Source organism: Chiroxiphia lanceolata, chromosome 5, assembly GCF_009829145.1.
Source record: "Chiroxiphia lanceolata isolate bChiLan1 chromosome 5, bChiLan1.pri, whole genome shotgun sequence".
Taxonomy (NCBI): domain Eukaryota; kingdom Metazoa; phylum Chordata; class Aves; order Passeriformes; family Pipridae; genus Chiroxiphia; species Chiroxiphia lanceolata.
Genome location: NC_045641.1, coordinates 23,428,473 through 24,005,188, shown reverse-complemented (window position 1 = coordinate 24,005,188; position 576,716 = coordinate 23,428,473). Strand labels below are relative to the sequence as shown.

At 37.6% G+C, this 576,716-nt stretch overlaps 3 protein-coding genes and 2 long non-coding RNA genes across 18 annotated transcripts; 3 read left to right on the top strand and 2 right to left on the bottom strand.

Moving 5' to 3' along the window:
• Nucleotides 1-115,021: 115,021 nt before the first annotated feature.
• On the bottom strand, nucleotides 115,022-120,459 carry LOC116787636. The gene is made up of 4 exons (XR_004357353.1): nucleotides 119,853-120,459; nucleotides 118,327-118,448; nucleotides 116,399-116,466; nucleotides 115,022-115,307 (listed from the first exon to the last, which is right to left on the bottom strand). It is a non-coding gene; the product is annotated as an uncharacterized LOC116787636 (long non-coding RNA).
• Nucleotides 120,133-146,468, top strand: LOC116787637. Its single transcript, XR_004357354.1, has 3 exons — nucleotides 120,133-120,305; nucleotides 140,949-140,995; nucleotides 143,409-146,468. It is a non-coding gene; the product is annotated as an uncharacterized LOC116787637 (long non-coding RNA).
• A 61,141-nt stretch (nucleotides 146,469-207,609) lies between these two features.
• KCND2 (potassium voltage-gated channel subfamily D member 2) lies at nucleotides 207,610-478,780 on the top strand. Of its 2 annotated transcripts, none has more exons than XM_032689149.1 (7): nucleotides 207,610-207,712; nucleotides 209,863-211,036; nucleotides 457,025-457,187; nucleotides 467,853-467,951; nucleotides 469,483-469,578; nucleotides 473,562-473,809; nucleotides 475,585-478,780. In XM_032689149.1, the coding sequence occupies exons 2-7, from the start codon at nucleotides 209,922-209,924 to the stop codon at nucleotides 475,760-475,762; spliced, it is 1,899 nt and encodes a 632-aa protein (XP_032545040.1). In that variant the 5' UTR covers nucleotides 207,610-207,712; nucleotides 209,863-209,921; the 3' UTR covers nucleotides 475,763-478,780. The 2 variants fall into 2 exon arrangements, with proteins under 2 accessions (XP_032545040.1, XP_032545039.1); XM_032689148.1 differs by lacking the exon at nucleotides 207,610-207,712 and adding an exon at nucleotides 208,377-208,714.
• A 4,559-nt stretch (nucleotides 478,781-483,339) lies between these two features.
• TSPAN12 (tetraspanin 12) lies at nucleotides 483,340-528,269 on the bottom strand. 10 transcript variants are annotated; one of them, XM_032688301.1, is made up of 10 exons: nucleotides 528,151-528,258; nucleotides 527,649-527,785; nucleotides 527,239-527,347; nucleotides 525,205-525,247; nucleotides 514,620-514,702; nucleotides 513,862-513,997; nucleotides 499,426-499,500; nucleotides 494,630-494,737; nucleotides 490,912-491,055; nucleotides 483,340-484,877 (listed from the first exon to the last, which is right to left on the bottom strand). In XM_032688301.1, the coding sequence occupies exons 1-10, from the start codon at nucleotides 528,168-528,170 to the stop codon at nucleotides 484,581-484,583; spliced, it is 1,152 nt and encodes a 383-aa protein (XP_032544192.1). In that variant the 5' UTR covers nucleotides 528,171-528,258; the 3' UTR covers nucleotides 483,340-484,580. The 10 variants fall into 10 exon arrangements, with proteins under 10 accessions (XP_032544192.1, XP_032544193.1, XP_032544195.1 ...); XM_032688302.1 differs by having other exon boundaries at nucleotides 528,127-528,231; XM_032688304.1 differs by lacking the exon at nucleotides 527,239-527,347 and having other exon boundaries at nucleotides 525,205-525,255; nucleotides 528,127-528,228.
• Nucleotides 528,270-552,974: 24,705 nt separating this feature from the next.
• ING3 (inhibitor of growth family member 3) lies at nucleotides 552,975-571,208 on the top strand. Of its 4 annotated transcripts, none has more exons than XM_032687431.1 (12): nucleotides 552,975-553,114; nucleotides 553,274-553,345; nucleotides 557,553-557,653; nucleotides 559,029-559,094; nucleotides 561,638-561,734; nucleotides 563,849-563,920; nucleotides 564,188-564,307; nucleotides 566,566-566,624; nucleotides 566,952-567,142; nucleotides 568,295-568,487; nucleotides 569,551-569,589; nucleotides 570,253-571,208. In XM_032687431.1, the coding sequence occupies exons 1-12, from the start codon at nucleotides 553,087-553,089 to the stop codon at nucleotides 570,367-570,369; spliced, it is 1,155 nt and encodes a 384-aa protein (XP_032543322.1). In that variant the 5' UTR covers nucleotides 552,975-553,086; the 3' UTR covers nucleotides 570,370-571,208. The 4 variants fall into 4 exon arrangements, with proteins under 4 accessions (XP_032543322.1, XP_032543321.1, XP_032543323.1 ...); XM_032687430.1 differs by having other exon boundaries at nucleotides 552,998-553,114; nucleotides 566,467-566,624; XM_032687432.1 differs by lacking the exons at nucleotides 552,975-553,114; nucleotides 553,274-553,345 and adding an exon at nucleotides 554,164-557,370 and having other exon boundaries at nucleotides 566,467-566,624; nucleotides 570,253-570,369.
• Nucleotides 571,209-576,716: the final 5,508 nt, after the last annotated feature.

Here is a 576,716-nt window from a genome sequence, read left to right as displayed (position 1 = left end):
AAGAAACCCTGTTAGTCACTCTTGTGGGCAACAGTTTCATTTTGGTTTAAATTGCTTCATAACCTCTAATGTTACAATGTTGTACTCTAAATATCTGCTTAAGAATTTATATTTTCCAAATTTCTTACCTACCATGACTTTCAGAAATATTCAACAACTACTTTTGAGTTGTAGAAGAATAAGGAAGAATAAAGTGAAATAACATTTAAAAGAGAAAGGTAAATGTGCTGGATTTTTGTTTCGTTTTTCATGAGAGCTGAAAAACACATAAAATGGAGTTAGCATTCCATAAGAACCCATCTGGCTAAGAATACTTGCTCCCTTTCCCATCTGCATCACAAGCAGCCTGGAGAAAAAAATCAGGGATTTGGCCAAACAAATGCAAAAGAGTTTTGATATTGTGGTATTTTGCCTTCACTTAATCATTCAAAAGCTTTCCTCCAGATATTTAAGAGTTATTGATTGGATTCATGTGGGTACATTAAAAACAACAAAACTGAAGTTTTGGGCAAGACCGTGATATGAGATGCCCCTGATTTGATAAGTTTGTGCTATTAGTCAAAAGAAGAAAGGACCTGTATGCGCCTCTTCTCTATAATCGAAATAACAGAGCTTCTAGCAGCACATCTGGAACTGTGACTTAGAGGTGATGCCAGGCAGTAATATGAATGCACGAGTTCCTCTGCTGCTGCATCGTCAGAGGTACATCATAGTTTTATGCAACATGAAGAACCTCAAAATTGTGTAGCTGAATGGTGAGTACCATTCATGGAAGCCAAGAACAAAGATGGTGTAAACTGTAATGGAAGTCTGAATAACTTTATGCTATCCTCTGCATCACTGACCAAGATGTTCAGAGTTTGGGGGGGTGGAGTCAAGAGAGGGAACATAACTCAGATAAATCTTTTGATCAGCTACTGCAAATGACTTGAGAATTCTCTTCTGGGATTTAAATTCAGCCAAGTGAAAGCTCAGGGGTTTTGTGGTTTTATTAAGGAATCGGGAAAAATTACAAATTCTTTTTGCACAATCTATGTGAGGTTGCTGCTCATCTTGGCATATTGTTTAGACAATTTGCATCTGAATTTGCATTTGAAGCACACAGAAGAAAATCCTGCAGTAAGCCTGTTTAAATAAAAACTACAGGAGAGATATAATGTACTTGGAATAATTGAAGACCCCACATTGTCTTATTTTAACAAATCCTGAATCATCTAATATTTTTGCAAAACATTTGAAAGCATACACATATATATACTTATGTACATATACCAGCATAGATTATATATTATGTTTCATTAAATACTTTAGTAATTATATAAGTATATAAAATAGAGATAAACCATTATACATATTCTACTTGATTTTAACTACTTATAGTTTAATATTATTTCAACATTTTTTTGTTTCCATTTGCAAATTTTATCTCATGTAATGTCTCCTGTGGCACAGCCTACTCTGCAAATAAAGACATTACTTCCTACCTGACAGATGGAAGACTTTCATATTAACTTCAGTACCAACACTAAAACTTTCAGTGTTTCATGGGAAGGAACTGAATTTGTGATGAACTTTTAATGAGTAGCCCAGAAAATGACTTTATGTCCTAAATTCCATGAAAGTGCTTAATTTTATTTTATTTATCTATTTGTTAAATCACAACATAGAAGTGCACAGTAAATGAATTACTTTTATGAGAAGCTTATCTCTTGGATTCTTAACTTGTGTTTCTCTAAATGCATAATTAAACTATTATATTCATGCAGGATTTTTCATCTGCTTTATTTATAAGAAACATAGCTAAGCTATAAAATCTATGTGCTATATTAATAAACTGCCACATATTATAAGGGAAAGCTCCAAACAGAATCATCCAGAAGAATGAGAGGGTTTTTTTCCCTAGCTTTTTCTTGTAATTTGATTTTGAGTTAAAGTGATTTAGAAGCACTGTGGCAGGATATTACAGTTAAAAGGCTGTAGAAATAATGCAGGAGACAGAATATAGGCATAACACAGCATGATCACATTGCAACCAAGCCCAATTTATGATTTCATAAAGCTGAACATAATATGAAGAAAGAATACATAAAACACATTATACAGAATACTAATGTTAGAGATAATTACAGATGAGACTAAAATAAGATACATCTTCAAAAATTTTGGAAGGAAAAAATGCTGAACCCAAATGTCATAAAATGAATACAGAAATGAACAGCAGTCACACTGACCACAAGTAAATTAATCTTAATGTCTTTCTTCCTCTGCCAAAATACTAAGTGAATATGTCCTTAGTATTACCAGCTAAAGCCCTAAATTCTCATTCTGTGTGCCTGGAGAGCAGATATGATTGACTCTGTAACAACCAAAGAAAAATATCCTTATACAAAGAGTCAGACACGTTAGTGATTAGAAACAGGCAATGTGTGCATCCTTCCTGTCTCTGGTCAAGGACTCTGGCATCCTTATTTAAAATGCATTTGTCCTACATGATGCATTTTCTGCTCATGTATAATCCTCATCAAATTAGTTTATAGATTGACTTATTTATACAAGAAACCTGAGGTTTTGCCACACACTTATTTGCAAGCTGATCTACATTCTGACTATGCTAGATTCTGCTGAATAGATGGTCTCTACAGAGCAAGAAGGAAGCATTCATAGCTCTGGATATGGACTCTACTCCTATTTTTCTGTTCCTATTTGACCTGCTGCTTTGCAATCTAATTCTCAGAACTACTGTGTCTGGATAGTGGTGATTCCCAGAAACATATTTCAAGGCAAGGCAAATCAATGACTTGATGGCTGAAATCTAATTTCTAGTAGTTGAGTGTAGTATAGGACCAGAGCCATACAAGCAAGAATGATAATGCAATACAAAAAAAAATAAATGGGGGAAGAGAGGAGAGGGGAAGAATATGTCTCCAGCCAGTATGTGGTAGCATAAATAGAAAAATTAAATACAAATTCCACTTTCCAGATTTAAAAATTCCTTGTTCTAGAGTGTGTATTTTGGATACCTGAAAATCCATTTATCCTGATAAAAAATGTCTAAATTTTTTTTTCAGCTACTATGCTCAGGAGTGTCATAGACTGACATAATCTAACTGTATGAGAACATTATTTCTTTTCTGAAGTTACCATAAAAATTTATATTTTAAATCATTTTGTGCCATCATGTATTCTCAAAAAAACCATGGTTTATGTTAACAGTATAGTAGTCTTGCAAGACATTTTCTAATACTGTGGTAACTATGTACGTTTAATCAGAAAACTCACCTGTAACTAACATTTACAAATGCGTTTTTTTCCTACCCAAAGAAACCCACGAGCCTCTCTTTACCTACAATAATGATATTCTGGCATGAAAATGAATACTTCAACAATCCAATTTTTAATATTATAAAATTCAGTATCTCAAATCATTAAAACAAATGAATTGAATAAATGTCACATTTTCTTTTCAAATTAATCTGTGAAAAGACTTCCACAGTACTGATCTTACATAAAGGTGGTATGTATTGAAAAGCAATTGTAGTGATTCAGAACTTTTCTGGGATTAGTGCACATCTAAAAGAGATAACTAGAATCTTGAAAAGCATTCAATAACCTTGGCACATTTAACATCATTACAGTTACGTCTTTGTCAGGTTTATCACACTCTCCATTTCACAATAACTATTGATCCCTATTTAAGATCAGAATTTTAATTTTGGAAACATGCTCATCATCTTTATGACAGAAGGCATGATAATGGCATGACTAAAAGTTAGCATTTTGATTATATTAAACCAAACCTTCAGTTTTTGAAATATAATTCACTTCTATCATTGGGGAATCACTCCTAGAATCTGTGTTTGTAAGCAACTCTGAAAATTTCTTTTGCTATTTTTCTAGGGATATTTTTCAGTATTGTCTAGTTTATGACATTTCTAGAGATTGAATTTTCTGCATTTGTCTTTTTTTTTTTTCTCATGTTTATCTTCAAAATATGCTCTTTGCAGAGCCACTGCATAGTGATAGTCCATTGCATCTAGGAATCTCACCATTTCTGTTCAGTAAGGAGTAGTTTCAGAAGACACATACTTTAACACTATAGGGATACCTTGACATTGGCAGACAAATATTTGTGAAATGTTTGCATGGTATGTGTGTGTGAGGGGTGAAAAATTAGCTTTTACCTGGTTTTGTCACGGATGACATAAAGAATGTAGTATTGGAAAGTATTCCCCAAGTAAAAAGCAGAAACTGTTGATTTCAGGAGCTAAACAGTGTAGAAGGAATTATTATTATTTATTATTACAACAGAATATGCCAATAGTACCAAAAATTCTGGAATAGAGTGAGGAAAATTTGGGACTGACTCTCAAAAGGCAGGTAAAGTATTCAGGCGTTCTATAGGAAACATGCTGTTATTATTCTGAATGATTTGTAGGAAGAAATAATCCTTTTCATGAAACCTCTAGGCATAGTGGAAAATCAGAAGGCCAACAAAACAAATTCTTGAGCATTCAGGAAAGAAAATACTCTTCATGAAGTAGTACCAAGGAAATTGGTTTTTTCCAGAAGATTTATCTCTACGCCACCTTTACAAAGACCTGTATAGATGTCACAGAAAACATCCCTTAAAAAGTTGTTACATCGAATGGAGACTAGAAGAAAAAGGAATACCTCATACTTACAATTGCTACTACTACTCATAGTAGCTATGAAGAAATGGTACTCTTACACCTATCTGTAAAAGGATGGCACTCAGAGAACCAAGTATTAGGGCCAAATTGTTCTACCAAATGTCCAGAAGATATCTGCAAAGCACATTCCAGAGGAGTAAAAAGACAATCAAAGTGCAGAAGCAGCAAAGACATGAAATAAGTAATTTACTATATGACTTCAGACAAATAGGCTGTTCAGAGCTTGAAGATGGTCTTCATGAAGCTCTGCTTAGTCAGTTGTGCAGTGGACACTGTGCTACTCAGGTTTAGAGACACCATCAGAAATTCTCCATGGCTGAATTTTTCTTCAGTTTACTCTACTAAGAGAATTATTTGGAGTCTTTCTGAAGTTTTTTCATTATTATTATTTTACTGGTGAAAAGAGAGTTGGGAGAACAATGAGCAGTGGATGGTAAACTGAATAACTAAGATATTTGGGTGACAACTATGATATTTTATTGGTGAGACCCAAAACAGTTTTTTCACTATTTAAGAGCTGAGACAGTTTAAAAAAATGAGTAAGACTATGCTAAAATTATATTTCCTTTTAAGCTGGACAATTTAAATTTTTAATTTGTAAGGTATTTAAATGACAGGATTTTGCAGATAGCATTATTTTGCAGGAGTTTATGGAAAAAGGAATTTGATTAAATCAATGCATCAATTCATTTACTTATTCATTTACTTGTTTTCCCCAAAAGTTTTTTAATTAAACAAAGCATCATGGCCACAATGTCATCTTTCTTTTGGTACCTTTTTATTTATGTTGTATTTGTGTCAGAATACTGGAACATAATTTAATAGATAATACCATAAAATCTAGCAAACACTGCGGTCTAACACCTTATCAGTAAATGAGGTATTAATGCATCTTCTGAAAATTGCAAAGATGACTACATGAAGGATTGTTAAAATACTGCTATTTTCTTTAATGTAAAGGCAATCGAATCTCATTCAGAAATGTTCATATTACCAGTTTATAAGGGTCTCCTAATTCTTTTTTAATTTTGCAATATGGATTTTAAATGATAGTGTAAAAAAAAAAGAAAGAAAAAAAAATAATAAGGGGTCATATATTGACACTGTTGTAAGAACTTCTACGCCACCATTACAAAGATAGTTTTCTGGCACTGATTTTGTATACTAACTATGCTGCACTGGGTGATATACATGTTGGTAGAATTCCATTCATCCATTAACATGGTAATCTTTCTCTAAGATGCTATATAGCACGAACCTTATGTATTAATTCTGTATTTCTAACTTCCCAGTCAATGTATTAATAGCGAAACTCTTTTGATAAACATTGGGCTTTTGCTGTCCCATTGAAATATATTAAAACAATGTCCTTATTACTATATTGAACCATAAAGTTTTGGTAGTCATATGACATTATTTAATTTGATTTGCTATATTAAAGAGAAATATATATATTTACACACTGTTTTAGATATGTCAACATAATTAATTTATAGTATATTAAATTATATATTAAATATATAGTATATTAAATTTATAGTATATTAAATTAGAACATACAAAATAAAGATTTCATAGCCGAACTACAACATTTCCTAAACTCTTTTCCTGACTATTTATAGGAATGATAATATAAGCAAGAACTGACTCTTATACCTTAGAGATCTACAGAAGTATTTCAATCTATTTAAACTAAGTGTAGCAATATATCAGTTTAACAAGAACTATAAGAAGTGTAATATTACTAGAAATCTTTTTCTCGACTTTGATTCATATATAGCAGATCCTTTGTTTGCATAAATACAGACGTAGTTACTAATACACTTAGCTAAAGTAATTGCTCTTGAAATTGCTATTTCTGGTCCAGAATTTCATGAATAGTGAACCAAGTGCTCTTTAAAAAAAACCCATAAACCCAAGGAAAAACCAATATTTAATCACTCTGAACCTTACTTAGACTTTACATAGAAAGATATTTGTCTTTCTTTAAAATCCATAGTTTAAAAAAGACTGATTAATGATCACATAACTGCTATATACTATTGTCTTCCATTACATTCAGTGTTTTGAAGATATCACTGAATGGACTATATTATATCTGTAATTTGAGGTCTTCAAAAACCATGGGTAAAGTGAACATTTGTCAGTACTTAACCTGCTACCTGGATGACAGCATTTGCTATAAAGGAATTAGTCCTTCACAGTATGAATCTGTTAGAAAAGAGTCTTCAACCAGAATAATTATATAGTCAGAGCTCCCTCCTGGTATTTCTTGGATGAACTCTTTCTATCAGATAAATTGATGAGATGAAGACAAAGTAAAGTGATAATCAGTGACTTAGTACAGAAAAGTTAAAGAGATAATTTTCATAATGTCAGTGTGCCATCTTACCCTTCTTTGATCAAGTAAAGCTAACGTGCTAGATCTTGGTATTTAATTCAGTTGCCCTTTGTCCTGCCACAACCTATTACCAACACCATTTGTACTGCAACCGCATAGAAATGTATTTCGTTTCCCTTGAGTAGCCATTCACAACCTTTGATTTCACACTCTATCAGCTTTAGATCAGATATATTTCCCTGAGTATGGGACTGCCTTTCTGATAGATAACTCCTGCCTTGGAAAGTCTTCCTTCCTGAATCAAAGCCTGACAGCTGGGTTAGGGCCAGTTCTTTTTTTTTGCTGTATATGTTAGAGGAAGAAATTCAGAGTCACTTGTCAAACTACCATTTCTTTGGGTAAAAGAGTGCCTGACCACCAGCTCTCTGCTTTAAATGGATTGTTTACAGGCTTTTAATTGTGATGTTAGGGAGAATGCACGGAACAGATGAGCTGGATGTTTGTGCTAAAGAAAAACTTAAGATAAAAGACAAAATGCAACTATATATATGAACATATACATGAATGTCTGTCAAAGCACAAGTTCCCACGCTAGTGTTTTAAGTGTCAGATATTAAAAACCAATCTCTTCATGTGACCTAGTATTTGTTTACTTGGCCCACAGATAAACAAAAAAGATAAACAAAAGCAAAACCTAGCTGAAAGCCTGAATCTACTTTTGAGTCCCTGAATTCAAAAATACGTGGAGTCCTTGGAGAATGTCTGGTGGAGAGCAAAAGGTATGATCCATGATAACCGCAACTGAACTTTAGGGAAAGAATAAATGGACCGTAGTTGTTCAGAGAGAGGAACAAGAGGCAACATGATTACAGTCCTCAAACGCATGAAAGTCTTATGCAATGATGAAAGGAACTGTGAAGCTGAAGAACAGATTTCTTGGGAAGTCTCTTCTGATCTGCCGTGAAGGCGCCATGTTCTGGAAGGTAATAAGAGGTCATGTAGTAGGGAGAAGTGAAATAAATTGCAAAAGTACAGTGGGAGTCTGTACTCTAGTGTCCTGGGACTGCTTACTGCAGTTCCTAACAGGAAGAGAAGAGACAGAGACAAGTTGGTCCGATACACAGATGTGTCATAAAGCATCAACCTTCCATTTGATTCCTGTTGTCTTAGAAGAAAAAAACCCAACAATTTCTAACCCAACAATTTCTATCATAATGGAAAAGCACCCATGAAGCAAGTATAAGAAAAGACAAATAAAAGAAAAAGGTTTATAAATTTCATAAACTTTACCACTGGACCATTGCTAACAAAGAAGCAAATATTTTTCTGCAGCAACACTTCTGTAGCTGATCATGTCTTTGAACAAGGAATATTTATATATAAACAGTGGAAGACCTTTTCAAAATTGGGACATAGTTATCATCAGGGCTCACACAAAAGAGCAGGTTCATAAGCATGACTGATCTTTTTATATGATGCATTAGTCTGACAAAATGTGAATTGAGAGTATAAGAGCCGAAAGTGGAAAGTGTGCTGAAGGTTCTTATGTACAGTGCCTTAGACCCTCACAGATCCATCTTCCTTCTGGAACACAACTGTCTCTGTAAGAGTTTTATTATTGACACCTCAGTCAGCTTCTCTACATTTTGACCCTTACAAAAGGGATGAAAGTGTGACCCAGAGCTCGGAAGCTAATGCTCTTGGAAAGCTGGTTAATCCTTCATAGATAAGAGTTGCACCTGACCTCTAAGCTACATATGACCTCTAAAACATCCATGTGCTTGATTCCTGCACAAATTTAACAATTATCTAGCAAGGCAGAAAAGATTTTCATACAGCTACCTAATCTTATTGAGTTCATTTCATGACATATTTTTTATCTTGTATTAAAAATACAGATCATAGTCTCATACCAAGATGTGACTTCCTGATATTACTAATGGTAAGAACTTCAATGGTAGCCTGAACACGGTTTGTAGTAAAATAAGAATATGTGTATCTAAGAGGAGCATCATAGTCTAGTTGTTTTACATATGTTGTGTTCAGTGCCTGAGGATAACATATTCTCAACATTGTGCAGATTTGTCAAAATAAAAAAAAATTCTCACTGGTAGTGAGCAGCTCTGCCAACAACTTCATATGCAGGCTTTGGAATTGCTTCATTTCACACAAATTTTCCTTGTTTTATTGGATCTGGCTGGGAGACTTTCCCCACAGTAGATCTCATAGTGACATACTGTGTATCTGTAGATAGAACAGTGTTTATATGACCCCAGTGTTTCAGTTACCACTGAGCAGCGTTCCCAAGCATAGAAATGTCTCTCCAAATCACCTCCACACCCCTGTAAAAAAGAAGGCTGGGGGTGGACAAGACTTTGGGATGGGGCACAGCCAGGACAGATGACTGAAACTAGCCAAAAGGATATTCCATACCATATGACTTTGCTTAGTGATAAAAACTAGGAAAAAGAATAACAGAATCATAGAATATGCCAAGTTGGAAGGGACCCACAAGGATCACTGAGTCCAACTCCCAGCCCTGCACAGGACCATCCCCAACAGTCACACCATGTACCTGAGAGTATTGTCCAAAAGCTTCTTGAACTCTCTCAGGCTTAGTGCTGGGACCATTTCCTTGGGGAGTCTGTTCCGGTGCTCAACCACCCTCTGGGGAAAGAACCATTTCCTAATACCCAACCTAAACCTTCCCTGACACAACTTCATACCAGTCCCTCGGGTCCTGTCCCTGGTCACCACAGAGAAGAGATCAGTGCCTTCCCCTCCTCTTCCTCTTATGAGGAAATTGTAGACAGTAATTAGGTCTCCTCTCAGTCTTCTCTTCTCCAGGCTGAACAGACCAAGTGACCTCAGCCACTCCTCATACAGCTTCCCCTCAAGGCCCTTCACCACCTTCATTGCCTTCCTTTGAAACAATATTCAAGGTGAGGCCACACCAGTGCAGAGCAGAGCAAAAGAAAAGTAAAAAAAAAAGAATAAAAAAAGGAAGAAAGAAGAAAAAAGGAAAACAAAAGAATACAGGAAGAAGAAAGAGAGGGGTGTTACCGGGAGGTTGCTGAACTGAAACAATAACACCGTTCAAAGTTCAACAAAACAAAGTTTATTACAAAGAAGTAACAATTGAAACAAGAAAACCGAGAGACAGGACAAGAAAACAAAACCCAAGACAACCCCCACTCACCCATGCGCTATCCACAGCCGCTGTACATACCAAATCCCAGAATGCTTATAATTCCCAATAGCAGTAGCTTCATACTCAGAGCGTTGGCAGGCTAAAACACTCTGGCAGGCATCCCTGTGGGAAACACTGCCCTCAGAGGTGAAGCATGCTTTCTGCTCCAAGCAAGAGCTGTCTGCTTTTTCAAACAGTCAGTCCGTGACATCTGTCTGGGCGCATGTGGCCAGCACCACCCAGTTAGAGGTCTCCAGTCCCTCCCTTCATTATGTAAGTGGTTTCCCTCCCACAGATGCATGGGTACATTGGAAACGCCCCTGAGCCTGCATGCTGCACATCGGGGGTCTCTCCTAGTGAGTCTGGGGTCACTACTTCATCACCCTCCTCTTCTCTTTCTCCTTGAGTTGTCATTGAAGAGCTGTCAGCCAACAACCAGGCCTCAATTAATTTCAGCTTACACAAGATGTTTCCTGTCAAGGACAAAGTGTCCGTTCGTCAGTTCTTGTTTTCTCATAACTTGGCAGAAAAAGAACAGACTGTAGAGGGAATGCTGATATTTTTTGGTCTGTGTTTGGCCCCAACCACCTGTAGTAGTTTATATTCTCCCTGCCAAGTTCACTGATTAAATAGAGAATTTGTCCTTGGAGGGAGAACTTCTGTATAAACTATTTTAATTGGTATTCTACTATTGGTTCACTGTCTGCTAAGGGCATTTGAAGGAGAAATCAAAGAGGAGAGGAGGAAGGCTCGACCCCTGACTCAATTAGAAAAGACCCCCAAAAGCATACTGCACGTGCATTAGGGGATTCCCGAAGTTCTCACGCATGTGCTGAAGGGGTGAACTTACAAAACCAAGAGGGTGGGATTGAGAACCTCTGATAGGGTGGTACTGACCACACTTCCCTGGGCAGAGGTGCTCATTGACTGTATAAAAGCAGACAGGTTTTCCGTTTGAGGGGCTTGCTCTACATGAAGGATCAAGTTGCCTTTAGCGGGGACGCCTGCTATCATGAGAGCCTGCTAACCCTCCGGAAAATGCTGCTGCTGCAGAGGGTTTTATAGTTTCTGGAGTGGGTAAGATCATCTCATAAATGACACCTAAGTTAGTAGAGTGTCATATTTTCCTCTTTGGTTTTCTCCTTCTCCTGGGTGCCTGTTTATGTCAGCCACTTTTTGTAATAAATATCTGTTTTATTGAGCTCCAACGGTGTCTTGGTTTTCAAACTTCAGTATGTCTTGAACCCTCCCTAATACACAGACTCTTGCAGGTGACTGGGCCAAACACAGACCGAAAAGTAAGTGTCTAATTAAGCATGAACATAAGGGGGCATTTTTTACTAAGGCATTTATCTTCTGAAGCAATTGCTATGTGTACTGAGGCCCTACTTCCTAGGAAGTGGCTGGAGCTCACCAGCTTATAGGGTATAAATCTTTTTGTTTTCCTTTGCATCAATGTGTGGCCTTTGCTCTGATTAAACTGCCTTTATTTCAGCCTGAGTTCCTATTTTCTTCCCCTGTTCTGTTGAGGAAGAGTGAGAGAGTGGCTTGGTGAGCACCTGGCAGCCATCTAACATCAACACACTACAGTCTTTTTTGGCACCCAAAGTGGAGCTTTCAAGGAATTTGACATAAGGATAGAAACTGGGAGAAGCAATGGGTAAAACATGAACTCAACATTGTGGGGAATTTTTGTTGTTTTAATTTTGGATGAAGGGAAGAGGGATGAAGTGGGCATGAGTTGTCCACCTTTTTCAGTGTTGTGATGATGTTATTTTGGTTTTTGTTGAGAGAATTGTTTTGCTGATGTAAGTGAAGTTTGTGAAGATTTTAGATTGTGCTATGAATGTATATTTTAATGCTAATTCTTAAATATGTGATTCACAAAGGCAAGGAATGGAATGTATTTGGTTTATGTAGAAAGGTTTTGATAGTGGAAGGTGCTGCAGAAGCGGCTTCTGGGAGAAGATATCAGAAACTGCTCCCATGCTGGACAGAGCCAGTTCCAACCAGCTGAGATTTCTGTGTAGGTTACTGGAATCAACATTTGGAACACATGCTCTTTTGGATTGACTTTTCCATCCACTCAGGATACAGGAATTATATTGTTCTAAGCCAGTTAAGAGAGACCCATGAATAGGCTACTGAACTTTGAAGCGTCATTCCCAGAAGTGGCAACTCTGCTTAGAGTCTCCAAGACACCTACTGAAAATGTACTACTTGAGCAATTTACACTTTTTCTCAGAAATTTTTGACCCGAGGATTTCTGGAAGTAAGACAGCATGTACCTGAGTGCTTGAGTCTTTCTTTTTTTAATTTTTCTGTGCACACTTTATTGGCAACTATTGGATTCAGGATGCTGGTCAAGAATAGTCTTTGATTCAACCTCTAGAGCCATTCTTATTATGTCTACTGGTGCTGCAGAACAACCTCTTATGTCAGTCTTCATAGAGGAAAGTGTGAGCATCAGAACCAAACCACGTTGCAAGTGGAAGGGAGAAATACAAATGACAGCTCTCATGTTACTTGTTTGACCTTAGCCAGGACCCTTTTAGCTTACATATTTAGATTGCAATAATAAAGTGTCTTACAGTTCAGGCACATTTAGTGGCCATTCAGTCATCCAGGTGTCCAGGATGATAATATTTTATTGTACTTGTATTATCTTTTAATGAAAATTACATAACTGAAATATTACTGTGTCTGTCTATCCTCTTAGTTTCTCTCCCTGACTGAAAAATGTTGAAAGAGACACATGACACTAAAACATAATTTCCCTTGGGATAGAGTTCTAATTACTAGTTACTACAGTTTTGAAGAGTAAAAAATATGTTTAATTTCTGTAACTGAAACATTTAATACGGAGATTATCAGGTACCTTGATTTCATTTTCAATATCACTCTTCGAAATGAAACTTCATTTTAGTAGATGTAGTACTTTGCACAAGTTATATACGGCTATGAATGAACGAATGAATGAGTGAATGATTATGAATGAAATAACAGTGCCATTGGGGCTGCAATTTATTTGCATAATCTTTGGATCTAAACTCAAGTGTTTAGAGAGCAAAAGTGAGATTAGATGTTTTGGTACAATCAATATGCTTGCTAGGTGAAGAACCAAACTAGTGGAAAAAGTGCATTCCAGGTCAGATTTTAAAGCCTATCCAGGAAGGCTGAACATTTTACTTTCTAATCTCCTATTTGTTCATCCATTGAAAAGCTTTATGGAGGCTTTTTTGAGTTCACAAGATTTGCCTTTATTTGATATTTTTTCTTTACTGTTAATATTAGACCCTTATTTTTTTTCACAAAAGGTAATGAAATATTAGAGATTGTTGACAATGTTTTTGCAAATATATGTACTGAATCCTTCTGGATTTTATGTGAGGGATTTCTCTACACGTCTAAGAGTATGCAGATCTTCTGCTGCTAGGAAGGGTCCCCATTACCCTCCTCCCATTATTTTTCTAACCAAAAAATAATTCTAATTATGACAAGTTGTATCATGTTTTTTGGAAACAACTAAATTTTAAATTAAGTGTAATCTAGACTTTTTTTTTTCAAAGTCTTTTTAACAAATGATTTCAGTACAAAGGAAACGATTTTAATACAGCAATTAGCTGTCACCACTAATTTCATTCTGAAGAAGAGATGACAAACAAAATTACTTCCTTCATATTCACATTTTGTGGATATAACCAAGGTTAAACAAGCAGCATCTGAAATTAATCAAAATTTCTGATTAATTGAAGTTTAATTTCAGTTAACACATTCTAAAAGTTGGAATTTAATATAAAAAAGATTCATTTTCAGGGTACTTTGAATTAATAATTTTTATCTTCATAAAGTTGAACTATAAAAATAAAAAAGTTGTTCTTAAGGAAGAAAGAAGATAAAACCTTTTTCACTAGTTTATAAGAATAGCCGTTTCCCTTTCAATTAGCTCATTCTTGAACAGCAAGAAACAACACAGGACCAGCAGGTGGTTGGTTGGCACATGGGAGATTAAAGATGAGAAAAGATATTAGTTGTTTTAAAACACAGAAACATTGAAGGAACTCAAATGCTCAAACACAAAGAAGCTGGACAGTAACAAAGAAATTAAAAACATAGTAGGAAAACAAAACAAAACAAAACTTGTGGTCAAATTGAAGGTTAAATTGGCAGAATAAGCATCACAAGGTTGTGTCTGGAGTATAGTTCAGAAAGACATGTTAAGAGAAGAGCTATCTTTTGCTCATCAGTACAAATAAAAAGGTGACAGATGGTCTGCATTTAAGAGTGGTGTGCTTATGGTTTTAATTGCTGTTTGCATCTGAACTGGCTTTATTCTAGGTGTGCTCTCAGTGTAGATCTCTACAGTAAATCTACAACAATTTGCTGTAGGGTTGCTTTTATACATAATCTATTGAATATGAGATATTGGCTTATCTATTTCTGTTTCTTCCTGCCATTTTTTTCTGTATATCTTTCCTAGTTTTTAATGAAAAGTACTCCTCTTTTCAAATTATTAAATGTTTTCTATAAATTAATGTTGCTGTTCTGCAGTCTATTTCCTGTAGTGTACTTTTTTTCCCTTGCTGCTTAGAAACTCTTTTTAAAAGTTTTATTTTAAAATACAAAGTATATGCGATTACATAAGATATTAAAGTATTATGCATGCAGAAAATGAAAACTTCAATGATCAAGCACTGCCTTTCACATCCAAGAGTGGAACACTCCCCACAGTGCTTAATGTTTCACAGTAAATTCCAGATTAAGTACACAGTTTCTTTCTACTGTTTCTAAGAATACTAGACAATTTTTAAGTAAAAAAGCTCTTTTTGGTTTTGGTTTTGGTTTGTTTTTTTTTTTTTTCCTGATTTTGTACATGGGTTAAAATACAGGAAGAGATTGGAAAAGATCACTGATAATTGCTGCCATCAAGAGACAACCAACTTAGAAGTTTAACAAGAGCAACTGTGTACAAATTGGGGAACAAGAGGCTGGATAGGAGCCCCATGGAGAGACCTTGGGGCTCAGTTCGATAGCAACTTGAATATGAGTCAGCAGTGCGCCTTGGTAGCCAAAAAGTCCAACCCTGTCCTGAGGTGCATCAGGCACAGCATCACCTGCTGGTCAAGAAAAGGTGTCTGTCCTGTTCTACTGCACTAGTGTGATCCCACCTCAGTGTCCCCTGGTGCAGATTTGGGTATCTCAATATAGAAAGAATATCAAATTATTACAATGCCTGAAAGCTCTTGAGGACAAGACTTATGAGGAGTGGCTGAGGTTACTTAGTTGGTTCAGAATGGAGAAGAGAAGCCTAAGGGGTATCTCATCACAGTCTACAGCTTCCTCAAGGTGGACAGCATTAGAACACAAGTGAATGAAATGAATCTGCATGGGAGGAAATTTAGGCTGGACATTAGGAAAAGATTCTTCACTGGAGTGTAGTCGATCACTGGAAGAGGCTCCCCAGGGAAGATGTCACAGCCTCAAGCTTATTAGAGTTCAAGGAGCATCTGGATGATGTTCTTAGTCATATGGTTTAAATTTAGGCAGTCCTATAAGGAGCAGGGTGTTGGACTCAATGCTCCTTATGGATTCCTTTGGACTTGAGATATTCTCTGATTCTATGAACTGTTTATCTTGACTTGGGTTAACCAGCATGTAGTACTGGGCAGGCTGTCCGATATAGTAAATGAGGAAGCTTTTAAAACACTTACATTGCCTAATTAGTGCAGGAGGTTGTTTTTTCATCTAGGTGTTGTTGTTTGAGGTTTTTGGTGGCTGCTTCTCTCAGACACTGGAGTGTTGTAGAAAGAGATCCCTTTGTAAAATTGGTTTCAATATCCTGCATATCAACTTTTGATAAGTTCAGTTTTATGTTTCCATTGTGGCTTTCTTTTTAATTTCTTTGCTAGTTTAATTGTGGTATAGTTACGACAAGTGTTGTGAACTCTACAATTATTTTGTTAACAAAGTAAATTATGGTGTTTCTTTAATTTTTAATAGCAATTTTAGTAAATATTTTCTAATAGTTCTTCCAGTTTAGAATGTTGTATTCTTGTGAAGTTGATGAGTCTTCTTAAACATTTCAATCTCAATTTTATATCTTTATTAAAAAAAGAATATAAAAATTATTTGTTTTTCTACTAAGTAAAAAAGGTGGGTGGGATTAATACTAACTTCACCATATCCAGAAAAAGTATGAATAAATCATTTAAATATTCTATGTACATCATTTGTCATAATTGAAGGTTTTTATAATTCTTCAAGTCAACAGCTTTCAAAAACACCCAAATTACCCTTAATTACACTTATTTAAAAAAATGTTAATGCATTTACTACATAAGGTTTGTATTTATTCTTCTAGGATACTTATTTTTCCTAGCAAAATTTGAATTTCTTTGTAAGCTGCTTCCCACTTCAGTAGTGTGTGCTTCTTTATATAATACTTCTTCCCAGCTAAAAATTCATATTTTATTCTTTGATAATGCATGTGTCTCAGTTTGGCCTGGCTCTCCCGCCAAATCCAGGCTGTCTCCTCCCCCCTCCTGCTCTCCCTAAGTGAGGAAAAAAAACAAACCACAGGAAAAAAACTGAAAGAAGTTCAAATGAAATGGGATTATATCAAATATATATATATTAAATATATTTACAATTATATATACAATTTGAATATATTATACACAATAAGGAGCCCCCGAGAGGGAAAAAGGGAAAAGGGAGGGGGAAGCAGGGATAAAAGAACTAAAAACAAATATCTTCTAAATATACACCTTCAACAGAGAGCTAGAAAATAAATACAAAAAAACGAACTAAATACTTCCCTGAACGGGACAGTAGAACTAACTCCCCACGCCTCCCGAATGGAACGGAGATAACGGCAGGTCAGAGCAGGCAGGCTTTGGCCTATACAAGCAAAATCATCTGCAAGAGTGACCTGTCATCTTCAGCAACTGGAAGAGCAAAGAGAGCGAAGGCCTCTTATCTGTGCCTTTTATATGTTGTGTTACGGAAAGGGATGATATGGAATACTTGCTCAGATTTCTGACCTTGTTGCTAAGGAAGACCTAAAAAACCCAAAAATTCAACCCACTACAGTATGACAAGTTCACTAAATACTTACAGCTATTGAAATGGGTTTGCATGTTAACAAATAAGAAACTTTCAAACTTCTTCTGATAATTCTATCGAATTTGTATTTTCTGGACTTTGCTAACTCTTATTAAAGTAGTATTTTTTAAGCTAAGATGTAACTCTGAATTTATCAGAAGAAAGTCTTTGCAAAATATGTGCTTTGGATGGATGGGGAAACCAGTCTGAGGGCTATGGGCACGGACAGTTTGACTGAACGTACAGTCACTCTGATCACCTTGTATTACAGCAGAGACACATTATTTTATTGGTTTATGAAGGCCGTCACTGCTTTCTGAGACAACAGCAAGGAATAATTTACCTATTGATTCAGCAGTTTTAGGAGCACTTTTAAATGCTGTTTGGGTAGAGCAAGTGAGTGTTAAAGATGTCTTACAATTTCAATGGATCTCAGTAATACCATTTTTTTAATGGCTGTTGCTGACCATTTTATTTTCTAAAAGGAAAAGAAGTTAGGGAGAGGGTAGAGGTAATATGCAATCAAAAAGGAATGTGGCATTGCTCAAAGAAGCACATCTGGACAGTTTGCCATAATCACACAACGAATTGCTGTATGTCAGTCTGTGTTGTGTAATAAATGAAGTGGTGCAAAGTTTAAACAATGGTTCTTAAGGCTGACACTTGTTTGGAAGGTTACGTGTCTGCTTTGAAAAGCAAAGTAAAGAAATCATTATACTCACTAAATAAAAATTTATTCAGGAGTAATGAATGCAATTAAAAGAAAATGCAATGAAAAGAAAGCGCTCAAAGCAAGTTATTATCACGAAAAATAAACACTGAGTAATCCATACATTAATTTTTTTTCCACGAAAGTATGGAAACCCATAAATAGATATTTTGATATATTAATTAACTTTTGTTTTATAAGATTTGCAAAGAGAATCCATCATTTTTTCTATGTTATGAAAAGAAATTATTTTGTTAAAATTACAGAGAAGATAAAGCTTAATTCAGATGTTTCCTTTGATGAGATCTGATTCAGTTTTTGATTGTTCTTTATTATTTCAACTGCAGATCAAATAATAAGCACAGCCACCACTTTTCAGTGACTATAGATACAGATCAAATAATCCACCATCTGTAATTTTGTACAAAGTGTTATGAAGAATCTTACAGTGAAATTTTGTCCAAGATTATGTCAGGCAACAAATGGAAGTCCATACCAAGATCAGCCGCAAACCATATTATCACTTTTGTCCAATTTCAAATTAAAAAAAGCCCCAAACACAAAACATACTTAGCCAGTAACAGATCACCTTTTATACCTTCTACCATTGCATTTAAGTATAGAAATCTATCTATGAAAATAATTTTCTCTGCATCAGTATCTTGGACTGGAAAGTCAAAGTATATTACAGGTGATTACACTAGATGCAACTTTTTTTGTTCCTTAAAATTCATGTAGTTTGGATGATCATTCATTTCAAAGTTCTTATATATCTTCTTTAAAAGTTTTGGTATTAAGTACACTGTGCATAATTTGTGTTTGTAATGCACAGATTTATATTGTTATAAATTCTATATTTTTCTTTCTTATATTTCTTTCTTTCTCATATTTTTCTTCTTTTTGTGAATATGCCGTTAACAGATAGTACATATTTTTAAAATAAAATTCTACTTCAAATGAAAACTCCTTTTTCTCAGCCCAGGCATCAAAAAAATTTTAGAGGAGAAAGTATTACAAAAAATGGGTGCAAAGTGAAGTTGCATGACTTCTAAAGAAAGAAACAAGAGATAAAACATGCACTACCTTTTCCTTTGTAGAAGTTATTTGGATGACATTCATTTTGGGACACACCTGCAGAAGGCCTCCACTCTCACTCAGTAAGATTTCATTTAGTACTTATACCTTGCCTGTTTTTTCCTCATGTCTGGGATCACATACCTATTTTTACCTTTTGGGGTGCATCCCAGATAAAAGAGGTTTCTTATACCAATGGCTTCAGCCATTTTGTCTTCCTTCTCACTTTGGCAGAACAGTGCACACATTGCTGCAACTTATCGTGTGTTGTAGCCCAGCTTTCCAATAAACAAATGAAGTAGCAACTAAATTAGTAATCCTAAAGGTTTCTTGCAACAAGTAGTATCTTGCAATACTACATTCATGTGGGCTTTGTTCCATGGTTATCATAGTTTAATCCCACCTGGCAACTAAGCCCCACTCAGCCACTCACTTACTTCCCCTGTGTTGGGATGGGGAAGGGTAAATCAGAAGGGTAAAAGTGAGAAAACTCATGGTTGAGATAAAGACAGTTTAATAGGTAAAGCAAAAGCTCCGTGCACAAACAAAACAAGGAGTCCCTTCACCACTTCCCATAGCCAGGCAGGTGTTCAGCAATCCCCAAGAAAGCAGAAATCCATCATGCATAGCAGCAACTCGGGAAGACAAACACTGTAACTACAAACATCCCTCCCTCCTTCTTCTTTCCCCAGATTTATGTAGTGAACAAGATACCATATGATGTGGAATATCAATTTGGTCAGTTGGGGTCAGATGTGTCATCTGTATCCTCCCTCAGCCTCTTGTGCACCCCTGCCCTACTTGCTCGTGGGTGATTTGAAAAGCAGAAAAGTCCTTGATGCTGTGTAAACACTGTTCAGCAGTAACTAAAACATACCTGAATTATCAACACTGTTTCAGCACAGATCCAAATCACAGCCCCATACTCTGAAGAAAATTAAATCTATCCCAGACAAAACCATCATATTTGTCCAACATAAAAGAAACAATTTGAACAAGACTAGAAAATTTGGTATTTTCCAGGCCATGCTCTATGTTTCATTGCTATACACAGAAAATGGTGTTGTTTGATGAGTAATAGAGGTTTAATTTTTTCCCTTTTGCTTTGGGAAAAAATATCTCTCCATATGACCATTTCTTTCCATTGCTTCCTCTCCGCAGAGAAAAACCATAGGATAACCATGAGGTATGTATGGTCGTGAATGACTAGTCTACATGGGTACATTCATCTCTTTCCTTAATTCAACAATCATAGAATCATAGAATCATAGAATCAGCCACTTTGGAAAAGACCTCTGAGATCATCAAGTCCAACCCCTGATCTACTACCACTGTGGTTACTAGACCATGGCACTAAGTGCCACATCCAGTCTCATCTTAAAAATCTCCATGGACGGTGAATCCACCACTTCACTGGGCAGCCCATTCCAATGTCTGATTACCCTCTCTGTAATAATTCTTCCTAATATCTAACCTAAACCTCCTCTGGCACAGCTTAAGACCATGCCCTCTTGTCTTACTGATAGCTGCCTGGGAGAAGAGGCCAACTCCCACCTGGCTACAATCTCCTTTCAGGTCTCCCCTGAGCTTCCTCTTCTCCAGACTAAACAACCCCAGCTCCCTCAGCCTCTCCTCAAGTCCTTTCACCAGCCTCATTGCTCTTCTCTGGACCTGCTCCAGCACCTCAATATCCTTCCTGAACTGAGAGGCCCAGAACTGGACACAGTACTACAGGTGTGGCCTCACCAGCACTGAGTACAGGGGAAGAATCACTTCCCTGGTCCTGCTGGCCACACTGTTCCTGATACAGGTCAGGATGCCATTGGCCTTCTTGTCCACCTGGGCACACTGATAGCTCATGTTCAGCTTCCTGTCAATCCAAACTCCCAGGTCCCTTTCTGCCTGGCTGCTCTCCAGACACTCTGTGCCTAGCCCTGGCAATGATACCTTCAAGAGTAATGGGATTTCATTTAATTAAATATTAAATATACATATATACACAAATATATCTAGACATATATTTATATTCATTCGCATTAATATTTTTCTATATGTGAGAGTTGATTTGACACTAGTTAAGAAGTTCCTACATGCACAAACAATATAACTTGAGAATTTGAAAACGAGTTTTTTTGCATAGCATTCTTAGTCAAACTATGCAGTTAATCAAAATTTAAAGGGAGAAAAAGAAATAGAAACTCTGTATTAGTATTTTCATTTTCCTCTGTGTTATGGTTTAACTCCAGCCAGCGACCAAGCCCCGTGCAGCCGCTCACTCATTCCTCCACCAGTGGGATCAGGGAGAGAATCGGAAGGGTAACAGCCAAAAAAGTTGTGGGCTGAGATAAAGACAGTTTAATAGGGAAAGCAAAAGTCATGCACACAAGCAAAGCAAAAAAAGATTTAATTCACTGCTTCCATGAGCAGGCAAGTGTTCAACCATCTCCAAGAGAGCAGGGCCCCATCTCATGTAACAGTTACTTGGTAAGACAAACGCCATCACAAATGCCCCCCTTCCACTTCCTCCTTCTTCCCCCCACTTTCTATACTGAGCGTGATGTCATATGTTATGGAATATCCCTTTGGTCAGTTTGTGCCACCTGCCCTGACTGTGTCTCCTCCCAGCCTTCCACACACCCCCAACTTCCTTGCCAGTGTGGCAGTACAAAAAGCAGAAAAGGTATTGACTCTCTGTAAGCACTGCTGAATAATAAAATAAATAAAAAAATCTCTGTATTATCAGCCCCATGTTCAGCACAAAACCAAAACACAGTCTTATACGAGCCACTGTGAAGAAAGTTAACTCTACCCCAGACAAAACCAGCGCACTCTGGCTGTTTTTATTTCATTTGGCCAGATTACTTTAGGCACTTGTACTTATCTTGCGCCTCAGTATAATCCTTCAGTGGATTACTGTGCAATGCTAAGCACAGCTCCATATTCACAGTTTCATAAATACATTCAAATACCAAAAGTGCTTTTGAATTTCTTTGAAGTGTGATGTCTGCTTAGATCCCTGCCTACATAAGTTTTGGGAAGGTGTTCTCAAAATGCTCCATAGGTACCTGAGGATGCACCAATGACTTAGGACAATATTAGCAAACACACAAACACACATCAGAAACAAATACAGAACGTTTATTGCAAGAGCGAATACAACCTCACAAAAGAAATTCACCTTCTCCTATGCCTAGTCTGGCATAAGGTAAATAAGACTTCTGCCCCTGGAGCTGTATTTTGGAGTCTTTAACTTGAGTAATTATTGAAGTAAATGACCGTAATATAATATAGCAGATCAATGAATAAGTGTAATCAAAACCGGTTAACTTTCACTCATAAGTTATACCTATTTTGGAATAATAATTTTAAAAGATCCTCATTTTACTCTTGTCCAGATATGATTTCTATTACATCTTCTATAAAAGCAGGGATTAGTGGAAGAAAACATCATTAGTGGAACCAGCAGTTGTTTGCTTCTTGCACTTTTACGCTATATCAGTATTGTGAAGTAACTAATTTGAGTGAGAAATTGTGACATGAGAGAAATTATGGGTACATGAAAACTAGAATTTTCACTTTGTGGAAGTTCTTTTTCTATTTATAGATATAACTGTAGATATAACCGTATATTTATATATTTTATATTTTATGTTATTTATATATATGTATAGGTATAAACATCTTTAGATGCTAAAATTAATTTTTTTATTTTGAAATATCTTGAATATTAGGAGGCATTCAAAACTTTTATTGTGAAAAATTACACTAGAGTCCATTTAAATTTTTTAACTTAAATACATGATGAGTTCCTCTGACTCCCCAGGTCTCTGAGTGCCATTCTTAGTTTCAGGTTCAAGAAATTCACAATAAAAAATGCAAAGAGAGTATTCCAGTCACATGATAAATATGGAGTCACCTGATTTTCTGATACTCTTAAACTCTTCTCTTATGCAGTGAATAACATATTTAAATATTTTCCAATAGAGAACACTAGTTGCTGACACTACAGTGCACATATGATAACCTCGAATTATTACTGAATATGTGGTTGTCGTTTTGCTGTCTCTTTGTCTGTCTCATTCTAGTTTTGTATATCTCCATGTGCTCCTATCTTATTATACTTTCCTTTGCATGTGTATCTCTTCACTCTCCAAATAGTAATTTTTTTCTCTCTGATGCACTTTCTGCATTCTAAATGTCTGAGGCTGCAAGTAAAGAGATTTTGCTGGTTTAACATGGATTTTCTTTTTTTCTGAATTTGTATATCAATAAATAGAAAGTTTAAGCGAAAGATAATGTGAGGTCAAAGAAATTAAAACAATAATGAAATCAATAAAAGTATTGACAGATGATACTTTCCCCTAGAAATATAATAGTGAGCTTGCAAGCAGAGAAAGACCTAATTATAGTAGCAAAAATTCTGTATGAAGAGATAATGAAGTACAAAAAGATCTGGAAAACAAAAAGACAAGCAATTTATATTGTAAGGAATTGGAGCTAGAAAAGGCAAGGTAATGCTGATTGTATTCATCTGAATGCATGAAAGTATTTGCACTCAGCTAGATAGCAAGGAAAGAAGCGATATTGAGATCTTTGAGCTCTATTGCATCTTTCAGTTTGCAAGATTTTCCATAGTATATCAGATCCCTTATTTGTTTTCCTGAATATCTAGCCTAAGAGTTGTCCATATTGCCTCTTTTGAGAAAAGTATATGCACAGTATACACAGTAGACTACACTACCTCAGTTTTAGGTCTTTTCTCAATTATTAGAGTTCTGTGTAAGCCCTGAAGCACAGAAGTTAGTGTGCATTCTTAAGGTGTTGTTATGGCCACAGTAATGTTGTAGGAAAAATCTCACACTGTACAATTTATATATTGAGTTTGGAAAGTTCTTGACCTCAAGAACTGTGGCAATAAGTTTTGAAGCCAGACCACACAGTGTGTGTGAAAGAATTTTTTACATGTACAATTTTTGAAGTGTCTTTCAATGTTTACTTCAATTATGAAACAGGGGAAGAAGTAACTTCTGATAACTGGATACTTGTGATATTCATGTTCTTTTCCCTAGATAATGTTGACTTCCTATTTTCTGAACAAACTTTAGTAAATTTTGCTTCCTTGTAGAGCCTTTTTTTTGACCAAGTACATTTTTCTTTTTGCATTCTTTTTCATCAGTCAAATGAAGTCCATTTCCTTAGTGTTTTTAAAGTTGCTGCTGGTTTTTCAGGGTCTGGTGCTCTGATTAACTAAAACATTTTGCCACATAGTAGCCTCCTTCCACTTCCATGTCATCTATAAACACAATAAATAATCTGAAATCTTTTATGAAACTTAAGCTACCCATGGATTTTTATTTTGCCATGATAAAAAAATGAAACAAGATCTACAAATAAAGTTAAAATCTATTATAAGTCCAACAGGAAATACTTTGTGGCAGAGAAGCAAGATCAGAAAAAAGTTGCATGGAGCATACGCGCTTTTTTACTCTATTCTGCTGAAGTGGGAAACTGTCAACATGTTCTACATCTGATTTTTCCTCTCCTCAACTACATTGATTAGTATATTAAAATATATTTCTTTTTTCCTGAAAATCTTGTCTTGCTACTGCCCCACATCATAACATATACATACTTCTACCTTTTCCATTGGTTCTTCTAGGACTTATATTAATGCAAGTTATTTACTGATGATGGCTGCTTAACTTCTTTGTTACTTTTTGGACATTTTAAAAGAATCTTTTGGAAACATAAATATATCTCCATCTACCCCTGTTTTTCTTTACCTACCACTTTTCTGTTTATCCATAATAAAGGCCTACATGTTTTTGCTAGTCCTTGCCTATAAACACATATAAAACTACATTATTCTATTGAACATTAAGATCTATATCATTAATTGCTCTTCAGCTCAGATCTTCATCAAAAGCTTAAGGGAAAAAATAGATGAGTTTTGTCACAGGCCAAATATTTGCTAAAATTTAAATCTGAAACTTTGCTGTGTACTTTAAATTGCCACATCTAACTCCAATGTTAGGTTCAGAAACTTAAATAAACATATTTTTGAAAGATCTTGCAAGTTTTTTGAGAATTAAATTCATGGGTCATAAACTTTCTTTTCTAATTAATTTACTGTTTTCTGGCATCCTCCATGAAATCCAGGCTTGCTGTGTCTCAGATCAATATTTTCATACCATTTTTCTCCAGAGCCCTAGATATTGTGATGGCTTATCTGACATCAGTTCATTTCTTTTCCTTTAACCCTAAAACTATTTTCTGTAAATATTTCAGTAGCAATGCCTTAAAAGTAAGAAAGTAGGCAAAAAAAAGAAAACATTTATTTTCCATATTCAATATTCAGAGTCACTGTTTTCTTTGTGAGTTTTAAATGTCACTAGAAGTAACAAATTATAAGTACCTGAAAGACCCAATAGACCCAGGGAGCAATAAAAAAAAAATCAAAAAATAAATATTATAGCGCTTATCTAACTTTTCAGATAACTTCTCAGTCATTTTTAACTGGACTCAAGAAAACACATGGGATTCAGTACAACGAAACAAAAGTACTCGAGTGTGATAACATACACCTCTATCTCCAATATATGAATCCTGTAAGGAGCTTTAGTAATATTATTCTGTCATTAGAAAATTAAAAGATATATAGCACGGCAGACATCATAGCAGAGTTAATTCTGAGATTATAAGGAACTCTGTCCTGCTCAAGATATGTTGCACTAATTTTTGTGCAGCTTATAGTCTTCAAAATTAGATTGCTGATATTGTGCTCATTACCAATTATTTACACCAGATTGCTCTTATGTTGCTTCTAGGTCAGATGATGTTACAAGTAAATAACTCCCATGCAGCCATATGCCATACAGTGGCATTCAGATTCTAAATCAATCGGTTGTGAGAAAAGTTTTCTATAGTCTCTCTTTGTATAGTCCTACTAACCATGATTTTCTGGTTCTTTTGGAGCTGTCAACTCCATTGTTTTGAAATGCTAGATCTTATAAATTTTTCACAAAGTTATTGGCTGAATTCCATCCTATTCCTATGAGCAGATTAGATGTTCAGATCAGTTTTGAGGGATAATAATCGTTTTCTAAAGATACAGTGGTTCCAGCTGCTGAACTTGTAGAGTCTAAAATATGGTACAGGAGCAGGTGAAGCAGAATAAGCTTATAACCCAAAAAGCTGGAGCTGAATGAACTGTTCTTGTACACATGGAGAGGGAAAAGGAAAGGGCTGTCTGTCAGTCAGAATAATGCTAGTTAATGACGACTATATATCCTCTCAGGATATGCCTTTGTTATGCTATTACTGCAAGTTTTAGGCCAAATCTCCCTACTATTTATATGCAATGTTTTTATCCAGATTTTTATTTAGTTTAAACCTTTTGTTGAGTGTCCTTGGCAAAGTTTTGGTAATGAGAGTGCTTCAGGGGCGGCCTCTGAGAGGAGTGGATAGGGATGCCCCAGGTGGAACACAGCCAGTTCCAGACAGCTCCAACAAACCCACCACAGGGTTCAGCTGAAATCCTTGGCCAAGAAGGTGACACATATGTGAAAACATATTTTAGAAAGGGCAAAACTGCTGCACAGCTGTGAGACAGAGGAGTGATGAAAATGTGAGAGTAACAACCCTGCAGACACCCACGTAAGAGAAGAAGGAGGGGAAGGAGGTGTTCCAGTCACCAGAGCAGAGATTCCTCTTCAGACACTGGAGAAAACCATAGAGAAGCTGTTTGTCCCCCTGTAGCCCATGGATGACCATGATGGAGCAGACACATGCACTGCAGCCTTGGAGGACTCCACACTGGAGCACGTGGAGGTGCCCCGAATGTAGCTGCAGTCCATGGAAAGCCCTTGTTGGAGCAGGATCCTGGCAGGAGCTGTAGCTGTAACTCCAAGCAGGAGCAGGTTTTCTGGTAGTAGCTTCAGTCTGCTGGAGTAGTCTGTTCCTGAAAGACTATGCTCCATTGAAAGGCTCTATGCTGGGACAGTTTGTTGTAGAAGGTAGAAGTATTGGGAATGAAGAAGTGAAGTTGAGCCTTGGAAGAGGTGAAGAGAAAGGTGGTTTAATTTTTGTTCATTACTACTCCAATTTTTTTTTCTCTGAATAAATTAAATTCTTTTCCCCCAATTTATGTCTGGTGAGCTATCTCCCTGTCCTCATCTCTATCCACAAGCTTTTCTATCTTATTTTCTCACCTTTCTCTGTTGAAGAGGGACACTGGGAGGGCAGCAGGATAGGCATTGGCCAGCCAACCAAGCTCAGCCGATCATAAACCTGTAGTAGTATATCTGGTTGGAAATGTAGATTAGGGTTTAGGTTTGATTTTTATTCAAATATTACAGTAAGTATAGATATTAAAGCACTGGTGTGCTCACAGTTCTCCAGTGTCTTTTTATTGTTGACCAAAAGAAAATAGGGAACCATTTCATCTTACAAATGGTACAAAACAGTAAAAAAGCACTGTACATTTTCTTGAATCAAAATTCATAGTATGTGGCAGTAATCAAATAAAAGGGATGACAAAATCTGCAAGGACACATGATGCATTTTTCTGCCAAGCCCAGTGAAGTTTACCTGTCCCAGATTCATGCAGCTATTTACCTCCAGTTTTCAGATATCTGAGTAACCTTTTAGTGAGAAAATATTACTTTTTATATTTTTTTTTTTTGCTCAAATGCATATATTAAGAAAAGTAAGCATTGGAGCATTTTCCTTTTTTCCCGGAAGTATTTTAGATTAAGTTTCAAAAGGCAAAAGAACTATTTAAAATTATCTGCTTCATCAGAATATGACCTTCAGCAATAAGCTGTCAACAAGTTAGTGAGATAGTCAGAATTATTGACTGGACCCGAGAGAACTCAATTGTAAGCAGTTTTGTGAGGTTTGAAAGTTACAGTATACAAATCACAGTGAAACCTTTAACTTTGCTAATGATAACCATCACTCTAGACCTATAATCTTCTGGATAGTATTTCAGCTGATTCATCTTTGCTCTGTGACAAAGGCATAGATTCCAATGATTCATTACTGTTACATTCCCATTAGCAGATTATTCACTTACTCTAGGGGCTTGTGTAACAGAAATCCACCATGAGAAGAAAACACTTCAGGTTGTGCCAGAATTTTTTTGTAAAAAATTTAATTATCTTGACTTCAGACAAATACTAAAATTAAGGAACTCTTTCATGCCTGTTATTCTCAGCTAAGGCCTGAGACAATAGACAAAAACCATAACACAAAGTAGCCTGAGGAGACAAGCAGTAACGTAGGCAATACATGCTGTACATGGAGTTCTGAAGTCATGATTTAAAAAGCAGGCAATGATTTGTTTCACACGCACATAATAGTCATTATCCTCTTGTCAATAACTCTTTCTCAGCATTAGCCATTAATACACTTTCTCAGGAGACAGTGTTCCGGGCAGGGCAATGGACCTTGCAGTCACTTTTTTCATTTCCTTTTGTACCATGATAAATGGGAAGGATCTGGATTGACCAAGCTTACTACTTGCTAGTTCTGCAGTGCCTCTATTAGTCTGTTTGATAATAATGATGCACTTTTAGAGGGAGCGAAATTTCTGACTCAGTGAAATCATCCAACCATCTAGACTCTATATAGTCAATAAAGTAGACACTTTGTGACATGTTTGTCTTTCTGGATCAAATTATTTTTATTCTGAAACTCCTTCTTTTCTTATTGCCTATAAGAAAGATGAGGTTTGTTAGTTCTGGTTACTTGGATAATCCAGTTTAGTTCAAAGATGTAGTTTAGACCAGATGCAAACTTTTGCTCTTACTAACTTAGGAATCTTAATTACAGAGGTAAATTTAGATGAAACAAATCCACACCTTCAGGGTGCACACACTCACAGACATACATGGTTCTTTTACTATAAAGAGCTATATTAATTCCCCAAGAATAATAAATTTTTAATATTAGCATAGTTGCAAAGCATTCATCTTCTCCAGACTCCAGACATGTGACAGTAACAGAATCCCTCTTTCACCCAAACACTTTGACGGAAAGGGCTGATTTTTCAGTCTACACATGACTTCCATCAGGCAGCTACTCAAATTAAGATGAGATATGGGGACTTGAAATGACAGCAATCAATGGAAAATCTATCTCTGGGAATGACAGCAATAATAATTCAGAGAATATTGTTATTATCGAGCCTCACGTTACTGCTTTTTCTGCCAGCAGCTGAGTACCACTTGTTAAAGAGAAAGAGTTTATAGCTATTTGAATGCATACATATATTTCAAGAAGTCCTATTTCAGTTTGAGCTCCCTTGAATACACTATATGCTGCAATAACTTTGGGGTATTTCCCCCTCCCTATCAAATCTAATTTTAGTCAAATATACTTTTTTACTTTCAAAAGAGTTAAACTGTATTAGCAAAGTTGTTATTGTGCCTACCATTAATACTCCAAAACATTACATGTGGAAGAAAGTTCTTTCAGTAAAACTCAAAACACATCACAAACACATCACACCTTTGTGGATTTGTTGCATTTCAAGTTATAAGGAGCAGTAAATTCACCCTAAATTTAAAAAAAAAAAAAAAAAACAAAACAAAAAACAAAAAACAAACCACATATGTTTTTTTCACTTTATGACAGTATTTATTGACACCCTACTTTCTAATAGCAAGACTGTCAAAGTGGTTCTAAATAAAAAAAAAACACAGTCTGCTGTGACTCTGTTTTTTTACAAATTTTGAGGACAGATGATTTTGTTCTGGGTTTCAGATGCTCATTTTAACTGCCTAATAATGTATATAATTACTGTGGCATTCTTGGGGTCTCTTGTCTAATATCGTTCTGTTATTGTCTGCTTGACTTGTTTTCACCATAATCATTTATTATGATGTTGGGGAAGGTGGTAAATACGTATCATTTAATTGCATGTTCCATTACCTAAAAAACAATCCCAGAGTGTGATCTTGAGGTAGCATAAATAAATTTGACTCCATTATCTTTAATAAAGCTGTAAACTTCCAGTCTGCACCGTGAAGATGCTTACCTTTGACTTTCAACACCTATTGAATTTGGTAATATTTTACACAAAATTATAAGATTATAAACAGACTTGCAAAAGAGGACACACATTTCAGTAATTAAACAACTAAAATACTTAGATAATTGAATAATTATTTGATCCAATCCTGTTATAGCTAATGCAATCTCCTCTGCTGAAGCATTTCCCAGATTAGCAAATTTGCACCTGTTAATCTCTGAAGGGTGAAAATATTGTGCCAACATTCTTTTCCTCATAAATCATGAATATTTGATATGAAGAAACTCTCCTGAGCTTTTTAGCAACATTATGCTGCAAAATTCATAAAATTGCAGGAAAAATATTAGTTACTTACAATTAAAACATTGATAAGAACAATTATAAAAAGTTGGTAAATAGTTATATGATATTTATGCTTAGTGCTTTTAACTGTCTAGATAGATTTCCTGTATTTATCCATCTCAAATATTCTGAAGCTGACTCTTAAAAGTAAGCTATGGTAAGCTATTTAGTAAGCTAAATTTCCTATTTCTTTAATGGACAAGATTTAAATACAGAAAAATGGATATTATTGGACAGTTGGTTTTCTGAAAAGTATCTTAATTGTTTAGGTAATTTATTGTATGGAATCACACTAGAAAATTATAGAGGTTTTCAAATAAATGTAAAAGAAAAATGTTCATTTTCATCTGTCAGTTTTGAAGTCATATTTAGTAAGCTATATTTTATTAAGATATATTTTTGTGGACTGTACTGAGATTTGGATTCTTATACATATTTGTTTTAAAAAGACAAAAAGGTCTCTTGTGAATATTTGGGGACATGTATTCATGTCAGAATCTGTTAACACGGTAACCTAATCTTAGTTCCAGAAGTTTCTTAATAGGTAACTTAAAAGCTGAAAAAATTCTTTAACTCTGCAACATGAAAGTTCCTTATTAATTGCAGAATCTTTTAGGAATCTCACCATTCAGAATGTAGGCTATATGTGAGTAGGATAGAGCACATATTATTATTCTTAAGAACATTAACTTTCAGATACCAATGGATTTTTACCAAAATTTTTCACACCATATGTTACCTCAAAATTCAAAGCTGTTACTAGTTACTAGAAAAAAAAATCTCATATCTTTTAGTTACAATCACTTTTAGAAAACAAATTATCTATCCCAAGACAGTGTTTGATAAATCACATTAGCATGTAGAAATTAGGTGAAGGTAAACTCAATTTAATTTTGTGGTCCAAAATCCATGTTATGTACTAAATGTATAATAAAAGTGATGTCATGTATGGTTGATCTGGTTTTATCCAATCTTTTTTTTAACAAACTGAAGCACAGACTTTCTGACTTGACAACGACCTGCCAAAGAAGTAGAAGAAGAGAGGAAAAGAAAAAGATCCTGAAATTTCAGTAATGTTTTGCTTAGTTGTAACGTATCTGATCAGCATAGAAGGGTTTTCTATCCTTGGTTAGATTTTTGAAATTACTGGAATTTGATTAGGTTCACTTCACATAGTTCACTCTATCTTGCCTTGTATTATATAAAATATGGCCACATTTGTTAAAATTATAATTACTTGAGATTATAGTGTTTCTTCGTCTTCTGAACCTTGCCCTGAACAGTCAAGAGCCATGTTTCAGGTTTTACATAGCAGAAGAAAAAGGGCAAAAAAAAATTGCTTCTAATACATAACCTAATAATTTGCTGTGAAGGTCACACATTTGTAATTGCATCTGGTCAGTTTATCTAGTAGATTTAAAGTTTTCCTAGGTGAAATGTTCGTACAAATTCTCAGAATAAAATAATATATACTTAGTGGCTACTGGGTCTAATCCACACAGAAAGATATTTGGTCATTATATTTTTGTATGTATTGCAGATAATGTGTGACAAAGTGTCTTTTTTATTGTTTTTGCTCTATATCATCTTGAAAATGCATTAAAAATGTAAAAAAGTGTTCTTGGTTTACTTTTCCGTTGTTTCAGTCATCTTGATGGCTAGCAAAAAATACAATTTACTTTTGCAGCTGTGCTTCCAACTCTCCTTCTCACAAGTCACTTCAGTATATGATTTTTCTCTCATCTGGACCAGAGAAAGCAACCAGGGAAAGAAAGAGTGCTCCAGCAGTCCCCTCTTTATTTGTGTACTACTCGATTCTGCAAAACTCAATTAATCACTGGGTCTGTAGCTTTCAGATCTAGCTCTTGTAAAGTTTATCGATGACTCTGTAATTTTAGCTCTGCTATGAGGACCTTTGAGAAAGCAAAACATACCAGCATCCATTTGACTTCTTTACGAAAAGCACTACTGATGAAAAGGTCCCAAACACCGCAGTGTATTTGGGGTTTGGCCAGCTACACTCCTAGGCATGTTTATATGGCAAGTGAAAGGCTAAATATTATTGCACTGGTGCCAAAGCAGTTTCCTCTCCTTGGCGGCTGCTAACGAAAAGTCATCTTCCTGAGACTGGTAGGGTGGCTCTGTCCTGCTGTGCTATGACACTTCTGGGTACTGTCCTTTTGCAGCTAATATCATTAAGTATTTCCTCCATGATCTGGGCATGTTGATTAAATAAATCCAACTGAGAAGTAGCACCTGGTATTATAATTTCCTGTGCCTATACAGAAAATGTAAATCAAATTTAACCTCAGCAGTTTACTATTTCCCTTACCTAAAAATGCATGCAAGCCAATAAGAGAAACATCAAGTTAATGCATTTTAAAAATATGCTTTTTTTAATGTTGTGGTGTTGTGAGAGAGGGGAATTGTAAAATTGTAAAGATTCATGTGTGCCAACCTGAAATATTATTATTAAATTATATTCTGTGCATTTTCAGATATGTATGGAGTAGTACTTATTTGGTTACTTCTACAGAGCATCTAACTGCAAAAGTACATAAAGAGGGTTAAAAATTTAGAAGGGTGCCTAGCTTTACAGACTCTGCCAAATTTATGCTGCAGCATACTGTGCTGTTCACATAGGCTCTGTCTGCATTACTTAGAAATTTTCTATGTCATAGTCTTGACTGCAATTTCACACACCATGTTATAGTTATCTAAATTCTGACTTCAGGCGACAGGTATCAGAGCTCCATGTAACACTCACCAAGGAATCTGAAGCAAAGGAAGGTTATTGTTGTGCTGAGAAGTCAAGGACAGAGAAGTACTTTAGTATTCTGTCAGACCTCTGACAGAGTGGCTTGTCAGCTAAGCAGCAGTTTTCCTGACTTCCAACTGTTTTCATTTGTAAACAGAACAACAAAACAGTTGTAACGGAAAATAAGCACTCTCACATCAAAGTGGAGGTAACAGATCAAAATTAGCTGTAGCCTCCAACTTTAGCCAGTTAGAATTTCAGTGTAAACATGAGAGCCATACAAGTTCTATGTGTGACATAAAATCTTTCATTCTTTCTCTGTTATGACTTGCTGCATCATTTGTGCGGGACTGAGGGGGACCTAGGACACTTTCTTTATATCAAGAAGTTGAATACTTCAGGCATTTTAGATAGCAACTGAGACACCTCTGAAAGTAACCTTAACACCAAGTTTCATTCTGTAAATCTGAGATCCTAAAGGCCTTCTCTGGTTCCTAAAAAGTGGTGCTATACAAACCTTTTTATTGTCTTGGACTAAGAAGTCCTGCCTTTTTTCCTGTCAGAAATAGCAGAAATTTTGTAAGGATTGAGCAGCAGAGCACAGTGACTGAAGTTCATAAACTGACAGAAGTTCATAGTCTGTTTTAGTGAACTCTGAGCTGTGAATGGTTCTGCTGAGGAACACCACACAGCTTTCTGTTGCATCTTATTCAAAATTGATAATCTCCCACAGATAGCCTGCATGGGCAGCCATGGAAGTACCTTTCTAAGCAGCAGCACTCAGCTATCAGACCTTAATTGTGAGACCTATTAGACCCAGCTAATTTATGAAACCTTTAAATTTTCTGAGTAGGTTTGTATTTGTATTGTCAATAGATTTCACATTGCTCCTGCAAGATGTCTTACATCTGAAAAGGACAGAATAGAACCACTGAGGCTGAAAAAGACTGCTAAAATTGAGTCCAACCATTAACCTAATACTGTCAAGTCCACCACTAAATCATGTCCCTAAATGCCACACCTACATGTCTTTTAAGCACATCCAGGGATGAAAACTTAACCACTTTCCTGGGCAGCCTGTTCTGATGCTTGGCAACCCTTTTAGTGAAGAAATTTTTCCTCATATCCTATCTAAATATCCGCTGGAGCAACTTGATACCATTTCCTCTTATCCTATCGCTTGTTACTTGGGAGAAGACACTGATCACTTTGATATAAGCACTCAACCTCAGCAGCTGTCAGAGTTTACCAGGTCTGACTCTTCTTTGTCCTAAAAATTCATCTATACCTGGAGACTTGTAGTCTGAACCTCATTGTGCAGGAGACTAACATATTACAGACACCAGCCAGATATCCTCTCTATAGGCCTGACTGCAGGGATGACATATCCTATCTGGAAGTTAAAAAAGTCCTCTGGAAGATATAATCTGAATAATTTCTGGGTGGTTGACATTAATTACTTGCTTTTGGGAAGACTACTTTCATTCCAAAAGTGCTTTTTTTTTTTTTTTTTTTAAAAAAAAAAAAAAAGGGACCTGAGGCCATTTACCTGGTTTTAAAAGGAGTAAGCCTTGCTCGGTTAGGTGCCTACTCATTTTAGCTTTCAAATTATCTGAGAGCTTAAAGTTCAAGTCCTGAGTTAGTCTTCTCAGTCACCACTATACTTTATATCCACTCTGAGTGGCTTTCCATCATCACACACAGATTTTGTAGATTACCTTTCTAAGGAACTTAACTTCTCTATCAAATTGATAGGGAATGAGTGTGCCTATTTGTGGTGTTCTGAATTATCCTGCTGGGCTGTATGCAATTCTGGCACACTGTGAAATCACTTTACCTACATCAGTTCATGATGAACTAAAATGAAAGCAGAATGCACTGAGGTCAACAATGTTACACTGTTATATATCAGTGCCATATCAAAATTGAAATCTAAAATCTCAGTATTAGGTCTGCAGATGGAATCACAAACAAAATTCTGTAGGATAGTAAAGGATTTCCTCCCTCAAAATGCAACTCCAGTGGAAACTGTGACAAGGTCAAAGTTCTTGAAACTGTCATGTAGCATGTTGGGAAATAACACTGTAACAAGGAAACATTGCATTTCAGTAAACAAAAAAACATAAGTGGAAAGGTACAGAATTTCAAAACACTAAAAAAACAGTTGTTAGGTCAAAAGACTGATGTCATCTTGATATAACACAAACAAATCTTGAAATAAGGTAAAATGAGAATGTGGTAAAATGATTCATTCACCAGTTTGCATGATGGTGCTTTTATTCCCCAGGGGTCATTATGCTTTAATTCAAAGACCCGTTTTTTTCATACATTTTTTTGACAACAGAGGTTTTGACTGCAAACTTCTGGGTTAGCAATGACAGCTCTTAAGTTTGCGCACTGGTGGGCAGGTGCTGTTCTTGAGGTCATGATGAAGAGATCATGTATCAACATTTCAACCAACTCAGGAAGTGAAAACAAGTAAAACTTTTAAAGTTATCTCTATTCCATTTTTCCTTCTAACATGCCAGTTCTCCTGAGTGGTTTTCATTTGCTCCTTTTTCAGGTCATTTAGTTTCTTATTTTAGTCATTATTCATTAAATATTAAATTTAAAGCATTTGATCAGGGCACTCACAGCTGGCAATGAGTCAGATCTAAACATTATATCTTACTGATTTTCTCTGTCATTGTAATTCCTCTCTTACTGCTGCATGAATTATAGGAGACCAGTATAATGCAAAAACGACAGTCTCAAACATACCCATGGAAAAAGTTACATAAATCAGTCGGAAAGATATAGCAACAACAAGTTTTTTATCTCTGTTATAAATCAGCAGGATAAGAAGCATGTAAATTCAAGTAATGTACGCTGGAATAAGTTATTTTTGGCAGAGTTCAGAATCTCTAGAACACAACATGTATTCTAGATTGATTCTCTTTTCATATTTTTTCCACCATTTATAGAGACAAGACAAAGCTATGAAAATTTATATCAAATGTGAAGAGCATTTTGCGACCATCTCTTTAATATGGTGAACTTCCCATTTTAGGATCCAAGCTGCTGCTGGATATTACATTTGAGGAATTGTCATATATTTTTTTCTTTGCATCAGATTTCACTGTAGCTACTATTTGACTATAAATAAACATTTAATATCTTGTTTTCTGTCTTACCACTCTACTAGAATGGTAGAAGGTGACCTTTTCTTTAGCTCTCTGAATGCAAGGGAGGTAAATGACTTGCAATACACATTTTCTGTGCAACTTTAGGAAATAATAAGGGATGCCCCTGAAACAAGGATTTCTGGTAAACTGGACTGACTAAAGAAGCTGAACTAGGGCAACAGGTTTTTGCTCCCCCAACACACTGCAGAGAGCAAAGGTGGTTTGGAGCTGGGCTAGACAGTAATTTAGGAACATGGATGTCTATCAGGCAAACTAAACAGTAACAAAGAATCCCATCATGCTTCTCTTAACAGTCAATACCATAAACACTTGTTGACAAAATGTGCTGCAATGAATGACAGCTGTATGAGCTATAAACTTTTTTGCTACTTGTATCTATTTTCTAAACTATTCACATTTGCTTCTTCTTGTCTCCATACCCTTTCTCTGCATATATCAGCTTGAATTATTAAGAGTAAGTGTTTCTTGGATCATAGTTAAATTCACCACTGACATAATTCAAACCAATCTTACTGACCTTACCCAAGAGCTGATTAAGGACCAATGTCTGTATTTAAAGACATTAATGTATTTTAAAAATTCCATATATGCAAAGAAGTATGTTATATAAGATCTGCCTGTCTTTGCACAATGAAAAACATCCAACACCTTAGAATGTTTTCATCTCCAGGTTTTTGACAGGGATTAATATAACAAAACTTTTTCTCTCTTTGTTATCCAGCTAGGCTAAAATGGTCACAGATTTTCACATTAAAGTCACAGCTCAAAAAATCAGAGGCATATTGCAATGTTGCTTTCCAAAGCTAATTTACTTACTGTTTTTTCTTCGACTTTTTCATTGATTGATCGGACTTTTAAGGACAAAGTAGAGTTGTTTATTTTAAATAGGAATCATTTTAGTAGTGTTGATCTAATGTGGGCTATTGAGGCTATTTCTAGTGAAAATACAAAGCTAGTAAAACCATTAGACTCTATATTAGCTCAATGGGTTAGAGTGTGATGCTCATGGGTTCAATCTCAGTACAGGCCATTCATTTAAGAGTTGGAGTCTTTCATCCTTGTGGGTCCCTTCCAACTGTGCTGTACATATGCTGTGAATCTGATACATGCAGCCTAATTGCTGTTCAGGGAAATAACTCTGGTCCAGTCCTAGGGTATTTAATATCCTTACCTTTGGACTCATTCATGGTTCTGCAGAGCATTCAGAAACAGACTCTCCATCAATTAAATTTCCTGCAGCAGGCTGCAACAAATCAGTCTCTGCACTAACTAGATATTCCACCACAGTTTTAATGTATAATAAATGGTAAGACTGTTTTTTATTAATAAAACGAGAGATCTACCTCTGATAATAGGTCCCAATGTATAAGCATATGGCTTTATCAGAATGTACAGGAAATAACTTCAACTGCCTAATATTATTATAATTACTGTTATTCATCAGCTGTCAAATGAAAAATACTATCTGTGTTTTTATCTGCAAAAGTATCTGCTGCTGATAAACCTCTACTGTACTATTAAGCAAAAACTCAGAGGAAAGATCCTCAATGATAATGTGTGGAATGAAAGCAAAACCTTTTTAGGTATCCATCTATAGAAAAAAAACATGGAAGGCATTTAACAGCTTGAGATTGAGATCAATCAACAAATTGATCCTTATTGTGTTTCATTGTGCAAATTACTTCTAAGTCTTCTACGCCTCTGTGTTCATTGCAATCTACACCTTCCACGTGAGAGTAAGAGGAGGGGCAGACACTGATCTCTTCTCTGTGGTGACCAGTAACAGAACCAAAGTGAATGACCTGAAGTTGTTTCAGGGGAGGTTAAGATAGTAGAAAGAGGTTCTTCACCCAGAGGGTAGTTGGGCCCTGGATCACACTCCCCAGAGAAGTGGTCACTGCACTCAGTCTGCCAGAGTTCAAGAAGCGTTTGGATGATACTCTCAGGCATGTGATATGACTCTTGGGTGTCATCCTGTGCAGTCCAAGGAGTAGAACTTGATGATCCTTGTGGGTCCCTTACAGCTTGGCACATTCTGTGATTCTGTGAAATAACACCTCTTAAAGTCAGTAGGCTAATAAACACTGGGACTAACAGAGCTGGGTTTTTTCATTATGTGATTGACTTTTTAACTGATTTACACTAAAGCTTTTTTAATGTCTGCCATACACCTATTAGCTGCTCCAGCACAACAATTTGATGGTGCATTGTGAGCTGTAGAAATTAGAAGACTGGCATCAAAAGCTGTTTATTTTCTGTCCTGTTAAACTATGTTTATCTTAATTCACAAGTTTTACTGTCTTTTTCGATTGTCTTCCTCATCCCATGGGGTGCAATGAGTAAATGGCTTTGTGCCTGCCCAGTTAAACCACAACAGTTCTTCATCTTTTCTTGCAGTTGAGTTTACTGACATGATTATTTGTTGAAGGAGTGCATTTTAAGCTGATATTGCAGGATAGGAAAGGCAGAGAATTTCTCTGTCTCTAATCATTGCTATTATTACCAAAAATTCTTAGATACTATAGGAGCCAAAACCCAGCTACCAGCAGAAAGCAGGTTGGTGGGTCTGTGCAGTAAACCTTGGTCAACAGAGGCTGAGAGAAATCCCTTAATCTGAAGGACTGGACCTTCCTCACAAGACCTGTTGAGGTACAACCATGTGGATTAACCGGGCTCCTGCAGCAGGATAAGGAAGGACTTTGAGATGAAGTTATCAAACCATGTTGAAACCCCTTTGTTTTCTTCCCCCCATGTAATCCTGGTTAAGAGAAATATTAATCAATTGTGTAACTGTAGCAGAAACCTGTGTAATCCTCTAGTTAACGTAAAGCCATCCCCTAATTAACATAACTCGTCCTCCTCATTAACATGTCCAGCCCCCAAGACCCTTAAATTGCACTCGTGTGTTCAATAAAGTATTCCAGTTTTAGCCCATATATCTGGGGTCATCTTAGCATTTCTAGACCCTTATAGAGACAGCCATAGAACTAGAAGACAACCTTTTTCTGTCCATCCATTCAAAATTTTTGCATTTTAAAATAACATCTTAGAACAAACTGCTCAAAGAATAATTTCCACAAAAGATTCTAGGAAATGTTTTCAGTATAATAAGCATGTTTGCTGAAATAGTGATTGTGGATTCCTGTTATAGGTTAGAAATTCAGGAGAATTTTTCTTCCCCTGCTCCACTCCAAGAGAAAAAAAATGGAGTGAGTGGGGGGAAGGGAGCCAATTAGCTTTACAAAAGATCTAGCCGAATTCCTGGCTAATAGACCATCAGAGAGGCTGGGGGGAGTTGGCCACCCAGACTGAGAACAGAGCAGACTGTTGGCTCTCGGAAGGAGAAGGGGCAGGTATTTGGGGAGAGGGACTGGGGGATCTGGTTTTTGGCTTCTCATCCTGGTCAGCTTGGACTACTGGCTTCAACTTGCCTGGCTGTCCCGCTCCCCGGATCTGTTGTGTTTCATCGAAGAGTTGTGTGCCCGCGGGAGAGAAGGGGGGAGTTTTGAGACACCGTCACCTGGGACAGCGGTGAGTCCCGTGGGAGTGGACTGCTTCCCTTCCTTTTTGTCCTCCCACTGAGGGAAGGGTCCCCCATTTCCTTCCCTTCTTCTCCCGTGGTCCGGGACTGCCTCCCCTGGACCCCTCTCCCCACGTGGTGACTGCCAGAGCCCAACAGCGCCCTCTACAGGCCACGACAGAGAACTGCAGGCCCTGCACCTTCAGCCATCCAACAGCGCCCCCTGCAGGCCACGATTAGGACTGCGCTAAAGGACAGAGAAGTATTCAGTCAGACCTTTTAATTTTTTTTCTAGGACTACTGTCTAGGTTTTTTGTGTTCTGTTACTGTTTTTGCCAACATACATATATCTTTTAATAAAGGATTGGTATTTCTTCTGTTTTTTTCTACACTTTCTTGATTAAAGTCCCTTAATTTTGAATTTACAATTGCTGAGAGAGTTTGGTCTACCTTATAACTCATCCTCTTTAGCAAATATCCCAGTCTCCTCAGACTGAGACAGGAGGGAGATTTATTTTTACATAGAAATGCAAAAAAAAAATAATTATTAACTATGAAATATGATGATTTGATTATTGGTTTCCCATACTAACTTATGGTAATGTTCTGTCTCAAGTAAGCAGCAGTAAGCATTAACTCATGTCAGAAGACACATTGGCTGAATTACTGATTTAGAGAATTCAGAGTCTATATATACAATGGTAGCTTAAAGGTAAGAACCAAAGCTGCTATGTGCACCTTTGGCTGTGAAGAGGAAGTAAATACCTACTTGCATCATGTTTTAGGTTGTCTAACAATAAAGATTTTGTCTTCTCTCAGCCTGACTCATTGAAGGGGAAAAAAAAAAAGGAGAAATCAAGTGAAGTAGAGCCCTTTGCTACCTGTAAGCATTTGTTTTCTTAAAAGCAGTTTCTTGCTTTTACCTGATCAAAAACTGTGTGAGCTATAGTCAAAGAGATTCAATCATCCATCACCCCTTTAAAATGGTGGATTATCAAGCTTCAAAACAGAGCATAACAAAGCAATGTAAAACGGATTCAGGTAGCCAAGCTGGCATTATGAGGCACCAGCTCAACTCTATAGGATTTATTAGATGAGGCAGAATCCTCAAGCTAAGAATTCAAGCTAAAGCAAAATAGCTATATTTCCATGGCCTTGATCCTAAGCTAATAAACCCTGTCAAACTTGATTTGGCACCAGAGAAAACCAGCTCCGATATCTCGGCACAATCAGTTCTGGGAAGACTCATTTGTTCAGGCGGAGAATCACATGCTCATTGCAGTTTTCATCTATTCAGTTTTGCGGTACTCTGTCAAATCTCATAACTTCTTCAAGAGTCAGATGCAGTGGGAAGTGGATTGCAAAGCTTCTCAGCCTGGCTCCAGTGGCACCAGATCAGATCCACTCCGCTGAAATACATCAGGCCTATACAGTCTGGAATGATGGGAAACAAATGATACGTATACAAGCTTTAATTTTATAACAAGCAAAATCTTTACAAGTAAAGGCAAGACTCAAAGGCTTGAGAGTCATCAACTTTTCTTGCAAAAAAATACAGTATTGAATTACTGTGCTGTTATCTCTAATGGAGGATCTGGAAATACACATGGGTGTCAAAATATAAAAGCTGAAGGGAGCAAAACTTTTAATACATGATCCAAGAGTGGTAGGAGAGATGCCAGTCAGGTGGGCTGTATCCCCTGCCTTTATTTGGGATACAGAGACGCCTCCTTGCAGCAACCCTGTGCTTGAACTCCAACTGAATAACATACTGTTGAGGAATACATTCAGTGCAGGTAGCTCAGTGTGCAGCTGCAGTTCAGACTGCAGGTTGAGCTGGGGGTCGCAGGACCCCCAAGCAAGAGGCCATGAACTGCCATCCCTTTGCACAACAAAGGGCACAGGGACCTGTGGCACAGCCAGGTCACTGTACACTCAGACACAACAGGAACCCATGACCCCCAGACTTTCCTGCGCTTAGACTGTGAGAGCATAAATGACGAGGGACTCCTTTGTTTGAGGCCCCTCCTCAGAGGCACCCAGCTCGAGCTATTATTTTGTTATTTAGTTATTGCACTAAGATTAAACTATTTGAAGGATCTTGACATCTGAGACTCTGCTATTTGAAACCTTGGGCCGAGTCACTAAGGAAACCTGGTCTGACTGTGTGAGAGTGGGGTGTGTAGCTGTGAATGGGCCTTGGTCCTAGCTCAGGTAGTGCAAGTGTGACTGCCAGACTGGCTCCTGGATTGTCATGCAGGGAAGTTTCCTTAACAATACCTAAATCTGTCCATGTTCAGCAAAGGGCTAGAGTTCATGTTTAATTATAAGCACCTTCACCACTTACAGATGCAATCAGTGTGAGTTAAACATGTGCTTTATTGGTTTGCTGAACAAAACTAGACTGCTGCACTGGGTCTCGTGGAACCTGAGAGGAGAGAAATCAGTCCAAATAGAATTCTTTCCCCACTTAACAGATTTTCTCTAAAACATCAATATTGTTTACACTCAACATTAACTCTCTCCTGCAACCTTTACATTTCTCCAAGGCTAACATATGGTCCACAGACTCTACAAACTTAGGTTTCACCAGTAACGCTTTTAGGACTTTTCTCTCTTATTTGTGTGGTGATGGTTTTTGTTTTGTTTTGTCTGCTCTAATAGCCCAAGGAACACTTGGTTAATACTTTCATGGAAGTTCTCTTCTTTGTCTATATTTGTGCATATGCTACCAGTGCCAAATTTACCATTGCTAAAGGAAATTAAAGTTTTTCAGTGTAAGGATTGGGTCTGGTTTTTTTGTATTGCTTACAAATTTTTCAGATTCAAATTTGTGCATTGTATATTCAGGATTTTATCTGCAAATATGAAGCAGATCACTTAGGATCCATTTTTTTTCTAGACTAATATTCTCAGAAAACAGTATGATTTTGTCTTTCTGATTAACTGTTTGTACAGATTTTAAGTCTATGGTCATTATCATAATGTCAGCATACTCCCTTTAGATAAACTTTTCAAGGAATTAATCCTTTGTGACCATTGGCAAGGCCCCTCTGATTCAATGGGCAGTGTCCCCGTTTCAGCTGGGATAGAGTTAATTTTCTTCCTAGTAGCTGGTACAGTGCTGAGATTTAGATTTAGGATGAGAATAATATTGATAACACACTGATGATTAATTACTGATGAACTCTGTTTATACTTAGTCAAGGACTTTTCAGCTTCTCACCCCACCCCTACAGTGAGGAGGCTGGGGGTTCAGAAAAAACTGGGATGGGAAACAGCCAGGATAGCTGACCCCAGCCATCTCAAAGGGTATTCCATACCATATGGTGTCATCCTCAATATATAAAGTGGGGGAAAGAAGGAGAAAGAGAGGATATTTGGAGTGATGGTGTTTGTCTTCCCAAGTAACCAATAGGTGTGATGGGGCCCTGCTCTCCTGGCCATGGTTGAACACCCACCTGCCCATGAGAAGTGGGGAATGGATTCCTTGTTTTACTTTGTTTGTGCACAGAATTTTATGTGTTAAATTGTCCTTATCCTTTCTCACTTTTACCCTTCTGATTCTCTCCCCTATCGCACAGTGGGTGGGTGAGTGAACGAGCAGCTTGGTTGTGCTTGGTTACGCCTGTGACAGTAATTGGCAAATTATTTCCTTGCCTTTATCTCAGTCCATGAACTTTTTTGTCTTATTTTCTTCCCCTGTCCTGTTGAGGAGAGGGAGTGAAAGCAACTGGGTGACTGTTGGGCAGCTGGCAAAGGTCAACCCCACCTCAAACATATTCATTATTATTTTAGTAATCTCAAGAGAATAATTTAAATATGTTAATTGTGGGGTATGACACAAAGGACAGAAAGAAGTGCTTAAGCCACAGGGTACTATGGACATGAAAGAACATATCTTTACATTAGCCATTAACTAATTTTTGTAGTTTAAAAAATATATATCACTACCAGGAGAAAGGTGTTAGAATCTTTCCACGAGGAAGTACTCATGTAAAAGAAAAAAGTGGATTAAGTTAATGATGGATCTTGCTGTGATCAGTGAATTGCTAGTGACAATTCAGACAATTCTGTATTTCTTCTCCTCTTCATTGTTATCATACCACTACCTAAAAAGCCTTAGCAAATTTGCCTTTCTGAACATATGTTACTGCAACACCACCTTGATTTCTATGTATTTGGCTGATTATATGTTAAGGTAAAAGATTGTCAATTCTCAACTGAAACACTACTCACTGAAATTCTGAAATGTGTTAAATAATAATAAAAACAATGTGGGGAATGACACAGTCAAGTGCAGAGCCAACTTATCTCATGCAATTTAGACTTCCTTGGATGTAAATCATGGTTTCAGACAGTTAGACAATACCAGGGTGGGCCATATTTTCTGCTGGGATATTTTCTTAATTTCTTTATGGTATATTTCATAGATAACATATTAACGTGCATAAAGTTTACCTTCATAAAATAGTGTAATACTTTGCTTAGCAATTTAAACAACTTCTGTATATTCATTTTTCATTCTATCTTAAAATATCACTACTTTTTATCATTTTGTGCATGAGTTATAAAAAATAATTATTAGTTTTGGTTTTTACAACCCCAACTAGAGAAATTTCCAGTTTCTTACAATATTGTCCCTCTTTCCTAGTATAAAAAAATATTTATACTTTCCCAAATTCTGTTCTACTTCCTCTTGTGTAAGACTGAAATCCTTTTTCCTCTTCTGTCTTTCTCCTTTGCTGTTTGATGTGTTTTGTTATTTGGGGGGAAAAAAAAAAGCTACAGTTGTATTTTGGACTGTATCTTCATAATCCCATAATCCCCATTCCCTTTTAAATGTGTTCCCCTGAGATGTTGCTTACATGTTGCAGTTCCTTACAGTGTTTCAAAGACAGCTTTAGAATCAGAAGTTGCTTAGAGCTACAGGGTTTTGATTATATAAAGTTTAATTATGTCGCAGAAAATCATTAGTGAACTAATTCTTCTTCACATCCATTGGCAGAACTCTCAGTGTAGTCTATAGGAGTTTCTCCTGCATAAGAAGTGCATATTTGTTCTTCAGATACCATACAGAAACTCCATGAAATTGGTAGAGAAGTTCCTGTAAAATTTATGTGATATCATACAAACCTTAGATTTCTATAAGTTCCTAGGAAGATTTGTAAGAAAATGGTTTAAAGGAAATTGAACCTTTTTGACTTTACATTGCCTTAAATCTCATAATAATGTAGGACTGAAAGGGAATGCCTACAGTAGAAATCTAAACATGCCAGGAACACTCTCTGGCCCTTAAGGTCAGGTTAAATGACCTTAAAGCACTTTTTTCCCTCAAAAGACAATGGCCAGATCCAAACAGAGAATGATCCCTGACACATGCAATTACCTGGACAATGCAGTAATTGTCTGAGAGATTGGCACGTGCCAGGAACTGTGCTAAAATTTAAACCATGCGGACAATCACAGGCTCACATTCTGGAACAATTTTATTTACTTGTAGAGACATTACCAATGAAACAATGTAAGTCATCCAGTCCCATCTCTTGCAGTCACAGATAGCTTTGTCATTAATACTTGTCTAAGAAGGATCCACATATCTTCTGAAAAGGCTCCACTCTCCAAAATACTGTAAGACACAAAAACACTCCTCAGATACCTCACAAAACTTTTTTTTTAAGTTCTGAAGAGAACATGTCTGATTCATGTCACTAAAGGAATAATTTCAAAACATTATGTAACACTATAAAAGTATTGGTTCCTTTCCATTGGGCATGTGGAAGTAGATCATAACATGGTGACAGCAAGCACAGATGTCTCTCTGGCAGACCGCTAAAGCTTGGTTAGGTAAATGCCATATTGAATCTTTAACACCACGAACCTAACTTCTGTCTCTTTGTTAAAGGAGCTCCCCTCAAATACATTATATAGTCTCTGGTGTACAGTTTAAAAGCAACATCTTCAATTCAAATATAACATTTTGAAAACTAAAGTTCTGCAATAAAACATTTTACTATCAAAATTATAAATTTCTAGAATGTATCTAATATGATCCTTGTTACCATATCAACTCTCTGAAGACAAACAATGGGTAAACTATTTCCTTTATACATTAGACTCTAGTTAATAGAATCTTTGGGGAACTCAAGAACACTCCATAAAAGTAGAGATATTTCACTCAATAATATTCCACTCAAAATACACGTTCGAAAGCTCAGGTTGCCTTTCTGAAACCCAGGACATTTAAAAAAGAACAGAGAGAAGTTTAGTTGCAGGAAGAGAGGTTCCTCCTTTAACAGTTTAAACAGATATAATCAGTATCTGGTATACATTTTAATTCAAGTTGTATTTGATTTGCATGGCCAGGTTTAGGTAGCAGGAGGGCTAGAGGGGTGGTTTTTGTGAGAAGCTGCAAGAAGCTTCCCCCATGTCCAACAGAGCCAATACCAACCAGTTCCAAGATGGGCCTGCCCCTGGCCAAGGCCAAGCCTATCAGCAATATTGGTAGCGCCTCTGGTATAATATTTTTAAGACAAGGAAAAATAATCCATGCAACAGCAATTACAGCTGGGAAGGAAGAGTGAGAACATGTCAGAGGAACAACTCTTCACACACTGAGGTCAGTGAAGAAGTAGTGGGAGGAGGTGCTCTAGATACGTCCAAACGCTAATATGATGCCCAAAAATATTGTGGGCATTTTGTAACTTTCATCTTATTTTCTAGTATTTGATACTGTCCACTTAGGTAATCAGAAAGTAGAATACATGCAACCGTTCTGGTGGAAAAAAAAAAAAAAAAAAAAGAAAAAGGAAAAAAAGAAAAAAGAAAGAAAACAAAGATGATAGGGTAAAATTTATTGTGTTCGTAAGTCATCAACCTGTTTTAAGGAATTTTTCCATGAGGAGGCTTTATTGATAATATTGCATTGTCTAATACAGCCCCACTACCTTTCCTTTTCAGGAGTATCAGTCATTCTCAATTGTTTGTCTTCACAAGAAATGTTAGATTTCCAAACCAGAAGAAACTATACACAGTTCAATCTAAGTAATTTTTTTCCCTGACAAAATGAAGCACTAGCTTTTGTAGTTTTCCAGATCTCTGTCCAAAAGAAAACATTCTGGTTTTGTACTCTTTGCTAATATTATGATGTTATATATATATGTAAAATTGTCTCTATGGTTTTGTCATATAAAGCATTTATCAACTTCAGAATTTGAATCCCTATGTAGCATATTCTCCACAATTTTGTTGTCCTCTGATCCTCTTAGTAGTCTGTTGAAAGTTCTGTTTTCTTTTGAAGGAGAGCAGTCTACAGTGGATCTTAAAAAAAATTGTTACAGTAGAGTTCAAAAAAAGGTGAATTACAATACAGTCTTTAATAACTGCCTGACGATATCAAATTAATGGGAAAATTATGACTGCTTGGCATTTTTAGATATATTTATAAAATTGTGTCATGTAAACTTTTTATTTTCAACCATGACATTTTATTTCTGTCAGGTGGAGATTCTTTTAGTTTGGAGAACAAGTATGAAGCATAAAAAAACGTCTCTTATGCTTGATATTTTAACCCACTCAACTTTCAAAGTACCTTATATTTCTTCTGCTCCTATTTACTTTTCCAGTTTTAGTATGGCATCTTTTTGATCATCCCTCTGGGAAGAGGTATCTGAGTTTCATTTTATGCCCCATGACATCACTTAGCAGTCAGATGAACAAAATGTCCAGTTTCTCTTTCTTCATATTTCCTTTTCACTGGACTAATTGTCATAAATAATCCAAAGAATATGTTTATTTGTGGATACATACAAGGTGAAATAAGGAAAACTTGAACATGTCGGTATTAATTAAGAATCCCACGAAGAAAGTATTCTCCTCATGCTCCCTGTGTAGTCTCCTGGTAACTGAGGGTGCAGCAACCCAATATGAGAAGATACCTGTCTTTTCTTACTGAAAATGGAGGGAGTTTATGACAACTTCTCCCTGATCATGGGCACATTATGTCTAAATCTAGGTGGGCTAAGCTAGATCAGCATGCATGGGACATTCTCCTGTACCTGACCCTGTTCTTCCTTCACTGATGGTCATTTGCCTGAGGTAATAAGTCCTTTGTAGAGGTATGATACATTAAAGGACAGGACCTTGTAAGGCTTCTAGGAATTTTGGCATTGTAAAACATTACTCATAGAATTAGAAGATTTTGTGGGAGGAACCCTGACCAAAGAACCTAGGTGCAGAAAGTCAGTTGGGATAATGTTTAATCACTAGCAGCTTCTGTAAGGTCCATTCTAAAATAACCTAATGCTTTAATTTTCTCACTGAATCATCAGCACCAAGTTTGACAGAGTTCAAGAAGCATTTGGATGACACTCTCAGGCACATGGTGTGCCTGACTCTTGGGGATGGTCCAGTGCAGGGCTAAGAGTTAGATTCAACGATCCTTGTGGGTCCCTTCCAACTCAGCACATTCTGTGATTCTGTGATTATTTTATGGTGTCCCATAATAACAGCTACAGATAACAGTTACTATTGTTAATCATAATTTAAACCCTAAGACTTCAGGCAATTTATTCTGGGCCTATTTCTGATATCCTATCAATGGCAAATGAACATTCTTAAACCTTTACATTCCAATCACATGCTGTTCATATCAACTTAAATCTCATTTTGTAAAGTCTTTCAAGTTTCAGAAGCACCCCTCAGAAATGTGTTTAAATTCTCTCATTTACATTCAAATTATGCTTTGCTTTCATTTTTAAATTCTTCCCTTTCAGTTGTAAAGGTTTTATAACCCATGACTCTTGTCAAGAGAGAAAAAATAAGACTGATATGAATTAAGAGGAAATAGGTGTTGTTACTATGCATGTAATTTACATTAACAATTGAGATTTTCTGATTAGCTGGTTCTGTTAGGCTGTGGGTTTGGATTTTGACTTTTCATTTAGAAATATAATACATTTCTATTCATGTACAGATTTGTTTATTCTGTTAAAAAGAAGTAAATTAGTTCTCTCTGGATATGTTGCAGGTTTGCCTCTTATGTTATGGAGTTCCTTTTAAAGTTTGAATTAGCATTCTACCTAGACAAGTTCTGAAAATTATTTCAGCTTTGTTACATACACAAAAAGAAACAAAAAATTGAACATAATCACTCGAAACCTAGATGATATCTCAGTAGTACAAATATTACAGTATTGGCAAACAAAGGTTAAGAGAAGGTTTGTTGTAAAAATTATCTTTAGAATAAACTGATATTTTAACAGGATTTATGCCAATATTGTAAATGCTACTAGGAAAGGAAGGTAAAAGCTAAGTATTTATAAAATTATTAGAAAATGCTCTGGGAATATGAGCTGATTCTGATCTTTTGGGTCATTAATCTCATTATAATATGAAGAGTCCCACTATGGCAAAAGTAGAGGTAAGGACAGGACTGGAGATAATGTCTATTTCGAGGAATGAGGCTGACAGTTCATCTGGTTGCACACACAAAACAGCTATCGTGCTCCAAATCTGTGAAGCAGCAAATCCAGGGAATGAATCATTTCCTCTTTCTCCAAACTCAGCCACTGACCCCAACTAGTGCAAAATCCAAAAATGAGAGTCAAAAGGAGCTCCAACAGTTCCCCAGTCTTGCTGTTTGAGTGGCTAGAAGTGTGGAGGTCTCTATGACACATACTCAGCCATGCTATAAATCACACAGCTGAGACTACCTGGAGACTAAACCTTTATTCTGCCAGAATAAAAAGTATTAGAAGATGCCTCTAGTGGGACACTAGAAGTCCAACTGCTCCTTTAGAGCAGAATTGGCTTACATGTGAAATACAATATTCCTAATTTCTTAGGCAATACAGCCTGCAAGTGCAGCACAATAGATTCATAGCCTGAACTCAGAAATATCAGTAGCTTGGAGACTATTTGTACACACACGCACAAAATGCACTGATTTAGTTTCATGATACTTTCCCCAGAAGTGGACCCGTCTCTCATATTTCTTTCATCTGTATTTTTCTTTTGATTAGCTATTTGTAATTCTGTATTTCAAAGCTTCAATTTAAAGTTTTACTACGTCTCCATTATTAATTTAATACTGAGTTAATTATAAAGATAATGTAAAAAAGTTCTCTAATTTCCAAAGAGGATTTTCTACTTGTTAACTATATATGAAATGAGACTGATGAAATGTAGATCTTTTTTAAAATATACTGTGAGCTATGTGATTTAATGTGGAAATACAAGCTTAATTAAACTTGAAAAAAAACCCCTAAAATTAACTGGAATTAGTAATGAATCTTATTGTAATGGAACGGCTTGCCCATCACCTGAGTGAATGTACAGACTTTTTAAAAAGTAATTCCAGTGATGAAATTTTGAAGGACATCTGAGAAGCTGAGAGACATTTCTTGGAAACCAAGAGTTTCCTTCAACAGTATTCCTTATAAGTATGAACGGCAATTATCTGCCTCAGAATGCATTGCTCACCAAAGGATTTTCTACATGCAATTCAATGGGTTAATGTCTGTGTTTTACTAATATTATATGTGTTTTTAAGACTTCGATGATTAAATCCTAGAAGTTAAACTAAATAGAGTTCTAGAAAGTGTTAATTCATGGAAAATTGTTTTCAAAGAGTTTTAATACCTAAAGTGTATATTTGGAAACAATGGCTGCTAGCAATTGCACTCAATAATTCATAATTCAGTAATAAATCCACATGCACACACACAAAAACCTCTTCATAATGAGTCATTAGTGACAGAAGTATCATGTCTGCTGCCTATGTATAATTTGAGAGATTATGTGATGTTCCATTTTTGAAGAAGCATCTAATTTTGGTTTCAGATATTCTTCACTATGGCCCAGGATTTCAACTCATCATTAGTGCTGTGTTATTTAACTGTGCAATAGAACAGCAACATATTGGTTCAATTTTCAATTTATGCATATTTGAGATTAGCAGAGGACAAAAATTAATTCCATCATTGTCATAGAATCTCATTTCACTTTGGAAAGTTTACAAGCATGAGACTCTTAAAATATATTACCTTCATGATAAGAATAAAAAACTTCTTTCCTTTCTTCTCTTGCTCCTAATGTGACCAAATGCAGCTTTGAAAAGATGAAATTAGAAACATACATAGCAGTGAACCAGGCAGTCAGATCCTGAAAACAAAATTTGGATACTTAGTCTACTACAGAAAACATTATTTGTACAAGGAGCTCTATTGAGTTCAGAGGGATGACTTATGATATACAGACCTATTTATCACACTACATCATCTTAACTGTAAAATGGAATGAAGTTGTCTGTTTATCTGCTAATTATCACAGAAATGACATTTCATTATTTGCTATCAGAACAAGCTCAACAAAAACACTATGCATTTTACATGATTCAGAAATATACTTTTTTCTTTTCCCCCACTCCCACTCTTAATTCATAAGCATTGATAATTTTACTTCCTTTCAGAGTTCCTTTTTATTCAGTAACTTGAACAAAATCTTAAGAGCTGACAAGTAAGAACATTATTTTTAAAAATACTTTTTGTTATTATTCTGATGACAATTTACTTTGCTTCAATAAATTGCTAAGATTTCAAAAACTGCTGGAAGTTCTCATTTCTGGAATAAAGTTTCCAAAGAATTTCATGTTATTATTTTCTTGGTATTTTTTTCTTTTTAAATTGCATATCATATTGTGCATTTTTTTCAGAGGAAATCCAAGACTTAAATTTATTTAGAAATCACTCTTCTTTTCTAACAGAACCACACTTCAAAAGGCAAACAGTGACTTCTATACAGTGGTTATATTTTTTTATCCATATTTTGGTTTGAGAAAAACATAATGCAAATTTTTATTTGCTATAAGAAAAGGTTTTATCATTAGAAATTATCTAAGTAGTGTAGTACAAGTTATCACAACAGTTATTCTTATCTGTTGTAAGAAAGGAGTTTGATTATTAAGAATACTCTAAATCGTGGAGACCAAGTTAGTCATCATAGTTATAACTCCAATTAAATTTATGACAGAACTGAGTCAATTAAAAATCTGTTTTTAGTAACAGTCTTTCTTGATCATCTATTTTTATAGTACATTTGTACAGTTGAGATGCAGACTTTGGTAATGTTAACCATTGCCCTAGAGTAACTTGGGCAATTTACAAACTTCAGTATATTATAGCAGCTGCAGAAATGACTGTTGTACTTTTGTTCTTCCATAGATAACTTTCTCATGCTTGCATTTTCAAGGATGTTCTTCAGGTCTTAACTGTACTTATTTTTTTTTTTTTAATTCCAAAATATAGATTTCAGAGAAGATAAAAAAGCATAAGGAAAACAACACCAAACAACAAAACAATATAAACTGTCTAAAAAGTACAGTATTTGTGTTATTAAAAAAAAAGGAAACTTTAGAACATTTTTTTTCCTGTTTCATAGAGCTGTGAATAAATAATGAAATTATTCAGGGAAGTGATCCTCATGACAAAAGTATCCCAATTGTTCTTAGCAAAAACTAACTGTACAGTGGAGGTTCACACAGTAAAAATACAAGCAATTGGCAGTAAAATTTAGCTTAAAAGATAACGTTGACCTAAACTTCCATCATAACCCATAGAGATCATGTTAATACCACTAGTGAAGCCAAGAGGGTGATTTGAATGCAAAATACTTGTCTGTGGAATGATTCAATTTGTTGAGCATGTGTTTATTTCCATGTGAGATTCTTTGAAATATCTCCCCTGATCTCCACCTTCTCATGTGGGAAAGCATGATTCTTCGGCAGATAATGGGTCATATCTTCTAGTTGTATGGGGATGTCTCAGATATCCTAAGGCTTCTCCAGTGACACTAAATTCTTTTAGGTACCTGGATCCTTCCTCCATTGACATTAGTAGGAAAAATAGCTAGCTGACATACATGTACGCTAAAATTTAGGTTATTTAAACTCGATGATTTAAAGCCCAGTCTTTGTTTAATGACAATACATTTGGGAGGTGAGCCCTCTAATGAGGTGAATCCTCCCTTTTCTTTTATTTCCCTCCTCCAGTATAAACAAGGTAAAAATTACGAGGAGTCTGAATGAAGAAGGAAACCCAACAATTTTACTAAAAATGGAAAGAAACAAAAAACCCCAACAATAGTAGAAAATATTATCTAGATACCCTCCTCCCCCATGAGTTAAAAAAAACCTTGGAGGATATTTCATCTGAAGGAAGTGCCAAGGCAGTGGTGTGATTCCAACATAGCAAATCACGTGGAGTGCTGATGGCAGGGCCAGGGTCAGTGCTGAGGCCCGGCAGTCTTAGGCCATGCGGTGGCAGTGCTTTGTGCGGCTCCTGAGAGGGGAATCCCTGAGCTGTCAGCAGGGGCTGGTCATGCCAGAATGGCTCAGGTGGCGCCAGGGCGACCCTGGTCTGATGTGAAAAATGGCTGCAGCTGAAGTGGAGAACAGCTGCAGCTGAGTCAGGGTGATTGCTGAGAAGAGGCTCCAAGACTCCACAGTGCTCCAGCAAGCAAACAGCAGGCACCAAGAGAGATTTCAGGCACCTGCCTTTATCTCCTGTCTCCTGAGTTCCCAGGAGGCTTCATTTCAGGGACCCACCTTTCTGGTAGGTCCCAAGAGAGACTTCACTGATCCAGCTCAAACAGGGGGTAGTCCCTCGCACTCCAAATTACATGATGGTATGAAAAAATTCACTAAAAATCCTTGCCATTTAACTAAAACTACAACAAAATCTTCCTATCCTAGAGGCCCCAGAAAGTAAGCACATCCAAAATTTCTTTTGATTAGGCAGACAGAAGAGTCAACCACCCTACTTGGCAGAATTACAGAGCTAATACTCATGGAAGCTATTTCTAGGCCCATGAAGGAAAAAAACAAACAGTTTACTGGCTATGGTTAGCATCAATTTCTTGAGGGCAAACTGTGTTTTCCTTGTTCTGAGTGAATGACCAGTTCCATGGTTAAAGGGAATGCAGTGAACTGCATTTACCTTCATTATATCAAGGTTATATAATTATCTCTATTATATCAAAGTCTTCCACTGAGTCCTGGTAGCCAGACTGAAGAGATAAAGATTAGATGAGTGAACTATAATCTAGATGAAAACTTTGGAAAATCAGACCCAAAGGATAGCAATCAATGAATCAAAGTGTACCTAGTGATCAATCATAAGGCATGTTCCTCCAGAACTGATAAAAGGGATGATAATTTAGCAACTTTGATAGTGACCTCATGAGGATTCACCCCTATCATGTTGCATTACTTCAAATTGAGGATCATGGCTGATATGCTGGAGAACTGGGATGTTCTTGATGAGGAATCCCAACAAGCTGAAAAAATGGGTTAATAAGAACCTCATAATGATCCATAATCACAAAATCCTGTATTTGGCATGTAACAAGTCCATCATCAGTCCAGGCTGGGAACAGACTGCCTGGGTAGTATGTCTTTGGAAAATGACCTGGTATCAAGATATGTTTACAACAATGAAGACTAAGTGCCTACTGGGCTTTATCAACAAGGGTGTAGTTAGCAGATTGAGGCAAATGGTTATTCTTCTGCATTCAGTGATTGTAAATTCAGTGTGTGCATCTGAAGCACTGTGTGATCCAGTTTTGGATCCCTAGTAAAAGAGACATAAGAACAAACAGAACCTAGTGGAGAATCACCAAGATGGTTAGAAAGACTGAAGAACATGACATAATACGAAGGGCTATTGAAACATTGTTTGCTTAGAATGGAGAAAACAAGGATAAGAAGGAATCTAATTTCAGTCTTTCATTACTTAGAAAGGAGTTATAGTAAAGACAGAGCAAGATTTTTCTCTTGAATGTGTACAGCAGAAGATCAAGAGCTAGTAGCCACAATCATCAGGAAGAAAAATTCTCATTGGATATAATATTCACTGTGAGAGGGGTCAAGCATTGGAAATGACTACACGGAGAGACAGAGGAATCTTCTCCCTGGTGATTTCCAAATTTCACCTGGTCAAGACCCTGGACTGCCTGTTTTAAGCAGGAGGTTGAATAGACCTGGGTCATCTGCCCTCCTGCAGTATAAATGGAAATAATTGATAAACTTTTTCAGCAACTGCACAGTCTAAACATATTTTATACTGTTCTTCTCCCTACCAATTATGACATATTTTTACCTATTTCAAAGCTGAATCTCTTAACCTGATGTCCAATGATGAGGTAGCCTCATGCATTCACAAGTCTTGGTTAGTCAGCAAATGCCAGTTTCCAGTATGCCCTCCTCAAGTTCAAATACAGCCCCTGAGTTACAGAATTGCCACTGGTGAGCCAAGTGGAAATAGGAAGAGTATCTTTAATCAAAAATCTCACAAGCAAAATGTGCAAATTGATTTCTAAATCTCCTCAAAAAACTTTACTCTGGAAAAGAAAGAGAATGATTTTTTTTTTTCAAACTTCTAAAAAAATTATAGGACAATAGATTAATTTTCTTTTTTCTTCCTTTTTTTTTTTTTAAATTTCCTTATTTTTTTATTTCCTTCCTTTTTGGAGTGAAGAGATTCAATTGACAGAAAAGTACATGCAAATGAATAGTGAGACTTATGTGTAATACCACCAAGTTAACACTTCTGCTTCTGAAGGTTTTCAAGACAACTATTTTGCCTTGTTTGATTGTATTAGTATTCAACCCACACTAGAAGAAAGCATAAAGGGGCCTGTTACAATTTCCATTGTGCTTGTTTGTGAATTGAAGCATAAGCTGACATTCTGTAGTAGAATCAAAGAATGCAAGCAGCACAGTTCATAAACCTGCTTTCCTCAGGTTTCACCACTTTAGAATATAAATGCAATAGTGCATTCTACTCTAGTTTTGACTCCAAGAAGAAGACAAGTTACTAATTATATTTGGTATTTTAAATATTATATCAATATTAGTAATAGTAATGATTTTACAGACATAGCACTGTATGAAGAAAAGCATAAACAGATGCACACAATATGTTAGAAATAACATACAGTCATAGGAGAAATAAAAGAGAGTAAGCAAATCCAGCATGGCCAGTAAATATGGTTGCACTATTTACCTTGCATGTAAGAGGCAGAAGTACTGCTTCTTTCAGGTTTAGATCGGGAATGTGAACTGGAATGTTCCTGTCTAATTTTTCTAATCACCTTGCCACTTTTGAACACTTTCTTGCCATTTATATACTTGTAATATATAAAATAATTTTTGTATTTTATTGTAATAAAATATTCTCTGTGCTTGTGATTGTGCTGTTCTGTATATATCTTACAACCACAGTCCTGAAGACACCAAAGCATTTAGGTAACTCAGGTACTTTCAGATTTGCCCATTTGACAATCCCTTCACCTATTCTTCTTCCTAAGAATAGCTGTCATCCAAACCTCCTCTGGTTATTCAAGTAACCCACTAGTTACTGCATTCCTCTGAAGTTGTGAGACACTCGTCTTCATGTCCATTCTAGGCTCACTTTCATGTGTATCTGTCTTCTATCTAATTTAAAGTAGGACTTTGAAACACAGTCTTTTATAATAAGTGTGCCCTAACCACCACTTCATAGGAGTTTCAGGAACAACTGGTTCTAAATGTTTCCAGTTGACATTACTCTGCATTACATAACTTAAATATCCACCAGGGCAGGCAAATACTTCAATTCAATAGTGATTATGCAACCACGTGAAATTATCAAATAAAGTCCATACTCCAAATCAATATTTAAATTATTGTACATGATGGACCAGGTTCAGCACAAGAGAATGAGAAATGCTATAGTTTTGTAGGAGTCCGGAGGGCTACAGAGACCTAATTCCTGCTCGAATTCAGTAAAATAAGATTTGTGCAAGGGTTACCCATATTTCAGACACTCCCAGACCACTTTGGTATCAGGGAATTTGGGCTTTATAAAAGAGCTTTTTAATAGAGTTCACATCTATCAAACTTAAGCGGAGGCAAGCATGTCGCTCCAGCCTGATCGAGGTTGGATAGGCCCATTCTCCCCCGTTCTAGGAATTTCCTGCTAGTTGCACTAAATACCTCCATATATAAATGGAAGTACTTACTATTACAAAAAAACCCCACATTTTACAAAAAAAATTGTCAACAGGATGTCAATTGAAATACAAACCTTGAAGTAAACAACCACTTGAAATAATAGTAATAATCACCTTAATAATATATTAGTATTCAAATTACTCAGTTCTCAAGGAGTTTCTTGTAGGAGGCCACCTTTATGTTGTTGCTGAAGCAACTGACATTTAAGCCAGGTGTAAGAATATTCTTCTCTTTGGCAAATCAGTACAGTAGCAATATGAACCATGAAATTTTTAATCACCTGCATTACTGAAACAGAACCAGACACATCATAGGCCAGTTGGGCACCTGAGGAAAAGGGGCGATGACATTCAGATGTGTGATCTAGGATCATTGCAGTGGGTCACAGAATCAACCGGGTTGGAAAAGACTTCCAAGATCATCAAGTCCAACCCTTGATCCAACGCTGCCATGGTTACTAGACCATGGCACTAAGTGCCACATCCAGTCTCATCTTAAAAACCTCCGGGTATGGTGAATCTACCACCTCCCTTGGCAGCCCATTCCAATGTCTGATTACTCTCTCTGTCAAAAATTTCTTCCTAATATCCAAGCCCAGAGAGTGGTGGTCAATGGTGCTGCATCCAGTTGGCAGCCAGTCACCAATGGTGTCCCCCAGGGATCAGTTGGGCCCAGTCCTGTTTAATATCTTTATCAATGACTTAGATGAGGGGATTGAGTGTACCATTAGCAAATATGCAGATGACACCAAGTTGAGGGGGAGTGGTGATCAGCTGGAAGGCAGGAGGGCTCTGCAGAGGGACCTGGACAGGCTGGAGAGATGGTCTGATTCCAACGGGATGAGGTTCAACAAGGCCAAGTGCCGGGTCCTGCACTTTGGCCACAACAACCCCATGCAGCGCTACAGGCTGGGGACAGAGTGTCTGGAGAGCAGCCAGGCAGAAAGGGACCTGGGAGTTTGGATTGACAGGAAGCTGAACATGAGTCAGCAGTGTGCCCAGGTGGCCAAGAAGGCCAAGGGCATCTTGGCCTGTATCAGGAACAGTGTGGCCAGCAGGACCAGGGAAGTGATTCTTCCCCTGTACTCAGTGCTGCTGAGGCCACATCTGGAGTACTGTGTCCAGTTCTGGGCCCCTCAGTTCAGTTCCGGAAGGTGCTAGAGCAGGCCCAGAGAAGAGCAACGAGGCTGGTGAAGCACAAGTCCTATGAGAAGAGGCTGAGGGAGCTGGGGTTGTTTAGCTTGAAGAAGAGGAGGCTCAGGGGAGACCTCATTGCTTTCTACAACTCCCTGAAAGGAGGCTGTAGCCAGATGGGGGTTGGTCTCTTCTCCCAGGCAGCTATCAGTAAGACAAGAGGGCGTGGTCTTAAGCTGTGCCAGGGGAGGTTTAGGTTGGATATTAGGAAGAAATTCTTTACAGAAAGGGTAATCAGGCATTGGAATGGGTTACCCAGGGAGGTGGTGAATTCTCCGTCCCTGGAGGTTTTTAAGATGAGACTGGATGTGGCACTTGGTTCCGTGGTCTAGTAACCATGGCAGTGTTGGATCAAGGGCTGGACTTGATGATCTTGGAGGTCCCTTCCAACCCGGTTGATTCTACGATTCTATGATCCAGCCTAAACCTCCCCTGGCACAGCTTAACACCATGCCCTCTTGTCCTACTGCTTTCCTGCTGCACGATGGCTTCCAGTTCATCTTGTTTGTTACCCATGCTGTGTGCATTGGTGTACATGCACTTCAGCTGGGCTGCTGATTTCACTTCTAACTCAGGCTTTCTACCCTTAGGCTCATCTCTGGAGAGCCTGGTTTCAACCCCTTCCCCCTTCAAACCCAGTTTAAAGCCCTTTTGATCAGCCTCGACAACTTACGGGCTAGAGTCCTTCTACCCTTGCTAGAAAGATGAAGACCATCTGATTCTAGCAGGCTAGGTACCATAGAATTTGCCCCATGGTTCAATAAACCAAAGTTCTGCCGGTGGTACCAATCCTTTAGCCACCTATTGATGAGTTTTCCTACTCCTCATTCATCCCTGCTACACCACCTGTGCTCCTGTCCCATCAACTAATCAACCCAGTGCCTTGAAGTCCTTTTTAACTAGCCTGATTAATGTCATCACTGCCAGCCTAGACCACCAGCAGTGGATAATAATCAGAGGGTCACACTAGCTCAGGGAGTCTCCTACTAATATCCCTCACCCAGGCCCCAGGAAGGCAGCAGACGTCCCTGTGGGATGGGTCCGGTTGGCATATAGGGCCTTCAGTTCCCCTCAGAAGGGAGTCGCCTACTACAACTATCTTTCTTCTTTTTTTAAAGCTATGGTTGTAATCCATCTGGTAGACGGGGTGCAACCAGGAGACCCTCCAGACAGATCCTCTTCTCGACTGCCCTCTGCCTGACTCTCTGGGTCCAGGGCCTCATACCTATTCTTTAAGGGGACTGTGGGAGGTGATGGGGGTCAGGAGGGGAATCCTTTACATCTTCGATCAAGGACCTGTTTCCATTCCCCCCCCAACTACTTGGTTTGCTCCATCTGCCTGATGGGAGGAGAGACAGGGCTTCACCGTCTCCTGCTGGACTTCTTTTGGGTCAAAAGGGTATGACTCCACCAGTCTACTTCTCTTTCACTCTCCCTAATACTTCTTAGCCTCTCCACTTCTTCCTTGAGCTCTACCACTAAGCACAGCAAATCATTCACCTGCTCGCATTGTACGCAGGCGTCTCTTGCACTGTCCTCTGGTACCAACACCAGGCTCAGACACTCTGCACAGCCAGAGACCTGAACAGCTGCATCCTTCCTGGAGGGTTCTGTCTGGGTTAGCACACTCACCCTTATAGCAGCAGCAATGTCTTTCGCTTGTTTGGAAACCATTGCTGGGTCGAATTGAGTTGCAGGAAAAGAAAAACACCAAAAACCAGCAGCCACACACCTACCTCACAAGCCACCAGGGAGAGCTGGGAGGGTGGCTGTGCCCTTCCTGTTCACCCTGCCTGTGCAAACTGCCACGCAAACTGCTGTGCCACACTCTCACTGATGTGCCACGCCCCTGTTTGCCTGCTCATGTTCCCCATGCTCCAGGTCACCATGCTTCCTGCAGCAGTTTAAATCTCCCTAAAATGACCTCTGCTCCACCCCCTGGTCAGCTGATTAGGCCTATTTTATACATGTTGACAGGTAGTTTAGTGAGCGATATAGCAAAGCTAGAACCTGAGAAAGGAGAAGGATCTTGTTTCTGATAATAAAACCTTTCCAATCAGTCAAACATAGTATAGCTCATTTTCTGTGAAGATGTTGCCTATGAGATGCAACACAAAGAGCGACTTGCATGAAGTTTTTCCAGAGAGGAAAATATATATACTCTTCCCTTTTGTACTGTCTACAGATGCTTTGCTTTAAGAACTGGACCAGCTGCTGGCTTAAACTGTACTTATGCAACAAAAAGTGAGAATTACCACTATGAAGGATATATACACATAAAGAAAGAAAATTTAGGAAACTGTAATTGGTACTCTACCAGGTCTTAATGGTTTTTGTATCATAAGAGAACAAATGAATGTAAAGTCATTAATGCCTTCTGAAATGGTCAGACAGTCTGATATTTCCCATTGTCACGGTTTAATTGCAAGGAAATTTATTTTGGATTGTTCTGCTCTACATAGTATTTTGACATGACTAGCAATGACTAGCAATGACTAGGATCCCACTGGCTTGCAGAGATACATATGGAAATGTTATTGAACAAAAAAGTAGCTGCTCGCGTCATCTACACAGTCAGCACACACTCGAGCCCAGATCACCTTTGGATCACATTCTAGTTCTAAATCAGAATAAACTGAAGCTCTTTGTGAGGACAGTCAGACCTACTCAGATCCCAAAGAGGACTGGTTCCCACCCATGGCTCCATCCCTCCTGGAAGTACAAATGAAATCAGCTTGAGCCATGTGACTTTGGTAACCTCAGTATAGACGCTGGTAACATTACAGCTCTAGTCAGTAGAACAATTAAACCAAATTTACTCTTGAGACTGGTCTATGCAAAGATGAAGTAAGGTATTGTAACATGAAGAAAGGAAGGAAACAGTAAAACCTAGGTACTGTTTAAAGTTACCTGATAAATAAATTAAAATACTAATCTAAACTCTGTTGAACATTCTGTACAAAATAGTATTCGTTCTTATGGCAAGCAGTTTGGAAAACAAGTCATCACGCTGTCATCAGAGTTTTTCAGTTCCTTCTGAAAACATGTCACTTAACCTGATAAAACTTCATATTGCTATTTATACATTGCAATATTCATGACATTGCATGGTTAGGGTAAATTGCCAGTGGAAACATCAGCTCAGGATCAGGTACCACTAGCCTAGAAATCACAAGTGGCATAACCTGGCTGCATATAACTCACACAACCATGGATTTACCCTCAGTTTCATGTGGGTCTTACACATTAATATTATTTTGCTTATATTTTAAGTTTGAGTGTGGAAATAAATAATGTTGAAAGATTACATAGCAGTGAGAAAGAAACCACTATAGACTTATCCATGCTGTGTGAATGATAGCATGTGCTATTCCCAAACTCATGTTTGGGAATCTTCTTGGAAAGAGCCAGTAAATCCCACATAGTTAAAATTTAGGTAGTATGGATAACCAATGTTCCAAAGCTGAAGCATGTTCCTTTTTCTTTTTTAATTATATAGATTTGGTCATTGAAACCATGTCTTTAATACTTATCTGTCAATGAAATTAAGCATAATGAAATTGCCAGAAATCTAATTTCCATGACATCTACATTTTTAGAATGTAATCCATAATGTTGCCCTATATTTGCAGCCAAGTCCTTCAGTCTTTAAATTAAAAGGTAAGATCTAATAGCACGAGTAGTTGCTGAGCAAGAGTTCTGAGACTCATCCGTGGTTGTCTTACACTGACTTCCCTTTGATTTTAAAAGATAGAGGAGAAAAATTACATTGATTGTTGCCTATTCTTGTTTTGCAATTGCTCTTACTTTGGCCTTGTGGGTTAACCCCAGCTGACTGAGCTAAGTCCCCATCAAATCACTTGCTCACCACCAACCTCTGCTCCCCCTTGGAATGGGGGAGAGAATTAGGAGAGCAAAAAGTAAGAAAACTCATGGCTTAAGGTAAAGACAGTTTAGTAAGTGGAGGAGGGAGGGGAAGAACCCCACCCAAGGGGTGCAAAAGTATTCAATCACCACCATCAGACCAATGCCCATCCGGTTCCCAAGCAACACACACATTTTATTTCTCAACAGGATGGTACATGGCATGGAGTATCTCTGGTCATTTTTGGTCAGCTGTCCCAGATGTGTCCAACTTCCTGCCCACTCTCAGCCTTATTGCTGAGAGGTGGAGGGAGAAACAGAAAGCGTTGACACTGTGCAAGGATTGTTCAGTGATAGGTTAAACATTGGTGTGTTATCAGCTCTGTTTTGGTCACCAGTCTAAACAGCACCATATGGACTCATGTGAAGAAAATTAACTGCATCCCTGTCAAACCAAATCAAACCCAGTACATTTAGTATTCATATCCTTCAGTTTGCTCCCCCCCCCCTTCATTTGCTCTCATCTTGGTTATCGTGCTGGCACTGCAGCATTGTATAGCAATGACTAATTTAAAGCAGAACTTTTCATCTTTTCACATAATTTGTTCCTCACATCTCTGTATTCATTTTTCTACATTGATTTAATTTATGATAATTTTGAATGTAAAACTTGAGAAACCATCAAAATTTTGATAGACTGCTTACACTGATGTGGGTCAAACAAGTGAATAGTTAGATAAGACTGACTGAATACACATTCAAAAGGATCAATAAGCTTCCTCTGCCTAGAGAAATTACAGTCTTACCAAAAAGGAACTTATTGCTCAAAAATGTAATGTAATTATTTAGGCAACAAATTTCTTAGAACTCATATGCTTGATTCCTCTTGCCAGCTCTACTTACCTCTGGAAACAAAACCCCTTACAAACTCAGTTTTTAAAGGAAATTGCTTTTCTTCTTTGCCTTTTGTCTGACTAACTACTGAAACTGAAAGTGACATAACTGACATCATGTAGCAAACCATTTTCTGAGCAGGTGGCTTGGAAATTGTACTAACATTATTCTTATTAACACTGAATGTAACAGTACTGTTAATATTCGCACTGTAATTTGCAAAATATTCCCCCCAAGCTAACTCTTCAGCTTCAGGAACATCACATCTTTGTTAGAAAAATCGTACATAAAGGTATGCTACTGCCTTTTTTTTTTATAAACAAGGGCTAAAATAAAGCATAATTGTTTAAATGGTTCCTGGCAATCATATGTTTTGTGAGCAAGAATGAAAAGTAGATAATATTTTTAGACAATCTACAGTTCTGTAACTATTACTTTCTCTCAGTACAATGCGTTAGGCAATTAAAGTTCAATGTTTTGAAATTATACTATTACCTTAATATTAGAACTGAAATGTCTCAGTAAATACACTCTTTATTTTCTTGTATACTGCAGCTGTGAATTACTTTTCTTTTCCCTGCTGCAAGCTTCAGTTCCACGGCTTTGTGTATAAAAGAATCCACTCAATCTATGCATAATTTCATTTATATCTCAGAACTTAATAAGTATAGAGGATTTTTGTTCAAGAAAGGAAATTTCAAAATCAGAATGACAGTTCTTGCTTAGCCATGTTCCATTTAGGATCTTGTCCTAGATCACCATGATTAAATCAATATTTTGCATTTCAGGCTGAAGTAAAACTATAGATATCATTACAGAGAAAAGCAAAAGAATATCTAAACTTATTAATTTTCATATTGAAGATTTCCTCTCAGATAACAGGCTAGAGGTAATTATTTCTTTCATTCTGTAAGTTTTGGGGGGGTTGTTTTAAATTCTGATTGTGTCATGTAAATTTCCCTTTCCCTGAGAACAGCTGTCTATTGAATTCAGAACTTCAGCTATTGTTCTTCAGAAAAAAAGCTTTGTCATTCAGCAGTATTATCTAAACATAGGCTTATTACTCAATTTTCTCTGCTGTTAAATCAAGGAACAGAAGTTTTTTAATTACTTGCAAATGTCTTTTTTTTTTTTTTTTTCAGAAATGTTAGTGTAACTTTAGGGAAAAGTACAGGACAAATTTTACGTTCTTTATAATTCAGTAAAAATACCTTTTAACTTAATAAAATGGCCTTAAAGTTAATTGAGCCCTTTATTGGTACAAAGTGTTCTGTGTAGGTCATGGAAATTTTAGCACAGATGCAGTTGGTTGTTTGACATAAAATAATGGATTTTAGGTCCAAATCTCCCAGTTTTCTGTCAATACCTACGTCTCTGCAAATCCTTACAGCCTTCATCAATTGTTTATAATTTTTACTTCTATTAGAAATTAAGTAAGCTTTGTTTCTACTTTGAAAATTTCAAGGGTACATTTAATGTGTGTTCTCTGAGAAAAATGCCAGCAGTATCCAAGAACAGTTCCTCAGGGTGCTGAAGGCTTTAAAGGCTGATGGATTCACATCCAACTGCGGATAGCAAATGCGAGATCATGAGACCTTTATAAAACATGTATGGTTTTGATTAATAAAATAAATCAAATTAAGTGCTGTTTTATGACCTTTAACCACAATTCAGGGAAAGCTGATGCTGTTGGCTGACAACAAGCCAATTTTTCCTGTAATGGCAGCTATTAAATCCATGAGAAATCAAGTCATTATCCAATTCATACAAATTAATCAGATACCTTGGCTAAGGAGAACTAATATCCCACTTTGTTATTGGGACCCATAGTAAAATATAATAGCTGTTATAAGGTTCTGTCTAGTAGCAAACCCACGGTTTTATGCCCAGATTTCTTTGCTTTTTTTTATTGATGTTCCACCCTGCTTTTAGTTAAAAAGCAACTTTCCTGTTCTGGTTTTGTGGTATCCATGAGAGTTTGCAAGAAAAATGAAGCAAATATGTTGTGGTCTTTTATGGTATCTGACGCTACTGAAAGATAACATCATGAATGGAATATTATGCAACAAATACTCTGGAAAGAAAGCATCAGCTAAGAAGGAAATATCTAACAGAGAAATTGTTTCAGGATATATTTCTTTGTCACATTAAGGTAAATGTGTAGATTATAATGATGTGTTTATGAAGGAAGGAGTATTTCAGTGAAGAGAAAATGAAGATGAATCCAGCTAGCAAAGCAAAGTGTGACATCATATCTGAGGGCAATTAACTTGGTCCTGTCAAAGATAGTTTCTTTAAACTTGTTTGAACATCTTGTGACACTCATTATAAAGAATTTGCACAAAGAAGGTTAGTGAAAGTTATACTAGAGTTTAGTAGAATTTGCGCTGAACAATATTAAAATATTGAATATGTTTACGAGATTATATATCTACAATAATATCATGCCCATCAGCCTTTAGATATTCAAATATCCATTTAATTTCTCTCATCATCTGATGGGTCAGTGGCACTTGCTAGCTTCCACATGTAAGTTATAACATTTTGCCTATGAATAGACTATATATAATGATTTTACTTATTGCTGGCTTTGTCAATTTTCTATCCTTACTTAAGTTATGGAAGAAACAGCCTAACAGCTAAAGGCTATGGTGATAGTCCAAAGGGCTGCCATGGGTTCAGATTTTTGATTCTTATATTACTGTCCACATTTCTCAGACTGCAACCCTGATGAGTGTTAAGAAAGGGGCAGCAGATTTTAGTGATAGGAGACATAGGGCCCCTTGAGGAATACATAAAGATCTGAGAACTGAGCAACAACAGTGAAGGTAAAAAGCTTTACTGCGCAGATGGGCAGGAGTACAATAGTGGTGGTTTAAAAGAGATTATCTTCTTCATGTGGAAGCTAGGTAGAATTAATCCTGAGGGATCCAAAAGGATGGAGTACATGTGGTCCTGCTCTTATGATTGACCACTCAAGGGTCATCATTTGTAAGGGGCTCTCTTTCCTGCTTCTTTACCACAGCATGAACACTTCCCTCATAAACCCTGTAGATAATATCATAAATGATACAGCTCATGTCTCCCATCTAACTCATCTTAGAAGAACATTGTCACTGATGTAAACATCATTACAGAATAAAATGGTATATTCTTTGTATATCTGATGTATTTGAACAATTTCACAATGATAGAAGAAAGACAAAGCAAAAGTCTCATGAAGCAGCTGAAGACTAATAATCTAAATTAGTCAAAGATTATTACCTCTTACTCAAAGATTACATCTCAGGAGTTCTCTTAACATTTAAGACAAGCAAAATGGTATCCAGTGGTAACAGAATGTAGACTTCAGTATGAAGGGCACTGGTGGAAATCAGTGTCATGGAGAATGTGCTGTTCCAGATCCCTTTTTTTTTCTTAAATGGTGTGTGCAATTATACATGCAATTTTCTTCCCATAAGAGTCAACTGTTGAAGTCTGCTATTTCAATAGCGACAGTACCAACCTTAAAACACAATATGATTCAGCAAAAACTTGAAGTTCCTGCTTAAGTCCCAAGAAACTCTTGCTAATAATTCATAGAAGTGTGAGTGTATACAGATGTTTCCTAGCAATATTAGCTCTGAGATGTTTGTAAGCATAGAACCACAGAATCATAGAATCATAGAATGTGTTGGGTTGAAAGGGACCTTCAAAGATCACCTAGTTCTAAATCCTCTGCCCTGAGCAAGTGCATCTTGCCAGCCAATTTCCTATCCACTGAATAGTCTGTCCATAAAGCCCATATGTCTCCAATTTAGCAACAAAAATGTTGTGTGAGATCATGCAAAAAGCCTTACAGAAGTCAAGATGGATGACAACAACTGCTCTTCCCTTATTCCATTGTAAAAGTCCAGTAGATTAGTCAGGCACCATTTGTCTTTGATTAAACCATGATGGCTATCTCTAGTCCCCTCCCTGTCATTTATGTGCCTTGACATATCTTCCAGGAGGAACTGTTCCATGATCTTACTGGGCACAGAGGTGAGGCTAATTTGTCAGTAGTTCCTAAGGTCCTTCTTCTTATCCTTTTTAAACATCAGTGTGATATTTTCCTTCTTCCAGCCACAGGGGACTTCACCTGATCGTGATTACCTTTCAAGTATGGTGGAGAATGGCTTAGTGAATCCATTGGCCCAAGTTTCTCAGGACCCTGGAATGCACCTAATCGGGTCCCCTGAACTTGTGTGTTGTCAGGTTCCTCAGACGGGGTAAAACCTGATCTTCTTTTACAATCGGTGGGAATTAATTTCCTCAGTCCTTGCCTTGAGATTCAAGGACTCAAGAGATGTGGGAAGAAAAGTTGTTGGTTAAAACTCAGGTAAAAAATTCTTGAGTACCTCAGCCTTCTCCATGTCCATTTCCACCAGATCCTCTGCCTCATTTATTGAGGAGTGGAAAGGTGTATTATTTCTTTTATCTTTCTTTTCTGACTAACACACCTGTAGAACCCCTTTTTCTTCACATACCTTGACAAATTTAGATCCAGCTATGCCTTAGCTTTTCCCTATGTTCTTGAGCAGTATCCCTACACTATTCCCAGAATGTGTGCCCCTGCTGCGACTACCTATGCATTTCCCTCCTATGTTTCAGTTTCACTAGAAGGTCCTTACTCAGCTGTGCTCATCTCTTGCCATCCTTGCCTTACTTCTTGTACATAACAATAAATAATTCTTGTGTTCTAATAGAAGTATCTTTGTCCCTGAGGGCAGTTTCCCAGGGGTCCCATTCACCAGATCCTTTAAAAAACTGAAAGTTTACTTTCTCAAACTTTAGAGTCTTGACTATATTATTCACCCTTGAGATCACAAGTTCTGCCAGGGTATGACCACTGCAGCTCAGGATACCACCAATATTGACCTTTCCAATAAGCTCATCTGTGTTGGTGAGAAACAGATCAAGTAGTGCATCTCCTCTGGTTGACCTTTTGATCTCCTGGTTGTCCTCAAACCATTTCTACAGTCACCTAGTCTGCTTGCAGCTTGCTGTGCTGCTTTTTCAACAAATGTCAGAGTGGCTGAAATCCTCTATTAGGATCAGGGCCTGCAAGTGTGATGCTTCCTGTAGTTGAAGTGAGGACATTTAATCGACATCCTCCCCTTGATCAGGCAGCCTTTACTAAATACCAGCCACGAGGTTTTCTTTGTTGTCTTGGTCTCTAACTTTCGTTAATAAACTCCTGACCTGTGCATTACTGCTTCTCAAAGACAGATACCGTGCAATCAATACACCATTTTCGGTAAAGAGCTACACCCTCTACCTCTGTTCCTCATGAACAGTTTATAGCCATTGATTGTAGTGGTCCAATCATGTGATTCATCCAACCAAATTTCAGTGATAATGATCAGGTCATTGATTTCCATTCAGTGGCTTCTGGCTCCTCCTTTTTTGCTATGTGCATTGGTATAGAGATGCAGTTTGTTGGACTGTTGACTGTCTCACACTTTGGTGGAACCTTTTTGGAGGGTTTGGGGGTGTATGTCATTGCTGTGGTAGGTGTATTCATCCACTCTGTTGGTTATGAGTACACAAGGATTTTGACCCCATTCCCCAAGTTCACCAGTGTAAAATGCTATTCACTGTCAGCCAATCTTCCAGAACCTCCTCTTCCAGATGGGTGGATATCACCTCTCCTCAGTAGTTTTTATTCATCAAAGAAAGTCCCATGACCGTAGAAGTCAATGCCCTGGTGATGACACAGCCACAAAGCCAGATGTTGACCTGCATGGTGTGTCAACTTCTGCCTGTACCTCTATCTGGCAAGATAAAGGAGAAGACCATTTAGGTCCCTGTCCTTCTCACTTGTACCACCAGGGCTCTGAAGTCCTTATCGAACTTGCCCAGGTTATGTTTCACTGTGCCATTGGTGCCCACAGCAAAAAAAGTACAGGATAGTAGTCTATGCTTTTAACCAGTTGTGGCAGCCTCCTGTGACATTATAGATTTCAGCTTCCAACTAAGCACTAAACTTCTCTTGACTGTATATCAGCCCAGCAGATGGGTGCCTCAGCAGAGAGTCACCCACTACTAGTACTCTCCACCTCCTTTTATGTCTTTTAGTATGTGCAACTAGTATGGTCTCCTCCAGTCTCAGCCTGGGTGGCTCCACCAGAGCACACCTTGTGGAGGTCAAGCTGGCACTCTCCTCCACTCAGAACCACTGGCTAGTTTGCAGTGCTCCACAAGGGCAGCAGCTTCCCTGACAGGAAACTTTGTCTTGGTGGCCACCTCCAGTCCTCCCCAGCTAGTCTGGCTAGGCAGATGAATCCTGGCTGCTGCAGAGTGCAACCCTTGCCTTGTCTCTACTACCATGTTTCTGAAGATGTGAAAGTGCTGCCTAGTAAGCCCTTCTACTTCCCTGGGGTCTTCAAGCTGCTGGGTGGGCTTGCACAGGCAATACGTGGCTGGTATGACTGTCAGGGTTGCTGCCTATGCCTGTGGAGGAGCAGAGCAGATAGCAGCTTGGCAGCTGGCAGAGTGTGCCATCCTTGCACCAACTGCACTCCTCTCAGGCACCTCTCCCTGTTGGCATGACCTGGTCATGTCACTCCTGATCATCGGCACTCCCCAAGGGCCACTTTGATGGAACTTCTTGTGGTTTGGACTGGCCATGGGGACAACCTGCCTCCAGAGGCCTTGAAACCTCCTGCTGTTCAAAGCATGCCATAGTGGCTGCTGCCACTGCTACTGCTAGCATGAAACTAAATCATAAACCAAGTGATATTGTAGAGCTGGAAAATATTTGATTTAAACTATTTTTACAACAGCTACTTATAGGAAGCAACAGCAATAAAATTGAATTAAACTATACAGGTTATTTTTAGCAATGTCAAGGTACATCATAAATGTCTCAAAGTACAAAATTAATGTAATGTAAACATGTGATTAGGTTCTTTTTAAACTAAAATAAAAAGCCGCTAAAACAAATAGTATTAATACTTATAAACAACTCAGAGATCCCATAGAATAAAAGCAACTAGACAAATGTAAATCATTATACTTACTAACATAAATACTGAGGCATTTTTAATACAACTGAAATACCTTTAAAATATTTAAATTATTACATACATTTAGTCAATGTGGATTTTGAACAAAACAGCTATTAACTGTATCTTAAAGTATGTGTTTTAGAATAAATTATAGATTTTCCAATACATGATCCATTAGATGAGTTTTGCAGTTAATCGTAGGGTTCTCTACAGCCTCAACAGGAGAACAGTCCCACAGCTACTGCTCTGCTAAATAATGGAGAAGGCATATTCAGTGCCAGTCAGGGCTACTGAAGTGAGCGAGATAGGCATTTTAGTTTCCTTAACTGTCTGCTATCTCCCATCTGGAAAACCTATACCTCAATCAGTCATTAATTTTTATACATTCTTCCTCAAATAGCAACATTTTAAAAAGGTGCCCATAGTTCTGCTTTAGACATCTGTGCACCTGCATAAAAGCTTGGCTCAGCCCAACCTTTTCGTGTTACTTCAGTAGACCTTAAAATGCACTTAAATTGGAATCACACATGCCTTACTGACTTAAGTACAGATCCACTGACACGTGTGCAAAATTTCACTTGCTCTCAGTTAGTACTTTCTGAAACGGACATTTCACCTCTTACCATATGCGCTCAAAGCCCACTTTGACTAGCCAGACCACACTGAATGTATTATAATTTGTTTTGAAACCTCTGTATTTTATAAGGTTAAATATTTTGTTAGTGAAATTGCATAAGAAATCTAAGCTTCAGTGCAAAAAAAAACCCAGCAAAAACTCCCAGCATGTACAGCTAAGTTATAAGCACGTGGAAGTATGAGTTACAATAGAAATACTGACACAATGTGAACCATAGCTATTTGAACATGGAAAACTTGTTCCCATTATTAAAGACTGGAACTGGCTGTGTATTTCACGGAACTGATTCTGCAATCTGGTTGTAAATTGTTTCTTAACTACTGTTTCAGAATGTTTCTGATTACAGAAAAAGATTCTTCTTTTTTCCGTATCTGATACTCACGTATTTCCTTGAACAGTTTGTTCTGTTGCCAGTACTTGAAATTATTTCATTGTTAATATTACAGATTGCTACATCTTCCCTTTGAGGAAAAAAAAGTGTAATTGCAATAACAAATTTCTCTACTCCTATACCTGAGGTTCAGGTTCCTTGGTCACTTCTAACTCACACATATTTCATGTCCACTTTTTTCACCTCCTAAAGAATGCAAGAGATCGCATACACCTCCCTTCCTCTCCAACTCCTGCCTTTTATAATAGTAACAGCCAAGTGGAGGAAAAGTAGCCATTCTCAAACAACTTCTGATTATATGCAAATGGTTGGGCAGATGAGGAAAAGGGACAAAAATTGGTACAACTGCGAATGAAGACTAGCAAAAAATGTGATGCTCTTTTCAGCAATCTCCCTGAACCAAGTATAAGACAAGCACAGATTATTTATCCCTTCTTTTTGCAACAAAGAGGAAATAGGTTTTGTGTGCAAGAATTATAATCTGCTTTTTGCTTCCAGTTCAGGAAACACAGTTATATACAGAGTAGGTTTCTGGCAGAGTTAGAATTAGCTCCTTACTGTGTGGAAACACCAGTTTCTTTGATTTGTGAAATATCTTAGATGACACATTTAGGATGACCTTTTTCTCACATCAGTGAACACTGGAGCATCATACTAGGGCCCATAAAGATGATGCTAAGTTATCCATTTGTTGAAGCAGTAATTTCTGTACTTTGGTATGAAATAGAAATGATGTGTTCTTCTTCTAAAATATTGCTGTTAAATCATTCTTTGGAGTATGTTAGTTGTGAGATATTTGCAGCTCATTTTTTATTTTACAGTCATATTTTATCACTTGACATAACTCCCAACATGTTATTGAAGAGTATTTTCCTTTTCTGTTTGTGATAGGGTTGATCCAACTCCCATTATACTTAATCGGCATCTGTCAGATTTAATTTGATTCAGATTCCTGGTCACTGCTGTCCAGTGCTACACTGTATGCAAGTAAATAATTTTCATTCAGATAAGCAACTACAATGCAAAACCATTGCAAACCTTTATATGTAATATGAAAAAATAATGTAACTGGTTTTGAAATTAAGTAATATAATCTGTGAAGTAAACTGAGGAATGATAACTTACATTAGCTAAGAATTTGACCCAAATTGTTCTTCAGTAAGTCTATGAACTGAGGAATTATTCATACATTTATCACAAAATTCCAGAAATACTGTCTGACAGTTCAGGTCAGCTTCCCTAAACAACTTCACCAGCAGGCAATCTTGTGCATTTTTTGTGCTGTGAGAATGAAGTATGTACCTGCCTGGCCTTTTAATCGATGAGTAAACTCCATCCAAGATAAAAGTCTTGTGGATATGATGAAGTGATTCTCAGCTAAAGAATTTCTGGTAGTGGTGGTGTCTCCATTAGAAATACTGCATGTGTAAGTAGGGTTGTACCAACTGCTACTATAGTACAGAGTTTAGAGAATCATAGAACAAACTTAAGGCTGATTGTAAAACACCAAGGTGCCACATCTTGGAAATGAAACACAAGAACATGACATTGATTGAAAGATCTAGAAATCTTGGTAAAACACTTCATATGACATGATTAATATCATAGAAATTCTGGGGAACAATTTTTTTTCTTTGGAGAGTTGATATTCCAAGAAAGACAAGTAAGGAATGAAATACTATATATATACTCATCATCTTTATGTCTAGACTTTATTAAGAGTTGAGAGATCTTGCGATTACTTTCACCCCATACTACAATGAACCTTTGACATCTCAATCAATTCTCCCTTTTAGGCAGAACTAAATCTTAACTGGAAGAAACCATATTAATGCACAATATCAAACCAGCTAACGCAACAAGAAGATGGCAAGCCTGGTTAGAGAGAATTTTAACTATTCAGGGTGTCCTTAGTGACTTGAAAAGCAAAAAGAAATCATATAAAAGGGTCCTATGGTTGTGTGTCATATAATTATCATCATGGTTAGGCTTAGCGAATGAAGATTTGGGGAGGGCTCTACCCACGTTTGTTACAAGTGTGCTGGTGGTTAAAAAGACCAATATGAGATAGGCATGTCCGGTTGCAAAAGACACATCAGAAAGACTCCTTAGGTGGTATATTCTGCAAGACACAGTTCTTTCTGCGCTGTCTTTTCTCCTCAAGAGTGATCCTGCGTGCTTTCTCAAAAGAAGTAGCAGCAGTATAGATAGTGTGTTTCCAGACCTCCTGATGGGAGGCCAGAGCAGACCAGTTATGTTGATCAATATGACCAAGGCTGAGATGTTGTTTCAGGAAGTCCTTGTATCTTCTCTTCGGGGTTCCTCTCTTGTGGCAGCTGGCGGCAAGTTCACCATAAAGCAAGATCTTAGGGAGACGGTCGTCCTTCATCCTTGAGACGTGCCCTGCCCAACGCAGCTGTGTTCTCAGCAACATGGCCTCAATACTTGTGACTGCTGCTTGTTCTAGAACAGACGTATTAGTCACATAATCTGACCAGTGGATGTTTAGGATTGTACGGAGACAGCGTTGATGGAAGCATTCTAGGAGTCGCAGGTGGTGGTGGTAGATGACCCATGATTCAAATCCATATAAGAGAGTAGACAGCACAATGGCTTTGTAAACACTGATCTTGGTACTTTTCTTCAAGTGTTTATTTAACCAAACTCTTTTATGAAGCTTTCCGAAAGCACTATATGCCTTAGCTAACCTGTTGTCTATCTCTCCATCAATCTTACCATCCGAGGAGATGAGGCTACCTAGGTAATTAAACTGCTGGACTGATTTGAGCTCTGATTGGCCAATGGTGATATGGAGATGATGGAAGACTCCTTGAGGTGCCAGTTGATAGAGAACTTCTGTCTTCTTTAAGCTGACTTCCAGCCCAAAGAATTCAGCAGCATCTGCAAAGCAGGATGTTAAATGCTGCAGAGCTACTTCTGTGTGGGCGACAAGGGCGGTGTCATGAGCATAAAGCAGCTCCCGGACAAGGTGGTTTAAGGTCTTAGTGTGGACCTTCAGTCACCTTAGGTTGAAAAGGCTCCCATCAGTACGGTATCGAATGTAGATACCGTCCTGATCATCGAGGTCTGCCATGGCCCTTTGGAGCATCATGCTGAAAAAGACTGTGAATAGGGTTGGTGCAAGAACACAGCCGATTTTCACCTGCTATATGGCCTTGAGGATTTCTCCTGAAGTGGGGGCAGTATCCAATTCATACTTTACCAGTTGTTGTGTGATGGATTGAATAGCTGAGTCTTGGACTACACAGCTAGTACTGAAAAGAGTCTGAAAGTGTTCAGACTATCGATTCAGAATAGAGGTTTTGTCTGTCAGAAACATTTGACCATCAGCACTGAGTAGAGGACTTTGGGTTTGGTATAAAGGTCCATATGCTGTTTTCAGGGCTTCATAGAATCCTCTGTGATCACCCGTGTCTGAGCATAATTGTGTTTTTTCAGCTAGATCGATCCACCACTTGTTCTGGATGTCACAGAGTTTCTGTTGGAGCTTGCTGCATGCAAGACGAAAGGCTGCTTTTCTTAGGTGATAGGATGGCAGTGCAAGGTGTGCCTGGCGGGCAGTTCTCTTCTTCCTCAGCAATTCCTGGATCTCTTGACTGTTTTCATCAAACCAGTCCTTGTTTTTCTTGAGGGAGAACCCTAAGGTTTCTTCAGAGGATTGCAGGATGCTGTTTTTAATATGGTGCCAGAGTGTTTCAGGAGAGGTATCTGTAGAATCCATGGAATGATTTTCGAGCCTAGTTTGAAGATTTGCCTGGAATTTGTTTCTCACTGTGGCTGATTGGAGATTGTTAACTTGGAGTCTCCTCCTTGGGATACTGCCCCTTTTAGGTTTGAATTTAAGATTGAAGTTAAGTTTACAGCGCATAAGGCAATGGTCTGTTCGGCATTCTGCATTAGGCATCATGCGGGTATGGTGGACATCGCTGATATCTCTCCGTTGCACCAAGACATAGTCGATGAGGTGCCAATGCTTAGATCTGGGGTGCATCCAGGTTGTCTTCAGACTATTTTTCTGCTGAAAGATAGTGTTGGTGATGGTGAGCTGTTGCTCCACACAGAATTCTAGCAGAAGTCGACCAATTTTCATTGGAGCTTCCAACACTATGCTTACCTAATATTCCTTTCCAGGCTTCAAAATTCTTTCCTACTGTGGCGTTGAAATCACCAAGGATAATGATCTTATCATCTGCAGGAACCTTTTGGGTAAGGCAGCACAGGTTGGTGTAAAATTTATCTTTTTCAGCAGGGTCAGCTTGAAGAGTTGGGGCATATATACTAAAGAGGACAACATGTTGCTTGTTGTGTAGTGGAAGGCGTAGGGAGATAATGCGGTCAGAATGACCTGTCAGCAGATTTTCGAGTTTAGGAACAATAGAGTTTTTAATCATGAAGCCGACTCCTGAGAGATGCTTTTCGGTCCTGTGTTTACCTGACCAAAAGAGTGTGTAACTGGCACCATGTTCTTTAAGGTTGCCTTCCTCGTGAAGGCGAACTTCACTGAGAGCAGCTATGTCGATGTTGAGACGTGATAGTTCATGGGCAATTAAGGCAGAATGACACTCAGGACGTCCGCCATCCGCAGAATCGAGCATGGTTCTGATATTCCAGCATGCTAGAGTTAATTTGGGTACACCTTTGGAGGCAGGTGTATATGCCTTTGCCTTTTGATGTTTGTGTGACTGCATTTGTAGAAGATGTCGCTACAGGGCTTTGCAAATGTGGGTAAGACCTTCAAGCCTGCGCAGTGGATTTTTTAGGTGAGACACACTATGTGCGGAACTGAACCCACCCTTTAATCCTAAGGTTCATCTGCTGGGGCCGAGCGACCTTGGACGGTGGCAGCAAGGTCCTCAGGACATAGGTTTAATTAGAGTGACCTTCTCTTAGATGGATGGCCTTACAGGGCTAAGTGAGCTCCATCTGCCTGGGTTTAGAGCTGTCCTTCTCCTCTGTGTGCTCCGAGGTTCCCCCTCTCATCTCCCATGTGGGCACAGTCCGTGCCGGCGAAGCTCCCCCCTCTCTCTCTCCCTCCCTCCCTCTCTCTCTCCTTTCCCTGCTCGGGGCCAGGGTCGGGCACATGCACCCAGGGCCGGGTGGCACTGCGCACGTTTCCGGGGCGGGGCTGGGCGGCACCGGTATAATTAACTAAGATTAGAAAGAAAGAATCCATAGCTGTAAGGATAAATCCAGAAATACAACAGAGTATATGAGTATGAATTAATAAGAGAAATAAAAGAACAAAAAGGTCTGGTTCTAAAACTGCATAAGAGAAAAGCTAGAAGAAGTACTGGCGCAAGTCTAATCTGAAAAAACCCACACACATAACAACTGAAGTTTTCTGTTCTTTCTTTGTTGAAGTCTGAGTTGAAACTCGATTGCAAAAGCAATGTTTAAAAAGAAGATGGTGATACAGGTTTGATTCTGTAAAGAGAAAGTAATTGGTGATAGTTGTATTTAAGTCGTAAGTGTAAAATCACATTAAAATGTTTTGGCACTGTATAAAAAATTTGAAACATTAATAATACTTTTAGAAAAAACAGTAGGAAAAGACTTAGAGGACTGAAAATGGAGGGGAAAAAAAAGTCATAGACCTATCTTCAAAAGCGCAAAGAAAAGGAGGGACAAGAGAACTGAAAACTGGTCAACTTTGGTCCCAGAACAGTTCCAGAATATAGAGTGAACTAGTTGCTACATCTAGATTATTAAAAAGTAGTTAAGAAAAATTTTTAAATGCTAAATTCCTAGCTTAAATTTTCAATAAATGTACATTTAAACTAAACCAAGGAAGTCAGTATGTGTGAAAGGCTAAGATGTGGACACAATGTACCCTACCACTGACCATAACGGGGCAGTGGAGCGAAGCAGGCAACTGGATGCCAAGCACTGTTTGACAGAAATTTTCTCTCAACTCTCTGCAAAAGGGAATACAATTATTCAGCTCTACTTAGCATTAGTGTTCCTTAGTTACAATACCACAGTCAGTTTAAGGCACCACACTTTAAGAAAAAAAAAAAAGAGCCTCCAAAGAGGATGACATATATGACAAGCATGTTAGTACATGAAGTAAAAAATAACCAAATTGCCTTTGCTGGAGGCGGGAATTGGGAAAATATAGTCTTCTAATTGTAATAGTTGCTATGAAGAAGTAATGAAGACCATAGGAAAGAACAAGTATAATTCAGTTCCTTTTGTAACAAAAAATTATAGATAAGACATTAACTTTCTTTTTAATGTTATAAAGCAGTGGATCAGACTACTGCATGTTGTCATAAAACTGTTTCCACAGTGTTTTTCAAGAGCAGTTTAGTAAAATATATGTTCGGATGTCTTCACTGTATGACAATGACCAAAGTGATTTTTCAAGCTCCCTTCTAATCTTATAGTTGTACAACTTTACTTTACTTTCATTTTGTCTTAACATGAGTGGAGTACTTTTTTATCTAGAATACAATAGAGAGCATCAGATTTTTTTATGCAATATATTTCATGCTGCTGCTAACACTTCACTACTAATCGTATAATGCAGAGATAAAATATTTAAAAAACAGTCTTCAAAACCGGAAAATGGAGAGTCTCTTATTTAAATAATATTTACAAAATTATAATAAAATAATTGTATCCAGATTTTGAAAAAGCATTTCCCCTATCCCCTTCTAAACATCAGCATTTATTCCTACATTTACTGTTAAATTGTGGTGTAATCAGATTCAGAAATGTTCTACATGGTAATTGTCTCAGCCCGTTGATATTTTTGTACTATATATTAAATAGTACTTTCAAAAAGTTCTTTTGAGTTAACTATTTTAGGGGTTGCGTTGTCAGAAATTCGAACAGATTATACACAACAGACGAGTGACACTGGGACCTGAATGAAGACAGTGCAAAGATTTCTACAATTCTGAACTACTGCAATGCAGCCATGCGACATACATTTTCTTGTAGTTACAGAGCAAGATCTTCCTTGTCAAACATTAGAATCAAATTCCAATGTATTTCTGTCCTTAAACAAGTGGCTTTAAAGCCCATGTAAGGCTAGGTTCAAATACATGGCACAGACCAATTATATTTCTTATATCAGAGGATTATCTTCGAAATTAAAAGGAAGATAAAAAGGTCAAGGTATTTTTAGAAATCTGGTTAATTGATTAAACTGCTGACAGGCTGCTACTGTCTTACTGAGCTACCTCCAGTAAAACTATCAACCTTTAATCATAACTCATTTGCCTGAGGCGTTAATATTCAACTAGCTTTACAATGCTATTCTTTGTAACTGATTTCATGTGCTGACACTTGTTGGTGCAACTCCATTTTGAGATAACAGCAAATATGTTCTAAAATCAGCTGAACAACTGATTTTCGTGATATTAGTGGAAAAAAGTAGCATTACAGGTTAACATAATGAACTGTAAAAACTATAGCTCTTCATAAACGCAGCCTGAAAACAAATGATAGGATTCCTATTCAGAGAAAAAAAAGGGACTGCTTATCTAGGGATCTACACCTTTAGCAGGGGTTCAAGAGTGCATTATAGTAAATAGAAATTTGAGGGGAAGAGAGTGTTACAGGTTATAAATCTGAGAAATTTTTCTTTCCCTACTTCCCTGTAAGAGAAACAGAGTTCGAATAGGGAAGGGAGAAGGGAATCAATTAGCCTTACAAAAGAAATGACTGGCCAGGCTGCATTCCATGCTAATGGCCCACCGAATGCTGGAGTCTGGGGAGGGGCGGAGAGGGAAGGTTTTGGGATCTGGGGAGCTGGCTGCCCGGATGGAGGACAGGTCAGACCACGGAGTTCTCTCGCTGGGTTGGAGACAGGGACTGTGTCTGGGCATTTCTGGAGGAAAAGTCTGGGAGCCAGTCTTTCTGGTTCTTTCGTCCTGGTGAGGCCTGACCACCGGCCTCGCGCCGCCACTGCCTTGTGACTCCAGCTAGGACCTACTGTTGTTTTTTTTTTCATCAGAGATGTCTGTGCTTGCTGTGAGAGAAGGGGAGAGCCTTAGAACACGATCATCTGAGAACAGTGAGTCCCGTAGGGGTGAACTGCTTTTCCTTCTGCCTTTCTCCCATTGGGAGAAGGGTCTCCGTTTTCCTTTCGGCTTCTCCCGTGATCCGAGACCGCCCCCCCAGACCCCCTCCCCATGTGGTGATCGCCAGAGCCCAACAGCGCCCCCTGCTGGCCACGACAGAGAACTGCAGGCCCTGCACCTTCAACGATCCAACAGCGCCCCCTGCAGGCCATGATTAGGACTGCGCTAAAGGACAGAGAAGTATTCATTCAGACCTTTTTTTGGTTTTTTTTTTCTAGGATTACTGTCTAGTTTTTTTGTGTTCTGTTACTGTTTTTGCCAACATACATATATCTTTTAATAAAGGGTTGTTATTTCTTCTGGTTTTAACATACTTCCTCGATTAAAGCCCCTTAATTTTGAATTTACAATTGCTGAGAGAGAGAAGTTTGGTCTATCTCATAACTCATCCTCTTTAGTAAACATTCCAGTCTCATCAGACTGTGACAGAGAGTCATACCTGAACATAGATGTCAGTACTTTTTCATATGCTATAAAGTATGCTCCTGGTCTCCAGCTGCAGCCTCAATATGGGCTTGCCATAAGACCTGTGACACAGGTCCAGCTTTGTAGGTAACTCAGTTACGTGAGTATTTGAATAAAGTTTAATATTTCTACATCAACTCAGTGATACTATTTCTGAGGCCCTCCAGTATTTTAAAGGGACTTACAAAAAAGAGGGAGATCCATTTTTTACAAGGGCAGATAGTGATAAAACAAGCGGAAACAGTTTTAAAATAAAAGGATAGATTGAGATGTTAGGAAGAAATTCTTTACTGCAAGGGTGTTGAGGCACTGGAACATGTTTCCCAAAGAAGCTGTGGATGTCCCATCACTGGAAGTGTTCAAGGCCAGGTTGGATGGGTCTTTGAGCAACCTGGTGTAGTGGAAGTTGTCCCTGCCCATGGTAGAGGGGTTGGAACTAGATGATCTTTGAGGTGCCTTCCAAACTAAGCCTTTCTACAAGTTTATGATTCTATGACTTCTTAATACTACATGTGTATTAGATAAGTAAAATGTTTATCCAGACACAGACTTTTTTTTACTCTTTAATACTCTTTAATAAGATTTGATTTACCTACAAATTTCTTTTTCTAATCTTTCCAGCTGTTCAGACAACAAGTATTTTAAAAGGCATGTTCATGTTACGTATCTGTTCTGTGAAGTAAATTCATTGGCTTTGAATAGCAGAGGACTGAAGATGTGCTAGTTTTGACTTTACATACAAAAAAATTATTCAGAAACTTAACAAAAAGGTCTTTTCTGTTTTAAACATTTTAAAGAGTGCTCATATTTTGGCTATATTTTAAAATTGCATTTTAAATCTTTACCTAAAAAAATCTGTACCAGCAAAAGTTATCAAAAAGTCTATGTGATATTTGCAAAGCTCCCATAAAAACATCAAAGTAAATTGATCAGGTTTACTGAAAGTTCTGTAGCCCTTTTATTTACAAGTCCCGTAGCTCAGAAGGGGAGTATTGCTCGAGTATGTTTTATAGAACTCTTTACAGATCACTGAAATCTGACTGAGTTAAAACAAAAAGTAAAATACAACAGGTATGTTCAATAATTGAACTGGAAAAAGTGTGTGTGGACTTAGCAGGAAGGAGGAATTCGGTATTTTATGATTTCGAGTAAAAGTATAATTTTATTGAGACATCAACTATTTAAGTAACTTTCTGTTGTTAGTATACGAATTCAAGGTCCATTCATTAGATGTAAGATAGAAAGGAATAACAAATTTTCCCACTCCTACGAATATTTCCAACTTCGTTAACACTGTTAGAAAAACATTGCTTAAATCAATTCTGAGTAATACAGATGTGACCATCTCTTCCTTTCTGCATTTGAGTTTTACCTGAAAAAACCTCTGCTACTGGCTCATTTAGTGGTATGATCACAAACACAGACAAAGATAACGACTCATGACATAATGTGTTATTTGACAGGCACTAATGAAGAGACTAAGGTCTCAGTAAACACAAGTTTGAATATACTGTACCAACTAGGTAGGCATCAAACCAACTTCTCTATTTTTAGACCTCTTCCTTTACCCTAAGTTTATCTACTTTATGAATCATGCTGGACAATCTCCTTTTGTCCATGTGAAGAACAACCAGTATATGCAAGAGTAAATAAGTAATATATATAAAATTATAAGAAGCTGAGGGGTTTCAGATTATTTGGCATAGTATTGATTTCAAAGAGATGTCTGACATCATATTTGCCATTTGGATCAAAGCTGCTGGCAGCTCTTTCTTGCAGAGAGACCTGTGAAATATGGAGCGCTAAAGAAAGTGATTGGTGCTACTGTGCCTATATGCAAGATTTTCCACTTTCAACATGAGTGGATGAAAACCTTAATACCCCATCCTCAAGTTCCTCTTCAGTAATCACGTGCTGGAAATTAATTACTTACATATAGATGTTGGCTGATGGGGAATTTTCCACTGCTTCAACAAATATGAATAAGGATTATAATCAATAACAGCGCCTGATAATTTGTGGGAGAATTTTGTGGAATATTGTTATTAATTCAAACCTATACAGGATATTTACATTTCTGTGTCTCTGTATACATCAAGAGATGATGAATATGGACACGAAAAAAAGATTAGAAATAAAGTATTTTAAATTAGAAGTTAATATTTATTTAAAATGTCTTTTTTTCCTTCAAAATCTTCTTCTATCAGTTTTCTAATGTCAATTTCTATGCAATGTATTTTAAAATTCTAATTAAATTTTTAAATTTGATTTGTGAAATTGGTAAATTTGTGGATTTGTAAACTCTTGTTAATCAGTTTTAGTTAATTTTCTTTTGGAAGAAAATTAAAAGAAATGCCACTCTATTTTATTGCATAATGAAGTAATCATGACTGAAACTACCCAAAGCAGCCCCAAGGATGAAACAATTTCTCCCCCTTTAGGCACACAAGCAGAACTGAGACAGTCCTCACTCCCTCCTCCTTCCAACAACTTGCTTTCATTGAAAGCATACATAAAGAACTACAGATAGAGATTATTCTGAAACTTCCCAAATGTGGCTTTCTTTTAAATTAATGTAGTAATCTGGTTTTTGCCATTTGGCACTGAAGGGAAATGTCAATGTAAATCTGAGAAATACATTCATCCATCTAACTGCAAGGGCAGAAAACACAAGTCTGAAATGTAATTGTTCACATTGTGTAAGGTTCCTTAGAAGTAAGGAAAGGCAGATTTCATCTTTCACCAAGATTTCATCTTGACTTATGTCACATGAATAGAGTTTACAGATTTTCTGGAGTTCATAAACTTTCCAGCAAGTCAACACAAGCATTTACTTTCTTCATTTGAAATTGAAAAACTTAGTTCTGAAACATTAAGCTGTCACAATCAAGGCAAATTCAAATCACAGATCTTGATTACTGTACTTAATACTTCTTTTCATTTGCTTTAGTTTATCTTTCATGTCCAGTTTAATGTGGTTAAATACTCTTGATCACTTATGAGTTCACACTGAACTGTATCATTTCACACAAAGCATCACAAGGTAAATGTATTGAGGATCAACACTCACAAAGAAAGCACTTGCCCCAAATTCATCTTTTTCCTTTATATTTGGGCCTCTGGAGGCAATATATTTTCAAATCAAGACATAAAAATACTTTTTTTTTAACAAGCACTAGCAATTTGTAGAGACAAGCACTATGCCAATTCTGAAAATATTTCAGTGTGTTGACTTTGTCAGACGCCAGGAAGAGATGTTTAACATTCCTTTGTAGCTGACAGGTTACATTCTTATACTTCTTCGTTAATTATTTGTCTGTGAGAAAGTCAGCCAAGAAACAGTAAGTTCACAGGAAAAGCCAGAGGATATTGTGAAAAATATAATTTGAAGAGGGTTTTGGTTTATTACTGCAGTGAAAAACAAAACTCCTATTTTGGTTTTGTGTTTATTTTGGCTTTATTTATTTATTTATTTTAATAAGAGTACCTTTCTTTGACTGTCATGCAGGCATTAATGGAAGAATGAGATGAAGTAAGAATGAAACTAATGCAGACAAAGACCTGAAGTCTTTGTCTGCTGAGCCTAATCACTCCTGGTTGGCAATGTGCCTTTTTGCATTCCTGCCAGGCAGCAAGCAGGACAGCTTTCTCAGGAGGGGTGCAGAAAGTCAGCACTCCTTTTCTGGAAGAGGCTTCTCCATCACTGGAGACATCATCTCAGAGGTAACAACTTCAGCTTCACAGGGAGGTGAGGAAATCCTTAGCTCCTAGGGTGTCACCTGCCAGATTACTAGTTAGGCTATGACGAGCAGCTCGTATTCTCTCTTCTTCTGATCTTGAATGATTCTAGTTTTATCACTCTGCTTATGAGTGCCCTGACTGGGGTAAATTTGTGTAGAAAAATGACAGAATTCTAGATTACCAAACGGGATAAATGCATTCTAAGAGCCACTCTTTCCAGACCAGAATGTTTTTGTCATATGATCAATACTACACACTATTGGATTATGGATGTTGCTACTTTTTGGGGTTAGGCACAGCTGGAGAGTGATCTGCATAGGCATGGTTTCAGATATGTGTTTTGATACAGGTAAGGCTCAGGGTTTGGGTTGTCTGGATCATAATCTTTATAGTGCTGTGCCTCCAGTTCCTAACAGTAGAGGTAGATAGTTTGCTACCTTGTATATCTAAACGTTAAACTCCTTTGGAGAGGGAGTTTCTTATGCACCCAATTTGTACACTGATGTTGACATTCTAATGGTGAACAAGAAGGTCCAATAAATATTGTCTGGTTTTGGTGCCTTTTTTTTTTTTTTTTTTTTGCAGTTCCCATGCTACAATTGAATTTATGGTGGCTGTTGCTAAAATTTCTTTTTCCAGCAAACCAATTGTTGTTCAAATGTTTATGCCAGCTTGTACCATGTGATGCTCCCAGGAATCTGGACTGCATTCACAAATTTCTGGATAGAGAGAGTTTTGCTTAAATTAATACATCTCTTTGACTTCATTAAATGAAGAAGTTTCATCTGAATAACCACTTTTCTTCATACAGTGAAAGCAAAACTTAGATAAACTTAGTAAGAGTAGCATCAATTCATTTTACAGTTCCACAACTCTTTCCACTAGACCAGGGAAGAATACACTTACATATTTGTTTCCATTTTATGATATAAAGTGGCTAAGTATGATAGTATTTCCTCCATGAATCATCTTTACCATAGATCTTTTTATAGCATTCCTTAGACACCATTGTAACAGTAATTTTCAATAATTTCATTTTCTAACAATGCCTATCTGATATGAAACACCTGCTCTCTGTGTCCATTTTCATCCCTTTTCATTAGGCATTTTCCTGTGTGTATTTCCCATACTATTAAAAAACACCCTTTCTTTAACAAGGTATTTCAGATTTTTCAAATGACACTTGAATATGATTTTTTAGTAATCTTGGGAATCTGGAGACGTCCCCACTGAATAGAAACATTGTCTGATTTTCGAGAAGGGCAAGAAGGAGGACCCTAGAAACTACAGGCAAGTCAGTCTTACTTCTGTGCCTGGTTATGTTATGGAAAAGATTATTTTGGGAAGTATTGAAAAACACCTGAAAGACAATACAGTCATTGGTCACAGCCAGCATGGCTTCATGAGAGAGAAAGTCCTGAATATCAAACCTAATTTCCTTCTATGGCAACTTAACCTACCTATTTGATCAAGGGAAGCCAGTTGATGTAATCTTTTTAAATTTCAGTAAAGATTTCAGTACAGTCTCTCCCAGGACCCTTCTGGACAAACTGTCCAGCACACAGCTGGATAAACACATCATGTAGTGGGTGAGCAATTGGCTCACAGGTGGAGCACAGAGGGTTATAGTGAATGGGGTAACATCAGACTGGTGACCTGTCACTAGTGGGGTTCCACAGGGCTCCATCTTAGGCCCTGTGCCCTTCAACATCTTCATAAATGACTTGGACACAGGACTGGAAGGGATACTGAGCAAATTTGCAGGTGACCCAAAACTGGCAGGAGCTGTTGATTCCCTCAAAGGCAGGGAGGACCTGCAGAGAGACCTTGATAAATTAGAGGACTGGGCAATCACCCACCATATAAAGTTCAACAAGGGAAAGTGCTGGATTCTGCATCTGGGATGGGGCAACACTAGATGTAAACGGTGGCTGAAAGATGCATATTTACAGATAAGGGGACACTGCTAGAAGAAGAATGTTCTGTACATTGTAAACATATTAGAATCCAAGTGCAATAAAATACATTTACTTGAACATTAATGTATTTTTCTATGTAAGGTCAAAAATATAGACACTGATATAACTTTCCAAATATGAAAAACATATTTCTGCTAAAAAGATTACTTTAAACGGAAAGTTTTTGGCTAAAAAGAAACACCCTTTGTGTTATGAATCCATCACCAGAGCAAATGGTATAAAACCAGCATGGAGTAAATATTGACTTTTTCTTATCCAGTCGAAGTTTCCAAAGTGATGCAATTAAAATAAATAAGCAGAGAAAAAAATCCTATAAATTTATTGCAAATGTGAAAAGTAATACAAATTATAATTTTGTTGCAAAAACAAAGCTTTAAAAATGCCACCATGAAAGATGTTAGAAACATGGATAAAAATATTGCAGTTAGTAAGATTCTTCTTTCACTATCCCATGGCTTGCAACTCATCATTCAATCATTCTCACAGTATAATTTTTACACGCCAAACCCCAGCTCTGAGTGTCCTGAAATTTTTTCTTTCAGCCATTGTGAATTGTAATCACTGTGAATCCTCGACCTTTCTGCTGAAGTTACCAAAATATTTGAGTTCAAAATGCTGCACTGTATGTACATGCACTACACGTACAAACATATTGGATAAAATACTTCCTTTTGGGCCTTTCCCATTCTCTACATTTGCTCCATATCTTCAGGATTATGTTTCCATTTACACTTTTTAATCTCACCTTTTTCTGTAATGGTATGGTCTCTTCTTGATGTTGATTTAGGAGTCATTTAGTTTCCAGCTGAAGAATGGAAAAAATAGACACCAAATTCTTGCAAGTGCTGAGCTATTAATCTCAAATGATCTACCACAGGCTTTCTTCTTAACACATTCCCCTCAGCCTCTAGAACATAGCTAATACTCTTGCTTTATATTCCATATCTAACTGGTAAAATAAATGCTGCTGCAGACTGGAAGCAAAAATGCTCATCTTCTCTCTATACTCTTTATGTGCACATTTTTTGTGTTATTCTATATTTTAACCATATGCATCACAGAAGAATTGTGGACGTTGCACTGCCCTCATTCAACTAAACAATTACAGATGTCACATGTAGTCTATCACCTAATGTATACAATGTGGTTGTATACATTAGCTTCAACAATCAAAGGTGAGGTGATCCATGGCAAGGTCACATCCTCTGTGCTTTCTGGAAGTCCCACTGCTGCACAGCTCTGCCAAAGCCCACCAGTATGTGTTGTAGTATGTTCAAAATCAGTGTACTGGTTGAAGAGTGCACCGCCCTACCATTTCCTCTTTGTTGTATAATATGAACAGTGAAAAAAAGAATCGCACTGATTAATCCTTCCTCTAACACTTCAAGTGCTTCATGTAGTGGAATAAAACATTAGGGAGAGAAGGCAAAATAAAACAAAAAAAGGCCTTTAAAATTTAAATAAACTCCCCTCAATATTCATTGCAATTAAATTTACAAACCAAACTACTGACTACTGATGTACTGTTTCCTGTACTTTTATTTGTCTTGTTTGGTTTTTTTTTATTTATTTAAATTAAAAACTTACCTCATTTATGATGTTAGTAGAAATCTGAAAAAATGGCTGTTAGACTACCAATGTTTGTGAAAAATTTACCCACAAGAAAGAAAAATAACCCATGTATTCTACTGTTCTAATTCAGAGACTATATTTGTGATTAAAAAGAAGATGCACAGCCTTAGTAATAATTAATGAGGACAGCATTATAGTAATTCCAATGTATTACAGTTGCTTCTTTGTTCATTATATGATTGGTTTTAATATTAGGCAAGGATATTTTTCTTTTAAACAATACTTGGATATTATTAATATTCACTTTTGCTGTATTGGACTGTGTTTTTAAAAGACTGGGTTTACTAAGGATACATTTTTTACTCTTTTCAACACAGAAATCTGACAAGCTAACTCTTCTTAGTGGGAATGAATGTCAGTAACACTAATATGAGGATTTTTATTTATAGTATAAAACTTATAATTTGATCCTTACAGTGCCTGACACAGCCCTTACTCAGGCAAACTTTTTTTGATGTCAGAGCTCTTCCTGAGGATACCCGAATAAAAACTTACAAAGGAAGGGAACCATATGCAGTTATGATTTCTAAAAGTTTCAATGGGCTCTTGTAAATAAATAGAATTATTTTCATTACCTTCAACACAATTTTGGCAGACTCATATGTTTACATATTTGCATAATCTTGATATGACTTTTGATAATCTCATTGACATTTTCCCATCCTGCTGAGAAACATCACCTTTAACATCTGCAAAAATGGAAGAACATCTAGAAGTATTTGATGAACTTGGCCACCACATGACAATTTACCACACACGTTCTTCATTCATGGTGATAGGATGCATGAGTTTAAGTGAGTTATACTTTAGAGCCTTTTACTTCCTTGTGCTAATGCAGCTCATGAATAGTCCACAAGTAAAGCATGGCCTTAAGCTGCACCAGGGGAAGTTTAGGTTGGATATTAGGAAGAAATTTTTTACAGAGAGAGTAATCAGGCATTGGAATGGGCTGCCCAGGGAAGTGGTGGATTCACCATGCCTGGAGGTTTTTAAGGTGAGACTGGATGTGGCACTTAGTGCCATGGTCTAGTAACCACGGCAGCGTCGGATGAAGGGTTGGACTTGATGATCTCAGAGGTCTTTTCCAACCCGATTGATTCTATGATTCTATGATTCTAAGTCTCAGTTAAAATAAAGTGGAAAAAAAATTACGTAGCTCATCTCTGCTAATTTTGGATTCTTAAAGGATTACATCCAGGATTTCCAGTATACTTTCCAAAGTTCTAGCTGACAGTCTTCACTTTTTTTTGGAAACATGTTTTTGCTCTTCTGACTAAAAAGTGTACGTGTAGTATGATCTTTTATATAATTGGCAGTGAGTTAGCACTCATCCAATATTCTTTTTTGCACAGCTTTTCAAAAGTGGAACAATATCTCGTCTCAAACTCTGACAATTACTTTCCTACCTTTCAAGTATTTTTCCTCACCAGTTCTATAAAATTGTTATAACTAAAGAAATTATAAATGAAAAGGAAACCAATTCATATTAAAAGTAAGAAAGAAATTATAGAAATATTGAAGTGCAGATGGATGGGAAAATGACACTAATTTGGGCCATACTCAGATCACTCCTTGCTTATCTCCACAACTAAGCCTGTTAACTCATTTTGGACCCGAATATATTCTTTTCTCCAACTACACTGCCTAAGCAGTTGCTTTGTTGGTTTTTTTTTATTCCCTCAGAACATAGAGCAGAAGTCATCTTTTAACATCAAATGCATTCTTCCAGTGGGACCAATTTCTAGAAACTGAAAGATTTGGGTGCTGATGGAGTACTCTCGCTTTTTCTTTATTGCCGAGTAGCTAATAAAAATTTTCCTCTCTGACTCAGACAGTCAAACTTTTGCTGACTCTGCTGCTGATTCTACACTTCTGTGCTGTCAGAGAATAAAGGAGGGGAGAATAGATCCTATTTTCTTTATTATGATGATGATGATGATGATGAAGGTGTTTAGAAGCAGTAATAGCAGCTTGCCTTTGTTAAAAAATTATTCACAGCCAAGAGAAAAAAAATGATAGTGTTTATTGTAGAGGTACAACAAAGCAAAATTAAAGATTAAATACCTTGCCCAAGAGACAGGTGGGGTTTTTTTCCATAGTTAGAGAGGCTTTATATTTCTTAAATTTCCCATGTTAGTCACAAACACTTAAGCTGACACTTTGACCAAATTTATTCCTCTATATGTTACATGAAAAATATTAGTGCTTGAAGCAAAAACTTGGTTGCACTGGAGTTGCTTTATAGCACTTCAGTCACCACTAAAATTATGTGCACATTTAAAAGTATTACTTTAGAAAACCTTCCAAGCAGTTTTAAAGGCTTTCACAGAATCGTGAAATGGTTGAGGTTAGAAGGGACCTCTGGAGATCGTCTAGTCCAATCTAGTAGGTTCACCTGGAGCAAAGGATTATGTTGAGGTGGGTTTTGAATAACTCCTGAGAAGAAAACTCCACAACCACTCTTGGCTCCACTTTCAGTGCTCTGTTGCCCTGAAAACAAAGAATATTTTCCTCATGTTCAGATGGGACTGTGTTTCAGTTTGTGCCCATTGCTCCTTGTCCTGTCACTGAGCACCACTAAAAAGAGTCTGGCCCCATCCTCTTGACACTCACGCTGAAGATATTTGCATGCACTGATAAGATTCCCTCTCAGTCATATCTCTTCTCAGGGCTGAAAGGCTCCCTCAGCCTTTCCTCATAGGAGAGATGGTCCAGTCCCCTGATCATATCTATAATCTTTGCTGGACTGACTTCAGCAGCTCCTTGTCTTTCTTGAACTGGGGAGCTTCCTCCCACGTTTTTCTCAATGACTGCCTGGACTTGTAGTATGCTGGAACAGCTCAGTACAAAATTATATCTGGCATTTATCTATGTTTTAAATATTGAGGGCTTTCTCTTTCTGTGCTCTTAGATCATTCTCATTTTCATTCCTAGATTTCAGTAGCATATATGAATGAATTTACCATCGATTTTTTTTGAGAATATAGCAAAAGTGCAGCTAGAAAAATAATGTTGTTTGAAAAGAATACTAAAAAAGAAGTCCCAAGACAAACTATTATTGTAAGCAGTACATTCCGATTTCTTTTCCATCTTTCTACCCTTCCTAACATCAATTCTCTGGACTTTTATTTCTGCTGAAGGGTGTGACATATTACGAGAGTGCACAATTTCAGTGTTAAGAAAAACTCAAAAGCTATTTCTGCTCGAATGGCAGTGGAGGCTAGAAGCATCCTTTGCTGCATTGGGTGGAAGGAGGTGATCTTTCCCCTTTGCTCATCATGAATCCAAGGGCAGGGAGTCACAGCAGCCTCCCCTCTTCTGTGTTGTCAGATTCAGCCCAATTTCCCTGACATTTTTCAGATATTGTGTCTTGACCAATTTCTTGGTGTTTGGTGCATTAATTTTTATTTCGGTCACTACTTGGACCGTTAACTCAACCTGAGAGTGTTTAATGTTACTAGTGACAAAATGAACTCTGATGAAGAAATCATTTCTGGTAGGAATGCAAAGACATTTTGAAACAGGTGCTCCTGCCCTCGTAGTCCAGCGTTTCCTCTCAGTTTTACATCTTATTCACATACTTGCCAGAAGTGTGTACATAATAAAGTCTCAAAATGCTATGTTATAGTTCCTGTTGGAAATCAGGACCTCTCCAATATTTAATTATTCTGAACTGAAATTATGCAGGAGGTTTGTCCCTTTTTCAATAACTTTTTGGAATGCTTTACTCCATAAATAAAAATTCAATTTCCCCTTTCTTCTTACTCTCAGTAGGATGAAATAATGCTGTAAAAGATAAATCAAATTCCAAGTTCCTAAGCTTCTTTCTTTGCTTTAGATTTATTTGTAATTTCCAAAATACATCATATTTGAACTCAAGTTTCTCTGCCCCCTAGCCATGATCATTTTGTCCTTCAATATTACCTCCATCTAAGTAACAGTGGGAGAACAAAATATTTCATTTATAACTTTGTTACCACAACTTTTATCTAAGTTCTTCACAAGACCATGTATTTGCACCCTGACTAACCCAAAATCTTCTTATTAGGAAAACTCATACTTCTGTTTAATTAGATTTCTTTAATTTTAAATGTGGAGGGGTAAAGATCAAGTCAGTAGCAGTGGGGAGAAAAGTTATGAGAAGAAGCATTGAAAACCTGAGAAAGGAAAGGGGAAATTCTAAGGACAGTGAGGACAGTCAAAAGACTCCATGTCTTCAACAAAGGCAAATGTCACCCCAGCTTACTGTTCAGAAAATATCCAGATGGTTTCCTCTGCCTCTCTTCTCTATGACTTTCTATCAGGTCATCCTCAAATAGATTCACTCCTCTATTTTTAGTTCATTCATTATTCCTCTTCATCTCCCTCTGTGGTGAGGAAGGGACAGGTCTGGTGTCAGTGGAAGCAATTTGAAATGAATAGATGTGCTAACTGACCCCTTCACGGCCACATAACAAAAAAACATTCAGTGCTGCTATTTATGGTCTCCACAAAGGATTCAAGCTCTTAAATGACTTCAAAACAAACCTATCATTTGGAGGTTACTGCCACAGCTTGTCCTACACAGTTAGTCTCTAGGCTAGAAGGTTGTTTGCTAGTAACTGAAAAGTAGATTTTGGTTTTCAGTAACTGCCAATCATAAACAATAGTAAGATTTTCAGGTGTGATTAACAAGATCTAACTTTGAGTGTAAGATATTCTCTCAAAAATTACTTAAAAAACCAATCTAAATCAAATACATATCATCTGTACTTTAATAGACAGAATCTAGAAAGAATAGAATCTATGAAATGTAATATAATTTTATTTTTATGAGATATAATACAATAAACAATGTATTATATTAAATATTTAGAAAGACTAGGCTATTATTTCTGATAATTCTACCAGGTTCACCAATCATCTGGACTCATTGATGGATAGAACAAAAAGTTTGTAAAAGTTCTAGATGCAATGTAGATCTTTTCGTCCATTGTCCTCAGGGCACACATTCAGTGTACTCTTCCTGTAATGTATAGTTTAATACTTAGGTAAAGCTTAGTCTGTTTTTTCTGTATTTTTAAAATTGTTTTTCAGACTGCCTATTTTTGTACATTTTTCAACTGATTTAATTATTTCTTTTTATCTTCCCAGAATTCCACAAGGTTCTTTCTACTTGTCTATTTTCTATACTTTTCCTGTAGTGGATTTTAAAGTGTTTGTTAGCTCAGATACATAATCTTCATATTAAATAGGTCCTGTAAAAAGGGCTCAGATGCAAACTGAACCTTGCTCTACCTGATAAATGGGCAGAAAATTCTCTACTTTTTAACATGGGTTGCAAACAGATTGCATTGTTACTGAGGAATCACAAACAGGTAAGGAGGCAGACTTAGAGACACATATCCCAGTAAAAATCTTAGCATCTGACAGGAGACTCAAACATAATAGACATGTGGAACAAAAAATCAGTGAGACCTCAATTTATCTTTTAACAATTGAATGACAGCTTTCTAAACAATTGAAGGATGGTCAAAAATAAGCTGATAAGGAATGGACAGAAGAATTGTAATTTGACAAGGTGAATTTTACTGAGAGTTGTATTATACTAAAAAGCAAAGTAGAGAACCTGGAAGATGACACAAGGACAGTAAGATATAAAAGATACATAATACCTCTTACCAAAGTTATATCAGAACCAGAAAATTCTAACGGACTGAAAATTACACTACTTTCTCTTTAATTTCTCTTCAATGGAAAGACACACATCACCAGAAAGGCATTCTGACTATTCCATTTAGGCAATGATTATACATGGGCCAAGTCTCTCTCCAGGTTTGTTTACCTCTCTCATTTGACAGAGGAGCAACCCTTACTATTTCAGTTTAAAAACTCATGTGGCTACATTAAGATGAGAGGAATCCTACTCATTCTAACAAACAGCACAACCTAGGTAATGTGCAATGTACTGAGAGCTTGTAAGAAGTGTCATGGATATCTATTTCCTTAAGTTTTCTTGCTCCAGAACAGCTTTGTTCAGTGTTATCAAGAAGACCACAACAATATTACTTTACTGTTTTCTTCATGTGCCCTACCCACCCACAAAAAAAAATAGAATCGTAGATTCATAGAATTGTTAAGGTTGAAAAAGACCTCTAAGATTGTAGAGTTCCACCACAAACCTAACACTGCAAAGCTCACCACTAAACCATGTCCCTAAGTACCACATCTATGTTGGACCACAACACAAATAGGCAACTAAACAGAAAGCAGTGAGGCTTTTCAGATTTTAAATTGATCATTTGTAAACATATGATGTGAGCAGCCATAAAGGTGGCCTGATTTTCAGACTTGCCTCTTCTTAGCCTCTTCCCTTATCCAGTTTTCAGCAGGCAGGCATTTGCACCCAGGATAGCTGAACAATGGCATCCACTTATCTGATCTGAAGGTCCTTTGGCAGTATTTAAGGAGTGGGTGGGCTTTGCTGGGTGAGCAGCTGCTTTTCAGTTTGCAAAAGTCTTTTGGTGATCTTACAATGTGTAAGTCAGTAACTGTTTCAGTCTCTGACACCCACACAAATTCAAAGCAAATCCTGAATACCAAAGATTACACGACCTGTTTTCGTGCAAAGATTCAGACTTTTGTGCTGTCTAATTAAGTTAAAGTGGATTTTTTCAAATATTATTTCTGCACAAATGAGTTACAGTTTCTATAACTTTATGTTTCCAGAGGTCTCCTTCTATCCAGAGGCCTCCTTCTATATAGGAGGCAGCTCCTCTGCTGGGATACAACAGTGTGCAATCTAACTCCCTCATGAAAAATGTTATATGTAGTCACATTTATTAATCACAGTTCTCTTATTTAATTTTTTCAATAATGCTGTCCTGCAATGTATTTTCTTCCTCTTTTCTCCTAAGAAAACCACACAACAAAAAGAGGGAATTATTGTCCCGATCATGTAAAGTACAACTGTATCATGAAACAGTGAAGAGGGACCATGTCCAGCTGTGCTTTAAATGTTGCACAGATTCTGCATATGTATAATTTGGAGACCCACCTGCTGAGTTAATACAAACAAAAAGAATCATATAGTGCAGAACTCCTGAAGAGAAAACTATGACAATAGATTATAGAGCATAAAGCTAGAAAAGAACAACAGGATACAGAACTGGTTATTTGAAAAGCAGCCTTGAACAATGCTATAAAAATGTAATTAACTGAATACATTGATTTCATTAAGCCATATTAGGATCAGTCCAACTCCCTCTCCCTGATTTCTTAATAGAGTACAAATATGAAACTTATGAAAGATGTAAAGAAAGTTGTCATGTTGATTTTTTTAAATTTTTTTGTTCTGAAATCAGAATATTGCAAAGTAAAGAGTTGAAATTATGCAACTATTACACAAATAACATAGCACTGTTATGTTAACGCATATCAACAAGACTAGATGATCGAGCCTTGTTCAGTTTTATGGTTCAATTTTCAACTTGAATAAAGGTTGCCTGTTTTGCTCATTTATAGAATTGCTGACACTTATTCCTGTTTTCCCACCAACAAAGGAAGAGTCTCTGTAGCAGGTGAACTGTTTGCTAAATGGGGTAAAAACCACTTTGCCCTTTGAGTGACTATGAGCATTTGCAACGTATGTTGTGAGCAATATTTTATATGACTCTTTTTCTTCTATTGATCATTATTTTTCCTCTCTTTTGTAATTCTTTGTAGAAATTTGTAACATTGTTTTCTTGTGTTTCTTTCCCATAGCATTAAAAAATGCAAGCTCAGAGAATTATGTTAGCACACAGTGAGATAAACGCAATATCTTCTGATACTCATAAAATGTCCTAAGTATTCTCCAACTTACTTTATGGTGGAAAGTTCAAAGAAACAGAAAGGTCAGTGATGGAATGACGATTCCTAAAGAAAAGGGCTTGTAGGATACAACTGAAGGGACACTGCAAGATTCTGATACTTAGAACAATGGAGGAAGAGAGAGTGATGCTTCTTTTCTTTCCAGAGATAATTTTCCTATCATTTAATTTGAGCTATTCCTTTTCACTCCATAGTGTTACCAGTTTTCAAAATTAGCTTTCCTTGTACATGCAGGGCTGCCACTGATATACATAAGAAACAGAAAGCTGAATTCCTGGATTCTTCCATTTTAGCAAGACATTTAAGGTAGAATTTAAATTTAGGTATGAGCTATAATTTACAATTTGGGGCTCAATTCTGCAATGCTTATACATAGGAAAGAGCAACATCTGGAATCCAAACCTGTGAGAGGGATCTGTGGTAAGGATTCATGTCTCCTAATTTTAGCTTTCAAAAAAAAAAGGAGCATCTATTATAAGCTGGTCACCAAGGCTACCTTATGAAACCACTGGAAAAGGAGAGGATTTGTCAAAAGTTCATTTCTGGCTATTTAATGTCTCTGAAGCCAAGGGAAAGGCAGAGACTCCTCCATGGCTCATCTTGGATGCTCTGGATCATTTTCTAGAGGAGTCTCTAGTTCTTCATTCAGCATTGTGAGATCTGGTGGGTTAATAGTCTCATTACAGAATATCCCCTGGGGCACACCTCCACATCACACTGTCATTTCTCTTACGTTAGTGTTCTGTTTTAAGACAGAATTAATTATCTGCTGGGGTGCCTCTCTCTCTTTTCTGAGCGTAGGAAGATCTAAGTCCAGTTACCTTAGGCAAGACCCCTGCCTTTTAGGTGAACTAAACTTGGAAAGATCAGTACCACTCTATACATAAAATATAAATGTGCTAAAGAGGATATGAACTGGAACTTCATTAAAGTTGATAATCCAATTTCACCTGCGGATCTAATCATGATTTTAAATCAGAAGCCGTCTGTATTAACTGTTCAGTACATTGCAATATCCTTCATAATTCAGAAGAGCTTTTGCAACTATTATTTTAATAGTTATGTCAGCTTTCTCTCCAACAACTGTTAAACCATGAGGTAAAAGTCAACAATGAATTTTGCTTATTAAAACTCAACTCCTGAAGCTGTATTTAAGTAACGGTTTTTGAAAGACAGGAAAAAAGCACACAGCAGTAATACATACTCCTTCCACTATAGCAAGATTGGAGTAATTGAGTGTGTGAAAAACATACTTTTCCCTGCATTTTCTGTAGCTCCCTGGTATTTGCTCTCTCATAAGTGAAGCTCCAAACAAATTGAATTCAAAAGGCAACATCTTAGTCAGTTTTAATGCAGGTTATACTATATAAAAGAGTTGAAGTAGTAGAAATTGCAAAAAGCATGGCTTTCATGTACATTTAAAGATAATTTTCCTCTCAGTCATTTTCAAAGAGCAACAAACCCATTCGCAAGTCTCATTTAGAGCTTTTGGGTGTATAAAATTCCATAATTTGGCTTCTTTAATTGTAGAAAGCAAACTATTGAACAAATGGTGCAGGTGTTTACAACTGAGACTTCAATTTACTTTCTTTATATATTAATCCATACAATTAATTTCTTTCTTACTGAGCATCATCACGGGAAAACAGATTCAAAGTGAAGATATTAATTGAATTTATACTAACAGGATCAGAGCAAAAGAATGAGAAGTAAAACAACCTTAAAAACACTTTCCTCCACCCCTCCTTTCTTCCATGTTATCCCTCCTCCCCTCCAGCAGTGCAGGGGGACAGGGAATGGGTGTTATGGTCAGTTGTTGTTTCTGCTGCTGCTCAGGGAGAGGAGTCCTTCCTGTGCTGCTGTGGGGTCCCTCCCACAGGAGACAGTCCTTGATGGACCTCTCTGGCATGAGTCTATTGCACAGGCAACGATTCTTCAAAAACTGCTGTCCCGTGGGTCACTTCTCCATGGGGTGCAGTCCTTCACAAATGAGCTGTACCAGCATGGGTCCCCCGCAGGGGCCACAAGTCCTACCCAGGAAAAAACCTGCTCCAGTGTGGGCTTCCCTCTCCATGGGAAGAGACCTCTCCAGGTCTCTGGCGTTGCAGGTCTCTGGAAGGATTCTGCTCCATCTCGGGCCTCCCACGGGGTCACAGCCTCCTTCGTGCATCCACCTGTTCCAACATGGGCTCCCCCATGAGCTGCAGGTGGTCTCTGTGCCCCAATGGTCCTCCATGGGCTGCAGGGGCTGCTCTACCATGGGCTGCACCACAGGCTGCAGAGGCCTCAGCTCTGGCGCCTGGAGCATCTCCTCCCCCTCCTCCTGCACTGACCTTGGTGTCTACATTGTTATTCCCATGTTCTCACTCCGCTTTTCCCTGGCCAGAATTCTTCACTGTGCAACAATCTTGTGTTCTTAAATATGTTATCACAGAGGCGTTACTATCGCTCCTGATGGGCTCGGCCTTGGCCAGCAGCAGGAAGCCCATCCTGGAGCCAGCTGGCATTGGTTCCACCAGACAGGGGAACTTTCTAGCATCTTCCAACAAAAGCCATCCCTGTAGCCACCCTGCTACCAAAACCCAGCCACAAAAACACACTACAGAGAGGTACCTTCAAACTGATGTCAATGTGATGAATTTTACCTATAGTACCTCCCGGTTCATTAAACATCTCATTCATTAAGACTATAACATATTTTATGCCATTTTGACCATCTACCTTTCCCGATTCTTGTTAAGGTCATATACATGTGAGTTGCTATTCTTTTCTTTTAGACTCTGTGCAATGCTCAGTCTTAATATGGACTTGGAGAGGAAACTGCCACAGAAGTTTACTTCATGTGCCCCATGCTTTTTTTAATTTTTTAAATTTTAAATTTTAAATTTTTTAAATTTTAAAATCTTTAAACTGTGCAGGTATTTGTTCACTTTATTGGTACTAAAATGCAGAATTATGTCAGAATAAAAATGAGGAAGGCAATACACATTTAAATAGAAAAAAACAGAGAATGACAAATACAGCACTTGCATCTATCAAGAAGGAAAGCATTCTGCAATGAAGAAGCCTATCAAGTGGTACTCCTTTGTCAAAAGTTATTCAGGGCCTATAACTATGAATAGTTTAGACTAGGTTTCATTAGATTGTATTAGATGAATACATATGAAATAAATGCTACTTATTCAATTCTCAATTCTTTTATCAATGTCTACTGCTATAATGGGGCATAAGGCTATGTTATACCAAATGTAATAGGGTATTTTTATTTTATTTAGTTTACATACTAACTTACTTAAATCCTAAATTATTGCCATTATGGTGAGAAGAAGCAATGATTTGTTAATATACTGAAGACTTCTTAAAATGTGCCATTTATCCATTTTCCTTCACCAAAACCAAAAGTGCTTCACAATTCAGTGAAATTAAAAGTATCACAAAATAAAAATATATTTCTATTGCATATTGAAATTATGATATTTAGATTTTCCATAATTTCCCATCAAAAATTGTGTCAATTATCATGAACTGTAATAAATTGTCTTTTACATTTATGGTAAAACAATATAGTACCTACAGTTCATGGCAAAATTCATTACATATCAATGCAAAATTAATTAATATTTGACATTTGTTAGAGCTTCTCACAATGATTCAGTTCAAGTCTTCTATAAGGGTGAAGCTATGTGGCTGCAGTATTATGGGCAAAGATTAGTTAAGATATCATGTGTTAAATTTTACTGCTAAAATTTTTAACTACATAACTTCAACAGTAGGAAACATGAAAAAAAATGTTTTCCTTAAATCTGATAACTCATCCAGCATACAATATTTGTGATTATTTCAGAAGTAACAACCTTTTTGGTTTAATAGTACATTATTAAAGTGACTTTCCTGATTATATCCTCTTACCAAGCTTGGCTCATGGAGTCATCTCCAAGCACGTGAACTGAGATGAAGAGGTGTACCCCAGGAAAAAAAAATGCCATTTCAGATCAGCATGGAATGTGTTGTACATCATCAGGCCTTATACGTGGAAAATAGAATTTTTACTCCCTCCTAATTTGTAGCTATTGAAATATTTGACCAGGTATTATTTAATGTAGTGATACATGTTTGTACACTCAGATATCACAGGGACAAGAGAAAAAGCGTTTAGTGAGATAACAAAAATATGGGAACCATCCTTTTTTTTTTTTGTTTTATTCTCCTATTTGTACAAATCTCAATTCAAGGAAAATTCTCAATGCAAAATATATACAAAAAGTGTGGTGGGATAGATCAGGATTTTCTGTATCATCAGGAGATGATGGGAATGGAATAATATTCATGGGCAGTAAAGAAAGCCTGTTATGTCAGTCCCAGTCTAACTATTTTTACTCTAACAAGAGTAGAAACCAAACATATCATCTTTCCAAATTAAAAAAAAATAAATATTTTTTAACCTAGTCCTCATTTAAGAGTGTAGATTGCAAGAAAAGAATATTGTTGAGATTGTCTTTTATGGCTTCTTAAATATGAGAAAGTAGCTTTTGAATGGTAGGATTTTGTACTCAGTTTTTCTTCCTGAGATAAAAAAAGGAGAAAGAAGTAGCTAAGGATTTTTTAGTTTATAAGGAGAAGATTAAAGGACTACCCAGATAAAATCTTCACTCATTTTCTATCTTTACTTCTTTTTTGCCTGAAGGAAAAAATAAGATCGTTTTATCTAGACTTTAAATGGAGAACAATCCTTTAAATCTTCATTATTCTGAAGATTACAGAAATTACAAATCCATACAGTATTTGCTGCAAACAGGCACAGAGAAATGACAAGTAAGTATCTAAATGAGGGACTGAGAATTATTTCTTTCGAACACTGAAAGAAAAAAGGGAAAAGACACATAGCATTAGGTGTATTTCAAGCATTCTGTCCTCAAAGCAGTACAGTAAAGGTGAACATGAATTAAAAAGAATGGTCTAAAAGGACTGTAAGTAGGCTTCTTAATACAAAATATGCTAATCTGTAGAGCACAGATTCAGCTCAGCTGCACTTCCAAAGGTGCCTAGTATTGAAAAGTTACAAACCAAAAAGCATATGGAAGTTAAAATCCTGCTTAGAAAAATGGATGTTCAAGCTCTGAATTCCACACATTCACTTTAAAATTCTGGCTTTTCCAGTTTTCCTTATGCAATTTATGATTATTTGAGGTCAGCTTCTGCTTTTGTTTCATATAGAATTAGAAATTAGCAATTCACTTAACTGCAGATCAACATACCACTATTGCTGTAATGAATGTTTCTTTTTCACAGTTATTTCCAAATTTTGCTTTGAAAGCTAATTTGCCAATTCTAGAAAGTTTTTCATTTGTCCAATGTAATTCAATATTTACCAAAGTACTTTGCAGCAGTATTGCACAAAATAGAATGTACAGAACACGTGATAGCACTAAGCTGAGCTGAGTTCTTGTTCTCTTATGCTCAAACTACACTTTGAAGAAAATAAATTGAAAGCAGTGAAGAAATCATTGCATATTTCCAAATTAACACGTATACTTTCTAACACAGCCATCGAGAATACAAGGTCATCTTGCTAAAAATCAATAGTTTCTGAAGCATCTGGTAACTTTCCAAGTAAATTGACTGAAATGACACTAAAGTGCAGGGAATTGGTGGAGTTTAAAAAAAAATAAAATTCTCTGACTAAAAAAAAGTGCAAACAGCAGTACTATTTGCTACAGTTCTCAATCAGCAAGTTTAGTCTTCAGGTTTTTTTGATTCTTATTCTGGATCAAAGTTAGAGCCCTACAATGCAAGAGGATATGTTGAGGAAGAGCTAGTAGTGGAGTCTTGATCCCTGATTTATTAAGAGAATTAATTATATTGAGTACCTCTGACTATGTGCCTCTCTATATAATTTAAGTGGGCAATTTCTAAACAAATCAAGAAGTGGAATTCATAGAGACAAAAAATTTTGACACATTTTGTGGAAATTTTAAGCTAAGTAGAGGATGGAGACCAAAATAAGGAAAAGCAGGTGTGAATTTCAAGAATAATTCCAATAAGAAGATCAACACATATATACTTCTAAAGCACCAATAATACATCCTGACACAGGAACTCTAAAAAATAAAAGGTACAGCTAGCCCAGTATTGCAGCACAGGACTTATTAAGGAGATCTAAACACAGACTTTAGGAAACCAGCTGTCACTCATTCTGCAGCTCAGGGGACTATCTTAGCTTTAAATAATTTTTCTCCTTGAAATTATATAAAAAAGTAATGGTTCTACTAGCCTAACTAGTTCTTTTTCTGAAAAGACTTCTGGTGTTTATGATTTTGTGTCTGTTACAATTAATGGCTACTTTTTATGTCTACAAAATCACAGCACTACTTAAAATTAAAATGGTTTATTTAAAGTTTTAGAAATGCCACATATATGGCAGATGAAGTAGGAAGTCAGTTTGTATTACCCTCTCTTAAGCAATGTGATAGAGGCATCAGAAAGCTAAAACCTTTTTTCCTTCTGTGATTTATGTTAGTTTTCTTAGAACAAGTGTGATAGTTTGGTAACTGTATTTCCCTGATTTAGTACTGGAAATTTTTTATGCTAGAACTTTAAAATTATATTCTAACAAATTTTTATTAGGTTACACACAACTGGTTCTCATTTATGCATACTATAATTAATTTTGTTTCGTGGGTGCTTTTTGTGTATAAAATGTTTTTATTGGGATATAGAAGAATTTTGCTGATGTTTGTGTGTCTGCTGTTTTTCTCTGGGTTGGGAGAGATTATTAGTGGAGAGATTATTAACAGAGTGCTAATAACAAAATGTTGTTGTTACCTTTGAAATTGCAGCCCCTTATTTCAGTGACTAAACTGAAAGTAAAGAGAATGTTGTCTCAGGGAGGATTACAAGGAATCAACAGAACACCTGCTGAAGGACTTGAAGTCTTTCAAAATAATTATTTGACTGAGGAATCTAGAACTTTACAAAAGGAAAGCCTTCACAGTGATACTGACAAAAAGAAAAGGAAGCAGGAGGAAAGGCTCTGTATATACCCTAAGATCTTGAAAGGACTGAATGAAACTTTAAACAATATAAGTGTTTTGGGGTTGGGGTTTGAGTGGAAATTTTTGTTGCTTTTCCAAAAGTCTATGTACTTCCTGGGTTTCTCTGTGAATTGTCTATGGTTGTTTAGATATCTTTTAACTACTCTTTTCTTATTTTTCTTTTATTGTTGTCTTGTCCCTGAGAGTATATTTAAAAAATGATCTTCAAAATCACCATTTTGGTGGAGCTGGAACCAGAAAAGAACTACTTCTCACTTTCCAATAGAGCTGGCATAAGAAGAGACGAATTCAGGATGTAGACAGCTAACATACAGAGTTCCACTCTTTTTGGAATGGGTGCTTGATGGTGACTCTGCAGCCCAAGATGGTATCATGAGCCTATAGGTGCCTAGCCCTGGTAAATTTACACAGGACAACTTGAGGAGGTTTGTATTAAGAAAGCTTATTTAATATTATAATGTTAAGAATTTCATGATAAATATGTACCATGAATTTTCTCTATGGAGGTTTTAAAAAATTTTTACTTTACATTTTGAAGAAGTAATATTTTTTGAATAAAATATCTCTGTTTTTACTATCTGAATACATTGTAAATTTCAGGTTTCTTCCTACTCCTTCAAACATCTGACCTTAATTTATTGTTACAGCTTTATGCAGAAATTTATTCCAGCACGTGCTTTTTCTTGTATTGAGGGCCACTGTATGTGTGAATTCCTTAGCAATGATTATTTGTTTTTCAGATGCATAATAAATACAAGTTCTACTGGAAGGGGCTAAAGTGTTTTGTTGAGGTTTTTTTCCCCAACTTGTATTTAATTCTTTTTAATGGAAATTAAACCTTTATTTAGTTATAGGGGAATTTCCAGAGCACATTCCTCTTGGACACATGTCAAAAATACTTATAGAAGCAACATGCAGAAAGGTGAGTAACTGAACTTAAATGATGGTCATTACCAAAATAGTACACATCCCATGATCAGATTACTATCTCTAATTTAACACCATAGCAGACACTATTAAAAAATATTTTCTTCTTTTTCCTTTCCAGAAGTGAACAAAACACAGTGAACAAAACAAAGTGAACAAAGTGCCGAATTGATAGCAGTGGAATAAATCCCGTCTCCCCGGTAGACAAAGCATAACAACCAGGCAGGATTTCTTTAAATTTAATACCTTTGTCAGGCTTGCTTTTTTCCTCTGATCTTTGTCAGAGATACAAAAATTGGCTCTTTGTCCATTGAAATTAATTATGCCATTTCCATTTAGTCCAAAGACTTTTAGTTCAACTCTCAAACAGAGGAGCTAATGGCTCAGTAGCATGTATATATGCTGAAGTATATGTTTGTCAAAATAAAAATAAGTATGAGAATTAGAAATCTCACTGTTTGAGAATATTGGTTAAGGCAAGTCCTGTTCTTGAATCATCCCGTTACTGCTAGTAATCCTAAGTACTTCAAAGCACATAATTTTTCAATGGTGACTCTACTAAGAAGTAGAAAATATAATTAGTTTAAAATAATTTGATTCTTGCAATAGTGGGTGGAAGAATAACTAAGTACATGGACATCAGGAACAAAAAGTTTGTGTAAGAGCAGTTCTAGCGCATCTCTGAATAGCAAAAGTTTATAGGATGACAATTATACTATTCTTTCTATTTCTCAGGGAAGGTATTGGACTATTTTAGGTGTAGGAGTTATTCCCTGGAGAGCTATATACTAGCTAAGGGTAACTGGGAGAAAGGTAAGCAAGAAGTGTAAAGAGTTATTTTTTCCCAGTCTCTGAGGCAAAAAAAAAAGCACCCTTCAATAATTTTAGAAAGTAAATTACAAGAGTAAGAATTTTTGTCACTTAAATTGAATTAGAATTCAAATTTTAATGGAATAAAGATATTAATATCTAACAAGACTAACCAATTCCAGATAACTCAGACGTAAACACTGTGTCAACAATAGGCCTAAAAGACTCTAGCCCATAAGTTGTTGGGGCTGATCAAGAGGGTTTTAAACTAGCTTTGAAAGGGGAAGGGGTTGAAACCAGGCTCTCCAGAGATGAGCCTAAGGGTAGAAAGCCCGAGTTAGAAGTGAAATCAGCAGCCCAGCTGAAGTGCATGTACACCAATGCACACAGCATGGGTAACAAAGAGGAGCTGGAAGCCATCATGCAGCAGGAAAGCTATGAAGTAGTTGTCATCACAGAAACGTGGTGGGATGACTCGCATGACTGGAGTGCTGCCATGGGTGGCTACAAGCTCTTCAGAAGGGACAGGCAAGGAGAGGTGGAGGAGTGGCTCTATATGTTAGAGAGTCTCTTGACTCTGTAGAACTTGAAGTCAGTAACAGGATCAGAATCAGGGGGAAGGCCAACAAGGCTGACATCCTGGTGGGAGTCTGTTACAGACCACCCAATCAGGATGATGAGGGTGATGAATTATTCTACAAGTAGCTGGCAGATGTCTCAAAATCGCCAGCCCTTGTTCTTGTGGGCAACTTTAACCTGCCAGATGTCTCCTGGAAACTCAACACAGCAGAGAAAAGGCAGTCTAGGAGATTCCCAGTGTGTATGGAGGATAATTTCCTGCTTCAGCTGGAAAATGAGCCTACCAGGGCGAGGCCTGCTAGGCCTGCTGTTCACAAATAGAGAGGGGCTGGTGGGAGATGTGGTGGTCGGAGACCATCTAGGGCACAGTGATCATGAAATAATAGAGTTTTCAATACTCAGGGACGCAAAGAGGGCCATCAATAAAACTTCTACCCTGGACTTCCGCAGGACGGATGAAAAGTTCATATGAAAGTCCCATTCCAGCAGTGATTATCAATGAGAACAGCAGTTTCCACAACAATCTGCTCTACTTTTCAGTAACACCTTTCAATCAATTATGTTGTAAATTATGACAGTTCTAACTATCAGAGAAGTTATATTCAGGGGCGATGGCAGGGAGGGAATTCAAACCTTATAAGCTGATTAAGCTCTATTTTGAAGCTAGTTTAAAAGAATTGTGATGAAACAATTGCCTGCTATAGTAGCTGAGGCTGGTCTTCATGCTTCAGGAGAGCCCTTCCAGTTCCAAATTCTTCACCTTAAATCTAAATTTAAAGTAAGTATATACAGTAGCTGTTAAAACTTTTAGCAGTGTGTACCTATATGTCCTAAGTAATAAAAATCTATGTACTTTGCCACTCCCTAACACTTCCCCGGGGCAGAAGTTTCTAATCAGACCTCTGACATGCCACAGACTGCAGGGCATAGGATCCCTTGCACCTCACCATTATCCCTGTACTGAGTTCAATAACAGTTGCGTAGCAGCTCTGGGCCCCTGTGCGCCCCACCCCACACCAATCCCTGTATTAACTGCTGTCATGTGCAGTTCTGATGACAGCAGTCCTGATTACTCATTCTCCCTGGACATGAGTTTAATAAGAAGTCAGACATGAATCTACTAGGTCTACCTATGAGAGGCTTGTTCAGTACCGACTTGTTCAATAGACAACTTCTTGCATTATATTTTGGTTCCCATTTCCAACTAACTGGGTCAAGTCCTGCTCCTTCCTCCCATGCTAAGAGCCAAATGTCTCCTAGTGTGTCTTCCTAGGAAAAAATTACACACCATGGAGATCTGTGCTACTGCAGTTAGACTGCTTTTGATGAGCAAATTACATAGATTAAAAGTGAGGAAGCGAGAGGAGTCATATAGGAAGCTGCTTATTGATAATGTGATCTGATCTCAGCTAAAATCTCTCTGCTATGGAATTAGCTGAACATTTGAGAGGGTTGGAACAAGTGCTGCCACTGGAATTAAAAAAGAGCACCTTCAGCTGTCCCTTCGTTTTGGAAATTTACACTCAATTTTTTGTTTCTTTTTCTTCAGTTTTGAGGAGAGGGACTTGGGAGTATTTTTTATATTTTCATTCAAAAGGCATTTAAAGGGTCTGAGAGAGGTGACACTTTTCTTCTGATGATAGAGAAGATCTTTCTGAACATTAGATCTGTTGGTTAGAGCATGGTGCTAAAAATGCCAAGATCTTGGCCATTTATTTAAGAGTGGGAATTGAGGATCCCTTCCAACTCAGAATATTCTATGACTCTGTGATTAATAAATAATTAGTTTCTCAATTAATATATTTTTTAATAAGCATGGATTGTTGCTACAGCACTGAAAATATTAACTCTACTTGCTAAACCAAAATGCAGAAATTCTTACTAGATGCATAACTTTCAAATGCAGAACTCAAAAATATATTCTTAAGAATATAAGAAGCAAACAAAATGCAGGTGTGTTGGACATAACCAAAACATTTTCAATCTCCTCCTGCTTTCTTTAAAAACAAAGACATTGAAATAAGAAATCATTTTCAATAAAATATTCCTGAAATCTTTTGCAGGAATTTAAACTAATATAATTCAAAGTGGAAGACACTATTTGTTGCTTCTGAGACTACAGTTAGAAGCTATTCATTCTAACATGCTATACCTCAAGCACTTTAAAGCTTCAGTTGAAGATATATCACTATTTCATGCAAAGTTATTCCCAGTTATGAAAAAAAGATATACACACACAAACAAAAAGTAAATAAAAATATAGTTATATATATACATATATATATAATAGGTAGATAGATAGATAAATATAGATATATATGTACATTTTAAACTGCAGTATAAGTGGAAATGATAAAGACACTTTAAATAAAACAGTTGTCCTGGACCAATATTTCTGAGATTCTACAACTAGGAATTACTTTTTTTGACACTTTGAGACTGTCATATCGACAGAAAATGGAAGTTTCCAGGAATATCTGCAATTAGACTGACATTTTGTATAGTTAAATAAGGAATTAAAATAATCATTTGGAGTGCCATAATCCTCAAGGAGTATGCATGTATATGCACATGAAGGGTGAGAGAAAGAAGTCTCTCTCATAACTGTCACTAAAGACAAACTGAGTGTTGCAACACTGTAAAACATCAGATGAATAAATAATTTCATTTTCCATATTTAGATTTACCTTCTATGGACATATTAAACATCTGAGGATTGGTCAGTCACTGGACAGGCTCTCCAGGAAAGTGGTCATGACACTGAATCTGACAGAGTTCAAGAAGCATCTGGAAGATGCTCTTAGTTATATGGCTTAGTTTTAGGTGATCCTGCAAGAAGCAGGGAGCTTACACACGGACATACACACCTGAACACAATGAGTCCCTTCTGTGATCTCTCCAGTTACACCCACCAGAGACACATCTTCCCTCTAAGATCCCTTGTCCCACTCTTGCTGCACTCCAATCCCCAGACACACATGTGCACACAGGACAGAGATCCTGTGAAAATAGTTAGAAATGGAGTGTAACGAGAGGATAGGACAGACTCTTTGATGCTTTCCTTGCCTTTGATTTCAGAAGGCTCTTCCTGACATCCCATAATACTTCCCATATTCCCAAAGTCTCTTATCACCTGGAACTGGTTGACAAAATGATTAGGCTGGTGGCCACCCAGGGGACATGGGCTGAGGCTCCCCTGCAATATTCCTGGGGAGCAGCTGCCTCAGGGTCATCCTTTGGTCTCATGAGGTTTTTGGAGTTCCCCCATCTGTCATTATTCCTCTGGACTCCTTTGGGTTCATGAAAATGTGCCTTTAATCCCATAAACTAACCATGATGTGCCCACCTCTAACCTCTAATATATATCCTACAGTTTTCAGCACAAAGCATTTTATAGAGATTAACCTATGACAAACATTTCTCTATAGAAGATCAAATTTTGAAAGAAATTGAAAGTTAAGGACAATAGTACTATGAGGGACTATAATGTATTAGCAAGAGAAATTAAAAAATTGTATTTCCTCAGAAGCTACAAGCAAATTTCATGTCAATAACCGAAAAGAGGGACATAGAGTGTACTAAAATGTAGTATTTCTATGTAAGTGGTACAAAACATTTAAGGTAGTAAAAATGTGTGAATAATGCAAACATTATCTGGAGAAAACAAGGGACATTATAAAAACAAGCAAAGGAGATGTAGAAAAAAATTGTAAAAAGTAAGTGATGGAAAAGGACGAAAATCAGCACACTTGGGGTTATTTCAAACAAATCCATTAGAACAATGATTTAAAGTACACACAAGACAAGTTAAAATTATTACAGTGATTGATTCACACTATACTAGAATCTGATAAGGAAATAAAAAAGATCTTTGTTAGGGAAGGTACTAAGGTATATAGCCAAATATAAATACATCAAAGCTCACTGTTTGTTTAAGTTACAACAGGATAAAAAAAGTAAGGATAACACTGCAGAGAAGAAGGATTGTTAGCGCCAAACCAACAGTTATTGAGGAGTTACTGTAAGTGAGATTTCTTCCCAGGTAGGTACAGTAACATAGAAACAAATAATTGCAAGTAAAATCCTGTGGGGTAGATTCACTGATCTGGTGCCTGTAAGGAGTAAGTACATGATACTAAATCTGAGCAAACTTCATGTGATGACAATGGAAATTGTCAGTGGCTGTCATCAGACAATCCTCATGGGCCAATTGTGGGACTCTCTCAAGAAGAAGGGAGTTAAATCCCTTCTTCTTCAGTTTCTGTCCTGAAAGATCAGTGTCACTGAGCACAAGTGTGCCCCAAAGTAGTGTGGAGTGGTGTGAACCACTTGCTGTGCCGAGTCTGGGCTATAACAAGCCACCAGCAAAGACATCTTGGCCAAGAGACAGAGAGGCAGCAATGGGAAACTCAAGGCTGATGGCAACTTGTAGCAGGCAGTGGCATACCCAGCTGTGACCTGTTAGCTGAACCAAACCAAACCTCCTACAAATGCTGCTTAACTATGTGGGCTTCCTGGTGCTTGTCTTTGTCTCTTTCTTTGTACAGTCCACACATTTCTCTCCAGGTTTTGTGTATATGACTAAGTGCATTCATTAAGGGCCGAGATTAGTTTTTCTGCAGCTGACAATGAGGTGCTAGTATACTCAGTAACAGAGACACTTATTTTATCTAGTAAATTTGCAGGAAAGGGCATGACAAATGAGAAGCTTTAGAAATCTGCCCAGTATTGTTCCATTACCTTCACTGTGAAAGCAGTCTAGTAAAAAGCTACAAAACAAATTACCATAAAGAAAAATACTGCAGAAGATGGAGGGGAAAAGGGAAGACAACAAGCTTACAGGATAAAATTTATGCAGTTATTCCAGCACTTTAAAAATTATTTACACAGTGATGAATATGCTTTGAACTACATCAGATTTACTTGTAACTGTAATGGGGAGGAGTTATTTTGTAGGCTATAAAAAACCAGTATGCCTCCAACGATATTATTCCTATAGGACAGATAGGACCTGTCTGCTTAAACTTCAACTCATTGAAGGTCAACACAGGAAATAAATAATATGGAAGGAATTGAAGGGTTTTTTTCAGAAGACTGAATTGCTCCAGTCAGCTGTTCTATCACTACATAAATCCAGTATTTTCACAGAGTGGACACATCTTATGTATGGTAACACAAACATTTAGCCACTTTCTGGGGCAGCTTTAGAATTCCAACTTGCTTCCCTTCTCTGTCTCTGAAAGTTAAAACTGTTCACCAGTAATGGAGGAAAGAAAATTGACTTTTGATCAAAAGGAAAATTCAGTCAAAGGTGCAAAACTGCTTAAAATCAATAGAGCACTGCACATGGACATTTCACATGTGATAATGAAATAGAAGCAATGAATTTACCTGCACTTAATGCAGTACAGACTGTTGAAGAAAACTGACCTTGAAACATCTTTAAACAAAATATAGAGATTTAGGTATAGCTGTAAGGGTGTTTCAAGTGTTGAGTACACTCTAATAAATTTAAAAACAAAATTTGAAACTACATGAATTAAAATTACAGTAGTATTAATTCTGAAATGGCCACACTAGAAAAACTCTTAAACATTTCTGCCACTGGCACCAACACTGTAGTTCAAACTCCACTTCTTTTGGGTGATAATAATATTTCTGCAACTTCAGACTTCATGAGACTGAAATTTAGTCTATCAGTTGTGGAGATATAAATATCTCTACTTAGCTATTTGTCTTTTGATTTAGTAATTGGCAAAACATTACATTTTTGAGATTTCAAACACTTTTATGGCATCTTAATTTTGAGCAGTAAAATTTGGTAGACAGACTGTAAAGCTCCAGTTGCTGTTCTTAGTTGTATTACTTTTCTAAACTGTGCAGCTGGACAAGAGGCTTTCAAAAGAGCTCTTGAACAATGCAATTGAAGCTGCTTAGCATAGCATTTGTCCATTGTATCTTTGGAGCATCATTACTATGCTTAAATTCTAATAGACTGTTTAATAGGAGTTTCATAACTCCTGGGGTTTTTGGTTTTCCTGACAGTCTAAAATGGTTACGCAACACTAGAAAATTTTCATAGGTTCGTCTGAGGTAAATGTTGGAACTTTTGTTCCAGCTCTTCCCATAATAATTTGTTGCATGGCAGCAATGTTTTTGCAGTATTCTGTGCAGTGACCTGATTAGTCCAGCATAGACAGAAGATTGAGGGGAAATTGTAGTGGAAGGCAATAATTTCTATTAGTTTTTTAAGTGCACAAGAGACATTACTAGCTCTAGGTATGGTGAAAACAAAGAAAAGTACGTTTTGTCATCTTGTCAACTTGATTCAAGAGCAAACATAAAACAGTTCAAGTGTTTTCCATGATATATGAATTTTACACAACTCTATGCTAGGGTTACATTTGAGATGCTATTATGGACATCATGTAGAATTGGTAGCTTCTGATATGACACGGTCAATTTTTATTTAAGAGTTTACAACTGGTTTTATAGATTTCACCTACTAAGGAATGCAAACCTTTGTTAGATACTATGATTATAAGGCTGTCCTGAACAATGTCTAGCAATAAATTAAAATGAGAGGGAAATAAGGGAGAAGCTTAAGACCTCATCAGTCTTGAAACACCTTTTAAATAAAGATGGTATGTGAAGAAGTTTTAAACAGTTGATTTTTTTTTCTCTGCAATTGAAAGTTGCCAACACAAGGGTTAATAGTCAGGAGTTATCTTTGTGTCTGACAATAAGCAGTTCTTGATTGATTTAAAAGACATTTATTCACTGGAGGAGAACTCAGACACCTTCTTTAGTATCCTAGGCCCTATCTGGTCTTTGCAGCATATCCTTCTTGCTTGATGCCTCATTCTTTAACATGCCAGCAAGCTGCGATACCCCTCTAAGGCACCAGCTCTCCCTGTGCAGCATGTGTTCTTTGCTGCAGAATGACACAGACTAAGTGGGAGTGTTGAAAGAGCAGAAGTTTTGATAGAGAGTGCATTTTCTCAAAAAATGGGATATTGAATCTCAAAAAATTGAATACCTGCTTTTAAAGCAGATAATCTATGGAACTTGTTTTTCTAATAACGCAAAGGTGATATTGCATTTTCTCACATTGGGATCTCTTCCATTTTTAAAAGGTTCTCAGACTGAGTATTAAGGGGCATTGGACCTCAAGTGGATAGAAGCACCCAAAACCTCTACAGATAAACCCCAATTCTAAGCAGTTCCTCTAAGGAATCTCTAGGCAGCTCCTCACCAGTGAGCTGATGTTCTAAGACATGATTCAGAGACACCCAGCTCTGCAAATGGACTAAATATGTACTTAACTTAATCAGTATTTCATTCTATATGCCTACCTCAGAAGCCTTTTGGTCATGTTGCACAGGTATTTATGAAGCTCTGGGCATAATTAGATCACCTTAAAAGGATTAGGAGCTAAGCTCAACAGCATTTATAGGACAGAGATCATAGAATGGTTTGGGTGGAAGGGACTTTAAAGGTCATCTAATTCCAACCCTCCTGCCATGGGCAGAGACAACTTTCACTAGACCAGGTTGCTCAGAGCGCCATTTAACCTGGCCTTGAACACTTCCAGGGATGGGGCATCCACAGCTTCTCTAAGCAACCTGTTCCTCATTGCCTTCACAGTAAATAATTTCTTCCTTATATCTAACCTAAATGTACTCCCTTTCAGTTTGAAGTTATTCCACTTTGTCCTATCTCTTCATGCCCTTGCAAATAATCTCTCTCCATCTTTCTTGTACTCCCCTTCAGGTACAGGAAGGCCACAATTAGGAGATCCCAAACCCTTCTCTTTTCTAGGCTGCACAATCCCAATTTCCTTAGCGTTTCCTCATAGGAGAGGTGATCTGTCCCTCTAATCATCTTGGTGGCCTCCTCTGGACTCAGTCTTAAAATCTGTAGCTTGAACTTCCCATAAATTAGTAGTCATGAACCTTGACACTCTTGAGACTTCTTATTCTTGTTTATAAAGGAACTTGTAATGTTGCTACTTCATTTTTGCAATTCCATCTCACTTGCACAAGAACTTGACTTTGGCTACCAGTTGTTGTCACATCTAACCTTTGACTATTTTATGCACTCTTTATGCTAGCAAGAGATTTGTAACAAACCTACACCAGAGCTTAATTCAACATATTCTAAAGCATTTTTCAGATATAGAGACTACACTCTATTTTGTTAGTATTATGCAAACCTACTGTCTATGAATATTCTTAGCTACTAAATCTATCAGGAAGAGTAGAGGTCTATAACTGACTTTATTTTCCTCATTGAAATTTTTAAAATGTCTGCTGAAATGTTCAGAAATATTTAAGGATTTTGAGATATTCAGAGGCATTTATTTCTCTATTTTAGTTATGGACACTAATCAAAGTAAGAAATGTGAAGATAGATGATCTGAAAAAAGAAATCTTGTTTTCCTGTATTTCTAGAGATATGGAGGCACAAGTGAAAAACAAACAAAAAACCAAAAGGAAAACAAAACCAAAATAATAACAACCAAACACAAAAGTAGTGATAATAAAATTTGGAAGAATTCTCAGATTTGAAAAATATCCAGAATATCCTCAAATGTTTTAAGTGCTCAATGACCTATTATCATAATTGTATAATACATTGAAGAAAATACTTTTACCTATAAAGTAACGTACCAGTATTTTTGAAAGGCCTTGAATATAAAAGTTCCATTGTAAGAGTAGATATCAAACATGCAAAGTCAAAGGAGTTTCAATACACGTTTGAGTATCCTCCATCAATCTAGCAATTACCTTCCTCTAACATTATGAGATTTGAATAGTGCTAGTACTGCTGCAATGTTGCATTAGCTCTTATTTCACTATCAGGACTGCAATTTTCTCTGACTATGCACTGATTCAATTAGATCTCCACTGCATATAATGACAGCCTCGACACAACTGAGAGGCATCAGGAAAACTAACTGTAGCGACCAAATCCTTTGATAGTTGAACTACAATTTAGTGACTATAAATTGTAGTATGTAGCATTTGGAATTAGAGTTAGCTACTGAGGGAGTATTATGCTTCGTGAAATCTGAATGAAGAAGCAATCAGACATATTTCAAAATAGAAAGTCACAAAGTTAGTTTTTGCAAGGAACAAAATCCTGCAGAAAACAAAATTTTGTTTCCTTATCAAACTAAAATGAAGCAACCCCCACCATGTTTCAGCCACACTTCTGAGCCAGACAACTGGTAACACACCAAGAGGGGCCATGGTCCATGGATAAGCCCCAAAGGAACTGTGGTCTCTGGAGGACCACTGCCAGAGCAGTGGAAACAAGGTTGTGTGGGTTCTTGGCTGCCAGCCAGCAACAACCCACCGAGTAAATCTTGCATTTATGAATGCTGGTATGCTTTCTTCTCTTAAGCAATTTTCTGGCTAATTATGTTCTTTCTATTTATAAGAGTCAATATGAAGTACTCTCATTCTTTAAAAAAATCCATGACTGCTATATCAAAAAGTCCATTAAAGACATTCATACTTTCCTCAACCCCGTTTTCTTCTTCACAGCTAACTTATGAGTTCAATTTGGAACTGCTTAAACTTCCTATTTAATTTTACTGCTGTCACTGGGCAAGTAAATCCCATGAAAAGCAAAAGACAAAAAAAAAAGATGAATTGGAGAATTAAATTCGAGTCCTGTTACCAAAAAAAAAGTTACAATTTTAAACAAAAAAAATGTACACTGAAATTATCCACCTGATTACCAAATAAAGGTACCATGATAATGTAGGACTAGTGGGATGATTGTGACTGTAAAAGTATTAGGTCGATGGATTCACATTCCACTGAAGAGTTTTTGGAAATGCTCAGAGCCAAAGAATAGGTCCAAGTGTTTCTTGTCTATTTTTCTGTCCAATAAGAAGTGCCTGGCTATAATAGTAATGAAAAGCATTTTTAAATGGGGGAAAAGAAATGCAATGTAAAACGTAACCTATGACTTCTGGTCATTTTAATTGCATACCTTTTAAATTGTAGCATATTTTTTACTTAACTAAAATAAGACCCTTCATACAATTTAAAATAGCAGGGGAATGCTATGGTATTCTGGAGGTGTTTCTGTCTTTTTCTCTTTTTGCAATGTCAATCATTCTGCTCTTGATATCATATATATGTAACAATCTGAGTCAGAGAGATTCAATTTTTGGAGAAAGAGTTGCTCCCTCAGTGTTATTCTTTTCTCTCAATCAGAACAGCCGTTCTCTTTTCCTATGAAGTTCAATATTTATTAGAAAACTGTGGGAATGAAAAAGGCCAAATGTCCTGTAAAAATGTATTTATGCAGATGAAAGAACATCAGACTAATATTTCTGAACTTAAACTGGCAGCTTGGTGCTTAATGAGACAACTGTGCTCAAAGATTTTCTCTAATTCACCATTCAGGCTTTGAAGAAAGTTTTCTGGGTTAGATCCAAAAAAAGGACCTGAAGTAGGGCTTGATGAGATTTAACAATGGAGTCTAAAGCAGCAACTGAAAACCCCCCAGCTGGGGGCTGCTGTATAGCCTCTGCAGGTTTTGAGTACGTCACCATATTTCATGTTATCTGTCATGAAATCGCATTCCCCATTCAGCAGAGGGGTACTGTTTTCCCTAGTCTCCCTTTTGCTATTTATCCTTTCTTGTTGGCTTTGCTAGATTCAACTCCAGGAAAGCCAGCTCTTGGTTTCTCTAACCTTATCCCTACGAGATTGGACAGCAACTATATACTTCTTCTGGGTCACCTGCCTCTGTGTTCAAATCGGATATACTTTTTTACCTACATTCAGTTAAAAGACTATTGCTCTTCCATGCAGTCCATATGCTATCTTTATTTCCTGCTTGTCAGTACAACTCTTTCTTGAGCTTTGGAGGAAGTGATCCTTGAATACCAATCAGCTCTCCTGAACTCCTCTTCTCTCTCAGACTATATCCCATGGGATTCTCCCAAGCAGGTCCATGAAGGGACCAAAATCTGCTCTCAAGAAAACCAGGATCGCAGACCTGCCACTTGCTCTACTCCCTCCTTTTAGGATCTTAAGCATCAGCACTGCAATCTCTGGCTTTCACATGCCAACAAGTTCTTCCTTGTTCGTAAGTATCAGGTCCAAGAGTGATACTTTCCTTCACGTGCTAGGAATGAGAATAGGCAACAACAGCTTGACCTATTTGTTGCTATTCTTTTCTAGGAAACAGCAATATCCATCTGTTGCCGAATAACCTATTACTTTGAGCATCTGGATTGAATATTCTTCTTAATCCGGGAGTTTTCAAAGAACTCGTTCAACCTAACCAGTTATGTACCTAACTTCTAAACTATTTTTTAAAAGTATATCATCATGATATAATTTCTTTCTCTTTCTTTTCAAAGAACAAACTTTATTCCAGTCTTGAAAATGTTAGCTTCTATCCCACAGAAAGGACTAGTCTCAGGAGGGGACCAGTCAAGGAACATTTATAAACTCATACTCTAATTTATACCCATTTACATATTTAATTAGCCTATGAAATTTCCTATTGAACATCTTTCTTCCCCTGTATCAACTCTGGACCTAATACAATGATCAGTCTTAAACAGGCAGTCAGCAAATTAAATGTCATTAACTAACACTATTATGGAAATTAAAGCTAAGATAAAATTTATTTTAAAATGTAATGGAGTTAAAAGCTAGATGCATAGGACTTTTTTCTTGAAAAGAATAAGGCAAACAAGCTTTGTCAGGTTTGGAAAGAGTGCTTGGCATTTATCTGTATCTGAACCAGTCACCAAACATGCATAACACACAATAGAGAGGTACATCAATTTTTAAGGTGTGATTCATCTGACCTAGTTTGGGAATCTACATTAAGCAGTGGTGAGCTGCATTCTAGAAATGCTTGTTTCTCTCCATTGGCTATAAAGGGAATATACACTGCGGTCTCAGGCACAGACAGACATGTATTGCAGATGCCTACAACAGATCAGATGAATCCCATGCCGGATGTAGGAATGAGGTATTTTCAGCAAGTCAAGCAATTCCTAAAATAACTAGAGAATGTAAACTACATCCTTGTGATGCTATGATCTAATGAAGGCTGGTTAGCTTTGATGATACTCAGAGCTTCTACTGTGTAAAGTAAAGTGGAATAAACAGATAAAGGAAACATGAAAATAGGAGTTATTTCTTAGGTCTCCATGGAAGATGGAGATAAACAAGGGCAGCTGTTTTTTCAGATTGTTCTACCTGTCTATGTAGGAGGAACAGAGGTAGTACAAAGAAAACCACTTAAATGATTTGGTGAATTTGTTTTCCTGGAAGAGTCCAAAAAAAATTGAGTGTAAAATGACCACTTTTAAGTAGCCATAATAGTTTAATAAATGTAATAAAACCAGCACTTTATCACATCCTTTAGTAATTAGAGGAAAAATCCAGGAACATGTAAAACAATTTATTTAATTTTATTATTCCTGCCAGCCCCTTCCATACCAAAAATATACTCCATGGGAATTTCCGAATTGTGTAAATGACAGAGATGGAAATAACACAAGAAATTAATTAGTCTTGGTTATATTAGGAATACTGAAGGCAAATAGGGCCTCAAAATTGCCTCACTCTCAGTTCATCCCTTTTCTATTATTTTCCTTTTTCAGGCATTTTAATATCCAAGCACTTCATTATGTAAGTATTTGTTATTCTTCCCTGTCATTCCTACAGCACTTGGCAGGCTGTAAACCTGTATGACTTCATAGACAAGGCAGTTTTGTGATGCTAGCAACAGCTCACTCCAATTTTTCCCTGTGTCTGTAATGTTTTTCCAAGCTTTCCTAGAATACATAACGATAGGCTAAGAATACTTGTATTTCAATGAAAGATTGTATTCCAACGGAAAAGTGTTTGGTTTGGGGGGATTTGTTTGGGTTTGTGTTTGGTTGGTTGGTTGGTTGTGTTTTTTTTTCATTTTTGTTTGGGTTGTTTTTTTTGTTGTTGTTGTTTTGTTGTTGTTGTTGTTGGGTGGGGGGGGGGCTTGGGAGGGGTTAGATTTTGGTGTTTGTTTTTTTTTTCTGGAGAAACACTCAATGCCATTTCCAGTGACATTGCTGTTATAGGAGAACCTAAACTGGAACACTCAGTACCCCAAATGGAGTGTAAGAAATTTTTATAGTGGCCACTGAATGCTTGAAAAGTAATCTCAAATGACAGTTCAGAATCACTACTACTACAAACCATTGCAAGTCATAGCAAATTTTCAGTTAAATAATCAATGTCTTCCTTATTACACTGTCTGCACTTCTGTTATTAAGCCATATTTTACAGACATGTAGAGAAAGTATACAAAATCACAGCTGGCATAATGCCACCAAGCTGACTGATTTGCGGTAAGAATAACATTTTTGGTGGAATCAGTCAACAATATCATGGGGAAAAATTGAATCAGAGACAAAAATAAAAATAGTTTTAGAGGCTGTATTTTAAAGCAGGCATCACAACTTCTTTCCATTGCATGGTTATATCAAGCTTTTTTTTTCACTCTTTGTATTGAACACCATACCAAGCTGTTGACCTAAAACCTGAAATAAAAAATGATTATGAACACTGCATGAGTACATGAAAAAAAGAAATTCTGTGCCTTCAGTCATCTAATCACTTGGGAAAATAGGTTGCAATTTTTTTAAGACTAGTATTACTGCTTAATTGCATTTAATTTATATTTCCTTGGGATCTTTTTTCTTATAAATAATTAAAGTTGTTAATCATGTTGTGTCAGAGTTTTCTTTATCATAAATGAAATTATAGCAGATCAAGTGTTCAGAATACTTTGAGCCTTGGACTTAGATCAGAATCACTAGTCTGCTTCATAGTAAAATTTAAATTTACTCTAAGTATTTGCTGCAATATTTCTAAAGAAGACTATCAAATTTTCAGTGGCAGTTGGTGGCTTGTTTGGGATTTTTATCCCAATATTAATGTTGTCTAAAGTGTGCAAATTCCTAAAATTCTTTCAAGGAACAACCCAGTACAGAGGTTAAACATTACCTTCTCGTTTCTTCATATTTCACCAGTTAAGTACAATAGTTCCACACACATATATTCTACAGCTAGCATGTATATATCATAAAAAGATCTTGGGAACACATAGAGTTAAATATGTGCATTCATAGTGAAGGACCTACAGCAGCACTGAGAGGAAGAAGAATGGCTTGTTAATATCCTTTATTTATACTGGGCATGGATGGAAGGATTTCTGGGACTCTTCACTTACACTCATGCCTTGTGGACTGTGAGGTAATGTCCTCTGTGAAGTAAATGAAAAGCACTTCATTTACTGGACTGTGGAAAAAAAATATCTGCTTTGAAAAACTGTCTGGTAGTCTGTTGTCTCAGCACTACTGCTTCCCATCTTCTTAGATTCTGTGAGCACATTCATTCACAAGCAAGAAAACTTTTTGCTTTCCACTTGCTCCTCCCTGCTGCCCATCTATATTCTGTTTCTTTCCCTTGACAAAGCATTCATCCTTCCTTCTCCTACCAATGCACTGAAGATGGCAGAAGGCATATATTATAGACTATATATTATATATTGTTTCATGCATGTTTCACATATACATGCCTTTTAATCATAACGGTATACATTCAATCTTAATCATATGTACATGTGCATAAGGAAATACACACACACAGTGACATAATCATTTTATAGTTTGCACATTTTTTATCAGTTGAATGTGAAAAGCTGGTGCTCTGGTGTTTTGGGATTTTTTAAATCTCTTTTTTATTGCTGTTATCCGATGAAGACTATAATGGTATGTGAATATTGCTTAGAAGAAAATTGGAAACTATATTTGTGAATAAAAGATAATAAATTCTGCCATAAAATACCTGTGTAAAGAGAAAAGTAGGATCTTTCTTGCAAAACACTAGTAAACATAAGCACAGTATACTAGAACTTGAGTTATTCAATAACCGTTTATGTACACCTAGCAGTGAGATAACACATTCCTTAAAAAAATAGCAAGTAGGTTCAACAGGCGCATTTAGCTGAGGATAAAAGGCCCTATTGGCTGCTGTGCAGTCTCCTACTTCTTTCATGTGATTGCCAAGTCACACTGTAGTTACGGCTAGTAATTTAATTCCTAATCACTCTCACCATTTGTTAATTTTTTGCCATATTGTAAGCATGCTAACACACAGGTTGTGTCTTCATAGATATTAAAAATAAACTGAAGTAATTTCATTTATCAATTCTTGATCCAAAAAGTCTAATCATAAGTGTTTGCTATGTTTCTTTTCCTGAGGGTTGCCTGCAATACAAGTGTTAATTTATCAAGGGTTCATCTCAGCTGAAAAGAAAGGAAAGGGAAAAAAGAGGCCTTTTTTTCAGAGAAAATCTGCATGACAATGCACAAAATAAATATATTTTCCTATGTAATTCAAAGAACGAAAATCCATTACAAGCAATATTTTGGTTCCAAATAACATCCAAATCAGAGAAGAAAAATAGATTTATTCTATAGGTAGACTATATCAAAGTTGAAAATAATGCACATGTAAATGTACCAACAAAATGCATAAAAGTCAAAATCTGCAAATATGCAAATTGGAGATCTGTATTATAATAAATGCTGCAAAACAGAAGAAAAACTTATACCACAGAAGAAAACACTTCATTATTAAATATTGAATTTACTGGTGTACCCACCAGTAAAGGGACTAGAAAGACATGGAAAAATCTGATTTCTAGATACAAGCAAGCATTTGTCTTATCAGCTGCCAAGCATCAAAACACAGATCCACTCCCCTATTGAACATATGAATTGTTCTCATTTTATGACATCACTTGGGAAAGACTGAAACAGTAGGTCTGTGATAGTTTTAACCCTAGGCCTTCCTGGAGACCAGCTTGTAACCAGGAAGGAACTAGGAAGGTGACACAGAAAGTATTCCATGCTATTCCTTTACGTAACCTGAGGTGTAAATAAGCCAACCAGAGAGACCTTAGCTCTCTTCTCGTCTGGCGAGGTTCGAGAACAGTAGATCCGTGCGTGGTCTTGCTTATCTGATGTTGAGGCCTGTATCGACCTCTGTTGTCTGCCACGCGTGAGGGGAGAGTGCTGGGCAGCATCCAGACATCCTGCTTCTCTCAAGGGAAATGGTGAGATTTTGCCAGTTCTTTATTTTGCTAGTTTACCAGGTTTTTAGATTGTGTATACCTGTTTTGTTTCTGTCCCTTTTCATCCTATTTTGTCCTTTTTCCCTTCTCCCTTCCCCTCCTCCCTTTTAGGAAGCTATTTAGGGTTTCTGGGGTTATAGGTATATAGTATTTTCACTGTATATATATGTTTTATGCTTGCTTACTTGCAGTTTGTCTACTATGTTCTTTCAGAAAGATAGAGGGCATCTGAAGAGAAGGATGATTTTATCCTACCTTATGCATAACAGGTTAATCGTGCCTTTTTTTGGGAGGAACTGAGTTTGCTCCACTGGAAGACTATCAGGTAGGGAGAAGGGATCTGGCTTATGGACTGATCTCGATAGTCAAGGAAAAAGGTAATTTAGTGATCTTAGAGGACTTAATAGAGTTTGATTGAAGTTACTAAAGGTGCCAATTAGAAAGTCAGGCTGGAAGAAAACTCCTGACTTCACAGCCATGTCAGGCAGGAGATAGGAGTTTAGAAGTTTTCTTATTGAGAGTGATTGCTTTGCTCTTTCATCACAATTTTAGAGACTACTGCCGTGGTCTCCTGAATTATGGAGCATGTCTAACAGTTCTTTAAGTCCTGTCCAGCTTGAGACCCCTTACCACTCCCCAAGCATCTAATTCTTCACTGGACCCTAAAGTTATGGAGCATCAAGTCATAAGCTTGACATTTTGTAAATTTTAGCTTGTTTTCATGCAAATGATTTGCCTACATGGATATCCACTGTAATATGGTTCTATATAGTTTCACTCTTGGCTGGCATTATCCTGATGTACAAGTACTTGTGTTTTGAATTTTGTCTTGTGTCCTAGAGGAAACAGCAGAGCATGCATCCAAGTTTAATGTGTCTTTTTTTTTCAAGTCACTCACATAAAATGCAAAGTTGTTACTTTGTTGTTACACTTGCATTCTGATCCCCAAACTATAATTCTCACTTGGTGTTTTAGTCTTTAAGTACCTAGGAGAATAAAGTTCTGCATAGCCTACATCATCTACATACTAAAAAATGGGGAATGTAAAATCCAAGATTAAGGGAATACATTTACAGAAGGGAATTGATTGTTTTACATGATGAGTTTCTGAGCAGAATCTGTAAGAGAAATTATAAAATAATATAGCCATTTTATAAAACACCAGACACTCAGTAGAGAGCCAAAATACTCTTATACATGTATTTGAGAGATGAAACACTGCTGCACGGATGAAGATAGTGTTTGCTTTTAAGTATTGAATTAAAATTATGTTGAATTTTGGTTTGCTGTGTTTCATTTGGTTTTGATATTTCCCTTACTTTAAAGTACTATAATAAGGAATAGAAGCATATGTTTCCAATCTCTTCTCCTTCAAGTGTTTTTCTTTGTTTACTTCATTGGTTTTTTTGTTGTTTGTTTTTTTTTTCCAGGCACTTTCCACAAAAACTGCTTTGAAATGTGCTTCACAGTGAGTGTTTTTCCAGTCTGGTGCCAAAAGTTGTAGTTTTGTGTGAAAACTTATCCTACAGATTGTTATGGACAAATGTAAGCAAAAAGTGTTTTGGAACTTCTTACAATGCTCAAAAAAAGAGTTTAAAATATGGTTTTAAATATAGGTTCAAATAACTGCAGGTCCTTGCCTCAATTTTTTATATTCACCCATCTCTCAGGGTAACCATGCAATCTGAACTAACACTGCACTATCTCCTCTCACAAATCAACAGTAAATGCAGTTCAAGTTAGGACTGCATGAGGGAAAAACATGAATAGTGTGTCTCTTTATCTTGACTCCTATCCATAGCAACATTTGTTGCTTACTTATATACAGGGTGTTGTATCCAAAGGTCAAACATAATTCTGAAACTTAAAAATGGCCTTGAATCTTCATGACATTTGTAATCTTCAACTCATCTTTCCCTGGAAAGTTGAACAAGAAAGGCTGTGACATTAGAGTTGGAGTTGCAGCACTGACATTAACCAGAGCTAATCAACCAAACATATTGTAGAACAACTTTTCAGAAAAGTTCCCTTTGCTATGATTGTATCCTTTTGTCTTGTCCTACATATATATGAACCTCTTATCAAGAATTAGTCCTTCTTTTCCTGCTTTTAGGTATTTAAACCTCACTCTCAAATCTTCCAAATGAGAAAGCACTCACTCCCCTGATACTGTTCCCCTTTTTAGCTCTTTCTTCTTTCACTTCATCACCTTGACAGCTCAGGAACCTTTGAATGACTCGATGTGTGCTGGAGGCAATGATAGAACTTCCACAACTAAAGTACCCCGCTTTTCCTCATCTGATTTCGAAAAAAAAAAAAAAAAGAAAATTTTTTCGTCACTAAAAGAGCTAAGCTAAAAAATGTTCCCCAAAATGGAAATACCTTGTTCATGTTTTTGTTTAAATTGTGTTAAATCCACTCCTGGATTAAAAAATGCCCTCATTTTTGAGACACCAGTATGAGGCAATTTTGACTGAGACTACTTTAGAAAGCTAGAAATGAATTAGGTGGACCTAACTTCACTCATCTAATCTTGTGTCTTTAACTGGCCTGCCTAAATTAGGAGTCTGTTCACTTTAGGTTTCCCTCTATTATTAGTGCAAAAAGATATTAATTTCCAAAAAGTGAGTCAGCTTGTGTAAGATATGAATCATTCTGTCAAGATGTCTGCAACTCTCCATAGGAGACACTTTCAGTAATTAGGCTTCTAAATTAATTGTCTCTGTTAAGTACCAAAAGACAAGGTGGGGTCAACTCAGGTCATTGCTTTAAGGACTCTGGTAAAAAAGAGGGAAGATAACATCCCACTCGCTGCACATCTAGGCCTTGACATTGAATTATCACACCTGTAGCATACGTATATGCACAGTTATTTAAATATATATTTTTTATAACATCAAGCAAAGTGGAACAAAATACTACCACCTTTGTACTGCTGCCACATCCAACAATTGAAGCAATAAACAAGGAATTCACAAAACATTTGCAATGCAAAAATGTATCGAGATACTATGGATAAACACGGATGACACAGAGACAGTTGAAAATCTGAGTATGTGTGTCTGGAGTAGTCCCGTTTGAAAAGTAAAATTGCCCACTGTTCTTAAAAAAACTTCTTAGTTATAAGAGTCATACTTAAAAGTTCTTTTAATAAATCATTGGTCAATATAATGGACCTCAATTTCAGGAGACAGTGACAATACCCTGAGTCCCTGGGGACTGAACTAAATAGAACAAAAACAACCAGCAGCCTGGGAGTGTTGTATATAATCAAGTCTCAGTCAAGTTCTCCTGAGGAATTTGACTTGTCTCAGAGAGCAGCTTCTCTGCTGAGCTTCTACTTCACATTCTGCAGAGAATGTGGAATTCATCTGGCTACTGATGCAATTAATTACCAGTATAATTAAATAGAAAAATCAAACTCCTAGGCAATGGCTTCAAGATATCCGTTCCTTGCAACAACCTTCATTCTACTTTCACTAGGTATTGCATTGCACTATTTTAGGCATTGGATTTATTCCACTGCATCTGTCTAAAACTGAAAAGGCTAAAATCATTGAGTTCAGTTCATCAGTGATGGCGTTTAGCACAAAAGAAAATTAAGCCCAGTGGAGGTTTAGCATCATATTTGAAATGAATGGCAGCATGCAAGTCCCTGAAATTTTCCTCCATCAGACAAACATGGGAGATATATCTTATAAAGATTAATGAATTGTTAATGAATTTTCAAGTTCAATGACACAGGTCCCCTACATAAAAAAGGACATCTAATATAATTGTGTGCGTTCTCATCCTAGAAATTAAGCACAGCTTACAGGATTTGATTTCATATGGCTGTAATTGGAAGTTTTCCATGAAGATAGCTGCAATATCTTGAAATTTTGATTCAGCATTATAAAGAAAATATTCTTATTTACAATTCAAAGGCAGAGTGCTAAAAATTAATAAAAATAAAAGACATAGTTAAGATTTTGTTACGTTTTAGGTATGACACCAAGCTCGGACTGGATGTCCAAGAATATTGGAATATTCTTTCCAATAAAATTCAATATTTTCTCTATGAGTCTTAATGCTTAATTGTTTTTTTAATCTAGTTACTAATGTTTGGAAAAGTCCCGAGAAGCAAATGAGAATTGAAACACCCATAAGCATAAAATGCACAAAATCATATATTGTCCTATAAGACACATCCTATGTAAGTTCTGGAACTGGAAGTGTAAGACAAGATATTCATTTGGTTTCTGTATAGGTCTCACACTTACTGAGCATCAGAATTCAGAAAATCTGCTATAGAATGAAATACAGCCAAAAGAGGGGAAAATCTAAGTGATTAATAAACCTTTGGTTTTTGATTTATCTCAGTGCCTATTAAGTCTGAGGTATATTAGAGGGGAGTCCTTTTGTTCTTGAGGCTTATACAGAGTTATGAAGAGTAGATATTTTCCCTTGAGTTGTACACAGTGTAAATCACTTTCTAACTATTTCCTGGAGAAAAACAACCTCAAAACCTCCCAGCTTTTTACCATTATTCATTTTCTTAAACTCTTCTTTCACTTCCAATTTCTCTAAATTTGCCATTCAAGCTACATGAACTTCATGCTGTGTTCTCTGTCTTTACTTAGGACATTTTTCAGGATCAGAATGGCTATGTTTCCAGGATACGTACTTAGCTGAATTCTGTTTTGGACACATAAGCATTTTTGTCTAAATAGTAAAGAAACTATGTTTTTCTGGCCTCTCATCAACCCTATATATATCAACCCTGTTGATATATATATTCAAATAAGTGCAAGAGAATTTTTTGTTAGATGACTGGTACTATCTTACTGAGAGCAGCTTGTTACAGCGCTTGCTTTCTACATGGTACAGGAATAAGCTTGGAGTGCTTGAGAAAGAAGGAAAATAAAATCCCAAGGAAACACTGAATCTTACTAGAGAGTGTATAGGCAGAGGTTGTGCTTGGGTTACATTTCAAGGGTCAATATCCTCCAGTTTTCACAACTTCTTACAACCTCAAGATCATGTTAGAGTAAGCATTGCTTATGGACTCACCAATACAAATCTTGAAAAATCTACAAATTGCATTCTATGCCAAGCATATAAATGATATAAAGTCAATATTATATTAACCTAACATTTTAGGTGTCATTTGAGATGTATTTGAGAGATGAAACACTGCTGCATGGATGAAGATAGTGTTTGCTTTTAAGTATTGAATTAAAATTAAGTTGAATTTTGGTTTGCTGTGTTTCATTGAAAAAATGAAGCTAGTCCTCTTAAGTGATGACATTAAAACTGTCATTTTATCTTTTAAATATCAATCTGATTTTGGTATTACTGTCACATTAGAACTACCTTAGAATACCATCAGAGTCTTCTTTTTTTAAAAGCATGTTAAAACTGTTATTTTTTGGAAGATGTGTGCTGCTTTCAGTACATATATCCAGATCTGTGCTTACTTTAGGCATTCATATTGCAGTCACAGATCTGGGTGGGCAAATACATACAGTCATTGATGCTCCAAAATCTGAATGACTGGATTTATCATTGGCAGTTTAGTAATTTCTGCAAGTTGTCAGTCACCAGGTAGACAGAGTATTTCCATGCGAGCTTCCTCTGCAATCTGGAAGAGCTCAGAATATAACAAAAGGATAATTTATTTAAAGTTGATTATGAATATCTGTTTGTGCTTGCTACTTGATTTAATCATTGCCCTGAATCACATGATTGCCTTCAGAAAGATGCCATGGAAATGAGTCAATTAATATAAATAATCATGCACTTGTGGGTGTTCTAGAATATTAAATGAGCAAGCTGGTATAAAACACCAACTGGCAGCTTTCTTAAAGCTTTTCTAATGCCATTTTGAATTCTTCTTAATGTTTATTTTTCAAGTTGATTGATTATGTCATTGCCCATTGCAGTGAGTAATGATGGGTATGGGAAAAAATATTTGAGTGTAGCACTGAGCAATTTGTCACAGTATTGCACATTTTGGTGTTCTATTGCTTTAAAAGTTCTCTTGTCTCATTTGAACAAAAATAAAAGTCAAGTTTAGGATAAAATTTTTGAGAGAATCTAGCTCCCTTTAGATGACTGATTTTCAAAATCTTTAACTCCTGTAACAGTAAAGATGTTGTCACTTTTATTCTGTTTAGGGCCTGTGAAACGTGTGGCTTTTTCTTGTTTTGCATAAAAGTTGAGTTTCAGGGGGTTAATTATTCAGTGTCTCCATGACACAGGAAAAAGAAGGGTATAACAGCTCTCTATGGAAGTCTAATTCTACATTGATTTAGACATCAACACTAATAGCTATATAAAAACTCTATTCCAGATTCTCTCAGGCAAATTTTTATAATACAAAAAGTCTGGGTCAGTGTGGCTGCTTCTATTGTATCCAAAGTTAGTAACCCTGACGCTGTGTCATTAGGGAGCTCCTCTGAGTTCTGTGAAAGATACAGATTTATGTGGGATAGTGGGAAAAAAATGGGCTTTTGTCAATAAGGTTCCAGAAGAACACTTTGATCAAAACTCATCTCAGAGCACAGGAATCAAGAGGGAATACATTCAACTTATTTTCCATCCCTCTCCTGTAGTTAATAGGTCCTGCTTTTTGTAAGTAACTTAAGACTCATGCCATCATGGGGTTTTAACCTGTGCACTGTCTCTGTCTTGGAATGCTGGTACCTTGAAGAGATCAGATTTTGTCAGAGAAAATGACCCACCATACTATAGTTAATAGACTCACAGAAGGTGAGATCCTGAGCCACACACTAACACAGTTATAAGAGGTTTAAACATCAAAACAGAGATTGGAGGCATTTAAATATAATTCTTTTATTCACTCTGATTTTTTTACGAGTGAGGAGACGATATTTCAGTATTTATGAAGTGTAGATTAAGTGGGATTGTTGGGTCACTCGGCTTTCTGGATTGTTGGAATTTCTTGATTTAAAAAATCTAAAACCAAGCGGGATAGCAAACTATCTTGAAAATTCATAGTAAATCTCAGAAAATTATTTCCTATATCCTGAGGAGAATTTCACTCAATTTCTTGGAAATTAAATTGTAAAGGTTAAGTCTTTTTCAACTCACAAAGTTCTATATGTAGGATTACTCCATTACAATTTCAAGCTTTTCTGTAAGCCAATCATTAATTTGCACAGCAAAGAACAATTTACATATTTTGCAGATTATGTTTTTTTACCCCAGAAAACAAATTAATATCCAAGGTGGTTTTATGTACTGAAAAGAATGCTGTCACTATTCCTACTAGTTTTCTGTGCATCAAAACATTTCTACTTATTAAAGTATCGTACTATTGAATCACTATGGTAAAGTCCAGGAAAAGAAAGTTTCATTTAACATGGAAAACTGTGTTCAAACATCCATCACAAAACATTTTGCTCTCATACTGAGGTTCACATAAAGTCATATCTTTTTTTTCTCTCATGTGATTTATTCTTCTTTATAAAAGGCAGAAGACCATGGATGGAAACTAATATTCCATCCTGCACTTGTTTTAGAGCTACCATTCTGAATATAGCTTATCTCTGAAGCAAGCAGAAATGTCTAAGAAATAAAACCTTGTAAAAAGGCTAATATTAAAATAAATGATCCATGAAATAATTCTTCCAGCAAACAAGAAAAACTCTGAACTTAAGACAAATAGGGTCTTCTAGTCTCTCTTTCTTCCTGTTAATCTAGATTTCTGATATTTTTCTGGTTTTGTAGTAAACACAGATTATCTTTCAGCTAGATAGAATCCTAGAATCACTTAGATTGGAAAAGGCTTTAAGGCCATCTAGTCCAACTATTAACCTAACACTGCCAAGCCCACCACTAAATCATGTCCCTAAGTGCCACATCTACATGTCTTTTAAATACCTTCAGGGATGTTGACTCAACCACTAATCTGGGTAGCCACTTCTAATGCTTGACAACATTTTCAGTGAAGAAATGTTTTCTAATACCCCAGTGCAACTTGACGCCATTACTTTCTATATTACCACTTCTTACCTGGGAGAAGAGCTGGACCACCACCTCACTACAACTTCCTTTCAGGTAGTTGTAGACAGCAATAAGAGCAAATGAATGCAGATATATGGAAAGAAAAGCAAAAGGGAAGGCAAGATATGTCCTAAGAAACAAGGCATATTATCAAGTTGGTAGGATTTCCAAAATTTGAGCAGCTGGGTGGCAAATATGAGGTGATATGGAGATATTTAGGAGACAGCTGAATATAGGAGGAATGAGGCATTTTTGGAGAGAATTTCTCAAGGGAAATAGGAAATCAGTAGAACTGCTTGTGAAGTTAACACATTCATGAGAATAAGAGCAGATTTAGTTTCTCTGTGCCATTCACAAAGGTGAAACTTTTTCAGAAGTATAAATGGGCTTTTACTGTAGTGGAATTTCATCAGGTTCTGGGTATGTTATTGCTCTGAGTTGTCTTTGAAACACTCTTCATATTTTTATACAATTTTATACATTTTCCTACAACATAGTATAGCATCTAAATTTATATTTGATCATCCTCTTCACATAGTTATATAGCATTTTAACTCTACTGACTTAAGTGGATTTATTTTTATTTTCATTCTAATTTTGTTGAGGAAACAACCTGGAAACTGAAACTAGAAATAATTTTGAAATTAGGGGTTTACTAAGGAGAGTTGCACAGTAAAAAGAGAACATAACTCACACTACATATACGCATGATGTGCACATACTAGTAGAAGTATTCTACATTCTTAAAAAGAACCAAAATATATAAACATGAGTAAAATGAAAGAAAATGGTGGATGACGCACAATGATTGTTTAAGATTAAAATTTCCAGGCTGTGAACAAGAAGAAAGACCAAAACCTTGACCTGAAAATAAATAAACAATAACGAATTCATACCTAATATCACCCATATGCTATGAAATTTTATCTCAGAAGTACCATAATAATTATAATGCAAATAATATTAATTACCATCCTAAGCACTAGAAATAGTAGAAAATGTGGTGAAATGGATGTTTTATGATATATAGTTGTTATGTTTTATAAATTGTGAATATTCGCTCTTTAACTTCTGATATTGTCTTGCTATTTTAGCAATTTTATACATTGAATTTTATAGTTGTTCTTTATTTACTTACCTCTCATTTTTATTTTAGGCCCATATTTATCAGTGATTACACTGTATGTATTTAACAGGCAAAGAAAAGGAATGTATGTCCAAAACATGCATTTCCAGACCAAGATTTTCTCTTCACCTGTTTTTATGTTATACTTCTGGTTTTCTAAGTTTTGACCAGGTTTGGAAACAAATTTGTTGAAATAATTCATTTGTCAAATTAGAAACCCCTTGGAAGTTCTTACACTTTTTCAGGAAAATGGAGACTTCCAGATCCATTTGTCTGGTCCAGGGAGACTAGCAGCACTTTTTCAGCTTTTGGTTCCAGGGTTCTTGGTGTTCTGATGTTCTCTCATCAGCCCAGCAAGTCTATGACTTACAGCCTGAACTCATCCTGCCTTGATCAGGACCAGTGCCCTGATCAACAGACATAGGTTGTGTTTCCAGGGTTTCAGACCTGTGGACCTATCAGTGTTGATACCATGCACTAAACTGACTGCAGAGCCAGAGACAAAATGTTTGTGTTAGCAGAGAAGGCAGTTCTGATTTAAGGTGGCCCAGATGTTTTCCAAACAAAGGTGGACTGCCTGCATGGTACTGAACTGTGCCAAATCAAAATGTAGGTTGCTTTGCATCCTACATCATTGAGTGGGTGTACAACATACCTCTATACTGATTTTCTGGGCACTTGAAAGTGTAGAAAGTCACTTGCAAGAATGACATAACTTTGCCAAATGCACAAACATCATTACAATGTTGTTACCAAGCCAATGATGGACTGGAGAAAGCTCTCTGAGACTTTGGTTGAAATTCAATTAATCCAATGAAGGACAATCAGAAAAGTTCTGAAACAATTTATTTCTAGGTGGCGTAATGCTAAGTTACATTGCCAAAGTAGAACTTCATAGCTGGTGGTACAATTGGCTAACGCCAATCCTATGGTTTTAATATTGCAAAGGGTCTTCTTTCTGATTCTGTTACCTCACTGGGCCTTCCAATGCAGTGTTAGTACCTAGACCAAGGTTTGCAATAATAGATTGAGGAACCATGAAGCTATGTTTCCAATGCTGGCTTAATTTTTTCTCCCCTATATGTATATTTTGTGAAGCAAATTCTATTAACCTGTTGGTGATAAGAGTTGTAGGAGGGAAAAAAATCCAGTCTGCTTAGATGACTACGAGGGATCATAAAATCACAGAATCAATCGGATTGGAAAAGACCTCTGAGATCATCAAGTCCAAACCTTGATCCAACACTGCCGTGGTTACTAGACCATGGCAATAGGTGCCACATCCAGTCTCATCTTAAAAACTTCCAGGGATGGTGAATCCACCCTGGGCAGCACATTCCAATGCCAAATCACTCTCTCTGTAAAAAATTTCTTCCTAATATCCAACCTAAACTCCCCTGGCATAGCTTAGGACCATGTCTTGTCCTACTGCTGGTTGCCTGGGAGAAGAGATCAACACCCACCTGGCTACAACCTCCTTTCAGGGAGTTGTAGAGAGTGATGAGGTCTCCCCTGAGCCTTCTCTTCTCCAGGCTAAACAGCTCCCTCAGCCTCTCCTCATAGGGCCTGTGCTCCAGTCCCTTCACCAGCCTTGTTGCCCTTCTTTCGACACTCCAGCACCTCAATGTCCTTCCTGAACTGAGGGGCCCAGAACTGGACACAGCACTCCAGGTGTGGCCTCACCAGCACTGAGGACAGGGGAAGAATCACGTCCCTGGACCTGTTGGCCACACTGTTCCTGATACAGGCCAGGATGCCATTGGCCTTCTTGGCCACCTGGGCACACTGCTGGCTCATGTTCAGCTTCCTGTCAACCCAAACCCCTAGGTCCTTTTCTGCCTGGCTGCTCTCCAGACACTCTGTCCCCAGCCTGTAGCGCTGCACGGGGTTGTTGTGGTCGAAGTGCAGGACCCGGTACTTGGCCTTGTTGAACCTCATCCTGTTGGAATCAGCCCAACTCTCCAGCTTGTCCAGGTCCCTCTGAAGAGCCCTCCTGCCTTCCAGCAGAACAAACCTGCCCCCCAACTTGGTGTCATCTGCATATTTGCTAATGGTACACTCAATCTCCTCATCCAGATCATCAGTAAAGATATTAAATAGAACTGAACCCAACACTTATCCCTGGGGGACACCACTAGTGACCAGCCACCAACTGGATGCAGCTGGATGTTGATACTTTATATATTACACTGATATTTTTTCATATATTTTTTAACTAAGGCACATGGACTAATGAAATCACAGCTCCTGTGGAAGATAAGTGCTGGTAGAGCAGTAAATACTGTGAAACCTATGGTTTAAAATAACGTCTGTTTATGGTTATTGCACATAATTTACCTGTAATGCAACTCACGTATTATTTTTGAACAAACTATTCTCTCATGCTGTGAGACTGAATAATATGGGGATTATCCTGCCTTGAACTGCTGCAAACCATCATTTCATATGAAATACTAAATCTGCTATTTTTGTTGAGATTGTTTGCCAAGTGTCTGTTATAGATAGTAACAGATGTACTTTTAACATGAGCCAGCATCTCAAAAACTTTAAAATGTCTAAATTGGGATTGTGCCCAATTATAGACCTTTCCTATAAACCAGGAGACAATGTCAGGCTGATATTCATAGATATATGATCATTTCCCTCTGGAAATCTGAGTCAGATACCTAAGTTGTGTTGATTTAAGCAGAACTACAATGATTTATGCCAGTTGCTGATCTGGGCTAGTACGTTTAAATAGTATTCTGTGTCCTCTAGAAATTGCTATTCAAGATTTTCTTTCAGCTTAGTGTATAACCAGTACAGCTTTATAAGCATGAAGTGAGGTAATGCTGACAGTTGATGACTAGGAGAGTAGTGTGGAGTATAGACACTTTCACCTTTGCCATTTTTGTATGCAATGGACAACTATTATTGTAATAATCTGCTTATTCCCTTTGAACCCTTTTTATAACCTTATTTCGATCATTTAGTTCTGAAGTTATTCTTCATGATATTGTTAAGGAGTCCCTCCATTATTCACAAGATTCAAATTTTTCTTTTACCCATCCACTTACTACAAAAACTTCTAATTTCTTTTCTTATGTGTTGTTGTGCTTCTTGTTATTCCATTTGGGAGCTATTTAGTCCTTTTTGAATATATCAATCAATTATTATTGGCAAACAAAACACATTAAGAATCAATTAATTATTAAGAAGGGAACTGAAAGAGAAAACCTGCACTGTGATTAAGCATTTTCAGTAAAAAGGAGTTTGACTTAATAAGTGTTGAGGTAGTATCTACATTATAATTAAGTGATTCAGTTTTTATGACCAAACTTTTCTGGCCAAAAATCTCACAAATTACTGCAGTTGAAGAACATTCCTTAGCATTGTTTTATATTGCTTTGTAATGTGAAAAACACGGTATACTCCAGCTACTGAATCGTACTCACCTTCATGCCTGTTTTGCAAGGGAATACTTACACATATTGTCCGCACTCACTAGCTATTTGGTTCAATTTATTATTTTATACCAAGATGTTCTGGGTTTGTACATTTCCTATATATCTCGTTTGTGTTATAATTCAGGGAAAATAGTCACCATCAGTACATTCCATTTTGTTATGTTTAACATTATCTGGGGTTTTTTGGCCTATTTTCTTTTTTGTATCTTTCCACCTTGCCTTTGTTCTTTACAAAGTACTCCCAGTGCATTAAAAGGCTGCTGTATTTATCAGATTTCACTGGGGCATTTGAACATTTCATACTGTGAAGTATAGTGTTATTGCAGTATCAAGCACTTCAGATAAGCATGATGAATGACAGCAGGTTGGCTTTATTAAGGTTAATGACTCGATGATTTACAAGTGAAGGTATATTAGAGTCAAAATTATTGCATTAATTGTTCCATTAAACAATGTGAACTTTGAATATACTGTTTGGGAATGCCCTGGAGATGTGTCATTACTATTATATTAATTGCAACATGGCATCTATTTCAGATCTGCCAACTGTTTAGAAAAAATAAGTACAACAGCTTATAGCAGCCCAGTAACTTAAAGGTTACTCTCTCCTGTCAGACATTAATGGCCAATAACAAACTGAAAATTACCTCAGACAAAAACCAAAACAGGCCAACATCAGTAGAGACAGTTGGTCCTCCTGTGGCTTTAAGTGATGTCAAAGCCTGGGGTGATTGGGGTTTGGAGGCAGTTGCATGTACCTGTAAGTTACCTGTAACACTAGTGATGGACTCCTGCCATCTTGTCCCTCTCTTCATTCAGTCCAGTCAGAACTGCTCCATACAGAAGCCTCCACTATGCTCTGTGGGGTTGTAACTAGATAAAAGAAGAATCAACAAAGTGGTGGGAAGATCATCTGCCTTTTATGGGATCAGAAATGTTTTTGAAGCAGAACAGGTTCCCAAGCAGTATAGCTAATTAAAGGAATGCTGTACCTCTGGAATTAATTTTGAGACAGAAGAATGGGCACCAGGAAACACTTTCTGATTTGAAGAATATCCTTTTTAACATTTGTTGATGGCACCTTAGAATTTAGCAATCATATATGAGTAATTACAAAGGGATAATAATATTAAGTCATTATTTTACTTACTCAGGAGACAAGTTTTGTTTTCCAGCATTATTGTTTTTAATAACAAGTAGAGTGAAGTCAGCAGGTGAATGCTCTCATCTGAATTTTTGATTCACCAGGGATATGTCAAACTGCTATGTTGTAATGCTGTTTTCAGAAAGAATCTTTTCACAGTAATATTTTGAGTTTCAAGGGAAAAGATTAATATAATTCAGGGGAGATCTGCAGTGGTAAATGATCCCTGAATGCTCCTATACTCAGAAATACAGCAGTCATTCTTTTTTTCATTAACAAGACCAAAGGTGCCTAGCCTAGCCTTGTTAGCTGTAAGAAGGCATGTCTTCAGAGACCTCTGTAAAGATACAACTTCTTCCATTCTGATTGAGTTGATCACATCTTCCTGTTTTAGCTTCCTTTCTTTTTTGCATGTGGGTACAGAATGACAAATGATTCTGCTGATTGTTTACAGGACAACTTGGTATAAGATTACTTGTAACAAGTAAAGCAAGTAAAAGCAAGTAAATTAGTCTAGGTGATTAATAAATTATTCACTTTGCTAAGTAAAATCATGATTTGAGGGAGGTGGAAGACACAGGGTTCAGATAGACAGCAAATATAATATTATTTAGCAGCAATTCTAACTGCAGTTCTTTTTTTGCTTTTCTCCCCTTTTCCTTTGCTTTCACCAGTGAAGAACTGCTGCTGCTTTGTTCCCTCTGCCTTTCCACCTTCTTCTCTATATTTCAGATGATTTGTGAAAGAAGGGCAGCTAACCACTCTGGAAGATGTTGCTGCTGCTACTGATAGGAAGAAAGATCTCATAATTAGATTCTTCCTAGTAGCAGCACATGGACAAATCTCACACACAGCTCCATGCGAGTGGCAACTAACAAAAATTCCTATGGAAGACATTACCTTAAATTGTTTACCTGGACGTCAGGGTGGGGAAGGTGGGCTGGAGGTAGGGAGAAGGTGCAGGGGAATCCCAACTAACTTGTTTTTTCAAAGGATGTGCTGAACAAATTGTTAAATACAGTGTAGGTCTTTATATTTTTCATCCAGAGTAAAAAATTATTTGTACTGAAACTGTAAGAATAGATTCATAAAATGGCAGTGTGCATTTTTGGGTAAACTTGGTCTACTTGTGGCTTCCCACATGATTTACATGATTTACATGGGGACAGTTTACACACAAGTAAACTTGAGACTCAGTTGGGCCTCAGCCTGTTCACTGGTGAGGAGGGGAGTGTTAATCTGAGCCAAAAATACCACAATGGTACAGACAAAATTTCAGGTGAACACTTGACTGCTAAACACATTTAACATTAATTAATGGAGTATTTGTGACTTCTTAATGTTCCTAAAAAGAATCAGTTTTCTAACAGGATAGCAGCTTCTTAGGTGCTCTGCTAATTCGTTAATTAAATTTTATGCAGTACTGACATTCAGTAGTGCCTTTAAATTGTTTATAGCTGTTATGGACCAAAAATTGATTATTCTACCTTTTATTGAGCCCTTTTTTAATTTCCTTGCTGAAAATTAAGGACTCATGCAGTGGATTTCAGTCTCTGGCTTTACTATATAATTTCCTTCTTATTTCACAATGCAAGTTTGAGAACCGTATACCTAGAAAAAAGATTGAATATTCAGATTCAGTGCATTTAGGACATAGGCAATGGAATGGTTCATGTATTGGAATACCGGGATATGCTCTCTTTTATTGCAATGTCCAATTCCCAAAGGAGTCCAGATATACCCTGTTTTATTGCAATGTTCAATTCCCAAAGGAAGCCTTTTGCTGTTTCTTAGTGATGACCTCTGACCTTAATAACCATCTGACAGGCTAAACGGCAGGTTAAATAATGTTTCTTCTTTATAATATATATTATTTGGATTTCAGTATCAAAAATTTAAAATCTCATGAAAAATTGCTAGGAAGAATTCAATCCTGTCAGGAACATATGGTAATTTTACATTAATTTATGTCTTTTGTAAATGTGATAGCAGAAGCATATGTGGAAATGCTTGCATGTGGAGGGGAGCAAAATGTGTTTTGCTGAAAATAAGACTTCAGCAATTGTCACAGCATATCTGCTGGTTAACAGTGTTGATGTGCAAAGGATTTGCTGAAAATTGCAGTCTAAACACAAGTCTTTTAATACTCTAGCTGAGAAGAAAGACGAAAGAGATTCAAAGGGAACACCTGGACTTTGTTTTACTAGGATAATATCTAGACCTGCCTGTAGTTCCCAGCTGTAGCATTACTGCAGACTGGCAATCTAAAAATTAGTAATGTGGGTACACTCTCACTCCCTATTCATTGATCATAATAAAATAAGTTTGTCATTGTCTCACACTCAACATCTGCTGAGGAAAACACTATTTGAAAATAAGGTGCAAAATTCCCATGTAGAAAGGGTTGTTTTATAAGAAGATAGTACAGATGATGACGCTTTACTAATAAAAATGGACTTGCTTCTTTCTATTTTCTGTGAGGCAACATAAGCTTTTATATCTGTTCATGGGAAAAATATTCTTCAGAATTGCTAAACTAAGGGATGGTAACTGTTGCATGCAGCAGATAGGATACTTGTCGGAGAATAAAGATACTGAAATATTAAGAATTCTAGCAGTTCAGTTAAAAGAAGAGTTTTATATTAGAAATGAAGGTTCTGATGAAAGTGAATGTATCTATACATACAGTATAGGATGGGAAAAAGTTGGAAATTGCAGAAGGTTAAATTGGAGAAAATTTCCAGATAAGGGAAAAAAGTGTTCTCCTTTCATCACTTTCTGGTGAATTTGCTTCCAGATGATGAAGAACTTGGTTATAATTCTTGTATTAAGCTAAATATTAAAAAACATTCCAAAACTTCTAGGTTTCCTGCTTTGATTTTGTAGGACTGGTATAAGACTGACAGGAAAAAAAATCTTCTTTTAGCAAAGTTTCCAGCATTTAGACAGAAAGTAGTACAAAAGCTAGTACAAAAATATTACACTTTTAGCATTTTGTTAATTGTTTCACCATGTACTGGTCCAAACAGAAAATAATATTTCATATTAAAACCTAAGTTAATTTAACTTTTTGAAATTACATAAATGTGTCACTCAGATTCGTTCATTCAGATTTTATTTTATGCAACTCCTTTTGTCAATATCTTTTGGAAGCCATAGTAGGACAGCTCTGCTCTGAATCATCTCTTGCTACTGAGTGCTAATATGACAACAATAGTACCCTGGGCCCGCAAAAGACTGTGTAAAACCAGGGGAAAAAAATTGGTATCTTCTTTTGCCATTCAGTTCCTTATAACTATATCTCAGTTTTCTCAGTCCAATATTTTAACATATATTGTACCTAAGAAGACCTCAGATCTTTTAAACACTTTAAAACACTAAGATAAAGGCTGCATACTGATAAATGTCTCTGTGAAATCTCTTTAGTTTTTTTCAGCTTTGTATGGGTAAGCCACTCTTCCCGGTGAAATTCCCAAAGGCAGCTCTGCAGAAGTGATGTTGTCTGGCAAGACCAGTATTTTGCAGAGGTGGTTCATCCCTGTTTCAGTTCTAAAAAGCTACTTGAAGTTTGTTGGACCAGAAAAGGAATCTGTTGTAGCAACAAATTAGCAAATATGTGTTCAAATGCAAATTTCCAAGTTTTCATATCCCACTATGTAAGTATATTATCAAGTTGGAATTGGTGTGTGCAGTTAAAAGTTGTTTTCCGCTGGAAATGGAAAAGCCTATCTGGTCAAAATGCAGATCCCAGACTGCATTTGTAGTTTTGACTCTGAATGCTTATTTCAGGACAGATTTTCAAATAACTTGAGGGCCAGTATGAGTGCATGAAAGAAGTACAGCTAGCTGTGAACAACATATAGTTTAAACATTGGAAGATGGGACTGCTATATTTAAAAGGAGGTAATAGAACAAGTGAACTGCATTAAAAGATCAAAGACAAGCAAGATAGTCTTAGTAGGGTCATATTTCACAAGACTAAAGTACTTCCACACATGCAGCACTCAAGATTGTTCTTCTCCTGACCTAAAATGGGTTGTTGACCATTTCTATCAGAATGTCATTCATGCTGGAGGAAAAGCATGGACATCTGATACCTCACTTCTACTATTACCTAACAGAGCAGTGCACATTAGATGAAACTCTAAAGAACTAGAGTGCACTCTAAGATTGAATAATGTTAATGGTATTGTCTTTAAGACCAAAAAAAGTGTAAAGCTTCCACCAGGAAAAGTTTGTGAAGAGACTAATACCCTTATATGTACTTTGATCATTTGCAAAGGTAGAAGCAGGAAATAACAGAACTGTTCTCTGCAAATGCTATACTGAAACCTTTTTCATAATGTTATCAGGACCAGTAAATATTTAACAGAACAGCACCTCACTTCCACAGATTCAGTGACACCATCTCCCATACTTCCTGTACATTTTGAAATGCTGAAAACATCTCTGTCATCTTTTTGAGTGTCAGCTTTTATCAGAATAGCTCAAAAATGCTAGAGAACAACACATTCCTGTTATCTGTTTGTTGATTCCAACCATATTCTGAGGGTAAATGTAGGCATCACGAATAAGACTCAAATGAGACACGGAATCAGCAGCTTTTATTTTCCAGAAGAATCTTTCGTTTTTCTTCTCAAAAGATACATTCAACTTCTTTATGATTTTTCTGCTCAGTTATGAAACTGAGGCTGCTTGCCTCCTATGCATTCACTTTATATCAATAAGAGCTTTAATAGTGCATTGATTCAATTTGAAAGATAAATGCTTTTGCAGTGTACCTTGATGAGGGAGAGGGACTAGATATGTTAGCTCATCTATTGTTTTCATGAGCATTTATGGAGATAGTAAATGAAAACGGAGAAGAATTTTTTTAGTTGTATAGGGTACTTGTTTCAGAATTTGTGTGCTTTTGACATTATGAGTGTGGTAATGGAATTCAGTAGTTTAATTTGAATTCTGTAATTATAAAGCTTAGCTCTAAAAAGAACTGCAAGTCTAGATGGATGGTCCTGTAATCTGTAAATAAAGGTAAATAAATCCTTCTGTTGATGATGTCAGCTTTATATTATCTTGCTCATATGTTTTGGTAAAGTTATACTTCTAAACAATGTCTGAGTTGTTTACAGTTTAGGTGGTAGAAAGCATATGTGAAGGGGAATAGGATGCAAAGAAGAATCATGAAAAATAAAGTAGAAAACCTTATAGATAAGCATTGCAACTTCAAAAATTGGAACCTAAGTTTTCCTGTCACTAAGGCTTATTTCAATTTCTTGTGGACTAAATTCAGTTTGACTATTGATGAGTGATGACAGTAAGTACATAAAGACAGTAAAAACTTACTGGTGAATAATTATTTGACGACAGTTTTCTCAGCAAATGAGAAAGTTATGTGCACTTAGTTACGTCTAAGAGTAATGGCTTGCCACATCATAGTGTTAAAGTAGAAACATTTCAGGAACAGATAGTGATACCTTTAAAGTGGATTTAAAGGTGTAGTGTTGTTAATGTGGCTTGTAAGTGTTGAGAGCTGTGAATTTTGACTGGACTAAACCTAGATATGCAAAAGAATTTGCAATACTGAAACCTGCTTGAACTGTAAGGCACGGCAAGAGAAATGTATCCAAGAGAGGCATTCAGTGAGGTGGTCAAAATGGTCAAGGAAACTTATAAACTCATGAGGAGATGTTAAGAAGAAACGTGAAGATTCACATCCCCTTTCAAAATATGTTAACTGTATTAATCTTTCCAAAAGGCCATGTGTAGAGACTTTGTGTTGAAACTGATTCATTTTGTGCAAATAAATACTTCTTTTTTTTGAAACGGAGACTTAAATTAGATGTCATATATCCCCCTAAATGTCCTACCCCTGAGAATCTGGAAACACTGTCTTGCTAATAGAAATAAACATGATTTCTACACATTAAAGACTCTTCAGAAATGAAAATGCAAAGACACTCACACCAGAGCAACAAATGACATCATGGTGAGATAATGTGTGCCATTATCTGAGCTACTGGTATGTTGCAGATTGGACTGGTGGTTGTCAGATATCAAATAATATAAAGCTTTGAACTGGGGTCTTCCACGTGTTGGTATAATAAAATAACCATCAACTAATGAGGGCATGAACATCATTCTAAAAATTTTATTCTTTGTAGTCTTTTACACGGACTGAGACTTTGTGAGCATGTACCAAAGGCAACAGAATTCAAGGAACAGCCTATTAAAAGATTGTGTAATATTTGAGGCAGCTAAACCGCACTACAATGGAAACTTATGGATGTTTTGAGGCATAAGGACTTCTCACATTCAGCAACCAACCAGTCTGTTGAATAACACAGGTGCCTGAAGAAGGTATTTGAAGCCACCTCTTAATTATATGGTTCTCCAGAGTTCCACCAGTTTCACAAAAGAGATTTATGCTGAGATGACCTTTGACCTGAAGTCTTCTCATTTGTGTCCCAGTTCCTCAACATGACAGGATATGAGCATTCACTATTCTCATTATCTTCCTCTTTGTGATTTCTGCTCCCATTTCCTCTTTGGTATGCAAACAAAACCAAGCACACAGGTCCAGATCAAGTGGCAATATGGCCCAATAGTTTTCTTGGTGCAGACATTATCATACTGAGTGATCTACAGGTTACATACACCTTGAAATACTTAGAAAGGTATTTACTTTACTTGCAGAAAGAAGCTCTACTTTTGTTAATGCAGTCTGATTTATCCAGTAAGAAGCAGTTCCCTAAGCACATAGTACTGTCATAAAGCTTTCCTCTGGAAGCCATTCCCATTTGACCTCAATAAGCCTATGGAAAGCAGTTTCTTCAATATATCCTTGAAGGCTAATGCCAGAAACTAATTTCTGTAATAAATATCTTAAATCTATTTCGCAGCCTTGTTTCCTGCAGAAGATTTCAGTGAGAAATGGCTACAGAATCAGGTACATCCTCTGTTCTTATGAGTACCAACACCCATTTTAACCTGTATGCAAATCACAGTCTCTGTTCAATGTGGTAAAATGTTCTTCACTCTCTTCAGTCACACTTGCTTCTCTAAAGAAATTTTTATAAATCTTTTCTATTTCAGTCACATGCTTATAGTTTGTTCAGAATTCAGTGGCATACATGCCATAGTACACAACATATTGTGTGAAAGTTCTCTGCAATACAGTCTGTTCCTTTTAAAGTATCTGCCATAATTTTTCATTTTAGATGCTGTCAAAACTAAATTAGACAATATACTGTTTGATAAAACATCTTATTTCAAAATATACCAAGAATATGCAGCTAAAGCCAATATAAATGCGTCTTGAGTAATCAGCATTTTCTCCTCGTGATAAGAAGGAGAAAATGTTTTGATATATTTCTGGCAATGAATTCTTAAATCCAGGCCATGAGTGCTAAAGAGCTTGTCAGTTTGGGAGCTAATCCATATGCCAAGGATATGTTAAACAAACATGTAGCTACTTATTTCAGAGAATGACCAGATATGAATAAAACTTTCACAAGGAAATCAAGCCCAACTACTGGTAAGTGTAAGGTGAAATTTTAAATCGCTTTTGACAAGGTGGAAAAGCAGACAGGGTCATAGTGTAACTGCAGTATAATATACATGATTAACTTACTGTGGACCCATTCTCTGGCAGCAGGATTTTACACATGCTGTATGGTAGAAATAAATAATCACTGAGAGAAAACACGTAACTCAAAGTGCAGAGGCATGCATAAATAATAATTAAACAAAAAAAGTCTGGAAAAAGTGAACATACAATGATTTCATTTTCTAATCACAGACCTTGGCAGTGGGCTCTACAACAGAGTTTTCTCTTTCCATGTAAAGCCATAGCCTTTCTTCTCTATTGGAAAAGAGGTAGAGGAGCTCAACTATCCCCAAATATACTATTCAACAATAACGTTTTTTGACTCTGCACGATGATATATTTATTTGATCCTTTAATAGAATGATAGGTATAGCTCTCCTTCTTAAGTTCTTAGATCAGACTGAATTCTTCACTTCTACCAGTGGATGATACAGTCTTTTAACATATCTGAAGCTCAAATGATCAAAGGGTGAGGGAGAAGTAACCTTTTCCCACAGTTTCTTTCAGTTTTCTCATGCATAGTTAAATCAGTGCATTGAATGTAATAGTCTACAGGGATGGATGCAGAATTAGCCCCTGCAGTCTCACCAGAGTTTAATGGGTGATCTGATGCAAACAGCATCAGTTTCTGCCATCTGTTCATAAGGGCACCACTGGCTGTTCAGTGAGCCCCTTCCTTAGTCATGCTAGAAGGAATTTGGATGACTAAAACTGAAGTCTGAATACCCCCACCCAGCAAAACCATCAGTGCAGTAAATAACTGAAGATAGGAAAGAAATCCAAAAATTAGAGAAAAACAAATTATTTAAATAAATACAGGCCTAGTTGCATTTTCTCAGTTCTTTAGATTTAAAGAGTCACATGCCAAATACTGTGGTAGAAAAACTTTATTTACTCATTACAAATAGATTTTGTAATAAACTTATCCTTTTTTGTATAAAACTCATTCTGTTTCCACAAATATGTTGTTTTATTACATAAGTAGTCTAAGTAACAGCTTTGTTTATATAAACTATAAATAGTTTGAAGAAGTATATTACAACTTGTAGTATGTTTTGAACTGTGTTGCATGTCTTGTAATTTGTCGTGTGTGTTTTGTTGTTATTAGACCTGATGCCTACTAAAATGGGGGGAAATAGAATACCAAATGGTATGGAAGAATCAGTGATAAAACTAAGAAAAGTACGAGTTTATGCTTGTATAAGAGTACATTTACTCATATAAAAAGCTATTTGGGAGAAAAAGATAACTGTGAAAACAGTTATTTAAATATTTATTTTGAAAACATAATATGGTTGAAGAAAAAGTTCTTCTAAATTCAGTGAAATACTTGTACTCACTATGTTGCAGTATTTGCCCAGGTACAATTTTGTAGAAATGCATTTCAGGAGTGTTCTGCAGGGTATTAAACACAGACATAAAACAAAGATAAGGATTAAAGCTAATCGAAAGCTAAGCATAACAAAAATCAGGAATATTTAGACAGATTTTTAATTATCTATCTGTTTAAACATGAATTCCCTGAAGAACAGTCAGCATTAAAGACATCCCTGAGAAATGTGTCACGGGAAGGAAAGGCTTTTTACTCTAAAGGTGCTTATTTGGATGTTCTAATTAGCCATTTAAGCATACTTTAGTTTGAAAGCAGCTACAAATTATATTGTTATCAATAAGAACATGCCTTTTCAACAATGACCTTCATTGCTTACATTTATTCTCTTCTAGTTAAAGTCTGAGGAAATATCTGTTCTAGACCTGCTGCTGGCCAAAGCCAAGTCCATCAGCAATAGTGGCAGAGCGGGGAAAACATACATGAGAAAGGATATGAAAAACACCGTGCAGCAGCTGCAAGAGAGAGGTGTGAGATAAATACAAGAGAAATACCTGCAGACATCCAAGTCAGTGAAGAGGAAGAGGATAAGGCACTCCAGGCACCAGAGCAGACATTCACCTGTAGCCTGTGGAGGATCCCACACCAGAGCATGTCGACCTGTCCTGATGGAAGCTGCAGATTGTGGAGAGACCATGTACGAGCAGGTTCTTGGCAAGAGCTGCAGTCTGTGGAGAGGAGACCGCATGGAGAAGGTTTTCTGATAGGAACTCTGGTGTATGGACCTATGCTAGAGCAGTTCATGAAGAACTGCAGCCCATGGGAAGAACACACAGTGAAGCAGTTTGTGAAGGACTGTATCCAGCGAGAGGGAGTCCATGCTGGAGTAGCAAAGGAGCTGAGGAAGAAGAAGCGGGACAGACAAAATGTTTTGAACGACCACAACTCCCATTTCCCATCTTCCCTGTACTGCTAGTAGAGTGGGGAGGAGGTAGAAGATTTTGGAACAAAGGAGTGAAGTTGAGCTTGGGAAGAAAGAGTAGGATAAAGGGAAAGTAGTTTCAGTTTTGTCTTTGTTTCTCTCTATCCTACTTTAATATATTTTTTTTTAATTAGGAATAAACTAAATTAATATTCTGCTAGTCAAATCTGGTCTGCCTCTGATAGTGATTGGTGAGGAACCTCCCTGTCCATATCTCAAACCACATGCTTTTCCACCTAATTTTCAGCCACTGGCCTGCTGATGAAGGGGGGTGAGAGAGCACTTGTGTGGGCATCTGGCGGTCAGCCAAGGTCAGCCCACCACAGAAGTTTATAATTTTGTCACATCAGATGAGTCTTTTCTCTCTCTTCCCAGCTCTGCTGTATTATCTGGCACATGATGTGGGTGGGTGGTATTGATTTTCCTAATGTGTTAATTCAGACCCTGTCAGAGTCCTTTGAAGCTGATGTGTTTTCCATGTTATGATTCTAAGCCACTGAGCTGCTTGGTTTGACACAGGGAAGGAATTCTCATAAACTGTTCCAAATTGAAAGTTTTTTTCTCATCAGTGAGCAAGATTCTTTTTCAAGATTGAGTTCCATGTTTAATATTTACATCCAGCTTATGCAGATTTATCTGCAAATAATCACTCGAGACATTGCACGTGCATTTTCAGAGGGGTGCCAGTGAACTGCTTACGTAGATTTTCTGCATATAAAGTTCCAGATTTTGCAGCTACCAGAGTTCACATTTTAAAATGTGGCCCTACTAGTGTAAATTAAACAGTATTAGCACATGCTGAAATTTCAAAGCAAAATGATATATGTAATAGCTAAGATTCTAGAAAATGACACAATATAAGACAACATTTAAAATACATGCGAAAGCAATGTTGATAACATAAAAGTAACAAACAGTTTAGAGAAAGATCCTGATATATCTTGTAAGTATGTAGGATGGCAGACTGGAATTTGCATGTAAAGGGTAACAGGAAAAAAAAATATAGACTGCAGCAGTGGAAAGGTGGGAAGGTGTTCCTGCTCAGGGCAGGAGGGTTGGAACTTGGTGATGTTTAAGGTCCCTTCCCACCCAAATAATTCTATGATTCTATAATATAATGCTTGGCAGAAGTTGTAGTAGCACCTGTAAATTTGAATGTTGGTAGTTAAAAAGCAGACTAGAATACATAATCTAAAGGCCCTGCAAATAGTATCTGTTATTTTTTCACACAGTTTTTAGCACAAGAACAGTTTTAAGATAAGGGAAATTATGATTTGTGTAGTTACAAAACTTTGCATAATTATTCAAAATGCACAGAAAGTACCTAAAGCACAAGGCACAAGCCTGCAGAAGCTCCTGTATGTACAAAAAGTGCAAGAAAAAGCTATGTGACCACACTAATTATAAAAAAGAAACTGCACATGGTAACAGCAGCATGAAGTTGAGTTTTTTTATCACAAGCACACTGTAAGGGAGCATTTTATGTAAACTACTAGGCTAGTGGTCTCTAGTCTCACACTCTATTCTACTAAATATACTGGGTTTGTCTGGGATAGAGTAGTAAGTCTTCATAGTAACTTCTATGGGGCTATGATTTGTAAAGCCAAAACAGTATTGATAACACACTGATGCTTTAGCTGTTGCTAAGCAGAACTTGCACATCATCAAGGCCCTTTTTTTCTGCTTCTCATACTGTCTCACCACTCTGTAGTCTGAGGGTGCACAAGAATTTGGGAGGGGATACAGCAGGGACAGCTGACTGCAACTGACCAGACAGATATTCAATATTATATGATCTCTTGCTTAGCAATAACATCTGCAGAGAATAAGGATGAAGGAGGAAGGTGTTAGGAGAGATGGAATTTGTCTTCCCAAGTAACTGCTATTCAGGATGAAGCCCTGCTTTCCTGGAAATATCTAAACATCTGCCTGCCAACAGGAATTAGTGAATTAATTCCTTACTTTGCATTGGTTTACTGATTAAACTATCTTTATCTCAACCCACAAGTTTTCTCACTTCTACCCTCATAATTCTCTCCCCCAGCCCACTGTGGGGAGTGAGCAGGTGGCTGGGTAGTCCTGAGCTGCCAGCCAGGGTTAACCCACAACACTGCAGAAATTGAAGACATTTTAAGAAGCAGTGCTTAAACACTACTTAAGATGAATTCCCTCCACAAAGCACTATGTGAAGTTCATATTCTGTGCACCTGCTGTAGTTCCCACGTAGCATTTGTTGTGAATTTGGCCCCCACCTCCTTATTTAGTACTATAAAATTAGAATATGCATATCATATGCAGTTACTATTGTAAATACAATTTTCCTTATTCAGATTGGTGTCTGATTGCCTAGAATTCCTTCATCTGTATTGTATTATCTATTTTTCTCTAATGTATGATGTATTTTAAAAAGACAGTAAAGAATGAGGATCATAGCTTGCTGATTTTTGAAAATAAAAACGTTTTAATAATTAAACTATAGGCTCTGCTTCCTAATGCTTTGATGGGATGAGAATGTAATTGTATTTTTTTTATGAAATGTGGTGATGCTGTTGGAAATATTGAAAAAATAAAAATTACCATGTTATTTGTACTTATAGCTCTGGTTTCTCATGAACATAAGAGACTTCTGCAAAGCAGTTTAAAGTTTGTTGCCTCAAGGATATAAATCTAACTTTTAGACATCCTGCTAAAAGCCTTCTGGTTTCAAGATGGTGACTTTACCACACTTGGTCATCTTTATGGTCTTAGGAGAGCAGTTTTCAAGCATGTGCTATTGAATGTGAGTACATTTGCACAGCCATTGGTAATCTGAACATTTGACAGAAATGGTCTGGTTAAGGCCAAACTCGCTGCATTTATAAATTCAACTCATGCAACAGTCAGATATAAGTGTGAGTTTTTTCAAAAACAGATTACTATCAAGAGTTAGTCATTTTGATGCTATGGGGTACAATAATGGTGGTGAAGTATGGTTGTATGTTTATGAAAAATATTCATGATCACGTGAAATGTACCTTTTCAGATATTTAACTATTTTATTATGAGTGGTCAAATAAGTTCTTGCTCTTGGTTTTGATTATTATATATTTTTACAGTGCTAGGCATAAAACTAGCAAACAGTATAAGCTACAGATTTCAATATGGATCTATTACAATTTAACTACCAAAAAATGTCAATTTGCATTTTGAGGAGGCCGATGGTTATTTGCAATAAGATCACTTTAAGAAAAGTTCCACAATTTCAGCACTACAGAAGTGTGATTAATTTACCTTTTTTACTATCAGCAAGTACTTTCAGACTAGATACATGTTATGGCATTTTCTATACAGACACAAATCTTTCTGTCAGAAAGATTGAGTAACCTTGTGTCATGAGTTCAGTTTGATCTGAAAGGACAATGCACGAAGGACAAATTTCTTAAGAAAAACAAATAATCAAGCAAAAACCTATGAAACAATAATTTCCACAAAATAAAGCAGATACTCCAAGCATTGAATAAATGCTTCACAGCTATGCAAACTTTCTTTAAAATTATTGCTGATTTGAAATTTTGCTATTTTTATATTTTTAGATAGAAACAATATACAATAGTTGTGGAACTTTCCAAAATGTCATATAGTGATTAGCCAGAATTTTGTCCCTTTGATAGTCTTCATACCATATGTGTCACAAGAAAAATAATCAGTTAGCCATGTTCCCCAGTCTTATATTTTCATTCTGAAAAGATAAACATTAGCAGGCAATTAATCAAATCCGGCTTTCTTCCCCTTCCTTGCCCTGCAGAAGTGAAGAATTATTTGGGAATTACTTAATGTGGAGATCCCAGTTCTTGTATGGTTTTGTAAAGTTATTTTATTTTTCTTTACTTCCATTTTGTGAGTGCTTCTTTGTATCCCTACCACTCTTACTTTATATTGAGATATTAATCCTATGGTTTTTATTTGCAGAACTGCAATGTTAAAAAAACAACACTGCTTCCTCCTGTTGTTGACAACAGTGGTTCTGAACTTCAGTCCAAGAATAATAGCTGCTTGTATCAGCTAATGTCTTACTGCCCATTAAGGAGAATATTTTACAAATAAACAGTCATACAAAGGTCTGTGAGTTCTTCAACAACATATACTTATTAGGTTGGTTGAAAATGTTTACAATGGGAGAACATATAAGAATCTTGACCATCATGCTGTTCTCTGGACCTCACTTAGAGTTTTAAATTTCTAGTACCCATTTCAATACTCTAGAAGGTTACCTGCATCAAATATTCAAAGGCTGCTGTCCACTGTGCATTTATGTCAGTTCTTTTATTTGCAGTCCTCATAAATGATAGGGGAGGGGAAAAGGATCATAAGTGAATGAGTAATACAAAGGGCTGTACTATGGGTGAAAGTGTCAGGGACAGGCTTTTGGATAACTTATGAGTCCAACTGACCTGCGTTAGTTGCTTGACACTTGAGTAACAAGGGAGATATTGACAATACTTACTAGTTATTAGTGGAAGTTGATGGGATTTAACGTTATTTTCCTGGGTGGTTAAGTTCTGTTCTTATTCTGTTTTATCCAGGCTGTCTTTTACAGGACCTTATGAGCTCTGCTGTTGAAAGGTGATGAGCATCTTGAGTACAAACCATTGTCAATACAGTAAACTTATAATAAGTAAACCTCTAGAAATCACCACAATTATGAAATTAATACAATTTAAAAGTGAAAAATCATGATATGCTCATAAAAAAAAAATCTAAACTGAGGAAGAAAGTCCTTTGTTAAATATCCTGACAACAAGTAATCCACTTACACAATTTCAATACTCAATTAAAGGAAATAATTTCAGTTTTTTCATGTTTTATGATCAAGCAATCCTCCTGGAAAGGAAATTTAGGAAAATATTTTAGTTGATTAGTGTTGGAATAGCATATGACTTACATAAAATAGAGCCAAGATACATCGGTCTAAGTATGTATAAATGCATAACCGCCTCCCTAAGATCCTGCTCTATGGTGAACTTGCCACTGGCTGCCGCATGAGAGGAGCCCCGAAGAAAAGATTCAAGGACTCCCTGAAATAACATCTCAGCCTTGGCCATATTGATCACCATAACTGGTCTACTCTGGCCTCCAATCGGGAGGCCTGGAGACACACCATCTACAACGCAGCTGTCTCCTTTGAGAACTCACGCAGGATCACTCTCGAGGAAAAAAGGCAACGCAGAAAGAACCGTTTCTTGCAAAATACACCATCTAAGGAGCCTTTCTGCTGCGCCTTTTGCAATCGGATATGTCTGTCACGTATTGGCCTCATAAGCCACCAGCGTGCCTGCAGCAAATGTGGATAGTGCCTTCCCAAATCTTCGTTCGCGAAGCCTAGCCATGATATGTATGCCAATAAGGCAAATCACAATGTGCCTTTTACATCTTTCAAGTACGAGATAATTTTGCTCCTTTTACACGAGCAAAGTTTATAAATCAAATAAAAGAAGTCAAAGAGTTTCTGAAGGTGAGACATCTGAGTCCGAAGCTTCCTTATTCACCAATAAATAAATGATAATTCTCTGTCTTATCTCTCCAAGATACAACTCTTAAAAACAAATTTTAAAAATCATATCTAGGAAGATAAACATTATTTTTCAGAGTAATTTCTGCAGCCTTTTTTAAATAGAAACATTCTCACCAGAACAGGCACCACCACATCAATACCACCTTTTTAAACCTTCCCATTAGTCTTAAGGAAATTTACTACTTTCTTCTTAAAGGGTACGGACAATTTTAATAAATCATTCTCAGTCCTAACTTGGTATTTCAGACAATAGAGTATCTCCATGGATCACTTTTGAAATAGGACCAAGAACTTCTGAGAGTGCTATTCTGAGCCTATTCAACTTTTGTCTGAAGCTGAGAACATCACCTTTGGGAAAATTTTGGGTTTTTGACCTCTCCCCATAGTTGTTGGAGACAGATACAGACATCCTTGGGCCAGAAAAGGTAAAAAACTCCTTATACTCACTCGTGTGTAACTCAGAATTGTGTGCCTTCCATGAGACACAATTATTTCTGGCAGTTGCAAGATGGTATATTTACATGAGCCTGTAAAGCAACAACAAAGAAGGAAGGAATGACAGTCCACATGTAGGGCATGGAGTATTACCTAGTTTATTGAAGGTGACGACAAGAAACTAAACACTGACCTTGATAAAAGCTGCAATGAATTTATGGGAATTATCTGATTATGACATTTGAACAGAAATTGCTGAAAATACATTTTACGGTTTGAATTTAGGACTACATAAGATGCAGGTTATAAAGGTGAAAATCATCTGAGCAAGACATGAATACGACTGCAAACAAGACAAAACTTTTTTGTCAGAGAAGCAAATAAGAAGGCAAACACCACAATTACACCAAGACAGAAATTTTACCAGAACCATCAGTCTTATTCCTGTTGCTCAGAACACAAAGCTCAAAGCTCCCCCTGAATCTGCACACAGAGGATAGTAAACCACTCCAGTTTTCTGCTCCTACTGATTATTGTATAACACCAGAAGTGAAGTAAAAGAGTCACACAACTTTAATTGTTCCTGCAGAGATTTTATGCACAAGAGAAGACAGCTTATTTTCTTCACTACATTAATGTGTAATCTTTGTATAATATCTCTAATAATTCTTTTTCCTATGTGTCAGAATGGCACTTCATTGCAAATTTTTTTCTTAGAAGTGAAGCAGTGGGTCATCATTTAAAAATAGTAGACTTTTAAATTTTAGGGAAAAAAGAATTATCTTTTGTGGCTTCAGCACAAAAATAATATTTTTATAATATCAGAGAGATTAAAAAAGAATGCTCTTACCATGGTTATTCCCTGAGCTTCTGTTTATAAACATCCACTGTTCTCACAAAATTCTTTGCATTGAACTTTATTCAGAATGACAAAGATAACTGTGAAATGAGCCTCTATCTGGAGAGCTGAAGGATATGATTCAGTTACATTAAGGAAAAATTATTATAGGTAGAGCTTGTGATATTTTTTGTGATTTTTACTAAGATTGTTCGACACTTTCCATTATATGGCTTTGATTTACAAAGTTACTAAACTTAAATTGTTTGAGTCAAGATTTTTTTATGCCAGGTGTCTGCCTCAGGCTCGATTTAACTTATTTATTTTTATTTGACATGTAGAAATGTGGTCAGCCTTTTTCTGTAAGAAATATATGCCATGTGAGCAGGGACTGGGAATGTGGCAGTGAGAAGTGGATATTTTTTGTTCTAATAAGAACTTTACAAATTGTGTCACCAATTACATGGTAGATGCTTTATAGTGGTTTATTAACTAATAAAACCGTCAGAGATTTCACATGCCCTGACATTTTACTTTGACTGAGTCTCAGTACCTTATGTTTACTATCTCACTCTCTCTCTTCTGTTTTCAGTAACTCTGATTAGTTACAGGTACCCAGGAATAATCTATGGGGGTGACTATAATAATCAAATATAGATGAAACAAGAACTAAAAGAGAGAACAGGAAAAAAACTATTTTGAGTGGACAGCTTGAAGGAAAAAAGACAAAGGCAGAGGTAATGAAAATTTCCTGAAGGTCGATAATGAAGGGAACTGGAATCCCAGTAAGGAAAATGAAGAAAAAACAGAAACATGGTAGGACGTGACAAGGACTCCAGGAATCAAACAGAATGGGTTAATCATTGTAAGTCATGGTTTTGAGACCTTTACCACATTTGCTCTTTTTCTCTAAACTCAAATAGGTCCAATCTTTCTTGAAGTACCATACCCATGGTACTCCAGATAAGAGCTTACTGATTTTTTTGTATTTTAGAAGCCATGTTTTTGTTTATATGCCTCTGTATGATATTACTCATAAGAACATGACACCAATAACACATGTGCTTGGGTCTTTGTTTTAGCCAGCTGTCTCTTATCCTTCCTCTTTGCAACTGAATCCCTTTGTCTTTGAACTTTTTCACTTTGACAATGTAAAATTGTCACCTTCTATCCAAATGTAGTTTTCTGACAAGTTTCATTGAAACTTTAAACAGTTTCTTCTAGAAAATGTTTGCTTCGTCTGTTTACAAGGATATCATTGAATGCTGTTAAAAGCCTTCAGTTTCTCATCTGTATGAGTCTGGAATAGAAAGAAGGAATTAGATGAGTCTGACATTATTTGTTCTAGGCAAACGTCTATTGAAGACACACACACACACACACACATACACACACACATACACACACACACACATATATATAGGATAATTTGAAATGGTTTTCTAGTGTGCTTACTCCATTTCCTACTGCATGCCAACCTGTTCCCAGTTTCAGTTACTTCATAAACTCAAACAAGGAAGGTCCACATATAGGACCTAAAGATTCTGAGTATTTTGGTGTTAATACGATGATATTTATTGAAATACCTATTTTTGCACTTTGACAATCTGGAAAATTCCTTCAAAATACACGCAGAAGACATAAAAAATAAAACCCAAAACAGGCACTCACAAGAAACGGCAAAAGTGAGATTCTTTATCCTATCCTAATCTTCTTGTTCAAGAATAAGCATACAGACTTTAACATGGTGATAAAATGCTATTTTATGAGAATTCTTGAACGTCATTCAGTACTCCATGTGTACTTACTCTTTACCCACTCTGGGGTCTCTGGGTTGTGCTAAAGTATAAGATAGTTTTTATAACCCTGACCCATTTTTTAACTTTTTATGAAAGTCTGCAAGGCATAGATATTCATAGGACCACTTGATGTTACCAGGAATGTGAAGTATGAGAAATCTACAATCCTGCTTGAAGTTCCAGTTGAGAATGTGAAGTTTTATACAGCCTCCTTCTGCAAACAGCCTTTAACTTTTTTTCTATGTTTCTTATTTTTGCAGTGTCTGACACATTAGAGCTCTGGTTTCAGGTAGCATGTCTGGGAACTAATATAATTAACTTCATAAATATCATTATCATAATAAAAAATAAATTTGCAGTAAAGCTCAAAAAACATATTAATCGAAGTAATTTTGGCTTTGTTTTATAGAAAAAAAAAGAGCTGTACAGCTGTACAGTGTTGATCTACTTACTTAAAGACACATGACAGTCTATGATCTGATGCAATACAGAAGGGTGATCTGTCTCCCTGTCAGCAGATGCACCTTACTGAAAAACCATTATTCTCTTTTACAAATATTGTACTAATGGAGGTAATGTTCACAAACATTAAGTAACAACGTTACCCCCAATTTAAATAATTATTGCATTTACATAGATCCTTTTTGCCAAGTAGCTGTACAACAGCTGAAAATCACCTTTTTATCTCTGTTGGTATTGTTTTTATATTAAAAGCTCATACATTAATAAAGTAAGCAAGAGACAATGATCTGGTAGAAAGACAAAATGGAGACATGCTAATAATACTGCTTTATAATAAGAGTAATGACTGAGGTGAAAAAAAAGTCACAAGTGGCCCAGTGTGTCATTTGCAATAATTGTACAACAGATGTATATATGTCAGACTGAGTATTTGGTAATAAATGTGGTGTGACCTCTATGGTCAATAGGCTTCCCTGAATCTTTATTGCCATAGTGCCTACATATATATCACTAGAATCACGTTCAACTGAAAACTGAAGATAGTGTTCTTGTCACATATAAAATTTCCTTTTAAAGAATGCATTTGTTGCTTTAAAAAATGTAATGGAAAGATTTCTGTAAATGACAACTGAATTCTAGGCAAGCAGAGGTTAAGGACTCAGAATTATGATCTCATTAGTATTTTATGGTAAATTATTTTATAGATATAAATTCAACATTTTAATTGCTCACATTGCTCCACACCCTCCCAAGTGTACTGCCTATATTTAAATTCCCAATGGCTTCTGTTCCCTCAGCTTCTCTTTTTATCCTGAAATATCTGCCGAATTCCCTGGCAGACCGTTCTCAGAGGTTGTTAACATTTCTTGTCCACAACTTTTAGCTATTCCTTACTGAATGTTTCAGTTTTTCTGATGTCTTTTGGCTCCTGGTGTCACATCTCAGTGTCAGCTCTCCAGATTTCACTCACTTTCATCAGTCAAGCTTTTAAACAGTCTCTGCCTTCAGCTGCAGTCCTATCATGTACCTGCCTTATTGTAAATGCCATTGCTAGGTCCATACCAGTTTCCCTTCACTCCTTCAGCACCCAGAGCTGCAGACAGCTCAATGAAATAATAAGCCCTACTTTCAAAGGCTCAGTAGAATCTATAGCTTCCAGAAACACATCTGGATGACTGCAAATGTACCTGTTGAACTAGATTCTGTCCTGCAAAATGCACAGATAAATGTGATCTGAGAGGTACAGTGTCTCTGAAGCCCAATTTTCTCTCTTGCTCCATAGCAGCAACTGTTATGGAAGCTATAGCTGCTTGCTAAGTCTGTTGGGTATGAGAAAATGTGACGCTGCTTGTAAGAATGATGGGCCAATAACGCTAATGTTGACACGCACTGCAAAAGGCTCTGGGGTAACAGTGCTTTCGGGTTCTTATTTAGCACTGCCTGTGTCAGCGCAAATGGTGGTGTTTGTCCCACTAACCTTAATGTTCAAGCCAAGAACCTAAATGAAAATCAGTGCTCTGCTCATCCTTGTTTCTCTCTGATCCCACACCCTAACTCCTGGTCACTTATGAACTGGTTTCATGAATGTTGTTGGGAACTGCAGAAGTAATTAGTTTTGCCAAGTCTGCCACCCAACCTGAAAATAATCACTGTAAATGATCCACCTGCATACTCCAAAACAACTTTAAAATTTATTTTCATTAAGTTATTATTGAGTTAGAAAAGCAGGAAAATTGAGTTAATGAAAGACTTAAGCATGAAATCGACCTTTTTCATAAACTTTTATTTAAAGCAACACCTTATGATGTGTAACTCTGAATTATGTCATATTTAGGAGATAATTTGGTGCAGTTTAACAGTAGATAGGCTGCCACTTTTTCTTCTGAGACTGTTTGCATTTTGGAGAAAATAATAAACAGATTTTTTCACAAACACCATGGAAAGCCTCTGTTCTTTACTGTGCAAGCCACTGAAAGTAACCCAACAAAACAAGGAAATACACGGAGCTGACAGCAAGTATTCTTCCAACTACAGTTAAGCAGCAAACAAAAGAAAAAACCAACAGGAGCACACCTCTGATATCTCCATATTCTCTATGATTTTGCCATTGGCTCAGTAGAGTTGCCATTCTTGGAGTATTCAAGGGAATCAGTAAATATTTAATCCATAGCAACTCACTCAAAAAAACCTGTCATCAGAGAGGAAGTATTATCCACAAAATAAAAAGTGTTTTAGCACATAGTTACATCCTGGAATGCTGGCCAAAATCAGACAGGAAAAAAAATCTCTAGTTCTTCAGGAAATTCCCTTTTCCCAAATATGTAACCCAAATATGATAACATGTCAACATTTTTGAAGATGTAGTATGCACAACATCTTTGTTAAACAGTTTTTTCAGCATTTGTTTTGACCTGAGTGCAATGAACACCTCTTACACTTTGTGAACTCCTGGCTTTTGGTGTTTCTAATTCCTGCCTCCTCAGTCTCAAAAACTTTATATTTTATTTATTTATTCCCTAGAAAATTAATTTAGAACTGTTAGCTACAGCGAGGTCTTGGTATCTCAACCCTGAAAGAATGTCATTGTTTGATTTCTGGGCACCATAACTGTGTAAGAAATGCCAATAGCCAGGAGCAGCCATGAAATTATATTGTATGTCAGAACTCTCTTATACTGTCTTTTGCCAGACTTGCAAAATTTGTTCAGTTCTTGCATTCAGTCAGTTTACATGGGAAAACACTGCCACATACTGTATAATACCACCTCGTTTGTTTTTTTTTCCCCTCACAGCATGCACCGTTATCCCAATGCTGAAGCTCTTGCATTATGACAACTTTCACTTTTCACTAAATATGCCATTTTTCACTCATTATCTTCTCAAAAATTGGCCCTGGTGTCATAGGAACACCAGTAAAAATGACTCATATGCTTATGGTTTTTATTTTCACTGCTCTAGTGAGGAAATCTAGAAATGTTTCTGTTTGCTACTCCAACAGATCAGCAAATTCCTATAACTGTAAATGCTACTGACAGCATTCAAGAACTTGAGCCATTATAACATGCTTATTGTCAAATGTGCCCACAGCGACACTCAGTCAGTGTCATCTGTTTCAACTCAACACTTATTTTCTCAATTGACACAAAAGAGCCAACACACCAATCACAACTGCTCCAATTTTAGTATGATTTGAAGAATGATAATGTTCATATATCACCTATGCCAACTTGTGAGGCACTTCATCAAATTGAAACTTCAGGAATAAAGAATATGGTGATAAGTCTGTGTACTCTCTTCTGCTGCTAAACAAGTCTGATGTCTATTACTTGTTTCTTTTTCCCATATACTTTTTTAGCTAGTCAATTAAATACAGGCGAGGTTAGGTAAGAGGTTAGCAAAACTCTGTTAAAGAAAAGTTAGAGCTCTGTGCTATGAACTTCATGATGTTTATATGTTCCTCTGTGAGTCTAGCTGTATTTTGTCTGAACACAGTGAAAACTACGATATACTGCTAAGAGAATATATCTGTGGCTGATGTAATACATCCCACATTAAACCAAAAATATGTGGCTCAGCATTGCCATTCTTTTTGGCATGCAAGTGTGTTTTTCTTATTAAATTTGTTTCTAATGGTTCCTCACTGGAGGTCGCAAGACTTTAGCCTTCCCAGACTTTAATGTTTTGGAATGAGCATAGGCTCCTCCATGTTTACAAGTGTTGCAAAAACCAGGGAGGCAGAGACACTTGTTAACATTCTTCCAAATAATAGTTTTGCCATCTGCTCTTTTTCAGTCCCTTTTTATTGCCATTGCCACTGTATGACGCATATTAAAGAGGGAATAACATTTGTCTTGCACAACAGTTACCTTTGTTTTACATTGTTAATGTATAAGTATACTTTTGACCTGGAGAATAGCCTTGTTAGTGGTATACATAGCTCAGCACTTGAGGCTGGGATGTCACGTGACACACAAACCATAAATTTATCCTCCTCCAAATACAGGAAAGCACTTAAGAAGTGTTCTTTTTAACAGAGTCAGGACTGGATTTCGCTTAGGAATCAGTACAGTTAAAATAATGTCTAATTCTCAAAGCACTACATTGGTCTGAAACTCAAATAAAACATTTAAATTCTATAGCACTTTTTAGTCTAGATACATCTATGTTTATCTAAATATTTAGCTAGCATGATACGTCACTTGTGGGTTCAAGTCTGCACTACAGGAAAAAGACACTTCCCATTCTTTCCAAACTCTTTCTTCCTTTTTTGCCTACAGTCATCAGAGGAAGGCTGTGGGAAACTGCAACCATGCATTTTACTGAGAGTAGGTTTCAGGTCCCTGATGGACAAGATGTTACTGTTGATTTAGCTGATCATGACAAAAAGAAAATCTCTGTCTTTCATAACAGTCTTCACCCAAGAATTAAACTTTGGTCTTGAAGATTTTTTTTCAGAGTGTATAAGTCAATCAACATTCTGGACATGTACCACAAGCTGGACTTAAAATTCACATCAAGCATGCATCAATAAACCTTAAGTTTCCCAAAGGTGTATTTAATAGTCGTTCTGTGTTTGCTGAGTTAGAAATTAAGGGAACTCTTGAGATGATTTAGATAGTCAGTCTGCTTTTTCTTAAGTCAGGTTGGCAACGGTTTGCTGAGTAGTGGGGAATTTCTGCAAGTTTCAGTGTGTGTCCTTTTCCCTTAGGTTCGCCACCTCTTAATGCAGAGGGTAGAATCACTCTTATCTGTTCTGGTATAGTAAACGGTATGGATACAATCTCTTAAAGCACCATGGAAAAAAATTCTCAGTGAATTGTGGTTTCTGAGAACTAAAAAGGGAATGAGTGCACTCCCTAATGCACTTCACTGTAGACATAGGCAGTCAGAGAACCTTGGGGAATTTTTAGGATTAGCAAAACACAAGCAAGTACTTTCCATAGCACAGTATATGCACTAAGCCCTGGCTTTCAGCTTGCTGTTACACAATTCCTCAAACCTCCTTAAAAGTCAGATATCCTTTTTCCTCCCTTATTGCTAAACTTAGCACTTATTGGAGTGGGGGAAAAAAAAGATAAAATAGTAAAACCACAAATTACATTGGGAAGTGACAAGTGAAGATCCTTGAGACTATCTAAACTAATTTCCATGTTTCATCTGAATAAGTTTGGAATAAACCATTTTAAGAATACATCACCCTTCCCTGAATAATGTGGCCATGCTTTTCTTACATACGCATATAGATGTCTGTGTTGGGTCAGAGTTAGGATGGAGTTCATTTCCCTGTAGCAGCCCTCACAGTGCTGTGCTTTGCATTGGTAGCCAGAAGGATGATGATAACATACCAGTGTTTTGGCTACTGCTGAGCACAGTATCAGCACTGTAACATTCCTCCCTCAGTTGAGGGCAAGATCCTGGGAGGGGGGCACAAGTAGGCCAGCTGACCCAAACTGACCAAAGGGATATTCCAAACCATATGGAATATCAGCTCAGATACAAGAGCTAAGGCAGGGAGTAGGAAGGCAGGCATTCATTGTCTCCAGTGGCTGCCTGTTGACGAATCATCACGTGTGTTGAAGCCCTGCTGCTCGAGAGTGGCCAACCATCAGTGCTGATGGTAGTAGGGAATAAACTGTGTTACCTGTTGCTTCGCTTTTGCATACACAAGTTTTCACTTTGCTTTTGGTTTAAATAAACTGCCTGATTTGTACCCATGAGTTGTTTTCCAACAGCACTATAGGCTGGGAACAGAGTGTCTGGAGAGTAGCCAGGCAGAAAGGGACCTGGGAATTTGGATTGACAGGAAGCTGAACATGAGCCAGCAGTGTGCTCAGGTCACCAAGAAGGCCAAGGGCATCCTGGCCTGTATCAGGAACAGTGTGGCCAACAGGACCAGGGAAGTGATTCTGCCCTTGTACTCGGTGATGGTGAGGCCACACCTGGAGTACTGTGTCCAGTTCTGGGCCCCTCAGTTCAGGAAGGATATTGAGGTGCTGGAGAGCGTCGAAAGAAGGGCAACGAAGCTGGTGAAGGGACTGGAGCACAGGTCCTATGAGGAGAGGCTGAGGGAGCTGCAGCTGTTTAGCCTGGAGAAGAGGAGGCTCAGGGGAGACCTCATCACTCTCTACAACTCCCTGAAAGGAGGTTGTAGCCAGGTGGGTGTTGTTCTCTTCTCCCAGGCAACCAGCAGTAGGACAAGAGGGCACGATCTTAAGCTGCACCAGGGAAGGTTTAGGTTAGAAGCATTGGGAAGAAGCTCTTTACAGAGAGAGTGATTTGGCATTGCCCAGTGAGGCAGTGGATTCATCGTCCCTGGAGGTATTTAAGAAGAGACTGGATGTGGCACTTAGTGCCACGGTCTAGTAGACAAGGTAGTGTTAGGTCAAAGGTTGGACTTGATGATCTCAGAGGTCTTTTCCAACCTAGTTGATTCTGTAAAATTTTTAAAATGGAAAACATTTTTAATATATGTTTTTTACCCTAAGAATAAAATCTTAGAGAGATTTTGTTTGTTCATGTTTAAAAGTCTAGCTAAGATTTTAGCTGTCCTGCACAGAACGTGTTTCTCTGATTTTTGAAGATTATGTAGACTCATCTTAAACAGTATGAAAACAGAAGTTAAGTGCTTGTCTTAATTTAAAAGGATGATTTTATCTTTGCCAATGTACAAGCAAATACAGAAATTCAATGGATTCCCAAGAACATCAGCAAGGCATGTACCTGTCAAATACTTCTGAAAATGCAGTGAAGCAAACTGTGAAACTGTAATGGTTTTATTGCTAATAAAACCCACATGACGAAAGTCATTAAAAGATCTGTTCATCTTGTGAATGTCTCTCACAATCTCCTGCACCTGAGCAGAGTGAGTGGAAACTCACTTCCTCTAGCTGGAGCAAGGACACTTCTCACTAAACTGAGCCACTGCCATACACCATCATTCCTCTTCCCTTGGGTCTCTGTGACCCATAAACCCTCTCCAATTTGTGGACTTATAAGAACCTGGAGATACTTTTGGTTTAGTAAATTGTCTCCCTCAATTTTTTGCAATACCACCCAGTAGCATTACCAAAAATATATTAGAATTTATTACCTTATCAACATTCCTCTCTGTACACAGAAATCTGAAAGTTCCCATAGTGGTCTGGATAGGAACAGTTCCATAGTAATATGGAGTCAGAAAAACAACAGAGTTTTTGGGAGACTATAGTTGAAGCAAAGAAAACTAAGGTACAATACATGACCTAGACAGATGGTTCTGACTTCTCTCATAACAACCTTCCACTTTTTATTAAGTAAGAGGGAACAGTTTTTTCCAAGTGAAATGATTTAAATAAGCTTTTTTGGCAGAAATAAATAAAAAAAATTCCTTTCTTTTTCCTATACAAGCTTCTCCTTATTTCAGTTTTCCAAAGCGCTGGAGAAAGTTAGTTAAGTAATGTTATCTGCCATTTAATGATAATAAACTAAGATTGAGAGTTATAAAGTAGCTTATCATTACATAAAAAGTTAGGAAACAAACAAGGAATAAAATCTTGTTCAAAATATCATCTCCTTTCCTCTCTGCCTTCCTCTGTTCATCTCTTCCTCTATTCCTTCTGCTTTTCTTTCCCCTATTCCTTCCTCTCCTCCTCTCTCTTTTGGCTCTGCTTGCTTTATGTTAAGATCTGTATCTTCCTGTCAGCAAGAATTTACCATAATTTAAAAGGGATAACAGTAACACAAGTGAACAAATACTCGACCATCTCATATGGCACAAATGTCAGAAGGGAAATGCTCAGAAAATTGCATGCAACATGTAAAATGCAAATGTAATACATAATGTCCCATGTGGGAAATGAAAATGCTGAGCTCAATTCTTGCCCTTTACTTGCCTTTTGCTTTGACTGCTGCTGCTGAAAAACTAAGTCATAAACTCTTCTCAATCTCAACTTACCTTGACTACACAGATAATGGTGAAGTAGTGAGGTAGCTGTTTTCTGTCAAAGCCAAGAGAAAATGAAGCTTCATAGTAATTTTTTTTATCATGCCCACCTATTCTCCGAATACTTTCACTTATATTGGCTGGCAAAGAACACATTTTCAGGCTTTCTCCTGTCATTAATCCCTCTTGACTCTATCAACAGCTTCTCCTGAACTAACCACTAAGAATATGAACTTGCAATATGAATCAGAAGTATTTTGTTTTTCTTATGAAAGAAAAGGGGGGTTCTTCCTTTACCTGCTCTCAGCTGTCATTTCTCCCCTGTTCCCCATCTGCTATTAAAAATGTCCCAAAGTCCTTAGCAAATGATTTGGGCTTTTTTGTTTGTTTCTGAGTAAAATCTGGAGCTGGTCAGGCAATATACTTTTATAACTTCTGTAAAGTTCCTATTAGACTGCCTCATTTTCAGCAACATTTTAACTTTGTAAAACTTGTATGTTTTACACTGATTTCTTTTTGATGCCTACCTCGGATCAAACTTATTTTTGCTTTATTTTTTATTTTTAAGCTTAACCAGAGCAGTTCAGTAATTTCAGTAATTTCAAAAAGTAGTGCATGTTAAAAACTTCTGGAGACCTTAGTCCTTAACAGGACTAATATTCTTTGTTTGGCATAAGGCTTAGAAATGGAGTAGGGCTGCCATGTGTCAGAGGAGTGCTTTTTTTACTTGTCATGAAAATCTGCTTTGCTGTGTCTTGTGAAAAATTGCCAGTGTAGGAATCACTGATGGTAGTTGTGCGCAACCTTTAATGATTCTATCCTCCTGATTGGAGCCTGACCCAACCCTAAAACAATATCATCAATGTCATGGTCTTTCTTTTGCAGAGTTACAGCATAAAAATTTTGGCCAACACCAGCCACTGCCAGCAACTGGGAAGTAAGGGACATTTGTGACTGTCCTTCATGTTCAGAGTAAAGGATCCTGCTGAAGAAGACAATGGGATATTAAAAGCACGAATCCGGAATATACGGAAAGAAAGAAATGGACTTAGCAAGGCTGTTAGAACTGTAGCTCCAGAAAATGAGATAAAACATGGGCAGGAGTTCTGAGTTTGGCAGCAAACCATGGGGCAGAAAAACAGAGATAAGGGGGATTTCAGTGGATAAGAACAAGAAGGAGGAAAGACGGTCTGTTAAAGCATATGGGGTAATGCCAAGAAGCTGGAACTGTTTGAACAGAGCTACTGGGTTACAAACTTCTGCAAGGAAGAGGGTAGAAAAAAGGCCACGAGAGAGACATTAATGAGCAAAAGACTCATTCATGAGACTAGCTGATCCATTGCTAGGAGAATGGTATGGTTAAAGCCATCAGAAAGATGATCCTGAAGGATGATATGTATAATATGTGTAAATACATATATGTGCAAAATAAATGGGACTGAACCAGGGCTCTATGAACACCCAGGCAGTTTATGTGGCTCATTACATTCTGGAGCAGCTGGCACAGCCTTTCAGGAATCTCATCACCTCTGTGTACTTTTTGAGACTCCAGAGACTTACCTCAGAGCTGTGGATTGAATTTGACATTAGGATGTTCAAACATTAGTTTTTGCAATGATCTCTCTCCCTTCTTTCCACCAGAGAAACTATTTTCCTTTTTTCTGTATTCATATCCTCCATATCAGTGTAATCATCTGGTGTGCTGGAAAGTCTGGATCTATCAAATCTGGATGTATCACAAGTCAGAACAGAGGGGCTGATTGATTAAAGTTCACGCTGTTTGGTATGGTTGGAAGGAAAGGTAGAGTGTAAAAGGAGTAGAACAATCTACACATAGCTCTTTTACAGACTCTTTGTAAATGTTTTTGTGCTATGACCCTGTTTGATCAAATTCATCATCTGAGTAAAAATAATTACAGCATGCTAAGTCATAAAGCTTCATTGGTTTTCAAGTCCACAAATTATTGAAAAAAATTTAAACAGAAGCTTGTAATTAAGTGTCCTTTACTGAAGATGTGCCACTCAGTGACTTAGCACTTACGAGCAGGATTCGCCAGCGCTCATTGAATCAAAGAGAAAGATGCTTATATCAACAAGCTGCAAGTGATAAAAAAAAATGGGAAAAAATTGCCTAAAATCCAGTTTTCTTCTTGATGTGGCCCAGATACAACTGAAAGGCACACATATAACTCCCAGCTGTCTGCCCTCACAGCAACTGGCTGTCTCTGACTTTCTAAAGTCTTCTTAAGAGAGGTAGTAGCCCTAGTGAAACTTCCTATGGGATAGAGCAAGTCCCAAGCCTGTCAGTTGATCTACCTAATTATGTTGCCAAGATAAGTCCAACTTTCTCCTTGGACTTGGGCTTAAATTCCTTATTTTATATTCTAGATGTTTCTAGAGAGGCCTTTTAAAACAAATAGAGATAATATATTTTAAATTACAAACATGTATTTTTTCTTGATTTGCAGATAGCTGGCTGGAGTATCATTAAAACTGAAAAAAGCTGCAAACAAAATAAAAACTAATTTGGACACAGAACAATATGGAAAGTGTCCCCAGAAAAGGATGATTTAAACTATTATGCAGGTGTGAAAATTACAGGTTATATCTGAAACTATTTTGTATTCTTAACTATTGTGTTTGTAACCACAGAACGAGTGTGTTAAGATAATGTATTCTAATTTGATACTTCTTATTGAACTGCTAGATAATACAACTAATCCTTGCAGCTTCAATGTGAAGAATTTCCACATAAGAAAGAAGAAAAAGGTCCTTATATTTTCATATTCTTATTATTTAGCTTATTTTTTTTTACAAAGCATTTTTCTGTACCCTTCTAATAAAACATAGCAGAAACATTTGATAAACATTAATAAACTGTTTATTTTTGAAGAAAGAATGTCAATATTTAATTGAACATCAGTTCACATAATCTAATAGTGTAAAGTGATTCTTCTCTTATCGGGTACTACAAAAACACAAACTCTTTAAAAACAAATAACCATTAAACATTCATCTACATACCAAAAAATAGTTCTAGCAATGCCATAATTAATAACACTATTTTAACAATGCCATAATTGGGTCTGATTAGTAATTTTCTACTGTTTACCATTTCTTACAGCTTTCCAGGTGATCAGAATTTCGAGGTATTTTAAAACTCCTACTGTATCTATAGCCAGCAAAATTATTTTGTTTTTCTTTAAAGTGATGTTACTAGAAATACTGAATTATTTTTACAAATAGAAGTATGTATCTAATCTGCAGTTCATCCTTCTTTGGTACCATAAGACTTTGTTAAGTATGTAATTGTTTAGTAGTACAGTTCTAAACAATGTCTTTTAAGACCTAGAAACTTATAGTTATTACCCTGCCAGAGAGAGCTTCCCCATACCAATGTGACAGAGACTGTAGCCTGAACAACTTGTTTGTGTAGTGTTGTTGTTGCTATGGGAACAGATGCAAAGTGCTTACTGCTGTGCTGTAACACAGCTGAGCATATTATGGCCTCTTTAATTGCATTCTTTAGAAGTCACCACAAACAAAAAGAGAGTATCAGTCTGGGTGGACTCTTGCTTATTTTCAAATGACACTTTTGAATTCATACTGGAGCATATTCTTTCACTTATTTTAGCTGGTTCTTTCTCCTACAGTTCCCCCACCAAAAGAAAAAAAAATTAGTCTCCTACAGATATCCAACAAGGAACTGTATTTGAAAGACTGAAAGATTGAAAAATGGGCTTAAGGGCTTTCTGAGCCAGCAGGCCATATTTAGTAGATCTTGACAATTGCAAGCTAGTAAGAGTGGATATTTCTAAAATAAGAATGTGCCAGTTTCTCCAACATCATGGACTGACATATTTCATCATCTGTGATAAACTGACAATAAGTCTAAATGTAAATATTCCTTATAATGGTAATTCTATTTCCTTTATTTGTAGTTTGTACTAGAAACCAGTTGCTTTCCTTTGGTTTTGCTCTCCTTCTAATATTGACTCTCTCTTCTAAGTTATACTCTACCTAATGAGGTACTAAGCTGTTGTCTTCAAAAGAAAGTTCTATCCTTTCAGGGAAGAAGAAGAAAAAAACAAACACACACAGTCTCATACACAATTCTGTCCCTAACCTGTTAAAGTAGTAACCTAGCTCTTCCCACAGTCCACAAATGTAGAAAAGAATTCTGCTGAAAAGGAAGGAAGGAAAGGGAAGGGAAAGGGAATGGAAGGGAAAACCGGAAAGGAACGGAAGAGAAAAAGGGGAGGGGAAATGGGACGGGGAGTGGGAAGGGGAAGGGGAGGAGGAGGGGGAAGGGGAGGGAAGGGAAGGAGCAGGTGAAAAGAGGAATATCAGATTGAAAGTCCTTGCTGCCTCTCAGCTAGTGAAAACCACTAGAATAATGATACTGTGCCATGTTGTACTAAGCACAATTTCAGAACAAAAAACCCTTGCATTTTTAGCAAATTCATCATTGAGTTTCTTTAGGTCCATTGAGTTTCTTTAGGTCAATTGAAATTCAAATCCTATTTGAAACATAAAAATCTGATTTGGAAGTAACTTTAAAATTTATAAAGATTTGATATACTTAGTAAATAAGGAATACAGTATTTTCCAGAGCTCAGGTGAAAAAATACCCCCTATCTATGACAATCTGCATCTCTTAAGTAGACCTGAAAATGTAAATGGAAGAGCTTAAGTCAACAATGAGATAATTTTAACAATTTTCTAGTGGTTACAACTATCGCAACCTTTTAAGAGCTGCCCTGTTGTTCTGGTTTAACCCCAGTAAGCAACTAAGTATCACACAGATGCTCCTTCCCCCATTCTCTGCCTCCCCACCCCAACGGGGGAAAATAAAGTAAAAAAAAACCAAAAACAACCAGTTGTGGGCTGAGATAAAAACATTTTAATATTTGAGGGGAAAAAAAAAGCAAAATATAGTAATAATTATAATATTAATTAAAAAAAAAAAAGAGTAAGAAATAAACCCCAAGAAAGACAAGTGATGCCCAATACACAATTGCTCACCACCTGCTGACTGATGCTCAGCCCATTCCCCAGCAGCAACCAGCCCCTCCCAGCCAACTCCCTAGTTTAAATACTGGGAATGAGGTTCTATTGTATGGAATGTGCCTTTGGTCATTTTGGGTCAGCTGTCCCGGCTGTGATTCCTCCCAGCTTCTTGTGCAGCAGCTCACTGGCCGAGCATGAGACACTGAAAAGTCCCTAACTTAGGCTAAGCCCTGCTCAGCAACAACCAGATCAGTGTGTTATCAACATTATCCTCATCCTAAATCCCAAACACGTCACTGCGTCAGCTACTAGAAAGAAAACAAACTCTATCCCAGATAAAACCAGGACATATGTAAAGCTATTCCAACCTGAAGGTTCCTGCCAGCTTTTGCACACCAAGGCATTAGGACACTATGACACTGTGCCAGGTCTGCACATGCTAAATGGGTTGTCATGGGCACAGAACCTAACCTCAAACTTTTGTTTAACACCTGGAAATTCTCTGTATTACTTGAGCCATTCTCACCTTATCCATAGTACACTGCTCTGCTACCTCAGATACCATCAGATACTAGTATTTAAAAGGGACCTGACTTACTGTTATTCCCTTGAGTTCCATACTCATAGGTTGTGCACAAGTTGCATTAGCAGTAGAGACAAGACTGTCTGTAATCTCCTTGTTCTCTGCTAAGAAAAGAAAGAGTAAAACCAAAGGCTTAGAGATTCATCATCTCCCATGGCCTAGCTAAAAGCAGTAAAGAAGTCCAGTATCATCAGAATCTCTGAATTCTGCTGAATAGAGATAGCAAAATAAAATACATTAATTCTGTCAGCTAAGGACAAGTTTTCAGCTTTGGAATACTGTATTGAACTGAGTCATTCATTCATCAAGAATAATAAAAAGTGCAGGCAACAACAGGACTTTTCAGGGGTAGGAGATCAAATAATAGCAGGAATAAGAACTTTCATAAAGAAGCAGCTAAATTGTCAGTCAGATTGGCCTGTGATGGAGATCAGAGACAAGCCAGGGACAGAGGTTTACATAGCTGTCGAAAGATGGAAATACCTGAGAAACAAGGACAGCTGCTGTATGGCCCAAGCACTACACTTTTCTTATGTCCAAGTGAAGACTGCTCTAGTTCAAAATCTTATTACTACTACCTGCACTACCAGCATCATCGTTATCGATCATTATAATTTGCAAATGCCTGTGTGTTTCTGTGTCCCTGAAACCTAGCTGAGACCTGGACTCTTCTTTTCAAGAGCAGTCAGCTGGACTGACATCTCACAATCACTAGAAACAAGCCAGGTAGAAGCTATGACCACAGACTTGTTGCCTACAGGCAAGGAGGCAGTAGCTGTTTTTCCAAGGAAATGGAACAAAAGCTGTGCTGTGATTTGCCGGTATTATTCCAGTCTCACACAGAGTAAATATTCAGAACATTTTTTTTTATCTGATTACCTCAATGTCTGTACTAAACTTGTGCTTAAGTCTCCCCAAAGGCTTACAACAGGTTGGATGCTGCTGTTTAGTCAATCACCTGGACACTTCTCTGCTTATAATTCTGTTTCTGAGGAAAGCACTGGCTAGTTCCATCAGTCAGAAGATCAGTTGAAAACTCTGACTGTAACATTTGGAGGAGAACGTATATAAATGCAGAATACTGTAGAGGGGACAGCAACAGATTTCATCCTCAGTTTATCAATGAATACTTAATAAATTTCACAACAATTTTTTAGCAGTTATTCATGTGTGTTTCAATAGAATAACATCAAATTAGTAGGCCTTCTGTTAGGATGAGAGAAACCAAATTGAATTGGGAAAGAAAACAGTAATGGAAGGAATAGGAACGAATTATTTCTATGTATTTTTTATTTTTGAATGGATATATGATTGATTTTTATTTATTAATTTCTTACCTTTGGGAACAATGGAAAGATCCTCTTTTAAAAGGACATTTATTTTAACTGGTATGGTACCTGACATGCGTTTAAAAAATTAATAGGATGGGATAATCCTCAAAAGGACATAAGCTCCTAAATCTATCTGGAAAACTCCTGTAGGTGCCTGAATCTTCTCTAGGTGACTAGAGAAACTTTTACAGCCACTGGCTCTAGGGGGCCCTGCTTGAGAAGAGTGGTTGGACCAGATGACCTCTGTGAAGGAGCAAGATTCAGGATGGGAACAGTTCCAGGCATGGAGGAAGCTATACAGCAATTGACAGGACTTTATTATATGGACTTTACAGTTTCTATGTGCTTATAAATATACACATTTTATGTTGCCCCTATATTTATATTTCCCGGGTGTGCCCAGGCTTGCCTGCTTCCCTGCTCCCTGCTTCCCCGCTCCCCTCTCTGATTGGTCGGAGAAGCTGCAGAGAGGAGACAGCCACCATTTGTCCTTTCCTTCCCCGGCTCCTCCCACGTTCCTCCCCCTTTTTGCCTGTGTCCCTATCCCGATTTGTTCCCCCGTTTGCCTGTCTCATGCTCCACCCCATGTTCTGGTCCTTTCCCCACCTGAACTGATAAAACATCCTGTGCACGCCTCATTAAAGCATTCCACCTGCATCCCTGCCTTGTCTCCGGAGCCATCCGTGCTGTGTCACGGCCCCATCCCCCCTCGGACCGTGGCAGACCTCCAGAGCTCCCTTCTAACCTTAACCATTCTATGATTCACTACTATAAAATTTATATTCTAAAACCTCATAATTAGATTCTAAAACCTCATATTCAACAGCTACAACTGTAGAATGCCTCAGTTTTCCCTGAGTAGGCACTGCTTTTACATATTACCACTGTATATGCACAGCAACAAAAAGTTATTTCTTTTTTCCACAGTATCTGTGAGGCCAAGTTTAGTAGACATTAATTGCACACTTGCTGGCTGACACAAAGTGTGTTACAAGAGGATATGTTGTTTTCTCCAGTTTTATCAGCAAAGAAGGTCAGACTCTCCAGATTTTGGGCATGTCCCATGTAAACATTCATCCCACCTTTGTCTTCCATACCCATGCCAGTGCTGTTAATTCAGCTTGTTTCTGTACTGCAGCCCAGTGAAGCAAAAGCAACACTCTAGTCCCTTCTGCTTAGGTATTTCACTCATAGAAAATGATTACATGTTCAGCATTCAATATTTAAGCATGACTTCACAGGCTAGTGGATAGGGAAAGAATCTTTGATTATATCCTCTACTGAATACTTAACATAGAGTAGTGATCATTTACTGACACCTAGTTTCTTTGTTCAATGGAGTATGCTATATATTGGAAGGAAGTTTTTATGTTTGTTGCTCCTACAAAAATGTATTTATTTTATGGAGAAAAAAAGTTTCAACAAGAAGTAGTAACAGAAACCTATTTCCTTATAAGTTATTTTTGTATTGTGTGGAAGTTTGGAGGGAACAATGAGAAAAGGAGGACAGGAAACCAAACTCTCTTCCTCTTCTAGCCATGCTCTTTCAGAGATGTTGGAATAAGCAACTAGTGTCAGGAACCAGTGTACAGGAATGGTATCCTGTAATTGGGACTTAAATATCTGGGTTTAAGCCCTGTTTTCACTGTGTCTTATTAGGTACCTCAATGTCTCCTTTTGCTGCCTGCTGTTTTTAATGGATCTTATCTTTAGAAATGAGCTCCTGTTTCTGTTATTGACCTTAATTCTTAGCACCTAATTTTCTTCAGGCATTTATGAGAAGCATAAGCACTGGAGCTACGATGGGGGAATTCCACTAGGCAGCAAAATGCTTTAAAGAGTTAGTACAATACTAACCATTGCAGTGCTTAAATCTTTTCATGGATCTAAACCCAAATTACTATTACTTTCAAGAAAGGGTATAATTTGCAGTAACATGTGAAAATGTTAGATGAGGAAGATATTTTATTGCTGTTTCCTAGTTCATTTGTAAAATACAAGGGTCAAAAATATCTTGTTCTATCTCTAAGCATTATGGCAAATAAGAGAAAAAAGCTTCAGAATTTTCCCCACACCAGATAATTTTATCTCTCTGGACTAAACTCTTCAATCCTAGTGTTCACTTGCTTTCTTCAGATTATGCCTGTTGGTATTATCTGCGACCATGTATTTCACAGTTCTGCTTGTGGTTTTCTAGGGTTACCATCAAGATTATGCAAGGAATGAGTTGATTTAGAAATATATGGCTTTTTTATTAAAATCATTGCATTCTACAATGATTATCAAACTATGATTATCAAACAAAATAAATTTCAGATCTGCAGTCCACTGTTACTGGTTTACATATTTTAAACATACATAAATTGGAAAAGGAATCTCTGATTATATCAACTAATTAGAATCAAGTCTACTTTACGAATGGTAAGAGAGTATGCCACAGGCTTTTCTACTTAAAAGTAATTTGAAGTATCATTTGTAATCTTCTTTATATGGGATAATAGTACTTCTTGTATATACTTGAGTGGATCTTTTGCTGCTTTTTAAGAACAGATTCATTTTTTCAAAACAGAGATTTCAGTTTCTGGATATGCTTCTCTGTTTATGCAGGTGGGTGTATCTGATGGGTGAGCCTAACTGCAGCACTAACTTTAGCTCTGAAGCTAAGAGAAAAAGTACTCCTCTCAATTGTTTCAATTTAAGGCATTCAAACAGCAGTGGACATTATTCAAAACAGATGTTCTTTATACTAAAAATTTTGGAATCCATAACAAAGAAAATTAGTGTATTCTGTCACCAGCCATTATTTATTACTTTTATTTAAATGAAATAAAAGTTTAGTTATACTGATTCTTCAAATAAAATGGATAGCCAGTACTGATGTAAAATAGGACAATGACATTTTTCCAAGTGTCTTTTCTATTTTCTTTCTTTCTTCCTTCTTCATTCTTTTTTATTCTGTTACAACTGAAGAAGTTAATGTTGCTGGAAAATACAGAACATAATCATTCCTTTCATGCAGAAGCTTTTTTCTTTCCTTGCTAACAGCTCACATAATTTCACATGTGAGTTTTATTTTGTATGTAAAATAATTATGTTGAAATTAATTTATATAGTCATATCAATAGAGAAATCTAAGGTAAATATTTTGATTTGCATATTTTATGCTCATAGTTTTTAAATAGCCATTTATCTTTTTATTCTCACCACAATGAATTTAAAATCAATATTACAATCTTCAGTGTTAAACACCATCCTTCGAATCTGCTTGCTCTAAGATCATTAGGCTGTGACTGCGAAGAGATCAATTGCCAATTCCACTGTTAGTACACAAATAGTCTGAACAACCACATACTTTCAAAGCATGTAAAACTCTTCGCTGCTTTTACCTGGTACATATGTTTTAGTTCTCCATCCCAACTGACATATGCAGAAAAAGGAAAAAGCGTGTGCTAGACACTCAGGAGTAAGACATTCTTGAAAAGGCCTGCACTGCAATAGATATAATTTTCATTTTATTTTCTTGCTAAGCATGCCCTCTGTTATCACTGGGTCTCTGCCAGTGTCACATTTTCTATATGTGTTACTTAGGCAGTCATCATTGCTTGAATCTTTCACTTCTTTGGCCTTTTTTATAAAAAAAATGTTTAGTTTAAGATCACAAATATTTTCTTAAAAGTAAGTAATGGTAAATCAATTGCAAAACCCCCTTATTTCCAGTGTGAATTAATGAATTATAAGCCCCTGAAAATTGGGAATTATATGTAGGACCTGACAAGATCCTACGCTATTGTGGTACAAATGACAAGAGTGTATAAGTAGCCTACCACATATTGTTATGTTAATAAATACGTACAAGATCAATATGGCATTTTAAATTCTAGACTCACATAAACATTACGGTAATATACTACAATACACTTCCCTGAAATACAGCAATGCTTACACAAATCTCAGGCAATATGCTGTTAGAATGTCACAACTAACTAGAAGAAAAGTAAAATGCATACCAGTATAAATTCATTGATGGAGCAGCTTCCTCCTTTTACCTTTTGACCTTGTTTTTATTAAAACTTTGCTGAATGTCTGAGGTTTTGATGTTTTATAAATGCTCTGAAAGCTAAAATAATTTAAAATGTTTTTCAAGAATTGTTACCTGATATCTAGTTACAGCTAAACATAAAATAAAATGCATATAGTCTTGTGGATACTGTCGGTAAAGAGTGAAAAGCAAAATAATTACTTCAGTAGCATTTCATAATTTTAGTCTAACAAAATCAAGAAGATATTGTGGAGCTTCCTACAAAACAGGTGAAACTCAGATAGTAATTAAAGTCAGTAACATAAAATAGGGTTTCCTAATACTGTATTATGAAGTAGAGAAATAAAGTGAATTTGTAAAATAGTATGTTTCTAAATGTCTTTGGACCTCTACAAAATGTTTTAAGACTCTTCAGAATGAAAGCCAATCTATGTTTTTAATCTGACCATTCATTTGCTTAGCATGAGGAGAAGTCATCATGGCCATGAATATAACATTGGAAACAAAAATTCAGAACTTTCATATCTCAAGGGACTGGCTTTTTTCTCTACTTCAAATTTGTCATCCTAAAAAATCTTCTTGTTTATTTAGAAAATACTGGTACTCGATGCTTATCTCATTGGATAGATTAAGGTTTAACAGTGATGAGGCAGATTACGTATGTTTAAAGCTTCTGAAAGCATATATTTCTAAATCTCTCTAAATTAAAGCAAGTAAGTTAAGGTATTTGGAGAGCTGTCTATAAAAACTGTTGAAGAATTTTTGCTGTACCGAATGTACACTTTGTATAAAGTATAAGTTTCCAGTGTATGGCATGCTACACCATATCAATGCATATGCAAAACATACAGTATTTTGACATTTCAGTTCAGTCAGTGAAAAAGTAGAAAGGGACCTCATTTCAAATATGTCAGCAGTAGTCAAAAAGCCTAAGTTATCTTTATAGCCTTTTGCAGTCCTCAGTGTTGTCACACTCAGGAAAGAATCCAGACTGCATCATGGAAACTTAAAAGCCATGTCCTCACTAAATCATGAGAAGAGACAAATTTAAAGACTGGCCTTGCAAAAATAGGGGTTCCACTTCTTGCATTTTACCTTTCTCAAGACAATATAAAAATATCTTTATCTTCAGTAGCTAAACTGTATGTGAGTATTAACCATTCTATGAACAAATTCCCATTCTCTAGTATCTTGCTCTTGTTAACTGACAAACATAGATTATGCAGTCTCTTTCTCTCTCTTCACTGTTTTCACTTCATGGGCTATGTGACCTTCCTAAAACAGAAAGTCAAAATAGAAAGCAGTAACAAAAAAGTACTAATCCCAAAGCTGGGCTGCTCGACATCTGCCTGAGAAATCCTGCAGAAATATGGGTATATGGTCCGTGAAACAAGGGATCATGATGCAGCCCTAAAAAAAAAGAAGTGAATAGATAGATTTATTCTGTAGCGATACTTTTTAAATTATACATTCAAAATATTTAGATGATCTGTTAAAAAAAACCCAATTAATAATTAGATAAGATTAGATAATAAACTGAGATACTGTTTTCCAGTATACTGCTATGTTTCATACACACATTCAGTATATTGTCTGAATATGGTACCAGATTTTTCCCCAGATACCACCAGAGAGAACAGTGACATCATCTTCTACACCCAAATACTCTTTCTACAACTTTACCTATACCTCAGTTCAGCCAAATATTTCTATATGTGGCAATTAGATACTTTTGGGCTAGGGGACCATAGTGTTAACACATGAACTTCCATTAACCTTACAGGAAAAGAAAGTTGCTTAGTTCTAGAAAATAAGTATCATCACCATAGGGAAGTCCAAAAGGCACCAAAAACCACAGAGTGTGAGGGACAGCAATGGTGGCATGTAGTCGACAGTCATGAAGGGACTGTGTCACATTTCCTGTGGGGGAGAGAAGTAATAAGATTTTTAAAATGTCATATATGTGTGATTAAAATGTTTTGGTTTTCAATCTCAGTTTATTCTCTTCATTGTCATTTAGTCTTGCACGGTGGAAGGAAGTCAGCATGGCTTAGCAAGTGCTTACTTGTTTAATTATATCATTGGTCTTTTTGTCTTTTTTTTTTTTCCCAACATGTTTCTATGTAGCTGATTTTTTCTTCATGCTGAATTTTCTTTTTAATAGTGTAAATATTTCAGCGCTATCTTTGGGAAGCAAGCAGATGTCTTCATTGTCACGAAGGAATGTGCCCAGAGGGCAATTATCTTCTCTGCTTCTCCTTAGGCCCTTAAAAGCTAGACAGCCAATGTAGTCTTATCCATGTAATGAACAGGTAAGTAATTTCAACATTTCTGGAAAGCATAAATAATAATACTTGAAGGTATGTTTTACTCCACCCACCTGCAATGTTGGAAATAGAGGGAAATAGTATAAATGTACCAGATCACAAAGAACTGAAAGTTGCAGAATTAAAAGATGTATCTTTGGCAAAGTAATGAAACAGTTCAGGAATCTGGGGGCTTTGAAGAAGTTAGAGTAAGATTTTAGCATGTGTTCCTAGCTGAATATGCGTTTTTATTGTCCCCTGTAGCATGAGTGCATTATCTGGGCACCAGAGAACTGACCACAAAGCTTTTCTCCTTCAGGCACTGTTGAGTAGACAGAAGGGAAAGGTCAGTAGATGATGAAGTTTTCCTTAAGAGGGTGTACAAACCCATTAACGTAATTTTCTGGCACAGTTCTTTTTTGAATTTCTGATAGCTACATGCCTATATTAACTACTTATCTGCACAAGCAACAGGCTTATTGACTGGTTTTGCAGTGATAAAAAGATAAAATATTTGGAAATCTCCTTCCATATCACACATAAGACACAGCATTACTTCAGGGAAACTCCTATTCTGCCTCTGCCTTTCTGTACATAGTGACAATAAACAAGAGTGTCGCTTCTGTACCAGTCAATTTCATACTTTCCATAAGCATTAAATTCACTTGAAAGTGCTGTTCTTTTATGGAACCACAAAGGATGATATTTATTATAGCATTTTAAATCTTCATTCAAACATGGTAATTTTAAGCCTTTCACAAACACTGTATTCTATATTGAAAAGTGTTCACAAAGAATGTGCTGTCTCTCTACTTCTGCTATGCATAAAAGGCATTTAAAAGGAAATAATTCCTGAGAATGTAAACCCATAGAAAAATAACTGATTTGAATGTGATCTGAAGAAAAATATATGGTTGTTATATTCAATTTTCATGCATGCACAGTTCCTTGCTCCATAAATTATGTCATATTTTCTGTTTTAGTTGTGAAAATACTGTATACATGGATATTCCACTTTTTTAAAAATGTAGCTCCTATTTTATCAAAGCAGTTGCCAGTACACGGCACAAACGTTTTTAGAAAAGCTAATATTTTAAATTAAAGGCACTACACAAAAGGCTATAATCAGACAGTCAATAAATCTGCATCTTACATTTCCTTTCTATTGCTGTAAGAAAGAGAAATAAAGGAAAAAGCCAACTGCAGTCAATAGCTAATTTCACTAATAAAACCTGACAGTAGTCTGGTATCTGTATGTCTATGTGGTGTGCTCACTTTGGATGACTCACCACATGGGAAGCTATCATTTAACAATTGGCTGAACAGAATAAGTTAGTAAAAGGGGAATTATGGGAGAATTTAATGTATTTTGAAACTCAGAGTACATGCAAAGTACTCTGTAAATAACATAACTTAGAGAAGCTTAAAAATAATACACAAAATAATATGGGCTCTCAAGAAAGTTTAAAAAATATCTGTATTACAAGGGCAGCTACAAGAGACGAATAAAAGAAGAAGCTGCCATCTCTTGCTTCAGTAGGTTACAATGTAACAAATTTATATATTTAACTATTTTTAGATTAAATTGAACAATAATGCTAACAGTAGTAAAAAGAGAGTTTCCTAAATATAAACATTATTTTAATATAGTTCTTGGGGTTTGTTATTTAGATCTTCATAAATCAACTCTTTTATGTTACGGTATTATAACTTCAAACTCTTATAGTGTCCTGCAGATCTAAGGAGAGCAATAAGTGCAGATGTCCTCAATTTATTAAAACAGAAGCACTGTATTTCACTGATGTACATTCTTGAGTTATATGTATTTACAAAGTAAAGATAATTGTGTTAAAGAGGCATACAGCTGAAGAACAGAAATTCATCAGCATGCCAAACATAGTGATCAGTTCCCTCCCCAACTCAGTTACAATGAATATAAATTGAGAACAACACGAAGTAGGCCAGCAGGAGGCCCCAAATGGAGCTGAAATTAAAAATAAATACCGTGGTTTAAAAAAGTCCATTTTCTCATTCTTTTTCTGTAATAAATACAATGGAATACTGATAGCAATTGCAGTTTTCAATCAAAAATCTGTTCAGAGTTTTTTTTTATCTTAAAGTGTAGAGCATTATTTCAAGGATAAAAACACATTGAAAAGTTGTACTGCAGCTAAAATTAAGCAAACTGATTTGTTTGTTTATCATGTATCTGAGTCACAGCATTATCCACTGTGATGTAGACAATTAAGAAAAATTAAATTAACTAGATTTTCACGGCTAGAGGGCTATTCAGAAAGGCAAACCCACAAACAGAACCCAAGTTATGGACAAGTTCTAAAAGAAAAGAGTTAAAGAAAATATTTCCAGGAAACTAAGACAAGAAGCAAAGAAGTTTTGGCATTCTTGCCCGCCCCACCACCTTAACACATATTGCATATCGAGACAGCAGTCAAGGGCACATAAAGCAGTATGAGGTACTAAAGATCAGGTCACAGAGCTGAGCACACATTCAGATATTCTGCAAACACAGGCTACTTCTATACCAGCAAATTAAACACGCTTGAGAGTTTTGGAGACAGTGAGATAATTCATAGAATGGCTGCCACCTACACTAAAAAACTGCCAAGACTGGGTAGCTGAAGACAAATTGCCCATTGGGTATTCTTCTGAGCTGCTCTGACTGACAGACCGTGCCAGGGAGTTGTTGAGGGACATTAAGAGTTGAAACAGGCTGAATTTTTTTTTAGAGAGTGTGCCAAAAATTGCCTACCAAGGACAATCACATTCCCATGCCCTGAAGCATTCCAAAACATATTAGAACTGACTAGTAGTATAGATGCATCCAGGCAGACTTACACAGGAAGTGTTACACGGACACAAGAGCTTGAAGTCTTTAAAACCTGAGCTGGGAGTCAACTATGAACTTCTAAAAGTGCTTCTTAGCTCCAATTTAGAGCTGGCTGTTGTCACACAAAATATATAATGACAGTCAGTCCTAAAATTTTTTACTGTGAGCGTGACTGAGGACTGTCACTGATGGAGACTGTGGTGTCTCCATTCTTGGAGATATGTAAAATCCATCTGGACAGGATCCTGGAAAAAATGACTCTAGGTGATCCTGCTTAAGCAGAGGGATGGACCTCCAGATGACCTCCAGGTACCTCTCCTAGCCTCAGCCATTCTGTGATTCTGTAAAATGTTACCACTCCCATGTCCCAGCAGTTTACCCTTCCTGAAGTATCGGCTCAACTGCTTCTGAGATTTTTCTTTGAACTCAAACAGGAGCAGGAGTAGAGAAATCTAGTGTAAACTTGTTCACAAAAACGATTGGGGTTAAAAGCATTCCTGCCACACAAATGAGCAACAAACCATAGGGCAGGACTCAAATCTAATGGCAATGGGTGGAGAGCAGAAATATCATAAACTTCAGTTATGGTCAAAGCTTCTGTATCATGAAACTATGGCCTCTCTGAGATCTTAAGTTCATCTCACCCAAGAGAAAGATACTAAAATACTTGCTTCTTTATACTTTCACCTGGTCTAGTTTGAAAAAAACTAGGAGCACTTGCATTTGCCCAACCACGTACAGCTGCTGACAGGCGCTTCAGGAAGCTGAACAATTTTGTTACTGTCTCATTTGAAACACAGTGCCTCACTATAACAATGTAGATAACCTAAACAGATGCTGGCACATTAAAAGTAAACATAAACTGATTTCATGAAATCCCCTGTTTGACAAGGAGGACAGATACTGCTGGCGAGATGGAAATGCTGAATAATACTCATCTTTTAGGTTTGGAATCAGAGACCAGAATCCGGCATCCTCTGTGTACACTGATCAGGATTTAGTGTTTTTAAAGGCCATCAAATGTACCTAATTTTGTGTAGACATGAAGGAAATAGAAAGGAAAACACAAAGGAAACATGAAACAAAAGAGGACATCATTCTCAGTATTCTATAGCTGAAGGAAATTCAATCTGTTCCTTTTCATCTTCCAGTAGTGTCTGACTATACCCAGGATATCCTCTCTGAGGATATCCTATATAACCTCTACACTTGGACCTCTGGTCACAAGGGTCATAGGGTCTTATGACAAGGAGCAGAGTTGTAATTCAATGGGGTATTTGGATGGAAAGGGGAAAGTGGAGTTATCATTCCTCTCAGGACAGAATTTAGGTTTCTACTTGATTATTTGCTTCCTGGTTATATGAAAATCAGGTATTTTTCCTTGTAACAAAAAAGTTGTTGGTTGTTTTTATTATGCATATAGTCCTATGTATTTTACGCTCTTACAATTGAAAACATTTTTATTATGGCCATCCATATTGTTTTTCAGAGTATGGCATTCCATCTGTTGACAATTTCTTCTCAATATCACAGTCATCGGTGAATTGTACTTCAATAATTTTTCCTAGGTCATAAATAGAAATTTTAACTGATATTGTTCCCATAACCAATATCAGAAACTTCCACTGACAGTCTCCCTCTAGGTACTCTCTTTGTGTCTACTCTTTGCCCAGTATGTGATCTTTTTACCATTCCTCCATTACTATTTCCATTCTGCTGGTAAACTAATAGTTTTCTAAGTGATAACATTTTGGATGACTTACTGAAGTATGAGCATGTAAATTTCAGTTGAACTCCTATGTAATAGATTTGCTATACAGTATAAGTATAGTTTGTAAACTTACAAAACAATTTCCTTTATCTTGAAACTTATCTAGTTTAGCATTAAAAGATATGAACTACATCTGGCATCATTTCCTATTGGCAAACCCAGTTTGCATTATAATTTGGAGTTTTGTATATAGGCCAAATCAATAGTTAATTTTACTATCAGTGCAAATACATCTATCTAGACAGCAACTCAGTTCAAGATAGAGAATTGGAACAGAAAACAAAGGGGAGAAAGAGACTAATGCCTTTATGTTTTCAGTAATTCTATACTTGATAAATAACCTTTCTTCCTCAGTAGATAATTGTAATCTTATAAGTATCTCATGCTTCATGTGCTATTTTGAAGGCAATAAATGAAGAAAAGTTAATAAGAAGACAAATGTTACTTTCATAAGAATATGTGTAAAAGAAAATATAACCACATAAGCTTATGAATTACTAAATTTATTCATATTTTAATGCTAGCTCAAAAGTGGAATTTGGGTGAAAAATGTACAGAGAAAGGAATAGCTTTGCAATTCCATCTGTGCAAGAAAACACTCATGAATAATATTTATTATTTTTTCAAGTGGAAATGGTTGCCTGCATGAATTGAAATAGTGCTAGTGAAGTCAATAAATAATTTTTCTACATAGTGAACAGTTAGAAAGGCCAACAATGGTCAAAGAAAGACCACATAAGAAAAAATTATTTTATTGGCACAAATCTCTATTAACATTTTTCTGTGTTCACATTTCTAATTTGTTAACACCCATTTGCACATTTGTTTTACTTCTTTGGCTTTTTCATCTTCATGAAATAATCTTTGCTCATGATTCAGTTTTATGAAGTAACCTTGAATCGACAATCATTTTCAAGGGACTGAAAATGTACTCGCAGATCCATTGTATTACATTAGATTCACTCAACAGTTCAAGTGTTTTTGACAAACTAAATAAGACACCCTAAGCATATGGATTTTTATCCTTTCTGTCATAACTGCTTTTCCATGTCATTTCACAAAATATATCTAAAGTTATGTACCTATTTTCTAATTTTAAAAGTTATGAAATGATAAATAAAATCCTTATGTGCATAGAGGCAGCAGATTTTCAGAGTCTTAAACTAAATCCTAAATCACATGTATCTGAACTGACAAATCAAGTGGTATTACAAGCTTTTAGAATCAGGAGCCAAGGAGCTGCAACATGAATAGGACATGCTCTGGGACCTGCTTTTGCATCTTTACACAAGATTCAAAAGAGAATATCTAATTAAGATGCAGACTGTGACATCTTTAAATTCTTCCCTGTCTTTCTGTAGGGTATATTCAAGAGCATATTTGTTCAGTTCTGTGAATATTTCTATGTACAATTGAATATTTTGGTGGATGTGAGTCATAAGAGTACAGGCAGAAGTTGATTGCTGGGGAGGATGTGTGTGCCCCCACATAAGCTACTCAGAGAGAGTAGTATCAATATCTCACTGCCCAGGTCTGAACCAGACTGTACTCGCTCCATACTTTTGTGCTAGTGCTCCTGACAGTCACACAACCCTGACTCAATACTCCTACTTCTCATTCAAACTTAATGAATGCAAAGAAGTCAATCAACAGCTGTTACTTCTTCCCTTCTCCCTTCTTCATCACGCTCACATGAAGAATCTTCCAAAATGAAGCATTTGCACAAAATGCAAAGGACATCCTTATATTCATGATTTTCATCCATACATGTACAGCAGGCTTCATAACTAAACCCAAAGGGAAAAAAATTGTATTTTTGGAAATGTGAACTTCATTAAAATGAATGTTTATTTGAATACTGAACAGCAAAACTGCTTATCAGAGGTTCAAACTGAAAGCTCTTCACAACTGGAGGAAATGCAGGAGCCATCCCAAACTGTGAGAGCTTCATATTCTTTCCTGTTGGTAAGTCATATTTTGAGCCCTACCACATAGGTAAAAGCACATTTAGACATGCAGACTGTCACAGGTGTCTACATCCTGTATAAAGTCTTCCTGGAAAAGTTGTATCCTGTAAAAACTTCCAAATCAGTCCCACTGTGAGGAGGATCTTGACTAGACAACCTTCAGAGATCCCTGCCATCTTAAATTTTGTATGCTAGAACCATTAAAAAATATGATTCTGGGAAAAGTAATTTTTGAAAAATCCTATTAAGAGTTGGTTCTGTTTTTTAATTCAGAAGGAGGAAAAAAAACTTAGAAGGATATTTGTTTGTGAAAAATGTATTTGTTAAAAACATTTTTTCAAAATACTGCTTTGATATATACCATTCACAAAAATCTTTAAAAAATCTTTCCCTTTCCATTTTTCATAAAAATTTCAGAAAATAACATTGATAATTTTTTTCTTTAAAATAAATTTTAGATTAAAAGTCAGTTTTCCTTAAACACATTTTTCAATTACATAATTAATCTTCAATATGTACCACTGCCTTTTTTGATATGGCTAAATTAGTCAATAGCTAGTGTAGTTGTTTTCAGAAGCTACATTATTGGATATGAATCAGTTTTGCCATTTCACAGGAGAGCAGTTTTCCTCCAGATATAACATTCTATACCAGCGTAAGCTGGTTAACATCTGAAGCTGCTTAAACTGCAAAGAATACCAATGATCCAGATTTAAATAAGATAATACGATTGCATACCATCAGGGCTATATAGCGTGCTGTTTTCATGTATGCTGGCATCAGAACAAGCTAGCTTCCCTTATGGATTTTAATATATTTCAGTCAGAGAAAAAATTCAGTACAATAAATATCACAATTTCTTGTCTTAGTTTTACATTAAAGGATATGTCATTAGACTAATTACAAAAAGGTAGTAACTTAGACAAACTTCCTAGGAGACAGATTCTCATTATGGGGTCAATGAAATCAATTCAAGAAGAAAAAGTGACAGTGGCAAGCTGCTGACTGAGATCTAATTTGACTAGGAAAAAACCTGTTACCAAACTATTCTTAAGGTGCAAGTGAATTGGTTCTTTCCTAGTTATTGTCTCTAAGTTTACAGTGACAGGAAAGCATGCTTCAAAAGCTGGAGCAGTCTATTATTCTTTTTTACTTCCTTCAAGAAAGAGTATCAGACAGGATCACTTGCTATATTAAAATGCTAGGAATAAAAAGCAAAGAATGAAGATTTCATGACAGCAGTTGATAGGTTTGCTGAATGCTGCAGATATGTAGACTTCAAAAGAGAAATAAGAGAAAAAATAGTCACATATATAAAAGGATCCCAGTTGTGGGAAGAAACACTGTCACTCAGATTCAAGCACAGGCAATACTACTGTTCCCAAAGTAGAAGTCCTGTATCAGGTGGCCTCAATACATGGAAGATGAGCCAAACAGAGCTGAAATAGCAATAGGAGTATTCTCATAATACAAAAATAGTGCTCAAGTAGGGACAGGGAGAACAATATCTCTTCACATGAGAGAACAGTAGAGCTGTAGAGCAAGGAGCACGATAACAAGCAACAGCTGGAAACTATAAACAGCATAGAGCAGGACTGATTGAACTACGATATAATAGGTACTTTCCTAAGAACATAGAGGCTGCCTAGAAAATCTGGAAATAACATTGCTGTCATCAGTGTACATCACATGAAAATTTCACAATGCAAGAGACAAAATAGGCCAGAAAAATATACAGTGGTATTCAGACTATATCTTACATTTAAAACTAACATGGGGCAAGCAATGAAGTATTGCCAGGAAAACAAACAAACAAACAAACAAACAGAAGAAGTGAAAAAAAACCCCAAAACTACTTCAAGACAATATTTGTGCAAAGCAAGACAGCTGTGAAGGTCAGGTAAGATACTATATGGGCTCAGAGAAACAATGTTGGACATTTAACTCCAAATATAAGTAGATTTTTTTCAGATAATTTCATTAAGAAACAAGGATTGATGGTATATCATTAGGTTCTAGACATACTGAAGAAGCCTGGTTCACCTTCTTGATAAAATATGACTTGGCAGAGGCTGTTTAAACTATTCACATGAGAATGAGGGCTACTTAGGCTAAGTACAAAAAAGACTTAATCAGAAGCTCCAGGTGCACTCTGATGTCTGCATGTGGGAAATTAAAAAAAATCAAAGAGGTTGATAATATGATATTAGATATCACTTAGTGGAGTGGGATTAGATTTAACAAGTGCTAAGGAAGCAACAGTCTTCATCTTCTCTTGCCCAAGTCATGGCTCCTGGGAAAGGGGCTGATGTGTTTTCACAGCTCCTGTATCCACATGCAGGCTGCACCGTGCCATCAAAACACAACAATGTTTATAGCAACAGCAAAACACCTCCTATTTTATATGTATAGAACAATATTTATGCATGGGCAAAAATATATGCTTTCTACAGCTAATTAAACAGTAATTCTGGTATCAGACAATAAAGTATTCTCAAGACGAAAAATCCCAGCAGGTATTGGAATACTCCTTTTTGTAACAGTCCTAACCAAGTTTGGAAGATACTGCTCCAATGAAAAAATATTTTCAAAAGTTAAACAGATCTCATCATTACATTATTGACTTCTTTACTAATGCAGTCTGAGGTGTGGAGACTGTAATGGATTATTGAGTTCAACTTCTTAATTTTTCCAAAAGACTGTACTTAACTATATGAGTAGGCAAAGAGTAGGTGATTTAGGAAGTATGTATCTAATCACAGATGTAGCAAGAGCCAGCAGAAATAGGATAATATCTGTATTATTTTAGTGTTAATACATTTGTGATATCCAAATATCCATTAAAATAGCCATTTATTTGAGAAAGTATTACATTATATAGGTAATACTTCATAATAAAAACATGAAGTAATCTTCCAATGATTGTAACATAAGGGTGCTGAGGAATCCACAAGAAAATAAATAGAATTGGTATCCCTTCCTGTTTTGGCAGTGGTAAATGGGCTCCCCACCTACATTAGCAACAGATACATCTCTTAATGCTTTTAGAGCAATTCTCACACACAGCAGCTATCAGTAAGCTAAAAACCTCTTTCCCTTTCATTCATGGTATTTCGCAGGCAATCACTCTACTCTTACCGCATTAATAAGGACTAAAAGAAACAGCCATGAGGGATTCACATCCTAGCAATGGCATAATGCTAAAAACACATTTAAGCCAGCCATTTCTCAGAGGTTCTCTGCAGCATTGCATTTTCCTCCCTTTATCCAATAGCAGAGTAATCCAATAGCTCTTTTTCACCTAAGATGCATTCAAATCCCTCATTGATCAAATAAATCTGAGCTGAGATCTCTACCCACCCAAAATAAAATAGCATAGAGGTGGCCTTCCTTGCCATTTGGAAAATCTTTCTTCTTGAATGAATTCTTAAAACATAGCCAGACAATAAATTGACTCTAAGTTTTAGAGCTTAGACAGATGAAGGAAGTATTCCCATCTCAGATAAAAGATTTGCTAAGAAATCTGAGAGGCAGATCCAAAGAGACTGTCAGAGTTAAAGCTGAGGGGAAGGGTGAAAAAGAATTGGACTTACATCATCTGCTTCCATAGTGAGTGCTCTAACCAGCCTTTTTTGGCTATGCTGTATGCAGAACATACTCTGCTCAGAGTGCAGTAAATAACTGTTGGGTCAGATTGTGCAGAAAAGCTAAAAGAGGTCCCTAGATTATGGCTCTTGGTGAATACCAAGAGCCATATAGAGAAACAGTATAAGAGAAACATTGATCTACTCCCCAGTATCAAAAATTGATTGCTTTTGGAAATTTTACTGCAGAAATTGAACACTTTCAGCACCTCAGGAAACATTATGACAACATTAACTTACAGGGTGGTTATGTGCTCAGGATCCAAATTTGAGACTAGTTTGGCAGAGAAGTTAGAAGAGTCTCAATTATTTGTAGCTGTAGTTCTTGGCATACTGACTGGATTTTTCTACATAAATAATTAAATAAATAAGTAAATATAATACCACAAGCCCTCAGGTGTCACAATTTCAGTCATAACTAGTAGGTGACCTTCTTTAACAGATATAAACAGCCAAAAATGCAACAGCTGCAATTTTCTTTAAAAAACTGAGCACATCCCAGTCAGGGTTAACAGACACTGTATGGAGAGCTTCAATTAAATAGTTTTTAATAGAAGTTGAAAGAACAGTGGGAGTCAAGCTCCATACTGACTTAATGAAAATAACAATCTCAGTATTAGCCAGCTAATAATGAAACTGTCAGCAATTGAGATGTACTCAGCTAAAGAAAATCAGCAACAACAACAAAATAAAGCAAAAAAAAACCAAACCCAACACTTATTTTGCCATAAATGCTTGCATCAAAGGAAGTTCTGACAAACCTGCTGTTACATGGGTTGGATTGCAGTCACCTACCTATATGCAATTGATTGCATGCCTGTGGAAGAACAGCACCTTTTATTACAGTGCCGTGTCCTAAATGCAATTGTTTCAGAAAAACAGAATCTAGCAACTTGTTTGGTAGTCTGCCTTAAGCAGGTAAATTCAGGCTCTTTTACAGAATTTGAAATGTTTGAAATGAAGAACAACTACTATACAGCATAACCTCACAATGTTTGTTCATTTGTTCACTTTCTGGATTGAAGTACATAAATTTGTTGTGGCTGATCATTACTACTGATACATAATTTGCAGTGTTTACAGTACCTGCAGCTATTCAGGCTATATAGAAATGGAAACAGATATTTGAAAGACATATTAATTTTCCCTGATTTGATTTTTCACACTGGTTTTCAGTGTACAGATCAAGGCTTGACATTTTTGCACAGAACTTTGTCTATAATTATTGCGTTAACTGAAGGGCCACACTTTTACAATAATTGTGGGGACACATAGTAAGCAATAAAGATTTTAAGAGGACTTATACACTAGGTTTGTGTAGTTCATCTAGGATTATATTGATTTTCCAGAAAAAAAAATGTATTAGAAGACAATATAGAACTTATTTATCGGAATCATTAATTCAATAAAACTTTAACTTGCTCAACTTTCAAAGCAGTTCAGTGCAAGAGACACCAAACCTCTGGAACAACAGGACCCAGTTTGCATGTGTCAATTTTAACGCTAAAAAATCACTTCTTAAACTGAATTCTTACACAACAAGGAAAGCAGCTTCTAAACAGGTCACAGACAAAATTTCTCATATACAGCCACTCATCCTCTTGCATTCTTAGCATTGTACAGTTTTGACGGGACTATTCCTGACAGGTTGGATGCATGAAACCTCTGAGAGAAGGGAGAAAACTATGTGCAACTTAGAACCACCACTGATTGGTTGTTGGCCCATTTTACTTATTTACTAATACAGCTAGTTTACTTACTTACTAATACAGTTGCTACTAGAAAAAGTTGTATTGGGAAAATCACTACCTTTATCAGAAAACACTCCAGAGGAAGCCTTCAGAAATTAAACATGCACAGGAAGGCCATCAGTTCTCTGCAGAAAGCCTTGGGTCAGTTGCTGATTGAGCACGAATAAGGAGAGTTATACTGATTTTGAATGAGTCAGCAGTACTATGATGATTTCCATGTGAAAGAGATGTGATCCTCTGCTTCCTAGTACAAAATCATCTTCATATAAAGTCTCAGTTTAAACAGTTCAGAGAGATTTCATTTTTCTGGAAAAATATCTTCTGAACTGTGGTAGGTTTGTTGGTCTCTGTCCCTAGATAAAAAAGGGATTAAACAGAGAGGAATGGAGCTAAATTAAAACTACAAAGCACTTCATCCATTTGTTCCTACAGAGGATCACTAAATGCAATAAATCAGGTGCTATAAAAATCTTGGGGGAACTGCTTCAGAATTTCACTGACACAATCATGATGTCTGCTTCTTCCATAGAGTAACATAATAAGAAACAAAAGCGAAATACACACGGGCTTCATGTGGGATCTGTTTAAGAGAAGGTGGGACTCCAACAGCTCTGACAGACTTGACAAGTCTTTCTGTTTGAGCACTGCATTTCGGGTAACCCTACCCTGGCCAGGATGACTAGACACTGATTTCAGAGGGTTTCTGAATGGAGCTCAGGGAAAAGGAGGATTGAAAAACCATCTAATTGAATAGTAGATTTTGCAATTAAAAACCACAGCAGCCTCATATTGTCAGAGCGTTCAGACTTCTGACTTGAGTCAGAACTGAGGAAAAGACTCTTCCATACACAAAGAAATTACTTGGCTGTGGGTATATAACATGGGCAGAACAAGGAAGGAGGATAAATCTTGCAAATCCCTAAAAAAACCCTTTAAAAGTTGCTGCAAGGTCATATTTTTATTTTATTGCTCGATTTCTCAAAAGATTGCAACTATACTTTGGGGGTAGAAAAAACTGATTTTCACTCAGACCTATTTGGGAGAGAGAATGCTGACATTTACTCACATTCTCTAAGCGTAGATAACAGAGCTACATCTCTGAGAAACTGTTCCATTTGCAGTAGCTTCTACAGATCTACTTCACAACATGCAGGGGTGGTATTTACCCTGTTTCATCAAGCATTCATTCACATGCTTTCTAAGACTAGTTAGTTAGATCAGACTGTAAATTGAACTTGCATTTGCTGACTATCCATAACCCCCTCCATTGTTAGTCAAAGGACTTAACTATACTAAAGCACTACCAAAAATCCTGCAAAACCACATACCAACAGGGATATATTAAAACTGATATAAAAGCCAATTCTAATCTCAGTCATTGATCGTAGTTTGATTTCTCTAACGTCAGTTTATCATGGAATATCTGGGCAGAGACTTGGTCCCCAAATTACTTTTTACAAATAAGAAAATTGCATAAAAAGAATTTAGAAAATGTCTTCTCTTTCGGATTACGCAACTGTACATTTTGGGTTATTTCAGAACCTTGATCTAAACCTTTGGGTAGTATTTAACCCACAGATAGTGAAAAGGTCTTTGGTAACCTCCAGATCACAGCACATATTTCCAGTGAACCACTTTGGGAATTTAATTCCCAAAGAGAATACAGAAACACCTCAGGAAAGCTGTGACTACCCAAGAACTAACTGAGGCAACTAAACTCTTTTGGGCCCTTCACTTTTAAAGGGTATTAAACTCACACAGAAGAGAAACAAAGAGGATTTTGCTGGCCAAAAACTCATTCACAGAGTAGAGCTCTGGGAAGACACAGCAACAACCTCAAATACTTCAGTTTTTATTTTGGGGGAGGATTTCTGTTTGTCACACTAAAAAGAAGAAATAGGGCTAAAGACATTTACATATCTTGTGTCAAACTGGATAAATTCAAAATCCTTGCCATAAATCCCTAATTGCAAAATGAATTCAAGACTGAGCCTTGAGTGAATACACAAAAAGCTTAAAAAGGATCTTAAAAAGCATAGTGATGCTTGGCTATGCAGTGGCATTTTTCCTGAGAATTTAATAATGTATTTGCCATGAGCCAAGTTTAAACCGGCTTTGCACCTCATGTAATGAAAAGCATTTAGGTCGAATGACCTCCCAGATTGGTTGTGTGATGACCATATGAGCCAGTAGGAAGGACATAGAGGTTACATTTGGGTATGTGCTGATTTTTAGTGGATTACATATCTATGGCATCTTATTTAAATCGGTTGTTCTCCTTATTGATTTACTGAGGAAGTTTCAGTCAATGATAAATTTCTGCTTCACTGTCATTTTCCATGCCCTGGTCTCCAGAAGAACTGCATCTGATCAGACTTGCACAGACTGAACCAAGGAAACAGACTCACTCCTCAGCAGCTTATGTATCTGGTAGCTCCATCTGCTTTGCCACGGGAGTGGAAGACATCAGTATATGGAGGGAAGATTCGGAACTGTTTCCCTCACCTTCTGAATTGCTCAGGAAGCATTTGGAGCCAAGACCCTCTGACAGATGACTGTTTCACTCAAGTCAAATGTCAGTGATCAGTATGGAGTATTATGTGTCACTTCACAGAGCAACCACTGACCAGCTGATTTAAGATGATCAGGTAGATCATCCCATATTTACTTCCCTAATCAAACAGAACTATGATTATAATTAACCATAAGCATATTGCAGACTTTCAAAACCTATCTTAAAAATGTAAAATGCAAGTTTATATTTACATTAAATTGTTTTATAAAATTATGTTAAATATTTGTGTTACTGTTTAAAGTCTCACACACAAAAACATCCAGTCAAAACAACTTACTCCATATCTGACTTCAAAATATGTATGGTGTGACTTATTCTTTACCACTTTCTTAACATTCTTGTGTTCCTCAGAATTAACACATTCCCATAAATTTATCCAGGGGATGGATTTCTAACTACACTAACAGACTGACATTTTCACTACATTTTCTGGGAAAACTGGTATGAATCAAAACACTAAGAAGTTTAATTTATCCATAAAACATCTGGGTTACTTCGTGAAACTCCTCTTAGTTCAGTAAAAATACTCATGTATGTAAGGCTCAGCATTATTAGTAAAATCTCTGCATGGGCTGATGTAGGTGACTTACAGTTTCAGTGCTTTTATGTCTGTGAAAAGTCTTGCTGCTGAGTCATATCAAACTCCTGTAAGGAAGCAACCAAAAGGGCTAAAAGTTTATATTGAGACCACTTCAACAAGTACATTCCAAGCTTGAAGGTTTTGCGCTTGATGTATGCATCTAAGTAGATCCTTTCATGTCAAAGAAACGGCAGGGCCATTCTTCCCTGCCTTTACTTCATCGGCATGTCTCCTTTTCAATTCAGGAACATAACAAGATCTTGAAAACATAAAACTGTGAAATTATATATTCTTTGGCAAAAGATGCTACCTCATCTTGCCCAATTCTGACTTCAGCCATTTGACCGATTTCTATCAGAAAAGTCTTTGATGACAGGAATGATATTTTATGCTTCATATGCAAGATAGAAAACTGGGGCAGCAATGACTGTGCCATAGAGCTGAGGGAATCATTCGGAGTTAATAATTTATTTGCTGAATATAGCTTCCTTTCTTCTTTTTTGAACAGATGTGAAAAAGCATCTTCCTTTCAGCTGCAAGAGACACAATGGCATGCTTGAGTGGGTCACTCAGGGTGAGCAAGAGGCCACATTACACCTTGCACTGATGTATCTTGCCTCCTTGATGAAGCCATTTGAGAGCAAATCTTTAAATGATGACCCATCCTTTGGTGTATGGCCACATGTATTTGCTGATTTGTCACCCATCCAGGCTGACATATAGAGCACCTGAGGAACCTGGGGTTCTCTGCTGCGTACACCTGAGACCTGGTTTGGGCATTCACAAGGCAAGAATCAATAGTGCAAGACTTATGTGTAATAAAAGGTACAGATCTGAAGAGAAACCTGAGATTAGCTTAAAAATTCATAATAAAATAATAGTATTTATATTTTTTTTACATTAGCCAAATTTTCTCTGCAAATATACTGCAATTTACTACAAATATGGAATAAAAGAAGACAGTGAAGACTAATTTGATTTTGACCTTTTATTATTTATCTGTAGCAACAAACAGAAATAGGGCTTTTGTGTGATGCACTTTTTCGTCTATGTGAATACAAGCCTTGCTACAAAAATCTAGCTTCGTAAATTTTCTATTCTACAAATATTTCTGCCCGTGTTTGGTCATATTATAAGACTAATTTGACTGTGCATTAAGTTATGAATATACAAAATGTTTGTAGGAACAGATGATGTAGATGATGATGATGACGATGATGATGATGATGATGATGATGATGATGATGATGATGGGTGACTACAGTTGCAAAGAACAGCAGGAGATTTTAGGCAAAGCATTGCAGCTAGCATATAAGCAGCATATAAGCAGTCATGTTTTCTTCTTTGTTCTCTGCTGGGCAGACCAGAGCTTAGAACCAATAGCTTTTTGTTCATTTTCAATAACTGCATATTAGAACTCTGATATTACTTTCATTGGTATCATGCACTATTCAGTAACAATACATATTTTAAGCAGCCTCTCAGTAAATTAATTTCCTAGAATATTCTTGGAAAAGTAGCACAAAACAAGTTAGAATATTGCCATGGAAAATTCAATGCTTCATTTAAATAAATATTTGCAGATTTCAACCCTTATTATCTTCTTAGCTATAATCATCTACAAAAAGGAAACTTATAAGTATTCCTTTTTTGGTGCATCAAAACGGAAAATTTTATTAATATTTTTTAAGAGTTTAAAGTCTTCCTGGAAAAGGAACCTGAATTTTCTGAAACTCTTCCATGTATACAAATGTATATGTGTATTCAAATCATAGATACATATCAAGAAAAAAAATATTTATAGGTACACTATGTATAAAAATCTACACCAACTGAAGCAATAATAGAGTTTCTGTAAAAGACCTATATAAACTACCCTGAACTATAAGTTTGGAAATCCTTTTGGAGACATAGTTATGGAATGGCTGCAGTGAAGACAAAACTACTGTTCAAATCAACTAAAGTATTACTCTTGAAAACTGGAGTGACTGGAATGCCTTCTGCTCTTTCTTCCTTTTCAGGTCCTTCAGCTGGTGAAGGTCTCTTCATGTCACCAGCAGCAGCAGCCTTCACCAGAGAAATTAGCAATTGTGTCGACTTTGAAAACACAGAGAAATGTGTCTTTTGCCCCACAGAAAAGCAGGGCAAAGGACTATTTTGCTATGATCTACTGCAAGCATCTGCCAGGTGGATACACCAGGGACTTCCAGAAAGCCCCTTAGCTGCTTTACAGTTGTTATTCTATTCTGAATGCAGCAAATCACTGGATAGCCATAGGATCTGAGAGATGAGTATCAAATAAATCACAGCCACATTTTACCAATTTTGGCCAAAAGTCTGGGGGTAACTGCACTATGTCATCTTTAAAATAATTTTTATCTCTTGCTGTAATAAATTAGAATATTTTTTAGTCTCTTGTTGCAATATATTTAGCCTACCATTGATCCACTAACACTTAAAGTACGATTATTTTAAATGGTGATGACATTTTAAATTCTACTAATTACCAACTGTTCTATTTGACAAATGTTCTGGTTTGTCTTTTATTTTCAATGAAGCTTAAAATAAAAAATCTTTTTTTTCTTTCTGTCATTGTTTTTGCACCAGTATCATTGATGGTTTCATTCACGTCAGCACAACTCAGAAATGAGTTTTAGATGAGTTGAGCTGCTTTTGCTGACTAAATTTGCAGCAGCAAAGCATAAAGCATTTCAAGTTCTACAAAAGCATTCTTTTTATTACTTCTTTTTGAGAGACTGGTGGTTTAAAAAGAAAATAGATACACAGATTTCAATACACTTCTTTTTTTGGTAATCTCCACATAATCAGAGACTTCTTTGTACTACAAAATTATCAGACTTTATATAGATTTTATAGAATGTAGATAGATTTTTCTCATTTGGCACCTGCAAAACATGCACAGTAGCATATACCTAAATTGTACAGCTGTTACAGTCACACAAGATTGTCTCTATAATAAAGAAATTCAATATATCCAACCAAGCAATATATATGTATATAGAGTTCATATATATGTATGTGTGTGTGTGTATATACATATGTATAGATATATTCATTCACATAAAATAGTTTTTTGCAATAGGTTTTGATGTGTTCTGTGGTGTGTGCCTGTTCCCTCAGTGAAATTAAATGCACATCACACTTTGTCTTCTCAGCTGTTGCACGCTGCCTAGTTTTCAGTTTGGCACTGTCTAGGTATGCAGCTACAGATGGAAAGTGAGTATGTCTGATATGCTTTTCACCTGCCATAAAATGCCGAACTCCCTTCGTCATTTTGTATAAACAATTTGCAATTCATTTAACTCTCACACAGGGAATTCCAAAATAACTCATTAAAATGTTTAATATTATCAGTACTGAATTTTAAAGCAATGAGAAAGGAATCCAGTTTTAGAAGATTTTACATGCTATAATTTCCAGATCTGTAACCTGCAGCACAGGATGAGGGATTAAAATTATATATGAGGTTCTGTATTTGAGTCTCTGATATGACTTTTATGTATTGACATCTGGAACGAAAAGGATTAGTTGTATAATTTAATCCTATCAAAGACAGTCGTAGTTTTCCTTTTCTACACTGTGCTAAATGCACAGAAGCTTCATGCATAGCATATGACTATCTAACAGCAATTACATGACATGGAAAGGATGGTGACTTAGGACATATGATATAAAGAGCTTTGCAGCCCATCAGTAGATTATTTCAACTTGAGGCCATAATTCACTTTTCAGTACATGACCTTTTGCATGTTTTACTGAGCAAGGAGCTTTTTAAGGCTGTCTTCTTGCTCTCACAGAATAACCTTCAATGCAAAGGGGTTTTACAGATATCTCATAAAAATCTCCTGGAATCTGTTTACCTATTTTTCTCTTAATGCAGTAGTATAATAAATATTGAGAGTAAAGAAGAATATACTGATACTACAAGTAAAGATGAGAAGCAATTACTTGCCTTTCTCTATCAAAAATACAGAAGATAAGAATACTATCTTGAAATAAATTCTTAAGGTGGTAAAATTTAGATGAGATGCATGCCACCTTGCAAAGTGCCTTTAGAGAGCCTCTGCATCTTTCTTCACGTTGCTCCCTGGGGGTGATTCTCTACTAACACTGAGTAAGACTTCATGTTGCCAACAGTCTTCATTATAACCTTGCAATGTCATCAAATATTCATATGTCATCCCAAGAATTACCTTTTGCTTCCTTACCTCATAAAATCATTAATATTTGTACACATCAAATATCTAAAGATTCATTATATTCGTATGTCATCCCAAAAATTACCTTTTGCTTCCTTACCTCATAAAATCATTAATATTTGTACACATCAAATATCTAAAGATTCATTATATTCGTATGTCATCCCAAAAATTACCTTTTGCTTCCTTACCTCATAAAATCATTAATATTTGTACACATCAAATATCTAAAGATTCATTATATTCGTATGTCATCCCAAAAATTACCTTTTGCTTCCTTACCTCATAAAATCATTAATATTTGTACACATCAAATATCTAAAGATTCATTTGACAATAAATCAGTAATTCATGCACAATACACAGTACTAAATATCATTAGGATTTCTTATTGTAGCTAGCAATAAAAGCTGCTCTTTACAGCTGACATTAGTAAACCTACTGGGTTTTGGGTTTGTTTGTTTTGTTTATGTTTTCCTGAACAATAAATAAGGGGATCTTTCAATCTTTTCTGTTAGATACAGGCATATGATAAATGGGAGGAAGTAGCATGTAGACAAGAGTGTTTAATTTTTATAATTTAGGCCTAAATTGTATTCGAGACTCTACATATTTAGCCTACTTTGAACACTGTGGGAGATATAAGTAAGCATATAAGATTACAAATTAATCTTACTTACGCAGTAGGAGAAAGATTTTATGTCAAGAAGTAAGAGAAGAAAGACAGAAACATAATAAGAACACTTTTTAGCTTATTACATGTATTAATTGCACTGTAATACATGAAACACTCAGCCAGTAAAAAAAATAGAAGTAAGCGCAGTGTCCAAGAAAAAAATAAGTTTTCACATAACCATTCTGAAACTAATGCAGATGTTTTGGATGGCTCTTCAGGGTAAAAAATACCTATTCATGAATGTAACATTAATCATGTAATTATTGGGGGGATTAAAGCCTAAAAAACATTCACTTTCACAATTACAGACTTAAGCAAACAGCACAGCACAAAGCTGCAAGGGAAGCATGCACATTTTGCTTTAGATAATGATGGATTTTCTAAGCGGCTACCATACTCTGCAAGTTCCTTTCCTGAGACAATTGTCACTGTGGAAAAGTTCTTGTTTATAGACTGCAAGAGGAATCACGAATTTTAAAACTGGGCCTTTGTCCCTCAGTAGGATTTCTGCACTGAATATCCCTGTGCCCACACCAAGCCTTGCTAAAGCTCATGGTACTTATAAGGACAGCAAATTTTGTATTAGCTGTTTCTACAGACTCAAACCAAATGGAAGATGAAATTTTAAATTTCTACTTTAGCAGAGAAACCTGTATCACAGCCTAAATTAATTAGTAAGTTCTGAAAAATCTACAGCAAATAGGACATCTGTGTTTTATGACCTTTTTCTTCTCTGAAAAAAAACCCCAGCCTTTGGGTTGAAATAACTTTTAATAGTTTTATCTGAAAGGGAAAATCTGAAAATCTCCTGGGGTTAACATTTCTTTTTTATTGTTTTGAAATTACTTTTTGCTTTGTTAAATGCCAAAATTGGAGGAAATTTAAAAAATAATGTAAAATTTCCAAATGAAAAGTTTTTACTAAAATTTTATTAACATGTTAATTTGTTTTCCTTCTTCTGTTTCAGTGGTGCAATCAATGAATTTTAGCTCTGGGGTCACATACAACAGTGCTTTGGTGTTTTTTTATTTTTTCTGTTCAGGTAGTGAACTGAAAAAGAAACAAAAGCAATTATTTGCAGCTCTACTACTCTACTACCAACCATAAAATCTTTTATTTGAAAAGCTACCTGCTTGTCAACTACATATCCAATACAAAACAGAGAAAACCAGAAAGCAATAGCAGTAATTTATCTACCTTTACAGTTTTACCATGAAAAATGTACTTCTCTATAAAAACTTTTTTAGACCAAGCTTGAAATGACATAAACGTACATTTCTTACTTTTCTATGAGTGTATGCATGTACAGCTTTCTCCATCTGTCATTTCTATTTTATGTAGAGTCATGATATTTACATTTCAACAAACCAAATGGCGAAATATCTATTATTCTACATAACACTGGATTTTGTAATTTCCTAAAAGGTTGAGGGTATTTAACCAGATACTCTGTATTTGAGCTTTCCATGTGCAATGAAACACAATTGGAGATTATGAATTCAGAAGAAAGGAGGGAGCACTTATGATGTGACATTATAACTTTAAAAGAAAAAGAACATGAATTCTTTACTGCACTTCGGTCCTGTTAGTCAAAGAAAAGAGATCAGGAGAATCTTTATGATAGAAAAGGTGTTTCTTTCTTAGCAGAAAGATTTCTTCAGTGATAGAAATTACATTAAACACTACCTTTGAAATAAGCATTTTTCATCACAAATCAACAAATCACTGTGATAATAAATAACCTATACTGTGCTTGTTTTTTATGATAATGTGCTTGTTTTTATGTGCATACATGCACATAAATCATTACAAAATGTTTTCCCGAGATCCCAACAAGCTATGAAGTGCTTAAGCTGACATGGACTAGGGTCTAAGCAGGGGATATGCCTCTAAAGAGCTGGTGTTCAAGAACAGCTGCTGATTTACACACTCTGCTGGCTAGTAGTAGCAATTTTTTACATTAGCATCTCTGGAAAAACTGAAGAGGGATTCTCACTTCTCAATTATAATTCTTTGATGTAATTCAGGGTTATGGTAACAAGGCAAAAGTAAACTTTGTCCTATTCCTTGTAACTGTCCAATGTAACCAAGTTTCACCTAAAGGCAGAGAAAAGTGGAAGTTCACAATAAAGAGAATGGAAGAGAACGTGTCCAGATCTCTCTTTTCTTGAGTAAGATGGCTAGAAATTCTCAGAATTAACATGTTAAAATAAGGACAGATGGCAATCTGTAGCCTGGTTTTCTAGGTAATTGAGTAAATTTCAAAATAAAGTGATTTCTCCCTTCACTCTGTCTGTCAAACTCACAGTAATTCTCGAATGTCATTTTAGAGGGGTAAAGAGACTTAAGCAGGTTTTATAATTTCATGGAAACTGGCAAGTGGATAAAGAAAAGACACTCTATTATTATTCGTTGTGAAAACAGCTAATGAGATCACCCTTCCTTAGAAATGAGACAGGCAGGAAATCAGAAATCAATGGTTATGCTGCACACAGTACTACTCTTTTTTTTCAAAGCTTTCCATGTTACATTATCTTCTGCCCTAATTGCTATAACCAGAGGATGAATTAGAAGAGTATGTATGGGGTTTGGAAAGATTGATGTCCCATCTAGACAACATTTTCATTCAGCATAACAGCTAAAATTAGATGACAAAACTCATTGTGAATTATAAGAACAGTTTGCAGAGGCTAATGAGAGCAGAGCAGAAGCTGCAAATGGACTTTGACCCTTGCAGAACTCTCATTGATTTTAGGACCTTTAGCTAAACAAGTGGGTTTAAGTTGTTTCTTCTAACAGAGCTGTATTTCTAGAAATGTCCCTACTGCCTGATGTTTCACCATTCTGCTTTCTATTGCTTTAATGTGAATTAGATTGAACAGATCTTTCTTTAAAATTCACATAGTGTATGTCAAATATCTAGACTGTAATTGCTATAGTCTTGAGGCTATTTTATGTTGTATCATATAGCAGTCCTTTCGAGTGACTGAGCAATGCTACGTACATAACTGGGAGGAAACTAAAGATCTGACATTGTGATCATTTGGTTCCTTATGATCTTGCTTCAAAAAGGTTATAATTTTAAAATTCAATTTAGATTTTTTTTGCTATTTATGAACAATGAAACTACAGTGAGATAATGTTTTTAGTTGGTAAACAAAGCCACAGCCTCCTTATAAAACAAGTATGATTTCATTGAAACATACTTCTTTTAATTTGGACAGCAATAATTTTGTGCAAGCTGGCAGACTGTCTTAGCAGCATAACTTATAACTGAATAACCTGTTCTGAAATCTGTCCTCGAGGTGAAGCATTGTTAATCAAGAAATAAAATATATTTTTTAACTTTGTGATCAAGCTACATAATTAATAAATCTAATGTCTTCCTATGACATGTATCTTCTGGAGTATATAGAGCATAATGACACTAAATTTAGGACCGTTTTGAATTGTAATGTCTTGATTTTATGCCTGCTATGTCCAGATGACATCCACTAATAACATATCAAGCCTAACTAACATGTTTCCCAGAACTTGTAAACTGTCCACTCTTCTACCCCAATTTATGCTCCAGGTGAAATACAACTGTTATGAAAAAAATGCTAGCTTTTCTGATTTTTTTTTATTTGAAAATTAATTTAATGCAAAAAAAAATCATGCGTTAAGTTTCAATTTTGTAGACAGACTACAAGACATTTTATTTCATCCTTTCTCTCTGTTGGAAGCTTGGACTCAACACTCACTACAGCAATGCCACCAGGAACACCACAAAAAAATTTATTTCCTCCCTAAGTTGGAGAAGTAGCTTGCTATAAATTACTGCTTTTTCATTGCTGTTTATGCAATTAGAAAGCAATCATTAACATGAAAGAAGGTTTCTATTTCCTGTTCTGAACTCTGGTACAGGGGCTATTAGCAATTACTGCCATAAAAAGTGCCCCTACAGGCAACTCTCCAGATATTCTCAGTTTTGAAGAGTTACCAGCTTCATGCCAGTCTGCCTGACCTCAGGTTTTGTTCTTCGCCAAGAGCTGGCTGGACTAAGGAAGTGATTTTTAATGCGAGATAATAACTTTATTCTATGTACTAACTTCTGAAAAATGCTCTATATTCATCTGTGCCAGTGAATGACACATTGTTTCTGTTAACTATATTTTTTGCACATATTCATGTCTTTCATGTAGGATTCCTATTAAGCTTCTGAAACTTGAAATGGTGTAAGTTTTGCTGGAACAGAAACCAGTTATTAAAAATGGGTAGGATACAATTCCAGTTGCTCTCAGTCGGAGCTGTATTACCCCTCTTTGGGCACTCTCCATCCTCCAGAGCAGAGGCAATTCAGTAACAAAACAGTTTAGAAGAATTCGCAATATAAGAGAGATGGGACTAATTAGGCAAGGAGGCATTGATCGTTGTGAGGCTTTTGCAGGAGCAGAGGAAGGTGGCTGGCATCCAAGCCCTACATTTCCTGGAATACAAAGAAAAAGGAGTACCTAAACTGGTAATGTTTGGATGCAGATTGAAAGATTGTTATGCTGCGAGAAGAAAAGAAAATATAGAGAAAAGAAAATAAAAAAGTTAAGTAAAAAATAAGACGTTTTTCTTTTGTTTGTGGAGTGAAACAGGAGTATTTGATGACACTGGAGATTCTGCATGTGACTAGGAATGTGGCTACAGTGACATGGAGTAAGTCTGGCAAGAGGCATTCTTGTCAAAGCCTTCCCAAAGCGCTTCAGCACAACCAGGAGTCTGAACTCTAGTAGTTAATTAGTTTCCTGCATTAATTCACTGTTCCTTTATTTTTGTAAAGATGTGATCTTAAAGACACTTGAAGTCCAGAGTAGTTTCCCTTTGACTTAGCGGACTGGCTTAGGCTCTCAGTCTCAGGAACATTCTGCCTAATGTAAAGTATCTAAGACTCCTAATTTAAGGACTACAGTCATCCCAGAATACCTTTTATAGCCAATGGATACCTATGACAAAACATGAATTCAAAATGAGAAATATGTATTTATATAAAGTAAAATTTAAAAGTTTTTATTTACCATTTCACTGATGGATGACATATTACTAATTTGAAAAAGGAATTCTGAGACCCTAATATGACTAATACATAGTTTAGGATAATTAATCTTTTATATAGTATCCTGTATATCAAGAATAACAAATATAATTACTACATCAGTATTTTTTGGTTTAGAGCAGATAAAGTACCAATATTTGAGATCAAATCACTTGCTTCTTTGGAAGAATGTAAGGTTTTCTTGAGACAATTCCAAGTACTGACTTAACGTCACCTTAAGAAAAAACAAAACCACAATGCTGACAGTTCTGCCTTCATATTTCATCCTCTAAATCTGTAACAAAAACATAAAAAACCTTTTCCAAAGAAATAAGGGTCTTTTTCTAGGTTAATGATGGCTATACTAACTCTCAGGTTGACTTCAGAATTTAAAAGAAATGGTGCATACTGTGCACTTCCCCCCCACAGTATGTCTTAATCCCTGACTAGTGAGAGGTCATTTTTTAATGTCCAGAGCAATCCATTTCTCCATATAGAAAGGATGCGAAACAGAGTGACCTGAGCCTATTTTAGCAAACCCCCAGAAAGATGGCTTTTTGTCTTGGGAAAATTATCAAAAGCCTCCCACTTTTTCTATCTGGCCATAGCACAAAAAGCAGCTAGATTTAGACAAGACAAATCTATGGAGGCGAGGAAACTGAAGACTATGACTCTATATATTTGGGCTGATTGCAAGTTTGACCAAAGCATTACTTTTTTTTTATTATTTGCAAGGTAGAATCAAATCTCTTCCTCTGTGAGACACATTCTTAATCTCATGACCCAGTTCTTCAGTGGGGTTGTGAGCAGCACTCTAGAAATCCTTACAGACTTTTGCTACTTAGAAGGTCTCAGGAATGTTCCCTTCATTTAAAAAAAAAAAACCTTTCAAAACAAAACACCAAAAACCCAAACCTCTTTTGCTCAGACTGAGTGCTTCTCAGCTTCTAAGCAAGCAATATATGAGAAGAGGCAGATCAGTAGAATATCCTGCTAGTGGTAACCAGAATGGGTTTAGAAAGAAATGTTATATTTTGAAGAGATAATCTTGGTTCTATAAATAAATTTTAAAAGTCCTTTCCGTTGGTTGACCAAACAGTAAATATATGGGGTTTTTTTTATGGAAGGTGTTCTTACTAATCCACAAGGTGAAAAATAGCATATATTCAAAAAACAGTTATGAATTTATGCACTTGCTACTGAGTGTACAAAAAAATATAAGAATGAAGGGACTGTGAAATTATCTTCTAGTCTAAAGAAGCAGCAAAGAAAAAAGATGTATGGCTGAATCTTGAGGTTAAGGCTTACAAGGTGGTTTTAAATATCTGTAGTGTTCTTTTCTCAAAAGGAAAGACCACTGACTTAATACTAAAGGAATTAAGAAGAGGGGATGTACATGTGCATTCAGCCTATAAGGAAAATTTGTGGTTTCAAACATTCTAAATATTTCTAAAAATAATTAAGAAAAAATGAAATGCATTAATGTAAACATGCATCATCGCTGTTATCTTCTTTAATCCATAGAGAGTTCTTTGTACCTCATGACTTTGGAAAGAATTAGAAATAGCTCATATTAGAGTCCATTGTGCATTCCCCTTAGAATGACTTTCTTCTTTTCCTACAATTACTAGGATTTATTTTCTCTGCTTGAAAATAGGATTTTTGTCTAATTTGAGTCCTTGCTATTTAATTCCTACTTGAAGTCATAATCCTCCCTGTCACATTACACCAATCTCTTTGTAGCCAATTCTGATTTCACAGGCAAGATTTTGACTTAGGAAGAACTGAATACTTAGGTACACTTTACATACCAGAACTTAGTCTTCCAGAAACATACAAAATAAGGAATGCTGCAGCCAGATAATTTCAAGGCACTAGCTGTGAAAGTTTGAGCTTCAGTTTATCACTTTTCAGTAGTATATTAATTAAGAAGTTAATAGAGTATACTGTTTTCTTTCCAAGATTATGCTTCTGAGAGATGCCTCTCTGATACACAGGCTGTCCACAAAAATTTAAGGTGAGGTGACCATTTTTCCAAGCAGTCAATGGTGTCAATAGAGATGCTTCCCCCCTATACAGGGAAAACCCTGTGTTGCAAGACTTCTATTCTGGAAAAACTGCAAAAGAAAAAAGCAACTGAAAGCAGTAATTGTTTTCTGTAAAGCTAGGCATATTAAAAATGTAAAAACAGTTATTAATTACAAAAAGAATCTATAGTTGAAAAAGAAACCTCTTGATTTTCAGGAAAGGAAGTCCTGTATTGTTGTTGTCTCAGTGCTGACAGGATCATAAATTGGGCTGTATTAATTGCTACAGGACTGCCTTTCTGTAGCATCAAATAAACCCCCCTAATCTTTCATCATGGCTAGGCTTCGCGAACGAAGATTTGTGAAGGCACTATCCACATTTGCAGCAGGCACGCTGGTGGCTTATGAGGCCAATACGTGATAGACATATCCGATTGCAAAAGGCGCAGCAGAAAGACTCCTTAGATGGTGTATTTTGCAAGACACGGTTCTTTCTGCGTTGCCTTTTTTCCTCGAGAGTGATCCTGCGTGAGTTCTCAAAGGCTTCCGCAGCGTTATAGATGGTGTGTCTCCAGGCTTCCCGATTGGAGGCCAGAGTAGACCAGTTATGGTGATCAATATGGCCAAGGCTGAGATGTTGTTTCAGGGAGTCCTTGAATCTTTTCTTCGGGGCTCCTCTCATGCGGCAGCCAGTGGCAAGTTCACCATAGAGCAGGATCTTAGGGAGGCGGTGGTCCTTCATCCTTGAGACGTGCCCTGCCCATCGCAGCTGCGTTCTCAGTAACATGGCCTCAATACTTGTGACAGCTGCTTGCTCAAGTACAGATGTATTGGTCACAAAATCTGACCAGTGGATGTTAAGGATTGTACGGAGGCAGCGCTGATGGAAGCGTTCTAGGAGACGCAGGTGGTGGCGGTAGATGACCCATGATTCGGAGCCGTATAGGAGAGTAGACAAGACTATGGCTTTGTAAACACTGATCTTGGTGCTTTTCTTTAAGTGTTTATTACGCCATACTCTCTTGTGGAGTTTTCCAAAAGCATTATATGCCTTAGCTAATCTGTTGTCTATCTCTCCGTCGATCTTACCATCTGAGGAGATGAGGCTACCAAGGTAATTAAACTGTTGGACTGATTTGAGTTCTGATTGGCCAATGGTGATGTGGGGATGATGGAAGACTTCCTGAGGTGCAGGTTGATGGAGGACCTCTGTCTTCTTTAAGCTGACTTCCAGCCCAAAGAGCTCAGCAGCACCTGCAAAGCAGGATGTTAAACGCTGCAGAGCTGCTTCTGTGTGGGCAACAAGGGCAGCATCATCAGCATAAAGCAGCTCCCGGACAAGATGGTTTAAGGTCTTGGTGTGGGCCTTCAGTCGCCTTAGATTGAATAGACTTCCATCAGTACGGTATCGAATGTAGATGCCGTCCTGATCATCGAGGTCTGCTGTGGCCCTTTGGAGCATCATGCTAAAGAAGACGGTGAATAGGGTAGGAGCGAGAACGCAACCTTGTTTCACACCATTCTTAATTAAAAAGGGCTCAGAAAGTGTGTTGCCATATCTGACTTGGCCGTGCTGTCCTCATGGAGTGAGATGATCATTTTAAGGAACTTGGGGGGACAACCTAAACGTTCCAAAATCTGCCACAGACCTTTTCTGCTCACAGTATCAAAAGCCTTGGTGAGGTCGACAAAGGTTACATAGAGACCTTTATTCTGTTCCCTACACTTCTCTTGCAGTTGTCTGAGGACAAATACCATGTCTGTGGTGCTCCTGTTGGTTCTGAAACCACATTGACTTTCAGGTAGAATTCCTTCTGCTATAGTGGGTATTAGTCTGTTCAAGAGTATTCTTGCCAGGATTTTGCCAGCAATGGAGAGCAGAGTAATACCACGATAGTTTGAGCAATCTGATTTAGAACCTTTCTTCTTATACAAAGTGATGATGACAGCATCACGAAGGTCTGATGGTAGTTCACCGAGCTCCCAGCAGCGCACCACAAACTCGTGAAATTTGGTGTGGAGTGCAAGGCCCCCATGTTTCCAGACTTCAGGTGGAATTCCATCAACCCCAGCTGCCTTGCCGATTTTTACCTGCTGTATGGCCTTCAGAGTTTCTTCTAAAGTGGGGGCAGTATCCAATTCATATTTTACTGGTTGTCGTGTGATGGACTGAATTGCTGAATCTTGGACTACACGGCTGGTACTGAAAAGAGTCTGAAAGTGTTCAGACCATCGATTCAGAATGGAGGTTTTATCTGTTAGAAGGGTTTGACCATCAGCACTGAGTAGAGGGCTTTGGACCTGGTATGTAGGTCCGTATGCTGTTTTCAAGGCCTCATAGAAACCTTTGTGATCACCTGTATCTGCGCATAATTGAGTTTTTTCAGCTAGATCGATCCACCAGTTGTTCTGGATGTCGCGAAGTTTCTGCTGGAGCTTGCTGCATGCGAGACGAAAGGCTGTTTTTCTTGCGTGACAGGATGGCAGTGCAAGGTGTGCTTGGTGGGCGGTTCTCTTCTTCCTCAACAAGTCTTGGATTTCTTGGTTGTTTTCGTCAAACCAGTCCTTGTTCTTCTTGAGGGAGAACCCTAAGGATTGTTCAGAGGAATGCAGGATGCTGTTTTTAATATGAAGCCAGATTGTTTCAGGAGAGGAATCTGTGGGAATGTTTTCGAGCCTAGTTTGAAGGTTTGCCTGGAAACTGTCTCTTACTGTGGCTGATTGGAGATTGTTAACTTGGAGTCTTCTCCTTGGAATGCTGCCCCTCTTTGGTTTGAATTTGAGCTTAAAATTGAGTTTACAGCGCACAAGCCGATGGTCTGTTTGGCATTCTGCGCTGGGCATCACGCGGGTATGGAGGACATCGCGGGCATCTCTCTGTCGCACTAAGACATAATCAATGAGGTGCCAATGCTTAGAACGGGGGTGCATCCAGGTTGTCTTCAGACTATCTTTCTGCTGAAAGATAGTATTAGTGATGGTGAGTTGTTGCTCTGCACAGAATTCTAGCAGAAGTCGACCATTGTCGTTGCAGTTTCCAACACCATGCTTGCCTAATACTCCTTTCCAGGCTTCAAAATTCTTGCCTACTCTGGCGTTGAAATCACCAAGGATAATGATCTTATCATCTGCAGGAACCTTTTGGGTAAGGAGGCGCAGGTCAGTGTAAAATTTATCTATTTCAGCAGGGTCAGCTTGGAGAGTTGGGGCATATATACTAAAGATGACAACATATTGCTTGTTGTTTAGCGGAAGGCGTAGGGAGATAATGCGGTCAGAGTGACCTGTCGGCAGATTTTCGAGTTTAGGGACAATGGAGTTTTTGATCATGAAGCCGACTCCTGAGAGGTGTTTTTCGGTTCTGGGCTTGCCTGACCAAAAGAGTGTGTAACCGGCACCATGTTCTCTGAGGCTGCCTTCTTCATGAAGGCGAACTTCGCTGAGAGCGGCGATGTCGATGTTGAGACGAGCCAGCTCATGGGCAATTAGGGCAGACCGACGCTCAGGACGTCCACTACCCGCATGATCGAGCATGGTTCTGATATTCCAACATGCTAGAGTTAATTTAGGTACACCTTTGGAGGCAGGTGCATGCCTTTGTCTTTTGCTCTTTGTGCGACCGCATTGGGGGAAGATGCCCGTTGGTCTGCGGTTAACCAACCGGGTGAAAGTGGAGATGAGCTTTGTTTAGGCCACCTTTTCTAGGCCCCTCTCCGAGTGGAGCAAGCAGTGCTGTCCTTGAAAAGGCTGCTTGGTCGTTCAGGGTGCTGCCCCAAGAGACTGTCATCTCCGGTCAGTCTCAAATGACCAATATCCTGAACCGCCTGCATGCAGGGTTGGGTCTGCGGCTCCCAGTGCACCTTTCACCTGCCGTTTCGACCCTCGCCCGTCGCTACAGGACTTTTTGCATGTGGGTAAAGCCTTCAAGCCTGCGCAGTGGATTTTTTAGGTGAGACACAGTGTGCGCGGAACTGAACCCACCCTTTAATCCTGAGGTTCATCTGCCAGGGCCGAGCGAGCTTGGACGGTGGCAGTGAGGTCCTCAGGACGTAGGTTTGATTAGTGACCTTCTCTTAGATGGACGGCCTTACAGGGCTAAGCGAGCTCCATCTGCCCGGGTTTGGGATTGGAGTTGTCCTTCTCCTAGGATGACTGCCAGGAGGCTAAAGAGCTCATCCTGCCCAAGAATGTATTAAATCTGGTCCTACGGTTTTGATCTGTCTGGCATGGGCGACCCTACTGGAGGCATGTACCATACAGTTTGCAACCACACAGGGGAACGGAGGCTATGTTCCTATTAGAACACCTTGAGCAAGTCTTTCGTTTCCTGCTTTATTATCACCTACCTATAAATAAACTGGAGGAGGTACCCAGGGACAACCCTTTGTCCTGTCCACCATTTCAGGATGTAACAGAGCAAAGCAAGTATATCCAGAACATGCCGAGCCTGGGCAGTAGCCACAGGAGAACCAAAACCAGACAGACAGAACAAACAAAGCAAACATTCTGACCCCAGTACCCATCCAGGCAGGGGTGCCTTTTTTTGGCTCCAGCCTGGCGGGGCCCCCCATTATTCTAAAAGAACCAACTATCCACCCTGACCTTATCCAACCCCCACTGTGTTTCCACATATCTTCAGGCACACTACTCACCTGCAACATAGCATATGGGATTGTGCCACTCTCCCTCCTGCTAGTCGGCGGACCACCATGGCCCGCTTGACACACTACGATAATCCCCCCCCCCCAACCCCTCCCTCCCAACCCTGGAACGCCAAACCTCTGTGTGCTCTGCATCTTCCTTCTCCTCTTTCATGGAGGTGTAGTACCTGCCGGCAAGGCTCCCCCTGTTTCTCCTCTCTCATGCAACGGTTGTGGCCAAGGGCTCAACCGCGGGGACATGCCCAAGCCGCCGCAGGAACGGCCCCCGGCCGCAGAGGGTCCCGGCCAGGAGGTTAGAGGCTCGGGAGCCCTCTCCCAGCAGGGGCTTCCGCTCCGCGCGGCGCGGGGACATGCCCAAGCCGCCGCAGGAACGGCCCCCGGCCGCAGAGGGTCCCGGCCAGGAGGTTAGAGGCTCGGGAGCCCTCTCCCAGCAGGGGCTTCCGCTCCGCGCGGCGCGGGGACATGCCCAAGCCGCCGCAGGAACGGCCCCCGGCCGCAGAGGGTCCCGGCCGGGAGGTTAGAGGCTCGGGAGCCCTCTCCCAGCAGGGGCTTCCGCTCCGCGCGGCGCGGGGACATGCCCAAGCCGCCGCAGGAACGGCCCCCGGCCGCAGAGGGTCCCGGCCAGGAGGTTAGAGGCTCGGGAGCCCTCTCCCAGCAGGGGCTTCCCAATCTTTCATATGGGAAAAGAATACTCACATCACTGAAAGCTCAATATCTGTAGTTGACCCACTGATTGCAATTTAATGGATTTATAGGATAGCATGTACTGAGCTGTTGAAATAAAAAAAAAAAAAAAAAAAAAAAAAAAAAAAAAAAAAACAACAAAACAACAAACAAACAACTTCGGGAAACATACAGAAATTATCCTTTATTTATGTGATATTTTATTTCAAGTGACTTGATACACGCGATCATCATCACAACTTTTACCAGGTTAGGAATTGCACTCATACACTACTAAAACCTCTTCTCTCCATACCTTCAAGCATCTCTTGCAGGAGCAGCTTAGAGACTACAGTATTGCGAGTGTTTATCTTTTTCATGGGACCTTAGTCAGAAGCAAATATATACTGAAGCAGAACATATTATTAAAATATAGAAGAGAGTTAACTCTCAAGCTTCAGTGTGGATTTGGTTTATTTTTGTTTGTGTTTCTTTGGCATATACCTGAAGTAGGTTATCAGAGTGTAAGGTTTGGTTGTAAGATCTTCACGTATAAAGGAACCTATTTAATCCGCGCTTCTTTCAGAAACCTCTTACTACCAAACGGAAACACACGCAAATCAGAAGGAGGAATACGTTCTGGTATCTTGTTGCAAGTCTGTGAAGAAAAAGCGATTTAAAAATCTTGAAAAATACAGACCGTTCCCTCTACTTATCGGTACTAACAGAGCGCCACGCGAAACTCGGGAAATTACGTGCCCGTCTAGCGTGGAGATCCAGCGGTTCCGCGACCTCGGCAGCGGCTGGAGGCGGCAGAGCGGGGAGTCCGGAGAGGGGATTCGGGGCGAGGGGCGCGGGGGGCGCACCCGCCCGGCCCCGCAGCGGCTCCCCGGCGGGAGCTCACTTCCCGTCATCCACGCGCCATCTAGCGTCGGGAAAAGGGGGGCGGTTTGGCACGGGAGCGGAGCGGAGAGGAGGAGGAAAAGGCTCCCACACCCGTCCCAGCTCTCGCCGTTCCCAAAGCTGGTAAGAGCCATTTGGATATTGCAGCCAGAACTCCGGAGTGGCTCGGGGCGGGTTGTGAGGAGCATCGCCACGCTTCACTCCCAGGCATCTCATCTCCCCCTTCTTTTAGTGAACCGTTCCCCTTCCCTTGAAAGCAGCTAGCGCTCCCCAGAAATCCCCTCGGTACCTCACCTTAAGCCATCGCCGCCGCCCCGATCCCTACCCAAAACACCGCGAACTCCAAAGGGTCTTTACGCCGCTGCCGGCGGAGGGGTTGGACCGCGCGATCCCGGCCCTGCAGAGACACACACCGACACACACACGCACACACACCGACACACACAGGCACACCGACACACGCACACACACCGACACACAGGCACGCACACAAACACATACACACGCACACGTAGGCACAGCCGCGCTCCCCGCCTGCCCTGCCGCCGCCGGCGCAGCCGCCCGCAGCCCCTTTGTTCCGCCCGCGGAGCGATGCCCTGCCCGCCCGCGCTCCCCCGCGCCCCGCTCCGGCACCCGGCGTCGCCCGCCCCTGCGCCCCTCGCCCGCGGGCGGCGGCGGGGTGGCATGGCCCGCCCGCCGCGGGGGAGGCAGCGGGAAGCCCCTTCCCCGCCCCTGGCCGCGCCAGGGCCTCGCCGCCGCCGCCCGCAGCCCGCGGCAGCCCCGCGGCAGGGCAGGGGCAGCGGCCGCAGCCGCAGCCGCGCCTGACAGCGGCCCCGCGCCGCAGGATCCGCGCCCCGCAAGGACGTGCTCCGCCGAGCTGCCAGGCGCGATTACGTTGTTTTTTCCCCCCACCCACCCCTTGAACTTGTTGCTTGGCGCTCGGCTGTGGCGGAGGGGGGTGGGGGTGGGGGAAAGCCTTATTATCGATGTCCCTTTGGATGCGATCAAGCTTTCTCAGGAGCAACTACTTCCTCGCCGTTCCCGGCGGGGCGCGGAGATCTAGCAGCAGAGCCCGTATTTCCAAAAGTCTCTATGCAACTGAGCGCTCTCGCCAGACTTTCACAGGTAGGTGCCGCAGGCTGGGCACGTCCGGAGGGATGCTAGAGCTGAGCCGAGGGGAATGGCGAGAGGAAGGAGGTGGGGGGACGAAGGGGGGCATGATCCACCGCCGACCGCTACGGCACGGCGCACCTCTGCCCCGCGCCCGCCTCCGCGGCCCCCCGCCCTCCCCGGCCTCCCCCACCGCCAGGGAGCCCCTGCCCCGCTCCCACTCCACGGCCAACCTCCCCCGGCTTCGTCTTTCGCCGCCCGCTCGGGCACTCCCAGGGATGCCCCGTGCACTCCACCTTCTGCGGTCGCCTCCAAAGCTCCCGCTCCTACCCCCGCCACGACCGCCGGGGCTCTGCCCGGCCCCAATGCCCCGTCCGGGGAGGAGCCCCACTCCGCCCGCTCCCACTCTGTGGGGCGCTCCCCGCTGCCGGCGCCCCATCCCCGGCATCCCTCTGCCCTTCAAAGCACTTCCTGCACAGAAAACTTGCCTTAAAGTTTAATGCTGCCGCCTGGAGCTCCTCCCCCTGCCCCGCCGGCTCCCCCGGCCCCGAGTCGGGGTCTGGAGGAGTCCCCGGGCCGGCGATAAAGGTCAGGGAGAGAATTCGTCCTGTCGCTGCTCCAAGGCTGCCGCCAGGAAGGGGGGCGGCCCTCCCGGCCCATCCCCTCCGCCCCACCACGGCGAGCGGCGGCGGCGCCTCGTTGCAGCCCACCCGGGAAGGGCTCCGCTGGCTGCCGCGGCCCGGCTCCGGCGGCGGGCGGGGAGCGAGCAGAGGAGGGGCGGAGGGATCGGCTGCATCGCGCGTGGAAGAAAATCTCCTTTCAGGTGGCTGCACAGCTGCACCAGAGCTACTAGCCAGCACCAGGGTCTAGTGCTTTGAGGACCCTTGCTTCCATCCAGGGGCCTCGCATGGAGACTTTGTATCCAAAGGATCTAGCCGTTAGAGTACCTGCTTTGAATACATGGATTTCCAAGTGCCCTCATTTATTGCTCTAATTGTCTGCCCAGAGCCTGGAAAGCATATTTCTGGGGTGAAATATGGGAGGAAACGAAAAGGAAGCAAACAGGTTTTTGGTGAACACTGAAAATCACAACAGTGTTCAGAAATTCACTTGCCTCAAAAATGTGTGAGCATTGGTATTTTTCTTTTCCCTCTCTATTTTAGTGGCTGGACCAGAACTGTCTCTAGATTGACTCCCTTAGCTGTAATAGGTGTTTGGAACCATGGCAGCAGGAGTAGCAGCTTGGTTACCCTTTGCCAGGGCAGCGGCCATAGGATGGATGCCAGTGGCCAGTGGTCCCATGCCAGCTGCTCCACGGCAGGAGAGAAAGCGAAGCCAGGATTCTCTGATTGTGCTGAATGTGAGTGGCATCCAGTTCCAAACGTGGCTGGACACCTTGGAGCGCTACCCTGACACTCTGTTGGGCAGTTCAGAGCGGGACTTCTTCTACCACCCTGAGACACAGCAGTACTTTTTCGATCGGGACCCTGACATTTTCCGCCACATTCTCAACTTCTACCGTACCGGAAAGCTTCATTATCCCCGCCAGGAGTGCATCTCAGCTTATGATGAGGAGCTGGCCTTCTTTGGTATCATCCCTGAGATCATTGGTGACTGCTGTTATGAGGAGTACAAGGATCGCCGACGTGAGAATGCTGAGCGCCTGCAGGATGATGCCGATCAGGATCATGTAGCTGAGAGCTCCCTACCCTCAATGACAGCTCGTCAGAGGATGTGGCGGGCCTTTGAAAACCCCCACACTAGTACACTGGCTCTGGTCTTCTACTATGTCACTGGTTTCTTCATTGCCGTCTCTGTTATTGCCAATGTGGTGGAGACAGTGCCCTGTGGGGTAAGCCCGGGCCGCATCAAAGAGCTGCCCTGTGGAGAGCGATATGCAGTGGCTTTCTTCTGTCTGGATACTGCCTGTGTCATGATCTTCACCGTTGAATATCTCCTACGTCTACTGGCAGCCCCTAGTCGCTACAAATTTGTGCGCAGTGTCATGAGTATCATTGATGTGGTGGCCATCATGCCATATTACATTGGCCTGGTTATGACAGATAACGAGGATGTCAGTGGGGCTTTTGTGACATTAAGAGTCTTTCGTGTCTTCAGGATCTTTAAGTTTTCCCGCCACTCACAGGGTCTGCGCATCCTGGGGTATACCCTGAAAAGTTGTGCCTCGGAGTTAGGCTTCCTCCTCTTCTCGCTCACTATGGCCATCATCATCTTTGCCACAGTCATGTACTACGCAGAGAAAGGTTCATCAGCCAGCAAGTTCACCAGCATTCCTGCAGCCTTCTGGTACACCATTGTCACCATGACAACACTGGGGTAAGTGCAGCTGGTGTTTGGTTACAGCCAACATTTCAACAAGTGTATTGGCACAAACGGAAAATACTCAATTTAAAAAGATGTTGATAGAAAAAAATGCAAGGGTAAGTTTTTATTACAGAACTTTATGAATGCAACTTGTCACTTCTTTCCAAGTGTTTTACACATGTAAAGGAGTTAACAGCATTGCTGAAATTAAAATAACCGAAGCCTCAAAACTGCAGAAAAACTGAAAAAGCAAACAACAAAACAAAGCAAAAAAAAAAATCTTGAAACTCTTTGGTGTTGGACAGTGTAATTGGAATACTTTATGAATACCTGTGAGTTATCAGTGTATTTTGATGTATTAATGTATTTGCTGGTAGGACTTGATACAGTGTTGCTAAAGTAACAATTGTAAGGAGAATCCAAGTGCAAGCATTTAAGTTGATCAGTATGTGGATCTGCCATTTTGTTTGAAATGATGTGTTGATGTAGACTTGGATATTGAGTTCAGTATTACAAAGTGATTTGTTTTCATGAGAATTATAATTTATCTTCCCATTCCTCATTGTATGTAAAGCACTGAACACATTTCCTTTGATTTTCCTGGACCTACAACTTTTAAGTGACAAGTATGCTACACTGGCTGGTGACAGACTCTGGAAAATGATCTGAAGAAGTGTAAGGCGTATGACAGATCAAGCATGTGTCTTTAAACATAATTCTAATGGCAGTATAAATTCTTTCAGAGAGTCAGGGGTTAAAAAGGGTCATTGTTGACATTAGAATCCAATGCAGTTTAATGGGGAGAGGAGAGATAGTATTATTTTATGAAGTCTCATACCAGAGTCCGATTGTATCAGCTGATCCTGTGCACCAAGTAATAAAATGCATTTGTCTGTAATTATAACAGGCACTTAGAACGTTGATTAATTTGAGATGACAATTTTTTTCCCTGTTCTTAATTTTGAGCTGTATAGTATCACCTATGAAACTGAAATTTTTTGCCTCCTTTGAAACTGTCTAGTTATTTAATAATTGTAGATGGTAAATGATGAACTTTTCACTTTCATGCAGGCAAAGACCATCATTTTGTTAGAATTTTGCCACATTTTGTTGGGACATTCGAGGTTTATGAAACATGTATAACTCTTAAATTTAACAAAATGAAAGTGCATTATTAAACTATTAAGAAAAAGTTGATTTATTATGTGCAATTGTAATTTAGTTGGGAAACGCACATACAAAATATTGAAAAAGATAAAGGGACTGTCTTATGCCACCATTTTTTGTGCAAGGCTTTTATCTTCAGCGTGATATAACAAATGAAGATAAATATAGTGCATTGTAAATATTTCATACTTCTTGTAAGGGCAAGTTATGCTAAAAAGGAGTGACAAGAGCTTTGGGGATTTTAATCTGCTTTTTAGGTTCCTGAGGTTTTTTTTGGCTTTCATTTTCTTCTGATAGTGGCAAATGGGAAGTTACACACGCTAACTAGTTCCACAGTCCTGTATTTTCTGATGCTACTTTTTGCCATATATTTTTAATTAGAACTGTGATCATTTCAAGAAAGTTACTGATATTTAGAATGTATAATCTTATTATAAAAGAACAGAAGCTGGTCTGTGGTTTTTTGTAATGAAAGGTATTTTCAGAGTAGGTTGTTTCCACTCTTATGGACAATGTGTAAAGTACTTGTCCATGGTACTGAACATAATCTTTTCTTTTTTGTGCCCAATTTGCAACTGATCGTGACACAAGTAGAGTATCTATTTGGCATTAATATGATTTGTTTGGGTTTTTTACCTACACATGAGTATTATTCTGTTGTTCCAGGTTTTGAAGTATTACTCTAAGTAAAATCTTCAGAAGTACTGATGAGATTTGAACATGATTTAAAATCTCTTTGAATAGAGCCTAAGAACCTATTTTCAAGTACCCAACCACACCATATTTTGGTTCTAAGGGTTTTAAAAAGTTTTAAAAGGAATCCAGTCATGCTTAAATCCTTTTTCAAGGTATTTTGCATGGAGAAAGTTGTAAGTAGATTGTACAGAGATCCAAAGTCTCACCCTCAGAAGTTCAGATATGAGAGACATCACCAATTGCTATGAAATCTTTAATCAGTGCATTAGCTAGATGATGTCCTTTAATTAACATCATAATAACCATGTAAAGTTTATGTATAAATGATAAATATATATTAATCATTTAAATAAAATTAGCATAATAAAAGCTCTGAAGGCTTTTTAGTTGATGGAATAATTACACAAAAGGAGAGGGAAATTACAAGGAAAAGCATCAAAGGTCAGTGAAAACTGACTGTAATTAATACTGCTACCTTTGCTCTGTGCTAGAACTTATTGCCTCCACTAATACAGAACTCCTTTTTAACTTTAGTTTTAGCTGAATCAGGGGTATATAAATGGACTCGATAGGAACAACTTTTCTCTTTTAGGAAGAAAACTTGATGAAGTCTTTATGTTTTAAATGACAGTAGCACAGAGGTTATGTGAAATCTTACAAAAATACATGAATGCTAATAGTAAATAATAGATTAACATGAAGTTGAGTTTTTGAGTCGTGGTGTCGTTCTCATAATTTGGTAGATAGTAAGGGTATTGAGTAAGTGAACTTTGCAATTTGGGGAGTTATTACCTTGGAAGCAGAGCCATATTTCTCAGTTCTGCATGATTGCTGAGCAATTAAAGTGTCTTTAAAAAACATAGATTGCATTTTCCTCTTCAGAGTGCTAGTGACTTCAAATATTACTACTTTTTTGCCTCCAAGGATATCCCAGCTATTAACTGCTCTTGACTGCTCAGCTCAAGTAATACATGTACATAGAGATGTTATATGAAATACATGAAAAAGGAATGAAAGAAAGGGAAGAATGAAGGAAAGGAAGAGAGAAAGTGAGGAAAAAATAAAGACAGAGACAGAGAAGAGAGAGAAAGAGGGCTCTAGAATAACAGCATACACTCTGCCGGAAACTGAGCTGTCTGATTTTAAATTTCAAATTAGTGTTTTATCAGGATTAATTGTAGCAAAAGTAAAGTACAAACAAGAGGGGAAAAGAGAATAAAATTGAAAGAGGTCACAAAGCATTTTATGGAGATTCAAGATAACAATGAAAAGTGTAGAAGTTAGGGGAAGAATCAAGGTAGTGTAAAACTTCGCAGAGAAAAAGTTCAAGTCTGTTGAATTGGGACTGACAGACTTCCATGGGGGCTTGTGAACATCTACACCCATAATGACAGTTATGGCACCTTCTGCTGTCACCTTATTACATGATAATCTAGTAACTTTCCTTCTGCCCTGTCAGTAGCCAGCAAATGAGCTGGAATAGCTGCTAAGGTTTTGGTGTTGTAAGGGTAATGTTTCTTCCCAAGTCAGTCAGAGCTGTAGTGTGTGTTTTATAAAAATATTATATTTTAAATAAGGAACATAGTGCTTTTCTGTGACTAGTTATAAAGCAATCTCACTGCTATATTAAAATTCTATATTTACAGGCTTTACATTGGGTAGCTTTGTCAAGTCACACAATGCTCTGTAGATGAGGACAATACTTTGTGAAGGGAAGCCTAAACACAACTCATTTATTTGCTTTGATTGTATAAACTAGAGATGTGTCTTCCAGCAAAGATGTGACAACAGAAAGTCTCAAACAGTGAACAGGGGAACAGGGCAATTTCCTTTTCCTGCACATTCTGTTCTTTCCCATCTTCACTCCTTTTCAATTCTTTTTGCATCGCTACAGATATGTTCTATCTATTTCTTTTCTCCATTATTTTTTTTTCAAACTACCACTTCCCATAGTTTTCCTGTTTGGGGTTTGTCTACTGGCTTGGTGCCTTTCCTTGCATCTTCACGACAATGTTAACATTCTTAATAAGGACTCCTCTGGCTTAATTTTTTCTGCTTCTGCTTCTGCTCCTTGTTCCACATTCCTCATTCATCCTTCACCACTAGATCAAATCTTTCATTCATCATCATTTTCATTCATTTGACCTGAACTTTTCTCAGAACATACTTTTTGTCCTGACCTTTGTTTGATAGATTTTTTCCTTATGAGAATCACAAAATTTCCACATCATCACTTTTTTTCTGAAATGCCACATATTATGTTGTTTTCCTTTTCTCACCATTGTGCCATTGTGAGTGCCTTTAGTTCCTTATGGTCTCTGCATTCTAGTTTGAAATAATCCGTCTCTTCAGAACTTAAAAAAATGAGTTCAATAAAATCTGACAATAGACCACAAAATTCAAAATCTTTGTTTTGTGAGCACTTTCATTAAAAGTTCAAATATACTCTTATGGTGAATATTACAAAGGATTAGCAAAGTTGGGATATTATTTCTGTATTTTGTGTTGGCTCATTCATTTATTTTTGTGTGATATTTTTAGCTCTGTTTCAAATAGAATTTTTCTATTTTTGTCTTCTTATACACAACCTACTGAATTTTCTATTCTACAAATGTGTTTGATGTCTCAATCTATTTTCTCTTCACAGCAGAGACATTTTGCCTGAATAGTTAGAATACTGTATAACAGATGAGGGGCAAAGTGTAGTGTGATTACCTTCAAAGCACATGGCTAGATATTCAAAAAGGGCTCCAGGGGAATCTGTAATATTAAAGGTCATTTTGATGGCAGTAAAAAAAAAAATTATTTGTTCTCTAATAAAAAGATTACTCAAACTGCATTGGGCTGTTGTTGGCTTGACAGAGAACAGAGTCATTGTATTCTTATTTAGTTCCACTGGGGACCAGCTTTTGTCTTCAAAAAAATCCTGAAGATCTCTTACAGGAAAAGGAGTTAGCTTATTTCACTCATTTTTCTTGAGCATGAATTTCCTTAGTTCAGTTATGAAGAACATGAAGGTGATGCTTAACAAAAAGATCTTTCTGCTCAGAATCTAATATGTTTACTCCTTTGGTAGAAACAGATGTAATTTTGTTTTCTTGTTGTTACTGTGAGATAAGAATAAGAATAATTAGATTGGTGTGGGTCAGGATATAGCAAAGAAATAGGCTTAGTACAGCAGAAAAAATCATCTCAGACAATAATTATGCCTGGTGCTTGATCTATTAATTGGGGCCTATCATTCAACTAATCATCAGTGAATACTGTGATTTTAGTAAAATCTTTAAGTGATCAAGCCTAAGAAGTTTGAACTGAGTGATGACAATCGGTACGTGACTCACATCATTGTGCCTCTGTCTAAGAAGAAAAATTTGCAATATAAAAACCATATAAATCTATGAATACCGTATTAGAATACTGTATTATTTTGCTACTGTGCAAAAAAAATCTGGAAATGGAAACTGTATTTCTGAACATGGGAACATACAAATACTGCAGAAATAAAATAATTATTCAAAATAAGTTGAGAACATCTTGCAACTTCAGGGTGGCAACTAACTTTTCAGTCATTTGAAAGAAAGTCTAATGAACTACTCCTTTTACTTGATTTTTATGCTATTATAGTCCATTGGCAGAAGTTCATAATTTGCATCACGGTAAGCTAATGAGACAATAATCTGGTTCAGCGGGAGTTAAGTAGGTAGATTGTTCCAAAGAAGGAGTATAAATTAGAAATACAGAAAAAAAGTTTAGATTCAGCCTTAATATGTTTCATCAGTTACCTGACAACAGAACTGAGAGAGTGATGGAAATGATTCTGTATATTTCTATACCTATCACTTATCGGGCAATAGATAGGAGCACAGGTTTTCATGGAAGACATAGTCTTTAAAACATCTTTTCTTTTTCTTTTTTATTTTCTGACTTGTTTATGCAATGGAGGAAGGGTTTTTAAATTTATAGACAGTGCTTTGAAATGATAGCCCTGTGCTACCTTTTCTGGAACAATAATAATTACCATGCTTGGGCTTCGAACCCTATCACAATTAGTTGCCTAATTTCTACTGCTGTTTCTTACATATTTTTTTCTGAAGTGTATGATTTTGATCTTCCTGTACCTCTGATAATATTTATAAACCCCTTGTTAAGTAGAAATGGTGTGGGGTTTGTTTGGATAAAAAAAAATCCATTTTCACCAAAGTACACAAGAAATTTGCAGTATTTCCACAGCATAGACTTAAATACATGTGAGTTGAGATGAAATAAAAAATACTGCTTTTTACTAGAGCACCTGATGTGCAACAGGTGTAAGTGTTCTGTAGAGAAATACTGGATACAAATATTTACTCAGGTATCTAATGTATGAAGGCTCAGATTTAAACATGAACACATATGAAGATCATGTTATCAATACATAAAAAAAATAAAATCCAACATCTTTCAGTTTTATTATAATTCAAATGAGATTATACTCCTTTACTCACAGCAGCATAGACACAGCTTATGCATTATTAGAAGATCTATCTTAATGTACCCAGTTATCAGTACAGAGTTCCTACTATAATCAGTTCAGATTCTAGCATTAAGTGCATTGACAAAAGCTAACAAAACAATGAAAGACTGCTATCTATCTAAATATTAAAGATACAAAGATATTATTCATATAAGCAATTGTATTTTTTGTATATTTAGAAAAGCAGTTTCCTTTCTTATATTCCACTGTGCAATATTGTTCCCTACTTATCTGCAGGTTTCCATCCTGAAGGTGAAAGCATTTTGAGCTACAGTGTAAATGTACTTTACTGTGTAAATTACAGTTTGATCCTGCACAGTTACAGAAAATATGAGGTTGCCAAAAAAGCTACAAAAATGTTACTAATATGAACTAAGTAAAATTTATCATATTTAAAATATTTGGGAAAAGTATTTTGCATTTCATCCCTATTATTTCAGTTTCATCTGTTGTTACTGGTTTCTTTGATCTGGTTGGCTTAATGGTGAAGTCAAGTCTTACAGACACAAAGATCCCCTGTGTTTATTTGTTTATAGGAGCCAAACATTGCAAAGAAGATTTTTTAAAGGCATTTAGCTATCTGAAGATGCAGATAGGCACTCAACTTGAATTCTCAAAAGAGGCTTAGGTGCTTAGGAACACAAAGCAGAACAGTTGAAGGAAAGTGAGCTGTGAAACTAGGTATCTAGTCACTGTAGAAGACAGCGTTATGTGCACAGGAATAACTACCAGGAACAGTACAGAACACTGTACGCAGACTTTGGGTATGTCCAAGAGTCAGAGTCAAATGTTCCTATCAGACTCAAATGGATCCTGTGTAGTGTACAGGTCTTGTTAAAATACAATATGCCCTATTTTCACATAGTGTAGAAAGAAGATAAAAGTGTCGTGTATAGGGTATTCTTAGGAAAGAGAAATGAGTAATTCAAGAAAAAAAAGAAGGGTAACTGAAAGAGTAATGTAAAGCATACGAGGGATATATTTTTTAATCCTAATTTTCTGTCTCTGTGATTTTCAAACCAAGAGTTCAGCATACAAAGATATGTAAGAAATGGAAGCTATGACATGCAGATATTGTGAAATTAATTTAAAAGTTTTTAGAAACTGGATGCAAAATTATTACACCGTGTCAGGTAGGTGATTCCATTTTTGAAAGAAACGTCCGATCTGAGGATTTATTGGTTTCAATAGGTCTCATATTTAGCTTATACAGAGTAAATCTGTTAAGATGCTGATGTGTGGTAAGAAAAGGTAAACTATAATTCTCAATTTTGACCACTGCAAATTCATCCCCTTCTCTGGTGTGCTGGCAAACATTTTGTTTTGTGTCTATTTGATTTATTAATGTATATTGTTTATAGACTTATGTAGGAGATTTGAGAATACTTTACCTGCATTAGGATTTTCTTTTTGTGCAGTAATATGAGCTTTGTAAGCACAGTCTATTGCTCTGCTAGTGGATTTTTACCTAATCTGTGTTCCTAAATGAAGCATATTTAAAGCACATTTCCCTGCTTTTTCCTGATTCTTTGTAAAAACAATTATTTCTTGAGGTAAACATCTTGTGTCACAGTTCTTTCTCTTTGACAAGGCATTGTAATTTGAGTTACTTCTTAACCAGATGGTGTTAGCTCAGCTGTGTACTTAGTACCACTTGCACTAAATCTTCATATCAAAAAATAACATATGAAGCAGGACTCCCAATATTAAGTACACTTCTATATTTTTAAATATGGTCTAATATAATCTAAATATTAAAACAAAAATGTTATAAAATATGTATCTCTATAAATAAATTTAGCTCTTTGATCACTGAAGTCTCAGTGTCCTTAGATAAAACTTCTTACGGTATAACAGGCAGTGTAAACTTCTAGGAATTTATTTAATTACTCTGAGTGCTTTGGTAAATTAAAATAAAGTAAGTATATTTCACCACAGTTTTAAATCACTTTGGATTAAGAATTAACTGTGAACCTCACTAACGGTACCTGTAATGATCTAATTTTTTGGTAATACATTACCATGCTTTGATTAATTATTATTTTGGAAAGAATATTTCAAGGCCAAACCTCAACTTTTTTCAAGTGTGTATCCAGAGATGTGGTTTTTTTATGAATTGTACTGGCAGATTCTCAAAGTATTTTGGCTGATACATAGGGAACAGTCTTTCAAGTTATCACTTGCAAGCTTGGCCATCCAGGCATTCCTGTAAATGGCTGAGAGTCAGACTGTGAGGTTGTGAAGGAAGTAATTTAAGACTGTGTAATAGCTTACAGTTTGAAAATGTCTGTTGCTTCCTAGCTCATTACTTCTTTCAGTAAGATGAACCAAAAGAGCTTTTTGTATGACAGCACATGTAATGTGAGTGGGATCCTTAACTTTTCATTGTTGTTACTGTTTAGATCCCCATTTCTTTTATAACCCCAAAGAGGAGTTTTATTACTATTTTAGTGGCTTTACTTTCAGTTTCTTCAACTTTAAACTCTTTCACTTGCAGCCAGTTAAGAATTCCCTGAGCATCCTTATCAGCTATGGACAGCGACTACTGCACTGTGCAGAGTTGCTTAGGAACAAAATTGATGCTCTTTGGCATGGTGCATTACAGCTGCAGCATGCTGGTCCCCAACTCTCCTGCTTCCCACAGAGGAATGAAAACAAGGAGATTGAAGATGCTTTCGAAATATGATTGTGAAGAGACAATATACTTGTTTGGTACCTAATCACTTCATTGTTGGTAAATAGTGGGTTAAGAATTGTGGTCTTTCTATTGAAGGCACAGCAGTATTAAAAAATCTTTAGTAACAACTCTTTTTAACAGTACCTTTGTAATTTAAATACCACAGTATCTTATATCACTTACAGAAATTAACCTTTTTAGATTTTCTAAGCTTTTTGGTTGGCTTTTTTATTGACGCATTTGTTTACAATCACATCCAAGTTGAGACATGGATATGAAGTACTAGAGACAGGAGAGCTGGACAAACAGAGTAAGCACACCTATTCTCACACATCTAAAAAGAGTTATAGGTGCAGCCGTTTCTTGTGTTTATTTGATATGTATTTATATAAAAAGAAACTTTGAATATTGTAAACTCTACGGGATTTGAGAATTTAGGTAGCATTTACCGTTTTAGCACCTGGATGGAAAGCTTGAAAGAGTACCAACTGAAGTTTTCTTACAGACAGTGTAGAGTAAATCTATGCTCAGACTGGCTTAATGATTTGACATGCTCAGTATTAGTTATTTTCCATGTGAAAGGGAAGCTTAAATTTTATCTGATTTACTTGGAAACATAGTAGTCAACCGTTCGTATGTTAATGTGTTGAAAGGTGCTGAGTTTTAGAGGTAAATATTATAAAGGAAGCTCCTTCCAAAAAAACCCCAGGTAATATGTGATATCTATGCTGTCCTTCTTAGACCATGTTTTACTTCTGTTACCTCTCTCCTTTCATCCAATCTCAGTCAGTTCCTTGCAGAAACAGTAGCTGTTGAAAGACCACAACCGTTATCATTCCATTAACCTACAGTATTTTTGAAGGCCCAAACTTTTGAAATTTAATGCATTAAATCATCCATGGGAAAAGCAATGTTGCCGGTAAAGCTGGTGAGCCCTTCAGCATGGTTCAGGCTCTTGCCATCTGAGCAGAACTATGACAGCCTCTCTCCTCCTCTGGGGACAGGCACAGCTGCAGACCACAGATGATGCTGACTAGTTGCGTCTGGTACACGCAACCGTTGATTTTAAAATACAGACAGCTTTGTGCAGCAGTGCACACATATAAGATAAAAACCTAGTTGTGGGAGAGGGAGATAAGAAACCATTTTGTGTCAGGTCTCTAGAAAAGAGGGCCTGGAGTGAACTGCCCCGATCCCTTTGGATGCACCTGCCTTCTGGTAAACGTCTGCCCTGAGCCCATGAGTACAGAATGATGTCTGTCAGGCAGTGGTCCATGGAGTGGATTTACAGTGGGTTTGGCCATGCAATAGGAAAGAGGTTTTGGGTCTTAGAACACTTTTCCAGAAGATATGTGAGCTTTCCCTATTACTCTGTGTAGTCACCACATTTAGTGTGCACTGCTTGCTATGTCTTTGCAAAGAAATTAGGTAAATACAGAGCAATGTTCCAGATGATGTGGAATACTGGACAGGAAAATTATTTGAAATGTGGATTTGGATCCACATAAGTGGATTTGAAAGATATCAAAAGGCTGAAAATAGATTGGTTCATCTCTTTAGTCTCAGTGCTGTTTCTTCTTTACTATACTTTCTGATACCTGTTTTCTAGCTCACTAGCTATACTCAGAGGTTCCTTTGTTTTCAAAGCAAACAAATCCAAATGCAGCAGAAAATTTTCCTTAAATAAGTTTTTCATGTTGCCTGTATACAATTCTTTTGCCAGTCCCTGTGTTTGTGTGGAAGGATATAGCTACAGAATTTAGAGATTGTATCTCAGGAGTGTGATTTTTAAAAGAGACAATCAGGACATACAACTATTTTAAAGAAGACAAGTAGGACATACTGTACAATAGAATTATTATAGAAGAATCTGGAGGTGGAATTCCACCTTATTTCTCTGCCAGTTGCTTACTATCTCTGGGAGGTATTTATAAGCCTTAACTTACTCCTCCAAAAGTTAAATCCTTCTGAACTAGTCATCCTTGTCTCACTTAGGAGGTAATGAAGAGAAACAGGCATCTGGATGTACTTCTTCCTCTGCACTGAGTATAAATGAAATTTATTATAATTAGTGAAGATTTGCAATACCAAGTCAAAATGGATGATATAAATCCCAACCTCCATGGGTAGCTCGTTTGGACTAGTCTTCTTGTTCCTAGTTACATAACTGTGAAAGGCCCATAACATATTCCTTTCAAAGATCATAGCAGAGTACATGCTTGACATTTGATGACAATTCCCACTTTATCAAAAAGGCGATGTATCTGCTACATTTAAAGTCAAAATATTCTTGTTTTGTGTAACTCTCAAGGCCACGTCAGTACTTTTGACAATTTTTTGGCCTTTTCCAAAAAATACAACAGAAATTTTAAATTTAGAAAGAAAAGGGTTTTAATGTTTCTGCTGGCTTAGAAGAAGCCTCTAGAAAATTGGAAGAAAATGTAAGTAAAAATTAACTGTAATTTTCTTCAGGAAATAAGTCATTCTTCAAATATCAATGTTCTTGAATTAAGATATGGAGAGCTTGAATACCTTGACTTCAAAGGGTTGTAAACTATCCCTGTTCTTCTGAATGGGAAACCTAAAGACCGTGTCACATGGTGGTCTTGTTAGCTGTTTCACCACTGTCAATTGTTAAAGAGTTCCAAAGAAGATGTGTCAGACATATTTCCCCATGCCATTGTTCTAGTGTCCCAGGAGGTGTCAGAGCCCTAGACTGCAGTTAGGTCAATGCGTAGCTGTGAAGCAGAGTGAAAATTTTAGAGACACACTAAAACAAATTAGAGCAGGCACACTCACTGCAGTAGTCATTTTCATATTTAATTCAATTTAAAAAATACCATTTTCTTTAAAACTGCTTCCAGACTGGAGCATTACAGAAGCTTGACGGCCATGACAGGGGATTATGAACAAAACTGCTTCAGAGTTTATGTCTTTCTCATTTTCCTTCTCAACTTCATTCTCTTCTCTGTAAATCATTCAGTCTCTCGGGTGATGAAATTCTGTAATTTGGTGTGAAATCCTGTTATCAATAATAATTTGGTTTAGCTCATTTTAGTTTGTCTGCGTGATCTGCTTTTCCAGAGTAGCAAATCTCAAATTTGCCAGCTAGTACGGTTCTGTACAAGTGTGAAATAACATTTCCTTCAGTATGTTTCTCTTTTGTGTAAGATTTCATGATATTATTTTCCTTTATGCATTAAGTATCATATTAAGTGACATATTTTGAGGAAAGAGATGAACGAACTGCAGAAGAAATAATATTCCTCTTTTTTTTCCCCTCAGCTGGCCAGCTTTATCATAAACTCCCAATCCAGTTCTAGAGCAAAAGTGCTATCTTGCACAACTACAGAAAGTTTACTTCTCCTTTGGGGGGAAACAGTGGTTATTTAATAATTTTGGGTAATTAATTTTGATTCATTCTATTTTTTTAAAATAGGACTCTTCCTTTTTGCTGTTCAAGCAAGTGCTTTTTAAAAGCTTGAAGAGTGATCATATTGATGGGAAAGAAGCTCTTTCTTAAGCTTCTTGCTTACTTCTAAGTTGTCCTTGGAACAAGTCCTGGTACAAAGACAAGTTTCTTTGCATACTTCTGACATTTGAGGTAATATTTTTAATGTATCTAAACCAAGCCCTTTTCCAATGTCTTAAAAACAATTGAGAATGGGAACCTATAAAACAAGTCTGGGGAGAAATTGTTTACCTAACTAGTTTGCTAGAGAGAAATAGATAAAGACAGTGTTGAAAACTGAATTGCTAGTCCTGCACAGTCTCAAGTTTGGAATGGACATTCAGCACAGGTCTGTTATGCTTGCTTAATTTCAGTGTTATTTGTATCACTGACTCTCCAGCATACTGTGTTCTTCCAGTCAGGTTCTCTACAACAGGTTTGTGGTGTACGAGATGGAAGAAAAATGTACCTGTTCACAAGCTTTTTTTACCATAGTATAAGAGTTGGTGACTTATTTGCTGATTCTGGTTACTGAATTTGATCAGAGAATTATAAAAAGAGCCAAGAACTTTTGCAGTCAGACTAAGGGAAACATCACTCCTAATTTTAAAAAGAGGAAAAAGGAAGATCCAATGAACCACATACTGGTGAGCTTCACCTCTGTCGCTAGGAAGATCATAGAGCAGATCCTCATGGAAGCAATGTTAAGGCGCATACAAGCTAGTCATTTGAGACAGCCATCATGACTTTACTAGGGGCAGATTGTGTCTGACCAGTCAGATGGCCTTTCATAATGGAGTGACTGCAATGGTTAACAAGGGAAGACTGACCAGTGTCATCTACCTAGACTTCTGTAAGGCCTTCAGCACGGTCTCACATGACATCCTTATCTCCAGATTGGCCAGAAATGGATTTGAAGGGGGAATTGGGTGTTCTCATAGATGAAAAGCTGGACATGAGCCAATGGTGTGTGCTCACAGCCCAGAAAGCCAGCTGTGTCCTGGGATGCATCAAAAGGAGCGTGGCCCACTCCCCAAAGAAATTTGTTACTGTGAGGCACTGGAGCAGGTCATGCAGAGAAGTTGTGGGTGCCCCGTCTCGGGGAGTTTTCAAGGCCAAGGTGGATGCGGCTTTGAGCAACCTGGTCTAGTGGAATGTGTCCCTGCTCATGATGGCATGAGGTTGAAATTAGATGATCTTTAAGGACCCTTCTAACCTGAAACATTCTATGATTCTAAGATAATATCAAGGTAAGTTGAATATGTTCAATTAAATATCTAGAACTTTCTCCCGAAGAAACCTCATATTTCTTCTAAAAGTTTCACAATAAAACATCGAGAGCTCTTGCAATGTGAGGTAATAGAAAATTTCTTCAAGAATCTTTGAACTTTTTAACTTTTTTTCTTATGTGAGACTTTGATAAAAGCAAAATGTAGTTGGAAAATATAATTTATGAATTTCCTGTTCCCAAAAAGCTATTAATGAGAACCACTTACTCTTTATTAATTTTCTTTTAGAAATATAGAAAAAAACCTCAAAATGACACATTTGACTTGTTTCATTTTAATTGCTTTTGGGATTTCAGTTCAAAGCAATTTTGACTTTTCATACATGTGTGGAATTGAGAAACAATGCTATAAGAGCACAGTTTCATCTAATGGTGAAAGGCCGTGATCCAGACATTACTGATATGTTCTTTTTTTACTTAAAAAACAATTAGAAAAATTAATGGCAAAATATCCACCAGTGCATATCAAATAAAAAAGATACAACTTCTGCCTTGGGAAGTTCTTAAGTAGCAGATTGCTGAAGGTTAAAACAGGTGAAGTATCATTGTATTCTTGCCTTTGCTTATGTCCTACCCATGTCATTTGCTCCTGGCCAGTGATAGGGCATTAGTTTTATACTAATTCATCTCATTCATCTCACCCTCTCACATTCTCAGGTAATGGAAATGATGTAACTGTGGATTGGATCAGACTTAGATTAGGGAAATAAACTTTTATACTTTTTTTCCTAGATACTTTTAAAGTTCTGTGGACAATGGATACAATATAGCTATGCTTAAGTACCAAAGGTTCTGAGGCTCCAAGAATGTCATAGAGCTTGAGTACTGTGCAAATAGGAAAACAGATGCTTTAAACTCACAGATAGTTCTTATGGCTCTTATTTTTTTCAGCTATTTATATAATCAAAGGTCACAATCTACAGGGTGATGAGAACTTTTGTCAGCTTCAAAATACTTAAGTATTTCAATGTAAGGTGAATAAATGCTGCAGCACCTGGGAGTACCTGAATGCCTTGCAGATTTTAGTGGCATTCACTTGATCCAGAGCCTATGGAAATGAACTAGAGACTTGGATTTCACCGGAGAGCACTTCGCATCAAGCTTTTGTATAAAAACCTCCAGCAAGATATTGACCAGGTCAACAATTACTTTCTCGAATTGTCTCCAACTCTTAAGGATTTAATGCAAAATCCATGGGAGTGTTAACAGGGATTCCTTCAACACATGTATTGCTGTCAGTACCTTATACAGAGATAGGGTGGAAAAAACAAAGGATAGAGTTTAATTATATTTTTTGCAGCATAGTTTCATCGTCACAAAAACAGTAAGATAATACATTCCAACTTCTGATGTAAGAGATTTATCTGTCCACAGTTTATCAAGAGGAAACTCCTAATGGGAAGCAAATGATACAGCTGTCCCCTCTGCTAACATGGATGTTGAGTCATACATGGGATCCCTCCCCAAGTATTTCACAGAAATTGTTCATAATCAACACTGGAGTAGGGAATTTGCTCAGAGCTTCCTACAGCTAAAAGGGGAGCAAGTTGACATTTTTTTCCATAGTGTATCAAAGTCTTGTTAACTTCACAAAAGCTTTCAGGCAACCTTGAAAGTATATCACGCACTAATATCATCAGAAAACATGACAGCCAGAGCCTGATGTATCTAATTTTGGACTGGTATAACAGTGCTATTCAGAGCAATAGAGATTTTATCTGTTGGTTGATCTGTTTACTGACATAGTCAGTGAAAAATGTGCCATATATTATATCTCCTTGTTATTCTGTTGGCATAAAGGACATTTGAAGACATCTACCTATACGTTGGGGTTGTCCTGCTAACTATATTATGATAAAGTCATATATTGTACTTGGCACTGGTGAGGCTGCACTGTGTCCCTCAGTGCAAGAAAGACATTGAGGTGCTGGAGTGTGTCCAGAAGGGCAAAAAAGCTGATGAAGGGTCTGGAGAGTAACTCATATGAGGAGCAGCTGAAGGAGCTGGGGTTGTTTGGCTTGGAGAAAAGGAGACTTGATGGAGATATTATCGCTCTCTACAATTACTTGAAATGAGATTGTAGCCAAGTGGAGGCCAGCTACTTCTCCCAGGTAACAAATGACAGGATGAGAGGAAACAGCTGTGCTAGGGGCAGTTTAGATGGGATGTTAAAACATTAAAAAAGGGCTGTCAAGCACTGGAATAGACTGCCCAGAGGAGTGGTTGTGTCACCGTCCCTGGAGTTAGTTAAAGACTTGCAGTTGTGGCACTTTGGGGATGTGGTTTAGTGGTGAACATGGCAATGCTGGGTTTACAGTTGGACTCAATGATCTTAGTGGTCTTTTCCAACCTGTGATCCTATATATGAAATGAGCATAAAGCGGAAATATTCAGTTCCCCAAGAAGAATCTGTGAAACCATCAATTAAAATGAATGGCTAGCTAGGACCCATACTTGTCAGCAGCACAATGGTTATTAAAAGGACTTCTGTGCTTGCTTGCCTTTCCACATTAAAATCCATCACTCCTAGTGATCATCACACTTCCTTAGGTTCCTCTAATGCGTGATGACCCTTAGCTAAATAATTTGTTTAATGAAAAACAGATAAACTTGCAGTTAATTTTTTTCTGATGTAAGATATGAACGCGTGTACTCTGAAAATCCTGTAACAAGGACTGAGAGAGACTAGATTATATTCTTGGGTTTTATTCCTTTTAAGAGAACATTGCATCTTTGTTGGCATGGACGCACTGCATGAGTGACTTTATGCATATTCACAACTATTTATTGGAAGGAATTGGCTTATTAAACAGTAATCGTGCAGCATGTGTAAATGAGTTCTGTGAATAACGGGTCTCTTTATCCTTATTGCATGATATGTGTTGTTGACTAAAAAAGTTTTTTTCATGACATTTACTCTTCCAGGAGTGTTACCAATCATCTGATGTCTGATTTCCTTTTCTGCCTGAGAAATTTGTTTTTCCTTATCTCATATATAAATAATGCTGATTTTTCACGGTTCCTCTTGAATCACATGCTTGAAGAAAAAGACAACTGAATTTAAGAGTGTCTAAGTATTAGTGTAGGTGAGATGCTCAAATATGTGTGGCTGCTTTCAGGTGAGCTAAATCTTTCTCTAGACTCAATTACTCAAGCAGTGGGAGCTTCAACACTAACTCACATGCAAAAACGTACATGCATACACCAAAAGTGTCTTCACTTACTACTTGAATCCCATTCCAGGACAACAAAATGAACTTATCATGATGTCAGAGCTATGAATTACTTTTCTTTATTCTCCCTCACCTCCCCTTCAGATTTGGGGATCCTCCTCTGTATGAAGATCTAATGCAGTTTAACTGTTCCTTATTCCATTTTCAAGTTCCTTTCCCCAAGATGCTTTTCCCTAATGACATTGTCCACTCAAACAGAATGACAACAACTTGTTCAGGAGAAAGGGCTCAGAATATATTGAACAGGTGACCTCAGAAAAATCTGTGTAGCTGTGTTTTCTTGAGGCCATTATGGTTATATTACAGTAGCCTCTATACACGTCTTTAAAGAGTCTCAGGTAAATACTTTTCTGCTAACTGAATAAAAAGAGGAAAAACATAGAAAACTCAAATAATTTAAATCTTCTGTCCTTGATAGTACATTTAATAATACAGCTGAAATTTTATTCCAATACATAAAATATTTCTAGAAGAAAAGAGATGAGCAGGAATATTTTGAAACTGTACTGCAAACTAGTGAAATTAAATAAGAGAAACTACAGTGAATAAAGCTAAAGAAATATGCATTGTGAACACTATGTCTTATGATAAAAAAGGCCACAAGAAACTACAGGAAATGTTATACTTGCTGTATTTAAAAATATTTTGTCTTTTTAAATGTAGAAGTTATTTAATGCTGGTTTCTCTTCATTTGTGACAGTCTTATTGATCCAGTAAAAAAGAAACATTTTTCACCTGTGCATTATTTATTAAACAGCAATATAGGTAAATGGGTGGAAAAGTCAATTTCTACCAGCATTTGGGTTTGGAGGCAAAGCATTTTCTTCAACAGGCTTTAGATCAGGATTTTAGTTATGTCTTACAGTATATAATGTAACATTTCTATATATTAATCCTATTCCAATGGGAGCTGGAGTGTCAGATTTTTCCCACCCAAATGAAATCCAAGGTAAAGGTTTTTACCTGCCTTTCTTATCGGAAAGGAAGGCAACACTCTTATGATGACTGGTGGAAAAGTTGATGAAAACTGAAAACACTTGTAGAATTTTTGATTTTTTTAAATGTTAAATGTGTCATGGAAAGGTTTACTTACTTTATGTAATCCACTCCAAAATGTGTGTCTTAGCTGTCAGGTTTGAACATATCAATGTGTAAAAGATGCAATTGTTCTTCAGGGATGAGATGAACTCTAACAGTTAGATGCTGTGCAAGCTTCTGAGACTAGGCACCGTGACGATTTTGTAGGCATCTCATTAACGAACTGTAGTGCTGCAGCATGCTCTGCTTTACTTATTTATTGAAGAGATAATGGGAAATAACTGGTTTCTTTGTGAAGTCATAAATAATATGACAGAAGGATATTAAATGCACTGAGATGTGACAGAGAAGCGAAAAACTCGTGGGATTTAGTATTTTATGGTGCCAGTCCTCCTTTACCAGTACATGTGTAACCAAGAGACACCTTTTAGATGGTTTTGTGAACAATTAGCAATTTAGTGTACTGGCTGCTGAAAGGTAGATGTCTTAAATCATAAAGAGTATCTGAGTTTTGCTGTTTTGTAGTAACATTCAGAAGTTACTAAAGAATAAGTCTTCCTCCTCTTTTTTCTTTCATTTTTTTTCCCTTTAGGTCTTTTTCCTTTTTCTTTTTTTTTTCCTAACAGAGATATTTTTTCTCTATTTTTAGATTCCCAGTGTGAAATACTGGTTCCACAAAGTATGAACATTTCTGACATTCATTCTGTGCGTCTTTTGTTCTCAGTAGGAGTCTTGTCCTGAAACTGCACGCAAAGATACACACAAGATCCACTGTGGCTTCTCAGTACTTTGCACTCTTGATGACAACAACACGTAGCTTTTTTTTCCCTCTGTATGTACGTGTGGGTCTGTCTGAACTTAAGAGAGAAAAATGTCCTTTATTCTGAAGTTCAGACATAACATTCACATCCAGATTGAGGCAGCACTGTCCTCTTCTGTGTTCATTTCTGTTATTGTCACTAAAAGATTTATCAGGCAGTATATTGAGAATTTCCTCAGATACTGTGGTGATTAGAGAAGTATCAATCTCATAGTCTTGGGAACATTTCTAAGTATTACAACCCCACAGTTCTTTACCTTAGGTTTGCCTCTACAGTTAGCATGAAGCTGGTATAGAAGACAGCTCCAGAGCACTGCAACCAGTTCTACTTAGGTTTCTATATCCTGTCCATCTTCATGGTACCCAAGCACCTATATTGTAAACATGCTTCTACAAGCTGAACAACTTATTTTCCCTGGAGCAATAAGAGTTTCTTCTGGGTTGGTAGTTTAGACATGTTGCAACAGGCAAGTGTTGAGGTCACAAATGTGTGGATCTCAGCCACTATACCAAACATGAGTTTTGTCTGTGCAAAGCATTTTATGGTTTTATAGCATCCATTACCACTTCATCTAAAGATTAAGCTCCTCTTCTGAAACATGACCTTTTTATTGGAGGAGTTCCAAGCATTTCCATATAGGGTGCCGAGGCTTCTTGTTGTTGCTTGCTTTTCCCACTTACATCACTTTTATAGCAGTGTAAATCTGTTGTTTCACAAGCTACTCCTAGTTTGCAGTAATGTGAAAATAGAGGAAGGCCTGATCTCCCATGGTTACCCTTTGCACTGCCAGCAAGTTACATTTTTAATTCATTTGAAGTAGGAAGTAGTGGCAAGTAGGAAGCAGGTGAAGCAATTCTATTGTGACTCAAATGATGTGTGTTTACAAATTTACAGTTAGAAACAATTTTCATCAACTATTCCAACTACTCTGTGACGTTTATTACTGTTACTTAAAATTTCTCTTTGGGGTAAACAGTGCCATTATGACTTAAGAAAATGAAGTGTTCATTTTTCATTGAGCAATGGAGTGATGACTTGGAAAAAGTAGAGTTTCACCTGCAATTGTTAAAGTAACTGAGAAACCACTGGATGAAATATCACTTAGTTCTGGAAAAACAAATTAAGGCCAGTCTTTCTCATAAATTTTAGGAAAATACAGAATGCTTGATCTTGAAGTAAAGCAGATGAGACACACTCATGTTGTGATCATATCTTTCCATTTCTACTAGCTGTTTCATAAGGATTATTCTTATAACTAACCTTCCCTTGTTTGCACATTTTGGATCACTCTTCAGGGGGAAAAAAATCCCGAAATTAATGGTTATATGTTAAAATACCCTAAAACAGCCATATTCATCAAAAGTAGTAGATGTTTATTAATCATATCAAGTATTAGGTGTATTTTTAAAGTATATTTTGCCTCTTCTTTCTTCGGACATAGTAGTTATAGGCACAGATAGACCATATTCACATTTTTGTGTAGCCTAATCTAATTTCCTCTGAGCAGTTTTAAGTTTTGAATAAGCGAATTTATAAAAGAGAATAAAACATTATTTTGTATGGCAGATTTTACTGTTGCATAAAAGACATGAAGTACAAAACATGTCTCAAGCATTTGCTTGTTCAAGTGCCTTGGAGGACTTTTTCTCTTTTTTTCCGTATATATTATGCATTAAAAATGCAATAAACACTTTTCATTCATGAACCACTTTGTCATGAGAATTGCAAATTACAAGTGTTAATTTTGAAAGTCAATAAAAAAACCTGTTACCTTAATATTTTCTCAGTTAGGTATAAAACACAACTCGAGCAAAAAGAATCTAGGATTGTTATTAGGCTGTTCAGATATCTGGTGGGACCATTCTGTTCTGTATGCGGTCTCAGGAAAAAATCTGATTATCAGGCGATGTATCGTTGTAAGTCCCTTTTTTGCCTACTGCAACTTTTTCCCATTACATAAATATTTAATTGGAAAGGGCCCTAATTGCAAAGTCTTCCTCCTTCCTTTTCTAGTGCAGAACTGTTCTGTTGGAGGAGCCTGACACCCTCTGCTCTTATGGGAGGAGAACACAGATTACAGGGATTCACAGGATCTTAATCTAAAGGGTGTTCTTAGTTTATATTCCCTAATGGTGCCATATCTTCCTACCTATAAGAGATATTCATTCTTTGCAAAACAACTAACACTCTTGCCAATTTTTTCCTGAAAAGTTTGTGGTTCCCAATGCAACTATTTCCAGAAGACTACTCTATTACCTACCTGGGTCTTTCTGAAAAAAAAACAACAAACAACCAAACAAAAACCAAATCCAAACAAATGCTCTGAAGTGTCTCAAAGTTAATTTAGTGCCTATTTGAATTTTTCTTCTCTGCACACTCTACATGAGTTTTAGCAGTACACCTTAAATATTACTTCAATTTTGAATGTCAAGAATATGTAATATTCTAATCTTGAAAAGTGCTGCTATTCATATTTGTCTGTCTACATCTTATTTTTGTCTGCTATAGAAACACAGTTTTTTGAATGCTTTATTTTTCCGCACCTTATTTCAGTAAGACTTCTTTCATATGGAAGGACTCCAAATGTAAGGGTCTCTGTTCCCATATTCTGACTGAGACAGTAGCTAAACAGTATCATCTTTACCTTGAACATCACTCTTTTCTTTTGAAATTGGCAGGGAGCCCAGAAGTTTTCTTGATCAAAGGCATATTCAAAATTTTTTAACCTACTTTCATGCTAATTCTTGTAACCACAAAATAAATCAAAATCTTTTCCATTGTTTAAAACTAAAAGATAACATTTTTACAAAATCATTTTAGAGCATTTTGAATGTAAATTAGCTATTAATGACAGAAAAATAACTACAGGTAAAGTTGTGTCCTTTAGGCAAATGGTAAGTAAATTAGTGTAAAACCAAAAATTGATGCAAAACCAATTAAGGATCCTGTTGACTTCAGAGAGTTATGGATTATGTCTCAGTGTAGAATCTTTACAAGAGAAGGACCTTAGAAGAGAGGAAAAAAATAGGTATTCCTAGAAGTATAAATTGCATCACAGTCCAATCTTCAGCCACAGTAATTATCAAAATTTGTGGAAAAAAAAAAGTTTTGAAAGTGCTTGATGGAATTGTATCTCATGATCTACATTTCTCTTTAAAATTCTGAATTTTGTAGTCTAAAACATGCATTTCCACGAATGCTTTTTTTTGCAGGTAGTTGGCATATCTGCCTTCCTCCTTTTGTATCCAGATTATTGCTTTCTGGAATTCTGTGTAAAATCAAAAGGAAGTTGTTTATGGAAAATCAGTTCTGGAAAACTGAAGAGGGAAACTCCTTACCAGATGGTATAATGTTCCCAAATGGGGAGGAGAAAGAACTGAGTAATTTCAGAAAAAGAATCCAAGACCCAAAAGGCTAGTTGAAAGTTAAGGTATCCAAAGAAGCATTTGTTATTAGAATATAAAATGTCCAAGGGGATTTTGAATATTGCTGATTCTTTTCCTGTGCTAGTGTGAACTGAGGAGGAGATCAGGCTCAGTGCAGAGAAGTGGGGCAAGGCAGCAGAAGGGCAGGTCTCAGCAGGTGGGTACCCTTGTCCACTGTGGGTCAAGTTCCTGTTGCTTTGTGTGTAAGCCTGTGTTTAGTGTTGGGAGGACATGAAGAGCTGTTTTAGTTTGGTATGCATGAAGAAAATTCCCCTTTTCAATGGGTTTCTAATAAATGAACAATCCCAAGAAGAATTTGCTTTCCAGAAGCCACTCATCAGGGTTGAGTTTCAGGGTGGAAAAAGGAAAAAAGATGATTTGAAGAGTATATCTTTACATTTATTTTTAGTCCAGTTAGATGAGGGGAAAATACTAAAAAGTAACACTGGTTTGGGTAGAAGGAACAATGGGAGCCTAAGGTATCTGTTTGTTTTTAGCAGATTGATGCCATTAACTATTTGCAAGGGTTGTTTCAATGCTCAGTCTTTCAAACCACTGTAATTAAACTATGAAAAAAATAACAATGCCTTCCTTATGGACTTTTCTGCAAGAAGCCTGGAGAATTATTCTGTGAGATTTTGTAGTTCTTAACTTACTCATCAATCATATGACTTCAACAGTATTCATCAGACTAGGAAGACCTTAGAAATGCATTAGAGGGAATAAATATGTTGAAGAATCTGTTTACTAAAATTGTGCTAATACAGAAGAGCAAGAACATATGTAATATGATTATATACCAAATTACATGTCAGCTAAATGGTAGGTCAAGCTACAGTGTCTACATCAAAAATTTAAGGTTCATTTTTTAAATGATTTTATTTAAACGTAGCAACTTGGAGCATTTTGCATGGTTCTAAAATTTTCGGCTCTGCTAGTGTAAAAATCTATAGAAAAGACTTACATCTAAAAAAAGTTCTGATAGTTTTAGATTTTTTTTTTTATTATGATGCTTTAGTGCTTCATTAACTCTTACTTTCATCCTGTTTTAAGAGAGTTTATAGTTCTTAGGAATCTTTTTCTTAAGATTCTCGGCAAACCAGAAACTCACTGAACTCTGCAGAATATCACATAACAGATGTCTAAAAACTTGATTTTACTCAAGGGGATACCTAGGCAAATTCACTTATGTTTGTAAGTACATAGAAAAGCAATCTACTTCATAAAATCTATGAACTGAAAATAGATGGAAGATGAGACACTATTAAGGGAAAGCATCAAATATATTTGTTCTGGTTTTACTCTTTTTTATGCAGTCAGTAATGGCCACAAGATCCTGGCCTAGATATATTTTTAATCTGACACAATGTATGAATTCTTAAGTCTTTATGTCACATCAAAAGCAATGGAGCGTGAGATTGCTATGTTTTTTGTAGATGCATCAAGCTTGTGTGCTATAGGAATGGAGATTCCAAAATTAAAATAATGTCCCTGGTTTTACTTCTTATGAGTCACCAGAAGTCCTAAGACTTTCTAACAGAGTATTTTGCATTCAACATGTAGTCATTACATTGTCTCATCATAAATATCATATCAAAATAGAACTTTTGCCAAGAAGTTTCCGGTTATCTTATTTTTGAAAAGCAGAATTGCAGGGCTGATTTGAGGTTAAAAGGAGCCTCTGGAGATTGTCTTGTTCAGCCCCTCCTACTCTGATTAGTCACCAAAAGCAAGCTACTCAGGGTCATGCCCAGCCAGCTATTGAATATCTCCATGTGTAGAGATTGCACAATGTCTCTGGGAAACCTGCTCTTGTGTTTGACTACTCTCACAATGAATTTTTTTTCCTTACACTTAAATGAAGTTTCCTCTGTTTCAATAGTGTCTCTTTTCCACTTGACCCAGAGTCTGCGTCCCTATTCTTAACTCTTGCATTCATGAGGTGTTTACTGTATACGTGAATAAGATGCTCCTGCGCATCTTTGCCAGGCCGGACAATGAAGGCTGTCTCAGCCTCTTCATGAAGGTCACGTGCTTCAAGCACTTCATCATCTTCATGGTGTTGAGTTCAACTCACATTCATATTTTCATTGCCCTTGTGTACCAGGGAGCCCAGGGCTGGACCCAGCACTCCAGCTGTGGCCTCTCCAGTGGTCAGGAGCAGGGAGGGATCACACAATCAACCTGCAGGTCATGTGATGCTGTTTATAATTCAGCCCAGGAAAAGCTGTCAGCCTTCCTTGCTGCAGGCACATTGATGGCTCTTCCACCAGGATTCCAAGCCAGTCAGCCCCCAGCCTGTACTGATGCACATAGTTATTGCTTCCTGGTGCAGGATTTAGCATTTCCTTTTCCTGAAATCCTTGAGATTATTACTGTTTGCCCATTTCTTTAGCCTATTGAGGTCCCTTCAGCAGCATAAGCATCTGCTATATCAACTAACCTTCCCAAGTTTGCATCATCTGCAAATTTGCTGAGGGTGCACTGTCCCATCATCCAGGTAATTACTGAAGATGGTAAACTATACTGGCCCCAGTACTGACCCCTGGGCAACACCACCACTGACTCTCCAGCTGGACTTCATGCTTCTGACCACAACCCTTTGAGCCCAACCGCTCAGTCAGCTTTTCAGCTCACCTCAGTTTCTGTGGATATAACCTGTCCTTCATCAGTTTATTGAGGAGAATATAGAGTCATATAATTGCTAAGGTTAGAAAAGACATCCAAGATCATCAAGTCCAGACTTTGGCCGAATACCACCACGCCCACTTAACTATATCATGATGTGCCACATCTACCCTTTTTTTGAGCACTTCCAGGGATGGTGGTATTACGGGAGACATTGCTGATGGTCTTGCTAAATCCAAGATAAACGATATCTTCTCATCCACTGCGTACTGTAGTCATTTCACCATGTAATGTTTTCAGATTCTTATGACATGATTTTCCATTCATAAATCTATGTGACCACTCCCACTTTGTCCATCATATGTTTGGAAAGGGCTTTCATGACCAGTTTCTCCACTACCTTCCCAGGGATCAGGGTTAGGCTGACTGGCTTGTAGTTACCAGTATCCTTCTTCTTGCTGTTCTTGAATTAAATTCTTTTATTCTAAAGACATTTGCTAGGAGGTTCACTTTAACATATAAGTGTAATAATTATATGCAAATACAATAAAAAATCAATAATCAATATGTATATTTATGCTACTTTAAGACTTTTTTTCAAATGAGCAAAACAGTTGAGGACACTCGTACTGTGAGTGGGTGTTGGGTTCATTAACTTTGCTTCAGAGACTTAAGAATCTTTGGGATATGATAATACTCAAATGTCACAAAATGCCATTTAAATTTTAAAAGATATATGTTTTGAGAGGTTTCTGTGAAGACAGTACCTTTATTAAGAAAATTTCAAGTTTACTTAGCCATTTTTGGGGACTAATTGTGATACTCTTTTCAGCTCTGTTGTCATTTTCATGTACTGAGGAAGTCCAGCAAAATATCTTTGACTGCCAATTGTAAAAAGCTGGTCCCTTGGCCCTGACCCCATGCAATAATAGAGTATGTGTGAATAAGAGGGCTTTGAGTTGCTGTGTGTCTTCAATAGGATGTTTCTTGCTGAAGTGCAACAGATGAGGTAGATGCCAATATACTAGATTTAAAAGTAAAAAATCGTGTGTAATTTATGAATTCAAACCAGAAAATAAAATTACTTACATCCAGTATAGAAGGAACAATACTATAATTACTAACCCTTTGTTGGTAATTTAATATCTATTGAGAGCATCCCATAGGAGAAGGACTTTGCGATGAATTACAGGGGGGTGGTGGAGTGATTTTCCCTAGAGGTGTTTAAGGAAAGACTGGATGTGGCACTTAGTGCCATGGTCTAGTTGACATGGTGGTGTTAGGTCATAGGTTGGACTCAGTGATCTCAGAGGTATTTTCCAATCTAATTCTTTCTTTGATTCTGTGATTTTGTGACTTGGGGGTGTTTGTTGACAAGAAGCTTAACATGAGCCAGCATAGGTGCACTTACAGCCCAGAAAGCCAACTGTACCCTGGGCTGCATCAAAAGAAACATGGGCAGCAGGTTGAGGAAGATGGTTGTGCCCTTCTACTCAGCCCTCGTGAGACCCCACCTGGAGTGCGGCATCCAGCTCTGAGACCCCCAACATAAGAAGGACATGGACCTGCTGGAACAAGTCCAGAAGAGGATCATGAAGATGACCTGAGGGCTGGAACAGCTCCCTTATGAAGACAGGCTAAGAGAGTTGTTTAGCCAGGGGAACAGAAGGCTTCAGGGAGACCTTAGAGCAGCCTTCCAGTACCTAAAAGGGGCCTACAAGAAGGCTGGAGAAGGACATTTTTACAAGAGCATGTAGTGATAGGACAAGGGGGAATGGCTTTAAGCTGAAAAAGAGTAGGTTTAGATTCAATATTAGGAAGAAATTTGTTGCTGTAAGGCTGGTGAGGCGTTGGAACAGGTTGCCCAGAGAAACTATGGATGCCTCATCTCTGAAAGTCTTCAAGACTAGATTGGATGGGGCTTTGAGCAACCTGGTCTAGTGGAAGGTGTCGCTGCCTATGGCAGAGGGGTTGGAACTAGATGGTCTTTAGGGTCTCTTTCAAACCAAAGCATTCTGTTATTCTATGATGCTGGACCCAAGTCTTCTCACCCAATTCTTTTATCTCTATTAGTCATTTTTCTATTTGCCATGAAAATAACTTCTAAAAATGTAGTATGTTTGCCCTTGTTAAATGCAAGCCCTACAGTATCACTTGGTGAGTTGCAATAGCTATACTGTATTTGCTGTGCTTTGGAATTAGTGTAACAGAACAAGTAATGCCTTAATTCTTTATCTGAAATAGCTCTAGAACAAAGGCAATTCCACTTCAAAAGAATGTCTGATCTTGTTTACATATTGAAAAAAGTCCTAGAACCTTCAAAATATTTTCTAAATAATGTAATTTCAGAGAATGACACAAGTTAATGACATCATCTCCCTATTTTTAAAAAAGAGGCTAAAGAGGACTATTCACCTTCCTTGGGTTTTTTGTTTTTCATCATCTTGAGAAAGAGGTGAAGACATATTTTTGAAAAAAATCTCTATCCTTAAAAATCCAGTACTGCACAGGAGTCATAGAAGTGCCTTCAAACCAAGGAAGGGAATTGAATAATTGAGCATCAAATGGTAAAAATTTCCTTTTTATCCTGTCCTAGTCACATTGAACTCAATGTCATAACTTCCACTGAACCTTGATTTTATTCAGTATTTGAAGATAAGGACCTGCAAAAGTCATTGCAAGGCTAAGCATATAGGAAATCTTAGGAACTAATAATCTGATTTTAGAAGAAATTGAATACATAATTTTAGTGAAATAAAAGAATATGAAACCAATACATTTCAGTATTGGTTTCAGTAAAATATCAGGAATGAAAAAAGTCCCCTTTTCTTATGGGATATATGAAATTTAATGACAATTGTGAACATACTTTATATTTTCATTACTGATAAAAATTAAGGTTCAAAGTTAAATAATTGTAAGAGAATGCAGTACAGGAAGATTAAACCTATTTTCTATTAATTTGCTGATTTTTTCAGTCACACCTCAAACTGGAAAGATGAAATTAAGAGAAATACAGTTCTTCATGCAATGTGGTGATTGGATAGTCTTACTAAAAATTGGTAATTTTTGAATGATGTGGAGAGAATTTGGAATAAATTTTAAACTTAATCATAAAGATACATTTCAGAATAGATAGACTAGAAAAGACTAGGCAAAACAATGTTGCTACTCCTTGTGAACTCACTCATTTGGAAATCCCAAAGACTTGGTTTGCGAAAACAAAAAAACATGAAACAAATAAATTGGTTTTGGTAACATCCTGAATTGAGTTTGAGCAAGCATAAGTCAATACAGTGACATTTGTAATCGCCTACACACCTCCCATGACATAACTTAATATGCAGCTAAATTACAGAGTCTTAATTATGGCAATATTGCGAGTCAAAGTATTTTTTTTCCCAACTTTTGCTTTATTCTTTAAAACAAACAAACAAACCTACAAAACCAGGGGGGAAAAAATGCTCAAAGTTCTGTATAAACTTGTACTGAAGGTTATAAAAATTAACCTGCAAAGACAAGTTTCATTCTTATTTATGGAGCATTACCTAGATGAAACAGTACAGTTCACTGGGTCCTGTACTAACTGCTGGCCATGATACTATGAAACTGTTTTTTGCTAAAGAGTGGTCGGTCTGCCTCTGCCCCTTCAGGTTCTCCCAAATTATTTGATTTCTCTGTCTTCGTGGTCAGAATCAAAGCTCATTACATACAAATGTAAAATGAGCCAACAATATTGAAAGATAGTGAACACCTCCTGTCTGTCTTCAAAACTTAGGAAAAGAGCAGAAAATTACTTAAAGCTTACAGGCCAGAATGACAGATTCCTGATGCAGAAACAAGAGAATGAGAAGTAAGCAAAGCAATTTTTTCCTATAAAACTTCTTCCATTTTTAGATTGGCTTTGAAACTATTTTATTTGGTTGTCATTACTCATAGGAATTTAAACTTTTTCTATAAGGGGAAAATAGGTTATGGAAAGAAGTAGATCTTTCTCATTGGCCATATATAGGTTACATAGTAATATATGCCCAGAGCTAAACATGTCCCACATGCTTGTAAGCAAAAGCTTATATTAATACTTTGAAGTTGAGCATGTGAGTATCTAAAGCACCTCTGGACCTGCTTCACGCTTCTGAGTTTAAGTAAAATACTCCCACATAACTACAAAAAAAAAGAGAAAAAAAAGGTAAGTTTAACCTTCAATTTATCATGTAAAATTTAAATGGTAGATTTAAGACATAAAATGCTGCATCTACAATATGGTTAAGAGTTTATAATACATCTTCTAAACTACAAATAAAACAATAAAAGCTCAATAAAAAACTGAGAAAGAAGAGATTTGAGAATGCTGAAGATTCAAACCAGAGCCAAAAATATATTCAACTAATAAACGAATTAAGGACTTTAATGTTAAATATGTGATGCATTCTGTCGCATTTATAATTTATTGTGGTTACAAGACCGTAAACTTATTCATATTTTAATTTTTAGACAGGAGAAAGCATTTTTATGTTCTGTGTTAGAACTCCTTTGGCATGAGCACAGCTTGTACTGAGGTCTTACATATAGTGAATTATTTCAGCACTGAGTAGCAAAATAGGCATAAATAAAGGCTGTAAAACAGAGGAATACATTGAGGAATTAGATCTTGAATTAAGGGTAGTAGGAAAAGCAGGCAACGAAGTTCTCAGTTTTGATTACGTCTGATTCTTATTTTATCTCCTACAATTTCATCTATAAGACAGAAGTGAATATTTTGTTTTGCATTAATGAAGAAATAGTACTGTCCAACACACGAGGAAAACCATTGTTATCAGGAAATGCTAAAAGGTTAATGTATCTGTGAAATGCAATTATAACAATTCTATAAGAATATCAAGACCATGGTATTAAAGTTGGAAAGGACCTACAAGGATCATCGAGTCCAACTCCTGGCCCTGCACAGGACCATCCCGAAGAGTCACACCATGTGCCTGAGAGTGTCATCCAAATGCTTCTTGAACTCTGGCAGGTTTGGTGCTGTGACCACTTCTCTGGGGAGCCTGTTCCAGTGCCCAACCACCCTCTGTGTGAAGAACCAATTTTTAATATCCAACCTAAACCTTCCCTAACACAACATTCCCTCATGTTCTATCACAGGTCACCACAGGAAAGAGATCAGTGCCTTCCCTTCCTCTTCACCTCATGAGGAAGTTGTAACTGCGATGAGGTCTCCCCTCAGTCTCCTCTTCTCCAGGCTGAACAGACCAAGTGATCTCACCCACTCCTCATACAGCTTCCCCTCAAGGCCCTTCACCATCTTTGTTGTCCTCCTTTGGACACTCTCTAATCGCTTAATATCTTTCTTATATTGCAATGAGCAAAACTGCGCACAATATTCAAGGTGAGGCTGCACCAATGCAGAGCAGAGCAGGACAATCATCTCCCTCAACTGTTTGGCAATGCTTTGCCTGATGCACCCTGATGCATCAGAAGAATAATACTCACTTACGAATAGAAAAAAATTAATTAACAGATATGTTTGGGAATTGCATGGAGAGAGGTATGTGTTGGCATATTTAGTAATCTATGTATAGGACTCAGACAGAGAAGAAAAAGGTTGTTACATCAAAGATGCTGAAATCTATTAGGATTTATACAAATACATACAAAAATTGCTTGTTCCTGTGCCTATTGAAATTGATGTCAAATATCCTTAGAGCTTACTAGGAGGAGGATTATGGCCAATATCTAATCTAATGGAAAGATGTTAATGGGAAAGAGGCTTAGGTCAACTTAAACATTGCAACATTGCAATATGCAAATGTGTATTAGAGAAAACAGAGGTAATTATTTTTATATATAAATATATGTATATATACACACATATATATTAATCCAAAATCCTGTTTTTAAGGAAAAATGTTTGTATATTTAAAGTACAAATAATGGATAACTTAAAGAGCACGCATACACCAGAATCACAAGGGAACACTCAGGCTATTAATGGTAAATACATTTTTTGGCACTCCAAGATTATAACAAATGGAGTTTTGCCACATTCTGTTCTTGTATCAGTGAATTCAGCTTCCCCTGATATACTCTCACCTTTTTTTTAGGCAACATGAGAGCCTCTGATAGGAGTTTGGCATTAGGTATGTGTTTCCCCCATCTTCTCATTTTTTTTACTTCCTGCTTTTCTGAGCAATTCTATGCAGCTTTCATTTGAGCTTTTGTTTTCAGTGCTCATTGACTCTTCTAAGCTTTTCAAGGTTTTTCTAAGTTAAATAGATGGTACAGTGCTGTTTTCCTAGTTACGGAATTTCAGGTTTTGAGGTGGATTTCATTTTTTGGAAGTTACTTTTTATTTATTTAAGTCCTTGTTATCATGGGCTGGTATTCATAACTCTGTCACCTGTGGAGACCCTTCCGAAATCACCTCATCTGGAGCTTCTAAACACAGGTGAGTTCCTAGCAGATATTTTTGTTCTGGACGAGCTGTGTTTCGTGTCTCTGAAGTAAATTGTTAAGAAAAACCTCTCTTTGAGGAATAAATGTCACATGAAAATTCATCTCTACTAATGTGATAATTTAAAAAATAATAATAACAGGTATATATGTATACATATGGCTGCTTCTGTAGAACTGTATGACAGGATGGCCGTCTTGGCTGACCTTGTTGATCATGTACTGAGAAATGTAAGGGCTAACAGCTGCACACCTCAGAAAATTGAAGGAAGGGCGTGATTTAGATTTCAGTCATAGGTGAGAGATGAAAGCTCATCCTTACATCCCTTCCTCTTCTAGAAATCTGGATTAGATTTACCATTGAGCTCCACAGCAAACGATCATGTCACCTCATCACCCTATTGTCCTACATTTTCACAGGATTTAAATGGTCGCAAATACCCATATCTACACAGTTCCTCTGTCAGTTCTGAGGCTCAGCTCCTATTTGAAAGAGTGTCCATAAGCTGCTTGTAATGCAAGATCCATGATTGAATACCACATAATAGCATTATTGTGGGACACCAATACTGATGGTTGTTTCCTACCTTTCAAGTATCATGTCATAGTCAAACATTTTGCTGAATGCTGCCTAAATAAACTGAAAGGGTGTTGGGTACAACCCTGCTTGAAGGACTGAGCAGCAGTCCTGAAGATACCATTTGCCTTTAACCTGAGTCTGTTATTGTTGACTAGGGAAAGTTTTAGCATGTAAGCATGAGATAATCTTACAGATGCTCATCTAGATCAGCTCTACGCTTCCCATTATTGCACCTACAGGCAAGCTGTTTCCTGTCCTTGACAAAGAATTGTTTTCAAGTACCAAAGTAGGGAAATTACAAAGTTATGATATATCCAGCACTAACAATCCAGTTTCACTTGCTATTTTTCCTCGGGCAGACTCTATTGAAAGGAAACAATTCAGTAACAACTGTTTTCTGAAGTAGTAGTGATAATCAGCTCAAGGCCATCCAGAGCATATTGTCAGAAATATTATCCATTGTACATAATGCGCAACTCCATTCTGGATGTCAGGCTACAAGAAGATCTTCAACAGAAATGACATTGACACAATGCAGTGCTTTGCCCCTAGTCATGTGGCATCTCTTCACTCCACTTCATAGTGGAAAGTAGCTGTTCATATACAGCTGTCATGCAACAACAGAGTGAAGTAGTGACTGTTACTCTTTAGTGAATTTAGGCAGTTCATGCTTTGCAATGGCTTAAAGTTACAGGTCTGAGGAGACAGCATTTTGCACCTGTTTTACGGTGCATGTAATATAAGATTTCACTGGATAAGTGGCTTTCCCAAACAAATGTGCATTTTTCCAGCTTTTTTAATAAATGAAAGTGAGACATTTTTTGGCATGAGGAACACCTGCTCACAGATGTCAATTACTCTTTTTCTGCCTTTAAAAAATAAATTATTCTAATTGAATAGCCATTTCAATGTAGTATTAATTAATTTTTCATTGCTTTACACTGGAGAACAGATCAGGAAAAGGGTTTTTTTGTTCATTGACATCTGGTTAAACAAAGCTGAGTGGAACCTTCTGACATTATCAATGGAAAGATCTGAAAGAAAAGCTGTTCTGTACAATAGCCTCCTTCATGTATTTCTGCAACTGTTCTGTTCTGGCTTGTTACAAAATAATACAGCTTATGCTGGTTATTTTTTGTCTTTAAAAACAAGCAGTAGTTAGAGTACATGAGCTATTTTTCATTGGTTTTAGAGCCAACTATAATCCATTTTCTTATGTTTACGTGATTTCTGAAGCCTTTGTGGACTAAGCTGGTCTTACCTCATTGAACTGGTAGTTTGCTCACTGAGTAGATCAGTCTTATACTTCTTTATGAACTCAGCCACAGTGAGTCATCATTTACTTCCGTGAAGATCCAGTCTGTGCCTTCCAGATGAACAGCAGTTCTTAATTTTGTTCTGTAGGCTGTTTTCCTTATGAAAAAAACTACTCAATAAGTATGGAATAGAAACCTTCTGATCACTGCATAGTATGGAATGAGCCCAAGGATGTGTTTTTTCTCAACTAGAGTATTCCTAGTAGGAGTTTCTGCTTTCCTTTACACCCTAGTTTATGCCTAATCATGCAGGTGCTGTAACCTTCTGTGATGGCAGGCACATCCAAGAAGGCAGCCAAGGTCAAGAGCCCAAGCTTAGCTAAAGTTGAAGCTAATCACGATGCTATCTCCTTCTCACACACAGAGACACATGCACACATTCCTTATGTGAAACAGCATTGTATTATGAAATTTTAAAAGAAACAAACATATTTTAAGCAGTCAAATAACTAATGCCAGTATTAATCCTACTAATTAGAATAAACCCAATATAAAATATAAAAATCTATTTTTAATGAAATATTTCTTGCTGAGTTTGTGTCATTATACATGATAGTGGAGGAATAAAACTATAATGGAAAAAAATTATAGCAAATTGAAAACCTGACAATAAATCCCTTTATCATAATGAATAAAAATTTGACTAATTTAGTTATTGAATTATATGTTGAAGATAATAAAAACAGTTTCTGATTGGGAAAAGTTTTGTACTGCCCCGTAAAGTTCACAAATGTCATGGAATATGATAAGTTTCACTGAAGTTTTATATTCTCATCTAAGTGAAATATATATGTAACATAAAGCAAGATGGTAGATTTTGGTCTTGTAAAACACAGGGGAGAATAAACCCCCCTCCCTGTTTTTGGCCATGCACTGCTTATACAGCTGGAATACTGCACTTCCCTGAGTTAATTTTCAGTGGTTTTACAAGTTTGAGTGTTTCTTGAAATACTTTTAGGACTGTTTTAATTGGTGTGTTTGAGCATGAAAATTCAATTTTTTTTGCTACATGTTATTTTCATCACAGAGCTCATAAATTCGTATCATAGAAATTACTACAGAAACTTAAATATTTGAGTAAATTTAATTTAATCAAAGATTTAGTTTATTTGTCAATATGTCCACTAATTAATAAACATTGAGCTGTTGTAGCATAATGAAAAAACAAAATCAAATATTAAAAAACCAGCATGACAATGAAATTACATTTGTTAAATCCTTTCATAAACCAGTCCCTAAAAAATTAAAATCCCTGGACAGTGTTAATGTCTGTAATGACAAAAATGCAAATAGTGATGATATAGTTTTTTAATAATGTAAATTCTCTGTTTAAGCCAGTTTGTCAACTCAAATTTTTCTACCTTCAGCAGATGAAATAAATCAGATTTTCTATTTATCTTGCACCAAGTACAAAATTGAATAAAATAACTGCAGCCCTTTATTCTCTATATTAGCAGTGAATGTTACATGCAATATCTGCTTTACATTTAGAGCCTGTAAAGAACCACTAACCTGACTTGCTGTAAAAGGGAAGCTGTGGCATTCATACATTGTCATGTTGCTCATGATCAGGATTTACACTGCTGTCACTTCTTTGCTTTGGTCATACACCACATAAACTGGGAAATGTACCTTTATCCCTTTCCTGCTTTATGTCAAATAAGATAGAAAAAAAGTGTCCCATTTGTGTGCACTGACCAAAGCTTTCTGTCATAATCAATGAGTCCAAAACATCTACTTCAAGAAACACGAAGTGGTGTTTCTTGATGCAATACAGAAAAAAGTCCTCTTCTACTCTGGACATTTCAACTCTTTAGACATCTTTACATTGGCCTCCATTTCTTTGATACTCAGACCCAGCCATTTTGCATGGTTAGAACCATCTCAGACTAGAAAGTCCCAACTTCAGTCTGCTAAAATGCAAGCCTCAATTAAGTCTCCAGAAGGATTTAGCAACAGCAGATAGACTCAGAAAACAGCAAATTGCATGAAATGGCCGTACCTTCGTTCATAATTATGGGCAGCAGCATCAGTGTCCATTTGCAAAACATTTAGGGGTACAATGTACATGGATCATTCTAAGAGAAGGTCCTACTAAGCAGACTGTTCCAGAGTTGCCATGCTACTGGGGAGGAGTATTTAGAAGACAAGCAAGAGTAGTTTCCACACTTCAGGTGAAGTTCCTCCAAAGACAAGTTTTCCACTTTACTAAACAGGTGCTCGTAACAGCTAGAGTACTATGCAGAACATGAACAGCACTCTCAGCAGCAGTCCTTTTTAAAGTATTAAGCTCTACTACTTCAACTTCATTATCAATTCCCTAGATCCAAGGTGAATACCTGTTTTCTTTCCTACTGCTTGACCATAGATATTGCCTTAGTCAGCATCCAGGTACATTGAGTTGTTCTGCAGACTTGACTAACCTTTTTGTTGAATCAATGGAATGAAGTAAATACCTCAAGAGATTCTAGATGACCTTTGATAGACAAACTATCTCTACCACAGTCAGGCACCTACTTTTTAGGCACTGTGAGGCCGACTTTTGTGTAGAGATCTTGCCTATGAGGGAGGGTATTGGAAATTAAATTATTATGGTTATTGACAGGTATCCACAGAGCTGGGTATTCAGTTGACTTAGGATTCTGTTGCTTGAACACAGACCTGTAGTGCCATTTTATACAACCTATGACATTTCTCCTGGTAGCCATCTGCTCCTCCTACAGGATGCATCATAGCCATCTGCTTCTCCGACAGGATGCATGTCTCTTTTGGGATTATGCTGTAGCTTTCATCTACATATAGAAGCTCTGCAGAGCTTTTTCAAATGTCACTAGATATCTGAACCATGTCTGCTGTAGGTGAATAGCATCTCTCAGGCATCACTGGCATCACTAACCAACTACAGCGGGATTTTAAACACCAGTTCATGAGTGTGTGTGCACATATGAAGTTAGATATTAGTTTTAAATGAGATTCAAATTTAATGGATTACAGTAGTCCTAAGGCAGCTCAGGGCAGGACATGAGAGAGGACAGAAAGCTCATTTTAGTTTTCTGAAGTCAGGTGTGTACTGACTTCGTGTGTGACACCCTAGAGTTTCCAAGTCTTCCACACAGGGCTATAGACAGATGTCTGTAACCTACAGGAGGCCCATTCCTTTTTTTGGAAGAGCAGATGGACAGGTCAGATGCCCTAGGCCATCTTACACAGTACTACATGCCTATATTTAGACAAGTGAATCATATTCAGAGAGTTTATAAAGAAAACTCCAGGACCAGCTGAACTTGGGAATAAGAATAACCAGAGCAGAAAATACAGAATGTGTGAAGTTCACAGTGAGGCTGATGTGAGGAAAAGTGTATTAAGTGTGTACTGAAAATGTGGGGGTTTGAACTGGAAATGCAATTTCCATCTAAACCAGTTACAAAAACTGCTTTTTTAACTTAACATGCACTTTGTACATATTTCTAAGTCTTCCATTTCAAAGTCAAGTGCACTAGCCTATTCCACAATATATGGCATAAAGTACTCACTACTGAGTTACTTAAGAGCAGTTAAGTTTAACTTAAACTACTTTCAACATTGACAGTGTGTTAACATACTGAAGTAAAACTTTATGCCTCATTACCTGTAAATTATGAAAACTACCAATTATGAAAAGTGGAGATTTACTGTATCTTCTTTTGTAGAATTTTTTTAAAGTTGCCAACCTCAATTTGATTAGAAAAGGCCTATGCATGAATATTCTTTTATAGCCTTAGGGAGTCCTTTGTTGAAAACATTGCTCTTGAAGTTCCACTGGGATTATTGGAAGATGAAGGTCCTGGCATATGGAAAGAAACATATTATTTCTCCTGTAGATAAGATATTTAACCTCTAATGTTACAGTCATAATATTTTGTTCACTTTTAAGAAACAATTTTGGAAAAAAAAAATGTTTTTACGCTGTTATAGTGTAAACTAGTGAATCAGCAACTTTGGAAAGAAACAGTGTTAACCTAAAAAGGTTTATCTGAGAATAGATATTTTTCCAAAAGCCATAACAAAAAAGCTAGCCATATTAATAGGTGTCCTGGAGAAAATTAAATGACAGGATTCTATTTGAATTTCCCATCTTAAGGTATACTTGCTCTGTCTCCAGTGGAAAATACCTCTAAACTGGCTTGATTACTATTATCAAAGTTCAAAATTAGAAGCAGTACCATTTGTATTTCAGCACTTCATAAGCTTACTTTCCATGGTGACATCCTCTCTGAAACTGACATTTCTTGGCATTATTTATTGCTTGTTTGTAGTGGGATTTCTGTACTGACAGTAATAATAGCATATTTCTTCCCTTTGGCTAACTAGAAGTTTGCATTTTATTTTAGTTGATCAGCATTGGAAAATAAGTACATACTCATGCAACATTTTTGTTATGTGGAGAGTGGTATGAATCAATTTTTATGCAGATGTTAATTCTTGCATATAAAGGTATTTGCATTTGTTTTTCAAAGCTGTTTTGGAAACTTGAATCAAAATAGAAAGATTCAGAGAAGAAATTTTCACACTGGTTAAAATCTAAGCAGCATGGAAGTCAGTGGGAGTTCTGCTTCAGTGGGACTTGGATTAAATCCTATTAGCATATAATATTCCTTCTATCCTTTTCCATAAAACTGACTGAAAATGAAACAACAGTCCCCTGGCCTTGACTTGCAAACCAGTAGCATATTTGCAATCCATAATTGATGTTTATAGTAAATTAGCGCTATTAATTTAGTAAAAGTGTGGTTCAGCTATGGATTCTCTATACTGGGTTTTTCCTATAGTGGATGAAGTTTTCTTATTACATCTACATTAATCATTTGGTTAAGAACCATACAGTTTCACAGCCTCTTCTTTAAAAAGCTTGGGACCACACTAAGCAAGAGAGGTAGACAATAGTGGTAAAGATACAATACCTCTATTTTATGGAGGAAAGTCTGGATTCTGGAAAGTAAGTTGCTTGCTCTTGCTAGCAGAATTTGCATTTGTGCAAATGTGGTAGGCCTGGGAACTGAATGCAGAGCTCTGGTGGTGTTCCTTGGAGGTTAGCCTCTTCTTGTCTGACTGCATGTAGGTGCAACTCTTGGTTCCACTTGGTCCAGAATTTTGAATTGACCATGGCTTCTTAAACTGAGACAATAATTCAAAGGTATTTTAGTTACAGAAACCTGTTCAATCTTTAGTAAATGCCAACAGAAAAGAACAATGTAGCTGGTGAAGGGTCTGGAGCACAAGTCTTATCAGGAGCAGCTGAGGGAGCTGGGGTTGTTCAGCCTGGAGAAACAGAAGCTGAGGAGAGACTTTACCGCTCTCTACAACTACCTGAAAGGAGATTGTAGTAAAATAGGGGTTGGTCTCTTCTTCCAAGTAACAGGTGATAGGATAAGAAGAAAGAGCCTCAAGTTGTGTTAGGGGAGGTTTGGACTAGATATAAGAAAACATTTCTTTACCAAAAGAGTTGCTAGGCATTGGAACAGGCTGCCCAGAGAAGTGGTTGACTCCCTGTCCCTGGTTGTATTTAAAAGACATGTAGATGTGGCACTTAGAGATATGGTTTTATATTGGACTTGGCAGTGTCAGTTTGATGGTTGGATTCAATGATCTTAGAGGTATTTACCAAAATTTTTGCATCAGACTAAAACATTCTTTATTAATTAGAAAAAAAACTTGAGAAATTTGTAACAAAAAAATAGAAAACTGTAAATTATTATCATGAGTGGCAAAAGAGACTAGTAGTATTTTTCTCAATATTTTACTTCAGCTACAAAAACCAGACACTGTCATCACCCTTTTTGGTGCTATTTGATCTTTTCCACTCATTGCTTATTCACAGGGTCTAAAGAGGGGCCTCCTTTGCCCCTACATTCCCTGAAATGCAGAAAAGTGTCTTTTAGTTGTTGGAAAGAAACTGACATACAAGGGCCAAATTTTATATTACATTTACAGTTCATTTTTAAGCTTTAAAACTTGTTGATTCCAGTAGACATAAGGGGTATGAGAACTTTGTATAATTGACTCTACAGATACCACCTTACATGAATACTTTGTGTAATATGCATAATCTAGGTGAACCCATTTCAGATGAAAGAAATGAAGGAAAACACTCCTGAGAAAACAGGTTTTGACAACAATGATTTTTTTTTCATGTGTGTAAATTTTAATTACATGAAAGATGGAAGTGGGATTTTTATTCTGTTTTATTTATGAAACAGGCTCAGCTACTTGTTTTCCCCAGCTGAGAAACACAACTCTTATTTCTGTAAAGTTTACAAAATATCACTTTTCCATGTCATCATCATGGCTGGGCTTCGCGAACAAAGATTTAGGAAGGCTCTATCCACATTTGTTACAAGCATGCTGGTGGCTCTCTATATGAGATAGACATGTCTGATTGCAAAAGGCACAGCAGAAGGACTCCTTAGGTGGTATATTCTGCAAGACACGGTTCTTTCTGTGTTGTCTTTTCTACTTGAGAGTGATCCTGCATGCATTCTCAAAGGAAACAGCAGAATTATAGATGGTGTGTCTCCAGACCTCCCAATTGGAGGCCAGAGTAGACCAGTTATGGTGATCAATATGGCCAAGGCTGAGATGATGTTTCAGGGAGTCCTTGTATCTTTTCTTCGGGGCTCCTCTCTTGCGGCAGCCGGTGGCAAGTTCACCATAAAGCAAGATCTTAGAGAGGCGGTGACCTTTCATCCTTGAGACACATCCTGCCCAACGCAGCTGCGTTCTCAGTAACATGGCCTCAATACTTGTGACTGCTGCTTGTTCTAGAACAGACGTATTAGTCACATAATCTGACCAGTGGATGTTTAGGATTGTACAGAGGCAGTGTTGATGGAAGCGTTCTAGGAGTCACAGGTGGTGGTGGTAGATGACCCACGATTTGGAACCATATAAGAGAGTAGACAGCACAATGGCTTTGTAAACACTGATCTTGGTGCTTTTCTTCAAGTGTTTATTACGCCATACTCTTTTGTGGAGTTTTCCAAAAGCACTGTATGCCTTTGCTAACCTGTTGTCTATCTCTCCGTCAATCTTACCATCCAATTAGATGATGCTACCTAGGTAATTAAACTGCTGGACTGATTTGAGCTCTGATTTCCCAATGGTGATATGGGGGTGATGGAAGACTTCCTGAGGTGCAGGTTGATAGAGAACTTCTGTCTTCTTTAAGCTGACTTCCAGCCCAAAGAGCTCAGCAGCATCTGCAAAGCAGGATGTTAAACGCTGCAGAGCTGCTTCTGTGTGGGCAACAAGGGCATACTAGCATCAGTGCTTCTGGAGAAAGTCACCTAAGGGCTCCAAATGATCAAACACTGCAAATAAGGCATGTTTTTATGAAGAATATTGCTTTAATTGCTGTTTGGTACGTTAGTTCTACACAAGTGGTTAAAGAAATCTTTCCCTTTTCTGTATGCACAAATGAGATTTATATTTTCAAGTGTGAACTGCTGAGGATACCAAAGCTTGAGCAATCATGGGACTGATTGAGGCTAAGAGAAATATGGAAGATTTGGGACAGATTTCCTTCTACAAGGCTGTTCATAAAGAACAGGTGACTAAATGGTTTTGTCAAAAAAATTTGAGAATCTTTTCAACAAAAGCATTTAATATGTCCAGAGCTTCTCTAAAAATATTTCTAAAGAATAATGACATATATCTCTCAGAGGAAGGATCACATATTTTTTCATTTGTCTGTTGTTTGTAGATTAGCTTCAATGTGTGTCTTTTCTGACCCTTGAATATCTGTCTTCTCTGTGCAAGAATATCTGTTTTTACCCATTTTATCAAGTCTGTTGCAGCTTTGAGTAGGAGGTGCAGTCTATTTTTCATAGATTGTTTTGAAATGCACATCTTGTTTTCATGTTGTCTTTAAAATTCCCATGCCCACTTATCTTTAGATGAAAGAAGGCTGTTCATTTATGCAATAAGATATGATATGGGATGTATTTGGGGATGATAATTGCACATTTTGTAAAGTCTTCAAAGGCAGAAGACTGAAGGTCATTTTTTTCAATAAAGATATTCTGGCTGCTCCAAAGTGATTAAAACAATTCTCTTGAATCTTGAATAGATGTTTTCTTTCTATCATGAACTGAACTGATATGGGAAAAAAAAAAATCACATGCAGGTTCTGTCTAGTGAGTTCCCACTTTTGTGTATGTCTGCATATGCAAAGCGAATCAAGCCTTTTTTGTTTTCTGAAGTGTCAAATATCTCTCAGAAACACCTCATGGGGCATGTCTAGAAGGAACTACATTCCCCAGGCTCTTCACTGCTAGGAATGAGAATTTATCAGAAAATATTTGCCTGAAACTCTAGTGTTTGACAGGGTCCTGAGAGTCTAAAGATGTTCTCTGGAGGCATAGCTTTTCTTCAAAGGTCTCTATCATGGGCACATACTGTGGATACACAAGAGTCTTTGACCCAAGGAGCCTCTAACAGAATTTAGATGTAAATCGTATGACTATCTTGCTTTGGAATAGACAAAAAAATTGTCAAATCTGAGATACCTCCAATGAAACACTTCAAACTCAACAAATTAATGAAACAGTTTCATTAATGAAACGGTTCTGCTTTTTCTCACTTATTTTTCTAACTGCCATGCTCCTGATATAATCGTCAACCTTTGTGCTATTTTTTATTCTGTGATGATCTTTGTCCTAGAGACTGCAGTTGCTGACACCACCTGTGCTCATGTAAATCACCAGTGCAGCTGAAGAAACCTTTAAAATGGGATGTGATTTACTTTGCTTCCTTTTACTCTTTTTAAAAAGAAGGTTAAATTGCACTAACACCAATTTTAGACTACACTCTACCTATCTTGGTCCATGCATGCTGTAAAACAACAGTTAGAGAACAAACAACAGTGAGAACCTAACACTGAAATCCATGATGAAAATACTGACCCCAAATCAAGTCACTGGAAAGCCAGGCTGATTAAAGTTACAAAGGTGTGCAAGTAAGCCTGGAGCTGAAGTCTGAGCAGATTCAGCGTGTAGAAAAATACTGATCTCTTAGTTTGCTAAGTATAAGAAATTGAACACAAAATCTTTGTAACCAGAAATGTCAGGAAAATTTAATATCAGCTAGTGCTGTTAGCCCTACCTAAGTTGCCCAACTCAGCTCAGGTGTAAACAGCTTCAGCTGTCACTGGAGTTAATAGGAGTTGCCTCCACTTACAGGAGTGGATTACTTTCCTAAAGATGAAGCAATATTACTGCTCCCACTGCCCCATTTCTTTTGGTTGGTTTGCTGGTTTTTTTCTCCTAGCTGAAAGAGCAATAAGACAGACTTCTAAAAAGTTGTAAAGATAAAGGCAATGCTATTCAGAGGTAAATATGATGAAAGATGAAAATATATTTTTATTATACGAAAAGATAGCTGAGCCACACAAATCATTGAAATTCATATCACAGTGCAGTCACAGTTTCTATAAATTAATGAATAATTCATCCGAGAAAAAACTACAAACTTTAGAAGAACTTCACTATGAGAAATCCAGCATTTTAGTTGACCAATGGCTCTTTGGTTTCTAAACATTACTTAATGCATCAAAGGACCCACTTAGGTTGTGTCTCATTTACTTTAGTGCCAGTGTTTGATATTTCACTTCTTATGTAGAGGAGTCTTATTTTTTATGTTTAACCAAAAGTCTAAAGTGTACACTGAAGGCAGAAAAACCCTTTAATTTTAGAGAGACTATTAACTTTCAGTTTATGTTTCTAAATCAAGTGGTTAAATATGTCAATGTTTCAATGCTACCCCTTTCCCTAGTTTAAGATTATGGAGCCTCTGAATGCTGCTTGATTCTAGCTGAGGGATAGGTAAGAAATGGCTTTTACGTCTAATGCACTGAAGATTTCCATTCCACATGCAGACAGTACAAATGGTGTTCAAGTATTCCTCTTCTATTACTATTAAGAGTACTAAGTGGTGGAGGTTTATTCTTGTTTCTTTGTTTAATGTCAAATTTCTCTCTCAGAAAGCTGCAGTGGAAATCTGTCAGGAATTGGGTAGGGACAAACACCACTTTCCTAAACTGAATGAGTCAGGCTCTAATTCATACCACCTAATATTGGAAATTTAACTGATGAGTCTAAATTAAGAAAGTAGTTGCCTTACACTTCTTCCATAGTCAGTGAAGAAGGACAGAAAGTGCTTGGGATGCATAGTACTTCTGTGAGATGGTAAACTGTCTGTGAGTGAAGTGAGATGGTGAAATGTCTAGGCTTCTAATTTACCTATACCTAGAATAAATGAATAATACTAGGTATTCAGTGGTTGATGGAGAGATTGATGGTGGATACAGGACTAAGTGTACAAATTGAAATGACTATATCAAAAAAACATTTTTACTTGTTTTGAGGTAAAAAAGAATGTGAGGAATTATATTTCCCTCTATTAAGATATCATTCAGCTGGAGTTCTGTAGTTAACAGATCATCTGCAGGCATCGTGCTGCACCTATTGTGAAGACAACATTAACATTTACAAGGCTTTAAAAAAAACTCGACTGTCCATCACTTGGTCCATTTCCATTTTATCATCTTTGCTTTCTGTACTGATACTTGTTAGCTGTTAACTGCCATAAATGGCTGTCAGGTTTTATACTGGATTCCTCCCTCCCTTTTAAAAATTCTACCTTTAGCCTCAATGGCACAAATATTCCTTTTAAAGCTATTTAAAGTTAATATATCCTTTAATTTTTTTCCCAGTACAAGAGCCAAATTACTGTGGGTAATTTGACATCCATAAGCATATTTAATTAACATGGTTTTAAAGTTTGGTCTTTTAGAAAGTGAAGCTTTTTGAAACACAAGAGTATGAATTTAGAATGTTAACGAACTACTACTCTATATTGCTCAGGAAACTTCCGGTAGCATAAAAGATTCACATTCAATGTAGATGAAAACAAATTTGAATATATCACAGCATGTTTATATATATCTATATAAACAGAAAGTATAAGCTTGATTAGAATATTTCTCATTTAAAGTATGTTACCGAATTTGCTAGTGGACTTCTTGAACTATTATTTTATTGTTATAATACTTTATTATTACAGTTCTTGAACTATAGTTCTTAAACTACTATTTTATACGGTAAAAAGATTAAATGTATTGCATTGTCATATTTGACGGTGAGACTTTGCTAGTGGTTCACTTTCAGTCCTCTCCTTTCAAAAAACCAAAAGAGATAAAAGCAAAATTAAATTATTTTTATAAGCATTTAAGCAGGCATTCTTCTTGCCTACTGTATGACATTGAAGCAATTTGATTTTAGAAAAATGCACATGCACATATCTGTTTTCTGTTTGCTTGTGTGTGTCAATGTATACACATACATGTATAAATGTATATATCTGAAATAAATATTCATTGGTTAACATGATTTGCACTTTTACCCTACCTTACTCATCACATTAATGAATCTTTTCATCACAGAGTCCACTGATCTTATATGGCAAGAGGAAGACCACAAGGTTAGAATCATAAGATGAAAATGTTGTAGTTCAGGAAAAACATGTTCAATGTATACGTGAATGTCTGTATTACAGAATTCTGATACTTGATTTAACAGTGAGAATATATCTTCAGGTTCTGCTTTTGAATGCATGAATGCGTTTGCCATATCTGAAAGTTATTTTCTTCTTTTTCTAGTGTATCTCATTTGTTATCAATTGTAAAATTATCTACCTCCTCCTTACCTACTTTCCCTAAATCTGATAAGAAATATTTTCGATCTCCATAAATCAAAGTCCTTGTTGAGAGTCAGAATACTCTCCTAGTCAAGGGAAATGGGGATTTAACACTATTGTTTTACTTATCACTTGGAGACAGACCTCTGTTCTACCAGCTCGAATGCAAGACTGACAAAAGTTGTAAGGCACATTATTAAAGCAGATGTGTTATTTTATGTCCACAGACTCCAGAGAAGCTTTATATTCATAATATAGACTGGAAGAGACTAAAATTTTGGCTTTGTTGCTACAAAGGTTATGCAGGTCTCAGTAGAAACTGCCCATTAAACCTTATCCTGTAATATTTACTAATTAGTTGGCATTAAAACACATATGTTTTAATGACAATAATAATGAGCAAAGGCCATAACCCTCAAGAGGTAACACTGATTAAGAAATAAGATGACAAATTGTGCAATAGTTGTAATTAAAATATACCTTAGATGAATATGCAAGGTACTATCAATGCAGAGAGCTCCTAATGTACCGAAGGTGTGCATTAATCAGCCCTTCAGACATTTGATTGAGATTGCTACTTTGCATTTTTAAATCAACATTTTTATATTTAAATAGGAATATCCCTCATAAGTTATAAGTAGGCCCAGGAGACCCTTTTGTAAATGTGTAACATTTTGAAAGAATAGTTTGTTTAAATACTTAATACTATTAACACAGTATGCAAGGACTTTTTTTTCCTCCTCTTCCTCTTGTTATATGGTTAGATGTCTTCATTTATTTTGTTGTCAGGACATATTTTGTTGTCAAGTCAGCATTTATTTACGCTGTCAGTAGCATGTCAAATCAACTTTATACCAGCAAAATTTAACCAGGCCCTGCTTATGTCATGCACTGCAGGAAGGTATTAATCAGACTGCGAGAGCATAACTGACTATGGCCTGTGGCTTTCAGAAATCGTAGGAAAAAGGAAAATCTGTTCATTACCTATCTCACTTGGACTGTCATAAAGCTTAGCTAATAAATTTAAAGTACTCTGATAGACATTGCTGACTTATAGTTCTTTCATATGTCGTATTTTTGGGAGAGCATTTTAAGTATACTGGCCATTTTTCACTGTTCCATAAACCCATCAGAGGTTTTTTCCATATTTTGTCAAAATGTGCTTTGCTTAGAGTATATATTTTCCATGGGAAATATCCCTTCCAGATTGCAGAGACATTGTTTAATAATAATTCAGAGAGATGTGTGGGAAGGCACCATTCCAACCTGCTTGAGATATTGCTCATTTGCTTTGATCATTTGCCTTTGATCATTTGCAAATTTAGGCCCTGTTACTGCTAACGCTCATGGGTTTAATTCTCCTTTACATAAAGGTTTGTAGCAGTAAGGTCTTGAAGGTTTTTTCTCTTTCCATCAAAGACTGAAGGCTCCGATGTGCTTGGATGAGAAATGCTAGATAAATACGAAAGATACAAGGCTTTTCCTCATATGAATTCCACTAGAAATTTCCTTTTTTCTACTCCTCCTCTTCCTTCGTCTTAACACTACTAGGCAATATGCCCAGGCTCTTTCCTACCACCACACACAGTCTGAGTATATGCTTCTATTGCAATCAGATATAGCTGTATGTGCCCATTCACATAATCCAAAATGGGAGTTTTGCAAGTCTGGAATTAAGAGAGACATGTAGGAGGAGGTTTTTGAGTGCCAATTTGGCACTTTCCATAAATTAACATTCAAACATGCACTTTCAAATTGTGCTGAAACTCTGAATAAAACCACAAATTATTGTCTAGTAAAAATAAAAAAGAGATGATAATGCCTTACATAGCTGAGAAGAAGCTGTAACCCCCAGATATCATCCCAAATTCTCAATAGATTGTACCTTCTCAGAGGGTATTTCTGGGGGAAAAAAAACAAAAACAAAAACAAACCCAACAACAAAAAAAACCCAACAAAACAAAAAAAAACAACAAAACAAACAAAAAACCCATAAAACTTTAAGACTGTTATGTTCTCATTTCAAGGTGGTAACAAGCAAGTATGAAAAGCCTAGGAAGAATTGGAGACATCCTGATCTTATGTTCTGTCCTAGGTGCATAAAAGAGTTATCACAAACCCTGTGCAGAATAAGGGCAGTATGCACACCTTTCAGGTTCATGAGAGATCATGCTAAGGCTTTAAGCCAATTCACTGGGATTATTTTTGGATAAATCAGAGGGACACACCCTTGCAAACTTTAAGTTGAGAAAACTACGTGAAACATATAACTTTTGTTTCCTCTCTACCAGCTGAACAGACACTAGAGTAAGAAACCAATTCATACTTCTTTGCCATGCTAAGGAGAAACAAATTAAACTAGCTTCAGAAATGATATGTGCTTCTGACACTTCCTGGCAATTCTTTTGAAGCTTTACAGTTAGAAGTTTAAATATGTTTTGTCTGCTGTGTTGCTGTTTGAAAGACAGCCACCACAAGGGAAGCCTGACTGGAAAGCATGTAGTGACTGCTCTTGTTCAAAGTGATCTCTGCTGCTTGTGCCTGCAAAGCCCTCCTGCAAGTAGGAGGGTTATCTGCTGACTTCTTTCCTTAACTACTGCAGAAAATCCAATTTGACATCCCAAGAAAGTGGAAGTAGCAATTAGCTCAGAGCGTCTACTCAAAGCTCTGTCAGTTTGCAACCTGTGCAGCTTCAGAAGTCAGAGGAATATAAGTGGTGAAGCAGTTTGCGTATTTTGACGGTCACATTCAAATCACTAGGGGTGTTTTGGAAGGAGGAGAATATCAACTTGAAAGGTGGTAGTTACATTTATCATCTTAAGCAAATTAGGCTTTTGAAAATCTACTATTTAAAGACCAAATTCTGACATTTGCACTTCAGATGGTATTTTCATTTTAACACATGTATGTGAAGGATTTAAATCCATCAAAGGTATAGATACAAGTCTCATTTCTTCCTAAAGCAAACACCTTTGAAAAATGCTAGATAGTGCCTTGAATCAATATATAAGAAATGTTAATGACTGGTGTTCAACAATTTTTTATCTAAAGATATCCAAAAAGAAGATGGAAATATGTGGGAACTGTGCTGAGGACAGTTAGAGATCTGTCATGATATGTTTGCCATTGGACACCAGAAGAATTGAGCAAGTGGACAGCAAAAAGACTCCTTCTGACCAGTGCTATTGAGAAAAGAGAAAACTTCTGAGACTGAAAACCACACAAATGTACTGAGTGATTTCTGACAGGCCTTTTTTGCACAGCAAACAGCATTTAATGGCATGGGAAAAACTCAGATTCAGGTGTTAGCCTAAGTTTCAATTTGTGTCACTGATAAAAATCATTAAGTGCTCTCTGAAAGTTGACAATATACCTTTAAATAAAACAAGACAACTTAAAAGCTTGTTAAGCAATTTTAGAATTCTGTTGAAAAAGAATTCAGTTCATATTCAGTAACTCCACTGCATTTAATGTTTTTACAAAATATATCACATCCTTATACTTTGAATATTAAATTTTGGCAAATGTAAATATGCAAGACTTCTGAAAATATCTAAAAAAAAAGGAATAAAATTACTTTTCTGTGGAAAATATCTTGTTTATGGTGAGTGTTAAGTTTATATATCTACCTTAAAATTTTTTGTGTTTGGTACCACTTGAAATATACAAGCCTTTATTTTGGTTACAGATAACAAACAGTTTTTATGTGTTACTTTGTCTTCATGTCTTTATCCTTCTGTTACAAAACACATTATGTCCATGTTCCTCTAGACACACCAGATAAGCATTTCATTCTCCATTTGCAATGCTAAATTCTCTTCTGTGTAAGTTTGAACCATCTAAATTTGCATAAACTAAAAATTAATACTGTAACTAGAAAACAGAATATTGATTTAGAGATGCATATAATTACATTTCCTCTCTAAACATTTTGAAAATATTAATTGCACACTGGTAAGGATCAATATTGTACCCCTTAAATAAGATAGGATGAAATGTTGTTTGACAAGCTCCTGAGAAGGAGGGCAAAATGGCTGTAAAAGCTATATTAAAGGCCAGACCATTTGATTATTCCATGTGTTTATTTTGAAGAGTTTTTCCATTAAATTTTTTTCAGGAATAAAAGTTTGATAGATCATGATTTTAAAGGAAGTTCTCTTGCTGTGGACTTATACTTTACTCACCTAGGATATATCCTTTATTTAATAAGTGTGTATCTGTGCCTAACTGTGTCATGGAAAAGAAAGTCATTGTTCTGTTCTGTTGATCGGTTTTGCTGAAAGGACTTAGTGGGAATTAGTGTTCGGTGAGAATGATGATTTGAAATTCTGTAAGATATTTTGGATGATATTTCCTTTTCTCTGTCTACTGAGGCAAATTAAGGTCTTCAGAGATGCAAGTGTCATGCACCACTTTATTGTAACCTAGCGATCTAGATCATTCAAAATTTACAATGATTTCAGTAAAAAGTTCAATGTTAATTCAAAATAGCAAAAACAGAAAAAAAAATTGGGTGCTCCTGACATGAGAAGAGGATTGAAACTTAGGAAATAACCAAGGTAGGGCACTGACAGTTCAGTTCAGAAGTCGTAATACTTACAGAGCAGTGGAAATCCTCGTGGCACACATTTTGAGCAGTTTTGGCACTGTTTAGCTAGAGTACTCAATCAGAAATAGTCATGATGAAGCTATGGAGCATCCTTGCAGGATCTCAGTAAAAATATTCCTGAAAGTTAATGGTGCCGGAAATAGTTGTCTTGATGCTTGCTGTTAACTCCAGACATCAGAATTAACAAAAGCCACCTCATTGATTAGTGTATCTTGATGTGAATTAAGACCAAATTCCACCTCTTTATGGGATTCCTGAAGTTCCACTTAAGTTTTTAAAATTTTGGATTGTGTAAAATAAATATGTACGCACTGACAGTGAGAGACATGAATCTCTATTTGCTGGGAAATGGACCTGGTTACTTGCTGAGTAAAGCAGGATGTGTGAAAAAGAGAGAGCTTGTTCCTTCTGGCTCATCTGCTGTCCTCCTGACCCCAGGGAAAGTAGGAATATTTAGGAGAGAAGGAGTAGGAAACAGTTTTACCAGCAATCCAGCCACCAGGGAATCTGTCACACTAAGAGTATCACCATGCTGGTGAGATGATTTTCATTCCTCTGTGCCACCTGGTATGTTCAGAGGGAGAGAAGTAGATGAGATAAGCTAGACCACTAAGTGCAAAACTGTAAAATGTTGTTCTCATTTCAAACATGTGCAAAGCAGCAGAGAATTAGGCTTTATTTTAAGGAACTGAAGGAATACTGTGTGAAAGGACTGTGACATTAAATCTGGTAATAATTATACACTGGAAAAGTAAATTGTATTTCTCTAGCAATTTTCTTCATTTCATTTCCATTGTACATACTTCAAACAATGAAGCCTAATTTACTGCAATGTGTGAAATGACATGCAGTATGCTGCGCAACATATGTCTGCACTCATCAGATTTCATTCACTAGCAGTAAAATAAATAGCGGTTTTTTAATTATATTGGCTGACCATAACCTTCCCTTTTTTTTTTTAAAGCATGGCACTATCCAGTGCCCAGCTGCAAGTTTCAGTTTTTAGTTTACCACTGTGCTAATGGAAAGTATTTTCAGTTATACTGGAAAAAAAAAGAGATATTCAACCCACGTTCTCAGATTACAGAGTAAATCACATGTTAATAATTGCATTATATGCTTTTCTATAAATTTTTGAGTGGGAATATTTTTAGAGAGAGTACCTAAAGGTCATTTGCTTAACAATATTTGCTTTCATAGTAGATCAAACAGTCTATTCTTTCCATTGTATTCTAAAAGCATTGGCATGGGGCATAGAGCCTCCTGCACTTAACACAGTGTTAAGATTAGCTAGTGCGGATTGGACTAACAGTTATTGCCAAGAAATGGCTCTTTGGAAAACTTTGAGGCTGATAGCTAAGCTTTCTGTGCACATCCTGATGCATTGTATACACATACAAATATGCAAACACAACAAACATGACTGTGAACAGCCTTGGCAGGACATGAGATATATACCTAATACAATAAAAACATGACGAAATTTTTCTTGAACATTGTGATCACAGAGCAATATCTCTGTCCATTGCTCTGTCCATTTGTCCATTGCTGTCCAAATGCTACTGTTCTCTGTCCAGTCAGCATTTTCACTAGACAAGTTCATTTACTATGAATGCTGGGTCGAAGACCAAAATAATGGGTTTCCCATTGCTTAAATTTTCTAGTTTCTCAATACACTTGGGATATATCTCCTTTCCTATGTAGAAGTGAATCCTTTCAAAAGGATTTCAAGGATCTCAAAAAGATTCAGAGTGTATGTCTCAAGATGCAAACTGAGGAATTAACAGACATAATTTCATGCCTGCTCCCTGCTTCCATTTAAGCTGTAGATGACACATGGCACTGAATTCAATAGGAGGAATGTCTAAACTTTCATCAGTATCAGACTCAACATCAAATAGCACTTCACTCTTATTTGTTGCTGAATAGTCTAAAACATAATTGCAAAGTACTCTTCTAATTAGTTGTCTTTAAAATTTTGCCTTTAGCATGTTACGTTTGCAGCTGTGTGAAGTGTAAAAAATGTAAAAAATGGATAGTATCTGGGGAAACAGCTAATTTTTTCTAATCCTAAAAAGAAACAAATGCTTGTGAGGGTCAAACTTTTAAAGTGTGTGCTTCACTGAATGCAATTATTAATCATTTCCCTTCAGGAAAAATATTAAATTAAGTGTTAAAGTACAGATCTGAACAGTGTTAAGTGCCCAGAGCTACTGAGTTCATAGTTTTAGCTATATTTCAGTGTGAGATAATTGACCTTCCACAATGCAAATGTAGAGCTGGCACTAACTGATACAAAATGACTCATCCTGTCTCAGTATTTTATCTCCTTGGATTTATTTATTTATTTCTCTGTCCATCCTCAGTTGCCATGAAGGTCTCTGTGAGTGTGTTTCGAAATGTGTTTCCATCCTTAGCTTTCTCCATTTTTAGTAAGCACACAGTTTGCAGGATGATTTCCTCTAATATGACAGCTTCCTAGTAAAGATAGATGAAAATCAAGGAAAATAATATGGTCAAGGATTTTTATTTTTTTTTAATGATTTAACTGCCCTCTAAGCCAGTGGAATGCACTGAGATATAAAACTGTATTTGTAAGCTATAGTTAAGACAATTTTCATAGGTAAATAAACAAAATTCTCAAACTGTCTTAATCAGCCACAAAACCAAAAGAAAAAGATGGTAACATAGATCTTTTTCACTGTGCTGAAAAAAACCTGTAATATTCATCCTAGTGTTTTATTATTAAAGTGCTTTCTGTAATTGCATTTTAATAAGTTGACTGACGTCACTAATTACAGATTATGGCTTTTCTGAAGCAATACCCAATTGCAGATGCCTTCTTGAAGTATCATACTGATAACAGCTAAACCAGAAAAGGTACTGCTGGTTTGCTGATCAGAAGAAGCAGATATGAAAAGCATTTACAGCTGAAAGAAAGCATGGCTGGGGCACCTGGTAGAATCCAAAACAGTAGTGTCCATTATTTCTACCTTAAATGTAGTGTCTTTGCATGTGTGTATGTATGAATCGCTGTACATAAACACACGTACATACCCATTGCTCTCTCTAAGTACACATGTATGTGTTTATCTTTGTCCAACTATTCTGAGAAATAGAGCTACTCTGTTACTATCAAAATATGCTATATGAATTTGCATTGGTTTGTATCTGACAGCATTTCATGTTGCTAAAGAACAATGTTACTAAAGAACAATGATTTTGAGAAGTGTGATTAGGAAGGAAAGACTGCTCTGGTGGGAAGATAATGTCCTGTGTGATCGGAGCTTACAGGTTGATTCATTACCCCTTCACAAGACAGTTTTAGACAAGTCAGTTTTTCTTATATTATCAAATGGAAAAAAAATACTTTATCGAAAAAGTCCTTTTTTTCCCTGCTTGCAAGAAAATTATAAAAATGTCTAATTTTTTCCATGTGCAATTTTTTTGTAAATTAAAAAGCTTCATTCTAAATATTGAGATGAATTTTCTATGTACATAAAGCTCAAGTATATTCCAGACCAAATTAAAAATATGAAAAACGTTTTTTGCCATCAAAAAAGCTCTCCAGGGTGCTTTGAAAGGTAACCAGTGGGAAGGGAGAGACATAGGAACTAGAAACAATTCAGGATCTCTGTTTCTTCAGGTTTGACTTGATATTTAAAAGCCATTTTTGTTATCTAGGTCCCAGCTCCCTAAGTGAAAACAGAGATTCTTATATAATTAGTTATACAATACAGAAAGTGGCATCTGAAGGGACTGATCATAATTATTTATATCATCTGCTGCCACATCTCCTTCCATACAACATCCTGCTCAAAGGAAATGTGGGATGAATTGTCCTGACCTCAAGTCTTAAAGAGAGCAGGAGCGTCTACATGTGTCTGTGACATCAATACTTGGGTTATAGGGCTGTAGAATCTCCTCTGATGTAATTGTGTGATGTAGGAGAGTTCCTACAAATAACCTCCTTTAACTCAGTAACTTGAAAAACCATTTTTCCGTATGTAAGGGGGCTGCACTCGTAAGCAATACAGTTTTATGTTCTGGACTTATTTCTGTTCTCTGGTACTTACTCAGTTCTAGATATAAGGAAACAGTCCAGTGAAACCCAAATCAAATCCAGTATATTCATGCAGAAAGTTCCAGATTTGACAACTGGCATTTGCATGTGAGGTGATATTTTGCTGAGAAATAACCATGAATGTATACAACCATTCTAACATTCTTGAATGTTAAATGTGGATGGCCTCTGTAGAACAATCATAGAACCATAGAATTACAGAACACCATGTTGGAAGATACCTTGGGGATCATCTGGCCCAACCTGTATTAGCAAAAGCATGCTCTAGACAAGATGGCCCAGCATCCTGTCTGGCTGAATCTTAAAAGTGTCCAGTGTTGGAGAATCCACCACTTCCCCAGGGAGATTATTCCAATGGCTGATTGTTCCCACTGTGAAAAATTTTCCTACTGTGTCCATTCATAATCTTCTCGGGAGTGACTTATAACCGTTATCATTCGTCTGTTTCCTGTGACTCCTTGTAAAAAGGGAGTCTCCACCTTCTTTGTAGCCACCCTTCAAATACCATAACACGATGCTAAGGTCCCCCTTAAGTCTTCATTTCTCAAGGCTGAACAAACCCAGCTCTCTCAGCCTTTCCTCACCTGGCAGGCTTCTCAGTCCTTTGATCTCCTTTGTGGCCCTTCTCTGGAACCTCTCCAGCCTGACTACATCTTTCTTTTGTATACTGAGGACCAAAACTAAACACAGTATTCCAGGTCTGGCCTGACAAGTGCTGAGTAGAGTGGGATAATGACTTCTTAATCTCTCTTTGCTGGCCCTTTTTGATGCAGCCCAGCATCCTGTTGGTTTCTTTGCTGCAGCATCACACTGTTCACTCATATTGAGCTTGTTGTCCATAAGGGTGTCTTCTCTAGCTTCTATCTATCTTCCTTTTGTTCCCCAGCTACTGACATAATTTTGAGGGGTTTGTAGGGCTGTTACAAGCCTTTGATAACTTTATATATGTATAATTCAAACATATTCTTATGGGTTTGAACTTTTTTCAGGTAACAGTACCAGTGTTTTAAGTGAAGATTCTTCTAGATTTCCAGATATTTTCAGCTGACTATTTCTCTTAGGGCAAAGTTAGAACCATGCACCACTTCGTATCTGCCAAAATTTGTTAATCCCATAGCAAAGCTGTCCTATACATTACTAAGTGACCCTGTGAAGTGACAGTAAAACCATAGCCCAGTGTTTCAAGACATGATGAGGATTCCAGCATTTCCATTAGTGCTGTATGTAGTTCAGAGAGAAACAAATGTATTTCCATGAATAGTAGTTTTAGTTGCAGGTTCATGGCATCTGTTATCTTCAGGCTTTGGAAACATTTATTGCAACATTCATGGCACTTCTTGCTTTACACCTACCCTCATTCTTTTTTCTAGGATTTTGCTCCTGGGGGAAATATGGGAGCAAGTTCTAAGTTTTGGAGCACATGGCTGTTCCTGAGTACGTTGCTCCAAATTCTGTACCCCTTGTGGGAATGATCAGTTGGAAGCTGTACAACGTGGCCCTTTTACCTGGAGTCTCTTCTCCTCAGCTTGTTTTACTTTCTGGAGTGCATATGTTTACATTTTCTTCCTACTTTCTTTTATATTGAGGCAGTCAAGATATGTTTATTGTTCTCTGAGATTATATAAAAATCTGTCTGACTAAAACACTCAGTTTCTGTCTAAGTTTCACTTGTGAAAAATAGAAGAGCAAAATTTGTTATAATGTGTATTTGGAGAGTTCATAGAGGAAGTTAGTCCTATTTAATTTTACTCACACACCTCACCTTGAGTTCAGACTCTGCGTCCTTGCCTTGAAAGACCCTCAAAGTTTTGCCCCGAGCTCTCTCTCTAGCCTTATTCCGTGTTGCCTTCCTCTTCTTTATGCCACCAACACCTGTCTTCATTTGTCCTCGATCACTGTCTCCAGGCTTTTTTCCATGCCTCTACATTCCAGCTTGCACTTCTTTGCCAAGTTACAATCCTACTTTCATTAAAGTGCATTAGCCAAAATAAAAGTAATACATTTCTTTCATCAGATTTAAAGCGAGTATTGAAAGAAACAAATGAAAAGCCCACCCAAATCCTGGACTGAAATGGTAAGCCAGTGTAGCATTTCCTTGAGTCAAAGCTTCTTGCCCAGGAACATAACCAGGCAGATAAAACTGCAGGACTTGGGAGATGATCCTTCTCACAAAAAGAAATTGGAGCAGATTTATTTAAAGTCTACTACATTGCTTAATCAGTATCACACCAGTAAGTAATTTCAGTATTCATCTGAGTGTTTTACGTGGTTGTCTTTTAAATATTATTTCCATGACCCACACATAAAGGTATCAGTGCAGCCTGCTGAAATTATTATTCAATGAGAACAGTAATTCTTGTCTACCTTTAGCAATGGCTCATTAACACAGAGCTAATTAGGGCTAGATTCTGCCATGAGGAAACTAGACAAAGCAGTAAAAACTTCATCAAGAAAACACAGGATTTTTATGTAGCTAACATCTGTCCCATGTGATCCAGTGTCTGATCCTGACGTAGGGGAGAGGTGTTTGAATTTGAGTTCTTTTTAAACTGTAAACTTAGTAGAAAGAAAAAAAAAAGTCAAAGCAAGCAGAAACATTTGCTACCCACAACTTTATGAGCTGATCAGTTTGCGATTTTTGCTTGAGGTTGGATATGGTCTCTATTCACTCCTTGCCCCTTTCTACTGGGGAAGAGACCAGCAGTGGTGACAAAAAGAGCAGCTGTCTGCCTACCCCAACCCTATGGACATAGGTAGGGTGTGTTCCACCCACTGCAAATGCTACTCAGGCACACTGCAGGGCTCACAACCTACTCTTTAAATGTTTGATTTGTTTATTAATTATTTACATATGAAAATATCATGGCATTTAAAAACATGCTTTGCTGAAAATCTGTCCTAAACTTTATTCGTTCTGAGATGTGAAAGTGGAGGCATAATGCATAACTTTTAAAAGATTAAAAAACTTTTGTTGGATTTCACTCAAGAAGACCCTCTCCCTTGCATCTTAATACTGCAAAGTAGGTTGGCACTAAACAGAAAAAGTACTGCACCAGAAAGTTTGCTTCCTAATCCTTTGACAGGCCTCCTATTTTTTTCTCCGGTGTTCTAGAAAATAGACAAAAAAAAAAATCTCAAACAATGTAAGTGCTAAACTTAGCACTGTCAGACAGTACAAGATCAGAGCTATGTGTTGTAGTCTGGACCTGAAACTACTGTCAAAGATCTTCTAACTGCTTAGCAGCATGAAAAGATTCAAGAATAAAGTAGTTTGTTTTTCTGTTTGCTTTTTAAAGTTGATTAGTCTAGTGGGCATTAAATCTTTCATTATGAAATTTCCTTTCAGGATAAAATGTTTAGTTTCAATCTTGAAAAAAACCACCACTTTTAATCTTTCAAAAAATCCCTTGACTTTACTAGATTTGGATTGCGTGTGTTATCTTTTAACAATACACAGGAAAGTCCCCTAGGAATTGTAGTGTTGTTTGCCAGTACTCCCTGAGGAATTTACAGGAATGCTCATAGCTATTTCTGCCTCATCAATTATTTTCCTCCCAGATTAAATTTGACTTATCTGTATAAAGATTTCTTCCTCCTTTCATGCTATTATCCGTTTTCTCATTTGTCCTTATTTCCTTGGTTCCATTAAATGATCATGATGAAAGCAACAGCTGTGCTGAAAGCAGCAGGGCTGAGGGGAAGAAGTACGTTTTTGTCCGGATTTCACACTAAAAATGGGAGGTAAGGAAAAAGGAGGCTGTCAGAAAAAGAATAAACAGGAATTTTGCATTTCAAAACTGACCTGTTCTGTGAAGACCCGCCATTATTTTCTGCACATATACAGAAGAATCTTAATATAATTGACATCACCTTCTGGATTGTCTTCAAGGGCATTTAGGAATACCACACTTCTTTTAGTTTCTCCATAGTGCTATCAATTTTTTAATGATCATTCAGTCTGAGTCTAGCTGAAGTCAACTGACAGAGAACAATTTCTCCTCAGCAAAAGGAAGACTCTTCAGCCTTTCAAATGTCCAATTCAAATGAAAGCTTTCTAGCAGAGAAGTGCATGTTTCAAGGGAGGCTTAAATGGTGTCTGTAGTGCTGACCAAATTAACAGAAATGTACAGCTGAAGTGTCAGAGATGCTGGATATGGGTTGTTGATCAAGGTTTAATCATTACATACAGTCATTGTTTTAGTATTTGTGTACAGAGAAAATGTATTCCATGTTAGAGCTGTTCATCATGATAGGTGAATTCCTTCACTGTTTAGTTTCTGCCTGTTGCTTCTTGTCCTGTCATTGGGCACCATTCAGAAGAGTCTGCCTGCATATTCTAAACTTCTACCCCTACCAGGTATTTGTGTATATATATATATAGGATGCCTCTGATCTTTAACTTCTCCAGGCTGAACAATACCATCTCTCTCAGCCTCTTCACATATTTTCCATGCTCCAATACTTTCATCATCTTTCTGACTCATCACTGGATTTGCTGCACTATGCCCAAGTCCTGCTTGTACCAGGAAGCTCCGGACTGGACTTAACATTCCAAATGTGGCTTCTCTAGTGCTGAAGAGGAGTAAAAGGATCACACTCTCAACCTGCAGACAGTGTGATGCTGTTCCTGATGCAGCCCTGGAGAGACTGTTGGCCCTCCTTGCCAAGGAGGCACATTGCAGGCTCATCGCAGGCTCACTGTCCACTAGGACTGCCAGAGTCTCCTCTGCAAAGCTGCTTCCCAGCCAGTCAACCCTCAGCTTGTAACAGTACATGCCATTATTCCTTCTCAGATGTCTGTTTCTTCAGGTTGCTGACATCCCTTTGAGTGTCAGCATAACCATGTGGTTCATCAACCATTCCCCTCAGTTTTTTATCATTTGTAAACTTGCTGAGGGTGCACTCTGTCCTGTGCTCCAGGTCATCAAGGAAGATGATGAAACATATTCACCCCAGTATCAGCCACTGGAGTACAGCATTAGTACCTGGTCTTCATCTGGACTTCATGCTCCTGATCACAACTCTTTGAGCCCAACAATTTATCCAGTTTTCAAGCCACCTCACCAATCACTTATCTAGCATATATTTCATCAGCTTGTCTAGAAGGATTTTGTGGGATACAGTCCTTTAAGTCTTACTGAGATCAAGACAAAAATCGAACTCCTCTCCGTGTATGCACTAACCCAGTCATCTCATTGCAGAAGTCTTTCTCGTCAGTCAAGGGTGCTTCACAAGTCCATACTGGCAATTCCCACTCACCTTCTTGTCCTTCGTGTGTTTGGAAATGGTTTTTTGGATTATTTACTCCATCACCTTTGCGGGGATCAGGGTGAGGCTAACTGACCTGTAGCTCTGCTGATCGCATTTCTGCCCTTCCTAAAGACAGGAGTGGTATTTGTTTTCTTCCAGTCCTCAGAAGTCTCCAGCATTTGCCATGACCTTTCAAAAGTTACTGCTAGTGATCCTGCAATGACACCAGCTATCCCTCTTACCTCTCACCCCTCCTGAGTGCATCCCATCACCTTCTGTTGATTTTACTTTGTTTAAATATTTCCTGAGGACATCTTCCTCCACTGAGGGTAAGTCTTCTTTGTTGCAGACTTCCCCTCTGTTCTCAGGGACTTGGAATTCCTGGAGTCTTACCTATTTTGCTTCAATAGAGACTGAAGCAAAGAAGGCCTTGAGGCATTGGCCTTTTCCATGACCTTTGTCAGCCTGACCCATTCAGCAGTTTCTATGTTTTCCCTAGTCTTCTTTTTGCTTCTAGTGTACCTCTAGATGCCTTGTGATGCCTGTTCGATTTTCTCTTTTATATTTCTGGCTTTCTTTACGTAAAAATCCCGAAAGAGGGAAAAAAGAAAAAAGAAAAAAAAGCAATATGCATAAAGTAAAATACAAAATGCTGTATCGAACCTTGTATTAGCTCTTTTATGTGTGATTTAATATTGCTGCACTGGCTTTACCGTGGATAATCACTAATATCTGTTAAAATATAGTTCTTTGCCTAGCTATAATTCAGCACTGCATGCAAAGACTTCCTCAAGTTATTTTGTTATCCTACACAACCCAATTCTTCTTTACATTAGTTAGTGTGAATAATAGCAGTGCACTGTTGTACTGCAAGCACATAATTTGACTTATACTAGCATCCAGGATCCCAGACACAGAGTCTTACATAGCTTCTTAAAACAAAACAAGGGTTTACTGACTCTAGTATAACATTTTATCTGCTTGGCTGATATATTTAAGCAAGTAAATCACACATTTTGGTATCTCCACTCAGAACTATAAGGTTCTTGTTAGAAACATTATGAATTTTATCTCAGTCACAGCTTTCACAGTCCGTACCATGTTCCAGTCTCTTCAGTCTACATTGCACATCCCCATCGTTCTTTACACCATTTATTCATTCCTCATCTTCTGCCTCTGATTTTTTACCTATATTTTCTACTCAATATGGTCTGTCTCTCTCTTTTCGTCTCCACCTTTTTTCTCTTCTTTTTCTGTGTTGACCCTTCATTTTCAGAGATAAAACCATTTATTGATAGGCAGAGCTCAGCTCAAATGCACATACTTTCTTTCCCTATACAAAAGTAGCTAGGGAGATAAACAACATAGGATTTCAGCAGAAATGTTTGCATTTCCTTAAACTTAAAGCATCTTTATTAGCCAGTGTTCTATGTGCACAGTCATCAGTGATATTTACTTTGTTATAGTTCCCTTGAAATCAAGGGAAAGTGGCTGTTGGGGTGCTCTTTTATGTTCCTATTCCTTAGAGTTTCTTGTGCTTATATAGAATTTTTCAGTGAAGTGTAATGGTGTCAATTCAAATGCAATTTTAGCTGGAAATTTATTCTGATTGAGTAGTTTCACTGGCAAATGGGGGTTTTCTGTCTTTTCAGTCCTTTCAGTGATTAAGTTGTTTATGACACAAGAACAGCACTTTTTTTTTTTTAGTGGAGAAAAATTATTTTCTCTGTAGTTCACTAAACAACTGAAATATTTGAGTCACATATTAATAAAGTTTCATGAAATAGGATATTCTTTTCTCCCCTGCCTTCCTTATACTCCGTATTTTGCCTTATACAAGTATGTTGATTGTTAGAGTTTTGTATTATACTCAGTTTTGCACAGAAGTTATTTTCTGCACAAAAAGCAAGAGATGAAAGATGAAGCTCTGTGTCCAGTTTATTTGTTCTCAGAAGCTGACAGATTTTTCAGAAGGTTTTAAAAAAATGGCTGTTAAAATAGAAACAATTATGTCATCTTTTCTAGAATGGCTGAACTTGTAGTTACAAGGCTAAGAAGTTGGGACTGGCTTGTGAGTTGGTGTAAATCAACATAAATCCTCCTCAGTCAAAACTATGTTGAGATAAGGATCATCCTTTTTATTGAGTGGCAGGATACTAGTGAATTGCTACATCAGATTGCACTATTTAAAAAAAGAAAAATTAGAATATAACCTGTGTGAAGAGTTTCAATGCCATTTGCACTAACCAATACCTTTCAAAAGTCACTACCAAGGTGATGTGCCAAACGAGACTATAACAACCCATTTATAAATTAACCTGAACACACACAATGTGCCAGACAAAATAAATTAATATAAGTCAATACATTTTCACCTTGACATAATGCTACAGAAAGGAAATAAAACAAAGTTAATCTTAAAATGAAATCAGCCCAGCCTACCAATTAATCAGGTGTAGCATCAAATAGGCTTTTGGCCTCACACAGAGTATCCTGTTCCTTATCTAATTCTAGAGATGAATGTCCAGTCACATACCTTTGATATCCAACAAGAGGGTTAAAGGCAGAACCTTGAATTTGGATCTAGATTTAAAGGCAATACTCTGATTAGAAGAAAGACCAAGGTACCTGAAGGTCTTTCTTGGTACTCATTTTGCACCTTTCTACTGCCTTGTTGCAGTAACCCCAGTTACCCCAGTCTTGCAGTAACCCCAGTCTTTTCCTTTCCCATTTCATTAACTGCTTCATTCCCTCCTTTATGGCAGTATAAAGATTTAGAGCTGGGCCCAGATTTTACTGTAAAAGCAAAAAAATTACCTTGATTCTGAGTTCCCCATCTTCCCAAAGTAGAAACCCATCCTTGTGCCTCAGTATCCCTTATATCCTACTGCATACATAAACTCCTTTAAAGCAAAACCCCAGTCCAGTTTCTCGTACCTTTTCCCAACCTTTTTGGTACACTTTCTATCACATCCTCTTTTCTTTCTTTCTCCCCATTTCCTAAAACTTCAGAAATCAGCTTGAACTTGTTATTATCCAGGCTGAGTGTTTTCTGTGAAGGGGGACAGCATCAAGAGGAGGGAGTAAGGTGAGAGATACCAGAGTCAAAAGGTAGTGCTTAAGCCATCACACTGTAGCCATTCTTACTGTAAAAGCACTGAGCAGATACAAACTGGAAATATGAGGAGCAAGTTCATTGCACATTGGAAGAAATTTTCAAATGTGAGAAAACTGCGTGAATCCACAAAAGACCTTATTTGTCTGTGTTGAAATACATTCTCCTGAGGCAATATCTTGCTAATTTTTAGCAAGTCACAGGACTGTGTGACTTGCTGTGCATAAACTCATTCCCTTCCATAGCACCTCAGTTTTGAATGTCTAGTAGAAGAGTGTATTTTTACAGGAAAGCAAAATTATGAGCATTTACTAAAGGTCAAGTAAAGATAAACTTTGAACCTGAATGTGCTCTCCCCTGTGTTGTGTAGGTCTTGTAGTATTTCATCATTAAGATAAGGTGAAGACTATCACTACATCATACTTGTTTTTTTGTTAAAGAAAAATACTTGGTTTAAGAGCCTGATTTCAATATCAATAAAATAATAATGAAAAAGGTGAACTCATTAATCAAAAGTATTTTAAGTTCATTCTTTTATTTTTGCTTTAATGGTAGGCCTAGTTCATTCTTTTATCTGCAGATGAATTTTATGACAGAAATAAGAAAGGAAGCTGTTTAAACTATATCCCTGAAATTACTAAATCAGTTTTATCTAATGCCTCAAAGCTTTATGTTTATAGCTAAAACATCCAACCCTTCAATTTTTAGTTTTATTCAATTTACCAAGCAATTTATAGACTGCCACAGAATCCAGAAGGCTTTCCAGCTGACCACCTAAAGAGAGAGGTAACACTGTTTCCATAAGTAGTGTCATGCCATACAATACTTTGAAATACTGCTCATATATTAAGAAAATAAAGAGGGCTTTGGCCATTGACCAAAAGTGGAAAGGGAAAATGCAGGCCTTATGTGTGCATTCAAAAAGAAATAAACTAAACCCAGAAATAGTTATTTTCTCTACCTAGTAATTATACAAACGTATCTTTTATTTATAAACGTGTTCTATGCTTGACTCCTTGGAGTGCTGCATAAATGCTCAGAATAAAAATGTTGGAAAGAGGCCAGATGGAAAAACAAAATGTCCATCAGAAGTGGAGCAAACAAGAATGGTGCACTCTAAACCGATATTGCTCTTCCATTCAAAAACTGAATTCGCACTCAGGAGTACAGTTCTTCTTTATGGACCTGTTTGGATTTTCATGGTTTCTTTTATAACAAGCTGTGTCCTGTTTTATCACAGAAAGCAAATTCTCAGGACTAGGTTATATTACAAAGTTTATATCAACTTTTTCTTGTTATTAACAGTAAACTGAGTATATGTAAATTAGGGGTGGGGAATAAATTATCTAGGAATTCCACGTAGGAAGTCATCACTGGTTTGGGAGTCCTTGTTTGGAGCCCTGAGGATTGTTTGGTTTTTTAACTGGCTGGGAATGAAGGTGAGAAAAGTTGGGAGGAATGGAGGTAGCTTTCTTTACCATAGTGCTATGTAAGTAATTAAGATCATTAAATTAGGCTGTCTGTACATTTTCATCCATAGCTGATATCTTAACTGGTGCTTCAGCCATCGCATAAGCCCCTTTCAAGTAAGCTTCTAAACTCAGTGCAATTCTTCAGGATTGTGTTTGTTAACAAGCATTGGCCTGAGTGACTCACAGAATGCTCATGGCTCCATCCTCTAGAGAGGGTGAACCCAAAGATCAGCTTTTCTTGCTGTAGAGGTTTTGAACTAGCTTGGCCAAATCTCTGTTTAGATTTTTCTAAGGAGATTATATCATGTAGGATATATTTGCAGACAGTGATGTAGGTATTTCAGTCTAGTTTTTTAAAGGTACTGTACACAGGTCTGCATTATGTAGACAACTTTTAAGAGTATTTGGTGTGGTCTGCTCAGCACCATGTGGCCTCACAATCATCTTACTGTGCCATGAAGGTGTGAGCCCAGAAAATATTGCAAGTTGAGAGGCGAGTCTAGGCCTACTGATACCTGTAGCATGGCAAACAACTCCAGCAGGCTGTAGTTAAATGGAAGCGATAATGGTGGAGAGGAAATATGTGTAGCCAAGTCAGGTCAGTAATGCTTCCGTCCTCTCAGCACCTTCAACCATGAGTTGTGTTCCTCACAGCTATCATCCTAGCATCTAGAGGAAGCATTCCCTTCCTGTATTTAAAAAATTACAGTGGGAAGAATAGCTAAAGGAATGTGGGAGACATGAGCTCCTCCCTGCTCACCTGATCTGAAACAGGGCCTTGAACAAAGATGGTCCAAGTAGGACATAGGTCCCATTGCCTCCACAAGCTGTGGTTTCTTGATTGGTGGAACCGTTCCTATTCTTTTAAATATTAAAGAGTTAAGGACTGGCTTATGGCTCATCTGTAGAGCATTTCTCCAGGGAGTGGCAGCCCAAGTTCACACCTGTGTGTCAATCGTTGGATAATTACTTAGACAAAACAGAATGGCTCCAGAAAGATAAATCTAAGTGATTCCTTAAAGAACAGAAAATCAGAGGGGAGAAGATATACAGAAAAAGGCAGGAAATTGGAGTATAAGACTGCAGCGAAGCAGTTCTGCTGAGACTTAATGTGACTGTGCTGAAGCCAAGCCAAGTACCATTGCTGAGCAGGGTCTGTCTCTCTGCCCCTCCTGCACAGACAGCAAATGTGCTGCTGCTCCTCTGTGTGAGTGGGGAGGCTGCAGTGTCCACACCGGTGCGGCAACAGGAACACACACCAGGACTAACTGGGGCTTGATGACAACTGTTACAGCTGGACAAGACAATGGACAATCCAGGCACATTCTTGAATCCAGTCCTTAAGAGCAGATTTCAGTAAAGGTTAGTGGGACTGAGATTTTAATGGCACTAAACTACAAAGACAAAAGAAGCTCCCCTTGATGTCCTTTAAGCTAAGGTAACTGGTTTTCTTAGAGCTTTAACTGCTATTCTAGCAAGAGCCAGGATGACTTTGTAAAAGCCTTGTTAAACTAGTTTGCTTTTACCTTTTAGCAGCATTTTATGATTATTACAAAATGTCAGTTCTCAAATGTTATTTTTAGTAAGGAGCAACAGAACAAGAATCTTAAAATTCTTTTCAGGATAATAATTACAATTAAATTGAATTTAGTTATAGTAATTATTAAAGCTTTGGATTATTAAACTCAAAGAATTAAATGGCATAGGCTGTTACAATTTCTGACAAAAAATACTAAATTTTTTTCTATCACTTTATGTTTTAGCTATGTTGTCAAAATGTTGACTGTTATTTGGAGTTGTCTTAAATTTCCTTAATTCTTTGTTCACACCTCTTTTATTTGAAATCTTGGTTATTCACCATTATCAAGTTTGGCCGTCATAATAACTATGACCTACTATAAGTCTTTAAGCATCAAGGCATGATTAAACGTGTCTTTCAATTGGTAATGTAGATTTAAAGCACCACTAAAACACGATGTCCACAACACTTTCTTTAAAATACTGGAGCTGAATTAATCAAAGGAAGTGATTTTTTTATATACTGAAAAAATGGCAGAACAAAATTTTGTGTAGGCTAAGATTACCTCCTGTATGATGTAGTTAGTTAAGTTAAACCTAATGAACTGTGGGCTAACATTTGAAAATCCAGTTAACAAGTTTTTTTCCCATCAGAAGATTGCTCATATTAATTAAATCAGTATCTTTTTTTTTTAACTGTACATATCCTGGAATTATTTCTAAGCATTAGAGAAACATTTTGCCATATTAGAGTCTACGCATCATGTTCAGAGATTAACCTGTAAAAAGAGGTGGTTATTCACTTAGATGAATACATGTAAGATGAAAATTCTGAGGAAATGCTACACTTTTGGGAGGTACAGTTTCTCATAATAATATTTCACATTAAATATTTCTGTATCAGTTATGTGCCACTGGCTTTTGAAGAAGATTTTCGGGCAACGGTTATACTGTTTTCATGGATTTATCATCATTCAATAAGTAGAATGGCCTATGAATTTTTTTCTATGCCTTGTGCCATGTTCATCGCATAGTATTTAAGCAGTCCAAGACTACTTTGAGTTATCTATCATTTATAACATAAATGTAGATCATTGATTTTCAAATCTTCTGACAAGAGTGGCAATTGTTTTTTGTTATCCCATGTCTTGTTGTAGGATGTTGATCTGTATGGTTGACTATGTCAGTCCATATCTTGAGTTTAGCCCTAAGACATTAGCTTTCATGCAGACAAGTTTTACCCTTTTTCTTCTTACTTTTTATACCATTTTTCTTGCTTTACCTTTTTTAGAAAATGCATTTTGCCTGTGAAACAAAGCAATCTACTATAGCCCCAAACTGTTGAGTGATCTAGTCATATGACATAGTTTATACATACATAGTATGCATACATATACTGCAATGAAATTTTTAAAAAATGCCTAAGGTAAGGCTAGAATCATACTGTACTGTGCTCCTTGTGGATAGTCAACTTTATTATAATGGGAGATACAGTAAAAATGGAGGCAGAATTGGTTCCATATTAGCTAGGCTGCACAGGACTGGATTTTTTAGGTACTGAGGTGGCTGGAGAGAGTCCACTAAGAAATCCCACAGCTACTCTTGACAAAAGCAAGACTTAGCTCTACCTCTGAAATCTTGGTGCATATGAGAACACAGAAAGGGAAAGAGTTGAAGGGATTTAGTAGGTTCTACCATAAGAGTTGAGGGATGAAATAAGAATGCTTACATAAAAGTAGAAACTACAGGACAATAAAAACTATTTCTACTTTCATCCAATATGATTTCTAAACTACTATGAAGTCTTCAAAGATCTAGATAATGCAAAGTAGAAAGATTATGAAATTGTCTAGCATGGGCCTGGGACTGGTTACAGAAATAATGACTCCAATATTTTCATCATGTTTCCATAAAATGTGCCTTTATAATAGTATAACTGGTTTTTAAAATTAATTTTAGCCATTAGATACAGAAAAAAATATCTTCATAACGCTGTATTTCTTAACATTCAGCACTGATTTCTGAAAAATGCAGAATCCCAGGACCAACATACAAAACATGACTGAAATTGTAAATCTGCATGCTTTACTACAATAATTGTCTCTATAAACTTGAACATTTTTTCATTAAAAGCCCAACTTGCCAAACTACTTATGGTAATTCTAAGTTCACATCAGGGGCTGTGATTTTGCATATTTCTGCTTTCAAAAGCATATCTTTGGTATTTATTGTATACAAGGGTCCAGAAAGCTAAGATGATCCCAGATATGGAGGTAGAAACTGGAATACTTTATTGAACACACGAGTGCAATTTAAGGGTCTTGAGGGCTGGACATGTTAATGAGGAGGACGAGTTGTGTTAATTAGGGGATGGCTTTATGTTAACTAGAGGATTACACAGGTTTCTACTACAGTTACACAGTTGATTAATATTTTCCTTAACCAGGATTACATGGGGGGGAAGAAAACAAAGGGGTTTCAACATGGTTTGATAACTTCATCTCAAAGTCCTTCCTTATCCTGCTGCAGGAGCCCGGTTAATCCACATGGTTGTACCTCAACAGGTCTTGTGAGGAAGGTCCAGTCCTTCAGATTAAGGGATTTCTCTCAGCATCTGTTACCCAGGGTTTACTGCATAGACCCACCAAGCTCCTTTCTGCTGACAACTGGGTTTTGGCTCCTACAATTGTATGCAGAAAATAACATATATATATATGTATGTATGTATGTATGTATGTATATAATTGTATGCAGAAAATAACATATATCAGAAAAAAATATAAAAATAAGAATTAGGGATAATGATACACTTTAAAAAGTCAGCACACCAGTGCTGAAATAATCCAGTGACCTAACATCCAAACTGCATGACAAACAAAAAAAAATCCCAAGTCAAAGTCATGGAAAGACCATGACTTAAAACCAATTGAACTAAGCAGTAGTTATTCTTTTAACCTCTTTAGCAGATCTAAAATCAGATTTCTTTTCCTTTTCATAGCTTTCCTGTTCATAACAAAACAAAGAACACAAGAGGTTCCTAAACAGTTTAATGAGTCAGTGTCTCTCTGTCATTCGCAAGATACAATCAAGTTTCAGGCTTTAATATCCGTAGCAATCTTGAAGTAAATCTTCACGTGTCTTAAAATAGAAATTGTGATAGAAGTTTCTATCAAAGTCAGATCCATACAAGCGGGCACAGGTTTGTCAACAGAACTGGCACATCATTCATGGTACATGAATTGGTACATGATTTATGCCTGTAACTCGTTTGAAGTTTGGCTTTTCGGCCTGTAGGCCAGAATTCCATAAAAAGAAATGTAAATAAGTGTAATAATATACAATTTCATGGCACACTTAAGCATTTACCTTCATGTTTTAACTTGGGGTTAGTCTCAATTAAGATCATAGATATGGATATAGATATTTTACGTAAATCATGAAAGTTTTCCATTGCTGAAGAAGGGAAAAGGCATCTTATTAGGGCGCATATTCTTTTTGTTATGCTCTGGAAGTATCTGTTTCTCTCTCTTGGTTAGAAAGGGAGCATAAATAAGTGAAGTTTATAAAGTAACTAATTTGAGGATGACTAAAATGATGTGAAATTGATCCAGCCCTTAGGGTCTCATAGCCTATTCCGCTATGGATCAGTGGGCTTTACATTGCATTTGATCCCTAGAAGTATACATCATCTTCTTTTCTGTTTACCAACCGGTGTCTCGGGCTTTGTGAATTACAGAGTATTGAATGTAGGAAAACACAATGAAGAAATTAAAGCTGTGAAGACAGTAGAAGAAATCAAAATGTACAGACAGTCAGTTGAAGTCTAGATGTTTTAATTTTATTTCAGTGCGCTGAGAAAAAATATTTAGAATGCAAGCGTCAGAGACCAGTGGAGGCAAGAATTCTTTACTTGTTCATTGTTTTGTAACGTACCTACGATCGTGAATTTGCTCTAACGTGGAAACAGCTACGTTAAAGTACCATATGAAAACAGATTTCAGTGCAGGACTTTCTATTTCAGAAGGTTTAAATACATGAAGAAGGGTTTACTGCATGGTACAGGTTATTTTAAGACTTTTCTCTGAGTCCTCTAAAATGCAGAATTATTATTGATATTGACTATCTTTGTATTGTATTGCAAGGTAGCAGTTTTTCTAAGAATGGAAAAAAAAGTCCCCAGCATAATTCCCATGTTCCTTTCTGTAGCTTCACACCTCAAGGAGTTTGATTTCCTGATTTTGAACAAATTTTGTGTAGCTCATAAGTCATATTTCTTATTCTCAGTAAAACACAGCACATGAAGCCACATGTTAGTGTTGCCTAAAGGTTTCTAGATTGAAAACAGTTCAATTACTTCTGTGCTGCACAAGCAAATAACTAATCTGACATGCACTTCAAGGCCAGGTAGCTTGATACCTCTTTATGGTGCAGAAACACACCATCATTGCTTACCAGATGCAAGCATGGTGCCAGGCTGTGCGGAACTACATTCTTATGTAGAGATCATCCAAATACACCTAAATAGCAGTGGTTTTTAAGGTATGCAAGTAAATTTAGAAATGCAAGAAAATTTAACTTGCATCCTCAACTAGACATCTGCATGGGATTGAAATCCTCATCCTAGTAACCATTTTAAGGATGTATAAAATTCTGTGATCCTTTTTGAGCGTAGATAATCGAACCACTTTTCTTTTAAAGCATCAGAGCACAAAAAGAATGGAGACTGTCTGTATGCATTTGACAAATGTTCTGGTTCTGGTCATCCAAGCAATAAGGCTTGGATTGCCAGGCTTGAGGATTTTCTCATCCTTTATGTTTGGCTTGAGAAAGAACTGAGAGTTCCCTTGGCACAGCAGAATAGAGTATTTCTAACGCTAAAGAAAGAGTGAATGCCAGGAATGTCCATCTTTTGCGACATTATCATGTATCTTCTGTTGTTAAGTACAATGAAATTCAACCCAAATGTACTTCTTCCCGAACACCTCATTTTTTCCCCCCTCTCATTGACTAGTGTTAGCTGATTGGTATTTTGATAAACATGTGGACTTTTTAATAATTTTGTCACATTAAAAGGCATTTTAGAGACTGAAGGGGTGATATAATCATAGTTGTAATATTACATTTCTTTGCAGAAAATGGTTTGTGTCTTCCACTTTAATCTGTGCAGAAAATTTGTCGGTTTAAGTGAACAGCTCATTTATAGCTGAAAGTAAAGTAAAGCTGAAATAAATGGCTAGTAAATTGTAATAGTCACTTAGAGAAAGTAAGACAGACTCTTCTAAATGGAAAATATTTAGTTCCAATAATATTCAGAAGGTTCAGCACCATAAGGTTAACTGCTTTACCAGGGGCTAAAGCAGTCAAACCACCCCTGTTTCATTGTAAACTGGATCATTGGTGGAGTGATTGAAATGCACGATATAAATGTAGATTTAGGCATCTTCTAGCATTCATTATTTCTGGTTAAAGAGCTTTTCTTGAGGTCTTGCTGAGTTTTGTAGAACTTTAGTAGAAGAATACAGGCAAAACTACAGTGGGAATTATTAATAAAATATAAGTCCTCTAATTATATAAACATGGGACTTAAAATGGATCTGAAGATCACTTCAAGTGAAATCTAGTTGATGTCCAGGGTACTGACCCTTGTAGTTCTAACTTGTGTTAGTTATAAGTGTTGTTCTGAAAACGCTGATGTAAATGCTACACAAGGGCAGCAGTTCTAGGTACTCATAAAAAATACATCTCTTTGGGCAGCTAAAGGTGTTAAACAGTTCTGTAAGAAATGAGAAGCCATGTATATTGTTCATCAATAATCTGTTAAAAGTTTTTTTTCTTTTTTTTTTTTTTGTCTTACATGGGCAATCAGATTTATACCCTGTTCCACCTTAGTGTTACAATCATTAATCAAGTGTAAATTCCTGGAAAATATGGTCCAATCAGACTCTACAGCAAAACTCTGTTGATGTTTGTGAATCAGAATTCATTTGTTTCGTCGGAATGAAACACATGCAGAGCCATGTTTTAGCATGAGAAAGGAATACAGAGTTGACTGTAGACCAAAGCCATCTGTTGTATGTTTACATGTTCCCTCATGCTCTAGAATCTCACATGGTGTGAATCAAATAAATGATAAACTGAGGTTAAAAAATATTTAGTTTATTAGTACCATAAAAAATACATTAAACCCCATAACTTTCTTATTAGAAAAAGCACTAAGCTGTAAATGGTGCACACTCATGTCAAACACCTAGTCTAGTGCTCTTAATATCAGAAGACATATAAAATTCCACTCTCATCTTAAACATATTAGTTCTTTTTATGGGCATAATTTTTAAATGTGAACCAGTGTATCTCTTTCATATTGCAACTACAGCTTGAAGAAGGATATTTTCGTATAATCAATTAGCAACTCTATAAAGTTAATAATTCATTAAATGTGAAATTATACATGCAATGTTACTGTTTTCAATTTCTGTAACTATTTTTACACATATAATTACCAAAAATTAATGTGGTTAACTAACCATGAACTGGGTATGGTTCTTCAAAGTGAACCGGTACTTTATGAGTAGTTGGCCTGGTGAGACATACTGACTTGACAGCCCCAAAGTCTAGCTGGCCTGAAAACCTCATGAGCTGAACACTGGTGAGTCACCAGCTTTCCAGCCTGAGACCTGCCATGTACTTCACCTGCAAACTGCTTCCGACTGCTCACTGAGGCCAGTAGATATGTGCAGGCGTGTGGCATCCCGCCAGGCTCTGGCTATGCCTGCCACCACAATCATAACATAATTATTGACACTGCAAATCTGGCCTTTCAGAAGGTCTCAAGATGACCCTCCAGATGCATTGAAATTAGTGAGATTACAGTAGCAAATAAATCCCAGCTGTGACATTTTCTGAGGTGTTCCAAATTACAGATGAGGATTTTTCTGTGTCATTTCTACTTTTTCCTCCATCAAGATGTAGATGTTTTCAGGCAATCAGGAAAATATTTTAGGTATTTAAAAGTGCATGGTATCTTACTGAAATTTAACCGTCAATATATGAAAGCAGAGCTGAAAATGTGATTATCATTTGAAGAATAATCTGAATCCGACCTCTTTTAAAGGAAAGAAAGAACGCAGTCACTATTCCAATGTCTCTTAAATTTAATACTTTTGCAAAGTATTCAGAAAATAGCTGTGAATAAAACCAATTTAAAATCTAGAAATTATTCTACTGTTTCTGTGTTTGTTTAAGAAGTATTAGTTTTTTACAAACAGTAGAAATTCCAGAGGCAACTTGTTTGTTTTTCAAAGCATGCACATATTTCCTTAATGAGTACCAAAGATGGAATTATTCAGGAATAGAACAGATTTGAAATCATTCTTCTAATGACAAATCAAAATTTAAAGGAACTGTGGAACAGCTGAAGATTATCTCCAATCATCCTTACATCTAATAAAGTGATTAAATCTCTGACATAAACTTTTAAATCTCCTTGAAAATTTAGACTTGAATAAACACCAAGCTGCATAAAAACCCCTTAGTGCTTATTGTCAGACAATGAATGCATACTGACTTCAGTTAATAATTGTATTCTACTCATGTATTTCTGACTCATTATCCCAAAAAGTGTTTAGCCAAGAAGGGATTCCTTTTAGTTTATTACCCAAACCTCAAAATAGAAAAAAATAATTTCATCTTTACTGAAATACTTATATGAAAATAATTGTAAGTTTCACTGATTTTAAGTGAGGTTCATGCCTCATTAACTATTTTTTTAAAAAGGGAAATATTCAAGTTAAAGTATTTTTCATCTGTTTTACAGGCAGCTGTTTTCAAATTAATTTTTACGGGATCTTTAAAACATAAATTTTAAATCCAAAATAATTAAACCAAGACCAGAAAAAATAAAAAGTAATTCCAATAAAATATTTTTGTTGATTAATGTATCATTAAAAGATATTTATAATCAGCAGCTGATATATAACCAGTTGTTTGAACATAATCAATAGATTTGAAAGATTCTGCTCGATTTCACTCACAACCTACCTGAGAGACAATTTAGAAAATACATTTCCTTATTTACAGATGAAAAAATAAATACAGAATAGACAAATTTGATGATACACCAGTTGACAACATCTGAGCTACAACAGTTGATCATGTTTAAATTTTGAGAATATGCAAAAAAATGCAAACAACCCACACAAAACCAAAACAAGGAAAAGCAAAAACCCACTAAGAAAAGCAACCAAGCAAACAAAAAGCACAAACCCTGACCCTAACATTTACAATTCTGGATTTGTTCTTGTCAAAAAGAAGTGAGGGTGTAGATCAGTGCACAGTGACATCTGAGAAACGGGCAATTTATTTCCTCTCTTATCCTTTATGAAAATTTCTGGGTCAGTATCTTCAACAGAGCAGGAGTACCTACTCCTTTCAAGTGTGGCAGCTAGAAAAACTGGTGAATTGTTCAAAGGCACTCCACTTGCCTTATATTTTATCTTAATTCATTTATCCAGTGAGCAAAAAGCTTTTATGCTTGGAAGCCAAGCCTTTGCTGTGTAGGGAGAGCAGTGCAAGCAACAGTCAGACCTGTCTGTCCCAGCTGTGGTGTTGTGCAAATCTCCTCCAGCTTCTTCACACTTACACAGCAACAGCCTTTAATGGTGCATAATTGTGCCCTTCTTGGGATTATTCACCCATCACTTGAAAAAACACACATAGGATCCTCATTAAGATTTGCTTTATTTGTCCCAGTAGTTATTGACTCTGTTCCCCTTTATGATGATGTAAATCACTTTTCTGAAGGGAATTACACTAGTGTAAAAGAGCTTGGAGAGGAGGAAAATCAGAGTTCTTCCATTTCTGGAAAATGAACAATATTATTTCTCTCTAAATGAGTAGGAAGGCTTTTATGCATTGATCCAAACTTCTGTAAGCCTCACCTTTCAATATTACTATAAATATTAAAAAAAGTAAATAAAGGGAAGGCAATACAGTCCTAATCTACGAGGAACTGATGCAGAGCTGCCCATCCAAAGCAGGTGCTGTCCACAAACGATCCTTTTCTTCAAGGCATTATGGTTTAACTCCTTTGGGCATGAGGCAGCCCTGTTAGAGAGATGCTCAAGATCATTTTCCAACCTAAATACATAAATCATGTATGTGTAAAAGACTACATCATGGGTAAAACATGAATTCAGCTGAACTCATACCCATGATACATGGATTTGTTTATTCAGGTTTTATGTACAGTTGCTACATTTCAGGATTGGTGAACAGCTGGAAAAGCAGCAGGTTGCCACAGACATATGGAGAAAGAACACTTTCATATGTTTTTTGTGTCAAACAGAGGGTTCAGCTTAGATGCAGTGCTAGATGGGACATTTGAACTTCGGGGCAGTAAGACACGACAGGGTTTGGGACTGAGGGCTGGCCCCTTTAAGCATATGCCGTTAAATGTTATTGTCCATTTCATCAGCAACTTCTGGCTATTTTCAGTAAACTCGTCTGGCCTATTCATGTGAATAACATGAGAGGCTGACACCCTAACTTGATTAGTTTGCACCTTCAAGGTAATTAGCTCCTTATGTTCCTTTGCTAGAGGCAATCTGTGTTATATTCCAGGCAGTTACACAATTGTTTTCCCTTCTGTCCATGGCCCCTTTTAGATTACTTGGGAAGGTAAATTGTGTTCTAGAATTATTGCTGCTCTGCTCTGTAGAGAAATAGGTAAATGAAAGTATAATTTTTGGGGAAAGAGAATGAGAGGTTCCTGAAGTACAAGTAAGAACAGCTGTGAGTCTCTTTGCTCATGGTTGCAGTTTTGAGATTCTCTTTTTATCTGAGATCTACTTCTCATTTAGAATGGCTGAGAAACAGTATAAAATTACAGGTTGGTAAATACTAGAACTCAGTTTTAGGACCTAAGGATTTAGTAAGTTAGGACATTGATTCCATTTGGGTTTTGACCTTGATAAAAAAATTATAAATTCACTTACATAGCAGCATGTTTATTCTACTATATTTTAAAGAGTTTTTCACTTTTTATCCTTCAGATATGAAATGTTATAATGTAGTGCTGAGGACATTTAAAATAGTTGTTGTGATGTGGCTGCTGTGACGAAGTAGAAAAACTCTTGTTACAATACAAATTGCTGAAAGGGGGCAACTTTGTTTTGCTTTCAGAGTGAGCAATATGGGTAGGTCACCTATGGATCCATAAAGGAAATATTGGAGCTATTATAACAGTCATTGGGTTATAATGTCTCAAAAATTCCATTAAGAAGCAAATTAGGGGGTGTTTTCTAAAATGCTGTAATTTAATAAGATAAGATGTCTCAAAGTGAGGTCATTCGCACTGGGAATCATAATACCAGTACATTAAAGGGAAGGTCACTTTTATGTAATGTTGCTCATATAAATTCCTCAAAAATTACTATTATGGTAAGGCCTTTTACGGATCTTAGCATTGTATGACCTTTATTTGTGTTAGTATTATAACTAAAAATCCATTAATATATAAGAGTATAAAAAGGTCATCTCCTATCCTTTTATTTTATTATTTAAGTTTTTGGGGGTTTTATCACATACTACCATACCATAGACTCATTGTAAAAAATGTCTTACATGTAAAATGTCTTGCAGAATATTTTCTTCATGATATTACCTTTTATAGCACAGTCAGGTTAAAAAATGGAATTTTTAGATTTGTTTTTGGAGTGACAATATTTTTCAAGGAAAAATATTCAATTCCCTGCTTGATTGTTATCCCATATTATTCCAAGTGGGCATAATGTACCCATTCCTATAAACTGTTTTGAAAAGACTTTAAGTCCTTGCAGTAATATTTCGGGGGGAGGAGGGGTGGTTATGGAGCCTGTTATAAAAAAAGCATGAAAACATAACTGTTTCCTAAGGAATGACTGGGGAGTTTTTTTCCCCTCAAGATTACTTTGTTCATATGACTAAAAAAGCATAGATGTTCTTCAAAATGCTGTAGTAAGACTGGAAGGGCAAAAGCAATCTTAAACTATAATTCTCATACAAATTTTCTAGAATTTTTGGAGTACATCTCTGGGATTTTCACAGAGAACAGAAAGTCCAGAACATCATAAAATGTTTTGACAGCAGACTTTTAAATGGGAAGTCTTCTAGGAAAATTACTCAAGACACACATCTAAACATTGTGAAGATCAAGTCTAAATTACTGCATGTTTTCCACTGTTTTTCGTGAATGCAAAAATACCTTTTTTTTATCTTGAGTGAAAAAATGATGTACATCCGCAGTGTAGATTTCTTTTTTTTTTCCTCTGAACTCTAAATGATGGCCATTATTGTGGTATTATTACTATGCATGCCCTGCAGAGTGTCAGGCAGCATGTAAAAAACATGAGGACCAATTATCAGTGGTACCATTGAAACAGAAGTGCTGTTGCAGTCAATGGGTTTCCAAAATTTAACGCTATCTGGGAACGTGGCCCTGAATTCCTAGTACTTGGGGAACTCATGCTCTCAAACTAAAAAGACCACAACAGATGAGAGGATAAATAGCCCTACATGATAGAAGAAATAAAGGATTACATCACAATTTACCACATGCCTTAGTTAACAGTCCTGCAAGCTCATGGGAAGAAGTCATGGTGGATTTCAAGTCATTTTTTCAAGGGTACATTTTTCTCCCCCTGGCAAAACATACTGTTTTAGATTGACTTAAATAGTTTTTCTTTAGACATGTGCAGTTTTTCTATTTTTTTCAATCTCTTTCCCTTTTTTCTTGAAGTCTCACTCAATTCCTTGTCTTCCTATCTCTTCCTGTGCCCACCATTGTCTCTTTCTTCAAAACACCTGAGATGAACTAGAAAGGTGAGTCAGGGTAGGGAGTATGCCAAGGCTCTGAGTGCACAGCCAGGAGAGCTGAGTGCTTCTCAAGTAGGGTTCAAGAGCTGACTGTGTCTCATGTCTGATATAAGCTATTTTAACACTTCATTTTCCTCTGCTTTACGTGACAAAAGATGTTTCAATAGTTTATTACATTATTTAATCATTAGGCATCATTCCAGATGACCATGTCTTTTTTTTTTTTTGCCTCAAAAATAATCAGTACAACTTTCTGCTGTAAATAGAGGGTATAAATTGGTGGTTATAGCTATTTTCCCTCACAGCAGAGCAAATAATAAGACATAAGTCTTTTCCACCCCTGCCCCCTTACTGGAACAATAACAAGATGAGCCTTCAGGCTTCTGAGGTTATAAATCATCTAAATAAGAGCCAAGACCCATGTTTTTCCTAATTTATCATATTGTCATTTGTTATAGATACCCCTTCATCTAAACTCTCCTAGCACTATATCTTTCTCATCTTCTTAAGGCAGCTCTCTCAATCGCTCTTATGCATCTTACATTTCTGCATTTACTTATGGCTATTCTTGCATCTACTTCCCCAACTTTGTCACTCCCATCACCCCCTCTCACCTCCTGTCTGCTGCTCCAATATTTCCTTTCTGCAAGTCCCACCTCCATATTCATGTTGAATAATATCTTAGAATATTTTCAGATACTAAAATTGTTGTGCTGGAATGCATTTCTCAGCCAATGACAAATTCAGCCTTTATTGTCTCACCTAACACTTAAACCAGTATTAAATTTTTAATAATTGATGCAGATTACGTGTCACAGCCTAAGTTACTCATCTCTGTTCTTTGTACTTCTGTTTTCTTCTATAGATCATTTTCTTTTTTTTCTTTTTTCTTTTTTTTGTTGTAGTATAAAATTTACTTAAATCATTCATTTAAAATCTGATTGTGTAAACATCTGAAGATTTAAATATATAGAAGGTTTCAAGATGATTGCTTCATTTCGTTTCAGGTTACTGATAAACTGAGCTCCTCCATTTCTTGCTGGAGTGTTTCCAGAAAAATACTGAATGTTTGTCTGGTGAATGCACAACCTTTTAATTTTGATTCTTGAAACAAGCTATATCAGGTCATCATTCATTTTTTACATCGATGAAAATTTCTGATTAAAACTGATATATGATTAAATAACTTCATAAATGAGCTTGAATTTCAAAAGAAACCTGAAAGCTGGGACACTAAGTAAACAGATAGGTTTTATATTTCGTTGGGGTTTTTTTACTAAGGAATATTAAGAATACCTTGAAATTTTCAACTTTTTGGACAGTGACAGTCCTTTCTAGATGCAAGATGAAAACCTGAAAAAGAAGTAAAATTAAAGTTTCTCTTCTGAGAATAAACAGCACAGTCCCTAATGTAAAAAAATTACTTCCTAAATATGAGATATCATTAATTTGACTTTTTGAAATATTTCACAAATGGTAATTCTTATGTAGTCTAAAACCTTTATATTCTCTACCTTACTAGAAATCATTTAAAATCATTGTAAATAGCTCAGTATTAAAGTAGCATTTTTAAAATTCAAACATGTTTTTCATGGTGTGTTGTACGTTGAGAGCAAATGTTTTCAAATTTTAGTGTTTGTTCCAACGTAAGAAAAAAATGCATAAATGCTGCAGAACTAGGACAAATACGGGTCTATAAATAGCAATCAGTCTCAGTGAAGCACAGCAACTTAATCTCCATTTGCAGCTATTCTGAGCACAAAGTTAGGTTGAAGGACATGAAACTTGTTTTGGTTCCCGCTGTCTTCCCATCACTGTTGTCACTCCAAACATTGCCCTGTTCTCTGCTTGCTTTGTACTCCTCTAATCCCTCAAATTTATCTCTATATATTTTTCTCATTCTTGACATCTCAGGTTCCTACTTTCCTTCCTCTGATGCTCAACAGAGTAACGTTCTCCTTGAATTTTCATCCTTCTCATCTTCTGAGAACCAGATCTGTTGTCCTTAGGCTCCCTGAAAGAAGCACAGAGAAAACACTTTTTTAAAGGGTAGGAGTGTCTTTTAAACTTGCTGAATCTTTCTGCATAAAATGAAATTGTTTTAGCTAGAAGAACTGCTGTTACTCTTTCCCAATCCTGCTAAACCAGGTAGAGCTTCTTTGGGTCATATAGGAACAAAACGTATAGGAGTAAAATTGAATATAGGACACAGAGTATAGGAATATAGTATATATAATAAGATAGCACATAGGAACATAAATTAAACTATGATGTGGAGATGTTAGATAGGCATGTTGCCCTTGATCAATAGAACTTTCAAATCAAGTTTCAGTCTACTGCAGTCCTCTGGTGTTGAGTCAAATCATTTTTCAGATGCACTAGCAAAGAGTTGAAGGAAAAGGAGGAAAAGGGACTTCCTCAGAGTTGCTTTTAGTGTCTTTCTAAACCATTTTCTTGAAAGGTAGCAGAGCTTATTCTCAAAATAGAATTGGCAAGAGTCCTCAGCTTAGACCTCATAAACACTCTGATATCTCTTGGAGCTTAATACCCCCTAGAATATGATTTAAGTCTTCTCTCTGAGGCAATTGGTCTTAGGATGTATGAACCAGTCTCCAGGGGATTTAGGATGATGCATTATTATTTTCCACAGTCACCTACGCAGCACCCTGAGGTAAGATGCTGATATGTCTAATGTCATACAGGAAGGCAGTATCAGAGCTAGAATTCAAATTGTTTCCCAGTCATATTTCTGATCCCTTCAGGCACAGAGAGCTGTCAGTCTCAAAGACTGTTACTCAAAGTGGCCAGAGCTCCACCAGTCACTCAACAAGAGTTTGCTGTATGAATCCTGTCAGGGGCAGATAAGGAACCAAGCAGTGTTAATGGGATCATTGGTAACCCACAGCTCTGTGGTGCTGGCTGCTGCCTGGGATGGCATGGAAAGGAAGGGAGTGGGAGTGGTTTCTCAGTATTTTGTAAAATCTGTCTGGGTACAAATTCTATGCTGCATCTTGAACTGATGTTCTTTTCTGAGGTTTTCAAGTCTGAGCACACTGAATAGTTTGGTACACAAGTGGGTGTGATTAGACTGTCTGCAGATTGTCCTTCACACAGAGATTGGGCAGTCCACAGAGCATGCAAGGATTTGAGGAACCCCTGCATTCATCTGTCCAGTGAAGGGCAGACATAACTAACACTGCAGAAAACCAACTACCTTTGTTCCAGGGAGCAAACTTGTACTTGGTTCCCTGTTACATGCATCTAGAGCAGCAACCAACCTTATCTGCATCATAGATAAGTCCTGGAGTACAAGATCAGCCTGGTTTGTTATCTTGGAGTCCATGCTACTGCACACAGGGAGCTAAAGTGGTTATTATAGCAGGAAGGCATTATCCTTCCCAAGACATCACTACTTTGTCTTAATCTGCTACTCTCTGTATTGTTGTTTTGCTGCTGCTTTTTACTGCACCTCCTTTAGGACTCAGGGCTGCTGGGTGGCCAGCAGTACAAGAAAGCAGACCTGCAGGAAGTAGCAGCACCAAGAATTAGAAAGCTGACAGAGAATAAGGATTTCACAGAGGCAATTGCAGGGTTGGACAGTGAGGAAAAAAGAACTCAACAGCTACAAGGTTCATAAAAGAGAAATGCTGGGGTTCCAGTGTCCTAGAACAAGCTGGTTGATTTAGATCTGAAGGAAAGGCGTTAATTTATAACAGGGAATAGACTTAGTTCTTGCATTTTCTTCATGTAGGATCCTGGTTAGATACCACTTTGCTCTGATCAAAGTAAGTTTCTTGTGCCTACTATCTCTTGCAGCCATTTACCCAGAACCATTTTGTAGGGAGAAAAAAATGGACTAAGAAGCTAATGTACCTCACCAGTGTAGATGTTAATGTTGCCATGTTCTTAGTTTAACAGAGTAGTGGAGAATTTTCAAAAGCCTAAATTATTAATTTGTTAGTAGTAGAATTCATCAAGTTTTTTTCTTCTGTATGTATGTTCTTCAGCTTTATGTGATTTTCCTGTAAGGAAACAGGCTCTAATTTGTATGCTGCTTCTGAAGCATGACCTTGGTGTCTCTTGTGTATTGATTAAAACAGTAGAGATACCTGAGTGTTGAGCTCTAGTAGGTCATTTCAGTATTATGTCCATTTTAAACAGCTTAAATTTGGCTTTTATATAAATATCACGTTGCCAAATAGTTTTTTTGTCTGTCAATGCAGTTTAGCCATGCAGGACAGTTTGCAATTAGCTCATATGCTGTTCTGGAGGTCTAAAGGCACAACTGGCATACACAAACAACCTTTCTTTCTATCCTTACCTTTGCCTGTTCTGTCTGACAACAAAGTTGTCTCTCATGTTCTCTCTACCACCCTCTCCTCCCCTTCCTTCTCAAGATCTGCTGTCTGTGATGGGAACCTGTGATTTTACCTTCTTTCGTGTATACCATGTAGCAGTGGCAGACAAAAAATGAATTTTAGATAAAGATACAAAAAGCCCATGAGCTCTTCTCTCTGAAATCTTTTGCTATGGCCCTTCTTCTTTTTTAAGGACAGAACTCCATACTACCCCAAGAAATGACTGTACCTTGTGGATACAATAACCTTCAGTTTACTAAATAACCTTCAGTCATTTCCACCACATAATTCCTTTATTTTTGAGTATTATTTTTGCTGTTCTTAAAAAATACTGTGCTACAGAGTAGCACAATCAGTGGCAGAATTTGTTTCTGTTTAACCAGTCAACCTGAGTTTTGGAAAGAAAGGGTTATACGTGATCAGAAACATCAGTCTGAGGTACAAAATTGTCTGTGCCCTTCTTACAGGCATTAATATAGTGATTCCGGGGTAGGCACAGAGTTTCTCTCTGAACACACATGGAGGTGCACAGGAAGATGAGTGACATCTGCAGTAAGGAAGCAGAGTGAGAACTGCTATCCTTAATGTGCTTTTGTTGCTTGAGATGACTGAATTGAAGCTATTGTTTTGGTACATTTATAAAACTGTGAAAGAGAAGGTTGAGACAAGGAAGGGGAGAAAAAACCTGCTTATAAATGTCATTGTCCCCCAAATGTCCTAAATATACAAGGACATCCTAAAAGAATGCTAATCCTGTGACTAGTCTTCTAGATTTTAGTGGGACCACTGATGCTCAAAATTAAACATGCCCTTAGGAGAATGTCTTCACAGAAGCAGCATCTCCCATTGGCTGCTGACAGTCATCTCTTTCTCACCCTGCGTGCTTCCTGATCATGCAGAAAAATGCTTTCTGTGAAGCGGTGGTGTAATTCAGTCTCATAAAAGAACAACCCTTGAGAAAACAGCCACAATGATTTTACATCACACAGAAAGGATATAACAACCTCATGAGTCAACATGTTAACTTTCATTTACACCACCCTGTTTCAGCAACAGTGAGGATTTTAAGCTTTAAAAATAAACTAAAAAGGTACTATATCGCATCATTAAAGCTGTCACTAAATCATTGCTAAAATCATGGTTTTGTTATGTCTTTTGAAAATACATGATGTAAAAAGGAATGAACAGTAGGTTGATAAAGAGAATAAAGAAAGACCTGACAAAGAGAAGGGAGGGTTATGTAAGGGAACCCTATGCACCCCCTGAAATGTCCGTGCATCTAAGATATCAATCTGTTGCAGACAGTATAGGCTGACCTTGTTCACTGGGTAAAGCTGAAATGGAAAATTGAACTGCAGCTTTGGGATCATAGGGGCAGCCAAAGGCCATCCGCCACTCAGGGACTGCCAATGCATATTCCCTGCTGACCTCATCTAATCCACGGCTTGCTGCTTTCAGTCACCTAGATAGGATCTTTAGACTGCAGCAAAGGCCTCCTTCAGGGGAGCTTCTTCCTGAGAAATTTTCTACAAAATATTGCTTATTTTGGTCACATCGTGTATGTTGTTTAAAATGATGCAAGGAAATAAAGCATTTTGAACACTGAACATATTTTTCCAATTTCTAAAAAACGTGTATATCTATATGACTGTGTACTATACTGAATTCCTGCTTAGGAATAAATATACCATTACAAGCAGACTTCAGCCAAGAGTCACAGGATAAGCGCTCGCATTTCAGGTTTTCTTTAACATTCTGTGTTGATCTCATCACTGCTCACAAATTAGTATGGCATCAAAGCATCTAGCAGTGCTTTTCACAAAACAATGAGACAGTCCAGATGTAGAAGACTGATTTTATTTTTATCAGGATAAACGGCTCTTTAAGAATTCTCCAGTAACAGTCTTGTTTCCTAATAAGAGAGAGGATTCGATCAAATCAATTCAAAAGAATAAAACTGTGACATCGTATCTGCCCTAAGTGTAGGCTATCTGTTTATCCAAACAACATACAGATTATATATGTACAACCATGCCATTAAAGAAAACAGAAATACATGGTATCCAGCATTAGACATGTGTTGCCAGAGTTCCTGCCTCTGAGCACTGCAGCCTGTCAGAGGTTTATCCCTTTGTGCGTCAGAAGGACTTGCATCTTCATAGACTGAAACCACATGGAACACATACATACACACTTCTATTTTTCTCTCTTCCTATTTATACCTCTTAGAGTCATTGAAGTAAAAGGTCTGATCTTTTATTATATCAAGCCTGAATGTATCTCCTATATTTAGCCACCTGAAAAAAAGTCTTTGCACAGGTGCATCCAAAACCATTCTGGCTTCTAGTTATTGTTATCTATCCTAGTTTTCTTCTGAATTATATGGCATTTTGTTTCCTAGAGTCATTTCACTGTCGTCTTTTTATTTTGTTCTTATTTCAATTAATTTTGGATGTTTCTTTGACATTACAAACATGTTGATGCTTCCTACACATCCTGATTAGAGTCAATTGTTTTTCATGTTCCAATGTACTGAGTTTCTAGAGCCCAGCACTTCATATAATCCTTTACATATGTCTATTGCAAGTGCAATATAACTGTAAAATCAAAATAATGCCTGTGAATATTTGCATTAGGTGCTATACACCTATGAATTGAACTTTAATTATTCACAGCTCCCCAACGTATGGAAGGAAAATGGGGACATCTCTGTACTTCTTGTAAAAAAATTCTAAGTTCTTTGAAGTATTTTGAAAGATATTTTGAAGTGAGAGCTCAGTTTCTGTCTGTCCCAGGTATAAAAGGGAAGTGACTGAGTGTCTGTTGTGCAGGCATGATTTTGTTCAGAAAGAGAAAAGAAAAATTATTTCCCTCAAATACAGTTTAATTTTAAAAAGAATACAATTTCTTTTGATTAATATTAACAATATTTTATATTGTTAATTATTTTAATATGAAAAATACAGGAATAAAAATTTACCAGCAAATCAAGGGTTAAGTACTAGCTAGATAACACGTCTCAAATGAACATGTAGAAGGAAACTTTTGATATTCTGAAGAGATCAGTCTCATTTTAGTTAATATATAATGAAAAAATATATATTAAGAAGTTTTCAGATGACACAGAAAGAAGAATACTGATAAATGATGAAATAAATAGTAAATTTTATAGAAAGTACAGAGACAAAATCCAAATATGGTCCTCAGGTGCACCTATATCAGTCTATAGGTAAAGTCCTTCCATGGCTTCAAATTGTAGTGTTGATACAATTCCCCAGTGATCCTGTACCCATTTGAAAACTACATGAAGTATATTGATACAGAAACAGTACAGAGAAATTTCATGAAGTTTTTAAACAACTGAAAAGCAAAATATACATTAAAAAACCAAGGAAGCTCTATGTATTCTCTTTATAAAATAAAAACTCAAGTAAGATTGTCAGTGGCATGTACTGAGGTTGTGGGTAACAGGCAAAAGCTCTGTAATCAAACAGAAAGAAGTTATTTTTTCCAGTGGCTAGATTTCAAGCTAGGAAAAGCTTCATCTACATTTTTAGCAAATTCCAAGAATTTGAGATGGATGCTGTATCAAAACTACCTTTAAAATCAGGAATAATCATTTGTTCTGAACAATATGTCACTTAGACAAGAACTAACCTCAGGGAAGCCCTGAAATCTGTATTATGTAAGTGATAATAATTGCTCAGGTCCCTTTGGGTTTATGACTTATGAATTTAAAAATCAGCATCTTGGCCAAGATGCCATCACAGAAATCAATTCCTAATGCTAATACCTGAAAACCCTAGAACATGATACTGAAGACCAGGTAGGGGTGAACTGTTCATGTTGTTGGACATCAATAAGGAAAGAAAAATATACTCTGGGTAGCTTAATTCGTTGATGCTGAAATCTCATCATATTTTGAGAAATCTTTTTTTCTGTTCCATATACTAACAAGAAAAAGAAAAAAAAAATCTAATTTAAGTTTTAAAAATATTTTTTCATGAGAAATGGGAGGCACAGCATGAAGATCCTCTTCTCAGGGTGAATGGAGACAGAATAACATGGCCCAAAGGGTGACACTTTGCTGAAAGTATTCAAATTGGCATTTTTTAAAAATATCAACACCATACAACATGGAAAGCAGATACGACCTTTGTCTTAGGTTAACAATTGCTGCTGGCTGAAAATCCTATGGATCTAGCCAGTATAAGGAAACTGTGGCTCATCCTCTTCACAGATCTGGTTGTATGCTTGCTTTCCTGAATCACAAGAAAGACAGAATCACAAGTCATTTGTTTCTTAACTTAGTCCAAAAATGCATACACCTGCCCCTTATTGCATTTATTATTTTCTCTTCCTAGAGGAATCAGGCCAATTCAGAAGGCTGCACTGTCTTTAGATAAATGTTCCAAAATGAACAGTTTTATATATGGCCTCTGATTTAGTGAAGGAGGTCCTTTGGCAGCAGTCCCTAAATACTGAATTGAAAGCCACATAAAAATTGATAATCTCAAGTGAACCCAAATAATAAGGTTCTGTCCTGAAATCCTAGGACTAATGTTGGAATAAATTTGCTTTACATTAATATCCCAAGTTCTTTTGTAATTGCTGTGTCTCCACTTCAGACTGCATGTCTCACTTTGAAAATGAATGCTGAAAGACAAAGTAAGGTTTGTTTTTTAAACAATTGAAATTGCTAAACATCAGAAAGCAAATCTTAGGGTATATGTTTCAGTTTTAAAGGAAAGCATTAAAAGAGGAATTAAAATGTTTTTTAAAAAGCTAAAAATATATTAATTTTACTATCTAAATACTGTCTTGACTGTTTTATAAACAGTAGTATGGGCTTTAGAATTGAACTTTGAAAATAGTCACTGTAATGTTGATGTTGAAAGAGAAAGACTGTAATGATACTGTTAGAATAAGAAAAAATTTGTTCATCCTTTTTTACAATTGTTTTACTTTAAAAAAATCTCATTTCATATTCATAATTGAAGTAGCCATTGTAACATTACTAATAATGTCAAGAGACACAGCAGGGATATAGAAGCTAAAAAATTGGGGAATTTTTATCTGGCCGGTAAACCTCTTTTGTATTCAGCTTCCTGACAGTTGTAATGACAGATGCCTGGTGTCAGCTGTAGCCTATCTTCTCTTACTGTACCTGCCAGCAGGAAGGGAGCTGTTCCAAAATTTGTTAACAGCAGCATGATCAACATGATATCATAATGAAACTTGGGAGAATATTAGACTAATACATCAGACTAGGAACCATCATTTGTGCCATGGCTCTAAGCGGTATATGGCATTTTTCTAACTATTGCCACAGAGAATACAGCAAGGAGCTTTGTTCCTCCAAGGATTGCTCATGTAACAGTGCAATCTTCCGATTTAAACCCTCACAAGCATGGCTAGAACAGCTTGTGGAATAAAGCACATTGATTAAATAATTCAAAGTACTGTAGAGGGAAATGATGTGTAATCCCTTTTCTTGTAATAACTCCACTTGTGATCAGGCAAGGTAGAGCACAGCAGCAGATGGAAATACTTGATCTTTTAAGGACCAGTGCTGGGAGGTGCAGAGCTTCTCTTGAAGCTCTCACAGGAGTTACAATGCATAAGCATATCTCTGGAGCAATCTCTCACTTACCAAATATAGATATATAGCATTTTTGTTCAGGACATTTATATTAGTCTTCTCTGCATTCTATACATAGCTGCGTTCCTTTTTATGTCTTGTTCTCTGAGAGGGGTATTCACACCACCTAACTTCTGGCATCCAACTTAGGGACCTAAATTAAGATTGTGGGCTCCATACTTAGCGTATCGCTTCAACAGGCAGTTGAGCTAGTCAGCCCTAAATATCTTCCGTTTTAAAAAGGTGTCAAGCAACTAGTGTAAACTGTAGTACAAGATCTTTATTATTGTGGCAGAGAGTGTATCAAAATACTGTACCTGGATGAACATACACATTTTAATCAAGGCATAAAATCATAAATAGCAAATGTCAAATACTGAAGGCAGCTCGCTTTGCTAAAGGCAGATTGATGGAAACATATATATGCAAATATATGTTTATTTATGTGATATGTCTGTGATATTTAAGGTTTCAGCATTCTCTGCTTAAATTGGAACCACCAGTTTTATTTCATAAAATGAAGTTCAAATCAGTTGGTAATATTGTCGTTGCTTTTAGTAATTTTGCTGTGTTTTTAAAGTCACTTGTCTTCTTTTTAAATGTTTCATTATGTGTTTGACTTTAAATGTGTCTTGTGCACACTTTTTAACAAAAAACCTCACTGAGGCCAATGAGAGCTGCCAAAGTGCAGTGTCTTTAAAAATTGATCCACCTTTATGCAAACCTTTAGGTTATAGGGGTTCACGTTGCAAGTCTACATGCACATCTACAGTTTATAATAAGCAGTGATAGCCTATGGCATGTGTGACAGAATTAGCACACAGGGTTGTGCTCAACAAGAACCCTGGGGTCTACCTTCTTCTTCTGCCTGCCAGGTGGCAAGTGGTAGCAAGGGGCTGGGGAAGCTCTGGGAGACAGCAATGGCGGGTTGAGGGATGAGAGGGAATTTGGAGGCCGAATGGGAAAGGCAATGGCACAAGAAATCAAAACAAACAAACTAATCAAACAACCAACAAAACAAACAAACAAACAAAACAAAACAAACCCCCCACAATTTTATGTAAGTTCTTTAAACTGGGAATAGAAAGAGTATTATATTAATATTAAGGTCAAAAAGTTCTTTTTATTTTAATTTCAACCTTCTTGCACGAATGGAAGAGGGACAAATGTAGGTAACCTGTAGTTAGTAAGGAAATTTCCAGGTCAAACTGGAAGATATCTGGTGAATTTAAATGGCCTGGATCCCATCCTTCTCAGATTTTTAAATGCTGAAATGAGGAGAACTATGAGGTACTATTCTTACACAGTCACAGATGACTGAGGTCAGAAGGGACCTCTGGAGGTCACCTGGTGCAAGCCACTTTTTCAAGTAAGGCCGGTTGTCCAGGACCATGTCCAGATGGCTTTCTAATTTATCCAAAGATAAAAATTGTACAGTCTCTCTGGGCAAATTTTGCTGGTGCTTGTTCACCCTCACAAATAAAAAAATTTTACTGATGTTCAAAGAGAGGTGTTCTGATTTGTACCCATCACCTTTCACCCTGTCCATGTGCACCACTGAAAAGGGCCTGGCTCCATCTTCTTTACTTCCTTTCTTCAGATATCTGTACATATTTATGAGAGTCCCACCAAGACTTCTCTTCTCCAGCCTCAACAGCCCCATCTCTCTCAAGCTTTTATCATATAAGAGATATGTTCCAGTCCCTTAATTGTTGTTGTGCCCCTTTAGAGGACTTTCTATAGTAGCTTCACATCTCCCATGTCCTGGGGAGCCCGGGAATGGACACAGCACTACAGCTGTGACCTTGCCAGTGCTGAGTAGAGATTCACAAGGATACTGTGAAGATAGAAATCTGAAATAATATGACGATTATGAGAATTTCCAGTATCTTGGAGAGTGGAAAACAAAATAGATCGTGCAAATAAACACAGAAAAAATCTGAGCTGAGGCAGTAAGTGCAATCTTAATTATGTTGTTGCATAACCCTCATATATTTGACTTCTAGAAAAGAATAGAATTCCTGTAAGGCAGTGCTCAGATTTCTCGAGTTTGAAAAATAAAGTACAGTTTAAAAAAATCCTGTGATGTGGAATCATATTGGCACACCCATGATTTATTCAGAAGACTTTGAAGGTGTTCAAGAACATGGGAAAGTTGTCATTATGATTTCTAGTTTCTCTAAAGAATGCAGAAAGAGGAGTGCTGCCTTAGTATGGATCTTATTGCAACTATTACATTATGCTAAAGGCCTTACCAGCCCTTCCTCCTCTATGCTCCTGTCCCAGACTGCTTCAACTTCTTGTACCACCTGTGTATTTTCTCTCTCAAGCTATTCCTCTTGATGCAAATAGTCAGCCCGCTGCATCGTCATCTTTCCACATCTCTGCTCTCCCATCTTAAATGCTGAGGAACTGCTTAAGATCCCCTTTTTATTCAACACTGCTTACAAAAAGACCTCAGACAACCTCTCCCTCTTATCCTTTCTTACTTGCTTCCCTGTTCATTCCCTCTTGTCTTTTCAATAGTAATCATTATGAAACAAAAACATGCAGCTTGAAAACTGTTGACCTGTATTATGACAGTTACACTGTGGATGAAAATAGTGTCAATATCTTCACTGACTACAGCTTTTAGAAACATAGTAACTTCCCATACTGTAACAGATAAATGGTTTCAAATATTAACATTTTTAATCATTTCTATATTTCAGTAATTCCTTTTAGCTTGACTAGACAAAGGTGTGATGCATTTTTGGTTTCCATCTTAAATCCTATTTACTGTCCATTATTAGAATTGTACGTTTCAAAAGTATTTCTCTGGATAAATCCCATTTGACTTGGCTTATTTGGATACTTCGATAATAGAAAGTTGTTAGTTTTGTAGGTCAAGAGGTGTTGAACGGGGAATTGAGTGTTTTAATGTATTTGAAATAACAAGCAGTAGCAGCAGACTTTCAGTATTACTTGTATACTTTTCATATGCTCTAGTAATCTCAATTCTTGATGTAAAAGCCCATCTACATAAAAACCAAACAAACGGACTTCAGGATTTTTTTTCTTATATCTTAGAAATGCAAAAGGCATTAAATTAAAAATAGGCCAAAGAAAAGTGGCCTCAAATCTTGTTAGAAAACAATAGAATGTTAGAAGGCTCCCTATTATCATTGTAACCGAAACATGTATTGATGCATGTAGCCATATAAATTTCTTATTTTAAATCTATACTTTGATATAATAAATTTTAAAATATCCAGGACATCTGGATGTCACAAATGCAGAGAACAACTTAAAAATCATCCACATTCCAGCAGACAATTACAAAAATTATGTGACATTTTATGGATATATTCTCTTTCTAAAGGCAGATCATGACATATATATTAAATAGCAATAGCAAATAGAACTAGAGTATGCGGTATGTTTTCACTGTAAAATTTTACATCTCAGGAAACAACCTCATGGGAAATACTGTGTGATACAAGGACTAAAAGTTGCATTCAGTCTTAATTGGTTTATTTGAAGGCTTTATAGATACTGACTTATGATTCAAAGAGAGCACATGCATTTGTTTCCATTTGTTTTCATTTTTGAGTCACAGATGTTCATTTGGATACATTTGTCTTCTACAGTGCAAAAAGTTTTGTCACATCTGGATACCCAAAAAAAGAGTATCCCTTAAAGAAAGAGAGTCAAAGTCATAATGTGATTTAATACCACTTTAACTGGTTCAAATCTGTTCAGAAATGTAAGGGCAGGAACCACGATGAAATGCTAAAACAGATGAATCCTACTGAAATCTGTCCCAGTCATTTTACAATATTGCCTTGCACAAACATTCCTTATTTGCAATATACTTGAATAAGGATTGATCAAACACTTAGTAGCTCATAGATCTATGTGGTCATCTGACTTCTAAAATTTGAATGAAAGGGAACTCTCTCCTTGCTACTAACAGAGAAGATTTTATTTGTGGACTTGGAGTGAAAGTGGCTTGTTAGATCATCACGAATGATGTCAAATATAGGAGGGAAAAACTTGTGCCTAGAAATTTCGCAACGCAGACTCTTGTAACAAAGGTACAATATGACTGTGGTGGGAAAATGTATTTTCCTTTTGATATTGCATTAGTATTTTTTGATAGAGTGGGACAAGGACGCTCCATGTGCAATTCTATTAATGGAATTAATGAAGTAAATTATTTTTTTTTTAAATTTTCTTCCTTAGTTCAAAGTTCTGGTTTCTGTACTAGTTGCATAGTGATCTAGTGATCAGTGAGAGAAGAATGATAGTGAAGTGTTCAGCTCTACATTTACATATATCAAGAATTTTGAGGCCTAAATTTTTCTCAGTGATGTTTATTTCTAGGGAGAGGCTTCCCACTCAGTAGCTATTATGTAAATCTCCCTGGTTAATCACCACCTGACATTCTGCCGTGACAGGACTGATGCCTTTGCTCAGCTGATGTCTGTAACCTGCCTTCTCAGTGTCATTATGTTTGGACAACTTTTGCCACGAACAAAGACCTGAAGGAAGGATTACACTTCTGAAGAGTATAAACCAGTTATTTTTGCCTATTACACACAACAGAGAATCTGGACAAAAATAACTTGATATGCTTACAACCCCCTGTAAAGCATGCAGCAAGTTTGTGCTGGCCAGACAGCCTGATGGCAGGTGTGAAAGGGTCAGCCTCCATTGCTAATCCTCAGTGCTGCTGTTGTGCCATCTTTATACCTTCTCATGACAGTATTTTTGTTTTGGAATCATAGAGATGTCAGCTATCCCTGTCTCAACAAACTTACCTCTCTGCCTGTCATTTTACCCTTCTTCTCCAGCTTAGTACTTCTTCACAGCTCTTTCTCATAACTTAGCATTTTTCTCAGAAGTTTGAGCCAAGATTACACAACCATGTTATACTGAAAGCAGTCCTTGAATTTCACACAGCTCTGAGAGGAACTCTAGGAGAGACATCACACATCAGTGACATTGGGAGGTAGACACTACTTAGCGAGGAAAGTTCTATGATTTTTAGTAGAAAGGATGAAGAGCTATTCATCCCTGGCCATGTTTACATGACATTAAAAAGCATCACCTTTGCAATGGCTAAATTTTAGGATGAAGCTCCAAACAGAGGGAGGAATAAAAATAAGAGTACGTCTCAGCTTCCCCTCAAAACATTGCCCTCAAAGCACCATGTATTTCAGAGCCCTCCATTTTTCTACAAATGCACCTCAAAGAATTTATCTATCACACTTTTGAGCCTCCTCTTCCTAGGAGATTAGAAGACCATCTGCTCAGCTTTAGAACACAGTAGTTAAAATGCTGGCATCCTTCCTGCTCTAGCACTTCCATGACTGTTGCAACCAAAGGAGGCGAATGAGAGATAGCACCTCCACGTGTGTGAGGTGAGGGAGGAATGCGGAACACCGACAACATGGTAATGAGTAGCAGAATGTGTAGATGGAAAAGGGAAAGATTAGCTGCCGTAGCAGAATATCAAGAGAGAAGCAAATGAAAATACTCTGTGCAAAAATGAAAGAAAAGGAATGCAAATTCCATCGATAAACTGAGAAAGTGGAAAAGTGGAATAGGTCTAAAGGAAATGGACTGAATTCTGTAGCTGTTTCAAGGCTTCTTCTAAGAGAGTCCAGAGGAATGGGAGGTGTTCACACAGAAGAACTGAAATGTCCAAAGAGGACATAGGTTCTGCCTAGAAATTAAATGGGAAAAAAAAAGGAAGATATAGAATGTCCTGGTATAAAACATTTGTACTATCATGCCAGAAGAGTAGGGTTTTTTATGTGTAGTATAACTCAAGATAAGGAAAGATAGGTGAAGATTATGTACATAGAAGAACACACAGATAGGTATCAGTGATTTAAATCATTGGTGAATATACAGCAGGTAAAATTCACATCAGGCAGGCTGGATGCTATCTGTCATAATTAGGTTTCCATGGAATGACTGAAAGTAGATATTGGCAGCTTCCTGTTTAAAACTATCTATTTGAATATTCAAAAAAGCATTTCTTTATTATAATCACCATTTTGGTTTACATTTTTTTGCATGTAGACAGCAGAAATACATCAGCATATCCTTAAGAAGCTTTGTGGCATAACAATAAAGGGTTCTGCTTTATTCTTGAAACTGATTTATTATGTTTCAAATCCTTCCTAAGGCAATTTCCTTTTTCTGAATAAAGAGTATGTTAATCTTCTAGTCTCAAGCTCTGTTTTTTTCTCTGTGCACTAAACCTAATATTGAGGCTATCATTTTCCTTTAGTTCCAGGAGAAACAAAAGTTAAAATAAAGAGGGTTTTTAGATAAACTGCTCAACCTTTATGCAGGAAAAAAAATGGGATAAATACTGGAAAGCACTTTAGTGGACTGATATCAGAAATGCTTTATTAAATTCATTAAGCATTTAGACAAATGATTTTAATGTTCCTAGCTTTGTGTAGTCAGAAAATATAAACTCAAAAAGACTGTGTTTCTGTAATAGGTTCCTAACTAGAAAAATCTTTCCCATTATCAAATAATGCTTTGATTGATTATGAATGAGGTGATATGATGCAATGCATGAATTAAACCATAAAATACTGCATTATTTTTGTGGTCACTTTTGTTTTCAGTCTCTGTATTTTAATAGGAATTGTGCACACAATTTGAAATAGAATAAAACCAATTAAAATTAAGAAGGTTTTTTTATGTTGCCTGTGTGTTTTTGCATTAAATACCTGCCAATCCATAAGCCACCCATACTGCATTTTGGTTCTCTGCCAGCAACAGAAGCTATTAGAGCTTTTAGTTTACTCTTTTAGCTAAGCAACAATATATAACAGGATACACCCTCTGCTGCAGTAAACTCAGAAGTCCCCACTGAGTGCAATTATCGCAAGACAGAAGCTGTGGATAATTTGATTTAAAATTTCATGTTTTCATTTAAAAAGGAAAAATAATTCAACAACAAACTGCTACCAGGATAGCAATGTATATTGAAAAAATTGTTTCCCGTTACTTTTCAAGTCTTTTTACTGTAAATATGACACTGTTATCTATTCTGATTACCATAAATACGCGCTCACGCCTAAAGATGGCATGTCTGACATTTTCTGGCTGAGCATCCAGTAATTTGGCTAATCTATTTGTATATGATAGTATATTTTATATGTATATAATTATTTATAAATTATATATTTATCAGAGAATGCAGTGATAGGACAAGGAGTAATGGGCCCAAATTGAAAGAGAGGAAACTTAGGCTGGATATTAGGAATAAATTCTTACTGTGAGGGTGGTGAGATACTGGAACAGGTTGCCTAGGAGGTTGTGGGTGCCCCAACCGTGGCAGTGTTCAAGGCCAGGTTGGACAAAGCACTCTTTGACAGATGATTTCTTGATGCTGTATAAATATTAATGTTTATGCTGTTATGGAACCCCTATGTACTTTTGGTAGTCTGGGCTATACATGATAGTCTGGTCATACATTTGAGAACGGACAAGTTTATCCTACTAATTTCTTCATTCTTTCTCTTCAGACTGAGTGACATTAGATTCGGGCAATTTCTTCACACTAAAGAAGATTCAAGCTTCTGTCATCTCTTTTAAATCTCACAGTATATTAGATTGCTAGGATTTGGTGTGGAGATGTCAGCTGAAATATGAGAAGCATCTTGATGATGCATAGTTTTACATCTTTCTGTAATATTAAATATTCTACTGACATCAGTCAGGACACTGATGAAAGCAAATTGCCTTTTCATGTCTGAAAGAGATAAAAAGTGAGGAGACAATGATGGCATGTAGGTAATTTGGCAGTCTTCCTAATCAAGAACTTTTACCAGACATTTTTACAACAAAAAATTAAATAAATTATGTTTTCCTTTATTTTCAGGTGTTTTGAGAAAATCTTATGAAAAGATAAAGTCTAAAGTTCTTCTCATGAAATACCATGTACTTTTCATATCTTTTCAGATATTAAACTTAGTAGCATAGCCCATAAGTTTGCTATCTTTAGACACGACTAGTTAAATATTCTTATTGTGGGCTAAACTGAAGAGATAATTTGTGGAGAACTCAGTGACTACTTGTTATTGAGAATATTAGACAATTCACATATTGAATGATAATATTGTCTTTGATCACTAAAGAACTAAGTAATCTCTCCTACTTGGAAGAAGATTTTCTTCTTTTTAAAATTGCTGCCTCAATTTTAATTTTTTGTTCCTTTCTGCATTACAGGATACAGGAACAGGCATGTTCCATGGTTAAGGGGATAATTCTCTAATATGTAAAATAATTTACTATTACAGTAGTTTTCTTCTAATCCTTTTTAATAAAACAAGCACCAAAAGAAACAATCATTCAAAAAAAAAATCCAAAAAAACCCCCAACCAAAACTGTAGAAACCTCAAACATCATCTTCTTAAACTTTAACTACATTCAAGGAAATATTACTTCCATATAAACAAGATCATTATTTTCTTAATTGCGAAATAGTAAAATAAGGAATAGAGAAAGAGAATCTGGACCATCTGAAGGTCTTTCACAGCTCTTAGGATTCATGTGAGAATTTTTTTCCCCATTGTCATGGTTTAAGCCCAGACAGCAATTCAAGGAATTCATCAAAAGAATTGTGATCCAGTAATAGTAAAGGCATTTGTATGAAATGATCAGCAAAGCCTAAATACTTCATTAGGACATGGCCATACATACAGCAATTACCTAGTGAGGAGTCAGTATTAAATGCTGAAAGCCACAGAAGACACAGATAGCAATTTTCTGAACACTAATATTCTTTCTCCTGAACTAAAATATCATACACTAGACAGTTCCATGATAATATTGGCTCTAAATTCGTGCTATTTCTTCAAACTAAACACAAACAAAAGTAAACTAAAAATACCTAGGCACCTCTAGACTTGCTACTGAAGTAGTAAATGGCCACATTCCTGGAGTACTGAACCACAGAACTCTGACCTAGTTCATTACTGGAAAATAAAATAGCTGAAGTCAAATCCTGACAAACTAAAGCTGTTAAACAATTTCATTCTGCTTTGTATTGCAGTTCAATTGTACCGTAAAATCATAGCCACCACTTGCCAACTCATCCCACCCTATCATAACTGCACAGCATGGGAGAACTGCGGTTTCCAGCAACAAGCTATCATCTGCTTCACTCCACGAAGCACACACTGGTGTACCATGTCCCTGGCTGGCTGCCAGACTGCTTCAGCGCTCTGCAACACTCCATGTCCAGCTCACAACTCAGCCTACTAGTATCAGGACACCATAATGGACATCATTGTGTGAAGAAGGATTTAGCACAGCTGTAGCATGATGCAGCTGACACTCTCATTGTGATACATTACCTTATAAAACCAGGAACATCCACAAGAGAAGAAACAGAATTGGCTGACCAGATGAAAGTGCAGCCAGCTAACCCCTATTGTTCTCCAAACCTCTGTATCACATTAAGATATTAGATTTCAAAATGGGTTTTGGAAGCTGAAAAGCATTTAATAAAAAAACCCACCATATCATTCTTATACCAAAGACTATCGTGCCCTATACCTGTGTAATACTGTTAAATTTACTCCCTACAGTAATGCCCAGCAGGTGCACTAATTTCAGCAAAATGTTCTGTCACATCATGCAGCCCTCCACATGGGCTGCAATGTCAGGCTATATAGGAGACAAAATCCACGATGCAATGAGAAGTCTGTCTAGGTTCTCAATTCAACCCGATGACCTGATTAACTCAAAGTAGGAGGCCCACCAGAAGGCAAGGAAAAATGAACAGAACACATAGTTTTTAATTCTGCTATGTGTGAGGAGTGAAAATGGAGAGTTATCAGGTGAGGAAAGCTGAAACTCACATGAGTGAGTTTATGGGCCAGTGTGGCTTAACTAAGCAACTGACACCCAGACAACTGGATGAGGTTATGCAGCCTTGATATACCCAGATTCATTACTAGCAAATTAGCAGCTCCAACCTCCCTTTGGCATGGGGCAGGGTTTTACATTCTGTTAAATCTATCACACCATTAAAGGACAAGACTAGGTTTTTACTTTTGTCATCAAAGGGTGGGGTTTTTTACCTTTCTGAGAGTAAGGCTGGAACCTCCACAAGGCAGGTTGTTTGTGTTTCACACATACCCTTACTTCTTGGCATCCACAGATGGAAGTAGAGGTAGGGGAGTCATCCTCCCAAAGAGTGGGGAAAGGTGAAAAATGTTATGATGAATGCAGTCCTGCAGAGATTAACAGGAAACTGGTGATGGCTGTGTTCTTAGCTGGAATCAAGGAACAGAATGGGGCATGCCTCTCTTCTTAAGGAAGGACTGTGCAGACATATATTTACTGTATCTTTTGACACATGGTGTGTGCCTCACTGGATTGAATGAATGTGAGAAGGAAGAGGAGGGCTGTCTGCACACTTGCCTTAGGCTCCTCAGTTAATCTCTACTTGGAGCAGAGGTGACAACATCCTGTCTTTCTTCTCACACTATAAGACAATTCTTACCTTTCTTTTACATTTGGTCTCCTATGACCTTCAGCTGCTCCAGATTCAGGGAATAGAATTGAATCTTATTTGGATGAGTCAGCAGCATTTTCAGGTATCACTCCCATAGGCAGGTGTATATTGTAAAGCATTCAGGAGCCAGGTAGTCTGTACAAGAGTACAAAGCACTTTTATTAACTCAGTAAGTGTTCATTATGAAGCAGATGAGTTTGGGCTCATGGAAACATCCAAACTATGATTCAAGGATGTATTTAAAATGGATACTTAATTCAAAGCCTTGGCTTACATCCCATTAGTGACCAGTTTAAGAGAGTCCTTAATAAACAAAGAAATTATGTTATAAAATCCTGTCCTTTAACTAACATATACATCAAAAATATTCTACTTTAAATTAAGGCACAAACTAGGTGTCCCAGAATGTTAACAATATCCGCTGTAATATTGCATTCTTCTATGAACTTAGTGCCTCCTAAATTTGCATTGCGGCTATCCTTTCTTGCACAATCTCTCAACATGTGAGGTATGTAGGGTGCTTATTAATACTCTGAATGAAGAAAATGTCCAACTAAAAATTCTGTGTTGTATCTGAAAATAATGGTTTCTAAAACTACCAAAATCATCATTCTCCCTTCTGACTCCTCATAATAGCCTCTACATTTTAACATTTAGAAAACATAATCTCACCTTTCAAAATGCAAGTATGAATTTGTAGAAGTTTAGGCCTCATGCCTATTTCGGGTAAGAACTTAAAGTTAGACTAAATGGTGTAATTATAACTGTGTCTGTATATTTTGTAAGCAGTTAAATATTAGGCTAAGATGAATGATGTTAAGTGTTGAAATTTAAAGGAATTAGGAAATCAATCATCCAGGAAATGATTGGAGGTGATACATAGCCAGACCCTGCAGTACATTTTTGGATTTGCAAGCTGTTAAAACAAAAATAGTAAAAAAATAGTAATAAACTGTGTCTCTTTTGTTGTTACTGCTGCTTAACTTACAAACAGTATTTAAATAGTTAAAGCATATGTAAAAGCTGTGACTGCTTTAGCTGGACAGGATAAGGAAAGAGAGATGGTGTTTGTAAAGGATGGATGAAAAGGATTGTTTTGAAATAAAAGCATTGTATTTGAATGGGGTTAATCCTAACATTTCACCATACTGCCCTAGGATATGAAAATCTAAAGCTGTAAGGAAGATGATTCCTCTGTTCTATCAGGTGGTGAGGAAGTCAGGATAGATGGGGAGTTGGTGATTTCCACTAAACAAATGATCATGGAAAAATCGTGACCATTCCAGTTCCTTTAGGTATTTGCTGTCAAGCTGAAGTGAAAGAGATCTTGATAGCAAGACTCACTGCATATCTAGTTCCACTCCCTTGTTTGGGAAGGACAGAGGCATCTCTGTGCAATGGAAATCTTTGGGAAGGATAAGTAGGAACAGAAAGGGAAAATAAAACTTAGGAAAAAAAAAGAAAATAAACTAAAAATTAAGAAGCAATTTTATTAGCCACACTTCAGCCTTTCAAAGATGTCATATCTGATTGAGTAACAATTTATGATAATCCCTGTCATACTCATGAAACATTTAGAAATCAGACCATATAAAATACTGTGAGATAAAATTGTTCATCCTCGATACAAATGGAGAAATTATTTGATTGTCAGAAGTATAAAGGTCTATTAAATATTGTGTTAGGTTAGGAAAATTAGGAAAATTTAAATAGCTACTGTTCTTGCTTCTTTCATGCAGTTGATTTGGCTTCAATCTACAAGAAATTGAGTTTGTAGAAAGCATATGACAGCAGTGTCTGCAAAGAGCCATTTAAGTTGCATGTAGTGTTAACAGAAGGGGAAACAGAACAGAAAAAATACTGAAATGTTTTTCTTTCTTAATTTTTTTAATGTACACAAAAATACTGAATCAATATGGATAATAATCATTATATCTACAGCTTATTTTTTTATTTCAACAGATGCACAACTGGACTTATTTAAATTTTCTTCTATAGGTGCCATAGGGATTTCTGCCAGAAATGTGCTATTTAACACAATAATAAATGAATAGAAAAAAAGGAGAAGGCAAAAGAATAATAGGGGAATGTTTACTCTTTAAACTACTCAAGGTAGCTAAAATTACAACTGAAGAGTTGCAGAATTCCCAAACACTGAATGTCTAGACAGTAAAAACAAAGATTCAATTAAGTGATGATAGGTGCAAAGTGATGTAAACAGAACTGTTCCCAAACATCTGTAAGAATAATTATATAGTGATGTGCTCTAAATTAACTTTTGCCATTCAGAAAAGCATCATCAGGAACAAATTTCTAAAAATATAACTCAGTGATTAGAAGTCACCAAAAGCAAAGTGGCATCATGTATTTACGTAGAAGTAATGCTATGTATTTAGGTAGAATTCAAGAAGAAATACAAAACATCATATATACCTGTAGTACATCTTTATTATGAATACTGCAAGTACCTATGTATCTCCAAAAGATGTTCATATAAAAATTAACATGATTTCACTTGAAATCAGTATTACAGTTTGAAGATATAAAAGGTATCGTTAACTTGGCTTGATATTTTGAGCTGGACATAAAAAGTCTTGGAGAAGTCTGGGACCTAGCACAAAGAGGGCAGTACAAAACTACCTGGTAGGTCAACAAGTTTTATCAGGGACGAGGAAAAGATTTGGAATAGTGAAAACAAAATAGATTGTGGCTATTCATCTCAGAAAAGAGGCACAATAGTTATCTTTAAAATTGTAAATGATATGATGGTGAGTCAGAAAGATTTCTCTGAGTTTCTCGCAACAGAGGAACTAGGGAAAAACTGAGTCAAAATATCAAGCAACAGATCTAAACAGATCTGGTTTCGTCCCGTGTGTAGTTTAAGTTGTCTGATTAGGAGATATTTCATACACATAAGTTGAAATAATAATTAAATTCATGGAGAATATGTCTTAGGTTGGATATTAATAGTTTAGATGCAATTTGTGGTACTGTTACTTATTGTTGGAATCTGAAAGGATATACCAGAAGGAAGAATACTCTATTCATAAGCTATTCTTACTGTCTATCTGTTCTTTTACTTAAGCCTGTATTCCTGGCAGATATCAGAGGCAGGCTAATGGGCTAAAAGGCCTTCAATCTGTCCCATTATGGCAATTCATATGCTCATCTTAGATCAGATCTCCTTAGAGCAGTGTGTTTCAAAGAACTTGAAAGGTGCAACCATTAATTTACGTTTCATACTATAGAATTCCAAATTCTAGCACAATAGAAGAACAAGTACACAGACAACATATTAAGAAATTTTTTTATAATTACATTATATGACTGTTAAACAGTAAGGATTTTCAATTTACTCTTACAGAGGCAAAAAACTTCTTGCTTTTCCAAAGTACCCATTGGCCACCACTCTGGATGACATGCAATTGTTCAGACCCATCATAAAAAGCTGCATTTTAATGCAATTTGAGTTGAGTATAGGATACTTGTGTTGTTATGTGAAAACTGTAGCTTCTTAAGCCTGTCGCAATTCAGTGCAAATATTCCTTGTGGTTTTATTGGAGCAAGCCATTTTCCTTCTTACCTTTAGAATTTTTAAACCCTACTTTTCAACTATGTCGGCTTTAGCTGAGGACATGTGTTCTCTCAGTTAAGTGCTTGCATTCTAATTATAATTAGTCAAATTCCATTCAATCCCTTGCTAATTCAGAATATTAGAGTTCTAGCCATCTCAGCTGATCAGCCCCTAATTACCAGGATGTTTGCGCTTTTTGCCTTCTGACAACTGGCAGCAATGCTTTTTGTCAACCACCATGCTTGTTAGGAGAACTTTAACCGCATTTTCACTGCAAACACAAACACTAAGCAAGTGTAAGGAGTTGGTAATCTACAGTTTTATTGATAACCTTCGTATATTTGCATGCTGGCCAGCCTGCCCATGCTGCAACCAGAGATCTGGTAATAAAAGATCCCCAGCCCTTGCTGTACTCCCTGGGCAGGTAGGCAAACAATCATATTTTGTCTTGAAAACAGCTAAGTGCTGACACTTTGTGTCCAAAGCAGACCATTATTGGACTGCCACAATTTGACAGAAAATGGAGTTTGTGAACATTTCTTCCCATGCAGGGAAATGTTGTTCCAGAGTGAGTCAAATCAACTCCAGTTGTCACAAAGCAGAACAAAAACTGGGATCTCTTCATGGACAAGATAAGAGATTTTCTTCATTAAGCCAGTTTTAACCTTCCATCTTCACCTCAGCTTGCACATCTTCTGCACACACTTATACAGCCATGAATTCTTGACTATAATAATGATCTACTATGCCCTGAGGGGAGGTTACCACTACACTTTATATTTACCTCTTTCCTTGCACCCTCTTGGAAATTACCCAGAGTGAAAACACCAGCTGTCAAAGAGGAAAAAGAATTTCACAATCTGTAATTTTTTCTCCTGAAGTCACTTCAACATCTGTCAACTTTATCTTCATTCTGTATCTAGTTCGGGCAGTTAGGAGTGGTGGAGATGTTTTGAAGGGAATTTTCATTTTCAAGCAGAGAGAAGGCTGATGGGTATTTCCTCTTTCATCATATTTCCTAAATACACATTTCCTCCTACTTCCCCAGCCCGGCCCCAGGACATTCAGTTACTTCCTCTCACCAATTAAAATTCTTGAGGATGATTCTCAATATGAATAGAAAGCATCTCACCGATTTTCGTAACCGTAACATGCATGTTTATATCCAGCTTAGACATTATTTTTAGTCAAGAGAAAAGAGTATTCAGCAATGGATTTTTTTGCCAGTCCCTCTGTCCTGTGTTAGTCATGGCTGTATGTCTGGGTAACAGTACTCTCACCCTCTGCAAGGACTTTAGATGGCTTTGTCTGTTGTAGATCATCCACATAGTAAATGTATAAATTTAGGTGGGAGGGATCTCATCCTTCCTGTCTAAAATTATTTAATTCTTTGTGGTCTGGGAAGCAGAAAGAAATCATTTAAGTGAACAGTTAGTTTACAGATGCAATATGGGGTCTTTTGCCTGTAGTAGACATACATATGATCACTCATAATACATGCCTGAAATGGGGAAACTTCATTTATTCTGCTAACATCAAAGTTTTTATTGTTACGAAATTGAATCTGTGTACTGATGGATTTGTTTATGTGCTTAAGTTCCCCTACCTTAATGCTTTTTAATAATATTTTTTTATTTTGATGGTGTTGGAGGAGTTCAAAATTTTCTCAATAAAATTCCCCAGAAAGTGTTTCTTTCAAAAGAAAATAATTCTGCCTCACTAAGAACCTGTGCATAATTTTTTACTACAGAACGTCAATATAACTACATGCAGTATAGGTTACAGAGGCTCTGTCTTATGTTTTGTTTACAGGCCTAATATTAGATGTCTCAGCAATTCATTTTCATTTCCTATTGCTTTGAGTGTTTGTTTCTCTCTACGTGTGTGACTGCAGTTCCTCTTGAAGGAAATTCTGGCTGTATCAATATTGGTGGGAATTTTGCCACTTCAGAAAATCCATGGCTTCATCTTAGATGATGTGTTTCACCACAGCTATATGACATTTTGGAATGGAACACATCTCCATGGGAGTACTGGAAATGGAATAAGTAGCATTTTCTAGCTGAACAGGTAGATGGTGTTCCCACATTAGAAGTTCATTATGTGTATAGCATGTTTGCTACAGCATATTGAGAATTATTTGAGTGTGAATAAACAGAAATTTGCTTAAACACTTAAAAGTGAGCCATTTAGCTTCTCACAAGGAGATTGAGAGGTGACTTGGGGACCAGAGGATTAGTTGCTTCCCATAAGGAAACTATGGAGTGTTAAATATCTCTTTAACATGAAAAAAACCCTAATTGGAACTCACAACTGGAAGACAGTTAAACGAGTAGGAAATTGGGCCAGAATTTGCAACTGTGAGATTAACTAATTGCTGGAGAAAACTATGGGAAACCACTAGAGTCTCCATGGCCAGATGTCTTCAGATCCAGTCTGGATTCTTTTCAAGAAGATATTTTTTGGCCAAGCTCAATTTGTACTTCAGCAAAGCAGAAATCATTGGCTTCAGCATATACTGGTATGTAAACATATGAAGGGATCTAATGGTCTTTTTTCAGTGTAAACTCGGTGGAAAGAATATGGCCACATAGTCATATTACAATTGGTTTAATATGATTTTCCTCATCATTTGATGAAATTTGCTGAAACCACATAAAGCACTAACTTTAGAAGTTATAAGTTCAACATGAAATAAGACTATCTGGGGTTTGAATTTTTCATTTGTTTGCTTATTTGTCTCATTTTGGAATGTGAGGTTTGGGGGCTGGTTGGAAATTCACCTGACACCTTGCAGGTGCTAAATGAAGCAACTCCTCGGAGGTTTTTTGGTTCTCACTGTGCTGATGGAAGCACAAAACTACAAGAGATTGAACTTCAATCAAGACTTTTAGGTTCCAAATTGTAAAGGTGGTCATAAGTGAGGTGAGTTGATAGGGAGCCAGTATGGTTATTATTTTAACTAAGTAGTGTTTTCTAGATAATTTTGCACAGACATTTTTTCACATAGTCTAGAAAGTAACTTTAGAATGACTTAGCAAAGTATGTAGTGTATGTGTTAGAATTTGAAATAATGAAATGAGATTCTCAGTATAAAAGATGCATCTATTTCAACCATACTACTGGAAATACTAGTAATAATAACAAGACATAATTTAGGGTAGTTCTGTAGTTATATATAGCAGGATGTAGGACTAAATGTTCGTGGTTTTCTTTTTGCCTGAATTTCTTTGAACTCATGAACAAGCAGCAATTTTTTGGTATTTCAGTATAGTACCATTTGATTAAAAAAAAAAAAGCGATATTGTAAAAATCAGATTAAGTCAGAAATGTAGGGTTTACTTTCTGGATGGCTTTCCAATTGTATAATCCCAGTGGTTACTATCAAGGTGCACAGTTAGAAAATCAGCACAAAATTTAATTCTGAATAAGTTAATATTTTAAGAGTTTTTAAAGATCTTTAGTGTTCTTCTTTGTTTGGCTCTGAAATATTATATTACTAACTATTACTAATTCACTCTTAAGTGAATTCTCATAATGGTATTGTAACAAAGAAGATTCTACTACTGTAGCATTGCTGATGCTGCTCTTTATTCTTTACTAGCTGATGAAATCATTTATTCTTTCTTTGTTGCTGATTCAGTTTCTACTACTTCTGCAGGTATCAAGGAGAAAAAGCTTAATTTTAGTGCCCAAGAGTTGCAAATAAACTTAATACCTGACATCTGAAGTGGAAATATGCAAAGAAAAATTGATTTCACTTTCTCTATGACTGTACTTGAATTCAACAAGCTGAATTGAGAACATTAATACTCCATAACAAAACCAGAAAAAAGAACTAGGAAAACAGGTTACAAAAAAAAGGCTTTGAATCCCCTTAAGCAGACGAAGGAACCTACATGTCCCTTAAAGGTTTCTTTAATGCAGAAATGATCACAGGGTTCCTACAAAATATAAAGAAATCTTAGATGGAAATCGACCTTCTGTAAAGGTATTACCTTGGAGATAAAGATGTCATGGTCAGTGAAACTGCAACTCTGAAATTTGCCCTTAACTGCAACCTCTATTACCAAGAGGAAACTTCAGGGAAAGGTCTTTTGGAAAAGTGTGTTTAAAATAGAAATATATCATAGCAGTCATCAACAAATGTACTCTTCTGTGAGTTAAACAAAAAGTAGCAAAGACGGAAATGCAGATCCCATTTCACTATTGAACTTCCATTTGCTGATTATGTGCCTGGTGATGTCAGGCAGGCACCATATTCTCTCAATCTCTCCAAAATGGGGTAGCAGTCAAGCATTGATTTCTCCCGGGTTGCCATTACTCACCACCGCTCGAATCCCTCCTGACTGTTAACCTTAACAGTTAAGGGGTCACTTCCCACAGCAGCATCCTCTCCATGACACCAATAAAAGTGTTGTGTCCCACTCCTAAATAGAAGGGAACACCCAAGATTTGTAGTTGCCCATGATCAAAAAAGAATGGCAAAAGCCAGAAGGGTCCAAAAAAGCTCACAAAGTTCTAATAGCAAGCTGTGCACTTGGCATGGAAACTGATATATGTTTTGCCCCTATGTTCTAATAGTAAAAGAAATAAAATAAGTTTTCCCCGCCCTGGGGCAAGTTTTATTGCTTCTCATGCAAATGAGTTAGCATGCACAGTCCATTCGCCTGGATCATTCTAGGAATGGGTCAGAGGACTCTGAGGGTCTTTTGTGGTCTGGATCCCCCACTATTGGATTGACTCCTATTTGACAGTTCATTCCTGCTTCTTGACACCACCTCTGTGCTTGCATTGTCCTTTGTATTGTGCAGCCACTATGGACCAGAATGGGGAATGGGCCTCGGAAAGGTGCTGCCCTACCTCCATACGGCCACATGTTTTAACTTACCTGCTTGAATGGCTATTGGTGTTTGAGGCCTAGCAACTCATTAACTCCTTACTGTGCAGGCTTCTACACTGGCAAAATGTTGTATCTTCAGATTCTGCTTAGTTATAATATTTTGCTGTTTACTCTCCCTTTTAATCTCTGATAAACACTATTTCTTATCGTATATTTGCCTTTTTTGACATCTGATATTGATTTTGCACTCTGATACATGAGAAATACGCTAGAGATTCTATAGTACAGATAAATAGCACAACATATCTATTACAGACCCAGATGCTTATGCTCATTGTCAGATCTCAAATGGGAAACAGTAAAACCTCAGCAAAGGAGTGAGAGTTTGTTATTGCACAAAGGTTCAATGTATTCTGTAACTGCATCAGGAAAGGTAAATAATAATACTGAATTAGCTTTGCAAAATGTTTCTTTACATTATTACGTGTTACTGAACATTTTTATACAAAAATTTCTTTACCTGGCACGAACATGCTCACAGTTACATGTAGTGGATTCCCCAACATTGGACACTTTAAGATTCAGCTGTACAGGGTGCTGGGCCATCTTTTCTAGCCTCTTCTTTTGCTAAGAAAGGCTGAACCAGAGGATCCTTGAGGTCCCTTTCAACCTGGTATCTTGTGGTTCTGTTATTCAATATTTTAAAAATATTGATATCATTTAAGTTCCATTAATTATTCAAGTGAGGGGAAAAGGGAACTAACAAATGTGATCAGTACATTTGGGATGAAGCAATGAGCTTTACACATAATAAGCTATATTATATAATGGTATTATTTGAACTATTTCTATTTTAGAGTACAATAATTCTGCAATCCTTTTCCAAAGTCATGGTACTTTGACCTCGCTGCAGATCACAGAAGATTCAGAACTCAATCTGTACCCCACTGTGTTGTATTCTGTCTTCTGTAATTATCTATGTACAAACTTTAAGAGCAAATATACCACTTTGTTTGGAGAATACTTCACAGATTTATTCAGCTTTGAACCATTCTACATTTCACTCTGTAAATCCCTTGGATATTGAGCAGGTATGGAGCATAGAAGTAAATGAATTATAACCTTTCATTTGTGGAGCCCAGTGTTTCATCTCTGTCATAACCACTGTTATAAAGAAGACGTGGTTATTAATCTTCAAATAATTTATCAGATATGTGTTACACATTAAAATACATTCAACTGCTGTATAATCACATTGTGGTTTCATTATTGCATGAATAGGAGATGTTTTATTTCAGTTCTGTTAACAGCTCCTGTAAAATCAGACATCATAATTTCTCTCTTTTTTAAGTACATGATTTGTAGAAGAAAAAGGACCCAGTCCAGCTCTTCTGAAAGATAGTGCCAGTCTTTCAGTCAGGGTGTCTCATTAGTTGTCTGATGTGAGGAATAGATCTCACAGCTTCAGGCATTATTTACAGAGGTTTTAATCTATGTATGGAACACAGTTCATGAAAGTGTTCCACTGACTTAAAATTAAGTAAATTAAATAAAGCAGCACTAGATATTATATAAATAGCCAGAGGATAAAATAAAATGATATGAAAATAAGGTGAACCTCTCACAAATAAATGCGCAGCATACAGAAATTTCTTACATAATGAACATATTTATGGCAAAGGCTTAATGTTTAATTATGTTTATAATTGTAGCTCGGTATCTAATTTCACTTCTTTGCTGCTATTGGAATTTCACAGGTTTGAGTTTGAATATTGATCACAATAAACATATATAGTTGTAGTTGGTTTGGGGATTTTTTACTTATTGTATTTTATTTTAAAAATATTTATGAATCTGGATGGTAGAAGGAGAAACAGGCAAACAACAGTATGACATAGTTTTGAAAATGTTAGAAAACTAAATTCTGTTCTCCATGTGCTACAGAGGTCATTGACTTTCCATTCACCTTAAGGTGTTCTGGGTTAGATTTTTATTCAGAAAAAAATTCAATTTGTTGAGTACTGCAACTATCCAGAGACTCCTGGTAACTATCTGATTTCCTGTGAATTCTGAGTTATATGTAAGTTTTTAACGTATCCCTAATATTATTTTCCAAGTAGTAAAGCTACAAATAGAAAGAGGGAAAAACAGACTAATAGAAATAGCAAGGCAAATTTTAATTATGTTATTCCAGATAAAAAAGCAGACCTTTTTACTAACTTTGTTCTGCTATTTCATCTGAAGACAAACTAAATTCTCTCTCCCTAATCAGTGCTGTTGAAGGATCAATACAGCACTTCAGTGCTTCACAATCTTTTGTCAATCTACCTGCCCATACTCGTAAAGAAAGACACCTTTATTTTCCTGTGACAGTCTGATTTAAAACGAGATAAAGGTATTTGATCTTGGCAGATGGACAAATAAGTGCTATTTTTCTTGATTAGAATATAAATTATGACATACTAAAAGTGTGGAAAAATGTTGCTTTGGGGGTTTTGGGGGGGTTGTTTTTTAAAGAAGAAGAAGACAGCAAAGGCAAGGGGAGGGGAAGGGAGGAGAGGGGAGGGGAGAGGAATTATCTTGACATGAGGTTTGAAATGCAGAAAACAGTTTGGACCTGAGATAGTATAAGTTTCTTCATGCTTCTGAAATCTGTGTTGTGCCACCTGGATCATTGCAAAGAGAAACTTATGAAATTCCATGAACCTCCCAGAATGTGTGAACTGATCAAAATGTCCAGGAGGTGACTCTGCCCCAGCATAGAATAAATTAGACAGCACACTCTCAGTTTGTTATGTATGCTTATTGACTCCTTCAGCTGAAACTGTCCGCATTCCATTTTCATAGAATCATAGAATCAGCTGGGTTGGAAGGGACCTCCGAGATCATCAAGTCCAACCCTTGATCCACTACTGCTGCGGTTGGTAGACCATGGCACTAAGTGCCACATCCAGTCTCTTTTTAAAAATCTCCAGGGATGGAGAATCCACTACTTCCCTGGGCAGCCCATTCCAATGCCTGATCACCCTCTCTGTAAAGAAATTCTTTCTAATATCTAACCTAAACCTCCCCTGGCACAACTTGAGACCATGCCATTTTGTCTTGCTGATAGTTGCCTGGGAGAAGAGCCCAACCCCCACCTGGCTACAACCTCCTTTCAGTTAGTTGTAGAGAGTGATGAGGTCTCCCCTGAGCCTCCTCTTCTCCAGGCTGAACAACCCCATCTCCCTCAGCCTCTCCTCATAGGACCTGTGCTTGAGTCCCTTCACCAGCCTAGTTGCCCTCCTCTGGACCTGCTCCAGGACCTCAATATCCTTCCTGAACTGAGGGGCCCAGAACTGGACACAGTACTTTGGTTTCTGTTTTCAAGTGACACTTAGAATTAAGGCCATGGTTATCTTGTTTGAGTTTAAATTTATTGTAACACAGAAGAAAAAAATTATGTCTCACTCCTACAATGAAGCTCTGCAGTTGTATAATGTAAAAAGCAAAAGGTAAAATCATATTTTTTAAGGATAATGGGAGTTTTTCCATTTGTACCACAACAGCCAGAATTCACCCAGCAATGACTGTGGAAAGCAGAAGAGTCAGAGAGTCACACAAACATTATATGTGTTGGACCACATCACAGATGAGTATCATGAGGGTCTTTTTCCCCTGTAAGATTTGCATGGGCCACCTCTCCTTTCAGCTGTAACTGAAATGCTTTCGTAGCAGCAGCTGCAGCAATTAGTGAGGTGGAGGAGTAATGCTGCAGAAAAGTATTTAATAAATTTCAAGTGTTTGCTGATGGCTTTGCTCTCCACAGAATGGCCTGTTTATTCTCAGGAAAAGGAGCCTGAATCATAGGGCTGTAAACAGTCCTTTCAATTTTTTAACAGCCTTCTAGACTCTTTGTTGCAATTCAGAGCATGAACATCAATAAGCAAGCATGGTTTGGAAGCCCCTCAAATTAATTGGATAGTCATTTGATCACTGATTGCAACCACGCTTCCTTATGACAGTGATCTTTCCCTACCTGCAGTGATAGCAGACAGCAGGATTTTCAGAACCATTTATATTTCTTCATCCACAAAAAGAATATGTACCCTATTTACTTATTTATGTCTAAATGTAGGTATTTTGAGTAGCTATTTCTATGTTCTGATGTCAGAAGGTTGCAAATGGAATATTAGTAACAATGTGACGATTTTTTTTAATGTAAAAACTATAAATCAGTCGGTTTTACCTATATGTATCACAGATCAACTAGCACACTTTTTCCCTCACTGCATTCATCTGCCACTGGATTTCTCTATCACCTAACCTTCTGTCAAATCTCTAATGTTATGTGCTTTCAACCATGTTGAAGTTGAATGCTTCTTCACACTTACCGCTTATTTGCCTTCCACTCTGAGGTTTATTTAAATTTTTTACCTCATGCACTCAGCAGTAAGTTTTCCCCAATGGAATCAGAGAGCTTATATTAAGTATGTTTGTTGGCCAGTTATCTGATACAATTAGCTCTAATTAGCAGATTTGTTTATTCATAAGCCTACTTTTCAGGTAGATCATAACTTACATGACTAGCAGCGCATATCAGTAGGTCTCATAAATATTTTACCTTTATAGTCAATGTCAGAATAGTTTACTAACATATAAGAATAAATCATTCTCTTCTACTTCATCTTAACACTGATTACAGCATTATGTACTGAAGTTTAGGAGCAAAGTCAGGGAGTTTCTGGTTCCCTGTTCACCTTTTGCAGATTTGCTACACTGGCATTCAAGTCCTACCCTAAGAATAAGGATCTTAAACCTTATCTTATCCTTCATATAATTTTATTTTAAGTATCATGATGAACAGTGTTCCTTACTGGGTTTTGGCTAATTAATCATTATATTCTAGGCAGAATAATAAGATCAAGAATAACCAGATTCATGTATAGCAATCAGTAATAGTTAATGCACAATGAATTGCGCAACACTTTGGTACAAATTGATCCTATTTTCTCCCAGTGTAGATTTGTCGGTCCTGGGATTTGGTATTCTGGGAAAATCCAGGAGTTCTAGAAATTAATAGATCTCCCTTTTAATGGAAACACTACTTTTTCAAAACTATGTATATTGAGTTATATAAATAATTCAGAACTATATATTACATTATGTGTTAAGTATCTGACTTTGTTTTATCCTATCACTGTGTAGGTACTTCTTAGTAAAGACTTTTCACAAACACCAGCCAAACTTAATTTCATAACTGTGACCGCGACGTAAAAGACATGACATTGACATACTACCTCTGGTCTTGTATTACATACACTCTTACTTTACAGTATATGAAGAAAAAGAAATATTTAACAAAGTACTAAAAAATACTTTATCTTTGGATTCCATAAAAGAATTCTATTGGGATGTGTGTCTGCTCTATTGTTGCTGCAGGTTTGAAGCCACACTGTGATTTCCTTTTTCAAGGTCAGTTATCTCTGTAGCCTAGGCACAGGTCATTGCAATCAGTGTGTGCAGCTGCTGAACCATGGAAGCCCTCATTTGTGGCTGTGACTTGTAGCCCCTCAACCACTCTTTTTACACAAGCTGAATGTTCAGATGGCCTCTTAAGCTCCCAGATCAATCAAAGTTTTTGGGAATAGGCAGCTGTTAAATACAGCAGATGTCTGAGTAGAGGTGAGATGTTCTTCTCTAGTTTTCTGACTTGAACTAGAACAGACTTCTTAAAAATATAGTTCTAGCCAGATGTTCAGTAATTTACCTTTTAATTTCATTGACATGTCTAGTCTGGAGAGAACGATATATATTGACATTTAACATCTAGTTACTTCCTTATTGATGGCAAGGCCAGTTGGCAGACATTATTCCCTTAAGAAATGCTAAGCAAATACTGCAAAATTTATTCAGGAGCATTTATTTAAACTAAAAAACAAACAAACAAACAAACAAAAAACCAAAAAAAAACCCAAAACTTGGCTGTGTCTGTGGCCCTGGTGGATTCACTTTCTGCAAATATTCTAGCAAACAAATTTAAGAGGAGGCATGTTCACTGAACGGCCCAGCTGAACAGCTCATGCATATTCAAGAAAATATTTAAGCATATGCTTAACTTTGAACTTCAAATTGTGTTGAGTCTCAGAAGGATTCAAGCTTGTGCTTGTGATAACTTATGTCAAGAAGTTTGCCATACTGTGTCCTGAGGTAAGACCATATGCATTGACAGCTATCCAAATCAGCTGATGCATGGTAATTTGGGCAATCTTGGTAAAATGTGGTCTTGGTAAAATCTCTGCATTAGTGTAAATTTGTCTAAGGCTCTTTAGCGTAACTGTTTCTTAAAACCTTGACATCAAGCTCTTAACGTGCTTTACCTTAATTCACTTCTAAAGTGAATGGTTATTCCTTGTAAATGAGGGATAAGAACATCTCATAGTTTTGTAAGTAGAAAGGCAACTGAAGCATAGCTATGTCAAACTGTATTTCAAAGCAGAATAATCCTTGGACCTAGATTTTTTTCTGTTTAGCTCCACTGATACACAGTGGAGCCTAGATGGTATAGTCATCTAGGGATTCCTATTTCATTACTTTGGCTAGAAACAGAAAACATGAAGAAATGCTCTTCATTTAGTGCAAATAGGGTGAATCTGAGCCTTAATGTTATAACATGGATAAAGAAAGTTATTTGGTTAGGGACTGTACTATGACATCCATTATTCTTATTGCCATTAAAAATACATTCCTTGACCTTTAGCAACGGCTTAAAATCTCAAGAAAAGTTCTTGACACTTGCAATTGGAATTCATCTCTACATGCATAGATAGTGTTTTGTTTCCTACAAAGCTACATGCTTCAAAATAGTTAATTTAATAATTTTTTCTAATGACCATCAAACTCATTTTTTCATTCAGCAGCAGAAGTTACCTAAGACATTATCCAGTTTATCTCTCTGATGATGGTTTGAATTAAGCTATTCCCCATTTTTGATTCAGTTTATATTATGCTATATAAACTGTTTATATATGCTAATATACTGTTCTATCTTGACTTTGATAATTTGCTACAATATGAGGATGTCACCATTAGTTTACAACTATTTAAAATTGCTAGACAATTTAATTCATATTCAGCTGTTGTAATAAACATTTGGTAATGATCTTTCCTTAATTGCTCATGTTATAGTTCCATTCCCTCTCTTTTGAATTTTCTTCTTGTGATAATCTCTTTTCCCTCAGTGGACTTTACAGAAAGCAGAGAAGGAGAGAACATTTCTTAAATGAATGTAGGCAATAGATGTCAAAAAAAAAGACACACAAAATGGATCTGACTCAGGTCAGTTAGAATCTCCAAGCATTCCAGGAATAAAGATAATGAAATAATAATGATAATATTTTTTAAAAGTTGTTTTAAACATCACAACTGTTGTTTCTAATGCAAAAACTAAATTAGTCAATAAAACTGTATTGTTTTCAAGAATTAATTTAAATGTGTTCCAGAGTTCTGCAGAAAAGACCCTTGTACAAACCCTGAAGTTTAGAAATCCATTCTCCCTACTTAAAAATACAAATTGCAAAAATGAACTCAAAGGAAATCTGAAAATCTAGTTGCTCATTAAACTGGTTTCTTTAGCTTCATGAACTAATTGCAAGTCCTTTAGCAGTTTCATTTAATGGTGTTTTCACTTCTTTCTCTCATAATCATTTGAAAATAGGAAATGGTAGATCATGTTGACAAGTTGTCGATTACAGTTAAATGTTGCTAGCAAATGTCATTAAGTGCCCTAATTAAAACTATCACAATTCTTTTAAAAGGTAACAATATCTATCCTTAGCAGTGTGTGCTAATATCTCTTAGTACTGAAAAAAAACCCAAACCACAGAAGTGTGAATCTGTATTTTAAGGACTCACTGTCACAACACATGTATTAATGAAATTCCATCGGAAAACACCTGAAACTATAACAAGTAATGTGAAATAGATAAACCATATTGTACCATGAATTGCAGTCACTTCCTTTAAACTGTTATGGACAATATGGCTTACAATTGGTCTCTTTGTGCCCTGTGTTGCCTATCCAGCCAAGCAAATGTGGACGGAGAGTCGATGTCTTAGGTTGTCATGGGAAACAATGTTCTGCATGAGAGGTCCACAGACTTCAGTGATTCTGCCTAACGCGATCCCAAATAAATGTCACCAATTTTTATTGGAACAATCTGTAAGCTATTAAGGCAGAGAGATGGCTTAGTGAAGAGAGTAATTTTCATTTCCGTACATCAACCCAAATTCAGTGGTAGACTTTGTTTCTGGAAAAAGGGAAGAAAAAGAATGTTTATCTCAGTACAAGTAATTTCTTGAATAGGACACATTAAGCTGAAATCTTGGTTGTAATAAGACTGAAATACATGTATCATGACAGCACTGACATACTTTCTTTCTGAAGATAAATTGTGGGTTTTTTCTTACAGAAGCAAAAGTTCTAAGTCTATCAAACACAGTTGCTAGTGGTCTTTCAGCCCAGCTTGGTGATTTTTAGACACTTTTTTTTTAGGTTGTCCTATGAGTTATTTCATTTTAGTTGATTTATGACATGCTTGAAACACACATTCTTTTTCTGTAATTCCTCCCCAAAATTAGGTAGAGGCTCTACCAGGGGGAAAACACATTGGAAAGGATCATAAATTAAATTACATTACCTACATACAGTGAAATATTTCTGAGGTTGATTTTATGTGGAAAGTATGATCCTTAGTTGAATGGTGAATTAAGGTATAATTGAGTCATTAGTAATTTTTGTTATTTAAATGTTTACTTGTATGTTATTATGGGGTTCTTAAAACACAATATTCCACATACACTAGCAAGAGATGTAAGAAAAACAACAACAAATTGGATAAGATAAGGCTTGGACTTGATGATCTCAGAGGTCTTTTCCAACCCGGTTGATTCTACAATTCCATGATTCTAAGATTTCACCAATGGAATATTCTTAAGAAGGTAACAACAGTCTTACGTACTCATGGTACAGATAGTACCTAAAAAAATCCTGAGAGGTGTAGCTTCCAGGTCCTGCTGAACTGATAAATCTTCACAATCAGGGGTTCCTGCCTTACACTGACCCACATCCCAGCAACAGATATCCCTACTTCTCTGGAAGAATTTTTGTCTTCTGCTCTAGAATATTTGCTAAACAATATTGCACTCATGTAATTAAACTGAATGTCATTACTGGATGTAATTGAGCTCTTATTTGGGTCAACATTTAGGCATGTCTTCAAATTCAGCTTTGGTATATGGAACAAGCTTTAGGGAGCCTTGTAAGGAAAATCTTCTGAGGTGGTGTGTAAATGTGGGAGTTCTCTTTTGGGTAGAAGACAGAAAGGGAAAAGAAGTAGAGAAATTGTACTTGTTTGTTGCACATACTTGAAGAATGAACACCTAACTTCATTCAGTTTTACTCCCAGATTGGTTTCATGTTGTTTTTATTTTGATAATTAGTTGTTGGCTACAGTCAATATGTATTGCCTTCTATTTGTGCAACTGGTATAATTACATAATTAGTGTAAATAGATGCAATCATCATTAGAATGTTTTGGATTCCATGAAACCTTATGGAAATCATGTTACATACAGTCAGTGATAGCTAAAATACTTCAATGTGAAAGTTTAAAACTTTTTTCTTAAAATTACATTGCATTTCTTTTGCATCATACCTCAAAACTGTGCCTGTATTGCAGGTTGCAGTGTGACAGCAAGCTAAGTGCACTTCATGCTCCATAATATCCATCAAATTCTAGAAGTATGAAATGAGAAGACTTCTCCCAACTGCCTCTAAAACAGGCATAAATACCTTAAACACCTCTTTAGTTTTTTCACAAATCCCAATTTAGTCTTATATTAACATCTGCCTCTCAGTGAAACAGAAGAATAGAAGGATGAATACATGAATGAATGGATAGATAGATGGATAGATAGATAGGTAGGTGAATGGATAGATAGGTGAATAGATAGATAGATAGATGTTGGTGTGAAAGCATAGGACATTGGAAAGTAGGACTAAATGTCTTCATTTGCTTAATGGAAACCCTGCAACTTCATTCAAAACAGTCCCATTATACTTACTCGACAAATTTTGAATATTACTGGTTTCCTGAGAGAGAAAACCACGGCTATTGTGTGCTACATCAGGAGAGCTGGAGAAATTAAGGGTATCAGAACATCCCGGATTTCAAAGAATTCTGACTGGCAGAAAAGAGTTTCCTAAGTTGCTCAGCTGAGGACATCAGCTGAACCCCAGAGATAAGCAGCATTTTACTCATCTGCAGATATCTCTAAGAATACTTTTTTTCATGGTAATTTCAAGAACTAGCCTGAGGACCTTAGAGTAAAAAAAAAAAATCTACAAATCCATAAGATGGTTCAAGACTTTATTTGCCATCTCACTAGTCAGCTTTGTTGTGTGATAAAAATTGAAGTGATAGCAACACTTAGGGTCATTATTAGTGGACCACAAGAAAATGATACAGTTGTGAAAAGCTGCAAATACTCTGAGGAGTTTCTTTGCATTTTCTACTTTTTATATTTCTGATATTTGACAGTCTGCTAGGAACAATCACATTTTCTAAGGAATTGTGTATACAAACATCTAAAGGGGAGTTGAAATCTGAAATTCTTTTCCAAATTGTGACTGCCAAACATTAATATCTGACTTACGAGATGTTGCACTGCATCTTTTATGTGGTGATTTCTATAACTCTATCATAGTGAGTGTCGCTTCCTCATAAGGACCATCCAACGAGTCACACTACTACACATGAGAAATCCCATTGACACAAGGAAATTGATACCTAGCATGTATATAAGCATTATAATGTTCACTTTACCTAAGAATTTTCATCTATAAGGATATAGGAAAGGTTGAAAAACATTTATTTTATTGCTATTTCTGAATTACTATTTCTAAACTTTGTAACACTGAAACAGATAAAAGATCTATAAATCAGTGGGAGTTTGTCTCCTCATTAACTATTTTAAGTATTAAATAGCTGAGTAAAAATAAAAGGCCTTTACCATTTATATTTTCATTTTCTTTTAAAATTTTCTGAGATTGTCTTTCTTCTGATTTTATATGATTCCTGCATCATTCATGCATCAGAGTTACTTTTTAAGAATGGAATAATTAAGGGTAAGGTTCTATTACAGGTTGCAAGATTTTTTTAGATACTGTGGGGAGAAAAAGAATAACACATCTGGTGTAGATCATAGTTTAATTTCTAAACACTCTGTAATCTTTACCTTTTCATAATTTTGTTAGTATCATTAGTTGAGTATTTTGAGATGTGCAACTTTTTCAATTCATCCTAGATAGGAATTAAATACACCATTGAGGAATTATGATTATATTTTTATTATGTGTAGTTCCTCAAACCTGCAACACACAACCCTAGAAATAAAAAAAAACCAATGTTTTTTGCCCTTTTATGTGTGCTCTACATTTCAAAAATGTTAGGGTTAATTAAAAGTTTATGTTGGGATGCTGTGTAACACTAGGTAGCGTTTCACTTTTGCAGCGAGGCTCAGCCATTGCTCCCTGCTGTTCTCTCATTTCTTCTGAGAGCAAATATTATGAAGGGAATAATTCTGGCACACTCATCTTCATTTATGGCTAGAATAGTCCAACTTTTTTATATATAGCTTTATTAGATTATTTCCCTGCAATTGCTACTAAGTAGCTAATAAAGGGAATATAATGTAGACATCTGTAAGCACACTAAGCATGTGAACAAGCATTTACATTTTATATCTCAGATAATATTTTAAAACTAACTCAAAGGAGAGGTGCTTTATAGTCACTCTCTTTTCTCACATAACAGGTGTATAACTCCCACTCATTTCTAAGTTAAGCCACCAGTAAAAGTAAAGGATAATTTTCAATGGCAGAGGTCAGTACATGAAAAATTCAGGTCTGTTTTCTTCATATAGCTCATTAGGAAATACCCTGATCACTCTTTCATTTCTTGGATTTGTTCATTTTAGCTTTTATATGTTGCAGACACCGGCCAGTGTGGTCACCCAGCCCTTCCCTGAGCTGCATTTTCCCTCTTTGACCTCTAAGGACCAGGAATGACACACAGACTCCTTCACCCTTCCAAGCACTGTCAGACTCTCCAGTCACCATCTTAACAGAGAGAAAAGGGACCACAGACCACCTCTATCATGACTTTGGACTTTCCATACATACTGAAACCCAAAATGCAGGAAAATATCATCTCGTTTATTCTATGATGCCAAGAAACCAACTAGCTACCCTTGCCTTGAAAAAATGATGGCATACATAATTATTGCTGTGTTTTAACTTTCAAGTGCTTCAGAACCATTAAAATTTTAGTCAGAATCAGCCTAAGCAAAGAGTTATCTTATTACAATTCAGCCTCTTCCTTCCAGTCTTTCTCTTAACACATGTATTTGAGACCTGATCCTGCTCTGAGGTCCTATATGAGTGCATGGTGAGTCCTTTTGTGTCTGCCTGTCCTCAATTAGCCATCACTGTGTTCTTGTGCTCAGGAATGAGTCATTGCCCAAAAACAACTTGCAGGTGCAGGTCTAATTTTCTATTTTCTCTTCTCAGCAGTACAGGGCTTTAAAAACAAGATTTTTAAAGGCACTGTGACATCTATCCCCCACTGATTTTGATGAGAGCAAAATGTCTAAATACCTTGAAAAATCTTGTTATAAATGACTAGCAAAATCCAATTTTCCAAAGAGACTTAAGCAGACTTAGTAACCTGAGAACTCAGATACACAATTAGTTTACTACTGCTCAACATGTTACTATTTATCAGCTTAGCTTGAACTTCAATCATTTCAGGCTAGGCTAAACAATATTATCTTATATTTGCCACTGGCTAAGACTGAGTGCACAAACATTTAAAATTGTTCAGCTAATTCAGTATATTTTGTTAAATCATGGTAATATGACAATGTTCCCAGAGGAGTTTTCTGTCTGAAAATCAGTGGAATTTGGAACTTTGATAGAATAATGAATTTCTATGGCAATATATTTTGTGCTGCATAAGCTTTTTAACATTGACAGTCCCTGTCTTTGCTCCAGCCCTTTGGCACAAGGTGGCAGAGTATCCCCTTCACTATCTTATGGCATCTGCTCATATGAGACAGCTGTGTTTGCACTGAGAGTTACAGCATGTGTAGCTCATTCCAAAATGTATTTTGTGTTAATACATTAAAATCCATAATTATTTTGTGCAAGTACATCTTGGATATCTGAAGCTATCTCTATCCTGAAAAACAACTAATATATATATAAGCCAGCTTTACATTAACTAAAGTAGCAATGAAACTGTGGTGACATAATATTCACTGTGAGGCAACTACATCAATATTTACCCAGCTTCTCAAACAGAGGATTTTCATTTTGTAGTAGGTACAGTAAAAGTGCTTCGCAAGACAGAAAGTTGAATGTTGATGTAAAACCAAAAGATGGCCACACCAAAGATCCATGTAGATCCATCTTACTTACACCTATGACTTGGAGCAGAGTATCAGAGTAGGGTCAACATGCTGTAGTATCTTTCATGGGATACCTTCAAAAACAGCAGCAGTCTGAGAGTCATAGACTTCTAGTTCCAGGTTTTTGTAGTTTTTGTAACATACTTCTAACTGGAATTCACCTGCTTAGTTTTTGATCTGGTGTCACCTTCTGCGTACATGTTGCCATGCAGCAATGGATTTAGTGGCATTCTGTCTAGAAAAAAAATAAAACTGATTTTGTTTATTTTGACCTGTCTAGAAATTATATTTTATGTTCTTCATCTCTTTACCTTTAACAGTCAGTTGTAACTGTCTTTCCTCAAGATCACAGAGAAAGGCTGTGGTGAAGAAAAGGTCTGAATCTGTTTTCCTGATTTCTGCCTCATGACACAGCCACAGAACCAGCCTTGTCTTGTATATATCAATTTAAACTACTTGGAATTCAGATGGATTTGCCTTACTGCATTCCTAATTTGAATCAAGCTCGCTGACAGTGAATATTTCTTTGCTATTGCAGTATAGATAAGATATAATATTATGATGGAAATATTGCAGTGAAGGCACTTAAATGTTCCAGAACACCTCTCATATACCAGGCTCCCAGGTGTTCCTGTTCATCTTGTATATGTGCTTTATGCATATTTTTTGTGTTATCACACAGTAAACACTTTAAGTATGTGGGCTTTATTTCCAGACTATTAACTGGTGGCTATTTCTCCAGGGGATAACCTTGTCCTGTTGATTACCAATAACATCTCTCAGTATGCTGCAGAATCTCTTGTGAATTATTGTCATATATTTAGTTGTCATAGGGAAATATGAGGATTATTACATTCCTATGTTTTGTGCCAACATTCATCTAAATCTAATGTAGTTTCCTTAAGTGAAGAACAGCTATTCTTTTGATTTGTTTGTTAGAACTTGTGACGATTTTTAAACCTTTCGTGTTATGGGTAACGGTAAAAAGTAGTTACTCTCTCCAGTCAGACCCTTGGCCCCTTAGATATAATTTACAAGTTCACTCCTTCTCTGGTTCCTAGCATCTTCTGCTCTTAGTGACTCTTATCTGCAACTTTAGCATCAGTTTAAGGAGTCAACAGCTCCTTCCCCAGCACAGGATTTGGCCACTGAACTTTATTCAAGAACAACTGTTTTTTCCAAGATGGCTATTCCTACTCACTCATGTCTCTTTGTGTCTCTATAGATTTGCTCTTTATTGATAGACTGTGATGACCTGCAAATTCAGTCATGCACATAACACGTTAGGAGGAAAATTATTCTTCTGCACGAGGCATTATTTCATAAATCAGTGTCTTTTTATTATCCCTGATTTTTCATCAGCTGAAATAATTCTTATTGGTGGATTGTTTCTCTTGTAAAGCAGTTTACATAAAGCCATTTCTTAGCAATTGGTTTATAAGGATGTTGCTTCAGAAATAATTTCTCCATAAGTTTTATTGGCTTTTTTCTCGACTTTTAAGGAAAAAACAACAGCAATCAATGAAACATTTTTGTTCTGTTTTGCTTTCAGTATTTTGTTTCATCACATTGAAAAAAAAAAAAAACAAAACATTTAAAGGGAAAAAATATAATAAGCAAAATCCTCAGTCCTAATATAGACACACAAAGGCAAAATGCTGTGTAAAGTCTGTATCTTGTGCTAAAAAGAAGATAATGGAAATTCTTAGAAGAAAAGGCACACAAGGATTTGCCCTAAATGCCCTAAAGTTTTGTCTATTGTTAATAATAGACAATGGGAGGTTGGCCTGTTCAGTCTCAAGAAGAGACAATGAGAGAAGACCTCATCAATGTATAAAACTATCTGAAGGAAGGGGGCCAAGAGGATAGAGCCAGGCTCTTCTTTGTGGTGCCAAGCAATAGGACAGAATAGGCAATGGGCAGAAACTGATGCAGAGAAAGTTCCACCTGAATATGAGGAAGAACTTCCTTACTGTGCAGGTGACCAGGCACTGGAACAGATTGCCCAGAGAGATTATGGAGTCTCCCTCACTAGAAATATTCAAGAACTGTCTGGATGCAATCCTGTGCCATGTGCTCTAGGACAACCCTGCTTGAGCAGGGAGGTTGGACCAGATGACCCACTGAGGTCCCTTCCAACCTTACCATTTCTGTGATTCTGTAATACTTCTAATCGTGTCTTAGACATTGAAGTAGCAGCTGTAAATTTAAGTTAATTTGAACATATTTCCTTCCTTCATGTAGTCAGAAATGATGCACAGATACTTTTGTTAAATGGCCACACACGCTTCTCCCAAGAATTATTTTTAAAAGTCAAAATCTCATTCCAGAGCATTTTGGTAAAATTTTGAGTAATTCCTGGCAGTATTCCAAATGAGCATTTGTGATTTATTTCTGTGTAGAGGAAGCATTAGTACTACTAGATATTATCAGCAAATATCAGACTCTTCATTACAAATGTTTTTAATACTTTGCTTGTTAAAGAGATAGGCTGGTTTACTCTGACAGTTTTTTAAACTGAATCTACTTTTTTTCTTCCTTTCATCCATCATTGAGTTTTGACATATGCTGTATTTGCATGAAGGCTTCCAGAGCTGAGATGACCTTGCCAAAGATCAAGAGGTGTGTCTTGAAGAATTACAATTTCTTGGAAGATGATTTATGTGATTACTGTGTAAAAGAGTACTTGTTCTGTAGTGATTGATGACAACACTGGCAGTATTGACTGATCATTAGAAATATTTATATGGCAGATGCTTTAAGGTAGTGGAAAAGGAAAGATTAAACGCATGTCAAGAAGACAACAGCTTCTATATTTATGGAATCAGAACTTGTAGTTTTTTTGCAATACCTTTAATTATTTTCTTCATGTTTGTCTTGTTTCACAGACACAAATGTACCATGAATGCTTTCAAAATGGCTTGTAGGCCCGACAATATTTAGAGTGCAGATGATGTCATTCACATATTTCAAAAGCAGTTAAGTTTAATTTTTGCAATTATAAATCTCTGCTTATAAAAATATTTTAGGTATAAAAAGTATTCATAAAGATGTAGTAGAGAGATAAATATATTGTTGCACATCTGTTTCTCAAGGTTTGTAACACCAACAGACTTTAAAAGAATGTACATAGTTTGTTATTTGTGATTCTGGACATTGGAGTTTTCTACTGCACTATTTACTATGTTGTGTAGATACATTAATGACTAAGTAACCTTTAGTAAATGATATGCTAGTATTTCAGCTATTTATAGTCATTAAAAATAGATGATCATTAAGGTAGTAATTTAAATACAAGCAGACCTGGAATTATTCTTAGTTTCACCACATCACATAGCCCTATTAGAGAGAGTAGTTCAGTATTATTACTCTTAATTTACTTAGGTGCAAGTGAAAGCAAAATCTCTTGGCCAACCTGCTGGTGTATATAGTAACTGAAGGCATATATGCACACTCAAACCCTACCTAAATATATATTTATGTATCGTGAAAGTTCATATATAGTATGAGTAGAATGATAACAGCTTGACAGAGTACAGTTATTATATTTAATTTATGAGAAATCTATTAAATTGGAGTATGTTTAGTTGATTTAAACTTCCTTCTCTTCGTATTTCAGCATTATGAAAAATTTTGCTTTAACACTAAAGTTAAATTTTTGAAATTTTTTGAGCAATGAAGCAGGTTGCTCAGAGAGACTGTGTAGACTCCATCCTTGGAGATATTCAAATGCTGTCTGGACTGGGCAGCTGGCTATTCGTGGCCCTGTATGAGTATGGGGATTGAACCATTCAACCTCAGCTATTCTGTGGTTCAGTCCTTCTGTGACACCGGTCTCTGAAATGTCTCCATGATCTGATAATACGTTGCATGTGGCAAAAAATACAGAACGGTTAAGTGCTCATTAGGATGTACTGATTTCATTGTTTTCATGTAGTAAAATAAAGAATGAACCAGATTTCTCAGGTTTTATCTTAGCATGTTTCCATACACCAGTAGTCACCAGAACACTTAGCTGTTTTAGCCCATCAGAGGAAAAATGCTAAAGCTACTTATAGTATAAAACTAAATTTATCAGTCCTTTCCTTGATCTTACATTTTATAGGTGTTAATTATTAGTTCCTTTTAATTATACTTCATGGCCTTTGTCCTGGAGACTATCCAAAGAGCAGATCATCATGGAATGCAATTTAGTGAAACAGTTTCCAGGCATTATGCAATCCTCAAGACCATGTGAAATAATTGTTATTAAAATTAGAAAAATATTAATATGCATATTTAGATTATAAATAATGGGAGAGAAAAGGTTGACATTATTCCATGGAATGCCATTAATTTGGTTTGGCTTTTACAGTAATTCCTAACAACTTCAAAATTAAGAGCACTGAGAACAGCAGTGTGTCAGTTCTGTTGCTCCGTTTGCTGACAGAAAGCACAATGGTTTCTTATCTTTCTCAATCTATTTTAAGTTCATATGTAGGTGTAAAAAGATCTCACCCCACTGCTTTTGAAGCAGCTGTTAGGCAGGATTTGTCCTCAGAACAACATTACTTCTCAGCTGAGTGATTCAAACAGTTGAGGTGAAGTAAAACTTGCACAGGTTCTCACACAGGTCAGTAACATCAGTGAGGGACTACTGGTAAAGCCAGGTAAACCCTCGAGCTGCTAGACCATGCTGAAATGCTTGGATAACCACAGTTCCTTGTGCATAGCTACCACAACTATATTCTAACATTTGGTATTGGAGGCAGCTTGCAGATGCAATCAAATATGTACAAAGGCAATAAATGTCTATGTAGTTACACACAGATATAACTATAGGTTAATTTAAGACTTTGGGGAACCTTTTATTATTTTCCAACTATGTTTTTGTAAGTATTTTTAAATCTTATTACTTGAAGGAGCAGCCATGTAGAGAATGAGAAAAACTGACTCAGAGACTGATCCCACAAAGACTTGCTGAATGAATAATTTTAGTTACCTGAGTTGTCCCACTGCTGGTTTTGTGCAAATTTGTGCTCTAATGGAAAATGATCTAATACTTTATTGTTGATTTTGCTCATGTTAAAGTTCATTCAACGTAACCTTCTAGTTGGAACAAAATACTTTAGTTTGGCTTGTACAGTACTCCAATATACCACATTATAATCAGTATATTAAAAATAAGACAATTTGACATAGTTGTAGTATTGAAATGTGTTTTATTATGAACACAAAAGATCTTATTTATAATTAATAAAGTCCCAGTCCAGCAAACCATAAAGCTATTGACTTAAACCTTACGTTCTCTTTTCATACATCTGCAATTTACGAACTGTAACAGTCTTTTCCTTGTTATTTCTTATTAAATTTTAGCCAAGATTTGAAAATGTATAGCATTGCTCTTATATGTTCAGAAAGCAATCTTAATAAAATATACACTATTTTTTCCTTCAGAAACAAAAGCAAAAACAGTCCTTATAATAGGCCTTTAATATAGCAATCTTAGTCCTGAGTTTAGCCAGCAATGTTCATTGCAATTTGGCATTTTGTTACTTATGCTAGCTTTTTAACAAATTTTTGATTTTCTTTATTACACAATTAATATTTTAAGAGTTTAAACTACTCAGCTTCTCCCTTTAGAACTGCTGTATTTTTCACAGTTTTTTCCCTCAGTGTTCTACTTCATTAAACCATTGTAAGACAAATTCTCAATTATAAGAGCTGACTTTATTCTCAGGGATTTCACCTGTTAGAAATTTATCTGGATTTAACAAAGCAGTTAAACGTGGTCTTAAACCATTCTTACTCAACTGAATACGTATGGAAGTGTCTCTCTTTGATTTTCTCTTTTAAAGCCAAACCAGCATTTTACACTAACAAGCCTATGAGAAAAACAACTTAGGGGTAGTTTCTTCGTTACTGTGATTCTGTCCTTTGTTTTTTAGTGATCTAGATGTGGCTCTCATAGGTTTTTCCCTCTTTTGATTGTGACAACACCTCATCTTTTTGCTTTGTTTGTCTCCTTCTGCCTATACTATTTCCTACTTCTCTGTTTTTGAATCTTTATGTATAATTTTCAGGACAGAATGGTTTCCGAGCAATTTTTATCCATAGTTAAAAAGTGATTCACATTCTTTTGCTCAGTTCAGTGGCAACCCATAAACATTTCTGAATCTCTTTTCACCCAATAAATTTCCCAGTGAATATAATGTGGATTTAGATCCATGCTGCTAAGTAGCATCTTTCTAAACTGAAAACCATCTAATCAGAGTTAGTGCCAGGGTTTCAATATTACAAAGAACAGTTCTTATAAACTCAGGTCATTGTCCTAAGGGTTCATGGTAGTTTAAAGTAATAGTTTTTGCTTAATTATAATGATCCTTTCATGAACAGAATCTCATTTGTGTTAGCAGTCAAACGTTGATTTTAATTTGGAAAGTTCATTGCAAATAAGTTGTGTTCTCTTGATTTGGGTAATTATACTCACTTAGTACATTAACAGCAAGGACTGCTCAGGCTTTTTAAAAACCTTCGAGCTCTCTGTAGAACAGTTATTGAAAGGAGTGGAGAGTATGCAATTCTCTTTGATCACTTTAATGAACCTCAGTGTTTTTATTGTCTATTCACTTATATGCAAAGTGTAGTGCAACTGTGTATTAGCTACTAATTAGAGTTTTATTCAAGAAAAACTAACATAAAAGCAACCTGTGTCATAATTAAGATTTTGAACAATATTGTTTCTAATGATTATCAAAGAGCAAGACAAATGCTTTTTTAATTACTTTAGAATGCATATGCCTTATTGCAGAGCTTTTGCTCTTGGGGGTTTTTTTAATGTTTATAAGGACTAAAGTTTTGTCAAAAAGGCAAGTTAGAGCATAGCCATTGTCACAAACTCCGCCAGCTCATGGACAGCAACAGAAAGGGGAAAACACTGTGAAAACAACATGAAATTTTTATGTCCTTGTTGGTCTCAGTTGCAAAATTTACATTTAGATTTCCTTCAGTGATTGTAGCAGCGTTCTAATAAACCTCTCAGGCAATGAATGGCTAGTGGTTACAAGTAAGGACCACAGCTATTGAACCATGTTATATTTAGATGGATCATATTTAGACAATCCTTTACCACTTCTATGTTGTATATTCATGGGACATGACATTGTAATATGCATGAGATAAAATGCTTTCATTGTAATTCTGTTGCCAGTGCAAGTCCTTTATTTCCAGCAACAGTTCAAGAGAGAATGTAGGGAAAGAGGTAGTACTGTATTAGCTAAACTGTTTATGACGCAGTTCTGTATGTGAAAAATAGTAAAATAATATAACAAACATGTCTCTGACACAACCAAATATTGAGGAGGTGAGGGAAAAGTAAACTCCCATCCAAAGAATAAAGAGCCAGAGGCATAGTTAAAAAACACATATACAAGACAAAAGTATGTGAAAGAGCTTCTTAAGCAGCTAATTTTGCACATAAGTACCACACCTGTTTGGAACCTGTAAGAAATAAGAAGAAAGGCCATAGGAATTGGCTTCATAAATTAGAAAAAAACATGGAACCTAAATATCACCCAAGCTTTAGCTAGAATAAAAGCATGGAACAGAGGACAGAATTTTTAGGTGACTAATAAATCTTACTTTACAGCTTATATTGAACTTCAATTATAAATAAACGTGTATTTCTACATATTTTAAATCAAAATCTGAAGTTTCCCTTTTAAGAGAACTGTTCCCATTCCCATTCCTAGCAGAATGGGACTTTTTATGTTTTAGAAGTTAGTGTATAGTAACTAATCTTTGGTTCTTAGAAGAAGCTGATTGACAACTGGAGGGAAAAATTGAGAGTGATACTTAAGTGATCTCAGAAACAGGAGAGACATAGAAATTAGGGTTAATTTTCCACTTTATATAGCTCTATCTTTTCATTGCTGCATCCAGAACCTTAATGCCATTCAGCCCTTGAAAAGAGCCTTTCATTCTAATATAGGCAATAGCATTAGTGATGCTATCTGACAACAACATACATGGTAATGAGATCCTCCAACCAAAGGTGAAAAATGAAATAAAATTATTATCTTCAAACACTAAAGCTGCAAGGAGATAATGCCATTCAGATTAGTATTAATTTCTGCCCAGACTTCCCTTTAGACTTTTGACTGAAGCATGCAGTGCAGTGGCTACTTCCCAGCTTCCTGCAGCCAGGAGTGCAGCAGATGCAGGGACGTGAGAAAGCCAAACACTGTCAGCTGAGTGGCTGTGTCCCACCACCAAGGTATTTTTCAGTAACCTAAAATAAAGCATATGGGTGTTAAAGATATGTGATCCCTTTATATGTTGCTTATTCATGTATTTCTGTTTCATGCTTATCCACTGATAATTTCAGTACTGTCAAGTGATTTGAACAAGCTGAGGGCATAGATTTTAGTTAGATGTGTTCCTCTGAGAAGCAATTGTTTTAATCTTTGCACTAACAGTAGTAGGAATAGTGATGTAGTAAGAATAATGTTCCAACTTAGCTTTGGTCAAGCAAAAACCTCTAATAAAGTTCTATTAAAGTTCTATGTGACTTTAACAAGCACACTTTTTTTTTTTTCATTTTCATATATGCAGCAACTTTGCTTAACTGAAGACATTACTTCATTAACTGATGTCATGTCAGCAATTGTACCTGAAGGTTTTTGAAAGAGGGCATTTAGATGGGTGTTAGAAGTGACACTTTGCTCTCATTAGCCCTGAGACTGCTGAATCGCAGAACAGATCATCTGCTGGTCAAGCTCCTGCCCCATAACCTTGAATTAGGGCCATATGATCATACATTTATAGATTTTTATGTTGCCTCTTTTGATCCCTCTACTAGCTCCCCTATATTAAAGCAGAAATATTGCAGAGAAATCTGATCCTTTCATCACTACAGCTTTCTATTCACATACAAAGGTCACTGTAATCAAGATTTTCTTCATCTCCATCCTACATCACCCATTCCTACAAATACTTGTGCAATGGAGTACTGTCCACTCAGGGTCTGAACAATATCTTGTCCATACTCCTCCCAAAGCTGACACATAAATGTCAAAGGGAAGATGAGAAGCTAGAGGAGGCAGGGGACAGCAGCAGCTGGAGAAGGAAATGAGTTATGTGACAGAATCAAAGCTAGCTGTACACTGTGGGCACAGCAGCAGCCATGCAGGATCTGAGTGCTTTATCTTCTCTGGCACTTCCACTTGCTAGCTGCTGTTCCAAATTTCCCCGAGATTCACTGCAAAGTACTGAGGAACCCATAATCAGAGTGCACACTCAGTTTAGTGCAATCAGGTCTCAGGAGCCATCCCTGCTCTTAGTGCATTATTGACAAACAAAGTTGTTACTGTATCAGGTCTAGTACGCCAACATGGCATAATTCTGGCATAATGGCATAATAACCTTCAGAAATTAGAAAAGGTAGCAATTATACCCTTAAAATGTCACTTTTGAATTAACTAATTAATCATTCATTGCCCGTAGCACTAATAAGTCATTAGTTATGTAGTGGCTCATTATAAGGTGCAATATGTAGAAGGGCTTGTTTATGCAACCTCTTGCTGAATGTTGATTAGGTTATTTATAAATAATACATGCTTGTTATGATCAATTATGACTTACATCTCTGTGAATATGTTTTTTAGTTGAAATGTAGCAAGGTAAAGAGCTTATTAAAAGCTTATTAAAAAGCATCTGTACAGTTAAATATTGTAAAAGAAACTGTTAATACAATATCTCTTTCAGTATTATATCCTCCAGAGAAAGGGATCTTTTGTCTTGCTACATTGAAATCTGTTCCCATTTGCTCTTTAGCTTTGTTTTTCAATTGCTGTTCTGTCTACTTCAGTTATTCATGCTTCCTGAAGGAACTCTGCAATGTAAGAACTAAAGTAAAATACGTGTTGTAAACAGACTTTAAAGCATGAATGCAGTTAAGTAGCATTATTCCAGTTTTATATGCTAACATTCTAAAGGCTTCAAGAATACGATATGAAGTCAAAGTTATTGGATATATTAACCTGTGTTTTGAAAACACTGTCTAAATTTAAGAGATATATAATTACCCCAAAGAAAGAGAAGGAGACAGAAAAAAAATGTTAGCAGAAATATTATGTGTTAATGTTTGCCAATTAGAGCCACTGAAGTATTTTTTTAATTGTTCCTTTTTTATTTTTGCCTCAGGAACAGAATTTACAACTAAAGAATTTAAAACATGCGTTTCTCTCTAAAATGAACATAAGTAAAATGTAAAAAACACATCCATTCTTCTTTACTTTAAAAAGCCTGCAGTAGATTTCATCCCAATACACATGCACAGAAATTCCCTATCCCAATGAATTAGATCATCTCTAAGGACAGCATTTTGCACCTCTAGATTAACTTCAGCCAAAATCCCAGTCCTGTTAGCTAGTTACAGTGGAAAACCCTGTTTGATATATCCCAGCCTCTTCTGATTGACCGACTTCCACACTCAGGCTGCCACATAGAGGAAAGAAGGACTGGAAGGAGGGGGAGGAGGCAGCAATCTGAGGAGATTCCAGTTCTTGTTCTGGAAGGGAAAAAAAAAAAGAGGGAGCAGAGGGAACTCCAACCAATTGTTCTTGCTTTGCAAATTGAGATGTATCCAGAAGCCAGACATGAGTAAAAGATAATGGTACAGAAGTGGTATGGAGCACCTCTGAGCAGGGATACAGATCATAGAGAAACCAAGGACGATGTTTAATAAATCTGGGACTACTGCTTTTCGTTCAGTCTTCACTGTGGTCAGATCAGAACTATGCTATCTTGAAAGATTTGAGCCTCATTAGAGCTGTTTGGGACTTGCTAATATGAGTTTGTCCTACAAAGGAGAGGAGTTTATGGTACCCCTTCTGAAGAGGCTAGAAGATAATGCATATCTGAGAAAAGAATTCCCAGATACAGTAGAAGAGTGTGTTAGCTTTGGATGTTTGCTGTCCTAGGAGAGGTTTGCCACAATGATATATAACTATGTAAAAAAAGGTTATGTTCTTAAATACAGCTGGCAGACACTGAGAGTTCTTTGTCCCTTTCCCACCTAACGGGGATAGCATCTCCGGAAATAAGGAACAGGATGAGCTGCTTTTTCTCTAGAAGTGCAATGTCCCACCATGGATACCCTGGAGAAATCACTCTTGAAGGGTGAAAATTACCTTAGCAAGGAACACCAAGTCACCCAAATAGTTCTAAAAGGCTGGGTAAGCAAGCCAGATAAGTACTGTAGAAGAGTAAATCCCACTCTGGTAGCTACATTCTCTCTCCTCAAAGTAGTGAGGGAGCAAACTGCCATTCATAACATCAGAATTACTTTACAGGAATTTCCTATATACCCTGTGACTCTGTTAATACACGTTCATGACAGATGTTGACATCCTCCTTCGATGGTCACATAGGGTAAAAGGCCTCATTTTCTGTGAATCAATATCCTACTATTTGTTTAGAGACATGAAAACCCTCCATACCATAGAGGAATTGGCTGCAGAGGAGGTTGCTGCAGCTGGGGTCCAGGAAGGTATTAAGGACATGCTTAAATCTACCAGTGAATTTAATCATGGCAATTAATCACAAGCTTATGATATACAAATGTTAAAATTACTGCTGTATCAGAACTTGAGATTGTTTCTGGGTTATCCCAAAGAAAGGAAGATATAGTTTTTTTTTGATAATTATGCAGTAGTCAGCCTCAAACCCTCACTTGCTTGTAGAAATACTCCTGCAAGCATTTTTATATGACTTAATAAAAGAATGAAAATTTCAGTGGTCGGTATATAAAATAACTAAATCGAAAGCACTATTTAAAAATCAAAGGAAAAATATTTCCTACTTCAGTTAAATTAAACTCAATTGGAACCTATTCAGTCACTTTCATAACTATTTAAAATGATGATTGTGCAATACTTACGTGATGAAAGTTAATGTAATATTTATGCAATCAAAGTTAATGTTAAGATATATAATGATTTCACAAGATGAGCTGTGAATATAAATGACAAATTAACATAATTATTAAAGATCATAATATTTGCATGGAGAAAAAATGTTTTTTTCAATAGTAATAGTTTGTCTCATTATCTCTAAGAGGATTCCATGTGTTATTTATTTTATGAGAAAACTTCCATATGTAAACTTATGATCTGACTTTTTTGACTGATTTTTTGGAAATAGCAGCAGTAAGAATTGGGTGCATTTATTTTTAATAGAATAATATTTAAATACATGAACAAATTTTTCTTCAGTGTTTCCTTCTCAAATCTCGAGTCCGATGCACCCAGGTCATTAAACTGAACAGAAACACTTAATTGTTCTCTTGCCTTTAAGTTTATATTCTATTGATGCATTTTATGAAGTTGCCTTGTCTGAGGAAAAAAAATGGAGTAAAAAAGCCTGAGGGAGCTGTATGCAACTTCCCCAGAGCCAAGGTCCATGGTGGATCTTCCTCTCCCTGTCTCTGGGTAGACTCTTGCTCAGCTCCTGAGACAGCAACCATCAGGGAGGGCTGTGCTCCTTCTGTCAGGACCAAGCATGAACGCCCCTGTCACTTAGGCAACAGAGGAGAAGAGATGTCACTGTGCCCAGCTTGCCATGCCTACAGAAAAGGGGAGGCATTTTTCACATTATTCTCTCACGTGGCAAGGAAATATAACCAGACTTTGCTCAGTTTTGAAATACAAGTGGGGAAGAAGCCACAAAAGTGAAATCTCACTGAATGCTAAACTTTGCAGAGGTTTTGTATTCCAAACTGGTATGTGAGATTTGCAATATCGGAAAAATAAGGGTTTGTTTTCCTTTGTAAGAAACTCAGAGACTGTTTATCTATTCTCAGTTAGTGAGTATAGAAGAACACTTTAATTTTTCCTCATTATTTCTATTAATTATACTCTAGCTTATTCTAATTGCCTTTTGGATTTGTCCGAAAAGCCTACTTCTTAAACAATCCAAATATCCACCTGTACTAGAATTATTTAGATCTAAGGTCTCTCAAAACCTTACCAAATATCAAAGAGATGTTTACCTGAGTTTTGGGGGCTTAACCATTCAGTACAACGAGTAGCTTTGCTCATGATTCCATGTCACAGACAGAAACGATTATTAGCTGTGAATATTTTTAATCAGGATTTGTGTAGAAGAGAGATGGCCTTGGAACTAGAATAAGTGACATGCCTCAAAAGTAGTAGCCACTGAAATAGGCTTTGGATTTCATGTTTAGTTAATGAATTCTTAACAGCTTAATTTCCAGGAAGGTGGACTCATAATGTTGGCATATTTTAAGATATTTGGTAATGGTAAGGGTAAAATGGACTTCTTAATTCTGTATAAACCACATCTACCAACTCCACAGAATTTAAGAAGCCCATTTTACCCTTACCATTACCAACTCTACTGTGCTCAGACAAAAAAAAAATAACAAGAGGCTGTTCTATAACTGTATAATTTATGAATAACATAGTTACTTGAGGAGATTATCTTTGTCCTCATGCAAATTATTTATTTTGTGCCTACTTATAGTGTAACCTTTGAAATTAAATTGAAATTATGGAATGCCTTAAAGCTTGACTATCATGTACCAGCTGTCTCAGTCAGCTGGCTCGTCAGTCAATACAGACTGCACATCACAACTATATTTGATCTTGGCTGGGAGGCTATTTTGGGAATTGTGCCAGTCAACACTGAACAAGTTGTACTGAAGAGATCATACCCTTTGAAACTGGTGAAGTGAGAACTCAGAAATAATCTCAGCTACACAATGATTACTTCTCTTAAAAAAAAAAAAAATGGCAGCCAAAAAGCTTTTAAGGAAATTCCCATAGCCAGTCTGCAACCTATTTTTTTCTCCAAACATTCTGTCTTCCGCCTTTTCCTTTTCCCTCCCCCTCTCACTTTTTCCCTTCCTTTGTCTAAAAAAATCACTGCCTTTCCCAGCTGTTTTGAAACTCTTGCTGGGCAGCCACTGTCCTGGAGCATGCCCACTGGACACTAGTCTGGCATTCTGACTTGTCTCTTTCCTTTATAGCCAAAAATCTTTAGCAATAAAATATTTATTTATTGTTAGGGAAATCATGAATCACAGGCTGCTGCTGTTTCACATCACTATAGGATTTTGATATCACATTGGAAGCTTTGAGAGTTTTAGGTATTGTTTTTTTCTTTTGACTAATTTACTAAGCGCACACTAAAATTCATTCATGTGTGGATCTCTGTCAAGGTCTTTTACCCTAGACTATCTGGTTTTTACTGGAGGAAATGTTTGGGGGAACTTCTTTTCAAATGAAAATGTAAATCATCACACCCGTTAAATGGTTCCATTTATGCCTCTATGGCTAAAACGCACTTTTTATGTAGTCTTGTAAATGACAATGTCATTTACCCTATTATACTGTGTTTTGTTACTGAGCCACTTTATTGACCCCCATAAACATTGCAAACATCTCTGTGGCTTTAGGAGCGTTCAGGTGCACAGTCACCCACACTATATCCCGAGCTAGTTCCTTCATGCTTTCAGCAGACTTTTCCAATATGCACTTTCATGATTTCATCCATAATCTAAAGGTACATCCCATAAGTACATGCTAACTTGCCTCACTGTTTCCTTCAAATCACAAATTTTGTCTTTCCTTTTCTGCAATGCTTACACAACCCCTGACAAAACTGTTGTCACTCACACTGACTAATGCTACCTCGGTGTGCTTTTGCAGACACTGTCTGCCTGCACTTGCCGATGAGCTGTCTTAAATCTAAATTGCCTGCTGCTGTTCTTCTATTTGCACAGTCCCTAGTGCAGTGCACACAGGAACTCTGCATGTGCTGCTTTGAGGTTTTATACTTAAAATAAACAACAATAAGAACTGAAAAGTACCTAGTACTTAGATTATCTTACTAATGAGGGAAACAGAAGGATGTATGATTGGAACAACACTGTTTTCTTCTTAAATGCCATGATAGCTCTTTCTTTTCTGGGCTTATCTGAAGAAAATCTCATTTTACCTTGAAACAAACAAATTCTTTTTCTTCAGAGCTTTGTTTATAGATAGAATTTACCACAAAAATGGCTTTACTTAAATACTTTTAGATTTTGATTCAAAACTTAGTATAGTGTTTTGGGAGGAATGAAATATAACATAATACATGGTCTTTGATCTCACTTTTTTCTGGAAGAAAAAGAGGAGGAAAGGGATAGAGCAGTATTCACTGTGGAGGTGTGCGTGTCTTCCTCATTTCAAAAATATCATGCACTGAATCTCTGCTCCACATCTCTCTCCGAAAGCTGCTTGTTCATGGCACTTACCCAAGCTGCTTTCCTCATTGCTGAACTTGAAATGCTCTCTCACCTTGGCATGGTTTCAACTATGTCAGTTAAATCAGAAAGAGGGAGAGTCAGGCCAACAACAAAAACACCTTTCCTGGAGAGATATGATGTTGACCCAGAAATAACACTGAGCAGCCAGAACATCGTTGCTACATTCAATTCAGTTTTAATAGAGGAAGAATGATGTAGTGGTATCTGTGCACATTCAGTCATTGTTGTGTCTCCTGCTGTCACGGTGTGGGCTTACTAGAAGATTTAAATACTGAAAAGGAAAAATAATGTGCAGCATATTAAGTGTTCTGCTTGCTATTCTGAAAATAGTATAGTGCAACATTTAATCACTGACAAGCATCATTCTTCTATTATTAATAATCCATCTGGAAATTATATTGCTTACATTAGAATTTTTTCTGACTTATTTTAACTATGTATTTTAAATACATTTGGGTATACTAATAACAATAATGCTTTGCTCTGCAAAAATGCAAATACTGAAGCACATTAGCACAAGGCTTTTACAGCAAAGGTTCAGAATATATTCAGAAAGTAAAGGCCATGCCTTTGTATTGAAAATTTACTTAAACAAAATTCTTCAAGTTGGCAATAAATTTCTTTTGCACGTTATTTTTTTTTACATTATTATTGTCACAGTCGTGCGAGGTGTCAACAGGCTTTTCATCATATCTATTCTGTATGAAAAATACACAGAAATTACTCCAAATCCTAAATGTAGTAAACATAAATGAGGCAAGAAAAACAGAAAATTATTCAGTTAGCAAAGACCCATTTTGCCCTTTGGGATCCAAATGGTATTGGATAGCATTTCAAAAGCATTCATCTTTGGCCTAACTTTATTTTCAGTGGTATCAGCTCAGCTGATCACTCTACCCAAGGTGCAAATGAAGAAGAAAAATCACCAAGTCAAAGCTCAACACAGTTTAATTGGCTATCTTGGTATTTGCATCTTGTAAAAAGCCATCAGCTTAAATTTCTATGCTAATCAAAAAGTGCATTTTCCATTTGTTAAATTATAAACCTACACTAAACTTACATTAAGTCAATGAAAATTTACGTGTTGAGTATCTATGTTGTCAGCAGTTAATGCAGAAAAAGATAAAACCATTAAGTTCATATAGAAGTCTGAGTGCAAATCATTTATGTAAATACATAATGGAATATTCTTGTTCTTCTCAGTCAATGGCCAGAAATGGCAAATGCCAAGTCCTTCCAAAAGATGGTGGTTATTTATCTGTTATTCACAAACTGTGTGACACAGTTAAGATATAGTTGACAGTGTGTGTGTGTTTACATCATGAACACATAGTTTTTCATTTCCATGTACGCAGTAAGAAAAGGAGCTTCTTTAATTTTCTCTTACAGTTCCATCTTTGATAGGACAGAATAACACATTGTGTAATTGCAATGTGTATAAATTGATAAACATGTTGCTTTGGGATTTTCATATCACCAGTTAAAATGAAGTGTGTGCCTGTTCTGTATGTTCATGAAATTTAATTTGAACCTGAAAATAAGAATATATTTAATAGTCTGCTTCAATCATACTGTGTCATTATGTATTACTAAAGATTTCAGAATTTGTCAAATACATTCATTAAACATGACACTTGCAAGGATGGAGTAGGGTTTTTCTTGTACTAGATCTCCACTGGGAACAGCATATTTCATGGTGAATTTTTCTGGATGAAGTGAGCTATTTTAAAATATATTTCTCATTTTTCTACAGTGCTTATTGAAGACTAATGAAAATGACACTCCATATAAAACTGAACTTTTAATGAGAGGAAATTAACTGATTCAGTATTGTTAGTAATATAATTTTAAAAGTCTTTAAGATGCTGATTCAAAAAATCTTCCATTAAGAGTCTATTTAACATACATAGTTCTAATTTTCCTACATGAGATTTCTAAATTGTCTAAGTTTTCTCTCTAAAACATTTAGCATTTCACTTTCTTTGAAAAACAAAACAAAACAAAAAGGACATGCTTATATAGGCTAAATTTATGTATTTTGCTTTGCCTCTCTCAAAGTACCTATGTCTATCAAACATAGTGTATAATGAAAGTGAATATTAATATATATTTTATAAGCTATGCATATGTTGTATCAGGTCCAATTCATAAGTTGCAAAATATATTCACTCATCAGTTTTTTCCTTTAGTACTAGAGTATTCACAGTGCACAAATGTAGTGAAAGCTTGTTGCACAATAATTAAGTTCATTGTTTCAGGAATCACACCAAGCAGGGAGGGAGGACGTACTCAGATGGCTTCATGATGTTCTGTGTTGGTTCTGTATAACAATAGTATTCGAGGTATACAGCCTTCAAAAGATTGATTTTGCATCATTGGCTGTCATACTATGTATTGCCACTTTTGTTTTCGGACCTTATTTTAGAGAAGGAAGATAAATAAGACAAATTAGCATGAATGATGAGAGAAGAAAATTCCACAGGAATACTTCCAGCAGATGACATATTGTCCTCGGAACTTGTGAGGACCTGGCTACGTTTGTGCACAGACTGCATCTGTTTAGCATCCCAAAAATCTCAACACTTACTGGTGATCATACTGATTCTCCCTGGTAATCAGTATACCATTGAGAAATAAATGCCTAGCAAGGGCACATGACTAATAGTACCGAGTCATGACTGTTTCAGAATGTGAATCCTTCTATAATAGCTGTTAATTTGAGTATCTGGAGACTAAGAATGATGTTTAAGAAAACACACTAACTTTTTATGGCTTTTCCTATAGTACAGGCATCTCATAATTGTACAGGAAGGAAAAAACGCTAATTATTATTAACTAATGATAAGAACTAATCAAGTAATATATTAATTAGTTTCATTCCATTTCCCATGGTAATATCTCCAGCTCATTTATATTTGATTTACATGAAGTATAAATGAACCTTAAGGGCTGTATTAATTAAATAATTGAGGAACTTGAAAAAATCAGAAACAACGAAACTACATTATGATTACTAGTAAGAGTTTACTTTTCAGTCTATTTCTAATTCATCTCATAATATAAAGTTTCTGTACATTTGGGGCTAGGACACCAAAATGACAGTTATGTACAAAAATTCAAAAACTTTCCTATGATCTCATTTCTGAAGTATTTTGAATCCTACCAAAGAAGTTTTGCAGAACCTTCAGTTCCAGTGCTGGATATGTTTTTCAGTTACTGAACATCTTGTTCCTAATCCCCAGGAAAATCCCCCTGGCTCTTGTACCAGCATGGTGCTATCAGAAGGACAGTCATGTGTCTTCCCCTCCCAAGCCCTTCTCATACATAGAATATTCACCTAGTAACTGGGATATCTTGCCTCAAATCTTTGCTTAGCCCAGACAGGGAGAAGACCCAAACCATATTGCTCCACATCTAAGTTAGTCTCTACCCACTGGACTAAAAGGCAATAGGAGCCAGCACACTTCCAGTATTATTTAAAAATGCTATACATTTTATAATTAAATAGATTTTTGCAGTGTTTGAGAATGATCTAACCCAGCAACAATTGCAAGTGAGAGATAACCTAGTCTGTGTATCCACTGGGGCTGATGCCAAACAATTTGGTACCAAAACCATTGAAACAAGCCATGTGTAGGGCCAGCACAGAAACGTGGCTTCTTGGGAGTTTTGCTAGTAGATATTCAAGTACCAGAGCTGGAGCAGTGTTTTTAAGGTACACTCTTTGACTTGGTTGTCAAAATGACATTTGGGATCTAAGCTGCTGTGCAAATCCTAGCCTTATAGCTCTAATCTTAAACTGAATCCATTTTTCCATGTTACTGTAAGATGATTCCTTAGGTTTACAAAGAACTGATAAAGGAAGCAACTGAAGTGTCAATATATGAAAGCTTTGTTTGTTCTCTTTAAACTGTTAAAAATCTCCCTGTGACAAAAGAAATTGTCAATCTCAATTAACACTGTTTTTTTTCTGTTTTAAACCACCATGCCTGCTCCCTCTGGATTTAGGTGTTTGCAATAGAGGAAATATAGGAAATTGCTCTGTTTTACGAATTCCTTTGTAGTACTGTGTACAATTCATTTCTCACTGGAATAAGACAAGACTCCTGGCAGTTGCTAACTCAGAAATACAGCAGTTCCATAATATTTCTTCTTGCTCTTGAAGAAGAAGGATCCACAACCAAAGTTCTTGAGGCATTCTTGGAATCAAGATTTCTGAAAGTTCTTTGTGCTACAGTTTTCATCAGCTTATAAGGTCACTTAAAATGCTTCTGAAAATAAAAAGTATGTCTATGGTCCCACCTGAATTCAACTATTATGAAATACTGTTATAAAATATGAAATATTTTAGAATATTGACGTTTTAAGGGGGAAAACCTTAATTAGAATTGTAGGAGTTTTTTTAATGTCAACCTTGTAGTGGAAACAAGTTAGCATTAAGAGAAAGTATGAATAAACAGTGACTTCCTAATATTTTTAAAGATTGTATAAGCATATTTAAACAGGAGAAAAAAAAATTGCTGAGTTAATGATAATTTTGATTGGAAGTATGCAGCCACTTATGCCCTAAGCATATGGTGCCATATTTCTAGAAGAAGCGTTATGCAAACAACATCTTGTAGAATTGTGTCTGTGTGTATAATATTAAAAATTACAGACCTGTAAAACCATTCTGTGGCCTTAAAATTTAAAGGCATGGTGCAGCTTGCATTCACACAACTTAATTTTTCTTCCTTTGTAGAGTGGTGGGAAGAGTGTGTGGAACACACTATTCCCTGTACTGTGGGCTAGCACTGTCTGGAATTCCTTGCACTGGCACAGACCAGAGCTTAACCAAGAACCATGCCAACAGATGGACAATACATATGGTCTGGGGCAGCATCACCAGGGCCAACTTTACTTACTAGTATAGATGTCACTTAAAGGCAAATTTTGTCCTCAGACTATGCAACAGTAGTTCCCTTTTCATTTGGAAGGCTTGACCCATATTCTTCGAGTAAAAATAACAAGAAATATGAGGATTTATGTTTTGATGTATACATTGATCCACATTTTGGGGTTTTTTTTCCAAATACACTTCCTCACATTGTTTTGATGGATCTTTTGAGTATTATGAATATAGTAACCCAACCATCAAACCTGCATCATATAGCTGAGTGCAGTTTTGAATTAAGGTAAATTCTAATGATTTTGCTACAGTATAGTTGTATTCAGCACAGCCTTGACCAGCAACAGCTACACGTTTATACCATTCCCCTCCCCATTTATGGCAGAAGTGTCATGAGAGGGCTACAAGCTGCCAAAGTCATGACTTTTTCATTCATGTCCTGCGCAGTCATAATTGAGTGTCTTTTAAAACTGATGGCATACCTGGAGAGGGTAATTGTCCAGGCATTTTTAGAAGATGTGCAGAGGAAGGGAGAAGTCTCTGACAGCTGGCCCATCTGGTCAAAGATTAGAGACATGCTCGTTCCAGTAATGTGGGAGTTTAAATTAAGCATATGGATTAAGACCCCTGATTAGGTGTCTGGGCTATCCTGTACAGACCATACAAATAAAGAGTTTTCACTAAGAATGGTATGTAACTATAAAAGTATTCAGTCAGGATTAGGTTTTGTGTACATTAAAGGGATGTGCATACCTTGCTGTGTCATAATTTGTGAACTGCCTTTCTTACAACACAAAGAAACATTTTCACACATCTTGGAGATTCCTAATCTATTAGAATTAAGTGGTCTCTTGGGTCCCTTAAGCTCAGAGGCAAGTTGGTCTTTTATTTGAATATTTAAAGAATTTCACCCCCTGTAAAGATCATAAATTTCTCAGTCATTCTGATAATATGTTTTTTCTCCTGAAGCAGATAATTGTTGCTGTGTGTATTAATTTTTGCTTTAAATTTTGAAGAGGTATTTGGATGGTGTAAGCATAAGGAAAAAAACAACAACTATATTTGTGGTGGGTTCTTACTCATTTTCCACTGGTATTCAATGCTCAGATTTTTCTACATGCAAATTTTAAACAAAACACTGGATATCTCCTGAAAATTAATTTCAGCTTGTACTATTGGCAATCTTCAGTGTGTTGGCTAGTTACATTAGTCGTATGGTACTATTTATGTTAAGTCATATTGCCCTTTGGAATCAGAGAATGCAAAACAGGACTGCATAGCTATGAACAGATTTGTTGTCATAATTTGTGATTACCTTAGAAATTAGGCTTAACTAGAAGAAGGAATAAAATTCAGGATATAAAAACTGCATTAACTTTAGTGATGTATATGTATTAAATAATTAATATTAATAATGTAAATATCTTCAATGAGTATAGTAATATCCATTTTGCAGACAAAATTTAAGCAATGTGATATCATGTTTAGAATATTATGTTTATAAAACATTACCACTACTGGTACGACTTATCATTCAGCATATTTTATTATAAATATTTCATATTTATATATTGTGATTCCTTGTAATTGTAATTTAATTTTGTAGATATGGTTACACTTACTGAAAATCTCTCTTTCATTTGCAGTTTCATCCTTCAACTAACATAATTACTGTAAAACACGGGGATTTATACTCCTAAAATTAATTTGAAAAACTTTATACACCCCAAAAAAGTGCTCAGAATTATGTTCTTAGCTAAGAGATAATGTCAATGGAAACAAAAGTTGTCTTAGGTTATTTGTCTCCAGCTGCCGCATTAATGCTGAGGCATAGCCAAGACATTTATTTTCAAAGTTGAAAACATTGATCTTATGACAGTGCTCTATTATGATGACTTCATTCCTATTATGTCAAGAAATTGATGAAGAGGTAACCATTTTATCAGATGAATTGCGCTGCATGAGAGTGACAGATGTTCAGTCTAATAGTATCCATTTGCTTCATCCTAAATTGACCTTATTTATCCAATCAGGTACTAGATTAAATTTTCAAGTAAGTCACACTATTTGCAAATGGAACTCTTAATCATTATGGTGAGTGAAAGAAAAATGATTGTTGAATAAGAGATGACAATATTGGTCATCTCATTCTTATCATAAAGACATTTGTCCTTATCACTGCAATTTAAAAGGAACGTTTTAAGGTTTAGGATTCATTTTATGTTTAATATGTAATTTACATGTCTAACTTCCACAACTGCACTGAATGTATCAATTTTCTGGTACCAGTGGAACAGTCAAAAATATCAATATGGTAATTAGAGAAACGGATTATTTTAGATGAATGTTTGGCTTAAATCATTAACTTCCATAACATAACATTATGACATTATGCAGTCAACAAATAGTTTAATATTACAGTGTGTTCTAGAGTTTACCAATATGAGACTACAACCTAGAAGCTGAGGTAATCCATAAAGACAAAATATACATATACTAATATACATATACACTTTTCTTCTTGGTTATTATTCTTCTAATTTCTGTGGAAGGCACATGTTTTTTAATGAATATAGGAGGTTTTACCAAAGTCCAGTTTTTCAGCTTTTCAGTGATACTCAGATTTAACCTTGAATGTTTTCTTCAAAGTCATCACATGGTGCCCTAGAAGCAGGGGCTGCTTGTTTGCAGTCCCACTGTGGCCAAAGGAAAAAGACTGGCTCCACAAGTCCAAATATAGAGAAAGCTAGTAAAAATGTTCTCCATCTTGCTCAGGAGAAGTCTATTTCTAACCATAGGTTGCTGGGAAAACCTGCAGAGTCTGTCTTCTTAAATAAAGCACCTAAAATAGAATTACTTAAGCCTTGGTTTTCACATATTTGAATTTTAATTTTTTTTTCTTCATATTACCACTTCACTATAAGAACTTCAACTCCTACAACGAAATTAGGAATTGGCAGCACTCCCCATAGCCCATATCAGGTTTTAAGTTCAGAGGTGATGCTGTTCAGAAAACTTTGTAAAGTATAGCTGTTGCAATATTTTTGTCCTTTTAATCCCTGAGGGGGAAGAGTTAATCTAATACACTGAAACTTTAAAATCACATTATATTGTCAGAAGCACGTTACTATTTCCTCAAGGTGTTCTTACCAAGATGTTAAGTTCACTGTGAAGTTTAACATTTAGCCACTTGTTCTACATGATAAATGGAGATGGAAGTGGTCATCAGGTCCTCAGAAACAGAATATTTGGAAAAGTACATTTTGAGTTCCTTTATTAAGGAGTCTAAAGAAAGTAATCAATCTTTTTCTTCTTGGGTCAGTTAAAGCTATGGATTTTGTGAATCTGCAAGAGTCTGTTTTCCTTTACTTGTGTGAGGATACCTTAAATCAATATTTATATTTAAGGACTCTTTTAGTTGCAATTTCTCTAATGCAGGTTTCACTTTGAAAAATATAATGGTTTTGGCTTCTAAAAAAGAAAGGAAAGGAGTGATTTCAAGAAAAAAAAAAAGACAGTAAACACAAAGCATGCAAAATAAAAATAAAAAGCAGGAGAAAAATCTCCAGAAAAAGAGTAGATAAGGGTTTTTAAACACCTTGTTTTCTATGAAGAAAAATGAATATGAGTTTAAGTAACTTCGCAATGCAGGAAAAAATGCAAAACAGCACTTATACAAATAACATTAAAGCACAGAAACACATAGTACTTTCTGTGCTATTGCTATGGTTTTCTTAGTACAATTTTAATGTAGTTAAAAGTGAACAGTGTGAAACCTTGTTTCCTTAGACCTCAAGCAGAGTTTAGTTACTCTAGTTCTATAAAGCCTGAATTTAAAGACTGATCACAAGGCAAAGATGTTTTGTTGGAAACAAAGGTCTTTGGCAACTCAAATAACAAGAAAAAAGCTGCAAGATGGAAGCTCTCATTTCCTTAAAATTTAGGGATCCCTGCATCTAAAAACTAAGATGACCCTTCCATATTCTCCCAGCAGCCTCTGGAGCTGGGCAGCCTCTGGAAGCCACTGGAAGCACAGAAAGGCCTTCTGTTCCTTAAGTCTCCTGCTGTTTTCTGTCTATTGACTCATCCTCCCCCTATGGGCAGCTGTGGGACACCTGTGACCTATCTTTAACTCCACTTTGTCCCCCTGCTGGTGCTACAAGGTGGACTTTGCTTCACTTAACACCTTTGTCTCTACACATCACAAGTGTAGTATAGTAACTGTAGTCGCTGTAGTACCACAATTACTGAACTTGGGGTTTCTTTAAAGTCACTGAAGAGAAATGGGAACTTGCAGCTTTTCTCACAGAGCATTCTCCACTTTTTATCATGGGAAGATCCATTTAATATTATTTCAGTAAGGTAAAGATTACACAAGCCCACTCATACAATCCTAACTAAAAAAAATACATTAACTATACAGTCTATATTTTTCAAAGTTAAAGCAGGGTCCATTTGAATATTATCTGTTTCTATCTGACATAGTAATCTGGAGATTAGCAGTAATTTAATGACAAGAAAATGTTTCAGTCCCTACAGGAAAAATAGTTTTTTAAAAGGTTTTTTTAAAAATACCCGAATAAAGCAGCTGTAGATATTGAGACTGCTGTGAAAATGGGCACTGCCCTATGCAACCCAGATTTAAGGAAAAAAAACAGTGTTAGAGTAAAGGGGAAAATTAAGGTGAAAAAAACTACTATGCATTAGGTTTAAATTAATTTTTCATAGCACATAATTAGACTTGAATATCTGATCTTCTTCTATTAGGAAAATGAGGATGTGATTGATGGAAGACGAACATTTTAATATACACCCCCAGATCTTGGCTAGATAATTTTCTGGGTTCTCAAAATTATCTTCTGCCCCAAAGCATGTTCATAAATGATTCAATGTTGATATAAAAATGGCTGATTTCCACAGAGGCCCTAGCTGGCTTCTGAGGCCCTGGAATGACACTGTAGAATGTTTTATTACATAAAACTTGTAACAGATTAATCAATCTGAAGAATTTAGATCTTCTTCATTCTAAAAGGAGCACTGAAATGCTTGCTAACCTTGCACAGACAATGGAAATGATTCAGGTTTCAAATTATTGTATGTTTATCACAAAGATTCATCAACTTATCAGTTGAATCTCAAGTAGTTAAGAGGAAATAATTTGTTGAAAATCACAGCTACAGAATAATATCTGAACACACTTGGAGAACCATCGTGTAAAAACTTGAAGGAAATACTTATTATTGTGAGTGTAGCAGTGTTTAAAATAGTTTTCATTCCTTTAATGGCAAAAGACTCCTGGCACTTTATTTGTCTAATCTTTTCCAGAGTTTTTCTAACTGCTTACATGTTAGTATTAATAGTTCTCTCCCTAGTTAGTTTGGATGAAGATCCAGTGAACACTGTGCACCAGGGCTTATGTCATCCCCTTACTTCTCTCCATCACTGCCTTTTCCTTATATTTCAGTGGTTCATCTTTCCTGGTGCCTCCAAGATTGCAGGTAGCAGTTTTAAATTGGCAGCATGCCAATATAGCGTGCCATGCTATACTGAAGAGTATAGCAAATTTTTGTAAATTGCATGAGTTTGTACAATGTACACTACAGAGCTTTTAGCAAACTAACTATGGAGTTCCAGGAAAGTAATCTGAATTCCAGAGTTCTACCACAACCTGCAGTATTGATATCAAGGGGAATCGTAGCCTAGGATCAGGAAGAAACTGCAGACTAAACTCCATTTTCTTACACAGTCAATACAGTGTCACTGATGTCAAAGTGATTTTCAAAGGCAGTTAAAAAAAACTTAACTTGCTAATAAGTTCATAAAGAGTAAGGGGAGGAACTACCAGTTGAATAGGAGAGAAACACCCTCTCAGAAAAAGAAGTGCAGCATAAGAAAATTGCAAAGGGAAGGAGTAAAAAAAAACGCTTAATAATATGGATAGTAGAGGAGAATAGGGAAAGGTGAAAGATGGGAATTAACAGAAAACAAAAACAAAAGTGAATAGCAAAACGAGACTGGGAAAAATGCATCCTATCAACAAGAACCTTTTTTATTTCTCCAGTCATTGTATCTGCATACACCTGTATCTTGTATCATGCATAGCATTACTTTATCTTAGACCTCTCTCTACTGTTTAATTATAATCTCAGTAATATCCAGTCTCAGAAAAATTAGATTTCTACTTTCCAAAATGAATTTTCAACTACTTCTCCAACATTATAATGAGTTGTCCAATCTGTTGAGAGGCCATCCTCACTGAGAGAGGCCATCCCAGCACTGGCCATCAAAACTCGGTGGCCACTGAGATAGTTAAAATTCATGGCATAGGATACCACATCAAATAATTTTGAAAGTGCTGTAGAAATATAATCCAGTTTGTATGGTTCACTTCCTTGTGAACAGAAAAGGCCAGAAGTGAGTAATTCATACTATTCACAATGACTTTGATAAAACCTTTTCATGCTACTGTACTCATTGGTACTCTCTCTGTGTCACTACATGTCATAGCAAAAAAATACTTTTTCAAAGGTATTAGACTTTTATTTTACTGTGTCTATTTTTGTATTATTATATTTGCCAGGATTGGTCCAGACCTACTGTGGAGAACCTGTGGATAATATTAAAACCTTTAAAAAATGCCTAAAGAGCTCTTATACACACAAAGATGTAGTCATTACTAAAATTAAAAAAAATAAATAAAATTGAAGATAAATCCTATTTTGAACTTTTTCTGTCTGAAATCTGTCACGCCTTCTGTTAGATCTTATTAGGGAGCAGATTTATTGTCTTTCCATAGAAGTTTTTAGATACACTTTCCTGTGTCTTATGATTCATATATATTAGGAAATCTTAAAATCCATCCACCTACCTGTCTGTGAGGCTGCAGGTATTGTGAGGAGCAACTCATCCTTGACTATAAAAAGAACCTAGTTCTGGTGCAGACATCTACACTGTGGATGTTTTAATCCAGATGCAATGAATTTCATCACATGTCGCTATCTGCAACTGCCTTATTACTATTATTATTGTTATTAGTATTATTTATATAACTTGGAGCCCCACTGTACTATTATACAAAGAAACTGTAGCAGAAACTCCCTGACTCAGAGAACAGATGAGAAAGAAAAGAAGAAGTTTTCATATTACTGGTGGGTGACTAAAACACAGAGTAACTAAACTCTTCTCAAGTTAAGTTTCCTTTATGTAGTTGAATAGCATTTAGTGTAGTGTGGCCCCCTGACTGCAGTACTTCGGTGTCAGGGCACTGCTGATTAAAGCAATGAAATTTAGAAAAGGCCAGAGGGAATCTGCAAAAGACCCAACAACCGAACCCTTCTTTCCTAGGCCTTATCCAGTGCTTAATCACAAATCTATTTCCCCAGGTATTTTTTTCTACTACAACTAATGAATTTCTAAGTGCTTCACTGATTCCTACAATAAACCACACATTCATTTTGCAAATGTGGTTGAGGACCAATGTGTTAAAGTGTTGTCAGAGGAAAGAGAAATTGTTCCTGATATTTTTCCATATAAAAAGAGGATTTTTCTACCCCACTTTTCAGATCACCAATCTTACAAAAATTTATATAATATTTACTTGGCATTTAATTTAAATTAATTTTTTTTTCAATTTTAAAAAATCTATCTGTATTCAAAAGCAAGAATAGTTATTTTAGAATATAAAGGGAATTTGGAAATAATTCAGCATGGTAATAGTTGATATTAACTGAATAAAGAAAAGAATGAGGACTTTCAGCTCTGGACTTCTATTCTCCAATAATGTCATAAATGATCTGTAATTGTTCTCTCTAAAATACATCTATCATTTTGTCATGATTGCATCCTATTTATAAACCACATCCAACCACTAGCAATATTCCCTTTCTTTGAAAATAGTCTAATTTTACAGACCACACCTTTTCCTGATGTAATGTATTAATAACATTCTTCAAGTTTTCAACTGTAGATCTGCATAATCCTCCCTAAAGCATCCCAGAAGTAACAGGTTAATTATTTGGAAATTAATTCTATGTGTAGCAGGTATAAAACATTAGCAATTTACCCCATAAGAGGAATACTTTTAATTCTTTTATATACATTAGCATTTCAGAACTAACTGAATCCTCGATATCTTCTCCCCTTTCCCTTCTTTTTCTCCAGTTATTTGTTGGTACTCAGGCTTACTAAAAGGAAGTAGAACATTTGATTAAGAATGAATGCTATTTCATTCACCCTTCTGAAAGGCTGACCCTAAATCAAGAGAGAATAAAGGGGACACAAAATTGCAAAAGAAGCAAGTTGCAAATGGTAATATGTGGAGTTTTTTCCCCTACCTGGTTTGGATGTAGTTGGGTGACGGTGAGAAAGAGTGTGGGATGGTGAAAGGCATAGATGGAAGGAAGGAACAGTTTTCACAAGATCAAGACAAGTCATCCAGTTATAAAACACTGTGCCACAAGAACTGAAGTCCTTGTCTCTTTAGAGAAAGAAATAATTTAGCTGGAGGGGAATTTTATAACAATTTTTCTTTCTACTTAATATATCAGGTTTCCTTGGCACACTCACATTAAGTTCCCATTATAGTGGTTTGGCATGAAAAAGAGTAGTGTCATAGCAGTTTTTCCTGAGAAGCATCAAACAGCAAAAGACACCTTGTGTGAGTGAACGGAAGCACATGAGAGCAAAACACTATGTGGTATTTTCTGAAAAAATGCTGCAAATATTGCCATTTAAAAAGAGGGGAACCCTGACCTGTCTTTAAGTTCAAAGCCAGTTACACGCATTATTACTTTGATATCCAGATGTTTTCCATTTTAATCAGATTTTGGTGTTTTGATGCAATCTCTTTAGTGAAAGTCTGGAGAATTAAAATCTGAAACTGAGATGCTTAAAACCTCAGCCCCGTTACTTGCCTCAAGAATGACTAGAAACTTATTTTTTCAGATTTTAATTTTTTTGTTGCATATCAGAAAAAGAATTTTCTAGTTTCATGTCTTTTATACTTGGGGTTTGTAGCAATTCTGAGAACTCAATTTTACAGAGCATTGCTCTACTGAAAAGATGTTACAATGAATTTTAATAGCAAAATTATTAAAAATTGCTTTACATATACATGTTATGAAAAGTATTTCTTGAGCTTCAAATAAGAACTACCTGTTCTTGGCTTCAGCTGCTCTTAAGGACAGCAATAAAAGACAACCTCTGAAATACACCAAAAGCTATCATGAAAAAATATAAATAAAAATATTTTTCCCCTTCTTTAATCTGTGTATCCACTAAGCTGGTATAAAAATATAGGCCTTGTGATACACCTTGAATCTAACAGTGAACCAAAAAAGGCAATGAATTTGGAAGTTGAACCCTCCTTAAGGGCAGTTCCTCAAGTACAGTGCATGATAACAAAAGACGTCTGCTTTTAAAGTCTGATGGGCTTACAACATTGTTTGAAAGTGATTTAGGATTCTATTTGAAGAAAGGTACCACCCTCAAGTTTGACAAAGACTGAATTTGCAAAGGACCCAGAAAAATGTTTGAAAATTGTAGATACTTGACTTAGTAAGAAACATCTGATTAGTGAATGAGAGAGGAGATACATTTAAAAATCAAGCTGTGGATGGAGAAGGGTCAGTAAACAATTTTTTATTTACGGCAATTCTAAATCTGTATGTATTTGGGCTGATTCTTTTTTCTATTTATGAGGTATCATATTTTCAGTAATAATTTATGCAGTAGCATAGGACTTTCCATCCAAGAAGCCTAAGTATGCAACAGATTAATTAATGTTACATCTTTATAGCACAAAACTGAAAATTCTGAACAGAAAAGCAGAAATCTAGTAAATTGGAAAAGTTTCATTTTATTCAACAGAGGAATACAGCTCAGAATCCTATGTCTGAACCCTCTTGGATTTGAACATAAAGAACCATTTTCATTTTCCTTCAGTTTTCTTTGCAGAGATCTGGAAGTTGATTCTTTAAAAATATTTCCAGTGCTAATAACTTCTGAACAATCTTTCTGCCTCTTTTTATGGTTTGCTTAATTTATTGTCTTGAAAATTATCCTCAAAGAAAATTGAGTTTTATTTAGGGAGCTGAACTTTGTTTAGCAAAATACAACTTTGTACAACATCTCTTCTTTCCATGCTCTGTATAATAGTGCATTTCCAAAGGATTTTGTATGCTTTGTACAGTTCCATACTTCAGAACACAGGCACATAAACAGTAGATAGTTGTTTTCCTAATGAATAAGATAGGTATGGAAATCCCTCTCACTTTTGCTTTTTGTGTGTCATTAGGGCTGCTAGAAAAATTGACACCGCATTACTCAGTCCCAGTTTCAATGGCAGTGTTATTTTTCTAGTTGTGGATTCTTAAAACACTGGAGCATGTAAGAAATATTAACTGCACTCTTGCTGTATGATGCACCAGCACACACAGCTTGTAATGTAGTCATGAATGTAGTGCCTAGTACAATCCTTTCTAATTCACAGTAATTAATTTTTCACTTAAATTCAGTTACATTACAGTTACATCACTGTCACTATTACCTTCTATTGCCTTCTTTTTTTCCCATTTATCATAATGACAGACAGGGATCCTTTTGCAGATTTCTGTATTGGGCCCTTTGCGATAAGCACAATTTAACGTGCTTCTCAACATCATGTAAGAACTCCTCCAGTATTTCAGCTACCAGGAAAATATCTGTATATGAGACAAATGTCTTGTCTACATTAGCTTTGTAAAAATTAAAAAAAAAAAATGCAATAAATAAACAATTACAGTATATGTTTGTGACTTTTCTCCCAGCAATACATAGCAAAGCCCAAGGTGCATGCTGTTATTAGGTTTTTAAAGGACAGTTCTTGTTCTGTCCTTGCTCAAATAACAGCCTTGCATGACAGCAAAACCACAGCAGCCGGTCTGTAAGCAAGAGCTTAATAATGTGTATTGTGTTCTGCTTTCTAATCTGCCATGGTCCAGATTAGTTTTAAGAACATATTGAAGTAAATTACAATAGCAGTTCTAGGAATGAGGGTTTTTTACTTGTTTGCACACTGTTAAAATGTTTTAATAGGTTTCAGAAATCTGTTGACATAAAATAATTTGATTCATTATGATGCTTCTAAAAATATACTCTGAATTACCTTGTACCTTTTTATAGTTAAGTGCAGGATATTATATAGTGAATACCTAGAATACTTATTTTACAGCTTACCAGGCAAAAACTTTATTACAGACACACACACATTGCCTGTGCACCTTAGAGAGTTGCATGTATTAGGAATGATTAAAGAAAAGTAAATACATATTTTATATTGAAATGCTGAGCAATTTGTGGCAAACTGCAAAATAGAAAATAAAACCTATAATGAAAGCTCTAGTCTAACTTGCACTTTCTGCTCCAGTCAAATTGTACCATAATTTAAACAGAAAACTGGTGCAATGCATTCAGTGGAATTTCTATTAGATTTTTCTGCTGTCTCTGGGATTTTTATTTGGTAGGTAACTTCCCAGACAGTGCCTGCTGTAGTGTCCCAAGCTAAGAGCTTTGAAGAAAAGCCCAGCAACAAAAGATTCTCACTTGTACTGCACATGTGTGGTAAAAGGAGCACTGGGACTTCCCTAAGCTATAAATATAACTGGAAGATGGCTAGGGATGGCAGAAGGCCAGTAAATTTTGCTTCCCTAGTCTTAGAGTGCTGGGATGTGCCATGCTGATAATTGAACTAGTACTAAAAAGGAACCTTTCAGATTTTCAGTACACCTAAATAGTACTCATTCACATCCAAATTAATAACACCAAGCAAAATACTGGTAAGAAAAATGCAAATCCACTGAAGATCTAAAGCTATTTCTGCATTTTTTGAGGCTGGATATTTCTCTTCTAGCAGAATCTGCTGCTAACACTGCTTATTTTTAACACAAAAAATAGGAAAACTTTTGAAACCATGAAAACACAGTTCTTCAAAAGCATGCTTGTTTTTTCCAGCAAATAAGGAAATATGAGCTGCTTTCACTTTCCTCCAGCCAAAAGCCTGCTGCCCTTTTAACATGCCCTTTTAACTGCGCATGTTGGTGCATTTGAGTCTGTATGCAGGGTGGGCAGGTCTGACATCAACCTCCCAGGAATAGAAGAGCCATAGAATGGTTTGGATTAGCAGGGATCTTAAAGACCATCTAGTTCCAACCCCTCTGCCATGGGCAGAGACACCTTTCACAAGACCAGGTTGCTCAGAGCCTCGCCCAACCTGGCCTTGAACACTTCCAGGGATGGGGCAGCCACACCTTCCCTGGGCAACCTGTTCCACTGCCTCACTACCCACACAGTAAAGAATTTCTTCCTAATATCTAATCTAAGTCTACCCTCTTTCAGTTTAAAGCCATTCCCCTTTGTCCTATCACTACATGCCCTTGTAAAAAGCCTCTCTCCATCTTTCTTTTAGCCCCCTGTTAGGTACTGGAAGGCTGCTCTAAGGTCTCCCCAGAGCCTTCTCTTTTCCTGGCTGAACAGCCCCAGCTCTCTCAGCTTGTCTTCATAGGAGAGGTGTCCCATCCCTCAGATCATCTTTGTGGCCCTCCTGCTCCAGGCTGTGAATAGCTGCAAGACCCATGCTTAGATTTGTGGCTGATTGTGTGGGACACAGCAGTCTTAATCTTTGAGCTCCAGGGTTTAATATATAGCTGGAAACTTACTTTTCAAGGAAGTTATGGGGGTTAGTGTTTAAAAATGGGTATAGAAATCTCCTGCACTGAGGGATAAGCACTGTTAGCAGAGTAAGCTGCTATAATTTCCAACCTGAAACTGAACATGGCATCTTTTTTAATAGCTGGAGCATGAGTGCAGGGAGGCTGCTGTGTCACCTGAAGACAGCTGATATACTCTGAAGGTCCTCAAAAAGGCTGAATGGTTCCATGAGACAATTTTTGTCACTTCAGGATCTTCAGATTCCTTTTATAGTCATTAAAATATTCTGAAGTATGCTGTATTTAGAGGAACAGAGGCTGTTTCAAAGGGACTAATTATCAAATATGCTGTTTTCCCTGAAGCCTGTTTCAGTTCACAATGCTCTTCAGGGACCAGGAGAACCTACATGTGAGGTTTAAATATAACTGCAGCCACATTCTTCAGGTTCTTCTTTGGGGAGTGGATGGAACTATTTCCGAGAGGCAGGTGTATTCTCTTAGGACCAAACAGAGCATTTGAAGGGGAATAAGTACTTCTGCTGCCCTCTAAGTGTATCACAGTTCTCTTTCTTTTGTTTTTGGGCTATTTTAGACAGAGGAGCTGATAAGAAAAAAGTATTTAATCATAATAATTTTTTTGGAAAAACTTGATCGGAGGAGTATTCTTCATTACATTTTATTTTGGTAACTAAGACTGTGAATTTCAGGAAAATTAAAAGAAGAGTTTTCACATTTATCCACACCATCTTATTATGAGTTTAAGCATGTTTGTAATCAAGGTTACATAGATGCAAGGCAAGCAGTGGCCCCAGTACATCCTTTCATCAACTATAATGATATCTAAAGAGATGGGGAAAGAAGAAAGCATAATCTTGATGGACTGAACTTCACCATTTTCTTTGGGTTATTCTAGTTTATTCATGGATTATCAGTTTCCAGACTAAAGCTGAATTTTTCTGTGTAAGATGCGTTGGTCTAAAATATGTTAATGAGGGAAATAGTAGTGTAAATTTTAACCCTGTGAAGAAGATATAGGAGAACTGAAATAAAATCTGTGGCTTTCAACAAGATATTCTAATCCAGCTCTTTGCTTAGAATCTTTATCATGTTCAAGATCATACAAGGCAATTAAGAAACTATTATCGAAAAGAATTGTGTGCTGAAGCACTGTTATTTGGGTATTGAGAACACAGCTTTATAATTAAATGCTGCTTGCACATTATCTATGCAGTGTCCATCCTGCTAAGGCTAACAATTCAGAAAAGATTCTAGCAAAATGTTTAAATGTACAGTGCAAAAGGTCAAATGGATTCTGAAAAAGCAACCTAAAGTCTTGAGGTTTTTTTCCTTTTTTTTGACTCTAATGTTGAAGATGCCTACATATTATTTTTTGATTTTAAGTTTTATAGAAAAAAAAGTAAAATGCATCTCAAACTACAAATTTATTTGTTTTTATTATATGTACATTTAATATATGTACATTTATATTTTAATAATATAAATGAATAAGCTTATTCTTTTGAATATACAGTGAAGAGAGTTTAGATCATAATAACCTTATGGAAAGCTTTAATACAAAAACATCTTATTGTGAGGCTCTGATGTGATTTATTCTTGTACTGAAGGCCGTAAAACAAATCATACTTTGGACTTTTTATCCTTCCTGACTGCTCTATCTCCTGGCAGGGCACTGCTCTCATTTCCACTGGAATATTTCATACTGATTGTTCAGTTCAAAAAAAGAAAGGCCCTTACAAAAGGATTTCATTTTAAGGAATAATCCAGTAAAAATTAGGTTATCTACTCACAGCTATTAGGAAACTGTTCAAATAAAAGGCAAATTTTGCTCCACCTAGGACACACAATATAATCCTGGTCTTCCTGTGATCTGTGTAAATTAGGAGAAATTTCACCGCCACTGAAACTACACAAGTTTGCAAGTTGTTTCAAGATCAGACTTATTATGATGAACAGTAATGCATTAAAGTTAATTATGACATTTCACTTGACATTTGCTGGTTTATTGTTTCTCATTCAGGCTATTCCAGACAGTCTATATCAATGGATGTGGTAAAGGGTAAAGAAGACTCTAGAAATAGTGATACTTGTAAAGGTCATCATGATTTCTCTGCATATTGAAGAACATTTGTTTAAATGAAATGCACTGTTATAGAATCTCCTTTGGATATTGGAACCTACATAATTTCTGATATACCATTTCAGTTATTCTTTCCACTTGGGCAAAACAGTTTGCCTCCCTAGACTGAAAAGCACTAGCTACTTTTCTGCTTACATTTTTTTATCTTCACATAAACCATCACATTCAACACTGTATCATTAAGTTCAACCTAAAACTTGAAAAAGAAAAACCCAACAAAAACAAAAGTATCTCCTTCTTTTTTAAAAAAAGCTACTTTCAAAGGCATCAAGCATATTCTAAGCCTGAACAAGGTCTTATGTTTGGAACACCAAGTAAACTGGTCTGGATTCAAAGCAATAGTCCATATCCTCTTTCTTATTATGTATCTGGAGATGTGACTGGCATACAACAAAAATACAGGCATTCCGGTCAAATGGTAGGAGCTCTTCTGTATATGTGACAGCACAAGGTTATGTGATTAAATTTCTCTTTCCACAGTTTTTGTATGTTGGGAGAGAAAGAGAAGGAAAAAGAGAAAGATGAAGTGGAGGGCACCAAAACAACAGTTCTAGTGTGATAAAGGATATTCCTTAACTAGTTTAGAAAGTGCCCTGGATGAGTAATTCTCAAGGGAAAGATGTAGCCTGCAGGACACAGAGTAGATAAACGTGAATTAATGTACAGTGTTATTGCTGAAGCAATTTAGAGATTAAATCAGTGATAATTCTGAGGGATGAATGTGTGTGTCCCCTTCTCTCCAGAGAAGTCCACCTTGGAGACCGTAATGCAACAATCACATCTAGGCGAGTTAGCAAGACTCTGACTCAGTATTTATATAAAATCAATTCATATTCCCAATTGAGTGTCTCTTATTAAGTGATAAGTATACACACACAGCCACAGGATGTGGGATCCCCTCTTCCAAGTAAAAATCAGGTTTCCCTTTCCCTAACAAGGTTGCGATGTAAACTTGTATTTCTTTTTCTTAGTTTTTCATGTCTCCTGTGATCTTGAATCTTTCTGTAAAAGCTGCTGACCAGAATTCAGTGGTTAGTTAACAAACTTTAGCACATGACTTTTCATTGCTTCAAGATCCATATTGCTGTGTGTAAAATAAAGTGTGAAATTCTTTCTCATTAATTATATCTCTTATAGGAAAGTTCTTAATCTCCTTAAGAAGAGTAAATAACATCATGACTTTTCAGTCATGAAAAGGACTCATTTCAGGCAGAAAGTTTGAACTAGGAAGGGTTGCGTGTATATTATTTTCTTATTTTGAAGTTGAAGTACCCTGTAAAAAGAGAAACAATTGCACTGGCTGAAGGAATGGAACGATTTTTCTAAAGTGAAATGTCAACACTATCAGTGATTGCTCTATACCAAGAGCAAAAACTTTCTTCTTGTCTTCAAAAGTGCTGGAGATGGGTTTCCTTAACATTTTTTATGATTAAATGTCCCACTGATTGTTGCTTTCTGTTGAAGAAAGAAGCGTGACTTGATGAGTTTGGTCATTCTGCATGTACAGGATGATCACAGTGGCACATTCACAGAACTGTTAATATTGGTGTACAGACATGATAATGGTTTAGCTCCTCTTCCAAGTTGCTACAGTAATTTTCTCTGAATCTGTGAGGAAGTATGGTGAGGATTTCTTTTCCCTTTGTGCTATTCCTTCTGTCAGAAGAGAACTGCACGCCACAGAGACTGCATGAGGCCTTTGCTTTCTTGTTGCTTTCACTTCTGATAATTACATGGGATGTGTGAGTGGAGGTGTGATGGACCTTTTCTTTAGGATGTTTTACAGGAATGAAAAGAAAATTACAGTTACATGCTACCTAATGCCTTTTAAGCTCTTCAGTCTTTAATGTCAGACAGTTAATTATTGGACACTCATCTCTTCAGCTGCTTATCTGCAGTATCTTTTTGGTTTGTTGACATTTAGACAGATTATGGGTAATTCTTCACGTGCTTTATCACCTGACATCCCAGACTGTGACAAGCGATTCTATTACTTCAAAATGCTCTTCCCAATAATTCCAACCTGCTTTGGCACATATTCCCAATATTATCTATACTTTCGTAACATGTTCACTAGGATTTGATTGTTGTTACCTCTTACTGCAAGAATTATAATATGAAAATTATTTACTGCCACTACCAGTAAAGACTGCATTTTGAAAAAGAGCCCTAGGCAAGAAGCCTTGGAACTGTATTTTTCTGGGAAACATTGGAGATTTCTGTAGTACTTTTGATATTAAGTCCTGAGACTCCACTTTTCATTTAAATGCAGTACAGAAGATAAGTGCAACTGAAATAATTGTGAAATTAATGTCTAAAAATCTAAATTTTACTGCAAGGTCCTGGCGTATATGGATGTAGAGCGAGTGCTATTTAGAAGGCTAAGGCAACCCACTATTCCGGCTTAAAGGAAATCTGTTACAAAAAAATTACATTTTATTCTTTCCAGGGTTAGATAACACACTCAAAAACTGTAAATTGCCCTTGCATGATATGACTGCTTCACTCCATGTAATTACATACCTGTACTTTGGTGTTTGAAAAAGTAATTCTGTTTAGTGACAGGTTAGATTGCACACAAATGCACGTTTCAAAATACAATAATTTTTAAAATTTTCTGACCAACTAAGAATGGTGAAGAAAAATTACCTGTTGTGGTTTTGTAGGCTCATCACAAGAATTGAGACTCCAAGTCGATATATGTAAAATATCTCTTTCAGGACCTCACTTATTAAATTGGTCCCAGAAACAAAATAATTAGCAATTACTTTTAATTTTGAAAGGTACTCCTTTTTCAGTATTTGAATATCATACTTTTCTTTTTTTGGTTTTTTTTGGGTTTTATTAAACATTGCTAAGACAATGCCTCTTTATTTCTCTCTGGTGACTGAAGTACTTATGGAGATTTCTTTATGGGTTAGCCACTGCCCCAAGCTGGTGGATTTCCTGTCCAGGTCAGTAGAGTACCCACTCACATTCTTACAGCCTAAGGGTTTGGGTTCATGGCTTGCAAGAAATTCCACAAGGCTTCCTGAGAAGTGTAAATTAATGTATGTACAGATAACCAGTAGTTATTGGTCACACCTTAAACAGGATGGATTCTTGCATTCATTTTCAGCCTTTTTTGGGGATGAGGTACCACATGTGCATGCAGAGGTATCACTCTCCTATGGATAGGCACAATGAACAAATGCCGCTGATTTACTTTATATTCAGGAGCCCTATTTTGATTTTGCTTCCTTTTTTTAATGTTTATTTGGTTTATCATTTGTTTTATTAGATGAAAGATGGATAAGTTTTGTCTTCTCTTTTTCAGAATAAATATATTTTTGATAGAAAAAACTAATGTTATTAGTTTGTGTGTTTAGGCCTGGTCATGACTTATAATAGATGGAATACAAGTTAAGTGTGGTTATGTATTTAATTCAGATTTCCTTATAGCTTTCTTTTAAAACTTTAGGGCAGACTTTCAGAAAAAATACTTTGGGGACAAAATTGTTCTTCAATGATCTGAGATTTGTTTAGATTGAGAACCACTGAAAACGTGGTCTAGGCAAAAAATGTTTAGAACGAATTTCCCTAAATCTCCTCAAAGCTAGCACAACAAGTGCAAAATAAAGATCTTGCTGTTTGTGGGCAGGACAGTCTGCAGTCTAAAGCTTTTTGGTTTTTTGGAATTAAAGACATTAGATTTCTTTCACTTAAGGTGATGATGTCATGTATGTTCCTCCAAATATGCAGAAAGCCTTATCTGGGACTTGTGCCAGTCTCTCTCCTGGTAACGATGACATCAGTAACAAATTCCCAGCAGCAAAAGTATATTTCCAATCATCTGGCACATTTTGGTTCTAGGTGATCATCCTGAGGGACCTTAGTCTCATGGGTCCCCTGTTGTAGAGCAATTTCCAGCTGCTCTCTTCTGGCTCAAGAGGACTTTCAAAAGGGTTTTCTATTTCCTAGCTTCCAAGCTACTGTAGGAGAAGTTCAACACGTTCCTAGCTCCTCATCCTAGTTTTGCTGTGTTGAAGTGGGCAAGTTTAGTATTTCCTACTACTTCATTCAGATGTCCCAGTGTCCATTGTGCTGGTTGTCGTGAATGATAGAAAAGACTCTCATGCTTCAAAATTACCTGCATGTGGACTTTTGAGCAAGAGACCCTTAGGTACTCAAGTTCTATGGCTGATCCCTGTCCCTTATTGAAAGCCTGCTGGCAGAACCACTGCCCATAGCACATTCATGATGACTGATGCATTTAGTAGTGCCCAGCTGCTGTTGAGAGGGTCAGGCATGCGAGGAAATGCCTCCTGCTCCTTCACCAAGCAGTAAGGAAGCAGGCTTGCCCAACCCATGGCCAGGGTCTCCAGGGCTGCCTACTCTGGTGCCACTTCACCTCCTCACCCATCGTGCAGCACTAACCAGTGCAGGAATGTCCTAAGTAAGGAGAGATTTGGTAGAAGGGCTTTTTGGGAAGCAGTACGTAGTTGTGTGAGGTTGGAGAAAGGAGATCTGTGGGCACAAAAAGGTATTCTACTGAAGGGATATGAAGGAAGAAAAGACAATTCTGGCAGAAAAAAAGAAAAACATCACTATTCAAACACACAGCTACCCTTTGTCTTCACGAAGTTTTTCAGATCATTCCCAGCCCTTGATTACTTCCAATCATATACACTCCTCCTTTTTGTCCCCTATGTGACTCAGACGTCCTCAATATCTCCAAAATTTGACAAAAATACTTCCAGTAACTATATTCCTTCCATGCCCTCTCCTTCCTCAGGCTATGTCCCTTGCACCCTTTCCCACTCGTAGAAAACCATGGTAACACCTCCAGATCAACCCTGAGACCTCTCCTCTCCCGTTTGCCCAGGACACAGTTGCCCAAACTGCCTGCAAGAATAAGGATACCTGCACTTTTGGGTAGTAACAGTCAGTTTGCCTACATCTGTGGGCAACACTGAGCTGGTCCAGCTCTCCCATATATCCCAGTTAACCACCCTGCCTGCTCCTGCTTGGAGAGGGCTGTCCAGTGAAGAGTCCCCCTGCATGGCTGCTGGCTGGCAGCTCTCAGGCCCACAACATACTCTCCTGGCATCAGGGAGATACATCAGCCCAAACACTCTTCTATGGCCACATGATGTTGCAGGTGAGAGAATGGTTTGTCAGGTGGTACCTGGCGCACAAGCAAACAGCAATCACACAGCAGTGGTTGACTATTAGGTTGACATTTTATACTTCATGTTAACTTAACTCTCATATAAAACACAGAATCACACAAAATGCTGTCAGAAGATTTTAATTTTCAAGAGATTTTTGCCTTTTAAAAGTAGTTTGTTTAGTGATCGGGAGCATTTTCAATGACTACATCGGTATCTGTGCTTCTCTCCTCTTTGACCCTTGGGTAAAAAGGTGAAGATCTTTTTTCTGATTGATGGTATATATAATAGAAGTTTTAAAGCACTATTTTGACATGTCATTGTAAAATCTAGGCATATTCTACTTTGGTTCAGAGCTCAAATGAAGCAATAATAGGTCTCAGTTAAATCATATTTCTATCTTTGGATTCAAATTATATTTTCATGCTATGTGTAAGACCTCAGCCACGGAGCCACAAGCTCAACCAGGATTATTACTTTTAAAAATATATACAAGACTCCAAAAGTTCGCCCACTGAATTTTTGCAGAGCCTTCAGTTCTTTAATACTTGAGTAAAGAGAGAACACTGCACATGTTTTCTCAGGAGATATTTTTACTGATAAAATATAGAAGAAAATAAGGATCTTGGCAAAAGTTTAAAAGGTGTAACATACAACCAAGACAAAGCATTCCACCAAAGCACTGGCTTAGCTAGCATATACCAACCCACACGACTTAACAAAATCCAACCCACCAGTTTTAAGTTACCCAAAATATTAAGAAAAGAGTAAAGAAAGAAAGAGATTAAGATAAGAAAAAGGAACAAAGACAAAGAAGAAGAGAAAGAAGAGAGGAGAATACGAGACAAATAGATTATTAAATAGCTACCACTGAAGAGTCCTATGGAAGTCCAGCTTCATGTGGTGGAGGCAGGTGGCAGGTCCTGAGAGAAAAGACAAGATGGAGGCCACTTGTGCTGCTTGTATGTGATCTGGCACCCTGTGGCCACCCATCCCAGGTGGGGCTGCTGGCTCACTGACCACTCTGTGGCTCCAGGAAGCTGTGAGGAGTGGTGTAGCCAAGCAGAGGCTGGGCTGGGGATTCCAGGGGGCATGGTGTGGGCAGGCTCCTAGGCTACCCTTTTGACTAGCAGCTGCTCCTGCCATGCAGGCTCTGGGGCTGCCATGGGGGATATGGCCTGGCCCTTTCTCACACATGCACACACACTCTTGAGTTGCTTCCTACCCAATAATTAAATACTCCTCCGTGAGATTCGAATCTAGTGTCTCACACTATGTAAATACCTATGCATTTCATGCTATGCAGATATATACTAAGAATAGTGTGTAAGTGATAGAAAATACGTCTTCAGGAAATAGGAAATTCAGATGGTAAATTGGGAGCAGCCAAACAAAGCTTAGGAGTCAAATCAGCACTTCTATGTGGGGAAAAGGTAACTGAGATTGAGAAAGGCTGGGGATTTACCTCAAGCAGCAATGTCTTTTACTGCCCTTGTGACAAGCTGCCCAATTATCACCAATAGAAAAAAAACCTAGTTCTGTTTACATAAGCTGGATGGAGGCTTTAGTTTATCGGGTGAATTCTGCCCACACTGTTTTAAACAAATTTGATCCAAGTCAGAACTCCTCTTCCCTGAAAAGAGTTCTTATACTTCACCCCACCAAAAGCGTGAACAGCTCCATCCAGCAGCTACAAGGCCTCTTCAAATGATTCTGTGCTGGCACAGGAGGCCACCATGGTGCTGAGCATAGGATCAGGCAGCAGGACAACTTTCTCTCTGTGGAAGTGGGATGCACTCTGCTACAGAAGGAAACAGGAGTCAGACAGAGAAGGGGGAAGAGAGTAGAAAGCGTGGAAGAACACAAGCAAGAGTGAGAAAAGCTCACAGGGAGATGCAGCAGTTCAGGGTGGATGAGGAAGTGAAGGAGCAGAGGCAAAGTGATGAGTAAGAGGCAAAGGGGAGAAGAAGGTCTGCAGGAAGAGATAGAGGCATAGCAGAGTGAAAACTGAGATGAATGACTGCACTTGGAGAGGCCAGAGCAGAAGCTCAAGGGGAGTTCCAGTGGAGGATGACAGCACCTGCAGTCACACCCCACAGCCCTGTTATTCCATTCTGTGTAGTCTGCTGTGTTGTAGCTTTTTTTTTTTTTTTTGCCTTTAGTGAGTACTAAAGATTAGAATGAGCAGGGGAAAAGTGTTCCCTCACAGTAAACACATAACTGCTCCAGCCAATGGCACAGTTTGCACCCTCCAGTGTTTTTCACTCTTGCTTTCTCCCAAAGCACCATTTATTCCAGCTCTCCATCCCTGCAGATAGGCAGGGAGTATCACTGCATCAAGGCTAGCACAGAGTTCAGTCTGCCTCTTGCTAGAAGGGCTCCAGTTTGTGCCTCATGTCAGCAGCTTCTCCTTGAGAGCTACCCCTGTCTGCAAGCTGACCTTGGGAGAGAGGCAGCTTTTTGAGCTCTTAAACTGCAGGTCCTTCCCGGGATTTGCCTAACCACAAATTTATAACTGAATTTGTTGTTCTGAATAAATGGTCATACACATGCACACTTGTCCAATTCATCTAAATTCATATTCAATATCATACTAGCTTAAAGATGTAAAAAAAATGGATTACAGCCAACACCAAAACTGTATCTTCCTGCTTACATGAAATGGGAAAGGAATCCAGTAATGAACTCCAGACTTGTAGTGTAGTAGGAATCAAGTTTCTTTCGGAGTTGTCAGGTAGGATTTTTGAGGTTTGCCTTTGGTGTGAAAGCTGATGGGCTGACACAGTAGTTTTTCCCTTCCTGATCATTTTGAGCTGACATCTACCTGTGCCTCAAGAACTGGTGACCTGCTCAGCCACCCGAGATAGCCAAGCTAAGGACCTCTTGGCGACTGTTTTCTCCCAACGTTATAGATCCCTTTTTCCCTCCTGGTTCTATTTATGAATGGATTCAAACTGTTGTACAATGCAAGTGTAATAAGTGAATGCTCTTCTCCACTCCTTATTCAGGGGATTTCTCCTAGTTTGCACTCCTGCTGTGTTTTTCACGTAGCACTTTGCATTGGTATAATCCTCCTGCCTTAAATGGCTTTCCTGTGAGATCACACTGCTCTCAGAACTGTTACAAAACTCTGCAAATTACATACTATAAAAAGTCTTCATTGTACTACATGTTCTCAAGCACACAAGATTCAGATTGTTTTTAACATTTTAGAGAAACCATGTACCATCTGGGGCAAGGACGACAGATTGCTTTGTCTAAACCTGCTTCCCCCTTATTTATTCTCAGTTTTATGCAACACTTCTCTGGTGTTTCATATACTGGGAAAACAATCATGATAAAAAAATAAAATACTCAGAAGGTATGAAATGCCAAGATTAACTTTACTGTGGCAATTTTAAACTCTCCCCTTTTGCCCTGCAAGCACATATTTATGAAGTTTACTAAAAAGCTTTGCTAATGCATGGATTAAAATTAGGTTGCTCAGTGAGTCCTCAAGCCCTCTCATTGTGAATGAGTAGCTACACTTAATCCTCTGAAAACCAAGTAGTACAAAAGTCAACACCCATGTCAGGAATCTATAACATTGCCTCTTGATGTGTATTCAAGTCTTTACCTTCATTGATGCTCAAGACCTTGGACTGCAGGGTAAGTCGAGTACTTTACTAACATAGATTTGCGTTTAGATCAAATATAACACACAAAGGTATTTACAGTCTGTCTATAGTTAAACTTACTCATTCAAAGCTTATCCCCCTCAGGAAACGTTTGCATCTTATTTTCTCTTGCCCTAATGACTTTTCTCAAGAAATAACAGAAGAAAGGTGGAGGACATCAATTATGAGTATGCCACATACATCCTGATGTTTTCTGTGGCCAGAAGATAACCTATGTTTATTTCAGGACCAAATATAAAATAAATACCAAATATCAATGAATATCAAAACTGCTTATTTCAGCACTACTTGGCAAGCCTTTAACAGAAAGCAAAGCCTGAGTCTAGCCATAACAAGAATGAAAATTCCATATGAAAACCAAAGGATGCAAAACACAAACATTTTAATATGAAAGTAGGATTACTGGAACACTGAAAAATGAATACTTTAGTATTTGATTATTAAAAAAAAATAATAAAAATATAGTTTTGGTCTGATCATGTGTTGGTTGGAAACTCCCAACACAAATGCTGTAAATTTCTTTTTCCTGTTTAGGGGTAGAGTTGAGGCAGATATAGACCACAACTGGGAGCTGTTGACATCAGTGTACACTTGTGGCTTTGCACAGGTTTGGTAAACTCACAGTGTTATCAGTTCTTGTAGACTCAACAGAGGCTATTAGTTCTTGAGAAACCTTCCCACACTACCTTCTCAATGTACATTTTTCCTCTTTCCAGTCTGCCGTGTTTTTCTACACAGACCTATGAGTATGTTGTACTCATCCACATATACAACCCAAAAATAACCACACAAAAGAGTAATTTATTATGTAAAATTTTAGTATAAAATTTTCAAGGTTTAAAGAGTCTTTCTTTTTCCCTCAGCTACATTTATAGATATACATGTATATGAAAGTATACAAACACAGACAAGAGTGTATGTGTGGGCAGTGTGTTTATATGTACACTGTGTTTTATTTAAGTGTGAATACACGTTTTAAAGTGTCTGACATATTTTGTATGGCTTTAAAAGTAATTGTTTTGGTATTCCATCTGCTCTTCAGCCTCACAACAATGAATAATCAACAAGAGATTAAATTAAAATCCAAACATCTCTTGCATGTGTTGGAGGAAGTCAACGCCTAGTTCTGCAAGATGTGGATGTGCCCTGTGTATGAACTTGGCACATTCAAAGCCTATGAGTTGAATACTGACTTTTTTCCTCATGGTGAGCTCTATCCAACTCCTACTAATGTCAGTGGCCACCTTTCCACTGACTTCAGTAGCATTTTCAACAAATTTTTAATCTCTTTGATTTTAGTATGAATGTGAGGAAATCATAAACTGTAAACATTTATGTTTGACCAGGTCTTTGATATGAAGTGTTTTGTACCCATGGAGTTAATTTATTATTTACAGAATGTTTTAAATTCAGAGCTACAATAAATATTATTTTCTGATACATAAACACAGTTCGACTGCTCAATGGTACAAAAATGTATTCAGCAAAGTGCAAATCTACTCTAGTCCTTGCAACAAAGTGTTTTCTGAAAATAAAAGGCTATTTCTTAGCAAGTGAAAAAAGCTTTCAAAAAAAAAAAAGACATGTTCTTAGTAATTTATTAATTATGAGTCCATTCAGAGATCTGGAAACAATTTTAAGATTTTTGAGCTTTTCGTTTTCTAAAAAAGTTATTATGCTAACTCAGTTATAAGACTGTGGAAAATCTGAATGCGTATATCCATTTATACCTAAATTTATATCCATTTATATCTATTCACATCTATTTAGTTAAAGCTTTAACATATTTTTTACAAGGCAAAACTATTTAGGATGTAAAGAATCTGAAGAAAAAAAGGTTCATCTTAATGCAAAATATAAAGAAATAGATTTAATCACCTGTTCAGTTGCATGCAAGACTCCAGTCCTCTCTCCAACTGATATCACTGACACACAGAGCAATAAAAGTTAAACAAATGCATTTTAATGATTTATTCAAGTTCATATTCAGAGTTTCAGCCATGTGGCTGCCATTAATGTTAATAAGGGTTACACAGCCAAAGCCAATTTATTCAAGTTAAAAATATATTCCAGACTTAGAAACCTGTCATATGACAGAAGATATATTTTTGTTTAACTAATGATACTATAGTTTGCAGTAGCAATTCACTGTGTCTTAGTGTGAGCAAGAAGAAGAAGGAGGACATATACACTAACAGAGCTCATTGCTCATGGCTCCTCGCTTGCAGCTTCTCAGAGAGGGTTTCAGTGGCATGATCCACCTTCACTAGAAGGAAAGAGCCACAAGTCTCTTCTCTGGATTCCAGTGGCAAAAAGTGGTTTATTTGAAACTCCCACAGGCTTTTAAGGCCTCCGGGGGAGGGCTTAGAAGGAGGAACGTGATTGGGCCAAGGTCTGGGGGAAAGGGAGTGGCTTGAGGGCTCTGTTAACCAATGGGGGACACAGGAGGACCAAAGTCCAATAACAAACCAGAGATTGGGGAGAAGAGGATGAGACAACCAATAATGCTTGTGCAGGGGCGGGAACCGATTCGAGGAGAGGAGACAACATGGCACTGCACGGGGGCACTGCGTGGGTAGGGGGCATTACATAGTCCAGGGGAAAATCATACAATAAAAATGCAAGTAGTCGGTGTTTTTCCACTCCGCTCGATCCCGGAGAGCTACCACTATGGTGGACCCGCTTCTAAAGTCATTCTTTCCAGGATTCATAGTCTTTGCATTCCCCCACAATACACAACAAAACACTGTTATTGCAAGGAATGAATTTTCACCACTATCCAGGTTTTGGCTGGGGTAGAGTTAATTTTCTTCGTATTAGCTGGTAGAGTGCTGTGGTTTGGATTTAGGATGAGAATAATGTTGATAACACAATTACAGAATCACAGAATGGGTAAGGTTGGAAGGGACCAACACACTAATGTTTGAGTTGTTGCTGAGCAGCAACTACATTAAGTCAAGGAATTTGCAACTTTTCACACCACCCCATTAGTGAGGAGGCTGGGGGTACACAAGACACTGGAAGGGTGATCCAAAGATGGAGAGAAGACCCAAGCAGGCCAAAGGGATGTTCCCTACCATATGATACCATGTGCAGTATAGAAACTAGGAAGAAATCTGGCTAGGGGCAGCTGCTCAGGGACCGGGCATCAATCAGCGGGTGGTGAGCAATTGCACTGTGTTTCACTCGTTCTGATTATTCTAATTCTTTTATCATTATTATTTTTATTCCTTCTGTTTCTATCCTATGAAACTGTTACTATCCTACTAAAGTATTCTATCCTATTTGATTTTTTCTCAATCAAATTTTACTTTTTTTTTTCCCAGTCCTCTCCCCTATTCCACTGTAGGGGGTGGGGAATGAGTGAGCAACTATGCATTGTTTAGCTACTTCCTGGGTTAAACCATGACAACCAGTAACGGTACCTTCTCCACAAAAATGCAGTCGATGGGAAACAGGGCTTGGAGGCTGATGAGTCAGAAAAAGCTTAACACAACTAAGTCTTCTGCAAGCTTTTCCACCTGTTTGAGGTAGGGACAGAAATAATAATTCTTGCAACAGAAACTACTTTGTTTTGATTTGCTCTTTCATACTGTAAAAGAGCACCTTGCTGAGGATGTCTAACATGCAGGAAGAGTTGACTCATCTTTGGGAAACAGTATGAGATCCCATCTTCTTCTTCCTTCTTGAGTTGCTAAGACTGAATGGAGACCAGTTTGCCATTTCAACCCAACAGCTCAGAAAATGTAAGACAGACTCCAGCACCCAAGCTACAAGTTCACCAAAGGGTTTTACTTTAAAAATATAGAAGGCTCCAACAATATCCATCCTCTGGACATATTAGAAGTGCCCTCGGTTCTTTTAACACCTTAAGACAGAGCGCAAAGGAGCAACACTGCTCACATATTCTCAGGGGGTACTTTAAACTTTAGGAAACAAGAGAACTTGGCACAAGTTTAAAGGGTAACATTCAACCAAAATAAAGCATTCCACAAAGCATTGACTTAGCACATGCTAACCCATACAACTTAGCAAAATCCAACCCCTTCAGTCCCAAGTTACCCAAAATATTAAGAAAGGAGATTAAGACAAGAAGAAGCAAAGAAAGAGAAAAAAAATTATAGCTACCACCAGACAGTCTTGTGCAAGTCCACATTCCTCATGTCCAGGTGGCAGGGTTCAAACCCCATGGAGAGCACATCATCATCATCATGGCTGGGCTTCACGAATGAAGATTTGGGAAGGACTCTACCCACATTTGCTACAAGCGCACTGATGGCTAAAGAGGCCAATGCGAGATAGACAAGTCTGGTTGCAAAAGCAAAAGCAGAAAGACTCCTTGTATGGTATCAGCAAGACACAGTTCTTTCTGCATTGTCTTTTCCCCTTGAGAGTGATCCTGCATGCGTTCTCAAAAGAAGCAGCAACGTTATAGATGGTGTGTCTCCAGACCTCCCAATTGGAGGCCAGAGTAGACCAGCGATGGTGATCAATATGGCCAAGGCTGAGATGTTGCTTCAGGGAGTCCTTGTATCTTCTCTTCGGGGCTCCTCTCTTGTGGCAGCCAGTGGCAAGTTCACCATAGAGCAGGATCTTGGGGAGGCAGTGATCCTTCATCCTGGAGACGTGCCCTGCCCAACGCAGCTGTGTTCTCAGCAACATGGCCTCAATACTCATAACTGCTGCTTGTTCTAAAACAGACGCGTTAGTCACATAATCTGACCACTGGATGTTTAGGATTGTACGGAGACATATTGCTGCTTTTGTGTGCTTTGGCCTCCCTGTGGCCACACCCCCTGCCCCCAGGCAGCACTTGTATTGTGCCAACCCATTTGGAACAAGGTTAGAGGCTCTGAGGTGTGGGGTGCAGCAGTGGTCTCAGTGTCCAGGGACTGACAGCTGCTCCGGGATCGCACCAGCAGGCTCACAGGCACTGGGGTATGGAATAAGGCATTACCTCACCTTCATGGAATTCGACCTGTCCCTCCCCCCACAACATACTCACACCTGAGTTGGTTGGAGCCAATAATTGATATAATAATATAATAATATAATAATCCAGTGTCTCACAAGTGTGAACCCAGACAGCAGCTGCTGTGACTGAAAGGGAACTGGCCTAGACCACGCAGAGCTAGATGCATTGAAAGGGATGACTAGGTGCTGAGAAGATCCCTAGCTGATCTTCCCCAGCACCTTCTCAGAGCTGGTGCGATAGGGCTAGTGGATGTGAGACATGATGCTTCTTAAAAATTATTACCTTGCACAGAAACTTGAGGTTAATTCCTAGCAATGGTACTGGTTCTGTGTGGTGCAGAAAGGCAGAGCAGTGGAGAACATGTGGCTATTCACCACTCAGCAAAGGGCAGTTAGCAGTACAGAAAGAGAATTGTTGGCAGGTCTCACTCAGGTGGTGGAGTTGGTACTGCAGAAGTTATTGATCTGTGTTACAAATAACTTGATCTACTTTGGGGGAAAGATGGGAAGAAAAATATAGTCTTTTTTTTCCCCTGCATTACATTTAGCATTAAGTTTCATTTGTAAAAAATACTTCCTATCAGAGGGGGAAAAATACTGTCTGTACCAAAAAATTATTCCTGCATCCTTCTGTCCAAATTTTAGGAATTTACTTAAAGTTTCAGCTTACTCTAACAACCTTCAAATATGTCTTTGTATGGATGTGGTTTCTGAAATATTAATGCTTCAACATAAGATGCATGATAATATGTTTCTGAGTTGATAATCTAACTAATCCAATTTAATCCACCAATAATATTTCCATAACATTAAGCAATTAACACTGTAGTGTCAGTACCCTTTTTTCTTAAAGAAAAGAGAAAATGGAATGTAATGTTCCATTAACCTCTCTTGGAGGTTATGAAATTAACTGAAAAATGAGTAAATTGTCTTGTAAAGTCAGCAAGAGCTTCTTATAGCGTCAATCATGCTTTAATTCATAAATCCCTTTACTACATCCTACAGTTGGTAGAAAGTATTCACATGAATTTTAAGTAATACTAAGCATTAACCTTATCAGTTCACTGTAGAAGATGATAGATTATAAATAGACTATAGAAGATTAAATGCAAGCTCATTTGATAGCTCTATAATCTTAAAAAAAAGCAAAGGCTTAACAGCTTTTCAGACTAATTAAAAAAAAAGAGTATTTCTGACGGGGTGAGAACTTCCCTGAATGTTTTCCCATTTCTTCTTTTCTCCCCACCACCACACAAAAGTCTTATAATCATTTTTCCCCAAAAGTTATACCCAGACTTGTAAGCAAACCCTCTTTATATGTACCAGAAATAAACGGTTGCAACCTCAAACACTGAAAAATGGTTGACTACGTTTGAAACATTAACCTGGTGACAATCAGTGAACATCGTAGCTGAGCAAGGACTCTCCATCAACTGTTTCCCTAGAAAAGCCTTCCAAAAGATTGCGTTTTGAGGATAAATGGTGTTTTAATTGATTCAGACATCTTTCAATCTTCAGACTGCTGATGGAGGACAGTAGTGGCAGCTATCAGATGTACAACCTTACATTGGTGAAAAAATGTGCTCTAACTCTACAGCTTTCACCCGTGCGTTTATATAAAACATCATTGCAGGCATGATACAACAGGAAAAATCCTCTCCCTGCTGTCTGCATCCTCATCCAAGTTTCACACCAGTCTACATTTCTCCAGTAAATGGTATAATTTCTTATGATTGCAGCTTATCCTGGCAGCATTCAGAACATCTCATCAGTGTTCCAGTAATGTTCACTGTTGCTTGCTTTTGTGTCCTCTGCAGGTGAATGTCTGAGATAAGTCATATCCTTATATGCTCACAATAGAAAGAATCCATGTTCCTCTTTGCTGCAGTCCAACAGTGAGCATCTTATTTTGTGCATCTACTCAACATCTCCTGAAGAAATGCGCTATTAGTAGGTACAGTTACTAATATCTAACGTGTATTTCAGAGGAAGATTTAAGTCTCATTAAGTCTACTTGTAAGAAAAACTGAACTGTACCTGTATTAGGTGAAATGGAAATGCTTTACAGAACTATTGTCACAGAACTCATGGCTTTCTGCCCACTCATTTGCTTTGGCACACAGCCCAGATCACCTGCTGACAAGTCCCCCAGAAGCTGGGGGCCTATGATGGCCCAAAGAGGGCTTCTCAAAGCCAAACAGGGAGATTATTCCACTGCTGGGTCTTCATTGCCTTTTTAGAAAATACTGCCAAGTTTAGGCCTATGTGGCAATTAAAGTAGTTACCCACAGTTAAGGATTTTAGGTCTTGCCATTAAGGCTATAACATGACCATGATTGGGTAGGTTTTTTTGTTTCATCCAAGTAATTTATAGTCCAGAACTTCCACAGGTTTTGAAGGTAGATAATAAGCATGAGAAATAGAAAGGCACTGAGTGGGGTATTCCTCACCTCAGTATGAAGAAAGGCAAACATGCAGATATGTTCATTGTTTTTAATTGCTGAGAAGTAAATCTTCAGAAGTACAGCTTGTATCTTAGAACATAATCATTCACTCTCCTCTCCCTGTTTTAATGTCAGCATAAAGAAAATCGTGCAATAACACAGTAGGTGTTAAATGTTATAACATTCTGCACTAGAAAAACCTTTGACTATTAACTAAATTAAGAGGAAATTGATGGAAAAGGTCTAACTGCTCTGGATGATGATAAAGAATGCTAGCTAGTTCTTTCCTCCCATTTGGTTTAGGCAAATGAATGGCTGGGATCTGACCCAATTATTCTATTTCATTTCTGGAGATAACTTGGAACATGTCTAGCTATGAACAGATGCCAAAACACCCTAACTGAGACATTCATTTTTAATGCTCAACTTCTCTGTCGAGTAATTTGGTTTATACGATACAGAGATCAGTAATTATTAGACCTCAGTGAGTTCTCTACTTTTCTTTGAAATTCCCTTTGTGCCCCTTGTTGCATTTAGACCAGTACTGATCTTTCTAAGGCTGAAAACTTGCCTTTTACCTTATTTTGTGGAATTCATTAATACCCGCAACTGTACTGATTTTCAATTTACTTGTGTGAATAGGAGCCTTTCCACCATGTTAAACCCTGCAAAATGTCTCCATCTGTCTGAGTTGCACCTAAGCATCCCACACTTTCTGCATCTGTGTGATGCAGAAACAAGACTGCTGGAATATTAATACGAAAACAGAAACTCTACCTGTTTATAGTGCTCCATTTACCTTTACTTTGCCTCACATTGCCTTAAAGGTCATTCAATGTCATCCATTTCAAAAATACACAAGGAACTATCTAACTTCCTTACTGATATGTTCCCCCAAATTTACATTGCAACAAGACGATCTGAATAAATACATGTTTATTGCTTATAATTGTATTGTGAAAAGCTTCAAGTACCTCCAGATCTTTTTTTTTTAAAAAGATACATCATCTCAAAGTTCCTTTAAGAAAACCTACTGGCTCCTTATTTATGCCTCTAGCTGTCACTGGATTTACTCCAGCATTTTAATGTGTAGGTAGTAGCTATACACTTGAAGCTGTGGGAATGTACAAGTGACCTCTCATGTATAACATATGTTTACCATTTTACATGTTAACCTTTAATATACTGAATGCATATTGATTTGACTACAAGATAAGATTTTAGTACAACAAATGCACTTTAGGAAGACAGCAAAATAGGCAAATGAGCAGATGTGAAGAATACGGGAATCCTGGTGATTGATTCCACCTTCCTGAACAGTGCAGCATGACTAAACACTGGATGACTTTCTATCTTCTTCAGAGACCTTTGTTAACATCTCTACACTATATGGATCCTTAGCTGGGGTTCCCCTGGCTGGTATTTGGGGCCAGCCCGGCTGTCCCAGGAGAGCTGTGGACATGGGAGCACAGACTGCCTAGGGACTCCAGGTACTTTCCAAGAGGACTGCAGACTTCATTAGCTTTTAATTTCACACAGTTTCATAAATGTCCTTTCAAAGGAAAACCTCAGTTTGTGGTGATAAACTGTGTTTGAAAAATACATAAACAGGGTTGCAGTTAGGTAGCAAAACTGATTAGACAGTCACAGTTACCCACCAATAAAACTTTGATGTGAACTTACCACCTTTTATTCCATATTTTGTTCTGTGACTTGGTCTACTAACAAAACAAACATCTTGCTATTCCAGGAATTGTTTTCTTGTTCTCTGCGTCCATAACTTTATAGCTTTTGTCTATGACAAAAATATCATTTTGAGCTTTTTTTTTTTTCCTATGTCTGGTTAATAACTGCATTAGCCTTCAGTTATCACCTATAGAACTGAGCAGGGAGTTGCAATAGTGTCGCAAAGAAATAGTGGAATCCCATTGTGAATCAATCTCTGTATTACAGAATGGGGCTCATGCGTATACTTCAGTGAAGAATTCGTGGAAGCAGAAAACTACCTGTTCTCCCCCACAGCAGTGAGGCTCTGGTGCCTCATTCAGCATTGTTTATCACTCAAGGCATAGAATGACAAAAGAGTAAATGACACTGAGTAGGCTGCAGAAGGAATAAGCACATCAGAAACTATTTCATCTGCACTGTATTGAGATGTTTAGCAGAGCTCTTACTCAGTCTTTCTACTCAGAAGAGAAACCATGCAAAAAAATAATACCAGACACCCAAACTACTGTTTGTTTTCTGTTTGCAAGTAAAAATGAACCCAACAGGTCAAAACAAGGGTTTTACAGGTGAAAAGGAAAGTACTAATGAATATCAAAGTTGTACTCATATATGTATATTTATGCATATTTCTTTACTTATTTATTGCAAATTCATCCCATACATATATGTATACATATGCATATGTAAATATGCTTGTAATTAGGAGGGCTCCTGCTCCACCTCCAATAAATCTTATGTTCCTGGGGGAACACGCATTTTTTTAACTGTGTTCCAGCAGACTCAGGAGACTGGGCTGACTTCTGGTGGGATGGATATGCAAATTCTCAGAAGGCACACATAGATATATGCAGAATACTTCCTAAAGACAAGCACATCTATCCAAATCCTGCTTTTGACTCAACTGGTGTCATTATAGCTGACTACAATAATCATGACTAAAACAGAGAGTTGTGAACCATAGACAGTCGATGCTCTTTAAAGTGACCCTGGAGGGTTCATCCCCAGTGTGGAACAATAATCAACATTGCAGACGAGGATTTCACAATACTAGCTACAGATGGATCACCACCTTGGTGACATTCAACATGGTATCTCAGAATTGCTTACATTTTTCCCTAATTTGAGCTTCAGAGGGAAAGTAGGAAGGAAGTAGGAATATTATTTATACCAGAAAAATAAGGTTATGGAAGGGGAAAGAGACATCTTTTACCCATGCATTTTCAGAATACCTTCTTCTGTACAGATAGGAATAAGCAAGTTTAATATGGTGGTTTTCAGAGACATGTTGACATAGATTGAGATAGAGCGTTTGCTCAGCCATCAGAGCACTCCAGAAATATTAATGGGGAGAGCTCAAGGCAGTAACAACCAAGCATTTCTATCTTAGAGTTTTTTGTTCCATTATACTGGTTATTTTCTTATTTCTGATGTGATTTTATGGATTATGTTTATGCCTGTGCCTGAAGTCTGTCAATGTCTCATCCTCATTAGTGTTTCTTATGTTAGCCCACTATAATGTTTGATAAGCCACACAGTGTGAGTACCCTGCCTGCTGTGGAAGGATGGTAAACAATCTTGCATCAAATTTATCTATCTGTGCAAAGCTCAGGCAGTAACGTGTCTGGTCTCCTTTTATAGGGCACTGTCATTTTATTTTTTGCAGTTTTGGAAAAAGAAGCAGGGCTGATAAATAAATAGATGGAACAGAATATGAGAAATAGTTATTAGAACTCAGTCAGTAAACTTAAAAAGAAGTAAACTAATTTATTGAACAGCAGAATCCCTAAAATACTTCCAGACTTTATATAGATTCTTTATTTTTAACCTATGAAGAGCAGACAGAAAAGCAAAAAAAGAGTATCTATGACTAAACAAGCCTATTAAAATGACCAAGGCAACTAGAAATGAAAAAAAGTGGGGTTTTCTAATGTATAGCTCTGCTACTTATACCTGTTTCTGTACAGTACATTTTCTTACTACTTTTTAAAAAATTCTATTTGGATGTAAATATATTTAAAAATCCACCTTGGGAAACAGTGCAGTAGCCAATTAGAAACATCAAATGTTTTCTGTTTGACGGCCTGTAAATTGGTAATACATTACTATATACATACTTTAGATACAATATATGTAATGCATATATACACACTTTAAATCTCCTGTCAGAAGAATATGAAACAAAACCACAGGTAAAGCCATTGTGTAAATGTTTGATTCCTGTTTGTGGGAATGCAATACTTTTTTTTTACATTTGAATTCTCACTAAAATAAGAGTTTTGGTGAACAGTGAAGAAATGGTGAAATATGGCCCTTAAAGTAACCATTAATATTTAATCCTTAATAGTTAAGTCACTTTATAATTATGGTAGACTGCCATATAAGGTACAAAGTACATAATAGTTGTGTCTAATTATACAGTATCAAAACTTTGTACATTTCTAACAATATCATGGAAAAAGTAAACCAAACTGAATATTTAGTAAAAGTTTAGTTTGGCCATATGTATTAGAACATGGATGCAGTTCTATTTTATATATATTTTCAGATATTTGTTGCAAAAGTATATATGATTTTAACAGGCAGTGCTATAGAACTGGTAAATCTGCCTGGTTTTCTTCAAATGTTTAACTGAAAGGATTAAATTTGTTTTTTCTTCTCTTGCAGTAGGGAATCCACATGGCTTACTTAAGTCTTTAAGTGTGTCTGGCCTATTATATCCTTACAGAAGGATGTTGCAGTTAGTATTTATTCCGAGGGCTGATGAAACTCAAGATCACTCAGGTTTGATGTTGACTGTGGTTATTTGATAGTCAGATGGTTTCACAGAAGAGCCCAGAGTGCCCATTAAGAAACACTGGATGAATTTATTATGGGATCCAGTACTTTACTATCAGATCCAACCATTATGATATCAAATTAGCTTATATTTTAAAGTAGGAGGCTTGGGCTTTGTGTTTGTTTCATATTTTTCTGATTATTCATTCTGATAATTCAGATGGTTAGAAACATAGCTTTAACACTACATTTACTCATAGGTAGTTTATATCCCATTGTGGGTTTGCCTATATTACCCTTTTGTTTAAATAATTATTTATCCCTTCCAGTGTTTACCCTATTATGTCTTTAGTGGCATTGTGTTTCCCCTCAGCTGCTTTTCCCTGCCAGAAATAAGAAGGAACTATTTCCTGATTTGTAGGAGGCTCTGGAATCCATTGACCATCCCAATACTCCAGCTCTAGTTTTGTCTCTGAATTCATCTTTTTTGACATGTCACCAAAACTGCATACATTACCATGACCAAATCACACATGACAGTGGCACATCCCACATTCTACTGCTTTTATTTAAATCAGCCATTGACTATATTTCATCACATACACACACGTGACAGCATTACTCACATTCCTTTTGATGACAGGATATTTACTAAATCTTTTTTTCTCTTTAGTCACCTCCAACTGGTAAAGTGCTAGGTCTTGTCAGAGATTTCTGTCTCTTCTCCTTAAGTGTATGCCTTGGCAAGTCATATTAATGATTTTTATCTGTCCCAATATAGGTTTAGACACAGTGTCCCTATGATATCGCAGTTCTTTCCTTAACAGTACTTTTCAACTTTCCATATTTCTCAACTTTCTATCACAATCAGCTACAGTGCAATAGTGTGTAGTATGTTCCACAAAAACAAAATTAAACCCAACGAAACCCCACAATCAGAAATTTGGCATATAAATCTTTCTTTTGAAAATTACTTAGTTCATTTCTGTAAAGGTACCAAAGATACCCAAAGATGGATGAGTAATGACATTTTCAAAACTGTTGTGGCATTCACTGCTCATCATTTGAAGACATATTAGGCCTTGTTTTGCAAACAGTACCAATATCTTGTAATGCATTGGATATAGCTTTCCAAATGCTAGAAGCTATCAATAGAAACATTTGTTTAATTCTGCCTACATTTCTGACAGGGCAGAAATGCAAATTTTCCATTCTGCCAAGCAATTCTGCATCAAACCTGGACATTTCAGCTCACGTTGCTGTCACCTGTGCATCTTATTCTGAAAATCCTGGTGAAAGCATGCCTGGGACAGAGGATTCCACTAGATATAAAACACGGAAGTCCATCTATTGATTTAGCCCCTGATTTAACACCTTGAAGATGTTTCATTCACATATGAAGTGCTTAAATACATTGAATGTGGGGATCTTAATTCAAAAAAGTGAAAATATCCATGCACAAATCTCAGCATGTTCATTTCTCATACTTGATCCAGGTCTGTTTCCACCGGTCTGGCCTGGGAAGTGTCCCAAATCAGCATTGCTGTTTCCAAACTCAGGAATAGTCATGTAGTACCTAACAAATGCCCATTAGATGAAGCCAGTAAGAAGCATCTTAAATGGCGATTGAAGTTAATAGGCTTGACTCAGCTCTTTCTAGGAAGTGTAAAAACCTGTTTCCTTCTGTCTGCCAGTTGTTAGATATCTACATTTCCCATCCAGCCCATTGTCATGGCTGCTAACAAGGATACATCCATGCCCAGCTTTGGAGAGTTCATCCCCTTCCAGCATTTTCCTACAGAGTGTCAAACTGTACAAAACAAGAGATTAAGATTCAATTTTTAAATTACACACAAGCTTAGAAACAAGTGTAGCCCTAACCAATAAAGTCAACATACCTGTACTATGCAGGAGACCATGATGGCAGCCAGAAAGTTTGTTGAAAATAACAGCAAGTGGAGGGATGTCACTTCGTTATGCTCATCAGTTTCTTCTCTCCATCATGTCTAAGTTGTACAGCTAGCTGTGATTAAACTATTGCAGTTACCTTACTACATATGTATGTGATTCAGAAGCATTGTGAGAATTGGACAGCAACTGTAAGAGCAAAAAGCAGTTTAAAGCTGAAACATTAAAGCTTAAAATATACATTGAGGGTTTCAATAAGAAATATCTGACAGAATGGGATTAGGTAACCTCTTATCATATAACGTCATAATATCAAATCACAAGCAATGAGGGACAGATAAACAAGAAGAAAGCATTTCAATTTAGAAAAATGAAAAGTGCTGTAGTAAAAGTGTCCTGGACAAGGGTGATCTGCTCATTATTCAGTACCTTAAACTGAGAAGGGAGAAAGAGCCTTAATGTAGAGCATGATGTTAGGAAGGTATTTGATCTTGAGGATTTTTCAGTGAGTTTCTTCTCTTGTTACAAATCCTTTTTGTAAAGAATACCTATGATTTCATTCTTATGTAGCCATACAGTAAAGTTTCTCATTTCCTAGTATGCTGCAATCATTGAAACGGCATTGCTAGGACACTGTCAAAGTGGTCTTTGGGTGAATGGATTTCTCTAGTGTATCCCTGCGTAGCAGGGTGCACCTCCATTGAGTTGTTATACAGAAATTTAAAAATAGAGCAGCATTATCCAGGAAATTTCATTGTCATATAGAAAGAGACAGTTGAGAAAAATGCTATCACTTCAGGGATCCCATTGAAAGTCCATGGAAGTTAAGCTTCTAAGTTACTTATAGTTCAAACCAGAAATGTGACCCTAATACTCACTAACACTTGGACTTATGTACATAGGTCATGTAGGCTCGTTTTAAAATGTCTATCCTATAAGTGCTTTTAAGGAATTCATTTATGACATACTCAATGGAAATTTCCTGCTCCTTTCCATAAATTTCTCATTCAACAGGAGTGCTCTAAGTGAGTCATGACTGAGGCATGCAGTAATTAACATTTCTTCAGACATATCTTTAAGGTGGTTATTATGGTAAAAATCTTACTTGTGTGAAATCTTATTCATCGGGTGCACTTTTTCTGTGAATTCAGACATTTGAGTTTATTCACATTTGCTTCTTTGAATGACAAAAATCATTGCCGGGCAAAGTCAATACAACTATGAGACAGTGATCTGCTTCTATTCTGCTTGAAAATCATTGGTGAAATTGTTAATTAAATAGGAAATTCTCTATTACAGTTTATTAGTCAGCCAGTAAGAAAAGAATTCTGAATTTATTTTCTGATTAAGTGAAAAATTGTCAGCTGAATCCATCAAGTAGTGTATTCTGTTTATATTAGGATCCCATATCTCTCATTTGAACCTATTTTTTAATTATATTGAGATGTTAATATGTGATAACTTGAAAATGTGTTTCCCCTTAAAAAAATTATTTGCCAAAAGTAAATATATCCAGTTTTATAAAGCTTATAATAAATCAAAAATCACTGGAAGTCGCATTAACAGATATATGCATTATCACTGCATTTACATGAATTTTACAGAGAAATATTTTAGAAATATGAAGAATGGTAATGACAGTAAGGGTATTGTAAAATACAGGCAACTGGATGGTGACTTTTAAATTGTGGAAGAGAGATTTCCCTTGCAAGGAAAATGAAGTCCAGCTTTTAATGACTCACAATCTATACCAGGAATAAGTCATGAAGAGTAAGGGCTACGCTATGTTTCATTTCTGCACAAGAGTGAATAAAAATTCTGGTGGAAATGGAGGTCTGGGGTCATCCTGTTTGACTTGACTGAACCTCCTAAATTAGGAGGCTAGTAGCACTAAATTGCCTTTACAATCAATGGATGGAGGCAGACACCTGTAGAAGGCAATTCAACCCACTTCAATAAATGATTTGGGACTTTATCTCTCTCTCTCCATGTTGATACTGAGCTTGCCTGAACTCACCTGAAAATGCCAGGAATCCAGGCCAGAATTCACCCAATACCCTTGTATAGTCATTGTATTGAACGCATATTGTGTGCCTGCTTAGAAATGAGTTGCAGCCTGGCTTGCAGAAGTGATCCAGTAAATACTAACATAAAGTAGATGCCATATGGCTTGATGCAACTGGTAGCAGTATGCAGTAGCCTATAACACAGAAGCGGTAGCACATGAAGAAGCTCATTTTACTAAAAATTGAAGATTAAAGGGAAAAGATAGGTTTTCTTATCTTTTGCATATTTCTTAGTGAGTTACTTCTCTGCATGGCCTGCTTAAATAAAGGCTTTCATTAAGAACCAGTCATGCTGTTGACAGAAGTTATCTTTTATATTCTTTTTAGCAACAATCTATGGATTAAGTTCATTATCTGTCCTCAGTCCAGAAATGAGATGAAGGAGCCTTCCTTTTCTTTTTTTTTTTAAGTACTAATATCATATGCATATGTGTACCACAGACCAGCTGTGCACAATGAGGAAAAGTCTGCACTGTGTGCATATGAATAGCCATAGCTAAATGGAGTTGCTTCTTTTTATCAGGGTGTCGTTATATAAGTTTACTTTTAAAGTTTCTCATGTAACTTTCTGAAATATGGAACTTTCCTAATTTCTGTGTATTAGAAGCTAATGTGCAATACAGCCATTAATCAAATTAACATCCTCGCGATTAGTTCACAGACTTGCAGTGTTTTGCTTAAAGTAGGAAAAAGAATATTAATTGCTAACATCCCACAAAATGGATATGCAAAAAACTCTTTTGAAATAAATAGAACGTGTTCTATGAGAGAAAATCTGAAAGTATCCTTCATTTCTCTTCTCTGATGACCCTATCAAAGATCTCCGCTTGAGCCATCCTGCATACTTGCTGACAACATAGAATCCAGTTGTCTGTGTAGTTCATTTATTTGTTATTAGTGTATTTTTACAGTGGCGATTGCAGGAAGCTCTGTTTAGGCGCAAAGGTCAATGCTCCCTCTGCAGGGAACTGAGCAACTGATTCATACTTGATTGGATTGCTGGGTCACAGAAAATGGATTACTGTTAAAAAAAGAGACCAGACCCATGTCAAATATATTTAAATAGAAAGAACATTTATTTTGTAATATCATTGTTGCTTTGGGTCCAATTTGAGAAAATAAATCTCTGAGAGTACTGTAAGGCCTTGGAGGCCCTGGAAAATCACTTTTCCATGAGCTTCTAAAGAATCCTCAAAAGTATTTAAGAAATTAGTTCCAACTACCCTGAAATGATCTACAGAAAGTTGTCATTAGGATAACTTATGTTTTGTGGAAATCCACCAATATCTGCCTAGCCAATATGAAAGTCTTCGAGGGAAAACATAAAAGGATTCTGCAAAACATTAAACTCTTGGCACAAAGGAAAGCAGAAGATACTCATTTGTCAAGCTTCAGCTTTGCTCTACACTGAGCATAATGAAGCATGCAACCTGCAGGAACAAGCCTCGAGATTGTGCCACAGAACTTTGAAGCTGTTCTTTCCATTTCACAAGCTGATACACAGTTTCCATACACAAGTTTTCCATTACTATCCAGCTGATGGTCCTTGTCATTTCTATGGACCACTACTCTAAAGTTTTTAATGTCTTACGAAACATAAAGCCAGAAGAGATCTCAGGTTACACAATCTATCTGACTATGTCATAAAAGCAAAATGAAGATTACCTACATTCAGTCTTTTTCTTGAAGGCTTTGCCTAGCTTGTTCTTTGATTTTCCACACATTCCTTCTTCTGTAGTATTTTGCCCAAAGCAAGATTAATTTTTTAATTCAAGTTTCCTTTAATGTTAGACCTTGCTCACAAAATAGCCTTAAATTCAAATACCAAATTAGCAGCGGGACAGGCTTGGATATGCTATATATATATTTAGGAAGTACAATTATATATCCTAAGAGTGAAAGGTTCTTCTGAAAGGTAAAAGTGAAGTTGCTCTGTAGTCATTCTTCTTTGCAGGTTGACAGGTTGGAAAACTTTCTTACAAGTAAATTAGGCCTAAATTTTTTGGCCTGACTAAACTATCTAACCTGAGATAAGAAAGAGAGAAAATGCAAGGTGATTTTACATCATGCTCATACGGGATAGATTGAGACCAGATGAAGACTAGGCAATAATGTACAACCGTAAGAATAGTTATTATATCTGTCAGTGTTCACTGCCAATTGCTCTCATTCCTTGAGACACCAAAGAATAAATTTCTACTCATTAGATCTTACCTGTTGTGCTAAGAATGGGAACATAAACAAGAATAATAGAGCAAATCTGTTCCCTGCGATCATACCTCTTAGCAAGGTAAAAAATCTCATGAGACAAAGTCACTGTCTTTAGTGAATCACCAGAGCAGGAAAACTGGAAGAGGACTTTACCAACCCTGCAGAATCTGCCACTTTTCTTCCTACTCAGCTAAAAATGCTAGGTGCAAGAGGAGAAAAGCAGAAGTGCAACTGCAGAGTACTGCATGTGAAATGATTGATATGTGTGACTATCCCTGTCTAATAACACATTACCCTTTAGTAAAGTTTGCCCAAAAAGTTTATGGAATGCAAACAAATACTGCATCTTTCCCAGCTGCCATGGAAGAGAGTTGCCAACCAGTAAGATTGGCCATTAGTAAGGAGTTGTCCTTTCTCCAGGGTGAAAGCCTTGTTTCCTCTTTCTTTTTATTTTTTTTTTTCTTCTTTCACATGCTTTATCCTCTTTTCTTCATTTCACATCTACAGAGATCCTGGTCCCATTATATAAAAACAATATAGATCTATCCTGAGGAATTCCATTTTCTCTGGTCTTTTATTTTTGTGGAAAAGCCGTGAGAATGTGTCCTGATCTACCTGGTCTATAAATCAGTATCAAGTGTTAAGCAGTGGTGGAATCCATTGGGCTTGAGGTCTCACAAGGTTTCTTCTTCCCTGCTGACCAGGGCAACTCTGGGTGCATAATATTGCCATGGCACCACAAACCAGGCACACACATGCACAAACTACCAAACATATATAAGTAGGATAGATGTATAGGATATATGTGTAGGATGCTTTTCCGTGATCCTGCCTCAGATATACACAGTCATTTCTACCTACATTTGCACTACGCATCTTCTCTTTTGCACTCAGAGAATCAGTAAGTTTTCTTATTACGAAAGCCAGTTTGGGGTAGACTACAGGAAGAGTAAGTTGACAGAAAGAAGCAACTAGAAAAATGAGTTACACATGTGAGTGTGTGTATATCCCAGAGGAAAATAAATCAAACACTATCAATAAATTTTTAATTTAGACAAACATTCTGCAGCCATATGTAGTAAAATTTGTGATGATATCAGTCCTTTAGTGGGATGATTTGAGGTAATGAATGGGAAACAAAGTATTTCATGTCTCTAGCTGGAGAGGCCTGCACATTGGAAGGCAGGTAATACTATCATCTACATCTTGTACTTTAGACGCCTAAAAACTTTCACATAACTAACACTGAAATGAAACTCACACTGTTAGTTCAAGACAAGGAGAGAGGATCGAATCAGGAATTCTTAAAACCTGCCTTGGTGAGTCATATGTTTTAAAATTATTAATTATATTCTCCTTTAAGTGGAAATGTAGTTATGAAAAGTATTCTGAATACTAGTTTAGAGATAGTTTGTACTTTTACACAATATACTCAAGAGAAATAATGGCTAGAACAGCTGGTGATGATTAATTTTTTATAGAGAAAAGTGGCACTGCGAACATATTGAGCTGAGAAAGTACTAGAAATGTTTGGCAAGGGGGATATACCTAAGTTATTTTAGCTGGAAACAAAGGGAAAAAAAAAATCAGCGTTTTGGGGTTGATGATGTTACTGCTCTCTCCTTCAGTTATAAATTATAGAATGAAAATAGATGGAAGCATATTCTCTTTCTTTTATGTCTTCCTTATCTGCAGCTAATACAATGATCTTGTTTGCTATTAAGAAAATATAGCATATTCCTCCACTGTGCATTTCCTTCCTTTGAGTTCATCTAGCCCACCAATAGGATACCTTGCAGGATTAGGACACTCCTGCGTGGAGGCCACAGCATAAAAAATACAAAAAGCTTGAGCATCTATCTCGTTACATTTAATACCACTCCTTAAAATACTTGTGGTAAAGCTACTTCCATTTAAAGACATTATCGAAAAAATCTTGTTGGTATTGTTTATTTTACTAGCTAGCAGAATTCCTGAGTTATCAGTTCAGGAGCTGGGAAAGAAGTACCCTGTCTGAAGTTCAGGCTGGGGACTGCCTGTCTGGGAAGCAGACAAGGATATGGGGTTCTCGGCAGAGCACAAGCTACAAATGAAGCAGCAGGATGACATGGCAGCTAAGAAAGTCTGTGTTATCCTTGTATAAGGAACAGCATAGCCAGGAGATTGAAGGAATTTTTTTGACCTTCCCTTTCTATTCAACAACTTCTGTGTCTTCAACACAGATGAAGGACCAAGGGGGTCTTAGTACCCTGTGCTGGAGGACCATGACTGCAAGAATGATCAACTCCCAGTTGACCCTGAAATTGTGTGGGATCTGCTATTCCAGCTGGATCCCTACCAATCTATGGGGCCTGACGGGATTCATCCCAGAATCCTCAAAGAGCTGGCTGATGTCATCAGAAAACCTCTTTCAATGATTTTTGAACCGCCTTGGGAATCTAGAGAGGTCCCAGCTAACTGGAAGCTGGCGAACATTGTCCCAATTTTCAAGAAGGACAAGAAGGAGGACGTCAGAAACTACAGGCCTGTCAGTCTCACTTCAGTGCCTGATAAAGTTATGGAGAAGATTATTCTGGGAATTATTGAAAAACACCTGAAAGACAACACAGTCACTGTTCACAGCTGGCACAGCTTAATGAGAGAGAAAGTCCTGCTTATCAAACCTGATTTCCTTTTATGACAGGATAACCCACCTATTTGATCAAGGGAAGCCAGTTGATGTAATCTTTTTGTATTTCAGTAAAGCTTTCAATACTGTCTCTCACAGGATCCATCTGGACAAACTGCCTATCACACAGCTGGATAAACACATCATGTGGTGGGTGAGCAATTGGCTCATGGGTCGAGCACAGAGGGTAATAGTGAATGGGGGAATATCAGACTGGTGACCTGTCACTAGTGGGGTTCCACAGGGCTCCATCTTGGGTCCTGTGCTCTTCAACATCTTCATAAATGACTTCAGTGCAGGACTGGAAGGGATACTAAGCAAGTTTAAAGATGACACAAAACTTGCGGGCAGGGAGGCCCTGCAGAGAGACCCTGACAAATCAGAGGACTGAGCAATCACCAACCATATGAAGTTCAACAAGGGAAAGTGCTGGATTCTACACCTCGGATGGAGCAACCCCAGATGTACATACAGACTGGGGAATGAGATGCTGGAAAGCAGTGCCATGGAAAGGGACCTGGGGGTCCTGGTCGACAGCAAGTTGAATATGAGTCAGCAGTGCCCTGGCAGCCAGGAGGGCCAACCGTGTCCTGGGGGGCATTAAGCAAAGTGTCACCAGCTGGTTGAGGGAGGTGATTGTCCAGCTCTGCTCTGCACTGGTGTGGCCTCAGCTTGAATATTGTGTGCAGTTTTGGGCACCACAGTGTAAGAAAGATATTAAGCTATTGGGGAGCATCCAAAGAGTGCAATGAAGATGATGAAGGGCCTTGAGGGGAAGCTGTATGAGGGGAAGCTGTATGAGGAGCAGCTGAGGCCACTTGGTCTGTTCAGCGTGGAGAAGAGGAGATGGAGGAGAGACCTCATTGCAGTTACAACTTCCTCAGTAAGGGAAGAGGAGGGTCAGGCACTGATCTCTTCTCTGTGGTCATGAGTGACGGGACCCAAATGAAATGTTGTGTCAGGGGAGGTTTAAGTTAGATATTAGAAAAACCTTCTTCACGCAGAGGGTGGTTGGGCACTGGAACAGACTCCCTAGGAAGTGGTCACAGCACCAAGCCTGAGAGAGTTCAAGAAGTGTTTGGATGATACTCTCAGGCACATGGTGTGACTCTTGGGGGTGGTCCTGTGCAGGGCTAAGGGTTGGACTCAACAATCCTAGTGGGTCCCTTCCAAGTCAGCAGACTCTGTGATTCTGTGATACTGTAGTAGTTTTGAGTATTGGATCCAATCTGGGGAAAGACAGTGATAAACTGGTTCAAGTTCAGCAGACCATCCACAAATTTGCTCAAAGGACAGGAGCATTTGTCCTGTGAAGGGAAGCTTATGAGGGAAAAGAGTTTCTTCAACCTCCTGAATATAAAACTTAATAGCATTTGGCCTATGTGTGTAGGAAGGTTACTAAAATAGACATAACCAAACACTGCCCAGTGTTGCATGGTGGGAGAAGGAGGGACAACAGATGTAAGTGGAATCAAGAGAGACTTAGGCTGGATATTAATGATAACAGTGAAGTTCTATGAGGATAGTCAAGCAGTGGAACAGGTTGTCTGGTGAGGTGGTTCAGCCTCCATCTTTGGAAGTTTTGAAGTTCTGACTGGACCCCTGAACATCCCAATCTTACCTCACAGTTGAGACTGTTTTGAGAAAGCAGAAGATCTAGAGAGCTGCTAGCATCCCTTCCAAGCTGAATGGCCTGGGATCAGCTGCAGCTGCAGTGGTGGCAGTGCTATGGTGTTAATTTTGCCTTATGTTCTGACAAAATAATTTCCAAGCACTCATTAATGATATTTCATAGCAACAAAAGTTATAAGATGCTAAATGAAACACAATATGCAAAATGTTTAACTCTGCTGTGAAATAAAGTTGCTCTAGGAAACATGGCATCAAAACTCTAACAGCATAAGGAAATTAATTCAGAAATAGGGAATTTTCAGGTTCCATTTCAGTGGAAGAGCAGTGCTCTACATAATTCACTACTGGATTCCCGTTGAGTGAACCAAAGAACATAGAAATGAAACAGAACTTAGTAGATCAATTTGTTAAACTGAATCTGATGGTCATTTCCTGTTTACCTATTTACCTTTTTAAACATCAAGAAAGAGAAAAGTGCATTGGTGCAGCCTCAGGTCTTTTAAACCAGACATAATGACTTTGAACTAACAAAATTTATGCTGTCTGATTGATTTTTCTTTCTAAATAGATACTCTTCTGACTTCACGTAGAAGGATGTTATTTACATTTTTTAAAATAATTATTTGGCACCCATCGTTGAAACTCCTGAATGTTAATTAAGATGCTGAATAAATACTAGAAAATATTTGCCTCATCTTTGTCTTCTAATGATTTCAAAAGAGAGAAGAATGGGAACTAAGCAGGTGTTGCAACGTAAAATAGTGGGCATTCATCTCAAACCAGTGAAAAGCACAGAGTCATTGATTTTCAGCCTTTGCTACCCTCATGCAAGAAACAGCAAAAGAAAAATTCAGTACTAATAGAATGTGCTGAAGAGGTGCATTTGCATATGTGAACAATTTAAAGCCAGAATTGGTAATACCCTAAGTTCTCAGAATAAAAAAGATGTAATTTTTATTGGAAAGAGCACAGAAAGAATTCTCAAGTATCTTCTTATGTTGCCCCCATTACTTTATTGTGCTGAAAAGTTCATCAATATTTTCAAAATTAATTGAAGATGTAAATACATTAATGTTAACATTTTCTGCTCTTGTATTTCAAAATTTGGTATCCATCTGAACAAGCTTTTTTACATGGATTTCTCAACATCTCTGGCTCTGTGTCAGGACTTCTAATGTGTGAATAATAAATTATTCATGTTGTGGGTTTTTTCCATTAATTACAGCAATAAAATAAATAAACAACTTCCATTTCTAACTGTTCTCCAAGAAAAAAAAATATTATGCTATCAGTCCTTTGAAGTATTGATTATTGCAGTATCTCTTACATAGATAAACATAAAAACGACCTCTGAATTATCTCAGTTCTTATTTTAGTTCTTTCTGTGGGCACAGAAACATGAATATAAGACCATATAATAATATACGATTCAGAAAAATAATTAGTATGTTAGGTATAACGGGTAAAAACTCCTGTTACAAGCTTTGTAAATTGAGCCTTTAAAATCAGCCTAGTGGGCGGGTCTTGGGCCTGTTTTGATAGAAAATATTAAAGCCTTGTTTTAAACAAAGCCAGTTAACATCATCATTCAAGAATATAATTCTCAGAGACATAGTTATAAGTTTTATTTCTGTTTTTTCAGATCTGCGTGGGGGCAGCATTATGTCATCATCTGCTGACCTTAAGTAGGGGGGAGAAAGTGACAAGCTGAGGTTTCCATTGAAGTTCCATTGGTACATTCCTTTATTCTTAATTAAAGTTCAATTTAAGTAGTGACTGCAAAGAGAAGGGACAACGTTTTAAATAAACTTCAGCAATCAGTTATAAATAGGGCATTTAACTATCTCACTCACAAGGGGGAGTAATTACTCAGGATATTTAAGAACCTCCTCATTAGGTCTTAATAGTTGAAAAAAGTAAAGTTTTTATACTGATTTTATGATATTATATAGCAATACCCTGTAACTGTATGCAATAAATACCTTATCATAGTAGCTAGTGTCAAATTATTTAACACATCACTTGGGCCTGATAAATAAATTACGCAATTAAAGAAACACAAGAAAAACAGCAGAGCAGTAAGTATTGATAGCAGAATGTAATAACCTTTTTAAATGCTCTCAGCAAAAATTACTCAATCTGACACTCAGTTCCTATGTAGACCTTCTGACTTCATCAACATTCCCTCTTCATCTTAATAGAAAGTGTGCAACATACATATGTATCCCAGAGGAAATATAGAGTAAGAGGAATCCCAATCAAAAAAACTGAGTTGGCTGTCCCTCCTTGGTAAAGGCATGGTAAAGTGGTTGGACCTAGGCACACTGAAAAACCCAAAGTACAATTCTTGCTGTTGTATCTTAGCCTTCTTTCCTTCTGCTGTTTCCCTTAATTATCAGTTTTCCACAGACAAGTGTCTTCCTTGCCTGCCTTCCAATCTAGCTTTTATCTACCTAAACTAGTAGAAGCACGATGAAGCCTGTAGTCTTTTGATCTACCTACTCACTGGCGTATTTAGGCCGAAGTATCCAAAAAACCTCATTAATTTTACATGCCTGCACTATTTCTTTTAGGTAACTCGGTCTTACATTTTGATAATCTCCATCATATCTATAATCAAAGTTACAAATTCAAGTTTTAACTCTTAAGAATATTAAGCTTCCTGTGATTCAGGATGACTCCGGAAATGACCTCCATGCTGAAAGGAAACTGTCACATGATTCACTCAAACTCTTAGAATCACCTGTAAAAAGTTTTTCACAGCCCTAGAATAGGAAATGTCCTTCAAGCTCTAATTGCTATACTACTCTCAATCTAGACTTAAGACTTTTACGTGTGCACTTAGACAAATTATTGTAAGGAGTGCTGTGGTTTTAAGAGCACAGAGGAGAATGCTTAATGAGTCTACAGCGGTTACCTACCTACATGCTTATACTGATATTCATTTTATCATCACTTCTGAGGTTATGCATCATCATTTCAGTGGGCTTCCACACATCTTTTAGTTTAGTAAAACTACAAAACATAGCAACAACTTTAAATTGACTTGCAGACTCTACAGTGACAAAACCCCTCTGGCAGGCTCTCTGATTGGCAGCTGAATACATCTGCAGTTTTAAAGAAAAAAACACTACTGTAACATTCTGTTCCACACAACACTCCCACTCTCTCACATGTGCTTATCAATAGGATCATTTTTATAGTGATATTTTCTCTGAAAGGAACTAGAAAGGTACCAGCTGTTTCCTCCCTTCTAAGAATGTAAGAATAATTTCATAACAACAAATCCATCACTGACTGGCAGAACGCAAACAAGCTTGGCACCTCTGGACCTAATATTTGGACTGAAAGAGCAAAAAGTCTCTCTATATATCAAGAAATTTCTAAATATTTTCTTTAAAAAGAGTCCTCTGTCAAAATTGGTTTTGCTACTTTACATTTTCTAGAAAGGTGGGGGGGGGGGGTGTTTGGTTGGCTGGGGTTTTGTTTTGGTTTAAATCTGATTCCATAGCTCTTATTGGCAAAGATTACTTTTACACTAAGACAGCATCTTAATTTCATTACTGGAATTCATTCCACTATATGTGTAGCTACGTATTATGTCTTCCACAGAAAGTTTTCTGATAGGACAAAGCCTGTGTCCAAATCCTCTTGGTTTTATAATAAGAAAATTTGATATTTGAGCAGTGTGACTTCCAGTAAAAGTGTTGGTTAGAATGCAGGAACTGGATTGCTCACTCCATCAAACTATTTCTTGAAGTCTATAAAGTCTTCAGCTTATTGCAAGTTATAATAGTTCTCTGTTTTGTTCTTCACTTCTCTGGAAATAGGTTATGACTACTCAACATGCAGCTTTGCAATTGACTGTCTCCTTTCTTGCATGATCAGAAACAGCTCTTGCATTATATTAGCTATATTGGAAACAAAAACCTGAAAACGTCACAGAATCAGAATAGTTGACTTTGGAAGGGGCTTCTAGACATTATCTAGTTTAACCTTCCTTTTTCAAAGCAGGGTCAACCAGACAGAGCAGGTTGCTCCAGATATTATCCAATCCAGTTTTTACTTTACACAATGATAGAGACACACAATCATTTCATCTATGAAGTGACTGAATTCTGTTCACTTTAGGCTTTGCCGCTTTCTGGCTGGCAAAAAAATGAACAAAACATTAATTCATTGAACCGATAAAAAATATGGAGGAAAAGCACAAACGGTTATAGGGGAATAAATTACATTTTCTGTATATTCATGGTAAATAAGTTTTATTCAATTGCAAAACAACTAAAAGAGAGTACCAGTTCTGCCTCATACCCATGTGTATGCATGGGGGCATGCACAGATGTGCACATGCACATATGTGCATGTTGATTTACCTTTCTATATTTATGCATTCAGATATATATGGTTCATTTATAAGAATTTTCTAAGAACAAACACACTACAATTATATGAAAAAATAAAGTTTTAGACCCGCAGAAGATCATGTGTAAGAGAATTTATGGTCATAGGAAAACCTCATTGATTAAGCTGATATTCAAATGTTGCACATTATGTGACTGGGAAGTAACCATTAATAGTGTTGTTCATCCGCTTGCCAATGAAAATGATCCAATAGTAAATCCAGTCAACTACCCATTCTCTAAAGACTTCTGTCATTTCCTCCTCAAAAGTTTAGAATTATTTTAATCGTTTGTATCAATGGGGAATGCCTAGATGTGTTTTCTAGCAGAGACACACTGATCCTATCAGTTGCTCCAAAACATTTTCAAGAGGGTTTCATCTCAAGTATTACATCTGTGACACTGGACAATAAAAACAAAGACAATGGGCAAATTAGGAGATACCTAAACATAGATGGACTTTGTAAGTGAACCCAAACCACGTGAATTCTGCTAATTATGTAGTTGTCTCTCAATATAAATGCAGTAGCTCTGGACAATGTCAAAGTAAAAAAAAAAAAAAATCCCTTTTTAAAAAATACATTAATATGCAAATTATACTTGCCAGAAGCAGACTGTTAATGTAATATCATATGGCAGAATTTGAAATTAGGTGTGTATGACTGTTAATGATATAAGAGTGCTCCTAATTTCATCTGACAACTAAATCTGTAAATTATAAAATCTTTTGGCTTGGTGATCACATCAGCCCTAAGGAGTTACCATGTAAAGGAGATTATATGTATTGCTTTCAACTGTTTCTAAAGCTGTTGAAAGAAAGATAATGCATGGTCTAATATCCAAAGGCTTATCTCAAAATATGATCAAGGTAACATTTTTGATCCATTTTCACCTGGGTAGCACTACAAGAAGTGGGGTTGATCAGAAAATGTAGTCAATGCAAGCTTAAATAATGATTTCACAAACTTCATCTCCTGAGCCATTCCCTATTCAAGGCTGCTTAATGTGCTGCTAATACTTTCTCGTCATAGTTAAGAATATTATGTTTGTTTCTAAACAGCAGGGCTCATCTAGCTCTTAAACAGATAGCAAGTACAAATTGAGTAGGGAGTTCAGTGACATTCGAAACAAAATAATTTGGATTCTACTTGATAAAATTATTACCTGGAAGGTAGGATATAAAATCTGATATAATGTAGACATAAACAGCGAAGATTTTAATATCTGTTCATAACCTTTTGGAATATTTATATAGAATACTATGGAAGCACCTTAAAGTATGTTTTTCTTTCCAGAGCCTAAGCAGATAAATTGATGCCAACTATGATTTTCCAGTAACTTTTGTTTTACAACTAGTTCTGCTCTCATAATAATAACAGGAAATTCTGCTTGACTTTACCTATTAGTGAGGGGTTACACATCTCCACAAAGTCCGAATTTTTCAGGTTTTAATTCCATAAGGCACTGGACCAGACTAATGGTGTCTGGCACTAAGGGATCTCCATAGCCAAACTAAAAAGGTATTTATGGATTCTTCTTGTCAGAAGTCCCCCAGGAGTGCACACCAAAAACAGAAATGGTGAGAAGGAAGAATAGGTAATCTAATGCCTCTGCATGCTGGCATTGCCCAGCTCAGGCATCGCACTCCGAAGTGTCTTACAGTAGAGGCACTTCAGAGACCCTCCAATGTGGCTTTTTTGTACCAGTCCAAAGTCCAAAATATTTAATCCAAAGTAGGTCTGCATACTTTTTTTATATTTGGAAAATGCTGGCTGAATTTCCTGTCTCTGCTTTCCCCTGAATTGAATGCCATCAAAAACAATGAAACTGACTTCACAGTGAAGTATATGTATCTATTTTGACAAGGGAATTTTTTGCTCGTGTTAACCTCCAATTTACATATTTGGTTATTTTTAACAATAAATGTAAATACCTAATGCCAAACGTTGCCGAAACAATTTTATTCTCTAAAAAATTTTCTGTTGCATCTTTCTTTGAGATAGACATCTCGCCTTTCTTTCAATCTGATCCAGTTTGCTCATACTAAATATCATTCAGCCCTGCACGAACTGTGAGTGAAGAAATACAGCAGAGAGAAATTTAATCTACCCAAGTACATGTTCCTTCTTTCTCACTCATATTCTTGCTACAAATCTTTGATTTAATTTCAGCTAGGTAGCAGTAGGTAGAAACTGGCAAACACTTCAGTCAAGGGAATTGTCTTTGCTTTTGTCAGCCTTTGACCATATTTTATGTTACTAAATCATACTGTACTTCATGATAAGTACTTTGTGACTTTGTGCATAGTAGTCTTTTTTTCAGTGCCTCTGAAGCAATTGATCCCTGTGTAAAATACCTGAAAAAGCTAATGAAACCCATTCTTACATCTAATCTGAAACTGTCCTGTGTCATGCCACTTTTCAGAAATCAAATTTAAGTTACAGATGCCTTAAATGTGTTTGCATAATAATATTCTTTGCTTTTGAAGATTGATTGTTCAGCAGTATTTCAATTTTTCCCTTTTGGTACTTTCAGTCTGCCCTGTGGAGTTTGAAAAGACTAGCTTTCTGTAAAATTTATTATCCTTTTTAGGCTACATATAAATATCTTAAATAAAAATTTTGGTATCAACATCAAAGCACTAAAATATGTCTTCTGTTCTCTCCATCTTTTCCATATTTTATGTGTTTGATGTTAATCTGAATGTGATATTCAAACTTAATAAAGGTATGGCAAAGGGAAAAGTAAATGTCAATAAGCTTTGTTGAACACTTTTATTAAACACTTTTATCAAACACTTTTATCATCTTAAAGTTAGTAGATGCTGTAAATCCTCTGTGCCACCATTACATAGTTCTGGAAGTTACGAAAATATTTATAATCCTATATAGAATATGTTAAAGAAGTAAGTTATTCTGATATATTAATAAAAGTCATTAATGTATTAACTTTGCCCTTATCACTGAAAGCTCTTTCAGTTATCTGCTTCTACCAGCCTTAAATTGTTCATGCTGTGTGTCTACAAGGAATAAACCTATCCTAAAAGAAAGGATGTTTTACTTTTTCTATTTTGTTAAATCAAAACATGCAACAATTGAAACATTTCCTACTTGGTTTAGATATTTTCAATTAAACCCTAGGAGCTCTATTAATGAAAGGACATGATTTCTCTGTATTAAAGTTCTGCACAATGCTCATAAGCTGTGTATTAAGCTTTTTATCTACGTCATCCGCATGAAAGAAAACTAACCTGCCAGCAATGGCTCTTCCTAGGACTAGTATTCAGTTTTCTCTTCTAGGAGATACTGGTGCAGCAGACATGGATTGTGCCATCAGCCTCTGTGAGATTGAGATCACTAGAAAAATGATTTCTGGGGCTGTAATCTCCATCTTTATGGATCCTTCCCTGCATGGTTTATTTTCAAGTCATTTAATAGGGTAATATCTCCAGGGAATCAGCTACCCAAATCACAATATCCAACTCCTCCAAATGTCAGGTGGCTCTGGCTTTAAGGGCACTAGAATCACCAAAGAAATGTTTCGTTTCACACTTTGGAAAGCATTATAAATAGTAATAGTTCAGTAACTCTCACTGCCTATTATGAAATCCTTGATGACCATAAGTTTCCACTCAGCCGTAAAGGTAAGAGGTGCACTAAGAAACTCACGTATGCACACATCCACCTGCTCTCCCTCAGCACTTCTCACCTTAGTGCTGCAATGGGCCCCATCAGCCCAGGTGAATCTAGTCCAAGGTGTGTTTGAAATCACAAGCAACTGGAGGGCTGCTTTGGCAAGCATGCTGGATAACAGTTCCCTCAGTACTGTACACCAGATATAGTTGGCAGTGTTGTAACTTTGAAACAGAGTGTGTATGGTTTCCCCTTCCACACTTAGCTGGTACAGGGCTTTGCTTTCTGACTTGGTCAGTACTAGATTGCCAAATTTGGCCCTCTTCCCCATTTCCCTCATCCCATTTTGCATTACTCATTTATTTCCAGTACCTGCAATATCAGTGCAGGTAATCTAGGGCCTGCCTTGTCCAAACTATCTTATTTCTGTCAGTCTTATTTCTGTGTATTATAAGACAACTTTCTTCTCACAGCTGTAGCATAAATCTCGAATGGAATTGGTCTGAGGTCCAAATTGTGGGAAAGTATAACTTTAAAAAACGTCACATATAAAGCTGTGTTCCATCCTTTTGTAGAAAAAGTTCTCTGTGCACAGTCATTCCACATAGCAAAGCCAAAAGTACAAAACCCCCAAATATGGCTCCCTATTTCATGAACAGCTAAATTGCTCTGGCTTTATCAGGGAGCACCTCTGCACATGACAGTTACCATGGCCAGCTAGCACCCAGCCAGTTTACACCTGCGTAGTTTTCCCTCTCAGTCATTTGTTTGAAAGTTAAAATTCATGGTGTTTTCCATGATCTGTCAAAATTCTAATCATTCAAATCAAAGTGGAGCATTAAGAGATGCCTCTTACACTTCCTGATGCACCTGACTAGTCCCCAGAAGAGTCCTGCTAACTCCATGGGTTTATGCATGAGTGGATTGACACGATTAGTTGTTCTCCTTAACTGCCAGAGAGAGCATTTTAAATTCAGAATTAGCAATAATGCAATAATTAGACTTTAACCCCCATGAATTTTAGTGGATATGAAATTTCAGGCCGCGTATAAAGAAAGACTTAAACACTTAAAGGAGAACTCAGGTGAACGTTAAGTGCACCCAGCTGTGATTCTGAAAGCTACCACTGCCTGAGCCCTGAAAACCACTCACACCTCGAACCGGGTTCCTGACTCTGGTCCCACAGAGCTCACACTAGAGCTGCAGAGCTGCCTCTGACGCTGCCCTGCAGCACCTTGATCCTGGCAAGACTGAGCAGGTTGGTGTCCTTCTCTCAACTCTTGGCTGAGAAGCCAGGTGTCCTGCTGCCTTTCTCCAGGAGACCTTCCCAGGAACAGGAAAGTCACATTTCATAGAATCATAAAATCATGAAGGTTGGAAAAGACCTCTTTGATCAGCAAATCCAACCATTAATCTAACACTGTCAAGTCCACCACTGAACTATGTCCCTAACCACTAAATACACATTCCAGGGACAGTGATTCCACCACTTCCCTGAGCAGTTTGTTTCAATGCTTGACCACTCTTGTAGTGAAGAAATTTTTTCTAATATCCAGTCTAAGCCTTCCGTGGCAGAACTTGGGGCCATTTCCACTTCTTCTATGACTTGTTACCTGAGAGAAAAGTAAGCACTGTTTTGATAATCACTTTCTTTTAAAACATGACCAAGTTATACCCTTTCATTTCTCAACTCCAGTCACACCTGAATGGTTAACACACAGATTTATAAGAGATGAAGCATCTGTTGGTTCATGTTTGAGCTGCAGAGATTCACTCCCATCTCTGGGAAAGGATGTGACAGCAATGGTGGAACACTGTTAGGCCATTCTTTTTAGTTGGTGGTAGAGTGGCATTCATTCATTCACCTACTCCTGGCTCCACAGGTGGGAGGTGACTAGCAAAAAGCATATGAACAATCCTTGGATTGAGAGCAGAAACCCCGATTCTCAGGTGAACACCTAGCTGACTTCCTTCTCTTAGCCTCCTTTGTATATCAGTAAGTCCTGAACAGCTTCTACAAGACAAACAGAAAGACTGAATCTTTTTATTTTATTTCTGACAGTACATTGCTAGTTTTTGCTCATGGTGATTGATTGTGCAAAAACTATAAAAATCCAAACTACAAAATCCGCTTTCATGTAAAGAAAGATAACCAGCACCTACATTCAGGACAAGCTCTTGGGCTATCAGTCCAGCCTGGACAGAGATCCTTAACTGCGAGAGGAGACTAAAATCTTCAAGATTCATTTTTTTTTCCACCTACATTTTTCTAGAGGCTATCTTCAGCCTTGGTTGGCTGCCTGGTTTCTGCCAGGTTGGGGTGCATCATTCTCACCATGCACATTGTACGTTCTAGACTTTGTGCCACACAGTTTTGGATGCTACATCGTCATGCCAAAATTAGGATGTGTGATCTTACATTTTCTTTCTGATTTTAGTCTATAATGCTTATAAACTTCCCTGCAGCAAAATCTCTATTTTCCCCCCCCTTATCTCTGTGTATCCTAGTTAAAGTTTTGGTCCCTGTATCATGACATAATATCAGCAAATAAATATAACTTTTTCAGTCATTGATTGATGATTCCAGTGGTTGACTTGAAGCACAGCACTGGGGCCTGCCTGTCAGAAACTGAGTTCTGAGCATTTTCTGAAAATCAGATATCTTAGTCTCCAACTATATCTCTGCTTTTCCATTTTTTTGAGCTTAGTTTGACTGGCGTGGATAAGCTCTCAGACTCCCCAAAGTCAGCAGCAATTCTGCCATTGATTTTGAATTGTCATATAAATCTTTGTCACGAGCATACAAAGCCTATAATAATACAATGGAAAAATCAGAATATGGTGGCTGCCTATTCATCATTCTCAGATTTTCTTTTCCAGTAATGTATAGTGAAGTTTGATTCCATTCTGATATTGAACTTCAAAATGAAGGTAATTAACTAGTGAAAACTGACAAGTGAGGTGGAATCAGGAAGATCAGTCTACATAGCCCAAAATATAAGGAGAAAAGTCATTTAACCTATTTTCTTTGAAAAGTTGTCACTGTTTGCAATTTAGACTGTTTACCTACTACTATCTATTAATTTTAAATTAAGTGTTTTTCTAATTCAGCAGATTGCCTTGAAGCCTGCTATGGGCTTTCTAGTAAGTTTGATCTTTTATTAGCTGCAGCGCTTTGTGATATTCATTATGCATTAATTTAAATTTACATTTTTAGATTTCAGAAGTACATTCATATTAGCATTCTTTTTTACTAGCAAATGGCAGAATAATTAACATAGAATATTTGATCTCATTAATAGAATTCATGTTTGGTCTTTTGAGGCGAAGCTCATAAAAAATAAACAGTGAAAAAAATAGTAAAATATTACTCTCTTAATATGTTCAAGACATTTTGGTTGGTGTATCCTTTTATGTTGCTTTATATTCATTTTACCAGAAAGGCATCCTTATCTACACTTTCATTTTAATGGACTTCTTTAATCTACCAGAATTGATAGTTTGAATGTAAAAGTGGTAACACTACAAATAATGTTTTAAAGTTAAACCCCAGGAATATTTCCTTGCTAATGTCATACCATGTTTACTCCTGTGAAATGCTACTAAAGAAGCCAATTTCTTCAACAAAGACCTAGGGGAATACACTGAGACAAACGTGTTTAACATTTTTTACATAAGTCAATGACTTTTTATAAAATATACACTGTCTCTGTTCTATGCAGGCAATTGCCTCTGGTTTGGGAGATGAGCAGAAGAATTTGCTCATTAGTAGTTAGTGTTTGAATCCAAGAGGGAGATGGACAGCATCCTCACAGTTTCTCAGCAGGTGTTGGGTAGGTCAGATAAGACAGGCAAAGGAAATCCTCAGTATGATTGCTAAATCTGAGTTTAGTGTAAATGGTGAAGCAATGTGCTTTTTAGAGGCAACTCACCTGATGAAGGTGCTGGTGGATATAACCAGAGGGTGCCCAGGATGAGGTAATCTTACACAGGTGAGGCCGTATGTTTGCCAAAAGGCTGTACAATTATGTATGACCTCCCTGTTCCTGGGTGTTACTTAAGGACTGACAATGAAATGATTGCCAGAATATACATCTGTGCTGAACGAGCTCTGTGCAGGGTCTGGAGGGCTGATTCAAACTGCTGTGGCAGATGCTTGGGTAAGCTGCCAAAGAGTACACTGAGGAGCACTCACAAACTGCATCCCAGCCACACAGCTTTGGAGACTGTAACCTCTGGCAGCAGAGTGGGAGCAAGGAACCACAGGGGAAATGACATCAACTACCCGAGTTATTTCAGCAGTGTAGGACTGCCTATGGCCTAACACATTAATTAGTCTTGTTCTTGTATTTTCTGAATGGTAAATTTTCAAAGAAAATTATATGCGAAAAAAATCCTTGAGTTTTTAACATAGGGAAATAATTTGGCTGACATGATTTCTTACTATTGTCTGCATGAGAAACTACCACAACAGGTGAGAAGTTCCAAGAGAGACTGTAGAGCAAACTAATGCAGCTTAAAGCTGTTCACTGGGCTCACTGGCACATAAGGATTCAGCCAGCTACACTGGTGGTCAGTAGCTCTGAGAGAAACCACAGATGAAAGGACACCAGGGGTGTTTTCAGAAATGACTGCAGAAAGAGACAGCATTAAAAGCTGAAGATAGGCTTTGGTATGTGCAGCAACTCTCTCTCTACAGACCAGGGTGCTTAAGACTAAGTATTGGATGGGTGGGGAATCAATTTTCCCTTTGTTCCTGGCTGAAAAATAAAAGGTTTCCAACCTTTGCTGCAGTAAGAAAGTCTGAATTTATTAAGCAAAAGATCTTTATGAAGTCTTCCTCTATGCAGGAAACAGATTATTCTCTTGTTAGATCAGCCCATACTGGTCTGAAAGAATGCAATTCATTGCTGAATTTAGGGAATAATACAAAAGGGAAGTCACTGTGGAAATCCATACCCTTCAACCAAGGTGTTATGCAAACTTAATAAGGCACCTCTGTGTCCTATGACAGCACTTTGCTACAGATTACAGCTTCATGTTAGACTTTCTGATTTGACAGGCCCTGCTATAGCTAAAACAGAGCTTCACAACTAAACTGGTTTTGGTAATATTCGTTATTAACACAGACTTCTAGAGAGACATTTTATTATTTGCTGTTTGGTCTGAAACATGATGGTCAAAAGCACATCAGCTGCTGCTAACAGTTGCATTTGTCCATTCCCTCTCCTGCCTCTGTCACTAAAAAAAAATAAAATACAAACCCATAAACCCCCACTCTGTTACCTTAGGAAAAGTAGTTGACAAAGAACATCTAACTTCACATGAAATTGGAAAAAGAGGGGAGGAATCATGTGATTATACACTGGAAGTTTGTATTTTTTAACAGAGTGTAGCATTTTGGGCGTTTGTTTACTTCAACCTATAAGAAACATTTCCTTTTCTTGATCTTAGAAATCTTCTGGGTTTTAATAATGGCTGAAAGACATCTCAGCTCTGCGCTGAGACTAAAAATAGTCAGCTGGCTAGATGGTTAGCTAGTTAGTTAACTCGCTGCTCCGCTGTTGTATTTGTCACACTGCTGTGGAAGTACATTTATGGCTTCAGTTCTAAACTGAAGAATGGGTCATCTTGGTGAAAACTGTGGCAAATAGGCTCTCTCAGCATCCCCGACGGCCCAATAGGAATGAGAGTTCAGACACTCCGACAGAGGGTGCAAAATGGAACACTTATTAACATGGCTCCTGCCTTTTATAAGGCAGGAGCAGAACTTGCTGGAACAAGGGGAGTAACTGGGGAGGAGCAAGGGCGGAGTATGCAAACTAGGACCATATAGGGAAGAAATGGCCATATTAGGTTGGTACTGCAATGCAGCACTAACTGGCCAATAGAGACGCAGGGTTCGAAGGCATAGGGAAAATAAGGGAAAATGGGGGTACAATGAAAGGGAATAATAAAATAACATAGTACAATAACATAACAAAAGTCCTGAAACACATTTTCTCAAAAACTGGATCCCAATAGAAAACCTGTTTCTACTTTTGGCTCCAAACTCATACTGTGCCAGAAGATGTGTTCCAATTGTTAAATGACAAGTGGATAGGCAAGCCTTGGGATTTTTCTGGGTTTAAGTGCATTTTGAATTAAATTGTTTGTAACCAGGATTAGAAGACAAATGGAGTTGGAGTTTTCCATATGTTTCACACTCCCATTTAGTATGATTCTCTTTTGAGCCCACTTTATTGGTCAGACCAGATGCATAGTGTAGAATAGATTAAAATAAGCAGTTTTGCAGCTACGATTACTTTACCAGACATGATTTAAGGTTTTTAAGCTACAGTTTTTGGAACTGCTTTAAAAGAATACTCATTTTCTTCATGAGGAATTATGAACACTTATCAGCAGTATTTTTTCTTAATGAAGTTAAATGGTTGCTTTTTGATGAACAACAGATTTCCTCCAAAATATGAAGAGCATAGAGCTATTCTCTAAATTAAGTTGAATCTAGCCAAACATATGGGTCAAAAATGTTGGGTGGAATTTTACAAAACATGTATTGTTCTTCATCAGTTCTTAAAATAGATGTATTTCAATATGAATATATTAATTGACCTATTATTTAAAAAAATGAAGATTTCTAAAAACCTTTTATAGTGCAAACATTTTATAGTACATTTTTCAGGTTTATTTCAAATCATATATTTTTTCCTTTTTCATCATATCTAACTTTTCCAAATATAATATCTCATTTTAATCAAAACCAAACTAGTTTTTATCTACCAGGCAAAATATATCTATCACTATTGCCAGTCCTATTTCTAAATTTGACAACTGTCCCTGCATATGGATTTTCTTTCATTTTAAGTATGAATGACCAAAGAAGTATCTGAGATATTTCTATACATTTATGGGGAAAACTATAATACTATAATTTGCATTTGTACAGTTGAGATATTTTGTAAATTCGCTATACTGTTTTTTTTTTTTCTGCAGCATGTCATTGAACTGCAATTATTTTCTCCAAAATGCATAGTCAGCTTTTTTAAAAAGAAAACACAAAAGGAATGATTCTTATTTTTGATAACATGAATGAGGCATTATAATAAAAGTGAAAATTTCTGTAAAAGGGATCTGTGTAAGCAACTGAATCTATTAGACACTAATCATTCATACACCAACTCTTATTCCAGATTCCATTCCTAACTATGCCTTAGAAATAGATAATTATTATGCCAATGCAATTATTTCTTCCTTGAGAATGTGGTAATAGCAGTACTGATACTAAGGTATTTCTTAAAAAAGCATATGCTTCATAGAGAAATACTCCATATTTTTATGTATTCTGAAAGAAATTGATACAAGTAACAGGAGAAAGGTTGTAGGGTTCCAAATTTTTATTACTATTATTGTTGTTGTTGTTGTTGTTGTTTTTAAAATTTGACCAAGATCAAATTTGAATTTTAATCCTGTGCAAGAAAGGAATTACACTAATTTGTCTACTGTGTCATTATTGTAAATTGTTGAAACAGCACACTGGCATCTGTCAGAGATTAGTTAAATGTTTATGTGTCCAATACATCAATTCAAATATAATTCAAAGTGCTCCAAGATTTAGGAAATTTCATAACTGCAGTGACCAGAGAAGCCAACTGTAAATATTTAATCCAGTAGTTTGATTTTGCTTGATGAGTGGGATATATTGGTCTTGAACCTCCAAATGATCATCTGAAGTATTTCTTGTGAGTTGACCAACATCATGCACTAATCGCAAAGGTAAAGAAAAGTTCAGAAAAATTCTTTCCTCCTCGTATTTAAAGTAATAGAGATCAAAACTCTCCTAAACAACTTCTCAGGAGTTTCTTATCTCTGCACATCTCCTGCCTGCTTTCAGTCAAAACATTTGTTAGCTTCTACTGGCAGATATCCAGGGGTAAGTGTGTGGTCTGAAAATCTGCTGGAGTGGGGTTTCCAGCAACGTAAACTGTCTGTTGTTTCCTTTCCCAGTAAGGGCTTGAAAAAATCCAGCTTGGCTTGAAAAATTGGACTAGAAGTGCATTGCACAGAGAGTACAACTAGAGAATCAGAACATGCACAGAAGTGCCTCCCCTGTAGAGCCCTGGCCATGCTGAGAGGTGACCTTTCTCGTAGCATAAGATTGATGGAAAATGTGTTGTACTCTAACCAGAAAACCAAATTGAAGAGGTCACGCTAAGGGAAGAAGGGGAGATATTCATCTGTAATAGTTCAATATATGTTAGCTAGATAATATCTGTGCCAGGAGTACTCAGTGTAGCTCACAGGTTTGTACTGGGTTCCTGGAAAAGACTAATTTAAATGACCTTAGCTGTACTTTAATCCCAAAAATGGTTGTGCCTACTCCACGCAACTTTCTCAGAGACAGCTTGCATTCCTGAGCCTTGTTTGAGAATAAATTTATTTTCTTTTCTTTTTTTTTCTGTCAGTCCTTTTCATTCTGTTGCTGTTATACTTAAACCTCTCGTTATAAATATCATTCTCTGATATATTACACCCGCTTAATTTTATCTCATATTAGCAACTGTACATTACAACTCAAACAAATGTAATTCCCATTTAAATGACATGACATCTTCAACAGCAACACATTTTCCTACAAGATTTTTACAACCACATAAAATTAAACTTTACTATTTCAGCTCTTATTACAGAAATTCTCTCTAACTACTTAAAAAATGTTAATTTCTTACTAGATTCATGACAGACCATAATTCAAAAGAGTTCCTCAAACTGACACTGGTATTTCTGTTTTCAAGGGTATGTAGATCTCAAACATACATTCTCTGATTAACATTATCACTTACTTTAAGACATACTTATTATTATTTTTTGTGGGTATTCTGAAGGCACCTGAAGCCAGGCTAGTATTCAATGAGCTGTTGTACAAAATGGGAGCAAGCAACAAACCTTGCTTCTTAAAATCTACAGCTATAAATCAGAAATGCATTTAAGTGTCTATGAAGATTTTCTCTCTTCAGAAAATTACTTAGGCAAATAATTTCAGTCAAACCCAGGTATAAGTGTGTACTTATGAAAGAGTTATTTCTGGATTAAATCTCTGAAATTATAAACCTCAGAAAAATTTTTAATTTTTCTTGCACATTTGGAATAATTCCATCAATACTGTACAGTGCTCTGTATCTCTGTAAAAGGTACATGCATTTGAGAAAGTTTCATGTAAGGGGTTAATGATATCATGTCTGCCATGTTTCTTATTGCTATGAAAATCCCTAACAAATCACAGTGTAGACTAAAGTACATATCAATTCACTTACACTAACCTATTCAGCTTCTTGATAAATAAAGTTGTAAAGGTACACTTCTGACCGTCTTAATTTTATAAGTCGCAAAATGTTGGTTTTATTGCCAATTTATTGAAAATTGACACAGTATTTGTATTTTTTAACGTTTTTTTCCCCATGAGTTAGGTTTATCACTTGATAAAGGGGATTCCTTTCAATAAAGATTTAATTGCTTTGCATTAGTTCTTTTGTGACATTATTCTACTGAAGAACTTCACTGCATATTTATATTATTATGTGACTAAAAATTTGTGTTTAATAGCTTTTGAAAGGCAAGTTCACAGCTACTCTAATTAATAACAATGATATAGTATGGATTTTATAGCAAATTAACTGTCCAGCAACAAGGCTGAACAACAGTAACATAAAAGCTATGGTGTGTGCTTCATTCTAAAGCTAACTTATAGAGAAGAAATGGATTGCAAATACAGAACATTAAATAATTCCACGTAAATTGAACTTGCTTCTCATTTACAAGTTTATATCAGAATTATCTGTCTTAGTTAAAATCAATGTATTTGTTAGTTACAGAGTACAAAAAGAGCATGGCAGAACAGTAGTTTGCTTGCTTGTTTCTTTGTCTAAAAATACTGGTCATATCACTTATGTCATTGTTACGCTTTTGTGAAACATTTGCCTATAAACACCCATTGTTTTAAGTTTTCTCAGAAGAGTTTACAACCATTTGTAATCACTTTGCAGCACTTCTGTAAATTAGAAGACTCTTATGTTGACAAAAAAAATCAGTACCACAGAATAAGCTTTCTCAGTATTTTTGATGTGTTCAGCAAAATTCCAGTCCGTGAAGAGTTACTTTTGCATTTTGCATTCAAAGCTTTTAAAAATAGGAACTACTGAGTTGAAATGCCCAAACCACTTTAATTCTCACTCACATGAAGAGCAGAGACATTCTGAACATACATATTCCTTCCTCCTACTCCTTTCCATCTTCTTGTGAGAGAAAATGAAAGTGATGACTAAGTTCCTGACTAATGGCAAAAGAAACAGGGAAATCTCAGGACAAATGCCAGTTGCCATGAGAAGGGTGAGGAGAAGAGCTCACCTATCTTGGGTGACACCAGGGCCTTTCCTCTTGACACCTTCATCAGAGAAAGGAACTGAGCTGGGACATCCCAAGGGTGATAGGAAATCACAGCTTGAAAAAGCAATTGTTAAGCAATAGGTAGATAGATGCAGACTATGATTACTTCACACTTCTTTGTATTTTCAAGTGGCCTTCATCAAATATGTACTTAGAACTTTTTGCTTTGGTTGCTGTAATAATGCAGAACTCTGCTTTACATGATATACCATGGCATTTTTGCTACTCTAAATTGATGAAACTCCTCATTAAGTAATTTTATTATTATAGAGCATTTGCCAGTGCAACACTAGGAGAAACACAGCAGATTTAAGTCATAAAGCTTTCTTCATAATGTTTTTAACAGCTTAGTTCCTGGAGGGCATGAGGAAAAGGTGTTGCATATGCATGCAGTTTTGTTGCCAATAAAGATGAAATAAAACTAGTTAAAAACCTAGGGAATTCAGAATTTTTATGGAACAGTTTTACTATTCAAAAAATACTACCGTAATAGTATTTCCATTTCTATTTATATTAATTGACTAACAGATTGTTTTATACGGGTTCTTTAAAAGATTTATTTTCCAAAACTCTTCCAAAGCAAAGAGGGAGGCAGATGGAATGTCCTATAATTTTATACTGCTCTGTAGTTTAAAAACAGTCTGTTGACAGAAGCCTGGTAGAATTAAGACAACTCCCAAATATGCAGAGGCCCCACTGAATTGCTCTAAATATAAGGAAAAGTCTTGGTAGACTAAGTAATGTTTATGGTTCAGTAACTTGCTCCAGATCAACCAAGCAGCCTGCAAAAACTTTCAAATGTTGAGCCTGGCACAGTAGATGTGTTTTTTACAAAGTCTGGTCTCCCTAGGGTCCCTCTGCAGTACATGGGAAAAGACATTCCTACCAAGGACTAACCTCAACTACCCAAGATCCTGTTCTGAATCTTTTCATTTCTGGGTCTTACAAAGACAGGGATAATACTAACCCTCTTCCACTGAGAACTGTCCTATAAGGCGTTACTTGTCCATTTAATATTTAGATGGGAATTTAGAAACTGCCGTTTGAGCAGAAAAGAACATCCGTGCTCAGAATAGGTTACTATAAAGTGCTTCAGTCCCTCAAAAAGTAACTCATATTAATTTTAACTACTGAGCATCCTTAGTGACTTCAGTTGTACTACATGTGTCATATTAAGTCATGCGGTTGTCTGCACCTTTGCTACAGGGATTAAGAATCCAAGTTGGCTCTGAACACAGAGTGGAGTAAAATAAATATCAAATAATTTAAAAATCAAATTAAAGTTTCTTTGTTATAATTCCAAATTATAGGTGGATGTCCTATTCTTATCTCTGTCTTTGTCTCCTAACCATGCTTTGAGGGTGGAATAGCAGAAACAGACAGTGATGAGAGACAGTTCAGCTACAGCTGGCAGGGAAGGTATGGATGTGGTAGAGCATGGAAGAATATGAGAATCTGTTGTGAGAGTAACTTACCATCAATACTGGTACCACCACTGAAATACAAATGCAGTGACTGATCTTCTAACTAAGGGTAAGCAAAGATGAGTGAAATAAACAAACGAGAAAAGAAAAAAAGCGTTCTAGTCTGCTGTGGTTTATGAAATGGAGAGCACATAACTCAAAGGTCTTGATTCATTGTAGATCAACTCTAGAAAATGTCATACTTTTTGTTTTGATGACATTCTTAACTGTTTGAACCCAGTTTTTAATTTTCAAAATGATTCTTACTTGCAAAATGTTTTCATGGGGATATCTGACAAATATCTTGATTTCCAGCAGCTTTTTCTGCAAACACATTTATCTGAAAATTGGTATGTTTCTTTGAGTGAGTTAGTGAGGGTTTGGTTTTATTTTTTGCTGGATAACAGTAGGTCTGGTTTTGTTTAAAAGATTTGTGTATCTTAAGTGAATATTCTTTCATAATCTGCCTCTTTGTGGTTTGTGTAATGAACTGTGAGAAATAAATGCAATTTCAAGTGAAGTATCATAGCTGTATAAATTTTACACATACATATTTTAAGTCATCTAAATATTCACACATGAGTGTTAGCCAAGAAAATAAAATGTTTCCTCAACAGGATAAAATACATCGTTTAGCAAAGAATTCAGGACATCTATAATAAAAATGGCCTGAAACCCATCTACTGAAAAATATATTAACTAAGAATTACTTTTCAACAATAATTTGACCTTTAAAAGTATTTTTTCTTAAAAGAGTATCATTGTGCTGAAAAAGCAAAAACACAAACAGAATGAAAAACAGTGTGGTACACAGAGGCATTCTCAGATGAATACCTGGTGAAGAAGTAAACGTGTTCAGAATTTTTCTGTGCATCAAGGTTATCCATTTAACTGGTGTCTCTTTTACTAGCTCAGAGCATGCATTTTTCCACCCTAGATTTCACACATGAATGGCAGTTACACATTCTGTAATTATCCTTCATCCTATGTCTTTGTCACAATGTGTAACACTGCAGTTTTTCATCATTGGAAGCAGGGCAGGAATTTAAAATACTTCATATAAATTTTACACATAACTGTTTTTTTCCCCATGTATTCTTAGAATACATAGGAGTTTGTTTTAATCAAGGGAATGTCTTCTTAGATATGGAAGAGGAGAATTCATTAATACTATTATTCATTATTGTTTTGAGAAGAAGCATAAGCAACAAAATTTATTATTTCAGATTTGTTCTGAATTTTTTTCAAACTAAAGACTTTGGATGCAGTGGGTTAGTAGACAAAATACAGAATTCACCACTCTGAAAATTAGACAAGAGATTTCAAGCAATTACTAATAAATAAGGTCCTAAGTAATTCTTAATCAAAGTGCCTCTAATGATTTTGATGCTCTTGTTGACTAGTTTAGGTGCACGGACTAGATGCAAATCAACTTCAGTGATAACAGATAGACATTTAATAATATTTCATAAAGATATTTCTACATGCCACTTAGAAATGGAACTGATACAGCAAATCAATGAAAATATAGTGCCAATTTCATCACCTATAAAATTCTGGTCTTTTCAGAAATATATGATTATACGAATACAACATCATTAATTTTATCTTCCACATATAGTCATTTCTCTGTTATTTCTCTGTAAAGTATGATCACCTTCTTAGAGAAATATTTTATAGCAGCTCAAGATTTCACAACAGCTGTTCAATGGAAGATCTTTTGCTACCCATTCTTTGCAGATAACGTAGAGGCATTTCTGCAAACCTATTTTTGTGACCAGTATAGGGTCATTGCAAAACATAATTGCCAGAGGTAAGCAAGACCAGAATTGGTCTCGTGGGCCAATTTCATGTGGGATAACTGCAGATGTTTCATAATCACTGCTTTGCTTGTTACCCCTTTTCAGTAATTTGCCAAACTTAAAAGTTACAAATACATGTAATTCATGCTTCCCATTGAGAGCAGCAGGGGCCTCCGAGGGTGGCTGGGCAGGGTCTCCCATCCAGGGCCCATCCCACAATTGAGACTAAGGTATTTAAAGCCAGGAGTAAGTAAGTGAGCAATGAAGTGCCTTCTCAGATCTGGTGCATTCTCACACTAGCACAAAACTCTAACACTGGTATCATTTGAAGTATATGCTGAGCTCTTTTTATCATTTAGCATCTTCCCATTCCTTAGATCTACTAGCAAAGGCTCTACAGAAGTGAGTACCAAACACACCAGAAGTTTGGTTTTCCAGGGCTTCAGCATAACCTTTGTCTGAAACAAGCGTAGCCCTGGGGTAGTGCTCCTCCAGCTTGCCAGTGACAGTTCCTTCTCTGATGGAAAAGGTTCTATAATACAGAGGCAGAGGATAAAAGACTTAGCAAAGTATAGTTTTTCCAGGTAGTTTCAAGCTGCTTTGTCTGGAACCATTGAAAGAAAGGTTCATTTTGACGAGGGAAAATGCAGAGGCAGTAAAGAAAACTGTCCCATAACAGAAGACTCTACCATTTAGCAAGAACCTGAGGATGACACTGTGCTGTGTGCCAACATCACTCTTGTCTCAGCAAATTGAAAAGGGCATAAAGGAATGTAACGATTTTCAGGATACCTCCTCTCTACTGCCATAGCTCACTAAGGTAGCAGATGCTAGAAGTTAACTTCCTGGCAGCAGTTTACTCTGCCTGGCCATCTTCCCACCCCTGAAAGGAAAAAAGAAAATAATGATGTGTATAAAGTTTGAAACAGGTCACAAAAAACAGAAGGCAGCAAATAGATCTTAAAGGTCTCCTAATCTATTCCTTTCAGATATATGATGAGAATGAAGGAAAAAACTGCCACTAAAATTTATCTGCAAACTGAATAGGTTTAAAAAATCAAATAGTAAGATACAGGGGCTTTGAGAAACTAAATAATACTTCAGCATAAGCACCACATATCTCATGAGCTTGGGTACTAATAGAGAACGTGAACACAAGAAATTTCTTAAATTACCCAAACATTTAAATATAGTAAATATTTATCCTAAATATTAACATTTTAATAAATTAATATTAATATTTTATAATTATCAATATTTTAAAAGTATCAATGTCATGTGATTGCTACTTGCTGGAATACATTCAATTACCCAATACTTTGATTTCAATATTGGGTAATGTTCTCCTTGTAATGTTGACAGCAGGTATTAATAAATACCAATTCTTCCTCAGTTTGACAATGTTTGAATAGTTATGTGGAAGATGCATGTGCCTCTGGTTAGTACCCCACGTTATCCCACCTTTGGATAAGACATTTCAGCATGTGCAAAGAAGTGCACACTTGTACCTGTTCTGTAAATAGCCATAGAAAGCAAGGCTGTCATTCAGAGATCCTTTAACAATTTATAAATTCACTTGAAAAGGAATTAAACCAAGAAAGTAACTCAAGCGCAATAACTCCTGCCCTGCTTCCTTACCAAATTATTCCTAATACTAATACATTCTACAGGAAGGGCCTTAATGCACCTCTTGGAGTTCAATAACAAAAATGCTTTTCAGTTTTAGAGTTTCTTAAGCTTCAAAACTAAGCTGCTTGAAAAACAAAGTGTGCTTATGAACTAATGAAATATAGAATAGGGTGGGCAATTAAGAAGAAGAGAGCCTTAAAAAGCACTTACAAGGGAGCCATGTTCTGCTCCCATTTTTAACTCTGCAACCCATGTGAGCTTCAGCAAATGAGAAGTGCATGAGTCTGACGAGGGTACAATTTGTCATGCTAGCTAAGCACCAGACTGACTGTTCCTGAGAGTTCTTCTTCCTTTGCCTAAGTACTTATTAAGGAGAGAGCAAGGATTATGTCTGAAAAAGCGTATCACAGCTATCAAGGAGTATTTCAGCAGCATTATTTTGAACAGTACATACTCCAACAAACATTAATGGACTCTCATCTTCTTCAGGATGTCCCTTTACTCTGCATTTTTTCTTACAATTGGTGCTATTTTAATTCATGCATTAATTTATATCAATAATTAGATGGGTGTCCAGTAGGTGTGTAACACCATTCTGAAACACTGTTTCATGGTGAGCTTTCATTTCCTTTCTGTTTAATCAGAAAAAGAGATATTTTCAAAAATCTACTATTTGTTACCATTCAGCATTTTTGGTACTTTTGATGGATTTTCAAAAATGTGGTGTACAGTAAATAATGCTTTCTCATCTTTATTATGCCACCATCAACTCCATGAAAAGTGTGGTACTATGCCAGTATGAATCATATGTACTGGCTTCTGATTTTATCGAGTACATAGGAACCAGTTGACCTTTTCTGTACCATACTTCTATTAATATCTCCTTTATTTATCTATGAGCTTTTAATTGCAATATCACTGTGTTTTTACAGACCACAGAACTTTCCTTCATAATTTATAATGTTACTGCACAATTAAATGAACTCCACAAATTCTCTATATTTCATTGGGAATACATTCCTTTTTTTACTGAAGAGAATGGAATGCACTGTACCTATCTCATGAAAAAGTTATTTTTAAGAAATATTTTGCCAGAAAATACTGTTACTTTATAATGCTTGAAGTGTTTATGAATGCAAGTGTTTAAGTGTTTATGAAGTGTTTATTTTACTGGAAGGAAGACCTGTTCCAAAACATTACAGATATGTTAAGAAATAAAAAATAACTTGTGCCCTGACCAATGGATTACTTTTATCCCTGGGAATGCTAATGCGTAAATATATTTGCCATGGTAACCAGACCATTTTAAATTTCACATACAGGCTTTTCTTCTCTTTGTTTCTGAATGTTTGAAAATATAATGAACCACTAGGTTCACAGATGCTGAAATTTTATAATGAAGGGCTTCTAAAAATGATTCCTGCAGTTTAGAACTGTCACAACCTGAAACTTCTCAAAAAAGGAAAATGTCTGGAAGCAATTAGTCTGAAACCATTCACTGGTCCCAGATTTCAAATGACAAAGCCTGGATGCAGTAGAAAGTGTTCTATCTCTGCTTATAATAGCATCAGTCTTGTGCAGGTATTAGCCAGTGATGAGCAGGCAGGGAGCTGGTGGTGTAACACTGTCCATTTAAATATTATGTGGTAGTTTTCATTCCATGTGAAGCAGATTGTCTGAAATGTCCTTAAGATGCTCATGACCAAAAAAGTTTGTGAGTTCTTCCAGATATGGAAGTTTAAAAAGATAGTTTGAAAATCCAGTATGAAATATTTCCCATTGCCTTTAATGTAACCTGTATCTCAGGAAATATTGGGATTTCACCCTCTCATACAGAAATATTGAGAAATTTTATTTTTGGATACTTGAAACAAATCAGCAGTCCATATACTTTAAACAGGATTTTTGTGTGTATCTTGTAATGAAAGCATAATCATTAATTTGCTAGACATTTTTTGTGGAACTACCAGTGCAATAAATGGCTTTTGTGAACAGAGAATGAGCATCCCCTCAGCTCCACTTTCTAAAAATAAGCCTTGTCTGTTAAGTGCACTCATTTAAAATTCATTACAATTCCTACATGTTAGCTTTGAAACTGTTACTGTTTCTGGTCCTGTTGAAATAAAGGCACTCCACTTACACATAGCATGTAGCTATGCTGATTTCATGGGTAGACATAATTGGATTCATTTCTCTAAGAGTTTCTGTAAATAATCCATAATTAAACTGTCTTTTGGAAACATCTAAATATATTAGAGGTTCAGCAGTTAGAGTACCTATTAAAAAAACCCAAATATGGGAAACAGTGGTTTCAGCCATTTGCTGTTGGGGTTCAAAAGCCTGCAAAGAGCTCAAGCTGTGGGTGATTTTTGTGCTGAAGATAATGGCCTGGGATTATACTCAGGCAAATATAGATGTGCATCCTCTTTATTTTGTAAAGAGTAAATTCCTCCATTCTACCCCAAAGGTGACAGACAATAAAAGCAGAGATATGATGTTTTTTCAAATATTTACTCATCACATAGGTTCACAAAACACTTTGTAAAATGGTGCAAGCTTCTAACTCCTACTACTCTTCTATTCCACATGCACATACATTCTTCTATTTGACGAAACTCACCCAATCTCTTACTAGTTTATAGAGATTCTTTTTCTGCCTAGGCTTCATAGATTGTCTGCTCTATTTTCTGTTACTTTAATCTTTTATCTCTTTTTTAATTTTTTCCTTTTTTTTTTCCCCCCTCAGTGCTGTTGCTAAATCTTTGCCACTCAGTTCTTCCAGTGTTTCATTGCCAAATCCCAGCTTTCTGGGTCAGTCCACAACAGGCATCAGCATCCTTTGGCATCCTTTAATTATTTTGGTGAAAGTAGGCTAGAAATCTCTGGACCAAATTGAGCAGTGTTTCAAATGATAAAGTGAGACCTGAATCAATGCAATACCTCTGGAATGATATCACTTTTACAGTGGTGTAAAAAAGTAGTGACTCAGATTTGTCATTAATAAATATAGCTCACAGCTTTGTTCTTGCTTGGCATTATATAATGTAGCCCAGAGAAAAGGAATCATAAGAAAGGCAGTTAAATTCCTACCTGCACTGCCAGCTCCTTACCAGTTGCACATTACAGAAATGAGAATACTTCTTGATTTTTACCACTGTAAATGAGGTCTAGGTTGAATTTTTAATTCCAACATTTTTCAACCTCCCTTCAGTGTCTGAGGATTTTTCCCTAAATTTAGAAGGAGATTTTGATTCTAGCAGTATTTAAAGTGTTCATATGGGAGTTAGAATGGATAACAAGTTTAGGGAGTGCATCTATAAAATTCTTCTTAAGTGATTCCACTGGACCAAAGAGAGTAACTGCATAGAAAGGCACTTCCAACAGAAACAAAACAATTTCAGCTTCACAATTTCAGGAGTGCTTTAGATGTCAAGGATTTGCTCTTCTAATGTACAGCAAGGATATAAAAAGTGTGTGATCAAGACTTAGTCTTTAATTTCAGTTATGATTTACAATTCCTGCAGCAAGGGAGGATAAATTATTCCTCTGTGTTAGTTGCATTTAATTTTTGGATGTTGGGAGTTATTATCTTGCATCCTAGGGAAATAAAGCCATATTTTGAGCCTCTTTTTATGAAAATCAGTAAACAATTTACTTTTTAACTCCTCTACATATGGAAAAACACAAAACAGAAAACTGGCAAAGTATTGGATGTTGAAATAAAAAAGAGAGCAAAAATAAACTGTTTGCATTGAGTAAGAGGGACTTATATGTAATGCAAGTAAGAAAAGTTTTAGGAGAGAGTCAGGCTTTGACACTAATTTTATACAAAAAGAATAGAAGGTTCCAGTATACAAAAGTTATGTTCCTAACATTGACTGATACGAAGAACAAGAGCTCCTTAAAAAGTTATACTTTACAGTGGAACTTATTGAGATAAAGACATCACAGAACTTCTAAGGAGATGATTAAAAACTTCCCCACACTTTTTTCTTTTTTCTTTTTTTTTCCTTTAACATAACAATAGTTTTATCTTGGAAATCAACTAGAAGACTCAAGTATGCTGGTATTTGGCAAGCCTAAAATGTTTTATGCTACTGGTTGTTTCAATAACATTTTGTAAAAGACTCTCAATAAACAGATTGATGTCTAGAAATTCATAATTCCACAAACACCCAAAATTTTAACATAACAGTACCACACCCAAGAGGCAGTCCTCCTCTCACCTCAGCCCTTCTTTTCGACCTCCATGTCCCTGACTCCATTGGGCTGGCAGTAGTATTTGGGCATTCATGTATTGCTAATTAATTTTGTTCAAACTAACTCAGGAAATTCAAAGTTTGAACCTGAGTCCATTCTCTGAGTCAGCTCGCTGTGTCTCGCCTCAGAGTACCTGGGGAACTACAGCCCCAGGCAGGAGCATCGCTCCTTTAAGAAGCTGCAGTGCCAGAAGGTTAGGTGCTTGTAGGGACTGGAACACATTTGAGTATCAGAGAAATCTGGGCAATAGATGTAAAGAAAAGCATCCCAGTAAGTTGGCTGTAAATTCAAGGGTGGTATGTCAGGTCCTCAGCTTCGTTAGCATTGCCTGTTCATCCTAAGGTGATTTTTTTGGAATAATTTGAGTTCCTCTGCACTAAGCTCCACAGTTCTGTAAGGGTTTATGAGTTTTTGGCTAAGACTGGACCCAAGCTGGCTGGCAAGCTCACTCTGCACTGCTCAGTCTGGTAAGAGGCCCCTAACCAAAGCACCAGAGTCATCTCCAGCATGCATCCAAGTGGATCTACTTGAACCATATTGTACCTGGGTAGGCTTACAGGTTCTCCTGCCCATGCTGGAGCAGGCTGGAGATGTCTTTTGTATCCTCCCTGGCTGGGTCACTCAGTGAGACTAACGTATCAATAACTGCACAGAACTGCACTTGCATGAATAATCCTGCCAGAAACGAACTGGCCTCTCCCAGTGTCTCTGCATCTGTGGCACAATTAATCTGTCAACTAAATAAACTGTCCATGGATAACTGAGCACTGGCTGTGCACAGTAGAAAATGAACATATATAGCACAGTGTACCATGGTGGTAGTGAATGGACAAGGGATGATTAACAGGTAGGTCTTCCTGTCACTGTAATTTACAAATACAGTTTATTAACTGAAAGCAATCATAACTGAAAGGAGCGACAGAAACTGTTTCCCTAAGCTTAAGTTATAGTGGAAGGTAGCTAATCAGCTGTGTCACAGGGCAGAAAAATTCAAACTAAAGTGCTGGTTATTACAGATGTGGTTTAGTAACAGGTATAACTGCAATGTCATTTGCAAGTGACAAAATCATCTCTGCATTTCTGGGGAGATGATGTATCATAAGCCCTGCAAAACCTGGTGGAAAAGCAGCTTAGTACACTGTAAACCAGAGTCTGTTTCCTCCCCTGGATGGAAGTAAATGGGCTGAGCAAACTGTATTTTTGAGGGGACAATAGAGAAAAGTTTATCAGAAATACAAAATCACCAATCATTTTTGGCTCAGACTGGACAATATTGGATTTCTAGAGCGGAAGGATTATTTGCAAAGTGCTGAGTGGAGAGGAGCTAACCAAACAGGGCTGGTCCCAAGAGTGCCTGCAGGTGGCTTTGCAGCTAGAATTAAAAAAAATTCTGACGACAAACACACATAAGGGTCTATTTAGGTATGAACAGAAAATCACCTGCTGTGTTTCAAAGAATAATGAGCTAAGTAAGGCAGGGGGTAAATGCTGTTGTCTGTTATCCAGAGGACATGCTAAAAACTGGGAAGATTTCAAATGAACATTTACAAAACCTAGAGGAGGCCTGAAAGAAATTGCAAAGATGTGATTCTAAAGCTAACAAAGATTAGGGTGCTAATTTTTGTTTGATTTTTCCTCCTCCCACATCCCCAAGCCAGGTGAGGTAGCATATGAACTGAAAATTAAGGCTACATATCTTCCAAAAATTAAAATACAGTATACATAGAATATAAACAGGACCTTTAAGATTTCTCCAGGGCTGAGTTTTAGGGAAATAAGATGAGCTAGATGTTGGATGCTGTGGGGGGATAGAGGGAAGAGTCTGTTAGATTGGCAAAGCATTGTATACTCTAGAATGCCTTGTAGGATTTTATTTTTTAAAATATGGTTTGTTAATTTTTGCTTCATAAGAGTGAGGGTTGCTTCACATGCTAGATGTCCAAGGTACACTCAAAATATTCTGCTGCTTAGACAGGGCTGTGGAATATTCACTCCAAATGTAACAACTTTAATTGGTTTGATATCTGCTCTTAAAAAAAAAAAAGTGAAATGGTTGTGGACAGAATAAAATAATGTTTTTTGCAGAAGCAAAAAAGAAACTGAATAGTTCAATTTACATTAAAATGACACATTATCCATAACAATACTCTGTGATTCCTCTCTTCCAGGAACTGAACCACAGCTCCAGACACAGATAAATCTAGGATTCAAAACATGTTAGATTCCCTTGCACAGTATTGGCAAAAAGTAGAAGAAATTGTTAAAAAAGAACTCAGACTAGGGATTATTAAATTCCACACATAAAAATATTTTTTCAGCTCACAACAAAAATCACAAAGAGATGGTAAAAATACTTCAAAGATGCACATTCCCCATCTGGTGACAGTGAAGAACCTGGATCTTACCAGATCATTTTAGAGACTGTCAAAGAGATATGCTAATCTGGAGTTTCTGTCCCAGGTACCATTTGTTCAAGGAAAGTTTTCATAGATAAAGAAATGCTTCACTTACTAAATGACCTCTTTATTACAGGTAAAAATACTGCCCTATAAATAGGAAAATCCCTTATATCAGTTAAGAAAATGACTTTTACATGCTCTGACTAATTTCATCACATAACAAAAGGGAAACTTTATCCTTTCTAACTCAGGAGATTGAATTAACCATGGAAAATTCTGGCTGAGGACTAAATGTAATAATACCAATATATGTACAAAAAGTATGCAAAACAGGCTTAAATGGGAAATAAAAATGAAGGAAGAAGTTAACTTAGGAAGCAGACATAGAAATCAATACATAGAAGAGGCAAGGAGCAGGTTCTGACCAGTCGTTGGAAGATGGCACAGAATCAACAAACAGCAGCATGTCATCTGTGACAGAAACTGAATGGTTTAACACTGATTCTTCAAGGAAACACTATGCAAAAGTGGCCAGGCAATGGAGACATGATCTCTCAGTGCCCAGAAGTTGAGGTCTGTCACAACAGCCTTTGCTATTTACACCTGAAAAATGTTTGGACAGGTGTTTTATTCTTATAAATGTCATTTCAGGGAAAGTCTGTGATTTTATTCTGGATGAACTTCAGACATTCTCCTAGCAAAATGCAGTAAAGGTCCAGCTTTGAATGAGTTACCAAAGCAATTTGGGTGGACACGTAAATAAGGTTAGAGGAAAAGTAGTTGGAGAATCCTCTAAGGTGGCAGCCCACATTTCTTGTTAGCACCAAGGTTTGCCCTACCACTTCTGGCCCAAAAGACTTAACCAAAGTTGTTCTACAGTCAATTTCCTAAAAACAAAAACCAGACAAGAACACTTGGAAAAGGTCAGTGCACCATTCAAATGTATGTTTCGCAGCTTTGAATCGTCAGTGACACAAAAGCAGGATGGGAGGAATAGGTTTAGTTTTAGGAAATGTGTGTATAGAGTTCAGTGGTGTATTAGGAAACAGAGAAAATAAGGTGAAAAAGGCCAGCTGTATCAGATAGCATCTTAGTTAGATTTCATAAACTTGGAAGTAAATCGAAATTATCAGAGTTTTCATTGAGTGGAGAAAGAGAAGATAATACCAGAAAGAAAACAAAAATCTGAATAAAAAGGAGTAAAAACTTCTAGGTGAAATCCTAATAAAAACCCCTGAGAATCTTCAATTCTATTTGCCTGCCATACAGCCCAAATCACAGAACATTTTCAGACTTTCGTGAGACCAGCAATATACTTTGATTGGGTTTGTATTGAAGTTATTTACAGAATTCACAAAGAAGTCTTTACAGTGGACTTTTTTTTTTTTTAAATATTGTGATATGGCTCCTAGTTTCATGGATTTGCCTATTTCCTTCTAGCAGAACAGGGCATTTTAAGTGCATATGAGATTGAGAAGGTTTCAGTTTCAGCCATGATTTAAGTTTCTACAATAACATGGGTTATGCTGTTCCTCACTGTTGTTTTCTACTTTCTTGGCAGTGTTTTGCAGATGAAAAATAATGTGCTGTTCATTATCTACTCTTACCAAGGAGTGCTGGAACTTTTGATTTCATATCCCCACTCCTGGCAAAACCATAACACAAAGCTAGGAGGAAAACATAATGCCTCATGCTGCAGCTCTCATGGTAGAATGACAAACTCATTTTACTCCAAATTAAAAAAAATTATTCTTGACACTGATCATATTCAAGACCTTTAAGAATAAAAGTCAGCCGTGGGGAGCTGCAGCCATCGAAAGCAGCTGTAACCTCACCTTTCTTGTTGAGACTGTTTTATCCAGCATAAAAAGAAATAAACTGCAGCTGAGATTATGGAGGGATCCAGAATCCCCCATTCACAACTTCATGCTTTCTAACATGAAGGTTAGCTGAACAATCCCTTTTCTCCATGTAAAAAATTTCACTCCCTCCTTACCAAGAAAAAATGAGCAGGATGGAGCAGGTAAAAATACATTATGCATCCTCTGTGAACCTCAACTGTTGTCTACAAGAAGAACAGTTTTCAGAAAGAAGTGCCTGCTTGTAATTCAACAACAATTGTTCTTTTTCCTCATAGAAATAGTTCCTGGTTCAAGCAGATAGGCAAACATATGCATTCCTTTCACAGAGAAAACATGCTCTCAGTGGTACTCAGGTAGGGAGGCAACCAGGCATGAAACTGAAAACACTCAGGCACACAGAGTGCAGGCAAATGCAGCCTTGAGTTACTGGGAAAAAAAGAAAAAGAGTTTGAGGGGCATAGGTCAGATCTCAGATCAGCTCCTACTTTTTTTTTTTTTTGTATTCTCAGAATGCTTCCAGCAAAAACAGGAAGATAATTGAGTCATCCCAGCACCAACAGCATTTCCCATGGCCAGAGGAAGGAGTCACAGCCTCATTTTAGAACACTGTGCAGACTGTGACCCCTGCCCCTCAAAAGTGTGCACACACAGGTGGACTGCAAGTCTTGCCGGCTCAGGCTGGAGTAGCGCTGTGTATCGATCTGGATCTCTGCTGAGCTGAGATGCCTCACAAAGGCAGCTGAATGACTCTTTTTCATCTGATTCATTAAAAGGAACAATAGGCATTTTTCTTTTAATAGAGCACAATCAGGTAATGATGGGAGCACCTGGATGGAGAGGACTAGAAGGTCCCAGAAGACAGTAAGGGCAGAGACAGGGATGAGTGCAGTGCCAGCCCGGGGTCTGCTCAGCCTCAAGCAGCAAACAGTTTTATACCTCCGGAGTCCTATAGACCCCTAATGGGTAATGGCTTTTAGAGGGGAGAGGGAAGGGGGTGAGCCCCTGATTTTGTCACCCTCCGTATCACCTCCAAGGTAGTAGAGAGGCCAGATTTTTTCCTTTTACCTCATGCAACCATGACTGTTGAAAGAAATTACGCAAGAAATAGTACAGACATTTTGGGCAGCCTTTCACATACCTAAGGTTTGGAGTGCAAAAAAGGAATAAGAAATGCCTACTCGTGGGCAGAAAAGCATACTATCATAAAAAAAGAAAACAGGTCTACCAAATGAGCTTATTCATCAGTAAATTACTTGTTTGAGTGGATGTCATGAGAGCCTAGTTCTTCTCAGTGACACTTTAGTGTCCATGTTTTTCTTTCAAATATCTGCTTTCATGTCAAGTTAGTTCACTTTATCAATCAAAAGAAAGTATTTCCGGCACACATGCAAACACATTTTCAGATTTGAAAATCTAGCTGAAATCTGATTCATATTACATATATATTGCATTACTTTTGCTTCTGTCTTAATACTGCCTGATTCTTCACAGACTCTGGGTTTCCCTCTGGTTTTCTGAAACAGGAAGAACAATAACTATAGCTCTTCTTTTCCTCCCAAGCCCAGAGATGAAACTGCTTGTTTCTGTTTATTTGCTTGTGTTTGTATGTATTTATGTGATAAGGGCAAATGCATGTCTTGTGCATGTGTAAACAAATTATTGAGAGAAAATAAGCTAAGTGTTATCTCTTGTTCTGAGAGCTTTTAGAGTAATGCAGATATTCTTATCTTGTGCAGAAGAGGGCATGATAATGTCCATTATCCTTTGCAAGTTTTGTTGCTTGCTCACATCAGCCTGTTGTTCCATTGTTTCAGAGGACCATCAATGTTATCAGAGGTAGCAGTTAGCACAGGGCATGCAGTTTCTCAGAAGGTATGTTTTGAAATTTAGTCAAACATCCTGATGAGAATTAATGGGAAGCCAGAACAGTGAACTGAGAAATAAGGCAGCGGTTTATGGAAGAGAGGACAAAAAAACCCAGCTATGTCCCATCTAAACCTGAGGCCAAACTGGGAAGTGTGAGCTCATAGTCAAGGCTGGAGACCATTTCTGCTGGTTCATTTGTGATCATCTGATCAGTAGGTGAGAGTTTATAGCATCTGTGCTACTTAGTGAGAGCTCATTTAGAACTGAGCCTGTAATGGCCTTTTGTTGTGATGAGGGGTTATCATCAAATGAGGTGTTGAAAACCTTTGCTGCCACCCAGTTAAGGCAGGCTTCAGAGCCACAGAAAACGGCCCTGGCTGTTCTGTCTTCCAGGACTAATTTCTGTGTGCACTGAACTGGATAGAAAAAAAATCCATTTCAGTTCTTTCAGACTTTCTCTTCTTTCAAAACCCAGAGATTGTCTGTAAGGCCACCCCATGTGAGGGTGTTGATCTCTGAGCTTTGTTCTCAGGGGCAGGGAAGCAACAAAGAGACAAGCAGTTGAGAAGTATTGGCAAGCTGTTATTTAGCCAACAGTTTTAGACATTCTGAATGAATCTGAAAAGACTCTAGACCATGCTTCGATAGCAGATTTCTGGTCTATTTTTTTCATCTTAACCCTTTGCATAAACACAGTTATACCATTTCAGGGCAAAACTGAACAGAGCGCAGTAAGAAGTGTCAACACAGAGTCTACTTGACATCAGCTGCTGTAATGCAGAGCTGTTGTATCCCAGATGCAAACACACTTCCTACTTTAGGGCTGGTGGAAACCAGGAGCCCACAGTCACTCCAGTGGCAATGGGAGGCCCCAGTACTGCAGAAAAGCAGGACTCCAAGTGTAACAATTCACCTGATGCTGCTAAGATCAGTCCCTGTTACGTTGAGTTCAGTGCTCACCACTGTGTTCCCCTGTGTTGGGTTTACATGGCAAGATTTTGATGGGTTGGGGGATAACTTTGGGGGTGGCTTCTGTGGGAAGACACCAGAAGCCACCCCCACTTCAGATAGAGCCACTTTCACCAAGCTCCACAACAGACCCTCTGTCACCCAAAGCTGAGCCCACTAGTGATGCCTCTGTGATAATGTGTTTCAGGAGTGAAAAATGATGCACAGCAGCTGTGAGAAACAAGAATGAGGAAAATGTGAGAGAAACAGCCCTGCAGGCACCCAGGTCAGTGAAGGAGGGGGAGGAGGTGCTTCAGGTGCCTGAGAAGAGATTCCCCTACAGCCTATGAAGAAGACCGTGTTGAGGCACCCGTGCCCCTGCAGCCCATGGAGGTCCATGGGGGTGCAGAGATCCACCTGCAGCCCACAGAGTACCCCACAGTAGAGCAGACAGAGATTCTCTGAAGGAAGCTGAGCTCATCTAGAGCCCATGCAGGAGCAGCCTCCTGGTAGCAGCTGTGGCTTATGGGGGACCCACGCTGGAACAGTCTGTTCCTGAGGGACTCTACCCCCGTTGAAAGGACCCATGCTGGAACAGGTCTTGAGGAGCTGCAGCCCATGGGAGGTACCTCATGCTGGAGCAGAGAAAGAATGTGGGGAGGAAGCAGTGGCAGAGACAAAACATTATGAACTGACCACAGCCATTCCCAATCCTTCTGCACCCTTCAGGGAGAGGGAAGTGGAAGAGTCAGGAGTCTCCCTGCCCTATCCTGACCTAGCTTTTTTATCGTCACTTCGTCTGTTGAGGAGAGGGAGCAATAGAGCAGTCCAGTGGGCATCTGGCAGCCAGTCAAGGTTAAGCCACTACATTCCTGATATTCTGGGTTCCAAGTGATGCCTGGACATGTTCCAGCCAAGCCAGTTGAGGTGCTACTGGCCCAGCACTGTATAAATATGACTGCATTTTATCCATACCCAAAATGGCATTAGACAAAGAATTTAGCTATATTCAGGTGTCGCTGGGCCCAAGCAAGTCCAGTTGGGTCTTACGTAGCCTGCACATACAAGCTTGGCTGTCTTTTAATACCTTGCACAAATCCTAACTAATTTACCAGAAATGAAGGCCTGGCCACACTTTTGAACAGACTTCCTTTTGCAAATATTTGTAACATCTGGTAGTGCAGAGATTCTTTAGAGAAAATACATTAAAGCCTTATGATACACAATGTAAATAAATATAGTTATAAAAAATATATTGAGTTACAGCAAAGCTGAAAAAGGCATAAAATTAAGTCAAAAATAAAATCAAGGGGAAATCAGTAATTCACTTTAAAATGTCAGTCATGAATTGAGAACCATTTCACATCATCTGCTTTTAGAATCTCCCTAAGAAAGTTAGCATGGAGTAATCAAAAAAGAGGGTAACAATTCACAAATGCTATTAGCCCAAACAGTATTTCAGTGGTCTCTGACTGCTAAACAATAACTATTCATAATTTTGGGGGGAGGCTGAAACTGAGCAAAAGGGAAGATAAAATACTGATGCTAAGTGGGCACCTTACCTGCCTTGGGTTAGTTACGGCTACATTTTCTAGGACAAAATTTCACTTTTATGCAGTTTTAAAGAGTTAATTTTACAAATTAATATTTGAACAGTGTCTCCAGCAGGCATAACTAGGTGTTCCATGTTCAATCTATAAATACAAAACAGTCTTTTCGTGGGGATTAGGCACTTCATACCTCACAGAAACTCAAAGTACAAGAGAGGTCAAGAAAAGGAAGGGGAAACAGAAGTGTAAAGGACTATATTCAGACTACATATCTCATGGTACTTCAACACACGGAGAGCGATGAGAGTCCACCTACTGTTAAGAGCTGTTGTCTCATTACACAATCATAGAATTGTAGAAAAAATGTTGTTGGAGGTCATCTGGTCCAGCCTGCTCAAACAGAGTTAACTTTGAAGTTAGGTCACACTGTTCATACACCTTCCATACAAGTTCTAAATGTATTCAAGAGCAGAGACTCCACAGCCTAGACATCTTGATGGTCCTCTGACAGTTTACCAACAGGAAGTGCAAAATCAAACACAGTACACCACGGGTGATTTCACAGTTTCCTAATAGATATCCATAATAATTATTCATCCTGATGGCTAAACTGCTGGTAATGGTGCTCTACATGTATTAAGGAACATTCTGGTGACTCATGTCCAGTTTGCCCACACAGACATGCAGGCTCTTCTCTACAAAGGCACTTGTGCCTGTAAAGAACACAACAAAAAAGACATGAAGTATTGCAGACTTTTTTTTGTTCTTTGATAAGTCAGTCACATACTCAGTAGCAGGCTCTCATTTTCCTTAGTGTTCCTTAGTGTTTCCTTAGTGTTCCTTCTTCTGCCAAAGTTCTGATAGAGCAAAATAGAGGGAGTTTAGTACAACATTGCCATTGCCTGTTATAGTGCCCCATTCGGGTGCTGTTGGGTGGATTTTTTCATTACCTTACATGCATGTGTCAGCATGCACGTGTCTGAAAGAAGCATGTCCCATTTCAAATGGTAAACCCCTGGTACAATGTGCAATAGCACTCTGTCCTCTCCCCTATCCCATTCTTTTTCTCAAGTTTGGTATTTTATATGACTTTTTGGTGAAAATACTGCCTGGATTTGCTAGACTGAAGAGGCATTAACAATGTGTCTCTATCCAAGGGATGCATGAAGCAATCTAACCTGTAGCCTCATCTTCTGCAGAGTTCCAGTCTGCAGACCCTGCTGGCCCCAGCAGTCATCTTACCATTCCTTACATCAACATGGGCAGTACATCTGTATTACTTCTGGATATGACAAGAAGCCCTTAATGAGCTCCAAAAGCCTCATTTGGTGTCTTTCAGTTCACATCACAGTTTTCCATTTCTCAGGGGCTGGCTCTGGGTTCTTTTCATTCAGTGAGTAGCAGTTACAGAATGATCTGAGGTTAGCATCTCAGATCATGAAAGAAATTCCATTACATGATATTTTCAACTAAGAATAATTGTTCCAGAAGCTTAAGAAGTGGCATTGGTTTTCACTGTACTATTGTTTGCTGGAGGAAATAATTTGAGCTGAGCACTCATGAGCATACAGGCTGCTCTTTAAGTGAAGTGGTGCTTTAAGGTTTCTTCTATTTTAAACGTGATTTTGGCAAGTAGAGGAATAAAAATAAAGTATTTCAATCTCAGGACAACACATTACCAACATATATAATTTTCTGTTGACTTTGCTTTTCTTTTGACATTGCTAAACATTATTATTTTTTCTGCCTCAGTAAGCAATCCAGTCCTGGATTTAGCTGCTTTGTGTGGATTGCACTTGTTTATTCAGGCTAATGGAGATTAGAGACCTATGAAATGCTCAATAAGATACCTCACAATAAAGAGTTTCCGGTCTGGTGTGTTAATAGGTTTGAATAGTTTCTCTATAATATAAAATTTGAGCATGAGCAGATTTACAGATTATCCTTTAGAGCAGTATCATAAAAATGTATAGGCATATAAAATGAAAAGGAAAAGGAGAAGAGGCTGTGTATCTTAATAGACCAAGTACACGAAATATTGCTTAAGGCAGAGTAATAATAAAAATTGCAATAAAAAAGAAGTAGAATATCTTTAGACTAGAAATGACCTGTCAACCTCAACTGTAAAGTCAGAAGTATCATTTCTTACACCAAAACACAAATATGTTATTTATTAAACTCTCTAAAAGTCTGGCCAAGGGTGATTAATATAGATGCACTTATACATGAGCAGGTACACATGTACTGATGGGTAAACACAGTCAAATAAGGAGAAAAAAAAGAACAACTGTGCATCTCAAGAAAAAAGACAGATTTTATTTCCATGAGTATTTATCTATTGAGAAGAAATGCTTTGGATTTTGACAACTGGAAAGGGAGTCTGAGGAGCTTATAAAGAGCACCAGCACTGGTCTCTGAGCCTCTTAAACATTGCTTCTGAAAACTAAAAGTATGGGCTGAAATTTATCTCTTCTGCTTTTTAGCTCTCCATAGTTAAAGCACTAGAGTTTACCTAGGCTTTCAGATGATGAGAAAGAAGTTACCCTGAAGTCTTTGGAAATGGCTCAACTATGCATTAAGAATTGAGAGCTCTCTGAATAAGATTCCTCAGACAGCTTTCCAAAGGAAAGTGAGGTGAATCCAGGTGAAGGTCTATGCAACTGCATATCACATATCCCACCATTCTAGCTACAGAAAGGATCATTCCTATCACAAAACAACGTTCTCAAAACTCATGTAAGCAACAGATATGCTTTAACTCCTATTTCAGTTTCATGTCCTGTCTCTATAAGTTCTGCTAAGGTTTTTGAAGCATAGGCAGTGCTTTCATCTCTGTCTATAAATACACATTATTAGCATTGCACCAGAAGGAATCCTCGTCATCAATAGGGAGCTTATTTGCTATCTTAGAGAAAGTCTACTGATGACAGAGGTTGGCTTTCAGACTTAAGTTCAAGACCCTTTTTAACGTGGTATGGCCCATAGATTCCAGTAAGGATTCATTGGTGTAAATGAGGTTAGAATTTAGTCTATGGTGTTCATATAGTGACACATCACAGCAAAACTTTGTTTCACTATCTTGAAATTTGTCTTCACTAAAGACTCTTATTGTTGGTTCCCTGTAAAAAATTATTTCAAAACTCTACTTAATAAACTATATATTTTTATATTAGAAGTCAAAGGAAACTATATCTCCAGAGGTTAAAGAACACTTATTACACAAACTTATAATTGTTGGTCATTATGGAATTATCCTCCCAGTGAATTTCAACTCAAAAGTAGTTTCTTATAGTGCTTACAAATAATTTTTTACTTTTAAATCCTGAAAACTCTTGTGCAGATTGTTTTTGAAGAAAACAGGTTGTTATCTGTAGTTTTAGCCCTAATCCACCTCCTGTCAATTTGAAAGAGTATTATGGGGTCTAATCCTAATTCAATGAATAAGCTCAGATAGTACACGCAAGGGCAAACACATTGCCTTTATATTGGCTTCAGCTTGGAAAACACCCCTTTTTTTCTTCTTAAGGTGCTCTTGCCCTCCCCAAATACAGCAGATAAGATCTGGAATGGGGTTTAGGGCATTATTTATAGAAGAAGGACAAAAAAGATTGTATTAGACTTCCATGACTGCTACACTGAGAACTTGAGAGACTAGGGTACCAAAAATGGCACTCATGACTGTGTAACAATAGGACTTTTACTCCTGCAAAGCAAAATTATTTGTTTATAAAAGAAAGAGAGAAATATTTTAATGAAGTCTCTATGGTTAAGTGCTCTTTTTTTATGGTACCACTCGGCCTTTGGCAAGAGCTACTCTGTATTCCTAATGCATTTCTTGCATAACAGCTCAGCTTAGTAGAAAGAGCTAGATATAATGCAGTACATGACCTCCACAGATTCATCCCTTTTATGGGAATAGAATAAAATAAGTATCAATGTAATTACAGCTGACATGTCTAAAAGATTTTTGGAAGCACAACAGAGTTTATTACACTTGTTGATTTACGTCACATTCTGATTTATTTTTCAAGTAATATTTTATATAGGTTTATAAACTACTTAAGGTGGAGGGGGTTTTTTTAAGGATTAAGTAAATCTGCTCAATCCCTTATCTACAAGCCAAAATGCATCAATTACTTGGACTGTCACAAAGTTTTGATTGTCTTTAGTGTTTCTCCAGCACTGTTTAGGGCTTAGTCTTCTTACTGCAGCAAACATTTGTACTAACAGGAATTTGGCATCACTACGTCATATCTACACTTTGATGAACTCTGTATTTCAGAAAATCTATCCCCACTGACTGCTTTTCTTTGATTGCTTATTTTTAATAGTTGTATAATTATTATAAGTATAATTATTAGAAGTATAGAATGGATGCGGATGAGCTGAGTCACTGTCTTACAGTCACCACACCCTAAAATGTGGTCCATATCATACACTGAAGGTCACATGCCATCCTTTCCTCAGAGCAGAAGCATTGCCCCTCTCCCTATGGGATAACAGCAGCACCGAGTAGTAAGTACGCTAGACATACAGACATTGGGTTGCATGTCTCTTCTGCCCACCCTGTGAGCTCATGGGATGAAATCCAGCCCTGGTCTGGGGTCTATGCCAGCACAGCATTGAGCTAAAGCTGATAAATCTCCTGGAAAGGTGACCAACACATCCGCATGATTACCTCACCTAACCTTCACAGCACTGAATCACTGAGCATGAGGACCACATGCATGGCTGTCCTCACAGACACATGTATAATAATTCCTGAGGAACAGGAACCATGTTCCTGGACACCTCTTTCTTCTTTTTCCTCAGGCCCTTTGTTCTTCACTCTCCCTGTGAGGTTATTCTCATGTTACACATATGGTGACACACATGTGAAGACAGGATCCCAAAGCCTTTAAGCTATGATCCTACAAAATTTGAGTTTGAATGATTGGACAGTAGTTCTGATGACAGGGAGAATCAGAGATTACCAGACGGATTAACCTTTTTAGGCTGGAGAAAGAAGGGGAAAAAGCAAAAGTGGCATAATATAAAATCAGAAGGAAAAAATACTGCTCAGCTGTGTTCTAAATTATTGGCACAGATGGAAATTGCTGCTTTACTCCCTAAGAAGCTTCTATTAATTTGGTCTTTTATTTTCTTTCCTATGAGAGTTGACCTCCTGTGAACTTTTTCTCCATTCCTTTCCACTCTTTCTGTAAAGGAACAGGCCAGTGATATACCTGCATGCCTACTTATTAAAGACATAATGTTGGTAATAGAACATAGAGATCTTCCGGCTCCAAAGGCAATGCACGTAGTGGTTAATACTGATGAGCACATTAAAGAAAAAAAGGCCTGGAGAGAGGGCTTGAATTGCTATCTGACATGTGAGCCTGTAATAGCACAGTTTTGAGTAAAAAGAATGAAAATCTTTCCTAATATTTACAACCAAAATTTGCTCTACTCTGAAAGCAAGGAAGATTATTTTAGTGTTTTTTTAGCTGTCTAAAACCCAGAACTGATCTATCCTCTTCAGCACAAGTAACTGAGATCTCACGTTCTAAAATTTATCAGCAGAGCAAAAGATGATCTAAAATGCACCAGAGAAAAGACAGAAAAAATTACAAAAGTCACAGTAAAAGGATCACATGACTAAACAGTCTCAGATGCTTGAATAATTATAATCTTTCTCTGAAAATTTTTATTAGTTCAGTTTTTGTAGCGCTAGAAGGAATCCTAAGTATGGAACTTAAAAAGACAATAATTATCTGTCCTGCTGCTGTGCATTCTGGTTGTGGTAGTGGAGCAGATCCATGTTCTTCCCATGAGAAGGATGTTTGCAACTGCAGCTGGGGGTGAAAGCAGCATTCTGAAAAGAGAGATAGAGCATCAAGGAGAACCTCTGGTCTGGTACCAGGTGAAGTTAAGTGGGGTACAAGAGACGGGTATAATTGTGAGAGCAGATTATTCTGCTCTCTCATTTATATTCTGTAAAGGCATGGGAGGTCTCTCGCAGAAGACAAATTAATACAAACTATGCTAATTACCTCATTAAGTAATGTGACTTATTATCAAAAGAAACAGCATTACCATCAGCATTGGTTGGGTCTCCTCTGCAATCAGATATAGATTGCGAGCCAGATCGCAAGCATCAGACACTTAGAGCTGAGAGCAGATACTCATAAAAAAGCCCTCTAGAATAAGTGAAACTGTAGTTGCAAGTGATGAGGTTAGCATCCAGTCTTCATCACTCATCAGAAGTTATGTTGCACTTGAAAATATTACTTTTGAAAAAACTTACTCTTGAAAAAAATTGAACATCTCTGATTTTTAGTGTGTTAACACCTCTGGGCTATAAGTCAGTTTAAGAGTCCTTGCAATCATGAGACACCAAGTCCTATCTCCCACAGGAGAGCAGCAGTCACTTCTGGAGATAAGTGTGCACAACATGGCACAACATCCACAGTGACATGCAGTCAAGCCTGTCACTCCTCTGCTTCTGTACCATGTAACACATCAAAGCCAACAGATCATTTCTTCACCCATTCCCTAGACAAACCACTTCTGTACAGAGACAAAAATCAGTGGGACACCCAGGGGGCAATTTTCAGACATTTCATGGAGAAGCAGTGCTTTGAGGTGTATAGTCTGTTTGCACCAGGACCACAGCACTGTCTCTCTTCTCCCAGAATTCCTGCTCCAGCCCCAAAGTTGTGTCGTTATAATGTGGGAACAAACAAGAAAGTACCTACGATAAGAAAGTCAAGGAGAAAAGGAAGCAAATCAGTGCTCAACACACTGAAAACAACAAGCCTGACAGCAGAAAAGGACAGAAGACTTGCTATATAAAGGTCTCTAGAAAGTGATTTATACTCAGCGAGAAGCAAAACTAATTGAAAATGCATAAAAAGGAGAGAGTTTGGCAGTCCTCATTAAACTGTGTCTGTTGTTGTAGAGATAAAAGAAACACAGTTTGAACTAAAAGGTTGAGTAGAAATTCAAAATCCAAGGACAAAATTTTCAGCGAACAGCACAGGCAAAATTAAGCATGAGAACTGCCAGGTATTGGTTAGAGTTCTTGAAGGGTTTTGACATACAGAAAGATAAATAAATCAAATATAGATATATTTGAAGTGGAGACAGTTAGATATTGGTAGATTATTCTTTGATGCTGTTGTGGACCTTGAGGTCAAGCTGGAGGGAGTAGCTCAGGAAATAATCTTTCAGCTATGGCCAGAGTGCTGGTCAGGAGGAGCTTTACTTGTTTACATTAAGGGGTCCAAAAACACAGCCTGCAGAGACAAGATAAATGATCTGCAGTATATTACTTTTATAGTGTTCTCAATTAACAATGCGACTCTAAAGGTTCACAGTAGTTCAAAGCAAGCTGTTTTGTGGTTCAAAATGTTCAGGAATCACCTATTTGGGCAATTCACTGCTCGGTGGATAAGCAGAAGGAGCCCTCATTTTCAGAACAGGAGTCTCTACTGAAAAAACAACTATTACAGTGCTTTCAGGCCGACGTCTGACACACCACAGCATTTCTCTAAGCATGACACTCAAACTTTGGAAAGGGAAAGAATTACGTGGAGGCATAATATTAATGGTTCAGAATGTCTTGTGTCACAACCCTGAGCACTGCAGTATCTAATTACTAGGCATAACGATTTGCAGACAGGCTGTGCCAAATAATAACAAGAGAATTAGACACCTAAAAATGGAGTTTGTCCTCTGTGGAAGGTCAGTGTAAGCTAATTGTTGGGAAAAAAAAGCCAAAGTAGAGCTGTGAGACTGAATTCCTAGGCCTTCACAGAATCTGGATCCATGCTGCAAGGAGGGCTACATCCTACAGGAATATATACTGAGCCACCATCTTAAGTAAAACAGGTTTGTGTTTCAAAACTTGAAGAAGGGAGGGGATAGAATATGGCTTTCCTATCAAAAGGCAGGGAAGCAGTGCAGGTGTTCTCTCTGAGTTCCAGCCTTGGTGTTCAGTGCAGTCAAACCAACCTGGTGAGAGCTGGGATCAAAAAGACTTTGTGCATGAGGGATTTGACCCTCCATGAAAGCTCTGGTCTCCAAAAGCCCTACTCGCTGTTGATGGGTAAAGTATTTTCTATGTGTTACATAGAAAAAAATTAAAATTCAAAAATTCAAAAATTCAAATTAATTAGTAAAAAAAAATACAAGACTTCTTATAACTATAGCTTGATTATTCACTTAAAACAGGCTTGGCTTGCTGAATATTTAAGCATTTTATGAAGCACAGGCTGCACAGGAAGAGATTGAGAAAATCCCTTTCCAGCATTCCCTATAGCATGATTCCTTGGCATGTAGGGAATATATACTCACATCACGCTGGGAAAAAAAGTCTCATGCAATCTTCCAAAATCCTTGTCTTTACCATTGGGCATCTGGCAAATTTTCTACAAAGCTTCAGACTTTTTAATGAACACTGAAATTTTACAGAATTGGCATTTAAAAATGTGATGTAAGGGACATATAGTGATTCAGAAGCTCCATTTCTGAGCAATCCATGAGAATATTCAAAGATTATCAGTGATCTCTAAAAGGTTAGATTTTTTTAAAGGCTCTTACACAAACTTTTTAGATGTTGTATGCAAGAGAGAGGAAGACATTTCTTAAAAATTGAGAAAACGCGTGAAAAAATGTATTTCTTTGCTACCTGTGAAAAGAATGGTACTGGTCAGCATTATGAAGCTTTATGCCTGAACAACTGAGAGGATTGGTAGTGAAATACAGAACCTCTCAGTCATGGGACATGAATTCAAATAGGAATGGGGTTAGTAGTGACAGAAAGTCATTACTGTGTCATTGCAGTGTGCTAATGTTCAGAGATTCATTGGTGGCTTGAGTCCAATTACTAGCACACAAGAGGTCACATTACAAAATGCACTATCAAAACTGGCAGAGGCAGGCAGACCCATTTCTACTCTTTGTAACATGCTGCTGCATTTCCACATCTGAAGTTATCCATTCAAATTTGTGTCAAGACTCAGAGTTGGTTTGGTTAAGCAGTCAAACTCCACACTGCACAATCTGATGACAAGAGGATGTCAGTCTCCAAAATCATTGATTCAATAATTCAATTTGTAGTGGCAGTAGTTGAAAATTTCACTGTTTAAATTACATAAACAATATAACAACAAGCTTTTACAGCCTGCAGAGGCAGTGACTGGCGGCTGGAAGGGTGAGGGTTAAGCTGTCCCTGGGTAGAGCAGCTCACACAGGCTCTTGGTTTCTTTGCAAGAAAGGGGATATAACTATGCTCAGCTGAAACTGATTACTCTGCCAGGCAATAGGATCACCTCCTTATTTCAAGGTTTGGGGTGATTTAACACTGATGGAAAGCTGAGTTGTGAGGAGCCTTGAGTGAACTCAGAAGAGGCTTTTGCTTTGCTAGACTTGAAGTATGAGTTGTTTCATTTTTCCTGGATTTATCTGAGCAAGTTCAGAAATCTCTGAAAATTGGAAAAGAGCAAAAAAGATAATTAGACCAAGAAGAAAAAAAAAAAAAGAAATTGTTCATTGCAGCTAGCAGCTTCCACTGATGTGTTTTCTCAAATATATTCTAAATAGAAAGGCACAAAAAATGTCATGAATGAGGAAAGAGATGAATTTCAGAGGCAAAATAACAACAGATGTTCTCAGAAAAATTACTCTCCTGACTACGAGCTGGAAAGGGACACTAAGACATTGGACTGTGAGAAATCTTCTAGTGCACAAAAGATTTACAAAAGAATTATTTTTATTTTAAAGGAAAATTTCTTAGTCTTATCTAAGTGTATATTTATACATACGTATAATATATATACGTGTTTGTGTATAAAAATATATGAGTACTTTTTACACTTGGTTGAACAGATTTAGAGTAGGCATTAGAGAAAAATTAAGTGAAGTATTCAATATTTGGCAGAGATCCTTAGAGACTTAGGCCAGTAGCAGTGTCACACTGACAAAAGCTATTTCATGTTTTTCTGCTCTGCCTGAAGGAATGTAAAAATTATACAGGTCCATTGGTGGTTGTGTTGGCAAGCAAAAAATTAGCTTGGCATAGCAAGCAAAAAATTAGCTTTGGCCAGCAGTGAACATGATACAATAGCCTATTTTCAAGTGAGGTGAAAATATGTGAAGTGAAACAAGTAATAAATAGAAAATTGGGAGGAAGATTATTTGTAAGGACAAGGAAATAATTCTGTTTATTATTTTAAGAACATTTTTGAAATATTTCTAGTATCAGTGTTTTGACATATTAAACTCCAGTGTTCTCTAATCGGACTAAATACGTGGAAGAATAATCAGGAATTTTTTAAGTTGGAAAGTTGGCCAATGAGTGAAAGCAAACCTGTATTGCAGTCTGGGAACTTTACAGAATCACAGAATCATCAAGGCTGGAAGAGACCTTCAAGATCAGCTAGTTCAATTATCAACCTGGCACCACCATAACCACCCATAAACTATATCCCCAAATGCCACATTTTGAACACTTCCAAAAAAGGTGACTCCACCACCCTCCTAGGCAACTTATTCCAATGCCTAACCACTCTTTCAGTGACTTTTTTTTTCTAATATCTAATCTAAATTTCTCCTCATGAGACATGAGGCCATTTCCTCTCGTCCTTTCCCTTGAGACACGGCAAAAGAGACTGAGCCCCATCGTGCTACAGCCGTCTTTCAGGTAGTTGTAGAGAGCAGTGAGGTCCCCTCTGAGCCTCTTCTTCTCCAGACTAAACAACCCCATCTCCCTCAACCACTCCTCCTAAGATGTGTGCTGTAGCCCTTTCACCAGCTTCCTTGCCCTTCTCTGGACATACTCCAGCACTTCAATATCCTTTTTGGAGTGAGTGGTCCAGAACTGGAACAGTACTTGAGGTACAGCTTCACCAGTGCCAAATACAGAGGGACAATCACTTCCATAGTCCTGCTGGCCACACTATTTCTGATACAAGCCAGGATGCCATGGGGCATGGTATCACATGGGCACACTGCTGGTTCATGTTCAACCAGCTGTCAACCAGTAACAGTAAGTCCCTTTCTGCTGAGACGCTTCCCCAAGCCTGTAGCACTGCATGGGGTTGTTGCAACTCAAGTGTAGGACCCAGCACTTCACCTTGTTGAACCTCACAATATTGTCCTCAGCCCATTGATCCAGTCTGTCAAGATCCCTCTGCAGAACCTTCCTACCCTCCAGCAGATCAACACTCCCACCCAACTTGGTGTTGTCTGTGAAATTACTGAGGGTGCCCTTGATCCCCTCATCCTGATAATTGATAAAGTTAAACAGGACTGGTCCCAGTACTGAGCCCTGAGGAACACCACTAGTGACCAGCCATCACCTGGATGTAACTCCATTTACCACCATGCTCTGGGCCCAGCCATCCAGCCAGTTTTTCACCCAGCCAAGAGTGTTGCTGTCCAAGCTGTGAGCTGCCAGTTTGTCCCAGAGAATGCTGTCAGAGATGGTGTCAAATGCTTTACTGAAGTCTAGATAGATAATATCCACAGCCTTTCACTCATCTACTAAGCAAGTCACTTTGTCATAGAAGGAGATCAGGTTGGTCAAGCAGGACCTGACTTTCATAAAGCCATGCTGGCTGTCCTGTACATGCTGTGTGATGGCACTCAAGATGATCTGCTCCATGACCTTCCCTAGTACCAAGGTCAGGCTGACAGGCCTGGAGTTCCTGAGTTGTCCTTCCAACCAGTCTCGTAGATGGGCATCACATTTGCTAATTTCCAGTCAACTGGGACCTCTCCAGTTAAGCAAGACTGATGGTAAATGATTGAAAGTGGTTTGGTGAGATTTTTCACCAGCTCCCTCGTTGCTCTCAGGTGCATCCCATCTGGGCTCATAGGGTGTCTAATTGGCATAGCAGGTCATGAACCATTTCCTCCTGGATTATGGAGGCTTCACTCAGCTCCCTATCACTAACTTCCAGTTCTGGGAGCCAGGTATCCTGAGGACAACTGGTTTTGGTATTAAAGACTAAGGCAAAGAAGGCATTAAGTACCTCAACCTTTCCTCACTTCCTGACACTGTGGTACTTCTGCATCCTTAGCCCTCCTTTTGCTTTCAATGTATTTATAGAAACTTTGTTGTCTTTAACTGCAGTGGCTAAATTAAGTTCCAGTTTGACTTTGGTCCTTCTAATTTTCTCCCTACATAACCTCATAACATGGTTGTAGCCACCCTAAGTTACCTACCCCTCCTTCCAGAGGTGATACACTCTCTTTTTTTCCCAGAGTTCTAGCCTAAGCGCTCTGTTTAACCAAGGTATTCTTTTTCCCCACCTCTTATCTTAAGGCACAAGGGGACAGCCTGCTCCTATATCTTTTAGATTTCTTTCTTAAAGCATGTCCAGCCTTCCTGGACTCCTTTCCCCTTTAGGACAGAATCCCAAGGGACTCTGTCAATCAATCTCCAAAATAGGTCTGCCCCCTGGAAGTCCAAGGTGGTCATTCAGTGGGCTCCTCTCCTCACTTCATCCAGAACTGAAAACTTTATCATTTTGTGGTCACTGTACCTAAGCTGGCCATCTACCACCGCATCACCTACTAGTCCTTCACTAGTCCTTCTCTGCTTACAAACAGGTCTACTGGGGAACCTTCCCTAGTTGACTCACTCTCCACCTGTGTCAGGAAGTTATCTTCAACACAATCCAGGAACCTCCTGGACTGTTTCCTCTCTGTTCTGTTGTATTTCCAGCAGACATCTAGCAAGTTGAAGTCTCCCACGATTACAAGTGTTGGTGATTGTGAGACTTCTGCCAGCCTCCTGTAGAATGTATACTCTGCTTGTTCATCCTGGCAAGGTGGTCTGCAATAAATTTGTACCAGGACATCCACCCTGCTGACCCTTTGCCTGATCTTTACCCACAGGCACTCAACCTTGTCATCGTCACCATCATTATTAATTTCAATACAATCAAAACAATCCCTAATGCACAGTGCTACCCCACCACCTCTCCTACTTTGCATATCGCTTCTAGAGAGCATATAACCATCCATTGCAGCACTCCAGTTGTGACAGTCATCCCACCACACTTCTGTGACAGCAATTACATCACAGCTTTCCTGCTGCACGATGGCTTCCAGCTCCTCCTCTTTGTTCCCCATACTGTGTGCAAGTATAAGTGCACCTGTAGTATAGGTGTAGATGCAATTCAACTGGTATTTCACCTCCAACACAGGCATGCAATTCCTAGGCTCATCTCTAGTGAGCCTGTCTGTATACCCTTCCAAGCTAATTTAAAGCTCTGTCAATCAGCCCTGACTACTATGGGCCATAATCCTTTTTCCCCTCTGTAGCAGGTGGACCCCATCTGAGCTCTAAGCTGGAAATCCGGCTAGTTTGAGGAACACCACTAGGAAAATCAGGCTAGTTTTCATGTTCCTTTCAGTATGTCCCCCTTGTACAGAAGGAACTGAGGAGAACCTGTACACATACTTCTTTGACCAAGTGCCCCAGTGTCCTGAAGTTCCTTTTGACTGCAGTAGAACTCCTTTCTTCAATCTCACCACTACTGGCCATAGAGGGAAATAGTCAGAGAGAGCCATACCAGATCAGAGAGTTTCCTAATAGTATCCCTTACCTAGGCTCCAAGACTTCTGTGTGGGATGGGTCCTGCTAAAAAAAAAAAAAAAAAAAAAAAAAAAAGCAGAAGGAGTTCCAAATTTGCTGAGAATCATTCCTAGACCTTGACCTGCCCATTAGAGTGCTGAACAGCATGAAAGCCTGCAGTGGCTAAAACCTCTTGTCAGTCAGAGTTTTACTTGAACATGGGAGCAGGTAAATTTGATTCCCAAGAGAAATCAGCTCACAGATCTCAGTGCTGTGCCCAGTAGGTGCCACAAAAAAAGGCATGGCTGTTCTTGCAAACTTTCACATTGCTTTTCTAGTGTTAATGTAATTTATACTTGGGGCAGTTTTATCTGATGGCTAATATATACTCAAGAGAAATTTAGGAATGGGTTGGCAGATCAATGCTTTGTTTGGACTTTGCCGCTATTTAGCGTAAGTATTGCAACTAAAAGAAAGTCTGTAGGAGAAATTAATTGCATAAAATTTTCAGCAATATTTCTGGGATGGACACTGGACCCAGAATATGCCTAATCACATCGCTAATAGGAAAATTCTCATCTCTACTGGAACAAGGTGTCACATCAAAACATACCCCCAGGCTGCAGAAAGTACATTGGAATCTGCACCAAAATTTGTGCTTCACAGCTCAATCCTAATTTTAGTCATGATGCTGAAAAGTTTTACCAAATACTGTGTTCCTAGAAGGATGCAGAATTATCTGAGTTTGTCATCTTCCACAGGCTCATGAGGTGTCTGAAGGAACAGAGTGTGTCAATGAACCAAGATCGGGTGGGGTGATATTTATAGATGGGTGATATTTAGCAGTTTCCTTTGGAATCATTTCCCAGGAAGGATGTGTCAAACTCTAGTCCATCCTGCTGGGAATCAATGGAGCTGGCAACAAGACTCTCTTTAAGGCCAGTCTTGGTGTAATCAGTAAATGTCACATTGCTCTCATTTACCACTGGTACTGTGGAGTCTTTATTCAGTCATTGCTAAGCACCATGGCCAGACCTTCACTTGAAGGCATTACCTGTCTTTTACCCCTAACCTTTGATGTGAAGAGTAGCTGGAGATGATGGTACTTTTGAAGGTGGGGCTTTTTGTAGTCATGTGTTCATGCTGCTTCCAGTTAATGCCTCAACCAGGAACTGCTGGAAATTCTTTATACTTTATTGTATGTGTATCAATTTATTTAAAACACTGAGTGTTTGAGATTGGTGTGCATGCATTCTGGTTCATATTTGTCCATTTCTCCATGAGATATAAAACACTGTATCGTAAGTATCTTAAAAAGCACTGTATTGCTTTTTAGTCCAGTTCTCCCAGGAAAGGATTTTATGAAAGAACAAAGGGAAGGGAAAAACCAAAACCAATCTGGACTAAAAATTCATATCCATAGGACAAAGATGCATTCCTTTTAACCTAAATATTGGTAAAAATCTAGGAGTGAATTTTCTTTCTCTGGTTAGCACAGGCACTAGGCAAGCTATGCCATTTCAACAATTATTTTGTACAAATTATGTCACGATAGTTATCAAAACCCCCATGCTGTGCCAGAAGCCCAGTAGCTTCTTTTTCTCAGTCAGTGATAGAGAACTGGGAAGCAAGGCGAATTTTATCAGCTCCCACCAGTAAAGATTTGGACAGAGAAATAACAAGGGTGAGAAATCACATATTAACATTGAGAATAACAATGGCTCACTGTACAAGTTGGGACCAGAAGTATAAGCTATTCTGAACTGGTCCATACCTCTTCTTAGAAAACCGTGTGTAGTTCTGGTCTCGTTTTCCTGTAAACAGTGTAAAAAATTAGAGGAGATTCAAAAAAGGGCAAAAGGTATGATAAAATATGGGGAGCAGATTTTGTATGAACATAGTAGGACTTGTCACCTTAGGAAAGAGATAAAGTAAATAGGTATGAAAACACAAGAGGCAGGAGGAGGGTGGCTAGAGAACACTTGCCAGATGTTTTTTTGAATACAAGAACCCAAGACAGAACAGTCAAAAGAACACTGACCAAGGAACTACCAAACCATGTTGTGAATGTCAGAAATACGCACGAATTTAAGAGGTCAAAATAAAGCCTGTGGAAGTGCAACCAACTAAGGATCACTAACAGAAAAAAAAATGCAGTTCTGGTACTTCAGTTATTTGTGAGTGGTTGAAGGATGGTTGTGAAGGTTGAAGGAAGACCATTCAATGATATTGTCATGTATATTTAGCCTATTCTTTTTCCTTATGTGTTTGTTTGCTTCAGACTAAATTTTAAAGACTGAAAATTAGGCTAGGCGCAGCTTTGGTCTGAACTATTACTGGCATTCTTTAGTTCATTTGGAAGCCGTGAGAGAGCTGGTCAGTTCTTCCTATATATGTGTTTGTGTGTGAGTGCATGCACTGACGAACTGCTGGAAAAGTAGGTCCTAAAAAATATAAGTCATTGATCTTTAGAAGCAAAGACCTTGGAATATTTTCTCTTTGTGAAGTAAGTCAGAGCTACAGGAGCAAGGATCAAATTGTCCTTTTTTTTTCTTATGAGTTACTTTTGGCTTCACATATAGTAGAATGAAAAAAATGGTACATCTGCATCAGGCCCCAGAAAATGCAAAGGGACAGTGGAAAAGTATATTCTTCCTGTAATTATTTGTACCATCCTAGGAAATATCATCCAGCCAAGCATTTATTCCCCGCTCATCACCATGGTATCTTAAAGAATTAACAACAGTAATACAACAAAGTAATAACTTAATTCACTGTTAATTAGATATCATATTCTTAGGAGTAAAGATGATTTGAAGAAATTAAGTCATTTTTACTTACCTCTGAGTCATTCTTTCAACTCTAACCCTGTCTCATTTCACATTCACATACAATCATGTTTAAAAAAAAAAATTAGCTCCTAAACAGCAACTTAAATACTTCTCAAGTTGTAAATGTACAGGCTGAGTCCTTAAGGCAACACGGTTGAAATGCTTATTTAGAAATTCCACTTAAAATTATTACCAGTAGCAATTTATATTATCTCTCGTTGGATGTAATGTTGAAATAAATGACTAATTAGTGTCAACTTTCCAGCATTTAGTTACCAAGCAGCTTGGAAGCTCTAGGGAACAGCTTTATAACAATTTACAGAACTGTCCTTAGACAAGGACCCTATTTAGCAATTGTCAGAGGTAATTTGATGTGTCTATACTATTGCTTTATGCATAGCACTTCTTTTTCTACTCTCAGAATGGTTAGTTTCTATTCTTCACTGATGGTCTTTTCTTAAGCAGTTTCAAAGTTAAAGTAGTTAACTAATATTTGCTCCCTTGCATCATATCTGCTTAGTTCCAAAGCCAGTCTACTTGTGAAGGGAGTTAACTGAGATTGGTTTATTCACATGCCCATGAGAGCACAAAGGCAGAGCTCAGCCAGTCACTCCTTCTTTGTGGAGTGTGTGGCAGTCTAGCTGATGAATTTTACTGCCCTCCATCCACTGAACTAAGCATTAAATCCCACCAAATAACATAACAGACCTCTCACCAGGTAAGCATCTCCATCACAGAAATGGAAGCACAATTTTGTGGTGCTCTGTAATGGGCCATGACATCTACATCACTTTAAACAAACAAACAAACAAAAAAAGGAATCCAAAGGGGTTTGGAAGCACAAGCTTCTTCTGCAGAGACCTTCTGCAGTGATTGTCACAGTGTCAGTGTCACATTTAGGTAGGACAAGACTCAGGCACTGGCAGGGCCATGTAGAGTGAGGGCACCTGCACTTGCCACGGAAGCCTGGTACTGCGTGAAGGGTTGGGCAAAGCTCCCTTTGATTGCAAACTCTAAAAAAGGCACATTTTCACCTGTGACTGTGGTTGATGGCACCTGCCTTGTAGAACCACATTATTTAGGGAACGCTAAGAGAGGCAGATTGCAAGTTTTACATCAAGAACAGTTTTTCTGCTATGTTGCTTTTCTTATTCATAAAAAGTGTCGGATCCATTCAGAAACATTCTCCTTTTCCTAAAAGCAAACATGCTCATTTTTGCTTCTGAAATCTGGGAAAAAAACACAAACCAAAATGCCGTCTTAGTAGTATGTCTGTGACTGTAATGCAGCTGTTGGGAGTCAGCTGAACTATATTTCTGGTAGTTTAAACAGCCCCCATGCAGTATAAATTAGACATTGTACTTCTGTGATGCTGGTCAGGATCAGGTAGGATATTAGCTTTTCCTGATGACAACCTCTTTGAATTTAATATTTTATGGTAAACAAGAACAGAGGGAATTTGATTATCTAGATCTTGGTCTTGACTGAAAGAAGCTGGGAGTGTCTCCTTGGTCAACTTTAACTTTTCCATGCAAAAGTTCCTATGTTTTGACCTCAAAGTACTGAAGTCCAACTGTGCAAATCTGTTTACCCTTCTTGGGTGAAATCCTTGGTGTACGTAGAAACAAAACTAAACAAAACAAGCAAAAGAAAACCCCAAATCACCCTGACTTTTATTAGAAATTTTGTACTTCAGAAACTGGTAACCCAGCCAGGTGCAGGGGCACTAGTTTAATTCTCTTGCACTGCAGGCTGGAAAGCCCAGGGAGTACTGCCACTTTTGAGAAGCAGATGTGGTTTTCATCATTCATGAATGATCATTCTGGCCCACGCTTGGAGGAACATTTGTGGACCCAGAGGGGACCATGTCCATCACCAGTGAGCAGAAGAGAAGGTTATTGCAGCAGAGGGCCCTTCATAGCAGTAAAACCAGCCAGGAAGATTATATGCAATTCCATGCAGAATCTCCCTAGGCTGGAATAAAATTTGAAGTAATCTATGTAATGTGGTTCCGCACCTCACACTATCAGCAATATTTTGCATTATTAGAAATTGTTCTTCCAAAATCATTAGGCTATTTTCAGACCTGGCCAAAACCAGGACCATAAGGCTGCAGATTCATAATGATTATTGTTAGTGTCAGGAAGGATGGGAATTGATTTTTCTGCCTTCTCCCCTGTGCTGGGATGTAAGCATGTGCCCAAGTGGGTGGGTGGCTGGCTGCCTAAATTCACGGACTGATGAGCAGCTGTATAATCTTCTCTGAGAGTCTCACCAGAGAAGCCTCTCAGGCTTCTACTGGAGAAGAGGAAAGAGCCATTAGCTGAGACAGCAGACAAGAGGGAAGATGCATCATCATCCCACCCAGGTGGGTAAAGCACCAACCCCAGCCAGAGCAAGCAAGCAGCTGGAGGGTGGGAAGACAGTGCCCTGGAAAGGCAGGGCACCATTCTCTTAATCAACTCCAGTGCAAAAAACCTGATCTCTGCCTGGATGACCTGCTAAATCTACTGGGAAACGTGATTTGTCTCCCGCACATGAAAAAAATGAGCCATGCTGGCTTCTACAATCTTCTACAAAGATTATTTAGTTTCCATGGATCTTGTACTATTTTCATTGTTCTTTGGTCATAAATTCCCTTGCTTTTAAAATAAATATTTCCAAGTTAATTTTAACAACTTTTCATTTATTTTACAACCATTATTTTCTGACATGTTTTACATGTTTGAAAAGCAAAAATGTTACTAGCTTTTCTTTTCAGCAAATAATATGGGAGCAGACAACAGACCTCAATCAATGTAATAATTCTTTAAAGAATGTGAATTAATTCGAAGGAGGTGGGAGAGGGCACATGTATCTGTAACACGCATTTTAAAATGTTTCTGCATTTGCATTTGTTTTTAATGGCGTTTACGCCCTCTAGTGTCAGAAAAGTCTATCACAGAGAGGGTTTTTTTTCATCCTGACAGTTTTTTCTTTTTATGTATCTGTCAGTATCAGCCTAGACTATTTGAGCTTTGTGAAAATGCAATTCTCGGATTTATTCCCGCTACATATATCCTACAATTTCACAGTTTTGGTATAGAGGTCACCTGGGGGGGGTTCGACCAAAAGTGAGATATTCCATGTATTAATTTCTGGTGTAACACACACATTGCTAAATTACAGTTTCTGGTGTTCACTATTTTAACCTCCACAATACACTTATTTTTCACTTGGAAAAAAAAAAATTACTTCTGTGTCCACACAAAGAAACAGAAGTTAAAAAAGCAGCATTGTCCCTCTCATTTGTTAAGATCATAAAAGACATCAAGAAAAAATGGCCAAAAATATGATTTATTTCAGTTATATTTAAGACCTTTGACTTATGAAATATTGCAGCTTAGAGCCATCAAAAACTGGTTTTCTTTAGATTCAGGAATAAGATGAATAGCTGATGATGCCACAAATACAGCCTGTGTTGCCTGAGATTTCTTGAATTATGGGTATGCAACATTGCAGATATTCCACTCACCACGCAGGAAAGCAGTATTGCCTTGGCAAGTCAATATCCATGGATAGGCTCTGACACAGCAATGCTGAGATTACAGATAGAGCCTTTGTAAACCCAAATACATTCATGTTTCCCAATCTCCTGCAACAGCTCAGTTTTCCGTGTGTGATTCGAGCCGCATTTTGTGCCCACCAATCTGTCATGCAAAGAGATACATCACGCCTGTTTTACTCACATCAATACTCTGAAAGATCCAGTATTTGTAAAATGAAGGAATCCACTGGCTTGCTGTCTTGTCATGCAGTAAAGAGTCAACTGTGCAAAAGTAGTCTGTTACCTGTTGAATACAAACAACTGAGACAAACATACATGCCTTTAAATCTACCCATCCAATCCATCCATCTCTCCCTGTATGATGTCATTTAGTGAACAGATACCTGTGGACTGAAAGCAATAGCACATGTCTGGCCTGTCTGGACTACATCTAGTGAAACCTAGGCATTAGCTTTGTCAGGTTGTTTCTGACTTATGATTTGATAAAACTTGATTGACAGATCTAGTTTGCCATAGCCTTTTCCCTTCCCTTTTTGGCTACTGAAGTAGAATGCACCTGACTGATATCAGGGATCAGTATGATATCTCTTTTTCTTCACTCATCCAGTACATAAAATAGTGGGATGACACTTTTGACATTACAAAATTAGATTGTCAGTACAAATCATGAATGCCCAAAGACTGGCTTGAGCTTTGGCCACAATAATAGACATACGTGGAACAGACTATATGCAAAGCTAAGAAAAGACTGCAACTAGGAAAAAAAGCAAATAAAGGAGAATGTGCTTGCAGTTCCAGCCTGAAGAGCAGTGAGACAAGCAGAATAGCACTAGATAAAACCTTGAAATAGTTCCCTTTTGAAAAGGGTGTCTGTGAAAATTGCTTAATAAGATTCTACATTTGTTGTGTCTCTACGACTGAAGAAATCAGATTTTCTGCAGAATGTAGAATTTATTTAAGAGATCAAGTATAATTTTTCCTCTTTGAAATAAAAGCACCACAAAGCTTCCCTTCCATCTCAAAATGTAGCTACATTCTTTTTTAGTTTAGACTTTCCAAGGAATAAAGCAATTGTAGTTGGGGTAAAGGAAGGAATTTTCCCTTAATTTTTTGTTATCCACTTCCATTGGTGGCGATCAGTGATATATGAGGTATAACTAAAGGTAATGTTTAATGCAGGATGCAGAACTTCATTAATGATTCTGATCATGCCTACAGTAGACTAAAATCTGTATCACTGTCCCAGAGGAGAGCAAGGCCAACTAGGGTAAATGAAGCAAAAACTCATTTGTTTTGTCACAAAAGTAAGCAAATATGTTTCTCACCTTGTACAGAAAGGCTAATTTCTTTGAAGTAATTTTTTCTGACCATAATTTTATTTAAACATCTCCAACACAGTGGTTAGCAACAGGAGAAAAACTAATTATGTAAGAACTATTAATGATGTGAAAGATATTATTAACACTGAACAATAGATAAGCAACATTACCTTTGGAAAATGTCACAGTATTAAACTTATGCAAGCTGAAATAGAAAAATAACCAAAAGCAAGTTATTTTAAAATAAGCAGTATATCCATCTGCCTGTAATTTTGTCTGGAAGGTGAGAAAATCATTGCAAAATACCTTCATGTGTCAAAAAATCCTGATTTTTTTATTTCACTCTGTAACTGAAATATTGTGAAAAGGCATCCACTTATGTTAGTGGGTAAGTCCACACATAAACATTGAAATGCTAGAGATAGATCAGCTAATGGTTCCTGTCATAACTCCTTAAGCTTCAGTCTGCACTTGATTCATGTAATTACACTGTCACATTATCAACAGGATGAACTATATCCCTGAGCAACTTCAAACCAAATTAATTAGAGCCAGGAATGCCTTCTGTCCACAGCAGCCATCAGTGACAATGTGAGCTTATGGACGTTCAGCAATTTAGCATTTCAAGTGATAAGCATTTAAATATTTAGGAAGGTTTAGAAATCTCATTTAAGAGATCTAATTTAAGAGATCTAGTACTGGGGCATGTGTAAATTTTGCATTTCAAAATCTGGTTGTGTCAGGCATGTGTAAATATATATTGCCTTTTACATAGCTTTCTGTTGATACAGTTTGATTCAATATAAGAAAATACTTGGATTGTATCAGTAAGAATGAAGTAAAACAGTAATGAATACTGTAAAGCAGAAAGGATTATCAGTGATTTGATCCTAGGACTTCTCCCCAGAGCTCAGCACCCTGGCTTTTCCTCTCATTCTGCCTGAAAACAAAATGGGGTTAGCTAGGTGTTGGGGATCCATTTGTCAAAGAGACCTTGAAAGGTCATTTATCCACTTCCTTGCCCCAAAGGAAAGTACAGCTGGGCATGCATCACTCCCGACAGTTGATAGTTAGCTGTGGCTTTAGGAAGAGATAAGCATCAAGAATGGTTATGTTGTGAGGTGCAAATGTTGATGTGAAAGAAAGCGTGACTCTCTTTCTAGTATTTTTGCAGTTTTATATATATTATAATTAAGACCAGCTATATTACTAATTTAAAAGATGGATTCTATTAAATTATGCATTTTTTATCCAATCCTACATGTCACAAAATGAGAAGCTAATGGCATTCAAATTCTGAGTGTATGGGGTTTATTGGCAGAAATATTAATGTATTTTTTTCCTGTGAATATTTTACACTTGGGCATGCTTGGTAAAGCAACTAAACATTTATTTAACACAATATAATCTATGTCAATAGTCTAAGACTTGGTCATCTATATTACATCTGCTATATGACAACTTATTTGAATATTTATGTTAAACACATATCTTACAAAATGCAAACCATTCATCTTCACCTACAAGGCCATACATAACCTCCTTTTGATGTGAGCCGAGCTCTCATTGCTGGAAGGCATCCTCCAACCTCGTACAGATTCTCTATCATCTGTTGTCCTCACCCTTTTATCCCATCCTTCTTGTTACTAGGTGCAAAATTTGGACCATATGACCTGAACCCTCTCCCCTTCTTCTCTGTTATTTTTCCAGTTCCTACCAAACAGATTTTGTTTTCCAGATAGTATTTCCCAAACACTGCACCTCCTGCAGTTTTATTTCTTAACTCATCTTGTGTTAACAGCTTATTAATTCTTTGTAATAGGGAATGTGCTGTCTCCATGCTCACAAACATACTAAACTCACAAGCTACAATCAATGCTTAATAATAACTTAAAATCCAGTAAAGTTAAAAAACAAATGGTACTTGAAAGTAATTTATCTCTTTATTAAACTCCGTATTATATAATTACATACTTGTGCCCTACAGAATATGGCAAAATGCAAAGAGCTGCTGTCTCTTAATAAGCTGGCACTGGAGTGCCTTTATATACTTCACTAGCACTTTGTTCTTTCTTGCTGGACAAAGCAATATCCAATATCATAAAGAAAGGTGGTAGCTCTAGTAATTCTGAGCACTGACAGGATTTGGAGTTAGAATTTGTTTGGTTGCTTGCTTGTAGCTTGGGTTTTTCATGTTTGCTTTCACCTAGACCATAGAAGGGACCTCTGGAGCTCAGCTGCTCCAGCTTCCCATGTCAGCAACAAGAAGTTTGGGTCAGCCATACTTCTGTCTAGCCAAGTGTTGAAAATCTCCAAGGATAGAAAGTTCATGATCTGAGCAACCTGTTGCAAAAATCTGTCACCCTCCTAAATGAAAGTACTATATCAGCTTAAGTGAGACAACAGATTATTCATTTTAGCATCTAATTTACCAAGTGGTCTCTCTAGGATCTTGTCAATGGAAAGTGATGAGTTCTTCCAGCAAGCAAACAGAGTAAGGACTGAATTTCAACACTGACTTTTTTTCTTAGCAAGGTCATTCTATCTCCATTGCAACAGAGGCAGCCTGAAAAGACTACAGCAGGTAAAACACATGATTTACCTGCTCATAGTTTGACAGATGGGAGACCCAAAACTAGCTTCAAATTAAAATTGTGTGTGCAACAACAGTGGGCTTGCTGTATATGTATGCATATGTGTATAAAGTAATATTTATATGAAGCAAGTATTATTTGCATGAGAATTAAAATCTATTGTGTGATTAATTCATCATGAAGTTCAATAATTAGAAGAGCTTTTGTCTGTACTAAGCATTTTGTTTTCTTTTAACCCAGGTATGGTGACATGGTGCCAAAGACAATAGCTGGCAAGATTTTTGGTTCAATATGCTCCCTGAGTGGGGTCTTGGTCATTGCTCTGCCAGTTCCTGTAATTGTCTCCAACTTCAGCCGTATATACCACCAGAATCAACGAGCAGACAAGCGCAGGGCACAAAAGGTGAGCTTCTCATTTTTCCCCCGTTGTTGAGCAATAGATAAGATATGACTTTCTATATTCTGTGTGTCTTTATAGTGAGTATTTCTTAGCAAGAGGACAACTTTATGTATGTGCTACATGCCTAGCCCATGTCCTAGATGCAAATGGCGTATTATTTTTAGTGAGGAAAAAAAAACCAACACAAACCAAAATTGGATCATTAATCTTTTCTGTCAAAATGTACAGACCTATTATTGTGGTAATTCATCCTACTTGTTAAACTAGATCTAGTCTTTTCACGCAATAGCTGTAGTCCCACCAACTGAAGATTCTTCTGTGTTTTTTCAGGCAGACTTTGTTTCTACCACAGTCTTCTGAGGAAGAAAAATAAAGAGTCCCAAACATAATAATGATTTCTAACGTCTCTGCTAACAGCTTGCTTCACTAATCTAGGTTCAGTTTAAGTCCCCGGTTCAGCCTCTGAGAGAATCTGCTTGTTGGGGAACTTGTCTCCTCAGCTCTACTTTGCTTAAAAGGCTTCAGATAAACAGCTCAATCAGGAAAAAAGTCTATTTTTCCAGCTTTCTTGATTTCCTGAGTCTCTCCCTAAAATATCCACTAGACCTACAAGAAGACTGTTTCCCTCACAGGCCCATATGGTCAGGAGCCAGGAAGAAGTATTTACCAGGGGTGGTGCAGCCAAGCCTAGACAGTCACCTTCATCTCCACATCACTGCCAGCGCACTAGTTCTGATCCACTTCTCCCAACCCTGTAATGCCAGACAGCTCAGAAAAACTCTATTGTCACCTGAAGCCCTGGTGTGGGAGCCAAGACATCTTACCTTCTGCTCCTCTGCAGATGGCAGTCAGAAGGCTTTGGATGCCACATAGATTGAGTGATTGCCAAGGCTGAGGTGTCACCACTTGGGCTTTTTGTGTTCCCACGGCTTTTCTTCAGAGGTATGAGTCTCCAGCGATCCAGGGAGAGCAGGACCATTGCTGGCAGAAGTGTACAGGTAGACTGTGGCTGGGGACTGCACATATAAACCAGGGAACACAGGCAGCTGCAGGTTGCACCTGCTTAATATCAACAACAGCACCAGGTTTAAATATACAAAATGTTTGTGTGTTTCTTTCTGGCCACCTTTTTGAGTGATTTCTTCATTAAAAAAAAAAAAGAAGTTAAATAAATGTGTGTAGTGATACCATTCTCAGCATATCTTAAAATCAGGAGAAACAGAGGTACATGTCCAAGAAAGTCATCGGCCCAGGCTGAAGATACAGGGCCCTTTAATGGCCACATCTTGGCAAAATGGCTATAAAAGAAACCAGGTATATCACAGGAATGTCATACCTTTCTAGAAACTTGATTTAAAATATAGGCTGCTTATCTATCTACTAAATCCACCCATCCTTTAGCATGCTATTTTGTCCCACAACCAAGTTCCAGCTGTCCATTCCTCTCTTCCACAGCTGGGACATCATGTCATTTCTACACTACTTTTTTTTTTTTATCAAGAACTTTTCCACTTCTGTTTTTTTGTGTAATGGTAGCAGAGAAACAACTGTGCACCTCAGCCAGGACACTCAGTGCTCCTTACTGTGCCTCTGAGCATGGTGCCAGTCATGCTGCTTGATCCCAGCAATCAGTGTGCCTTTCTGAGCATTCATAATAGCTGCAGACACAACCTTACTTCAGATAGGAACTGTCTCCTAATGCATGCTACAAAACAGAGTTTTCCATGCCTGCTTTACATTTGTGTCACGGTTTAACTCTGGCCAGCAGCCAACCACCACACAGCTGCTCAATCACTGCCCCACCAGCAGGATCAGGGAGAGAATTGGAAGGGTAAAAAACAGCCCCATTCTAGCTACTGTGAGAAAAATTAACTCTACACCATCCAAAACCAGCACAATTTGTGAAAACAAGATGGACAGAGGAAAATACCTTGCAAAAATTAGATTGGTAGACTGGTTGCTATTTCCCATAATCTCTTAAATGAATAGAAACTGCTTGAGTTAATAACTGACTTTTTCTCCTTGCAAAATAGTGGGCTCTTTGCATGTTCCAAACAGCAACATGAAGTGATGAATGGCAATCCTACCAAGAGATTTTTGCTCTGCTCCCCAGTACAATGCCAACAGTAAGGATGAGAGATCTCCTCTGACTGTGTTTATGCCCTTCTTGCTTTGGAGAAAATGGCTTTGAGGTCTGATTAACTTAGCACCGGATGTGTGTTGCATTGATATCTCCTGTTGCAAAGCTAAGCTCTCTCAATCTAAAATGACCGAGATGTTGAACTGAATATTGCTTTGCTGGACTTGGAAAAAAAAAATCAACAAAAGGCACTTCATGGATACTGTATAGTCCATATTTTGCTATGAAATATAGCCTTGCTTTTCACAGGGGGTTTCTACTGCTTTGTAAAAGAATATTCAGGCAAAAAGGTCACTTTATTGAAGTCTGAAATTCCTTCTTCATTCAGTAGAATAAAGGCTTTACACCATTTTCTAAAATAATGTTTCCCTAGGCCCCAAATTTATTTCTGTTCTCTAAGGCTGAGGAATATAAGCTTGAAAGAAGGTGCTGTTTCATGGAGTGTAGCACAAGCCTCTGCAGGCAGTGGTACCTCCCACTGTCTACAACAGCTTTCATCAGCTTGAGACAGTTGTATGTTTGAACTGAATATATCATACAATATTGTATGATATATGGTTATCATACAATATATTTATGATAACATACATATTCTGTATATTATCAATATCTCATACAGAAGTTTAATCAAGATAGGCTTCAGAAATGGCAAAGCATTTGGGCTGGAAGGAAACTCGAGAAAGTTCTTCGCTAAAGAGTTGAAATCTAGTTTGAGGAGCACTGGCAATTTTCAGCAGACAAATTTTGTCGCTTATATTAGGATTGTTCAAGAACCACGTGACCATCAGTATATGCATTTACTGACTTCTGCAGTTATTCAAGAATAGACAATTCCACTTGTTTCTTTTTGGCAAAAAGATGCTACACATTAATGCTTGGGAGAAGATGGAAGAGAGAAATCTATTTATATACCATTGCATTTTGAATGCATTTTAAAGGAAGCTCTTGCTTACATTGTTATAATTACCATGAAATCCCACTTTGTAATACAGCCAATTTTGGCAGGAGAGGCCAGCTTTCTGCTGCAGTGCAGAGAGCTTCTTGCAATCAAGAAGCTGTTTTTAAACAAAAAAAGAGTGGAAAACAAAACAAAAACAAAAACAAAATCATCTGTTTATCAGAACGTTGTATTCCATCAGATAATAAGGTCCAAGGATCTGACCTACCCTGACAATAAATGAATAAATAATCCAAAATAGAAATTGGAATTCAGGGCAGAACTAATTATGCCCTGTAGTCTTACTGTGCCTTCTTCTCAAGCAGATTTATCACTAGTGAGACAGTTTGGAAGAATACTATTTGTGGAGCTTTTCTCAGCTAGAGACAACTTCAAGAGGCCAAGTTATTTTGGTTGCTCATCAGTGCCTGCAGGTGGTAAAGTTAATGACAGGTGTGTTGTAACTGGTCATGTACAAAAGCAATGAAAGGAGGGGATAGGAAAAAGGAAAGGAAAGAATGGAAAAGGAAAAAAGAAAGATTTAGGCAAGCTTGGATACCATTTCCTATTCTGTATTTGATAGGGAGCAAGGGCTATGATTTGGCAGGACCCTCACAGTGTCATGTTCACTGCGATGACTGCGAGCCCAGGGAAGAGACAGGAGGAGGCACAGCTGCCCCCTTGGAACAAGTGTCTGGCAGCTTGGACACAAAGGTCCATCCCAGCATACTGCAGCAGCAATTATGATTATAACATCCTTCTTACCATAAATGAAGCATCACTTGCTAGATGTTTCTCAGTTTTCCATGCATCTGTTTTTCCACATCTTTGGAAAGCAACAGCCTTGTGTCCTCTTAGCCAGCAAGTGCCTAAGTGCAGGTACTTCTGCCCAGTATTGTTCATTATCTGATAAACAAAGGAACCTTAATTTTAGTTGCTTAAGCACTTTCTCCCTAGAGTGACCTTGCAGAACACCCAAACAACCTTCATCAGCTCCAGAACTTGACTTCAGACATGAAATTCAACCTGAATCTCCCATTTGAGTACAGTCTTTGACCTACACAAAGAAAAATATATCCTGAAGACTGGCTTTGTTTTGTTATTTATTGATTGTACATGATGCATTTATCTGTCAAGTTATGAACAATTAGTAACCAGCTAATTATAAATGGCTCCAGGATAAACTCCAATAACTGCTTAACAGCACCTGGCAGTCTAGAATTGAATGTTTGCAACAGGGAACCTGCTAGCCATTTTGACTTCTCTATATAAGATAGGCTGTTAATCTCAGGGGGGGTTGCAGAAACATAACTAACGGCTTATCCAAGATTTTTGGATAATTTGAATAGCTTGTGAAAGTAAGGCATGACCCAAGAAATATATGAACCTTATTTAATTCCACATCTATTAATGTACAAAGTAAACAACATTTTCTTCTCTATTATGTACTGATGTCCTGTAAATTATGTCAGGTAATATGAAGTCAATTATTTGCAATTACTGAAAATTAGAAAATCAGAGCATGAAATGTGGGCCTGATTTTTCACTTAAAAACAAATACACAGGATGGATTTGTGAAAGACCACACAACAAAACAATTCTATAAAAAACAATGTAATTGATTTTTTCGACAATTTTGGCCCTTTCTCTATGAGCCACAGTGTTGTGCTTTAGCCCAGGCAGGCAGCTAAACACCACCCTGCTGCTCGACCTCTCCTCCCCAGAGGGATGGGGTGAAAATCAGAAAGATAAAAGTGAAAAAAATTGTGGGTGGAATAAAGACAGTCTAACCTTTTCAAAAGGAAGGGAAAGAAACCAGCAGAAAGGGGTGAGGGGGAGCAAATCCAAGGAAAAAAAGCGATGCAAAAGGAAACAATTACTCAGCACCAAGCCTGTTCCAGAGCAAGGGTAGCCCCTGCCAGTCTCCACCACCATCCACTTTTATTGCTTAGCATGTTGCCATATGGAATGCAATATCCCTCTGGTCATCTGGGGTCAGCTGTCCTGTCAGTGTCTCCCCCTCAACTCCCTGTCCATCCCCAGCCTCCTCAGCTGGACAGTTCAGGAGCAGAAAAGGCCTTGGCTCTGTAAAAGCACTGCACAGCAGTAACTAAAACATCCCTGAATTATCTCAACACTGTTTTCAGCACAAATCCAAAGCACAGCCCCATACCAGCTACTGTGAAGAAAATCAACTCTGTGCTGACATTTTAAAATTCCTGTGAAGGAATTTCAATATTTTAAATGTACAAAATCATTAAAAAATAATAACCATAAGGTAAGTAATTAGTAACTTTTGAGGTTTTTCTAGTAAGATATTTTTATAGTCTGGAGAGTAGCAGGAAACAACATGAGCTATCTAAGTACTAAATTACCTAGGCTACCCAGGCTTCTTGTATAGCAAGTTGAAGAGAATCTTGCCAAAAATGATTCCCAGTACTTCAGTAAGCCCTGCCCTAAAATGTTCCTGATAAAATCTCTCAAAATAGCTGGACAGCTGAAGGCATCTGAATGTTAGAAGCTGGATGTTGTATATACCCCATAGTGTTACACTGAGCACTACTTAAAACCTTGTGAAAATAAATGTTTATATCTCTAAAATTGACAGAGTTAACTGTTGTTGAATAACAGTGAATTCCCTTTGTGAGATTTCTAAAAATGCAGCCACAGACAAGAATCCATCTCTAAAGTGTAAAATTTGAAGCTTGAAAAAAGAAAGAGGTGCATTCAAAAGAGAAGCTCTGTGCAAATTCAAAGGATGTGGTAAGAATTAGAGCTGGTCATCAATTTCTTTAGGAAATTGCAGATGAGATGATTATGGTGGAATTTCATCAGAATATGTAAAAGAACTATACTTCAGCTACATTGGTTTAGCCTTAGACCATGTAAAAATAACCACAATCAAAGTTTCATATTTGGTGGCTAACAGGGAAAACCTCACAGCAAAGATATCATTTACTGTGAGAGAACTAATCCTTTCTTTTCTTTGCTAGATATTCCATGAAAGAGGAGGGTTAGGAAGGGCTTTGTAGTGGTTCAAAGGGGCAGTTGTCACTCCTTTTCTGTTACACATGGCAGAAAATGCAGACTAAAGGAAAATGCAGGTCTTCTGTAATCACAGTTTTACTGATGTCATCATGTCATTTTGCTGCCTTTCATGGGAATTCAATCCCCAGCACACAGCCCTTAAAATCCTGCGCATGACATGAGCTTTTAATGATTCCTTGATAGCAAATGTGAGAAGTCACTAGACTGCTCACTCTATAGGCTCTTATATAAATCAGGCAGCACTGAAATCAGAAGCATTGAAAATAAGTCTTATCACTTTAACAGATTTGTAAACACCTCCAGTTTCAGGACTATTTTCTGTAAGCTGAAGTATAAACATGGAAGCCACAATATCTGGTTCCTGTCTTGGTAATAGATTTACTATCTTCTCTTTGGTAAATGATGTAAATTCAGGCCATCTCAATGACTCTCAGCTAGAAAGATGTAAGCTATTACTTTCTAGCTCACAAAAGCTTTCTAAGATGCAATAAATTCATATTTGCAAAGCAATTTAAAATCTTCACATCAAAAGTACAGCCTTCCTATTATATATGTGTAGCACTTTGATATATTAAGATGGTCTGATGAACTGTTATGTTTTTCATATTTCTTTATTAAATGGTGCTGCACCACAATTATTGCTTCAATCACCAAGGAGAAAATGAATATGCATGTTAAAATGAAAAGCACAACTAATGTATGTTCATTAAATCTAATGAATCTCCCTGTATAAAGAGCAGACTGAAAAGTACCACAGCTAAAACATTTGTGACTGAAATCACTTATTTATGGGACTCCAAGCTGCACACTGTAAAGACATTTCCAAAGCGTCTCGAGCTCCTAAGACAAAACAGTAGTGCTAAGAGAGACCTTTTGATATATTTATGAACATAACCAATGCACATGTCTCAACCCATGACTATTCAGTGGTGCAGGTAAAGCTCTTCCCCCAGCCTTCAGCCCAGCATGCTGAGGTTGCATCTCAGGAGCACTCCCTAGAAAATAATCTATTTTCTGCCTGCCCAAGAGGATTTTTAAGTGCTAGTCCTGAGGAATGAGCCCTAACCCTGCTGGTAGCCTTGAATGTGCCACCAAAGAGCCCACATAAGCCAGGAGGGTGGGAGCTGTGAACAGTTCCCCACACTGGTCGCTGCTGGAGACCCCAGGCCAGGTCATCAGGCATCTCTTCTCCTTACCACTAGATTAAGATGCGTTAACTACATTGCTGGAAAGGCTGTGTGCTCAAAGGAAGTTGACAAACCAGTGTGTTATTCTAAAATGGCCAATGTATCACAAAATCAGGAAACAGCCTCTCGTGAGCTTTTTGGCTCAGTGATGCACGCATGCAGAGCATTAGCTTATTCTCTTTCAGAACAATTAAAAGATAATAAATGCATGACATATAACGTAAGCCAGATTCTAGCCATGTTTGCTGTTAGCTGTTATGAATTTCTTGGCAGGCTGTTCAGAAGATCTGTGAGTTTGAGGCTGTGAGTGCAAAGAAGCGTGGTGTTGAGCCATTCCTCGTAGTCAGTTAATTACTAATCGTGCCAGAGAGATCTGGTGGCTGCAGTAACCAGGCTGCTTCCCTCTGTAAGAGTTCAGGGATTCCAAGTCATTCCATGCTGACATTTAATGTCACAGAAATTTGGGGGAGGGAGGAAAATTCTCCCTCTATTTTTTGAAAATATCAACTGAGTAAGTATTAGATATGAAAATCCCTATTAATATATCAAAGTCAGGTTTTTAAGTTCTTCACTGCATATCCTTTTCTGTTTCAGCAGCCATTCAACTCCAGATGCTGCTTGGCATTTGCCTTTCAGAATCAGAAACCTAACTTTGGGGATAAAGTCAGACTCCCTTTTACACATGTAACCAGCCACAAAAAATTACAGAACCAGGACGTCATCCTAGAAACTCCATAAAAGCTTCTGTTTTCCACATTATTAGTTGAGAGAGTCTATTCTTCATGCTTTCCCCTAATTCTGAGTTCTAGCTGTTGTACAAAATCAGTGGATGCAAAATGTCCTTCACTCATGAACCTCCTTGTACTCTGCAATGAAAGTCACCTTCACAAGCAATGAGGCTCACATGAGAAATCTCACATTTCTCTCAGCAATTCGATACTTGCAGTCTCTGAAAAATCAGTTTGTGAACAGTCTATGACCAATAACAATAAGTATTAAATCTGATTATACCAACAGACATGAAGAGGTAGGTGGAAGCCAGTGATAAGTGTCCCAGTCCCAGGGTTCTGTCTTGGGATGGTGCCTTTCAGTATCTTCATCAGTGACACAGGCAGTGATCAAGTGGACCCTCAGCAAATTTGCAGATGACACAAAGCTGAGCGGTGCACTTGACAGAAAAGAAGGAAGGGGATGCCATCCAAAGGGACCTGGACAAACTTGAGAAATGGGCCCATGAGAACTTCATGAAGATCAATAAATTCAAGTGCAAGGTGCTCGCACTTGGGTCAGGGCAATCCCAGATATGAGTACAGACTGGGAGAAGAAGTCATTAAGAACAGACCTTCAGAGAAGGACCTGGGGGTTCTCATGGGTGAAAAGCTGCACATGAGCCAATGGTGTACACTCATAGTCCAGAGAGTCAACCATGTCCTGGACTTCATCAAAAGCAGGGTGGCCAGCAGATCAAGGGAGGGGATTCTCCCACTCTCCCTTGTGAGACTCCACCTGGAGTACTGCATCCTGGTCTGGGGTCCTCAGCACAAGTAAGACATGGACCTGTTAGAGCAGGTCAAGAGGGCCCCAGAGATGATCAGAGGGCTGAAGCACCTCTCCTATGAATATAGACTAAGAGAGCTGGGGTTGTTCAGCCTGGAGAAGGCTCCAAGGAGCCTCATCACAACCTTCCAGTACCTAAAAGGTGCTTGTAAAAGGGTGGGAGAGGGACTTTTTATATGGGCAGATAGTGACAGGATGACATGCAATGGTTTTAAACTGAAAGAGGGAAGGTTGAGTTTAGATGCTGGGAAGAAATTTTTTATTCGGAAGGTGGTGAAGCACTGGAACAGGTTCCCCAGAGAAGTTGTGCATGGCTGATCCCTGGATGTGTTCAAGGCCAGGATGGATGGGGCCCTGAGCAACCTGACCTAGTGAGTGGCATCTCTGCCCATGGGGAGGGGTTGGAACTAGATGATCTTAAGGGCCCCTCCCAACCCAAGCCTTTCTATGATTCTCTTCTATGACTCAAAAGCAGCCTGGCAAGCATTCAGGAACTTAGCTGGGAGACAGGATAAAAGCACTACCACATTCTGGTACTCCAAAAACTCAGAAGACTCTGAGAAACCCATTCACAAACATTGCAATATTATGTTTTATTCTGAACCATTTATTCCCTTTGTGAGACACTGGATTACTACATTAATTATTGGCTGGGACTAACTCAAGCAGCAGAGGGGCTGGGGGGAGGGGACAGGTCAAATTTCACTTAAGTGAGGTGATGCCCTGTCCCAGTCCAGACCCTTGGTTCCTCCTTGGGCAACCCTGGAGCAGCTGTCAGTCAAAGGCAGCCTAGGAGCACTGTCCACACCATGCCCACTGGAACCCCTAACCCAGCCTCTGATTAGCTCAAACAGTGGGACCACCACCCTTCACCCTGCCATAGAGCCCCAGAGTGGCCAGTGGGCCAGAAGTCTTGCCTGGGCGGGGTGGCCACAGGGGGCCAGAGCAGATAAAACTAAAGACCTGTGATCACATGTTTGAATTCTCCATCTTCTATACTCTTGTAGCTGGATCTATGCTGGATGTAGGGATAATAGCTATATTTCTCTTTTTCTCCCACTTTCTTTACTTCTTCTCCTAATGTCTTTTCTTAATATTTTGGGTAACTTAGGACTGGATGGGCTGGATTTTGACAAATTGTATGGGTTAGCATGTTCTAAGTCAACGCTTTGTGGAATGCTTTGTTTTGGTTGTATGCTACCCTTTAAACATTTGTCAAGTGTACTTATTTTCTAAAGTTTACCAGCAGAAGTACGCCCTGAGAAAACGGGTGTAGCTTTTCTCCTTTGTGGTCTCTCTTAAATTGTTAAAAGAACTGAGGGCTATTCCAATAATCTGGAGGGTGGATTTTGTTGGAGCCTTGTATACTTTTAAAGTAAAACCCCTTTGGTGAGCTTGTAGCTCAAGACTTGGGGTCTTACACCCCTTCAAAGAGATTTTCATTGCAGTAGCAGCTGAGATGGATGTCCATGTTTTTGCCCCACAAGATGTAAGGAGTGGCACAGTTATAGCAATGAAAAAAAAAAAAGGGAGCCACTTCCATGCTGATCCGTCTAATCCCTTCTCCAAAATCATTGTTCTTGTTAGCTAATGCATGCAAACAAATAAAACCTTCAATCATTTGCATTTTAAATGGGAAGATGCTTGTGATTTGCTCCACCTGGAGGATGGATGCAATGCAGTCTGTCAGTTGCTGTGATATTGGTATTCATAAGCAGCTGATTCCAATTAGCAGTTTTAGATAAACAGGATAATGGATATGAGTACAAGTGACACTCTTCCTTTTATCTATTACACAGAAAGCCAGGCTTGCTCGAATTCGTGCGGCAAAGAGTGGGAGTGCTAACGCCTACATGCAGAGCAAACGAAATGGCTTGCTGAGTAACCAGCTGCAGCAGGTAATGTTTGTGTTTCCTCCACCTCCGGAGGAACACCTTAATGACAGCCCAGCAGTAGCTTATTCTACTTATCACCAGGGCAAGTCACCTTGGGGCTTTCGGCAAGGTTATCTTTACAGGTAGATTAAGGAAGGATAAATTGGACAATTACTATTGTTAAAAGAAGCTTATGAGTCAATGATGGGGTATTAAGAGAGGAGGGAAATGTCCAGATAGAAATGCTGGATTCAATGTAACCCACATTTTTAGAGATCCTGTAGAAGAACTCATTAAGAAAGTACAGAGCATTTGCCTCTTAAGTGGTAGGTTTGATTTATCTCACTTGGCTTTAAACAGGAAGAAGATGGGTGACAAAGCCAGGCTTCATTGTCAGTGTGGAAAGAGGCAGCTCCTGGGTACTGTTTGCACAGAGGGGTGCTGCAGAGTGAAAAGAGTTCCCTCAAAGCACCTACTTTGGTTTAAGAAGAATCTTGGTGATTATTCAAATGCATTGAAATCTAATGTTACCTGAAGCAAATCCCCTCTTACCCCTGCCAAGGAAGCCAGGACTAGCAGCTGGGACTGGGATCCACAGTAACCTACGCTGCTGGGAGTCAGCCCCTTGGCTGCTCAGTCGTACCCAGATGAGAAAGACAAAAGACACAGCGTTTTTTTAATGTTGTTTTCTGGCATTTAGGCAATGCCCTGAGGGAAAGCTTTCATTCCTCTATGCCCTTTCTGTTCAATATGTGTTAAACAGCCAGATGCTCTAACCTGTAGCCAGAAAAGAAGGAAGTGGCTGTCTGTCCGTCTGTTCTGTTTAGCACAAAACATGAGCAGTTAGAGCCCTCGTTTCCTCTTCTTCTTGAAAGAACTCAAGTATTTGAACTAAAAAGACACAAAACAGCTTAATTACCATGCAGATTTCAAATATCCCAAAGTTGAATTGTAATCTTTCCTATTATCCCACTTCCTCCCCTAGTTTTTTGCTTTCAAGTAAATAATTATGGAAGCAATTAATAAACAATGGATACTTTCTACTTTATTCTGTCTATAACATTTGCTATATGTTTTCCAAACCCAGCAGACTGGGATCACTGACATGAATTTTTGTGTAAGCAGAAATACCACAAATTCTTTAGTGCTATGAAATGATCCCAGGAGGACAGCTATGTTTAATTTCCTTCAAATGAGGCACATTCCCAGGAAAAAAAAATCACTGTCACTTAAATTGATTATAATTGTAAGCCTGTGTTGATCCAGCATTCAAAGCTCACATGTTGATTGCACTTGTAAATTGTACTATTTCGTCTATGCTTAAAAGACCTTAGATGGGAATATTTAACAGGAGGTGCAAAGGAAGGGAAGAAAATAGTTTGATTAAAAAACAAGCAAAAGAAAACTCAAATGCAAAATAATTTGGGTTATACTGTGTAGACAAAGCATTGCAGTTATGCTACCGTGTACAATCCAGATTAGTTCTGATCAAATATTTGAATAAGAGCCCTCTTGTTCAAAAATGAGAATAATATGGAGTTCTATGTATCAACAGTCCTCCAGTGAAGAAGAACAGGCCTTTGTTGGCAAAGCTGGCTCTTCCTTTGAAACACAGCACCACCACCTGCTTCACTGCCTGGAAAAAACTACGGTAAGAAGAGAGAACTGTGTTTTCTTGTGAATTCCAACACCAGTATATTTTTGAATGTTTTCAGTTATCTCTTCTAATTAATAAGCCTTTATATTAAAGCAGTTAGATGGAAAGAAAAGCTGTTTTATCTTACTTTAAGGCGATATACCCACTGCATATAAATAATAGATCCTGGATGAGAGCCTCATCCAGAGTGAAAGATACTGACATCAGTGAGATGGCACCAGTTTAGCCAAGCTGTATATGTGACTTTTGGTATGGTTTTCTTATGCTCCATGATGTTCTCATTTGCACTTTTCTGCAATACACTTCATAAACTACAATTTGTAGTCCTTATACATTCAATACTCAGTGCACTCAAAGCAAGTTTTTGCCTGAGCAGGTGTTGGAATTTTGTGCAGGGAGACATGCTGACTGTGTCCTCTGTCATGAACACTGTTCTCGCTGCAGTGACTGTAAAAGAGGACCACCCAGCATTCTATTTTGAAAATTCAAGTGCTTAATCCAGATGCAGGTGCAAAGCTTCCAAGTGTATTTGCTTCCACTTAGGTGCTGAGATCCCTGTAGAAGTTATGATGTAATTCCTCATGGCTCAAATATGCTCCTCTAGATTTGAAAGTCCTTATAACTCAAAAGAATTACTTATTATGTGCTCTCTATATATTCCCCTGATCAATACCTGCATAATTATAAAACCATAAAGGATAGTAAACTATAGCAGAATTACGGTTTAGCAATAACTAAGTGCCATGTTTACTAATAGTATATTTCTAGAAAGATAAGGTCACAGCGACAGCCCTAATCATTCTTAATTTTACACTGTTTCCTCTTTTATGTCATTTCTTAAGGATAATGATAAAAGATAACAACATAAATATTTATACTGAATTTAGTATTTGTAGATTTGAGAATTTCACACAGAGCATGCAAAAATTATCTCCTTGTATGTTTGTATTTTTGTGTGTGTTATATTGCCATGCAGAATTTATCTTGTATTGAGGATAAATTGGTCAACATCCATGAAATCATCATTTACAAATTTGTATCTAGTTTTATAAGTTCCAGTTTCATACAAAAATGACATGATTTCTCTTTAAGCTTTGTATACAGAGTGGAACTTGGTGCTATTTTATTTGCCATTTTTTCTAATCTGTCTAGCTTTAGATTTTCATTAAAAGAGTCAATACTGCTTCTGCTATATTTGATGGAGATTACTATAAAAGTCTTTCTGTTCTTTCTCAAAAAAACAAACAAACAAACAAAGAAGTAAAAATTTTTCCCACAACAGACAATGTTAAATTTTTATTAAAAGTAAGACATGATATATGTATGTATGTGTGTAATCTAATGTTTTCCTTTTGAGAGCATTTTTTTGTAAATAATAGGGCCTAGTTGTTACATCACTTAGATAGCAATATGTCATTCCACAGGTGCTTATGCCTCCTCTTTTCTTTAGGAATATTCATTATTACATAACGTGTTGTAGGACAAAATGTCTTGCATCCTATTCAGAATATAATGTGGTTTCTTTGCCAAGATTCAGGCCGGGTCTTTTTGGAACATTTTTAAGACATTTTGTGCTAGAATTGGATAATAGCAATCTGCCTTTAAAATTTTTCCACAGCTGAACTTTACAAACAGATTTAAAAACCATAGGTCTTGTCAAACTCTTAAAGAAATCATGGAAAAAAATTGCTAATCATTTGGTAGGAGCTGAATTCAGCTCCCAAAGTTTCATGGTTTCTCTAATCATAATGGTGGAATATGTAAAATCTTTTTTTCCTTATTTTTTCTTTTTTTTCCTTCAAAAAAAAAAGTCTACAAAGCAAGTATTATCTTGTTTCTTACATTTGCACATAATCTACTTTCTTTTTTCCTTTTTTTGGGTCCTGCTATGGGCACTGATTTCATATGACATGTGAACACAAAAATGTATGCAGCAGTTCCAAGTTATATTCTGCAGATCATGCATTCCTAACATTTTACTGGGAACTTGACATTTTTGGCCCTCGGCATGTGGAATCTGGCAAGTTTCTGGTTCGTGGTATAACAGCAAGGGTGACATATCTTCTTGGACTCTCACCATCCATAATAGTATAAGCATCAGTCCAGATGATACTAAGAAAAGGCATATTTTCTCTTTTCATTGGAAAGTCAATAGGATAAGATCTTCTCCACTCTCAGAAATACAGAGTGGGTAATGTTATGGAATTTTGTGAAAATTACATTAATGATGAAACTAATTGCACTAAAAGTTATATTTTACAGGCTACTTTTAGCTAATTTAAGAACAGTTAATTAATAAATATAATCAAATCTATTAACTTGAGCCATTATAGCATTTCAAAATGTTTCCAGTCTATATTAAAAGTTCAGTCAATAAAACTTTAATGGTCCCTGCAAATTGAATTCCTGTTGGTTGCTCCATAAAAGTTTTAGGAAGCATAAAATGATTTTAATCAGAAAAACTGCAGTGTTCTTGGCAAATATACTGCAAGCCCCTGAATGTAATCTAAAGATGGCAATTAGGTTAGTTTTTCCTCTCTGAATTTTATGTCTACTGTTGTGGTCATGTTCAAAATCCTAACTGTGACTGACACATGCCTTATAGAAGTCGCTTTTCAAGCGAGTTCTTTCTTTCTCTATCACTTGATATTTGCATTCCTCAACAACTCTTAGTTCACACAAACTTATGTCTAAGTGAAGAAGAACAGAAGAAATTGAAATAAAAATAATATACGAATAAAGGTATTTCCATTTGTTGCAAACACTTGGACACAGCTGTTATTCTGCTTACTTTGTTCACATGTTTTATATTGGCACGGTATGGCAATTCCGAACAACATCAGCACCTTTCCAATTAGTGCATCGTTTTTTAGGGGAAAAATAATTTACCTCATTCTAATACAGAAAAATACAGCAGGCTTACAAATTTGGTGTGGGACCAAGTAGAGTGTAAGACAATCCTCAACATGCTCCATAAACCATTCCCCTAAAACATTCTTAGGATACAGAGTGGAAAATGGAAAGATTTTTCTTTAAAAATGAGGGTTTCTCAAACTGCATGTGAACATATCTTAATCTCTACTTAGTTTGGATTTCTACTTTTAAGTGAGAATAAAACTTTCTTCCCTCCCTCCCTCACTGCCATAAGGAACACCAGTATTTCATGCTCTTTTGCACAAAAATGTGGAAACTGTGTCTGGGTGTGAAATGCTCCCTAATCACCTGCCAAATGTAAACTGGCTGTTTGAGTGACTTTGGATTCATCTTTGTGACCACCCTATAAAACTACTAGGATTAAGCAAAGATTGCATGAATAAAGAGGACTTCATTTAACTAAAATTCTCAGTCCTCTAAACTGCTTTTGATATATCCATCTATAGTAATTAGGAGCTTTTTGGATGCTTTTAAGTAACCATCTCATCTCCTTTAATGAGAACTTCTATTTGTTTGAATGTTTTTCTTCAGTTGCATACCTCAAAACATGTTGTTTCAGCTCCTGATTTATAACATGTAATTCAAACGGAAGCTTTCTAAACTAATCTGGAAAATATTTATGAATTTTATTGTATTATAGTTCAATATAATAAATCTTATTTATTTCCAACTGACATTTAGAGTGTTTACATAAGCATCACTTGCATTTTATTAATAAACATAATCTCTATTTTCTGGTACTTCATAGATTATACAGATATTTATAATGCAAACTACATTACAATCACATGCTATTTTGCAAAATAATTTGGATTAACATTTTCTTGTTTAGAGCTCTGAGTGTTTTGTTCCAGCATTTACATTTGTATTGGTATTGAGCCCAGGCTAATATGGGCTAAACACTATAATCAAGAATAAGCCGTCTAACTTTCCCAGTTTATTCAGTTGTGTCAGTTTAAGCCTTTAAACAATCATGATTAATATTTTCACTTCAATTATCTCTCTGTATGTGCTTTGTCCCTTTGTTGGATTCCTCTGGCTAGAACCACGAGTTTGTGGATGAGCAAGTCTATGAAGAGAGCTGTATGGAGGTTTCTACAGTCAACAGACCTCCAAGCCACAGCCCCTCTATTTCATCTCAACAAGGTGTCACCAGCACTTGCTGCTCACGAAGACATAAAAAGACTTACCGCATCCCGAACACCGCCATCGCTGGCAGCCGCCCAGGCAGTGTACAAGAGCTCAGCACCATCCAGATCAGATGTGTGGAGAGGACACCACTGTCTAACAGGTACTTCTCGTGCATCAGCACACTGGGAGCTGAAGCTCCTGACTGTTAGAGAAGAGATGTAGAGGTGTTGTGGCCTCCATAGGCAGGCAGTGAAGCTAAAGATGAGATTCTAACGGTCACCTAAAAACAGTTATGCATTTTTATATGTATGTTCTCCACTTCTTTTACTCCAAGCTTAATCCAAGATAATAGGATAGTCTGTTTATATTCATTTCTGCCCTCTCAGGCCCTCCCCACAAACTACTGTGTACTATTTGCAGCAAATAGCATCCAGAGACCCCAAATGAAATAGAGCACCAAATATTATATGCTGTGAGCAACCACATAAGAAGAAAAATTTTGCAAAGAAAAATGTGCAATTCTAATACATGAGATGAGCAAATGGTCTGTCTGTCCATGCTTGGTTCAGAAGCATAGGAAATAAGACTTCCTCACATTTCTGCAGAGCAGAGAAATAAAACTGATTTCCAGAGTCCTAATGTAACAGTCGTAAGGAAGACTCTTCTAAATGAAAAAAATATGAAATGGATAAGAAAAATGTATTTTCTAGTCTGAGGAGTTATTACAAAAGTGAGGAAAATGCAGTTTAAGAGTCTGTAGTTTACTGAACGTCCCTCTACTCTCACAAGTAAAGCATCTGGCTTTCAGGTATATCTGAATACCACCTCTGAAAACACAGCAAAGGTCTCAGGAAACCCAGAAGTATTTCCTATTGAAGTCATACATGCCACCCTTCAATAAGGAAGCATTTTTAGTACTAGTTGCTATAGAGATTGTCTTGTTAAGCTACTTTTGAGTAGCTTCCTTTGTGTAGTTACTAGGTTTGGATTTCACTTCCATGAACAATCCAGCAGCTTGTAGCTACTGAAGTTTTTCAGCTGTTGTGCAATGAGACCTCCTGGCCAGCACAAAGCTCCAACCTGTCTTAGCTTTTCAGGAAATATTCTGCCTGGATCCATCCTTTCTCTGCTAGAGGACTTGCCTGCACCATATTTCCAGACACCAAGTATGTAAAAACACAAAGCAACAGCTTTGTGCTAGAAAACAAACTAAAAACACAAGCGTAAAATGTCGTTCTCACCTTGAAATAGTCTGAGTTTTACAAGTTTCTTATGATGCAGAGACAACACCATGAACATATTAACCTTAATTAGTGCATATAATGCAATACTACCATTGATGACACAGAATATATACAGAATCATAGAATCACTAAGGTTGGAAAAGACCTCCAAGATCATTGAGTCCAGTGCTATCACGTTCACCACTAAATCACATTTCCAAGTGCCACATCCACACACCTTTTGAAGGTGGTGATTCCACCATTTCCCTTGGCAGTCTGTTCCAATGTCTGACAACCATTTTAGTGAAGAAATTTTTCCTAATATCTAAATGTTCTTAAAATACACAATGTTCTTAAATAAGCATGGCATTGAGGAATATGCAGGAGATTGGGACTGGCCCTTAGTTTCCACTTTCCTGCATAGCAAGTAACTTGGCTATGCTAAGTTTGCTCAAATGCTTCCCCTGTTCAGAAACACTTAGGCTGAGAAGTGCTGAAAAATGGTGGAAAGCAAGGGACAAAGGGACATAGACATAGCCATGCTATGTCCACCTGCTGCTGGGGTGCAGGGTATTGGGGTAGTGCTGTTCTGCACTTAGAGCTCTCCAATGGGGCAGGATGGAGACAGCCAGGTGAGGGAGTGGAATCGGGTACACGAGTTTTGTGGTAACACGGACTTTCTATTTGCTTGGATTTTCATTTCTTCCTCCAGCCGTTCCAGCTTAAACGCCAAAGTGGAAGAGTGTGTTAAACTAAACTGTGAGCAGCCTTACGTTACTACAGCAATAATCAGCATCCCGACACCTCCGGTCACCACACCCGAAGGAGATGATAGGCCAGACTCTCCTGAGTATTCGGGAGGAAACATTGTCAGAGTATCTGCTTTATAAGATAAGGAATTATTTATAAATTATCATAAAGACCACTTGCAAGCTGAGCTCAAGCAATGAAAAACGAGTCGTGAGGAATGAGAGAGCTGACAAAGAAAATACCCCTTGACGAGTGTGCCAGCGGACACAGAGCAAGAGGTTCAGGAGAAACAAAACACTTTGTGGGTGTTGGTGTCGTAGGGTGTGAACCAAAAGGAGTTTCTTACCCCTTGTCCGAACTGATGCGTGGTGGAATCTTCTGTGACCATCCTGACTTACTATATGAGCACAATGAAATGTCCCCATTGATGCTTCTTCTTATCATGAAAGCTCTTTTTAGAAAAAAAACACAAACAAAAAATAGAAACCTGTGTTCCTGCTGAATGCAAAACAACGAAAAACATTTTGATAACCTGTCTTTTTTTTCCCTGTTAATAAACCACAAACTTGTTGAGGAACTGTAAAAAAATGAATGAAAAAATGCTCATATGAAATATGTTTGTACTGACTGAAAGAACTACAACCATAATGCATGCTGAAATTATTTGGAGCTGTGATCTCAGTTTACTTTTGTTGTTTTTCAGATTAGGCATGATAAAATATTACTGTAGAAAGGGGCATTTCCGTGCACTTACAACAAGCTGATTGTTAATGTTCCATGGTAGTTGTACAAATAACTTCCCTTTGAAAAATGCAGTATTTCTTACTCAAACACTCATTAGTGAACTAAAGGTGTTCAGTTAGTTCAATATTTACTATTGTTTTATCTTGCTTCCTAGGTACTGTTACAACTGCAATAAGTCATTGTACACCTGTTGTATCAGGAATCAGGATTTTTTTTTAAGGTATTTTACACAACTTCATCTACACTAAAAATTTCTAATGGCAAACATTTACATAATCTTACAGCCAAACTGTGCACCACAAATGTGCTGTTCAGTCATTGTTCTTTTTGTCCACTATTCTTTATTTCTATGACAGTTCGTTGCCCCCTCCAACATCACCGTACCATTTGGGATTTCAAGGCTATTGATGAAATCAACACAGTCCTTTCTTCCACAGACATCTTGTCTACTTCTGTATTTTCAGAACAAACCTCTCGTCTCAGTGTACTGCCACAGGATCAATCCTATTTGAATTAAAATTACCACAAAGGTGTTTTTGGGATCAGCTAACAATTATCTCCAAACCTTCCTTGCTCATATTCTGCAGCATCCAGAGTATTAGCTACACTGGAAGACACTGAAAGACATTCAGTAAAAATGAAGGCTAAATTCTTTTTGTAATTATCTGTAAACTTACATCTTAAAACTTGTTTGAGAATTTATATTGTGTGAAAAACCTTTAATTACCTAAGAACAATGATAGAATAACTGATTGAGTCTCAAAACTCTAAAAGTATAATTGATTTCAATTGGAATTTGCCTACACGGACAGGCCTAAAAGCTAATATGAAGGCTTTACGAGTTAAGGCTTTTTGGCTTCATTTTTAAAAGACAATGATATTATCAGAAACCCTTCTGATAAAAAAGCATAATTTTTCTTCATGAGAGTATGTTAGATGTATCATAATGCTTCTTATATTCATGACATACCATACATCATATACATCAAATATACATGGAATATGTGCATATCAATACATACATATATACATCAAAAACACTGGATCAGAAATAATTGCATGTCTGCAAAGTAAAATATGCATATAAATCAAAAGGCTCAGTGCATTAGATGCCATTACAATAAATGATTAACACAGTTATTTAATAGTTTGAGTAGTGTATGTTTCAGTATAGTATTTGCTAGCATTCTACTGACCTGAAAATTTACATTAAGAGAAAATACCCACTAAAAACTGAAACTTGCTGATGATACACTTTTTATTGCACACAAATGCTGGTCTTTCAGACATTGAAGAGTAGATGATGGACTATCATGCTACAGTATATACACCAAAATACAACAATGTCACATATTAGAATTAAACTGCAAGTAAAAAGAGTAGATAATGCCATTCATTACTCTTTTATCATTTACTTATTTTGAAGCTTGGTTAATTTGCAGTTACCTTCTCACTATTTTTGCAAATCAGAGTAACTTGCTTATTGTAAACTGAGCTTCTATATTTCTTTCAAACATTAGCAGAGAACAAAAGCACAGGCTGTCCTCTGAGCCAGAGGAGGAACCCTGCCCGAGTTCATTATCTGGCATTGCTCTCCTCTCTTCCACCCTGTTAGAAAACTGCAGTAGGTCTGCTGAAGCTGGTAGGTTACATAAACTTTAGTGGGGTTTAAAGGAGAGGCAGAACACAGAGTTTTTACTTGTATCCTACTTCTACCCATGGTTACTCATACTTGGTCCCCACCTTTTGCCAAACAGTTATTGATATAAAAACTGCCTTGATGTTAGCAATCTGCAAAAACTTCTTTATGCCACATGGTACTTCATGACTAGCTATATCAGCTAAATAATGCAAAAAGGCAGTTACTAAACCTACTTTGGTACAGTCTAGATACAACCCAGGAAACCTACTGACTCCATCAGGTCATGTGTCTCTTAAAAGCTCTTTATTCTCCTTTTCATAGGCACTAGAAAGAACACACTACAGCAATACACTTGCATAACAGTTATACCCCTGAAGCAACATGTACTTTCATTTTTAAAACGCAGCCTAAGAGATAATTTAGTAAGATTTTGCAGAATTCCAGTCCTGTCTCCTATTTCCATACGTCACATGCAAAGCCATTAATTTATTCTGAATTTGGGAAATACACTTTTTTTTTTAGTGTTTTAGGTGATTTAAATACTGTTTTGGTAGTGAATGACTGTTGATGACTGTGTAAAATGCATCTGTACTGTACATGAAATGTAATTATTTCTGTGTATCATACAAAGAAACTGAGGTTGTTGTTTTGACAATTTTGTTTGACAGTCATATATCGTATTTCAGAAGGCAGCATAACACACGTGTTATGCTGAATAAATAGACATTTGAGGAATACTTAAATAAAACATCTGCATGCTTGAATGGGTCAACCTGGTTTTGCAATAACTTATTCATGAAAACCTTTTCCCCCCCTCTAATAATTTTAAAGGAACATGATATCTGAAGTCAGTGAATGTCCCAGACATTAATTTCAGGCAAGGCGTTGAGTGTATCTAAGCCATACGAGAGCCATCGAAACCAGGATGCCACAGCTCCATTACACAGAGCTGCCCTTGTTCTGTGCCAGTGACCATCACCATTCCCTTTCCAGCCTGCGGCAGCAGAGAACACTAAATTATTTCCAGCAATATGAACTCCACATCTCTATCTGTACTTGAAAAAAATGTGTGCTATGTTTTCAGTACATCCAGACACCGACCACTCTGCTGAACCTCCCAGGCTACAAAGCCTCCTCAAACCTAGTATCAAATTCCCTTGATAAAATAATAGTGCACACGAGATCAAACTCCTTTTGTAGCATAAGAGCAGGTAACAACACATCACGTATCACTAATAAAGGGCAGCTGACTGCAGACAATGCTGATCTATCAACTGTGTATCAGCACTGGTACATGTGATGGCCACCTCTGCTAGGAGCTCACTGCTCTGGGCAGCAGGGAAAGACTAAAGCAGTATCTGTCTGGGAACCATCCCAGAGCATTTTTGAGAACAACTGTCCTCTCATAAAATACCAACAGGAGACAAACTGAAAACATACACTTTACATTTCAAAGTTGTGGATATACTCTCTGACTACCAGGAAAAGGCTTTTGCAGCAGAGAGCATGATGCAGCCTCAGCTGCTCCAGGGAGAAGGGTGGCTTTCAGAGAAGTAGCTGATCTGGAGAAGGATCATTAAATTTTGAGCAGGGAGGGTGCTTAAGAGGTCATATGCTGTCTTTGCTGCACATGGGACCCACCAGGACTTTATTTTCCCATTGACTATGGGAAAATCTGAGGATTATCAAGTCATGGAAGAGCCATCAGCTGATGGGATATGTAAACCTGTGGCTAGAAGAGTGGACACTATATATAGTGTTCCTGTGTCAGGAGTGAACACTATATACAGATTGACAAAGTCTGTAAGATATATGGAATTATCTAGACAGCTTAGTTTCTTCCCTGCCTGCAGTATCTAATTACCTACTTTTTACAGTAACTATACACAAGAAACAACTGAAGTAGGGGAGTGCTGAGAAAAATGTAAGTAGATGCATAGGAATTCTCAAAAGTTTAGGACATCACAATTTTTTTTTTAAAGAGATGTAGTTAATCATACACAAATTTTAAAGATTCAGATATAATCTCACTTCTACAATAGCATTTTGCATGATTAAATGTATGCTTATGGTGGGTTGACAACACTGGCAGGATGCCAGATGCCCAACAAAACTGCTCTATCACTCCCCTCCTCAGCTGGACAGGCTTTTGGGTAGGGAAAAGAGCATGGGCAAAACAGACTTGACTTGGGGCAAATAATTTATTATCAATCAAATCGGAGTAGGATAATAAGAAATAAAACCAAATCTTAAAACACCTTCCCCCTATCCCTCCCTTCTTTCCAAGCTCAACTTTATTCCTGAATTCTCTACCTCGTTCTCCTCCCCAGAGGTGAAGGGGGACAGGGAATGGCGACTGTGGTCAGTTCATCACGTTGTCTCTGATGCTCCTTCCTCCTCAGCAGGAAGACTCCTCACACTCTTTACTTGTTCCAGTGTAGGGTCCCTCCCATGGGAGACAGCCCTTCCCATGGACTGCAGTTCTTCATGAACTGCTCCAGAGTGGGTCCCCCACTCAGTCACAACTCCTGCCAGCAAACCTGCTCCAGTGTGGGTTCCTCTCTCCACAAGTCCTGCCAGAAGCCCAGTCCAGCAAGGGCTATGCATGGGGTCACAGACTCCTTCAAACATCCACCTGCTCTGGCATGGTGTTCTCCACAAGCTGCAGGTGGATCTCTGCTCCACCAGGGACCTCCATGGACTGCAGTGGGATGGCCTGTTGCACCATGGTCTTCACCATGGACTGCACAGGAATCTCAGCTCCAGTGCCTGGAACACCTCCTGCCCCTCCTCCACTGATCTGCGTGTCTGCAGAGTTATTCCTCTCACATATTCTCACTCCTCTCTCCAGCTGCTGTTGCTGCAATAACTTTTTCCCCTTCTCAAATAGCTATCCCAGAACACCGTCACTGACGGACTTGACCTTGGCCAGTGGCAGGTCTGTGTTGGAGCCGGATGGCTCTGGCTCTGTTGGACATGGGGGAAGCTTCTCAGCTTCTCAAAGAAGCCATCTCTCTATCCTCCCACTACCAAAACAGTGCCACACAAACCCTGAGTATTTCAACGTCATAAGACTTTAATAATCAGTGTTTTCCTGCATAGTTCACAGAATCACAGAATACTGAGTTGGAAGGGTCCCACAAGGATCATCCAGCCCAGCTCTTTAAGTGAATGGTCCATATAGGGATCGAACCTGCGACCTTGGTGTTTTTAGCACCATGCTCTAACTAACTGAGACCCAGTAAAATGCTTTTGCAGTAAAAACTTCAAAAGCTATTTGAAAATCCCTTCTTCCATTATATTTAACTGTATAGTTGCTGTGACCAACAGCCTTTTTTTTTACTATTTATTGTTTATATATTCCCTTATATTCATATATGCTTTTAAAAAATGAACATTTATAAAGAAAATATAGCTCTTTCCTTCCAAAAGCCTTGACATACAACCTGCTGGTAGGTGAATCAATACCTTATCCAACGTTAGGGAATAGTGATTTTTGCCTCCTAAAAGCATCCCCATAATCCCAAACCATGACTGTGCTTAGCCCCACAGCAATAGGCACAGTCCACGGACTGGGTATGATTCACAAGGCTGAACAGGAACACCTGGTGCAGCAGGGAGTGCCTCCTTTGTCTAATACAATTGCTCTCCTTGAGCATACCTTGAGTGCTCTGTGAAAAACGTTAAGGACCATTTCCACAGTTGTTTGTTGCAACAAGAGAGATTTAGTTCATTACAGAACAAAGAATACACCATCCTTCTCCAAGTACTCCTGCAAAACTGAGGGACAAAGAAAAGGATGAAGTAGTTTTCACTACTATAACTATCTAAATGTTCCCCTCTTGCCAAGCAGCCTCTCTCCTACATATATCCTAAAGCTCTACAGGAAAAGAGCAGGCTCAGTCAATTAATTTTAAGGCTCTTTGAAGAAGCTCTAGAAAAACAGAGACACCTCACAGCCAGAGCTAAGAAAGTTTGAGAGTGTCCAAATTTACAGCTGAGACCTATTTCTGCAAATGTGGTTAGATGCTCAAAATAGAAGGATTTTTTCCCAGAATACTTACCAATAGTCCTTACTAGGGAGGGAATATTTTATCATTTCTGACATGTGGGTTGTTCCACTAATGAAACCAGCCCCATGCTGAATGCAGACTGGATCAGGATTTGGGAAGCCAAGCCCAAGTGAGGTTACCCTGACTGTAGATGTTCACTGGAGGTCCACGAACCTCCAAATCTGGGGGATTGGTTCTATATCAAAGGAGACCTACTCCAAGCAATTCCTATGCTGTTAAAATAACCTGACTGCACATGATGGCAGTGCTTCCTCAGCACCTGAAAAGCCTAAAACCAAATGACCTGAGCTGGAAGTATCTCTAAATTCCAACATATCCTCCTAGTTTGGCTCACCATATTTGTTCCTTTGTGAGCTCTAACCTGGACACAAGAAGACACACAGGCAACCCTAACCAGTAGTCTGACTCCTCCTCACAGGGAAAGACTAGAGATAGCTGAACATGGACAAAGGAGCTTCCACAGATACTTCTTGAGTAAAACTTTAAGGGCTGGGGTTTCCTGGACAAAGGAAATTTTACATTTCTTTTTATATTACTTTTTTACCTTACTTAATTGAAATCTCCTACATTCAGCTGTAATCCATTGTAATCCACAGTTGAATGTATGTGTACATGCAATCTATTATCAAGATTCCACCATCTGTGATTTGTATGGACTTTTTTTTGTGTGTTTTTAAACTGGGAAAAACAATGACGACTCAATCCACTGTGTAGCACCACAGGTCTCTATAGCACTCTGGGCACACCTGCTCCTTTTCTAGACAGGAATCTCACCCTTTTCTACAGCAACACTGCCCAGGCTGAGCAGAGGGAGGCATGGAAGTCGGCTGTGCCTACACAGTAACACCGGGCCAAGGCTTCCATAATAGAACACAGGAAAGTATTTCTCAAAAAAGATACTCCAAGCAAAATTTTGGGACAATCTATCCTTTAGTCTTTTTCTTACCTCCCAAAATAAGTATTAGCATCTTTAGGAGACATACAAAGGCAGAAAAGTAATCTTGCTTGCAATACTACCCTTGAAATGATTACACCCACATGCAGACTACTAAAAAGCAAACAACAGCCCACATAACTGAAGACCTTAATTTCACAAGCCCTTAAGAAGCTTTCTCAGAAACAATTAAAAAAAAAGAAAATTAAACTTACAATGTAGTTTCTCTGGAAAGGGTAAAGACATTTCAAAATTAACTCACACTAGCAGGAGGACCCTCACAATGCCCACTCCATGACTTAAAAACAAAAAAGCCATTATGGAATTTAAGAGAAAAGTAATTTTATTGTCTACCAAATCACACTTTACTTTTTTTTCTTTTACAAATTCCAAAACAAATGAAAGATTTTTTTTTAACGTAATATTATGTAAAAACTCCATTTGCCACAAACTACTATACTCAGTGGAACAAATATATATTTCAGGAGTGTGGCCAATTGTAAAAATAATCTTATGAAATAAACATTGTTCATAAAAATACAGTAAAATGCACTTTTCCCACCTCAATAAATATATTTTAATGCTATTTCCAGTTGGCATTTAAGCCACCAGAGAGCTCTTAATGAAGAAGTCGCCAAAGTATAAATTCTCATATACTTTTAGAATTATTGCAATAGCATCCAGAACTGTAAGCATTTTTCTTTCAGTCTTTTGTTTCTAGCTTCAGGGGAATCACAGACAGGAGAAAAGATTTATCTCTAAAAATGTGCTACTCCTATATTGATTCCCATTTTGGAAAGAACGTTTAAGGTTTTCTTCCTTTTCACTAAAAAACAGTCCGCAGAACAAACTGTTTCAAGGACGAATTCTCCAGAAAATTAAAGTCTATTGTCCAGAGTTATAGTTTAGTTTTGAATCCCTGTGTAATACATTTAAAATTAAAAAATAAACAGTTATGTTAGATAAAAATAGAAATTTTTGAACATCTTTAACAACAAAAGCTAAGATAAAGGTTTTGTTAGAAAAAAGAAAATCTCGTCCTTTTTACAAATCTTGCAAATTTTTTAATCCAAGTATTAACTTGAATTCTAGTTCTGCTTTTCATGCACACACGAAAACACACAATTATACATACACAGATCCCTGATTAAGACATTTTCCAAATGGCTTATTAAAATTTAAAAGTCCATTTCAACCGAAGTCACATTTTGTCTGTCCAAAGCACGTTGTTTCTTCACAAGATGAGTATTTCTCTTCCTTTCCCCTGATGTTTCCTTAGAGGTTCTGTCTACTTGTGAATGAATCAGTACTTATTTTACAATAAGTAAAATATTATTGTGCCCAACTCAATGAGTGCCTTTTAAAAAACAAGCACACAAAATCAACTCTGTTTCATGGTTGAGGACATGGCTAAGAAGCTGACAACAGGCTTTTCTTTCTTGTCTCCTTCACTTCCACTCATTAGCTGGTTTTTGACACATAAGATGACCGGTATATTTGGCACACTTGATGGAACAGAATAAAAACACAACAAAACAATTAAAACCCTCCGTGACTTCTCAGACTCATTGCATCACCTCTAGCTCTTCCATTTCAAAGTGTGCATTAAAGCTGTTTGCCATGGATGTATGTTCAAAGATCCTGGTCAGGCTTGGTTTCAGTAGCTCCTGCGAGGTATCACTTTTCAGGGCCATGATCTGATCTGTCCTAGGATCCCTTCTGTCATAGTACAGAGCCCACAGCAAAGTAATGGTGAGGATCATAGCCAGGATCTGCGTAACTCCAATAGAGATGCCTAGAAATCTCAGCACTTGCAATTGCTTCGTCCCCCTCAAAAAAGTGTACATTTTTTTACCACATCCCTAGAAAACAAAAACAGATTAAAAAAACGCAGTCAATATTACTTGGTTTGCAGTTCCCAACGTTTAGCTCATCCTACTCAGTGCTGGATTTTCTCGCTCCCAAAAATTTATCCCTCACTTCCTTCGAATAATACTTTGAAAATTATTTTGCCTACTTTTGAAGTGCTTCCATAATGCCATCCTTAAGTTTTCTCACACAAAGAGACTTTACTGCATGTAACAAGCTGCAAGAGATCTGTGCTGCTCTTCAATTCAGAAATCACTCAAAGTTGATCTGAGTTCATATCAACTCACTGATTTTTAAAGAAACTCAGCTGGTTTTGTTCAGGTTTTGTTTAAAAGCAATTAAAATTCTCTTTATCATCTTGTTTCTCTCCTTAAATTGAAGATCCTGAAGGTTGTCAATTATTTTAAACTCTTTAGGCTGTTTCTACAAATATTACCTTTATTATATCCAAAACTAAAACAGTACTCTAGGAAAGATCTACAGACCTGAATAACCTAATCAAAAAAAGTCTGATGAAAACTACATTAACACATCTTAAATTGATGTTGCACAGAAATGGAAATTAAGCTCTTTCCAAACCATCAATTCATGCTGTACAATTTCCTCACTAATTAAAGCCAACTAATTACCACACAAGGCTCCAGGAAAGCTCCCAAGCCCTCACAGGGCAGCAAGGATCCACAAAGAGACAGTGACTCTAGGAACTACTGAATAACAGCTGCAAGCACAAGTTACAATGCTCATTGCTCAGTAAGGGTGATGCTCAGTCTTAGAGAGAATAAAACCTTGAAAGGAGGTCCCTTTGCTACTCTGGATGATGCTTATTCTATATTCTAAACTTTGCAGGGTTTCACAGCACAAAAGAAAAAAAAAAATCAAAGGAACACAGACACTGATGGAAAATTCAGAGTAGCAAACTGGATGAGGTAATACCACGAGGCACTGGTCCCAGAAGCAGACATCAGGAACCCATCAAAATGGGCACTGTCTTTAGAATGTTATTTTTTGCATTTATAATCCTTATCACATATTTCTTATGTTTTTTTCTTAAGAAAGGAAAGCAATTGATCAAAGCAATGGAATTTGAAGACAGGACATGATAAACAGCACTTTTCAATCATGCTGGAATTCCCCAAAGACAACAATTTCAAATGCTGCAGCCCTGAATCTACTTAACAAAAGGCCCAATTTTTGCCATATACACAAAATTCACACTGCATTCAACAGACTTTCATTTAGGATCTGAAGAAAATTAATGTACTATATGATAATTGTACCAGAGTAAATTAAAGGATCTCAATGTCTTTCCTCATTTCACTGTGTCATTTCCTAAACAGTAACAGACACAGAAGAAGGAACAAATGTGCATTCTTTGAAATTTCAAAAGAAAAAAAACACATTGTAGCAAAAGCAATGTAATTGAACGTGAGGGGGAACAAAAACTGTCATCTTGGCGTCTTCTTTTCTTCACTTAGAAGACAGTTGTAGCTATACTATTTTTCAGATTTGTTTTTAATTACAGAGAAATCGGCTGCATTTTAGTACTTTTGATAACTTAAAGGAATGAAGGTGCATGCTGGTCACAGTTTAAAAATGCTCCACCACAGCAATATTCAAACTCAGATCATTTGTTGCCTGGAGAAAACATCCATTAACAGAGAGCGATAACATTAATACCTACATCTCCTGCAGTACAGACACATAACTGAGACAAATTATGCCCAATCTAGATAGACTGTTTCCCTCCATTTAATGATGTTCTTACAGTTCTGATCTCATACAAATTCAAAATCAGTTTCAAAACTGAGAAACATCCTGCCAGCCCTGTTATCTTCACATTCACGCATTTTATTTCTGCTTATGTGACACTTTCATAGTTGGTAGCCTGCAGTTAAACAGTATAAAAATATACTTTCTTTGGCAAAAGTAAAAGTTTGTCACTAAATGGGGAGCTTTTGTTGCCAAGTCAAATATAGCACAAAACTTTGCAGCAATCATTCAGAAGAATTAGCTTCAGATTCCTACAGAGTTAAGGATTAAAGCCATTTTATACTTTCAGTTTTAAAGTGGGAAAAAAGAGTTTATTTCTGATGTACTGCAACATCATAGAATAAGAACTTGAACTTAAATAAGGTACTTCTCAGAGCAGAAAAGATAAGCTCTAACATAATCTTCTGTATACCCAAATTTTGAGTATACTCACAATTATATTTTTTATTTATTGAAAACAAATTTTAATATTAAAAATTAAAATAAAACCAAAATTAAAACAAAATTAATTTAACTAAAACAAATTTTGAGTATCCAAAATCATGCTAGAAAGCAAAAGAAAATATTGAACATGCAAGTTTGATGGTTTTGAAGATATCAGCTCCTACCAATCATTTTATCTAGGCTGCAATTCCCCACCTCAAGATGGGCAGAGCTCAGACCACAACAGACCTCCAAGGCCATACTGTCATCTTCACAATTCCCTCACAATCATGCTCTAAGGTCAGTCTGTTCCATGAACTGCACCAAAGGTGAAGCTCATCAGAATAAAAGCAATCCAAGAAGACTCGTGTATCTGAAAAACAGCTTTCAAAATCACACAGGGAAAAACATGATTCCTGCCAAAAATACTCTCAAGCAGAACTATGTCACCTTTCTTTCTGCAAAAATTAAACTGTGAAGGATTCCAACTTAGACTACAAAAAGCTCTGAGTTGCCAGCAAAAAATTACAGCACAGTTACAACAGAAAATATTCATCAATCCCAGACAAACCAAACTTTGGTTTTCTGAAGTACTACGAAGAATTTTTCTGAAGTACCAGAATGGACTTGTCAAGCATTTACATAAGCCAATTTTAGGCTAGCAAGGCTAATCTTATCAGGCTCCCTCTCAAACCACCAGACTACGCAAGTTTATTTTGAATCAGTTTCTAAAAACGCTTATTTTCCTTCAGCTCTCCAAAGCAGAATTTAGGCAGATTAGCCTTGGAAGTTTTGCATGATACTGATAAACTTATTAGCAAGTATACTGCAAGAGTCTGTGAGACAACCCACAGGCAAGCAACATGGAAAGAAATGTTTTGCCAAGCAAATACTGTACATATCTCCAAGAGAAATTAAGTATTTTTGTGGCTGGTACAACAGAACACAGCCTGTCCCTTTTTGGAATGGGTTCTGCCATAGAGAACCAAAAAATAAATTTTTGCTAAGTACTGAATCCACCAAAATGCTCTCTGGTACAGCAGGGGAGGAACAACCATAAATGTACCCTTCAGGTTTCTTTCAGAAAAAAAAACACGTAGCCTTTCTTTTTATCAAGTGGGCCTTAACACAGCCCTTATGTCCTACATAATAATTATCTTTGGCTATTAATTTTCTCCAAGAGAATCAAAAGAATTTGAACATATGAAGTGTTCAGAGAACCACTTTCCTGGAATATGGCTGTGGGCATGAAATGTTAGCAGAAGATATGACACAAGAAAACCTTGCACATTTGACACTCCAGTGACTAGTACCTCTCAGAAATTTCTGAGCTTCCTGTGCTCAAAAAGCAGTTTTTCATTGAGTGACACTGCTTACATACTCCTGCCTTTTCACATAAGTACAAAAGATGCATGGGGCAAATGAATGTTCTACAGTTTCCATATGTTAACACTTCTTGAGGGCCCTCTGCGACAGACTTGGTCTGTGTGGTACTAACAGTGGCAATGGTATTACAAAAAACGACCATCACTGAAGAGTGAGCCACAATTTTTTCTTCTTCAAGAATACTATTGGCAGGCTGTATTTGTGCTCAATCAGATGCTGCTATTTTTTGGTCTGTGATTGGCCAAGCTACCTGTGAGAGTTTATTCTTTTCCTGTCAAGTTATGAGAAAACAAGCACTGATAAACCAGAACGTTCTCCTTGAAAGGAGCATCTTGTATAAACTATACTTAATTGGTGCCTCTCTATTGGTTGGCAGCCTTTCAAGGGCACTCGAAGGAGAAAGTGAAGAGGAGGGTGATGAAGTACACCCCCAGACCCACTTAGAAAAGACCCTCTGAAGTATAGCACGCAAGTGTGGGGGGAATTCCAAAGTACACACACATGTGCAGAAGGGGCACCACTTACATAACGTTGAGAGGGACTGAAGGCCTCTAGCTGGGCGGTGCTGACCACACCTGCCCAGGTAGACATCACCAATTAATTGTATAAAAAGCAGATAGCTCACGCTGGAAGTACGCAAGCTTCACACCAAAGGACAACACTGCCTTTTGCAGGGATGCCCGCTACCTTGTGAGCCTGCCGACTCTCTGAGAATGCAGCTTCTGCTATGGGTAATTCTAAGCATTCTGGGTCAGTAAGATAACTTCATAAGCAACACCTGGCTGACTGGGGGAGTCGTACTGAGGGCTTTTTTTCTCCTCCTTCTTCTCTCTTGGGTTTTTTTGTTTTGTTGGCCACCTCTTGGTAATAAATATTGGTTTTGTTGAGTTTCAACGGTGTATGGTTTCAGTTTCAGCATCCTTCTGAACTCTCCCTGTCACACAGGCCCCAGAAGAAGCCTGAATGGCTTTCCTATTCAGAGACTGACACCTCTGAAGAGTAACCAGTACTGTCAGTGCTGTGAACCTTGCCAGAAGGCAAGAGAGGTTCTACAAATAGCTGGTGGAAAGAAAATAGCCTCCATCACTGTCTTTAAGGTTCCCTAGCAAAGACTGGCCTTCTGAGGCACCTGCCTTTTGGCAGCTCTTCCTAATGGAAACACACTATCTCCTAGGATAGATGTTGGAAAGTCCAGAACAGATGATATAACTTCTCTTCCTAGAGTCAATACCATACAAATTCATTTCCCCAAAACTTGCTTGTTTCCTGGCAATAGCTAATAATCATTTTGGCTTGTTTATATAGTGAATCTCCCCTGCTTCAGAGGTATTACTCCACAGCTCCTGAACAAAAGCCATGCAACTGATTCTTGTAAGAAAGGGTCTTGAACAGCATAAAAAAATGGGACAAAATAAAACTGTTCTTTAGGTACTCTTCCACAATGCAGAGCTGCACCATCCACTGGAGAAATGTTCGTGCTTCAGCACCTGAAAGTACACTTCTCATGTCCATCCTCCTTCCTATGCACCCTATATTACTCTAAAAGCAATCAAATGAAGAATGCATCTCTTGTCAGATCCTCATAACTACCTGATTGAGACATGCCTTCTGTCGCTGTTGGACTATCTAGACTATTGGTCATTCTGCTATTACTGAATGTACAATTAAAAGTCTTCAGAGGTCTGTTAGCACTAAAAAATGGTAGTAAGTAAACCAGTCTTCAGAAAAACATGACTTTGGACAATATTTATGTGAGAACTGAGTTTTAGTAGAGAGTGTATTTATCTTTTTTTATAACTTTCACTCTAAGAACAGTAATGACTTGCTACCATGATCACCTCCTTTGAGTTCAAATAGGTCCTCTCCTGGTTTTAAGGTGCTTTTTTTGTAATTCTTTTTAAATAATCATACTGTAATGCAGTAGAGAGAAAGAACATTTTCACAACAAGTTTCTATGCATGCTCAGAGTATAACAACTGAATTACCTGCCTCCTGGCATGACACCTTTTATCAAGAGCACTCTCATCTTCCTAAGAAATTCTCAAAAGCCTCCTTCACTATATATTTCACTAGAGCATCTTACACTTACCCTACATTAGTTTAATGGGCTGGAGCCTGGACATTACATCACAATTAATTTTTAACTTTTGGATTAAAGCAATCTGAACTCCAACCTAACCAATATAAAATAAATACCTCAATGTTTAAGCACATCTCAGACGTTAACTGCATTGCCATTAACTTATCTCACTTCCAGGCAAGGGTGGGTAGGTCCATCCGTCCTTCCTTCAGCATTAATAATAAACATAAACACAATAAATACTTTCCATAAACACAACTACTCTACAAACAAATTACTCTGTTGCACTGCAAATGATGAATTCAGAAAATTACTGTATCAGGAAGAATGCACAAAGCCTTCTGAAATATTAATACTTTTCTTCCTACCTCCTGATAAAGGTCACTGAGATCCTCATGATGCGCCTGCTTAGAGCATCCTGGGAACTCTCTGACACAACAGGAGTCAGGTGGCCAGTCCAACTCTGTCATTTCCAGCCAGTCTGTGAAGTACACGACGCCACAACATTTAAACTGCAAAGGAAGGATTAGCCAAGATCAGCAATAATGATGTTACTTCTTCATGAAACTAGGTCATCAAAAAAGCTAAATTCCTAATACCAACCTCTAAAAGTATCTACAAGATCTTCCACGTATGTTTTGTTGTACTTTTACATAAAAGCAACATGAAAATTTCAAGGTAGTGACCAATAAATACCTCAGAAGTAGTCAATGGAAGGGCTCTGTCCATTAAATCCCAATTGCTTCCTCAAAGGATGTTTCACAGAAATTGTCCTGCCCTGGAATTCTCCTATCCTTACTACAAGGAACTAACTCATGGTAATTTCATGCCAAAATGGTGACTAATGGACAAGTATACCAGTGGCTGAAAGAAATAGTAGGGAAAGGTCTTACTAATGAAGACTATTCCTGCAAGGATACAACTATGGACACATCTGTTGAAAACCAGAAAAAGCACAGATTTACCTGAATACAGATGTGAGAAACTGAAAGCAATGGCTCGAAACAACTCAGTGTGTGGGCGAGGGGGCAGATCAGGTTCTGTCAAGGTGGGATGGTGCTCTGCCTCAAAATCCTGCCTCCTTGAATGCCTTTTGTGCAGCTGTCAGCCACGGGCACATGGGGAGCACTGCCCCACACCCCCCCTCCCCAGGAACCCCTAATCCAGCCCCAGAATGGCCATTAGCCATTGTCACACACCCCACACCGCACCCCCAGGGGCCCCTAACCCAGATCCCGAATGGCTGGCACACCAGAAGCCCCACTTGGGGTTGGGGAGGGGGTGGGTGGTCACAGAAGTCCAGAGCAAATAAAACCAACACCATGAGGTCTCCACGTGGTCACAGTCCTATTGCTCTTGGATTTGTAGTAGTTGGTGCTACCATGGCCCTAAGGCAAAAGGTATAATTCTCTCTCTCTCTCTCTCTTCTCTCTTTATTTCTAATCCCCTTTTCTTGATACTTGGGTAACTTAAACCTGGATGGGTTGGAATTTGCTAAGTCAATGCTTTGTGAAATGCTTTCTGACTGCTTTAAATGCTTTAAACTTTTGCCAAGTTCCCTTATTTTCCAAAGTTTGCCAGTAAAAGTGTGTTATTTTGACCTCCTGAAAACATTGCAGTGTTTTTCCCACGCGTGACCTCAAGGTATAAATGAACCTAAGGCCCTTTTAGTAAATCCATCAGACAGGTTTTGGGATTCTGTATCTTTATGATGTAAAACCCCTTTGATGAGCTCCTGAGGCGAGGCTGGGGTCTTACAACAGAAAAAAAAAAAAAGGAAAACAGTAGATTAAAGCGTGAACAAAAAGGTATAGAAATTGCAAATGCTAAAAGGCAAACAGAAAATAAAAGGAAAGGGTATTACACTAAAGCAAATACTCCAACAGAATCAACCATAAAAGTAAGAAGTCTGGCTGCAAAGCAGATCAGCTGTAATTGGCTATAAAACCCAGCAGGACTAACAAACTGTCTTCTCCTCTGCAAAGCACACTCAGAGATTTAAAGCCAAATGACCAGTCTACCACATTAGTAGCTGCTTTCATATAGAAAAGGGATAAAGCAGCTACATTAGATTTGGTTTGGAATTGGATGCAGACTTGACATGACTGAAAAGAAGCCTTGCTGCAGAAACAAGATGCATTTTTTTTTCTGTCTGAATGCCCTCCAGTACCAGCCTGAGTGTAAGTCATCCCCTGGTTCCTTTGACCCATGGGCTTGGGAACATATTTGCCCCCCCCCTTACCCACTTCAGAGCCAGAGTCCTGTATTCCACACCACTCCTTGGTCACAATCAAGCAGATCAGTGCCCAGACTGTTGGCACACACTGTGCCCTTGACCTTACCAGTCCTCTTAAAAATCTCACTTCTTCCTTCTTTACCACAACTTTAATGTCTCTGTTTTTATTAGTTTGTTAGTTCCAACACAGGACTTTAAGGAAAGTTCAAGCTTTGGCTCCTCACTTGTAACTGCAAAGACCATGTCATTAAACTTCCTTTTCTTACTCGCAAATCTTTTCTTCCCCCACCCAGATCTTCTTTCCTGACTTCTGTTGACCCTCACCATCTTCCTTAGCACAGTCACAGCTCTGGTATTAGACCACCAAGAGGGTTGAGGGAAAACACACCTCCCATCTGTCTCAGATGTTAAAAGATACAGAAGAGAGAAAAAAAAGTTGATCAGGGCTGAATCTTTGGTAACAGAACTGTAATCACAATTTAGCTGACTGAAGAAGGGCCACAAGTAAAGTGCTCATTCAGGAATAAAGCACATGCCAGGCTCATAAATACAACATCTGAGTGAGTGGACAGAATATCAAGAAGAGCCCATTAATTAAGTAGAATCTGTAAAAGAGGTTTCTCAAATGTTCACTTCAAACTTTCCCCAAATCATTCATCTAGTCAGAGATGGAATATAGAAAATCTAACTTCTAAAACAAAGTTTTTCTACCCTAGAAAAGTTATGGCATAGTTGAAATTTTGTTACTAATATTCATATTATAACCAGCCATTATGATGACACCACAACAACTAGGAGGATAAGAGGCAGTTTTTAATTTATTCAACCTATGCATTTCAACTATTCAGTTCTATTCAAGGAAAATTGATTGAGACCATTTTATTATATTATCTCAGGTACAGAACAGATATAAACACTCTACCTGCACATGAAGAATTACTCAGTTTCACAGAGCACTTGAATGGCCAGAGCAGAGAACAGGGTGGGGGTATGCTGGTGTTTAACCTCTTTCTTTCAGGTTTTAGTATAAATACAGATGAACCAAGTGCTGCCAGGAAATGCTTAAATAAACAGGAAATCTGTGCAACACTGATAGATTTCAACATTTCAACAAGAGCAGCACAATGACAGGCATTTAAGGAGTTCTCTTCCTGCATGTGAGTTATATTTGGAGTTAATGGGTTTTACCTTGGGCAATTTCATGTTTCTGTAACATAATACTTCATTCTTTAAAAAAGTTCTGAATTTTAGTAGGGTAGAGGGCAAAGCTGTGAATACACAAGGAAGCTTTCTGGTTTGTTTCTGACCCCCTCAGTCAAAGGAAATAAAAACTCTGATCACTTTCAGAAACCTCAGCCAAAGAGACAGTGTAGACATCTTTATGAAAACTTCCTTTTCCACTCCTTTCCAGCTAAACACATATCTTAATCATGACAGCTTGGTGAAAAGAAACTAACAGAGGAAGGGGAGCACAGTTTAATATTAAACAGTTTAATATTAAAACCACATATTCATTTTACTTAATCTGCAGATTTTTCATTTTATATACATCGTATCCTAAAATGCTACAGTAATCCTAAAAGGTGTTGATGTCCTAACCTTGCTGGCAAAGGAGAAGAGTGTGTTAGCAAATTAACTGAATTTAGTGACATTTTTCTTTTGGTGTTTAAGCATCTTTAGGGCATATAAAAACTAAAGAACTGGATATCAAGTGACTTTAAAAGATACCATCACTACACAGTGTTTCATATGAAATGAACTTTCCACTTAAAACCAAACCTCTTCCTTTAGCAAATAAGTAACACTTACTGAGCACGTATTACTTCAGTTCGTGAATTACTGTCATTTACCTCCCTCTGGAAGAAATTCCAAGCATGGGTCAGCCACTGGTACCTAGGTAGGCCATAATTGGTCATCCTGGCTTTCAGCGTGATCATATCAGACCACTGCACTGGAACCTGGAGCAAGGAAAGATAAATGATTCACACAATGGATCAATAACCTTGTGGCTCCAAATCCACAAATTCCATCTATTTTGTGATCTTTCCAGTGTAATGACCAAAATAACACTGTATACAAATAAAACAGGAAAAAAAGTGTTGCAATTTTTATGATACTAATACTTCACAAGCTTTTCTTAAAATTTCAGGGGAAAGTTATTTGTTTCCTTTGCTTACAAATTAATCTACGCTGAAAAAGGAGTTACGTTTTGGAGAGATTCAGGGATAGTTGAATACAATTTGGTTATACCATTACCACATTTTTTACCTGGCATAAAACTTGAACTGAGTCCCATCCAAGTCATCAGGGATAGCATTTGTCTGCCCCAGTTTAGACATCTCCCTGGTGTCTTCTTAGTCAAGAGAAAAGATACAGGCAGCCGAACAGGGCAATTGATCTCAAGATAAGTAATTTAAACAGAGCAGATGCACCACTGCCTTGAAGTGTCAAATCCACTTCACTGTCTAAGGTGACAAACTTAGATCTAAATGTCTAACTTCTACATATATAAAATTAATTGTAAGGAATTCTACCCCAAGAGTTTTTTCAATGATTTTCTGGCTTGGTCTGGAGTCCTGTATGCAGGTATCCTTAATGTGCTCCGTTTCAGTATCTTGCTCAAGAACAGAAACAAGGAAATGCAGACGAGGCCTTGTGATCTTTTTTCTTCATACACACTCAGTCTTGTAAATCTTGAAATTTACAAATAAATACTTCAAGGATTCTTGAAGTATTTTTCTTTCAAATTTGACTACTCAGAAGTGAGGTGCTGGTGCTCTGCATTGTCTGAATATGACACGTCAGCAATTCGTTACAAACAACAGAAGCAAATGCTATGGCACCAGGCATGCAATGCATTTAAGAATCAAGATTAGAACCTCACTTCCATTCAGCTGCACAAATTTCAGTGTGCCAAAACAAAACAAGTTGCTGAAGACTGCATTGCCCTCCTAGGCACACGTATCACTCACGCTGAGTTTTGCCTTGTTTCCATTAGCCTTAACAGTCATGGTGAAAGAAATCAAAATTGCAATATCAGCTGTCGCGTGGATGGCAGGGAAGCCCAGCTCCTCTAGCAGCCGTGACTTTGCTATCCTGTTCAATTTGGAGCAAACAGTAAAGGCATTGTGCAAGTAGCAACAAATGTTATCTAATAAAAAAGCCTGATCACGGTACTTCCCAAGAAGCCTGGTCTTCATTGTGCTCTATGCTCTACAAAAACATAGGGACAATCACAGCCTGCCTGAACCCATAAGACAAATAAGAACATGTGCTAATGTTTCATTACTGCTATTAAGTTATACTACTATTTCTGATGCCCTAGTAAAGTTTCATATCATTAATACATTAATAATGTCCCAGAAACTTAACATGCCTTTCATTTAGCAGATTTTTCTCTCTGAAGTGATAAAGTGTTGAACTCACAATTGTCCGCATGAAAAATATGTTAGCAGTAGAGTACTAAAAATACTTTAAAACAGTATCACAGAATCCTTCTATCACAAACATTTACACTGGTCACTATAATAAAATAATTCGGTTTGTATTCAATGCATTTCTCTTTCTTCTGCATTGTAAACTAGCACTCTGCTTTCTTCAGTAATTTGATATTGCTACAATTAATCTCATACTTGCTAGAATATTTTTTTATTATTTTTTATTGTTTGAGTTGAACACAGTCCAAGATTATGCCTGCAACACGAGGCATCCAACTTCTTTAAGAAATCAATGGGGAAAAAAAGAAAGGTGGAAAAAATGCTAAAGAAGTGAGAGAAGGAAATTAAAAGCAAGGCAGAACAATCTAAACCCCACTGTAGAAAGGCAATTTGAATTCTGGAGGTAAGGAATCTGTGTGTCTGACTGCTCCAAGGATGAAGCCATATGAGGAGCCACTGAGATCACTTGGTCTGTTCAGCTTGGAGGAGACTGAAGGGAAACCTTATTGCAGTTACAACTTCCTTGCGAGGGGAAGAGGAGGGGCAGGCATAGATCTCTTCTCTGAGGTCACCAGTGACAGGACCCAAGGGAATGGCCTGAAGTTGTGTCAGGGGAGGTGTCAGTTGGATATTAGGTTCTTCACCCAGAGGGTGATCGGGTGCTGGAACAGGCTCCCCAAAGAAGTGGTCACAGCACCAAGCCTGACAGAGTTCAAGAAGTGTTTGGATGATACTCTCAGGCACATGGTATGACACTTGGGGAGAGTCCTGTGCAGGCTAAGAGCTGGACTCAATGATCCTTGTGGGTCCCTTCCAACTCATCATATTCTGTGATATTCTGTGATTATGTGAGCTAAGGACACTGATGTATCTACTAAACAGCTTCCTATCAGCTCATATACACAGTGGTGCACAATATTAGATGCCTGAGATGCATTTGTTTGACTATACACCAATGCTCTTCTGTAGTGTGTAGAAAAACAAAAACTAGAGATGCTGGTTTGATTTTAACGTAAATTTGTAAAGTTCGGTCTGCCATTGAAATCTACTCACTTATTCTTCTAATGACTATCAAGGCTTGATCAATTCCTAAGTAAGCCAAGAACCCACACTGGCTTTTCAATCTTGTGGGTGGAATAAATTAGTCATGAGGCCCACTTCATGCTGAGAGCTATCATGAGCTGGAAGGAAAATTGTTTATGCAAGGACTCTTAGAGCAACTTGTCCACACTCCAAGGAGAGCCCATACGGAATCAGCAGAGGCGGTTATGCCTCAGTGACATTTCTGACATCACCCATCCACCTACACTAATGCCAACTGATTCTCTGAAACCCACCAGGGGCCCATGTGATTTCATGCTACGCTGAAAAAAACATGACATCAAGTCACCCTTATGGGTATAAGAAGGAGCCTTCTTATCTTTATCAAGTAGAGTAGGTGGAAGCATGCTCTAGGGAAGTGACCTGCACAGGTATGAAAGAACCACTGAAAAACAACTGTGCTCTTCCAGACTGCCACATTCCCTATGGGTCTTAGCAGCAAGAAACCCAGCTGTGCCCCACCTTATCGCACAAAAAGCAGTATTGTTAGGACAAAGAGAATAATAGTGAGAAATCAGATAAAAAGAGAAAATAACAAAAAACCAACAGTAAAACAACAACAAAACCTCAACGCAACCCAGTATTTCAGGGGATGAGGAAAGAAAAAACACATATATACAGGGAGAGAAGAAAAAAGAAACAGAAAAGCAAAAAAAGAGTATCTGGGTTCGCTGTGACCCACTGCAGATGACGTTGGCATGGAATTCAGCACTGCTTACTTTAGCAAAGGGATGCAAGGACAGCAGTGTTTTCTTCTGGAGGGAAACAGCATCACCAGTGCGTTAACATATATTAGGGTTATGCCAGCTTTCATCAAACTGTCCTAGGTTTGGGTTTCAGTAGCATAGCATGTAATCAAAAGCTTGGGGGTCAGACTAAAACACACCATAACTTCAGGTTCTCAAACTGAATAGGGAAGGCTGGAGAAAGCATGTTCCACTGCTCTGAAGGCTATGTTGTTTCAGGCAGTTTCCACTGACAAGATTTCTGTGGAAAGACGGATGTTAGTTATGACAGTCATCTTGGCAAAATCCCCCCAGAGGGCAGCTGTGCCCATAGGATGAAGAATGCCTCTTGTCTGTATTCCCAATTTTAAAATGCATCAGCACAAGCTGACATTTAAAGCAAAGGGATAGCCTTAACTGCTATTATACTATAACACCCATCTGGAAGCTGTACCACAAGGGAATGAATTCTGACGCAAAGTGCTGCCACGTAACTTCAGACTTCAAATCTGCCAGAAATTCCTTTGCTCCACGTACTGTGCAAATATCGAGAAAGCTCCCTTCAATCTTACTGCAATGTAATTGCTATTCACTGTTGGAAAGACCATTACACTGGGCATATCTTGGCAGTTAAGAGAAAATATTTGTCCCTCTATTCATAAAAATGTACCAGACTGAGTACAAGATGCAAAGATACAGCAGCCAGCAGAGTAACATTTCAGTTTAATTTCAGTGTTCAATGCTTATCCATTTTCTTACATGATGGTTACAAGTCCTCAGTTTGAAAATTAAAGGTTGGTGCAGCTATAAAAGCTAGATAGAGATAAAATCTCTTCACAAGTTTACAGAAGAGTGTTTTATAGTCAAGACATGTTTTGCTTAAAACTGGCATTTACAGCTTGTGGAGGCAGTGTGTACATTTCGGCAGACAGCAAGTCCTCTATTGAAAGAGTACATTATTTCTTTACAATATAGTACCCTCTTTAAACATGGAGAACTTTTGGGGCAAAAATCCCTTCAAATTCTCACATCTACTCTGTCAAAAGCCTTATTTAAGCCTGAAGTTCATATTTAACCCCAAAAGTTTCAATGACTTCAATGAAAACCTGTCTAAGCAAAAATTAACAAAAAATTAAGTCCTTAAGTCAGGTGCTGCAGGATTTGGCTCTCAAATACAGTGGCAGTAAGCAGAAACCAAGATAGGACCTTCCAGACAGACAAGTTTTCCCAGAAGAATTATCTGTTTAAAAAAAAGGCAGTCACTTGAAATTAGACTGTCAGAGTAATGAACAGAGATAAACACTAGAGCAATTAGGAAACAGCTAGCTAATGGAAATCTTTTTCTTCTGCTGAAAAAAAATGCAGCCTCCTTTTCTGACTCACCGTTATTTCCTGCTCATAGGTCCAAACACCACAGGCCAGTTCAACACAGAATATTACAAGTAAGCTTCCAAAGTACTGAAGAAAACAGAATGGTCTTAGTTATCTTTATATTCTTTGAAACATAAAAGTTTTCAAATTAAAAAAACCCTTAACAATATTAAAGAACATCTCAAAACATTACTAACATTTCACGTGACTGAAGACATGGAAACCGAAATACATTTTTGTAAACAAAATATGAAAGATTCATGTGGTAAACTTTCTGATATTTCTTACATGAAGCATATGAACGTTACAATGGACAAATCAATGAATTTCCTTGTTGCCCAAGAGTACAAGGCTATCCTGACACATTATGCTAAAACTGCTGCAAAGAGGACAAATCTTTTTGCCCCTCATACATGTATAAAAGAAATCTCTTTTTTTCAGTTCCATTAAAGAAACATATGTAAATCATACTAATAGCCAAAAGAGAAAAAAAAAATTTGACAAGACAGAAACAAACACAGTTCTTGAAAACTATGGTTTTATCAAAGTGATCTGGGTATTTCAGGTCAGGTCTAACTGTACAAATATTTATTTAGATTGATTGAAGTACCTTTTCTATTACAAAGTCTAACCCTTGAACTATTTAAAAATAGCGACTAGAAGTAAAAATGAAGTAATGACACTTAAGAAAAACCTGTTGCTCTAAGTTAAAAGAGCAGGATTGTCTTCTGTATAGTATCAACAAACCCTTTCTGAACTGCAGGATAAATCTCCATGGACATTAAGGTTGCTTTAACTGGTGTTCTCCATTAAAAGTAGCCCATTTATCTTTCACTTAAAGCAGAAGTATAGTCCCATTCATTGTTGACTCCAAACTTTCTTCCATGTCAATGGACTGAGCTCCTCCTTGTTCTCAGTATGCAGGACTTAAAAGTTACAGTCTTCATGGATTTTAATTTCATTTGGAAATCAAAGAAACACCATCACAATATAAAATAGAATAGAATAAATATATAAATCCATAGTAGGACAGATGCTGAATGGTCTTTATTTAGTAATGTCATTCTGGAATCTATTTAGAATGAATATAAAAGACAAAAAACACGTACTCATAGTAGGTGATTTCTTTTTTCTATTACAGGGTCAATAAGATGTATTATTTAAAATAGCATTTAACAGTCATCTACATAGCACCTTTTTCATTCACCCAGTCTGGAACTGAGTGACTCGCAGATACCTTGGCAGCTACTGAAGAGTGTCTTGCCTTAATTTCTACTTCCTGATCAAATCTAACTCCCTAAATAAGGTTTGTACACGCACACAGAAAAAAAGTACATGAAAAAGACTCATGTTAAGTTTCAGGAGAAACCTATACTCATACGCTCCCCCTGCAAAGATCTGTCCAAAAAACATGGTGTTGAAAAGAGAATTTCTGTTTTACTAGTCTTCACCATATGACATTGCATCTTTATAGTCATTATAGCTGAACAACACATTGCATTTCCTTACAAATCAACACTGTAATCACACACAGAACTCCAGTACAGGTCTTCAATAACCAATATGTTCATCCTCCAAAAGTCCAAAAGAAAAATATGAGTCACATCTTGCAAGAACAACGATGCTTTCTCTAAAAAATAAATTCATGAGCTTCTATGCAAAGTAACCACTACCAATGCAGTACCTGTAAGTTATGCAAAGGGTTCTTTAAAAAAAAAAAAAAAACCCAGCATGGAAAACTACTTTTCTAAGTATTCACTTTGAAAACAGGAAAGAATGCCGTACACTTTAGCTCTTTTAATTACTATTAAAAAAATGTTTAAGTTTTAAAAAAACATTTAAATGTTCTCCCTTTTTTAGAGGGAAAACAACTAAATGTTTCAATGAAAAGTGAATTTGAGTTCTCAGTTGTCAAAATTTCAGTGGGTTTATCCTCTAATTGAATAACGAGCCCAGGACTGCCTGCTATCACTGAATTTTATACAAAACTCACTGCTCACGGTGAAAGTGATACATCTGGGGGTGTATGTATGGCATTCTCTGCAAAACTCTTAATTTGCAGTTCTTTGTAACATTTAATTAATTCGTCAGCCTTAACATTTGAAACTTCCTCATTTTTGTCACCATTTAGTTAAGAATGCTTGTGGTAGTAGATGGAGACAGAAGAGCCAAACTGAAGATTTTCTCCAGTTACTGAAAATAGCCCAGAATCGAAAGCTACTTAGCCAGATTCACTCATAAACCACTTCTGGGTCTGTCAGGGATTGAGCACTCCTGACCAGCTACATCTGGACACATCAGAACAATGCAGAATCAAGCTTTCTGTCCTGAGAAAGCCCATCTCTGTCCATAGGGTAAAAGACAAGAAAAGACACAGTGAAAAGCCCATGCTAGGAACTGAGCAATTGTGGCACACCAAACTCACACACAGAAGGTTCAGTTTCACTCTGCTGTTGAAGGGGAATATTATATCTCTCTCTAAATATAATGGTTTGCAAAACAAATAATTCTTATGTAAGTTTTGAGGGAAGAAAAACTCTCTAACCATTATTTAAATTTATTACACCTAATTTCCATCTTTCAAATCCAGGAATTATTACTGGCTTCAGGGCTTATTCCTTGTCCCCAGCTAAAATCCCACAGAAGCCTGAATGCTAAATGCATCTTTCTGCATTTACACACTTCTGCTTTTTGCCAGGAACAGGGACTTGGTTTTGAAGCAAGGCTAAATATTTCTTCCTACGGGCTGAGTGGCTGCATGTTGTAAAGAATACTAACTCACTGAGGAGCACTATAGTATATCACACTCGAAACTGCACCAGCAGGTCACTGATATTAACCTTCTACAGCACACCTCCCTCAGAGTACTGGCCACTGCTGAGGTATTTTCTACTGTTTCTTTCTTTTTGCTTTTTTTTGGCAGAGAGACAGTAAGAAGAGGAAAGCACAGAAGGGAGCGCACAGTTTTGCAAAGATATATACAGGCCATCATAAAATAAATAAAAAAAACCCAAACAAAATCTACAAGCAATTAACGAACAGTAGTGATCACTTTAAGAACTACCTTTTACATGGTAAATCCTAGAGACTTTTAACATTTGCCTTTTGTGGGCAACTGCTAATCACTGTCAGTCTCTCCCTAGTCTGACTATGCAAAGTCATCAGAAAACTGGAGTGGTGCCTTGACCCTGTTACAAACCCAACAGTTTCACTGAAGGATTTCCTCCAGCAAGGCTGTGAAAAAACTAAAATGTTGCTTCCTTGAGAGAAGCTGAATGACTGCAATGTTTGTAGAAAACATTCTTTTGAGTAAAATTATTTGCCAATTTAAAAATAAATAAATAAAGCAGTAGACATTTACTGCTCCTCATTAAGTCACAGACCCGCATGTGGCCAAGATCCTAAACCTCAGGATCTCTTCAGTTTCAAATACATGTTGTCAATTAGCAGGAGCTGGTTCTCCTGCACCTCCTCCTTAAGCTCACTCACCACCACAGGTAACAGGGAAAGAAGGGGAGGAGGCTGGGAGGGAGGCAGCAGCTCTGTAAAGCAGTAGCTTTCTTACACAAGCATTTTCCTCTTATACCCGGAACCTCGCACAAGCACTAGGATTTGCAGCACTGACAGTCTCCAGAGGCTTAAACAACTCTAATTTTCCAGCACATTAGTCCTGAAAGAGAGGTGAAGGAACTGGGGACTCTGAAGTTCAGGAGAATCTGTTCCTTTCCTGTGCAAGAGAGTAAACATTAAAGAAGTGGGAACAGAAACAAAGTCATTACTGTGAAAACCGCTTCCAGACAGATGTAAAGACAGAGGGATAAAGGGCCAAGGAAAGATAGTAAAGATATTCCCTGTGTAATCACCAGGGTGATGCTGTTCTGCTGGAGTACTCTTCATGTGGTACAGACCAGAGCCAATATCCAAATGCCAAAACCTCTGATGGAGAAACCACACACGACAACAGTACGGAAACCGACCACAACTGGCCACAGCTGGCTTTCATAATTTATTACTAATTACCTATGGAATGCCTCATCAGCATTCAGCTACTATAACCCATAAAACTGGGCTGCTAACCCATGCACAAGGAGAATCAAACACCTGAACACATCCCCAGTCATACTCCCTTGATCCCGCTCATACCAAACATAGCATGATCGGGTTTTTTGCAGTTTGGAAGCATGGTTTGGAAGCAAGAGTCTATTCAACTCACAAAAACATCAACAGAGACAGGGCTTTGCAGCAACCCAAATTTCATCAGGACTAGAAAGGCAAAGAGTAGTTTAATTAACCTTTTTCCTCCCTCAAACCTTTTGGTTTGTATGTTGCATGATGCTCCCATTATTGGAATTAGGACCCTAGTTCATCTGTTTTGACAGCTTTCGAGTTAACTACTGTCAATGTGAGGAGGCTTCCCAATCTACTTAATTCATCCCCAGTAATCACTAATTCATCTCATCCTAATGGGATGAGAACATTCCATCACACAAGACAGTCAGAACACTGACTTCTTAAGACCACTTCCAGACAGTGAGAAAGCAAGAGAGCATTCTGTGTATGAAAGCAAATACCAACGGCAGGCCAGGGTCAACAACTGGAGTCAGAAGTTGCAACATGGTGAAAAAAAGTGAGCATATGTGGAGCTTTCGAACAACCTGTTCTACAAGGCTGTAGAAATCCTTTCATTTCTGAGCACTTGTCTTTCTTTGAAGGATCAGTGTACTTACTAATGAATCATAGTTCATACACTCTGCATTTTATTTCATAAGGATCCTCTTTTCAAGCTCTACAACTCTCCTTCCAAGTGCTTTTCTTTTCTCCCAGAAGATATAACATTTTTTTTACCTCAGTCTCAAGAAAAACTTCAGCCTTTATGGCAGAACAAATGAAGAGCAGCTGATCAGCAACTCCAGCCTCCTCAGACTTGCTATCTCACACCACCTTCTTGGGCAACATGGTCCATATGGCATGAGAGGTAAGGAAAGCTCTGGGAAGGGCAGAACTGAAGGAGATCCCAAGAAGGCAGCTGCAGAATGAAACCTTATTGGAATCTCTAAAAGACCAGAGTATATGGTACATAAAGCAAATGCCAAAAGATTTTAAGAGGGTTATGCATAGCACTTCCCAATGGCTGAGAGCATCAGCCTTGCTCTGTGGAGATGCAAGCCATCCAGGCATCCGTTTACCCCTCAGAAACTTCAGATGACCATCACCGCTGGATCACCAACGGGAACCAGAATCTTTCTGTGCAAAATCTAACAAATTCTTCCTGTTTTGATAACTTACAAGCTATGGTTCCCTTTATTTTTGTTACAGTTTACAAGATAACAAGGTTATTTTAATGATTAATACAGCTATCCCTTACTAAACGGAGCAAACACTCATTAAATGGAGTCAGACAAACTGCATGGAAAACTGAAATCCTCTGTTTATCCACTCCAGCAGCACAAACTTTCCCCCGCCCCCCTCTTCCTTCCCCCCCACCTCCCTCAGCCCTGCCCTGTAGGGATTAACAGTTCATTAGTCATTTAGATTGTCAATTAGTTTACTTGCTTGACAACACAGAAATTTATGAGAGACGCAGTCACAAATCAACAAGGAAATGGGAGGAAACCATCAACTTGCAACATAAGCTACTGAATGTCATCCAGTTCATGATCATATATCTATCTCTATTTTAGATTTGGTTCCCCAGATCACAAAATTTTATCAAAATGTCTTACAGCCTGTGATCTTTGCAAAGTCCAAGTTTTATATACATAGTTACCACTTTTTTGAAAATCTTTATAGCTAATTTTCAAATTTTTTTTAAGGCAATGAACATTTTAGATTTTAAAGCTACGAATATAAGTTCTTTTTAATAAGTCCTTGGCTTTTTTAAAAACTAAGCAAAATTATTTATAAATAGTTTGAACTTTGTTCACAGCCTTGATTCTTCTGTGGAATATTAATGACCTGTTTTAAATTTTTACTTTAATGGTTAGTCTTTGCTTATAACAGTAAACAGGTATTATTTTGGAAATAAGCAAATGCATACTTCACACAATTATTAGGATTTATTTGCTAAAGGCTCAATTACCTTGCGTCATTGAACTGCCAAGGAGTAAGGATCATTTCAAGGTCATGGTAAAGTACTGAAGAGAACACAGGTAAAGACAGACATTAGACCATATTTCCTCAAGGCTTACAATATTCTCTTTTCTTTTCTTCTTCCCTTATTTCATAGGATTTATATTAAAACTTAGAGTTTCCCAATTCCACACAGATTTTCAAAACACAGCTTCCTTCATTTCTCTATCCCCTTTATTTTCTCCCAAGGAAATTAAATACTATAAAAATTCTTCTTTAGTCAAGCAAATCCTTTTTGCTTGTAAAATAGACCGACATGGTGCACGCCGACTGATACATGCAATAACTCTGCCTCAGCATGCCCCAAAACACTTAAAGCAATCACCCCTTTGAGTGAAGAAACGCTCTTATATCTAAAACCCACACATCCAAGTGTCTCCATTGTTAAACAGCCAAAAGAACAAGATTAAGTAAGAAAAAGAATAATTTACCTGACAGGACATCCACTCCATACTTAGTTTGTGGCAACAAGAATTCAGCTGAACCACAGCATCAAGTCATACCCCACCAGTAAGACTGGGCTGCATTTCAGACAAGACACAGAGATTTGGCTGAGCTTTCTGGAGCCACTTACTCATTTACTCCTTCCTTGCTCTTAGGGACTTACCCATTCCCTATGCCCTTCAGTAGAGGAAAAAAAAACCAGGGCAAACAAGGAATGAAAAAAGAGGACCTGGAAAGGACAGAGCTGAAAAAAAGCACTACAGCAGCAGGACTCAGCAGTCCTCAACTTTTCTCAGTCAAGATGCAGCATCTCTCATTCCCATCCTGGCTGGTATCACTCACAGCTCTTTCCCCTCAGCAACCCCAGTGTCCCTTGAACCTACTGTCCTATCAATCCCTGTCTTTTCAATAGTTTTCTGGTACGCACATCCATCACTTCACCAACCTTTTATTACTATCTCACCAACCTTTTATTACTATCTCACCAACCTTTTATTACTATCTCCCTTTCTCTTTTCACCAGGGAGCATCATTCCAGAGCCCTTTTCAGCTCTGGTGCTGTTTCAGTCTCTTCTACTGCTCTGGGTATCTATGACTTTCAAGAACTTGGAAGGAGGAAGCAATATTAACAGTGTAACAAGTGGGAATTGGGGGGGGGGGGACACACAACACAGGAACAAGGAAGATCACAGAATCTGGAGAGCTAGAAGGGACCCACAAGGATCATCAAGTCCAACTCTTGGTCCTGCACAGGACCATCCCCAAGAGTCATACTATGTGCCTGAGAGTATCATCCAAACACTTATGGAACTCTGCCAGGCTCGGTGCTGTGACCACTTCTCTGGGGAGCCTGTTCCAGCACCCAATCATCCTCTGGGTGATCTTCTAATATCCAACCAAAATGTCCCGACGCAACTCCAGGCCATTCCCTCGGGTCCTGTCACTGATCAACACAGAAAAGAGATCAGTGCCTGCCCCTCACAAGGAAGTCGTAGACTGCAATGAGGTCTCCCCTCAGTCTTCTCTTCTGCAGGTTGAACAGCCCAAGTGATCTCAGTCGCTCCTCATACGGCTTCCCCTCAAGGCCCTTCACCATCTTTGTTGCCCTCCTTTGGATGCTCCCCAATAGCTTAATATCTTTCCTATACTGCAGTGACCAAAACTGCACACAATATTCAAGGTCACCAGTGCGGAACAGAGCAGGACAATCACCTCCCTTGACCAAATGGTGATGCTTTGCCTGTCCCCCCAGGACACAGTTGGCCCTTCTGGCTGCCACAGCACTGCTGATTCATATTCAACTTGTTGTCGACCAGGACCCTCAGGTCCCTTTCCATGGCACTGCTTTCCAGCATCTCATTTCCCAGTCTGTACAAACATCCAGGATTGCCCCATCACAGGTGCAGAATGTGACACTTCTCCCAGTTGAACTTCATACGGTTGGTGATTGCCCAGCCCTATAATTTGTCGAGATCTCTCTGCAGGGCCGTCCTGCCTTCAAAGGAGTCAACAGCTCCTCCCAGTTTTGTGTCATCTGCAAACTTGCTCAGTGTCCCTTCCAGTCCTGCATCCAAGTCATTTATGAAGATGTTGAAGAGCACAGGGCCTAAGATGGAGCCCTGTGGAATCCCACTAGTGACAGGTCACCAGTCTGATGTTACCCCATTCACTATTACCCTCTGTGCTCGACCCATGAGCCAATTGCTCACCCATAAACATGATGTGTTTATCCAGCTGTGTGCTGGACAGTTTGTCCAGATGATACTGTGAGAGACAGTATTGAAAGCTTTACTGAAATCCAAAAAGACTACATCAACTGGCTTCCCTTGATCAAATAGGTGGGTTACTTTGTCATAAAAGGAAATCAGGATTTATTAGGACTGATAAGCAGGACTTTCTCTCTCATTAAGCTGTGCTGGCTGTGAATAGTGACTGCATTGTCTTTCAGGTGTTTTTCAATAAATACCAGAATAATCTTCTCCATAACTTTACCCGGTACAGAAGTGGGATTGACAGGCCTGTAGTTTTCAGAGTCCTCCTTCTTGCCCTTCTTGAAAACTGGGACAACGTTCACCAGCTTCCAGTCAGGTGGGACCTCTCTGGATTACCAAGACCACTCAAAAAATCATCGAGAGAGGTTGTGCAATGACATCAGCCAGCTCTCTGGATGAGTCCCACCAAGCCCCACAGATTTATACAGATCCAGCTGAAGATAAGAGCAACAAGGCATGCTCCAAACACAGTGACACCTAGTCAAACCAACCCTCAGAATATAACTCCCCAAGAACAGACAAAGTAGCCAGCTCCATCAGGTGAGCCTAAAAGTACAGCATGCAGTGAAAAGTGTGGCAAAGAAGTCCAGGCAGCACGTTTCATGCTGAAAACATACTGGAACCATAAAATGACTGCTGTCATTTAGAAAGAGCACTGTGCCTCTTTCTAAAAGGATGAGCAAGTGGCTCTTTACTATCACAGAAATTCACAAAATCAAAAAACTGATGGCCTCCTAACGGCACTATCCAACCTTGCTGTCCTAACTCAATGGCATTTCCCTGAATTGCCCTCAAGGGGCCAGACAGTTCTTGCTACTTAAAGCTGCTGGATGACTGCACCAAACAGTGCTGCGCTGCTTCTGCTCTGGCTCAACACGGCCAAGTGTTCAAAACAGCTGCTAAGTGCCTGGGTGAAAGAAGCAGATCACCACCACAAGCACAGCAAACATTTGGATTTAAGCCAAGTATTTGCAAGAAGACTTGGACACTCCCACCAGCTCAATTCCTATCATGCTCTCCCACTCAAACACTCCCCCATGCTGCTCAGATATGCAGCTACTCTTGCCTGCTGTTTGTTCAGCAGGCAGCACCTTTCATCCCCACACACCTCTCAATAACCCATATGGCCAGGAAATTTGCGTCTTTCCTCTCTAAGCTCCCTCCTAGATAAGGAAATGAGGCACGATTTCAAAGCACTTGCCTTAGAAAAAGTATTTTAAGGACATACACAGTACAGATTTATTTACACTGGAGAAGGTAGAGTCAACCAAATGCACCTCATGCTTGCTTATACAGGCAGACAGAGAACCCCAGGACCAATGTACTCCACTCCACAGCGCTGGGAGCCCTGCAGAATGCATCTGTTCCTGCAAAGTCTGGCTTAGCTCTCTGGTGACACTGTGGTATCACCAAAATCCATTTCAAAATCTAACAACTTGTTTGAACCTTAAAACTTCTGACCTAAACAGGAAAGAAGCTTACCCTCTATCACATTTCAAGGGAAAAATATGTCTAATAATGATTAGTACAGGCACCTTCTCAGGCAGTTTACCTTTGAAAAGTCAGAAATACAGAAAGAACAAAAATACTCTATTTTCTTGAGAAAATCGCTCATATTTGAAACTACTGGGGTATAATAAAAATTGACACACTTTAAGTCTATTTTCTCTTACCAGTGGAACATTAAACAAGCAGCCCTTCAGAATGCAAATGAAATGTTCAGCCCCTTAAGTTACCCACTGACTATCTGAACCTGAGTTTTAGCACAGTACTGGCTTCTCATCAAACCTGAACTACAGTATTATAAACATTTAAACCAGTCTCTCAAATAAGGTAGGACAACGTGTCCTGTGAACCTGTGTCTTCCTCCCAACTCACACCACATTTGTAAATGAGCTGTTGATAAAAGGTACAAAATATGAAAATGAACTCAGTCTCTGTCCTGCTTAATTCGAAACTGCATGGGTTTACACCAAGTATGTTTGTCAGTTATTTCTTCCCTTTGAATGCCTGGTGGCTAAATAATGAAGAAATACTTCTGGCTGGTAAATAACAATTCCAGTGCCAAATGTTAGTACAAGGTATTGGAGCAGCTGTGACTGTGGTAAAGAGTCTACAGGGATCAGAACAAATATCCTTTATTACTACAGAGCAAATAACCTATACTATGTATTACTGCAGAAATACATGCTGCCACATAAAAAACCCCACAACAAAATTAATTATCACTAAACTCTCATACTAATTCATGCCAACCATAGTCATAAGTACTGCAGAATAGTTGGTGCCGTATTACTGCAGAGCAGTTAACGTTTCACACAGAGTAAGAATGCCTTCTAGGAAGACATTAACAGTTATCGGTATCTTGCAACATAGCAAGATAAACCCTCTCACCTCTGCATCCACGTGGACTAAAATGGGTATATGGGTGTAGAATAATTTGCCCCAAGTGGTGACCCAGTCAGTAGTAAGGATCTTGTCACCCTTTAGACAGAAGTTACAGAAACTACTAGTTCAATGATGGTTTGGCTGTGTTTCAACTTCACAGACAACTTAGTCTGCCAAGGTCCAATTTATAACCAGGTTCTGCCATGACAAAATTAATAAGCTATTTGACCACACATCAACAGGGTCTAAATATGTTTAGCTCTGAGGAATATTTATTACTTTATGATTAAAAACTTTATGATAAAAATCAGTAACAGGATTTGTCCTACTGACCATCAAATATTTCTAACAGTTTTTCCCTCTGTGAAAACATGTAGACAAATTTGAATCGTGTTGTTTAAATGCTGCAATTACAGACAAGTCATAGTTATAAATACCAGAACTTCCAATGAAAACTCCAGCCAGGAAGTATTTTCTAGTGGGATTTTCATGAGGCTCTTCTTGTCAAGAAACAGAGTTTACTCCCGTTATTTTAATAAAACAAGAACTTAAAAAAAAAAAAAAAATCACACATTCTTAAGGTTAATATTCCTAAAGAATATACGCACTTTTTTAGGGTTTTGGGGTTGGTTTTTTTTTTAGTTAGGCAACGTGCAGAGACATGAAAAACAATCCAAAAGGGACAGAGCCTGAGAACAAAAGAGGCAAAAAATTATTCTGGATTTGAAAAAAAACAATCCTGTTGATAGAACTGTAGCAAGCATCATAAAACCTGGATTCTGGTTTCCCACCCCTGGACTTTCTATACATTCAAGTCAGTGACTTGGAAGAGTTCAGATTTTCCACTCTGGGCTGGCATCGCATCCACTTCTACATGAGGATGTTGGTCAATCACAAAAAAATCATAGACTGTTAAGGGACACAAGGGCTCTTCAGATGAACTACCTTTCAGGACTACATATTCCTGAAGTAATTAAAATTAAATGATCATACCTTTAAAATGCTGGTTCTACAAACAATCCGTAAGACTGAGGTGTTACATTTTCTTACTATCAAGCTAAGAAAACATTAGTTCAACTTATATTTATGCCCCATGCAAAGAAGGGAAGGTTTCGGGCATTTAATTGAAAGACAAAATTTCAAAAATAAATTAAAATAATTATGTGTTCAGATGTATTAAAAATACATAACACCATCATATATGTATCTATTGCCCTTATGCTTTATAAGGTTTTCCAAAATTGAATTCAATTAACAACATCAGTACTTGCAATTAGCACGCTGCCAGGAATGTCAGGACTTGTATCTAAATATCTCTGCATGCCATCATCACGGCTGTTCATGTACTTCAAAAAGAAGATTAAAAGCATGATTGTAAAAGGTGGTTAATGTTTTACATGAAGGTTCTTTTCTTTTAGTTCATCTGGTTGAACAAAAGCTCATTTTATTGATCCATCACTTTTCTGATTAGTCTGATGAATGAGGCATTGACTTACGTCTGCACACTTCTGTATGCTATAACACAACTGCATTCATTTAACAACTAATCAAAGACAGTGACATACTTAGGAAGATATCATTTAGTTTTGCTTATCAGTTTGCTTAGCAAGAGCAAATCTCAAGCTCCTGAAAATAAAATATTGCAACACAAAATGATAAAAATGTCTTGTTTTGATTTAGTATCACTTGACTGCCTAAACACACTTCAATTAATTTCTTTCCAGATGGCACTAAAAGCTATAAATGATTTCTTCTTTTCCCTTGCAGCATGAATAAACGGAAGGTTAGGTAGATTTTTTCCAAAGCTTATAACAAAACCATTTTTTTTACCCAAGATACTATGTTGTATTGGTATATATCATATAGTTGATTTTGCCTTTTAATTAATTTTAATATTAAAAACTATCACCCCTATAAAATAAAAGACACATTATGAAAGTAATCTTATAACCTTGCCTAAGGTTTAATAAGTTTACCATATTTTAATACTTTCACTACTTAGATGAAACAAAAATATGTACAGAGCCCTTTTAAGTATGTAAGAAAGACTACTGGAGAAATAATTATATGGTATGAAATTACAGTAATCCATTACTATTACGCACCTGCCCGTAATTATGTAATTGTTTTAGAATTTGTTCCCATTGACTTGAACACTGCAAGGTTAAGATCTAGAAAAACATTGCATGACTATTCTGTTACTATAACATATTCAGATTTAAATGAGAGTTTTTCTCAGCTATATAGTTTTGAAACAATAATCTTCATATTGTATACAAGCTTAATGAATATCCAAAAGCAGAAACAGCATTTGCCCTCTTGCAATTGAGAAACACTTCTGCTGCAGACATTCAGCTGGAAATGTAAAATAAAGCCTAATCCAACCCTCTCAAATTAAAAAAAAAGACATTTTAATACAAAACCCCAGTACAGTTTTACAACTGTTTTATCTGCCCTTAGAATATTTCCTATTAGATAAAAGCAAAAGTTGTATAAATCTCAGCCAACTTCTCACAGGGTTTTGTGGCCATTTTGTTCAAAATGCGTGAGGTCTAGGTATCACATACTTAAGCCTGCACAGATCCACAAGAAAAATTCAACTGTATGCACTTTGCTAGAACCCAACACACTCTGCAGAAGCCCAACTCTACTCGTATAAGACCCCAGATATTTTCAAGAGCTGAAGGATTTTACCTGTCCACTTTCTTCTACTGCAACTATGGTAGTTAAGTCTGATACACTGCTTTCACATCCACTGCTCCCACTCTCTTGGGCTTATGGACTGCTTCAAATTCTGCTTACCTTCATGTTAAAAGACAAAGCCCAATTCTGCAAAGAGCTACCAGCTACATTTCGAAGAAGCATCAAATTACATGGCCCTCCTTAATCTCAGTATTGCCAACAGTCTAAAAATTTTAACTCTAAGCCTGTAAAATTTGTGCACACTTGATGGGCTTTTGGTTGGGTGTGAGTTTTTTTGGTTTGTTTTTTTGTTGACTGGTTCTTTTATTGTCCTCAAATTCACTGACTTCCAGATGGAGAAAATGGTGTTTGGCTCCCTTGACAGTCAAAGTTTCATCACAGTTAAATTGATCATAGAGCCTTGTGCGGGAGAGACTTGCTTTTCAGCTGCTGTCAGCTGTTATGTAGTCTCCAACTGAAGGAAAAAGCTGGGTACCTGGAATTTATTTTTAAACTTGCTCACAACCAAATGCAAGTGCAAAATTCCACATCCACGTAAGAGAAGGTAAAGCTTCTGAACACAGTCAGAATTAACTTTTATCAGCTACAAATGCTGTTACTTTACACACATAATCAACTGTGGTAATAAAGCAAAGTTTAGGTTAGATAGCTATTGCACAGCTGTGAGTTAAAACAGTAGCATAAGGGTTTATTTCAGAGTTCTCTTACTCAAGTTCCTATAATTACTAGTATTTAAGAGTTTGAGCTATTTTTCCCTTCAGCAACTTCTCTACTAAATTAAGTGAATTTTTGCAACTGAGACACTGCTTGTCTTTCAGTCATAGCATAATGCAGTCTAGGCAATAAATTCTTTCCTACTGTGTGCTTTGCAATTACAATTCCCCACCGATACCATAACTCAATATGGTAATAAAAAATAATCAGTATTTATCTAATGCCTGTGGATTAAAACCTTTCTTACACTCCTGAAATGAAGTAGAAGTTAGCTGGTTTTAGAAGTTACGAAACATACCCAGACAAGGAGCAACAGATTTCTTTTCACTGTTCCACAGTACCCCAGCATTCCAACTATGATGAGGAAACAGCAGACTGCAATCATAACCGGGTGGACCACAGGAAAGTAAGTCAAAATGACAGCTTCCTCCACCCTAAAACCAATCAGAACCATAATCAAAAAAAAGCACAATCGCACAAAAATGATACAGAAGAAAAACATAGTATAGCCGTTAAAAAGTAGCAGATGTGTTCTTTCCAGCACCTTACACATTTCACAGCAATCTCTTCTACATGGTTTTAAAGTCAAATGCTGCATTCAGGTACCAGAAAGTAATGCATTGTCCAAAATCTCTCTAGAGCAAAGGCAGTCTTCCTGCCCTGCACTTGCACAGTAAGCAGCACAATGAGGCCCTGTTTCATCACTAGGGCTCATAAGCACTGCTGTAATAAAGCTAACAGAATTCCTAAATCTCTGGACTGAATAAAGTATTCAAAACTAAACGGTAATATGATATGGTTACATGCTGTCAAAGGGCCAAAAATTGATCCCTGTCAGAAGAGAAAGGCACAGGACTGAATTCCTACCTTTCTCCCTTTTCTAATTTCAACTGATGCCAGAAATGGTGGCAAAAATACACTTTTCAACAAAACAACAGCTTAACTGAAGGCTTCTTAACTCTACAAATCCTAATTAGGAAACTTGCCATACTGAATAACAACATATACCCCCAATCAGTCACCCTCACAGATTAAGAGATTTAACTAAAGCTTTACCTTGTTTCTGCAGTTAAAGTGAGAACATTATTCAGGTAGTCTCTCATCCAAGCAGAAACACCTAATACGCTGATGGACATCAACTAAAAAGAAAAGATTAAGTTATTTGTCATGCATTTAAAACAAACTGCAAGCTCATTCATAATTTAAGTAGAGATCAGTCATCACTAACATCTTTCATGCCTCGATTTATCTGAACAGCATCTTGCCCCCAAAACTGTACTGCTACATGCTTAGACCTGGTTTATTACTTAAGTATTAGGGAGCCAGTAACAATAATATTCTCTTCAGTATGCAAAATTAAAGTCTGGAATACCTTCTCTTTCACCCAGTGATGTCCTCCTGGCTCCTGTCCCACCACTGCACTACCTACCACAGAAACAACAGGGATGGTTTATGCTGCTAAAATCTGTGACTCTTTCAGGGCTCACAAGTGATACCCATCTGCATGAAACCATGAAGCCATGCTCAGGTACATAGCTAGCGAAGAAAAATCGGAAGCCCTATACAGGATACAACAGTACTGACAAATCTCTCCTGTGTGTTAATGTATCTTGGGGATAAATGTAGAAGAATCTGATTCTCTCACTCATTCAGACTGAGTCACACCATGAATGCTCTGTCTCAGTTTCCTGAACCATAAAATAACAATAAAACTCATTATGCTTCAATTATAAACACCACACCATCAAAGCATTTGGGGGGTACCTGACCTGTCAGGCACTTCAGAGGCATAAAGCCACTACACTCTTTCCAAGACTGCTCCCACAGCATGTAAATCCCCGAGACTGAACCCACCTAGAATTGCCACCACCTCAGCAGACACAGATTTCTGTCATGTGATAACATTGTACAATTCAGCACACCTGGGGCTCTGGTCACTGATTTTCCTGAGAAGTCAAACCCGAACATGTTCAGAACCTGCCATGCTGTGACAGCACCAGCTCTGATGATGCTGTAGCGGAGGTACTGCTAGAGGACAAGGCACTCTTCACTCAATCTCACATGGGCACCTAAACCTGAACCACAGCTCAGGGCCTGAACCTAAAAGACATAGGACCTGAGAAGCATAGTCTAGCTGACAGAAGGAGACCTAAGCATGCTGATTCTTCTGAATACTACTGTGTTTGTGCATTGTATAGAGGTATGACAGGACACCTCAAAATTATACTTACAGTTTCTTAAATCAGTTAGAAGTGCTAATCTCGTCTGTTGCCTTCAACATCTACCTTCCCACATGCCCTCATATTTCCCTGAAGTTGTTATGAAGAATAAGTTAGCTGGCTCAAGCCTAACACAGGAAAAGTCACCCTGTGTCCTTAGCAGCTCCTGTGCCCGCAGCATGCCCACAGCAGGCTATTTCTGCCTTCAAAATTTCACAAGAAGTCCCAGTAGCTAGCCCACAGCTTCTTCCTGCTTCTCAGATCTGGTGCACAAAGTACAGGCACTGCCTTGGTTCTGGGTGCTGCCAGCAAGAGCCCTGGGTGCTTGGCATGCTGCAAGCATAGTCTGGAAAGCTAATGTGAGATACAAGTCTACTGTGTTCACCCATCTTCTTTATGCTCTGTGGGGTCTGCTTGGGCTGGTGGAACAATAAAGAACATTTTCTGTTGTGTTTTTGCAGGAAGCTGCAGGAACAAGGAAAAGATGATGACTGGAATCTTGTCCTAGATAAATTCCTCAACAACTAGCTATCTCCTTGGAAGAAAGCATTAGGCAAACATACAACACAAGCAGTTAAAAACATGAGAGATGAAGACTACACGCAGACAGCCAACCTTCTTATGGTCAAAAAGCAACACAAAACATTTTTAACCCTCCACATCTCACTGCAAGGCCTGCTGATACACACAGAAAAGCATTAGCCCACACTTCCACTCTATGATAAAATACTTAGGATAAATTTAGTTACTTCACTTTATAACTACCTTCAGCATACAGCACAGGAATTACACTAACACCAGCAGCACAACTCAGCCCAGGCACTCAGTAGGCAGGAAAACTAACAACCTCCCAAAAACTTTGGTGTGCATCCAACCTACCAGCAAAGAACAGCAGGCACATCACTGCAATTCACTGCCACGTGATTTTCAAAGAGTCCTGGGCAGGGGGGCAAAATCCTGATTATAGTTCTTTTTGGTTCATTTGAAGGATGGCAAAAAGGTGGTCCCAAAAATCTGGCAGCCCCTACTTCAGCCATTGCTTGGTAACTAACTAATAGGTAAAATACAGTTAGAAATCTGTATCAAGCAATCATATGAAAGAACACAAGTTTATGACAAATAAACTACTAAGATAATTCTCACATTAGCAGTTACATCATTTCACCAAAAAGTTTTCATTCAAGCTCCTCTGATGACAGCCAGTCTGCTGTGCTGTAAGCATAATGTGATAGTATGCAGTAAAACATGTTTTATTTGTTGCAGCTGGCTGCACAAGTCACTGTGGGTTTAATTCTGAACTGTCACAGTATGTTATATAGCCGTCAACATGACACTGAAGAGTTTACAAAACTGCCTGCTGTCACACTATTTTAAACATATTTTCACACAGATTAAACAAAGGTAATAAATTATATTTTTATATATGAGCAGTATGCACACAATAATATATTAAATTTTGAAATTTATTGCTAACATGAAGTTTTTAAAGCTACTAGGGCTTTCTCACACAATTTAATTACAATATCCAACAATAGACTCAAAAACTATTAGGAGCAATTGTTTCCGAGCACAGTTTGATTGTCCTTGGAACTCTTCCATAATTTATGCGTCAAAATGAAAACATAATATCATCTGTTATTCATTAAGTATATATTTTAAGCCATTATTGTGAAAGTCCTACTTACAGTGTCTTTCAGGCCATACCTAAACTGGAAAATAAATCTCCATTTTCAATTAATACATGAACATGGATTTCTGTCTTTAAGGGAGCAAGACCAATGGCTGTTGCTGTTTGCACACCCGCGTTCATCCTTTCACCATTTTTTTCATTCAAATATTCTAACACCCTCCTTTTTGACAATGTAGGTTGCTGTGCTCAGACTTTAGGAGGTTGTTTTTTTTTTTAAATTATTAAATTGGAGGAAAGATTAAAAGTATCTTCCATACTAAAAATCACACACCATTCTTTTTATTCTAACAGATGGGATATACAACTTCAGGCCATGCTCTGGTACCCATAACAAAATGCTGACTAGCAGCACTACAGAGCAACTTGCTTTGCATGAAAAGGTTTCCAGCTTCAAGAAAATTACTTCCAAGATATGACAACATTAATCAGAATATATCCTTTTATTTCAGTTTAAAAAAAAAAAAAAACTGAGAAAATTTTCCAGTTAAAATTGATTTGGGTAACCTGAGCTGTGACTTACCAAAGGGGAGGGGGGGATAAATCACTACAAGGTCATGAACAGAGCATGTTGCAATGCTTTCACAGGATTTTCACAATTAGGTTCAATATTCAGATCACTGAACAAACACAGATAACTCAGATCCCTGGATAAACAGAGAACTACATTTTTTTGGGACAGAGGATAAGGGCAGAGGAGGGTGGGACAAGAGGTCTTGTTTTTCTGTATTATCTAGCAAAACCATTTAAATGTTTAGAGAATAAATAGCATACAAAAATGGAAAATCCCTGACTCCCTATTAATGCACTATTTATTCTACAGACATGCCAACATTTAGTTTTACCTAAGTTTCCTACAAGGTTATGCCTTGGTCCCCTCCCACTTGCAAACAGCTGAAGCACATTGGTATTTGCACTTTGAATCCAGTTTGCTTGCACAGCTGCAACAGTAAGTTAACAACCTGCTCCACGTCTGGCAAGGCCTGGAACTTGCACACTTTGCAGTAAGGTAACTGCTGGAGCACGGACAGGCTGGTGATGGGTCACCCTCCCGGGGCACAAGAGCAAGTTTTCCAGCAGCTAGTGTTCAAGGCTCCTAGAGCATGCACAGCAGAAAGAAAGTAAGAGCCCAAACATGCAAACAGGTTGAGGTACAGTTCTATTGCGTGTCAGACCCACAACTTCTGAGCTGTGTACTATAAGGGTACATTAAAAGCAAAGCGGGGAAAAGAAGTGCATGCATGTTTTCATCCATCCTCTATGTGACTACCCAAGCACTGCACTTCTTGTTAGGACGTAACTTATGCCACTCTTCCCTCTAAAGTAAGCATCTCACTGTCAAGAGATCTCTTGCCTTTGGGGAGGCAGAGCTATGTGCTGCTCGTCAAGGGTAATTCACAGCAATGCTCAGAGATCAAGTGTCCCAATCATATCACAAGCCACACATCACCATCAAGCTGATATGCCTTCCCATATACACAATATACTCTTAATTTTGTTTCTGTAAGAGCTTGCTTTTATTCATGGACGGTAGTTAATCTCCCAGATGCAGGCAAATTACTTTAAAACCCAGCATACATATATATATATACATATATATAAAAAACTGGAAAAGGGAAAAAATTGTGCATTTCCTATGATCCACATGACTACACATCACAGTGTCGTGGGTTTATCAATTAAGTTTTCTGTTTTACACGTCAATACACACGAGCACACAAAGATGACTAAAATGAACCTGCATTTTTAAATAAATCAGACATTCCCTGTCCCCTACGGGACAGTTTAATTTTGTGCATTTTTATAGGAATGCGGGAAATAGCTACATGATATTTAAACCCCTATTCCTATGAGCCTTGTCTAGTGTCTACCACAGACTCTTGAGATGACAGAGAATCTTCATGGTACAGATGCAGTGCCCAGAGATTCATGAATAATTCGGTAGCTACCTTCTACAGAAAGACATGTGAATTTAAAGGAAAAAAATGGACCTTCCCAGTTTGCTGAAGATCATGGCTTATCAGTATAAGCATACAGGTGGAAGTTTTTTCTTCCCCTTGAGCTATGGGCTCCAATTTTGTCAGCGCAGGTTTGTGCATCATCCTCAAGGTGGAGGAAACTCTGTGGACAGAGTTAGTTGTGATGATTACCTAAAAAATATCTGAGGTTCTCAGATTTCTGAATGCCAATTAAAAGCATATTGATGTAATTTCTAACATTGGGATGGGGTGTGGGTTTATTTTTATCTTTCCAGTAGCATATCAAGCCACTCTTTTTCAGGACAGTTTTGCAGAAACTCATGTACCAATTCACTGTTGACATGCCACTCTGGATGAGACATACCAGCTATAAAGATACATGGCATAAAAGATTACATAGGGGAAGATACAAAGTTGATTTACGGCTGAACTCTACTTTGTTAGGACATGGTCTGGTAATGGAATGATGTTATATAAATAATGCAGACTAAAGACACCAGAAAGTAAAAGATTTCTCAAATACCAGAATTAAAAATATTTCTGGTCCTTAAAACTCCTCCTATAGCTTCCTCTGTTGAATGCATTCCTTTAAAAAGACACCATATTCCCACAGAAGCCACAGTTATTTTCTTTATACAAAGACTGCTAAGAAAATCAGGTTTCAATTACACAGGTCTAAACTGCAGTCTCTAAAATCAGGGTATATTAGCCTAGGATGAACTCCTTGTTTACAGTGCTACAGGTACCCATCCAGGCAGCGTTTGTTTCAATGGATATTATTCATCATTTAAACATTGTCCTGAACTCCATTCATTCCAAGTATCTACAAACCCCACCAGTGAGTGGAAGTTGAAAAGCAACAGAAACAACCTCTATGCAGAATCTGGTTCCACAGAAGGGAGGAAAGACTGATTTCTTTTTCGTGTTACAGTAGATTTGAAAAATTAGGCAAAAAAATTACAAGATTAAATACACTCATTTGAAGTTGGAAAAACCAGAAAATACAATATCACTGCTTCCAACCATCCTTACCACTTCCTCGCACAACACTCATCCTTCCCTTGTTCTGAATTCTCAAGTGGTGCACATAGGCAAAACGAAGATTTAAGTGTGCAAAGCACTCAGAACAAATGCAAAACTAACTGGAAGCTTGCTCCTCTTTCATTTTATGTGATTTTTTTCCCCCTTTGTTCACAAACAGAAATTCAAGATAGATGCAAATCGATTTCCACTACCTGCCAGAAGTGTTTATTGGCTGCAACCACAAGATTGAAATTAGATGGTACTGCTCGCGTGAAGGAAATCTTAAACACTGCTCAACTGAAACAGCATATCCCTAGGCAGTGGCAACATCACTGGCTTGGCTCAAACATCCACTGACACTACTAATCATCGGTTAAGAGATCCTTACCACCCATGACACAGTCATCTGCAACTTACAACCTTGATTTGTCCAAGGCACTACAGTACAGTCATCCTCAATTACAAGCAACACAACAGCAGCTGCTCCTGCCTCACGTGCTTACCAGAAAAAAAAAAAAGAGTTGGCTGTTTTCTCAAGAGAAAGTCTATACAGACTTTTTCCTGCACTTTTCCTGCTAAGTCACTTGGCTGTTTTTTACAAAATGAGAAAATTGACAAAATAATTGCACCGCTTTTACTTGCTTCCAGTATCACTATCTGGTTCACCTATTTTAACTATTTCTAACTTTTTTAAAGAACACATTCGGCTGAGCTGCAAAGAAAAGTGGAACAGATCTGTACCTCTCAAAGCTATTGCTTTGCTTAATCCCCTACTTTAAGCAGCCAGGAGACTGAATTTTCCCTGTATTCAGCACCATTTGCTAGTTCCTGTTCTACCACAGTCCCCAGGGGCTACTTGTACTCAGCATCTCCTGTGTTATGCCTGTGCCATTCATTATTACAGGCTGACCACGTTCTGCCACTGAAGGTCTGTCCAAGCACAAATGCTTGCCAAGGTGGTTTAGCTGGGAAAGAGACCACAGTGAAATGCAGAAGAACAATGGCAGCATTGCAAAGTATGGCAAAGAGGGCTTCTGTGAGGACAAGTTATACAGCACTCAAAATTAATGAAAATGCTTATGTCACATCCATGACTGCAACTGAGCAGGAACAGTGTCAGAAGGTTGCCAGTACAGTTAAGCCCCACCAGAAAGAAAGACCCCGTAGTCTCAAACTGCGTAACATATATTTGTAGAGCTATGAAAACTAAATTTCTCCAAGTCATGACACACTATCTAGATATAATAAAGACCAGTATTGCCACTAAGAACACAAAAACAGGAAGCAGTAGGAAAAGGTCTTCTCTCAAGCATCACTAAGATAATCTGCTTAGCAAAGCACTGTCTTGACCATGAAACACCAAATCATGCATTTTTGGAGGTCTCCTCTTTTTATTAGGCTGTCCAGAATGTAATATACTGCAAATAGCAGTGTTACAGAGTGTAAGATGAAGCAGAATAAAGTTGGATCTTTCAGTCTCGTAAATTCCACTAACAAGTGATGCCCATCTACACGTGAGGACTGCAGAAGAACAAAACCAATGTTAACCGCAGAATTTAGTCTGAAGGATATTCCTTCACTGTCAAAAAAAACCCTTATGAAATTAGAAAACCGAGGAAGTCCTGAAACTGGAACTTCCCCTGCTCTAAAAGAGACATCTTGCAGTTAGATGCATGATTCAACTGACCTTGAAAACAGCTTCCAGAAGGGTATCAGCAGGCCTATTATCAGGGTCAGTCACTTAATCAACAACAATTAGAGCACTGACAACAGATTTATTTCCATCTCAGGAGAAAAAAAACTTTCAAGATCTGCTGCAGGTTGCAGCTCCCAAAGTACCAATCTACTCGCATCCACAAAACCAGAGCTCTTCTGGAGCAGTAAGGGCAGTACATCCATTGGTCCATTATAAAACAGGATGAACCACTACAACAGAGCCTTGGGCTTTCAGTTGATTGCTTATGAATTATTTACAGCTAAGCAGACTTTAGGTCAAAAATGACAGAAAGCATTATAAACAACACTTCCTGTCTGCCTCCCTCTCACGCACACACGAGTACATCACAGCTCATCAGCTGAGCAGAGTAAAAGAAGTTTCTTTCCAAACAGCACACAGCTGTACACTTTCAAGCAATGCTCTGGATAAGCTACAAGGATGGCAGCACACTGACTGATAAAGTTCTGTCATATCTCTGCTTCGGTAGGCTCCAAAAGCAACCAAATTATGAAGACAACAGCTTGTTGCAGCAACCATTTGCATCTTCAGTTTTTCAGCAGTGTTCATGATCAGATTAGCCAGTTCTGTTACGTTATCTTAAGGAGCTTTACATGTACTAATCTGTCCTCACCAGGCTGGCAATGACAAATGCTGCAGTCCCATCATACACACACTGGGACAGCTGCACACAGGACACGCTTTGAAGCTTACTTCAGATGTTCTCTTTTAAGAGCCTGACAGTTAGACCTTACTAGACAGTGACTACTGGCTCTTGCATAGTTTTATTCAGGACTTCAAAAGCTTCAAGCCCAGCTTGGAGAAGAAAGTAGTCCTTTTCTCAAAACGTGTAGTTACACATACTGCTAAACACCATCACAGCGAAACAAGGAGAGAATGTCACCTTATTCCAGCCAGGACCCATAATCAAACCATGATTTTAAAAAGTCAAAGAACGTGGTTTGCACATCTTCACTGTTTTCAGACGAACACTGAACTGACACAGCCACTGGGCATGTTATCAACAGGCTTGAAGTCATTTCATAGAATCATAGAATCAAGCAGGTTGAAAAAGACCTCTGAGATCATCAAGTCCAACCCTTGATCCAACACTGTTGTGGTTACTAGACCATGGCACTAAGTGCCACATCCAGTCTCTTCTTAAATGCCTCCAGGGACAGTGAATCCACCACCTTCCTGGACAGCCCATTCTGATTTCTGATTACTCTCTGTCAAAAATTTCTTCCTAATGTCCAACCTAAACCTCCCCTGGTACAGCTTAAGACCATGCCCTCTTGTCTTACTGCTGGTTGCCTGGGAGAAGAGACCAACATCCACCTGGCTACAACCTCCTTTCAGGTAGTTGTAGAGAGTGATGAGGTCTTCCCTGAGCCTTCTCTTCTCCAGGCTAAACAACCCCAGCTCCCTCAGCCTCTCCTCATAGGACTTGTGCTCCAATGCCTTCACCAGCCTCATTGCTCTTCTCTCGGTCTGATCCAACACCTCAATATCCTTCCTGAATTGAGGGGCCCAGAACTGGACAGGTGTGGCTTCACCAGCGCTGAGTACAGGGGAAGAATCACTTCCATGGACCTGTTGGCCACACTGTTCCTGATACAGGCCAGGATGCCATTGGCCTTCTTGGCCACCTGGGCACACTGCTGGCTCATGTTCAGCTTCCTGTCAATCCAAACTTCCAGGTCCCTTTCTGCCTGGCTGCTCTCCAGTCACTCTGTCCCCAGCCTGTAGCGCTGCAGGGGGTCGTTGTGGTCAAAGTGCAGGACCCGGCACTTGGCCTTGTTGAATCTCATCCTGTTGGAATCAGACCATCTCTCCAGCTTGCCCAGGTCCCTCTGCAGAGCCCTCCTGCCTTCCAGCAGGTCGACACTCCCTCCCAACTTGGTGTCATCTGCAAATTTGCTAATGGTACGCTCAATCCCTTCATGCAGATCATCAGTAAAGATATTAAACAGGACATTGGAGGCAACGGCCTTTGGGAAGGAAGGAAGAAGCAAGAGAAACCATAAAACCTCCAAGATCACGCTTGAAGAGAATTACACGTATATGTCTCAAAACAGGAGGTCTGTAAAAATCTTGGAATCACAGCATCACTCTTGTCTTGACCCTTTGGGACAGAACCCACCATGCTCAGGAGAAACATGGCTGCGCATTTTCAAGGGGCTGATCTAATCTGAACTTCCTGACATCCAGCCCATAACCTAAGCCAGTATTTATGCAAGTAAGCACTAACATAAGTAACCAGTAAAACTTCCCGAATGGAAGGAACAGCAGTGGCCAGGGGAGACCACTGCCCCCATGCCCACACCAGTGGATAAGCACCTACTGCCAGAGGAACTTTTCACAAGAAAACTCTGCCCTGTGGGTCATGCTATGACACTGAGAAAAGGCAGCAGTAAAACTTCCACTAAACCGAATAGAAGAAGGTTCAAGCTCTGACAGAGGAAAAGATATGGGAGCTTTCACTACAACAAGCAGCTGACAGCAGATTTATATTCAGCCGTTAAATACACATCCAAACAGAACCAGGTAGGGAGCAGAAAGAGGTAATATATGCTCATTCCTCCAAAGAAATCTGATGTAACTGCAATACATTTAACTACCCAACCACCACACATCCTATTTCTTAACACACAGTTCTGGCAGACTCAGGGGGTTTTTTGCTTGTTTATTTGATTTTAAACAAACCAGTGCATTCATCTGCTTTGCAAAATGCAGAGGACTCCAAATGAACTGGTCAATTTTTCATTTGAGTTCCAACACCTTTAATTTTACATACATTATGGAAAATGGATTTAATTCTTTGCAACATCTGTGGTGCAAGTCACCTGCTATATTGGTATGTATTATTTAATTACATAATCGCACACTTCACCACTATACAGATTTCACTTAACTGCCTGGGTACACTTTCCAGTGTCCAGGCCTCAGCTAGAAAGACTAATTACAGACTAATTTTTTATATTTCAGAGAAAAGATCAAGAAGTTGCCATTTTCCTACCTGTGACTTGTCATACCACAACACACTCAAAAGATCCTTTATCCTATACGACTAGGGTAAAAAGAAAAAAAAAAGATAAAAATATCACATTTTCTAGGTAAGGGTGATCTGAGACGTCATTATTAAAAGGGCAACAAAATCTAAAGAATGGGAAATCATTTCTAGCAATGAATGCTTTAAACTAAATTTAGATATGACTTCAGAAGGAACAAAGTTAACAGCAGCACCACACTGCAGAAGTAATTAGTGCTGTTCCTCTGACAAGCTCAAAGATGATGTGTACTTCCATGCCTGAGGTCCGCAACAAAAACACATGGAAAAAAACCAATGAAAAGTAGGAAAGAGCAATCTGACATGGAAAGGAACTTAAAATTCAAGTAAAGTGGGCAGACATATTTAAATCTTCCAGGTGAGACCTTGATCTTCCTAGAGAGGAACTGCTACCCAACACACTAGCCCACTCCAAAGATAAGGGCAGGAAGGCTGAAAAATGATGCACTCAGCTCCAGCAACAAGCCTCCCATCAACACACGACAGATAACTGACACAGCATGAAGGTATAACCTCATGTGTAATTTAGGTACCACCTAAATGTCTATTTCAGCTATAAACAGCTGTTCCTGAATAATACATCTGATTGGGACACAGCAGGCAACAAGCACAGAGACCAAGGGAAAAGAGCAGAGGAAGCTTAAGGGGACAAAGGCAGCAGTGAGTTAAAGTGCAAATAGGAACTGTTGAGGATAGCTCAAATTAGGCATCACGGAAACCAGAGGAAAGAAACAGACAAACAGCAGGACATGATGTTTTCAACCATGTAAATGTCCATTCACTCAACTCTCCCAGAATATGTGTAAAAATCCAAAGCTGTACTCAGGTCAGCTGAGCCCAGGCAACTTTCATCTTAAAAGAAAATATAGGGTTGTAGATTTTGTACAGAATCCACTGAAAACTATGATTATGCTAGAAATAATTACACATCCTTTTCTTCTAATAAAAAAGCCTTCCTCATCTCCTACTAAAGGGGTTTATTCCTACACACAGTAAGGAAATAATTTATTTTTCATCTCTATTAAACACAATATACAAAGCTACATACTTTCAACAGATTTTCAGATCCCTTGCATTATATAAAAGGTACCATTCTGTTCAAAATACTGTTTGACAGTTTTTTCTCTCAGTCATATTCTGATCCCCACTTAATTTTCAGTAATCATGGGACTTCATCTCAATTCCAAACCCCTTGCCATAGGCAGGGACACCTTTCACTAAAACAAGTTGCTCAAAGCCCCATACAGCCTGGCCTTCACTTCCAGAGATGGAGAGTTCACACTTTTTCTGGGCAACCTGTTCCCGTGCCTCACTACCACCAAAGTAAAGAATTTCTTCCTAATATCTAATATAAACCTGCTCTTTCAGTTTGAAGCCATTCCTCCTTGTACTGCCACTACATGCTCTTACAAATAATCTCTCTCCATCCTCCTTGTAGGCTCCTTTCAGGTACTGTAAGGCTGCAATTAGGTCACCCCAAAGCCTTCTCCTTCTAGGCTGAAAAATCCCGATTATCTCACCCTTTTCTCATAGGAGACATGCTCCATCTCTCTGATCAAATTGGTGGCCCTCTTTGGGACTCACTCCAACAGGTCAATCTCCTGTTGAGGACCGCAGAGCTCAGTGCAGGTGGAAAAAAACTCTAATATAAACTAGGCTTGGTCCCAGCCCATGTATTATCCCTGCATCATTCACATCTACAGCACTTCAGGAGTAAGACATTGTGAACAAGTGTAGGATGTTACGCCTTTTGACCTCTTACCCTTATCCTGCACAAATCTCAACTATTCAGGTGAAAGAGATTGCATTTGGTGCAAGTGAGTGAGGACTCTCAGCAATATCCAACTTGCTGTTTCTTCAGAGCTCTGAAAGTTTAAGGAACAAGTGTTGATCACACCCACCTGTGCTGGAGAGCAAGAAACTGCTGCTATAAATACAGCTTTGACTGAAATCCTCAAAATGAAAGAAATGGGCCTTGCCTACCAGTTAGGATCTGGCCACTGAATGCAGAAAAAAGACTCCAGGTAAGGCCTGGGCAGAGTAGATTGCTTTTGGAGTTCATCTCGGGTCACAGAATTCCTCTGAAACTCACCTAGTCAGGAAGTCACAGCACCCATGAATATTCCCCTCTTTACATATTACAGGTGCACAAATTCACGCATGTAACGAACACTAATCCAATTTTACTTCCGGCTGGTTTCCAAAGGCATTTTGTTGCCTCCCCAGTGATCAGTACTCCCTTACGGGAGCTGCCTGGCACGGGGCCAAAAGGGCACGAAGGCGGTACCTCCTGCCCCGGCCCAGCGCGGGGAGCCCGCGGACAGGGCCGGCCGTGCCCGCCCTGCGTCCCCGGGACGGCACCTGCCCTGCCCGGCCCCCTCCGCTGCACTCACCCAGAAGAGCAGGTTGAGGGCGTAGAGCAGGCAGCGCAGGCACTTCACCGAGTCCTCCCTGGCCATGGCGAGCCCCCGCGGGACACAGCCCCATCCTCTCACCACATCCTCCCTCCCGAGGCCGGGCCGCCGGCACCCTGCAGGGGAAGAGGCGGAGAGGGACCGGCGAGTCCGCCTTGCCGAGGGACCGGCACGCAGGTGGAGGCGGCGGAGGCGCGCCGAACCCGGACCGGCCGCGCCCCTCGGGGACCCCGGCAGCCTCCCCTCCCCTCCCGCCCCGCCCGGAGACAGCGACGGGAGAGCTTTTCGCGTAAAAATAACAAAGCTGCGGGCAAGGAAGAACCCGCCGACCACCCCAGCGGCAGAGCGGGGCTGAGTGCAGCGGAGGCACGGCCCGGAGGGCGCCGGCTCCCTCCCAGCCCGGCAGAGACGCGCTGCCCCGGGGAGGAAAGGCGGCCGGGGTACAGCGGCCACTTACCGCCCGGGCGCCCCCCGCACTCACTCGCTCCGGCGAGGGCTCATGGGGCCGGGGCGCGGCAGCACAGCGCGGAGCCGCGGCGCCCATGCCCTGCAGCGGACGCGGGAGAAGGTCCGGTCCCGGGACTGCCCCGGCCCCGCCGCCCCGCCCGCAGCGCTCCCACAGCCCGCGGCAGCACCGCGCATGCGTCGAGCGCGCGGCCCTAGCGCCGCCGGGCTACTGCCGAGCGCGGCGGGGGCAGCCCCGGAGGTGGGGGTCCCGCACGACCCGTGCCCCTGCTGCGGGGCTGCTGCGGGGCGGTGGCCTTTACTCCTTCAGGGAGGATCTTCAGCAGTGGGCTGAGCGGAGCTGAGCGACACGAAAGCCCGTTTCTCGTGGCACGTTGGTCCAGTGTGGCCAATGCCACACGAAAGGCGTTCGCGAAGTTTCAGGGGCATCTCACAAGTTTTCAGCGCTTTTGCGTCGGAAATTAAACTCTGCCAACATCGAACCTGAATCTGGTCAATTAACAGCCCGGCGCCCGCTCCCCACCGTTAAACAGCAAATATCGAAGCACAACCATATTGGAGATATATTATTACAGAAATGGCCAAAATGTGCAGTTATTTTTTTAAGCAAAATGGCTGTTGATTTGCTCAGTAATGTGCATGGTACTTACAGATGCCACGACTGAGCTGAAAAAAAAATCATCATTCTTCCTCTGAAATCCATTAAAGTGTGTGTGCATCTGGTGATCAGGGTAGGATTTTCCTAGAATTATGGAATGGGTTCGGTAGGAAGGGACCTTGCAGCTCATCTCGTTCCAACCCTCCTGCCATGGGCAGTGACACCTTTCACTGCTCAGAGCCCCATCCAGCCTGGCCTTGAACACTTCAGGCATGGGGTATCCACAACTTCCCTGGGCAACCTGTTTCAGTGCCTCACCACCCTCATAGTAAAGGGGTTTTTTCCTAACATCTAATCTAAACCTACTCTCTTTATTTAATTTTTCAGTGATGTTTGTATTGTTACAATATGTGTATGTGTGTATATATATTTTTTTTTCAAAAGGAAGACTTACAGTTTAAAGCATAGAATTACATGCAGATTAGCAAAGAATTTTCCCTTAATACACATAAACATGTTGCAGTGCCACCATCACAAAAATTAGAAGAAAAGATCCTGGAAAATGCTTTTTAACTAGAACGGGAAAATGGTCATGAGTTCATGTTATACAAAGATTAACAAGTTCTAATGAAAGCTGAGAAAGACGAAAAAAGATGTAATGGATAAAATCTAGCTCTTGGAAGGCCAAAGAAAAACCTGCTTCTTGAAGAACAAGAAACAATGACTTGGAAAAAAACACACACAAAGTCCAGATATTCAAATGCTTATCACTGAAGCTGCTGGTGGAATCTCAATTCAGCTTTACTATCACTGTTTCATACCATTAATAGTGAATTACGGCAGACAGATTCTTCAGGTGTATTTATCCCTCCTTAAAAAGAAAGTAAAATGGACATGGATGGACATAAAATCCCATGCAACAGGAATTTTATGCCAAATTTATACAAGTAAAAATGGTAGTAAAGTTAAAAATACTCAAAAATATTGCAGAAACATAGTGTGTGAAGATTTTTGTTCCTTGGAATTTGTTAAGCTTTAACTGCTATTTTGATCGTCTTTTGTGAAATCAAGGGCCTCTTCAGGAAGTGTAGTATCCACATTTAAAATCTGCAGTGAGTATCGATAAGTCCATAACTAAATAAGGCAAACTGAGCTACAACTGTTAGAAGGTGACATTGTACATTCACTGTGCTGTTTACATACCATTCATTCCTTTTATTACTGAAGACTTCACATGAACGCTGTCAGTGAGACAGATCTTGAACAGGTATGGTATTTTCAGTGAACCCATGCCAGTTTACAAAAACAGTGTCAGTTTACAACTGAGCTCCAGCCTTAGCTGAGGACAATTCAATCTGTTCTAAACCAACATAAAAATAACTGAGGTTGTGTTTGTGTTCTTGATTGTTCCTTGGAAGACAGCAAATCACCTGAGCAAAGTTTTATAAAAAATGCACTTTAAAAATGTTTATTTATCTTACACATTTCTTTGAACATGCCTAAAATAGGAAATAAGAAGTTTTCTTACTTGTTTCAGATATTTTTTTGTCTTAGAGTAAAACTATTCCTTAAGTGCAATAAGAAAATCAAGGAAAGGAAAAAGAAAACCAGTTACTGAGTCATCTTACATATTAAAAATCCTGCTAAAAATGACACTTCAAGATTTTATGTCTCTGATATTTCATTCTTTGAGGTCTTTGGTCATAAGATGCTCTCAGAGTAGTTTTTAAACATTCTGTTGCAACAACTCCATCACAAACGTAAAGAAGGTCCCCTAGTTGTTAAACAATTTTTCTGTCATTTTGTTATTAACTAAATCATTAGCTGTCCATAAGAGATTTTGCTCAAAACCCAAAGTAAACAGGTCCTATTTATGAATGTCTGCCAAATACTATAGGGCCTAGAGGAAGGTCCCTTTGGAATTCTGCTTTCTACCAGGCTGTCAAACTTTGTGAAATTTCCATGATGTCAACACTGGGAAAGAAATACACAGGCAGTTCCCATGTATTTAAAACAGTAACTAAACTGAAAGTACTAGTTAATGACCCAAAATAATAAAAAAATCAGGGAAGCTGCTTCAGTACATATTCTTTTGTTTTTCTTTAAACTAAATTCTTCAGACTGTATTTAGGGCAAGTCAAGGGAATATTTTTTACGAACAGAAGTCTAATGGTGAAGCTCTTGGTAAGTTTTTGAAATATGTGTTTGCTGTAACAAGTAATGCTGCTTTACTGCACAGAGACTTACGAGCATGGAAAGCCTTGAGGTTTGGTATTTTCTGCTTGGATTCTCTCATTCCTAATAAACTACAATTTGAGAAGCTTTTTCTTCTGTGACAGGACACCCACAATAACTTTCTAATATGAATTCTGTAGAGTTTAAATAAAGTATTCATGATACCATATTTCCATCAATGACAAAGGAAGGGGATGGAGATACAATTAACTCCAATAATCTCTTTTTCCTCTGCTTATCTGCCTGTTTTAATTTGACGTATGGAACCTTAATATCTGTAAGTTAGCTTCTCTTTGTCAAATGTGCTTGAAAGTGGCCAACAGGTTCAAAAGCCATTATAAGGCTATGGATGACAGACATTAAGTTTGCATGAATACTACAGTATGATCTCATAAGCCCTTCCTCATCAGGAAACCTGAGTAAAAGAGGAGTGGATATTAAAGACACCCATCCAGCACATAGCTTTAAGTGTCTTTAATTTAAACTATGTGATCAAGTGGAATAGCATTAGGCATGCATGTAGATTTATAGGTGATAATTGCCTGATAATATTTGGCAGGAAACCTTATAACTGAAAAAGTGATGAGTTAAAGTAATGTCCTTTTATATGCTGCCATAACATTTAAAATTACTCAGATGAGCACTGAACAGAGGAACATATACGTGGATGTGCTTTGGCACATATTCATTTTAATTTTCTTTGGTATCTACTCCACTTGGCCTACTCTGATTAGCAAATTGTTCACGGACAGATTTATTTCCAAGATTTTAGTATAAGATAGAAATATGTTTGGTAGCACTGTAGCAATTCTTAATGAGTTAACATTTTTTCCAGCCACGTGGTCTGTTAGATGTGAAATTTTCTGTGATCCTTTTAGTTTGCATGGTATTTGTAAAGTTTCAAGGATACTTAAGCAATTCCTACATACATAGCTTTTTAATTGCAAGCCCCTGCCAGGTATGGCCTGGGCAGGCAAGTTTTGTAACTGGCCTCTGTCTGTAATGAACAATTTGTGTCCCTAACTGTGCCAACACTGAACTTGGGATGGATTTCTAAAGCTAGCTGGTGGCTTGTCAGTGTCTCAGGTAGGCATCTCATCACTTGGTCTTGCTTTCTCAGTCTGTTACTTGAATTGTAATGGTATTCTGTACTTTGGTACTATGTGATTAGCTTAGTTCTTTCTCAGCTTTGTGTCTCAGTCTGAGGGGACTGGAATGTTTGCTAAAGAGAACGAGTTATGAGATAGACTAAACTCCTCTCTCTCGGCAATTGTAAATTCAAAATTAAGGGGCTTTAATCGAGGAAGTGTGGAAAAAAACAGAAGAAATAACAACCCTTTATTAAAAGATATATGTATGTTGGCAAAAACAGTAACAGAACACACAAAAAGACTAGACAGTAGTTCTAGGAAAAATAAAAAACAAAAAACCAAAATGAATACTTCTCTGTCCTTTAGCGCAGTCCTAACCGTTGCCAGCAGGGGGCGCTGTTGGATCACTGGTGGTCACCACACGGGGAGAGGGGTCCGGGGGGTTGGTCTCGGGTCACAGGAGGAGCCGAAAAGAAGATGAGGGACCCTTCCCCCAATGGAAGGAAGGGGTAAGGAAAAGCAGTTCACCCCCAACAGGACTCACTGTGGTTCTCAGTTGATGGTGCCCCAAAAAGCTCCTCCTTTTCTCCCAGCGAGCACAGAGATTCTCCGATGAAAACACAGCTGGTCCAGGCTGGAGACAAAAAAAACAGCTCCCAGGCAAGCTGAAGCCAGTAGTCTGAGCTGACTAGGATGAGAAACCAAAAAACCAGATCCCCAGTCCTTCTCCCCAAATGCCTGCACGCAGACCCCCGTCTCCCTCAGAAAGCAAACTCCGCAGTCTGACCTGTCCTCTGTCCAGGCGGGCAGCTCCCCCAGCCTCTGATGGGCCATCAGCCAGGAATGCAGTCTGGCGGGCTAGTTCTTTTCTAAGGCTAATTACCTCCCTTCCCCCTTCCCTAGTCGAAACTCTGGTTCTCTTACAGGGAAGCAGGGAAAGAAAAATTCCTCTCTCAGATTTATAACCTATAACACTTTGCTCTGGATCTGTCTTCTCAGACTTACTTTCCTTCCTTTTGCTCCTTGAGCAGAAAGGGCTCCTAGAGCCGTTCTCTCCATGTTTTCATTTTTCTGCTCTTTGCTTTATACCCTTCTCAACTTCTCTGGGGTCTGGTTTGCCTTGTTTTTAATCTTGGTTCTTTGCCTGATCCTCAACACTGGTTACAACTGTCTGCCCAACAAATATGACAGGTCAAGGGCAGGATGGAGGTTTGATTAAGAACAAAATTATGAGATACATAAATATCGACTTTTAAAATGCATGTTTGTAACAGGAGTCAGCATTGCTACTGTGAGGTAAAAGTGCCCTTCTTTCTTTTGAAATAGACATCAAAAGGCACCAACTTCTTGGTTTCACTTAAACATGAAAATAACAGTCTGGAATAAGGTAGCACTTGAAATAAATAAAATAGAGAAGACTAGCAAGATTAAGAGATTAAAATCATAGTCTTGAAAACACTCTGGCTTAATGGACTCTTGCAAAAGGTCTTCCCTGCTTCCTAAGCCAGGAACTTTCCTGGGCTGCCTGAATTTAAACAACACCTCAGCAGATTTTTTTCTTTTGGTGGGATCTAGGACAATTTTCCATCTTTCTATCATTTTCAGAGGCTTTGCTGCAGAGTCCAGGATGAATAAATCCCTGAGCAACATGGTCTGACCTCACAGCTGGCCCCTTCCAGCCTGAGTTACTCTCTAGACCTGTTTCTGCCTATTTCCTTTCTTTCTCCTCTCTTGGCCATCAGTGTCCCTCTGGAAGCTCCTCAGGGTCACACTTAGACTGGGGAGCAATATCCTTCTTCTTATGTGACTGGAGGACAGCAGCAGCAGTGACAAGGCAAACAAGTGTCCTTCTTATGCTGAGGACCCCAGAGCTGTATGCAGTACTATGTATGGGGTCTCACCAGAGCAAAGTAGAGGGGCAGGATCACCACCACCCTCAGCCACACTCCATTTGAAGCAGCCCACGATACATTTGGCTTTCTGGGCTGCATGCATACACTGCCAGCGCATGTTGAGCTTCTTGTCCACCAACACACCCAAGTCTTTCTCCTCAGGGCTGCTCTCGATTCATTCTCTGCCCAACCTGTATTTGTGCTTGGGATCTCCCTGACCCAGGTGTAGGACCTTGCACTACGTCTTGTTGAACTTCCTGTGGTTTGCACAGGCCCACCTCTCAAGCCTGCTAAGTTTCAGTCCCTTGTCAGTGATCTTCAGAGTCCTGTTCACTACAGTCCACACTTCCTTTTCAGGCACAAAAGGGGATTTTCTGTGAGCAAAGAGCATATTTTATTATCTGTGATGTGCCAACACTGCTAGTTATCAAGGTTGTGTGACACTTCTTATCGTAAAGCTCTGGTGCTATAGGGAAATACAAAGGAGATCCCATCACTAGACAGTAGCTGCTTTGGTGAACTGTAGTCAGTCTCCTCTGCAAAGTTCCTGTGTGGCAAGTTTCTTTAATCACATTTTTCTCAGTGGTTATTTTCTTTTCTTCTTTCATTGTCTGGCTTGAGATCTCACAGACTGATTTGCAGAAATGCTTAAACATTCACAACTCTGTCTGAAGCTACGGGGAACTGCCCTTTAAAAATATGAAATGTAACCCATTGTGAACTAGTCAGATAGATCAGCTTGAATTCCCACATACTTGTACATCCTGAGTTTCCCAGCTGTAGGGTGGAGATGATAAAACTCCATTCTTTCAGGGAAATGTTGTGGAGAGGAATGTTTGTGAAACACGTGTGCTATGAGAGTCACAGAACAGGCCAGCAGGAAATATGTGGCTGTCCTCACAGCTGAGATGGAATAGTGGGAAGTAAATAGACCACATGCTGAATGAAGCTAAAAGAATATACTCAAAAGCTCATTCTTTAAACATAATGAAACAGGGGTCAAGGAGAAAAATGTGTATGATTGTATAACTAAAGCTGGCATCGTAATTTAATAAGGGAATAAAGATTCACGGAAATCTTTAACTCAGACATTTCCTTATTTTTCAGTGTTTGATAAATTATTTCTTAGAGCAGTTATTCTTTGGGAAGGTCAGGGTACATACAAAATAGATTTTTATAGAAGATTCTCTTGCCAGCTAAGGTGAATATGCTGCTCTGCACATAGTTGTCCTTCAGTACAGAGTTACTGTTACACCCTGTTGTCCCATCTAATTACACATACCCTTACAGGATTCAGAGCTCAAGTCTGATTAAGAATTAGTAGAGAACTTACTAGATGCAATGAAGTAAAATCTGGTGTTAATTAATCATCAGTTTACTTGTGGCCTTACAGGGAGGGGACAACTCTTCCCTTCTTTCCGCTTCTTTCACCTTCTTCCTTTTTTCTCCTTATCCTTCTTTGAATCTCCACTTTTTCTTTCTCCTCTTCTAAACATCTTCTACTTCTAAACCTGTTTTTTCTTCTTTGTTTCAGTACCTTGTCCAGATTCTTCTCTGCACTGAGATACAGATAAAGAAATGTCAAAGGTGAGACTGTGTCTGGATCACTGTCATGGTTCAGGAATGGTATTTTCCCATTTAGTACTTCCACTTAAAAAGCCATGTGCCACTGCTCTTTTCTCCCTCTCCAATGGGAGGCACAAAAGGCAAAGATCACATGTTGAAATAAGAACAATTTACTGGAAACAGCAATGAGATAAGAAAATGAACAGTTACAGCAACAATATTAATAACAAAATGTATAAAACGAATAACTCATTTACAAGAAAAACTGACAATAAACAAATACAGGACTGTTTCACCTCCTATGTTTTTTCCACTGATGGAATGTCATACACAATCACAGAATCAACTAGGTTGGAAAAGACCTCTGAGATCATCAAGTCCAACCTTTGACCTCAAACCACCTTGTCAACTAGACCATGGCACTAAGTGCCACATCCAGTCTCTTCTTAAATGCCTCCAGGGACAGTGAATCCACCACCTCCTTGGGGAATCCCATTCCAATGTCCAATCATTCTCTCTGTAAAGAATTTCTTCCTAATATCCAACCTAAACCTCCCCTGGCACAGCTTAAGACCATGCCCTCTTGTCCTACTGCTGGTTGCCTGGGAGAAGAGACTGATGCCCACCTGGCTACAACCTCCTTTCAGGGAGTTGTAGAGAGTGATGAGGTCTTCCCTGAGCCTTCTCTTCTCCAGGCTAAACAAACCCAGCTCCCTTGGCCGCTCCTCATAGGACCTGTACTCCAGTCCCTTCACCAGTCTCCTTCCTTTGATAGAACGCTCTTCTCCTGGGAAGCAGAGAGTCTCACTTTCCCTTGTCCCTGGCAATGACCTGAGGTGGTATGAATACCATCAGAGTCCTCGCCACGCCCCCTCCTACCTATTGCAAAACAATTAAACCCAGTCCTGGCTGAAACCAGGACAATCACTTACACCTCAGTCTTCAGATGACAAAGCCTGGAGCTACAATGTGTGAGATGCCTTAACACAAATAGTGTTCCCTTCTCCTTGGATCTGAAAGCCCCCTTAGATGGCTTATAGTTCCCATGAAAATTGCTGCTGAAACTGTCATTGGAGGCTTGAATGAGATGCAGGAGAACGCAGGACACAGAAATGACAGAGACGAGTAGAAATACAAGACATTAAGAATAGGTAAGATAAAGGAGAATGTAAAAATCTGAAGAATGACGGAGGGATGCTGAAGTTTGAAAAAGAAAACTAGAAGACATCTGAACTGTACATTACTATGCTATTATTACAAAGTCTGGCAGGAAATATGAAGTGAAGATGCTTTAGACTGAAGCCCTTCAGAGAAGGAGAGAAAAGTAAGTTGTCTGGCTACAATTTTCTTCATTCCAAAAAAGGTTTTTTTCCATATCAAAAGACACAGATTTTACCATGACTTTTTAACTCTGATGTGTCATAACTAGATCTTTGTCAGACAAAGATACATGCCTGCCAAGATGCTTATCTAAACAGAAAAAATCATAAAAAGGCATGAAGAATCTTTATGAGAAGGATGACTCTCAATGCATCTTTTCTTTTACTCAATATCTTAAATTGTCAAATGTCAGGTTTCAATTGCTCTGAACTTATGTCTGGAAGAAGTGAATATATTTAGGTACCTAATCCAAAACTGGTTTTCTCCACAGAATGATGAGTGAGACCAGGGTTACTACCATGTCTTTCCTTCACATTGTAATCAGTCTCACATTTCAGCAATATGAAGGATTCTTCACTGTAGTGAGTTGACCCTGACTGGATGCCAGGTACTCACTACAGCTGCTCTCTCACTGCCCTCTGAAACTGGACAGAGGAGAGAAAAAAAAAACAAACAGCGAAGGATTCATGAGTTGAGATAACAGCTGTGAGAGGTCAGTTACTGATCACCTTCACGGGCAAAACAGACTCAAAGTGGGCATATTACTTAAATTATTACTAACAGGATAAGAGTGAGAAATAAAATAATCTTTAAAACACCTTCCCCCCACCCCTCCTTCCTTCAATGTGTTCCCTTCTCCCCTCCAGCGGTGCAGGAGGATGGGGAATGGGGTTATGGTCAGTTGTTTCTGCCTCTGCTCAGGGAGAGGAGTCCTTCCCCTGCTCCTGTGGGGTCCCTCCTATGGGAGACAGTCCCTGATGGACCTCTCCAGCGTGAGTTCATCCCTCGGGCAACAATTCTTCCCAAACTGCTGTCCCATGGGTCACTCCTCCATGGGGTGCAGTCCTTCACAAATGACCTGTACCGACGTGGGTCCCCCACAGGTGCCACAAGTCCTACCCGGGAAAAACCTGCTCCAGCGTGGGCTTCCTTCTCCATGGGCTGCAGGTCCCCGACAAGACCCTGCTCCATCTTGGGCCTCCCACGGGGTCACAGCCTCCTTCATGCATCCACCTGCTCCAGCATGGGCTCCTCCATGAGCTGCAGGTGGGTTTCTGCACCCTAATGGTCCTCCATGGGCTGCAGGGGCCACAGCTTTGGTGCCTGGAGCACCTCCTGGCCCCCCTTCTGCACTGACCTTGGTGTCTACTTTGTTGTTCCTATGTTCTGACTCTGCTCTTCCCTGGCTGGAATTCTTTCCATGCAATACCTTTCTGTTCTTGAACATGTTATCATGGAGGTGTTACCATTACTCCTGATTGGCTCTGCCTTGGCCAGCAGCAGGAAGCCCATCCTGGAGCCACCAGACAGGGGAAGCTTCCAGCAGCTTCTAGCAGAAGCCACCCCTGTAGCCCCTCCCCGCTACCAAAACCCAGCCACAAAACCCCACTACATTCACATAAGATATTAGGCTAATATCATGAGAGTCAGAAAGTAAGTAGCTTTCATTAAAGTCAGAATCAGAAATGACCTTTCATGGGAGAGTGGATGACTGTGACTTCCTCAGCATTTTTTTTCTAATTCCTGCATATTATCTGAACTAGGCTGCTTGTGCTCTAAATCTGAGCCATCTCGGTGCTAGTGTTTTAGAAGTAGTATTCTGCATAGCCTCTGATTTTTCCTTGAAGCCTCTATATGCTTGGTGTAAGACAAACAGCAATACTTCATAAATATATACAGCAGAAATATTGTAGAGCTCATTATTTTCACAAGAACTTGTAATTCTCAAGTATTTTGAATTTTAAGTTGCCATCTGAGAATGTATGGCATTTATTTGTTGAAATTCCACCACAAAGAGTCTCTTTATAATACTTTTCCTAAATGTAGCCCATTTTTCAAGTGAGTGAATTGGCTTCTTGTCATGTAAACAATATGTTATTGAAATGTTGATGCATTACTCCCATGGACAAAACACCCTGGTGAGGGAGGGTGCTGGATTGGATTTGTGATGCAGACAAAAGCATGCAGAACTGGACTGCCACTCAGTGGTGCAGGACATCATCAGTTCTTTTGCCACTACCCATTGGCATTGACATGGCTGAACACAGCTACAGCATCCACCAGATAAGATAAATTGGGCACAAACAGAGGTACAGAACTGCTGTACCACTTTAGTATCACATCCCATCAATGCCAGAGTGAGTATAAATAGACTTCGTAGGCAGTTCTGAAAAATACAGATAGAAAGCCAAATGCCTTAAAGCTCAATTTTGTCCAACAGCAAAACACCATTGTTAGAGAGAATTGTCTGCTCTGAGCTATCACATCAGAGACTTGGAAACTTACTTACTGTCATTTATCTATGATTTTCTATGGAAGATGTTAAAATGGCTTTACAATCCCAGGGGATTGCTTATCAAAGAACACTTACTTCAGTATTACAGCGCTGGGATGCTTTTGATAGCTATGACATGCCTTAATTTAAATTTGTTCTCTGTTTGCACCACACTAGTATGTATCAGCTCTCTTTTTCAGGATCAAAGGATATCTTACTGCATATCATAAACTCATTGAATCTATATTTGTAAATAAAGCATTTGTTCCACAGGACCAGGTGTCCTTGAACCACTACAATGAACAGTCCTGCAGGAGGTGTCCTAAATGTACTTAAGGCTCCAGTGAATGATGAAAATATGACTTATCTGTTAAGTGTCCTGGGAACAACTTGTTATGGACTATAAAGCAGTAGAAAAAGTGCACACAATGGTATTCCCAGAGCTGAATCACAAATCTAATAGACTCCCATAAAATGGCTTATTCGAGACTGAAAAATTGCTGGACTGATTACCAAGTTTGCTTTATAGATTAAGAGGCTAGTTTAATAGCCATAGTTCTCACTGTGTAGGAACGACTTCTTTATGTGCTTTGTTGTAGAGGTATCGATTGCTTTGGCTTTTATGTAATATATCATTATTAATTATATTTTAATTTATAATTATTAATTGATATAATTAATTTATAATTATTAATTATGTAATATATAATTGCTGCTACTTTTGCAAATGAGACCTGCCTCAGGTAACCTTTTTAGCCTGTTATTTCCTTTTCCATTTATTTTTTATGAATGAAAAAGAAGTCAGTCTGTTTTCCAAGTCAGAATTTATTTTCAGGCTTATTAGCAGCCGAATACCCAGACTGCTATTCATGACTCCTAATTATTGAAAACATTTAATTTAACGCAGTAAGTCTTTCAAAGTAGAAGCAGAATAAATTATATACACAGCAATATTTTAGACACAAAATTAAAATACTAAAAGACCTTCCGGGGACACTTCTGGGGACATCTTACATTTGTTAGGAGCTACTGGATCTGAGAAACAACCAAAATGAACTTCATCTGTGTGCCATCATGACAACAACTTCATGGTACTGGTGCTACAATGATCAGGACTAGCCACAATGTCACACTGAGCAGCAAGAGTATCCTTTCCAGTTTCTGGGACTTGGGATGACAGTTTTGATTTCAGAATGTTCAACTCTGTTTTCATAAAAAATCCTCTATAGCCTATAAAATCCCTGAAAAAGTTTCAAATAAAATCTCTTTCATATAATGAAATTTATATTCAAAGAATGAAGCATCATTTGATAGGGGTCTTAATGTGATAAAGTAGTGTCTGTGCTCAATTGACAAGTATCCACAGGTTCTATGGTACCTTCGGTTCCCTCTCAAAGTAACCATTTTCTTCCATAACCTTCTTCCATAAAACACAGTGTGGCACCAGTGATGGACCTTTTATGGTATCACCATTACTATAGTAAAGTCTCCACTGGGAGATGTCTGCCTCACAATATCTTCTGAAGATATGTAGATAAAGTACATATATGCTTTGTCTATTGCTTCTCTTTTTTTTATACAAGTAATGATAGGAACAAAGGAGATTTATTACTAAAACAGGACAGCAATAACTGAAAAGTTGTGGTAGTGAAGCTTATCATACTTCGGTTCACAGATCTGTTATGTTTCATGTTCATTTCATGCTGAACAGAGTAAAATACTTAGAACATATGGAAAAATTGAAGGTGATTAAGATAAAGTTATTATGGAGCCTGATTTTGCCATTCAACAGTGTTGTTTCCATGGTAACTCCTGCATCACATGGCACCTGTGTATATGATGCAAAGAAATCTCTTAAAGTTGCACAAAGAGTAACCAACATGAAGGGCAAACTTCGGTGTTTCTTTTATCAGCGTGAAGTAAGTATTTTATTTTCATTACAAACACAGAATTTTCCATAATTCACCGGGTACATAAAACATGACATTGTAAACAGACTATTATTCATAATGGAAAAGCATGTAATATTTAAAGATGGGGAAAAAAGGTTTTATGAGAAAGGAGGAGAGCAGTGGGTTAAAGGGACAGCTGGTGTGTGTGTGTGTTACCTGATATGGGAGTTCTGCTCTCTGTTACTATTTTGTCACTGCTGTAGCAAAGCAGTAAATGATAGCTACTAGTAATTCACTGAATAAGGCACGTGTCTTGTCCAGCTGTATCCATGCCTTCAGCCTTCCTGTGAACAGACTGAAGAACACAGACTATAGAGAAAATCCCTTAGAACTCGTTAGGGGTGAGGACACTAGCAGGGTTCTACAAAAATTACTTTAAAACTTACAGAACTTATACAAGTATGTGTCTTTTTTAATTTTTGACACAATCTTACAAGATTATACAATGTGATTATTACTTCCTTATGGAATCTGTGAGATAAATAAAAAATACAACAAAGTTATAATATTCCATTAAATTCTATAGGCTTACCTTTATGTTGTTTTCTTTGCTCTTTCTCAATTCAGTCGTAAAAATTTTGCATAAAACCACACAGATGTCTTCACTGAAAATATGTATTCTTTTCTTTTCCTATCACTTTCAAATTCTGACCCTATAAGTCTATATTGTGTGCATAACTCTGAAATGAGTTATGCAGGGACAGATAATGAAAAATAATATTATGAACAAGGGATGAGTACTGTTGCCAAACCAGCCTTTATGCATTCATACACATATATGCACATATATGGAGCAGATGTGTGTTTGAAACAGGGTGATTAAAATTCAAATATGAGTATGATTAGAGCTGAAATCATCAGCATATGACAATATTTGTCCTTGATTCATCTAAGTTGGTTCTGAACTAAAAATCCATATAATATATTGATTCTTAATAGTGAATAAATTCCCACATCTCTGAGACAGGCAGCAGACACAGAGTACCTCCAGACTACACTTTAATTGTATGTGACACTATATACAAAGGCATTTAGCTCTGGCTACTGTGAATTTTTGCAGGGCCCTGTAAAGTCTTTGAAGACTGACCTGACCTGCATTTGTCTTCTTCTAAACAGCTTGATGTGTCCATATCACTTGCTGCCTATTTAACAATTAACAAAATGTGCCTATATTGTAAAAGGAAGTACTAAGGAATGATTATTAGCTTTATGCAGCTAATACTGATTGAAAATTGAAAAGGAAGAAACATTCACAATAGACACATACCCGTGTAGATGTATTTTGGTTTTAGGTATCTATATAATAACTTTCAGTCCTAACATGATAATTCCATCTTCTTTCCATTCTGTTCTCGCTTGTTCCAAACACTGTCCCATTTGGCACAGAAACTTCTAGTTCTCTGTTGGAAACCAAATATTTTTCTTTCCAGGGGCAGACATTCCTCAGTCAAGTTCAGCAAAGTGGCCCACAAGGGACCTGTCTGTGTTGTCCAAGCTAGCAAGATACATTTATGAGCCAGCATCAGTAAATAAAGAAGGCAAGCTACAGCTGTCCTCCAGCACTTGAGGTCACTGAGCAATTCCAGAACCACAAGTCAACGATTTAATGGAATTTCCCATTCAAACAATTAGGACACATAAGACCATATCACAAGCCAAAATGTTGGACTCTTATTGCATTCCCACAACAACAACAGAAAAACCCCAACCAAACAAACTGCTGTGAATCAGGTTTTTCCGTCTGGGATCTCTTATATAATTTTTTGTTGTAATTCTGTAAATGAGTACAGGGAGGTTCAGAGAGAGGAATTCTTTGAATATGAACTATCATATGCCTTTTAATGAACTACACAGCCTAAAATGAACCATATATCTGGTATGAGCCAAGGCCACTGCTTAAAACAAGGGCATGGAGCAGGGACAAGAAGAGGTGTTGGAGAGGACCCATGAAAAAACAACCCCCTTGTAAGAGCATGCTGACAAGAGACCAGGAGGTAATTCCCACGAGCAGGCAAAATGTGCTCCATCCCCAGGGGTTAGCTGTGAACCCTGCCAGTCACATGGTTGAGTAGAGATGAGGAAATAAATGTAGCAAATGAGCACTTCTTGGTGGGAGGAGTGAGGCTCTATTCCGGTGCTACTTATAAGGTACCACACCATATAAGAAATGTTATAGAAGACATTTTAGCTAAAAAAATGTATAATTGATTATCCAGCCACTGCACAGAAAATTAATGCATTGCTCTGAGATCTAATATTTATTCAAATATAAGACCATATGAGTTAAAAAATGCAATTATAAAACACTACAATCTATTCTTGTAAATTACATGTTCAAATTTTAGCTCTAGACAACAATGACAAATTACAGTCCTCATTTCAAGGATATGAGATGCATTACATAATGCAGATCTATAGTGTTTAAAACCATTAATCATCATCATTTGGCAGCAGCGTTTATGTTAATCCTGTTTACAAAAGAAGAGAACTGGTAAGACATACTATTTTAGGCCTTTCCTCCTCCAGTAGATATTCTTTAGAAGGAACCATTTGTTATCTGAATTTGCATTTAGCCTCAAAATGGAAAAATAGCCCAGAGATAATTGCAGCAATGTTGACATTCATGATTTAAAAAATAAATTAAAACCTGCTTCTATTTTCACCAAACACTTATCTGTTACTATGTTAATTAGCAGCTAAATGTTGTTACAAAATTACAACACTGCATTACCTGATAGTTTTAAAATTATACCTTATGCTTTTTAAAATTATACCTTATGCACATAATCTAGGGGCCATTGAACTTTTCTCAAGAATTTATAAACACTGTCTTGAAGTTCTTCATGTTTTCTGTCAAGATTTTCAAGAGAGATTCTCCCTCTCTATGTACAGAACCTGGTCAATCATAGAATACCAGATTTCACTGCTAACAAAAGTAATTTTTAATGTTAGTGGTATCAAGATATATCAAACTGAAATAAGTTTTTAATCATGTATAAGATTTTTTTTATTAAATCTACCCCCTGTTGAAGAAAGATGCTCAGTATATGGTTAGACTAGGAAATGGGTTTTTTTGATCCTGTAAAACTTTTTGAAGTTTCTTAAATGTTCATTTTCTTTATTAAATGTCACTAAACACTTCCAATTCAATGAATGCACAGATAGTAGCCTAGCAATGAGGGGTATTACTTAAGATGTGAAAGGCTCAGGGTGACTCTACAGGTCTGCTACTTCGCCCTGACCCAAAAATCTGCTCCAGCCATGAGAAAATCAACTCTAAGGTAGAGATATATTATGGCTTCATGTATTTGTATATTTTGTTTAAAGTCCCTGCAACAGAGCTGTGAAGCTGATTCCCCAGCATCACAGATAGAACAGTCACTAGCTCCATAGTAGTTACTCTCACACCTAGCAGTCATATTCATAAAGAAAAAATCTCAGAGCTAACACCTAAATAAGACAGAAGAGACTCCTGAGTTTGCTGCTTAGCTCCCAAGAGAGTTTCATGACCACAGTACTGCTGCCTATTGTACCTCTCATTCTTATGGCATCTCAGTAAAAGCCCTGTTCAAGCACTTAGGTTCTTGCAAGCACCTTAGTATATAATGAATGAGTATTTTCCAGCTAAAAAATTGTTTCATTGAAGAATTCCCAGTCAGCTGCATTCTCAAGTGTTTTGCATTAATCTTTAAGGGCAGAGACACAGAGAAGAGCTGAGAAGATCTAAGATGGTAACTAAGTGGAATACAGGGTTTCTCATTAATAAGGAAAAAATACTTACTATTTGTTTACCAATTAAATTGGGGTAAAAAAATGCAGTGATTTTATTACTTTCCTTAGAAATTACTGACAGCAGTAAGGAATTCTTTCCTTTAAAAAAATATATTCCCCTGACACATTAGAGTTCCTGTAAAATCAACTCGTGGCCTCCCATAAAGTAGCTCTCTTTTTTTTTTTGTAAATCCTTATTTCTTATAACTTCTGTGATACCAACAAATTTAATACATATAACATATACAAATATAAAAGACTAGATATTTCTGCAACAACATGCATGAAAACGAGAGGTGGGAAATTTCTCAATTAGAACCTCTTCGCCAAAATTAACTCTTTTGTTAGTAAGATTCTGTGTTAGAAAAGCTGCAACATTCCTATCACTTGCTACCCTGAAAGTTCATTGCAATGAATGCCAACTATTATGCCAATGAAGTCCAAAGTGACTATGTAATACTCTTCATATTTTGTTGAAATACAATACTGACACAAGGTAGATGTCTAACAGGCAAACTCTCCATATGCACTAAAATAAATGAATATTGAAGGCTTAAGATATAAATTTCTTTTTTGGAAAGAATTGACCTTGAAATATGTGAGAATTGTGGAGATGTCTGAAAACTTGAAACAAGATAAATCCTTCTAAAATGGACTGCAATGACACTTACTGCCTCTTCTGCTTTAACAGTGCAATTTCAAATAATCTTGTGCATGCTTTCATTAAGGATTTTTGCATATATGCAAACATGAAGCAATTTATTATATCATTACGGTATTACATCATTTTGGCTGATTGCAAATCTTTAGAAATTATCTAAAAATATGGTAAGGTTACTTCCTCAATGCATGACATGAGAAACAAATTAACTTAGCCTGTGGCCATCTTTTATTCTTTTTTTCTGTAGTAACATGACATGGCTCACCACATTTGAAACCATGGATTTGCATTTCAGAACAAAAATTATAAACAATAATAATCTTATAATATCCTGATTCAAGTCAGTAGAGAATACTATTAGTTCATTTGTAAAATAAGCTGTACTTCTAATTGTGATGCAAAATTGACCAAAGATATATAAAAAAGTACATTTAGGTCACATGAAATATTTGTAAAAGTTTCAAAAAAATCACACAAAAAATATCAATAGGACACTTGGAGAAGAGCTTCTGTGCTCTCCAAATTGTCTTTATTTCCATCAGTTTTATACATCTCTAATAAAATAATTAACATGTAAATTAGCTTCCCCAGAAAGAGCACTTGACTGTACCTTGAGAGCATCACGGCTACAATGTTATTACCACCTTGAATACATATGACAATAAAATTTCAAGGAAGTCAGTTGTTCTTCCTTTTTTTCCCCAGATTTTGCCTAATCAAAGGAAAGAGGTAGACTCATGCTAAATTCAGTACATCTTCTCTCCTTAGGTGAGAAGTTACAGTATAAAGCTGTATGAGGAGTGGCTGAGGTCACTTAGTCTGCTCGCCCTGGGGAAGAGAAGACTGAGGGGAGACCTCATTGCAGTCACAACTTCCTCGTGAGGGGAAGAGGAGGGGCAGACACTGATCTCTTCTCTGTGGTGACCAGGGACAGGACTCAAGGAAATGCCCTGAAGTTGTGTCAGGGGAGGTTTAGGTTGGACATTAGAAAAAGGTTCTTCACCCAGAAGGTGGCTGGGTGCTGGAACAGGCTCCCCAGGGAAGGGGTCATAGCAATACCCTCGGGCACATGGTGTGACTCTTGGGGTGGTCCTGTGCAGGGCCAGGAGTTGGACTTGATCATCCTTGTGGGTCCCTTCCAACTCAGCATATTCTGTGACTCTGAGATTGTCCTGTCCTGCAACTCCTCTGAGTCCAAACTCCAGTTTCTTGTGTGCCCTAATCTCTGCACAGCTCTTGCCTAATGATCATGAAGATGATGATTTCTGGGTTATCCTCATGGATCTGACAGCGTACGCCCAGAGGCAGTGAAGATTCATGCCTGCCCTCAAAGTCTGCATCCTCTCCTGTGGCAGCTGTGCTCCTTCAGTCAATCATAATGTCACTATTTTGGCAAATTTCTGAGTATTTCCTTCCCCTGCTGCCGCTTTCAACTTTTGTGAATTTGTTCCCGGGACAAAGAAGGCTACAAGAGCATAAATTTGAGTAGAGGATAATACAACTGCATTGACATCTCCTAGTGTTCAGCTCTTTTATTTTTTTACTTGCTCCATCTGTAGTCCTCAAATCTCAGAGGACACACCTTCGGAGCAGCATAGGGGATAGATGGTGTCATATCCCACATTCTTCTGTGCCACTCATGGCGTAGCGTACATTTATAGCATTTCTTGTTGGAAAGCTACCAGATATGGACCAACTCCAGGCACAAGAATGTGCTGACTTTATGGAAAAAAGTACATGTATAAATCTGAGAGAAAAAGGCAAAAAATGTCTTTTATTACAGATACACAGATAAAGGCATTTGAAACTTAAACTCTTACTAGAAGTGTTTAAATAATTACTAAAATAATTACTTTTAAACTTTATTGCCATGCATGCCACATGACCTAGAATTCAAAACTTTAAGAAAAGCAAGCAAACAAAACTGGACATTCTGTGAGCAGCAAAACTGCTTACGTTGGTTGCTTGTACATAAGTTATATTCACCAATGGAAGCTTTTTCCATGGTTAGGGTACTCATTGCTTTTGAGTGCAGATTTTCTTGAGTCCAATAGGTGGAAGGTTCATATTACAACCTTCTCAGTGAAAGGGAGAAACCAACACAAAACTATTAGGGGTAGCACAACATCTGATGAGCACACTCTAAAAGAATGTGGGGCTTATTTTCAGTTAGGTCGAAATTAGTCAATAAATTCAAAAGAGACAGGGCAGAGTGAAAGGACAGATAAAGAAATGTGCACAGAAACATATGGATTGTTCATATAAGCTTTATTTCCTTAGAAAGTCAGGATAAAACATTTCAGTGATTAACATATAAACAGCAATTGCTCATATCCTGCAGACTTTCAGGAAATAACTGAAATCTGCAAGCAAATTTAACTGAGTCTGTAGCAGATAAAGTTAACTAAAAGATGGAGATGTTATTGCCTGAGTCTGTACACAAAGTCAAGCTGAAAGATAAATGGCAGTTCCATTTTCCTGTTGATGGCTACAGCAAATTAATTATCTGGGGTCATGGATTTGCTTCCAGAAATAGGAATGTGAATCTCAGAATCTGAAAGAGTTTGTAATAAGCAGAAAAGTAAAGTGATTTCTCAGATAGATTATCAGCCAGACACACTATTTCTGGGCCAAATTTGCCCATTTGAGGATCATATAATGGAATTGTGAAGTTTCCGCATAGTGCTGCGCTAGACAAGGGTAATATTATGTACTTGATACTCTGACCCAGCTTTTTCCTAGGATCCAGCTTTGGATGGAGTTTCCCATTACATAAAGTTGATTGCCCAGAAAAAATACTATCATGCTGTAACCCTTACATGGTGCTCAGTCCCAAGACAATTCAGTGATTTAACTAAAGTCCTCCAACAGCCATGGTGTGTAGTACAGCAGGAATGATTGTTATTTCCTGCAGAGGGAGAGTGATGCTGTGGGTGATGCCCCTGCAGCAGCAGAAGGGGTAGAATTTGGAAGATGGTTGGGTCCATGACAGCTGGGAGGGACAGCTGGACTGCGAAACTGTGAGGACTGAAAAGAATGGAAAAACAGCCAAAACAGGAGAAAAATAGCAGGCAATAAACAGGAAGTGAGGAGGAATTACAATAAAATAGTTGAAAGCATGTGAGATCAGCAAGCCTGACACTGACACTGGCAGACAAAACTGCTAGGAATGCTGCAATCCACAACACATGCTCACAGCAGCGTACTGTGGTGAATGGATTCTGGTCCACCAGACAGGACTGCTCTAGTGCAGCAGAAGCAGGTGCCAAAGAAAAGCAAACTGCTCAGTTTCTAGTAGTTTAGGAGCTACCCAGGCTTGCAGTTGTATGTAGGCTCTGCTGCACCCCGGTGGATGCCGCTTAGCTGTCACTCTGTGTCGAAGTTCTTCTGTGACAGCAGTTTAGCCCTCAGAAACATCACAATCTATGTGTGCCATGGGCAGCGAGGCTCCCTCATGAGAAACCAAAGCACAGGAACCTACCAGCAGTAGCTGAAACCTGAAATATCAATCTAGGAATGGGCTAGGTAGGTCTTTTCTGATTTTTTCAAAGCAAAGCATTTCAAACAGGTCCTCCTTGAAAACAAAGAAACAAAACATCAGGACTGTAGGTCCAGTAACACTGTATTAGACAAGAGTTAAAAATCAGAGTACTGAAGTAAATATGTAACTGTGATGGTCCTAAATGGGTACAGAAAGCTCCAGCAATCATACAGCTTAGAAGATAGAATGGATTAGGAAGGAACAAGGAAAGGGAGGGACCAAGAGATAGATAGCAGGTGAAATGCAATGATGGAAATGATGGAGTTAGACATGTCAAACAACCCCACACGTGGGAAGATACTGAAGAAATTAGAACAATGAAAAAGGACATTACAGAGATCTGGAATGGGTAACAGCAGAAGCAAGGGAGAAAATTTGAAAGTCTTAACCCCATCTGAGAAGTGTATATCAGAACATAAATCCATGTTTTTAATCAGGTTTTTTCCTGTCAGCTGAAAACTAATGAAACCTATGCAAGCAATTAGCTTTAGGTAGATCACATGGCAACTATAATATTCCTTTATGCCATCACTCTGCCACAGTGATGAAACATGATTTATGTGAAACATTTGCTGGAGAAATGCCATCAACATTAATAACATTATATAAACAGGAGAAAACAGGAGAAAACAGCAGCTCCTGTGGCTTCCGTTCCTTTCCTGTGCTAAGCAGCTCTGTTGATGCACAGAAGTTTTTTGAGCAATGTTGACTGCAATTCACAAATTGAATTCCTTTTTACCTTGAGTTCACAGTTGGCATTTAGTTCCTTTTCACTGTATTTGCATTCCAATAAACAGTCACTAATACATGTTTCCTTATCAGGAGCTGTTCTAGTGAGGCTGTTCTAAAAGCTGAGTTAATCAATTGAGTTAATTCTTTGCATTTATACACAACAGGAAGTTCCCCATTGTAAAAACAGTTTCTTTTTTATGGTCTGAGTGGCTTATCGCTTCTTAAATGTCAGTTTAAACTCAGTGCCATTGGTCATGATAAGCACCATTTACACAAGCAATCCCACTGAAGTTGGGGTGGCTACTCATTTCACTATACGAGTTAACATTCACAGAAATGAAAAATGTAAGTTTCTCCATTTGTCAAAAAAAAATACTGAAGAGGACTACAGGTAAATAAATAAGTTCCTATTTTCTTTTAAATAAATACTGAACAAAGTTCAATTGTATTTTCATTTCTATTCTACTCCATAATCCCCTCCCATCCCCTTCTGTACAGCACTACAGTGAACACTTTCTGAAGCAGGTCTCTATTTTTATAAAACTCTCTCACATTCCAGTAAACCACAAAACATACATTGAAGACAGCAGCCAGCCCCACTAGTACTTTGTCATTCTGCTGGCATACCTGAGTTTCATTTTGCCTTTTTACCAATATAGACAGGGCACATGCCATTGCTAATGGGAATGACTGAGACACAGCCCCAAGAGCTATGTTTCTTGGGTTGCTTGGTCTGGACACAACCCACAGAAACCAGATGAAAATACCTGTGCACAGTAGCCCCCAATGAGAATTTTGCTGGCTATTCCCAAGCTTGCAAAGATGACAATGTGTCAAACACAGCCTTGCAAACTGGAGAACAGTATAAGTCACAAGGTCCCAATGTCTGTGTTGTCTTGGAATTTTGGTCATGAAGCAAATGCTAAGGACTGTATTTCAGTTGTGGTTCTAACAGTGGTATCTTTGTGTACAATATGGTTCTCTTAAACTTCTGCTCCATGAAAATCTACTCCCAAACATGTCTATGACATTTTTTTCTTTAGAAAACATTAAACCCATGACTTAGCATAAAAGAAGGTGACCCCATCAATTCAGATCTCCCCTAAATTCACCTAGCTTTTCTCCTAATGATGTCACTACTTTGCATGGGCTAAGCTCTCTTGCTATATCAAACCCTTTCACTTCAATAAAAGTGCAGGTGTGAGAAAAATTCCTCTTCTAAATTTAGAAAGACAGCATAATTCAGGGAACAAAGAGACAAAGAATTTATTCAGTGAGCCGGGTCCTTCTCTCACCAAGTTTTTCGGGGAGAAAAGACCCCGTGGGCGTACAACTTATACAGTTTATAGTTTTCAAAAATCCCACCCTTCTCAGATAAGTTTCAATGTATTCTTTTTTACCTAAGAAGGTTTCTTTTCTCTGAAAAGGGGCTTTCCCTTTTCCCATTTGGCTGCAAGCCATTTCCTGTCAAAGGTGATGGATCTTCCTTTGTTCTTAGCCCAAAGAGAAAAGGAACCTCGTGGACAAAATGGCCTTAAAAGATTTGATTTTTAAGAATTTTCTCATTTCCCTTATCCTACCAAAAGAGACCCCGATACCCAAGTTCAGCTCTTGGAATTTGGATATCTTACAACTTCATAATACGCCTATTTATAAAGAAACCCGTATTTTTATTTCTCATACAGGCATTTATCTTCCCAGGAATGGTCAGTATTGTCTTCTACATACCATAATCGGGTCAAGCAATTTTTCACACAAAACTTCAAAAATACTGTCATTCCTACTCCATTGTGTCAGAAGCTGTACACCAAAGTGATCTGTATAAGCAATCATATACAGATTATTTCAACTAAGGCTAATTGAGCTCAATGACCATATAAAATCTGTTCATTTGTATATATTGAACTGGTTGATATTTCTGGTTTGGCAGTACAGACTACATGGCTAATGATGGAGTGAGCATGGAAAGTGACCACTTTGGCACAGCACTTTTTTCGCAAAGTTGAGAAGTTATTATTATACCTTTTCCCCCCTCCATCTTTAATGACAAAAGAATTAAAAATGTTTAGCTATACCCTATGTATTTAACACATTGCTACCATGAGTCTACATACAGACTACATACAAAATTTATGCTTCAATTTCCAAAATTCAGTCATCTTCAGCTAACTACTCACGATGTATGAACTTAACGCATGATAAAAATAATGTCATTTTCCCTTGGTCTTGACCCTCAAAAACATCCCATTAAAGTTTTTTACTCAGATATGGCTGAAACATCCACTTTCTCTCCTTGCTTGGATGTATATGGTGCAGACGAGAACATGAAGAGAAGACAAAAAGTGTGGTGGAAAACAAGCCTGATCTGCTACAACAGTTCTTATGCTCCTTTACCTACACCTGACATCATGCAAGCCCCAAAAATTCCTTTCCTCAGTCAAAAACCCAATCTGGATAAATACACCAGTCCGTGATTAGAGCAATAAATATCAGCAATAAAAGAGTGAGGAAATAAACTATTTGGGGGATAGAAATGGCGTGAAAAACCTCAACTACAAACAAATTACTGCAAGAAGTGTTTTAACTGGATTGCAATAAATGCTACCAGCTAATTATTTTTTTGCACTCTGAACGGCAACACTAAAGCCCATGCTAAATTTCTGCTGTTGTAAGGTGGTCACTGCCTGTGACCTGTGCTGAACTGAGGAGTTCTTTTACCTTAGGCCACTCATGAGAAGACAGATTGGAGCGATTTTATTAGTTTTGCCATTTCTTATGCTTTTTATGCACTACTGCCGGCTGCCAGCATTTAAAACAACAACTTATAAACAAACAAAAGCCCCAAGTCTGGTCAAGAAGCTGCAAGTTTTCCCTTTCCATTCTCCTGACTTGCAGCAGCGCTGCAAGAATCCCGCGGCCGCTGCAGGGCCGGAATGCCCGCAGGGACCGCGGGAATGCCCGCAGGGACCGCGGGAATGCCCCCAGGGCGGCGGACCGGCCGGGAGGATGCGGCATTGCGGGACACGCCGCCTCCCCGCATACAGACTACACTTCCCGTGAGGCCGCGGGCCGGCGCGCCGGCCACGCCGTGCGTCAGTGCCGCGGACAGCCAATCGCAGCGCGGCGGCTGCGAGCGCCGTCCGCCGCCAATGTTGTTTTCGCTGAGTCGAGGCGCGGGTGTTGTTGGCGGCGGCGCCATATTGGAAGGGACGAGCCCCCGCTCTCGATCAGCCCCTGGGCGCGGGCCCGGCCGCCGCCATGCTGTACCTGGAGGACTATCTGGAGAGTGAGTGTGTGCGCGGCGGGGACGCCGGGCGGCCGGGCACGGCAGGTGCGGGGGAGCCGGGGGGAGCCGCGGCGAGGAGGCGGCGCTCCCCCTCCCCCACGGCGGCGAGTGACTGACTGGCTCCCCCCCCCTCTCTCCCGCTCCCCCGTGTCCCCGCAGTGATCGAGCAGCTTCCCATGGATCTGCGCGACAGGTTCACCGAGATGCGCGAGATGGACCTGCAGGTGCAGAGTACGTGAGTCCCGCCCCTGCCGCCTCCGCCCGCCCCCTCCGCGCCCGCCCCGCTCCGCCCCGCGGGCTCCGGCCCCACCGCCGCGCCCCCGCCGCAGGGCGGGAGGAACGGGAAGGCCGAGCGGAGAAGGAAGGAAGCGAAGCGGCGCCGTTCCGGCCCGTGCCGGCCGAGCCACTCGCTCCCCGCCACCGCCCCCCGGCTGCCCCGTGGCGGTGTCGCCCCCTGCCCGCCCCTCGCCCCGGCTCTCCGGCCGCTCTGGCACGGCCGGCGTCCCGGCTGTGCCGGGCGCTCTCGCTGTGTCCCGCGGGCGCTGCGGAGCCGCGGGAGGCGGCGCTGCGGAGCCGTCGGGGCGCTGCGAGGGGCGGGGCGCGCGCCCCCGGCGCTGTCGCGACAGACCCGCGCCCGCCCCGACCCACGCCCGCCGCCGGGCCTCGGCACGGGGAAGGTCTCGCTGGAGCCGAGCTCCCGGGCTTGTGCTGCTCGCTAAGGCATTTTCGGTGGCACGTCCCAAACTCTTTAGATTTTTGATCCCTAAGAGCAGTGATGGTGGTTTGGAACATGAGTTGTGTCCCGCTCCTTCAGCAGGCAGCGGTGTGCTGTCCCTGAAACTTTCCAGCCAGCTCCCTTAAAATAGCACATGTGAAAGTGCTCTTTGTTCTGCCTCTCGTGCACTGGCTGACACATAACCAAATATACTTTATAAGTATACTTTAGGTTTTATACAAGTTATATTTTAGGTGGATATATATTTAATATAATTACATGTTTAGTATAAATATATACAATATAGTGCATATAAATACATATATACATATAAAAAGTATATTATTTATACTTCGGGTTTTCTACAAATATATTTTAGGTTTCTTTTAGATCACTTTATATCTCTGCTTATATCCTGATGTAATACACTGCTTTATGCTGTTTTCAGGATGCACTGGCCTTTCATCCTTTCTAATGCAATCTCATCTAGGACTTAGATGTCCTTTAGTATCGAATTAGCTGTTGTGGTCATTTAACAGTTAATATGGTTATCTGTAACTGTAATCCAAAGGTCTTCATCAACGAAGCTGTTATTGCACAAGAGATGTGAGGAATCATCAATATAGAAGGGTTGGCCTATTGTAAAGAGGAATGAGAGAAAGAGCAAAGTTTGAAATAACGAGGGAATGCTGTATAGGAATACACAATGCAGCACTAAGTGGGAACAGTTCTTGAAAACTGTAGTTTAACCTATAATATTTCAAAGTGCAGTCTTAGGCTTTTCCTTGGATATTTACTTTGGTAGACCCAGCAGGTCTGTTTAACAGACCCTGCTGACACACATAGAAGTGGCTATAGGATTTTTTTGGTATATTATGACCCAACTGCTGTCTTGCGTTCAGTGCTTAAAGTTGTGGGAACAGTCATGGCTCCTTATGGGAGAAAATCCCTCTGAAGTCACTATCACCAGGGAGCACCTGGAGAGGGGGTGAGCGGCTCACTGACTTAGGTAGTTTGGAATAAGTTCACAAATTTTACTTTTGTTCCATAGAGAGGCAAAGAAGCTCGTAGGGTTTTTTTTAAGTGTGTTTCAGAATTGAGCCAGCTAGCATTGCCAAGGTTGCAGGAGTGTCATTTCCTCTTCTTTAACTGGAAATTACAAATAACACTCCATATTGTATTGCTGGAAATAGCAAATGACGCTGAATACTGTATACTAGGACCAACCTTGGGAACAAAGAAAAATTCTCTCAGACCTTGGTACTTCTGTTATTTTTACACAGTGAGTGACAGCATCCAAAGACATTTACAAAATTTCTGGAGTAGCATCTCTTTAACATCAGTTGCCAAACTGCCCGATGAACCCTACGTGCAAACCTGGAGATTGTTCTCATGCTGTGATATAGTGACTTGCTGTGAAGATTCAGTGTCTTGAAAGTACTTGAAAACAGCAGTTTGATGAGTGATGCTGTCCCAGAAATCCACAAGAGTTGTAATTCAGAGACACCTGTGCTGCTCTGTTTTGGAGTCAGTGTTGACTTTATGTTCTGTCCTGTTTAGACCACTTGGACTCCTAATGGGGCAGGTGCTGCTGTTGTTGGAAGAAATAACGAACCAGATGTACCTTCTGTATGTTCTGATAAGACTGCTGTGGGAAAAGCAAAGGTCATCGGAGTTGTGACTTGACTCTTGAGCTTTAACTGAGCTCTACATGAAGCATAAAATATGTTTCTCTGTTTAAGGTCAAGTCATGGATTATCAGGCCTTTATGGTAAAACATAAAACTCTGAAAAAAAGCCTCTCTTTTAATAGATTTTCTGATAACTTCCTTGAGAAATCTGATATAAGAAATTAGTATCTCAGAATATAGTATCACAGTTGGATTAAAAAGGTTGGGAGGAAGAAAAGGTGGATGAACTTGAGTGTACCACAGAGAACTTTTCATATAATTTGGTAGATCTCTCCTTCACTTCCCTTTGCCGTTTCTGCCCTTTTAGGAGAAACCAAATTTCTGTGGAAGTTTTCCCTTATGCAGTTTCACACAGACTGATAACATATCCTCAATAAAAAGTGAAGAGGAAAGATTTTTTTTTGTCATTTCTTGTCTATGGGCTCTTAGAATAATTATCACCTAAGGTGTATGGGCTCTGGGATAGAAGGTAGAACATTTAGTTTGTTGGCTTTATGGACTGACTTGTCATTTGGGCAGAAGTCATTTTAGAAGCCTCCACATAAAGTGTGTGCTTCTTGATTGCTTTTCAGGCTTCTTAACTTTCTCCCTGGATAACATGGTGCAAGTGGAAAATGCTCATTGTACAGATTCTCCCATCTTTAGCCTGTGTTACACCAAAACTGTGAATGCTTTGTTTGTCTGTGTCTAAACAAAGTTGATGTGAGCCTGTGTCACAACTGTTATGTCTTGGGATTAATGGTGAGAGTTGTTAGGTTCCTTATGGGTTTTGTGCTGGATATTTCCAGCATAGGGAAAATTGATGAATGTTTTTGATCATTTAGTATGAATGATTTTTGGTTATTTACATAAATAGTTTTAGCTGTGAATTTTCATAGGGTGAAAAGACCTTTGGCCTCTGTTGGGTTTTAAGAGTTAGTCATACTGTCATTCATGAGCTTCTTGAACTAGATAATTCACTTTCATCTTTTTTTTGGCAAGAGATGATGCCCATCATGTAATTCAGTTTTGATGGTGGTTTCTGGAAAGTTTTTTAGCTGTTTTACATCCAGAACCTGAAGTCTAGGTAGTTTGTGGGTTGTCACATTTAATTTGAAACTGCTGTCCGGGCAGCGTTGCTGAGAGTACTGTGAAAAAAAATCAGTATTGTCATTACCCTGACACTAGCAAGGCTGTCAAAGCAGGTTTGACTGAGGCAACTGTACGTTTTTGGAAATATGCAAGCTGTTGTGTGCCCAACTGTTGAAGTAGTAAACTCAGTGGGAGAAGAGTGAAGGGAAAGGGAAGGGAATCCCTGTTACTGTCTTGATAAACAAGAAAAAAAAACCCTTGTAGTTGACATTTTCCTTTCTAGACATAGTTAATGTTAGAAAATAGGTGGGTTTATTTTTTCTCCTTACAATATTTCTAAACTTCATGTAAGTGAGAATCCTGTCCAAATAGTATTTCATCAGTGATTTACCCCTGTGGGGATGGGGGAATAACTTGTGCTTTGCCCTTACCTTTCCTAGCATACAATGGAGAGGGCCTTGATTTAAAGACAGTGACTTTACTCTTCAGTTGCTCTACCTTTTTGAGGCACTAATTTTTTTCAATTATTTGGTTTTGTATTTGACTGTTTCTCTTAGGAGAATATTTTGTTTCCTGCTCAGTTTGTAACTGGCTAGAATGTTCCAAAGTCAGCAATCTAGAGCCCTGGGTGAGGAGTTTGGGTCGTGCTTTAAGTCACTACCACTGCTCTTAGGGACAAAAAACCTTTAGAACTTGGAGTCCTGCCTGTCCCATGCTGGAGAGCACAAGAACCTTGATGAGAATCCTACCAGAATGCAATTCTGCTTCTTGGAAATGAAGGTAAATAATTCCCTCCGCTGTCCACTGTCACTTGGTTGTTTTGGTTTTTTCTTTTTTTTCCTCTCTAATAGTTTGCACCTCAGTCCTGTCAACTTTGTTTGAGAAAAAAAATCTCCCATTATTTCCTAATGTTTATGTACATGAGAAGATAATATTTGTCTTAATCTTTTCCTATGCTACAGATGCAATGGATCAGCTTGAGCAGAGGGTAAATGAATTTTTTATGAACGCAAAGAAAAACAAACCTGAATGGAGAGAAGAACAAATGACATCAATCAAAAAAGTAAGGATATCACAGGAGTGGGTAACATTTTTCTTTTGCAAATTAAGATAACCTTAGGAAAAAATAGCTTATGATAGATGGAGACTTAAGTGTTCAGAACTATGCCTTCCCTTGGGCTTTCATAGAGATGGATAGAACTACCTCGGAGGAGAAAAGTGACTGAAAGGTTTCTTTGATCAAGCATTTCTCTCAAGTTTTACCCAGTATTTGCTAGCAATTTAAAAAATATGATCCTGAAATGGTGAGGAAACCAGGTACTAAATTTTCAGCTCAGATTTTTTGTTTTTCCTTGTGTGACATGAAGTTGTGTAAGTTAGTTGGCTTTCTTTTAGAGGATAATTTTCAAGCTAGATTTAACATTTCCTGTAATTCTGCCTCTGTCCTTTTATATGTTATATATATGGTATATGTAGCTTGAGGGAGGGAGGAGTAAGAAGATGGATGTGTTCTATCTTTCAGTACCTGGGCATTGGTGGTGGTATTTTTTGCAGTGTAGTCCATCATTTGGTTGGGAGAAAATCCTCTGTAGTTTCTTACACTGGCTACTTCAGCCTCTTATTTGGTTGTTTACTTCTTTAATTAATGCAAATAGATTTCTGTATTTTAAAAAAGAAAAAGTCAAAGCTCTAACTTCCCTAGAGTAAATGAAAATTTCCTTTTGACTTTAGTTGAACCAAAATTTCAAGTAGTTTTCTTCTAAGCAAGATACTATTCACTGGAAAATGAGAATTAAAAGGCAGTAGAATCTGTTTAATCTAATGTAAAAACATGTGAAAATATATTTTTAAAAAAAATGTTTTGTCAGTGAATTTTCATTGGTTAGAACAGATTTTTAAATTGGATTGCTTCATTCAAGTTACACTTATGAGTTATAGAAATTTATTTTAAAATAATTTAAGATATATACAACATTGTTTCTATTTAACTGTAGTGTTGGAAGGGCCTCCCTGCACAGTACTGTTCAGCATCTTTTTGAAGAGCAGTTGGATCTGCCGTGGTCCTAAAGATCTGTAGGAAGTAAAAGACATAATCTCATTTTGAGTCCATAACTTTATGCTGTGTAATATAAAATAAATCCAGGATTGTTTCTTTTCTTGTAACATTTCTTGCAGAAATATAAATATCACTGTAGGAGGAGGTGTCTCTATCTTGTAGTTTGCTTGTTCTAAGGCCCAGACAATAAATTGGTATATATTATATCTCTCATTTAAAATTTAGCTGATTGTTGTTTACAGTAAAGTTTCACAGGCTTTCTCAAAACTGACTTGAATTTCTCCTTTTAGCTTATATTTTGTGTTGGATAACAATAGCTTAAAATTAATAGTGGAAATTAATTTAGTTATGTTCATAATTTTAAAAAAATTCTCTTTAACAGGATTATTATAAGGCTTTGGAAGATGCAGATGAAAAAGTGCAACTGGCTAATCAAATATATGATCTGGTAAGTGGACACAAGACTTGTGGTGAATTACCTAAATTTATGCCCTAAGGAGTTCTAAGAATTTTGATAAGCATTACAGCTGTGCTACCTGTACTTCTGTGTCATCTACATACAGATATTTTGCTGGTGAAAGAAACATTTAATATTTTATTGACTTTTAAGAATTTTGTTATTTTGGTAGTAAGTGTCGCTTAAATACAAGACAAAGAAATAAGATTAGAAATTGTAAGGTTTTAATGCATAGCTATGGCCTGTTTAGGAAAGTGGTTGAAAGAGTTTTTCAGGATGCAGTCTTTAGGGCAAAGGAGTCCAGGAAGTCTGGACATTGTTCAGTAAGGAAATCTTAAATATACGGGAGCAGGCTGTCCCCATGTGCCAAAAACGAAGCCAGTGGGAAAGAATGCTTGCTGGGCTAAACAGAGAGCAATAGCTTTAACTCAGGGGGAAAGAAGAGAGTGTATCATCTTTGGAAGAAGGGGCAGGCAGCTTGGGAGGGCTACGAGGATATTGTGAGTATATGCAGGGAGAAAATTAGAAGGGCCAAAGCCCAAGTAGAACTTAAAACTGGTTACTGCTACAAAAGACAATAAAAAATATTTTATAAATATATCAGCAACAGAAGGAGGGCTGAGGAAAATCTCCACCCTTTACTGGGTGCAAGGTACTTAATGCCTTCTTTGCTTCAGTCTTTAATAACAAGACCAGTTGTTCTCAGGGTAACCAGCCCCCTGACCCGGGGAGCAGAATGAAGTCCCCATAATCCAAGGGAAATGGTCAGTGACCTGCTATGCCACTTAGACACACAAAAGTCTATAGCCCTGATGGGATCCACCCAAGGGCACTGAGGGAGCTGGTGGAAGAGCTCTCTGAGGCACTTCCATTCATTTAGCAGAGGTTCCACATGATTGGAAATTAGCAAATGTAATGCACATCTACAAGAAGGGTCGGAAAAAGGATCCGGGAAAGTACAGGCCTGTCAGCCTGACTTCAGTGCTGGGGAAGGTCATGGAGCAGATTGTAAGGGTCTGATAAAGCTATCATGATCCCAACTATGGGGGCAAAAACTGGAATGATTTATTGAACATGCGAACGCTGTTTAAGGGTCTTGGGGGCTTAACATGCTACTGAGGAGGCTGGGTTATTCCAAACAGGGGTTTCCACAATCTATTAGCATTTCCAGTAACAGGGGTGACATAAGGGGAAAAATGGATTTAGATTTTTCGGATCCAGTATTTACATTTGGGGGAAAAAGGATTTGATATTTCCAGTAAGCAAGATTATACTGGGGAAGGGTGGTCAGCTTTTCCCGAAATAAGGATTTACACAGGGAGGGAGAAAACAATGAGATATCTGATAGCATCATGCAAAGTCTCTCTACTTCCTGCTGGGGGAGATCAGGACAATCCACACGAAGTGAATGTCAATGGATCTTGTCTGGTCTTTTAGATGATGTTTTTTTCCAGCCCCTGTGGCCCAAGGATTCCTGTTTAATCCTAGCACTTCCTTTTGTGTTGGACTGCAACAGCAGATCATCTTGAGAGCCGTCCCGCAGCATGAGCTGGACAGCCAGGGGGATCTGGTCCAGACAGTATGGGTTTAGGAAAGGCAGGTCCTGCTTGAGTGACCTGATCTCCTCGTTTCACAAAGTGACCTGATTGGCAGATGAGGGAAAGGGTGTCTGCCTGGACTTTAATAAACCCTTTAACGCTGTTTCCCACAACATTCTTCTGGGGAAACTGGCTGTTCCTGGCTTGGACAGGTGCACTATTGGCTGGGTAAAAAACTGGCTGGATGGCTGGGCCCAGAGAATAGTGGCATGTGGGTTTTGAAGTTTAAGTATATTTGCTTTGCATTTTCTTAGACCCTGCAAGTCATACTGCACTCAAATGTAGTAGACATAAAACAACTGCTTTAGTTTCTCAGCAGCACCAAAAGTTTGTTCCAGAAGTCAGCTCTTATATCCTCTCTTTTGGTTAGCTGGTAACTGGGAAAACCTGTTCGGTTTTTAAAAGAGGCAGATATATTTTGCTGGATGGCTGCAGATGTAGAAAGCATTTGCAACATAGTGTTTCTTTTCACGATAGTGAGTTCAGGGATTTTTTTGTTAATTTTTAGTACCCAAGAGCACGTCATGATTTACTCAAATGCACAGGAATCTCTACACTTTTACTTAAGACTCAATTTCCCCAAAGCAGCCCAACCTCTTCTAAAGCCCATGTCATGAACTGTTCTTTCTCTTCTCCTTTGTATTAACATATCCACAGCACCTCCAAGTCCTCTTCATCTTTTTTCTTGAAAGAGGCACTTATGACAGTGTGTTGGATCACTGCCTACGCTGTTTTGGTGTTAACACCAGTGTCTCTGCTGAGTGAGGGAAATGGAGGTGACCAAGAAGATACACTTCTGTGTGTTACTGTATGTGCTTAGTGCTGCATGACATAAAATTGCTGGAAGGGAAATGCTTAGCAAGTCTGAAATTAAGGATGTAGATGTTCATGTTCCAGAACTGGATGCTATTTGTTGTTGGTTTGTCTGAAAAACAGGTGGACCGTCATTTGAGAAAACTGGACCAGGAACTTGCTAAATTTAAAATGGAACTTGAAGCAGATAATGCTGGAATCACAGAAATATTAGAGAGACGTAAGTATGCATGATTTTCTTTAAGAACTTGACACACTTTCTGTCAATTTGCAAAATTAAAGTATCATACACTTGTTAGTGGCAGGCAGAATTCCCACTTGTTTTAAAACTGTGTTTTCACCCACTTTTCATCAGTGATTCTCAAATTTTAGTTTCAACATCAATTTTTACCAGTGAAGTCAAAATACAGCTGAGTAATTAGAATAACTTTTTCACACAACTGTTGCACTTGTGAATTGGTGACTGTATCTGACAGATGCAGAATTCTTTAAACTTGTTTTTAATGACTGGAGGTATTCAGACAAGTACTTCAGTATAAGCCTGTCACCTACCCAGTTTCAAGTGTACTATTTCTTCCTTGAATTGATTGCCACCACATTGAGGAGGGTTTTTATTTTAGTTCTAGGTGTGGAATATCAAATACAGTTAGATACTTATTTTTTTAAAGGGGTGAGAATGGCTTGTTTTGTAATGGTAGTGAGGAAAGAGCATTTTAGGTAAGAAACCTGCATGTTGAACAAATATAGCAATGGTGGTGTTAAGAATGTGAACAAAAATGTAATGTGACAGCTTTTTTGACCAACTTGGTGCAGAGGAGTCTGGCCTTTCTGTACGCATCAGCATTTAAACATCAAGTTTGGATGTGATTATGATATATTTCTGAGTTCATTTAATTACTGCGATTATGGAGGCAGTGGTTGTCCTCATAGCCAAAGACAGTGAAAAGTAACTTTAAATCACTTGAGGATATTGGGAATAAATATTCTTTCTTGGAACTTTTTGTGGCTTTGGCATATGAGTTGGGAGTTTTGGGATATTTTATTTGTAATTGCTATTACAAATAACAGGCACAAAGAGAAAACTGTAAATTGAATGCTTTTAATGAACTAGCAACTACATAAAATGATTAGTTTATTTTAGTTGAAATCCCGGCTGTTTATCTTCTGTTGAGCTATGTGTTTGGAGAGGTTGCTAGGTAGCATTTCAAGAACTCAGAATAGAAAAGCACCAAACTGCATGTGGCATCTTTAAGGTTTGCTTGGGTTTGGGTTTCCTTTGTTTGTTTAAATAAAGCTAAAAGTAGAAGCCTGTAAATTTTTTCACTTTCAGAATAAATGCTTATAGCTGAGGTTCCACCAGAGGGCAGCCTTTGGGCTTGTTGATGATGTGATTGAAGTTTACTCAGCCAAAATAGCTTTGAACTTCTCCCAGAATAATTTTATTTAAGCTTTTGTAATACAGTTATGTATTACTCATATACTCATATATTTCAGTGCTTTTTGAAAGCACTGAAAAAAGTAAAGAAATGTTGAAGCTACAGATTTTGAAAAATGAATGTCGCTTTCTTGAATAGTCTCCTATGTAAACATGAGTTAGTAGATATTGCAGCTACTTCAGATTTTTTTTGCCAGAGATTGATGCACAAAGTGTGGTATATTGTGCTAATGGAAATTTATAGTCAAAAGTCTCTCCCATGCTGCAATTATTTAGCCTCATCCTATAAGAAATATTATTCCTAGATGTATACTTGCATTTGTGCCTCACCGACTTCATAGGTGGTTTTTTTTCTTTGTATTAATTGCTCTTTTTATTTTAAGCGTTAGGAAAATTTGGATAATGGTAGTGAAGCCCTTCCTGTTGAATGTTAAATCATCTGGAAATACATTGCTATTGCTTCCATTTTGACAAGATGGACTCAGTGGGACAAAAGGTCTTGTTTACATAGTTGACCTGTTAAATTTTTCAATTCATATTGGTGGAGATTGTCAGTAGTTTTGGTGCAGCCATCCTCCAGTCATCACCAGCTTGTGTGCAACTCATTTGAATAAGTGGCATGTTGAGGGCAATGTTGTTTGTTCTCCTTATTGACCTTGATTTTAACTTCTTGATTTCAGTAGTTAAACACTAGCATTCACCAATTTTTAAAACTAATCTCACTGGCTCCTGGTTGTACTGTAGGAAGGGTTTCTACTCTAGCAAAAATTCTTATGATTAAAATAAATATAACTGCATAGTGATTTGATTAATATTATAAAGCTTCACTTAATATCTAAAAATCAAAAGCATGGCAAGGACAACTCTGAAATTTTCCTAACCTTTTCACCCTTTCTTAGGGTCTCTGGAGCTGGATACACCATCACAGCCTGTGAATAACCATCACGCCCATTCTCATACTCCAGTAGAGAGTAAGTATTTCAGACTTTAAAAAAGTGGCCACTTTTTTATGTTTCTTTTTTTTTTTTTTGAGTAGTATTAGGAAAAAAAATATTCTGAATTTCCAGACATTTCAGGGGAAAAAAGGCATAATAAATGATAATAATTTAGTCTGTTAAGAAGTGCAAGAATGAAATAGTAAGGTTTTGCTAGTGGAAATTAGTTGAATGAAAGTGCTGTTTTTTTAGTTTGACTTTCAAGCTGAATACATTTAAGTTCCCTCCATTTGTTTCATTTAGAAAGGAAACACAATCCATCTTCTCACCACAGTACAACAGATCATGTTCCTGAAAAGAAGTTTAAATCTGAAGCTCTTCTATCTACCCTGACTTCAGATGCTTCTAAAGAAAATACACCAGGTAATCCTAATTGTCTTTCCTTTCATTGTTTTTAAATTAAGAGAAACTTTTGAATTAGTCTTTTGAAATCACAGCATGGGTACGGTTAGAAGGGACCCTAGTGGGTCATCTGTTTTAACCTACCTGCTCCAAACAGTGTTATCCCAGATCACATTGCACAGGATTGTGTCCAGACAGTTCAGAGATATCTCCAGTGAGGAAACTCTACAACCTCTCTGGGCAATCTGTTCCAGTGCTTGGACACCTACACAGTAAACAAGTGCATCCTTATACTCCAGTGGAACTTCCTGGGCATCAGTTTCTCCCTGTCACCTCTCATTGTATTGCTTGGCACCACCCAGAAGAACCTGGCTTCATCCTCTTGACACTCTTCCTTCAGATACTTATATACTTTGTTGAGGTCCCCTCTCAGTTGTCCCTTCTTGAGACTGAACAGGCCCAGTTCTCTCAGCCTTTCCTCATAAGAGAGATTCTCCAGTCCCTTAATCATCTTCATAGCCCTCTGCTGGACCTGCTCCAGGAGCTCCTTGTCTCTTGTATCAAGGAGCCCAGACCTGGGCACAGCACTCCCAGTGTGGCCTCACTAGGGCTGAGCAGAGGGGCAGGATCACCTCCCTTGACCTGCTGGCAATGGTCTTCCTAAGAACCTTCCAGGTTCTTGGCCACAGGGGCACACTGCTGGCTCATGGACAGCTTGTTGTCCTCCAGGACCCCCAGGTCCTTCTCCACGGAGCTGCTTTCCAGCAGGTTGACCCCAGCCTGTACTGGTTTAGGGGGTTTTTCCTCCCCGGGTGCAGGACCCTGCACCTCCCTCTGTTGAATTTCAGAAGGTTCTTCTCTGCTTATCTCTCCAACCTGTCGAAGGCCTTTTGAAGGGCTGCACAGAACTGTAGGATATTGGCCACTCTGCCTGGCTTTGTGTCATCAGCGAACTTGCTAAAGAGGAATCTGCCCCCTCATCCAAGTCATGAATAAATAAGTTATACAGTACTGGGCCCAGTATTGAACCTTGGGGGACACCACTAATGATAGGCCTCCAATTAGACCCTGTGCCATTGATAATGACCCTCTGGGATCTGCCATTCAACCAGTTTTCAATCAGAGGCTCATACCCTTTCCTCTGGGATTTTCAATCACTTGAAACATGAGATACTGTAGGCATTGTTGCTCATCTGTGTTGTCCATGAAGCAGGTCAGTTTTGTTGTCATTTAACAGCTGTATGTTGGCTGTTCCTTTTTATTTACACTGCTTCAAAGAAGACAACAGTACGATTTCATTCAGCCAGTAGTAGAAATATAAGAGATCGATGCATTACTGCTTTGCGTAAAAGAAATGCATGGAACAATTTCCAAAGTAAGGGAAAAGAATTTTCACACCTCTTTTTTTTAAAGTGTTGGTCTGATGTGGCATTTGGCTACAATAAAATAAAATTCTTTCATGTATTGTCTATGTCAAAAGAGGCAAGAAGCCTGTTTGGTGAATAAAAAAACCCCCACAACTTTCTGCCCATTTTCAAAATTTAGGCATTTCTTAGTTTCTTTTCTGAAAATAAAAGATTATGAAAGGTTATGTAAGTAAAGTAACTACTGTATGTTTTGGAATTTAGCAGTGTTCATCAGTTTTAAGTAGTCTCCCTCATACCGATTTCACTTTTCTTTTGAAGGATCTTCACATGAAGTTGCAAATAAAATGTAACTATGAGCAGCTGTCATTCTGTAGATGGCCATGGAAGTCTGTGTTGCATTAAAATTGTGATTTGTAGTTTTTAGAATTAAGATCAGTAAAGTTTTACTTCAGAAACAGTATAGGTGTACAGTCAAATTCTTACTTTCTTGATGGTTAGTCAGCATTGTTTCAATGTCGACAGATACAGCAGCTGCATCTTTTCTTTGGTAGCTGAGTAGGATAGTGAGAGCTGTCTTTCTAAAAGGACTCCTTGCACATGAGCATAGAGAGGGAACAAGCTTCTTTTTTTTTTCCCTTATACAAATACTGTCTATGTCAAATTACTTTTAAAACCTTTTTTCGAAATTATTAGACTGCTCTGATGCGTAAACAGAGTTCCTACTCTTTCACTGGTTGTCATATATAACTCTTCTTAAAATGCAAAGGAATTTAGTTTCATTTTGAATTTCATAAATGTGTTCTATTCATCAAGGGTGTCGAAACAGTAATTCATCATCCTCTTCAAACAATGCATACAATACAAACTCTTCTCAACCATTGGCATCATATAACCTGGGCTCATTATCTTCAGGATCCGGGGCCGGTGCAATTACCATGGCAGCAGCTCAAGCAGTGCAAGCCACGGCACAGGTAATGTTAAAATCTTCTTGTCACTCTGCCATCTGCTATTGATTAAGAAGAAAGGCTAGTGACTTTTATTTTTTTTTAAAATCTGAATTCTCATGATCACTTTCAGCTTTTGTTTATATGCCACAGTTTCATCCCATATAAATTGCCTAAAGGGACAGCTTGTTTTCTGGCTTTTCCTGGGGGATATTCTTACACATTTTACTGCTTACTCTACATCACTTTGTTAACAAGGTAACTAACGAACCTGTGCAAATAATTAGCAATTAGCAGTTGTCGTATGTAAGAGCTTTACTGTGTAATCTGATACAATACCAGTATTCCTTTTAGATGAAGGAGGGAAGACGAACATCCAGTCTAAAAGCCAGCTATGAAGCATTTAAAAACAATGATTTTCAGCTTGGAAGAGAATTTTCATTGTCCAGAGATTCAGCTGGATATTCATCATCAGCTCTGGCATCTACGTTAACACAGACATTAAGTTCATCAACCACAGATTCACGAAGTGGCAGAAAAAGCAAGTAGGTTTTCTTACTTGTTGACTGCAATTATAGCTTTTAAGGCAGCTAACCTTTCTCTTAAAAGTCATGGGCCATAATAGAAATACTTTGTATTTAATATCTGTGAGGGAGGATCAGTAGAAGACAGTTATTGCTTGCTGGGCATTTTTTTTTCAGGGCTGTGTTCTTCAGTCCTCTCACTTCTTTTTATTTAAGCAAACACAATGCAAGTTTGTAAATAAATGTGTTGATTTGCTTTTTCATCTGTGATACAGTCAAGGTTCTTCCCTCATTTTTTTGTGTTCTGGAGAGATTTGACCCAACAGCAGATGTTGGGAATTACCATGCAACGGTTTGTAGATGGTTTTGAAATAATCTGCAGATTTGCTTCATGCCAGATCACAAATAAATGCAACACTTTCTGATGGCTGATCATCTAGGACAGGAAATGTACTGAATTTTATTTCTGATTAAAATGAAGTTTTAAAACATTTTAACCAACAGTGTCACAACTTGTACTTGAAATAATTTGTCTTAAAATGCCCATCCTTTTAAACTGACTCGAGTTTTTTAGTTCATACAAATTTATGTGTGTTCATAGCTCAGTTAATAATACTATTTTAGAAGGATTTTTAATCTATGCATAGATTTAGTGTCAGATCTCATCTATAAGCAAAAGCATAAAATTTTTATTCTGGCACCATTCCTATGGAGTGATTGGTGATGCTTGAGTGGAGGTTAACAGAGAATCAATCATCTTCAAAACAGTTACCTGTTGTACATGACATATGACGTTATTTATATGTAAATTCCTGTTTCATTTGTAATATAATTTTTATGGGGACTTGACACCAAGGCTGTTAATGGAAAATTTTGTGAAGAAAAGCATTCATTAAAGCCATTTGACAGTTTAGAGCTGTTAAATTCCATTGATTAGAACAGTGTATTTTGCACTTGTAAGCTGGTACGACTTGTTTCCTTTTCCAAAGAGCATTCAGTGGGTCCATTCCAGTGCTTGCAAGTAGTTGAATGAAATCTGTTAGCAAATGATGCTTTGGGATTTACATACTGCAGTATTTCAGAGTTAACAAAGTACTTGTTTAGTGATTCTTTCACTTGGCAGGAAATAAATCATGTATGCCATTTTTTCCTTTTTGTTTTTCCTTTTCTCAGAAACAACAACAAATCCTCAAGTCAGCAGTCCTCGTCATCTTCTTCTTCTTCCTCTCTATCATCATGTTCTTCTTCATCTGCACTAGCACAAGAACTGTCTCAGCAAACAGCAGTAATACCAGAATCTGATTCTAATAGCCAGGTTGACTGGACCTATGATCCAAATGAGCCACGTTACTGCATTTGTAATCAGGTAAGGATAGCCTCCAGCCTGAAATACAACTAGAACTGCTGGTTTGATGTAAGTGAACTTCCTTTTCTGGTTGCTAATTTTAAAACATGGTGGTTTTACCCTTGAAATTCTGATCTGTTTTTATTTACTTACTGCTGCTACAAATATTATCAACTCAAGCTAAAAGTGGTCAGTTTTCTAGTGATGTGACATACCTGGAGTGTTTAAAATCTGTTAGTGGAGACTTCAGAAATAATTAAATTAAAAATGGAAAGGGTTCACAGTGAATGTAGTTAAAATGTTAATAAGGAATTTGTCTGTTTTCTCCAACTTCCCTATGGAAAGCAAAAACCACCAAACAAACCAAACAAAAAAAAACCCCACCAAACCCCAAAATATCCCATAAACTTAAAAAAGCCCAAACAACCAAACAAAAACTTAATTTTAGATAAGCTATCCGGAGAATGAATGACAACATGAGAAACTTACTTAAAATGCCTGTTCTTATTTCAAACACTTTTAAGAGAGTTGACTTTTTTAGAGTTTATAGATTTCTGTAATTCTCTTTAAAATATTTGATGGATTCAAATAAAGTGCTTGAAATTGTCCTGTATGCAAGGGAAATGGCAGACATCAATATAATCTTGAGAACTAGGCTGATAACATACTGAGTGAGCACTGTTGTTTTCATCAAAATGTACTTCATTCAGGCTTTGAGTGCTGACCTTTTTTATCCAACCTGAAATATGCAGATGCACCTTCTTTTGCACAAACAATCTTTGAAAATCAATTCACTATGAACAAGGTGGTGTTTGGATTGTGTAACAAAAGGTCCGCACAGCCTCTTCACTTCAGAGTGAAGAGGATCCTTAAGAGGGATGACTCTCGTGGGTCCCTTCCACTATCCTTCCAGAATATTCTGTGATATCTGTGATACCTGTGAGAAGAAAAATCAAAATGTTGTTGCTGCTGTTAATGGACAGACTCCTTAAAGGAAAGAACTTGAATGTTAGCCCTTTGAAAATGTTAATTGCTTTTAGTTAATAATACAATTATTAAGAATGGAATTTTTTTTTCTTACTAGGTGTCCTATGGTGAAATGGTAGGCTGTGATAACCAAGATGTAAGTAACAAAGTTCAAAGGGTTCAAGAGAGGCTTGTGCATGTAATTGTTGTTTGCAGAAGTTACTTTTTTTTAGAGTTGGTTTTTGAATAGATTTTTTTAGAGTAAAGTGCATATGTTTTGAACCACCCTTCAGGAAACTTCTCATTTCTCCTCACAGTTCAGGTTCCTTTAGAAACCTTCAGCCTTTACTGGGTTCAGAAAAGCCATAGTTCAAAATACCATTTATTTCTCTGAATGTTTAGCTATGTTTAGCTAATAACAGTTGTCTTCTTCAAATAAAAAAGTTTTAAAAGAGCAGTTGAATGTTATCATGTATTTACTGAGACACTACATTTAAACAGAAATGCATTTTAAGATTACTTTTGTGTCACTTAGTATTGTCAAACTAAGTCTTTCAAAGCAAAACATAGTTATTTTGCTCTGTTATGTGAGTTCATATATGAGTCCTAGAATTCTTACCACTCTCTTTAGTTTATTGAGTGTATGTTAGAGACTGAGATCTTCATCTCTTGTCATTTTTTCCTGTGATTTGTATGAAAAGCAGAATCTATGCTTTTTACTCGTGTTTCATTTTCATAGAATTGTATTTGTGATAGGCACTGTGGGAAAAAAAACCAACCAAACAAATCCCAAACCATCTCTTTAACTCTCTTTTTATAGTGTCCTATTGAGTGGTTCCACTATGGATGTGTTGGACTGACAGAAGCACCAAAAGGGAAATGGTACTGTCCACAGTGTACAGCTGCAATGAAGAGAAGAGGCAGTAGACATAAATAAGTTTCTTCATCTGGAAAACAAATTGTGTACTAAAGGTTTTATGGACGACTTAGGAGGGGAGGGGGAACTCTCACAACACCTCCTTGCAACCACTGAAGAGTTAACATAGCAGTCATAGAATGGTTGGGACTTAATGGAAAGGACTGTAAAGATCATCTAGTTCCAGCCCCCAGCTGTAAGATCATGAACTATTGGTTTTGCTAGTTGTGTTTTAACATTCTAAGTAAATTATTTACGCACCTTGATGTGCTACAGATACTATTCCAGTGAGCCTTGGATTATTCCAGTGGCCAACATATGCAGAGATTTGTACTATCAAACCATTTTCTCTAAGCACTGGGCATTCTACAATTATTTAATCTTCAAAGAATTCCAATAAGGCAAGGTTTTAAATGTATGTTTTATATACAAGAGATATATTCTGCTGCATGTACTGTACTCAAGAGCTGTTACGTAACACTATGTATATAAATGGTGCAAAAAGTCAGTGCTTCTGAAAAGAAAAAAAAGAGACAATGTTTTTAAAATGCCTTTATAGCTTTGGTTCTTTATGAAACTTAATTCAGCAGGCTGAAGAAAATGGTTCTTGTATACAGCGGGCTGTTGTCCTTTAGGGTACTCAAGTATGTAAAAACAAAAAAAATGCTGTAGAATAAAACAAACTTGTGCCATTAGTCTTTATATGTTTCTGCTCCAGAGAAGGCGGGGGCCATAAGAGGAAAAAAAGGTGTTAAAGTGACAATAAATTTTTATACCAAATGTGTTTATTTTTTTGTGCAAGTAATCCTTTAAATTTGAATTGTATTAGGTGTAAAATAAAACAACCTCAACTCCTCAAATTAATGTTTTCTGTACATTTGTTAGAAAAAAAGTCTGTTTCTGAAATGGTTTCACTAACAAATTTCCTTTTATTGTTTTTCTGTGGCTGTTTCATGCAGCAGCACTGAACAGAAACAGGGTTTTTACTTCTATTTTCTAATTCCTCCTTCTTTCTGCTATTAAAAAAAGTACACTTTCCCTTTGGATTAAAGATTTTACTTCAGGCTGGAAGAGTGTGGCCTTCATGTGGTGGCTTTCCAGACCCGTGAAGAAGAGGAGAAGAGAGGGAGAGAAGCAGCGTTACATTGCATGACCATGCCAATACTGTCAAGGGAATAAAAACAGACAGGCCCATTAGTAATAGGAGTATGTGCAAAGAATGAAACCAGGATTCTATCACAGCTTTTTTTTTTTAATGAAAGAAGTAGGCATTTAAAGTCTATGAACTGGGGAAAAGTAGATGTGTTAAGAAGGGAAACATGATTATGGATGATAAATAGACTATGGTAAAAGAATAGGGTAGAAGTTGGGGGAAATAAACATCAAGGAGCAGTTTAACTAAGGTTCCATTAAAACTGGGAACTGAACCCACTGTATATATTTCTGTGGAAATCGCAGTCTGAAAAAAACCACTTGAGGACTAAAATATCTGCTTCTAAGTGAGACTGTTGAGACAACGGAGATAACGAGTTGTTTCTTCTGTGGGAAAGTAGTGCCATGCTATGATTTGAAACTAAATAGGCAACCACTAATGCAGACTTTCCTTAGACTGAGTGTCTTTATGGCTATGAAGTTAGTCCATTGAGAATTATGACCATATATAGCAAAATCTCTCACTCTGGTGGTAACCATACCTGGTGGTAACCACACCTAACAGAAAACAAATCCAAATAAAAATTTCAATTTTTAGTGTAAGCATTGGATCACTGTTTCACTGGAGAATATAAATTATTTTTTCATTGGCAAATGAGTTAGAGAAATCACAAGAGGAAAAATCTCACCTTAGTATTTTGTGTCAAAGTTAAGAAAATAGAAATGAACAAATATGAAAAATGTGGAAAAATTTGCAATACCTGTACATGCTTATGTTTTTTTCTAAACAAGAGAAGCTCACAGATCATTAGGTGATCAGAGTGTAAAAGCACTGATTAGTATGAATATTTACATATTAAGAATGTTCGTGCCTCATGGTCAATAGAGTTGCTGGACACTTCCCTGAGTAGACAAGTACGAGTGTTAAGGCGAGGTCTCTCATTAAAGCTTCTTTGAAAAACAGCAATGCACTGGTTGAAGAGTAGGAGTCCCTTAATTGGGACATTGGGCCATCCACATGGCTATTTGCAAAACAGAATAATAATAAAGGAGAAAATCAGATACATAACAGATCAGTAAAAGAGGTCTAAACAGTAAGAGAATGTTTGCAATTAGGTTGTATTCTCAAAAATAATAAAAATGGAAAGTGCTAAAAGCAGCAGACAAATCTCATGATACTGAGAGTCTGATAAAGTAGATGTATTTCAATATTTTACTAAAATAACATAAATATAAAACAATATATAAAATAATACTGAGTTCTCACTTTACCTGCACCTTGGTCCTCTGAAGTAGCTATTGCTGTGTAGCAAAGTGATTTTGGAGTTACCTGGGTAATTTTACAGAAACTTAAGCTCGCTGCTCAGCAGCAGGTCAGACAAGTGCTAAGAATGACTCAGTAGGAGATAAAGAATAAAACAGAAAACAGTTTTATGCTGTGTAAATTGATGGTGCACTTAGGTCTTAATGTAGTGTAAAATTCTGGTCTGCTCCATTACAAAAAGGCAGCAGAGCTAGGAAAAGGCTCAAATAGGAGGATCAAAGCAGCCAAAAACTGTGTGATGACAACACAACTGAGAAGTAGATGAATTGTCTGGGACTGTTGTGGATGAGAAAGAGGCAGCTCAGTGAGGATGTAACAGGGATCTGTAAATTCAGAAGTGATGTGGAAAAGGTGTGCCTTTTGACAGAATAAGAAATCTGGAGGTAGCCAGTCCAAATTAAAAAAATGAGCAGCATTTTTTCACACGTGGCATGCTTACATTACAAAATGGGACATATAGCAAAGATACCTGGATCAGAAACTCACTGAAGGCTGATCACTGGAAGTCAAGAGAGTTTGTAACCAGGGAAGTGTTCCAGGCTGACTGGCAGTCCTGCAATCCTCATAGCCTCGTGGCATAGACCACTGAACGCTCTTTGATTCCAGACACGAGGTTAGGCAACTCTCTGGCATTATGCAGTGCAGCTGCTTTCGGTTTCATCTCAATGCTTCAGGATTTGGGTGGACTTTTAGGATGTGTAGTATCACAAACTGAGAGCCAATGTGCTAAGAGCTGTAATAGAACAAAACGTGGTCTATGCCTTGTAAACGGTATTGTGTGTTTGCACTGGGGAGCTGTAGGTTTTATTTATTCTAGATCTGAAATTAAAAAGAAAGAAGAAATACTTTTATGCTTCCTGATCTGAAAATCTCACTAGGTTGTCCCTCTGAATAGCACAGGATAATTTTCATTCTTGTCTTCTTCGCTGAATTTTGAAAAATGTTGTTTAACTGTACATGGTAAAGATCAGAAAATCTGAGGTTTGTTTCCCTTTTCTGTTCCCCCTCACCAGGGAGGTACTTTCCACTACAAGCTGGCTTTTCTTGGCAAGTTTTTTCGTCTCCCTTCTCATCCTGCTGGAATGTCAGGACCATACACTTTTTTTCTTCAACAGAGGTGACCTTCGGCTTGGCAACAGAGAGTTCAGTATTGCACTTAGACTAAAAATCTCCAAGAAGCAGAATTGCAAGAGGAATAAGGGTCTGAGTTTTTACACTCTCCTCAGGGTACACATGAATTAAATTAGGCCCCACTGTATGAACACAATCTCTGAAGTTTTACTACTCCTCCTGGGATTGACTAAAAAGCTTTGAGAATAATGTAACTAAAACAAGAAAAATGCCACACTTCAGTGTACCTACACCAATTTGCAGTAAAATTCCTCTTAGCGCTTTCAAATCCATATCTTGCTTTTTATACTCATATTCTATAAAGATGAACAGCAGCTTTTTCCTTGTATTTCATAGCTATTTGAGCATACAAAAGTTGTCAGCAAGTTGCATGATTACTTACAAGCTTGTGCTTGCATACATCTTATATTTTAGAAAAACCTACATTAGCTCATAAGAGATTTAAAGTCTTTATTATAGAATCATAGAATGTTAAGGGGCTGGAAGGGACCTCAAAGATTATCTAGTACCAACTCCCCTGCCATGGGCAGGGACATGTCCCACTAGACCAGGTTGCTCAAGGCCTTTTCTGGCCTCCTCTTGAACACTTTAAGGACTGGGGCGTCCACAACCTCCCTGGGCAAGCTGTTCCAGTGCTCCACCACCCTCACATAGAGAGTTTCTTCCTAATATCTAATCTAAATTTCCTCTCTTTCAGTTTGTACCCATAACTCCTGTCACTACAGTTCCTGATGAAGAGTCCCTCTCTGGCTCCCCTGTAGGCCCCTTGCAGATAGTGGAAGGTCGCTATGAGGTCTCCACACAACCTTCTCTCCAGGCTGAACAGTCCCAGCTTTCTCAGCCTATCTTCATATGGGGGTGCTCCAGTCCTCTTAGCAACTCTGTGGTCCTCTGGATTTGCTCCAACAGTTCCATGTCCTTATGTTGGGGGACCAGAACTGTACGCAGTACTCCCGGTGGGGTCTCAACAGCAGAGCAGAGGGGAAGACACACTGACACATTGAGTAAATGACTTTAACTGTTTGATAACTGTATTCCCTTTTTATAGGAATAGGAATAATTCCCTTATTCCTAGCTACTACTCTACAGCTAGAGTAGAGAAATACTTGCCTCATGACTGTACAAGAAAGGGATGGACAGTGTTAGGATCCACAAGCCCTAATACCTATTTGTACCTTGTACCTTATATTATGAAAATTTCTTAGTATTATGACAGCTCTATTCCTTTCTAAATATTTACTCAACAATGCTACATACATTGAATCAAATGCATATGCCCACATTTATGAAACTGGCTACTGCAATTAAGAAAAAGTTTTTGAAGTCATAGAGTAGTACAATGATGGGATTCTTTAAATAAATTAGGTGCCATTGTTCAGCTACGATTTATATATTTTTCTCAAAAATATCAAAATGTTGAGGAATCTTAAGTATACTTTTGCTGCTGAGCACAGATTTATTTATTAGGTTGACAGCTAACTTTGTTTTCCTAGTTAAGGCTGTATTAAGCCTTTCTGTCTAGAAGAATAAATAATAGTTATAATGTATTTGCACACATGAGAATTAGTAGAACAGAAATAGCGGAGCAATGTGAAGATAATTTTATATTGCTTCTGCCTGCAAAGTTGTGGCCTTACAATTTCAAAGCAAGATCCATGATTTATTTTCAGAAAAAGACATGTGGGACAGATGTTTGGATAAACTTTCCAAGTGTGAGTGTAGTTAAGCGGTGGAAGGGGTCAGTCAGTGAAGTACTATGGAATTAGGGAATCCTTTCTTGTCAGATATGCAGGAATATTTTTCCCTGTGTTGACAAGAAAATTTTCTTTACAGTTCGATTTTGGTGATTAAAAGTACATTGTAACGGGGGGTGAGGGCGGGGGGGGGGCGGGAGGGGTTGTGGTGGTGTGAAAACAAGTGCTTATCATATTTAAAAATTGTTTTAATAAATGTTCAGTTATGTAGTTTGACTGAAAAGATGACAACCTGGAATGTTTCTTCTGTGACAAATTCATTTGAATATTGTATTCTTGACTTAAATTATTTAAAAAATGTGTTTAATCTCTCTGTCATGTTATTTGGGGCTAAATTAATCTCAGGCTTTTAAAGTAAGCACATTCTATAGATGGATGGATCAGTCAGTAGTTGAATGAACTGACAATAAAAATGTGTTCCTTAGACAGGTCTGGAAAATGAAACAGTTCTACAGTCAGTAGTATTGACCAACTCCTTATTTTAATTTAAGAAGGTATCCCATACATTTTAAAATTAGCCTCAAAAAATTAGAATTATGTGCTAATCATTTTAATCTACAGCAAAAATTTTCTTAAACACTGACTTTAAACATGCTTTTGCAGACAGAAGTGCTGATTTCAGAAGTACTGATTACCTTTGAGAGCTTCACTTACATCAGAACTGTTCTGCCTCTCTCTTCTGTAACATTGTTGGTTGCTCTTGTAAGACATAAACATAATCTAAAATACAGACTAGACAAACATCTCAGTAAGGTTTTAGCCCAGGACAGGAAAACTGAAGATGATTCTCAAAAACAGAAAAGAGAAGAAAATCCAACTTTAAGGTGTTTTGGTTAGTATCTGCATTAATGTTCAAGATTTACCAATGCTGAAGTACTTTCCACTTTGAAAACGCTTTCCAAACACTCACTGACAACTATTTACTTAAAGACTTCTGTTAAGAGGGTGAAAGGAATGTACTGGGAATGTCTTTCTCTGGAGGCTGACAAGCCTTATAATAGAAAAGA

Bases quoted from the DNA above. Each gene is read 5' to 3' on its own strand.
- ING3 (XM_032687430.1), top strand. From the start codon at position 553,087: ATGCTGTACCTGGAGGACTATCTGGAGA. The intron at 553,115-553,273 runs GTGAGTGTGTGC...GTGTCCCCGCAG, and splicing joins CCTGGAGGACTATCTGGAGA to TGATCGAGCAGCTTCCCATG. The intron at 563,921-564,187 runs GTAAGTATTTCA...TGTTTCATTTAG, and splicing joins TTCTCATACTCCAGTAGAGA to AAAGGAAACACAATCCATCT.
- TSPAN12 (XM_032688301.1), bottom strand. From the start codon at position 528,170: ATGAGCCCTCGCCGGAGCGA. The intron at 527,786-528,150 runs GTGAGTGCGGGG...CTTCCCCTGCAG, and splicing joins ATGAGCCCTCGCCGGAGCGA to GGTGCCGGCGGCCCGGCCTC. The intron at 491,056-494,629 runs GTAAATGACAGT...CTTCCTTTGCAG, and splicing joins GGAATTTCTTCCAGAGGGAG to TTTAAATGTTGTGGCGTCGT.
- KCND2 (XM_032689149.1), top strand. From the start codon at position 209,922: ATGGCAGCAGGAGTAGCAGCTTGGTTACCCTTTGCCAGGGCAGCGGCC. The intron at 211,037-457,024 runs GTAAGTGCAGCT...CTTTTAACCCAG, and splicing joins GTCACCATGACAACACTGGG to GTATGGTGACATGGTGCCAA. The intron at 473,810-475,584 runs GTACTTCTCGTG...TTCTTCCTCCAG, and splicing joins AGGACACCACTGTCTAACAG to CCGTTCCAGCTTAAACGCCA.